Here is a 576,716-nt window from a genome sequence, read left to right on the forward strand (position 1 = left end):
TGTGGTGGGTTATGAGTGTTAGAGGAGACCCTCCCGTGAAGATCAAGGATCTTTTCACTGCCCAATATGTGGCTAGGAGGTGTCTCTCACAGTTGGAGTACCCCTTCTCCACATCTGTGAGGATCCTGGAGGAGTAAACCACCGGCCTCAACTGGCCATGCCGCTCTTGAAGCAGCACTGAGCTCAAACTGTCCCCGCTGGCTGCCACCTCCAGGAAAAACTCCTTTCCTACATCTATCGCTCCCAAGGCTGGCGCGGTCTGCAAGTCCTTCTTGAGCTGATTAAATGCTGCCTCGCAACCCTCATCCCAGTCCCACTCTACACCCTTGTGTAGGAGCCTGAGCAGAGGGGCTGTGGTGGCTGCATAATCCTCAATGAAGTCTCTGCAGTACCCGGTGAGCCCGAGAAAGGATCTTACCCCTGTCACTGTGTTGGGGGCTGGTAACTCCTGTACTGCCTCCCTTCTAGCCTTGTCTATGGCCCTTTCCCCAGCGCGCACAGTCAGCCCCATGATCCTCCCCCTGATCGGTGAACAGGAGCAGGTCATCCACACACTGTACTAGCTGCTGGGGTCTGCTGAAGCTCTTTAAACAGTTCGCCATACATTGGTGAAAAATGCTGGGACTATTGTGGAAGCCTTGGGGAAGACAGTTCCACGTGTATTGTTGACCCTTAAAGGTAAAGGCGAACTTGTACTGGTCCTCCCGTTTTAAAGGAATGGACCAGAACCCATTTGAAATATCCAGCACCGTGAAAGTGGTCGCAGATGCTGGAATACTCCCTATGAGATCCGCTACGGTTGCTACAGTGGGTGCACAGGCAGGGATATTCTTATTTAGTACTCGATAGTCCACGGTGGCCCTCCATGAATTGTCTGGTTTCTTAACCGGCCACAGTGGAGAGTTCACATGGGTTGCTATCGGTCTTAACACCCCTTGCTCTACCAGTGATCCCAGCGCCGTTGTCAGGTCTGCCTCTGCCTCCCTGGGGAAGTTATATTGCTTTTGTGGTCGGGTCATGGGGTCCCCTACTATACTAACTTCCATCCCCGTTACCCTACCACAGTCATGTTTGTTGGTGGCGAATGCTGCAAGGTGTGCCCGTACATATGCCTGGTACTCCACTGGGGTGTTACTGACCAGTAATTCCAAGTCATAACCCTCCTTTGGCTTCACGGTACACAACGTTCCCTTGGTCCCTTTTTCTGGGATTACCGCCACCTCACCTTCCCTGTCAGTCACCATGGCTCCCCATAGACAGTGGTTCCTGAGATCCACTAGGATCTGGTGGCTAATGATAAAATCAGCTCCCAGGATCCCTTTTCCCTTCTGCACTCATTTCATCAGGACACACTTCCATTTGATTTTGAGTGTCCCTAACTGAATGGTGAGCGGGATGGAAAACGAACCAGTTTGCTCATTGCCTGTGAACCCCACTAGACTGTACGGGACCCCGTTCGATAGAGGTGAGGTAGCTGGGTTATCTGCAAATACAAGGGTGCTAGAAGCACCAGTATCTAGCAGGTAGGTCCCTTTCACTTTCTCCACCTCCATCGTAACACACGGTCTCTTCCAGGCATCGTACTCTAGGGAACACAGGTACACAGGCTGCGTTGGCTCTAGTCATGCATTTGGGTGGGTTGGAGCAGAGGGTTTTACCGTACCGGCTACTGGACCGGTTGCGATGGTTACTGCTCCCTGTCCATTTATGAGTGTCTGTAGGGCGGCTACGAGTGTCTCATATGAGTCGGGTGTTCCTGCCCCGGTCTTACGTGCTGGGGCTGGAGTGGCCCTTCCCTTAGTCTCTTTCCATGGGTTCCGACAGTCCTTCCACCAGTGCCCACTTTTCCCACACCCAAAACACTCACCCCCTTTGTGGGGAGGGTTCCCACCTTCCTGATGCCACTCTCTCTTGCCTTGGCTAGGTTTAATCTCATGGACCCTTCCTTTAGAGGAGGGCTCCTCTGTCCCTCTACCGTTCCGGCAAGTCAGGGTCAACTGTGTGACCACTGTCTCCTCGGTGGTTCTGGGATCTCTTGGATCGAACCAGACCTCGGCTTTTGCCTTTACTCCAGGTAAGCTGTTTGCCACCAGGCTGCGGAGCCAGTGAGCCAGCTCGTTAGGGTTCAGGTGGGCCCGGTCAAGAACCCCCCTTCATGCCCTTTCGTAGACCGGCCACAACCTGTCGTTGAAAGCCTGTGGAGTCTCCCCATAGAGCTGCACTGTTTTCCCCATCCAGGAGAAAGGACTTCCGTCGTTCATACCCATGGCCTCTAGAACCTCCTCCTTAACCGTAGCGTACGTGTTTCGCCCCTTTCTGCTGTCTGCAGAGAGGGAATGGCACAGCTTGGTGTCTAGTGAGAAGAGCAACAGCTTAGCCTGCTCTGAATCGTCGCACCCGTTAATATCCCCTGTGTGTTCCACTTCCAGCAAGTGTACCGAGGGATCCCCCTGTTGGGTGAGCTTACTTAGGTGGCCTATCATAACCCTCAGGTTTTGGGTGTCGTGGGGGACTACGAAGTTGCTTTCTAGGGGTCCTGCTGCCCCATTGGCATCAGGCAGGCCAAACTTCTGCTGCCGGACCGGGTGCATTGGCCCTGGTTCCGGCCCTTCTTGTATTGGCTCGCCCTCTTCCCCCTGCTGCCAAGCCGAATTAAAACTCGGGGCTGCAGGTGTTGGTAGTTCGCAATCCTTGTCTGCCCCACACTCTGGCTGACACCCCTGCTGCCCCGGGCCATTCCTGGGAGCTGCAGGCGGTGACTGAGGGGTTTCTCCTTGCCCAACCAGGTGTTCCTGGGCTAAACCCGGGTTTATCAGGCACACCATGCCTTTAGCCCAGGATAGAGCAAGGTTCAAGCTTTGGATCTGCTGCTGGCAGGGTCTGTGGTCTCCTGGCTCAAATTCCCTGGTACTGGCTACCTTATAGGCTACCTGAATGTCTTTCACCCTCTCCCCGTACTCTTTAACTTGCTTGGCGAGGCAGGAATTCTCTTCCCGCAATGCCCGTTCGCTATTCTTGGCTTCAATAATCTGACACAGTAAAAGGTCCAGTTGGGTTTTGTACCTTTCTTTAGTGAGCTCTCTACTTTCCTTTAACTGTCCCACCTCTGTCCACAGCCTTTCCCCGACTGTGGCCCTTGCGCTGGACCTCTCTTCTGCCTGCCTCAATACTCCTGTTAATTTCTCATTCTCCTCATCTAGAAGCCGGATCTGTTGCTGAAGGCAAATTAGCCAAATGGCCTTCTCTATCGACTTTTTATGGTCCTTGCTCTCGGTCCATTGAGCTGCAGCATCTTCTGGACGCTCAGCATACAATAGATCGAGTACCCACTCCTTAGCCACAATTACCCTCTTAAACACATACGAGGAAATCCCCTCTTCCATTTTGCTTATTTTCCTGAAACCAGTCTCTCTCTTATCACGTCCCTTGTACCAGTGTCCCTTCTGGGTCACCATGGGTAAGGGGTGGTTTGCAGGGGGTCAGCTTTCCCTTCTGACCTTATATTAGCGGTTCCGAATCGCTCCCACACCCTTGGTTCTAGACACTGGAATTATGAAGGGCCTGTGACAGACTTGGACAGACAATCGGTTTCAAGGTAGAAAGCAGGTATGGCTTTATTGTGTTTAAAAAGAAGTAAAAGGCACACCTTTAATAACACACACAGACCAATACACACTGAGGGGTACAACACATTGAATAAAATATCAAATTACAGCCTGTGGGGAAATTAATACAGCTTAAACTCTAAATGGGGTAAAGAGGAGAATGCAGATACATTTACACAAGTTATCCCAGCCTCCCCCTTCCCAATTCCCCTAACTAACTAAGTTATAGCTCTGAGGGTTCAGGGGCTATGCTCACCAACCCCTTCAGACAGTTGCCGGTGAATCACGGTTTCGGGGTTCGCTGCACTTGGCCTTCTAGGTGAGCCGTACCCCGGACAGAGGAGAGGACTTCGGACTGTGTAGTCTTCAGTTGGGGTGTGTCCATTGATACACTAAGTTGCGTTTTGGATGTATGGGGTAAGTACCCACTTTCTTTGCTGAGGAATAGTTTTAGTTAGTCCCTTTTGGTAATTTCTCCCCCGTTGGGTCATTCAGAAGTAGATTGTAGAGTGGTTGTCAATTTGGTTGCTGCCAACCTTCCGTTTCGTGGGCCTCGTGCTCGGTCAGTTCCTGATGAGTTCTGGTTGTTTCCTTCACTATTCCATTTCTTCACTGTAGAGGAAGCAGGTTGCTTGTGTCTGTGTCTGTGTTTCAGTCTGTGTCCTTGTTCGAGTCTGTGCGAGTTCCAGTCTGTGTTCTGCTCCAGTCTGTGCGAGTTCCAGTCTGTGTTCTGCTAGTTTTTCCTTGTAAAACTGAGGGATAGATATATCCAAAAAAGGCTCCGTTATCTCCCATCAAATCTCTTGGGCTCTGTTTAAACTGTTCTGTCCATTGATTTTCAAATGTCTCCTTTGTCAGCAGTAACTCGATTAGGGTGTGAGAATGTGCTATCACTGGTTTTGCATTGTTTTAGGGTTGTCCAGTTTCCTGACCATGATTTCCATTGTGCTTGATTGGGTAATTCGATTATTTCTTAAGGGGTGAATAGCCTGGGATCCTGAATACACGAATTTGCTTCAGAGGTTGGCCCCACCTCCTGTATTTGGTAACTCTTTTTCGCAGCCAAAATGTTGTAGAATCTTAAAATTGATATGCTCCTTCCCATAGATGTTTAGGGGGAATCTCAAGGGTCATGTATTCAACCAGCATTGTAATCCATGTATAATCTGACCTAAGTTGTACACTGTGAAAACACTGACCACTAAATGGTGAACTTGTGGGAGACACTCCTAACCTAGACCTTCAGATATAAAAGGGGAAGCTCCACTCACTTCTCTCAAGCATGGGCCTCGTGTGCATTTATACTGTATAATAAGGACGTATCAATGGCGACAAGAAACTGGGATTTAAACCATGCGAGCATGGCCACTAGCAGAACAGATGAGAGGTACTGTGTTAAGGAAAGGTTGGGACAGAGATTCAACATTGTTAAAGCAGCACACAGTTCTCCTAGCAATAACAGGGGCAGTCAGGAACGATCAACTGGCAAGGGACCTTTTGTTTCAAACAGCAGCTCATGCTGGAGGCGTGGAGGCACACACTCAGCCGGAGTTTGCAGAGGTGAGCAAAATACCTGCAGAAATTGCAGAAATGAACGCTGGGGGAAATCGCTGGAAGCTGAAGTTCAGCGAGTTCATGTGGAGCATGTATACAGTTCATACACCAGGACGCCACCGATAATGATGAAAGTGCTCCTCAATGGCATTCCAGTATCAATGGAGCTAGACACGGGGGCCAGCCAGTCCCTGATGAGTATCAAACAGTTCAAAAAGTTGTGGGCGTCCAAGGCTAGGAGGCCAAAATTATCGCCGATTGACGTATAGCTACGGACTTACACAAAGCAGATCATTACAGTGCTAGGCAGCGCCACGGTAGTCGTGACCCACAAAGATTCAGAGAACAGACTGCCATTCTGGGTTGTCCCAGGGGACGATCCCACACTACTGGGGAGGAGTTGGCTTACTGTCATGAACTGGAAATGGGGCGATGTCAATGCAATTTCCTCTGTGGAGCGAGTATCATGCTCACAGATCCTGGACAAATTTGACTCATTATTTCAACCCGGCATTGGCACTTACATGGGGGCCAAGGTAGTGATTCACATAAACCCGGACGCCAGGCCAGTACACCACAAGGCCAGAGCGGTGCCGTACGTGATGCGGGAAAAGATAGAAGGCGAATTGGACCACCTGCTGAGGGAAGACATCATCTCGCCAGTCGAATTCAGTGACTGGGTGAGCCCGATTGTGCCGGTGCTCAAGGCGGATGGGTCGGTCAGGATATGTGGTGATTACAAGGCCACCATCAATCAGGTGTCACTCCAAGACCAGTACCCGCTACCAGTGAGCGGAGGACCTCTTTGCGACGCTATCCGGTGGCAAACTTTTTTCAAAATTGGACCTGACCTCAGCTTACATGACCCAGGAGCTGGCGAGTGAGTCGAAGAAGCTAACCACCATCACGACACACAAGGGGTTGTTTGAGTACAACAGATGTCCGTTCGGGATTCGCTTGGCCGCCGCGTTCTTCCAACGAAATATGGAAAGCCTCCTCACGTCGATTCCAGGGACGGTGGTTTTTCAGGACGACATCCTCATTACGGGTTACGATACTGAAGAACACCTCTGCAACCTGGAGGAGGTGCTACGCAGACTGGACCGGGTAGGGCTGCGACTGAAAAAGGCGAAATGCGTCTTCCTAGCTCCAGAGGTAGAATTCCTGGGGATCATGGGATCAGCCCTACTGTGTCCAAGACGGAAGTGATCCAGAGAGCACCCAGACCCCGTAACACGACGGAGCTGCGTTCATTCCTGGGGCTCTTGAACTATTTTGGTGATTTTCTTCCCAAATTGAGCACGCTGCTAGAGCCACTACACGTGCTCCTACGCAAAGGTCGCAAATGTGTCTGGGGGGACAGCCAGGAAAGGGCTTTGAATAGAGCACGCAATTTGTTATGTTCCAACAATTTGTTAACGCTATATGACCCATGTAAGAAACTTGTGTTAACGTGCGATGCGTCGTCCTATGGTGTCAGGTGTGTGTTGCACCATGTTAATGTCAAGGGTCAGTTACAGCCGGTAGCTTATGCGTCCAGAAGTCTGTCCCAGACAGAAAGGGGCTACGGGATGGTAGAAAAGGAGGTGCTCGCATGTGTATATGCGGTAAAGAAAATGCACCGTACCTGTTTGGCAGGTAATTTGAGCTGGAGACAGATCACAAACCCCTAACGTCCCTTTTGGCCGACAAAAAGGCCATAAATGCAAACGCATCGGCCCGCATACAGAGGTGGGCACTCACGTTAGCCGCCTATGACTACACAATTCGGCACAGACCGGGCACCGAAAACTGCACTGATGCATTCAACAGGCTCCCACTAGCCACCACTGAGGGGGCTACCGAGCATGCTGCTGAGATGGTCATGGCTGTTGAAGCTTTCAGAAGCGAAGGCTCACCCGTGACAGCCCATCAGATTTAAGTCTGGACAAATAGAGACCTGCGATTGTCTCTAGTCAAGAAATGTGTCCTGAATGGGGACTGGGCAGCCACGTACAGGGCATGCCCTGAAAAATTTAAACCATTTCACAGGCACAAGGATGAACTCTCGATTCAGGCCGATTGCCTACTGTGGGGAAACCGCGTACTCATGCCCCAGATGGGCAGAGAGGTGTTCATCAGAGAACTCCACAATGAGCACCCGGGCATTGTCACGATGAAGGCAATTGCCAGGTCACACGTTTGGTGGCCAGGGATAGACGCAGATCTGGAACTTTGTGTTCGCAGGTGCAACACATGTGCCCAGCTGGCCCCTAGCCATGGCCTGCCAAGCCTTGGTCACGCATCCATGTGGACTACGTAGGTAGACGCCTACTCCAAATGGATCGAGTGTGACATTTTAAATTCAAACACATCCTCTGCCACGGTAGAAAGTCTACGGGCAATGTTCGCCGCCCACGGTCTACCGGACATCTTGATCAGTGACAATGGCCCGTGCTTCACAAGCACTGAATTCCAGGACTTCATGGCAGGCAATGGAATTAACCATGTCAGAACGGCACCGTTCAAGCCGGCCTCAAACGGCCCGGCAGAACGAGCAGTGCAGATAATCAAACAGGGGATGCTCAGAATCCAAGGGGGTTCCCTACAATGCCGCTTATCACGCCTCCTGTTGGCCTACAGATCCCGACCACACTCACTCACAGGGGTTCCACCCGCAGAGCTGCTATTGAAAAGGACGCTCAAAACCCGGTTATCTCTTATACACCCCACCATGAAAGAAATTGTCGAGAGCAGGCGCCAGTCACAATATGACTACCATGTCAGGAATGCGAGGGCGCGATGTATTGATGTAAATGACCCTGTTTTTGTCCTCAACTACGCTGCAGGGCCCAAATGGCTCGCAGGCACTGTGGTTGCCAAAGAGGGAAATAGGATTCTGGTAGTTAAACTTACCAATGGACAAATCTGCCGCAAACATGTGGATCAAACAAAAAGGAGGTTCAGCAACCCCATAGAAGAAGCAGAGGAAGAACACAATGTAGAGTTCACTCCACCACAGGTGACCGAACACAGGAACCAAAGGGAGGAGAGCCCAGTCACTGTGGGCAGTCCGGACAGGCCTGAGGCACCGCAAACAGCAGACACTCAGGCCAACGCCCAACAACCAGAGCCCCAACTCAGGCGCTCTACAAGGGAGCGTAAACCACCAGAGAGACTCAACCTGTGATCCCAATAAGACTTTGGGGGGGGAGTTGATGTCATGTATTCAACCAGCATTGTAACCCATATATAATCTGACCTAAATTGTACACTGTGAGAACACTGACCATTAGGTGGTGAACTTGTGGGAGACACTCCTAACCTGGACCTTCAGATATAAAAGGGGAAGCTCCACCCACCTCCTTCACTTGAGTGCTATGGAATAAAGGACAGGTCACAGACTGACCTTCTCTCAAGCATGGGCCTCGTGTGTGTTGTAGGAGGTAGGCACCTTTAGAATATACCAGAATACTAGGCATTAGGCACCTACTAGATATATCTAAACGCATATAAGTTTAAAGTGGCCACACATAAAATGGCTGCCCAGGCATGATGGGAAATCAGGTAGTCAAGCTGTGAACTGTTGAATGTTCAATGACCGAGCAATAACCCTGTGAGGCCCACTATAGGAATGCCTTGGATGCAGGATAAGAATAATGAGGAGAGAATCCATCTCCCGTATTCAAGGCCATAAACCAATTAATTCCCCAGGAAGAAAGAGATAAGAGAACCCATCTCCTGTAAACAAGGTTATAAACCAATTATTTCTCCAAGAAGAAAGAACTAGTGAGAGAACCAATCTCCTGTAGTAAAGTTATCAATCAGCCCAAGCTGACAAGAGACGAACACATGGTTCCTGAGACATAAGGGGAATTCTATTGGGTTAAAAGAACCTATATGTAATCTATAATCGTTGTGATTGGCTTGTGTCCAGCCGTGATGGGCTGTGTAACTGTAGTAAACTGTTTGTAACTGTTGTGAAACATATAAAAGTGAATGTAACCCTTTGTTCTGTGGAGAGAAGCCTGGACTCAGTCTTGTGATTTCCTCCCCGCTAAGCGTAATAAAGGCCGCATCAGCATTGGAACCGACTCTGAGTGTTGAGTGATTCTTCTGAGAAAACACTAACGCTAACAGTGTGCATTTATACTGTATAGTAAGGACGTATCATCAAGTTTCTGTAATTTAGGTCCATTTTGAATTCCCTTTCCTATGAGTCCAAACACTGGGGGGGGGGGGGGGGGGACTCCATGAATGCATCCCCTTTTATCCCCCGCAGGCTTCGTCTGCCCCTTTAAACTCATTTTAAAAGCCCAGAAAGGGATTCTTCTCCTCTGCAGGGGAAAGGTACCTGGAATCTTTGCGAGATATTGGTAAATTCTACACTGGGAAGAAGTTGGATGAAGCAAGTCCAAATCAGTCAGCACGACGACGGCCTCCAGGCCCCGGCGATCCACATCCCACGCGGCCCCAAATTTGGATTCATCGCAGCACCTAGAAATCCTACCATCCAGCTCGACTGCGTGGCGACAACACAGACTGCACAACACTGCGGCGAGATGATCCAACCCGAACGACCAGACCTCACCTTCCAGGCCATGGCAGGACTCCGAGGGAAGAAGATCAGCTTAGAAGGTCGATTCCCGGCATCCGTGGCAGAACCTGGGGAGAAAAGGATCACCGCAGCCTACCTCGTGGAGAGAAAGAAGATGGCGCCCGCACCACGAGGCGAAGAACCTGGAATCAAAATGGCGGCGATCAGACCACGAGGGGCAGCGTTGAAGGAGCAACACATGGTACCGGCGGCAAACCGGTTTGGGGTAAAGATTTCAAGGCCCTCTTAAAGGAGACCGGCAATCCATGACAATTAAAGGGACAGTTCCACTCTAGGCACAGCAATGCCAGTGATAGTAAAGATAAAAGTGCTGTAAAAGTGCAGGTATACGAATGTAATGTTGAATGGTGATGCCGGCAAAGCTAAAAGTGATGTAAGTATCGAGTTTGTATCGTTGAACAAGGATGCCAGAAATGCTAATGTGATAAATGTAACCCTGTACAGAGATACCGATACACAAGAAAGCATTGTAAGTGCAAAATGTGAAAGTGTAAAGAGTTATAACAATGTTGAATCGACTAGTTGCAATCGGAGCCAATGTGTCATGTATGCTAAAAGTAGAATGATAAATGATACAGGGTTCTACAGGTACAATGTCAGAGGAAACCACTGGTGGGAGACACCCAGGTCCAGCAGGCTACCCAACCATGTAGCCTGCGCTTTCGGGACCAATATGATGCCCCAGGAAGGGCTCACACACACCTAGCGGGAGCAGAGCCATTGCAGGGACAGCGGTCAATGGGCAGCACCAGCCATTACCACTGGCAACTTGTCCCAGATCGGCCCTAACCCCCCCGTGGCCACCAGGGCCAGCACCGGGTGCGAGAGGCCAGTACCCTCCAGCTTTCCCGGCGGAACCTGGGATGATCAGACTTCCACCACCAAAGGAGGACAAGGAGCCCACACAGCCCTGTGGCCCTGCCCACCACCAAACACCACCACCTACCCATTCTACAATGTATGTACCTTACCCATTGCACTGGCTCCACCACTGCGGAATCCTCCAACAGTGACACCCACATGGTCTTTGTGTGAGGGGGAGGAAATGGATGAGTGCAGCCACGAGCACAGGAATCATACCCGGCACCCACACAACCCTCACAACCTTCCACAGCTCACTACTGATCACCTCCCCATGTCATGGCAATAAGGACTTGGGAAAGGCTTAGGGGGGAGTGTTGTTATATATGCATGTTAATGATGTACTGTCACACTGGACTTGAATGCACCTTCACCCTGTATATACCATACCTGGACTCCAGAGGGTGCTGCTGCTGGAGACCTAAGGGTCACCTGTACACTGCAGGTAACTAGTATAAAAGGGAGCTCACCTCTTGGTGTCCTCACTCTCGGAGCTGCAATAAAGGACTACAGTCTGTACAGTTCAAGTGCCATACCCTGCCTCATGGAGTCATTAAGAGAGTGCTTGCATACACAATAATTATTACATTTACAAACATTTACACCACCAATACCCACCCCTCTACCCAGCACAACCACCCCCCTCCCCTGAAGCCACACCCAAGCTCCTCTTCCTCGCCCCACCTACACCACAGCGTCCCACTCCCCTGCCCCTCACTGCCTCTGGTTGATGAGCTTGTGCAGGAGGGCAGTGGGATGTCAGACATGTGCATCTTGGTGAGAAGGCAGGAGGCATGACCGAAGGCGCCGGGATCGCCTGCTCCTCCGTCCCTGTCTGCCTTGAGGGTGTGGGCTCGGGGGCTTGCACTTCACGGCCAGAAGCCATCTCTTGCCTCATGGCCTCAACGGTCTCGGTTGTGCGCTCCAACACAGCGATGAGCCGGTCCATCTTGTCATCATGCTGCTGGGTGAAGGTGGCCATGCTGGCAGCTATCCCAGTTATGGTCTGGAGCATATTGCGACCTATCTGCACGCTTGTCCGTGATAGCTGGACCATCTCCAGAATTGCAGAGAGCCGTGGTGGATCCTCAGGTGGATGCTCGCTCCTGGTGGGTTCTGGCTCCTTGCTTGCCTTTGCGCCACGACCTCCGTGCTTGGTTGAGCTTGCCAGTGTGGAGTCCATTCCAAACCTTGGGAACTCAGAGGCTGACACCGAGGTTCTGCTGACACCTGGCTCACATGGCAGGAGACTGCTGTCCTGTTCCTGCTTCTGGAGCTCAAGGAGCACAAAAATGGGCCCTTCTCCCTCCTCTCTCTCCTCTTCATAATGGCTCTGGGTGGCGGAGGTGGGAGCGGTGGAAATAGGTGATCTGGGGGGGAGGGGGCGGTGCTGGGAGGGATCCGCTGTCTTGGGCTGGGGGCAATGTCGGGGTGGGAGACGATGGGGTCTGACGGCTTCTCTGAAGGCCAGAGGTCGACGGTGTGCCTTGATTGGTGCTGTCCGAGTCGACATCGGCATATAGAGGACAACATTTCAGAGTGTAGGTGGGGGGAGGGGGCGGAGGCTGGTCAAGCTGAGATGTAAGCCGTGCCATCTTACATTCTGCCAGCAATGAGTTGCATCCCTACATGGGCAACAAAGTGTGCAGTAAGCTGTGAGTGCCTTAACATTACATGCCATGAGTGTGGCTCAGACCGCAGATTAGTATAACCTTACCATGCTGTAGCATCGGATCTGCCTCAACTGTTGTGGTTGCACGGCGATGGTCACCCACCGATGCCAACACGTGCTCCTCCAGCCTGTTCAATTCGACCACCGCTGCTGATCCCCCTCCCGTCCCATGCAGGCTTGCTGCCTTGGATGCATTTTTCTTCTGCACAAAGAAATGTTGCAGCCTTTAGCCCCTTTGCTGATTTCCCCCCCCCCCTACCCCCCACACTCCCACACATCTGGCGCACAACCCGTTTGGGGTTGGAGAGGAAGGGACGAATACATTTATACTCACTCTTGCTGCCACCACCAAATTGTTCCAACGTTTCCGGCATTGGTCCCCATCCCGCTCAACGTTGCCCATTGCAGACACGATCTCAGCGATCTCACTCCAAATGCGTCGGTATTGGGGTGGTGAAGGCTTGCCATGACCATCCCGGGTGAGGTCTTTGCTCCACCTCCGTTACTAGCTCCTCCAATTTCTCCTCATTAAACCATGGAGCTCTGGGCCTGGTTTTTCCAGCCTTCATTGCTGATTTCTGGCCACTCATTGTCAATGATGAAACGAATGGGTGCTCAACAGTTTGTGTGTCTCAATTTCTCCAACTCTCTCTCCTCTACAACCTCCAACTCCCTCCTCCCAAATGCCACCTCTCTCCTCTCAAATGCCAACTCTCTCCTCTCCCCTCTCACACCCACAGGTGGAATAAAGTGGTGTGCCTTTATGTGCATGCGCAGTACGGCAATCAGCTTCAAACGGCCCTCAAATGACGGCACGTCCGAAGAGAAAAACGACAAAGAAAACCGCAAGGCCTTACACATGCGCATTGGAGGCCCTCCGAAGATCCCCGAGAGGGGAGGCCTCCAACTGCTGCACACTGATGACGCCGGCCGCTCACTCCCGCTCCCGCCCGCCGACTGCCACTACCTGCTGCTGCCGCCCACACTACGGAGCCGAAAGTGGCTCCCGACGCGATCTGGCGGCAGCAGGCAGCAAAAAGGTAGGTGCTGCTGGGGGGGGGGGGTCGCTGAGAAATAGATGGCGACAAATTCGGCCCCATGGGTTTCTAGCTAGTTACTAGAACAGCAAGCCGCAGTTAGAAAATGCTCAGTTCGCCTGCACTTTTAAAATAAAGATTTGGTTCAAATTGCTCGTAAGCAAAGCAAATGCTGACTGTACGAGCACTTGAAAGCGTGATGTAAATTAAAATCAGTTTCAAGATAGAGGAATTCCAGGGGTTTTATTTATTTATGCCTTTTGGGGGCAGATCTGGAAACTTCACACCAATGAATGTACCTCTGATCTCGGCTCATAACCTGGGGCCAGGACCCTCACCATTTACAGCACCAATGGGGGCCAACTCAGGCTGGGGGAGAGATTTAACTGCGCTACCTGACTGCAATGCAAATGGACTCCTGTTGCATTTTTGTAGGAGGAATAAGGAGGCCACAAATTCCTGGGAAAATAAGAGTCTAAATGGGGTAGAGGAGCAAAGAGATCTAAGGGTACAGATTTGCAAATCACTAAAAATAGCAATGCATTTCTAGAGGAATATTATTAAAAAGTAGAGAGGTTATATTAAACTTGTATAGAACCTTGGTGAACCACACTTGAAGTACTGTGCACAGGTCTGATCTCCATATTACAAAAAAGATATAGGGCTAGAACCTCCACTTTTGTGCTTATCGTCCAAAAATATGGGTTATTTCCGGCATTGGGCATCAAAAAAGGGTTTTCAGATCGCCGGCTTCTCGCCCATTCTCAAAACACCTAGTTTCCATTTTTGAAAATGGGCATTACCGTGAACGATATCAAATGAGCAGTAGCGTTAAATTTTTTTGACCTTCTGCCATAAAGTGTGGCCGTCCTTAGCAACGGCATGGCAACGCTCGATTCCTGCGATTCAGGAGATCAAGGGTCATCATGATATGCGCAGAAGAGGAGAGAGAGAGAAAGAGGGTGCTCAGAGGGACTGAAAGCGTGTGTGGCTGTGGTGTGTGCTTGTCTGGCTGTTGTGGGAGGCACGACAGAGATTCACCAGCAGCAAAAAGCCTCCGAAGTACCAAGAACATAGTTGGCACCAAGTTTTTGTCCAACAAATAAGATATAACATGGAAGGGATGGAGGAGGCCCTGGAGCTGGTAACCAGGAACACTGGTGGCAGAGGGCTCCCAGTGGTCCTGGAGCATGGCACTGCACCCCAAGGTGCCGCACCCCCTTTGCCAACCACACGAGAGCCAGGAGTAACGTCTTGCTTCTGGCTCGGAGCACGTTCCCACCTCGGGACCGTCCTCTCCCGTATCCGTCCAAGCAGCGCTTCGGCCGTCACCACCCCCCTCCCCCCTCCCCCGCCGAAGAAGCATCGCCCGAGGACCTCCTCGGCCAGGCGGCTTAGAGTCAGGAGGGGAAGGGGTAGAGATGGGGAGAAGTGGGGGCGGGGGCGGAGAGGGTTGGTTTTTACAGAAATACTGGTGATTTCAGACTAATGTTCGGTTTAAATGTTTTTTATTTAACAAACCTTGTAGCGCATTGGCTCAGATAGCTGCACCATTACAAGCTGGTGATTCCTTAACATCAAAGGGTATAATAACACTTAACTTCAATCAACTTAAATTTTAACTGTCACCAAGGTGATGCCCACCATTGATGTATGACCTGCACACCCAGTAGTGTGTCAGCCGCATAAATGACACCAACATTCTTTCAGGCAAAGCGATCATTGATGAGCTCCTGACGTAAGGCTCTTGCAGCTATGATGCATGCCACCATGGGCCCTTTCATGTGGTCTACAGGGGGCAGGGGCATGGCTTCAGCGTCAGCCTGATTGTCTAAACCGATGTTAGCATCCACCTCCTCGTTCTCCTCTTCCTCTCTCTGGTGAGGTGGACTGTGAGACTCATCAGGCAATTCTTGTCCCTCCTGATAGCCAAGATGTGCAGCATGGAACACACCACCACGAATTGAGCTACCTGCTCAGGGTGGTATTGGAGCTCGCCTCCTGGGTGGTCCAGGCATTTAAAGCACTGCTTCAGCACTCCAATGGTTTTCTCCACTCTATTGCGAATTGGTCTATGGTTCTTGTTGTATCGCCTCTCGGCTTCGGTGTGGGTGTCACGCAGGGGGGTCATCAGCCAGGTGGCGAGACCATATCCTTTGTCACCAAGCATCCAGCATTGACCTTGTGGCTGATTGTTAAACAAGTCAGATACAATGCTATCATGCAGGATGTGAGCATCATGGATGCTGCCCAGAAATTGAGCGTTCACTGCCAGTATAATTTGCTGGTGGTCGACAACCAGTTGGACATTCAGGAAGTGGAATCCCTTGCAGTTCCTGAAAACCTCAGCACCCTGAAAAGGTGCCCGCATCGCGATGTGCGTACAGTCTTTTGCTCCCTGCAACTTGGGGAAGTTTGCAATTCTGGAGAATCCTAGAGCCCTCTCACTCTGTGCCTCCCTGGTCATAGGGAAGCTGATCAAGTCCCTCCTGCGTGCGTACAGGGCTTCAGTGACCTGTCTAATGCAGCGATGTGTGGCATGCTGAGAAACTCCACAAATGTCTCCAGCTGTGGCTTGAAAAGAACCTGAGGCGTAGAACGACAGTGCCGCAGTGACTTTGACCTCGACGGACAGTGCAGTACTGATGGTGCTAGCAGGCTGCAGATCTGCCCTTATCAGCTGGCATACCTCAGTGATAACCTCTTTATAGAAGCGCAGTCTCCGAAGACAGGTGGTGTTGGGCAAGTCAAGGTAAGAATGCTTCTCCTTGTACTTGCAGTGGGTGTAACGTCTGGTCCTCCTCATCTGTCTGTCACATCTTATATTGGGTACATAATGGGTACATGATTGACACACAATAGAAACATTTCTATGCAAAGTAGCAGGATGTGTAGGTAAAACGTGTCCCATTAAATTTAGTGCAAGATTCATACCTCTAGACTCTTGAGAGATGTTAAAATTTGGGGGTTGTGGGAAAGTGGAACACTTTCATGTAACACCTTTTTCCTCCACTTGGTCTAGACAAATGTATGTTTAGCATTAGTCTGACTTAATCAGAAATTAGACTTGGGATCCAATGGCAAATTGAAGCACATGCACTTATTTCAAAGTATGGCAGAGAAACTTCTTCACCCAGAGAGTGGTGAACCTGTGGAATTCTCTACCACAGAAAGTTGTTGAGGCCAATTGTCTAAATATATTCAAAAAGGAGTTAGATGTAGTCCTTACTACTAGGGGGAATCAAGGGGTATGGCGAGAAAGCAGGAATGAGGTACTGAAGTTGCATGTTCAGCCATGAACTCATTGAATGGCGGTGCAGGCTCGAAGGGCCGAATGGCCTACTCCTGCACCTATTTTCTATGTTTCTATGGAGCGTCCTTTGGCGATGTCGAGTCTGCTGCATGTAATTGGTCACCAAGAGAGGGTGAGAAAGGACAGGCCCCATTGCAGTAGCTCTCTGTTTTCCACCGATTGGTCACAAACAAGGAATGTCCCGACGAAGACACCTATTCAGTTCCAATTGGTCACAGTATGGTCAAGATGTTTTTACAGATGTTCACATCAATTCCAACGACCTGCAGAGTACATCTGACCTCCGCTGAGGTTGAAGCACAGCAGCCTTTTAAAGGACACGACATGTGATATAGAACATGGCGTCCAAAACGCTGTGATTAGTTCCGGTTAGTTCCACTTTTTCTGGGCGGTTTTTTGGGCCAGCGATATTGTGGGCGATATGTGTGCGAGGTGGTTAACTTGACGCTGGGCAATCTCTTGGCCGCTGGTTTCGGTAAATATGCTCTTTACGACAAAAAAAGTGGGCAGGTGTTAATATTGAATCTTGGCATTAAATCCGTGCGGAAAGTAACGCTGGGTGATAGTATGGGCGTTGATTTTGCCCGTTCTGATGACTCCGCCCCCAAAAATTGGGCAGGCAATCATATTTTTTCCCGTCGTTAAGCACATGGGGAAAGTAACGCTCGGCAATAAGTTTCCGAAAAATGCCCGCCAGTTTCCATTTTGTGCCAAAATGGGCGATATATGGGCGTTATACGTCATTTCAGTGGTAAAATGGGCATTAAGTGGGTGTTAAGCATGCAAAAAAGTGGAGGTTCGAGCCCATTGAGGCATTGAAAAAGGTGCAAAAAAAATTTAAAAGAACGATACCAGAACTGAGAGGTTAGAACTATCAGGATAGGCTAGGGCTATTATCTCCAGAAAAGAGAAGGCTTAGGGGTGACCTAATAGAGGTCTTTAAAATTATAAAGGGTTTTGATAGGATAGCTGTAGAAAAGATGTTTTCATTGTGAGGGAACCCAAAACTAGGGCTCATAAATATAAGATTGTCACAAATAAATGCAATAGCGAAATTCAGGAGAAACTTCTTCAACGAGAGAATGGTTAGAATGTGGAACTTGTTACCTCATGGAGTAGTTGAGGCATATAGCATATTCTATTTAAGGGGAGGCTAGATAAGTAAATGAGGGAGAAAGGAATAGCAGGCTATGCTGATAGGGTTAGATAAAGTATGTAAGGGGTTCTCAGGGAGTGTTGTTGTGCCTTGGGTGTCTCTCTCTGGGCTTCTGCCCTCACAGCTTATGCCTGGCCTGTGAGGTACCCTGAGTGCTGCAAGAGCACCCCTGGAGAGACTGTGTCCACAGCTTATGAAGGGGGTTTTGAGACGCGTGCTTCCCCACAACTTATGGCTAGCCTGTGAGGCACCTGTGAGTGTCAAGCACTCCTAACCCCTTCTTCCCTAGCCTGTGACACACAGTTGAGCGTTTGAGGCGCGCCTAGCTTCCCTTACACTGTTCTGACATAAGACTCACGATCAGGAAATGTAATACAATAGAACTGAGACAAGGTGATTCCAAGAGGAACTTAGGCTTCCAATTTATTTGACAAGGTGTATCTCAACAAACAGCAATACACCAACAAAACAATCCCCCTAAATCCCACTAAACGGACACAACGAAAATCTTTACACAAGTTTAGCAGTTCAGTGCCCAACCTCCCACCTTTCCTGGCCTAACTGAGTTGGGAGTTCCGGGGACCAGAGGTTATACTCACTACTGCGCCTTCTGCAGTCTGGTGGTTTGTTTCTTCTATCTTCGGTGTCTTCGGACACTGGTTTTCCTTCAGTGTCGAGAGGCTTGCTGGTTGTTGGATCACGAGGGCAGGGAAGCACCCACACGACGTCAGAAACCCTTTTTATAGCCAGATTATCCAGTCCGCCTCTCCTGCTGAAATCGATTCTTCCCATTGGTGGGCTTTGTGATTTTCAAAAATGCAGCAGTTTTAGATTATTGCAGGTTTTTTCCACTGATGTTAACCTACTCAAGGTTTGAGTGGGTGTTGATTGCGTTGGCCTCCTGTAGCCATTGTGTAGGCCCTTGGGTTGTTTTGGGTTCCCTGATTTCTGAAGGTCTGCATAATTTTCCTCCAATTCAGTTTTTCTAACATACTCAAGGTTTGAGTAGGTGTTAATTGAGTTGGCCTCCTGTAGCCATTGTGTAGGCCCTTGGTTTGTTTTGGGTTCCCTAGTTTTCTGAAGGTCTGCATAATTTCCTTCCATAGTGTAAACATGGGGAAGACAATAGCCCGATAATGGCTATGAGTCAGTCCCACAGTTTTCGAGCAAGTGCTCTCCCATTGGCTTGAAAGCCCCATGCTTCAGGCTGACTCTGTCCCACCATTGGCCCTCCGGTGTCCTCCCCCGTCCAATCACTGCTCTGCCAAGGTCAAACCGTCTCGGTTTCAATTAACAGCACAGACCGATCCCACAGCCCTTTTCCTTCTGGGTAAAATGAGGGTTTTTTCGTCCTCCCCTACAAGTAGGGTGGGAGGAGCCTCATGTGGAGCATAAACATCATACAGGGTCAAATGGCCTGTTTCTGTGCAGCGAGTACTGTGGACCAGAATTTATGGCGTCTTCGAGGGCATATGCTCAGCATACTCCAGAGGTACGCCTCCAACCGCAAATTCTGGGGCCTATATAATTCCATTTAAAATGATAGAAAAGGTTAAAAATGCTGCTACTTTGGCTCTAGCCCACTTTCCCAAAAGTCATTCGTTACTTTGCAATTGATAATTTTGGGAGCTGGCCTTTCAAATGTTAAAGCGCCTGAAACTCTTAGCAACGCAGGAGGATAATGTGGGAAAATGTGAGGTTATCCACTTTGGCAGAAAAAATAGAAAAGCAAATTATAATTTAAATGGAGAAAAATTGCAAAGTGCTGCATACAGAGGGACTGATTAGGAAAAGGGGAGGTGCAACAAGACCTGGGTGTGACGGTTCATCAGTCATTGAAAGTTGGCATGTAGGTATAGCAGGCGATGAAGAAGGCAAATGGCATGTTGGCCTTCATAGCTAGGGGATGTGAGTATAGGAGCAGGGAGGTCTTACTGCAGTTGTACAGGGCCTTAGTGAGGCCTCACCTGGAATATCGGGTTCAATTTTGGTCTCCTAATCTGAGGAAGGACGTACTTGCTATTGAGGGAGTGCAGCGAAGGTTCACCAGACTGATTCCAGGGATGGCTGGACTGATATGAGGAGAGACTGGATCAACTGGGCCTTTATACACTGGAGTTTAGAAGGATGAGAGGGGATCTCATAGAAACGTATAAGATTCTGATGGGATGGGACAGGTTAGATGTGGGAAGAATGTTCCCGATGTTGGGGAAGTCCAGAACCAGGGGTCACAGTCTTAGGATAAGGGGTAGGCCATTTAGGACTGAGATGAGGAGAAACTTCTTCACTCAGAGAGTTGTTAACCTGTGGAATTCCGTGCCGCAGAGAGTTGTTGATGCCAGTTCATTGGATATATTCAAGAGGGAGTTAGATATGGCCCTTACAGCTAAAGGGATCAAGGGGTATGGAGAGAGAGCAGGAAAGGGGTACTGAGGTGAATGATCAACTATGATCTTATTGAATGGTGGTGCAGGCTCGAAGGGCCGAATGGCCTACGCCTGCAACTATTTTCTATGTTTCTATGACCCGTGGGTACTTGTGCATGAAACACAAAAAGTTAGTATGCAGGTACAGCAAGTAATCAGGAAGGCAAATGGAATGTTGGCCTTTATTGCAAAGGGATAGAGTATAAAAGCAGAGAGGTCCTTCTACAACTGTACAGGGTATTGGTGAGGCCACACCTGGAGTACTGCATGCAGTTTTGGTTTCCCTATTTAAGTAAGGATATACTTGCATTGGAGGCAGTTCAGAGAAGGTTGATTCCGGAGATGAGGGGGTCGAATTATGAAGATAGGTTGAGTAGGTTGGGCCAATACTCATTGGAGTTCAGAACAATGAGAGGTGATCTTATCAAAACATAAGATAATGAGGGGGGCTTGACAAGATGGATGCAGAGAGGATATTTCCACTCATAGGGGGAACTAAAACTAGGGGACATAGTCTCAGAATAAGGGGCTGCCCATTTAAAACTGAGAAGAGGAGGAATTTCTTCTCTCAGAGGGTTGTAAATCTGTGGAATTCTCTGCCCCAGAGAGCTGTGGAGGCTGGGTCATTAGCGGAAAAGTACAATTTCGGCTAGATTGGACGATGCCTAAAGAAAATGAACGAAAAATAAAAAAATCTATAAAAATTTACATCGAGGCTGCAGATTGGGCCTAACACCAAAAAAAGAATTAAAATAATTTTTCAAAAAACCTAACTAAAAAACTTCCAAAAACATTCCCAAGACATTTTTAAATGAAATCACCTCAACAGATTTTGAAAATAAATAGTTAAAAACGAATCACTTACCTTTTTCTTGCCGACCTACTTACCTATTGCCCAGCTCCGCTGATCCTCGAGGGCGGTTTAAATTTTTTTTAATACTTACCTATGGGTCACCGCTCAGCCAAAGATCGCGCCAGAGCGATTTGTGGACATTGCACGCCAGTGGTCCTCTCCCCAACGGGACTTCAAAACCGCCGGTGTGCCTCAGGTAGGGAATTTTCCGGCGACTTGGTTCTCGCCCAAAACGGCTAATACCGCCAAGAAACTGGGCGGTGATGGAGTGCAAACTCTAGCCCAATGAATTATTCCATATTTGCAGTCTGTCGATTAGATAATTAATGTTTCCATATTTGCAGTCAGTTAGACAATGAATTATTCCATAATTACAGACTACACTCAGATAATGGACTAATAAAGCTCTGCAGACTGTTGCAATTATTGAATTTTCAATATTTACAATCTGTTCAAAGATAATTAATTATTTAATATTTTTAGTCCTTGGGTTACATATTATTCTATATTTACAGCTTGTCACAATTGGATAATTTCTCACCTTTGTGCCATATCGCTTGATACTCTTACACAATAAAAATCTATCAACAACAATAACAACAACTTGCATTTTTATAGCACCTTTGATGTAGTAAAATGTCCCAATGCGCTTCACAGGGGTGAAATCAGACAAAAATTGACCTAGGAACCACAGCCTTTTTGGAGAGTTCCAGATTTCCATGAATTCATTGATTTCTGTTTGTGACACCTTGCTGTGTACAATTGTCAGAACACAGCATCAAAAAGTACATCGTTAGTCTGTGAAACGCTTTCAAATGCTTTTACAGAGATGTGAAAAGTACTGTATAAATGCAAATCTTTATTCCATATTTACAGACAGTTACCATTTATGAATTATTCCATGTTCAAAAATTACTCTCATATCATCAATCTGCTTTTTCTCTCCTTGCCGTTGTTTCACTGTATTTTTATTGCTGTTAGTTTTTTTCTTGCTTTTCGTGTGCTTGGGGAGCTGCTTACCTTTGTGGATTCAGTTGTTTGTTTGTGTTATATAAAAACATAAGAAATAGGAGCAGGAGTAGGCCATATGGCCCCTCAATACTGCTCCGCCACTTAATCCGCCATGGCTGATCCGATCATGGACTCAGGTTCACTTCCCTGCCCACTCCCCATAACCCCTTAATCCTTTATCAGTTAAGAAGCTGACTATCTCTGTCTTAAATTTATTCAATGACACAGCTTCCCCAGCTCTCCGAGGCAGCGAATTCCTCAGATTTACAACCCTCTGAGAGAAGAAATTCCTCCTCATCTCAGTTTTAAATGGGCGGCCCCTTATTCTAAGATTATGCCCCATAGTTCTAGTCTCCCCTATCAGTGAAAATAACCTCTCTGCATCCACCTTGACAAGACCCCTCATAATCTTACACGTTTCGATAAGATCACCTCTCATTCTTCTGAATTCCAATGAGTAGAGGCCCAACCTCCTCAACCTTTTTTCATAAGTCAACCCCCTCATCTCTGGAATCAACCTAGTGAACCTTCTCTGAACTGCCTCCAACGCAAGTATATCCTTTCATATATATGGAAATCAAAAATGTACGCAGTGTTCCAGATGTGGCCTCACCAATACCCTGTATAACTGTAGCAAGACTTCCCTGCTTTTATACTCCATCCCCTTTGCAATAAAGGCCAAGATTCCATTGGCTTTCCTGATCACTTGCTGTACCTGCATACTAAACTGTTGTGTTTCATGCACCCGGACCCCCAGGTCCCGCTGTACTGCAGCACTTTGCAATTTTTCTCCATTTAAATAATAACTTGCTCTTTGATTTTTTCTGCCAAAGTGAATGACCTCACACTTTCCAACATTATACTCCATCTGCCAAATTTTTGCCCACTCACTTAGCCTGTCTATGTCCTTTTGCAGATTTTTTATGTCCTCCTCAAAACTTGTTTTCCCACCCATTTTTGTATCATCAGCAAACTTGGCTACATTACACTCGGTCCCTTCATCCAAGTCATTAATATAAATTGTAAATAGTTGAGGCCCCAGCACCGATTCCTGTGGCACCCCACTAGTTACTGTTTGCCAACGGTAGCCAGGAAAGTCCAGCATCATAGACTCCGTCAAAACCCTACCCATAACCCTACCCACGTCAGATGGCATACAGACCAAGGAGGTCGCACCTGAATTTCCTCACAGACCGTGTTAGAAGGCTGCACTTTTCGCTCTGGAGTCCCCAGATTTACAACCTATTTCTACCAGTGCCAGAACACTGACATTAGCTACTAAAATGTCTGCAGCTCTAAATCATGCAGATTTTATGCCCCTCCACACTTCTGATGGCAGGAGGAAAATCCAGGCCTAAGACTCAATCACCAAGTGCAGGCCAGGCCAGCCATAAGTGGCAGGTTCTCTTACCTAAAAGCATTAGTGAATCAGTTGGAATTTTACAACAATCTAGCAGCTTCAATGGTCATTTCTCTGGTGTTAGCCCACAAATTACCAAATTTATTCAATTAAAATCTCAGAGCTTGCCATCAAGAGAATTTTGAATTTGCAACCATACGCTCTAGCACCATAACCACAACCCAACCATGAATGGTTGAATAGCAGGTTCCGATTGGCCTGCGATAAATACATTTTTCAGTTTTCTATATTACCACGGTTTCCCATTCTTATAGACACAAATTTTGTCTTTTGCCGATAGTGTAAAACTGGCGATCACTATTCAGCCACCCGTTATATATTTCTTCCCATTTTTATTTCCATTGACTTCCTTGGAAATTAAAATTATGAAAGATGTTTAATGGGTTGCTGAATCAAGATTGCCCATTTTACACTATCGCCCGTAGTCAAAATTACCCTCAAAGGTTTTAATAGTATAGATCGATCGATCAATATGTATATATATTTATACACTTGCCCAGTGTACATCAACACTAGTGAATGCAAAACCATCAATGTGGAGTGTAGGCAGGATATAACCAGGCTACATATACTTGCAGCAAGCAGCTCACAAAAGCAGCCTCAACTCACCACCTCATCCAGCAGTCCTTACTGCTGATTAATATATGATTTAAAACCATATATAAGTAAAATGTCAACAGGAAGGTGATCATAATTTTGTTAATTAATTTTTTTCAATGTTATTCTTATACAATACTTGTATCATATACATTGTGTATGTATGTACCATTTAATTTTTTAACTAATATATCATAATATACAATGTTATAGATTTCTAATGAAATGGACACTGAGTAATAGAAATCCAATGCCATCCATTATCCAGTAAAAGGCATGTGTTTATTTTATATGCAGGGATCAAATTGGCTGTAAAATCTCATGCTATGATTTGTACAATTCAACTTATATTTAATATACAGTTAAAAGTCTTGCACGATTTGTCAAGCCATGCACTTCAATCTTTTTAAAATATAACATAGAATCTGGCATTGTAAGATACATTAATTAAAATAAATATTGTACAATGATAGTAAATTGCCAGAATCTACTGCCTTCTTGTTTTTAGCCTCTAAAGCTGCATTCACTCATTAACAAAATGAATACATTGAAACAGGATAAAGCTCATGCTAATAGTACATGCTGAAACAATCAGCAGTTTGTATTTCACATCATGTGCCATGATACATATCGAAATTATACTCTTTGCAGTTTGCACTGTAGACAAAGGACCATGGTGACATGAGGAATGGATATAGTTAACTTCGTCCCTTTTTACCACAGATCAATTTGCAATTTCTAAATTCTATTTAATCAAGGATAATCAAAAATAGATCAGTTTAAACAAGTTTCATAGTGTAGATGTCTACTGTTTAACATTTAGCACATTGAACAATAACAATATAAAAGCATATTGAATCAGCACACTTGACATTTATGGTCAAAGCACGACGAATGACAGAACAGTGTGGTATGCTCTAATCTGGCGTTCTGAACAGTTTGCTTTAAAAGAATCATGTTGCAGTCCTTTGAATATTGTTTCTTAATCAGAAAATCCCTTTTTTAATCACAGATCAATTTGGAATTACTAAATTCTACTTAATCAAGGATATAAAGTATTTTTTTAATACATTCAACAGTATATTAAAAGTCTTACAACACATTCTAAACAGAAGCTTGAAAGATATATTTCTGACATTTAACAAATATTTTACTTTGAGTTTATTTCAGTACAGACTACAGAAGTGGTAACTCACAGCACATAAGAGTGACCCAGACAAAAACCAGCACAAGAACATTGATGTCATTATGGCTTTTAGATATAGATGGAACATTTAACAATTTACATTTTTAAGGTTTTGTTCGAGACAGCAGCACACAATAAACCTGTTTAGCAGGAACAATTTTTGGAATTACAAAAAGGGAAGTTATTGATGGTGTCTCTTAGTCTGAATGAGCACACCGTGTAGCTTAAAGGAGAAAATATTACTTTATTAACCTACAGCTGGAGTCAAGGTCTGCCAAAGCATCGAGACATTTTCTTAAGTATTTGAATAATACAGATGACAGGTTAGTCTGTACTTTTATGGCTGCTAAGAAAACATTCAGGCTAAAGAGGAAGTGTCTTCATAAAAAGGTGGCAAGAATTTTCATGGTATAAATCACATCAAACTCATCATTGCGTCATTTGTGCCATTATTTTGATTATCATGATACACAGCTCTTCTCTTCCCTATCCAAAAATAATTTTGCAAAATACTTTTTGTATAAGTAGAATTTTTTAAAGATACAATACCCACTTTTTCATGTTACTTTCTCTTCTCTTTTTCCTATTCTCCTGAGGCCATATGCATCGAGACGGATGCTGATCTACTTCTATGTCTCCATCCTTGTCACACTATGACAGTAACAGCAGCCCCTCATTAGTCCTTCCCTTTAGGGAAGTGCTTTGCCTCCACAGCAGCATGACTGAGATTGGGACTAGAATTTGAGTGAGTGAGCAGTGAGGTGAATTCACATCTACTGCTGCTTGCGAATGCACTTTGTCACTCTGATGCACTGTGCCACTTCAGAAAACTGTTCCCCAGGTGCAAACCGTGGGAATTTGGAGCAGAGATCCATAATGCTGAGCCTCCATTCCCCTTGCATTGTTCCATAATTCCCAGGGCTTCCACTAAGAGGCACACTTGAGTTTGTACCTACAACAGGTGCAGGACAAGGGCACCATGGTGACGTGGTGGCAGGGAACGTTTCCAGCTCTCGCACCTCAGCTTCCTCTGTCTGTGCTGGAAGGATGCCTGGGTACCTGCAGAAACTGTCATTAGGCCTTGTGTCTGGACCTTTCAGATTGAAGGATCTGAGAGCGTCAGGCAGCAAGATAAGGAAGGACTGTGAAGGTAAGTCCTCCACGATGATCTTTGAGCCTAGATGCCTTCTCCAACAGCAGCCAGGAAGCCCGAGGCCAACGGTCAGTCCTGCAGCTGTGCTTGTCTTTCTGCCCTCATTTGACCCTGGCAGAGTGGTGGACATATGGCAGGGTACAAAGGGGCAAGGCAAATGCTTTGACCTACCAAAAATCAGACATACTGAGGCCAGGACTATCTGACACCTGGGCTAAGGGAACCACAGGAAAATCATCTCCTATATCTTTCCAATTTTATAGTACCCTGTAGTATTATTTAAGTGCTAAGAAGAGAATGCTTTTTTTAAACAATAAAACGGTTTCTATTCTCAGGTAGCGGTTATATTTTCTGAGTGGAAATGACATCTATGCAGTTTTAATAAACTGAATTGAAAGAGAGAGTTTCGTGATCCATACTTTTCACTATCTACTGCTTCAGCTTCCTTCGCTGTTGCACTCACTAATTCTCCTGGTCAGTTCTTCTGATGATGTCATTGGCATTCAGAATTTAAACAAAAAACATTTTTAAAATCAACATAAATCCCACAACTCTGAAACCACTTCTCCGAGACAATTCAACAGCAGGGGATAGAGTTTCTGCTTTTGGGAAATTGTGCCCAAAGTGTGCTCGAAATGGCACTGGTTAGGTTACATTTCAAATTTCCGCTAAAGTTCATTTGCATAATCATAAACGTAAAATATTCCATGAATCAGCACAAAAGGGCATCGTAATAGAACATAATTGTTTCTTTTTTTTCATTAACAAAGTATTCATTGATGTATTTAAGAGTGATAACCTGGTGCAGTTTTATTAATGTACTGAAAATGAGTTCATCAGAAAAATTAAGCATTTTTAATAAGAATCCTCCACAACTGAGTAACCCGCTTTAAAATCACTGAAAATTACTTTTTAAAAAAAACTATACGAAACCATTTAATAGTTTAGTCAGTTTCTTAGTAATTTAAATATTTTTTGACATGAAAATCTGTGCCTATGCGCCTAAGAAAATGAACGCAATTTGAAGAGCCTTCTCAAACCAGCGCAATCTCGAACTGGGGGCGTGGCCGGCTTTGTGGGCGGGGCATCATCCGGGAAAACTGAATTTGGAAATGGTATAAAGGATCACGAAAACATGAACGTTTAAAATTCCCCGATCTTTTGTGCTGGTATGGTGGATTCCACCGGTATTGCATGACATTCCTGACACAAACGAGTGGAAACTCTACCCCCAGGTATATTTGGCAGTCTCTCTTCTCCATCGTGCTTCTCGTTTTCACGTTTCCTCTCCCCATATAGCTTTCCCTGCCTACTTCTATAGTCAGGGGAGTTATTAATTAAATGCGTCAGTGCCAGACTGCAGCTTTAGTTTCATGCCTGAGGTTGGGCATTGGCACCATGCTTAGCAGTGTGTTATTTATGAAAATAGAAGCTTGTTGTACTGGCCATGAAATAAAAGTATTTACTTGATCAAGTGTTCATGTGATTACCTTAATAAAATCACTGTGCTCCTACTACAATTGTGTCCTGTACTTTGTCTGATGGTAGTTGTACTGTTGAGATGCAGGTGGAGAGGAAAATATAGCAGCAGAGGGGAATGAGTGGGAGTTAGCCGTAAGATGCATTGTAGACTTTCTGTTACCTATGATCGAGCATGTTAAAAAGGCACATCTGCATTTTTCTTCTGCTGTCAGTCCTTCTGTCAATTTTTGAGGGACAATGGCCCCGATGATAACTCCGCGTTTGGAGAGGGCGGGGGCGGGGTAACAACCATCTAATTATAATATTACTTCCGGGTTTGATGTTGAATGCGTGGAAGTGGGCGTGGTGTGGATCCGTATGACACGATCTCAACTGGAGTATTTAAAGGGCCAATGCAAAGCTGGAATTTGGAGCAGTTAAGAGCTTGCACAAAGAGGGAAGAAGCTTCATGATGGATTCAGGACGGTCAAGAGCTGCACTTTGATTTAATGATGCATCGCTTGGTGGACTGCTGGGCGCAGTGAGGAATTGGAGAGAGACACTCATTCCCCAGCAACGGGAGGAAGAAATCTGCTGCTGCAACAAAGGAGACGTGGCTGGAGGAGGTCGAAGAGGTCAGCAGCAGAATCATTGTGTCACGATCCTGGATTCTGTGCAAGAAGCGCTTTGTTGATCTAAGCAGATCAGGAAAGTTAAGTACAGTTGCACATGCATCTACATCCTGTTGTGCACATCACCCCACCCCCTCACTCTGCCTTGTTAAGCCTACTCCATCACATGGATAGAGTGGCCAACTCTGTGGAACATCAATCAAGGAAATCTAATGAGTCCCTGCAGGCCTTGACCACAGCCATGCAGACTCTGGATGCCAACATGTCTTGCTCCTTAAATAGGATGTCAGATACATTAGCTGTGGCCTTACAGCGTGTCACTGATCTGCACCAATCTGCTCTCCAGCAAAGTGGTAGGAGAGAAGTGTGCTGACCCATGAGAAGGTGGTGAAAGGAGACCTGGCAGTGGGGACTCCACTCAAAGTGTTCCCACTTCTCACCCATTGCCCCCTCTCAGTTAGTACCCGACATGCTGCCTCCTCTCCCAACGGCCTAGTCAGCCCCTGCACAGGTGCAGGTGGAGCAGTCTTTGGCGGGGCAGAGGTTGTTAGCTAAGAGCATCTCAGCAGGCAGGGCAGGGATCTGAGCAGGCTGCCGCTATCTCTGCTGAAACCACAGGGGTAGTAGCAGCAGGAAAAGGAAGAGTAAAGCTTTTTGGTTGCACAATGGTAAGCACATGGGTGTTTCAGAAAATGTTACATTGTTAAGTTTCCATTATTTACTACAATCACATAAAATGTATTACTTTGCATCACTTTCCGTTTTGCCCATTCTAGGTTGCTTTTGGCTACTCCCCTTTTAAGTTGCTTGTTGATGAATTGGATAGCATGAATTGATAGGGACCAATGGGGACATGTGCAATGGTGGATGGTTGGTTACACGACTGCTTTTTGTCAGTGGGATTGGGAGGGGAGAGGGGAATGAGAGCAGCCTATTGATATGATTGTTACATGGGTCCACTGGTAGTGACTAACTGAACCTTACAGCTATAAGGGAATCACTAGCATCCCGGGCAGCAAAGTGAGTGGCTGGTGCTCCATTTGGGTCGCTATCCTCCTCCTCCTCTTCATGGATTCGTCTGCAAAAGATGTGCACTCAGCGCCTTGTTCCTCCTGCAGCCCCAATCCTCGCTGTTGCACAGTTGTGCAGAGCGCAGCGTACCATGCTCCTTCTGGGGTCCCTGGCTAGCGAGTACTGAAGGGCATCTCCAGATCTGTCAAGGCATCTGAAGCGCATCTTGAGCATGTTGATTGCTCAATGACACATCTGGTTGTTATATGGCTGTTGTTGTACTGCTCTTGGGCTTTATTGGGGGAGTTTCTCATGGGTGTCATAAGCCAAGTTTGAAGGGAGTATCCTTTGTCTCCTAGAAACCACCTCATAAGTCTATTTGCTGGTCCAAAGAGATCAGGGAGCTTGGACTGCCGCAGGATGAAAGCATGATGATAGCTCCCTGGGAACCTTCATAAATCTTTTCATGTGGTTGCACACCAGCTGAATATTGATGGAACGGAATCACCTGCAGTTCACAAATAATCCCGGCTCAGCAGGGAGCAGGTCTTCTAGGAGGCTGCAGATGTCTGCCACCACCTGACGTGACAATCTGAGCCTCCCGAAGCACTGCTCTTTCAGCAGGTCAGGGAAGCTGAGCCTCTGCCTGTACAACCAGCTATACGGATTGTGCCTCCTACGAGCTCGACCCCTCTGCCGCTCTTCTCTCTCACTCCTCCCCTCTCTCACTCCTCCCCTCTCTCACTCCTTCCCTCTCTCACTCCTCCCCCCTCTGCTGCTCCCCTCTCTCAATCCTCCCCTCTCACTGCTTCCCTCTTTCACTCCTCCCCCTCTGCTGCTCCCCTCTCTCACTCCTCCCCTCTCCCACTCCTCCCCTCTCCCACTCCTCCCCTCTCTCTGCAGGTCTCCCCACAGCTGCCTGTTACTGCTGTTGATGTGTCATCTTGTTCCTCGTCCAAGGTCCATTCTAAGGCAGCCATAGCGCCACCCATCCTGATCCTGAAGCTCAATTCCTCTAAAGTGCACAAATTAGCCTCTCACCACAAGTACTCTCAATAAACACATTCCCAGGGGGAGGTAAGAAAGCAGCTGTGAGCACTGAGTATTTATTGCTGTATTTACCTGACTTTTATTGAGCCCTATGAATTATCTTTCAATCTTTTTGCCTTAGTTTCAATGGCAAATTTCAGGAAGCCCATACAGTGCCGTTAAATTTAAATGCCAGTTAAATTATCGTTGGAATAACTTATTTAAATATTGAAATCACTAGCCCATATCTCCGGAGGAGTTTACTTACACACAGCCAAACGCGCCCGAGTTAATCCCAGAAGTCAGCACGTTGGAGCTGGCTTCCAGACGCGCTGACATTTTTGTCGAATTTAATGCCCCACCTACACCTAAACCCACATGCTCCTCAATGTTAAAATTCCCCCCATAAGTTTTATTTGTCCGTCACACGGTATATAATTGTGCCTTATATTCTTATTACTATTGGAGGAGTCACTAAGCTGGTTGGTTGTTGTGACTACATATTGCCTAACATGCTTTCTGTGATATTGATAGTTTATTTGCAGTTATTTAATTAACTAGTTCCATTATACAAACACAGAACTGAAATTTCAAGATCAAACAGCCATTGTTATTTAACTTAACATGAAATATATTGTGCAGGGAATAAAATAAAAAAGGAATTTAAAATTAGTATTACCTGTAACTGTTTGACTTTAATACATTAAAGGGCTCAATTTTCCCCAGTGACTTGTGTAGTTTTTTTGGAGCAGGCCGCTTTTTTTGGCCTAAGTTAAAAAACCACAGTTTCCCCGATCAATTTGCACCAGCGTAACTCAGTTAGTTACGATTTTTTTAGGTAAGTTTTTATTTCAGCCAAAGGGTCGTAACCTGCCATCCACGCCAATTCTGACCATTTCGGAAAGTTTGGCCAGCTGAGAGCTACTCCAGTTCTGCTTAGGCCAGCGTATGTGGCCTCTGCAGAAAAACCTTCTGGAGAGTTGAAGAAACCGGCGCAGGTAAGGAACTCGGCGCAGGTAAGTGCAGCAGATGCCTGGACAGCAGCAGCAGGAAAGGTAAGAGAGAGGGGGAAAGAGGTGGGGGGGGGGGGGAAGCCTTTCAGGTATAGTTAGGTGCGGGGACCGGGAGGGAGGAGGCCGTTCGGCCTGGGATAGGGGCGGGACCGGCAAGGCACTCGGGGCTAGGGGCAGACGGGGGAGCAGACCGGGAGGCCCTTTGGCCTGAGATAGGGGCGGGGATCGGCACCGGCATCGGGGGGACACTTTAATAATTGGAGGTAAATTGCTGCAATGTATTATAATGTATTTTTAAGTTGCTGCAATGTATTTTAATGTATTTTTAAATTGCTGCAATGTATTTTAATGTGTTGGGAACTGGCTGTATGTTTCACTTTGCAGCCTCAGCCCGCATTGTGCCCCTGGTTACCGTGGCAACCCGATCTTGTTGGCACAGATCAAGGCTCCACAACCAAAACTAAAGGACGGGTTAGGCTGCGCTAAAATGAAGAAATCAAACGTGAAAACTTAGAACATTTTTTTTTGGCGTACTTGGGCCCCAAAAAAACGGGCGTAACTCTTCAAGTACGCCAAAAAAAAGCTTTGGGGAAAATTGAGCCCAAGAGTTGACTCCCTGAGAGTTTCTTTATTAAAGGTGGTAAATAAATAGCCCTAGTATTGTATTTTCCCTCCTTACAAAATATATTTTTCATATAGCATGAAGAACACGTTTCCATAACATGTCGGGGCCAAAATTCAGCTCCCAATAAGGCCCATTATGGCCCGTTTGCGGCGACCATGCGGCGGAGTCGAACGACCGCTGATTTCTGGTCGAATGGCCGCCGCAAGCTAAATTCAGCTCACGGGTTTTTCTGGCAGTCCCCACTTCCGCGCCGCCTCAGGCGACCGAACGTGCGTACATCATCAGTGTGCACACTGCCGGGACCCCCCACCTCCCGCAAAATTTAGCGAGCAAAATCTTACTGCCGCCGAGCAATGCCCCCGACAGCTTTTTCTGTCAGTGCACCTCGTATGCTCTTTCTCTGCTCTGGCTGTGCGGCGGCCATTAAAGGCGAGGGCCCAATGCCGCAGCCGCCGAAGTCGGCCGAACTATTGTGCCTCCGGGTTCAGCCGTGCCGCCAACAAGCAGCCTGGTACCCCCTCTTGGGTGCCAGGTCGCTGGCCCGGCCATAACCCTCCCTGGTGGTCCAAAGTCTGATCACAACTGATGGACGATTCTCATCCCTTTAACAGAGGCGAGGCGCCTAGTGACGCAGATGCGCAATGATGTCACCGCCGCTTTGCTGCTGAGTGACAGCGGCAGAGAATATGTCCCGCCTCCACTTCCGCCCCTCATCAGCACTTACTGCTGCACTTCCATCCCTTTTGTGACCAACTTCCTGGCCGATTGAAAAAAAAACAAAGAGGTGAATTTTACGAAAGAGGGGACCTCTTCCGAAACGACAGTAAAAACTCTTTAAAAAAAGATAGGAGCACCAGCTTTCCGGCGGGACTAAATTTCGGCCCCGTCATCTCAAAATACATCACTGTGATCTGAGCCTCCATGTTAGTACCATGCATGTTATCGTATGTATGCTGTTGGAATCACATAGTCATATTGATATGTTAACCTACTTATTTGGCAGTTATGGTAATCTTCTGTTAGAGAATTGAATATATAAGTTCCAGTGTTAGAGTGAAAGGAAAACATGCTCCACAATGAGCTTTTTCCAAGTCTCAGAAACAGTTGGTTTAGATTTGACAGTCTGACATAGATACAGTGAAATATTTTCTACAGACCATAGCCAGTTTTAACTACAGAGGCCGTATTAAAATGCTACAATAATAAGCCTCAATATAACAGGATCACTAATGTGTGAAGATTGTGGAGAAAAGTCAGTGTCACTCTTTGTTCATCGAATCAATTTATTTTTAAAATCTTGTCTTTTGAAATCTGATTTTTAGGAGTCAACCTTGAGCAAAATCTTTAACACTGAGGACTAATCGCTTTTCAAATTCTTGGAAAAATTATTTTCATGAATATCAAATAATAATAATGATTTCAGGAACATGTTTTGAAATATTATTAAAATAGTCAGTAGTTTATTATTCACATATACCTGCCCACAGTCTGCGGCAACTTTGAATTTAAGTTTCTGGAGAATTTGTAGGGTTTTAGACATAGGAAAGCATAAACAAGCAGTACAACACAATGCTTTGCACAGCTCAAACATGAGGTGATTAAATATTAGCATACATTAACAACATTCAACATTCCACTTAGAAAGTTATTAAGGAACATTCTAGAATACGTTACAGCATACGAAACTCAGGCCTTTTAAAGTATAGACAAGCAGTGATACCCTCAAATCACTATTTTAGTATTACCTGTAATTTCAAGAATGGTTCCATGTATGCAACAAAGCTGCGATGTTACATTCTGCAGATGTTTTTTAAGCTAATGCCATTAGAATTGTGAACTACCTTCACATTGATATCTGAACCTCTTCAGCTCAAGTCTGGAGCTCATTTCCTTAATCCTCTAAGAACTGGAATGGCATTTCTCCATCACTCATGCTTTGCTGTGTAATACTCAACACTGCGTTCTTCCGAAATGTTATTTAGAAATAAATTCCTTTCAGCGGCTTTGGAAGTCCTTAAGTTTTCATGCCTCAGAGATTGACAGGTAATACAATGCCCCTGTACCAGACAAGTCTGATAAGCAAAAGCCTAGCCAACAACCAATCAGGCTGCTTGGTACTAAAATAGCTCCTAGGAAGAAAATAATTTGCTTCACTTTGAATGTCCAGGCTTACAGATGAACACAGCTGCCTCAATGCCTGCCACTTGTCCTGCACATTATAATGTCATTTTGTGCTTTTTAAAATTTATAAATAATGACTTTCATTTTGACTTCTTTTCATTTTTTTTCCATTCTGCAGAAACAGCTTCTTCTCATAGTCACATTTTCTAGATATGAATGACCTTAATCTTTCACCCCAAGCAGAAGTTCACCATCTTCCAATGTGTGATAGGCAGACAATCTTCCTGTAAGGTTCCATCCTTCCTTTAGGAAAACTCACGCTCACATTTTCCCTGGGTAGATAAGTCACACTCCATGGGGCATGACATGTATACTCTGGGTTGTTACACTAAGCTGCTACACCTCTTTGCAGCCACAAAAATGTTGGCTTTCATGCAGGGAGTCTGGGTTCAATTTTTAAGGACAGCTCATACAGTGTATCTTCATCCATAATAATTGTTTTGTCAAGTAAGTATTGAATGACCTACAACAGCAAGGAAGTAAATGTCAAAAATAGTAATTCAAAGAACAGTTGTAGTGTAGCTGTATTGTATTCAACTGAACAAACAATTTAAAGGTGATTAGTGCTTGAAGAAATATCCTTGGGGATTGATGGTGCTGAGACATAAATAATAAGAGTATTTTAGGTGTATAGTCAGGTGTGAGAAATTGCTGCTATTGAGTGGATTTTGGTCCACATGAAGACTTCCCACATTCACTTTGTCATATTTCTCAGTTCACACACACGTTTCTGCAGCACTTTTTCATCCTATAGCCTGCCGTATTAGTCTTCTATTAGTAATAGTACTGTCAGATAACAAAGCCCTCAGAATGTGGGTTGGTGCTGGTCTTTAAAAGAGTAGGTTAAGTCCAACTCACCAGTACTCAGATCAGTGGGCACTTCTCAGGTTTTTCTGCCAAATTTGCATCTACAAAGGTGAAAATCTGAGAATGCAGCAATCAAATCACACTCTGATCAGCTGTTCAACCTGCATCAAGCCCTATTCAAGTAGGTGGCTTGATGCTGGAGGAGGACCATCAGCTGCAGTCCAATAGATACAATGCACTAAATCATAAACCTCACTCCAATATGTTCCCGCCTACACATGCAAATTGACACTGCTGTACAATCAGCCACTCGAGGATGAAATGCGGGCGTTCTGAGGTGATGCGTCCTCTGATTTGCCTGCCCCTTTTGTGAAGAAGCCACTAGTTGTTTTTCAGAATCCTGTCTAAAACTGGCAACTCGAGCCATGTCTTGTGACTGTACACCACAACACAAGGCTATTTAAAAAATTGTTAACAGGGTTGCATGCAAGCTAGGAATTAGCCTCTGAAGTTTGGTTTCAGATACAACACAAACAGTCCAAAACTGAATTCTAGTCTAAATTTGCTTCTCTGAAGCTGGCATTTGAATCATCTGGAATCCAAATGAATCCAATTTGGCCACAAAATTGCAAATGAAACTTAATACAGAACAATGCACACAAAGTTACCTTTGGTTGATGATCTATTCTGTATGGTGTTTGTTGGAACTGTCGTATCTCCCTGATAATATGCGATATCTAGGAAAAAGAATTCAGTTATCAGTTGCAATTTTTTTTAATCAAGGAAAGCAAAAATAGAATATACATTTGTATTGTGAAGTCCACAAATCAATATTTGCAAATAATGTTATAATATACACCAGCAAAATCTTTCTCTGTTTACACAAAGTGAACTTTCAAGAGTGATAAAACATATATGAGACACAGTAAATGTCCAAGTTTTATTCTCAATACTTTTCATGACGATGTCTGGTGGTAAAGACCACATCAGTAGCATCTCTGCCTTTTCTGAATCCACACTATCAGGCAAGAATTTATAAGCGAGATGCTTAATGTAATGATTTAGGATAATCATAGCAAGGATTTTTCCTGTGATGATGAGCAGGGAAATTCCTGTATGATTGTCACATATATATTTACGGCGCTTGTATTTGAATAGATGGACAATGGATGCGGTGGCTCCACTGGGAGCCAATAAATATTTTAAAAATTCATCAGTCCATTTTGGCCTTGTGAGGTCTCCCTTCCGCCTTTGAAAAGCAAAATGTTTCACGACAGGATAGCTGACGCAGATGCACCCTTGCAGGCCTTGGCACCCTACCCTGGCTATGTGAATGGCTCTGTCCCCAGACAGCCTACCCTGGCTATGTGAATGGCTCTGTCCCCAGGCACCCTGGTTTTGTCCCCAGACAGCCTACCCTGGCTGTGTGAATGGCTCTGTCCTAAGAGTTAGAGAAACATAGAAAATAGGTGCAGGAGTAGGCCATTCGGCCCTTCTAGCCTGCACCGCCATTCAATGAGTTCATGGCTGAACATTCAACTTCAGTACCCCATTCCTGCTTTCTCGCCATACCCCTTGATCCCCCTAGCAGTAAGGACCTCATCTAACTCCTTTTTGAATATATTTAGTGAATTGGCCTCAACAACTTTCTGTGGTAGAGAATTCCACAGGTTCACCACTCTCTGGGTGAAGAAGTTCCTCCGCATCTCGGTCCTAAATGGCTTACCCCTTATCCTTAGACTGTGACCCCTGGTTCTGGACTTCCCCAACATTGGGAACATTCTTCCTGCATCTAACCTGTCTAACCCCGTCAGAATTTTATATGTTTCTATGAGGTCCCCTCTCATTCTTCTGAACTCCAGTGAATACAAGCCCAGTTGATCCAGTCTTTCTTGATAGGTCAGTCCCGCCATCCCGGGAATCAGTCTGGTGAACCTTCGCTGCACTCCCTCAATAGCAAGAATGTCCTTCCTCAGGTTAGGAGACCAAAACTGTACACAATACTCCAGGTGTGGCCTCACCAATGCCCTGTACAACTGTAGCAACACCTCCCTGCCCCTGTACTCAAATCCCCTTGCTATGAAGGCCAACATGCCATTTGCTTTCTTAACCGCCTGCTGCACCTGCATGCCAACCTTCAATGACTGATGTACCATGACACCCAGGTCTCTTTGCACCTCCCCTTTTCCTAATCTGTCACCATTCAGATAATAGTCTGTCTCTCTGTTTTTACCACTAAAGTGGATAACCTCACATTTTGGATGCGTCCCTGGCCTTGGGTGAGGGCAGGTGGTGGTTCCACTTTGCCACACATACATTGGCAGAGCAGGGCTCCTGGAATTCCCTGCCCATTTTGTGAAGCTAATGAATAAAGGAATTTCATACAAATATATTAATGTGCCATTGCTAATATAATGATCAGCAAATTGTTATGTCGCCCATCTTGGCTCTGCTATGCATCTCCAAACACTGGGTTACTTTTTTATGAAAGTGAAATGGCCAGTGTCTCATATCATAGACTGAACTCACCATTCTCATTTTGGAAAAGTTTACAAGACCTTCTTCAGTAAAATTCGGTGTACCCTCTTCTATAAATGCTAGATCAGTCAAATACATCCCGAGATATGGAACACAGGGTGGATTACAACTGTGAAGGAAAGAAAAGAGGTAAAATTTAAAGGATATTAATTTATGCATATATCAATCTAATTAGACAGAGGTGCTCATTTTTATAAGATGGGTGCACAAGTAGATTGCTCTCATGCTAGGTTGCTTCAAGTATTTTAATTGTATTTTCAATGTCTGTACGAAGGCACATGTTTAATTAATATTCAGGTTGCAGTGCAGGTATAATAAGTCAAATGCTGTCTGAGCAAGCTGTTTGCAACATTCCCACCTTCACCTTGGCGTTTGAAAATAAATATAGAGGTAGCAGCTCATCAACAGAGAAAATAAAATAAAAACGTAAAAACTTCAAGAGCATTAAAGCAATGGATTTTTATTGCAACTATGTCAGGTTGGGTTACAGGTTTTTGAACAGTGCTGTCCACCAAAGCTGTCGCCTTTTTACATTTTTCTCCCCATTTCTCCTGAAGGCACTAACTCATGATTCCATACAGCCAGCAGTTTTCAACTGCATTACTCAAATGGTTAATCTTGCATGTGTTAACCCAGTCATAAGTATCGTCAGGTTTGGACTCCGCTATGATACCATTTGTATCATAGCTAAGTCCAAACCTATCCTCAAATGAGATCCACAGGTGAACACTTTCCAACAGGGTTCTCTGCACAGGGATCTAATGAGGGGTCCCTAGCTGATCGCCTTCCTAACACATAGTGCTAAAGCTAATGGTGGTGCCAATGCCATCACTGACCTGAGGTAGTTTTGGCCCAGGGATTACTCCAAGTTTTTTTAAATTCAGTTCCATTTATGCATTGAGCAATCCTGCAGAGTTCCCTGCCCCAAACTGGAATTTTTAATTCAACACAAGGCCTTGAAATCTTTTGGACAACACTAAGCAGAGAAAAAGCATCTTGTCGTCATTAATAAATGAGAATCATAAACGTGAGCTCATCCAAAACTCTGCTGCCTGTATCCTTGCTCACACTAACTTCCATTCGCCCATCACTCCTGTGATCGCTGGCCTACGGACCTCTCTGTCCAGCAATGCCTTGGATGTAAATTTCTCATCCTTATGTTTCAAATCATTGCATTGACTCACCCCTCCCTATCTGCGTAACCTCCTCCAGTCCTACAACCCTCCGAGAACTCTACGTTTCTCCACTTCTGGCCTCTTGTGCAACCCCAACTTCTTCTGCCCCACCATTGGTGGCCGTGCCTTCAGCTATCATGGCCCTTAGCTCTGGAATTCCCTCCCTAAATCTCTCTGCCTCGCTCTCCACCTTTGAAACATTTTAACCAGCCTTGTCACCTCTCCTTGGGGACAAAATTGCCCCTTTTTTAGTGGCCTGTTAGCACCTCCTTGAGGAGGTGCTGCAGCACCATGTCCATTGGTTAGCACTCCAGGCCGCCGTGCAATGATGTAATATCCGTGCACGGCGACCCTTCACCGCCCTGTGCTAACCCCTTAATGTCCCGCAGAGGAAATTGCTCTGCGGGCTGCGAGGCTGGGGCGAGTGGATGTCACGTGAGCTTCGTGGGTCGCAAAGCTGGCTGACATCCGCTGTTGGGGCGCTACTTAAAGGGGAGGGTGCCAGCACCCCACGCCGCCACCTTTTTTTGGATTGCCGACTCTTGGCTCAGCTCCAGGATGGCGGCCCTAGCGTGTTCCGGGCCGCTATTGTGCAGCCCGGCACTCCATTTTGGGTGCAGGGCTGCAGGCCCGGTCCCACGCTGCCCTGGTGGCCTAGTGGAGGCCATCAGAGGCCTTGCCAAGTGCACAGTGGCCCTCCCCTGTAAGCGAAGGGCAGGGGCGTTGAAGCACGTCAGCGCTACGCGGAGCATCCGTGTATCGCTTCACTCACCGCCCCAGTGGTATCCCGGGAACCGCCCCTAAAGGAAGTGGAGCGTGCGAGGTTGCGCTCCACTTCCTTTATGGGGCGGTAAACCCAATTCAGCAGCGGGGCAGGACTTTTGCGCAGAAAGTCCCGGCCCCAGCTGGTTACTGCCCCCAATTGGCATGCAGGGCAATTTCACCCCCTGGTGTCTTATTCTTTGGCTTGATGTCAGTTTTTGTTTGATTCTGCTCCTGTGCAGCGTCTTAGGATGTTTTACTATGTTAAAGGCGCTATATAAATGCAAGTTGTTGTTGTAGGGATGGTCACTATTAAAAGTCCTGGCCAAAATAGTGCACTTCAGGATCTGGCGCTGCTTGCAACAAGTGCAGCTCCATTCATTTAAATGGATGGAAAATAATGGGCCGTGCACATAATTTCTCGAGATACACTGCCCGCGAGCACCAATCCCTCCTGGCAATGCAAGGTCACAGAATCATCACTTTCATGTTATAATTAATATGGTGTCACCCAGCACTTCAAATCACAGTTTCCGAGGTAGTAAAAATAAGAATATGTAAAGCCTATATAACAGCAGTCATGGCAAACAAAATGTGAAGCGCTTTGAGATGTTCCAACAACATAATAAGCCTATATGAATGCAGAGGTAGAAATTGGATTGTGCTGGCACAGGAAATGATCTCTGCGACTAAATAGGTAGGCCTGAGGCTCGATTGAAATTGGGCCTTTGACCTCATTTAAATGAGACTGGCAAGGTACAGATGCCCTCGGCAGCTCACCAGTAAAGCAGACCTCAATGTCGGACCTCTGCAATGCCAGCAGTGGCCCTCAGGCAAATCCCTGAAGGAGTTTTCTCTGGAAGTGAACAACTTACCCTCAATCCTCCTAAGTTAACTCATGCTCTGATGTTCCAGACCTCCTTTGTGGCAAGTGACTGGCCTCTGCAGTGCATCTCCTCTCAGCATCCATAGCTGAGATAAGGCAGTGAGCTTGTGGAGAATTCTGCAACTCCAAGATACATTATATAATTCTGTGCCCCTTTAGAGGGCTCACTTTACCACAACTTGTGCATTGTATGTTACTGCATAGTATGCACTTACGAAAAAGGTTTTTGCGTTGGTATAGTGCTTTATTACCTTGTTGGAACATTTCAAAGTGGTTCACAAAATCAATTACGTTTGGAGTAAATATTGTCAAGTAGGCAAATATAATGCTTTCTATGCACTTATTGTTGGGAATGGTGCCAGCTAATTACTGGATTTCAGAATGTGAGGAAAGCTGATTTATTAAAGAAACCTTAATAGACTATAAGTGCTTAGCTTTTAAGGACTGAAATAACAAATACATCAAAGAACCGACAATATCAAAACATTACATAGGATTACATAGAGCACAGAAATAGGCCACTCGGCCCAACCAGTCTATACTGGCGTTTATGCTCCACTCGAGCCATCTCCCTTCTTTCCTTATCTAACTCTATCAGCATAACCCTCTATTCCCTTCTCCCTCATTTGCTTATCTAACCTCCCCTTAAATGCATTGATACTATTCGCTTCAACCACTCCCTGTTATAGCAAGTTCCACATTCTCACCACTCTTTGGGTAAAGAAGTTTCTTCTGAATTCCCTATTGGATTTCTTGGTGACTATCTTATATTGATGGTCTCTAGTTATGCTCTTCACCACAAGTGGAAACACCGGGCCCAAGTTTCCACATGATTCACGCCTGATTTTTTAGGAGCAACTGGTGGAGAACGGACTATTTTAGAAATCGCAATTCTCCACATTTTTTTTTCTGCAGTTCTAGTCAGGTAGAACAGTTCTAGTTTAGAACAGAATTTTTTCTTCAAAAGGGGGCGTGTCCGGCCACTGACGCCTGATTTGAAAGTTTCCACAGTGAAAACGTACTCCAAACTAAAGTAGAATGGAGCCAGTGAAGATTTTTGTAGAACTGAAAAAACCTGTTCTACACATTAAAAAATCAGGCGCAGGTTACAAATTAGGCGTCCAGAACGAGGTGGGGGGGAGAGGGGGGGAAGGGAACTCATTAAATTCGACAATAAATCCTTATTTATACATCTACAAATATTATACAAATAAATCCAACCTGAATAAACATTTATAAGCCAAGAAAAGATTAAATAAACCATCTTCCTACCTGTGTGAAAGTGCTTCAGCCAGGGAGAATTCTGCAGCCGTTCGTGTCGCTGAGCGGGAGGGGGAGAGAGAGAGAGAGAGGGAGGGAGAGAGAGAGAGAGGGGGCGGGAGGGAGGGAGGGAGGGAGAGGGAGGGAGGGAGGGAGAGAGAGAGAGAGGGAGAGAGAGAGAGGGAGGGAGGGAGAGAGAAGGGAGGGAGAGAGAGAGAGCGGGGGGGGCGGAGCGGGTGTCGGGTGTCGGGTCGGGGCGGGGGGGGGGGAGCGGGTGTTAGGGCGGGGGGGAGCGGGTCTCGGGTCGGGGCGGGGGGGGGGAGCGGGTGTCTGGTCGGCGGGGGGGGGAGCGGGTGTCTGGTCGGCGGGGGGGGGGGGGGAGCGGGTGTCGGGTCGGGGCGGGGGGGGGGAGCGGGTGTCAGGTCTTGTCGGGGGCGGGGAGCAGGAGCTGGCCGTGGGAGGAGCCTTATTCACGCAGCCCCAGTAAGGCCATTCAGCCAGAGCTAGGGGCTGCGTGCTTCGGGCCCCTCCCACACAGTTCGGCGCCTGGAGCTACTGCACTTGCGTGCCGACTGTAGCGCGCATGTGCAGAGGTCCCGGCACTGTTTTCAGCGCCGGGACCTGGCTCCGCCCCCCCACAGCTCGTGCTGGCTGCGCCGAGGGCCAGAGGACCTGTAAGTAGGTGGAGAATACCGAGGATTTTTTTAGGCGCCGTTTTAGGTGCGAAAAACGGGCGCCCAGCTCGGAGGGGCGCCGGTTTTTTTTCTTGTGGAAACTTGGGCCCACCATCTCTGCATCTACTCTATCAAAACTTTTCCTGATTTTAAAAATGTTTATTAGGTCATCCCTCAGCCTTCTCTTTTCAAGAGAAAAGAGACCCAGGCTGTTTATCCTTTCCTGATAGATATACCCTCGCATTTCTGGCATCATCCTTGTAAATCTTCTCTGCACCCTCTCCAGTGCCTCTATATTCCTTTTTAGAATATGGCTACCAGAACTGTACGCAGTACTCCAAGTGTGATCTAACAATGTATGATACAAATTTAGCATAACTTCACTACTTTTCAATTCTAACCCTCTAGAAATAAACCCGAGTGCTTGGTTTGCTTTTTTATGGCCTTGTTAATGTGTGTCGATACATTGAGTGATTTGTACTCCGAGATCCCTCTGCTCCTCTACCCCATTTAGATTCTTCTTTTCCAAGTTATATGTGACCTTCCTATTTTTCCTACCAAAATGTAATACCTCACATTTATCTGTGTTGAATTTCATTTGCTGAATATACGCCCATCTGCAAGTTTATTAATGTCTTCTTGTAATTTGTTGCCGTCCTCCTCAGTATTGGCTATCCCCCCCAATTTGGTGTCGTCCCCAAACACAAGCACAGGGATTGTTATCATTTATTATACCGATGTAGGCATCTTAAAACAAAACTAACTTTTTCAGTGTTTCTCTTAGATTTTTAAATCTTCCTTCCGATGAGACGGTTTTCTGGAGCTTGTCCATTTGTGCTTTGGTCTAAAACAAAGGACATCACAATGATTATTAAAATGTTACCCATTAATAAAACAAGATCACATACTTGATGTAAATACTTGAGTGATATGAAAATCTAGTATCCAATCTTCAAATCTGATTCACTACTCATAGTGTCTACAGCAGATTAGAAAGATAGCGGCCTAGAAATTGGAGTAGGCCCAAAAGCGGGCGGGGGCATCGCCCAGCAAAATTCATACTGCCTGCTCATTTACTTGATTGCACCGCTGATCTCACCGCTATACACACTGCTGATTGGCTTAGTGCTCACCAGCATGGTATGTTGCCTCCCTGGTGCCAGGGTCAAGGATGTCACTGAGCGGCTGCAGGGCATTCTAGGAGGAGAGGGAGAACGATAAGGGGATAAGGGGATAAGGGGAGTATTGTGTACAGTTTTGGTCTCCTAACTTGAGGAAGGACATTCTTGCTATTGAGGTTCACCAGACTGATTCCCGGGATGGCGGGACTGACATATCAAGAAAGACTGGATCAACTGGGCTTGTATTCACTGGAGTTCAGAAGAATGAGAGGGGTTCTCACAGAAACGTTTAAAATTCTGACGGGTTTAGACAGGTTAGATGCAGGAAGAATGTTCCCAATGTTGGGGAAGTCCAGAACCAGGGGTCACAGTCTAAGGATAAGGGATAAGCCATTTAGGACTGAGATGAGGAGAAACTTCTTCACCCAGAGAGTGGTGAACCTGTGGAATTCTCTGCCACAGAAAGTTGTTGAGGCCAATTCACTAAATATATTCAAAAAGGAGTTAGATGTAGTCCTTACTACTAGGGGGATCAAGGGGTATGGCGAGAAAGCAGGAATGGGGTACTGAGGTTGCATGTTCAGCCATAAACTCATTGAATGGCGGTGCAGGCTCGAAGGGACGAATGGCCTATTCCTGCACCTATTTTCTATGTTTCTATGTTTCTATAAGAGGTTATGGGGAGCGGGCAGGGAAGTGGAGCTGAGTCCATGATTAGATCAGCCATGATCGTATTAAATGGCGGAGCAGGCTCGAGGGGCCATATGGCCTACTCCTGCTCCTATTTCTTATGTTCTTATATTCTTAATATCTGGTACAGTCTACTGGTCAATAATGTTTGACCTAGGCTCTCTGCATTTCTTAAAGGGGCGCTGCCTTGTTGCAGAAGCATCTCATTATCAGTCCGAAAACGCCATGGCCCAACAGCCGAGGGAAAGGGCTAGAATATTTTCTGATGCAGCACTGGGGGCCTTGGTCTTGGGGGTCCAAAGATGCTGTGAGGACCTCTACCCCCACAGGGTGGCCGGAAGCTTCAAGGCTAAACAACAGAAGACTGTGGGAGGAGATCGCTCAAGCCATCACTGCGTCGCATGTTGTCCCCAGGACTTGGATCCAGTGCCGCAAAGAGTTTAATGACCTCACACGAGTGGTCAAGGTCAGTGAATTAATCTTCAAATGCAATATCCCACCATCTGCACCTCTAGCCTCACAGACTGCTCAATGCATCACACCCCTATCATTCACCTACCAACAATCTCTAGCAATCACTACTCATATCTCAGATTCATAGCTTCCCCTCACTCTCGCACACTTCCCACAGCTGCAAGTCTCACACCCACATCTCACAGCTTGAACATACTGTCAGCTATTCAACCATGACAGGCATATCACCCAAACACATTGCACCACACTCACTGACTCAATTCCCTTTCTCTTGCAGGAAAAGGTGGCTCACAACCGGCGCCAGTAGGACCTAACCGGCAGGGAACAGGTGCACCTACATAACCTCACCCTCATGGAGGAGACGGTACTAGCCTGTGGTTACCGGCCGGGCTGAAAGAATACAAGATGACGGTATCCTCATATGTAATCCTCCTTCTCACACCTCACTTTCCCCTCATCCCACAATCTCTTCTGATCTGCAGGTTGCACATGGTATAAGCATGCACCTCTGGCTTCCCCCCTCCCCTCACCACAACCCTATATATTGTTATATTGGATGGATTGATGGATAAAGTTGGATTGGAATGTTTCTTTTGTGGTGGCTTTTATTTCAGCATTGTGACCAAGGGGACGCTGCGATGGTCAGTAACAGAGGGACGGTAAGGTGTGGGAATATTGTTGAATGGGGATTTGGGGTTGTGTTCACTTGTACCACAGTTGGATGAGTTGATCATGGACAGCCCAGGCAGATAGGGGCTGCCTGTGTTGCTTACTCCCTTTCGCTTCCTCCTCCTCCTCCTCAGTTGGTCGCCGTATGCCTGGTGGCAAGGGCTGTGCCCTCATGATGGTGAGGTTGTGGAGCATGCAGCAGATCACGACGAATCTTGAGACCCGCTCTGATGAGTTCTGTAGTGCTCCTCCAGAGCGGTCCAGGCAGCGGAAGTGTTGTTTAAGGACTCCAATGGTCTGCTCTATCAGATTCCATGTGGCAGCATGACTCTCATTGTACGCATGCTGCTCACGTGTGGTTGGGTTGCGGAGCGGAGTCATGAGCCAGGTGGTCACGGGATAGCCCTTGTCATCCAGTAGCCACCCTCTGTTTTGTTGTGGTGGCTCAAAAACTGAGGGAAGCAGAATATAAAATCATCATGACTGCTGCCAGGATACTGAGCATTCACCATCATGATGTGCTGAGCATCAAAACTGCACATTCAACGAGTGCTAACCTTTGGGGTTGCGGTACATATCAGCATTTAGACATGGCACCCACAAAGCCATGTGCTTGCAGTCAATGGCACCCTATACTATGCGGATATCCGCTACCCTGGTAAAGTCAGGTATGCTTCTTTCTGGTCAGAAAGAAGACAATAAACTCCCCTCTCTTGGCATAAACAGCATCTATCATCTCTCTTATGTCACAGTGGATGGCAAACTGGAAGATGTTACAGATGTTGCCTGCTCTAGCCTGGAATGATCCCGACATGAGGAAATTCAGGGCCCTGGTCACCTTCACAACCACTGGCAGTGCTGTCCTTGCCCTGGAGTGAGGCTGCAGATCTGGTTGCAAGAGGTGGCAGAGTTCTGTGAGCATCTCCTTCGTAAATCGCAGGTGCTTCACACACTGCTTCTGCCTCAGGCTGAGTTAAGAGAATTGCTCTCGGAAGACATTAGGTGGGTAAGGCCTCCTGTTGAGAGCCCTTCTCCCCCTCTGCGAGCAGCAGGTCTTCTTCTTCGCTGCCTCTGCTCCATCTCTTTGTCATGCTGCAGACCAAGGGAGATGACTGTTATGTTCAGAATAATGCCACAAGACTGTATATTGTAAGCTCAAACTGTTGTGACCTTGGTCTCTTTAATGTAACTCCAGAGTGAGGAAGCGGCATGGTGGACTGTCTTTTATATCTGCTTGCCCGGGGTGTGCAGGTGACCCTTGGGTCTCCCACAGGTGCGCCTCCTGGTGGCAAGTCTTATACACTAGTAAAGTTTACATATATAGCAACACTCCCCCCAAAGTCTTAAATACAAGTTATTTACAAGTTGAGGCGATCCGGGACTCTACGTTCTCGGGTTGATCGCCTGAGTTGAAGTCATGGCATGGGTGAGTTGGTCGGATCATTGCTGCACTGCAGTGTGGCTGGTCTGATCGGACTGTCGGGCATGGTGGGTTCATCTTCGTGGTTGACCGCGAGGTCGATTGCTGGTTGGGTGTGTGTTGGTAGATCAATGATGGTAATGTCCTCTTCAAACTGTTCTTGGTTGTCAGTGAATCGGAGTTTGGTCTGATCCAAATGCTTTCTGCACGTTTGTCCATTCAGAAGTTTGACAACAAACACTCTATTCCCTTCCTTGGCTAAAACAGTGCCAGCAATCCATTGGGACCATGACCATAATTAAGAACAAACACAGGGTCATTAAACTCAATGTCACGCGATACAGCCGCGCGATCGTGGTACACGTTATGCCGGCGACGCTGGGTTTCTACGTGATCATTGAGATCCGGGTGGACTAAGGAGAGCCTGGTTTTGAGTGCTCTCAATTAACAATTCTGCGGGGGGAACACCAGTAAGTGAGTGGGGTCGCGTGCAGTAGCTGAACAGGATCCGAGATAACCCGGTCTGCAGGGAGCCGTCCGTCACGCGTTTCAAGCTCTGCTTGATAGTTTTGACTACCCATTCTGCTTGACCATTGGTTGTGGGTTTAAACGGGGCAGGCCTGACATGCTTGATGCCATTGCAGGTCATGAGCTCGTTGAATTGCGAGCTGGTGAAACATGGTCCACTGTCGGGCAAGCCATGAGTGCCGAACATGGCCCGGAGGATTTCAATGGTGATTGTGGACGTGTTGGATGACATGATCACGCATTCAATCCATTTGGAGTAAGCGTCCACAACTACTAAAAACATCTTTCCTAGAAAGGGGCCAGCAAAATCTACGTGGAACCTGGACCACGGTTTGGAGGGTCATGAGCACAGACTCAGTGGAGCCTCCCTTGGTGCATTGCGCAGTTGCGAGCAAGTGTTGCACGGATGCACGCATGACTCCAAGTCCGAGTCAATACCGGGCCACCAAACATGCGACCTGACAATAGCCTTCATCATGACAATGCCTGGGTGGGTACTGTGTTGGTCGCGTATAAACATTTCCCTGCCTTTTTTTGGCAAAACCATGCGATTACCCCATAAGAGACAATCCGACTGGATGGACATTTCACCTTTGCGTCGGTGAAATGGCTTAATTTCATTTTGCATTTCCCCGGGAACAGCCGACCAGTTCCCAGTTAGGACGCAACTCTTTACTAATGATAGCACAGGATCCTGGCTGGTCCAGGTCCTGATCTGGCGAGCTGTGATAGGTGACCCGTCACTCTCAAAAGCATCTATGACCAGTCACAAGTCTGCGGGCTGCGCCATTTTAAACCCAGTGGTGGGTAATGGTAGCCGGCTGAGAACATCGGCACAGTTTTCAGTGCCTGGTCTGTGGCGGATAACGTAGTCATAAGTGGATAATGTTAGTGCCCATCTTTGGATGTGGACAAAGCATTGATATTTATACCTTTGCTCTCTGAAAACAGCGAAATGAGCGGCCTGTGGTCAGTTTCAAGCTCAAACCGAAGTCCAAATAGGTATTGGTGCATTTTCTTAACCTCATATACACATGCTAACGCCTCTTTCTCGACCATACTATAGGCTCTCTCAGCCTTAGACAGACTTCTAGACGCATATGCAACCGGTTGGAGGTTGCCCGATACATTGGCTTGCTGTAACACACAGCCGACCCCATACAATGAGGCGTCACAAGTTAGCACTAAATGTTTACATGGGTCATAGTGTACAAGTAACTTATTTGATCATAGCAGGTTCCTGGCCTTCTCAAAGGATGTGTCTTGAGATTTGCCCCAAACCCATTCATCACCCTTATGTAGAAACATGTGCAAAGGCTCTAACTGTGATATATTTGCAGCCATACTCTGTATCATGCATTGTACCATGTAATTACATGTAATAGCCAACAGATGGGGAAAGCCCGGGAGGCACACATTACTACACCTCATGCTGCCTCCCTATATAAAGCAGGCTCCCTCTGCAGTGTTCACTTTTGAAGTTTACATTAAACCTGAAGGTCACAAGGTGATCAGCTCCAGCATGGGCCATGTGTGATTTATTATAGTGATACGCTTACGTATCAACTGGCGACGAGAATAGGATACTAACACACAGCTATGGCCACCGTTGACTACATCGAGCGATATTGTGTCGGGGAAGATTGGGATGACTTCATTGACTGGCTGGTTCGCTTTGTCGCGAAAAACTTAGAGGGAGCCGCGAATGCCAGCAAACGCAGGGTGGTCCTCTTCACGGTGTGCGGATCACGGACATGCGCACTGATCAAGGACCTACTGGCCCCGACGAAACCCGCTGAGAAAAGTTACGAAGAACTGTGCGAGCTAGTTCAAAATCACCTAAAGCCGAAATGCAATGCGCTCATGGCGAGGTACCATTGCTACACCCACCGGTGCGGAGTAGATCAAGACGTGGCAGCGTTCATCGCTGAGCTAAAGCGTCTTGCTGGGCCATGCAAATTCGGGACAGTTCTTGAAGAAATGTTAAGAAATTTCTTTGTTTTGGGAATCGGGCATGAAGGGATTTTCCATAAATTGCTAGCGGAGGAAGACTTGGACCCAGCCAAAGCCACCCTAATTGCTCAGGCATACATGGTCAGAGAGGAAGAAACAAAGCTACTCTACTCACAACTTCGGAATCACCCGGGGCCAAACACAGTGACTAAGCTAATTTCATTGGCAGACAGGAGAAGTGCCCCCAGCTGGGCTAATGCGACCACTGCTCGACCTGAGATGACTCACTCACCACAACAATGGACTAATGCGAAGAGATCAGTACCTGTGAATGCAAGTCCATCAGCAAGCTGTTGGCGCTGTGGAGGGACTCATCGAGCAAACCAGTGCAGGTTCAAACAATATGTCTGCAGGAATTGCTCAATGATGGGGCACCTCCAACGAATGTGTAAACGTGCTACAACTTGATACGTAGCGGAGGATGGGAGGTCAAGCATAGATCCTGAGGATTGCGCAGAGATGACCGAGGAGGAACAGGTACATGGGGTGCACGTGCATGAAGTGCACACCTTTACCAACAAGTGTCCCCCGATTATGATAAACGTTAAACTAAACGGCATACCGGTACCGATGGAACTGGACATGGGTGCGAGCCAATTGATCATGAGCCAGAAGGCCTTCGAGAAGTTATGGGCAAACAAGGCACACAGGCCCAAGCTGAGCCTGATCGATGTGATGCTGCGTACCTAAACTAAAGAGATTATCCAGGTCCTCGGAAGTGCAATGGTTCAGGTGCTGTATGATGGTTCTGTGCATAAATTGCCACTATGGATTGCCCCGGTAACGAGCCCACGCTGCTTGGCAGAAGCTGGCTACGGAATTTTAATTGGAAATGGGGCGATGTAAAAGCATTATCGTTGATGGAGAAAGCCACGTGTGCGCAGGTCTGAGACAAGTTTCCATAACTGTTCCAGCTTGACATCGGCAGCTTCACAGGGGCCAAGGTGACAATTCATCTCCGCCCAAACGCGAGACCCGTTCACCACAAGGCCAGAGTGGTCCCTTACATGATCGGGAGAACGTAGAAATCGAGCTAGATCGGCTTCAGCACGAAGGCATCATATCGCCAGTGGAATTTAATGACTGGGCCAGTCCCATTATCCCCATTCTTAAAAGTGATGGGATAATTAGAATCTGTGGAGATTATAAAGTAACCATAAACCGAGTATCGTTACAGGACCAGTACCCGCTACCCAAGGCGGAGGATTTGTTCGCCACCCTGTCGGACGGAAAGCTATTTTCGAAACTGGACCTCACCTCGGCGTACATGACCCAGGAGCTGGCGGAATTGTCCAAGAAGCTGACGTGCATAAACACACATACGGGGCTGTTCGTATACAACTGGTGCCCCTTTGGGATCCGTTCAGCGGCTGTGATCTTCCAGCGAAACATGGAGAGCCTGCTGAAACCTGTCCCGGGAACGGTTGTCTTCCAAGACAGCATCTTGACACCGATGAACACCTCCATAACCTGGAAGAGGTGCTACGCCGACTAAATCGAGTAGGTTTAAGGTTGAAACAAACCAAATGCATCTTTCTTGGCACCAGAGGTGGAATTCTTGGGAAGGAGAATCGCAGCAGATGGCATCAGACCCTCAGACTCCAAGACGGAGGTGATCCAGAAGACCCCGAGACCACACAACACGACGGAGCTGCGCTCGTTCCTTGGACTACTGAACTACTTTGGTAACTTTCTGCCTGGGCTGAGCACATTGCTTGAACCATTACATGTACTGCTCCATAAGGGTGATGACTGGGTCTGGGGTAAAAATCAAGAAACTGCCTTTGAGAAGGCCAGAAACTTATTGTGCTCAAACAAACTACTGCCGCTGTATGATCCCTGTAGGCATCTTGTTTTGGCGTGTGATGCGTCATCCTATGGGATCGGGTGTGTGCTTCAGCAAGTGAATGTGTCGGTAAGCTCCAACCTGTAGCATATGTGTCCCGCAGCCTTTCCAAGGCCGAAAAGGGGTACAGCATGATCAAAAAGGAGGCCCTAGCTTGTGTGTACGCGGTAAAAAAGATACAGCGGTATCTATTTGGCTGGCGGTTCGAACTAGAAACTGACCACAAGCCGCTCACGTCGTTATTCTCTGAGAGCAAAGGCATTAATACCAATGCCTCAGCTCGCATTCAGAGGTGGGCTTTAACGCTGTCCGCTTACAACTACACGATCCGCCACAGACCAGGCACCGATAACTGCGCAGATATGCTCAGCAGGCTCCCGCTCGTCACCGAGGGTGAAGCGGAGCAGCCTGCGGAACTGGTCAAGGCCATGGAGCCTTTGAGGGCGAAGGGTCACCAGTCACGGCGCACCAGATAAGAATCTGGACCAGCCAAGACCCACTGCTGTCCCAGGTGAAAAACTGTGTATAAAGTGGAAACTGGGCAACCACATATGGAGAGATGCATGGCGATTTTAAGCCGTTTCACTGGCGCAAGGACGAGCTATCCGTCCAGGCTGACTGCATTTTGTTGGAAATCGCGTAGTCCTGCCCAAGAAGGGCAGAGATTTATTTGTCAAGGATCTCCATAGCACACACCCCGGCATCTTAATGATGAAAGCCATTGCGAGATTGCACGTGTGGTGGCCCGGCATCGACACAGACTTAGAGTCGTGCGTACTCCGGTGCAACACGTGTGCGCAACTCAGCAACGCACCCAGGGAAGCCCCCCTGAGCCTGTGGTCCTGGCCCTCCAAACCCTGGTCCTGCATCCACGTAGACTACATGGATCCCTTTCTAGGAAAAATGTTCCTAGTTGTAATTGATGCTTATTCGAAATGGATTGAATGTGTTATAATGTTGTCCAGCACATCCACCGCCACAATAGAGAGCCTTCGGACAACGATCGCCACCCATGGCCTGCCCGACGTCCTTGTTAGTGACAATGGACCATGCTTTACGCGTTCCGAATTTCGCGAATTTATGTGCTGTAACGGCATAAAGCACGTTAGGTCGGCCCCATTCAAACCAGCCTCCAATGGCCAAGCTGAACGGGCAGTACAGATCATAAAGCAGGGCATGCAGCGAGTGACGGAAGGCCCCTTGCAGACCCATCTGTCTCACGCACTGCTTGCATATCGGAAAAGGCCCCACTCACTCACACGGGTTCTGCCCGCCAAATTCCTCATGAAGAGGACCCTCAAAACAAGGTTGTCCCTCGTGCACCCAGTTTTAAGTGAGATTGTCGAAAACCGGCGTCTTAAGCAATGTACATATCATGACCGTAACTCTGTAACGCATTGCATCAATGTCGATGACCCTGTTTTCGTGCTGAACTTTGGTATGGGCCCCAAGTGGCTCGCAGACACTGTCGTAGCTAAAGAGGGGAGTAGGGTATTCGTGGTAAGACTCACTAATGGCCAAACCTGCAAGAAGCACATCGATCAAACCAAAATGAGGTTCACCGATGATCCAGAACCGCGGGATGATTACAGTGACATAGACTTCCAACTACAAGCAACAGAACCGGCAGTTCACCGAGAGACAGAACCCATCACACCGGACAGTCCGACCAGAGCCGCAGCACCGCAAGGCAGCGACACTCCGGTCAGGCCGCCTACTCAGACGCTCAACTAGAGAGCGCAGACCCCCGGTTAGGCTTGACCTGTAAACCGCATCTAAGACTTGGGGGGGAAGTGTTGGGATGTATTTGCAGCCATACTCTGTACCATGCTCTGCACCATATAATTACATGTAATAGCCAACAGATGGGGAAAGCCCGGGAGGCACACAGCATTGCACCTCGTGCTGCCTCCCTATATAAAGCAGGCTCCCCCCTGCAGTGTTCACTTTTGGAGTTTACATTAAACCTAAAGGTCACAAGGTGATCAGCTCCAGCATGGGCCACGTGTGAGTTAATATAGTGATAAGCATACGTATCACTAACAACATGCTCAACCCGGGTAGAAAGTTACCGAAATAGTTGAGGAACAAATACAGCTCCATTACGTTCTGTGGTCTGGGTGTATTCTTGATGGCCTCTGTCTGTGAGTCCGTGGGCCTGATGCTGTCTGCTGCAATCTTTCTCTCCAAAAATTCGATTTCTGGTGCCAGGAAAACATCATCATCATAGGCAGTCCCTCGGAATCGAGGAAGACTTGCTTCCACTCCCTAAGTGAGTTCTTTGATAGCTGAACAGTCCGATATGAGAGCCACAGACCCTGTTACAGGTGGGACAGACATTCGTCGAGGGAAGGGATCAGTGGGGCTGGTTTGCCGCGTGCTCCTTCTGCTGCCTGCGCTTGGCCTCTTCACACTCTTTGCGTTAAGACTGGAAGAGCTCAACGCCCTCCCAGATGCACTTTCTGCACCTCGGGCGGTCTTCGGCCAGGGTCTCCCAGGTGTCAGTGGTGATGTCGCACTTTACCAGGGAGGCTTTGAGGGTGTCCTTATAACGTTTCCGCTGTCCTCCTTTGGCTCATTTACCACGCAGGAGCTCCGCATAAAGCATTTGCTCAGGGAGTCTCATATCTGGCATGCGAACTATGTGGCCTGCCCAGCGAAGGTGATCGAGTGTGGTCAGTGCTTCAATGCTGGGGATGTTATCCTGGTCGAGGACACTGATGTTGGTGCACCTGTCCTCCCAGGAGATTTGCAGGATCTTGCAGAGACATCATTGGTGATATATCTCCAGCGACTTGAGGTGCCTTCTGATACATCCTTACTATACAGTATAAATGCACACGAGGCCCATGCTTGAGAGAAGATCAGTCTCTGACCTGTCCTTTATTCCATAGCACTCAAGTGATGGAAGTGGGTGCAGCTTCCCCTTTTATCTCTGAAGGTCCAGGTTGGGAGTGTCTCCCACAAGTTCACCACCTAGTGGTCATTGTTCTCACAGTGTACAACTTAGGTCAGATTATACATGGGTTACAATGCTGGTTGAATACATGACATCACCTTCCCCCCCCCCCAAAGTCTTATTGGGATCACAGGTTGAGTCTCTCTGGTGGTTTACGCTCCCTTGTAGAGCGCCTGAGTTGGGGCTCCGGTTGTTGGGCGCTGGCCTGAGTGTCTGCTGTTTGCGGTGCCTCAGGCCTGTCCGGACTGCCCACAGTGACTGGGCTCTCCTCCCTTTGGTTCCTGTGTTCGGTCACCTGTGGAGGAGTGAACTCTATATCGTGTTCTTCCTCTGCTTCTTCTATGGGGTTGCTGAACCTCCTTTTTGTTTAATCCACATGTTTGCGGCAGATTTGTCCATTGGTAAGTTTAACTATCAGAATCCTATTTCCCTCTTTGGCAACCACAGTGCCTGCGAGCTATTTGAGCCCTGCAGCGTAGTTGAGGACAAAAACAGGGTCATTTACATCAATACATCGCGCCCTCGCATTCTGTCATGGTAGTCATATTGTGACTGGCGCCTGCTCTCGACAATTTCTTTCATGGTGGGGTGTATAAGGGATAACCGGGTTTTGAGCGTCCTTTTCATTAGCAGCTCTGTGGGTGGAACCTCTGTGAGCGAGTGTGGTCGGGATCTGTAGGCCAACAGGAGGCGTGATAAGCGGCATTATAGGGAACCCCCTTGGATTCTGAGCATCCACTGTTTGATTATCTGCACTGCTCGTTCTGCCTGGCCGTTTGAGGCTGGCTTGAACGGTGCCGTTCTGACATGGTTAATTCCATTGCCTGCCATGAAGTCCTGGAATTCAGTGCTTGTGAAGCACGGATCATTGTCGCTGACCAAGACGTCCGGTAGACCATGGGCGGCGAACATTGCCCGTAGACATTCTACCATGGCAGAGGATGTGTTTGAATTTAAAATGCCACATTCGATCCATTTGGAGTAGGCGTCAACTACAACCAAAAACACTTTTCCCATGAAAGGACCTGCGTAGTCCACATGGATGCGTGACCAAGACTTGGCGGGCCATGGCCAGGGGCTAAGGGGGGCTTCCCTGGGAGCATTGCCCAGCTGGGCACACGTGTTGCACCTGCGAACACAAATTTCCAGATCTGCGTCTATCCCTAGCCACCAAACGTGTGACCTGGCAATTGCCTTCATCGTGACAATGCTCGGGTGCTCATTGTGGAGTTCTCTGATGAACACCTCTCTGCCCATCTGGGGCATGACTTCGCGGTTTTCCCACAGTAGGCAATCGGCCTGAATCGAGAGTTCATCCCTGCGCCTGTGAAATGGTTTAAATTCCTTTGGGCATGTCCTGTATGTGGTTGCCCAGTCCCCATTCAGGACACATTTCTTGACTAGAGACAATAGCGGGTCTCTATTTGTCCAGACTTTAATCTGACGGGCTGTCATGGGTGAGCCTTCGCTTCCGAAAGCTTCAACAGCCATAACCATCTCAGCAGCATGCTCGGTAGCCCCCTCAGTGGTGGCTAGTGGGAGCCTGCTGAGTGCATCGGCGCAGTTTTCGGTGCCCGGTCTGTGCCGAATTGTATAGTCATAGGCGGCTAACTCAAATTTCCTGCCAAACAGGTACTGGTGCATTTTCTTTGCCGCATGTACACATGCGAGCGCCTCCTTTTCTACCATCCCGTAGCCCCTTTCTGCCTGGGACAGACTTCTGGAGGCATAAGCTACCGGCTGTAACTGACCCTTGGCATTTGACATGCTGCAACACACACCCGACACCATAGGACGACGCATCGCATGTTAACACAAGTTTCTTACATGGATCATATAGCGTTAACAGATTGTTGGAACATAACAAATTGCGTGCTCTATTAAAAGCCCTTTCCTGGCTGTCCCCGCAGACCCATTCGTGACCTTTGCGTAGGAGCACGTGTAGCAGCTCTAGCAGCGTACTCAATTTGGGAAGAAAGTTACCAAAATAGTTCAGGAGCCCCAGGAACGAACACAGTTCCGTCGTGTTACAGGGTCTGGGTGCTCTCTGGATCGCTTCCATCTTGGACGCAGTAGGGTTGATCCCGTCTGCTGCTACCCTCATCCCCAGGAATTCTACCTCTGGAGCTAGGAAGACGCACTTCGCCTTTTTCAGTCGCAGCCCTACCCGGTCCAGTCTGCGTAGCACCTCCTCCAGGTTGTGGAGGTGTTCTTCAGTATCGTAACCCGTGATGAAGATGTCGTGCTGAAAAACCACCGTCCCTGGAGTCGACTTGAGGAGGCTTTCCATATTTCGTTGGAAGATCGCGGCGGCCGAGCGAATCCTGAACGGACATCTGTTGTACTCAAACAACCCCTTGTGTGTCGTGATGGTGGTCAGCTTCTTCGACTCACTCGCCAGCTCCTGGGTCATGTAAGCTGAGGTCAGGTCCAATTTTGAAAAAAGTTTGCCACCGGATAGCGTCGCAAAGAGGTCCTCCGCTCTCGGTAGCGGGCACTGGTCTTGGAGTGACACCCGATTGATGGTGGCCTTGTAATCACCACATATCCTGACCGACCCATCCGCCTTGAGCACCGGCACGATCGGGCTCGCCTAGTCACTTAATTCGACTGGCGAGATAATGCCTTCCCTCAGCAGGCGGTCCAATTCGCCTTCTATCTTTTCCCGCATCACGTACAGCACCGCTCTGGCCTTGTGATGTACTGGCCTGGCGTCCGGGTTTATGTGAATCACTACCTTGGCCCCCATGAAAGTGCCAATGCCGGGTTGAAATAATGAGTCAAATTTGTCCAGGATCTGTGAGCATGATACTCGCTCCACAGAGGAAATTGCATTGACATCGCCCCATTTCCTATTCATGACAGCAAGCCAACTCCTCCCCAGTAGTGCGGGACCATCCCCGGGACAATCCAGAGTGGCAGTCTGTTCTCCGAATCTTTGTGGGTCACGACTACCGTGGTGCTGCCTAGCACCGGAATGATCTCCTTTGTGTATGTCCGTAGCTGTGCGTCAATCGGCGATAATTTTGACCTCCTGGCCTTGGACGGCCACAACTTTTCAAACTGGCTGGCCCCCGTGTCTAGCTCCATTGATACTGGGATGCCATTGAGGAGCACTTTCATCATTATCGGTGGCGTCCTGGTGTATGAACTGTATACGTGCTCCACATGAACTCGCTGAACTTCAGCTTCCAGCGATTTTCCCCAGCGTTCATTTCTGCAATTTCTGCAGGTATTTTGCTCATCTCTGCAAACTCCGGCTGAGTGTGTGCCTTCACGCCTCCAACATGAGCTGCTGTTTGAAACAAAAGATCCCTTGCCAGTCGATCGTCCCTGACTGCCCCTGTTATTGTCCTTGAGTGCGCCATTAACAGATGTTGATGGCCCCATTACTGGCCGCATTGTTCCTTGCAATGGCGTGAATCGCCGTTCAGCTTGCCATTGTCTCTGTCGAACTCCCCCTCTGGGTTCGACTACATTTTTGGGGCATGCCCGATTGCCCTTGTCTGCCTGGAGAACTGTGTGCTGCTTTAACAATGTTGAATCTCTGTCCCAACCATTCCTTAACACAGTACCTCTCGTCTGTTCTGCTCGTGGCCATGCTCGCGTAGTTTCAATCCCAGTTTCTCATCGCCATTGATATATCTTTACTATACAGTATAATGCACACGAGGCCCATGCTTGAGAGAAGATCAGTCTGTGACCTGTCCTTTATTCCATAGCACTCAAGTGATGGAAGTGGGTGGAGCTTCCCCTTTTATCTCTGAAGGTCCAGGTTAGGAGTGTCTCCCACAAGTTCACCACCTAGTGCTCATTGTTCTCACAGTGTACAACTTAGGTCAGATTATACATGGGTTACAATGCTGGTTGAATACATGACACCTTCTATACATTGTCCATGCCTCAGATCCATACAGGAGGGCAGGTATTACTACAGCCCTGTCGACCATGAGCTTGGTGGTAGATTTGAGCGCCTGGTCTTCAAACACTCTTTTCGTCAGACGGCTGAAGGCCGCACTGGTACACTGGAGGCGATGTTGAATCGCCACATCAATGTCTGCCTTTGTTGATAAGAGGCTCCCGAAATATGGGAAATGGTCCACGTTATCGAGGGCCGCGCCGTGAATCTTGATGAGTGGAGGGCAGTGCTGTGTGGCGGTGACAGGCTGGTGGAGGACCTTTGTCTTACGGATGTTAAGCGTAAGGCCCATGCTTTCATATGCCTCAGTGAATACATTGACTATATCCAGGAGTTCAGCCTCTGAATGTGCGCAGACACAGGCGTCATCTGCATACCACAGCTCAACGACAGAGGTTGGGGTGATCTTGGACCTGGCCTGGAGGCGGCATAGTTAAATAGCTTCCCACTGGTTCTGTAGTTTAGTTCCACTCCAGCGGGGAGCTTGTTGATTGTGAGGTGGAGCATGGCAGTGAGGAAGATTGAGAAGAGGGTGGAGCGATGACGCAGCCCTGTTTGACCCCAATCCGGACGCAAATTGGGTCTGCAATGGATCCGTTGGTAAGGGTCACGGCCTGCATGTCATCGTGAAGCAGGCGAAGAATGTTGACAAACTTTTGGGGGCATCCAAAACGGAGGAGGACGCTCCATAGACCCTCACGGTTGACAGTGTCAAAAGCCTTTGTAAGATCGAAAAAGGCCATGTATAAGGACTGGTGCTGCTCCCTGCATTTTTCCTGCAGTTGTCGTGCTGCAAAGATTATGTCCGTTATTCCCCGTCGGGGATGAAATCCGCATTGTGATTCTGGGAGGAGCTCCTCGGCCACAGGGAGAAGTCAACTGAGGAGAACTCGAGCGACAACTTTGCCAGTGGTTGATAGCAGGGTGATTCCCCTGTAGTTGCCGTTGTCGGATTTGTCCCTTTTAAAAAAAATGGTCACAATCACTGCATCTCTCAGATCTCCCAGCATGCTCTCCTCCCTCCAGATGAGAGAGATGAGGTCATGTATCCATGCCAACAGCGTCTCTCCGCCATACTTTAGCGCCTCAGCAGGGATTCCATCCGCTCCCGTAGCCTTGTTGTTCTTGAGCTGTTTTATGGCTTTGCCTACCTCGTGCAACGTTGGAGTTTCACTGAGGTGGTGGCGGGTCGCATGCTGTGGGATGGAATTGAGAACACTTGAGTCAAAGGCAGAGTCTCGATTGAGGAGATCTTCAAAGTGCTCCTTCCATCGGGCCCTGACAGCCTCGGTGTCCTTGATGAGTGTTTCCCCGTTCTTGGCCAGGAGTGGGGTAGGGTCTTGGGAGTTTGGACCGTAGGTGGCCTTGACTGCAGTGAAGAAACCTCACGTATCGTGGCTGTTGGCCAGTTAATTCGGGAGCTGCAAAACAACATTACAGATGGCTCAAGGCTCAGGTCCAACAAAAAACCCAGACCTAAAGAACAGGTGGTGGATGGAGAAAGCACATGTGATACAACAACTGGCCAGCCAGGAAAATACACTTGGAGCGTTTCAGCCTGAGTTCCACTCTGTCGAGGCGACTTAGAACCTCTTCCAGGTTGTGTAGATGTTCGATGGTGTCACGACCAGTGATCAGGATGTTGTCTTGAAACACAACGGTGTGCGGAACAGATTTCAGCAAACTCTCCATATTTCTCTGGAAAATGGCTGCAGCCGAGCGAATCCCAAAAGGGCACCTGTGGTATATAAACAGCTCTTTGTGCGTGTTGATGCATGTCAGTCTTTTTGAGGGTTCTGCCAGCTCCTGCGTCATGCAAGCAGAGGTTAGATCCAGCTTGGTGAACGACTTCCCCCCTACTAGCGTTGCGAACAGGTCATCCGCTTTGGAAAGCGGGTACTGGTCTGTAATGAGACTCGGTTGATCGTTACCTTGTAGTCCCCGCAGATTCTGACCGTCCCATCGCTTTTCAACACCGGAACAATTGGACTGGCCCACTCGTTGAACTCGACTGGCGATATGTTCCCCTCTCGTTGAAGTCTGTCCAGCTCGATCTCGACTTTCTCTCGCATCATGTATGGAACCGCTCGGGCCTTGTGATTAACGGGTCGTGCATCAGGGACTAGACGGATCTGCACTTTGGCGCCTGTGAAGTTGCCGATGCCTGGCTCAAATAACGATGAGAATTTGTTTAGCACTTGGGAGCACGAGGCGTCATCCACCGAAGACAGTACTTCGATGTCGTCCCAGTTCCATTGGATCTTTCCTGACCAGCTTAAGCCTAATAGTGTTGGGTCATCGCCTGGTACAATCCATAGTGATAAGTTATGCACAGTTCCATCATATGATACCTTCACTGCCACACTGCCAATGACTGGTATGAGCTCTTTGGTGTAAGTGTGCAGCTTGGTGTGAACTGGGCTTAGTTTTGGCCTTTGTGCCTTGTTGCACCACAGTTTCTCAAAAGCCTTCTGGCTCATAATTGACTGACTCGCCCCCATGTCCAATTCTATGGAAACTGGAATGTCGTTTAATTTGATTTTTTAACATTATCAGAGGTCTTTTGGTGGTGAAGGTGTGTACCCCATACACTTCCTCTTCAGCTTCGGGTTGAGTTGCCTCTCTTATTCATTCAGCATGATCCGCGCCAGATCGGTCATCTTCTGCCGACTCTGTCACATGGTGAGTCGCAGCACGTTTGCACATTCGCTGGAGGTGCCCCATTGTTCCGCAGCCTTTGCACACATAGTGCTTGAATCGACATTGATGGGCCCGATGATTACCCCCGCAGCGCCAACATGGTGTTAATGGATTCACATTCATGCCCCACAGCGGACTCTGAGTCATCCTAGGTTTGGCCTCTGCAGGCGTGTAGGCCCTGCCATGTACAGTTCTGCCTGCTGAAGGCGTTATTTTATGCACAGTACTTGCCGGTGAGCTTCGATGCTGCAAAGATATCTGTTTAGTGTTATCGTTCATGGACATGAAAGCCTGGTCTATCGTAATGGCCTTGCTCAGATCTAGGGATTCGACAGACAGCAGTTTGCGAAGAATGACCTCATGGCCAATTCCAAGCACGAAAAATCCCGACAACATTTCCCCAAAAAATCCAGCAAATATGCATGGTCCAACAAGGCGTCTTTGGTCGGCGACATAGCTCGCCACATTCTGGCCCTCGGAGCGATGGTGCGTGTAAAAGCGATACCTGGCCATTAAGATGCTCTCCTTCGGCTTGCGGTGTTCCCGAACCAGTGTGCACAACGCTGCATATGTCTTGTCCGTTGGTTTCGTCGGTGCTAGCAGATTTTTGATGAGGCATATATCGTGGACCCACAAACGGTGAGGAGAATCACCCTGTGTTTGATCGCAGTCTCTTCCGTGTCCAGCTTATTGGCCACAAAATACTGGTCAAGACGCTCAATGAGGCTTCCCAATCATCACCTTCAACAAATCTCTCAAGAATACCAATGGCATCCATAACCGCATGAAAGTTCGTGATCTATTACTCGTCGCCAATTATTCTGTTCAAAATAATTCCACAAGACTGTATATTGTAAGCTCAAACTGTTGTGACCTTGGTCTCTTTAATGTAACTCCAGAGTGAGGAAGCAGCATGGTGGACTGCCTTTTATACCTGCTTGCCCGGGGTATGTAGGTGACCCTTGGGTCTCCCACAGGTGCGCCCCCTGGTGGCAAGTCTTACACATGAGTAAAATTTACATACAGAACAATGACAACTCAAGCAACCATGACTGGGAGCAAGTGGTCTGACCAGAACCCTTGAAGTCAGAACCAAGGCCTTCTCCACTGGCAGCACCATTCCCTGTCCCCTCACCAACTTTAAATAACACTACAAAGCTCCAATCACTTGCACAAACTTACACAGAGCCAGTAGAAATTAATCAGCAACTAATCTTAGAGTGGTTGTTGATCCCTTTAAATATCACTGGTGGGAGGATATTGCCGATGCTGAACTCATGTTCAGCTGTGCGAGGTTAACACAGGGCATTAGTTCCAGCGATGAGGATGAAAATGGCAGCACTGACGTCAAATCAGCATTGCCCACTGACTGACGTCATGATCTGCCAACTCTACATACTTCTGACGCACGCTCCCAGTGCCGATGCTAATGCCTCAGCAAGGTGGCATCCGGTGCGGCAAGCACCAGAAGTGTGCATGCATCACGGACGCCATTTTAGTCACAAAACAGCATCCGTAGTGCCGAAAGATTGGGCGCCACGGAGCCGAATTTCTAAAGCTTTAAGTCCTTTAGTAGGGAGTTGCCAGAACAGATCAATAGCAAGCTTCCTGCAAAGATATCTCTACAATTCAACAAATATTTTTAGCCCCAGGAACAGGATCAGTCACTGATTTCTTTTGACCATGTTCCGTAACTAAAGATGCAGTTTGCCATCCCCGTGTTTGTGTAAATAAACAACTAATATTAAACACAAAAAAAATTTGCGAATTATGTGAAAGTTTTTCGTCTCCCTAAGGCCAATGTATTATCCCAACTGCTAACCCGGTTTAAAATTCAGCACAAGTGAGGATAATATCTGAATAGTTCTGGTCTGTATAGCTCAGCAACACGTCGGGCAATGACATACACTATTATAGCACCTTTAATGGAGAGTTAGAATTTTTTTAAATACAACATAGTTAAATCTAAAATATGAAGTAAACTTATCTTATAAAACAACAGGATCCATAAACACCATAAACAGAAGCAGCATATCGGGACTTTGCTTGCCAGGAGCACACTGTGGGAATTCTGAGATCATCTGTCCCATGGATGGAAAATCCTGTAGGGACTCTATGTCCGGATCCTGAAAGGGACTCCTGGTGGGTGAAGTTCCATGCCAGGAATATGAACTGTAAAATCTACCCTGTACCTTGAGCTTTGTTGCTTGTATAAATTCAGTTGGGTCCACTCATAAGAAAAATATCACAATCTAACAGGCCCCAGATGTGTAAGCTTTATTGTTCTTTCTTCCCGAACATGGACATTTGTCTATTGTTTTTCTGTCATTGCTAAGACAAATTTGAGGGAAAGGAACATAATTAAATTATCTGGAATTTGTTTTTAAAACAGTAATCTCTCTTCCTTTGTTTTGAACAGAAGGGAATGCATTTTGACAATAAAATGCACCTGGTCATGAGTAACGTATTAGGATCTTTGATTCTCGTTACCTGTTTGGAAACCTTTGCCCAGGTTTTCTTCAGTCTGTAGATTGCACTCCTATTCAGGGCTGACGTGATCTCAAGGACACCATTGTAGTTGTGCAAACATCGGCAAACGTCTCCCACTGCTATCCATTTCTCAATGGAAATTGTTCGGGAACTCACATCAGCGTGCATCATGATTTGAGAAGCAACAAGGTTACTCATCTGAAAAAGAAGTAACAGTGAAAGGGAAATGGGTAATGTTGCTCATCATTGTGGATAGCGGATAGCGGGAAATAATTACAATGGCTGTAATTTAATGAAGGCTATAGATTCTAAGATAACTCTAAGTGAAAAGCCTGATATTAGGCTACAGCCTCCAAATAATTTCATTGCATTGGTCATCATTTAACATTTATACTAGACATTAATGTTGTTAGTCTCCCCACTTTATTTGCCATGCTGTGTCTGGATACTATATGAGATACGAAAGTAAGGCAAAGATGCTGCTGATAAAATAATTGCAGGTTATTTTAGCATGTTGCCTGTATCCTGCTGGTGGATAGTTTTCATTATTGTGAAATCTCAGTGAAGAGCCAAGATCAATCGTGCAGATATCATCAAGGGTGGAAACAGTAGCAGGAAAGGCAAGAAATCAATCTTGGATGAAACTAAACTCTCAGTTTTAAAAGTTCATTAAAGGAAGGTAAGAATAGGGAGTGTCGGGGAAAGAATGAGATTTTAAAAGAGATGGTGTGATGAGCTCCACGTCTCATACAGTGTTGATGCGAGGAGTGGAACAGCATGTAGGTTTGGAGCTTATAAGAAATAAAAAAGGAAAGTAGATTTACATCAGTAAGTTGGTAATAGCAATAAAGTGAAAGTTAGCAGAAGCAATGGTTGGTCATTTTGAATGTATTATAGCAGTATCCGAGATAATTTCGTTTTAAGTGCTATGATGATTATAGTGTTACTGTCATACTCTCTTGTGGGTTCTGTGGTAAAATAATAACTAACGGCAAAGTAGTAGGACATTCACATAATGACACTAAAGGTGCCACGACTGCAGATGAATTATCTCAAATTATATGTCCAGCATATATAAGAAAAATAGAAGTTATTTCTGAGTGAATACCAGTTAGTCATTATTAACAGGCCAAACTAAAGTAATTTATAAATTCCTGGTCTACAATATGGCTCTGAAATAACACTGGGGGATACTATTCCATTAAAATAAATGGGATAATACCTCCACTAAAATAATGGAGTCAGGAATTGTACAAAAGTATTCCAGAGCATAATTTCAGGACCTATGTGTTTCTAATGTGTTCTTACCAATCTCCTGTCAATTAGAGTAGTGAGGTATGGAGCAGAACCTACCTCATGATTCAGTGTGAGGATAAATATTTGGATAAACTTGCCTTTATGAGCTTTATGAATTGGATAGGATGACATGAAATGTTGGTTTTCTGATCAAAGTGCCCTGAATTAGGTTCTTTTATAAAACCCCACATTATACAGATTTCAGATGATTTTGGATTTGGGTTACTCCCTCCCATTCACATGTGCATATGTCACTATTTTGCATATTTGGCATAAAAGGTGATATAAGCAAATCAGTACCTAGAATCTCTTCTACTAGGAACGTTTCATTTAATTATCATTTACTTTTGAAGTTAAGCAACTTGTCTGGTAGCTGACAAGTATATTTTGAAAATAACAAAATACACCGGATAATAAATATCTCTTATCAAATACAAATGACACTTATAGAATTAAATATTCAAATGTTATGTAAACAGTTTTTATAGGAGGTTATGAATATTTTGGGTATGACAGTTGTAGGACTTTTTTCTTTTAGAACTTTTTATAACATTAAAAACTGAAAATATTGAATTCAACATGTGAGTTTTGTATCTGTCCCTTTATCTCACATCAATATCTATAATTAGAATTAAACATTTTTTAAATCTGGAAATCTCTTGTTACTTACATCATTGAAATGCTGGCTAGTCTTCATGATGTATGGTGTCCGTTCATTTTTATCAAGTTTCATCCATCCCTGTCCAAGAAACTCCCTGAAAGAAAGTTAGCAAATTACTGAAACATCTCATGCTGCACTTTTGGCTTTTCTTTACAATTCTGTGTGTTCATTAGGTGTGCCCTTTATAACTTCCAATCGACTTTTTCACAATCAAGTGAATGCAGTTTAAAGGGGACATTGTCAGTACACAAACATGCCCTGTAAAGTTCTTACTGGCATTTTTCAACAGACGGAGCATTAACACAGCGATCAAATGTTAGATAATATGACGACATCGCCTCATGTACAAGTGAAAAGAGAATTTCCAAATATAAACTAAAATAAATTTATAGTGAAAATTGCCACAGAAAATTTTGTACTGCAGCTGATAATGGTGTGTATCGTAGTGTAAAACAATCACTAGGAGCCACATATACCAGGAACTAGGCCCTTTCTCACAGCCCTAACCCGATAGCAATTTACCTATAAAAATGTGATGTGAGGAGGCCTTCTCTATGGTCACTGACCTCAGTGCTACATAAACGTCTAAGGGGGGGAAAATTCGGGTCTTTTGCGTCTCCCGTTAACGCCACTAACGATTCCCGCTAAATGCTGTGGGAGTTTAGCGGCGGCGGTAACCGGTAGCACCCCGCTCTGCTGCGCTGGTGTTGACGACATTATCACCGTACACAGCGACCGGTTTTCACCTCAGAGGGAAATTTCGGAAGCACCCTCTGAAGCTGCACCAGGCGATGCCGGGCTTGTGGGGTGCTACTTAAAGAGGAGGTGATGCTCGCACAAATAAAAATCGTCTGACTTACCGGTCGCGGCCCGTTGAATTGTGGAACGCGAAGTCTGTGACGCGATCTTGCAGCCCGGCATTCCGCTTGAGTGCCGGGCTGAAGCCATGGCACCCCGTTGTCTGCTGGACCCGCCTTGCGGCTGTGTTACCTTCCCCAAACGGGGCGCTACGCAATTTCCACCCCCTTATGTTTTACAAGAAGACAGGAGAATCACATAAACATGCTTCAGCTCAATTAATCTTTCTCAGGTAGAGACCTTCACTTTGCATTGTGTTTTGGAGCTGTGGCATATGTAGGAAAGTTTGCATTCTGAGGCATAGCTTGTTACATATAAAGCCTTTTTCAAGACAAACTCACTCATATGGTATGCTTCTGAAAACAATATGATCAAGGAGCGTTAACTGTTCTGCCATTTCCATGACTGATAGAGTCTCAAAGGATTCCATCCTGGGGCCATCTGTCTGTAAAGAATCACATTATGTGGCAGATTAGTACAACAAAGAAAATAGGGCATCATTTGGATTAAATTACAGCATTGATGATTTTGAGATTTTGCTCAGTGAGAATCTTTAATACAAAGGCCTGGATTTTGCTGGTGCTCAGAGGGTGGGTCCGCGGTCAAAATATGAAATATTGACAGTGGATCGACAGCCCGCTATCAACCCATCACCAGGTCAGTTTCCCAAGTGCTGGGTTTGCCTGTGCTTTACACTAAGTGTTGGGTGAGCCAATTGATATAGTTAAGAGCTCGTTAAAAGGTTCTGAAACAGAATTTTACCAACTACTTACCATTTTTCCAGCTTTTTCACCAGGTTCCTGGTGTTCAGGGATCACATCAGGTAAGTAGGTCGGGTTTTCAATGACTCTCCATTCTTCTGAAAAGGTGAGAACTGCAAAGGTGGTATAAAAGCTACCATTTCACAGCTGTTCACTTTCCAGTCTTAGAAGCTGGAGCTTTCTGGATTTGGAAGACACTTTTCAGCTTTATACAGTTTGGAAGTGGTTGGGGTAAACTCTCTGTTCACTGTCATCTCCTTGGAACAACCTATCTCACCACTGACAGATTGCGTCTGTCCTCTCAACTTCAGCTATTCCAGCAGCATCGTTGCCCTTGAAAAAATCTCAGCTTGGTCCTCAGAATCCCACCACAATCAGCCCCAACACCATCACTAAACACACCAGCATTACCAACAATAACACCAACCTTCTCTGCAATCAACTGATGCTGCACAGGGCACAGGGCATCAGCACCTGATCACACTGCTTCCCGGAAGGCCAGGGATGACCTCTCCATGGTCCTATTTACTTCACTTGACGCTGTACACCTTAGCTGCCACATGATGCACCAGGTTGGCACTATCCCATGCCAGCACCATAAAACATCCCCACAATGCCCAAGCCATTCCTTTCACACTCATCACCATTGCGGGGTGTACCCTTATGTCTCACCATTCACTACAACTCACTAAGCCATTTCCAAAGGAACACACAAATCTGTCCAACAAGGCAAAGTGTTCAAAATAAAGATTTTAATGTTTGACAACACATTAACAGAAACTCTACATGAACATTGGCTAAAGGACCCAAGACCCTTGTGTTTTGTTAGGTGATATGATTGGTCAAGGATGAGGGTAAGTGTGAGGGGTGGCCAGTGAGATGGGGATGTGATAATGTAGATAGAGAGAGGGATGGGTGGAGGTGCAAAATAAGTTGGTGTGAGTAAGGATGTGCAGGGGTAGGATAGGGAAGGCAGAGTGATGGGGATGTGATGAGTGGCACAGCAGGATGAGGTTGAGTGTTGTTTTGCAGTAATATTTCGTGATCTACTGAGATCATGGAAAGGTTTGCGCCACTGCAGCCTGGTCCTCCTGATAACATCCTTGCTTGTGCCCTTCTGTGCAATGTGCAACCAGGCTGCGTTGGTGTCCTGGGGAGGTCTCTTCCGCCCATTGGACGGGAAGAGAACCTCCTTGCATGCTGTGACTCACTCCATAAGCATATGAAGGGAGTCATGTGAGAGCCTGGGTACAACCATACACCTCTGTGCAGTGCTTGTCAGTATTTGCAGAACCTCAACGCTGCAAAACACTGACAGCACAACTGTCAAAATCAATGTGGACATGGTCCCTTTAAGGAAACCAACTGATGATGCGTCATCAAATGACATCATCACACCGTTTCCTTTTCATTGCCTGGGAACCTTGCAGGGTGGGCTTAACAAGTCCCATCAGGGGAAAGTTGTGGGGGAAGTCGGCATGGAGCCAGGAGCGGGTTCGCAGTCCGCCATCTACCACGGCTGCAATGAGCACACCTCGGTAGGTGAAATCACGGCCAAACTGTGCCAATGAAATTAGTGCATATACAAGATTATAAAATAACAACCATACACTGAATACACAAAATGTCTACTAAAGATTATTATAGAATTTGTTATGACAAAGTAACAAGAAATAACAAGAAGACTATAATTTATTTTGCAACTTCCGCTCAGTGGTAAATTTTGAGCATCAGGGTCTGTTTCATTAGTTTGCTTCTATTAAATAATAATGTGGCTGCATTTGAAGTTAAGAACATAAGAAATAGGAGCAGGAGTAGGCCATGCAGCCCCTCGAACCTGCTCCACCATTCAATAAGATCATGGCTGATCATTGACCTCAACTCCACTTTCCTGTCCATGCTCCATATCCCTTGATTTCCCTACACTCCAAAAATCTATCTATCTCAGCCTTGAATATATTCAGAGACTCAACATCCACAGCCCTCTGGGGCAGAGAATTCCAAAAATTCACAACCCTCCGAGTGAAGACATTCCTCCTCATCTCTGTCTTAAATGGCCGACCCCTTATTCTGAGACTGTGCCCCCTAGTTCTGGACACTCCAGCCAGGGGAAACAACCTCTCAGCAACTACCCTGTCAATCCCCTTCAGAATCTTGCATGTTTCAATGAAATCACCTCTCATTCTTCTAAACTCCAGAGAGTATAGGCCCATTATTTAAATGGAGAGAGATTGCAAAGTGCTGCAGTACAGCGGGACCTGGGGGTATTTGTGCAAGAAACACAAAAGGTTAGTATGCAGGTACAGCAAGTGATAAGGAAGGCCAATGGAATCTTGGCCTTTATCGCAAAGGGGATGGAGTATAAAAGCAGTGAAGTCTTGCTACAGTTGTACAGGGTATTAGTGATGTTATATATGTGAACCTGTAAATACCTTGTGTAGCCACTGGAGGGCTCATCACCTGGGAGTCCCAAGGGATCCCACAATTCCTTGGGAGCACCTGTACTTAAGGAGATCTCACAGGCTGGAGAGGCACTCTGGAGACCTGTAGTAAAAGACTAAGGTCCCACTTTACTTTGAGTTCACAGTATCTAGTCAGACTTTTTATTCATACACAACAACTGGCAATGAGATACAGATGACGAACACAACGGTGCAGAGAACAGTGGGCATCCTGGAGAAATTCTCGGAGGAAGATGATTGGGAAACCTTCGTGGAGCGACTCGACCAATACTTTGTGGCCAACGAGCTGGAAGGAGAAGCGAATGCTGCCAAATGAAGGGTGATTCTCCTCACCGTCTGTGGGGCACCAACGTATAGACTCATGAAAAATTTGCTTGCTCCAGTGAAACCCACAGAGAAATCGTACGATGATTTGAGCACACTGGTCCGGGAGCATCTGAACCCGAAGAAAAGCGTTCTGATGGCAAGGTACCAGTTCTACACCTACAAAAGCTCTGAAGGCCAGGAAGTGGCGAGTTATGTCGCCGAGCTGAGACACCTTGCAGGACGTTGTGAATTTGAAGGACATTTGGAACACAGGCTCAGAGACTTTTTCGTACTTGACATTGGCCATAAAGTGGTACTTCGCAAACTTTTGACTGGAGAGACCCCAACCTTGAGTAAAGCCATAACGATAGCCCAGGCATTCATTGCCACCAGTGACAATACTAAGCAAATCTCTCACCACATGAATGCTGCTACAAGTACTGTGAACAAAGTGATGCTGTTTTCAAATCACAACATACAGGGCAGGCCCCACATGCCTGCAGCTGCACGTCCGCAGATGTCTCAGAGTCCACCATCAAGGATGATGAATGCAAGGCCATTAACACCTTGTTGGCGCTGCGGGGGTGATCATCATTTCCATTCATGCCACTTCAAAGGATACGTTTGCAAGGGCTGTGGAATAATGGGCCACCTCCAACGTATGTGCAGGCAAGCCGCAAACCCTGCTAATCCTGCAAACCACAACGTTGCAGAGGAGGACAGATCCACGGAGGATCACGACGAACCAGAGCCTCAGACCGAGGAGGCAGAGGTATATGGGGTGCACACATTTACCACAAAGGGTTCCCCGATAATGCTGAAGGTTGAATTAAATGGACTCCCTGTGTCAATGGAGCTGGACACGGGCGTGAGCCAATCCATTATGAGCAAAAAGACTTTGGATAAATTGTGGTGCAACAAGGCCTCAAGGCCAGTCCTGACTCCCATTCGCACTGAACTGAGAACTTACACGAAGGAACTGATTCCCGTAATCGGCAGTGGTACTGTAAAGGTCTCCTACAATGGAGCGGTGCACAAGCCACCACTCTGGGTGGTACCGGGCGATGGTCCCATGCTGCTCGGCAGGAGCTGGCTGGGAAAGATACGCTGGAACTGGGACGATGTCCAAGCGCTCTCGTCCGTTGACGAAACTTCGTGTCCCCAGATCTTAAACAAGTTCCCTTCGCTGTACGAACCAGGCATCGGGAAGTTCCAAGGAGCAAAAGTGCAGATCCATGTGATTCCGGGGGTGTGACCCACCCATCACAAGGTGAGAGCGGTACAGTACATGGTGAGAGAGAGGGTGGAGATTGAGCTGGTCCGGCTGCAACGAGAGGGAATAATTTCGCCGATTGAATTCAACGAATGGGCCAGTCCAATTGTTCCAGTCCTCAAAGAAGATAACACCGTCAGAATCTGTGGTGATTACAAAGTAACTATCAATCGTTTCTCCCTGCAGGATCAATACCGACTACCAAAGGCAGACGACCTTTTTGCGACGCTGGCGGGAGGAAAGACGTTCACAAAGTTGGACTTGACCTCGGCCTACATGATGCAGGAGCTGAAGGAATCATCAAAGGGCCTCACCTGCATCAACATGCACAAAGGTCTCTTCATTTACAACAGATGCCCGTTTGGGATTCGATCAGCCGCGGTGATTTTCCAGACAAACATGGAAAGCTTACGCGCACGGTGGACTTCCAGGAAGACATCTTGGTTATAGGTCGGGATACAGTTGAGCATCTGCAGAACCTGGAGGAGGTTCTTAGTCGACTAAACCGCGTGGGGCTCAGGTTAAAATGCTCAAAGTGCATTTTCCTGGCGCCTGAAGTGGAATTCCTGGGGAGAAGAATTGCGGCGGACAGCATCAGACCCACCGATTCGAAGATGGAGGCAATCGAGAACGCACCGAGACCACAAAATGTGACGGAGCTGCGGTCGTTTCTAGGACTCCTGAACTACTTTGGTAACATCTTACTGGGTCTCAGCACACTGTTAGAACCATTCTACGCCTTACTGCGTAAAGGGGACGAATGGGTATGGAGTAAAAGCCAAGAAAATGCCTTTGTAAAAGCTAGAAAAATTGTTATACTCAAACAAATTGTTTGTGTTGTATGATCCATGTAAGCGTTTGGTACTAGCGTGTGATGCATCGTCATATGGCGTTGGGTGTGTATTGCAACAAGCTAATGCATCTGGGAAATTTCAACCGCTTGCTTATGCATCCAGAAGTCTGTCTAAGGCTGAGAGAGCCTACAGCATGATTGAAAAAGAAGCGTTAGCGTGTGTTTATGGGGTAAAGAAAATGCATCAATATCTGTTTGGGCTCAAATTTGAATTGGAAACTGACCATAAGCCACTGATATCCCTTTTTTACGAAAGTAAGGGGATAAATACGAATGCATCGGCCCGCATCCAGAGATGGGCGCTCACGTTGTCCGCATACAACTACGCCATCCGCCACAGGCCAGGCACAGAAAACTGTGCCGATGCTCTCAGTAGGCTGCCATTGCCCACCACAGGAGTGGAAATAGCACAGCCCGCAGATTTAGTCATGGTAATGGAAGCATTCGAGAGTGAGCAATCACCTGTCACAGCCCGACAGATTAGAACCTGGATGAGCCAGGACCCCTTACTGTCCCTAGTAAAAAAATTGTGTGCTTCACGGGAGCTGGTCCAGTGTCCCATTGGAAATGCAGGAAGAGATAAAGCCGTACGAGCGGCGCAAAGATGAAATGTCTATACAGGCAGACTGCCTTCTGTGGGGTAATTGGGTAGTGTTCCCAAAGAAGGACAGGGAGACTTTCATCAGTGATCTCCACAGTACTCACCGAGGCATTTTAATGATGAAAGCGATAGCGAGATCCCACGTGTGGTAGCCCAGTATCGATGCGGACTTAGAGTCCTGCGTGCACAAATGTAACACATGCTCGCAGTTAAGCAATGCACCCAGGGAGGCGCCACTAAGTTTATGGTCTTGGCCCTCCAAACCGTGGTCCAGGGTCCATGTCGACTATGCAGGCCCGTTTTGGGGTAAAATGTTCCTTGTGGTTGTAGATGCGTACTCCAAATGGATTGAATGTGGGATATTGTCGGCAAACACGTCCGCTGCCACCACTGAAAGCCTGCGGGCCATGTTTGCCAAGCACGGCCTGCCTGATGTCCTTGTGAGCGACAATGGGCCATGTTTCACCACTGCTGAGCTCAAAGAGTTCATGACCCATAATGGGATCAAACATGTTACATCTGCCCCGTTCAAACCAGCATGGTCAGCAGTGCAAACCGTCAAGCAGAGCTTGAAGAGGGTAACTGAAGGCTCACTGCAGACTCGCCTATCTTAGCTACCACACGAGACCTCACTCGCTCACTGGGATTCCACCGGCTGAACTGCTCATGAAAAGGGCACTTAAGACATGAAAGGTAGAGAGCAGGCGACTTCAACAAAGTACATATTATGATAGTGCAAATGTGTCACGCGAAATTGAAATCAATGATCCTGTATTTGTGTTGAACTATGGACCAGGTCCCAAGTGGCTTTCCGGCACTGTTGTGGCCAAAGAGGGGAGTAGGGTGTTTTGGGTCAAAAGTTCAAATGGACCGGAAACACTTGGACCAAATCAAACTCAGATTCACGGACTATTCAGAGCAACCCACCTTGGACCCTACCGTCTTTGACCCCCCCCACAACATACACACCAATGGCAACCGACATCGCGGTTGACCGCGAAGCAGAACCCATCACCCGCAGCAGCCCAGCAGGACTCACCACACCAGGCAGCCCAGCAATGCCAGCAGCACAGCAACCCAGCAAGGGCCTAGCAAACGATTCACCAAAACCAGCATTTGCACCGAGACGATCAACCAGGGAAAGAAAGGCCCCAGATCGACTCACCTTGTAAATAGTTACACTGTTGACTTGGGCGGGGGGGGGGGGGGGGCGGAGGGGGAGTGTTATAGAAACATAGAAATTAGGTGCAGGAGCAGGCCATTCGGCCCCTCGAGCCTGCACCACCATTCAATAAGATCATGGCTGATCATTCAACCTCAGTATCCCTTTCCTGCTTTCTCTCCATACCTCTTGATCCCTTTGGCCATAAGGGTCATATCTAACTCCCTTTTCAATATATCTAATGAACTGGTCTCAACAACTTTCTGTGATAGAGAATTCCACAGGTCAACCACTCTCTGAGTGAAGAAGTTTCTCCTCATCTCGATCCTAAATGGCTTACCTCTTATTCTTAGACTGTGACCCCTGGTTCTGGAACTCCCCAGCAATGGGAACATTCTTCCTGCCTCTAATCTGTCCAATCCTCTCAGAATTTTATATGTTTCTATGAGATCCCCTCTCATTCTTCTAAACTCCAGTGGATACAAGCCCAGTTGATCCAGTCTCTCCTCATATGTCAGTCCTGCCATCCCGGGAATCAATCTGGTGAACCTTCACTGTACTCCCTCAATAGCAAGAATGTCCTTCCTCAGATTAGGAGACCAAAACTGAACACAATATTCCAGGTGTGGCCTCACCAAGGCTCTGTACAACTGCAGTAAGACCTCCCTGCTCCTATACACAAATCCTCTAGCTGTGAAGGCCAATATGCCATTTGGCTTCTTCACCGCCTGCTGTACCTGCATGTCAAACTTCAATGACTGATGTACCATGACACCCAGATCCCGTTGCACCTCCCCTTTTCACTAATCTGTCACCATTCAGATAATATTCTGTCTTCATGTTTTTGCCACCAAAGTGGATAACCTCACATTTATCCACATTATACTGCATCTGCCATGCATTTACCCACTCACCTAACTTGTCCAAGTCATCCTGCAACCTCTTAGCATCCTCCTCACAGCTCACACCGCCAGCCAGCTTAGTGTCATCTGCAAACTTGGACATATTACAGTCAATTCCTTCACCTAAATCATTGATGTATATTGCAAATAGCTGGGGTCCTAGCACTGAGCCCTGCGGCACGCCACTCGTCACTGCCTGCCATTCTGAAAAGGACCCGTTTATTCTGACTCTCTGCTTCCTGTCTGCCAACCAGTTCTCTATCCATGTCAATACATTACCCCCAGTACCATGTGCTTTAATTTTGCACACTAATCTCTTGTGTGGGACTTTGTCAAAAGCCTTTTGAAAGTCCAAATACACCACATCCACAGGTTCTCCCTTGTCCACTCTACTAGTTACATCCTGAAAAAATTCTAGAAGATTTGTCAAGTATGATTTCCCTTTCATAAATCCATGCTGACTTGGATATATGTAAACCTGTAAATACCTTGTGTAGCCACTGGAGGGCTCATCCCCTGGAGTCCCAAAGGATCCCACAATCCCTTGGGAGCACCTGTGGTTAAGGAGACCTCACAGGCTGGAGAGGTACTCTGGAGACCTGCAATAAAAGACTACAGTCACACTTTACTTTGAGCTCACAGTATCTAGTCAGACTCTTTATTCATACACAACAGGTGAGGCAACACCTGGAATAATGCGTGCAGTTTTGGTTTTCATATTTACGAAAGGATATACTTGCTTTGGGGGCAGTTCAGAGAAGGTTCACAAGATTGATTCCGGAGATGGGTTGTCTTATGAGGAAAGGTTGAGTAGGTTGGGCCTCTACACATTGGAGTTCAGAAGAATGAGAGGTGATCTTATAGAAATGTATAAGATTATGAGTGGGCTTGACAAGGTGGATGCAGAGAGGATGTTTCCACTGATAGAGGAGACTAGAACTAGAGGGCAAAATCTTAGAATAAGGGGTTTCCAATTTAAAACTGAGATGAGCAGAAATTTCTTCTCCCAGAGGGTTATGGATCTGTGGAACTCATTGCCTGAGAGACAGAAATAGACAGTTTCTTAACCGATATGGGGATAAGGGGTTATGGGGAGTGGGCAGGGAGGTGGACCTGAGTCCGTGATCGGATCAGCCATGATCGTATTAAATGGTGGAGCAGGCTCGAGGGGCCATATGGCCTACTCCTGCTCCTATTTCTTATGTTCTTATGTTCAGATGTTTGGACCACTCAGGAGGGGAGCTACAATACAACCCTGAGCAAGTAGGTAAATTTGTGGTCCTGTGCTCCATGCTGCACAACCTGGCTATCAGGAGGGGCCAAGAATTGCCAGAAGGGACTGATGCTCTACTTCAGGAGAGAGACAAAGAGGCGGACGAGAAGCTGGATGCTGACCTAGGGCCAAACAATCAGGTTGACCATGCAACCATGCCCACGACTCCCTTCAGACCGCAAGAAATGGCCCATGGTGGCTACATAGCTGCAAGACTCTTATCTCAGGAGTTGATATCTAAACGATTTGCCTGAAAGAACGTTGCTGTGCGTGACAACGCTGACACACTGCTGTGTGTGTGCAGCTCAGACATCAATGGTGCCCATCACCTTGGTGCCAGTTAAAGTTTACGTTGATTGAAGTTAAGTTTTATTTAACCCTTTCATGTTAAGGAATCACCAGTGTGTAATGGTCCAGCTATCTGAGACAATGCGCAACAAGGTTATGTTCAATTAAAAAAAATTTATACCAACATTGGTCTGAAATCATAAGTATCACAGGCAAAAACACCCAACCCCTGCCCACACCCCACTTTTTCCACCATTGACATTAATCAAATGTTCAACATGTCCAGCAACACAGAATACAATGCAAAGCAGGAGCGTGGTCCCCTCCCCCCATACATTACAACAAATTGCATCCACCCAGATGGAAATATAACACAGCACCTCACTTTTCTTACCCCCCCCCGACCCTTCTTCTCACCACCTTTACCCCTTCCCCTCCTCACACCACATGCCTGGCCGAGGAGCTCCTCAGGCGATGCCTCATTGAGGGGGATGAAGGCAGAGACGGTGGTTGCACGTGTACGGAGCGGGAGATGCCGAGGGGGGGAACATTCTCTGATGTAGAAGCAGGATCTTGGTCCTGCCTCTCATCTGTCGTTCGCAGTGGTGGTGCAGAAGCTAGGGGTGGAGTGCTGTGTTCTGGGACCACTGGGAGGCCTGTGCCAGCAGTGTTCCTGACTATCGCATCCAAGGCCCCTGCCATCCGTGGAACGTACTCAGTCATGGTGGCCAGCTGTCGGGATATGCCCCCCAATGTTTCGATGAGCTGGTCACCAATGTCTACAGTCCTCCTGGACAACTGTACCATCTCTCCACTGTCATCTCACGCTCGTGGAATAGACCTGCCACGTCCACGAAATCTCCGCGGGGTCGGCGCCATCCTGGGGACAAATGGGGTGCCCTGTGGCGAGGTGCTTGGGGCAGTTACCTCCAGTGTGGAGGTGGGAATGACCGGAGGAGCACTAGATAGCCTTGGGGTGGAATAACTTCTGGAGCGTGGCGATGCAGGTTCCTCGAAGTCGGTGCTCTCATCCGTAGAGAACAGACCCAGCGGATTGACGGGTGACAATCAGAGCTCCTCAGCACCAGATGTAGGACCGTCTGGCGAGTTCGGTCCCGCGCCCCCACCTTCTGGCCTCTGTGGTGTTGCCTGGGGCCGCGCTGCTGGCTGAGCTGCAAGACGCAAATGAGGTTATTAGAGGAGAAGTGGGTGCTAGATTCATAAGGTGATTCCAGTGCTACACACAGCATATGCATGACAGAAGCACCACCGCTATCAAAACCATCACAGACATCACATTTCATGACCATCAACACATTTGCATTGCAATGATTTTCATTAGGCCAGCATTATTTTTAGGACAATTTTAGAAATCATCCATCATATAGGATTGTTCGGATACGAGTGGTGTGGCATCTATTGACTTTACATCGTGCAATGGTGTCAACTTTACTCACGTTGCTTTACTTCAGGGTCTGCAGATGCTTCCGTGACTGTCCGGGGGTGCTTCCCCACGAGTGCGAGCACCCGCTCCTCCATCTCAGTGATGTCGCTGGGGACTGATGGCCCTCCACCCGTTCACCTCTGCACAGACCTCATCGTCGATAGCTTCTTCTGTAAAAAGTGACAGGACAACATGGCATGAGATCATTGCGTGATATCGTTGCTAGGTACTGTCACATAACCGACAGTTGTAATCATGATTATTATGATAATTATCATTCTTTACCTAAAGACGTACTCCGTGACCGCAGGCTTTGACTACAACATTCCCAGTAAAAGTGAAAGACCTCACATCTGCTGATAGTCACTCATGACTGTTACAAATTAAATTATATAAATACATAAGTAATGTAAATCAATGTAATACTTACTCTTGCGGATCCCACAAGGTCGTTCCATCGTGTGCGGCATTGATTGCCCTCATGCACCTCGTTGGTCACCGACGAGACCACCTCTGCTATCTTGGTCCATATCCTCTGGTAGGCTTCCCACGCCCTCCCTGTGTCAAATCACCCCAGCGTAACTCGACCTCCTGCAGGAGGGAGGCATTTGCCTCGTCCGAGAAACTCCTCACTCTTTTGAGCCCTCCAATGTGCTCCTCTCCCACCTCACTGCTCTTGCCAGCGTTAGTCTCCACAGTGTGCTATGATGCCTCCTCCTCTCCCTCCATTATAGGCAAAATTCGGTCAAATATCTGGCTGGTAACAGCTAATTTTTTTTCCCTGTTTGCTTTAAAGCTCTAAACTCTCCCTTCTTCTTCCCAAAGCAGCCACACCACACCCACACAAGCCTTCAGTCCCTCTCAGCTCCCTTGCTCTCTGTCTCCTCTTCTGCGCATGTCATGATGACCCTTGACCTCCTGAATCGCGGGAATCGAGCGTTGTCATGCCGTTGCTAAGGACGGCGACACTTTACGGCAGAAGGTCAGAGAGATTTAATGCTAACGCCCATTTCATATCACTCGCGGTAACGCCCAATTTCAAAAATGAAATTTTTGGTGCTTTGAGAATGGGCGAGAAGCTGGTGATCTGAAAACCCATTATTACCACCCACACCGGAAATAATGCCCATTTTTGGGCGATCTGCACAAAAGTGTAAAATCAACCCACAAGAGTTTCTACAGGTACATAAAAAGGAAAAGAGAGGCTAAAGTAAATGTTGCTCCCCTAGAGGATGAGACTGGGGAATTAATAATGGGCGACAGGGAAATGGCAGAGACTTTGTACAAATATTTTGTATCGGTCTTCACAGTAGAAAACACTAAAAACATCCCAATAGTGAATAATCAAGGGGCTATGGGGAGGGAGATACAATCACTATCACTAAAGAAGTAGTACTCGGTAAAATAATGGGACTAAAGGCGGACAAGTCCCCTGGACCTGATGGCTTGCATCCTAGGGTCCTAAAAGATGTTGCTGCAGAAATAATGGATGCATTGATTGTAATCTACCAAAATTCCCTAGATTCTGGGAAGGTCCCAGCAGATTGGAAAGCTGCAAATGTAACGCCCCTATTTAAAAAAAATGAGGCAGACAAAAAGCAGGAAACTATAGACCAGTTAGCCTAACATCTGTCATTGGGAAAATACTGGAGTCCATTATTAAGGAAGCAGTAGTGGGATATTTGGAAAAGCGTAATTCAATCAGGCATAGTCAGCATGGTTTTATGAAAGGGAAATCATGTTTGACAAATTTGCTGGAGTTCTTTGAGGATGTAACGAACAGGGTGGTTAAAGGGGTATCAGTAGATGTTGTGTATTTGGATTTCCAGAAGGCATTCGATAAGGTGTCACATGAAAGGTTACTGCACAAGATAAAAGTTCACGGGACTGGAGGTAATATATTAGCATGGATAGAGAATTGGCTAACAACAGAAAACAGAGAGTCGGGATAAACGGATCATTTTTCGGTTGGCAAACAGTAACTAGTGGGGTATCGCAGGGATCGGTGCTGGGGCCTCAACTATTTACAATCTATATTAATGACTTGGATGAAGAGACCGACTGTAATGTAACCAAGTTTGCTGATGATACAAAGATGGGTGGGAAAGCAAATTGTGAGGAAGACACAAAAGCTCTGCAAAGGGATATAGACAGGCTAAGTGAGTGGGCAAAAATTTGGCAAATGGAGTACAATGTGGGAAAATATGAGGTTATCCACTTTGGCAGAAAAAAATAGAAAAGCAAATTATAATTTAAATGGAGAAAAATTGCAAAGTGCTGCAGTACAGAGGGACCTGCGGGTCTCCTTGTGCATGAAACACAAAACTTTAGTATGCAGGTACAGCAAGTAATCAGGAAGGCAAATGGAATGTTGCCCTTTATTGCAAGGGGGATAGAGTATAAAAGCAGAGATGTCCTGCTCAACTGTACAGGGTATTGGTGAGGCCACACCTAGAGTACTGCGTGCAGTTTTGGTCTCCGTATTTAAGGAAGGTTATGCTTGCATTGAAGGCTGTTCGGAGAAGGTTCACTAGGTTGATTCCGGAGATGAGGGGGTTGACTGATGAAGATAGGTTGAGTAGGTTGGGCCTATACTCATTGGAGTTCAGAAGAATGAGAAGTGATCTTATCAAAACATATAAGATAATGAGAAGGCTCGACAAGGTGAATGTAGAGAGGATATTTCCACTCATAGGGGAACTAAAACTAGGGGACATAGTCTCAAAATAAGGGGCTGCCCATTTAAAACTGAAATGAGGAGGAATTTCTTCTCTCAGTGGAGTGTAAATCTGTGGAATTCTCTGCCCCAGAGAGCTGTGGAGGCTGGGTCATTGAATATATTTAAGGCGGAGATAGACAGATTTTTGAGCGATAAGGGAATAAAAGGTTATGGGGAGCGGGCAGATAAGTGGAGCTGAGTCCATGATCAGATCAGCCATGATCTTATTAAATGGCGGAGCAGGCTCGAGGGGTCAAATGGCCTACTCCTGTCCTATTTCTTATGTTCTTATGTTCTGAGGGAGCCCTAATTGAGGTGTATAAAATGATGAGTGTCCCGGATAGAGTGGATAGGAAGGACCTGTTTCCCTTGGCAGAGGGGCCAACAACCAAGAGACATTGATTTAAAGTAATTGCGGGGAGATTTGGAGGAGATATGAGGGGAAATTCCTTCACCCAGAGGGTAGTGGGGATCTGGAACTCACTGCCTGAAAGGGTGGTAGAGGCAGAAACCCTCACTGCATTAAAAAAATACTTGGCTGCGCACTTGAGGTGCCATAACCTACAGGGCTACGGACCAAGAGCTGGAAAGTGGCATTAGGCGGGATAGCTCCTGGTCGGCCGGCGTGGACATGATGGGCTGAAATGGCCTCCGTCCGTGCTGTAAATTCCGATGATTCTACGAAAAAATATTCTGTTTTTCTATTCCTACCAAAGTGAACAACCTCACATTTCCATACATTATACTCCATCTGCCACCTTACTGCCCACTCAATGAATCTATCTATATCCCTTTGCAGACACTTTGTGTTCTCCTCACAGCTTACTGTCCCACCTAGCTTTGTATCATCAGCAAACTCGGTCCCTTTATCTAGCTCATTAATATAGATTGTAAATAGTTGAGGCCCCAGCACTGATCCTTGCAGCACCCCACTAGTTACAGCCTGCCAACCTGAAAAAGACCTGTTTATCCTTACTCTCTGTTTTCTGTCCATTAACCAATCCTCTATCCATGCTAATACATTACTTCCAATCCCAAGATCGCTTATCTTGTGTAATAATCTTTTATGTGACACCTTATCGTATGCCGTTTGGAAATCCAAATATACTACATCCACTGCTTCCCCTTTATCTACCCTGCCAGTTACATCCTCAAAAAACTCCAATAAATTTGTCAAACACAATTTCCCTTTCTCCAATTGGCCTGGATTTTTATCTGGTTTTATGCCTCTCCCAGGAGATCGCATGGTTCCTGGAGGGGTGGGGTATAAAATGTTGCGATACATGGGGTATTGCAGTTGTGTGGGGCGGACTGGTTGGGCCAGATGCTCTTTACCTGTCCGCCATTGTTCATTGTTTATAGGTTTATATGTAACCTTCAGGGCTGCTGATTGAGGGCCATGCGGCTCATTGTCGGCCGGCGCGGACATGATTGGCCGAAATGGCCTCCTTCTGCGCGGTAAACTTCTATGTTTCTAAAATCATGTTATGATTTTCTAAGTGCTCTGATAACACTTTCTTAATAATGCACTTCAGCATTTTCATGACTACTGATATCAGGCTAACTGGCCTGTAGTTCCCTGTTTTCTCTCCCTCTCCTTTCTTGAATAGTGGTGTTACATTTGCTACCTTCCAATCTGCTGGCACCGTTCTAGAATCTAGGGCATTTTGAAAGATCAAAACCAATGCATCCACTATCTCTGCATCCACCTCTTTTAGAACCGTAGGATGCAGGCCGTCAGATCCAGGGGATTGATCGGCTTTTCGTCCCATTAGTTTCTCTAGCATTTTTTCTCTACTTATATTGATTACACTAAGTTTCTCACCCTCATTAGACCCTTGGTTCCCCATCATTTTAGGCATGCTTTTTGCTTTTTGCATTTTCTATTGTGATGACAGATACAAAATATTTGTTTAACGTTTCTGCCATTTCCTTATTCCCCATAATAATTTCTCTTGCCTCAGCCTCTAAACCAATGTTTACTTTTGCTACTCTTTTCCTTTTAACATACTTGTTGAAGCTCTTACAATCTGTTTTTATATTTCTTGCTAGTTTTCTCTCACAATCATTTTTATTCCTTTTTTATGAATTTTTGGTCATCCTTTGCTGGTTTCTGAAACTCTCCCAATCCTAAGGCTTACTATTATTCTTCGCAACATTATAAGCTTCTTCTTTCAATCTAATGCTATCCTTAACTTCTTTAGTTAGTCTTCCTGGCAAAGTACCGCCCGGTCTCTTGCCGGCCTTCAGTGATCCTTTGGGCTGTACTTGGGCGGGCCTTGGCTTTGACCAAGTTCGGGCCCTAAATGTTCCAGGTACTTGACTTTTCGAAAAGACAGGCAGAATGGTAAATGAGAGTGGGTAGTCCTGATAATAAAGGATGACATAAGGACAGTGGAAAGAAAGGATCTCGGCTTGGAAGATCAGGAAGTATCGATGGAGATAAGGAATAACAAGGGGAAGAAAACACTGGTGGGAGCAGTATATAGGTAGCTATACCATTGGACAGAATATTAATCACTTTTCCAGTGTAGCTTTTGTTTCTCAATGGAATGTATTTTTGTTGAGAATTATGAAATATTTATTTAAATGCTAGCTACTGCTTATCTACTGCTATACCTTTTAATCTATTTTTCCAATCTACCTTAGCCAACTCACCCTTCATTCCTATGTAATTGGCCTTATTTAAGTTTAAGTCTCTAGTTTCGGACCTAGGCAAGTCAATCTCAAACGCAACGTGAAATTCTATCATCTTCTGATCACTCTGCCCCAGAAGATCCTTTACTATGAGATTGCTCTAATTAACCCTGTCTCACTACACAACACAAGCTCTAAAATAGCCTGTTCCCTGGTTGGATCCATGACGTATTGTTCTAGGAAATTGTCCCGAGTGCATTCCATGAACTCGTCCTCCAGACTACCTTTGCCAATTTGATTTATATGAAGATTAAAGTCCCCCACAATAATTGCATTAACTTTGGTACAAGCTCCAACAATTTCTTGATTAATATTCTGTCCAATGGTATAGCTACTGTTCGGGGGCCTATATACTGCTCCCACCAGTGTTTTCTTCCCCTTGTTATTCCTTATCTCCATCGATACTTCCTGATCTTCCAAGCCGAGATCCTTTCTCTCCACTGTCCTTATGTCATCCTTTATTATCAGGACTACCCACTCTCATTTACCATTCTGCCTGTCTTTTCGAAAAGTCAAGTATCTGGAACATTTAGGGCCCGAACTTGGTCAAAGCCAAGGCCCGCCCAAGTACCGCCCAAAGGATCGCCCAAAGGATCACTGAAGGCCGGCAGGAGACCGGGCGGTACTTTGCCAGGAAGATTCCTCTAAAGTTGGCAGTACCGCCCGACGGCAAAATAACGACTTACACCGTCAATCTGGATGGCAGCGGGCGGAAGTTCCCAATCTCGGCGGCAAATGCGATCCTCGCCAAAGTACTGCCGAGGATTGAGTCGGGCCCAGGGAGGGGCGAGGGGGGGGGGGGCGCAGGGGTGGGGGAGACCAAAAAATAAAAGTCTTCACAAAAAAAAACACTGGAACACTTTCAGGGTACCTCATACAGATAAATTGCTGGAAAAAAAAATTAAAAGAAGTTCACTAACCTTTTTTTGCAGGTCTTCTTACTTATTGTTGGGGTTAGACCTGCCTCCATGCAACGGTCCATCCTTCTGCTGCTGTCGACTCCCGCCCGGAGGAATCTGCCAGCTCGGCGGGCGGGAGGTCACCTACGCGACTTGCCCGCCAGTGGCCGTTAGCAGGCGGTTCCCAGCGGTACTCCCCTCCCGCCAGCGGCAGACCTAGAGGAATCTGTAACCGAGGGGTGGGCGGCGAAAAAACTCAGCAGCAGTCGACAGCGGCAGTGGGCAGTAAGGCCACCAATTCCGGCCCCTTAGTTCCCAACTTTGGTCATCTTGCAACTACGTCTCTGTAATAGCTATTAGATCAAACCCATTTATCTCTATTTGTGCCACTTGTTCATCTATCTTGTTACAAATGCTCCGTGCATTCAGATAAAGAGCTTTTAATTTTTCTTACCATTATTTCCTGCTTTTACATTATTCTCTGATGCACCATTACCATTAAACTCTCTGTCCCTTCCTGTCACACTCTGCTTATTTTTACCCAACTCACTACATTGCTCTATTGCATTGAGCTTTCTCCTTAAATATTTAAATTTTCCCTCACCTGACCCCGATCCCCCATTTTTTAGTTTTATGCCCTAACTACAGCCCTAGTTATTCGATTTGCCAGGATGCTGGTCCCAGCTTGGTTTAAGTGGAGTCCATCTCGACAGAACAGCTCCCTCTTTCCCCAGTACTCGTGCCAGTGCCCCATGAATTGAAACCTCTTCCTCCAACATCAGTCTTTGAGCCACGCATTTGACTCTCTGATCTGCTTGACCCGATGCCAATTTGAACGTGGCTCAGGTAGTAATCCAGAGATTATTACCCTTGAGGTTCTGCTTATTAATTTCGACCCTAGCTCCTCAAACTCCCTCAGCAGAACCTCATTCTTAGTTCTACCTATGTCGTTGGTTCCTACATGGACCATGACAACTGGATCCTCTCCCACCCACTCCAAGTTCCTGCAGATGTGGTTGCTCAGGATCACGATGCAGTTTCTCAACTCTTAATTTAACCCCATTCTCTAACTTAGAAAGCAAAGAAAAGCTGTAATACTCACCAACCAATCACCTACCCGCTCTCCTGTGATGTCACTCTTTGATTTTTTTTGTTGTTGTTTTTGAATTGGAGCCGCTCCCTTCTGCTCCCGCTCTTTTAAAGAAACTCAAGCAATTTTTAACAAAACTAACAGGTTAAAAAGAGTGTCAGCTGTGGCCCAGTCAGAAAGCTGTGGGTTTAAGACCCACCTCAGGGACTTGAACACATAAATCTAGGCTGACACTCCAGTGCAGTGCTGAGATTGTGCTGCACTGTCGGAGGTGCTGTCTTTTGGATGAGACGTTAAACCGAGGCCCCGTCTGCTCTCTCAAGTGAACATAAAAGATCCCATGGCACTATTTCGAAGAAGAGCAGAGGAGTTATCCCTGGTGTCCTGGCAAATATTTATCCCTCAATCAACATAACAAAACAGCTTAACTGGTCATTATCACATTGCTGTTTGTGGGAGCTTGCTGTACGCAAATTGCTGCTGTGTTTCCTACATTACAACAGTGACTACACTCCAAAAAGTACTTTATTGGCAGTAAAACATTTTGACATGTCCGGTGGTCGTGAAAGGTGCTATATAAATGCAATTCTTTCTTTCTTTGTGACTAATATTGCAATTTGTAATTAATAACATCTTCCTCTCCATTTTGGATTGTCACATAGATTGATCAAGATATTGACACAGCCAATGATGACCTGAATTGAAATAGCCTAGAGGCATCTACCTGATGAAGGCAGAAAGAGCTTAGAGATCCTGGAACCACTCAGGCCGAGAAGTTCGAGTAGGCCGGAAACTTGCCGGTAACAGTGCCGGCCAAGGCTAATGGCCGCGCATCGAGAGAGAGCAGGCAGCGCCAGTATTTTGGTGCTGTCTGCTAATTAACATCAGCGGTGCAGACATATTGTGGTGTAACATGCTCTTTCCAGTGCTAAGCTCAGCAGGAGGCCAAAAGCTGTGTCTGTGCCCCGCTTGCAGTGAAGGAGAACTGGGAAGAAACGAGCGAATCTGTAGGCCATGTACAGGACAGTTGCCGTACTTGTTACAACAATATTACCTGCCACCTGCTTAGCAATCAATGTTACAGGCATGCTTTGATCGGACTTTGGGTTTTATGGGATTGGAGGAGAATTGGGGAGGGTGTGGGTGTACAATAGGGCAAATTAATTATCAGAAGTCTGTACCTCTAGCGCTGAAGAAGGCATGCAGCATTCAGCGCTGAAAGGGACCACAGGTCAATTTTTCTGACATTGAGCCAAGACGGCCCATGTAATGCTTTCAAGGACTCTCCCCTATCCCTTCACCCACACATCTCATTCTCAAGGAATAGAGTCTAAGCCAAGCTCTTTATTTTAAATGCTTGTTTAAATTTTCATGTCGCATGAAGTAAAAGATGTAGGACAGGAATGATCAAATCCAGCACTTTGTAGTTTTTGAAACGATTAGATTCTAGTCACAATTTCATTGATTTGCTAAGGTCACATTAGTCACTGGCTAAGGAGAGTCTGACAATTGATGGCGTTTTACTTTTCCACGCTGAGGACAGGGTACTCATGTCTGAAACTTAAACAATTTGAATTACCACGTCAGATTTCAGAGATTGAAACACTGAATATCCACAGGTGGTTCTTAACCCAAACCTCAAGCTCACTCTTCTAGTCACTCAGAAATAATCACGTGCAATATTCTGCATCTTCCCATTTGTTACATTCAGTATTACAATCTCAACCAGGACAGTTTCAAATAAGCAAACCACCCAAAAAAAACAATTAAACTTTACATGCAAATCTCAAGGGCTATCTCTCAAGACCTAGCCTTGCGAATAATATAAACATTGCAACGTGGAGAATCCTGGCTGTCTTACATTTATCAGTTGAAGCATCCTCGTGGCTGTTAATACTGTTGAAGCAGTTTTAGCAACTGCACGCTATGGGCATGCTTTAGAGAAGACAGCAAGAGGAGCGCCGATATCCAAAATGGATGAGCTGGCATGCTCCGACCAATTATAACACTTTCGGTGAGCGCAGGCAATGGCAGCACTGCTGAAAATGGCAGGTCCCGCATGTCAGCGGGCGAAAGTGCAGCGACCGCCATTTTTTCCCCCAAAGCGATGCAGCTAAAACCCCAAAATTCTAGGCCTCAGTGTGAAAAAGAGTTCCATTACATTTCTGTTGTCAGTGCTAGGAATCAGGGGTGTAGATAGCAAATCTAAAACTGCACATACTCCTTCCAAATGGTCTTCCCTGGCACATGGGTATTCCTATTCTGAGCAAGATCCTTGAGGTATGTCACCTTGGAACACTAAGATTATAAGGATGGGGGATATTTTTACTATGAAGGTATCTTGTGTTTTACTGCAAGGGTGTACAACGTAACTATTCTTCAGGGCCTATTTTAACTTTGGTCAACATTAATCCTCATGTAGGTTATCCATTACATGTATGAATATCTTTCCACTCAGTAATTTGAGATAGATCTGAACATTGTGATAGGAATTTTTATCTTGGAGTCGGGTCGGGTGTGTGTGGGTCATGTAACGGGTTTGGGACGTAATGTCTGAATAGCGCACTGTTCAGAGCAACTTGAATTTAATGGCCCCAACTGAAAGACTCATGCGTGTTTCCTGACCCTATCAAATGGTGCGGATCTGATGACGTCATCGATGATATTTAAAGCAGCCTTGCACTCAACTCATTCAAAGGTTGCTAGAGGAGGGTGGAACCTGACAAACAAAGGCCTGAGTATAAAGTATCAAGGATGAATAGCCAAAGGCAGAGGGCTGCACCACGATTTTTAGATGCACCCTTGTACATTCTGGTGGAGGCTGTCAGAACATGCAGGGAGGTCCTCTTCCCTGCTGATAGGCAAAGGAGCCCTCCACAAGAAACCAAAACAGCCTGGTTGGAAATAGCAGAGGAGGTCAGCAGCAGAGATGTGATAAGGAGGACCTGGATCCAGTGCAGGAAACAATTCAATGATCTCATGAGGTCAGGAAAGGTGAGTGCAATGCCAACTCACCTTCATCTTGATGTGCCTGCCAACACATCCCCATCAATCTGCCTTCCCAAGCCTACTCCTGCACATCATTATTCACACCAACATACTTTGCCTGTCCACCTATCCTTCTCTTTCTATGTACATACTCACATCTCCATCTGACTAACCACCCCTCACACTCATCTTCATTCTAATGCAATTGTAGCATAAAGTAACACCACAGAAGGAGGCCATTTGGCATTTGGCACCCCACTCCCTCATAATCACCCTCTACAGATCCAAACCATCCATTCCTCATGCTCATTCGATCACTCTTTTTCAAACTTTTCTTCTTTCCTTCCTTGCAGGAGAAAAGAGCTCAGAATACGTGGGAGAGAAGAGAATCAGAGGTAGCCCTTCAGTCTTCACCCAACTAACAGCAGCAGAGGAGGGGGCTCTGGCGATCTCAGGAGTTCGAGAGATGCTGGCAGTGGGAGATGGAGAGAGGTGGAGATCCCAGCAACCTGCTGACAGAATCACATCTCACAAAGCCACATGGCATACAGCAGTCACTCATATGGTGACATGTCAGCAGCCAGTGAAATGCCATCATGTGCATAATGGTACCATTACCCATTCTCATTATAACAGTTCTAATTCATCTCTTTACTCTATCACAGGTCCATCAACTGCACCCCCACCTGCTGCACCCCCACCCGCCGCCCCCCCGCCACTGTCCAGCCAGAGGAGGAAAATGACTTCTCATAGGAACCTCCAGCCACTGAGGGTACACCGCCAGCAGACCCAAGCACAGCCAGCACCAATGCAGATACACACACCTCAGTGGGTTCTTCACGTTATAGAGTAGAATTGTCACCTGGTGTCTCACAATTCACAAGTGAGCAAGAGCAGGTGGTGTTGACAGGGACAGCAGTGGAGACACCTCGCCGGAGGGCGCAGGACACTCCAAGCTCTGCTGTGCTCCATGCAGATGCTGAGTCTCGGGGCCATTGAGAAAAAGGGTGATCCTGGAAGGGCAGCAACAATTGCAGGAGGCTCTGGCATCTTTAGCAGCCGCGATGTCTGCAAATGTTCAGAGGATTGAGGAGTCCATCTCCAACATGAGCACCACCATGTCGCAGGCGATGGCGACAATGTGCTGTTCCATGGAAAGGATGGCCATCTGCATGGAGCAACAAATGCACCCCTCACATGAGCAGCACATGCTAGCTGTGGATAACAGGTGACAGACATTCATAGACCTCCTCTCAAGGAGGGATGTAAACGCAGTCTTGGGCGTGTTAAGTTTCAATTATTTTGATGACACAGATAACTGTATTTCTTTACACCACTTTCAGGTCTTGTCTATTTTTGTCTCAAACCTTGGATGTGTCTTTGTCACTTGGCGTGAATGGTGAGTCATTACTTAACCTCGAGCTTTGGGGCTTTGGTTGAGAGAAATTGCTTGGTCATTGTAGGGATGCTTTATGGTATTGTTGCGGGGGGGCGGGGGGGGGGGGGGTGGGGTGCGGGGGGACTTAGTACAGCATGTGGCAGCCAAGTGACTGCATTGAAGCAAATTAAGTAAATCTGGCCATGATGAGACCATCCTGGAACTCCCGGGCAGCAATTAGTGCTGCTGCAGGCTGCTGGTGCCATCTCCACCTCAGGTTCCTCCTTCTCTGAAGAGGCTATGCGCTGTGTGCCTTGCTCCTCCTGCAGCTGTAACTTTACCCGGTGTCTTCTAAGTTAAAAACCATTTAAAGAACAAAACATTTATTCCATGTTTAATACAGGTTGAACCGCCCTTATCTGGAACCCTCGGGAGCTGGCCTGTGCTGGATAAGGGATTTTGCTGGTCGAGGGGAGGTCACATTAAATTGGATGGTACAGGTACTGAGCAAGGGGATTTCGGGATGGGCTGGCTTGGGGCTGGGAGTGTGGCAGAGAGATCGTGGGAGGGACGGGGCGGTGGATCGCGGGGTCAGACCAGTGATTGTGGGAGTCGGCAGCGAGGAAGGACTTCAATTTGCTCAGTTTGTTCATGTCGGCAGAGCGGTCGGGAATGATGCCGGATGAGAGGTGTGTCGGATAAGGGAGATTCAACCTGTACCATAAAAATAAATACCACACAAATGTCGGGTTAGAAGGAAGTGGCATGAAATGCTACAGTTTATTTTTAATGATCTATTGATCTGTAATGCTGCTTTATTCTTGCTGCTATTAAATTGAACCTAAGAACTATTTCTTTAAGTCAGATTCATGTGGGTTTATTTGTTGATTGACACACTCACCATCTGTATTAAAACTTCCATCCGCAGCTGAGCATCATCCAACTCGTCCTGAGAAAGCGCACTGACAGAGAATTTAATGTGAATTAAAAGGATGTACACCACGGAAATCAACAATATTTGACACAACCAAAGCATTGCACTGCTAATACATTTGGATTCATTATTACATAAAACAGATAAATTAACTTGATAGACAACATTTGGGATTGCATAACAAACTAGAAGTGTTTGGCATATGCAAATAAACTTTACTGCTGGTAATTGCTGCTGAATAGTGGACAGTTTTGTGCTAAGTGTATTAACCCACTCTCTAACAGTTATGCAATTTTAGGCTGCATTGCATGGACACAGTTAGGCTGCTGTGAAGTGATTTTGGGCGTGCACTGACATGAAAGTGGCAGCATAACTTGTGAGTTAACCTGCACTGTGACTCCTGAGCACACTACAGCCTCCAGGATGCTGCCTCATGTTGCTTAGGCTTTGTACCAGGTGGAGTGTAACTAAGGTGGTCCATTGGTCTAAGTTTACCAATTTAATATGGAGTCCTTTTAATGTCATGAGGATGTGGACACTGCCACCCACAGTCTCATAACATGGAAAATAAATTGATGTGGGGGGTGGGGTAGAGATCTGAGCATGTGTATAAGTGTTATGTATGTAACTATGTAATACTTGCCACCAGAGGGCACGACTGTTGGAGTCCTAATGGTCACTTGCACACACGTGCAAGGCCAGTATAAAAGGTTGGCTGCCATGTTGTTTAGGCACTCTGGTGCTCTCCACTCTCTCTTCTGCGACAGTTGGAACTGGTGCTCTTCACTCTCCCGTCCTGCGACAGTGGGAACTGGTGCTCTCCACTCTCTCGTCCTGTGACAGTTGGAACTGGTGCTCTCCACTCTCCCGTTGGTTTAGGAGGGAGGGCTTTAGTTTCCTGAACAATTGGGACCACTTCTGGGATAGGTGTGACCTGTACAAGTCGGACAAGTTACACCTCAACAGAGACGGGACCAATGTTCTTGCGGGTGGTTTTGATAGTACGGTTGGGAGGGCTTTAAACTAGCTTGGCAGGGGGATGGAACCCAGGAGAGGGCTCTGAGCTAGTTAGGGTGGGTGAGAGCTCAGATGAACAGAACCCCAAGAAAGAATGTAAAAGGCAGGAGGCAACAGAGCAGAGTAGCACTGGGGTAAGTGTAAACCACAAGGTGATAGGAATGGACAATATGTATGAATATAAAGGGGCTGCAGGAGGGGTCAAAACTAAAAATCATGGTTTAAAAACTAGTATTAAAACACTTTACCTAAACGCACGCAGCATTCAAAACAAAGTAAATGAGTTGACGGCACAAATCATTACAAATGGGTATGATTTGGTGGCCATTACTGAAACATGGTTGCAGGGTGGCCCAGACTGGGAATTAAACATACAGGGGTATCTGACAATTCGGAAACAAAGACAAGAGGGGAAGGAGGTGGGGTAGCTCTGTTAATGAAGGATGATATCAGGGTAGTTGTGAGAGACGATATTGGCTCTAATGAACAAAATGTTGAATCATTGTGGGTGGAGATTAGAGATAGTAAGGGGAAAAAGTCACTGGTGGGCGTAGTTTATAGGCCTGCAAATAATAACTTCACGGTGGGGCGGACAAGAATCAGGGGAATAATGGAGGCATGTGAAAAAGGATCGGCAGTAATCATGGGGGATTTTAACCTACATGTCGATTGGTCAAATCAAATCGCACGGGGTAGCCTGGAGGAGGAATTCATAGAATGCATATGGGATTGTTTCTTAAAACAGTATGTTACAGAACCTACAAGGGAGCAAACTATCTTAGATCTGGTCCTGTGTAATGAGACAGGAATAATAAACGATCTCCGAGTAAAAGATCCTCTCGGAATGAGTGATCACAGTATGGTTGAATTTGTAATACAGATTGAGGGTGAGGAAGTAGTGTCTCAAATGAGCGTACTATGCTTAAACAAAGGGGACTACAGTGGGATGAGGGCAGAATTGGCTAAAGTAGACTGGGAACACAGATTAAACGGTGGCACAATTGAGGAACAGTGGAGGACTTTTAAGGAGCTCTTTCATAGTACTCAACAAAAATATATTCCAGTGAAAAAGGGCAGTAAGAGAAGGGATAACCAGCCGTGGATAACCAAGGAAATAAAGGAGAGTATCAAATTAATAACCAATGCATATAAGGTGGCCAAGGTTAGTGGGAAACGAGAAGATTGGGAAAATTTTAAACGACAGCAAAGAATGACTAAGAAAGCAATAAAGAAAGGAAAGATAGATTGCGAAAGTAAACTTGCGCAAAACATAAAAACAGATAGTAAAAGCTTTTACCAATATATAAAACGGAAAAGAGTGACTAAAGTAAATGTTGGTCCCTTAGAAGATGAGAAGGGGGATTTAATAATGGGAAATGTGGAAATGGCTGAGACCTTAAACAATTATTTTGCTTCGGTCTTCACAGTGGAAGACACAAAAACCATGCCAAAAATTGCTGGTCACAGGAATGTGGGAAGGGAGGACCTTGAGACAATCACTATCACTAGGGAGGTAGTGCTGGACAGGCTAATGGGACTCAAGGTAGACAAGTCCCCTGGTCCTGATGAAATGCATCCCAGGGTATTAAAAGAGATGGCGGAAGTTATAGCAGATGCATTCGTTATAATCTACCAAAATTCTCTGGACTCTGGGGAGGTACCAGCGGATTGGAAAGCAGCTAATGTAACGCCTCTGTTTAAAAAAGGGGGCAGACAAATAGCAGGTAACTATAGGCCGGTTAGTTTAACATCTGTAGTGGGGAAAATGCTTGAAGCTATCATTAAGGAAGAAATAGCGGGACATCTAGATAGGAATAGTGCAATCAAACAGACACAACATGCATTCATGAAGGGGAAATCATGTGTAACTAATTTACTGGAATTCTTTGAGGATATAACGAGCATGGTGGATAGAGGTGTACCGATGGATGTGGTGTATTTAGATTTCCAAAAGGCATTCGATAAGGTGCCACACAAAAGGTTACTGCAGAAGATAAAGGTACACGGAGTCAGAGGAAATGTATTAGCATGTATAGAGAATTGGCTGGCTAACAGAAAGCAGAGAGTCGGGATAAATGGGTCCTTTTCGGGTTGGAAATCGGTGGTGAGTAGTGTGCCACAGGGATCGGTGCTGGGACCACAACTGTTTACAATACACATAGATGACCTGGAAGAGGGGACAGAGTGTAGTGTAACAAAATTTTCAGATGGCACAAAGATTAGTGGGAAAGCGGGTTGTGTAGAGGGCACAGAGAGGCTGCAGAAAGATTTAGATAGGTTAAGCGAATGGGCTAAGGTTTAGCAGATGGAATACAATGTCGGAAAATGTAAGGTCATCCACCTTGGAAAAAAAAACAGTAAAAGGGAATATTATTTGAATGGGGAGAAATTACAATATGCTGCGGTGCAAAGGGACCTGGGGATCCTTGTGCATGAATCCCAAAAAGTTAGTTTGCAGGTGCAGCAGGTAATCAGGAAGGCGAATGGAATGTTGGCCTTCATTGCGAGAGGGATGGAGTACAAAAGCAAGGAGGTCCTGCTGCAACTGTACAGGGTATTGGAGTACTGCGTGCAGTTTTGGTCACCTTACTTAAGGAAGGATATACTAGCTTTGGAGGGAATACAGAGATGATTCACTAGGCTGATTCCAGAGATGAGGGGGTTATCTTATGATGATAGATTGAGTAGACTGGGTCTTTACTCGTTGGAGTTCAGAAGGATGAGGGGAGATCTTATAGAAACATTTAAAATAATGAAAGGGATAGACAAGATAGAGGCAGAGAGGTTGTTTCCACTGGTCGGGGAGACTAGAACTAGGAGGCACAGCCTCAAAATACGGGGGGAGCCAATTTAAAACCGAGTTGAGAAGGAATTTCTTTTCCCAGAGGGTTGTGAATCTGTGGAATTCTCTGCCCAAGGAAGCAGTTGAGGCTTGCTCATTGAATATATTCAAATCACAGATAGATAGATTTTTAACCAATAAGGGAATTAAGGGTTACGGGGAGCAGGCAGGTAAGTGGAGCGGAGTCCACGGCCAGATCAGCCATGATCTTGTTGAATGGCGCAGCAGGCTCGAGGGGCTAGATGGCCTACTCCTGTTCCTAATTCTTATGTTCTTATGTTCTTATGTTCTTATGTTCTTATGTTCTTATGTTCTTATGTTCTTATTAATGTTGGGGAAGTCCAGAACCAGGGGTCACAGTCTAAGGATAAGGGGTAAGCCATTTAGGACCGAGATGAGGAGAGACTTCTTCGCCCAGAGAGTGGTGAACCTATGGAATTCTCTACCACAGAAAGTTGTTGAGGCTAATTCACTAAATATATTCAAAAAGGAGTTAGATGTAGTCCTTACTACTAGGGGGATCAAGGGGTATGGTGAGAAAGCAGGAATGGGGTACTGAAGTTGCATGTTCAGCCATGAACTCATTGAATGGCGGTGCAGGCTCGAAGGGCCGAATGGCCTACTCCTGCACCTATTTTCTATGTTTCTATGTTTCTAAAGACTAAGGTCACACTAAGTTTAGCTCACAGTACTCAGCCTCGTGGAGTTCTTCTATACACAACAATTGGCGACGATAACAGAATACGAACCTTCACACAACCATGGCTGCCGTTGGAATATTAGAGAGATTCGTAAAGGGTGATGATTGGGAAGCCTTCGTCGAGCGTCTCGACCAACACTTCGTGACCAACAAGCTGAAAGGAGACACTAACGTGGCCAAGCACAGGGCGGTTCTCCTCACCGTCTGTGGGCCTAAAATATACGGCCTCATCAAGAATCTGCTCGCACCGACAAAACCAACGGAGAAGGAATATACAGAGTTGTGCACGCTGGTTCGGGACCACCTCAAGCCGAAGGAGAGTATCCTCATGGCCAGTTATCGTTTTTACACGCATCATCGCTCCGGGGGCCAGGACGTGGCAGATTATGTCGCCGACCTGAGACGCCTCGTAGGATCTTGCAATTTTGGAGCTGCGTTGGGGCAAATGCTGCGGGACTTTTTCGTGCTGGGCATCAGCCATGAGGTCATTCTTCGAAAGCTGCTGGCTGCCGAAACCCAAGACCTGAGCAGGGCCATCGCGATCGCCCAGGCAAGCATGGCCACAGACGATAACACCAAACAGATATCTTCTCAACCTCAAAGCTCACCGGCAAGTACTGTGCATAAAATGACGTCGCTAGCAGGCCGAACTGCATCTGGCAGGGCCTATACGTCTGAGGCTGCAAGACCTGTGATGACTCAGAGTCCGCCATCGGGGGTGAATGTGAATCCATTAGCACCGTGTTGGCGCTGCGGGGGTAATCACCGGGCCCATCAATGTCAATTCAAGCACTACGGGTGCAAAGGCTGTGCAACGATGGGGCACCGCCAGCGAATGTGCAAACATGCTGCGACACACCACGTGGCAGAGGATGATCGATCCGTCGCGGATCACGCAGCACAGGCATCTCAACCCGAGGAAAAAGTGTATGGGGTACATACCTTCACCACCAAGAGCCCTCCTATAATGCTGAAAGTCAAATTAAATGGAGTTCCAGTATCCATGGAGATGGACACAGGTGCGAGTCAGTCAATAATGAGCCAGAAGGCTTTCGAGAAACTGTTGGGCATTAAAGCACAAAGGCCCAAACTGAGCCCGATTAATGCAAAGCTGCGTACCTACACCAAAGAGCTCATACCAGTCACTGGAAGTGCGGCAGTGGAGGTATCGTATGATGGAGCTGTGCATGGCAGGCGGATGGGAATCTATGCAGGGAGGCAGAGGGAAGTAAAAAGGGGGCAGAAGCAAAAGGTAGGAAGGAGAAAAACAAGAGTGGAGGGCAGAGAAATCAAGGGCAAAAATCAAAAAGGGCCACATTACGACATAATTCTAAAAGGACAAAGATGTTAAAAAACAAGCCTGAAGGCTCTGAGTCTCAATACGAGGAGCATTCGTAATAAGGTGGATGAATTAACTGCGCAGATAGCTGTTAACGGATATGATGTAATTGAGTTTAGGGAGACGTGGCTCCAGGGTGACCAAGGCTGGGAACTCAACATCCAGGGGTATTCAATATTCAGCAAGGACAGACAGGAAGGAAAAGGAGGTGGGGTAGGGTTACTGGTTAAAGAGATTAACGCAATAGTAAGGAAGGACATTAGCTTGGATGATGTGGAGTCTATATAGGTAGAGCTGCGAAACACCAAAGGGCAGAAAACGTTAGTGGGAGTTGTGTACAGACCACCAAACAGTAGTAGGGAGGTTGGGGGCGGCATCAAACAGGAAATTAGGGACGCGTGCAATAAGGGTATAGTAGTTATCATGGATGACTTTAATCTATATATTGATTGGGCTAACCAAACTGGTAGCAATACTGTGGAGGAGGAATTCCTGGAATGCATAAGGGATGGTTTTCTAGACCAATATGTCAAGGAACCAACTAGAGAGCAGGCCATCCTAGACTGGCTGTTGTGTAATGAGAGAGGATTAATTAGCAATCTGGTCGTGCGAGGCCCCTTGGGGAAGAGTGACCATAATATGGTAGAATTCTTCATTAAGACGGGGAGTGACACAATTAATTCAGAGACTAGGGTCCTGAACTTTAGAAAGGAAACTTCAACAGTATGAGACGTGAATTGGCTAGGATAGACTGGCAATTGATACTTAAAGGGTTGACGGTGGATAGGCAATGGCAGACATTTAAAGATCACATGGATGGACTACAACAATTGTACATCCCTGTGTGGCATAAAAATAAAAAAGGGAAGGTGGCTCAACCGTAGCTAACAAGGGAAATTAGGGAAAGTTTAAATCCAAGGAAGAGGCATATAAATTGGCTGGAAAAAGCAGTAAACCCGAGGACTGGGAGAAATTTAGAATTCAACAGAGGAGGACTAAGGGTTTAATTAATAGGGGGAAAATAGAGTATGAGAGTAAGCTTGCAGGGAACATAAAAACTGACTGCAAAAGCTTCTATAGATATGTGAAGAGAAAAAGATTAGTGAAGACTAATGTAGGTTCCTTGCAGTCAGAATCAGATGAATTCATAATGGGGAACAAGGAAATGGCAGATCAATTGAACAAATACTTTGGTTCTGTCTTCATTAAGGAAGACACGAATAACCTCCCGAAAATACTAGGGGACCGAGGGTCTAGCGAGAAGGGGGAACTGAGGGAAACCCTTATTAGTCAGGAAATGGTGTTAGGGAAATTGAAAGGACTGAAGGCCGATAAATCCCCAGGGGCTGATAGTCTGCATCCCAGAGTATTTAAGGAAGTGGCCCTAGAAATAGTCGATACATTGATGGTCATTTTCCAACATTCCATGGACTCTGGATCAGTTCCTATGGATTGGAGGGTGCCTAATGTAACCCCACTTTTAAAAAAAGGAGGGAGAGAGAAAACAGGGAATTATAGATCGGTTAGCCTGACATTGGTGGTGGGGAAAATGCTGCAGTCAATTATTAAAGATGTAATAGCAGTGCATTTGGAAAGCAGTCACAGGATCGGTCTAAGTCACCATGGATTTATGAAGGGGAAATCATGCTTGACAAATCTTCTAGAGTTTTTTGAGGATGTAACTAGTAGACTGGATAAGGGAGAACCTGTAGATGTGGTGTATTTGGACTTTCAAAAGGCTTTCAACAAGGTCCCACACAAGAGATTAGTGTGCAAAATTAAGGCACATGGTATTGGGGATAACGTATTGACATGCATAGAGAAATGGTTGGCAGACAGGAAGCAAAGAGTCGGAATAAACGGGTCCTTTTCAGAATGGCAGACAGTGACTCGTGGGCTGCCGCAGGGTTCAATGCTGGGACCCCAGCTATTTATAATATACATTCATGATTTAGACGAAGGAATTAAATGTAATATCTTCAAGTTTGCAGATGACACTAAGCTGTGTGGCAGTGCGAGCTGTGAGGAGGATGCTAAGAAGCTGCAGGGGGACTTGGACAGGTTAGATGAATGGGCAAATGCATGGCAGATGCAGTATAATGTGGATAAATATGAGGTTATCCACTTTGATGGCAAAAACAGGAAGGCAGATTATTATCTGAATGGTGACAGGTTAGTAAAAGGGGAGGTGCAATGAGACCGGGGTGTCATGGTAGATCAGTCATTGAAGGTATGCAGGTACAGCAGTCAGTCAAGAAAGCAAATGGCATGCTAGCCTTCATAGCAAAGGGATTTGAGTATAGGAGCAGGGTGGTCTTGCTGCAGTTGTACAGGGCCCTGGTGAGACCACACCTTGAGTATTGTGTGCAGTTTTGGTCTCCTAATCTGAGGAAGGACGTGCTTGCTATTGAGGGAGTGCAGCGAAGGTTCACCAGACTGATTCCCGGGATGGCAGAATTGACATATGAAGAAAGACTGGATCGGCTAGGCTTATACTCACTGGAATTTAGAAGAATGAGAGGGGATCTCATAAAAACATATAAAATTCTGACGGGACTGGACAGGTTAGATGCAGTAAGAATGTTCCCGATGTTGGGGAAGTCCAGAACCAGGGGACACAATCTAATGATAAGGGGTAACCCATATAGGACCGAGATGAGAGAAACCTTTTCACCCAGAGAGTTGTGAACCTGTGGAATTCTCTACCACAGAAAGTTGTTGAGTCCAGTTCGTTGGACATATTCAAAAGGGAGTTAGATGTGGCCCTTACGGCTAAAGGGATCAGGGGGTATGGAGAGAAGGCTGTGGTGGGGTACTGAGGTTGCATGATCAGCCATGATCATATTGAATGGCGGTACAGGCTCGAAGGGCGAAATGGCCTGCTCCTGCACCTATTTGTTTCTATGACCTATCATTGTGGATTGTTCCAAGCAATGGTCCAACGTCCAACATAGGAGCTGGTTGAATCTTCGAGAAAAGACTGACGTGCATCAACACACACAAAGGGCTGTTTATATACCACAGGTGCCCTTTCGGGATTCACTCGGCTGCAGCCATTTTCCAGAGAAACATGGAGAGTTTGCTGAAATCTGTTCTGCGCACCGTTGTGTTTCAAGACGACATCCTGATCACTGGTCGTGACACCATCGAACATCTACACAACCTGGAAGAGGTGTAAGTTGCCTGGGACTCAGGCTGAAATGCTCCAAGTGTGTTTTCCTGGCACCAGAAGTCGAATTTTTGGGGAGAAAGATTGCAACAGACGGCATCAGGCCCATGGACTCAAAGACAGAGGCCATCAAGAATGCACCCAGAATGTGATGGAGCTGCATTCGTTCCTGGGATTCCTCTACTATTTTGGTAACTTTCTACCCGGGTTGAGCGCGTTGTTAGAGCCTTTGCACATATTGCTACGTAAGGGTGGCGACTGGGTTTGGGGCAAATCTGAAGACACATCCTTTGAGAAGGCCAGGAACCTGCTATGTTCAAATAAGTTACTTGTACACTATGACCCATGTAAATGTTTAGTGCTAGCTTGTGACGCCTCATCGTACGGGGTCAGCTGTGTGTTACAGCAAGCCAATGTATCGGGCAACCTCCAACTGGTTGCATACGCGTCTAGAAGTCTGTCTAAGGCTGAACGAGCCTATAATATGGTCAAGAAAGAGGCGTTAGCATGTGTATATGGGGTTAAGAAAATGCACCAATACCTATTTGAACTTTGGTTTGAGCTTGAAACTGACCATAAACCGCTCATTTCGCTGTTTTCAGGGAGCAAAGGTATAAACACCAATGCTTCGTCCCACATCCGAAGATGGGAACTAACATTATTCGCTTATGACTATGTTATCCGCCATGGAGCAAGCTTTGAAAACTATGTCGATGCTCTCAGCTGGCTATCATTACCCACCACTGGGGTTGAAATGGCACAGCTCGCAGACTTGCTACTGGTCATGGATGCTTTTGAGAGCGACGGGTCACCCGTCACAGCTCGCCAGATCAGGACCTGGACCAGCCAGGATCCTGTGCTATCGTTAGTAAAGAGTTGCATCCCAAATGGGAACTGGTCAGTTATTCCTGGGGAAATGCAAGATGAAATTAAGCCGTTTCACCAACGCAAAGATGAATTGTCCTTCCAGTCGGATTGTCTCTTATGGGGTAATCACGTGGTTTTGCCAAAAAAAGGCAGGGAAACGTTCATACGCGACCTACACAGTACCCACCCAGGCATTGTCATGATGAAGGCAATTGCCAGGTTGCATGTTTGATGGCCCAGCATTGACTTGGACTTGGAGTCACGCGTGCATCAGTGCAACACTTGCTCACAACTGAGCAATGCACCAAGGGAGGCTCCACTGAGTCTGTGGTCATGGCCCTCCAAACCGTGGTCCAGGATCCACGTAGATTTTGCCGGCCCTTTTCTGGGAAAGATGTTTTTAGTAGTAGTGGACGCTTACTCCAAATGGATTGAATGCGTAATCGTGTCATCCAGCACGTCCACAGTCACCATTGAAAGCCTCCGGGACATGATCGCCACCTGTGGCTTACCCGACGTCTTTGGACCGTGTTTCACCAGCTCGGAATTCAACAAGTTTATGTCCCGCAATGGCATCAAGCATGTCGGAGCTTCTTTCTGGTTCACATAGTGCAAAGCACAGCTTGCAGTATGATTCCAGTCTTGTCAGTTCCAGTTTGCAATTTACAACTATTGGTCTGAACACAAAGCAATATTGAGTTGGCAGTGTAGTTAGATGCTGCTGGCTTGTACTGTTGTAAACATGTACCAGTGTCAAATTTATACCCAGAGTAAAGAGGCACCATATAGCACTTACTCTGTAACTTTTTTTAGTGACTTGGGGCTGGATTTTAGGTTTTCTGCTGCACTTGTTGGCGCCCCTGAGGGGCGGCAATGGCGACGGGAATGATTTATGGGTGGGCGGCCAGATTGCAGTGCCGGGAAATTCATTGAGGGTTTTGGGCGAGGGGGCGGTGGGCTGAGCAGCACCACCTGGGAGCAGCGGGCCGGTGTGGAACGTCACCGCTTTACACTGCATTTAGATTTTGAATTGACGCTGAGTCTCTAGCGTCCCGTAGCCGCCCTAGTGGGAACCCCTGGAAACCCAGAGGTGTCCCAGCGGCGGTGAGTGAAGTAAGTAATGAACGAGGTAAGTGTGATTGTTTGGTTTATTTTTATTTTTGCAATTTATCCTAATGTGGGGTGGTCAAGGTATTGGGAAGTTTTTTGTGTGTTTTGTGCTGATTTTCTTTTCTTCAAGCAAATCTCTCTGAGGGAGCACCGAGGCCAGCTCTTTAGCTCAGGATTTTCAGTTGGTCAGCCGGCCTTGTGTTCTAAGAGAGGTGTGGAACGCCTCTCTTAGTGCTCCGCTCCACATTCAGGGCCCAGCAGTTGAATTTTGTGACTAAGGACTTAAACCATTTCCCGGCGCAAACTTTACCGCTCCACCACCATTACCCCGAAATGACTAGAACCGAAAATCCAGTCCGTGATCTCCTACTCTTAATTTTTTAGTATTCTTGCCTCCATCCATCCTAATTCAACTGCTATCACCCCATCTCATTTAGCCTATGGGTCTAACACTGTTATTGATACCCTGTTCCTACCTCCCTGCCCCTAGGTGGTCACAGAATGGTACAGCACAGAAACGGACCAGCCTATCGAATCTGTGCTGGTGTTAGTCTTCACATGACCAACCAAGTTTAATTTCAATCTTATGCTTGCTCCCCAAACCCTGTAACGTTCTTCTTCTCCAAACAGCTATCTGATTCCTTTTCAAAACAATTTATGGTTTTTGCTCCAACAATGGTTTGTGGCAGAGAATTCCATATTTTTATCGCCCTCTGTGCAAAAATGTTTTTTGCTCCTTCCCTTTAATTCTTATTGTGATTATCTTAAATTTTTTCCTGCTTGTTATTGTAGACTCAGAGACTTGGCGGCCATTCTTCACCAATCTGTGGCTGTCGCTTTCAGGCGGCCACGGGCCTTATAGAAAGGGACAATTTCGGCCTCATAACCTCTTATCCCTGGTAACATGCCAGTGAATCTACACTGCCTCTTTTCCATTGCTTTTATAGATGTAGTCCTTACTACTAGGGGGAATCAAGGGGTATGGCGAGAAAGCAGGAATGGGGTACTGAAGTTGCATGTTCAGCCATGAACTCATTGAATGGCGGTGCAGTCTCGAAGGGCCGAATGGCCTACTCCTGCACCTATTTTCTATGTTTCTATGTTTCTATCCTTTCTATAAAGGGGGACCTAAATTTGTAGATAATACTCCTAGAGTTGCCTAACTAGGATCTTGTACAAATTCAAGATTATCTCCATGCTTTGCTTCTAGATACAAACGCCTTTAGAGCACAAATAACCGGGGAAGCTCTAAGAAAATTCTGCCATCCTGTTGCTGTATTTTAAGTACGTTTTCAATGTGGTAAATATAGACCACAACAAGGAATTATTAGCACAGTATAAAAATATCACCTTAAAATGTTGGCTGTGGCTTTCCTTTCTTGGGGTAGCAGGTCGTGATCACGCATCACTTCCTCTAACAAATTTACAACGTTTGACTTCAGTTCACTGTTCATCTCGAAATCCTGAGCAATTAGAAAATAATAAATTCATTAGTATGGGTGTCCACATTTTGCCAGTAAATCCTTTTATATGAAAACCTCTTGATATTTTTATTTGTGTAAACTTTTCCTCACAGTCAATTATTTCTCGGACTGTTGAAAAGGAAGCTTTGTATTTATTGATGATTTTATATACCGATACTGCTCATTATTAAGAAAATGTCTTTCTCACAACCCGATGCAAATCACACACCAGCACCACATCGCAAGAACAATCCAACTCAACTTTGTCAACTTTTCCAAGACCTAAAAGTCATTTTGTTAAAAACACAGGCAAGTAATGAAGAAGAAATGTCACTCAATTATCTGACCTGCTCTTTCCAAAGGACAATGCACACATCTACCCTATGATGGATTCTGCTTCTCACGTTTAATCTGATTCAAAACTTATCAAAGTTTCTCCATGATCACCAGAATTGCAGGAGGTCTATCCCTCCCTATTTCTCTACTGTTCAAATACCTTACGTTGATCAATCTGCTGTGCATATCCAGCAATTTCTTTTACTTTCAGATTTCCAGAATTCACAATTTTTCTTTTTATCTCCGCTACTCAACCGCAACTAGTTGCATTCTACTGATCTTTCGTTAGTTAGAACAACACAGGTACGGTCATATTCTACTTGAATATCCCAGTTCATATTCAATAGCATGGGTGATGTGATGTTTGGTGCCCAAAGCACTGGGTGTCCGTTTACTAAATTATGGAGTCTGAGGCCAGAAGCATTCAAAGCTCTCAGTGATACAATGCTCAATAATGTGATCCAAACGTGTTTCAGACAATTACATCTGGCATGCCAATTATATGCCCAACTCATGCAAATGACAGGCGATCCCCATAATATGAATTCAGGCCCTGAACAGCTTTCCATAAGTTAAATAAATGGTCATACAAATAGGTGTTACAAGGGAAAACTCTTCTCTTCAACTGGATCATTGCTCTAAAAGCTACATTGTTGTTTTTAGTATATGTTTGCAAATTTGCTATATTACTGTGGTTGAACAGAGGAAGGTAGGGATACTTGCAGTTTTCCTGACAGATTCTTAGGGGGAAAAATTTGATATCTTAGCATCTCCAGTTAGCACCTAGCAGGGGCACAAATGGGCGCTGAGGCAGGAGTGCCGTGACGAGGTGAATCCAGTGACAAACTAAAGAAATAAAGGACAGTATCCAATTAAAAACAAGAGCATACAAAGTGGCCAAAACTAGTGAGAGGGCAGAAGATTGGGAAGCTTTTAAAAGCCAGCAAAGAATGACTAAAAAAATGATTAAGAAAGGGAAGATAGACTATGAAAGTAAACTTGCACGAAATATAAAAACAGATAGCAAGAGTTTCTATAGGTATATAAAAAGGAAAAGAGTGGCTAAAGTAAATGTTGGTCCTTTAGAGGATGAGACCTGGGGAATTAATAATGGGGAACATGGAGATGGCAGAAACTCTGAACAAATATTTTGTATCAGTCTTTATAGTAGAGGACACTAACAATATTCCAACAGTGGATAGTCAAGGGGCTATAGGGGGGAGGAACTTAACACAATCACAAACACTAAGGAGGTGGTACTCAGTAAGATAATGGGACTAAAGGCGGATAAATCCCCTGGACCTGATGGCTTTCATCCTAGGATAAGAGAAGTAGTGGCAGAGATAGTGGATGCATTGGTTGTGTTGTATATGCTGACTATGGATGTACTCTATGTGTAGTCACTGTGAGATTGTACAAGATGGAGACTTGTTTACCTGATGTACTATCAATAAGGTTCACACCATGTACATACATGCTGGCACCACCAGAGGGTGCAACTGGTGGAGACTGGGGGTTTCCTAACCTGGTGGAAGGGCCCTGTATAAAAGGCTGCACACCATGCTTGCACGGCACTCTGGAGTTTGGCATAAAGGATCAAGGTCACTACAGTTCAAGTACAACACATTGCATTGTGGAGTCATTCATAAGTACACTATAGACATAACAGGTTGTAATTTACCAAAATCCCCTGGATTCTGGAGAGATCGCAGCAGACTGGAAAACTGCAAATGTAACGCCCCTATTTCAAAAAGGAGGCAGACAAAAAGCAGGAAACTATAGACCAATTAACCTAACATCTGTGGTTGGGAAAATGTTGAAGTCCATTATTAAAGAAGCAGTAGCAGGACATTTGGAAAAAACATAATTCAGTCAGGCAGAGTCAGCATGAAGTTATGAAGGGGAAGTCATGTTTGACAAACTTGCTGGAATTTTTTGAGGATGTAATGAACAGGGTGGATAAAGGGGAACTAGTAGATGTGGTGTATTTGGACTTCCAGAAGGCATTTGACAAGGTGCCACATAAAAGGTTACTGCACAAGATAAAAGTTCACGGGGTTGGGGGGTAATATATTAGTATGGATAGAGGATTGGCTAACTAACAGAAAACAGAGAGTAGGGATAAATGGTTAATTCGCAGGTTGCCAATCAGTAACTAGTGGGGTGCCGCATGGATCAGTGTTGGGACCCCAACTATTTACAATCTATATTAATGATTTGGAAGAAGAGACAGAGTGTAACGTAGCCAAGTTTGTTGATGATACAAAGATGGGAGGAAAAGCAATGTGTAAGGAGGACACAAAAAATCTGCAAAAGGACACATACAGGCTAAGTTAGTGGGCAAAAATTTGGCAGCTGGAGTATAATGTTGGAAAATGTGAGGTTATGCACTTTGGCAGAAAAAAAATCAAAGAGCAAGTTATTATTTAAATGGAGAAAAATTCCAAAATGCTGCAGTACAGTGGGACCTGGGGGTACTTGTGCATGAAACACAAAAGGTTAATTTGCAGGTACAGCAAGTGACCAGGAATGCCAATGGAATCTTAGCCTTTATTAGAAAGGGGATGGAGTTTAAAAGCAGGGAAGTCTTGCTACAGTTATACAGAGTATTGGTGAGGCCACACCTCGAATACTGCATACAGTTTTGGTTTCCATATTTAAGAAAGGGTATATTGCTTAGGAGGCAGTTCAGAGAAGGTTCACTAGGTTGATTCCGGAGATGAGGGGATTGACTTATGAGGAAAGATTGAGTAGGTTGAGCCTCCACTCATTAGAATTCAGAAGAATGAGAGGTGATCTTATCGAAACGTATAAGATAATGAGGGGGCTTGACAAGGTGGATGCAGAGAGGATGTTTCCACTGATGGGGGAGACTAGAACTAGGGGGCATAATCTTAGAATAAGGGGCCTCCCATTTAAAACTGAGATAAGGAGGAATTTCTTCTCCCAGAGGGTTGTAAATCTGTGGAATTTGCTGCCTCAGAGAGCTGTGGAAGCTGGGTCATTGAATAAATTTAAGATGGAGATAGACAGTTTCTTCATCGATAAGGAAATAAGGGGTTATGGGGAACGGGTAGGGAAGTGGACCTGAGTCCATGATCGGATCAGCCTTGATCATATTAAATGGTGGAGCAGGCTCGAGGAACCGTATGGCGTACTCCTGCTCCTATTTCTTATGTTCTTATGTAAATGCCAAATCAAGCCCCCCCATAGCGCTGCCGGTGGTGAGGGGTGAATTGGCTAGAATAGACTGGCAAAGAATACTTAAAGGGTTGACGGTGGATAAGTAATGGCAAACATTTAAACATCACATGGATGAACTTCAGCAATTGTACATCCCTGTCTTGAATAAAAATAAAACAGGGAAGATGGCTCAACCGTGGCTAACAAGGGAAATTAAGGATAGTGTTCAAACAAGGAAGAGGCATATAAATTGGCTAGAAAAAGCAACAAACCTGAGGACTGGGAGAAATTTAGAATTCAACAGAGGAGGACTAAGAGGGGGAAAATAGAGTATGAGAGGAAGCTTGCAGGGAACATAAAAACTGACTGCAAAAGCTTCTATAAATATGTGAAGATAAAAAGATTAGTGAAGACAAACGTAGCTCCCTTACAATCAGATTCAGGTGAATTTATAATGGGGAACAAAGAAATGACAGATCAATTGAACAAATACTTTGATTCTGTCTTCACGAAAGAAGACACAAATAACCTTCCGAATGTACTAGGGGACAGTGGGTCTAGTGAGAAGGAGGAACTAAAGGATATCCTTATAAAGCGGGAAATTGTGTTCGGGAAATTGATGGGATTGAAGGCCAATAAATCCCCGGGGCCTGATAGTCTGCATCCCAGAGTACTTAAGGAAGCGGCCCTAGAAATAATGGATGCATTGGTGATCATTTTCCAACAGTCTATCGACTCTGGATCAGTTCCTCTGGACTGGAGGGTAGCTAATGTAACACCACTTTTTAAAAAAAGGAGAGAGAAAACGGGTAATTATAGACCGGTTAGCCTGACTTCAGTAGTGGGGAAAATGTTGGAATCAATCATTAAGAATGAAATAGCAGTGCATTTGGAAAGCAGTGACAGGATTGGTCCAAGTCAGCATGGATTTATGAAAGGGAAATCCTGCTTGACGAATCTTCTGGAATTTTTTGAGGCTGTAACTAGCAGAGTGGACAAGGGAGAACCAGTGGATGTGGTGTATTTGGACTTTGAAAAGGCTTTTGACAAGGTCCCGCACAAGAGATTGGTGTGCAAAATCAAAGCACATGGAATTGGGGGTAATGCACTGACGTGGATAGAGAACTGGTTGGCAGACAGGAAGCAGAGAGTCGGGATAAATGGGCCCTTTTCAGAACGGCAGGCAGTGACTAGTGGAGTGCCGCAGGGCTCAGTGCTGGGACCCCAGCTCTTTACAATATACATTAGCAATTTAGATGAAGGAATTGAGTGTAATATCTCCAAGTTTGCAGACGACACTAAACTGGGTGGCGGTGTGAGCTGTGAGGAGGACACTAAGAGGCTGCAGGTTGACTTGGACAGGTTAGGTGAGTGGGCAAATGCATGACAGATATAGTATAATGTGAATAAATGTGAGCTTACCCATTTTGGGGGCAAAAACACGAAGGCAGAATATTATCTGAATGGCGGCAGATTAGGAAAAGGGGAGGTGCAACGAGATCTGGGTGTCATGGTTCATCAGTCATTGAAAGTGGGTATGCAGGTACAGCAGGTGGTGAAGAAGGCAAATGGTATGTTGGCCTTCATAGCTAGGGAATTTGAGTATAGGAGCATGGAGGACTTACTGCAGTTGTACAGGGCCTTAGTGAGGCCTCACCTAGAATATTGTGTTCAGTTTTGGTCTCCCAATCTGAGGAAGGATGTTCTTGCTATTGAGCGAGTGCAGCGAAGGTTCACCAGGCTGATTCCAGGGATGGTTGGACTATCATATGAGGAGAGACTGGATCAACTGGGCCTTTATTCACTGGAGTTTAGAAGGATGAGAGGGAATCTCATTGAAACGTATAAGATTCTGAAGGGACTGGACAGGTTAGATGCGGGAAGAATGTTCCCGATGTTGGGGAAGTCCAGAACCAGGGGACATAGTCTTAGGATAAGTGGTAGGCCATTTAGGACTGAGATGAGGAGAAATTTCTTCACTCTGAGCGTTGTTAACCTGCGGAATTCCCTGCCGCAGAGAGTTGTTGATGCCAGTTCATTGGATATATTCAAGAGGAAGTTAGAAATGGCCCTCACGGCTCAGGGGATCAAGGGGTATGGAGAAAAAGCAGGAAAGGGGTACTGAGGGAATGATCAGCCATGATCTTATTGAATGGTGGTGTAGGCTCGAAGGGCCAAATGGCCTACTCCTGCACCTATTTTCTATGTTTTTATGCTATGAGTTAACACCAGGGACTTCAGCGCCAAGCAAATCGTGACATCAGTGAGCGTGCAATGATCACGGGGCACCCGATTTGCAAAATTCATTGTTGCCCCCTGCCTTCGCACCTCGCCCCGACAGTGACAGGGAGAGGATGCCAACTCCAGGGGTGCTACTTAAAGGGATCATGAGTAATGAGTCGTAGCTGTCCGGTTAGTGCTGTTTCGTTGCTTCCTTGTTAGTTTGATATTGTGCAACAGTTGAATTCAGTCATTTAAAGTTTGTTTGGTCTCCAGAGTTTTGTGTCTACTAAAAATTAGTGACATTTTTATTGTCACAACATCTCAAAGTGCTACACTAGAATGAGGTTCTGCAGCATCAATGAACCTCCCTTCAAGAACTGGAAAGAGCCTATGGCAATGTTGACTTGTGATTAGACTGTACCTGATATTGCTTCACGCTGAGTCTAATGCCACTAAGCTAGGCCATTAACATTTGATTTAGCACTCAACCCTTTCTTTGAGCAATGAGATTTAATTTTGCATGCAGCGTGATTCATTAGCGCCTGGTGCTAAATTTCAAACTTTTCTAAATTTACTGCCCATTCATGGGCTATAATGAATTTGTCCCACTTTAAGCTGTACAATATTTGCAATCCCTATGAACATACCTTTCTATTTGCAGTTTTTCGAGGAGTCGTATGACAAGCAGGTGCATTTACACCTTAGACGTTCATTTAGAACTCATCCTTATGACGCTACTATGTGAACAGGGCGAAGCTATTCTTTCTGGATATGTCCGAAGACACCTGCATGGGATTGTATGATTCTCAACTAAGGGCATAACAAAGATATGCACATTTTCCACCCCTTGGGAGCCAGTTGCATTATAGGGATGGCTCTATCGGTGGCCATGTAGGTTACAGCTATGTTGAATTTTTAGCAACCATAGGAGATCCCTGTCATATTTCCCAACCTTGACCCCACACTAATGCAGGTTACTCATGTATTGCTGGCCAGGGTCAGTGAATTGAAATGCAACAAGCAGCAGAAAAGGCTGCTATTCCACAAATTCTGCTTGTGAATGCCATTAAACTGGCAACTCCCATGCTTCTTTCGACTTCCAGCAGACAATGATGCCAACATGAGTGAACGACCACAAAGACTATGGGGATAGCACATGCACCACAGATGTTGCTTATGATACCAATGTGTAACCCAAGTACAAGAGCTGAGGACACATGACATAGAACATAAGAACATAAGAAATAGGAGTAGGCCATTTGACCCCTCGAGCCTGCTCCGCCATTCAATAAGAGCATGGCTGATCTGGTCTTGGCCTCAACTCCTGCCTGCTCCCCATAACCTTTGACTCCCCTATCATTCAAAAATCTATCGATCTCCACCTTAAATATATTCAATGACCCAGCCTCCACAGCTCTCTTGGGCAGAGAATTCCACAGATTCACGAACCTCTGAGAGAAGAAATTCCTCCTCATCTCTGTTTTAAATGTGCGACCCCTTATTCTGAAACTATGCCCTCGAGATCTAGATTATAACATTCTGATGGGATTGGACAGGTTAGATGCAGGAAGAATGTTCCCGATGTTGGGGAAGTTCAGAACCAGGGGTCACAGTCTAAGGATAAGGGTAAGCCATCTAGGACCGAGATGAGGAGAAACTTTTTCACTCAGAGAATTGTGAACCTGTGGAATTCTCTACCACAGGAAGTTGTTGCGTCCAGTTCGTTGGATATATTCAAAATGGAGTTAGATGTGGCACTTATGGCTAAAGGGGTCAGGGGGTATGGAGAGAAGGCAGGGGTGGGGTACTGAAGTTGCATGATCAGCCATGATCATATTGAATGGTGGTGCAGGCTCGAAGGGCTGAATGGCCTGCTCCTGCATCTATTTTCTATGTTTCTATGTTTCTATTCCCCCACGAGGGGAAACATCCTCTCTGAATCTAGCTTGTCGAGCCCCCTCAGAATCTTATATGTTTCATAGAATTATAGAAATTTACAGCACGGAAGGAAGCCATTTCAGCCCATTGTGTCTGCGCCGGCCGACCAAGAGCTATCCAGCCTAATCCCATTTTCCAGCACTTGGTCCGTAGCCCTGTAGGTTACAGCAATTTAAGTGCACATCCTAGTATTTTTTAAATGTAGTGAGGCTGTCTGCCTCTACCACCCTTTCAGGCAGTGAGTTGCAGGACCCCCGTCACCCTCTGGGTGAAGAAATTTCCCCTCATATCTCCTCTATACCTCCTCCCAATTACTTTAAATCTATGCCCCCTGGTTGTTGATCCTTCTGCCAAGGGAAACAGGTCCTTCCTATCCACTCTATCCAGGCCCCTCATAATTTTATACACCTCAATCAGGTCTCCCCTCAACCCCCTCTGTTCCAAAGAAAACAGACCCAGCATGGATATGTTAGCATGGATATGTTAAGGGAAGATCGTGTTTGACTAAACTGATTAAATTGTTTGAGGAGGTAACCAAGAAGGTTGATGAGGGTAGTGCGTACGATGTAGTGTATATGGACTTAGCAAAGCTTTTGACAAGATTCCACTGGTCATGAACGTTAAAGCCTATGGGATCCAGGGCAAAGTGTCAAGTTGGATCCAAAATTGGCTTAGAGGTAGGAAACAAAGGGTAATGGTTGATGGATGTTTTTGTGACTGGAAGGATATTTCCAGTGGGGTTCCATGGGACTCAGTACTGGGTCCCTTGCTTTTTGGGATATATATCAAAGATTTGGATTTGAATATATGGAGTATGATTAAGAAGACAACACTAAAATTGGCTGTGTGATTGATAATGAAGAGGAAAGTCATGGGCTGCAGGAGGATATCAATGTACTGGTCAGGTGGGCAGAGCAGTGGCAAATGGAATTTAATTCAGAGGTGATGCACTTTGGGAGGGCTAATAAGGAAAGGGTATACACATTAAGCAGTCGGCCACTTAATAGTGTAGATGAACAAAGGGATCTTGGAGTGCTTGTCCACAGATCCCTAAAAGTAGCAGGCCAGGTGGATAAGGTGGTTAAGAAGGCATAAGGAATTCTTACCTTTACTGGCCGAGGCATAGACTGTAAGAGCAGGGAGTTTATGCTTAAATTGTATAATATTTTGGTTAGGCCACAGCTGGAGTACTGCATGCAGTTCTGGTCGCCGTATTATAGGAAGGACGTGATTGCACTAGAGAGGGTGCAGAGGCGATTTACTAGGATGATGCATGGAATGGAGAATCTTAGTTATGAGGATAGATTGGATAGGCTGAGTTTGTTCTCATTGGAACAGAGGAGGTGGAGAGGAGACCTCATTGAAATGTACAAAATATTGAGGGGCCTGGATATAGTGGATAGCAAGGGCCTATTTCCATTGGTGGAGGGGTCTATTACGAGGGGGCATAGTTTTAAGGTGGTTGGTGGAAGGTTTAGAGGGGATTTGAGGGGGGGCTTCTTTACGTAGAGGGTTGTGGGGATCTGGAACTCACTGTCTGGAAGAGTGGTGGATGCAAAAACCCTCACCACATTTAAGAGAGGGTTGGATGGGCACTTAAACTGCCGTAACCTGCAGGGTTACGGACCGAGAGCTAGTAATTGGGATTAGATTGGATGACCTTTTGTGGCCGGTGCAGATATAATGGTAAGTACTACAGGGAATAGAATATGGCCTGGGTGATCTCCTGGACTAGTTTTGATCGCCTGGGTGGGTTGGAGAGGAATTTTTCCAGATTTTTTTCCCCAAATTGGCCTGGGTTTTTATCTGGTTTTTGCCTCTCCCAGGAGATCACATGGCTCCAATTGGGGTGGAGTGTAGAATGTTTCAGTGTAAGGGATGTTGCAGTTGTGTGGGGCGGACTGGTTGGGCTGGGTGCTCTTTATCTATCCGCCATTGTTGATTGTTCATAAGTTTATATGTAACCTTTAGTGCTGCTGACCAAGAGCCATGTGGCTCATTGTTGGCCGGCGCGGACACGATAGGCCGAAATGGCCTCCTTCTGCGCTGTAAATTTCTATGTTTCTATGTTTCTACATGTGGCATATGCTCCCACCTGGGTCTTACTGAGCACACTACTGACATCTTCAAGCAGTGATTAAATACCTGTACATATCAGCGGGGGGCTACAGTAAAGTTCACTGGATATTGTTGGAGCCACAAAAATTGAAAGAGTAATAACAGTATTGTGGCCCTTGACGAAAAGTTAGTAATTGGATATGTGTGAAAGAAAGAAAGAAAGAAAGGAAGAAAGACTTGCATTTATATAGCACCTTTCACGACCACTGGACATCTGAAAGTGCTTTACAGCCAATGAATTTTGAAGTGTAGTCACTGGTGTATAGCTAGCAATAATGATTCTGAAGGTTTGGGCTTCCAAAATCAAGATGGAAGGATTGGAGTGCATAGACAACGGGAAAGCACACCCACAAGTTATGTTGTGAATGTGAAATTGCAACATTCAACATTCAGTGAAAACTGCTTGGTCATGCTCATACATACAAAGCCTGCTGTTTATCAATGAATATGAGAGGGGTAAATTTTACAAATCTGCTTTCAATTGGCAAACCCACCAGTCAGAACACACATCATAAACTCAGGTGTGTACTGCCCATGATTTACCGCCCATTAAAATTAATGCACACGCAAATTTCTGATAAAGGCTTGTGGCAAATGATGTTCTCTCCCTCCAATGTGGACTTGTAAAAATTGCCCACAAGGTGCCTCTGGGGTTACAACACCATAGAAATTGAATTTCAACAGAATCAATTTTTGCAGTTAAAATTCTCTGTAGTAGAATGAATTTATATGACAAAAAACACATATCAAATCAACCATCATAACCTTTGCCCAAGGCAGGAGGTTATCTAATAATCTGGAATGTATGGAATGAAACAAAGCAGAATTTAATCGCATGGCTCTGGGGTTATTTTTTCACACTGTCTCAACCACAAATATGGTCAACTTGCACCTTGAGATAATAGTAACAAACACATTAATAAAATTATTCTGCTTTTATAATAAAATCCAACTAATATCATGGAGTACGATTTCAACCCCCGAAGGAAAATCCTGGAGCTATTGTCAATGTTGTGAATCATAGATAACTATATGCATTGGAATAATATCCACAGATCATCCTGTGTACACAGAACACCACTACAGACCCACATCCTGACTTGGTGCTGTTACAAGTACAATATCCAGAGTGCATGAGACTAAATCATTTTTTTTTAAAGGCACAGAATTATTAAAATGCCAGACCTGCTTTGACAGCTAATTGGCATGCATGAAAACAAGGATACCACTGTGGTAACTGTAATTTTCACCCTTCACTATCATTCCAGCTCTGGTCCTAAAACCAGTAATGTGGAATTTCAAACTATTTGTAAAAGTTACTTCACATTACAACAGTGACTGCGCATCAAAAGTACTTCATTGGTTGTAAAGCATTTTGGAACAATCAATCAATCAATCCTTCCTTTCTCTACCCAATTATGTAGTGAGTTCCAATCAGTCACTCAAATCTAGCTGCCATTGATTGGTGATTTAGCCACCAGGCTGCTTGAAATCAGACTCCATCTGCCACAATAAATACTGAAACTTTATAAACCCTGACTGTTCTGGAACCAAACTCTTTTGGTGGAAAGTTAAAAATAACTGCAGCTGCCAGCCTAGGCATGATTCCTGGTCTAGTTAGCTGATCTCAACCAAGGCAACAGTAGAGGTGCTACAATTGGCCTCAGTGTCCTGGGGCTTGGGAGGAGAAAAATACCCCGAGCAAAGACCTCCTCGTTGCACTAAATGTAGCTATACGTTAAACACACATAAGCAATGTGTTTATGATTTTGCTACACCAAGTGCACAGAGGAAATCTGTACGTGGATCAGGCCTGATCCTCACGAGAATAGGACTCTGATCCAAACTGCTCTTAGGGGAGCAGTTTCAACTAAAGTAGCGAGGTTGTGCTGTCATATTTCAGACAGAAGCACATTTCCTACCTTCACTATTTCACCATTCAATAAGAGCATAATAATGATAACAACATTGATCAAACCCCTCTAGATGTTACACCCACAAAAAACAATGCTCTCACGGGCTGTAAAAACAAATATTACCAAAAGATGGCACGCTGAATGCTGACATTAACCAACATATTTTTACAATGCCCGGAAGGAGGCTAGAATTTTCACACCATTTCCGCCGGGTTTATCGGCGAGGTTGCTTGTTTTTGGTGGAAAACCACCCAACGAGAATTTCCACAAAGAGTTCTGCTGACGGTTTCGAAATACCACTGGGGAGCGGACCATTGGTGTGCATCGCTGAAAAAACTGCTACTACCAAAGTTTGGTCTCAGCGGTGACCCGTAGGTGAGTAGAAAAAAAACACCCACGAGAAACCAGCCGGAGCTGGGCGGTAGGTATGAAGCCCTGCAAAAAAAAGGTAAATTAAAGTGTTTTTTACAATGCTTTTAAAATTATTTTAATGCAATTAAGTGGAAAAGGGTCCTGAGAATGTTCTCTGGTTTTTTATTTTTTGGAAAAAAAAAATTTCCTGTTTGTCCCCCTCCCTCGGCCCAACCCGCAGCCTCTGACTAAGTTTGAGTAAGTACCGCCCAATTTGATTGAGAACCGCCCAATTTGCCCAGGATAGCGTTTTCCGCCGAGAATTTCCTGCTGGGCGGAATTTGTTCCTTTTTTTGTGCAATTTTCCGCCAGCGTAAATTTAATAATCTTAGCGGTTTAACAATTTTGAAACATTGCTGATAGCTTTCATTATCCATGGTTTTGCATCCTGCACCAGATTTTCACACATCATAAGTTTCCAAACAATAAATAAGTGACATCGATGACTTTTCAGAGCAGCCTGTAAGTTTTGTCACATGATTTTCTTTTCTTGTTTCCTTTCCTCGAACCTCCTCCACTCTTCTCCCTTGTGGCTTTAACTCACACATGCTGCGGTACAGTCCTGTGGTTGACACTGCTGTCCAGTTACCATTGCCCAGGTTATTTGAGCCTGGGTTAAACTCAGGGTTCTGATGAGGGGTCTATGTCTGCAGTGTTAACCTATCCGTTCTCTTTACAGATGTTGACAGACCTGCTGTGCTTTTACAGCAATTTGCTTATTTTATTTCCAATTTCCATCATATGCCTCTTTTTTTAACCTTGTCTCAGTTCCACACTGGCTAGTACATTCACCAACTGAGGCTTTACAAGGCTTTCTGGGCAATACAAAAGTATTGAAAGCCATTGATTTCTAATCAAATAACACATGCATATTCTTGGTTCCTACTCAGGGTTTTTTGCAACTTTTAAGATCATTAAGAATTCAATAATATTTCACCTTTGAATGCTAGCCCTTAAAAGGAAGTCTTTGCATCCCGCATTCAAAGAGGATAAATGGCAGGAAATGTGTCAGAGGCTGTGTTTCCCTCATTTCAATGTTTTAGAGCACCCACCCAAAATTACTGGTAGGCCTATCTCCGGAAATTAAATGGGATGGGCGGGGGGTGGGGGGGGGGGGGGGGGGGTGGTGCTACATAAGTTTCTTAACAAGTTCTTCAAAATCATACAAATTACAAATAAAACAAAAGTTACTTGTCATGTTGGTCTCTGTCAACAAGGAAAATGCTTTAAAAACTGCAAGTTTTGTAGCTCCTAAGATGAATGCCCATTGTCAGTTTACTGGACGTTATTTGTTTCTATGGTTGAGTGCAAGACCATTCTCATGTGATGGGCGACATCAAAATTGATCCCATCAATAAATTCAGTTACGACCACATTATTATTTTGATTCTTGGCTCCTTTCTAATCTGATTACATCACAGCAATGAGAAATGCTGAGAGTGTACTAGCGCCACAAGGTATTGTCAAATTGTCAAAAGTATTTCCATGCTCACAGAGCACATCTGGCATATTTGCTCTAACATTTCTGGCAATTACAATTTTCTGCTGCGGATTTTGAGTACCCACTGTAGAAGTGGCTGTCAAACTCCTGTTCAAACAGACCAACAGCGCCTCTAATTAATTTGATTCCGTCAAAGGCTTGGCTAGCTTTCTAGAATAAAAAACATAATCCCTCCAGGGTTTTAATGCAAGATAGGCACCACCTTGCTCTAGCTTTTATTTTTGTAGATATTGGATCAGATAAAGCAAAGACACTTCAAATATTATAAGAGATGGGAAAAATGCCTAATTTACATAGAATGTTATCTGTCGGACAATTTGAAATCAGTACAGATATCGGAAATACATTTTAAAATATATTCTTTTTTTCCTGGTGAAGCAACTAGTGCCTCCTTCATGACATTTTTTTGAGCTCAGGAACTGGCAGACATACAGTGTAGCATTTTTACTCTAATGAGCCAATTACACTGCAGTTTCTGTGTCAATACAATCACATCAACACAAAACTTGCAGTGTAACTGACAAGTGAAGCTGCCAAATTGACCGCTCTGATGATGGGTTATCCCCCAAAATATTCACTTGTCTTTTCTCTTTATAGAACTCATGTTGCAGCATTTTCTGGTTTTGTGACTGAGCAGTGATATTTGACGTTGACACAGTAATTAGTAATTTAGTTCCCATGGTCCAGTCTGGAGTACAGTCTATACCAGGTTCACTGGGGCTGAAATTAGTCTTCAGTGGTCGTGCAAAATGGGCAAAAGTCAATCGGCAGCCTGTTTTACAGCCACGTGGTTTCTTTTCCATTGAAGCCGATTCGTTATCGCTTGCTTTGTGCTACTGCAATTTCACCTTAATACTGTATCAAACTTTATAGTGTAAGTGGGTTTAGTGGGAATTAGGACTGGGATAAAGTGTTTGTGTCCACTTTAAGCTATCTGTTCCTCACGTTGTTTAACTTTGCTCCAGTAACCAGCTGACACCTGGATCTTATCCCCCACCCAACAAATTATTTACAAGACATAAATGGAGATCAAGGCCCGAGGGATACCAAAATCGGAAAAGGAGTACTCCAAGAAGCGCAGAACCCTAATATGAATATGGCATTCATTGCTTTAAATAGTTCTGGCATGCACTCTGGATGCCTATGGAGAAGCCCGATGTAATGTGGTGACGTCGCACTTCCAGCTTGAAATAAGGGTGCGCTTCCTGCCCGTCATTTTGGAGGTTTAGGTGCCCATCTAGTGACTAAAGAATGGGTGTGGCACAATTAAATTTCTAGGCCCTAGTTGTTGACCAACAGCATGTTTTAGCAGGCCTGAGAATCAGATTCTTTTGTCTGGTTTGGAGTCACCAGAACTAATGCTCCCTCCACCTGAACCTTCTGTAAAATTCTTGGGATGAGAGAGAATGAAAGGATACAAGCAAGGTATTCAGAATCTTTCTATCCCAAGAAATGAGGGATGATAGAGGGGCTATAAGCATCATCAGATCTATTTCTGAGTAATACCATCCATCAAAGTTCAATATGTGTTGTCGCTGCATGGAATGCTGCTTTGCTCAAGGGGTGAATTGCTATGTCCTGCAACCCTTGTGAGGTGCTGGGCAGTGAACATTTTCTTAAACAAGGAAGAGAAGCTGGCACTAATGCTATAGAAACATAGAAAATAGGTGCAGGAGCAGGCCATTCAGCCCTTCTAGCCTGCACCGCCATTCAATGAGTTCATGGCTGAACATGAAACTTCAGTACCCCCTTCCTGCTTTCTCGCCATAACCCTTGATCCCCCGAGTAGTAAGGACTTCATCTAACTCCCTTTTGAATATATTTAGTGAATTGGCCTCAACTACTTTCTGTGGTAGAGAATTCCACAGGTTCACCACTCTCTGTTAGGAATGGTGACAGTCAACTAAATCAAGAAATAATTCTCAGTAGAAAAGATTGGAGAATGTATCTTACTGGGAAGTGGAAGTTAAAACAGGAAAAGATGAAACTCTGTTATTTATTTATTTATTTATTTATTTATTTATTAAGAGCGGAGTTACGACATTTTATTTTAAGGAAATTTGCGCACAACTGATTTGCAACAACATAGTAAAACATCACAAGGCCCTTTACAGAAGCATAATCAGAAAAAAATCGACACCAAGCCAGAGAAGAAAACATTGGTACAGGTGACCAAAAGCTTGATCAATGGGGTAGGTTTTAAGATGTTTTAAGGAGCCTCTGTTATAGACTGATTCTTAGTACAGGGCTGGAACAACCAAAGGTCCCAAAGGAGCACTGTGCTACTGGATAGCAGGTCTAATTTTCCTGTAGGTGGAGGATAAGTGAATGTGGAAAAAAACAAAAACCTTTAGAAAATACCAGAGAGAACTTTCTATTATGTATATTATTATTAGAAATGTTAAACCAAGTATACCTGAAGCAGACATCCCATTGAATTCATTTATTACTAACTCATTGTAAATAAATTCATTTTATGGGGCTAATAGAAGCTCTGAAATAGCTCTGTCTCCAACCATTGTAGACATTGAAGTAATCTGATTTTATTTTTTATGCTAGTTTCTCAGTGTTTTCTGGGAAAGAATAATAATCTCAATATGGATTATAAATGGCAATAACGAGTTATCCTTAATTGGCTCTAAGTGCTAATACATTGAGAGGTTTTTGACACAGTCACATAATAAAAAAAACTTTGCAACATATGCAGCAAAATTAGTTTGAGGCTGCAGTGGCTTTTTAAAATCTCATGTATTGCGGCTGATTTAAGGGAAAACAAATCAAAACAGGACTGCCTCATATTTGTCACAATCAGCTCACTTAACTATTTTTCTGGTGTTCCAAATGCATAGGACATGACGTGTTGGGAGTGTCAGGGTGGAATCAGGGAGTTGCTGGTTTCTCATAACGCATCTCAAACCACTTTCTACTGACACCTGGGTATATCACTGTCAACTAAATGATTTTGTGCTTTATTCTAATCACATAAAAATGTTTTCATCCAGAGTACACAGTTACCATGTTCACAGATCAAATTAAACAGAGCTACCTGCATGACTTATTAGTCCAACAATAAATCACATTACAACCACATTAAAGAAACAATTTAAGATAACTGGCAAGAGAACCAAAGCCGACAAAAGAAAAACTTTTTTACGCAGCGAGTGGTTAGGATCTGGAATGCACTGCCTGAAAGGGTGGTGGAGGCATACTTAAATACTGCTTTCAAAAGGGAGTTGGATAAGTACCTGAAAGAGAAAAATTTGCAAGGCTACGGGGAAAGGGAGGGGTAGTGGGACTAGCTGAGCTGCTCTTGCAGAGAGCCGGCAAGGGCTCGACGGGCCGAACGGCCTTCTTCCATGCTGTAACCATTCTATGATTCTATGATACTTTTTAATCAATTTTCCATCGTAACAAAGTGTGCAAGAAACTTTACAACAGAAAACGATCAGTATACTTCATGGTTCAGAAAAGTGAACAACACAGTGTTATTTACTGAATGGGAATTGTTTGCCTTTGTGTTGTGTGCCACTGCTCTAATGCTCTAAAATGTTGTACCTGAGAGTGCTTGGAAACCCAGTGTCGAAGGACGTTCAAGACACGGTTTGTAGCTGCCCTACGTATTAGAAACTCTTTGTCACACATGCGCTCTGAGTTGTTAAATCCTACAAAAAGGGAAAAAGGACAGTTTTAGTGTAACAGAACAAAGCTATAAATCATTGCCTTTTTATGTATCAGCATCATACCAGAAACAATCCCTTAGAAAAGTTTAGATTCAGGGTCAGCCTCTCACTGGCAAGTGGTAATAAGTGCTCGGTGAGGAAATCAGAGTATAGTAACAATGGAATATTACCTCTCTGTAAAATCTCCAATATTGACTATTCATTTAAAGTCAACTTTGTGAGGAAAGGATGTGAGATCAAAATATAAGGCAGACAGATTTTCCATTTGATAAGTGACAGATTTTTCATTTGATAAATCCCATAAATATCTGCCGATGACATATTGGCCCAGAAATATCTGGAAAAGTAATGGCGAGTTCATTATTAGTGCGTAAAAAAACGAACAATTTGTGGCAAAGAGATATGCCAGGAGTTCCGATTCACCACAGCTTGATGGCCTTTTTTCACTGCTCCGCTCCACTGTTAGCCTCGACAAAACCCCCAAAATTGCAGCCTCACCATGAGTCTTTCCATTGAAATTAATTGTATGTCATGAAATTGCTGGATTTGCTCTGTAAATGCGAATTAACCTCGCTGTTGTCATTAGGGCTGGCAATTCATGTCGTAAGGACCCTGTTGATGACATGATTCATGGTCCACATGAAACCTAACCTTGCCCAGATAGGGAACAAATGAAGCCAGCAGGTAGTGAATTCTTACCAGAGGTTTTTTAAAGCTTTATTTTTATCTGTCTTGGCAGTATTTTTGTGCCAGTCTTGCCATCCACACTCCTGTTAGTATCGGAAGGCAATACTTCACAGGATGCAAAGCTGTTTTGGCATGCAGATTATTTTGTCCAGAAAATAATTTTAGGATACAATATATGAGTAAGAATGTCCGTAGATTTTGCATACCTACTCTGCCATTCACTCGTGATTAATTCTCAAGGACCAATACAACAATTCTCAAACTCAGCTGGGTTCCAACATGCACTTGTTCTGCTTGTTTTTTTAAATTTTTTTCTTACTTTTCCTTTCTGTCTCTTTTTCTCCACTCTCTTTCTTTTCCTCTCTTTATTTCTCTTTCGTATCTAATTTGACTAATTCACCCTATTTCCTTCTTTGTTGTTCGCTCTGTTTCTTTCTCTATCCTTAAATTTCATTGGTTAAGGAGATAGACCACTGGGCGCGACATTCATGAGGTCCCACGTACCTCCTTGACTTCGCCGCGTCATTATCAATTCTCATTTCCAGCAAATTATGAGGCAAATACAGTGTGACCTGAAGGATGAGGTAAGAACCCATTCATGGCGCTCACCATGAGATGTGCCATGCCAGCAATTTCTGTGCCATTCTTACAAGAATAGTGAGAAGTGTGTACACATGGTACAATATTAAAGGCGGCCTTATATAAGTACTGTATATAAGTGTATCTTATAAGATATAGGTTATTATTTTTACTATCATTTATTAGGACCAGAAATTCCACGATTTTTGGAGAGCAAATCTGTTATAGTTCTGGTATAGGGAGCCAAGTCAGATAAGACAGAGTTCCGCCCATTCTACAATACACATGAACCTCTAGTCTATGGCTGCTGGCACAAGATTCACCCACCCACAAAGTGTTGCATGTACGCAAATGTCATGATAATGACGGCAAAACCTGTTGTCACAGCGATTCTTAACTTAAGCAAATTCTGAACTAACATTAAAGCCAGGCTATTAAGGAGGGAAATCAGGAAGCACTTTTTTCACACAAAGGTTAGTAGAAATCTGGAGCTCTCTTCCCAAAAGGCTGCGGATGCTGGGTCAATTTGAGTTTTCAAGACTGAGAGCGATAGATTTTTGTTCGGGGATATGGAGCTATGGCAGGTAAATGGAGTTGAGGTGCAGATCAGCCATGATCTAATTGAATGGCAGAGCAAACTTGAGGGGATGAACGGTCTACTCCTGCTCCTATATTCTGAAGCCAATATAAAAGAGAGGGCGGCTGAAATTGCCCTCCGCCTGAAACAGGGCGCTCTCTCCCCGTTTTGTGTGTTTTTACTGCCGCAACGGTTAAGGTCACCTCCTGAGCAACATTCCGCTCTTTGTTTTTTTCACTTGGATGCAGAAATCGCTCTTAATGGGGGTGGTGACTACACTAGAAGGACGGATACACGGCGGTGACAATACCTGAGGGGCGGAAGTAGGGGGCGATGTGGAGTGGCTGCCGCGATGATGTCATCACGGCGCCACATCACCACGGCTCTCCCCTTCACTTAAAGGGGAGAGCCTTCACGATTTAAAAACTTCACCCACAGACTGGATGAAGTAGGTCCTCCCCTTTAAGGGGAATCACACCGCCATTGCAGAAGGCCACAGCCTCACTGGACCATCGTGAAAAAGCAGGTTTTGGCATTGCCGGGTGGGCCGAAAATTTCAGAGCGGAATTTAGCCGACGGAGTGGGGGGGGGGAGGGGGGCGGGTGCGTAGATCGGCGGTGTGCACTGTGATGACACACTTAACACGGATCGGCAGCAGCGGCGCAGTGGTGGGGGGGGGGGGAATGGGGGTACCCCCGGGTTAACATGGGAGCAGAATTTTGATAATGACGGCCATTACACGAAAAGTTGGCGGTCGTTGCACTCTGCAGTCTGGCCGCCGCCTTCCGGTGTTAAGAGGTCTTAACGAAAGGGGAAATTTTGGCCCCGGTTAGTTTAACTGCATGACGAGACAAACCAGGAAGTGACTGAGTTCACAGGCTTTGACCGTCCACAGGTTTTGTCTGGATTATCAGTATTAACAGCCTGTTTCTATTTTCTGATGCCAACATATGTAGGCATCTGAGGGGGCTGACTTGAAAAGTCACACAAGCTGTCATCAGGAGAGAATGGTATTATGAGGGTGGTTTTTAGCCATGCCACTCACGCTGGGTGCTGAATTGGAGTGCCAACTGATTAGTGAGAAGGTGGAGCTGATGGTATTGGCTAGAGGTGAGAGGTGATCACCCTGAGAGGTGATGCCCCAGATTCCTCAGAAACAGAATCTCTCCAAACAGACCCCCCAAGAAACCAGTGCTAAAACCATCCACATTGGATGCACTTGTTCTGGAGGCCTCCCTGCCAGGGCACATGGATGCAGATGTTTCTGGTGCCACCATTTGCTCCAGGTTATGCTGCATTGTGTATTGGCACTGAGGATGGTATTAGACTCTTGCCATGTCTCAGATCCTCAGAGGTGGTCCACAGTGGCTCCATGTGAGAGTGATGTTCATCCAGCATGCTGCATTTTAGAGCAGGATATCAAAAATCTGAGTCCAAGGTTCTTGAGCCAGAGCTTAATTTCTGCACAGCCTCTGCTCCCCACTGCCAGATCCCACTTTCATCTCTCACTCCTTCCAGTGTGTTGTCTCTCACCCAGTGAAAAACCTTCATCAGAACTACCTATAACTTCGCAGGTCGATCTCTCTGGACTGGTGAGTGAGAGAAAAAGGGTGAATGATGGCATGGGTGAGGATGTGGCTGTTTGGGCAGAGGTAGGTGGCCATTCACCTCCGTCTCATTCCTCCTCCTCAGTGGCATCTTGTTTTGAGTTATCTGAAGGAAAAGAAAATGAAAAGATGTTATAATGCTATGCAGCTACCGTAGTAGTTATTCTGTAGATTTTGAAGGTGGCAAATCATGTTTCTTGCTAGGATGGTGTAGACAAACCTGCAGCTGCCACTGTCCCTCCTATGACTCCAACCCCAATAGGTTCAGCCACATACCAACCCAGGATTTACAGGGCTTCTTCCTCATGAAGGATCAGGGGTCTATTGTCAAGGACACCACCACAATGGCCTGAAATTCATAGTTATTATGGACCACCTTCTTCTGCAATAATGAAGAGAAGACATGAGTTTTCCAGTACAGGCTGGTCGGAGCCTTTTGTTACAAAAGCTTGACACAGAAGGTTATATGAGAGGCAGAAATAAAGAAAGGAAAAGTGTGATGTGCTAAAGAAGCTTATTCATGTATGGCACATTGTGAGGGAATGTTTATTAGTAGGTAGCAAGTAATAGGGGATGAGAGAAGGGATCCGTGGTTTAGACTACAGCCCAGTGTACTATGAAGGTAAGGAATGAAAAAGTGCCACACATATAAAGAGAATGCACAGAATGGTCAGCTGGTCTGGTGGGGTCATTAAACTTTTACTGGCACTGAAAAGGAGTTCTCAGAGTTAAGGAAGTGGCACTCACTGTCACAGTCACTTCCATCCACAGAGTGCATACATTTTTGGTGGATCTCTGGCTCCTAAGTCCAAAAGGCCATCTTGCCTGCTCTCTATATCCATTAGAAGGACATTCAGTCCGACTTGCTGAAGTATTCTTTGATCTGTCTTCCATTCTTCTCACCCAGGTGTCCTGCTTCTTCCTGTGTTTCCATTGACTCTTTAAGTAGCAGCAGGTTCTGTGGCTCTGCCAGCTCCATTCTTCCCCCCACCCCCCACACACACCCTTTGGCAGCCATTCACGGTCCATTTGGGTCCTATCTACCCACTCTGCATAAGCTTAATGTCTCTTCCCTAATGTATATGACGTGTTGCAGACTGAATTTGCCAAACCTGCATAACTCCATATATTCAAATTTACTGAACCTGAAATGTAGGGCGGGGTCGAGTCTGGGATGTCATTGCAACAACATCAACTTGTTCTGTCTGGTCTCACATCTAGGGTCTTAGTTTTTTTATATAGGAGTGTCCAAATACATTTTGAAAGGCACTGCATAGTGTTAAACATATATGGTATATATTGATTCATAAATAATATTTTGTTTTAAACTTGTGAGTTTTATAAGGACTTGGCTTGCAGTGTAAGTACAATAAAGACTGATGCAACACTGGGATAGTGAGGTATAGTGTTAGTATTCAAGTATTCAAGTAAATTCATTTGGGTCGATTAACTGTGGTGATTACTACGGAATTATCAATCCATTGATCTTTCATTGTTATTTGTCATCTTTAAACACAACTTTCAGCCCACTACTACAGCTATCGAAAAAAACTGGGTTACTTAAGAACAAATCATTTATTTAAGGTAAAACCCAATTAGCCGTTCAAAGCTAACTTCCACTGGAACCCTGGAAATAAGATCACAAAATACAATGGTAAAAATGAAAAGGAAATCTACATGTAAAGTAAGAGAGAATAGCAAGTAAAAGTAGATAGAATAAAAATGTAAATGTATAAAAGTTGCTAACCCAGATTAGCTTCACAGGTAATGAACACACTGAATATAACAATAGGACACTGACGTAGTTAGATCACAATTTGAAGTGATCACATCTGTCATGTTTACTTATATAAGACGGTATCATTGATCACAAGAGCTTGCTTCAGGTGAAAACTTGATAGCCAGCTTAACACCATACTGATGTAACTGAGTACAAAATTAAAAAGTCTCATGCATGAAACAGAATGTAGGGGCTTCACTTTCTCTTCGGGAGAAAAAGGTCCAACAAATGAATGGAGTCTAGGAATGAAACCTTAGTTCTGCCTGGCTGAAAGCCAAAAAAATCTGCTTTTCATTGGAAAGAAATAAATGAACATTTTGTTAACAAAAACCATGCACAGAACAAATTACAAAGGGTCTGCTGTTCCCCTCCTCTCTGCTGAAGGTGTTGATGTGAACAGAGGCTTGTCAGAGCCACGGTTGGCATGTGGGCCTTATATGGGGATCATTAAAATTGTGGTTTTTACAAATTTTCACTGATATGTTCCTGGGTTTTTTCAGGTTGGTGGATGGTAATTATGTAATGACAAGGGTTATGCGATATCCTTCCTGTCTGCACCTTGCCATGTGAAGCTTTAAAGATGGCAAAATGCAAGCTGAATAACAATTCAAAATCAAAAACAAAATGCGCCCCTGTAAAAAGACCTTCTATTGTTGACCACAGTGGTGCCTAACCAAACAATTTAAAAAGGAATTGAAATATTATAAATTGCCGTTAATTTTTGTTCCCGTGAATCTTTTCTACTATCTCAGTGTTTCATCTGGCTTAGCTGATACTGAGAGAATGTTTTCTAGACATGACTCCATCTAAGATTCCAGGTGAACACACCTGGACAAACATAGTTTGATGCAAGTGCTGCTAGCAGACGCTTACCAGAACTTCTGGAACTGCCACTGAGGCCCATAAAAGTTATGTTGTGAACTGTGTAAATAATTGAAGGTTGTGATTTAGTGCCTTTTTGTTAATCTCTTGCTTGTTTCCTTGAGGTTCAAAATGAAGTGATTTTTACATTTCCTCTAAATTAGCCAGATTTTTGGATCTAATTTCTTACCCTGGGTATTTCCTTGGAGCTGTTCCTGTTCCTCCACCCTAACTTTGACGGATCTACGACGGAAACCCTGTTTAGGTTCGCGAGCGGGTTTTCCACCGGTGAGGTTACATGTAAGCATCGGCTCCCCAAGGATTGTTGGACATTATCTGGACATTGCATTTTAATTTCTCACTGCAGAAAAGCTGGAAGCCTGTTTGTGCGAGGGACCCAGGTTCTTTTCCATGTTGTACTTGAAATCCACATCTGATGGGCGGGGGTGGTCTGGGAAGTTACAATGGCCAGGATAAGGCAACTCATCACAGGTAATGGGCATGGAAGGTCCATTGTTAAGCAATGTGAACTCGTCAGAGATAGATCAGATATGAACTGGTCAGTGATCAGAGCCATTACCTGGATGAGATAACCCTGAGAGGCGGGAAACCAGAACAATAGAAAGCCATTAAGCCCCAGACTGGTTGGAAGCGAAACCCCATGGAATACACAGAAGCCATTCAAACAGGAAGCCTCGAAACAAGGACAAACTTTATTGGGCCAGAAAAGGCAAACGAACTGGGGATATAAAAGGGGCCGTGTGGCCACATCTCTCTCGCTCTTACTCTTGCTTGCTTCGCGTCTACAAGAACCGAGCACTCCATGTGGGACGAAGAGAAGAAGCCAGAAGAGACACATTTTCACCAGGAGAAGCGGCGAGTAAGCCAACGAATTGGTGAGCATCATCCCTGCCCACGCATCTTTAAGATCACAGCCACTGTGTGAGAAGGTGTCGTGTGTTCTCCCAACCAAGCCTTAGAAGGGTTTTAGTGGGGAGGTTTTGCTGCAAGGATCATAGGGGTACATCCAGTTGGTCGGTACAGATTTGGGGCTACACTGTGGATCCGAGCAGAGGGTTTAGACATTGGGTACTTCGCGATAGGGGCGGTTTAGACATGCCAGGGTATTGAATTGTATGACATCGTCACTGTGTTTACCTGTTTTGCTATGTTGAAGTAGCTTTAATAAAAGCATTGCTGGTTGAGACCAAGGTATTTGTCCGTGACTCATTCATCTGTTCAGTACAGTAATCACTCCCAGATCTAGAACTAGTGTAACGTGAGGGTGCGTTGAAAACACCTAAGGAAATCACTTACAGAATCTGGTGGCCGCAGGCAGGACCTGGGAGTGCTGAACAGAGAGTTATGGGAGATATTAAGACCAAAAGATCGGCAATGGGGGATAGGATTTCTTCATATATCTTTGGGAAAGTTAACGTAACACAACAGTGGATACTAGACTTTTTGCGGGCTGAGAGTCCGGAGGACAAAGCCGCTGAGTGGACGTGGAGTAAGGAGCATAGAAAGGCATAAGAAAAGGCCACCTGGCCCCTATGTCTGCAGAAGCAAGTCCAACTGCTTAGGGAGCAAGTTGGTAGCTTAAGGCAGAGCTCAAGGAGTCCGAGGAGCAGTCAGCCACAAGGGCCGTGGTAGGAACGAGGCTTTCAGATGAGTTACGCGAAGAAAAGCAGGAGAGGCACACTCAGGAGGAAACCTCGCGTATCAAAAAGGAGTACCAGCAGTGTCAGGTAACAGAGGCCAAGCTCAATGAGCAGGTCGCACGGGAGGAGACTGCTCATTTAGCGGGTAAAGTAGATGGGCTGGAGGGGCAACTGAAGGATATTAAGACAGCGTATAGGATAGCCACCAGTAATGGTTTTGAGAGTGGGAATCACGGGCTCTGCCAAGAGAAAATCCAAAGCTTGACCCGCGCTCTATCCTAAGGATAAGGGGTAAGCCATTTAGGACCGAGATGAGGAGAAACTTCTTCACCCAGAGAGTGGTGAACCTGTGGAATTCTCTACCACAGAAAGTTGTTGAGCCAATTCACTAAATATATTCAAAAAGGAGTTAGATGTAGTCCTTACTACTAGGAGGATCAAGGGGTATGGCGAGAAAGCAGGAATGGGGTATTGAAGTTGCATGTTCAGCCATGAACTCATTGAATGGTGGTGCAGGCTCGAAGGGCCGAATAGCCTACTCTTGCACCTATTTTCTATGTTTCTATGTTTCTATCCAAGGCCAAATGAATGGTCTGCCTAATGGCCCCGGGGGGGGGGGGGGGGAGCCCGGGTGGACTGGGAAGAGGAAGGGGAAGACAGTGAGGATTGGGAGCCGGACAGGGATGCACGACCTCCACCAGAGGCGCGGGAACCCATGTATCCCATACGGCAGCGGAAATACGGTGCGCCCATAGACGGCCAAGGTCAGGGGGCGCTGCAAAGCGATTTTGTGGTCCTATTCACAATCCCACAGCTGCAAAATATGATTTCAGGGGTGCCCAAGCTTACCAACGAAGGAGACCCATCGGTCCACTTCACGAAGGTGGAACAGGTGGGAGGGATTATTGGGTGTAACGAAGCAGCGGTTCACAAGCTGCTATTGTTTTCCCTGGCGGGGACAATGTATCAGGCCTTATCTGCAGAAAGCAAGAGGGGGCAGGGAACCATAGAGGGCTTAAAGGAGGAAATCCTAAGAGCCATGGGTCACGCCCAAGGTAGTCCATTCTCCAGGGTGGAAAGGATGCTGCAACTGGCTGGGGAAGCACCTCAGGCTTTTGCAGACCGGCTCTGGCCAGTCTATAATAATGTCTGTAATGGAGCGCTGGACCGGGCACAGTTGCAGGGGGAGCCAAGGAGCCATTGGCTCAGGTCCCTAGTGTCAAAGAGTTTGCCCCGGATTAGGGTAAAGTCCGAGAAATGGTTTGTCCCTGAGAATCTCCAGAACACGGAGGCCGATGTGCTCCGTCACATGAGTCAGACATTCAAGGCCGGCGTGGTGGAGTAGCTCAAACCAGTTAAAGGGAAGGTTCATGAGGTGAAGCCCAGTGGGGTAAGTAAAAGGGAATCACGCCAGGAAGTGGGTAGCTCAGAGAGGGTTATAATATGTATTTATGCTTGGCGTCACCAGACACCAGGGGGCTCCACTGTCGGAGTTCATCGGGCTGTACATGCGGTCTCTGGTATATAAGTGCAGGTACCATGTCACACGGGTTACTTTGGGCGCGAATAAAGTTGGATCAGGTTTACATCTGAGGCAGTTTATAGTAACAAGTCTTTTAAGTCATTACATTCATTACATTTGGCGACGAGGTAACTTAAGAACCTTTGCATGTACAATGGGCACTATTGGAATTCTGGAGAGATTCGTGGATGGCGAGGATTGGGCGGATTTTATCAAACGCCTGGATCAGTATTTTGTGGCCAACAAAATGGAGGGAGTTGCTGACGCAGTTCAGAGCAGGGCAGTTTTCCTCACCGTTTGTGGTCCAAAAATGTATGGCCTCATGAAGAATCTTCTCTCACCTTTATGTCCAATGAACAAAGAATATAGGGATTTGTGCGCTTTGCTGCGTGACCATCTTAAGTCAAAAGAGGGGATCATCATCTCACGCTATCGCTCCTACATGCATGTTTGTGTTGAGGGCCAGGATGTGTTGGGATTTGTCGTCGACCTGCGACGTTTTGCTGAGCCGTGTAAGTTTGGGAACGTGTTGGAAGACATGCTGTGAGATTTCTTCGTGATATGCATCAACCATGATGTGATTCTTCGGAAGTTATTGGCCAAAGAGAAGCTGGATTTGAGCAAGGCCATCGCGACTGCCCAGGCATGCATGATGACTGATGATAATTTGAGGCAGATATCATCGAAGAATCGGAGCTTCACGGCAAGTACTGTAAACAAGATTGTGTCGTCGTCTGGCAGAGCTGCTTATGGCAGGGCCTACTCAACTGCTTATGTGAAACCTGTAACTGCTCAAAGTCCGCCAACTGGTACGAATCCAATTTCACCCTGTTGGCATTGTGGGGGCAATCATTGGCCTCATCAGTGTCAGTTTAAACGATACTCCTGTAATGGCTGTTCGAAAGTGGGGCATCTTCAGAGAATGCGCCCACAACTGAGCAAGCGTGCTGCCGCTCATCACATTGCTGATGATGACCAATCCAGTGCTGGCCCGGATACACAACCCGAGGAGGAAGTGTATGGTTTGTATTCATTCTTGGGAAAGAGCTAGCCAATAATCGTTAATGTGAAGCTGAATGGCGTGCCTGTATCAATGGAGCTGGACACGGGTGCAAGTCAGTCGATAATGAGCCAAAGGATATTCGACAAGCTGTGGGACACTGAGGCTGTGAAGCCTAAGCTGAGTCCAGTCAATGCCAAGTTGTGTACTTACACTAAGAAACTCATATCGGTGATTGGCAGTGCAGTAGTCAAGGTGTCATATGATGGTGTGGTTCATGATCTACCGTTGTGGATCGTCCCAGGTAATGGTCCAACGCTGTTCGGCAGGATTTGGCTCAAGAAAATCAAGTGGAATTGGAATTATATCAAAGTGTTGTCATCGCTGGATGACACTTTGTGTGCTCAAGTGTTAAAGAAGTTTCCTTCTTTGTTTGAACCGGACATTGGTAATTTTACTGGAGCCAAGGTGCAGATTCACCTGGTTTCTGATGCAAGGCATGTCTATCATAAGGCTTGGTCTATTCCATACACGATGAGGGAGAAGGTTGAAATTGAGCTTGACAGACTCCAACGTGAAGGGGTCATATCACCGGTTGAGTTTACCAAGTTGGCCAGTCCTTTTGTTCCTGTGTTGAAGAGTGATGGCACTGTCAGGATTTGTGGAGACTACAAGGTTACGATTAACCGATTTTCAAAACAGGATCAGTATCCGTTACCGAAGGCTGATGACCTGTTCGCCATGCCAGCTGGTGAAAAGTCATTCACTAACCTGGATCTGATGTCGGCCTATATGACACAGGAGCTTGTCGATACTTCGAAGAAACTCACCTGCATCAACACCCATAAAGGACTGTTTGTCTATAACAGGTGTCCTTTTAGAATTAATTCGGCTGCAGCCATATCTCGGAGGAATATGGAGAGTCTACTGAAGCCTGTTCCTAGAACTTTCGTATTTCAAGATGACATTCTGGTCACAGATCGCGACACTACTGAACATCTGAACAATCTTGAAGAAGTCCTACATTGTCTGGACAAAGTGGGACTCAGGCTGAAATGTTCGAAGTGTGTCTTTATGGCACCTGAAGTTGAATTCCTGAGGAGGAAGATTGCTGCTGGTGGCATCAGGCCCACTGATTCGAAAACCAAGGCCATCAAAAATGCACCCAGGCCTCAGAATGTGACGGAGCTGTGTTCATTCCTTGGGCTACTCAACTACTTTGGTAATTTCTTACCCAGATTGAGCACTTTGTTAGAGCCACTGCATGTGCTACTCAGAAAAGGCGACAACTAGATCTGGGGTGTGTCTCAAGATAGAGCCTTTGAGAAAGCTAAGAATCTGCTCTGTTCAAACAATTTGCTTGTTCATTATGATCCGTGTAAGCGTCTTATCTTGGCCTGTAATGCTTCATCATATGGGGTTGGCTGTGTACTCCAACAAGCAAACGAGTCGGATAAGCTACAACCTGTTGCATATGCTTCGAGAAGTTTGTCAAAGGCAGAAAGAAGCTTTGGCCTGTGTGTATGGGGTCAAAAAGATGTATCAGTACCTGTACCCAGGGCCTGATAGTCTGCATCCCATAGTACTTAAGGAAGTGGTCCTAGAAATAGTGGCATGGGTGGTCATTTTCCAACATTCTGTAGACTCTGGATCAGTTCCTATGGATTCGAGGGTAGTTAATGTAACCCCACTTTTTAAAAAGGAGGGAGAGAGAAAACAGGGAATTATAGACCGGTTAGCCTGACATCGGTAGTGGGGAAAATGTTGGAATCAATTATTAAAGACGTAATAGCAGCGTATTTGGAAAGCAGTGACAGGATCAGTCCAAGTCTGCATGGATTTATGAAAGAGAAATCATGCTTGACAAATTTTCCAGAATTTTTTGAGGATGTAACTAGTAAAGTGGACAGGGGAGAACCAGTGGATGTGGTATATTTGGACTTTCAAAAGGCTTTTGACAAGGTCCCACACAAGAGATTAGTGTGCAAAATTAAAGCACATGGTATTGGGGGTAATGTATTGACGTGGATAGAGAACTGGTTGGCAGACAGGAAGCAAAGAGTAGGAATAAATGGATCCTTTTCAGAAAGGCAGGCAGTGACTAGTGGGATACCGCAAGGTTCAGTACTGGGCCCCCAGCTATTTACAATATACATTAATGATTTGGACGAAGGAATTGAGTGTAATATCTCCAAATTTGCATATGACACTAAGTTGGGTGGCAGTGTGAGCTGTGAGGAGGATACTAAGAGGGTGCAGGGTGACTTGGACAGGTTAGGTGAGTGGGCAAATGCATGGCAGATGCAGTAAAATGTGGATAAATGTGAGGTTATCCACTTTGGGAGCAAAAACAGGGAGGCAGAATCTTATCTGAATGGTAACAGATTAGGAAAAGGGGAGGTGCAACGAGACCGAGGTGTCATGGTACATCAGTCATTGAAAGTTGGCATGCAGGTACAGCAGGCGGTGAAGAAGGCAAATGGTATGTTAGCCTTCAGAGTGAGAGGATTTGAGTATAGGAGCAGGGAGGTCTTGCTGCACTTGTACAGGGCCTTGGTGAGGCCACACCTTGAATATTGTGTTCAGTTTTGGTCTCCTAATCTGAGGAAGGACATTCTTTCTATTTAGGGAGTGCAGCGAAGGTTCACCAGACTGATTCCCGGGATGGCAAGACTGACATATGAAGAAAGATTGGATCGACTAGGCTAATATTCATTGGAATTTAGAAGAATGAGAGACGATCTCATAGAAACATATAAAATTCTGGCGGGACGGGACAGGTTAGATACAGGAAGAATGTTCCCGATGTTGGGGAAGTCCAGAACCAGCGGTCACATTCTAAGGATAAGGGGTAAGCTATTTAGGACCGAGATGAGGAGAAACTTCTTCATTCAGAGAGTTGTGAACCTGTGGAATTCTCTACCACAGAGAGCTGTTGATGCCAGTTCGTTAGATATATTCAAAAGGAAGTTAGATATGACCCTTACAGCTAAAGGATCAAGGGGTATGGAGAGAAAGCAGGAATGGGGTGCTAAGTTGCATGATCAGCCATGATCATATTGAATGGTGGTGCAGGCTCGAAGGGCCGAATGGCCTACTCCTGCACCTATTTTCTATGTTTCTATGTTTCTCTGTTTGGTCTTCGTTTTGAACTCGAAACAGATCACAAGCCACTCATTTCATTGTTTTCGGAAAACAAAAGGATTAATACCAATGCATCGTCCCGTATCCAGACGTGGGCGTTGACATTGTCTACCTATGACTATGTTATTCGTCATAGACCTGGCACTGAGAATTGTGCCGATGCACTGAGTTGTCTGCCGTTGCCCTCACCTGAGGTGGAGACGCCTCAACCTGCAGATCTACTGTTAGTAATGGATGCTTTTGAGAATGAAGGAACACCTGTCACTGCTCAACAAATTTGAATCTGGACCAGCCATGACCCTATTTTATCAGTTTTGAAATGTTGCGTCCTCAGTGGTGATTGGTCTGCAATACCTATTGAAATGTGTGATGAGACCAAACTTTACAACCATCGCAAAGATGAACTGTCCATTCAGTCACATTGTTTACTGTGGGGCAATCGTGTTGTCATGCCTAAGAAAGGTAGAGAGAAATTTGTACGTGAACTACTTGAACTACATAGCACTCATCCTGGTATTGTCATGATGAAAGCCATTGCTAGGGCTCATGTATGGTGGCCTGGAATTGGCTCTGATCTGGAATCATATGTGCATCAGTGCAATACTTGCATGCAGCTAGGTAAAGTACCAACGGAATCTCTGCTGAGTCTTTGGTCGTGGCCACCTAAACCATGGTCGAGGATCTACATTGATTTTGTGGGCCCTTTCCTGGGAAAGATGTTTTTTGTTGTGGTGGATGCATATTCAAAGTGGATAGCGTGTATTATTATGTCATCCAGTACGTCAACAGCTACTATTGAGAGTCTTCGTGTCATGTTTGCTACTCAATGCCTGACATTGTTGTAAGTGACAACAGATCTTGCTTCACAAGTCTGGAGTTTGAAGAGTTCATGAAACTCAATGATATTAAACATGTGAGGTCAGCCCCATTCAAACCTGCTTCTAATGGTCAAGCAGAGCGTGCTTTTCAAACGATCAAGCAGAGTATGAAACGTGTAACTCAAGGTTCACTACAGACTCGCTTGTCCTGTATACTGCTCAGTTACAGGACCAGACCTCATACGCTTACTGGGGTCTCCTCTGCTGAACTACTGATGAAGAGAAGTCTCAAGACCAAGCTCTCTCTTGTTCATCCTGATTTGAATGATCTTGTTGAAAACAGACGTTAAAGTCATCAAGGGTATTATGATCGTGCTGCTGTGTCACGTGACATCTCTGTCAACGATCCGGTTTATGTACTGAACTATGGTCAAGGTCCAAAGTGGATCGCTGGTACTGTTACAGCCAAGGAGCGTAACAGAGTGTTTATTGTCATGCTCAAGAATGGGCAAGCATGCAGGAAACATGTTGATCAGATAAAACTGCAGCACACGGATGAACTGGAACTGCTTGAGGAAGATGCAGTCAGTGACCAACCAACCAATGTTCATTCATCAGAGGACCTTGCTGTCATTATTGAAACTGGACCTCCAGTCTCTGATGTGGTCATTACCACTCCCATCAGATCGGTTACTCAGCCTTCAGTCACAACTGACTCAGGACGCTCGTCTAGAACTGAAGTTGAACTGAGACGATCAACTCGTGAGTGGAAAGACCCAGACCATCTTAATTTGTAAAAAGACTGATATTAAGACCTTGAAAGGGGATGTTGTTATGTATTTATGCTTGGGGTCACCAGACACCAGGGGGCACCACTGTCGGAGGTCATCGGGCTGTACGCACGCGTGCACGGTCACTGGTATATAAGCGCAGGTACGATGTCACGTGGGTTACTTTGGGCGTGAATAAAGTTGGATCAGGTTTACAGCTGAGGCCGTTTACAGTAACAAGTCTTGTGAGTCATTACATTCATTACAGGTTAGGATGTGTTTCGGGTGTGGGAAGTTGGGCCACTGGAGGAAAGACTGCCCAGCCCTGAGGAAGGGGCAAGGGAAAGAGGATCCTACGACGCCCGTGGCGAAACCTGTTGAGGCGAAGGGGCCAAACACCGAACAATTCAATGTTCTGGTGGCCGCCCTTCGAACAGTTTCTGTGCTGGAGCAGGGAAGGATAGACGCTGCAGTGAGCAGAGAAGTCCCAACCACTCCGGTAAACCCAGCACCCTGACTAGCGCGCGCCCAGCCGGTGTACCTGTGTCCGCACATTTATGACGAGTGGAAGAGACCTTGTGTGAAGATGAGGGTGGAGGAGGTAGGGGGGAAGTATTTGTTGAACACCGGAGCTTCCAGCACAGTGATTCACGCAAATAATCCGACTACCTCACTTTTGTCGAGCAAGGTTCCACACAGTCTGGTGGGGTTCACAGAGAACAAGCAGGCGGGGTCGATCTCCAGGCCGCGAGCCATCGATTTAGGATCACTCCATGCAAAATGGAAGTGCGTCCTGCTGATATGGGAGCAGCCGGGGTCAGGAGTCCGAGGGGCAGATTTTTTGCTAGCCCATAGAATCATAATGGATTTAAGAAACTACTGTCTTTGGGGGGGGCGGTGTGTACAGGGAAGAAGAGGGAAGTAGTGGTTATCTGAGAGAAAAGGAAGACTAAAGGCACAGCATGTACGATGAAGCCGAATGATAGTTACGACCTAGAGCAATTGGTTAATACTACCCCAGCCGAGTACCAGGCTTACGTGCAGGACAATCTTGCATCGTTTGCCACACACATACACGACTGCGGTAGGGTGACAGGGGTAGAAGTCAGGGTACAAGGAGACCCTATGTCCCGGCCGCAGTAACAGTATAATTTCCCCAGGGAGGCAGAGGCTGACTTAGAGACGGCACTGGGATCCCTGGTAGCCCAGGAGGTGCTGAGGCCCATAGCCACACATGTGAACTCTCCACTTTGGCCGGTTTGGAAACCGGACCAGTTGTGGAGGGCCACCAATGACTATTGGGTGCTCAACAAGAACATCCCAGCTTGCGCGCCCGCTGTCGCGGCCATAGCCAACCTGATAGGGAGCATTCCAGCATCCGCGATCACATTCACGGTGCTGGATATATTGAACGGGTTCTGGTCAATTCCCTTCAAAAGGGAGGACCAGTACAAGTTTGCATTCACATTTAAAGGGCAACAGTATACCTGGATGTTCCTTCCCCAGAGTTTCCACAACAGCCCCTCCATATTCCACCAGTGTATGTCCAACAATTCAAAGGGTTTCAGCAGGCCTCAGTGGTTGGTGCAGTAACTAGATGACCTGCTTTTGTTCTCCGACGAGGGGGAGGAGCATGCTGGCCGAGTTGCTGGAGCTGTTGAAGGACACCGGGTTCAAGGTCAATCCCAAGAAAGCTCAGATCGGTCAGAAGGAAGTAAAATTCCTCGGGCTGACCCTAGGGGCACGGGAAAGGGCTATAGACGAGGCCAAACGGAAGGCGGTACAGGAGTTACCAGCCCCCATGACTGCAATGGGCGTGAGATCCTTCCTGGGGCTCACGGGGTACTGCAGGGATTTTATTGAGGATTATGCCACCACGGCAGCTCCTCTACTTCGGCTCCTCCGCAAGGAAGTCGGATGGGAGTGGGATGAGGACTGCACGACAGCATTCAATCGTCTCAAGGGAGACCTGCAGACGGCACTGGCAATAGGAGCGATTAATGGTGGGAAGGACTTCTTTTTGGAAGTAGCAGCCAGCGGGACAGTTTGAGCGCAGTGCTGCTCCAGGAGCGGCACTGCAAACTGAGACCCGTGGTGTATTTGTCAAGAGTCCTCACGGATGTTGAACGGGGATATTCCAATTGTGAGAGGCATCTCCTAGCCACGCATTGGGCCGTGAAGCTCTCACAGCTCTTTACGGGATCATCCCCGATCGTTCTACTAACCCAACATACCCCCACTCAGATGTTATTAGATGGGAGATTAAAGGACGGCATGGTGAGCAGTGCTCGCATTGCTCGCTGGACAGAATCTGAGAGTGCAAGGCCTGTGTGAGCCCAAGCTGGCAGCTAACATGATCTAAGCAGGGGCGGCCCATAAGTGTTCGGTAGAGGGAGTATGGGACATAGACAAAGGATTTCGAGCCGGGTTACATCACACGGGCCGCAAAATATATGTCGACGGATCCAGTTCGGTGGTAGCAGGGGAGCGTTTCACCAGATGCAGGATTTATGACCGGATGGCAGGCATTGCAAGGACCATTAAACTCTTGAGCACTCTGAGCGCTCAGCACGCCACACTATCGGCGGTGGTGTATGTCATTACCCACGCCGACGAGTTCCCGACCCCATACACCATCTGCTCGGATTCCATCTTCACATGCAATTCGTGCACCGAATAGAAACATAGAAACATAGAAAATAGGTGCAGGAGTAGGCCATTCGGCCCTTCAAGCCATTCAATAAGATCATGGCTGATCATTCCTTCAGTACCCCTTTCCTGCTTTCTCTCCATACCCCTTGATCTCTTTAGCCGTAAGGGCCATATCTAACTCCCTCTTGAATATATCCAATGAACTGGCATCAACAACTCTCTGCGGCAGGGAATTCCACAGGATAACAACTCTCTGGGTGAAGAAGTTTCTCCTCATCTCAGTCCTAAATGGCCTACCACTTATCCTAAGACTATGTCCCCTGGTTCTGGACTTTCCCAACATCGGGAACATTTTTCCCGCATCTAACGTGTCCAGTCCCGTCAGAATCTTATACGTTTCTATGAGATCCCATCTCATTCTTCTAAACTCCAGTGAATAAAGGCCCAGTTGATCCAATCTCTCCTCGTATGTCAGTCCATAAGAATCAGTCTGGTGAACCTTCACTGCACTCCCTCAATAGTAAGAACGTCCTTCCTCAGATTATGAGACCAAAACTGAACACAATATTTCAGGTGAGGCCTCACCAAGGTCCTGTACAACTGGATTAAGACCTCTCTGCTCCTACACTCAAATCCCCTAGCTATGAAATTAAAAAGTAGGACCTCAAAAGTAGTAATCTCGGGATTGCTACCAGTGCCACGTGCGAGTCAGAGTAGGAATCGCAGGATAGCGCAGATGAATACGTGGCTTGAGCAGTGGTGCAACAGGGAGGGATTCAAATTCCTGGGGCATTGGAACTGGTTCTGGGGGAGGTAGGACCAGTACAAACCGGACAGTCTGCACCTGGGCAGGACCGGAACCAATGTCCTAGGGGGAGTGTTTGCTAGTGCTGTTGGGGAGGAGTTAAACTAATATGGCAGGGGGATGGGAACCAATGCAGGGAGACAGAGGGAAACAAAAAGGAGACAAAAGCAAAAGACAGAAAGGAGATGAGGAAAAGTGGAGGGCAGAGAAACTCAAGGCAAAGAACAAAAAAGACACTGTACAGCAAAATTCTAAAAGGACAAAGGGTGTTAAAAAAACAAGCCTGAAGGCTTTGTGTCTTAATGCAAGGAGTATCCGCAATAAGGTGGATAAATTAACTGTGCAAATAGATGTTAACAAATATGATGTGATTGGGATTACAGAGACGTGGCTCCAGGATGATCAGGGCTGGGAACTCAACATCCAGGGGTATTCAACATTCAGGAAGGATAGAATAAAAGGAAAAGGAGGTGGGGTAGCATTGCTGTTAAAAAGGAGATTAATGCAATAGTTAGGAAGGACATTAGCTTGGATGATGTGGAATCTATATGGGTAGAGCTGCAGAATACCAAAGGGCAAAAAACGTTAGTGGGAGTTGTGTACAGACCTCCAAACAGTAGTAGTGATGTTGGGGAGGGCATCAAACAGGAAATTAGGGGTGAATGCAATAAAGGTGCAGCAGTTATCATGGGTGACTTTAATATGCACATAGATTGGGCTAATCAAACTGGAAGCAATACGGTAGAGGAAGATTTCCTGAAGTGCATAAGGGATGGTTTTCGAGACCAATATGTCGAGGAACCAACTAGGGGGGAGGCCATCTTAGACTGGGTGTTGTGTAATGAGAGAGGATTAATTAGCAATCTCGTTGTGCGAGGCCCCTTGAGGAAGAGTGATCATAATATGGTGGAATTCTGCATTAGGATGGAGAATGAAACAGTTAATTCAGAGACCATGGTCCAGAACTTAAAGAAGGGTAACTTTGAAGGTATGAGGCATGAATTGGCTAAGATAGATTGGCGAATGATACTTAAGGGGTTGACTGTGAATGGGCAATGGCAGACATTTAGAGACCGCATGGATGAATTACAACAATTGTACATTCCTGTCTGGCGTAAAAATAAAAAAGGGAAGGTGGCTCAACCGTGGCTATCAAGGGAAATCAGGGATAGTATTAAAGCCAAGGAAGTGGCAGACAAATTGGCCAGAAATAGCAGCGAACTCGGGGACTGGGAGAAATTTAGAACTCAGCAGAGGAGGACAAAGGGTTTGATTAGGGCAGGGAAAATGGAGTACGAGAAGAAGCTTGCAGGGAACATTAAGATGGATTGCAAAAGTTTCTATAGATATGTAAAGAGAAAAAGGTTAGTAAAGACAAACGTAGGTCCCCTGCAGTCAGAATCAGGGGAAGTCATAACGGGGAACAAAGAAATGGCGGACCAATTGAACAAGTACTTTTGTTCAGTATTCACTAAGGAGGACACAAACAACCTTCCAGATATAAAAGGGGTCAGAGGGTCTAGTAAGGAGGAGGAACTGAGGGAAATCCTTATTAGTCGGGAAATTGTGTTGGGGAAATTGATGGGATTGAAGGCCGATAAATCCCTAGGGCCTGATGGACTGTATCCCAGAATACTTAAGGAAGTGGCCTTGGAAATAGCGGATGCATTGACAGCCATTTTCCAACATTCCATTGACTCTGGATGAGTTCCTATGGAGTGGAGGGTAGCCAATGTAACCCCACTTTTTAAAAAAGGAGGGAGAGAAAACAGGTAATTATAGACCGGTCAGCCTGACGTCAGTAGTGGGTAAAATGATGGAATCAATTATTAAGGATGTCATTGCAGAGCATTTGGAAAGAGGTGACATGATAGGTCCAAGTCAGCATGGATTTGTGAAAGGGAAATCATGCTTGACAAATCTTCTGGAATTTTTTGAGGATGTTTCCAGTAGAGTGGACAAGGGAGAACCAGTTGATGTGGTATATTTGGACTTTCAGAAGGCTTTCGACAAGGTCCCACACAAGAGATTAAAGCACATGGGATTGGGGGTAGTGTGCTGACATGGATTGAGAACTGGTTGTCAGACAGGAAGCAAAGATTAGGAGTAAATAGGTACTTTTCAGAATGGCAGGCACTGACTAGTGGGGTACCGCATGGTTCTGTGCTGGGGCCCCAGTTGTTTACACTGTACATTAATGATTTATACAAGGGGATTAAATGTAGTATCTCCAAATTTGCGGATGACACTAAGTTGGGTGGCAGTGTGAGCTGCGAGGAGGATGCTATGACGCTGCAGAGCGACTTGGATAGGTTAGGTGAGTGGGCAAATGCATGGCAGATGAAGTATAATGTGGATAAATGTGAGGTTATCCACTTTGGTGGTAAAAACAGAGAGACAGACTATTATCTGAATGGTGACAGATTAGGAAAAGGGGAGGTGCAACGAGACCTGGGTGTCATGGTACATCAGTCATTGAAGATTGGCATGCAGGTACAGCAGGCGGTTAAGAAAGCAAATGGCATGTTGGCCTTCATAGCGAGGGGATTTGAGTACAGGAGCAGGGAGGTGTTGCTACAGTTGTACAGGGCCTTGGTGAGGCCACACCTGGAGTATTGTGTACAGTTTTGGTCTCCTAACTTGAGGAAGGACATTCTTGCTATTGAGGGAGTGCAGCGAAGGTTCACCAGACTGATTCCCGGGATGGCGGGACTGACCTATCAAGAAAGACTGGATCAACTGGGCTTGTATTCACTGGAGTTCAGAAGAATGAGAGGGGATCTCATAGAAACGTTTAAAATTCTGATGGGTTTAGACAGGTTAGATGCAGGAACATTGTTCCCAATGTTGGGGAAGTCCAGAACCAGGGGTCACAGTCTAAGGATAAGGGGTAAGCCATTTAGGACCGAGATGAGGAGAAACTTCTTCACCCAGAGAGTAGTGAACCTGTGGAATTCTCTAGCACAGAAAGTTGTTGAGGCCAATTCACTAAATATATTCAAAAAGGAGTTAGATGTAGTCCTTACTACTAGGGGGAGCAAGGGGTATGGCGAGAAAGCAGGAATGGGGTACTGAAGTTGCATGTTCATCCATGAACTCATTGAATGGTGGTGCAGGCTAGAAGGGCCGAATGGCCTACTCCTGCACCTATTTTCTATGTTTCTATGTTTCTATGAAGGCCAACATACCATTCGCCTTCTTCACCGCCTGCTGTACCTGCATGCCAACTTTCAATGACTGATGAACCATGACACCCAGGTCTCGTTGCACCTCCCCTTTTCCTAATCTGCCGCGATTCAGGTAATATTCTGCCTTTGTGTTTTTGCCCCAAAATGGATAACCTCACATTTATCTACATTATACTGTATCTACAATGCATTTGCTCACCAACCTAACTTGTCCAAGCCACCCTGCAGCCTCTTAGCGTCCTCCTCACAGCTCACACCACCACCCAGTTTCGTGTCATCTGCAAACTTGGAGATATTACATTCAATTCCTTCATCTAAGTCATTAATGTATATTGTAAAGAGCTGGGGTCCCAGCACTGAGCCCTGCGGCACTCCACTAGTCGCTGCCTGCCATTCTGAAAAGGACCCGTTTATCCTAACTCTCTGCTTCCTATCTGCCAATCAGTTCTCTATCCACTTCAATACATTACCCCCAATACCATGTGCTTTGATTTTGCACACCAATCTCTTGTGCAGGACCTTGTCAAAAACATTTTCAAAGTCCAAATACACCACATCCACTGCTTCTCCCTTGTCCACTCTGCTGGTTACATCCTCACAAAATTCCAGAAGATTCGTCAAGCATGATTTCCCTTTCATAAATCCATGCTGACTTGGACCGATCCAGTCACTGCTTTCCAAATGTGCTGCTATTTCATCCTCAATGATTGATTCCAACATTTTCCCCACTACTGATGTCAGGCTAACCAGTCTATAATTACCTGTTTTCTCTCTCCCTCCTTTATTAAAAAGTGGTGCTACATTAGCTACCCTCCAGTCCATAGGAACTGATCCAGAGTCGATATACTGTTGGAAAATGATCACCAATGCATCCACTATTTCTATGGCCACTTCCTTAAGTACTCTGGGATGCAGATTATCAGGCCCTGGGGATTTATCGGCCTTCAATCCCATCAATTTCCCTAACACAATTTCCCGCTTTATATGGATATCCTTCAGTTCCTCCTTCTCACTTGACCCACTGTCCCCTAGTACATTTGGAATGTTATTTGTATCTTCCTTCGTGAAGACAGAACAAAATAATTTGTTCAATTGGTCTGTCATTTCCTTGTTCCCCATTATAAATTCACCTGAATACCACTGCAAGGGACCTACGATTGTCTTCACTAATCTTTTTCTCTTCACATATTTATAGAAGCTTTTGCAGTCAGTTTTTATGTTCCCTGCAAGCTTCCTCTCATACTCTATTTTCCCCCTCTTAATTAAACCCTTAGTCCTCCTCTGTTGAATTCTAAATTTCTCCCAGTCCTCAGGTTTGTTGCTTTTTCTAGCCAATTTATATGCCTCTTCCTTGGTTTTAAAACTATCCTTAGTTTCCCTTTTTAGCCACAGTTGAGCCACCTTCCCCGTTTTATTTTTACTCCAGACAGGGATGTACAATTGCTGAAGTTCATCCATGTGATCTTTAAATGTTTGCCATTGCTTATCCACCGTCAACCCTTCAAGTATCCTTTGCCAGTCTATTCTAGCCAATTCACGCCTCATACCATTGAAGTTACCTTTCCTTAAGTTCAGGACCCTAGTTTCCGAATTAACTGTGTCACTCTCCATCTGAATAAAGAATTCTACCATATTCTTCCCCAAGGGGCCTCGCACAACAAGATTGCTAATTAGTCCCTTCTCATTACACATCACCCAATCTAGGATGGCCAGCTCTCCAGTTTGGTTAGCCCAATCAATATGTAGATTCAAGTCGCCCATGATAACTGCTGTACCTTTATTGTACACATCCCTTAATTCTTGTTTGATGCTGTCCCCAACCTCACTACTACTGTTTGGTGGTCTGTACACAACTCCCACTAGCGTTTCTGCCCTTTGGTATTCCGCAGCTCCACACATACCGATTCCACATCATCCAGGCTAATGTCCCTCCTTACTATTGCATTAATTTCCTCTTTAACCAGCAGTGCCACCCCGCCTCCTTTTCCTCTCTGTCTATCCTTTCTAAATGTTGAATACCCCTGGATGTTGAGTTCCCAGTCTTGGTTACCCTGGAGCCATGTCTCTGTGATGCCAATTACATCATATCCGTTAACTGCTATCTGCGCAGTTAATTCGTCCACCTTATTCCGAATACTCCTCGCATTGAGGCACAGAGCCTTCTGGCTTGTCTTTCTAACACACTTTGCCCCTTTAGAATTTTGCTGTAATATGGCCCTTTTTGTTTTTTGCCTTGGGTTTCTCTGCCCTCCACTTTTACTATTCTCCTTTCTATCTTTTGCTTCTGCCTCCATTTTATTTCCCTCTGTTTCCCTGCATAGGTTCCCATCCCCCTGCCATGTTAGTTTAACTTCTCCCCAACAGCACTAGCAAACACTCCCCCTAGGACATTGGTTCCGGTCCTGCCCAGGTGCAGACGGTCCAGTTTGCACTGGTCCCACCTCCCCCAGAACCGGTTCCAATGTCCCAGGAATTTGAATCCTTCCCTCTTGCACCATTCCTCAAACCACGTATTCATCTGAGCTATCCTGCGATTCCTACTCTCACTAGCACGTGGCACTGGTAGCAATCCTGAGATTACTACTTTTGAGGTCCTACTTTTTAATTTAGCTCCTAGCTCCCCAAATTCATCTCGTAGAACCTCATCCCATTTTTTACCTATATCGTTGGTACCTATATGCACCACGACAACTGGCTTTTCACCCTCCCTTTTCAGAATGTCCTGCACCCGCTCCGAGACATCCTTGACCCTTGCACCAGGGAGGCAACATACCATCCTGGAGTCTTGGTTGCGGCCGCAGAAACGTCTATCTATTCCCCTAACAATAGAATCCCCGATCAGTATAGCTCTCCCACTCTTTTTCCTGTCCTCCTGTGCAGCAGAGCCAACCACGGTGCCATGAACTTGGCTGCTGCTATCCTCCCCCTCAACAGTACCCAAAGCGGTGTATCTGTTTTGCAGAGGATGACCGCAGGGGACCTCTGCACTACCTTCCTTCCACTGCTCTTCCTGTTGGTCACCCATCCCCTATCTGGCTGTGTACCCTTTACCTGCGGTAAGACCAACTCACTAAATGTGCTATTCACGTCATTCTCAGCATCGTGGATGCTCCAGAGTGAATCCACCTGCAGCTCCAGTGCTGCAATGCGATCCGTCAGGAGCTGGAGGTGAATACACTTCCCACACCGGAAGCGTCCCTGACTTCCCACATAGTACAGGAGGAGCATAACACGTGTCCGAGCTGTCCTGCCATGACTTAACCCTTAGATTAACTTAATTTGGCAACAACAATGCTAAAGGTTACTTTCTGATATAGAAAAGAAAAAGAAAAACTACTTAGCAATCATCAGCCAATCACTTACCCCCTTGGCTGTGACATCACCATTCGATTTCTTTCTACTTCTTTTTTGCCTCCCTGCTGCAGATGCACCGGTAGGCCTCCGACTCCCCGGACTTTTATAGGCCGCCTCCTCGACGCACCCACTCGAAGTCCCACTGCCTCCGACTCCCTGGACATTTATAGGCCGCCTCCTCGACGCACACGCTCAAAGTCCACCTGGTCTCTGGTCTCGTCGCGGTTTCACATCCGCAGGCGGGAAGCCCTTAGCCACCAAACCACTGTTGCAAAGGATCTTAGAGACCATGGGAACCCAGGGAACCCATTACATTCATAAAGTAAATACCAATTCCAAGACAGAGCCCAGAGGCGAAGACAACCAAAAGGCTGATGAGTTAGCCAAGGAGGGAGCCAAAACAGGAGAGTTTTGGGACCCATATGGGTTCATCCCAGTAGTAGCGATCCGGGACAAAGGGGGAACACAAGGGAGTGTATGGGTAGCATTGGCCCTGGACTTGAGGAAAGTCCAGGCACAAGATCCCATCCTCAAGGTTGTCCTGGAACAGCTTGCGAGGGGAGAAAAGGTAGAAGGCCCGTTCGGGGTAGCGGGCATTACTTTAAAGGAGGGAATGCTTTTCAGGGGAGATCAGTGAGTGGTTCCAGAACAGCACCAGACGGAATTCTTCCAGATAGCCCACGGGGGCCCAGGAGCGGGACACCCAGGGCCGGAGACTACCTGGCAGAAGGTAGAACAGGCAGGGTGGTGGCCGCAACTGAGGGAGGATGTCTGTGATTTTTGCGCAGACTGTCTGGTGTAAGAGGGCAGGTGAGAGAGGTAAGCCGGGACAAGTTTGTCAAGAATCTGTTCGAGCACTTGAAACAGATTCATTGGCAAGCTGCCAGCAACATGGGGCAGCAGCACCAGAGCAATCAGTTGTTGCTCGAGCCCCGGAGAACTCACGAGTGGAAGGTAGGGGATCATGTCATCGTCTGCAATTATGCTCAGGTGGGCACGTTTGAGCCTTTGTACATGGGTCCCTACAGCATGGTAGATAAGGCCAGTCCCATAATGTACGCGGTTAAGCTTCCGAAGTCACGAAGTGGTTCCACGTGAACCAGTGCAAGTTGTTTAACCCGGGGGAAAGAGCGAGAAACAGAAAGAAGCACCAAGGTGCTGTAAACAGCATGGTGGGCGCAGGTCTTCCTGCCATAGTTTGGGACAGTGAGGAGCCCGTGGTGGTGGTGGTTAGGAGGAGTAGCAGGATCTCATGGCCGATAATGAGGGGGCTCGACAAGGTAGATGCAGAGAGGATGTTTCCACTCATGGGGAATCTAGAACTAGGATGCATAGTTATAGAATAAGGGGTCGTCCATTTAAAACTGAGATGAGGAGGAATTTCTTCTCTCTGAGGGTTGTAAATCTGTGGAATTCTCTGCCCAGAAAGCTGTGGAGGCGGGGTCATTGACTATATTTAAGGTGGGGATAGACAGATTTTTGAGCGATAAGGGAGTAAAGGGTTATGGGGAGCAGGCAGGGAAGTGGAGCTGAGCCCATGATCAGGTCAGCCATGATTTTATTGAATGGCGGAGCAGACTCGATGGGCCAAATGGCCTACTCCTGCTCCTATTTCTTATGTTCTTATGATCTTATCTGTTAAGTCCCTTAAATATAATTCCGTGCATTTTGCAAAGACAAAAAATAAAAGTCCATTGTTCGCACTATGATGGGGCTGATTCTCAGAATAAACTACCATTTATGGCAAATTTAAATGATAATTGTATTGCAGCTAGAAAGCATGTTTGTCAATATAGAAATACCAATTCTCTATGAGAAATTTGCCAGTTTATGATTTCTATATCAATAATTCTCCGACTTTACCAATCAATAACAATTTAGGAACACTGCTTAACCCAGAATCTGAACCCAAAGTGATTTGAGTTGGTGCAGTTTTTACTAATTGGAATTTTTGCAAAATTCAGAACCATTGGAATTAGATACATCAGTTCAATTAACAAGAAAATGCATGCTTTTGGAGCAATCTGCAGGCTTGGAACCATAACCCCCCTTTATCAATACCAAAATCTGCATTTTAAAAGCGCTTAAAGCACTTGAAGCCATATCCAGCTTTTGACACTATAGATTGGTGGTCTCAATGTTGTCAAAGTATAGTGCTGCTGAACTCTAGGACCCTGACACCAGTTCTCTCTAAACCCTGAGGACCATCCTCTCAGTCATACTAAAGTTTAGGTCCTTCCTGTCAATGCTGCTATATCCCATGACTGTCCCCCCCCCTCCCACCCCCGAGTGGCTAAACTAAACAGGAGCCTGGATATTCTGCTAGAAAATCGGGCTCAAAGGTGACAGGGGCTAAACAAACGACCAAAAAACACCATGCAATCTATATCCCATCATTTGCGTGTCAATATGTTCAGGCATCCACGGTTGCTTCGGGAATTTTGAAAGGCCTCCTTGCCTAGTGCAGTTACTCACGGTGATCGACTGCACTGATGAAGGTGGCACTTTCCTGAGACTTGCTCTCCAACCGAGGCAAGACTCCCACTGGGGAGGCTGCCAGATAATGCCCCAATAAAATAGGCCAGGATCTGGTGGCAGGTGCAAAGCCCGCCCTCCTTAGCTTATGCTGAGATTTCACCTGAGTGGAAAAACCTGGCTCAGATACTAACCTTCAAGCTGGCTGCTCTGAGCTTTAAAAAAGTTGATTTAAAATTAAATACAGAATAATGAGCTGTCACAGAATGTGACCCCCTCAATACGACACAATAAAAATGGAACATGACTTATGTAATTCTCATAAATCAGTGCCACTGATAATACATTTGAGCTGATTATTCTCCCACATTTGGGCCTAAGAGGCCTACAGCAGTAGTAGCGGAATTCAGGGTTCAGAGTCTTCTGGCTATACCCCAAAAACAGCAGACATGTGGCTTCCAGCCTGACAGGCCGAGAAAAAGGTGGTGTGTTTGGCCTCTGGCCTCGTTACCTGTCCCTCGCAGCTCCTCTGACTTGAGTCTTCTCTTCTTCTTCTTAGGCAGACCCCCAGAGTCGAGGATGACTTGCTTCCACACAAATATGAGCTCTAAGGTGACTGATGAGACCAATGCAAGATCTCCAATCTCTGTCACAAGTGGGGCAGATGGTGGTTGAAGGGATAGGTGGGTGGGGTGCTTGGTTTGTCGTGCGCTCCTTCTGCTGTTTGTACTTGGTTTCTGCGTGCTCCTGACAAACAGACTTGAAGTGTTCAGATGCTTCTCCTCCACTTTGAACGGTCTTGGGTCAGGGATTCCCAAGAGTCGGTGGGGATTACATTTTTTCAGGGAGGCTTTGAGGATGTCCTTGAAGCGTTTTCTCTGCCCTCCTGGGACTCGCCTGCCGTGACATAGCTCAGATTAAAATGCTCGTTTCTGGAGTCTAGCATGGGGCATGCGGCCAACGTGGCCCGTCCATTGGAGCTGATCGAGCGTGGTCAATGCTTTGATGCTGGGAATGTTGGCCTGAGCGAGAACGCTGATGTTGATGTGCCTATCCTGCCAGTAGATTTGCAGGATTTTGCGGAGGCAACGTTGGTGGTACTTCTCCAGTGCTTTGACGTGCCTACTGTTCATAGTCCATGTCTCTGAAGCATATAGGAAGGCGGGTATCACTGCTGCTCTGTAGACCATGAGCTTGGTGCTGGGCTTGAGATCCTGGTCTTCAAACACTCTTTTCCTCAGGTGACCGTAGGCTGCACTGGCACACTGAAGGCGGTGATGGACTTCGTCATCGATGTCTGCCCTTGCTGACAGTAGACTCATGAGGTATGGGAAGTGGTCCACATTGTCCAAGGTCTCGTCACAGATCTTGATAATTGGGGGGCAGTGCTGTGTGGCTGGGGCAGAACCTTTGTCTTACGGATGTTTAATGTAAGGCCCAGACTCCCATATGCTTCGGTGAAGGTGTCAACGATGATTTGGAGTTCGGCCTCAGAGTGTGCACAAATGTAAGCATCATCTTCATATTGTAATTCAATGACAGAGGTTGGAACAAGCTTGGATCTGGACGGGAGGCGATGGAGGTTGAACAGTTTTGTGTTTGTCCTGTAGATTAGCTCCACTTCAGCGGGGAGCTTGTTAAAGGTGAGATGAGCATTGCAGCGAGGAAGATTGAGAAGAGCGTTGGTGCGATGACACAGCCTTGTTTGACCCCGGTCTGCACTTGTATTGGATCTGTGGCGGATAGGTTGGTAAGAATCACGGCTTGTATGTCATCGGGAAGCAGGCGGAGGATGGTGACAAATTTTTGAGGACAGCCACATTTGAGAAGGACACTCCATAATCGTTCATGGTTGACAGAGTCGAAGGCCTTTGTGAGGTCAAAGAAGGTCATGTACAGAGGTTGATGCTGCTCTCTACATTTTTCTTGGATTTGTTGCACGGTGAAGATCATGTCCGATGTGCCCCTTCGTGGGCGGAATCCGCATTGCGACTCTGGGAGGAGCTCTTCAGCCACTGGGAGGAGACGATTGAGAAGGATTCTTGCGATAATTTTCCCTGTGGCAAACATCAGGGAAACTCCTCTGTAATTACCGCAGTCGGACTTGTCAACTTTCTTGAAGATGGTCATGATTACGGCGTCTGTAAGATCCCCTGGCATGCTCTCCTCCTTCCAGATAAGAGATGAGGTCATGGATTGGTGCTAAGATTACTTCTCCACCATGCTTTAGTACTTTGGCAGGAATTCCATCTGCTCCTGAGGCCTTGTTGTTTTTCAGTCTCATGCCGGGCAGGGCTTGTGCTGAGGTGGTGGTGGGTAGCATGCTGTAGGATGGAGTCAAGGACACTCACGTCAAAGAGTGGTTAAGGAGATCTTCGAAGTGCTCCTTCCAGCCGGCACTGGCTGCCTCTCTGTCCTTGATGAGTACCTCTGCGTTCTTGGCCAGCAGTGGGGTTGAACCTTGGGTGCCTGGTCGTGACGGTGATAAAAAATCCACGCACGTCTTGGTTGTCGCCTAGTTGCTGGATCTCCTGCGCTTTTTCCACCCACCATCTGTTCTTTAGGTCGCGAGTTTTTTGTTGGAGTAGGTCTGGGCACGGAGCCTAGAACGTACTTCTGGGCACCTTCCTGGGTTGAGACAAGAACACGAGGCAGGAGCCTCCGTTACATTCTTCTCACCTCATTTGCATACTCATTTCCATCCTTGTGTCTGATGCAAGCACGTAGCACTGCCCCCTCCCCTGGGAAGTCCCCAAGAAATCCACAACAAATACAAAGAGGGTGCTGCCATCAAAGGTCTTTGCCCCTTTTTCTTTTGCTTTGTGCCCAGAGAAATAGTGTTCCCTGGGTGCACAGCAGAGGAAAATTGGCCCTATTGTGTGTAACATGGCATAACGACATTCTTAATATAAAACATCAAAAGCTTTGAGTCGCTCCTGAGCAGTGCCATGGGAGTTCAAGGAGTATAAAAACTTATATATAGTTTGTACCCTGGATCTTTAATGACTTAGTGATGGGTTGATATCCACTTTTAATGATGGTCTAGAAGTCCTATATATCTACTAGTGGAATTATGTCTAATTTGCTAGAGGTCAAGAAGGCTCATGTTTTGGACTATGATTTAGGAAAGCCTTACTGTATAGGCAAGTATACATGCACTAACTACACCGAGCCATGTCTGCAACAAATAGATACCAGGTAAATGGCCTTTGTTAGCATTTTCTTCCAAGCAGCCTGAGATTGTGTAACAATAGGAACAGCTCCCTCTCCGAGTGCTTAATTCACACAAGATCAAAACAAAGAATAAAAGGGTCCTGAAAACCCTTGTGGTGCCTGCCAGCACTCCCTCTGCAGAGTTTACACAGTCAGTGAAAGGGAATCAAATGGTTGTGGCACAGGCAGGTGCACATACCACTGTGAGTGCATCCCCAGTGCCCACTTGCCACCAAATCATAGAATCATAGAATGGTTACAGCACAGGAAGAATGTCATTCAGCCCGTTGAGCCATGCCGACACTCAGTTAGTCCCACTCCCCTGCCCTTTCCCTGTAGCCCTGCAATTTTTACTCCATCACATACTTATCCAACTCCCTTCTGAAAGATAAAATTGAGTTTGCCTCCACCACACTTTCAGGCAATGCATTCCAGATCTTAACCACTTGCTGTGTAAAAATTTTTTTTTTTCGCCTTTGGTTCTTTTGCCAATCACCTTAAATCTGTGTCCTCTGGTTCTCAACGCTTCTGCCAATGGGAACAGTTTCTCTCTACCTACCCTGTCCAGATCCCTCATGATTTTGAACACCTCTATCAAATCTCCTCTCAATCTTCTCTGCTCCAAGGAGAACAACCCCAGCTTCTCAACTCTATCCACATAATTGAAGTCCCTCATCCCTGGAATCATTCTCATAAATCTTTTCTGCACCTTCTCTTAAGACCTTCACATCCTTCCTAAAGTGTGGTGCCCAGAATGGAGACAGTACTCCAGTTAGGGCCGAACCAGTGTTTTATACAGGTTCATCATCATTTCCACATGTACTCTATACCTCTATTTATGAAGCCCAGAATCCCGTAAGCCTTTTTAACTGCTTTCACAATCTGCCCTGCCACCTTCAATGATTTATGCACACATACCCCCAGGTCTCTCAGTTCATGCACCCGCTTTAGGATTGTACCATTTAGTTTATATTTCTTCCCCTCAAATTTTCTACCAAAATGCATCACTTCATATTTTTCTGCATTAAATTTGATCTACCACGTCAGCCCATTTCACTAGCCTGTCTACGTCTTCCTGAAATCTATCACGCTCCTCCTCACTGTTCACTATACTTACAAGTTTTGTGTCATCTGCAAATTTTGAAATAGTGCTCTGTACACCCAAGTCCAAGTTATTAATATATATCAAGAAAAGCAGTGGTCCTGGAACCTGGGGAACATCAATGTCTACCTTCCTCCAGTCCGAAAAACAACCGTTCACCACTATTCTGTTTCCCGTCACTTAGCCAATTTAATATCCAGACTGCCACTGTCCCTTTTATTCCATGGGCTTCAATTTTGCTGGCAAGCCTATTATGTGGCACCTTATCGAATGCCTTTTTGAAATCCATGTACACTACATCAACCACATTACTCTCATCAATTCTCATCAAAAAACTCAATCAAGTTGATTAAATCCGTTCTGGCTTTCCTTAATTAATCCATCCCTATCCAAGTGACTGTTAATTTTGTCCCTGATTATTGTTTCTAAAAGCTTCCCTCCACCAAAGTTAAACTGACTGGCTTGTAGTTGCTGGTTTTATCTTCGCACTCTTTTTTGAACAATGGTGTAACATTTGCAATCCTCCGGTCCTCTGGCACCACCCCTGTATCTATGGAGGTATTATTATTACTATTGCCAGTAACTCCACGATTTCAATTCCCTCAACATCCTATCCGCTCCTTGTGATTCATCTACTTTAAGCACAACCAGCCTTTCTAATACCGCTTCTTTATCAATTTTTTTCCGATCAAGTGTCTCTACTACCTCCTCCTTTATCATCATCTTCATAGGCGGTCCCTTGTATCAAGGATGACTTGCACTATGTCTATAGCAGCATCCTCTTCCTTGGTGAAGACAGATGCAAGGTACTCATTTAGTACCTCAGCCATACCCTCTGCCTCCATGCATAAGTCTCCTTTTTGGTCCCTAATTGGCCCCACCCTTGCTCTTACTACCCTTTATTTCAATGGATGCGCATGCGCAGTGTAGCTCCGAGTTGGCAATTGGCCATTTTTAAAGAGTCAGTTGTGTGTGTGTGAGGAGTGCTGTGTGAGAGCATTGGACAAATTGGAGCTGCAGCAATACAAGATGCAACGCGGTGCATGGACCAAGAATTTCTTACAGGATGAAGTGGAGGCACTAGTTACTGTGATTGAGAACAGATGGCAGGAGCTGGACACCAGCAGAGGTTACATAAAAGTTCCAACAAAAGAAATTAAGAAACGCTGGAACCAAGTTGCAGAAGATTACTGTGCAATGGTGACCACCACGAGATCTGGAGGCCAGTGTAAAAAGAAGTGGCAGGACCTTGGTCAAGTAGTTAGTGTAAGTAATATTTTCATTTATTCACTGGAATTGCAATTGTAAATGTGACCAGCTATATATGTCCCACCCAGCAGAAAGACACCCTCTCTAAAAAGTTGCATTTTTATCTTTGCAGAGGAAGGTGGCACATAATAAAAAAGGGAAAGAACTCGAACAGGAGGACGCCCGCTAAATCTGCACCCACTGACACCCTTGGAAGAGAGGGTTGCTGCTTTGATGGGTCCTGCCTGGAGAAAAACAATCACCACTGCACAAGCTGGGCCCACACTCGAGGGAGAGGGTAAGTCCTGCAAATTCCACAGTCTGGCTTTGCTAAATGTTAAGTACTGCGAGGACGAGCCATGCTTCGGTCCATGGGGATGTCGCCATCAGTTACGCTTCGGTTGATGCAATGTGCTATCATTCATCGTGGTCCTTCAAATGAGACTGCTGCCTGTGCTGTGTGAGCCTACTCATACCACCCTGCCCCCTCCTCTGCTGCTAACCATTTGTCTGTTGTTATATTTTGCAGAACGTGAAGCCGACCCTGACGATAAGATGATTCATACGAAGACGAGCCTGAAGAGGAGAACATCTTCCAATCCCACTCTCCAGAGCAAGAGCATGGGGGTGAGGGGAAGGGAATGGAGATGGATGAAGCCCCCACTGTTTTACTGACTTTGGTGGAGATGCAGGTGCCACCCATTGAGGTGCCAGCACCTTCTGTGACTAGTGATTTGAGAGTTGGTGGGACATTTCATCGTTTCCTAAATTCCGAGGCTGCGGGTTCTAGTGGTGCGGTGCAGCAAGACTTACCCTCGGCCCCACCTTCCGAGGCTGCGGGTCCCAGTGGTGGGATGTAAGCCACACCCCTGGGGAGGAGGGGAAGGAGAGCTCGACCGCGCTTTCCTGAGGTGCAGGATCTAACAGATGTGGTTCAGATGATGGCAATGAGTGGGGAGAGCATTGACCTTACCCGATCATTCCTGGACACCATCAGTGGGGTGGGTGATGAGGTAGTGGGACTGTCGGGAGAAGTAATAGCAATCTCACGAGAAATGGGAATGATGTCAGTGACCATAAGGGAGGAAATGTCACAGGTAGGTGATGCACTGTCAGTGAACATCAGGGAGGGAATGTCAGAGATGGTGCAAACACTATCACTGAACATGAGGGAGGGAATGTCACAGGTAGTTGAGTCAGTTTTGCTCAACATGGAGGGAATGTTGCATGTCGTTGAAACACTGTCAAGGCGCATGAGTGACAGCATGTTGGAGTTAGCTGCTGCAATAAGGGAACACGACCAGATCCCGCGCCCACTGACAGAATTAACTGTCACTCCCACTCCAATCCCCAAAACAGCGTCTGAAAAATAGAAACATAGAAACATAGAAAATAGGTGCAGGAGTAGGCCATTCGGCCCTTCGAGCCTGCTTCAATAAGATCATGGCTGATCATTCACTTCAGTACCCCTTTCCTGCTTTCTCTCCATACCCCTTGATCCCTTTAATAGTCAGGGCCATATCTAACTCCCTCTTGAATATATCTAACAAACTGGCATCAACAACTCTCTGCGGTAGAGAATTCCACAGGTTAACAACTCTCTGGGTGAAGAAGTTTCTCCTCATCTCGGTCCTAAATGGCTTACCCCTTATCCTTAGACTGTGACCCCTGGTTCTGGACTTCCCCAACATCAGGAACATTCTTCCTGCATCTAACCTGCCTAGTCCTGTCAGAATTTTATATGTTTCTATGAGATCCCCTCTCATTCTTCTAAATTCCAGTGAATACAAGCCCAGTCAATCCAGTCTCTCCTCATATGTCAGTCCTGCCATCCCGGGAATCAGTCTGGTAAACCTTCGCTGCACTCCCTCAATAGCAAGAACGTCCTTCCTCAGATTAGGAGACCAAAACTGAACACAATATTCCAGGTGAGGCCTCACCAAGGCCCTGTACAACTGCATTAAGACCTCACTGCTCCTATACTCAAATCCCCTAGCTATGAAGGTCAACATGCCATTTGCCTTCTTCACCGCCTGCTGTACCTGCATACCAACTTTCAACGACTGATGTACCATGACACCCAGGTCTCGTTGCACCTCCCCTTTTCCTAATCTGCCGCCATTCAGATAATATTCTGCCACCAAAGTGGATAACCTCACATTTATCTACATTATACTGCATCTGCCATGCATTTTCCCACTCACCTAACCTGTCCAAGTCACCCTGCAGCCTCTTAGCATCCTCCTCACAGCTCACACCGCCACCCAGCTTAGTGTCATCTGCAAACTTGGAGCTATTACACTCAATTCCTTCATCTAAATCATTAATGTATATTGTAAAAAGCTGAGGTCCCTGAGCTGAGAACTGAGCCCTGCGGCACCCCACTAGTCACTGCCTGCCATTCTGAAAAGTACTCATTTACTCCTACTCTTTGCTTCCTGTCTGCCAACCAGTTCTCAATCCCATGTGCTTTAACTTTGCACATTCATCTCTTGTGTGGGACCTTGTCGAAGGCCTTCTGAAAGTCCAAATACACCACATCAACTGGTTCTCCCTTGTCCACTCTACTAATTACATCCTCAAAAAATTCCAGAAGATTTGTCAAGCATGATTTCCCTTTCATAAATCCATGCTGACTTGGACCGATCCTATCACTGCTTTCCAAATGTGCTGCTTTTTCATCTTTAATAACTGAGTTCAACATCTTCCCCACTACTGATGTCAGGCTAACTGGTTTTCTCTCTCCCTTCTTTTATTAAAAAGTGGTGTTACATTAGCTACCCTCCAGCCCATAAGAACTGATCCAGAGTCAATAGACACTTGTAAAATGATCACCAATGCATCCACTATTTCTACGGCCACTTCCTTAAGTACCCTGGGGTGCAGACTATCAGGCCCTGGGGATTTATCGGCCTTCAATCCCATCAATTTCCCCAACACAATTTCCTGACTAATAAAGATTTCCTTCAGTTCCTCCTTCTCGCTAGACCCTCGGACCCCAAGTATTTCCGGAAGGTTATTTGTGTCTTCCTTCGTGAAGACAGAACCAAAGTATTTGTTCAACTGGTCTGCCATTTCTTTGTTCCCCATTATAAATTCACCTGAACCTGACTGCAAGGGACCTACGTTTGTCTTCACTAATCTTTTTCTCTTCACATATCTATCGAAGCTTTTGCAGTCAGTTTTTATGTTCCCAGCAAGCTTCCTTTCATACTCTATTTCCCCCTCCTAATTAAGCCCTTTGTCCTCCTCTGCTGGATTTTAAATTTCTCCCAGTCCTCAGGTTTGCTGCTTTTTCTGGCCAATTTATAGGTCTCTTCCTTGGATTTAATACTATCCCTAATTTCCCTTGTTAGCCACGGTTCAGCCCCTTCCCCGTTTTATTTTTACTCCAGAGCCCCAAGCCGGGCCCTCCACATTGCCGCCGGCCACCCCCAAAAGGCTGCACTACCCGAGATCTTAGAAAGAACAAGCTTGGTACCAAGCCCAGAAACACTGTGCCATCGCCTGCGGGCAGGGGTGATAGAGTCACCAAGAACAAGTGTGGCGGGCGGTCTTAGAATAAGGTGGAGGAGAGATGGGTGCAGCCTTTCTTTGTTGTTGCTGTTGTTGTTGTTGTTATTATTGTTACTGTTGTAACTGTTGTTCTCAAATTAAAAGATTTTTGTAAGTTATATAAATTTACAAGTTTAAAAGTTTTTAAGTGATCTTAGAGTTTGTAAGTGATCTTAAAGTGTGTAAGTGATCGTAGCTGAAAACTTTAAAGTTTGATACAAGAATAATGTTATTAAAGTTAAGTTAAGTACAAAGAACTGTTTGTTAAACTTTTGAATAAAATATATTTTACATTAAATCTGAATCATTTTCATTTTTGTTCCATTATTAACACAGCAGGCAGGACAGGTTCTTTGTTCTCTCTCCCCAACATCTGTATGGATGGATTTCTCTTCCCCGCCCGCCAAATCATTGCAGTCTTGTGACTTCTCCCCGTCTCCCCCCACTCCCCAAACTCATTGCAGTCTTGTGCCTAATGCAGAAGCCTTCTGATCGCCACCTCCCTCCCTCCTCCCGCCCCCCCTTCACCTCCCCAGGCTTGTTTTCCAGCCGAGCCCCGCGCCCCTGTGTCTGGGCGCGGGGCCGATTCTGACACTACGACCCCTCCTCCAGCCCTGCTTGAAGATGTTCGGTGGTGGCGCGTGAGTAAAAAAATACATGAAAACTTCAGAAATCCAAGAAACTTCCATGTTGAAAGGTAAATAAAAGTTAAACTTTATTATGGATATTTCAAGTGTTAGAGACTCCCTTCAAAAACTTTGATGAAAAACAATGGCGTCTTTCAGCGCCGATTTCTCAATGTGCACTGCTTTCTGGTAACTCAGCAATAGGTTTTTTGGGAGTGGCCAGCTACGCCGATCTAGGATAAAACAAAATTGGGCAAACTGCGAAAAATGCTGAAAATTGACGCAGACTTAAAAAAAAACCTCACCTTGGAAAATCGTAACCAAAGCAGTTACACCGGCGTAGATTCCAGGGGGAAACTTTGAATTAAATAATTACGCCAGAAAAAACGGCACGCGCCAAAAAAACGGCGCAAATGACCCAGGAAAATTGAGCCCTATATTAGGATAGTTGAAGTCCCCCATTATCACTACTTTAATTCTTGCATGTCTCTGTAATTTCTCTGCAAATTTGCTCCTCCATATCTTTGCCACTACTTGGTCGAGAGAATACACCTCATCATCATCATCAGCAATCCCTCAAAAGCATAGAAGACTTGCTTCCACTCTAAAAGTGAGTTTTCAGGTGGCTGTACAGTCCAATACGGGAATTACAGTCTCTGTCACAGGTGGAACAGGCAGTGGTTGAAGGAAAGGATGGGTGGGGAGTCTGGTTTGCCGCACGCTCCTTCCGCTGCCTGCGCTTGTTTTCTGCATGCTCTCGGCGACGAGACTTGAGGTGCTCAGCGCCCTCCCAGATGCTCATCCTCCACCTAGGGTGGACTTAGCCAGGGATTCCCAGGTGCCAGTGGGGATGTTGCACTTTATCAAGGAGGCTTTGAGCGTGTCCTTGAAATGTTTCCTCTGGCCACCTGGGGCTCGCTTGCCGTGTAGGAGTTCCGAGTAGAGCGCTTGCTTTGGGAGTCTCGTGTCCGTCATGCGGACGATGTGGCTCGCCCAACGGAGCTGGTCGAGTGTGGTCAGTGCTTTGATGCTGGGGATGTTGGCCTGATCGAGAACACTGACGTTGGTTCAACTATCCTCCCAGTGGATTTGCAGAATCTTGTGGAGGTAGCACTGGTGGTATTTCTCCAGCAATTTGAGGTGTTGATTGTATATGGTTCACGTCTCTGAGCCATATAGGAGGATGGGTATTACTACTGCCCTGTAGATCATAAGCTTGGTGCCAGATTTGACATCCTGGTCTTCAAACACTCACTTCCTGAGGCAACTGAAGGCTGCGCTGGCACACTGGAGGTGGTGTTGGATCTCATCGTCGATGTCCGCCCTTGCTGATAGTAGGCTCCCGAGGTATGGAAAATGGTCCACGTTGTCCAAGGCCACGCCATTGAATTTGATGATTGGGGGGGCAGTGCTGTGAGGCGGGGTCAGGTTGGTGGAGGACCTTTGTCTTACGAATGTTTAGTGTAAGGCCCATGCTTTCGTATGCCTCGGTGAAGATGTTGACGATGGTTTGGAGTTCGGCCTCTGAACGTACGCAGACACAAGCATCTGCCTACTGTAGTTCGATGACAGAGAATGGGACGACCGTGGATCTAGCCTGGAGGTGACGAAGGTTGAAAAGATTCCCATTGGTTCTGGAGTTTAGTTCCACTCCAGTGGGGAGTTTGTTGAGCGTGAGGTGGAGCATTGCAGTGAGGAAAATCGAGAAGAGCGTTGGCGCGATGATGAAGCCCTGCTTGACCCCGGTCCGGACGTGGATTGGGTCTGTGGTGGATCCGTTGGTCAGGATCACGGCTTGTATGTCATCGTGGAGCGGGCAGAGGATGGTGAAAAGCTTTTGGGGGCAGCCGAAATGGAGGAGGACGCTTCATAGTCCCTCACGGTTGATAGTGTCAAAGGCCTTTGTGAGGTCAAAGAAGGCACAGGAGATCCTGCAGCTGGCCGACAGCCATGACATGCGAGGATTCTTCACCGCAGATAAGTCCACCTACGGCCCAAGCACGCAAGGCCCCACCCTACTGTTGGCCAAGAACGGGGCGACACTCATTAAGGACACCGAGGCAGTCAGGGCCCGATGGAAGGAGCACTTCGAAGATCGCCTTAATCAAGATTCTGCTTTTGACACGAGTGTCCTCGACTCCATCCCGCAGCATTCTACCCGCAACAACTAAACAAAACCCCAGCCCTGCACAAGATAGAAAAGGCCATCCATCAGCTCAAGAACAAGGCATCAGGAACAGATGGAATCCCCGCTGAAGCATTAAAGTATGTTGGAGAAGTACTATTGACATGAATGAGAGCATGACCTCATCTCTCGTATCTGGAAGGAGGAGAGCCGAGAGATCTCAGAGATGCCGTACTCATAACCATCTTCAAAAAAGGGGACAACTCCGACTGCAGCAAATAGAGTAATCTCCCTGCTGTCAGCAATTGGGAAAGTCATCGCTAGAATCCTCCTCAACCGTCTTCGCCCTGTGGTTGAAGAGCTCCTTCGGGAGTCACAGTGCAGATTCCATCCACTAAGGGGTACAATGGACATGATCTTCACGGTGCGACAACTACAAGAGAAATGCAGTGAACAGCACCAGCCCTTGTACATGGCCTTGAATATACACCTAGTAGTGTATTGGCACCTCTATTATTTCTTAACTGTCGCCATATAAATTCTGTCCTTCACTCGGTTATATATGTAAATTTGTATATACCTTGTAGAGCCACCAGAGGGCTCATCACCTGGAGTCCCAAGGGATCCCACAATCTCTTGGGAACACAGGTACTTAAGGAGGCCTCACAGGCTGGAGAGGCACTCTGGGGACCTGCAATAAAAGACTAAGGGCACACTTTACTTTGAGCTCACAGTATCTAGTCAGACTCTTTATTCATACACAACTGGCAACAAGATACAGATGATGAACACAACGATGCAGAGAACAGTGGGCATCCTGGAGAAATTTTCGGAGGGAGATGATTGGGAAACCTTCGTGGAGCGACTTGACCAATACTTCGTGGCCAACGAGCTGGAAGGAGAAGCGAACGCTGCCAAACGAAGAGCGATTCTCCTCACCGTCTGCAGGGCACCAACGTATGGCCTCATGAAAAATCTGCTTGCTCCAGCGAAACCCACAGAGAAATCGTACAATGATTTGTACACACTGATCTGGGAGCATCTGAACCCAAAGGAAAGCGTTCTGATGGCGAGGTACCGGTTCTATACCTACAAAAGTTCTGAAGGCCAGGAAGTGGCGAGTTATGTCGCCGAGCTAAGATGCCTTGCAGGACATTGCAAATTTGAAGGACATCTGGAGCACATGCTCAGAGACTTTTTCATACTTGGCATTGGCCATGAAGTGATACTTTTCAAACCTTTGATTGTAGAGACCCCAACCTTGAGTAAGGCCATAGCGATAGCCCAGGCATTCATTGCCCACCAGTGACAATACTAAGCAAATCTCTCAGCACACGAATGCTGCTACAAGTACTGTGAACAAAGTGATGATGTTTTCAAATCGCAACATACAGGGCAGACCCCACATGCCTGCAGCTGCACATTTGCAGATGTCTCAGAGTCCACCATCAAGGGTGATGAATGCAAGGCCATTAACACCTTGTTGGTGCTGCGGGGGTGATCATCGTTTCCATTCGTGCAGCTTCAAAGGGTACGTTTGTAAGGGCTGTGGAACAATGGGACACCTCCAACATATGTGCAGGCGAGCTGCAAACGTTGTTAATCCTGCAAACCACCATGTTGCAGAGGAGGACAGATCCACGGCGGATCACGACGAACCAGAGCCTTAGACCGAGGAGGCAGAGGTATATGGGATGCACGCATGTACCACAAAGTGTCCCCCGATAATGCTGAAGGTTGAACTAAATGGACTCCTGTTGTCAATGGAGCTGGACACGGGCGCGAGCCAGTCTATTATGAGCAAAAAGACTTTAGAAAAATTGTGTTGCAGCAAGGCCTCAAGGCCAGTATTGACTCCCATTCGCACAAAATTGAGAACTTACACAAAAGGAACTGATTCCCGTAATCGGCAGTGCTACTGTAAAGGTCTCCTACGATGGAGCGGTGCACAAGCTACCACTCTGGGTGGTACCGGGTGATAGTCCCAGGCTGCTTGGCAGGAGCTGGCTGGGAAAGATACTCTGGAACTGGGACGACGTCAGAGCGCTCTCGTCCGCTGATGACACTTCGTGTGCCCAGGTCTTAAACAAGTTCCCTTCGCTTTCGAACCAGGTATCGGGAAGTTCCAAGGAGCAAAAGTGAAGATCCACCTGATTCTGGGGGCGCAACCCATCCATCACAAGGTGGGAGCATTACCATGCATGATGAAAGGGTAGAGATCGAACTAGACCGGCTGCAAAGAGAGGGCATCATTTTGCCGATCGAATTCAACGAGTAGGCCAGTCCGATTGTTCCAGTCCTCAAGGGAGATGGCACCGTCAGAATCTGTGGTGATTACAAAATAACTATCAATCATTTCTCCATGCAGGATCAATACCCACTACCTAAGGCTGACAACCTTTTTACTACGCTGGCAGGAGGAAACACGTTCACGAAGCTGGACTTGACCTCGGCCTACATGACGCAGAAGCTGGAGGAATCATCGAATGGCCTCACCTGCATCAACACGCACAAAAGTCTCTTCATTTATAACAGATGCCCGTTTGGAATTCGATCAGCCACGGCGATATTCCAGAGAAACATGGAAAGCTTACTGAATTCAGTCCTGCGCATGGTGGTCTTCCAGGACGACATCTTGGTTACAGGTCTGGACACAGTTGAGCATCTGCAGAACCTGGAGGAGGTTCTTAGTTGACTGAACCGCGTGGGGCTAAGGTTAAAATACTCGAAGTGCATTTTCCTGGTGCCTGAAGTGGAGTTCCTGGGGAGAAGAATCGTGGCGGACGGCATCAGGCCCACCGATTCGAAGATGGAGGCAATCGAGAACGCACCGAGGCCACAGAACGAGACGGAGCTGCGGTCGTTTCTAGGACTTCTGAACTACTTTGGTAACTTCTTACCAGGTCTCAGTACACTGTTAGAACCACTGCACGCCTTACTGCGTAAAGGAGACGAATGGGTATGGGCAAAAGCCAAGAAAATGCCTTTGTAAAAGCTAGAAAATTGTTATGCTCAAACAAATTGCTTGTGTTGTACGATCCATGTAAGCGTTTGGTACTAGCATGTGATACGTCGTCGTACGGCATCGGGTGTGTATTGCAACAAGCTAATGATTCTGGGAAATTGCAACCCGGTTGTTTATGCATCCAGAAGTCTGTCTCAGGCTGAGAGAGCCTACAGCATGATTGAAAAAGAAGCGTTAGCATGTGTCTATGGGGTAAAGAAGATGCATTAATATTTTCGGGGGCTAAAATTTGAATTGGAAACTGACCATAAGCCACTAATATCCCAGTTTTCCGAGAGTAAGGGGATAAATATGAATGCATCGGCCTGCATCCAGAGATGGGCGCTCACGTTGTCTGCATACAACTCCGCCATCTGCCACAGAAAACTGCGCCGATGCTCTCAGTAGGCTGCCGTTGCCCACCACGGGGGTGGAAATGGCGCAGCCCTCAGATTTAGTCATGGTTATGGAAGCATTCGAGAGTGAGCAATCACCCGTCACAGCCCGACAGATTAGAACCTGGACGAGCCAGGACCCCTTACTGTCCCTCGTAAAAAATTGTGTGCTTCACGGGAGTTGGTCCAGTGTCCCAGTGGAAATGCAGGAAGAGATAAAGCCGTACCAGCGGCGCAAAAATGAAATGTCTATATAGGCAGACTGCCTTCTGAAGGGCAATCGGGTAGTGATCCCCAAGAAGGGCAGAGACACTTTCATCAGTGACCTCCACAGTACGCACCCAAGCATCGTAATGATGAAAGCGATAGCCAGATCCCATGTGTGGTGGCCCGGTATCGATGCAGACTTAAGAGTTCTGCGTGCACAGTTGTAACACATGCTCGCAGTTAAGCAATGCACCCAGGGAGGCGCCACTAAGTTTATGGTCTTGGCCCTCCAAACCGTAGTCCAGGGTCCATGTCGACTATGCAGGCCCGTTTTTGGGTAAAGTGTTCCTTGTGGTTGTAGTTGCATACTCCAAATGGATTGACTGTGAGATAATGTCGGCAAGCACGTCCGCTGCCGACATTGAAAACCTACGGGCCATGTTTGCCACGCACGGACTACCTGAAGTCCTTGTGAGCAACAACAGGCCATGTTTTACCAGTGCAGAGTTCAAAGAGTTCATGACCCATAACGGGATTAAACATGTTACATCTGCCCCATTCAAACCAGCATCCAATGGTCAGGCAGAGAGCAGTGGAAACCATCAAGCAGGGTTTGAAGAGGGTAACTGAAGGCCCACTGCAGACTCGCCTATCCAGAGTCCTGCTTAGCTACCGCACGAGACTCCACTCACTCACTGGGATCCCACCTGCTGAACTGCTGATGAAAAGAGCACTTAAGGCAAAGCTCTCGTTAGTTCACCCTGATCAACATGAACAGGTAGAGAGCAGACAACAAAGTGCATATCATGATAGTACAAATGTATCACGTGAAATTGAAGTCAATGATCCTGTATTTGTTTTGAATTATGGACAAGGTCCGAAGTTGCTTCCCGGCACCATTGTGGCCAAAGAGGGGAGCTTTGGGTCAAACTTTCAAATGGACTCATTCACCAGAAACAATTGGATCAAATCAAACTCAGATTCACGGACTATCCTGAGCAACCCACTTTGAACCCTACCTTCTTTGACCCCCCAACATACACACCAGTGGCAACCAATACTGCGGTTGGCCACGAAGCAGAACCCATCACCCGCAGCAGCCCAGCAGGACTCACCACACCAGGCAGCCCAGCAAGGCCAGCTGCACAGCAGCCCAGCGAGGGCCCAACAAATGATTCACCAAAACCAGCATTTGCGCTGAGACGATCAACCAGGGAAAGAAAGGCCCCAGATTGACTCACCTTGTAAATAGTTACTCTGTTGACTTTTGGGGGGGGGGGGGGAGTGTTGTTATATATGTAAACTTATATGTACCTTGTACAGCCACCAGAGGGTTCATCGTTCTGGAATCCCAAGGGATCCCACAATCTTTTGGGAGCACAGGTACTTAAGGAGGCCTCACAGGCTGTAGAGGCACTCTGAAGACCTGCAATAAAAGACTAAGGTCACACTTTACTTTGAGCTCACAGTATCCAGTCAGAGTCTTTCTTCATACACAACAGGCCCCTCCAGGACATCCTTCCTCTCCAGCACTGTAACATTCTCCTTAACCAATACTGCCACACCACCTCCTATCTTTCCTACCCTATCTTTCCTGAACACCTTATAACCACGAATATTTAATACCCAATTCTGCCCTTTTTTGACCCAGGTCTCAGTTAACGCCACAACATCATATTCCCATATGACTATTTGTGCCTGCAGCTCACTTACCTTGTTTACTACGCTTTGTGCGTTCACATGCATACACTGTAAACCTATCTTAGACCATCCTGTATTCTCTCTTATTTGGACCCCACCTAATCGCTTACTATTTCTTACTTTAATGCTCTCTGCCTTTCCCAATGCACTTTATTTCCCCTTTCTAATGTTACATCCTGGTGCTCATCCCCCTGCCAGGGGGAAGATTGCCCCGCACCCCCAGATCCCTATTCAAATTACCATTAGCCCCTAGATTTGGATTTCTTTGTAAAAAAAACTTTCAAGGCATTCTTCGGGCATCCAGGCCACCTGGTTGGCCTTGTCCTCATCTTCCCCAGTTGGAACCACTACTGCCCACCAAAGTGGGAACTCCAAACTTTGGGAGTCCTTGGCTCTGGCTCTGGCTCTGCCCTCCAGCGGTACTTGCCTAGTAAGGGGTGAATAGAGGCTTCAGAATAAACCTGGAAATACCGGAGACCGGCAAATGCAGGATGCTGCAGTTTCCAGGTGGGTTTTGCCGGTTGCCCACCAGTTGTGGCAGGAAACGAATGGACCTCTGCAGATTTCAGGGCAAATTACTTTTAAAAAAAAGTATAATGACAAAAAGAAGAGATGAATCAGAAGGAGTGAGATTGTTTTAAAAAAAGAACTGAAACCAAAGTAAATAACATTGAAAGGGACTATTGCATAAAAAGCAAAAGAAATACTGCACAGAAATACAAAAATAAATAAATGGAGTCTTTTTGGAATGGGGGTTTGACATTTTTCAACTTCATTAAATTGGAGCGTTTGACTTTTCAAAAGTAATACAAGATTGTGAGTTACAGCAAACACTGGATTATCTAATCAGTCTCATGAACATTGATGTGCTATTTCCTTAGGGTTTATATAAAAAACCATTCACTGAATGTGACATAAAGGCAAGAACAGAAGAAATAATGGAATAATCTACCCCATCATAGACTCTACGCAGCTGGTTTAATCTTCTTAGTAAAGGTTCTGCAACGTTTCTGTCTGATTAGGAAGGCAAAGATACAATCAGTGTATTATGGAAATGTTACGAATTCAGGCTCCTGGTGTGAGCTTTGCACCCTCTCCCCCAGAAGTGCGAGTGTCCCAGTTTTCTTGCCGCAGGATGCAATATGATGGTAAATAGCAGCTCCTGCAGTAAAAGTAAAAGAAATAAAAAGGATTGCATTTATATAGCGCCTTTCATGTCTTACAGGACGCCCCAAAGCGCTTTACAGCCAATTAAGTACTTTTTGAAGTGTAGTCACTGTTGTAATGTAGGAAACATGGCAGCAATGTGATAATGACTAGATAATCTGTTTTTTGTGATGTTGGTTGAGGGATAAATATTGGCCAAAACACCGGGGATAACTCCCCTGCTCTTCTTCGAAATAGTGACAACGGATCCACCTGAGAGAGCAGACGAGGTCTCGGTTTAACATCTCATCCAAAAGACGGCATCTCTAACACCATCCAAAGACAGGAGAGATGGAACATGGTGCAGAAATATTACTGCAATCCTCAAAAGGTTAATGAAAGTGTGAATTGTTGCTTTGTTTATACTTAATTTTGCCTGATTTGCTCACCAGTACCATATTTCTTCCTTCAGTTGGCAGTACTCTGTGCCGTGGGCTTCCCCCCTGATGGTGACCAGTGCATGACTGGTCAATCGGAGTTATGCTTCTGAAGGGTTGCTCTGACTCTTTTAGTGTTTCTTTCTGAAATACAACAGTTCTGCAACAGAACCAGTCAAGAGCTAACAAAACTTAGCCACTTAAATAAATCAACTTAGAACATTTTGAGGCTGGAATTGAAATTGTCTACATGTGTTCCATTTACTAATATAGCGAGGAACTGGCTGCTAGGCTTTGAGTGGAGCTTCCACTTGACGAGTGCCCAATAGGTTAACACTCTGGATCAGCTGGAACTGGATGTTTCCCCCCATCACTCTCAGACTGGCCTCTAGAGGATAACTAGAAAGTTTCCAATGCTTTCTAATCCCGGAGATGAGGGGGGAAGGATTTGCACCAATATTATCAATAGATTGACTGGAGAGCTAACGTACTTTGCTAACTGTGCCACTCCAAACTGAAAAACAGTATGCAATAAGGTCATGCCTCTGTGCATCTTGAAGTAATGGATTGAACATTGGGATGCGGAATTGCCATCAGTTCACAAACCAGGCGAATAGCCTTCTTGTGTGAGATGGGAGTATTGTAGGGTCAGTATCTGTTAACTGTGGCTGATATATTCTGTGGTAGATGCTCTGGCTTGTTGGTTAAATCTTAAAATGGCCCTATGGGTGATCCAGTCACAGGTATCAGGTCTTCCTGTTATTCAAAATAAAAACAGAGAATGCTGGAAATACTCAGCAGGTCAGGCCGCATCTGTGGAGAGGGAAACAAAGTTAACGTTTCAGGTTAGTCTCTTTCCCTCTCCACAGATGCTGCCTGCCCTGCTGAGTATTTCCAGCATTTTCTGTTTTTATTTCAGATTTCCAGTATTTTGCTTTTGTATTTGGCTTCCTGTTATTCAGCAGCGCATTCACTAGTGTGCACCCAGTTCCTGTGTCTCATGGAGCTCTTGTATGTTCATTATCTTGATACTATTTTCATCAGATGCACTCTCCTCCTCTGAAATGCTGATGGGCTCTTGGAGCAACTCAATCAGTGGAAATGATGATTTGATCTGTGAAGACATAAGTGCCGATATGTAATATAGGATTTTGGACTATAATGAATTATGAAAAAATTATTAATTAATTTACTACAGGCACAGCAAATCATTATGGAAACAGGACATTATATCTGAGGATCTATAAAAGTTTACTAAATATTATTGGCATGCACATGGTTGCATATTTCATGGACATAGATATGATAAAATTATATTATTTATTTTTAACTAAAGCAGTCAGTGGTCATTACATATATCACTTACCAGACCCATTTGGAGACAGTGATATTGAGATGTGGTTGTCTTCGCTTTGGACCAATTTATTCTTAAGCGATTTGGATTAGATGCCCTGTTGCCCTGGGCAGTTGAAGTGCGTTTTTCAACCTGTTATAGTTCAGATTTCCCAACTATTTTACAGGTCATCCATCGATGTTCTACAGTCCTCTGTAGCTATGGTCACTTTTGATTATTCATCAACTTTCTTGACCATGATGCTGCCATATTTTGTAATGTACCTCTGTGGTCAGTAACATATTTTCTGTGCCATAAAAGAGCAGCTTTTTTATTTGTACCATGCCCCCAAATGTCACAAGTTCCATTTGACTGAAACTGGTGGGTGAATTTTCTACCAGGTCGTATTGCTCTTGATGGCTGGATCTGCACAAGCTGCAAACTGCTTGGCTAGCAATTCCGCCAGTAACTGCTGAAAATGTACACCAAGCAGATTTCCGTTGGGGCTGATCACATCCGCCAATCACTCGGTTTCCTTTTTAAGTAGGAGCCCTACTAAGAATACATGCAGCATCTAAAGAAGATCTTTAGCAGACCTATTTCACTCTCCGATGTCTGGGCAGTCCTGCCCAGCAGCTTTTCTGTCCATTATAGCAATATGTTAAAGGAAAACTGCAAATAGTCCCAATATAAAGGTGTACAAACAGCAAGATCCACATAATACAGCCCAATACATCAGTGCAGGCAATGTTGCTTTGTGCGAGATACCATTTTTCAGGTGAGACATTAAAATGAGACTTCATGTTTATGTTCAGGTGGATGTAATAGATCCCACCTCACAATTTGAAAAAGAGAAAAGGACTTCTGGCCACCATCCCTCCATTAGCCAAACCACCAAAAACAGAATAACTAGTCATTCATCTAATTTGCTGTTTGTGGGACCATGCTGTGCGCAAATTGACTGTCATGCTTGCCTACATTACAACAGTGACTCCACTTCTCAGAGGCAGCTTGCCGGTCGTGGAAAGGAGTGAGATTGGCTGGCTGGGACACCAGACAAGGGCAGCAGGTAAGTCCGGGTGAGGGTAGAGACAATCGGGGGGAGGGGTGATGGTAACGAGCTGTCAGCGGCCCAGAGTTATAACGTGGAGCCAGCCTGTTCCTCCTATATAAAAGATTGTGCTTACCTGCAGTCTCCAGCAGTCACTTTAAGGACCATTGGGTTGACTGCTGTGTGCCCGAGAAAACTGATTGCTTGATGCACAGCATGTGCTGCGGTCAGTTGCATTTTAATCTGGCAAAGGCAATGGGCCTAATACCTTTTTCAAGAAGAGTCCCTGGAGACTAAGGCATGCGACATACTTCAGTGACGGACTGAGTGCACGCATGCCGCACACCATATTTTACTGTTCAGCGCCCGAGCATCACCCGAAAAACCGGGTGCACAATCAAGTTTCTAGTCCATAGTCTTGACATGTTATAGATTGAAAGAGAATATACACAGTGGCAGACATGCGCTGCAGCCACAGCCTGTTAGCCATGTCATTAAATGATCATTCATCATACAGCTGTGTTATAACGCTTTCATTATTTGAGATCCTTTGGAGATATGGGAGTGCTAAGGCTTTCAATTGTAATTAACAACGGCCGAAAATTGTGGCCTCGCCGGGTGTGTACGATGTGTGCACAGACCCAAAGGGGCCTCGCAAATGCCGGTTCTTGGACCGCGATGCGCATGTGCCAAAGACCAGCTTTTGCAATCTGTCCAACTCTTGCCCAGCGATTGTCCTTCAAACTTTTACGCCTGATAAAAGCAGGCGTATGGTCTACTTTTACCAGCGTAAGAGTTTTAAAACTTAAAAAAATTAAATTTTATCACTAATTTTTATATTTAAAAACCCTGTCCATTAAGGTAAGTTTATTTTAACCCTATTAAAACCTATTTTTAAAAAATTCAAAAAAACATTTTTTTCCTAAAACATTTTTTATTGCCTTTGGAAATATTCAAATATGCCTTAAAAACTAGGCTTCATCAAGGCTATCACATTTTTTGCTCCCATATTTTTAAGTGGCCACAACTCTTTACATGTTGCCATTGTTTGGATATTTTTTTACAAATTTACTCAGAAGCTTAACCAGTACAGGCATTCTTATCAGGGTACTGTTCAGCTGGAAATGGTCAGAAGATCAGGTTTGTGAGGAACTGTCAGTATTTGAAAGTTACCACAAGACCACATGCTGTAAACATACTGGACAAATTGTGAGTAATAATACAGCATCTGGATAGCAAGTATATTGAGTGAAAGACTTTCTTAAAAGGCACGTCATGAAATGTTGACAACATCCCTAAAAGTCCATAGGGATTCTGCTGGTCTCCTCGTAACTCCAGCAGGAGCCTGGTGGAACCTACAGCAGAGACCTGGTTGTGTCAGGTCATTACCGTTCCCGAGCTTTTCCAGCATGCCTTGTAAGGGGAGATGAAACTACAAATGCTGGAAATTCACAGCAGATCAATCAGCATATGAGATAGAATGATTAAGATTTTGAGTGGGACCCTTCATTAGAATTGGTAATATAGAGGAGAGCATCTTTACAGGATTAGATCAAAGAGCAGAGGAAAGAATAGGTCAGAGTCAAGAGTACAGATATGCTGACTACTTTTGCAAAGAGGCACCAATACATGTAAATAGATTTGTAATATTTAAAAATAGTTTTTATTTGATCAACTGGATGTATGTCATGCATACAAACACAGCAACATGCTTATTGCTGAACCAAGCTATTGAGAAAGTAAGGTTTCAATTTGCCTGTTATTAAGCACTCTTTCATCTCAGAAGTCCAGATGCAGATTGGCAAGACCTAGAGACCCTCCAGTGTGTGCATAGGGATACTGCTGAAGTTTAATAGGCTTAAACCATGCAGCTCACCAGCTCATAGCGCTCATTAGCTTCCTGCTGCTTTCCTATCTAAGGCCACCCAGTGGGACAGGGTTGTCCAAATACAGCCCATGGGGCACATGCAGGCCCGAAAATCTGACCCAATGAAGTTCATCAACTTAGTTTTATTTGTGTGTATAATCCGTATTTCTTTAGTATATTCTGTTTGATGTTTGTGGGCCTGGAGGTTTGGAAAGTTTGTTCCAAACGCTGTTGCCTCATTGGTAAATAAATCCTAAACTGGAACACTTCATCTGTTATTATCGCAACTTGAGATATATGCAAATGAAGGGAAACTTGGATGTAATCATTATATGTGGAATGTGAGGTGACATCATATGCACTTACATTCACGGCCCACAAAGACAAGAAACTTGTACACTTCTCCATTGGAGCATTGCATTGTGGGATTGTCTGAAGTGAAGTGGGAAGAATCCCAGCTTCCAGTGGCAGGTTGTCTCCCTCAGGTCCATCAATGAGCCAGCTTGGCTGGCCTATTGCTAACAGTATCTTGCCTGTCTCAGGTATCAGGTTATCAAGTTTGCCACAGATGATCAATGGTTCTAATCTCTTATCACCAGGTGTGCCATCTTGGAGCCGACTCTACCCCCAGAGAAAGCCTTCTTACTTTCCTGCCAAAGGAGGGTAACTGGCAAGTGTAGGTTTAAGTCCTTGGTGATGGACAACAGATGCCAGAAACCCATCCTGAGCAATTATACGAGCAGCACAACTCACCAGAAAATGCAAGGTTGAGGTGTAAAGAATTGTGGACTGTGCAAAGATCATCTCAGTTGGGCATGAGAACAAGCATTAGTAAAACAAAAGGGAGTTAAACATGGCTCAAAAATGAAAGGGAAAAAAGGGGAATGTGAATAGGAGAATCCCACAAGGAAATCAGGAAGGTGACTAAGATCTGAAGATTTTGAAGTAAATGTTCAGACTAGAAAGTATGAGTATGTCCAAGAGGAAGATGAAATACTTTTCCTAAAGGTTGTATTGAGTTTGGTAGGTGGGAGGTTAAATTAAGAAGAACTAGATTAAGAATGGTAAAGGGATGGGGAGAAGTTGTCACAATAACAGGAAAAATCATGGATGAAATTTGCAGAGGCCACCCAATCTGTTTTGCTCTCCCCAGTACAGAGGGAACCACAGCATGAACAGAAAATACAGTGTATGAGATTGGGAGAAATACAGGTAAATCACTGTTATTGGACCTAGGCAACAGTGAGCGAAGAAACAAGCGGATAAATGTGGCATTTGCATTAGCTGACTGTCTTTCTCTGTCAGATGTCTGCTAACCTCTTCCAGCAATTTCTATTGATATTTTCAACCTATTGGCATACTGAAGTATATGAAATGAATAGGAGAGGGTAGCTTTACCTCCCATAGAAACTCGTCTAAATTTTTCCTGCACTCCAGTGTTTTCGGCTGATGGACTCCCATGTCCTGCTGCTGCTGTGGCAATGGCGAATGCTGAAACAGGAGACACAGAACATCGTGCATTGTCCATCTCCCTGCAGCCAGGTCCCATCACACCAGATTGAACTGCATTATTCAAATCACATAAAGGAAATTCTTAATTCTACCAGCTTGTAGGTGTAAGTTAATGCAAATTGTAAGACACGAAATGGTACAGCATTCTAATACTTTGCCTTTGACCCTAATGACATTAGTTAAGCCATTGCTGGGATTTGAATTCATTTGGCAGTCGTAGAATACAGTACAATGTTTCTAAGTGTAACTTAGAAAGAGGAATGTCAAGAATATCAACAGGTTATGACAACACACTCTTTCATGTTGTTTTGTCATAAGTCAATGATGTATATATTTTTTTTTTCAGTATTCATTGCAGAAAACAATTTTAGAGATCTGTATAAATGATTATGGCAGAATGTTTATACACAGCACATTTTGGTGTTGCACATGTAATATACAATTTACAGGCCTGGAATTTCCTTAATGGCAGTTATGTCGTAGTTATACCCTTGTTGCACCGAAAAGTTCCGCTGTTCACCAGAAGAGGAAATTACACACAAGTTTCCTGGGGGATGTTAGTTTAAATATTTTTGGTGAAGCTCTTATGTAACTTGAGTGCAGAAACTGTGAGGGCCAAATGAACCCTTGTGTAACTTGCTGACATTCCCCGCCCCACACCAGCCACAGGAAACTTCAGTGCAACAATGGCCTAACTCTTTAAAAGCACTCTACAGATAGCCAGCAGCAGAACACTGTTTGACAGCAAGATAAGCAGCAAACGAGCGGTTTTACTGGCAATTCCCACCAAATTATTTGATGGTATCTCTCAGCAACAGCCCAGATTGGCACCACCATGTCCACTTAAGTGCCCACTGGGCACCAACCTCAGGTACAAGAAGCGCAACTGGCTTCTCTGATGAAGTGTTCCTTCAAGACGTACGAGACAGGAGCCTCACACTCCTGGGTATTCCTTTCACCAACCTGGACACCAACATTAGTCGTGCTGTCTGCAGGGAGCTGGCATTAACACTGGCTCCTAACTCCTCATGCCCAGGTTTAATTCACACTGCAGAAAGAAGTGAAACACTTCACAAGGGCAGGCAAGGGTAACATGTCACCACGCTTTCCCTTTCCTGGCTCCCACCCTGGGCACCATCACACTTTTCATCCTCTTAAAGCAACACTCAAGTTACTAACCCTTCACACTACACCCTGGATAAGAGTGCCCAAAACATCTTCCTGAACTCTAACCTCCTCACATGGCCACATCCATCACAAGATAAAAGTTCATGGGGTTGGGGGTAATATATTAGCATGGATAGAGGATTGGCTAACGAACAGAAAACAGAGAGTCAGGATAAATGGTTCATTCTCGGGTTGGAAATCAGTAACTAGTGGGGCGCCACAGGGATCAGTGCTGGGACCCCAACTATTTATAATCTATGTTAACAACTTGGAAGAAGGGACCGAGTGTAACATATCCAAGTTTGCTGACAATACAAAGGTGGGAGGAAAAGCAATGTGTGAGGAGGACACAAAAAATCTGCAAAAGGACATAGACAGACTAAATGAGTGGGCAAAAATTTGGCAGATGGAGTATAATGTTGGAAAGTGTGAGGTCATGCACTGTGGCAGAAAAAAAATCAAAATCATTTAAATGGAGAAAGATTGCAAAGTGCTGCAGTACAGCTGGACCTGGGGGTACTTGTGCATGAAACACAAAAGGATAGTATGCAGGTACAGCAAATAATCAGGAAGGCAAATGGAATCTTGGCCTTTATTGCAAAGGGGATAGAGTATAAAAGCAGGTAAGTCTTGCTACAGTTATACAGGGTATTGGTGAGGCCACACCTGGAATACTGCGTGCAGTTTTGGTTTCCATATTTACGAAAGGATATACTTGCTTTGGAGACAGTTCAGAGAATGTTCACTAGGTTGATTCTGGAGATGAGAGGGTTGACTTATGAAGATAGGTTGAGTAGGTTGGGCCTATACACATTGGAGTTCAGAAGAATGAGAGGTGATCTTATCAAAACATATAAGATAATGAGGGGGGCTCAACAAGGTGGATGCAGAGAGGATATTTCCACTCCTGGGGAAACTAAAACTAGGGGACATAGTCTCAGAATAAGGGGCTGCCCATTTAAAACTGAGATGAGGAGGAATTTCTTCTCTCAGAGGGTTGTAAATCTGTGGAATTCTCTGACCCAGAGAGCTGTGGAGGCTGGGTCATTGAATATATTTAAGGCGGAGATAGACAGATTTTTGAGCGATAAGGGAATAAAGGGTTATGGGGAGCGGGCAGGGAAGTGGAGCTGAGTCCATGATCGATCAGCCATGATCATATTAAATGGTGGAGCAGGCTCAATGGGCCATGTGGCCTACTCCTGCTCTGATTTCTTATATTCTTATGTTCACACTCCTTAACCCAAGCCTCATCGCACACACACAACCTTCCACCAATTAGCTTGTAATAAAATAAATGTTTGTTTTGAAATATACTGGGCACTTCTGTCTTCTCATTTATGAACATTACAGTAAATCAAGAATGACAGTAAATAGACCATTCAGTAGGTTTGGTCTTCACATAGGTGAGGATGCCTGGCATGATCCTTCTCGGCCAAAGAGATCTGCTTCAGCATTATCTGGTAGCCTACGTAGAAGGTGGTAGAACAGGAGAAAAAAACAGATATCCCTGAAATCTCAAATGCTTAATAGGGCACCGTCTTCATGAAAAAGAGCTTAGCAAACATTTTTGCATTGTTTACATGCAAATGATGCAGTAATATTGTTCTGTGATATGCAATGATGATGTGCTGTATTGGGCTCCACACTAAAGGAAGTATATTAAGGCTTTAGAGAAGGTCCAAAGCCGATTCATTCGGATGCTGCCTGGTATGAGGAACTACAAATGCCAGCAATGTAGATTACAGGGCGATATAATATAATAGAAATTAATAGAAAGGAAAATTGGGCAGGGTATATAACGGGTGGCTGATCCTATATCACCCATCTTACACCCCCACCAAAGTGAAAAATTGTGGCTGCTGTTCCTTTACTCCTCTCTACTCCTATCTTCAACTTAAATTGCCACACTCCCTGCTGTACTCAAGCTGCTGTCATCACAAACTCTTTCACAGGCCCAGAAATTATGCTTGACTCTGTAATCGGCCAACAGCAGACTAGTCCGGTTAGGTATTCTTTTTTGCACTTGTTTTTTCTCTTTCTCTCTCTGCTCTGCTTATGTGTCTGCCTGTGTGTGTATCTCACTTGTTTCTTTCCACACTTATGTCTTTTCTCAGGTTTGTTCAGTCTCTTTCTCCCTATTTGTCTTTTTCTACCTTTGCTTCTCTCTACTTCCCCTTGTCTCTCACTCTCGACCATCCACAGTATGAATTTCATGCAAACAGTGCTTCCAACTGGCTGTTATGTGCAGGAAAGAGGAAAATAGCATTTGGATTATTTGTTTAAAAATAGCCCTCTATAATTTTTAGCGAAAATTTGAAAGCAGGCAGAAAAACATCAATACAAAGCTCTATAGATTAATAGAGTTTGCTGTTTTCTTACCTTAGAATTATTGAGACCCGTTACATTCGCTGAATATGGGAATCATCATAGATATGGGACAGTTTGACAAAATCATTTAAGACCACCAATTTGGTGGGCTAACAAGAGTATACAGTCTGACTGAATTTAACTGGTAAAAATAGAAAGCGATTCTGACACCTGGGCATCAATAACAGCCCTTTGCTAACAATGCACGCAAGGTAGTGAGAATATATAGGGTAGCAAGATACAGCCCCATGCTGGCAAAACACATGGAGAGTAGTGAATCAAAGCCCAATGCTAGAAAAACAACAACTTGCATTTATATAGTGCCTTTAAGGTAGTAAAGTGTCCCCAGCAGGAACAACCCTGTGGCAAGTGACCACACAGAAGGTAATCAATAAATACAGGCAACCAGAGCTAGGGAGGTATATAATTGTGATCCATTGTCAGGCGGTCAACAGTCAATTGAGCAAAGGAGAGGTAGATATAGCTAAATAGCTGAGTGAGAATGATTAAAAGTTGGTAAAGGTAATAGATGAATATCAGGGTGGAAACTCAGAAACACTAAGCTATCGGGGTACTAAGCAAACATAGAAAGTACCAGGAGAGTGTTATGAATCTAAAGTCCAGGAGGAAGATGAAACCTACATGTTGCCTGAGTAGATAGGAAATGAAAAAATACTCAGGTCAGCCAGCAACTGAACTGTAGGGAATGAAGAGTGAGCAGCATGCCTGAGATTATCAGATGATTGAACAAGTAAGGAAGAGGAGGTGGCAGCTGTGGAAACCATTTGTGAACTAGATAAACTGAGTTACTACACCAGGTACAAGTGATTGGATGGAAGATTCCTGATCTGAGACACTGTTTACAGTATTGGAAAAAAAACTAGCAAGACAGAATTCTGAATCTATGGTCTTCTTGATAACTTCTTATTGCAAGTGTATAATCAAATACAATCTCTACTTAGTCAAATATCAAATTGCATCATACAAAATCTGTGATTAAGTTAGCAAGCTAGACTAACGCTAATAAAATAGATGCAAAAGCAGCCTCTTACAATTCACAAAAGACGATCAGTAATGCAATGTTGTGTGAACGGGGCTTGTGTATAGGCTGTCCCCATTCACAGTGCAGTCTCATTTTGATGGAACTTGAGATATGGCTCAAAAAATGTCACCAGGGTCTCTAAGAGATTAATGCAATTTTCTATGCATAATGCATTACAGCTGTGATGTTATTTGTCATCGCCCGCATCCAATCTGAACAGCTACAATAAAAACACCATCTGGCATTTTCCTGGGACCTGACCTACCAGTGAGGATGATCCCAAATGGTGTCATTGGTAGCCAGCAAGTCCATACTATTTCTTTACAATACATTTGAGAACAAAATAATAAACAAGTGCACAGAGAGGATAATCGGTACCCCTCAGTGAATTGCAAGGCTGTGGTCACATTGAGGGGTTCAAATGATTGTCCTAAACCATGAGGGCAGAGCTTGAGCAGTTTATGCTTGTCATCTGAACCCTACAACTAGATCACTGCCTGCTTTATAATATATTTCAGGAAGTGAATTCTTTGCCCTGCTATTAGAGTCTTTTGCTTCTGTTGCTGATTAAAGATGTATGGCTCGAACGAATGTTGGTTTTGTGGGCAATATTGGATTTTTCCCCTAGGACCTGCTGCTATTTATTAATTTTCTGCAACAGGACCTGCAGTATTGCCGGTTATTTTTAAAATGAATATTGGGAAAGTTCACACTCCTGTACAGATTATAAGGCACCAATCCAACCAATAGTCTGAAACAATGGGAGCGAACTTCCTTGAGTCTTCTCCCACTCCACTGCTGTAAACAGGATTTGGGCTGAACTTTCCCTATAGTTACAGCAGCCGAACAAGAAAAGCACTGAGGAAATTCACCCCGACTGTCATAAACTAGGAAACTAAAGCTTTGTTAATCTACAGATGTGCCTGACTCCCATCGCTGGGCTCCAGCCTTTAGAACCCTCCTACGTATAATACACTACTTTGAGTGGCTTATTTAAAGATTGTAGACACATCTTACCATTAAATCTGAGCAGTTGTTGGCTGAGGGGAATGTTTCTAACACAATATTTCTGTCGCAGCCCTGAGTATGCCAAGCGTGAAGTGTTAATTCATTTTTTAAAAGGAACAATGTGAACATTTTTCTCAAAAACTTTAGGCTTTTTTATGATAAATGTTTGAGTGTGTGTGTTTGTAAAAAGCTGTATGGAAAATGCAAAGGAAAGGCCTTACAACCCCACTGTGATGTAAGCACAAGGATTATACAATCATGTCAGGTGGAGGAGCATCGCAAGGTTTGTTAGAATAATTACTTAGCTAATTACTTTGCGAGTTGAAGAGGTAGGTTTTGAAAGTGTGGAGAGAGGTGGTGAGTTGCATGGATTTAGGGAGAGGGTCCCAGAGTGTAGTGGCATAGTGGCTGACTAAAGGTGTCAGCCGTGCTCAGTGGTAGCAGTCTCGCCTCTGAGTCAGAAGGGTAAGGATTCAAGTGTAGTACTGAGCGGGTGCTGCACTGTTGGAGGTGCCGTCTTTTGGTGGACATAAATGATCCCATGGCACTATTTAGAAGGAGGGCAGGGCAGTTCTTGCCAGGTCCTGCCCAATATTTGTCCCTCAACAAACATCACTAAAACAGATTATCTGGCCATTATCAAATTGCTGTTTGTGGGGCCTTGCTGCTGCATTAAAATAGTAACTACACTTCAAAAGTACTTTATTGGCTGTAAAAAATAACAATTTGCATTTTTATAGTGCTTTTAGGTAATAAAATGTCTCAAGGTGCTTCACAGGAGCGTTATCAAGCAAAATTTGACACAATACCACAAAAGATTTGAGGACAGATGACCAATAGCTTGCTCAAATAGGTAGGTTTTAAGGAGCATCTTAAAAGAGGAGAGAGAGGTAGAGAGGTTTAGGGAGGGATTTCCAGAGCTTAGGGCCAAAACAGCTGAAGGCATGGCCACCAATAGTGGAGTGATTAAGATCGGGGATGTTCAAGAGGCCAGAATTAGAGGAGCGGAGAGATTTTGGATGGTTATAGGGATGAAGGAGGTTAAAGAAATAGGGAGGGGCGAGGCCATGGAGGGATTTGAAAACAAGGATGGGAATTTTAAAATCAAGGTGTTGCCACACCAAGAGCCAATGTAGGTCAGTGAGCACAGGGTAATGGGTGAACGGGACTTGGTGCGAGTTAGGTTAAGGGCAGCAGAGTTTTGGATGAGCTTAAGTTTATGTAGGGTGGAAGATGGGTGGCTGGCCAGGAGAGCATTAGAATAGTCAAGTCCAGAGGTAACAAAATCATGGATTTGGGTTTCAGCAACAGATGAGCTGAGGCAGGGGCAGAGTCAGGCAATTTTATAGAGGTGGAAATAGGCAATCTTGGTGATGGAACGGATATCTGGTCAGAAGATCATCTTGTGTTAAATATAGCACCAAGGTTGCAAACAGTCTGGTTCAGCCTCAGACAGTGGCTAGGGAGAGGGATGGAGTCAGTGACTAGGGAACAGAGTTTGTGGCGAAGACAGAAAACAATGCCTTTGTTCTTACCACTATTTAGTTAGAGGAAATTTCTGCTCATCCAGAATGGATGTCAGACAAGCAGTATGACAAATCACAGACAATGGAGCGGTCAAGAGAGGTGGTGATGAGGTAGAGCTGGGTATCGTCAGCGTACATGTGTTTTTGGATGCTGTCGCCGAGGGCCAGCGTGTAGATGAGAAACAGTAGGGGGACAAGAATATATCAGTGGGGGACTCCAGAGGTAACGGTGCAGGAGTGGGAAGGGAAGCCATTGCATGTGATTATCTGGTTACAACTGGATAGATAAGAATGGAACCAGGCGAGTGCAGTACCAGCTAGCTAGACGACAGAGGAGAGGTGTTGGAGGAGGATGGAGTGGTCAACCATGTTAAAGGATGCAGACAGGTCGAGAAGGATGAGGAGGGATAGTTTACCATGGTCACAGTCACATAGGATGTCATTTGTGACTTTGATAAGGGGCGTTTCAGTACTGTGACAGGGATGGAAACCTGATTGGAGGGATTCAAACATGGAGTTGCGGGAAAGATGGCCACAAATTTGGAAAGTGACAATATGTTCAATGACTTTGGAGAGGAAAGGGAGGTTGTAGATGGGCCGGTAGTTTGCAAAGACAGAAGGGTCAAGGGTGGGTTTTTTGAGGAGAGGGGCAATGACAACGGATTTGAAGAGGAGGATGACAGTACCTGAGAAGAAGGAACCGCAAACAATATCAGCTAACATGGGGGCCAGGAAGGGAAGTTGGGTGGTCAGCAGTTTGGTGGGAATAGGATCGAGGCAGCAGAAGGTGGGTCTTGTGGACAAGATGAGCTCAGAGAGGGCATGAGTGGAGAAACTAGAGAAAGATGTGAGTTCAGGGCTGGGGTAGTGGGTGAAACCTTAGGGGCAGTTTGACCCGGTGAGTTAGGGGCAGGGAGAGAAGCAGCAAATGCAGCTGAACAGATGGGCGCAGTCTTAATGACAAGGAAGTCCAATAGCTCCTCACACTTGTTGTTGGAGGTGAGGGTGGTGGAGGCAGGGGAGAGGGGTTTAAGAAGACGGGTTGTAGTGAAGAAAAGCTGGGGTTATCTTTACATTCCAGGATGATCCTGGAATAGTGAGCAGTTTTGACAGAGGAGAGCAGGTCCTGATAGTGCTTTATGTGATCCATCTAAATCTGGCAATGAATGGCTAAACCAGTAGTCTGCCATAAACGTTCAAGTCTGCATCCCTTGGACTTACGGGAGTGGAGATGAGTGTCGTACTAGGGGAACTTTGGAATATCCTGAGGTTGTGAAAGGCACTATATAAATGCAAGTCTTTTTTTCTTTTTAAGCTTACTGTGCAGAACAATAAGGTGAAGACCACAGTTGGAAGTGTGGAGGGTGCATATTGGAGTAGGGCTGAGTTTGGAGCAGTAAGGGGAGGAAATGCCATGGAGTGATGAAGTAGGGTGGGTCAATTTGAAAACAAGAGCAAAAACTAAATCCAGAATACCAATCCAGCAATTAGAGTTAAGTTCTATTTGCTTACATCATAGAGAGTTGTAATACATTTGAGTTGCATAATATCAGGACTAACAAACTCAGGTAATGATCAGGTCCAGAGGCTTTTTAAAATGTCAACGCAAACAAAAAATCTTAGATCTTGTAGGTAATGACATAAAATCCCAGAGATGGTGCCCAATTAATAAGCACAGTAAATGCACCTATCTAGGCAAGTCCGAGAGATGGTCTCTTAAATGTTTTTTTAAAACTTTTTTCTAAAGTGGTAGTAAGTTTTGACAAAAATATTGCTATTTCAATTTTTTTCCAAACTGTTAGCTTATTTGCATTAAGTTCCCCCCCTGTAACAAGTACTGTGAAATAATATTTTAATAGAGTTGTACCTCTGATATTGGAGCAAATTGGAGAGAATGTTGAAAGATAACAATAAGCTGAAAACCTCTCTATCGTCATAATTGGACTGTGAAAGATTTTAAGCATCAACCTCTTCAAGGGGCACCTCATATTTTCTTTTAATTTTACTACTGACCTCTGACCTCTGACTGGCTTGCAACTACTTCCACTGTTCAATTAATGACATCAATAGCAAACAAACATACAATGCAAATAATAAAGATGGATCACCGCTAAAATGAAGTTAATTAAAATACATTAAAAATGAACATTGTAAAATGATCCTAAATAGTTGCTGATCAATATTAACACAATTCTGCCAATCAATTGTTGCATTAAAAAAAAACACGTGCCTGTTTGACCGTGTAAATTACCTGACATATTCCTACTGGGGTTTCTCAATTACTGGTTGGGTCACAGAATGATAGCTCTTACTGGAGAACAACATCCTTTCTCAAAAGTGATACATCATAGCTGCCTTAGCCTAGACCACCACCACCTTCCTGATAATAGAGCAGCAGGATGTATGGTTGTCCAGCAATGCACTGCAGCACAGCCCTGCCTCCAAAGTCTTATGCATTTATGTTCCAGGCCTGCCTGTCAGGTAAACCCATTAAATTTAGTCAGGTAACCTTCCTCAGCTCTTGGGACAATGGATGAATTTGACCATCTCCGCTGAGTCATTTGGAAGAGCGAGGGAAACCTGTCCACTTTGCTAAGGTGCAACCTCCTGGTAGTTTGCTAAGGATTAGCCTTGTCCATGGAGATGTCCATAGGTAGGCCATCCTACAATCCTAGATAATCAGGTAGCTTATACTAGCTTAGTGAAGGGATAAAAAGGAAACAAATATTTTTTTTTAAACTGACCATTCAACTTAACCCATTTGTTGACCTATCGCACAACAACATTAAAGGCCATGACAAAGTCTGTAATCAGGACTTTCCCACTCTCTTGTTTGGAGAATATGTATTGGTGAGTAGCCTCAAAGGATACAACATAAAGAGAGAAAACTAGCAGAAAAAATAGACAAGCAATTATCATTGAAAAGGGACAAAATCTAATAATAACAAATAAGTAAAGTATTTTCTGTACCTCTCCTGATGCTTCTTCTTAACTTGCTGCATATATCAATGCGGGGATACTCTGAATCTTCCTCTGCAGAGAGAGGACACTGGTCTGGGGATGAGGGACCTTTGCTCAGATCCAGTGGTATTTTGCTCGCTAGAGGAGGTGGAGAGGTAGCTGGGCTGTAAGCACAGGTAGAAGTACTAGATGCGGAGGATGTGGAAAGGTCAAGAGCTCCTATTCTAGAATTCACAGGGGAGCTGAGTGAAAGTTTCCGAGTTCGGACAGGAGAGGACGTCCGAGAGAAAGATAGTGGAGGAGGCGAAGAAAATTTCCGACACAGTCTTGGGGACTTCCCATCATTCATGTGCTCAGATCTGTTGCTTTGGTTAGTTGCAAAAAACAGTTCCAGTGACCTATGAATGAAAAGGGAATTTATTGAATTGAATAATTGAAGCAATCCAATTGCCACAGGACTCCAGGATATATCTCACTGTACAAAATGATAACTGTCAATTGTCAAAATTAAATATTTAGATAAGTTACACATAAACCACTTGTTCGGCAGTCACCTTGTTCTGAACTTATTTGTTGGCTTAATATATATAACATTTTAGTAAATCAATAGCTAACATATGGTGCATTTTCTGATGAAGTTTACTAGCCCTACATGATATAACATGAATTGTTAATTCACCCAAAAGAATATCAGCTCTGTTTATGGGCCTGAATGTAAGCCTAGCTCATAAGATGTAACTCCTTTCTATAATAGCTCTAATAGTCCTACATAAAGGAGTTTGGGCAGTCTGAACCCAGTTTAGTGGACACAGCATGTAGTGCGTCCTGATCACCCTCCCACTAGCTATTTCTTCTTACACTAGGCATGATTGCAGTGCTTCCCAATCAGTCGTGAGCAGTCAAGTAACATTGACACCCAAAGGGTACTGCATGTTAGAAGCAGTGCTACATTCATAGGTGGTATGCACATTGTATTGTGGGAAACACTTTACAGATCCTCTGTTCTCTTGGATCTTTGTTCTGCAGAACTTTTAGCAAAAGTGGACTGGCAACAGCTACTTGTAGATAAATCAGCGACAGAGCAGTGGGAGGCATTCAAGGAGGAGATAGTGAGGGTCAGAGCAAATACGTTCCCACAAAGAAAAAGGGTGGGATTCCCAAATCTAGAGCCCCCTGGATGTCAAGGAGCATATAGTGTAAAATAAGGAAAGAAAAGGAAGCTTTGTCAGATACCGAGGGTTCAATACTGCAGAAAGCCTAGAGGAGTATAGAAAGTGCAGGGGTAAAATTAAAAAGGAAATTAGGAAAACACAGAGCGAGCATGAAAAAATATTGGCAAGTTAAATCAAGGAAAACCCAAAGATGTTTCATAAATACATAAAGAGCAAAAGAATAACTAAGGAAAGAGTAGGCTTATTAGAGACCACAAAGGTAACCTATGTGTGGAGACAGAAGATGTGGGTATGGTTCTTAATGAATACTTTGCATCTCTCTTCACAGAAGAACGAGATGATGCAGAGATTGAAGTTAAGGAGGAAGAGTTGAAATATTGAATGGGATAAATATAGAGAGAGAGGAAGAGGTTTAACATCTTTGAAAGTAGATAAATCACCAGGCCTGGACGAAATGTATCCCAGGCTATTAAGACAGGCAATGGAGGAAATAGCATCGTTTTCCAAACCTCTCTGGCTAGAGGTGTGGTGCCAGAGGACTGGAGGACTGCTAATGTTGTGCCATTGTTTAAAAAGGGTGAAAGGGTTAGACCGAGTAATTACAGGTCAGTCTGCCTAACTTCAGGGATTGGAAAATTATTGGTAAAAATTCTGAGGGACAGTATAAATCATTTTTTAGAAAGAAACGGATTAATCAAGGACAGTCAGCCTGGATTTGTTAAGGGAAGGTCGTGTCTCACTAACGCAGTTGAATTTTTTGAGGCGGTCACGAAGAGGGTCAATGAGTGTAGTGCATTTGATGTAGTCTACGTGGATTTTAGCAAGACATTTGACAAGGTCCCACATGGCAGGTTGGTAAAAAAAGTAAAAGCCCATGGGATCCAAGGGAAAGTGGCAAGTTGGAGCCAAAATTGGCTCAATGGCAGGAAGCAAAGATACTGGTTGATGGGTGTTTTTATGACTGGAAGGCTGTTTCCAGTGGGGTTCTGCAAGGCTCAGTACTAGGACCTTTTGCTTTTGATTGAGACTTCAAATGTAGGGGGTATGATTAAGAAGTTTACAGATGATACAAAAATTGGTTGTGTGGTTGATAGTGAGGAAGATAGCTGTAGACTACAGGAAGATATCAATGGACTGGTCAGGTGGGCAGAAAAGTGGCAAATGGAATTCAATCCTGAGATGTGTGAGGTAATGCATTTGGGAGGGCTAACAAGGCAAGAGAATACACAATAAATGGTAGGATACTAAGAAATGTAGAGGAACAGCAGGACCTTGGAGTGCATGTCCACAGATCCTTGAAGGTAGCAGGATAGGTAGATAAGGTGGTTAAGAAAGCTTACAGGATACTTTCCTTTATTAGCTGAGACATAGAATATAAGAGCAGGGAGGTTATGGTAGAACTGTATAAAACACTAGTTAGGCCGGCGCTGGTTGGAGCTCCTTTTGAGCTCCCGGCTCCTGCTGCCAGATATTGGGTACTCTACGACAAGTGGCTCACCTCCCGATCCCGCAAAGCCTCTCCACCCACCATCTACAAGGCTCATGTCAGGAGTGTGATGCAATACTCACCACTTGCCTGAATAGGTGCATCCACAACACTCAAGAAGTTCAATGCCATCTAGGAAAGAGAAGCTCACTTGGTGAGCGCCACTACCACTGGACTCAATGTCTATCCCATCCATCACTGTGGCTGCAGTGTGTACAATTTACACGATGTGCTGCAGTAACCCACCACAGGTTACTTTAACAATGCCATAGGATTGCCCTCACCTCCAGGTTCTGTCGGTGCACTGTGTTTGCAGTTTGTGCAAAATGGCGGTACGGCCGTCATTAAAGGGGACGGCGCACTGCTGCGGCCGGCATTTTTTTTTTGTCGGCAGACCGGCAGGTTGGCCCGGCAATTATGCCGCCAACAGGCAGCCTGGCAACTCCTCTTGGATTCCAGGCCGCTGGCCCGGCCGAAACACTCCCTGGTGGCCCAGTGGACCTAACTAAAAGAATTGCAGGGTTCGCAACTGCTCTCCCCTTTAAGTGAAGGGGAGTGACGTGGTGACATGCCAGCACGATGACAGTACACCCGCCCCTCAGATGACTGATCTTCTGCTCTCCACCCCCATTATAACCGACTTCTGACCTGCTCGGAAAAAAAAGACCAAGAGTTGAATTTCGCGCAAGAGGCCACCGCATCCACCGCGGCAGTGAAAACAGCTCAAAAACAGTAGGTGCACCCTGTTTCCGGTGGGGGTGAATTTCGGCCCCCAAGTCCTTTATTGTTCCTTTATTGTCGATTAGCTAATATCCTGGAATTCCCTACCTAATAACATTATGGGAGCACAGGGACTGCAGAAGTTCAAGAAGGCCCACCATCACCACCATTTCAGAACAACTATGCCATGGGCAATAAGCATGGCCATGTCAGGGGCACCCACATCCCAAAAACAAGTTTTTAAAATGAACTACATTGTTATCAAATTCAACAGCCTGCTTTGTTAGGCCCTACCTGACAGGAATGGAGGTGAAAGGTTTTTTGTAGATGTCTGTCAGCTTCTCCAGGACCACCAGTGCAGTCGTGAATATGCGGTAGGTGTGGAGGAAGGTATTGAGGAAATCAATGCTGAGAAAGCGCAGATCAGTCAGTCTCTCCAGCAGCCGTTCCACACTGGCATAGCGAATCTGTGGCACTTTGCAGGAGTTCAGTGTCTTACTGAAGCAGATATCGATATCATCGCTGTGAAGTCGGATATCAGATCTGAGGAAAGTAATGATTTTGTTCATTCATTTCACAAACCCTTTTTAATATGTGAGTGATATTTAATTGAGTATAATAATATAAGAAAGCTATTGATTGCAGGCTTGATTGATGGATGCTTAAATACAGCAGTAAACAAATTCACGTGCTTTGTTTATTTATGATTTCCCCACTGCCAGTAAATCTGATTAACTGACTGCCATGATGTCAGCACCATGTGGCTTTAATTTCATCGTTATCAAATCTTCTTTAGATTGATTTGTTTTATTAGCTATCATCGTCTTTCTAACAGTGAATATACACAGACATTGTATGGTTGCTTGGATTATAGAATCATAGAAAATTACGACACAGAAGGAGGCCATTCAGCCCATCGTGTCCGTGTTGGTCGAAAAAGAACTACCCAGACTAATCCTACCTTCCAGCACTAAGTCTGTAGCTCTGTAGGTCACGGCTCTTTAAGTGCACATCCAAGTACTTTTTGAATGTGGTGAGGGTTTCTGTCTCTACCACCCTTTCAGGCAGTGAGTTCCAGAACCCCACCACCCTCAGGGTGATATTTTTTTTCTCATCTCCCCTCTAATCCTTCTACCAATTACTTTAAATCTATGCCCCCTGGTTATTGATCCCCCTGCTAAGGGAAACAGGTCCTTCCTATCCACTCTATCTAGGCCGCTCATAATTTTGTACACCTCAATTAATTCTCCCCTCAGCCTCTTCTGTTCCAAAGAAAAAAATCCCAGCTTATCCAATCTTTCCTCATCCTCGTAAATCTCCTCTGCACCCTCTCTAATGCAATCACATCTTTCCTGTAATGTGGTGACCAGAACTGCACGCAGTACTCGAGCTGTGGCCTAACCAGTGTTTTATACAGTTCAAGCATAAACTCCCTGCTCTTTTGTTATATGCCTCGGCTAATAAAGGAAAGCATTCCGTATCTCTTTCTAACTACCTTATCGACCTGTTCTGCTATCTTCAGGGATCTGTGGACATGCACTCCAAGGTTCTTCTGTTCCTCTACACTTCTCAGTGTCCTCCCATTTATTGTGTATGTAATTTTTATTTTCAGATAGGTCTGATATTGCAACCCCAGTGTACAAACTGCTGGGACCACAATGTGTGGAATGCTCTGTGTGCTGGCAGGGTAGAGAGCTGGACCTAGAAATTCGATAAGGCCCAAAAATGGACGGTGGCACTGCAGAGAGAGATTTGCCCATTTACAAAGTGCAGGCAGCACATTATTTTGGTGCTGGCTGCTGATTTGAATGATTTTAGAGCACAGCCCAGTGACGAATGCACTGCTTCAGGCTATGCACTCAGCAGGAGGCCCAATGTCATGTTGCTGCAGCATCACTGGAGCGAAGCTGCATTCTCTTAAAGCAAAGCTATCATTTTTGAAAGCAGGTGAACTATTTTCCCCTGGTGGTTGACCAAGAGGATGAAGAGGAGAGTGAAGAAGTAGAATTAGAAACACTGTCACTCTATTTGACCCTCCCGGCCACCAGCTCCTCAAGATCATTCTGCAAGGCCACCTGCAGTGTCCCCCATTGAAAGTCAGCAGCCTTTCACCAGCCATGCTGCAGCCACTTGGGTAGCACTGCGTAACATCACTAGGATAGGCAAAGGCACACATTAGATAGTCACTAAGGGAATGCACAAGGGTGATGAGTTGATTTTTTAATGTAATATTGGATTTATTCTATGGATAAAGTTGGATTGGAAAGTTTGCTTTGTATTGGTTTTTATTGCAGCATTATGGCCAAGAGGACACTGTGATGGTCAGTAACTGAGGGAAGGTAAGGTGTGGGAAAAATGTTGAAAGGGGAATTGGGGTTGTGGTCACTGGTATTGCAGGTGGAAGATTCGATTCCGGATATCCCAGCCAGAAACAGGTTGTCTGGGTTGCCTCTACTTCTGCTTCTTCCTCTTCTATTTCTTCAGCTTCCCTCTGCGAGCAGCTTGTCCCCTTTGCTGCCTCTGCTTCATCATGTGATATTGTAGCCCAAGAGGGACTGAAACTAGAGCCCCCAGGACTGTGAGAAAGTGGTGTTCTCAGAGGGCTCCTTTTAACATCCAAAGTCTTGCAAGCATCCAACAGTACTTTCTGCACACTTTAATAACATTTTAAATGTATTGCAGCAAGCCAATGCTCCAATAAAATATAAAAAGAGACTTCATAAGCTGAAATCGAAACTTGCCTGAAAGATGTGTGTGTCCCTTTAAGTAGCGCTGACAGAGTTTCTGTACAACTGTTGCACGCACGTTCTTCCGTGTGTCGCTAGAAGAGGGCGGTATGGAGTACGGCGACGTCCAAAATCGGAGTCGTGCGTCAATTCAGACGTTACATGCTGATTACGCTCTGCACATTTACATTGAAGAGGCGCAGCGCTGTCGAGCTCTCCAAAATGGCGGCCACCACGTCCCGCACCAGAAGTGGACAGAAGCGAGGCCGCTGCCATTTTTTCAAGAAAACCGGCCTTAACGGCCAGTGCTATAACATCAAATTTCACAGTCCTGGACTTGCCGGATATTGTTAGCTCAGGCAATGCATGTGATTCATGCACAGGGTGTGTGTCTATGTGTGGTGGGGAATGTCAAGTGAGCTTGCAGCCCTGAAAGGTTGCAAGCTCTAATTCAAAGTGGGTTTAAAAACTTAGTCTGTGGCGGAGTGATTGTGGACATAATATCTGGCCACGTGGGCAAGCTGCAGGATACCTCACCAGAGGATACCAATCCACCATGACTGGCAGCAGATGACAGCCAGGACTATCTGTAGGACATGCAAACAGATGCAGAAGAAGATGCCAGGTTTTAAGGAATCTGAAAAGGTAAGACTTACCAACAGCACCATGTTACAGATAGATGGGCCAAGATTCTATGTCACAATGCCTTTCCCTTCAAGCCCTTACAAGCCTGACAGCTCTGTCATTGTATTTCATACATAGCCATACCTCAGCAAGGCACACAGTCATGGTACAACATAATAACAACAACACAGTCAAGATGCAACATCATTTGAAAGCCAGCTTCTGACATGCCGTTGAAGGACTGCCCGGGTAAGTAAATGTGTCCTGATATAAGGATAAGTGCATTCATGCATGGCCTGCAGTTACCGCTTCCTTTCTTGTCCTCTCAAAGACTGATCTGCCTCCTCCAAATCAAGGAACAGAATTAGACCCACCAAAGGAATTCCCATCCCATTCTGCCGTTGCCATTTATAGCCCCTCTAATCCCATCTTTTGTTTCTTTATTTCCATTACCACTTCCTTTGCCTTGCACCATCAACCCTTTAGACATTTAATCACTCCTGCCTTCTACCCTCTCACAAACCTTCCCTCTTATTCTTTCCTCCCATACCTCCATTCCCTGCCTCTGTACTTGCTTAAAACATGTTAACTCTAACATTTTCCAGGTGTGACAAAAGGTCACACGGCTGAAAAGTTAACTTTGTTTCTCTCTCCACAGCTGCTGTCTGACTTTGAGTATTTCCAGCATTTTCTGTTTATGTCGCATGCTACTTACTTTGCTTACTGTTGCATGCAAGAGGGTTGTAAGGAAAGAAGATGTAAATAAATCAGTAATTCCATGATCTGGCACTCCCTGCAGGAAATGACCCTAGCAAGAAACGCAAGAAATTGTGGACAACACTTACCTGATCATGTGAGGCACAGTAACTTTTGAATATTCCTCAAATACATTGGTCATTAGACCATTGCATCGTATGTTGTCTATACACTGCGAAAATGCAAAAACCAGACGATTAGAAATAAAAAGACATTTTATCATAGAATCACAACAGCACAGTAGGAAGCCATTCGGCCCATCGAACCCGTGCCTGCTCTCTGCAAGAGCACTTCATCTAGTCCCATTCCCCTGCCCTTTCCCCGTAGCCCTGCAAATGTTTTTCCTTTAGGTAGTTATCCAATTCCCTTTTGAAAGCCACAATTGAATTTGCTTCCGCCACCCTTTCAGGCAGTGTATTCCAGATCATAACCACTCACTGCGTAAAATAGTTTTTCCTCGTGTCGCCTTTGATTCTTCTGCCAATCACCTTAAATCTGTATCCTCTGGTTCTCGACCCTTCCGCCAATGAGAACAGTTTCTCTCTATGTACTCTGACCAGACCCCTCATGATTTTGAACACTTCTATCAAATCTCCTCTCAATCTTCTCTGCTGTAAGGAGAATAACCCCAGCTTCTCCAGTCTATCAACGTAACTGATGTCCCTCATCCCTGGAGTCATTCTTGTAAATCTTTTCTGCACCTTTTCTAAAGCCTTCACATCCTTCCTAAAGTGCAGTGCATAGAATTGGACACAATAATACTCCAGTTGTGATTGAACCAATGTTTTATAAAGGTTCATTGTAACTTCCTTGTATTTGTACTCTATGCCTATATTTATAAAGCCCAGGATGTTTCTATGTTTCTATTGTGGAGGCCAAGTTACTGAATATATTTAAGCAGGAGATAGATAGATTTCTAGACACAAAAGGCATCAAGGGGTATGGGGAGAAAGCAGGAATATGGTGTTGAGATAGAGGATCAGCCATGATCATATTGAATGGTGGTGCAGGCTCGAAGGGCCAAATGGCCTACTACTGCTCCTATTTTCTATGTTTCTATCCCATATGCTCTTTTAATGGCTTTCCCAACCTGCCCTGCCACCTTCAACGATTTGTGCATGTATACCCCCAGGTCTCTCTGTTCATGCACCCTCTTTAGATTTATACCCTTTAGTTTATATTGCCTCTCTTCCGTCTTCCTACCAAAACGTATCACTTCAAACTTTTCTGCATTAAATTTCATCTGCCACATGTCCGCCCTTTCTTTAAGTCTATCACTATCCCCTTCACTGTTTACTATACTTCCAAGTTTCGTGTAATCTGCAAATTTTGAAATAGTACACCTAAGTTCAAATCATTGATATATATCAAGAAAAGCAATGGTCCTAGTACCGACCCCTGGGGAACACCACTGTGTACTTTCCTCCAGTCCGAAAAAACAACCATTCTCCACTACTCTCTGTTTCCTTTCACTTAGCCAATTTCATATCCATGCTGCCACTGTCCCTTTTATTCCATGGGCTTCAACTTTGCTGGCAAGCCTATTATGTGGTACTTTGTCGAATGCCTTTCAGAAGTTCAGATTTTGGGGAAAGAATCCAGAGCGTAAAATTAATAATGCTCATCTAATCCTTTGAGGGCTCCAGTAGCATTTTACAGGACATGAAAAACATCACAAGATCGTTCTTTTGGTTAATTTTATTTTCTACCTCAGTAGTAGGGTTGAACCTAAACCCATCAAGCGTGTGTGAGAGGTTACAAGGAGCAGCCTACATAAACTGCCAAAGAAACAAACACCCTCCAGTCCACTAGGGAAATAGGTCTATAAACGAATGTGGCACAACCATAGAAACAGATGCCATGGAAATTGCTGTCCCCAAACCATTAGATAAACAGAGGCATTGATAGAGATGGTCCATTAAATTGCTGTAGGAATCAGGGCAACAACAAATAACAACTTGCATTTATATAGCAGCTTTAACATAGAAAAGTGTCCAAAAGCAGTACACAATGGTCTCTACATAGGGTAGAACATAAAATAAAAACTGTTAACAAGAATACAATCGCTCCCTTCCAGTCACTAATGGCAAAAGCCCATACCTGTGCTGATGATTAACATGCAGTGAATTCCTAATCGTGCAATGCAGCCCCTCACCCTACCATATTGTGAAATAGGCAGATCAGTGGATCCTGAAGATTTATCTTTAGATCTTCCATTTTGCTTCAGCACACGAAAATCAGATGCACTTCCCTTCATTCCTCAATTCAAATTAGATTCATTTATTTACCAATACTTCACTTATTGCAAAAAAAGGATAATTGCATATCAACGTTATCCTTTCATCAGTGTTTAGCACTAACTCTGAAAATGAACGGGGCCATTTATGGTGTTGGGGATGGGACTTCTGTCCATCAATCACCTGGAGCACTGATCCCACAGTGTCAGCACATTCAGATATCCTTTGGCATTTATGCAATGTAATACATTCAATGGGAGGAGGGAGACGATTGGTAGTAGTGAAAACTATTACAGCTGACTTTAAAGCCCGGATTTTAATTCCGGCAGAAGTTGTGCGGGCGAGGGCTGAGGTAAATGGGAAACCACCCAGATCTCGCCTCTTGGGGCCCGGGAGATTTTAACCTGTCAATCTTCCACCCGAGCCCAGCGAGGAATGCTAGCAGTAGAATTTCAGGTGGCAGGTGGCTGCCGACAGGGACACTGCCAGTCAGTTAAATGAGTCGGGGTTGGGAGTTGGGGAGGAGGGAGTCTGGAGGGCATCACTGCAATGGGGAAGGGGGAGAGAGATTCGGGGTAGGGGAGGCCCAAGATTTTCTTGTAGCATCCAAAGTAGCACTCCTGTTCCTCCCTTTCCAAAAGGAACAAAAATAAACATTTATGGGCTTCTTCAGGGCCCAAATCCGCTTGCTGGCAGTTTGGCCTGGTGGGGAAGGACGAAGGCATTCCCACGCAGGCCTCGGGTTAAAATTGCAATTGGATCCTGTGATGTTGTCAGAGCACGATCTGCATATTTAAACGTGGAACCTGCTACCTCCAGACATGTATCCCGCTCACCTGCTCAAAAAAGCAGGTTAAAATCACAACCCGCGGGAAGGCACTGGGATAGGTGTAACAGCCACCTGCTCTTGTTTCAAAAGGGAGTTTCCTGCCCTTGTTTTTCAATGCTAAGTGAACGGAGATCCATTGTTATGGAACTGTTTTCCAACAGAATTTGTCAAATAAATTGAAAGTATATCCTAATAAATTGGTAAATTCATCAGGATAAATTGGTCATATGTTTCTTTAAAACTTTAGATTTTTCTAAAGAAATACATGGAACATTTTGGAACAATTTAAATGCTATTTACTTGGCTTATGTCACTGGTCCATGCAGCTTTTTCCTGTCTAGATGGAGCTAACAGCACAACTGTGAATGGTGGGCCATCAGCAGACTCAACCACAATCTTGAAATCTAGATGTCCAAAGACTTGACCAGAGCCTTTTGCTAAAAGGTAAAAATTAAAGTCAATGGTACATAGGACAGAAAGTATGTAAAATAATTTCATGCGTAAAGCAGTCGCATGGTTTCCCATGCTGACTCTAAAGGGTAAAATTACCACTAATTATATATATATCATGTGAAAAAGTTTAGCAGTTAATGATTTAATTTGCCTTGTGCCACTCTACTGGTTAATTGGAACAAATTTAATTGATCACAATCCCAGCTAACAATATTTTCACCACATACCTCAATTGGTTCTCTCCAGAAACACATCTAATTGGCTCTTAAACCCGTTTATACTATTCACAGTTTCACTAATCTATGTGTAAAAAGAATCCTGTCTAACTTTTCCAGTGGCTCTCTGGCTGAATTCATTGTTTGGTGTGGAACTGAGCCCGTGCATGGGCTTATTAGAATGGCCCTGTCCCCGGTTTTTGCAATGGGGTTGGCAGCTGGTGGAAGGTCTGCCTGCTTCTGTCAAAACAGCACTGTGGAATTTCCCCCCCCCAATCTCCCTGGACTTGGATGTGTTCTGATGGGAAGACAGCATGCACTCTTGTATCGGGTAAAAATACATTTTACAGGCGCATTTCTCAGTAGCTTGATTTGGAGGGGCCATAATTGCCCCTCCTGATAAGGCTTCTGGCCGCCTGAAAGCAGCGGCCATGGGGCGCCGCGGAATGGCCGCTGACTCTCCGCGGAGGGGCCGCCATTTCGTAAATTACCCTACCTCAGGTTTCGAGTGCTGTCCGGGGCCGCTCCGCCCATTTTCCCGCCATAGCATGCACGCGCCATCCCCTTTCCGACCGGACGAAATCCACCTCGCGAAATTGCCCCTTTCCCGGTATTGCCCTGTGGGAGCGGCCCCACTGCCAGTCGGTGCCCCTGACAGCTTTTTGTGTCGGTGCATTCTCTGTGGCATGGCGTCCCGGCCGCCCTTAAAGGGGAGGGCGCACTGTCGCTGTCGCCATGTTAATTTTTTTGCCGGCTGACTGCCAGGTCAGCCTGACAATTATGTCCCCAGGTTCGGCTGGGCTACCAACAGGCTGGCTGGCAACCCCTCTTGGGTGCTGGCCCGGCTGAAACTCTCCATGTTGGCCCAGTGGACCTAACTTAAAAGTATGCAGAGCTCACGGCAGCTCTCCCCTTTAACTGAAGTGGTGAGACACCATCAGCACGGCGTTGATGACTGATCGGGGAGGCAGACCCATAGCAAGGGCACTTCTGGCCCTCAGCCGCCACAACATCTGCCCCGAGCAAAAAAAACCTTTCAATCCCAAATATCGACTGAATCTGCGCCGCAACACATGCTTTAAAAAATGGAGGGTGCGCCCCATTTCGGGCAGTGGGCCATTTCGGCTCTGGAGACTCTTAAGCGACATGAAGAAAATTGGGCACAAATTAGACACCCGGCTGATTAAAACATTTATTTTTAAATAATGTTCGTCTGTAATCAAATTCTTGATTTAACCAGGTAATACTTATTAAAATGAAGAATAATTTCTACTATTGTAAAAACCAATTGGGAAATCATTGAAAAAAAACAGTATCCAGGACATCTAACTTTTCTTTATTCATTCACGGGATGCAAGGCCAGAATTTATTACCCATCCCTAATTGCCCTGGAGAAGGTCATTGTGAGCTGCCTTCTTGAACTGCTGCAGTCTGTGTGTAATCATTGTGTACTTACACTCATCTTCACTTGAATCAGGTTCTTCTATTAGGGTGCAGTCGATCAGAGAAAGAACGCCTCCAGTCTGAAGCAAGTAAAAGAATCACAAATGAATAGAGAGACCATTTTCCTTCTTTCTGTTTATTGTAAACTGGATTTGATAGAACCTTGGCACCTGCTTAATCCACTTATAACAAGACACAAGTAGAGAACAGCATTTCAATACCAGGCTCTTCCTGGTTTTCCAGAACCCTTTTCCTACCTGGAGAATGCACCAATATCATGACAACGCTCTTGTCATGTGGATTGTTGCCTGCTTGCTGACCAACCGGATTGTGTTTTTGTTGAATCTGGGTAAAAGTTCTGGAAGAGGCACAGTGACACATACTGCATCATTCATTCCTGGCATAATTCCTGATTCAGCCCCGACTGTGTGTGCGATGCAAGCTCCTATCTCTGGAGCTGGCTGGCTCTGGGAGTTGCGTGCACAGAGCTGTGAGTTCTGAGGGCTGCAGCAGCAACAAAGTGCAGAATGTTTTAATCCCCCTTACTGCACTCAGGCATAATACTAGTAAAAGTGAAATGACAGTTGGTAGACCACACGGAAGTCACAAGAGTCCACAAACAAGGAAACTGATTGTATGGCTTTATCTACATTAAATATTTCCCATTGCAATAATGCTGAGTGCTGAAGATCTTCCAATTACTTTAAATCATTGGCTTGCATTCTGCACTGAAAAACAGAATCTTTTTGTCTGAAATTCGTAAGATGGTGAGATTTTCTTAAAAAAACAGCCTCAGTAGATTGCGACGGCAGTGATAAGCCATTAACAAGTTTTATATAATGTTTCCCCTTATGACCTGCAAATAATATATTGGCCTAGAAATTGCAGTCGGAGGTGTACCTCTGGAGTACTAGGCTGCGAAGAGTTGCAGTCTCAGACCTCGAGACAGAGGGCAGCATGGACACAGGCGGTTCGGAAGCGTACCTGAGATCATGTGACCTCGGTCCTCCAATGACAAAGGAGAATTCCATTGCAATCATTTATGAAGGGAATCCCCTAATGATATGTAATGGAATCCCAAAATCTAATAATTAGACAATGTACAGAATAGCAATTTTATTCATGTTCATTCATTGCACCAGTCTCAATAAAAATTTATGTTTTGATAATTTGAAACATCATTAAGACTGTAATCCAGACCAATATTTGCATAAACCAATTTAATAAAGTGAACGTGCATAATTTAGGGTATAAAATGTTTAATTTAAGGCTTAGATATCCCCTTACGCTGATGCAAGCAGGCCCTTCACATGCTTGCATAAATCGTAAGACTTGCGTGGGCAATTACTGGCCAGTTGCTGGGCAAATAGCCCAACTCTGTGCCAGCGATTGCTTTTTCGGAGTCCCCGCAGATGGCTTGTCAACACGTATGTTGACAGTCCACAAATTCCTGATTTCCTGAAGTCCTTGGAACTTGCGGGGCATTTCAAAGGGATTACAAGGGCATCCTCTGAGAGTACGCTATAACAGACACCTTGTTTCAGGGCTATTGATTAATGAGATGAAAGTAGATAATTCATCTGAATTAAACACCCATTTCACATGAACTGAAGGGAAGTATAAATATTCATGCCATTTTTCACCAATGAAGGGTTCGTGACAGCACATGAGCATACATGCTGATGCGTGCAGTGAGGCAAAAGAATGTTGCCCTAGTTGCCACTAGAGGGAACCCTACTTGAAGAAAAGTCATCTGAAGTGCCTGGTCGGAGCCAGCTGACAAGGGCATTTGTGCAGCAGCACCCAGTGGGCCTGGCTATAAATGTGGAAGAAAATGGGAGAATTGAGTTAATGCTATCCAGAAAATTCCTATATGAAATATCTGACCCTCAGAATCCTGTTACTCTTGCACTGCTAGACCCTCCGAAGTTGTCTGTCAACCTTACAGTCATTTGAATGCTGAGCATGTATGGTCATTTAGCAGAATGGCACGCAGACAGGATGCAAGTGGCACCTGAGATTTCTTTAATAGAGCAAATTCTGATGGCTCTCTGTAGCTACATGATGTATGTTCAGCTACTGACAATCAGGATGCACTTTCTGAATTGCAGCAGTGAGGTGAACTTGGCCAGCCGTGTCATGCCGCTGTAGCTGTTCAATATCAAAAGGAATGAAATTGCTGAAAGATGAGGGAGGCTTTCAACTGCTGGCTACCTATTTCTTACCTGAAACAGTCTGGTGGGGGGATTGCCCACCTGAATTAACTTTCAAGCAGGCTTTTAAATGGGGGCCCAGTACTCCCACCCAAACCAGGCAGGAGGCAATTTCGTTATGTAATCGTGGTCCTATGCCTGTTGTAGGACTCCCAATTATAACTTCCAAGCAGAAATGGGTGGAGCATGCATGGTGCTATTACTCTAGGAGTTGAGAGACTTAACCCAAGATTCTTAAAGGGAACGCTGGCGGCCTCTCTGAAAAGGTTCGTTTTTGTTTTTTTTTTTAAAAAGATTTTTATCAGAAGGTAAATGTTCTGGTCTACTGCCAGTCCGTTCTCGCATCTGCTCCCCGCACTCGACCTGCTGTGTACTACAGTTGGCAGATTTTCCACCTTGGACAGGTTTTGTGCCCCGAGCTCACCGCCAAAATCTTAATGCGGCCTGAACCTGAACGCGGTTCAGACTCCCGACGGCCATATTGGGCATCACTGATATTGCACCCGTTTAGTGCCCAAACCGCAAGTTTCCCCCCATGTGTCAGTGACTGATTTGATACATCTCTGGGCAGAAAATACTGCAGAAGATACTAGCTTGGAAGGAGTTGGAGACTTAACAGTTGAAAGAGGGCATCGCTTTGACTGCTGCTGGCAGTGTTGTCATTATGGTGGAGGCTGGCCGCCATTTCCTTACAAAGATGGCACAGCTCTAAAGTAGGTCCTCTTATTCATTGCCAAGTAGGTCTGCCAGAACTTGCAGATATGGTTGGTGGCATAATGGTGAGGCTTGTTCTGGTGCCAGCTGATCTCCTTGGCAAGCCTTCTTTCACATTCTTTGTCTATTTAACATTGACTGTACTCTAAAATACCCCTTTGAAATATAGCTGTGTAGCTTTAAGAGTTTCTTTCCCCATGTGCAATACTGCTGCCAAATTTTCAATTGGCACAGTTAACACAGAACAAGATTTGTGCATGAAACATGGAAAATCTGGGGCTGCATTGCACTGACATAGACTTTGCATCTATAATAAAGGTCTCACACATTGTGTAGGAGCAAAGGATGCCAGCGAGCAACACAAAGCATAAATAGTGCTGTTTACGTTACTAGCAGAGACCAAAGAGACAGATTTTCTATTCCCCACTTGCTCGTTTAACTGCCTGCAGAACCAATGCCACTGATCAGAAATTGCACCTATGACTACTATTCAACACTGTGAAAATGGGGAACAATATTAATTAATGACAATTCTAAGGAGTATGACCAGCAGGGTGTGCATCAGACATGATCCCTCCCTCGAGTGACACACATGCCGCACACGCACGCACACACTCCAAAGTTTGTTCTTTGCATCTCAAAAATGAAATTTAAGCACGATATAACTGGGGAATACAGCTTTCCAATTTGTTATGATGTTTGAGGTAAGCATAACTCCGACTGCTTCCCCCTATTCAGGTCTCGAAAAACATTAAAAGGGTAAAATAGGAATGTGAAAAAATATTTTAATATCAAAGTATGTTTTTGAAAAAGCCGCATTATAGCATAAATGTTTCTTTAAACATTTTAAATATTTATTTATGCACTGGCTGTAGGTTTGAGGGACATTGCAGGATGCGTTAAGAGTTACTGAGAAGTGATTGTCACCTTCAAGAGATGCAGTTTTCCTCCAGAACTTCTTGTGCAGACTAAGAAATGTTTTGTGAATAAGAAACACTGTCTTTCTCCTTCTTTCTTCAAAGAAAGGGAACCTAAACGAACTTTGGCGAGCTTTCCTCTCTCCACCGAAGGGAGCTGTATGAGGGAGCCTGGAATGTCAAAAATATTCCGGTTAGTTGCCATGGTTGGAAGAATACTAGAAAGACAGTGTGCTGACAATATGTAAATCAATCATCATTACTTATGCAGATTCCAGTCAATCTTCAAATGATCAAACAAACAAAATAATTATATTAATGCTCGATTTGTGGGAATTACTGATGATACAAAAATGGGTGGGAAAGCAAGTTGTGAGGAGGACACAAAACATCTGCAAAGGGATATAGACAGGCTAAGTGAGTGGGAAAAAATTTGGCAGATGGAGTATAATGTGGGAAAATGTGAGGTTATCCACTTTGGCAGAAAAAATAGAAAAGCAAATTATAATTTAAATGGGGAAAAATTGCAAAGTGCTGCAGTACAGAGGGACCTGGGGGTACTTGTGCATGAAACACAAAAAGTTAGTATGCAAGTAATCAGGAAGGCAAATGAAATGTTGGCCTTTATTGCAAGGAGGATAGAGTATAAAAGCAGAGAAATCCTGCTACAAATGTACAGGGTATTGGTGAGGCCAAACCTGGAGTACTGCGTACAGTTTTGGTCTCCGTATTTAAGGAAGGATATACTTGCATTGGAGGCTATTTAGAGAAGGTTCATTAGGTTGATTCAGGAGATGAGGGGGTTGACTTATGAAGATAGGTTGAGTGGGTTGGGCCTATACTCATTGCAGTTCAAAAGAATGAGAGGTGATCTTATCGAAACAAATGACAATGAGGGATGCAGAGAGGATATTTCCACTCATAGGGGAAACTAAAACTAGGAGACAAAGTCTTAGAATAAGGGGCCACCCATTTAAAACTGAGATGATGAGGAATTTCCTCTCTCTGAGGGTTGTAAATCTATGGAATTCTCTGCCCCAGAGAGCTGAGGAGGCTGGGTCATTGAATATATTTAAGGCGGAGATAGACAGATTTTTGACCGATAAGAGAATAAAGGGTTATGGGGAGCGGGCAGGGAAATGGAGCTGAGTCCATGATTAGATCAGCAATGTTCTTATTAAATGGCGGAGCAGGCTCGAGGGGCCAGGTGGCCTACACCTGCTCCTATTTCTTATGTTCTTATAAATGCAAGTAGCAGGATACAAGAAAAGAACTTAATTCCCTTGTTCTTCTGAAAATATTTTATTATCACAGCAACCTTAAAAAATAATCTAAGAAACCTGTTGTTGTTTCCTCGAATCCCCGAAGGCTAGACTAAGATTTCCACACAAAAAAAAAATGTTTTAGGGTTACAAACTGTATAAATTCCCCACAGAGTGATTTCGTGCCATTTTTCCCACTTCTGTAAAAGGATGTACCTAACCCCAACCTGGGCATCTCACCTGCATTCCAGCAGCTAAGAGAAAAGGGAAGGTGAAGGGGAAAAAAGTCAAAGGGAAATGTATATGAGTGGTGAATGCTTTGCTGGTGCTGCTCTTTAGGCGCCCCATGCACCTGTAGTGCTATGAGGTGACCTCACACTATCATACGAGGTCAGCTCCTGTGCATAATGTCATGGTGCTCCCGGTGGACAGCACGTGCAATTAAAGGGCACACTATCTGTAAAACTGTACTGTCTGCTACTGACGGCTAGAAATGGCTGTAAGAAGACCAGGATATTAAATTCATGCAACTCCAGCATGCAACTTTGGATGTTCTGCTGCAGGCACTACTAGAGAGAAGGTTAATCATTTTTGGAGCACAGTAACATTCCCCTCTGAACAGTAGCACAACAACAGCTCGGTTGGATGTATCAAAAATAATCCCTCCTGGGAGCAGGTGAAGAAGAATTTTGCTGGTCTTGAAAAGTTTGCCAAGATAAGTAATCACACTTTGTTTCATTTTGTAGCATTTTACAAAACATCTTGACATCACTTCATTGTAAGCTTTGTGGAGCATCAACGAGGGAAAATACCTAACATTCTGGCCAGGGAAGGATTAAGGGTGCCTCGGGCCCTGGGCAGTACCCCGACCATTCACATCCTGCAGTAAATGACATTAGTGAGCTAAGTCACAGGGCACTATACTGAGTAATCATCAGATCAAGGTCAAGTCAGGTCTACATCTCAGGTTATGTTCTCATTGATACTATGACGACACTCATTTAATATTTTATTATGTTTCCAAACTATCAAACCGATACCTTGATGAAATCCTGTATAAACAGTAAACAATAAGGCTTTAATTTTTAAAAATCCTTACATCTTGAAACTAAATCGACAATGACTACAGTTTAGAACAAGACAGCGCAATTTTTTTGGAAGACCATCATTTGTCATTTGCATTCCATTTTCTCCACAGATGCACTACAAGTATAACATTACATTGGTCTTTTCCTAGATTTTTGTCGGCTAAACTCGTCAATGATTTTCCGAGAAGTCACGTCCTCTCAGTGCCTCGCTCTCGATGTTCAAGATTGAAAGACTATTCAGTCGATCTTGTCCCATTCGTTTCCTGACCTCATCCTTGATGCGTTTTAGTTTCGAGATGGACCGCTAACCACTGCAATTTGATACCATCATCGACAGATATATCCGAAGAGCTATTTCAATGTTAGAAAAGGTTTGGGTGAGGACGTGTGTATGGAGGAATTGGTACATTCTCAGCTCTGCTGACTTAGTTTGTTTGACACAAATTTAGTTTTGATGCTCTGTTGAGGATGCCATCAAGCTCGAAAACTGGATGAATTCACTTTCAATCATAGGTTCCAGATCTTTGGGTCGGAGCGGGCAAGATTTGCTGTGGCTTGCTTGATCTCATGAGTCGAGAGAGCGACTAGCTTGGACAGGAATCCAAACTTACAGTTGATTTCCTTGTATGCTTCAAGGCAGTGTTTCAAGGTACTGATTAATTGATCAATGATGACAAGGAACACTTCAGGACAGCAGTGTTTTCAGCATCTCCATCATCATAGCGACGGTTGCGTACCCAGACGCGCCTCTGAGCTGAATTGTACTTGTTGTGGCCACGCACTTTAATCCCTAGGTCTTAGAAGTCCTCAAACTCTGTCTGTTGGGTCTTAACAAAATCGACAAAAGACTCGCGTAAGGACACCATGATGTTCAGATTCAAGCCGGTTTCTTGAAGCGAGAGATTGGTCACGTGAAAGCGCTTCAAGACTGTGGTCCAAATAACAATGAGAATAGCTGAATCTAGTTCACCCAGTTTATCAAGGATCAACTGAGCTTTATTTCGGCATCACGTCAGTTGCCAGGGATTCCAACACTGGGAGAGTAACCTTTGAGCAGGGCTGACGCTGCCTCATACCTTGCTGACCATCAAGTAGCAGAAAGCTGTTTGACGACAGACAGCCCTAAAGGCTTTAGTTTATCATAAAGCAGTTGCCACCAATACGTCGATGTAGAGAGAAAAGTGTACAACTTTTGAACAATGTCAAAAAATCTGACAATTACTGGGCTGCATTCGGCACTGTTTTTCCCCACAAGGTTGAGTGAATGTGCTGCGCAGGGTATAAACGTCGCATATGGGCATTGCTCTTTCATGATAGTTTGGACACCAATGTAATTCCCATTCATATTTGAAGCATTATCATAAGAGTGTCCGCGACAATTTTGTTTGTCGATCCTGTTCTCATCCAGAAAGGCCAGTATTATTTCTGCTATTTCTTGTCCTGTATGACCAATTATCGGCAAGAACTTTAGGAACCTTTCCTCAGGACCAGTTGGTAGAACATAGGGGACAACAAATGTCAGCTGATCTGAGTGTGTGACACCTGGCATTTAATCAACAGATATTGAGTAGAACTTCATTGATTTAAATTCCTGGATAATCATCTCAAGTACTTTGCCACCCATCAGACGAATCAGTTCTTCACAGGTGGTGGAAGACAAGTATGAAGTATGCCCCTTGCCTTTGTTGGTGAACCGCTTGATGTGTTTAGCAAGAAATGCATCATAGTTTGCGAGAACCTCCAACACCCAGATAATTACCATTACTTGGAGATCTAACGATTTTGTCTCTGCCTTGCAATGAACGACCTCGTTCACAGAGAAATGTTATCACACAGACAGCCCGCTCTAGCAACTTACTCCAGTACTGCCGTTCATTATTAAACTGGAAGACAATATGACCATCCACACAACCGGTGCCTGCTTGTCGAGTGCACATTACTACCATGGCTTCTCTATGCTGGTGGCTGTTTTCGTGAGATAAAATCCTGTCATCTCCATGTTTCCAGTCATTAAACCCCTGAGTAAAGTGGCTACTTGTTCCTGCCGTGACCTTTTGAAGGTGAATAACAGCCACGTTCGCTCCACACGTTCCCCTGTCAGCGGGTGCACACGTGTGAAGAAGGACTTCGAGCAGTATCAGCGACACCGTTCCTTGGCATGAATCACGCTGGAGTTTTGGAAGTCTTTATTACACTTTCGGCAGTCCTCACTACCTTTTGCAATCCAATGGCTTTGCACGTGTTCTGAGATATTATCTCCCCACAGCCCAGTGTCATTCGTAAGTTGCGCCTTTTTCAGCTCAGTATGCACCAGTTGGTTTTCATCTTCAACTTTTTGGACTCGGAGCTCCAACTCGGCCAACTCTGGGTCCAGTGCCATTAGTGGTTTTGTTATTGAAGTTGACTGCACAGCGTTGTCTTGGCCTTCATCTACATGATCTTGAGTTTTTAGTTGGAAAAAATTATCTAGTTTAAGCAGTTGAGCTATTTCTCATCTCTTGCTCCTCGCATAGCTGGTGCTCTTTCCTTTTTTTCGCCCCCGATTTATGTATAGAATGCATCTCTAGAAAAAGGGCATCTAGAGTCTGTTTACATCAAGTCGAGAATAACATGCGCCTGAGCCCTCGCGGCTTCGCTCTGTTGCTACATCACTTATGTCAATACTGTTTACCCTTACCCTTAATCCGACCCTGTATAGGCCCCACTCTAGGCTTGGGCCCCAGGCGACTATCCCATCTGCTCCCCCCTTAATCCTCCCTGACTACTGGCTACTATTCACCAACTTTCAAAATGCCCAAGCATGCCCATTTTTTAGCAAAATGCAGTGCTAAAGAATGGGCATGAAATGCGGCAAGGCATAAACAGCAAGCAAACACCCAGTACAAGATTTTCAAAAGGTGCAGGATCTTTGTTGATAAAATTAAGTCACACATATTAAAGGGGAGATGACAGCATGGATGGAAAGTAAGTGAAAGAACAGATTACAGAGAGTAGTAGTTAATGGATATTTTTTGGGCTTTACCGATGTAAATAATGGTGTCCCCCAGGGGTCGGTGCTAGGAATATTGCTCCTCTCAATACATAAAAATGATCTGAACTTAGCTATAGAAGCCTCAATATTAAAATTTGCAGATGACACAAAAATAGTTAGCTGTGCAATTATCTGTGAAGAGGGCTATATGCGAGTTTAGGGGGATAAAGGTTAGTAAACTTGTCAGATAGATGTCAGATGAAATTTAATGGAGAGAAATGCAAGCTGATACATTTTGGAATAATTTGGAAAGGACATGGGACATATATAAACTAAATAGGAAACATTGAAAGAAGTATTGGAGCAGAGACACATAAGGGTTCAGAAAAACAAATCTTTAAAACAATCTAACAATCTAACAATCAGAAAAACAGTCTAAAAAGCAAATTAATAAAACTTGTAAAAACAAATATCTGGGATCATAAATGTTATAAATAGGGATAAAGAGCACAAAAGCAAAGAAATATTACTAAACCTAAACAAATCATGCTGGTTGGCTCAGCGTTCAGCTGGGGGCCCAATATTGTGTGGAGTCTGCTCTCTGTTTAAAGGATGCCTGCAGAGCGAGGTGCTTTGTGAGAGAAGTACCTCAGTTAGAATATTGTGCTCAGTGTTGGGAAGTTTACTTTAGGAAAGATGTCACGACCATTAAGATGTTGCAGGAGAGATTTTCTAAGATGGTATGAGGGTGAGAGCTTTTATTTACAGGTAGACACGAGATAAAGTGGGGCTCTTTTCAACAGAAAAAAGGTTGCAAGGAGTCCTGATAAAAGTGCTCAAAGTTATGGGATGGGATGGTGGTTACATATAATTGCATAAAAATTACAACAAAGAAAGAGGCTTGATGTAATGGTACAAAATTACAGCAAACATAAACTGATACAGGGACTTTCAGTAATATTCTGATTGAGGAGGCAGTTTCTCACTGCACTTATCTAACTCATCCCCAGTAGGATTCGATAAAACAGCTTCAAGTTCTTGGTAACAACTAGCGTAAGTCCAAATGGAATATTAGGACTTCTCTCACAGCTAACAGCTGCAAGAGCAGATAACTGGTCTTTCCTCCTGCACCCCTCCTATCATCTGCAGACTGCAGAATCTCTAAAGCTGGCAGCAGAACAGACACACATACATTCGAGCAGACGCTGAGAGTGAATTGTCTCTAACTAGTGTCCTGAACTTAAATAAAGGCAATTACAAAGGTATGTTGGCAAAGGTGGACTGGGAAAATAGATTGAAGGCTAAGATGGTGGATAAGCAGTGGCAGACATTTAAGGAGATACTTCATAACTCTCAGCAAAGATATATTCCAGTTAGAAAGAAAGACTCTATGAGAAGGATGAACCATCCGTGGCTAACTAAGGAAGCTAAAGATGGTATCAAATTGAAAACAAAGGCATACAATGTTGCGAAGATTCGTGGTAAGCCAGAGGATTGGGAAATTTTTAGAACCAGCAAAAGCCGACGAAAAAAATAATAAAGAGGGAGAAGATAGATTATGAGAGTAAACAAGCAAGAAATATTAAAAAGACAGTGCTTCTACAGGTATATTAAAAAGGAAGAGAGTAGTTAAAGTAAACGTTGGTCCCTTAGAGGATGAGGATGTGGAATTAATAATGGGGATCAGGGAAATGGCAGAGACTTTGAACAAATATTTTGTATCGGTCTTCACAGTAGAAGACACTAAAAACATTCCAATAATGGATAATCAAGGGGCTATAGGGAGGGAGGTGCACAATTACCATCACTAAAGACGTAGTACTCGGTAATATAATGGGACTAAAGGCGGACAAGTTCCCTGGACCTGATGGCTTGCATCCTAGGGTCTTAAAAGAAATGGCTGCAGAGTTAGTGCATTGGTTGTAATCTACCAAAATTCCCTGGATTCTGGAGAGGTCTCAATGGATTGGAAAACCGCAAATGTAATGCCCCTATTCAAGAAAAGTGAGACAGAAAGCAGGAAACTATAGACCAGTTAGTCTAACATCAGTCATTGGGAAAACGCTGGAATCCATTATTAAGGAATTAGTAACAGGACATTTAGAAAATCATAATATAATCAAGCAGAGTCAGCAAATTTGTTAGAGTTCTTTGAGGATGTAACGAGCAGGGTGGATAAAGGGGAACCAGTGGATGTGGTGTATTTGGATATCCAAAAGGCATTCGACAAGGTGCCACTTAAAAGGTTACTGCACAAGATAAGAGCTCACGGGGTTGGGGGTAATATATTAGCATGGATAGGGAATTGGCTAACTAATAGAAAACAGAGAGTTGGGATAAATGGGTCATTTTTAGGTTGGCAAACTGTAACTAGTGGGGTGCCACACAGATCATTACTGGGGCCTCAACTATTTACAATCTAAATTAATGACTTGGATAGCAACCGAGTGTACTGTAGCCAAGTTTGCTGATGATACAAAGATAGGTGGGAAAGCAAGTTGTGAGGAGGACACAAAGAATCTGCAAAAGATAGGCTAAGTGAGTTGGCAAGAATATGGCAGATGGAGTATAATGTGGGAAAATGTGAGGTTATCCACTTTGGTAGGAAGAATAAAAAAGCTAATTATTATTTAAATGGAGACTGCAAAATTATGGTACAGAGAGATCTGGGGGTCCTTGTACATAAATAAGTGAGGGGTTGTCTTGTGAAGAAAGGTTGAGCAGGTTGGGCCTATACTCAATGGAGTTTAGAAGAATAAGAGGTAATCTTATTAAAACGTATAAGATTCTGACAGGATGCAGAGAGGATGTTTCCCCTCATGGGGGAATCTAGAATTAGGGGGCATAGTTTCTGAATAAGGGGTCGCCCATTTAAAATGGAGATGAGGAGGAATTTCTTCACTCAGAAGGTTGTGAATCTTTGAAATTCTCTACCCCAGAGAGCTGTGGAGGCTGAGTCATTAAATATAATTAAGGTGGAGATAGACAGATTTTTGAACTATAGGGGAGTCAAGGGTTATGGGGAGTGAGCAGGGAAGTGGAGTTGAGGCTAAGATCATATCAGCCATGATCTTATTGAATGGCGGAGCAGGCTCTAGGGGCCAAATGGCCTATTCCTGCTCCTATTTCTTATGCTTTTGTGTTCTTATGAATGATCGATTCTCTGTTCTTGTTGTAACTATAAGCTCAGAAATTAAGGAGCTGTGAGGTAGTTACCAGAAGCGTTTCTGCTCTCTCTGACTCTCTACTCTCATTGTAATTATAAGGGAGATTTTCCTGGGTCTCTGACCGGGCACACTGGGTCGCCTGAATGCAGTGAAAATTCGAAAATATGGATGTTTGGAGTACATGCCTGTAAAGGAACGTGCTTGAATCCTCTGCTAAAACCTCCCCTTATAATGCTCAAAATCTCCATGTTATCAGAACCTTTTCCCTTCTCTCTTCCTATCAATCTCCTGTGGCTCATTCTTATGGCCATTCTTTTCAAATTTACCTTTCTCCTCCAACAAGTTTGGCTCCTTAATTTTTCATCCAATGTTCTCCTTTGCTCTGCTCTTCTTCGATTGTCCCTCAGATCTCTTGTGTTATTACTTCCTCACCATTACCGACTCTTCCTCACTATGTTGAAGTCAAAGCTCGTTCTACCTCCGCCTATTGTAACTCATTCTCTTCTGGCACTTCCGAACTTTGAACCTTCTTACCTTTCTTCGTCTTCTCCTCCTACAATCTACAGGATTTCAAAACTTAAACTTTGTGTATTCTAATCTAATGGTGTAATCCTTCTCTCCTAATCTTTTCAACCTTGATGGAGTCCTTCAATCTGGGCCTTGCATTTTTATCTTGCTTTCTCAGCAAAAAAAAATCTGAAAGGATTATATTTGATTGCTTATATTCAAAGGTAATCTATTCTTTGAAGGAAAAAAAACACATTAATGTCAAATATGGTCTGTGAAAAAGCATCTATGTACAGGAAGTGTTAAACAAATAGTGTAGAACCAGTCCTAGAATGTTTTCATTCTTATATATGCATGGGAAAAAAAATTATTTTAAAAAACATTTTGTTTTAAAGGTTTCATAGAAAATACAGAGATTGTGCAACATGTGTAAAACAGAACACAACAATTATGTGGGGCTTCGAAAAGCAGACACTAGAGAAAGTTTTATAATAGTAGGCTCCCAACCACTGGCCTCACCTGCCAGGAGCATAGTTGTGTAGATATATATTTTTAATAGGTTGACCACCTGTCTGCTTTGATCTGGATAATCTGGTTTTAGGGGTGGTCACTTGGTTTTGAGAAATTTTAAATGGGCAGCTATTTTCCTATTTAACAACAATCACTGCACATCACTGTGTGAAGTGATTTGAGATACTTCAGCAGTGTGATGGGCTTTATATGAGTATTTTTTCTCCTTGCTTTCCAATGCACGTGCATGAAACAGGGACCAATCACAATTACGCAAAGCAATCTATTCTTACATTCATCAGTACTGTTTCATGTATGGGCAACCGACCTCCTTTCATGCACAGCCTTTTTTTAAACTGCACCATCCCCTAATTGAGTTTTGGATTGAGTAACTGTTACCACAGTTACACACGCTGATCGCTTCAAAAGCATATGCTCAGCCACAGTTCCCAGCATTCCCTGATGATCCAATGAAAGCAATGTGTTGGTGGGCCAACAAAGGGCCCAAATTTGGCCAGGAGTTGCTCCGTTTTTTTTGGAGCACCTTGATTTTTTTGGAGTATCTTAAAAATCGCAATTCTGCACATTTAATTTGCGCCAGTGTAAGTGTTAGTTAGGATTTTTTTTTGTTTCATTTTTTTTTCAAAAGGGGGCGTTACCAGCCACCTACACCTGTTTTGGCCATTTAAGCCAGTTTGGACAGCTAATAGTTGCTCCAAACTAACTTAGGCCAGCGTATGTGGCCACTTGTGGCCCGCACAGAAAACTCTTACGGAGAGTTAAGAAATCAGCGCAGGTAAGTACATTTAAAGCACCAAGCATTAAACAAAGCACAAAAATAAGCATTCAATAACAAATAAAAAATACAAGGAAGCTGAGAGGGCCTGCACCTAGCACCAAGACTTACAAAGCACTAAACAAAGCACAAAAAGTAATAAACAATTAATTAACAAATAAAAAATAGAAGAAACCCTGCACCTAATGCACCAAGACCAAAGTAAGAATCAATCAATCAATCAATAACAAATAAAAAATAGAAGTTCTACCTTTATGTGAAGGGAAGGCAGTGGGCCGCCGATGAGGGAGCCCATTCGGCTAGGGATAGGGGTGGCGCGCTTCGGGCCCCTCCCACACAGCCTGCAGAGGAGCTACTGCGCATGCGCATACACTCTAGCGCGCATGTGCAGAGGTCCCGGCACTGTTTTCAGCGCTGGGACCTGGCTCCGTCCCCCGAATCCAGTTGCCATGCTACGCCACCATTGAGGAGAGGCTGGGGAGCGGCCAAACTCGGCCTGAAGAATTTTGGTGCCCTTGAAGTTCTACAAAGCGGCGCACCTCTGGTGAGTGCGTCAGAAATCTGTACTGGCCAAATTTGGGCCCAAAGAGATGGTTCCCTGGTGGGGAAGCCAGTCACGACTTAATTTTTGTCTAATATAAAGTTAGATTAGCCTTTAACAATAAATTCGGAGAGGAGAATTCGGCAATTGTAGAGCCTTACCCTGTAGCACTTTTTTAAAGGGACAACCACAGTTTATTGATATTTTTCCAATAGCTTTAGTGATTTGGAAGCATTTTCCTGAAATCTGTCTCATAGGCTTTCAAAAGTTTTTCTTTTGCTTTTTCACATCAGTAGCACATGAAATAACTTAATCATCTTCTGTAAATACTGGTCTATTGAAGTAAGCAAAAACTCTTTAAAAAAAAACTAGCTGTTAGTACGCAGACATCACATACACTGGTGGGCTTGTACAAATGCTGTTACAATTAAGCAGTGTCTGATGCCAACACTCAAAAAGGGTTTGGAAACATTTCTAGATGTATTTTATTCTCTCCAGTTGCACTATTTACGTAGGAAGTTTGACACCATATAGCTTTGTTCATTTGTGAGGAGATGGATGGTATGGGCAACAGATTTTGGAACAGCCACCATTACTGCCCATCACAAAACACAATTCATACAGGTACATGTTATCAGCTTTAAAATCTTATTTCTAAGCAACACTCCATCCAGCTGCCTGGTGTAGAACTGAAAAACTCAACCAATACAGATTTAAGCAACAGGCAACCTTGGGACACAAGGACGTGGATGGTTGAGGCCAATAGATTTGACCCTCTCATCCACTGCCACTGTACAATATGTATCGGCCTTTAATTTATGACAGATGAAATACACTTACCTTGGCGTACAAACGTCTGGCTTGTATCCAGCAATATGTCACATCCTTCTACAATCGTTCGTTCTATTGCAAGATTTTTCCTAATGTTTTCTGTGTCACTCACTTCATCATGCATTACCCTGAATAGGCATAACAGTACAGTCATTAAACATGATACAATGTATGGTAGGTAATTGTGCTCGTTGCACAGTGAAGTAAGTCACAGGAAATCATTGTAATTAGCTGTATGCACACATGGCGAAATAATATGAACTGAGCTACTTGGCAAGGGATGAGACTTGTTCCTGAGTGTGTTCCATGATTATGAAGTATAATGTGTCTGTAATTATTAAACTCTGGCAGTAACTTCAACTCGAACAATAGTAACTAAGTAAAGCTTCATCACCTGTTCAACAACCAACTTAATGACTTCAGATCAGTTTAATTATTCTGTTATTTAATGATCATATTCTTATCTCTTCTGGGTGAAACAAATAACTAGTTGCACCGCGCTGCTGGTGCCATGTGTCAATATTATAAGCATAAGTTTTGCCAAATACTATGGGGCCGAAATTGGTGAAAACTGATGGTCCACCCTTTTCTCGGTGGTATGCCGGTGTTATGTCATTTCATACTGTCGGATACCGCTAGGCGGAGTGTGTGCCGGCGGTTGTCACTTTTTTCTCGGCGGTATGCCGAGCGGAGTGCAGCCGGCGGTGTGTGGGCGGTGAGTCCTTTTCACTCGGGAATCTTCGGGTCCCGAGTTCTGCGCACGCGCATGCTGCTGCGAAGCTCCGTCCCCCGAGAGACACAGACCAGAATCAACAGAGACTGCCAGCCTGAGAGCACTGTGCAGGTATGTGGGGGAGGGGGGTGAGGGGGGCATATCGCTGCTGTGGGGGGAGATGACTCCTCGGGGGGAGATGACTCCTCGGAGGGAGATCGCTACTTGGGGGGAGATCACTGTGGGGGCGGGGGGGAAAAGAGACTGGGGTGTGGGAGAGATTGGGGGGGGTGAGAGATTTTTTTAAAATTCATAGGTAAAGATGCATACCGCCGACTGAAGATCGACTTAAAACCACCTTTTCCAGAGCGGTCTGCAGGGTCGGCGCTATGTCGGTGGTAAGTGATCAATTTGGCAATTTTTGGCGGTATGTCGGCAGTGTGCATGGGCAGACAGAATGCATACTGCCCGGCGGTATGTTGCTGATGAATTTCCCGCCGGGTGGTATGTGGGTGGTCTGCGGGCGGTTTGCGATTGTTTGTCCACCAATTTCGGCCCCTAGGATCTGTGCAGCAGTGGGGATGTCTGTAGAATACCTTTGGGGTTAAATTAAGCTCTCTGATATGAATGTACCAATGCTCAAGACATTTATATGAAATTCTTTTATCCATTATTTTAAATATGAAGTTTAAAGAAAAAGGCAAACAAGAGAATAAAACATTATTGTTTTAATTTTATTAGACATGTACAAAAGAAATGAATGTAATTTATTTCATTTTGTTCTAGCTTTTAACGTGTAACACGAGGGGGTTGAAATTGGTCTTTAGTGGTAGCGCGAAATGGGCAATAGGGAATCGACAGTCCAGTGGAATAGAAAATCGGGCGGGGTGTAAAACCATTTCGCTATCGCCCATTTTGTGTTACTGGTGTGAACCAATTTCACCCCTAGGCTAGCAAAAGTTTTTCCAAATATTCTCATCTATGCAGCAGTGAGGCTGTTTGTAGAACAACACTAGGGTTGAATTAATCTCTACGATATGAATGCACCAATGCTTAAGACATTTATATGAAATTCTTTTATTCATTATTTTAAAAAGGCAATAACCCATTTAAAAGCATTCATTCCCGAATATTAGACTGTGTGATTTCACCCCAGCTGCATGTATCCATTGCTCTTATCTCTGTGTCACTATCACTTCTCAGTTTGCTAGTGAACCTGTCTGTAAATACATTTCCACAATCTAAATAAATATACATTTTAATTTAAGGAATTAATTGAAATGGAAATTACTGAAAATTCAAATTTTGCATGTCATCATTTACTTATGTTACAAACTCAATAGTTGATCTGTAAAAGACCATTAAGGTACACTCCAACAGCAATTTTAAAATAATAGTCAACCTGTTGCAGTGTTATTTATTTGCCAGTTTACCTAGATACAGTAAGAATGACAGCAAAAAAGATGAACAACTACAAAATATATCTTAAAAATAGTTGTCTCAGGGCAGTTCAGCTTCTGCTTACATAGGGCAAATGGGGATGGGTAATAAATGCTATTCTTGTTCATAATGAATTTAAAAAAAACTTTCCTCTTAACTTAAATTCCTGATAACTGAAATTATCTTGGTCACTTCCTCTGTTCCCTCTCGAGGACAATGACATCCTTTCTATGACTAAGTGACTAGGTGACCAGAATTGCGCATAATGCTCCAGACCAATGTCTTACATGGTAACAGTACGATCTCTTATATTTGTATTGTATTCTGTAATAATATAGTATGAGCATTCATTGATGTTCCTTTTATGTTCTGTAGCCATTGAGTATGTAAATTAGACATTCCCATAATAATTAGTATCAATTAACAACTGGTTTGAGGCAGACATTTCAAGCCAAAGCACTGCAAGATGAAACTATGTAAGCAGAGACCGAAATGCTCTTGTAAAGAATATTGTTTCAAAACCTAAGTTAATTTATTGTTGTTAGTTCAATTCAAATTAAGAACTATTGCACTGAGTTGATGAAACTACAGATTGTTCTTTGGTCACAGAATGTGTCTGACATACTCAGATATTTAAGAGTCTCTAAAGTCTCCAAACCAAGCTATTGTGAAATCCACACAGATAATATTTCTGTTTACGTGTTGTGGAGTTCACACTTAATACTTTTGTAAAGTAAGGGTATCAAGTGATAACTAAAGAAAGAATAGTGCCTATTAGAGACCATGAAGGTAATCTGCGTGTGGAGGCGGAAGAAATGGGTATGATTCTTAATGAATACTTTGCATCTGTTTTCACAAAAGAGATGGGCGATGCAGACATTGCAATCAGGGAGGAGGAGTGTGAAATATTAGATTAAATTAACATTGTGAGAGATGAATTATTAAAGGGTTTAGCTTCTTTGGAAATGGATAAATCCCCAGGCCCGGATAAAATGTATCCCAGGCTGTTGAGAGAAGCAAGAGAGGAAATAGCAGAGGCTCTGACCATCATTTTCCAATCCTCTCTGGCTACAGGTGTGGTGTTGGAGTACTGGAGGACTGCTAACATTGTAAGATTATTTAAAAAGGGAGAAAGGGCTAAACTGAGTAATTACAGGCCAGTCAGCCTAACTTCGGTGGTGGGAAAATTATTGGAAAAAATTCTGAGGGACAGGATAAATCTTCATTTAAAAAGACACAAATTAATCAAGGACGGTCAGAATGGATTTGTTAAGGGAAGATCGTGTCTGATTCACTTGATTTAATTTTTTGAGAAGGTAACAAGGAGAGTCAATGAGGGTAGTGTGTTTGATGTAGTGTATATGGATTTTAGCAAGGCTTTTGATAAGGTCCCATATAAGAATATAAAAACATAAGAAATAGGAGCAGGAGTAGGCCATAAGGCCGATCAAGCCTGCTCCGCCATTCAATAAGATCATGGCTGATCTGATCATGGGCTCAGCTCCACTTCCCCACCCACTCTCCATAACCCCTCATCCCCCCCATCGCTCAAGAAACTGTCTATTTCGGTCTTAAATTTATTTAATGTCCCAGCTTCCACTGCTCTCTGAGGCAATGAATTCCACAGATTTACAACCTTCTGAGAGAAGGAATTTCTCCTCATCTCAGTTCTAAACGGGTGGCCCCTTATCCTAAGATCATGCCCTCTAGTTCTAGTCTCCCCCACCAGTGGAAACATCCTCCCTGCATCCACCTTGTCAAGCCCCCTCATAATCTTATACGTTTCTGTAAGATCACCTCTCATTCTTCTGAATTCCAATGCGTAGATGCCCAACCTACTCAATCTTTCCTCATAATTCAACCCCCTCATCCCCAGGATCAATCTAGTGAACCTTCTCTGAACTGCCTCCAAAGCAAGAATATCCTTTCTTAAATATGGAAACTAAAACTGCATGCAGTATTCCAGGTGTGGCATCACCAATACCCTGTACAATTGTAACAAGACTTCCCTGCTTTTATACTCCATCCCTTTTGTAATAAAGGCCAAGATTCCATTGGCCTTCCTGATCACTTGCTGTACCTGCACACTATCCTTTTGTGTTTCATGCACAAGTACCCCCAGGTCCCGCTGTACTGCAGCACTTTGCAATCTTTCTCCATTTAAATAATAACTTGCTCCTTGATTTTTTTCTGCCAAAGTGCATGACATTATACTCCATCTGCCAAATTCTTTCCCACTCACTTAGCCTGTCGATGTCCTCCTGCAGCCTTTTTATGTCCTCCTCACACATTGCCCTTCCTCCCATCTTTGTATCGTCAGCAAACTTGGCTACATTATACTCAGTCCCCTCTTCCAAGTCGTTAATATAGATTGTAAATAGTTGAGGTCCCAGCACTGATCCCTGCGGCACCCCACTCATTACTGATTGCCAACCAGAGAATGAACCATTTATCCCGGCTCTCTGTTTTCTGTTTGTCAGCCAATCTTCTATCCATGCTAATTTATTACCCCCAATCCGGTAAACTTTTATCTTGTGCCGTAACCTTTTGTGTGGCACCTTTCAAATGCCTTCTGGAAGTCCAAATACACCACATCCACTGGTTCCCCTTATAGGGGAGGACAAAAAAACCCTTATTTTACCCAGAAGGAAAAGGGCTGTGGGATCGGTCTGTGCAGTGAATTGAAACCGAGACGGTTTGACCTTGGCAGAGCAGTGATTGGACGGGGGAGGACACCGGAGGGCCAATGGTGGGACAGAGTCAGCCTGAAGCATGGGGCTTTCAAGCCACTGGGAGAGCACTTTCTCGAAAACTGTGGGACTGACTCATCGCTATTATCGGGCTATTGTCTTCCCCATGTTTACACTATGGAAGGAAATTATGCAGACCTTCAGAAAACTAGGGAACCCAAAACAAACCAAGGGCCTACACAATGGCTACAGGAGGCCAACCCAATCAACCCCTACTCAAACCTTGAGTAGGTTAGAGAAAACTGAATTGGAGGGAAATTATGCAGACCTTCAGAAAACTAGGGAACCCAAAACAACCCAAGGGCCTACACAATGGCTACAGGAGGCCAACGCAATCAAAACCCACTTAAACCTTGAGTAGGTTATCAGTAGAAAAAACCCGCAATAAACTAAAACTGCTGCATTTTTCAAAATCACAATGCCCATCAATGGGAAGGATCGATTTCAGCACGAGAGGTGGACTGGATAATCTGGCTATAAAAAGGGTTTCTGACGCATTGTGTATGGTTCCCTGCTCTCGTGATCCAACAACCAGCAAGCCTCTCGACACTGAAGGAAAACCAGTGTCCGAAGACACCAAAGATAGAAAAAACAAACCACCAGACTGCAGAAGGCGCAGTAGTGAGTATAACCTCTGGTCCCCAGAACTCCCAACTCAGTTAGGCCAGGAAAGGTGGGAGGTTGGGCATTGTACTGCTAAACTTGTGTAAAGATTTTTATTGTGTCCGTTTAGTGGGATTTAGGGGGATTGTTTTGTTGGTGTATTGCTGTTTGTTGAGATACACCTTGTCAAATAAATTGGAAGCCTAAGTTCCTCTTGGAATCACCTTGTCTCAGTTCTATTGTATTACATCTCCTGATCGTGAGTCTTATGTCAGAACAGTGTAAAGGAAGCTGGGAGTGCCTCGAAAATGCTCAACTGTGTGTCACAGGCTAAGGAAGAAGGGGTTAGGAGTGTTTGACACTCACAGGTGCCTCACAGGCTAGGCATAAGCTGTGGGGATGCACGAGTCTCAAAACCCCCTTCATAAGACGTGGGCATAATCTCTCCAGGGGTGCTCTTGCAGCACTCAGGGTACCTCACAGGCCAGGCATAAGCTGTGAGGGCAGAAGCCCAGAGAGAGACACCCAAGGCACAACAACACTCCCCGAGAACCACTTACACCCTTTATCCACCCTGTTCATTACATCCTCAAAGAATTCCAGAAAATTTGTCAAACATGACTTCCCCTTCATAAATCCATGCTGACTTTGCCTGACCAAATTTTGCTTTTCCAAATGTCCTGTTACTGGGGGTACTTGTGCATGAAACAAAATAGGTTAGTATGCAGATACAGCAAGTGATCACGAAGGTTAATGGAATCTTGGCCTTTATTGCAAAGGGGATGGAGTATAAAAGCAAGTAAGTCTTGTAACAGTTGTATAGGGTATTGGTGAGGCCACACCTGGAATACTGCATACAGTTTTGGTTTCCATATTTACGAAAGGCTATACTTGCTTTGGAAGCAGTTCAGGGAAGGTTCACAAGGTTGATTCTAGAGATAATGGGGGTGACATATGAGGAAAGTTTGAGTAGGTTGAGCCTTTACTCATTGGAATTCAGAAGAATGAGAGGTAATCTTATCGAAACGTATAAGATTATGAGGGGGCTTGACAAGGTGGATGCAGAGAGGTTGTTTCCGCTGATCGGGGAGACTAGAACTAGAGGGCATAATCTTAGAATAAGGGGCCGCCCATTTAAAACTGAGTTGAGGAGAAATTTCTTCTCTCAGAGGGTTGTGGATCTGTGGAATTAGCTGCCTCAGAGAGCTGTGGAAGCTGGGACATTGAATAAATTTAAGACAGAAATAAACAGTTTCTTGAATGATAAGGGAATAAGGGATTATGGAGAGCGGGCAGGGAAGTGGACCTGAGTCCATGATCAGATCAGCCATGATCGTATTAAATGGTGGAGCAGACTCGAGGGGCTGTATGGCCTTCTCCTGCTCCTATTTCTTATGTTCTTATGTTCTTATGCTTCAACTGTATAAAACACTAGTTAGACCACAGCTAGAGTACTGCATGCAGTTCTGGTCACCACATTACAGGAAAGATATGATTGCACTAGAGCGGGTACAAAGGAGATTTACGAGACTGTTGCCTGGACTGGAGAATTTTAGCTATGAGTAAAGATTGGATAGGCTGGGATTGCTTTCTTCGGAACAGAGGATGCTGAGGGGAGTCCTAATTGAGGTGTATAAAGTTATGAGGGGCCGAGATAGAGTTGATAGGGCGGACCTATTTCATTTATCAGAGGGGTCAACAACCAGGGGACATAGATTTAAAGTAATTGGAAAGAGGTTTAGAGGGGATTTGAGGGGAATTTTTTCACCAAGAGGATAGTGGAGGTCTGGAACTCACTGCCTGAAAGGGTGGTAGAGGCAGAACCCCTGTGTGGTACAAGGCTACAGACCAAGAAAGTGGGATTAGGACGGATAGCTCTTTTACCTGGAACAGAGACAATGAGCCTCCTTCCGTGCTGTAAATTTCTATGATTCTATGATATGGAGCCAAGGCGGGTAAATGCTACAGATCAGATATGATCAAATTGAATAGCTGAGCAGGCTGAACAGGCTGGAGGGGCTGAATGGCCTACTCATGTTCCTGTTCCCTGTAGGGATACACGCTAGTTACCTCAATCAAGAGAACCTAGGTGTAGCTTAGCAGAGGCAAGACTTGGGCAGCTTGAAGTGCATGCAGGGTTCTGCTGGAGTTTAACCAGCTAAAATCATGTAGTTTATCAGTGCAAAGCACTGTAGTTCAACCAGGGCCACTCTACTTGTTAGGATACTGGCTTGCAGGGTTATCTGGAGTTTCTGGAACAGAGAGTTCCCCATACTCTGGGATGCCTCAGTGCCTGAAGGGAGAGCTCCCCAATGGAAAATTTGAATGGTTTGCTTTACTGCCAAAGTTCACAAACTGAGGGTGGGGGGGGGGGGGGGTGGCGTGTGAGGAAGTGTGACAAGGTTATCGGGGATGCGAGGAGGATGGGCTGGTCTAGAGTTCGAGCTGTATCTCAGATACCCCATTATGGAAGATTACTTTATCAAAACTTGTTACATCTGTAACATTTTTCAGTTTTGATGAAAGATCAGCGACCTAAAACGTTAACACTGTTTTTCTCTTTCCCACAGATACTGCCTGACCTGCAGAGTGTTTCCAGCATTATCGTGTTTATATTTCAGATTTCCAGCATTCGCAGTATTTTTCCTTTGTAATTATGAAAAAAAGAGGTTATATATGAGGCAGAACTTTCCATGGCCCAATGCCATCAGCAGGGCCTCGCACGTAGCGGGCAGCATATTGAAAATTCACTGCCAACTGTGAACGCCCACCAGTGGCACAGGGGCCTGGAAAATGATGCCCAATATTTTAAAACATTAAGGAAGAACAAAGCAGAGGGTGCCTCCAAGAACAATCACATAATTATGGTTCCAAAAAAGGCATACACTCTGAATGATTTCTTCCTGAGAGACAGCAGACGTTTTTATAAATATCCTGTTATGCTTCGAAAAAGAGTTTCGACATCTTATCCAGAAAAATTACATGATAAACTGAAAAGTATATGGAAGAATTTTTACTGGAAATCTTCATGTGACTTTCAATCAGTCACAAAGCAAGTTGTGAAAATCTCCAGAGATGGATCACATTGTAAATTCCACCTGCTTCTAATTAGAGGATAGATTGTTTGCTGGACTTTCCAGAGAGAACATCACATGGATCGCCTTTAAGCACTGACAATTTATATTCCATTTTGATAGGCTTTGGAAAATGAATCATTGGAACTTCATATTAAAGGAAATTAGTCCAGAAAAAGCAATAGCAAACTGTTTTAACTGGCTTTTAAAGATCACACAATTAATGTGATCAGAGACAAGACAGGAACCAACAGTGTGCATTAAGCAACAACCTTTTGGCACCTCTAAACTTCCTAGCAGAAGGTCACTGTTAATACCATTGTGCAAAATTTTCTGGTATCCAAAATCTAGATGTTGATGTAATGACAGACAGCTTGTGTCGTGGTCCATGCAGGAGTTGCTCTAGCTGCCTGCCCCTCTTCCGCGACCTTGTCTTCGCCCAGGGGGCTCTGGAGAAGGGAGCAGGTGGTGTCCACCGACCGGTATGCTTGAGGCCTTCCACGATTGGTGGGCGTAGTGGATAGTGTAAAAAACATTATTATTTAAGTTATTACTTTCCTTTGCGTTATGATTTAGTTGACTATTCATTGTGCCCCTCTAAAAAGGGGGCAATTTTTCTTGTTTGAAGACACTGGAGTGTCAATTACCGTTTATTAAAGAAAAGGCAGACAGCTTATGTCTCGAGTTACAGATGCTTAAGTTTGGGACTTTAATGGAAATTATATGTGTGGTTATGACCAACTGTGTAAATAATTAAGAGGCTATAAACTAACACACATACGTTTATCATTGCTCTCAGGATCAATCTTATGGTTGGTGTTTCATGCTTTGCGCTGAAAATGTACACGGAGGTGTAAATAAAATGACTTTAGATACAATTTAACATGTTTTAAAATCTTGACATTATATTTGTGAAATTGATGGATTTTAAGCAATATTGGAATTGATGTTGTGAACTCTGGGGCCCCCATGTGGCCTGTGTTAGACTGTGTCTTTACCTCAAAAGCAGTCATTGTGTGTACTGTTCATTTTTGTTCTCTGTGTTCTGGACACTTGAGGAGGAGTTGGTGCAGAGTATTGGATCCTGAAGTGACTCTTGGATATGGTGGTTACATTGATGTACCACGAGTCCTCTGCCCTGAGAATAAGTTGCTGCCTACTAAGACACATTAGCCACAATTGTAACCTGGGATGAGAGGTGAGAGTGGGGCCAGCGTGAAGGCAGAATAATTTCAAATCCCCGAGCCTCATTAATATAGTCTGAGATCACCACCACGGACCCACGGGAAAGGTCCCCGCCAGTCAGGTAAGTAAATTTGTGGGGGGGGGGGGGGGGGTTGCTCCAATTGTGAACGTGGTGGGGGAAGGGGTGAGGAGCCCAGCACAGGGGAGGCCAGAGTTTTCCTTGTGGGGGCAGGAGGCTCCGCCTGGCCGACAAAGGAACCATATAAATATTTAACTTCTTACTTATCCGGTTCTCTTCTTGGCCTGAAACTCTTTGGCGCTTGGAGTTCCTGGCGAGCACAGCACCAGGTGCCGAATGTTGGGGTCTGAATGACATCATCATACCCCACCTTTTGCATTTCAACAAAGGCCTTGCCTACCAGAGCTGAGGGCCTAACACACTGCCCAGAACACACTTTTTGATATGGCATGCAGCGCGGTAAACTGGCCAGTGAGGTGCATGCTATCGCAAATTGAACCCCCTGCATGACTCGTTCTTGTAGGCTGTGGGAGTTAAAATGCAGACATTGATGTTTGAGTAGTTATTCCAATTAAATCCAAATCTTTTTTTCTGGAAATCAATTGCGAGGCGGTGAAGAGTATTTAAGAGTATTATTGTATTAGTTTGAGAGTAGCACAGCGCCATTTACAGATGTAAGAATTACAGATGTGAATATTTGTTTTCCTTGATAAAGTGATGCTGAGATATTCTGCACAACTAGTGAACTTACATAGCAATTTAGAGAGCATAACCTTCCAATGGCTGGCTAATAAACTGACTAATATACCGCTGGCTAATATACAGTAGCTTTTGCTTTCAGCCAATGCCCTGTTCAGAATGAGGATCCAGACTTTTTTTGAGTTTGAGTTGTGGAGAGCACAAACATAGAAACATAGAAAATAGGTGCAGGAGTAGGCCATTCGGCCCTTCGAGCCTGCACCACTATTCAATATGATCATGGCTGATCATGCAACTTCAGTACCCCATTCCTGCTTTCTTTCCATACCCCTTGATCCTTTTAGCCGTACGGGCCTCATCTAACTCCCTTTTGAATATATCTAACGAACTGGCCTCAACAACTTTCTGCGGTAGAGAATTCCACAGGTTCACAACTCTCTGAGTGAAGAAGTTTCTCCTCATCTCGGTCCTAAATAGCTCACTCCTTATCCTTAGACTGTGATCCCTGGGTTCTGGACTTCCCCAACATTGGGAATATTCTTCCTGCATCTAACCTGTCCAATCCTGTCAGAATTTTATATGTTTCTGTGAGATCCCCTCTCATTATTCGAAATTCCAATGAATATAAGCCTAGTTGATCCAGTCTTTCTTCACATGTCAGTCCTGCCATCCCAGGAATCAGTCTGGTGAACCTTCGCTGTACTCCCTCAATAGCAAGAATGTCCTTCCTCAGATTAGGAAACCATAACTGTACACAAAATTCAAGGTGTGGCCTCACCAAGGCCCTGTACAACTGCAGCAAGATCTCCCTGCTCCTATACTCAAATCCTCTCGCTATGAAGGCCAACATGCCATTTGCCTTCTTCACTACCTGCTGTACCTGCATGTCAACTTTCAATGACTCATGTACCATGACACCCAGATCTCGTTGCACCTCCCCTTTTCCTAATTTGTCACCATTCAGATAATATTCTGACTCCCTGTTTTTGCCACCAAAGTGGATAACCTCACATTTATCCACATTATACTGCATTTGTCATGCATTTGCCCACTCACCTAGGTATTCTTAAAGTCGAAGACAAAACCCAATGATAAAAGTAGACCATCAAGAAATACCGATTCTGTACCCTTTCACAGCAGGCCACCAGATCTTTATACATATTTAAAAGGCTGTCTTTGTTGGTGAAGCTATCGTTTGAGAAAAATGGTTGCCAATGCTACAGTGGTGGACAAAAATGGTTCTGGCAAATGGCACTGTGCACATGCTGAGAAACTCTGAGTAACTTTTTGATGCATTTTCTCTTTTGATTGATGCATCTGAACTCAATGCACTTTTGTACATTTGATTTGATGCTCACTCAACGCCCCCATAAAGGGAGTGAAATTTATTTCAATTTATTTATCCCTTCTGCCATTCCCGCTCATATTACAAAGAAATGGTCTATATCATAATTATAAAATATTAACGTTGACATTTGTACATGACTGCACAGTCTGCTCCCATTGCATTTTATCGGAGAGAAGCAATGAATAGGAGATTTAATAAGTTCTCTGGTCTGCAAATCTAACATAAGAAAATAATTAAACTGGTCTGCTCCTGTTAGCAAATCAGCACCCGATGCAATTCTGCAGGAATGTATGCTTCTCTCAGTGAAAGTGCAGCAGGAATGTGTTTTCTAAAATTACACCAGCAGTATCTGTGCACTGGAATTAAAAGCCTCCTTGACACAAAAACAGCACAGCAGAAATTGCAGGCGTTTCCCTAAATTTTTGCGAAGGAATTGCGAGCTGTTGTGGATATTTATTGGTATTCTATGTTACTAAGTTTGATAAATTGTTTCAAAATTATTTATACAGTTGTCACAGTGGTAGTCCAGGCTATGCAGGCAATAGACCAGCCGGGGTGAATTGTGGGTACAATTTATTGCCGTCCCGCGGCCTGTGCGGCATAGAGTATCTTTGTGCGCATCTAGTATGAGGATAATTAAGCTCAGCTGTGATACCCTCCAAGATTGAAGAGACTGCTGAAACTGACTGTTTCGGTCTAGACATAAAGAACAGCCACTTGGTTGGGGCATCATAAGTGCGCCATACTGCACTATAGGTCATCACTAAGCCTATATTTTTGTTCTTTGCATTATGGATTCTGAGATTTTAAAAGCTCAATGAGGGTAGGAGCAGTGGACTGGTTGCTCCCAGTTGAGCGGAGTCAATGTCAATCATGCTTTCAATATCTTTGCATTTCCATCTAGTTTGCTCTAGGAACATATTCTTCATACATAGCCGTTACTCCAGGCAAGAAGATTTAGGTGCTGATTTTAATCGACCACTCTCTGCCCATTGCTAACCAAGCTATGTTTCCTGTCACCTCCTTCATTCTTCCTCACAGTCATGCCACCTAACTTAGTATCATCGGCAAATTTTGATTGAATTCTTCTTGTGCCTATCTGAGTTATTTATATAAATGGAAAAGAGCCCAGCACTGATCCCTGGGGCACACCACTACACACCTCCTCACCCCACAATCTCTGCTATCTATCCCACCAATCTCTCTATGTCCACGCGGTTACACTTCCTTCAAAACCGTGGCCCTGAAATTCCGTGCCGTTTTCAGCAGTTCAATCAGGGCAACTTGGTTCTTGGCCAGCAAGCTGGAATGTAAGCTGGTTTCCTGACCCCCAAATTGACCCTCTCTCCCCGAATTTCTCCGTGGAATGTCGCAGTTCCTGCAATCTACCTGTTAAGTCCTCATGCATCTAAATCAAATCTAAGTAAATTAGCGCAGTGGCACTGAAGCCCTGAATGTCCTGGATTGATGCTCACAATGAATTAGGGATAAATTAGAGTGAGAAATATAAAGCTTAACTGAGACTGGTAGAAGTTAGGCGTTTTTAAGCCTGAAGACTGCTGAAAGTTTGAGTAATAATTACTGCAGCTAGAAATGTCTTTTGGACCGATTTTCTTTTTTTTATTTTGCACTGAGCCTTGGAACTGCTTCTGACAGCCTGTGGGAGTGTGAGACAAGCAGGAGATTTTCATCGCTCCCTCGCCCACAGAGGTCTTCCTAGGAGCATTGAAGAGATATGAAGGAGTACACTTCATCAAAGAGCCAATAGGGGTACTGTACCAACGACTGCATGGGGGCCTGAAGCCTTGGTCACCTGCCCATACTGTCTCTGAGTATGAAGGCAATGACTGCACTTAACTTTTGTGGCACTGGTTAATTTCAGGAAGCATTGGATGATCTATGCCAGGATGCCATATGGATATGTATATTCATCAGGTGACTGACACACTTTTCAGGAGAGCTGAGGAATTCATAAGAACATAAGAAATAGGAGCAGAAATAGGCCACACGGCCCCTCGAGCCTGATAGTCCTTACTATACAGTATAAATGCACACGAGGCCCATGCTTGAGAGGTCAGTCTGTGACCTGTCCTTTATTCCATAGCACTCAAGTGATGGAAGTGGCTGGAGCTTCCCCTTTTGTACCTGAAGGCCCAGGTTAGGAGTGTCTTCCACCTAGTGGTCATTGTTCTCACAGTGTACAACTTAGATCAGATTATACATGGGTTACATTGCTGGTTGAATACATGACATCACCTCCCCCCCAAAGTCTTATTGGGATCACAGGTTGAGTCTCTCTGGTGGTTTACGCTCTCTTGTAGAGTGCCTGAGTTGGGGCTCCGGTTGTTGGGCGCTGGCCTGAGTGTCTGCTGTTTGCAGTGCCTCAGGCCTGTCCGGACTGCCCACAGTGACTGGGCTCTCCTCCCTTTGGTTCCAGTGTTCGGTCACCTGTGGTGGAGTGAACTCTACATCGTGTTCTTCCTCTGCTTCTTCTATGGGGTTGCTGAACCTCCTTTTCGTTTGATCCACGTGTTTGCGGCAGATTTGTCCATTGGTAAGTTTAACTACCAGAATCCTATTTCCCTCTTTGGCAATCACAGTGCCTGCGAGCCATTTGGGCCCTGCAGCGTAGTTGAGGACAAAAACAGGATCATTTACGTCAATACATCGCGCCCTCGCATTCCTGTCATGGTAGTCATATTGTGGCTGGCGCCTGCTCTCGACAATTTCTTTCATGGTGGGGTGTATAAGGGATAACCTGCTTTTGAGCGTCCTTTTCACTAGCAGCTCTGCGGGTGGAACCCCTGTGAGCGAGTGTGGTCGGGATCTATAGGCCAACAGGAGGCGTGATAAGTGTTTTTGTAGGGAACCCCCTTGGATTCTGAGCATCCCCTGTTTGATTATCTGCACTGCTCGTTCTGCCTGGCCGTTTGAGGCCGGCTTGAACGGTGCCGTTCTGACATGGTTAATTCCATTGCCTGCCATGAAGTCCTGGAATTCAGTGCTTGTGAAGCATGGGCCATTGTCGCTGACCAAGACGTCCGGTACCGTGGGCAGCGAACATTGCCCGTAGACTTTCTACCGTGGCAGAGGATGTGCTTGAATTTAAAATATCACACTCGATCCATTTGGAGTAGGCGTCTACTACAACCAAAAACATTTTTCCCATGAAAGGACCTGCGTAGTCCACATGGATGTGTGACCAAGGCTTGGCGGGCCATGGCCAGGGGCTAAGGGGAGCTTCCCTGGGCGCATTGCCAGCTGGGCACACGTGTTGCACCTGCGAACACAAAGTTCCAGATCTGCGTCTATCCCTGGCCACCAAACGTGTGACCTGGCAATTGCCTTCATCGTGACAATGCCCGGGTGCTCATTGTGGAGTTCTCTGATGAACACTTCTCTGCCCATCTGGGGCATGACTACGCGGTTTCCCCACAGTAGGCAATCGGCCTGAATCGAGAGTTCATCCCTGCGCCTGTGAAATGGTTTAAATTCCTCAGGGCATGCCCTGTACGTGGCTGCCCAGTTCCCATTCAGGACACATTTCTTGACTCGAGACAATAGCGGGTCTCTATTTGTCCAGACTTTAATCTGACGGGCTGTCACGTGAGCCTTCGCTTCCGAAAGTTTCAACAGCCATGACCATCTCAGCAGCATGCTCGGTAGCCCCTTCAGTGGTGGCTAGTGGGAGCCTGCTGAGTGCATCGGCGCAGTTTTCGGTGCCCGGTCTGTGCCGAATTGTATAGTCATAGGCGGCTAATGTGAGTGCCCATCTCTGTATGCGAGCTGATGCGTTTGCATTTATGGCCTTGTTGTCGGCCAAAAGGGACGTTAGGGGTTTGTGATCTGTCTCCAGCTCAAATCTCCTGCCAAACATGTACTGGTGCATTTTCTTTACAGCATATACACATATGAGCGCATCCTTTTCTACCATCCCGTAACCCCTTTCTGCCTGGGACAGACTCCTGGAGGCATAAGCTACCGGCTGTAATTGACCCTTGACATTGACATGCTGCAACACACACCCGACACCATAGGATGACGCATCGCACGTTAACACAAGTTTCTTACATGGGTCGTATAGTGTTAACAGAGTGTTGGAACATAACAAATTGCGTGCTCTATTAAAAGCCCTTTCCTGGCTGTCCCCCCAGACCCATTCGCGACCTTTGCGTAGGAGCACGTGTAGCGGCTCTAGCAGCGTGCTCAATCTGGGAAGAAAGTTACCAAAAAAGTTCAGGAGCCCCAGGAACGAACGCAACTCCGTCGTGTTACGGGGTCTGGGTGCTCTCTGGATCGCTTCCGTCTTGGATGCAGTAAGGCTGATCCCGTCTGCTGCTACCCTCATCCCCAGGAATTCTACCTCTGGAGCTAGGAAGATGCACTTCGCCTTTTTCAGTTGCAGCCCTACCCCGGTCCAGTCTGTGTAGCACCTCCTCCAGGTTGTGGAGGTATTCTTCAGTATCGTAACCCGTGATGAGGATGTCGTCCTGAAAAACCACCGTCCCTGGAATCGACTTGAGGAGGCTTTCCATATTTCGTTGGAAGATCGCGGCGGCTGAGCGAATCCCGAATGGACATCTGTTGTACTCAAACAACCCTTTGTGTGTCGTGATGGTGGTCAGCTTCTTCGACTCACTCGCCAGCTCCTGGGTCATATAAGCTGAAGTCAGGTCCAATTTTGAAAAAAGTTTGCCACCGGATAGCGTCGCAAAGAGGTCCTCCGCTATCCGGTAGCGGGTACTGGTCTTGGAGTGACATCCGATTGATGGTGGCCTTGTAATCACCACGTATCCTGACCGACCCATCCACCTTGAGCACCGGCACAATCGGGCTCGCCCAGTCACTGAATTCGACTGGCGAGATGATGCCTTCCCTCAGCAGGCGGTCCAATTCGCCTTCTATCTTTGCCCGCATCATGTACGGCACCGCTCTGGCCTTGTGGTGTACTGACATGGCGTCCGGGTTTATGTGAATCACTACCTTGGCCCCCATGAAAGTGTCGATGCTGGGTTGAAATAATGAGTCAAATTTGACAAGGATCTGTGAGCATGATACTCGCTCCACAGAGGAAATTGCATTGACATCGCCCCATTTCCAGTTCATGACAGCAAGCCAACTGCTCTCCAGTAGTGCGGGACCGTCCCCTGGGACAATCCAGAGTGGCAACCTGTTCTCCGAATCTTTGTGGGTCACGACTACCGTGGCACTGCCTTGCACCGAAATGATCTGCTTTGTGTAAGTCCGTAGCTGTGCGTCAATCGGCGATAATTTTGGCCTCCTGGCCTTGGACGCCCACAACTTTTCGAACTGTTTGATACCCATCAGGGACTGGCTGGCCCCCGTGTCTAGCTCCATTGATACTGGGATGCCATTGAGGAGCACTTTCATCATTATCGGTGGCGTCCTGGTGTATGAACTGTATACGTGCTCCACATGAACTCGCTGAACTTCAGCTTCCAGCGATTTCCCCTAGTGTTCATTTCTGCAATTTCTGCAGGTATTTTGCTCATCTCTGCAACCTCCGGCTGAGTGTGTGCCTCCATGCCTCCAACATGAGCTGTTGTTGGAAACAAAAGGTCCCTTGCCAGTCGATTGTCCCTGACTGCATCTGTTATTGTCCTTGAGTGCGCTATTCACAGGTGTTGATGGCCCCATTACTGGCCGCATTGTCCCTTGCAATGGCGTGAATCACCGTTCAGCTTGCCATTGTCTCTGTTGAACTCCCCCTCTGGGTTCGACTACATGTTGGGGCATGCTCGATTGCCCCTGTCTGCCTGGAGAACTGTGTGCTGCTTTAACAATGTTGAATATCTGTCCCAACCATTCCTTAACACAGTAACTCTCGTCTGTTCTGCTAGTGGCCATGCTCGCGTGGTTTAAATCCCAGTTTCGCGTCGCCATTGATAGGTCCTTACTGTACAGTATAAATGCACACGAGGCCCATGCTTGAGAGAAGGTCAGTCTGTGACCTGTCCTTTATTCCTTAGCACTCAAGTGATGAAGGTGGGTGGAGCTTCCCCTTTTGTACCTGAAGGCCCAGGTTAGGAGTGTTTCCCACCTAGTGGTCATTGTTCTCACAGTGTACAACTTAGATCAGATTATACATGGGTTACATTGCTGGTTGAATACATGACAGAGCCTGCTCTGCCATTTAATATGATCATGGCTGATCCGATCATAGACTCAGGTCCACTTCTTTGCCCGCTCTCCACAACCCCTTATCATTTAAGAAACTGTCTATTTTTGTCTTAAATTTATTCAATGTCCCAGTTTCCACAGCTCTCTGAGGCGGCAAATTCCACAGATCCACAACCCTCTGAGAAAATAAATTTCTCCTCATCTCAGTTTTAAATGGGTGGCCCCTTATTCTAGTTCTAGTCTCCCCTATCAGTGGAAACATCCTCTCTGCATCCACCTTGTCAAGCCCCCTCATAATCTGATACATTTCGATAAGATCACCTCTCATTCTTCTGAATTCTAATGAGTAAAGGCCCAACCTGCTCAACCTTTCCTCATAGGTCAACCCCCTCATCTCCGGAATCAACCTTGTGAACCTTCTCTGAACTACCTCCAAAGCAAGTATATCCTTTCGTAAATATGGAAACCAAAACTGCACGCAGTATTCCAGGTTGGCCTCACCAATACCCTGTACAACTGTAGCAAGACTTCCCTGCTTTTATACTCCATCCCCTTTGCAAGATTCCATTGGCCTTCCTGATCACTTGCTGTACCTGCATACTAACCTTCTGTGTTTCATGCACAAGTACCCCCAGGTCCCGCTGTACTGCAGCACTTTGCAATTTTTCATCATTTAAATAATAACTTGCTCTTTGATTTTTTTGTGCCAAAGTGCATGACCTCACACTTTCAAACATTATACTCCATCTGACAAATTTCTGCCCACTCACTTAGCCTGACTATGTCCTTTTGCAGATTTTTTGTGTCCTCCTCACACATTGCTTTTCCTCTCATCTTTGTATCGCAACTTAGTTACGTTACACTCGGTCCTTCTTCCAAGTCATTAATATAAATTGTAAATAGTTGGGGTCCCAGCACTGATCCCTGCGGCACCCCACTAGTTATTGATTGCCAACCCGAGAATGAACCTTTTATCCCGACTCTCTGTTTTCTGTTCGTTAGCCAATCCTCTATCCATGCTAATATATTATCCCCAACCCCGTGAACTTTTATCTTGTGCAGTACCCTTTTATGTGGCACCTTGTCAAATGCCTTCTGGAAGTCCAAATACACCACATCCACTGGTTCCCCTTTATCCACCCTGTTTGTTACATCCTCAAAGAATTCCAGCAAATTTGTCAAACCTGACTTCCCCCTTCATAAATCCATGCTGACTGCCTGACCAAATTTTGCTTTTCCAAATGTCCTGCTACTGCTTCTATAATAATGGACTCCAACATCTTCCCAACCAGAGATGTTAAGGTAATCCAATGGCATTGTTTTATGTGGTTTTCTGGCTTTCTAAAGGATCTGAGTGCAAAAGGTGGCACGCACATTGCTTTGCTAGTTCCTACAGTGAAAGGGCTGTCACTCCTTGAGTATAGACATTGTGTGTAAAAAAATTTGCAAATGATCCTGTATATCCATGCAAGATTTGTTGCGTTTCATGATGCATTCATCCTTTAAAATTCAGCCCTCTGTAGGCTCTTTATGTCACAATTCTGATCTGTAGAAAATTTTGCTCTTCAATACAAAATGTAAACAAGTGAATTAAAGTAATTGGAAGATGCTGAACATTCAGCACTGTGTTTGCAACCTTGTCGCTCTTCTATTCCGGTAAAACTGCACTCTAACTTTGTGCACCTTTTATGCAATTGTAAAGATTGTTCCTGTACTTATTATTTTGTGGACAGTAATTGTTGATAGGAGCAATATTTATTCTTTAGACCTTCTCCCCTATGTTGCACATACATCCCAGAGAGTAATGGTGATTTTCCATGGTTCTGAGCATAACAAATTTAATATCCACTTGCATCCATTTCTGCATTAAAAAAACATCCTATTTGTTTCTGTTCACAGACATTAAAAACTAGATTTTCTGCTTGAGCAGAATTGGGGCACATCTTATGGTCGCAATTTCACCACCTGTGGCAAGACCGGGGCGGGCAGCATCGGTGGCATGTGGGAAACTCGCTCCCGGCTCCATCCCGCCATCTCGAAGCAATCTTCCATTGATGGGGCTTGGTAAGACCGCCCTGCGAGGTTCCCGGCCAATTAACAGGAAGCGGGTCTGATGATGCCATCTGATGATGTGTCATCAGCCGGTTTCCTTAAAGGGACCATGTCCACGTTGATTTTGACAGTTCTTCTGTCAGTTTTCTGCAGCATTGATCTGCTGCAAACACTGAGCAGCACTGCATGGAAGTGCACAATGGCACCTAGGCTCTCCCATCACTCCCTCCAGATGCTTATGGAAGGAGTCACAGCAAGCAAGAAGGTTCTCTTCCCTTTCAATGGGTGGAAGAGAACTCCCCAGCACCCCACTGCTGGTTGTACATTGCACAGGAGGACACAAGAAGGGAACGTCGTCAGGAGGAGCTGGCTGCAGTGGCACAAACTTTTCAATGATCTCAGTAGATCACGAAATGTTATTGCAAAGTCACACTCAAACTCATCCTGCTGTGCCACTCATCACATCCCCATCACTCTGCTTTCCCTACTCTACCCCGGCACATCCTTACTAACACCAACTTATCTTGCAACTCCACCCATCCCTCTCTGTCTATCTACATTATCAGTTCCCCATCTCCGTAGACACCTCTCATACTAACCCTCATCCTTTTCCAATCATACCAACTAACAACACACAAGGATAGGCACTTGGGTCCTTTAGCTGGTATCCATGTAAAGTTTATGTTGATGTGTTGTCAAACATTGAAAGCATTATTTTGGACAGATTTGTGGGCACCTTTGGAAGTGGCTTAATGAGTTGTAGTGAATGGTGAGACATAAGGATACCCCCTGTAATGGTGATGAGTGTGAAAGGAATGGGTTGGATATTGCAGGGATGCTTTATGATGCTGGTGTGGAGTGGTGCCAACCTGTAAAAACTACACTTAGATGGTCACCAAAGTGGGTACTGAAGGTAGTGAATTGATCTGACATGTAAAATGGTCCAGATTAAAAGGGCTTATCAGTATTAGCAGGTTGTGAGGATTCGGAAGTTCCTCCACCTCAAGATAAGGATTGTAAAATATTGCCTATTCACAGATTGTATGTAAAACTCGCTTATGAATGATGGAAAATGGCCGTATAACATAAAATGAAAACTTTAGATATTTAAGACTTTAAAGGAACGGCATAGAATCAGGTTAAAGGGAGTAGCTTTGCTTGCATGCTTATCTTATAAAGAATGCAGAACTAGCTATGAGAAACCAGGACAAGGTTAACACTGTAGAATAACACATTCCAAAAAGGCTGAGGTTGGCTCACCTCCAATAGAGAAATAAAAATGCTACAAGACCACTCAGCAGCCAGTTTGATAAGGGTTAACGAATCAACGTAGTTCCGTAGATCAGTTGTAAGCCAACCGGTAGCTGGGAACGAGTGTTCACGAGGTCGCCATGCCTCGAAAACTGTATAACTTTGTGTGTAGAAGCATTGTTCATTGAAGGTTCATTTGGAATGCTTCCCCTGCATATGCTTGAATAAAGCTCGGAATATTGATCCAAGGTTTCGTCGGAGTGATTCCATGGTCACTATATAGGCTGGTTTTGAATCCTTATTTCAGGGAACCCACCTTGAAGAAGAGAAGTCTTCTTTTTACACCAACACGCATCATGTGGCAGTCAGAGTGTACAATGTGAAGTGAAGACAATGTAGCCATGGTGAGGCCATCCTTGGCCTCCCGGGCAGCAATATGGTCGGGTGCTGATGCCCTGCGCCCTGTGCAGCATCAGGTGATTGCGGAGAAGGTTGGAGTTGTTGGTGATGCTAGTGTGTTTAGTGATGTTGGTGTTGGGGCTGATTGTGGTGGGATTCTGAGGACCAATGTGAGGTTTTTTCAAGGGCACCGATGCAGCTGGAATAGATGGCAGGTGAGGTTGAGATAACAGACGCGATCTGTCAATGGTGAGAGAGGTTGCTCTAAGGAGGTGACAGTGAATAGAGAGTTCACTGCAAACACTTCCAAACTACATACAGCTCAAAAGTTTCTTCCAAAACCTGAAGGCTTCAGCTTCTGACATTGGAAAGTGAACAGCTGTGAAATTCCATGGCTTTTGTACCACTTTTGCATCTGTCAACTAGGCAAAGTATCGGAGAGTCACTGAGAACCCGACACTCACCTGGCGTGTTCCCCAAGGGACGACAAACTCACCAAAAGGTTGGTAAAATTGTAAGTGCCTGCTTTTAATCCTCTTAAGTAGCATTCAACTACCTGTTAACTACCTTAATTAACTGGCCTGCCGCTTGATGTCAGGTCCAACAGTTGAGAAACCGACACGGAGGCGTATTGAGAGCGGGATTCCCAACCCGCTGTCGATCAGGGCCATTTTAACAGCGGGCCCGTCTCCTAACCCGCACTCGCAGGGCTGGGAAGATTCTGGCCAATTTGTGTGGTGACAGCTCTATTTTCCACAAACCTCAGCCAATTTTTGGCTCTTGGATAATTGCGTCATTTTGGGGAGCTCTCTGACCTTCCGCTTGACATAGAGCTACAGAATGTTGCGCAGGCCTGCTGCAGTATAGTGTTTCTGGCAGCACTGGCACTGCTGCTATCAATCTGATAAAGCATTTCAAATATTTTTCAATGTGGTATCAAAGACTATGCAATCAATCGCTTGCATCTAGCGTTGCTATGGCTCAAATGAGGGAAATACATCAGATGCTGTACTCATTTGTGGATTATTACAATGCTCCCACCCATATAGGGGCAGTCATATTTTCTGTCCCCCGTCACTTCTGGCATTATATCATGGAAATGCAAGGGCCAGCAGGGTTTCTATTTCTAATTCTGAAGGTTACTCTGTCACTACAGGAAGAAGGGAGAAGAAAAACATAAGCAATTTACCCATTCCTGCTGCAGCCTTTTAACTGCCTCTACCAGCGTAGGTAACCCCAGCTCCCAGTGTGTGAGCTCTCACCCTACCTCCGGGGCCTCGCTCTTCAGAATAATTAACAAACACGCCGGAATAATTAATGAGCACAATGGAATAATTAATGAGTGCACTCGAATAATTAACGAGCTCACTGGGTTAATTCGCGAGAACAGTAGAATAAGTAATGAGCACACTGGAATAATTAATGAGCACCAACGGTTTCACCAGTAATGCCTGTGGGGATACAGTGGAGGTAAAATTCAACTACAATAGGGACACAGAATGGGCGGTAGCAGATCGACCACCTATTATGTAACCCGCTGACTTTTCCTTTCCATTAAATTCAACAGAAAGAAAATTGTGTGGCGGGGTGGAGAGTGGGGGTTGTGTTGGGGGGGGGGGGTGGGGGGTGGTGTAACAGGCAGCCAATCCACCAATGCTTATTTTGCACCTCCACCAAAATTGAATTTGACCCACTGTGATCATCATCATCATCATCATAGTCAGTCCCTCAGAATCGAGGAAGACTTGCTTCCGCTCTAAAAATGAGTCCTTAGGTGACTGAACAGTCCAATACGAGAACCACAGTCCCTATCACAGGTGGGACAGAGAGTCGTTGAGGGAAGGGGTGGGTGGGACTGGTTTGTCGCATGCTCTTTCCGCTGCCTGCGCTTGATTTCTGCACGCTCTCGGCGATAAGACTCGAGGCGCTCAGTGCCCTCCCGGATGGATTTCCTCCACTTAGGGCGGTCTTTGGCCAGGGAGTACCAGGTGTCAGTGGGGATGTTGCACTTTATCTGGGAGGCTTTGAGGGTGTCCTTGTAACGTTTCCTTTGCCCACCTTTGGCTCGTTTGCCGTGAAGGAGTTCCAAGTAGAGCGCTTGCTTTGGAAGTCTCATGTCCGGCATGCGAACAATGTGGCCTGCCCAGCGGAGCTGAGAGAGTGTAGTCAGTGCTTCAATGCTGGGGATGTTGGCCTGGTCAAGGACGCTAACGTTGGTGCGTCTGTCCTCCCAGGGGATTTTCAAGATCTTGCGGAGCCATCGTTGGTGGTATTTCTCCAGCGACTTGAGGTGTTTGCTGTACATGGTCCATGTCTCTGAGCCATACAGTAGGGCGGTTATTATTACAGCCCTGTAGACCATGAGTTTGGTGGCAGATTTGAGGGCCTGGTCTTCAAACACTCTTTTCCTCAGGCGGCCGAAGGCTGCACTGGTGCACTGGAGGCGGTGCTGAATCTCGTCGTCAATGTCTGCTCTTGTTGTTAAGAGGCTCCCGAGGTATGGGAAATGGTCCCACATTGTCCAGGGCTGCGCGGTGGATCTTGATGACTGGAGGGCAGTGCTGTGCAGCGAGGACAAGCTGGTGGAGGACCTTTGTCTTACGGATGTTTAGTGTAAGGCCCATGCTTTCGTACGCCTCAGTAAATACGTTGACTATGACTTGGAGTTCTGCATGTGCTCGACGACAGAGGTTGGGGTGGTCTTAGACCTGGCCTGGAGACAACAAAGGTTGAACAGGTTCCCACTGATTCTGTAGTTTAGTTCTACTTCAGCAGGGAGCTTGTTGACTGTGAGATGGAGCATGGCAGCGAGGAAGATTGAGAAGAGGGTTGGGGCAATGACGCAGTCCTATTTGACCCCGGTCCGGACGTGGATTGGGTCTGTAATGGATCCATTGGTAGAGATCACAGCCTGTATGTCGTCGTGGAGCAGGCAAAGGATGGTGACGAACTTTTGGGGGCATCAGCAACGGAGGACGATGCTCCATAGACCCTCGCGGTTGACAGTGTGAAAGAGCTGCCGCTGTTCCCTGCATTTTTCCTGAGGCTGTTGCGCTGTAAAAATCATGTCCGTTGTGCCTCGTAGGTGACGAAATCCGCACGGTGACCCTGGGAGGAGCTCCTCAGCCACAGGGAGAAGACGGTTGAGGAGGACTCTAGTGACAACTTTCCCAGTGGCTGGTAACAGGGGGATTCCTCTGTAGTTCCCGCAGTAGGACTTGTCCCCTTTTTTAAAGATGGTCACGATCACTGCATCTCTGAGATTTCCTCAACCCACTGTGAGCCGGATTGTTAGTTGAGCACCAGTCCCACCCCAGAGCTCACTAATCAAATTAGTTGGGCACATTTTGTGAAGTGTTTCGTCTGGAAAAAGGATGGTATGTGTCTACCAAATGCAGTTTTTAAAACATGCAAATACCGACTTACCTCGAAAGATTTTCCAGTTTCGATTTTGCAAATTCCAGGCTTTTTCTTTCCACGTGTTCATGTGGTGTGTGTGCCAGGAGCTCATGGAGTGTTATTATATAACGGGGGATCTAGAATTGTACAACAGGAAAAGACATAAAGTTGGTGAGAAAGAAAATAAAACATCATTCTTAAAAACACACATGGGTAGATTCTGCTGTGGGCAGGCATCATGGACTTCTGTGACAAAATCCCATGAATTTCTACACTTGTTGCCTGCAACACAATTTGTTGTCTGAGCATCCTAAGTCCCAGAGGCAGTGTAAATACTGGTTTCTGAGTTGATCTGAATAGTACCAAATTGCTTGCTGTAATACCGATGTTTAGCACTGTTGTAAATGCCATTAGTTTGTAATTTTCAGATTTAGAATTTCCTTCAGAGATACTCGGGCATGCTCCCTCCTGGCGTGGTGATAACCAACTGCAATGGGAGGAAAGTACATTCAGCGCAGAGCTAAATGGTGGGATGAAAATAAAAATGTCAAATATTGTTTATAGACCCATAGAGACAGCTATAAAATCATGGCCCAAAAAATTACTATCAAAATAACACAAGGCTAATAGCGCTCTCTGTTATTTAAGCGCAAGTGGCTCAAGAGAGAGCAGCTGCACGATTAAATGCGGCAATTGAAAAGTAGGCACTCCGCCATTCTGCCGACAGCTTTGCAAAAACGGCATCTCATTGTCTGGCTCCTCATTCAAATGCATTGAGTGGCGTGAAGTTGCTGTATTTGCATTATAGATAGAAAGTAAACTCGCCACAGAAAGTTAAGTCAAGTCAGTTCATGTTTAAGTATCCTTTTAACAATATGATCAGTGTTAATTACTGCCAGTCAACCTCTCTGGTACTGAAAATTAACTATTACAAGTGTAGAATCTCATTCCTTCAGATTTTCATTGTTGGGGATTTATTTAAAATGCAATTGTTTTAACTTTTTCTTTCTGTTCCTTTTTCCGCTCTCTCTTTATCCAATCTTTCTTTCCCTCTCTTTATTTCTCGTTCTGTAATTGATTTGACATTGAATTCACCCACTCTAAATTACACTTCCTTATTCAGACATTGCACTGTACCTCAATCTGATTGGTTGAGGAGATGCACAGATTCTTGCACAAGTCACTCAGATCCCAGACACCCTGTAGAGGGCACTGCGACATTTCCATCTCACAATTTCAGTAACTTGTCATGCAGAATATCATGGAGATCAAGTAGCATGCCTAACAAATGGCGGGTGCCATTTGTTGATTGGTTACAGGAATTTTTTGGCCCATATCTTTGAAGTTCTGTCCATTTAAAACACAACTCCAGCCATTAAAATGGAGGGAAAAAAATTGAGAATCAGTGATATGGGTCATTCCTTTTACATTTGCTTTAGCAACACTAAGGTTAAAAACAAAGTTGGGGGTGAGTGAGTATCACCGCCAAACTTCTCCGACCGAGATATTTTGCCCCCATGGGTTCTAAAACATTGCTGTCAGTGTGGGTGTCAAGTGCACAATGGCCAAGTAACCCCAAAGAAAAACAGGACAGTAATGTAACCACACACTACAGAATCCAGGCTACTGAGTTGTATAGCAGTCAAACACTCAAGAGAATAAATGCGTCAGATACTCTGGTTATAATTCCTTGTGAAAGATATTGGTCATGAAATTACTAGGGGGTAATTTTCACCTTCACCGCCTGGTGAGTAATCTGACAAAGTGGATTGGCCGTCCTTTGTAGAACCCGCTTGATTTTGGAATCAATGGGATGAAATTTGGACGTGTTCTAGAATGGACGGGCGATCTAAACGTCGCTAGATTGCCACCCAGTTGTGAAAGTTACCCTTATTGTGTGCAAAAATTTGCATACAAATGCTTGATATTTTCATATCAGATTTCTTTCAATCCATTTATTGTAAATGGGTCATGCTTCTAGTAAAATAGTGAGGGAAGGAATTTGATAGCTATCTGTTAAGTGCTCATACACTAATCTTCGTACAGAGTACTTTCAGGCCAATGTCAGAACATTGGGAAGTTGGGTTTCTAGAGTAATAATAAATAATTAAGAATAATTTACCTAATAGAAACAAAAACAACATTTCTTCGGCCTTTACTTACTGCATCACAATAGGCAAGATTCTAATGAGGCATCATCATCATAGGAAACCCATCAGTCAAAAGACTTGCATGTCATTAATTCGTCCAAATTTTGGTTACACAACAATGGCCTCCTCGTGGAGCCTCTGAAATCCAGAAGTCTATACCTGACATCTGACATGGCTATGCCTGTGTAACTGATAGGTTACACTGAATGTTTAACTGCGGAGTCGAACTTTACCTGAAACATGGGATATGTAAGAAAGGTCTCCAACATCCGCCCCTCACATGCTGGGTTTGATTCATACTGTTTCAGCAGCTTGTCGAAATCCCTGTTTTGCTTACAGTTTGCTAATACCTGCAGACTGTACTGGTGGTTCCTGACAAACTCTTGGTAAATATTCAGCATAGGTAACAAAATGTCAAATAAGTCCGCTGGAAAAGGAAACAAAGTCATTAAATTTAATCAGAGCAGCTGTTTCACACAACTTTAATGGTAACTGCAGGAACACAATTATTTGGTATCCATGGAAACAATATGATCTGCACAATCTTAATATCTCCTATCTCTGTAACAACGAGAGAATACTTACTTACATCTTGAAGATTCATAGTCCATCTGAAATGCCTCGTTGAGATGTGATTTCCTAAGCTGTTCTGTTTTCAGCTAAACTACAGCCTGCTGTCATTTTGTTCTTTCGAAGAATCTCACAGGTTTTTTGTTAGAACGGAAATGGATTGGCGGTGCCTGATTAACACCACCGCTTCGAATCAGCAACCAGGATGTCATAAATACTGCCTAAAAGAATGTTGTGACTTTGTGTAAAGCTACAAATATGTAATATTAACTCTTAATCATCTGAAAATGGCTAACATTTATTTGGGAGTGCTTCAAAAAGAATTCTGTATCATATTGTACTGACAAACTTTAAAAAAGGGTTAAAATGACCTATTCACTCTTTCTCTCTTCCCTCCCTAGATTTGTTTCCCCCCCCCCCCCCTTCAATTCTGCCCCCCAAAATACTGAATACAGAATCATTTGGACTACAGCCTGCCTGCTGGAACTGTATCCAAATGGTGTTTTTTCCAAGTATGTTTTTCAGACATTGAGGGGGGGGTTTAACTACTAAAACAGGTAAGTTGGGGTCGAGTGGGAGGTTAAAATGTTATAAAACTGAATCCCGACTCCAACCTGCCTCCCGCCCTCCCACTTCTGGTTTTAACGGAGACAGGAGTGGGGGCGGGCAATCAACCCACTCCTAGGAGGCAGGTCGTCCATTTAAATATTATAATGAGGTGGCTGGCATACCAGCACAGACATGATGGGCTGAATGACCTCCTTCTGTGCCGTAAATTTCTATGATTCTATGATTTAACCACCAATGCAAATTTAACTGTGGCTGGTCGGGTTTCTCAGGCCTTGGAGCATCCACCAGGTAAAGTAAGGCGAGGACTGCTGGATTCAGGAGGTAACTGCCTTTACACATACCTCTTAGATCCAACGTCTCTACCTAACCCACCCACCACGATCGGACATCCATCCCGAGGCCTCCAATCCACCCCCACGAGGCCCCACCTGCCCAGTGTTATATCGTCAGTAACTCACAAATGCACACACACCCTTAAGATGGCAGAACAAACTGGAGGTCTGTCCGGTGACCTGTTCCCTTCTTTATTATAAACAGCACTGGCTGCAGTGCCACAGGAGTCCACAGGTGTCGCTATATATATTACACTTCTCCCTCCTTAATGAAGAAGTAATTATAACAAAATAATCATCATACATAAATTGCATGGTTATACATAACAAAAGATAGAGTTATTTTGCTCTATTTACAAATCAAGCTTAACTACTTGTTTTCTGTTTCAAAGAGGATACCTTCGTTCTCGAGCAGAACCTTCCAAACATGGTGTCGAATTTAAACTCATTCGAGGCTGATCCTGAGGAAAGTTTTCCTCCGAGGGATGCCCTTGATTTCCATTTGAACTCTCTCTAACTTCAGACTGTTTGTCTGCCTGACTCGGACTCGGACTTAAATTCTGACTTTCTCTTGGATTTGTTTCCAGTACGTTGGATTTAGGATTTGCGACTGGTGTATCAAAACTATCTGATGAGTCAGAAATTATTGAATCTTTCCCACCTTCAACTACTTTCATGACTGTAGGTAAAATATGATCAATGTGAACAAACTTAACCTGTCCATGATCAAACATCTTGACCAAATATGTGCAAGGATCACATATCTTCACCACTCTTCCTTGTAACCACTTTAACCATTTATGGTGATGGTTCTTCACTCTCACCTTCTGATTTAATTTCACACTTCTCTCATTTACTCTATCTCTATCATGATTCTCTTTCTCTCTTAATTGTTTCTCTTCTACAGACTGTGCCAAGTTTGGTTTTAACAACGAAAATCTGGTTCGTGGCTGTCATTTGAGAAACAACTCTGCTGGTGTTCTACCAGTAGTTGTATGAGGCGTATTACGATATGTAATTAGCCAGTTTGTGGTCCAGTGACAACTGTCATTTCTTTGGATTTGGATCTAACATTTGTTTGATGAGAGCACGCTTTACAATTTGTACAGTGCGCTCTGCTGCACCATTTGAAGCAGGGTGGTATGGTGGAACCTTGGTATATTTCACACCATTTTTGCTTGTGAACTGTGCAAGTTCTTCTGAATGAAATTGTGGTCTATTTTCATAAACAATTTCTTCTGCGAGGCCAAATTAAGAAAATAATCTTCGTAAAATGTCTAATGTTTTATTTGTGATTTTCCACATTGGAAACACCTCGACCCACTTCGAATGGCAATCAATCACAATTAACAATTGTTGTCCTTCTAGCTCAGCAAAATCAATATGTAGCCTTTGCCACACCCTGGAAGGCCATTTCCATGGCTGTAATGGTACTGATGGTGGTTTCTTGCTTACCGATTGACATGTCATACACTGAGTCACGACGTACTCTATATCTTTATCAAGACCTGGCCACCATAAATAACTGCGTGCAAAACTCTTGGTCAAACACATTCCCAAGTGCTGGTCATGGAGGTCTCCTAATAATTTGGACCTGAATTTATTTGGTATAACCACTCTTGCACCCCACATGATACAATTTTTAACCGATTGATAATTCATTCCACGAATGAAGAATGGATGAATATCTTTGTCTGTTACCTGGTTTGGCCAGCCATTTACAATATAATTATACACCTTTGACATAACTGGGTCACATTTGGTTGCTCTACCAATCTCTTCAGCTGTGACTGGCATTTCATTAATGTATGAAAAATAAAACACTTCTTCCCTATAGGGTGTAACTTGTGATGGGGAAAGCAATCTAGATATAGCATCAACATTACTATGATCAGCTGATCATCTGTATTCAATATCATATGTATATGCTGACAAAATCAAAGCCCATTTCTGCAGTCGGGTTGCAGTTAATGTTAGAACTGGGGACTTTGGATGGAGGATTGTTGTCAGGCATTTATGGTCAGTAACGAGAGTAAACTTCTGACCATACAAGTATTTGTGGAACTTCGTGACCCCAAAAACTAATGCCAAAGCTTCCCTTTCGATTTGCGCATAATTACGCTCACTGGCATTGAGAGTGCGTGAAACAAAAGCAATTGGTCTCTCCTCCCCACTACGTAATACATGAGAGATCACTGCCCCAACTCCATATAGAGAGGAATCACATGCTAGCTTGATCTCCTTAGATATGTCATAGTGAACTAACATATGCTCTCTACCAATTTGCTTTTACACTCCTTGAATACTGTATCGCATTCTTCTGACCACTTCCAATGGACCTGTTTTTTCAATAGTTAATTTAGTGGATGTAACACTGTTGCCAAATTTGGTAGGAGCTTCCCATAAGAGTTCAAAAGACCCAAAAATGATCGAAGTTCAGTGACATTCTTGGGAGTGGGTGCATTTCTGATTGCATCCAGCTTTCCCATGGTTGGATGTAAACCATCTTTGTCTACTCTCTACCCTAAGTACTCCACTGAGTTTTTAAATAACTCACACTTACGAGCAGACACTTGTACTCTGTGCTTCTCTAGCCGTTTGAGGACTTCATTCAATATGTTATTATGAATTTGCCTATTTGGTGCTGAAATTAATATGTCATCCAAATAACATACTACCCCTTCAATGCCTTGCAAAACCTTGGAACATGGCAGAGGCAGAAGACACTCCAAACGGTAGCCTATTAAATTGATATAGGCCTAGATAAGTATTTATAGTCAAGCATGACTTGGCCTCCTCATCTAGTTCAAGCTGTAAGTAGGCATTCATAAGATCCAGTTTTGAGAACTTCTGACCACCTGTCAGTGTTGCGAACAAATCTTCTATATTCGGCAATGTATTGGGGACATTACCCTCTAGAACTTGGTTTACAGTTACTTTATAATCACCACACAATCTTACCCTACCATCGGACTTAGGTACAACAACAATGATTGTAGCCCAATTACATAGATCTATCTTAGAAATAATGTTCTCGGTCTCTAGTCTTTTGAGTTCTTGCTCAACTTTCTCCTTGAGTGCATATGGTATGGAATGTGGCTTGAGGTAAACCGATCTAGCGTCCTTCTGTACCCTGACACTCGCCTTGAAGCCTTGGATCGGACTGCCTGTTTCACAGAACACCTTCAGATAATACTTGATGACACCATCCTTTGATGCAAATCTCGTTTCAACACGAAAAATCTCACTCCAATCCAGCTTTAGTGATCCCAACCAATTTCTTCCTCGTAAGGCAGGCTTGTCTCCTGTCACTACTAATAGAGGCAAGCTCTGAAATTGATCCTTGTATTTCACCAGTACGGTGATACGACCTACCACAGGAATGTTCTCTCCCGAGTAGCCTCGCAGCTCTATCTTGGATTTCTCCAATGGGAAATCACGCAATTTGTCGAGGTACAGCGACTCCGGTACTACACTCATGGATGCACCAGTGTCGATTTCCATGGGTATCTTGGTTCCTGCAACATCTATGTGGATTATGATACTTTTCGAATCGCTGTTAGTTAACCTTGAGCTCCTAATGATGTGTAGCTCGAAAACCTCCTCATCCTGTTATTTCTCTTCCATGCTATCTAGTCTCTGGGGATTTCTACTCATAGCTTTGAAAGCTGGTTTACCCTTCAGTCGGCAGGCCTTTGCAAGATGCCCAGTTTTCCTGCAGACAAAGCACTCTGCCTTCACATATGGACAGCTTTGAGCAATGTGTTGTCCCAGGCACCGATAGCAGGACTTCAATGCTCTGTTCCCATTTCCAGTTTCTGAGACCTTGGGGCCCAACCACCTTTACTTTTAACCTGCAGGCGATTCACTTCGGTTGTCTGACGACTGGAAATAGTATGAAATTCTCGGGAATATTGGTTGGCTATGTTCATTGATATAGCTGTCTGACACACTAAATCAAAAGTCAAGTTAGGCATTGTCAATAACTTTCTTCTGATCGCATCATTTATCATCCCACAAACAAAGTTGTCACGCAATGCTCGGTCCTGAAAGTTTCTGAAATTACAGTGAATAGATAGCTTTTTTAATGCTACAATGTACTCACTGATATTTTCTTCAGTTAACTGATCTCGTATTCTGAAACAATAACTTTCAGCAATTTCCAGCGGCTCAGGACTGTAGTGCTGTTTCTGCTTAAGAGTTGTGTCCTTTAGCTTGACAGGCACAAGCAAATTTTTCAAGGTTTCATACACCTCGGGCCCTGCTTCAGTTATGAAAATAGCCCTTTGTCGTTCCAACACCACCCGATTATGGTTTTCATCATTGGGGATTTCGATGAAATTATTTGCAGTGAAAAACATTTCTAGCCACTCCACATATGCTCCGAAACTTTCACAGTCGCGTTGAAACTCCCCCAAATGCCCTATTATTCTCATAGGCGTGGCCATCTGGACTCTGGCAGTTCAGCCAAGTGTGCTTGTAATTTATCTTGGATTTGTAGCTGTTAATAAAAACAGAGAAGCTCTCAAAGTCTCTCAGTCGGTTGGCTGAATCCTCCACCAACAAAAATTGCAGCTTTTTTTATCCGCTTTATCCCATCTTCATCGCCATTGTTATATCTTCAGTAACTCACAAACACACACACAGCCTTAAGCTGGCAGAACACACTGTCAGGTGACCTGTTCCCTTCTTTATTATAAACAGCAGTGTCACAGGAGTCCACAGGTGGAGCTATATATATTACACCCGTCTCTACCCATCTAGAAAAATAACTCCTCTGATGCCCTTTGTTACTTTGAACAATTTCAGTTTCTCCAGCCCCAGTCATTTTAGGAACATAGGGTCAGCTTCTGCATTCTCCAGCCTGTGACTATCCTTCCACTGAAACAAATAGGCAGAAAATCACGGGATAGCAGGAAATTTAGCCATTTCATTTTCACAAGAACTCCTTCCGAAAATGAGCCTGAAATAGCACACAGTAACTAGCAATGAGTGCAGGTTCACTCCTACTTGACAAAATTTGTAGCCAGAATGTAAACTTGACCTTTTGTTAAAGTGTATAACGCACATCATGAATATTTCAATAGTTGTCACAGTATATTTGAACATTCACTAATGCTTTGTTGTGTATCATAATTTCCACATTATGCACAATAAAATCCAACACTTCACTGTTTAGTGATGTCACAGTGATAGCTTAAAAGAAAATACACCAATCAATGAGTGTGTGCGTGCCAACTTTTCTAAAAGTTAACATTTTACTTGAATATTCAGTGTTTTTTTAAAATGAGGAAACCTGGTAAATAGTGAAGAACACTACAGGGCATCACCAAGGTTGGAAATAGTAGGACTGAGGTGGAATAATTGTTATACAACCCTAGGTTTGTGTTTTTAAAGCCTATAGAGGAGGAATACTGAGGGATGTGCGTCGTTCCATAGTTTTCAGGTCTTAGAAAATCGACAGCAGAAATCGTGTCTGATAAATCTTGATTTCAACACAGTGAAGATGTAAGAAAAATGAAGTGTGTAGAATGGTGCGTTTGGAACAAGAGAGGAAATTTAAGAGCAACACTCATTAAAGTGGTATCAATAAAATAAAAATAGACAAATAATTGCAATAGAGAGAGAGGTTGTAAGCTAACGGCCTTTAGTGGCAGATCAGGAGGAGAGGTACTTTTGTAAAATGTTAGTGATATGGGCCTGGAAATTCCTCAGGGAAACAATCCCAGCAATAACACAAGGATAGCGACTGACAGTGACTTTTGACTCTGGCCCCACCAAGGCTTGTGGGGTCAACGAGAGGGGCCTTAAGAGCGGGCCTTTGGTGGGTTGGAGGCACATGTGTGGCATCCCCCCCCATCCCATCCACCCAAACCCTGCCCCCAAAAGGGGTAAGTGGATGCCCCCGACAGTCCTCTGTGTCAGGGCTCACATGCAATATGATTTTTAAAATCCTCCTCTCAGTTTCGGGGATCCAAGCCCTGATCACAGCCTGGTCCCCAAGTGGACCCCACTTTCTTCTGGTATTGGTGAGGGACTCCTGATAAAACCAAGCATACCTCTGCCAATATAACGGCAGGTCCTGATGGAAAGTGGGTATAAGAACTTCTGATCTAGGTAATCCCTACCCCCTCCCCGGCCCCCACATCGATAACTTTGTAGGGAGGAGCAGAGGATCTGCCCCAGATGGCCATCCAGAAACTTCACCTCGTGACCAAGACCCACCATATCCAGATCTAGATCCTCTGCCAAAGTTAAGGCAGGAGTCTACTGGAACAGCTAAGGAATTTCACCTCCATAAAGAATAATGGATGAGATGAACTAAGATGGGATTTATATTGTATATTACTGATATAGCAGAGGGGTAATTCTCCAAAATTGAGCTATTAACAAGTAGCTTCATCCATCTGGAACAATAAATTGGAAATTAGAGCATACACTACACCATGATTTAAATTAATGATTAGAAAATTATGCACAGCTCGACCCGAGTTTCTCATATGAATTCTCTGTGGGTGAGGTTCCTGGGCAGTGCAAAGCTAGAAAATTACTTCTCATAACTCACATGTATACTCACAAGTTATGCACGATTGTTGGAAACCTAGATTGCTCAGTAAAACTGACTCCATGTAATTTAAACAGAAAGTTCTTTATTTTCTGATCTGGGCCAGAATACTTGTGCAAAGAAGAATATGCTGCTTCCATGGCAGCACCATTGCTGGCTGGTTAGTTTTACTCATCCATTATACTGCTGGCAGAATGTTTTTTGTTTGTTTTCTGTTTTATGTAATGTATCAATGTTCACCTTTCTTTGGTTTAAGCCAGAAAAAAAGCCGATGGATTGTAAATAAATAATACGATACACTGTTGAGGAGCACAGTCTTTACAGAGTCATACAAAATTCTATATTAGGCTACACTTTTCACTGTTCAAGGCTAGCTGTTGTGTAGAGCATCGCTTCTGACTGGCAGTGTGATATTTAATAAATGTGGTGGTAGATTTTCATCTTTATGGCCTGAGTATTAAGCATCACCTAGGCAGAGCACAGAAAAGAGTTGGCAGGCAGGATTGCACTAAACCCAATGGAGGAAAATCCCGGTTCTGTTTCTGGCATGTGTAATGTCTGTGAAGTGTGATGTCTGGAAGCTTATAATGTTTGTAGCTCCACAGTGTGGATGTGGACATATGGTGTACTGCAAGTGCAGGGTTAATAATAAACAGAACCAGGCAGATTTCCGGAGGCTTCCGACAGAGCTGCCTGCCATGTTAGGAGCTGTGTGTGCTGTGCTCTGTGACTATATCACATTTGGCGATTGAGATGGGATTTTTCGGATGATTTAAAGCTTAAATTTTTTTGCGAAGGATTCAGCCAGCCAACAGAGAGACTTTGGAAGTTTCTGTCTTTGGAAAATGCTACAAAATCCAAGGTAAAATACAGCACACGGTGTGAACAGCTAGAGATTAAAATGGCAGGTGTAATCGGACAATTGGTGAAATATAGACACAACCGGAAACGTTTTATGTGGATATGTGGATCGGCTAGAAATGTATTTCATTGCAAATAACATAATCGAAGTTCCAGACAATGCAGTCCAGAACTGGGCTGTGTTGGAATGTAAGAGAGTGATCTTCTTATCGGAGGCGGGTCCGGCATTATATGACCGCTCTTGTAAATCTGCTTGTGTCTGACGAGGCAAAGGACTCAACGCATAAAGAGATTTTAATGAAGCTGGAGCAGCACTATAACCCCAAACAGTTAGAAATTGCTGAAAGCTATCGTTTCAGGATTCGGAATCAAAAGACTGATGAAGTATCAGTGATTACATAATTGCATTAAAAAAGCTATCGATGCACTGTAATTTTGGAAACTTTCAAAACCGAGCATTACGGGATCGTTTTGTTTGTGGGGTGAAAAATGATGCGATCAGAAGGAAGTTATTGATGACGTGACTTTTGAGATTGCTTGTCAGACAGCGAGGTCGATGGGCATGGCCAAACAATATTCCCGAGAATTAAATAATAATTACGGTCATCAGTCAACCGAGATAAATCACCTGCAGGTTCAAGGTAAAAGACGGTGGGGGCCCAAAGTCTCAGAAACTGGAAATTCTAACAGAGCGTCGAAGTCGTGCTATAGGTGCCTGGGACAACACATTGTTCAAAGTTGTCCATAAGTGAAAGCAGAGTATTTCTTCTGCAGAAAGACTGGGCATCTTGCGAAGGCATGCCGACTGAAGGGTAAACCAGCTTCCAAAGCTATGAGTCCAGCGTTCAAAGCTATGAGTAGAAATCCCAAGAGACTACATAGCATGGAAGAACAACAACAGGACAAGGAGATGTTAGAGTTACACATCGTCAGGAGCACGAGGTTAACAGACAGCGATTCGGAAAGCATCAAAATCCACATAGATGTTGCGGGATTCAAGATACCAATGGAAATTGACATGTGTGCATCCGTGAGTGTAGTACCGGAGTCACTGTACCTCGACAAATTGCATGATTTTCAACTGGAGAAGTCCAAGGTAGAGCTGCGAGGCTACTCGGGAGAGAAAATTCCTGTATTAGGTCGTATCACGGTACCAGTGAAATATAAAGATCAATTTCAGAACTTGCCTCTAATAGTAGTGAAAGGAAACAAGCCTGCCTTACTAGGAAGAAATTGGTTGGGCTCATTGAAGCTGGATTGGAGTGAGATTTTCTGTGTGGAAGCGAGATTTTCATCAACAGATGAGGTTATCAAGAAATATCCGAAGGTGTTCTGCGAAACGGGCAGTCCGATCCAAGGCTTCAAGGCAAGTGTCAGGGTACAGAAGGATGCTAGATCAGTTTACTGCATATACCATACCATATGCACTCAAGGAGAAAGTTGAGTAAGAACTCAAAAGACTAGAGACTGAGAACATTATTTGTAAGATAGATCGATGTAATTGGGCTACACCCATTGTTGTTGAACCTAAGTCCGATGGTAAGGTGAGATTGTATGGTGATTATAAAATAACTGTAAACCAGGTTTGAGAGGGTAATGTCCCCAATACATTGCTGAATATAGAAGATTTGTTCACAACACTGACAGGTGGTCAGATCTTCTCAAAACTGGATCTTACAAATGCCTACTTACAGCTTGAACTAGATGAGGAGTCCAAGTCATGTTTGACTATCAATTTAATAGGCTACCATTTGGAGTGTCTTCCACCCCTGCCATATTCCAAGGGGTGATGAACCAGATTTTGCAAGATATTGAAGGGATATTATGTTATTTGGATGACATATTAATTTCAGCACCAAATAGGCAAATTCATAATAACATATTGAATGAAGTCCTCAAATGGCTAGAGAAGCACAGAGTACGAGTGTCTGCTCGTAAGTGTGAGGTATTTAAAAACTCAGTGGAGTACTTAGGGTAGAGAGTAGACAAAGATGGTTTACACCCAACCATGGAAAAATTGGATGCGATCAGAAATGCACCCACTCCCAGGAATGTCACTGAACTTCGTTCATTCTTGGGTCTTTTGAACTATTATGGGAAGTTCCTACCAAATTTGGTTACAGTATTACATCCAGTGATTGAACTATTGAAAAAACAGGTCCATTGGAAGTGGTCAAAAGAATGCGATACAGCATTCAAGGAGTGTAAAAGCAAATTGGTAGAGAGCACCATGTTAGTTAACTATGACATATCTAAGGAGATTAAGCTGGCATGTGATGCCTCTCCGTATGGAGTTGGGGCAGTAATCTCTCATGTATCACATAGTGGGAAGGAGAGACCAATTGCTTTTGCTTCACGCACTCTCAGTGCCAGTGAGAGTAATTATGCGCAAATTGAAAGGGAAGCTTTGGCATTAGTTTTTGAGGTCAGGAAGTTTCACAAATACTTGTATGGTCATAAGTTTACCATCGTTATGGACCATAAGCCCCTAACAGCAATCCTCCATCCAAAGTCCCCAGTTCCAACATTAGCTGCAGCCCGAATGCAGAGATGGGTTTTGATTTTGTCAGCATATACATATAATATTGAATACAGACGATCAGCTGATCACAGTAATGCTGATGCAATGTCTAGATTGCCTTCCCCATCACAAGTTACACCTGATCGGGAAGAAGTGTTTTATTTTTCATACATTGATGAACTGCCAGTCACAGCTGAAGAGATTGGTAGAGCAACCAAACCTGACCCAGTGATGTCAAAGGTGTATGAGTATATTGGAAATGGATGGCCAAACCAGGTAACAGACAAAGATACACATCCATTCTTCATTCGTAGGAATGAATTATCAGTCGATAAAGATTGTATCATGTGGGGTGCAAGAGTGGTTATACCAAATAAATTCAGGTCCAAGTTATTAGGAGACCTCCATAGCCAGCACCTGGGAATGTGCTTGATCAAGAGTTTTGCACACAGTTATTTATGGTGGCCAGGCCTTGATAAAGATATAGAGTACATCGTGACTCAGTGTACGACATGTCAATCGGTAAGCAAGCAACCACCACCAGTACCATTACAGCCATGGAAATGGCCTTCCAGCGTGTGGCAAAGGCTACATATTGATTTTGCTGGGTTAGAAGGACAACAATTGTTCATTGTGATTGATAGCCATTCGAAGTGGGTTGAGATGTTTCCAATGTGGAAAATAACAACAAGTAAAACATTGGACATTTTACGAATATTATTTTCTTCATTTGGCCTCCCTGAAGAGATTGTTTCGGATAACGGACCAAAAATATTGTTCAGAAGAATTTGCACAATTCACGAGCAAAAATGGTGTGAAACATACCAAGGTTCCACCATACCATCCTGCTTCAAATGGTGCAGCAGAGCGCACTGTACAAATTGTAAAACCCTCATCAAACAAATGTTGGATCCAAATCCAAGGAAATGACAGTTGTCATTGGATCACAAATTGGCTAATTTTTTGATTACATATTGAAATACTCCTCATACAACTACTGGTAGAACACCAGCAGAGTTGTTTCTCAAATGACAGCCACGAACCAGATTCTCGTTGTTAAAGCCAAATTTAGCACAGTCCGTAGAAGAGACACAATTAAGACAGAAAGAGAATCATGATAGAGGTAGAGTAAAAGAGAGAAGTGTGAAATTAAACCAGAAGGTGAGAGTGAAGAACCATCACCATAAATGGTTAAAGTGGTTACCAGGAAGAGTGGTGAAGATATGTGGTCCTCGCACATATTTGGTCAAGATGTTTGATAATGAACAGGTTAGGTTTGTTCAAATTGATCATATTTTACCTACAGACATGGAAGGAGTTGAAGGTGGGAATGATTCAATTATTTCTGACTCATCAGATAATTTTGAGATACCAGTAGCAAATCCTAAATCCAATGTACTGGAAACAAATCCAGGAAAGAATCAGAATGAAAGTCTGAGTCCGAGTCAGGAAAACAAAGAGCCTGAAGTTAGAGTGAGTTCAAATGAAAATCAAGGAAATTCTGTGGAGGAAAACATTCCTCAGGATGAGCCTCGAATGAGTGTGAAATCGACACCATGTTTGGAAGGTTCTGTTCGAGAGCGAAGGTATCCTCTTCGAAACAGAAAACAAGTGGTGAAGTTAAATTTGTAAATATGAAAAAAAAGTTTATATCCTGTGTTATGTATAAACATGAAAGTTATGTATGATGTTTGTTCTAATAACTTCTTCATTAAGGAGGGAGAAGTGTAATGTCTGTGAAGTGTAATGTCTGTAAGCTTATAATGTTTGTAGCTCCACACTGTGGATGTGGACGTATTGTGTACTGCAAGTGCAGGGTTAATAATAAACAGAACCAGCAGATTTCCGGAGGATTCCGAGAGAGCTGCCTGCCACATTAGGAGCTGTGTGTGCTGTGCTCTGTGAATATATCACAGTGTGCAATCCACCCAAACAGATTTTCCTTTCTGTGCTATGCCCAGGCGCTGTTTAACACTCAGGCAGTAAAGATGAATATCTACCACATCCTACAATGAATATTTCTATCGTCAGATTGATCAGATACTTCTCAAGTGACAAAGTCTAGTACGTTATGGTATCCTTGTAAATAGGAAATATTTACCTATCATACCATGGGCCATGATATACATTCTGCGAAAATATTTGTCCTATCTTCAATGGGGAAAGGTAACAAGTTTAACTTTTAATGAATAACCCAACAAGGTTGATGTTAATTGTCACTGTGATGTTACCCCCAGTGTTAATACAATTTTTATTCTTCATGCAAGCATAATAAATTCAATTACCTCTAATGAGCTGACCAACAAAATGCAGCTTGTGCTCAATTATACTTAACAGCACTTAGCAACTGATTTTTTTTCCCTACCAAAATCAATAGTTCATTTAACATTTTGGTCTGTTTTAATGAATGCAATCTATGTTTTCCCAGTCTCTACATTAACCAGTTCTTACCTAACACCAGTGTAGGCCAGTTAGCTATCCGTGCTTTTAGTCCTTGGTAAAATATCTCATGAAGGAACATGATTGTTTCACTGAAAGAAAATATTTCAGAAAAATAGCATTATAATTTGATTATCTATGAGGAACAGAAAGCAATAAGCTAAAACCTCTTGAGTGCGGCCTGGGTTCAGTGACCGCACTTTCACCCGAGTCAGAAGATTGTGGTTTCAAGCCCCTCTGCAGAGACTTGAACACAAAATCCAGCCTGCCATTCCAGTGCAGTACTGAGGGAGTGCTGCACTGTTGGAGGTGCCGTCTTTTGGTTGAGATGTTAAACTGAGGCCCCATCTGCCCCCTCCAGTGGACATAAAAGGTCCCATGGTACTTTTCAAGGAAGAAAAGCAAGGGAGGTCTCGCGGTGTTCTGGCCAACATTTATTTCCCAACCAACATCACTAAAAAGAAATCTGTTACCGGGTCATTTATCTCAGTGCTGTTTGTGGGACGTTGTTGTGCGCAAATTGGTTACTCCGTTTCCCTACATTATAACAGTGACTATACTTCAAAATACTTCATTGGCTGTGAAGCATTTTGGGACATCCTGAGGTCATGAAAGGCGCTATGTAAATGCAAGTTCATTCTTTTCTCACACATATAACATTGGGGAGTACGGATACAATCCCTCAGTGATGCAGGCATGTTTTACAAAGCCCATTAAACAAGGTGGGAGGAGCCTATTGTCTCAGGAGAAAATACCTTAAAAATGAAAGGATACAATCACTGGAATCATCAAATAAAAATATGCAGTATGTCTGCACATGTCTGCTGGGAAACGTGTTTGCCATGGTCTCCCCCTACCCACCCAAAAAAGTGTACATTATGAATTGGATGACATAGAAAATAGGTGCAGGAGTAGGCCATATTGTAGAAATGCCCCACAACAGCCATTGGGTCTGATTCAAATGTACAGATGAACGCAATAGATCCAGCCTGAAGGCAGTTGTTTAGTAAAGACAGATGAAAGTCATGCCCTCTGCCTCCACAAGAAGATTTCCTTTTTTGACCCTATTCAGTCCCACCATTCCTTTAACTATACTTTTACTTTTTATATGTTTATTAAAAAAATGGGGTTCCCTTTTATGTTAATCGATAATCTTTTCTTATACTCTCTCTTTGACGTCTTATATTCTTTTTCAATTTCCTCCTGCACTCTGTATTCTGCCTGGTTTTCTATTATATTTTCTATTGTATGACATTTGTCATAAACCTACTTTTGCTGTTATTTTAATACTTTTGCTGTTATTTTAACGTCCTATTTCCTTTGTCATCCAGGGAGCTCTAGCTTTGGGAATATGCTTGGTTTGTACCTGAACTATCTCTGCCTTGTAGGCCTTCTTTGCTCAATTACTGTTTTCCATAAAAGGAGCGGCGAGTGGCCCCTGGACAGCTTGGCAGTCCCGACCTGCGAGAGACCATCAGCGGCAGGTCAGGGTCATAAAAGGAGCGGCGAGCGGCGGCCCCTGGACAGTGTGGCGGTGTACCACTGCAAGATACAGCACGAGTTGGTGCAGGAAGGCAACGGCAGTGAAGAGGAACGTCATCAAGGTCCAGGTCGATGATTGGAGCGTGGACAGGTACAGCAGGAGCGGCGAAGGAGCGGTGAGAGATTGTAGAGGGACATGATCGGAGCCCAGGAGAGGCGTGAGTTCAGGACCAGAAGAGGCGAGGGCCCAGGGGCAGCACGGGCCAGCCCACACTGTGATATGTGTGCACACTAGGCCCGTGCAGCAGAGCTGGTCCCCAGCCATCTTGGGTAATCCTTGCCACTGGACCAAGACCTAGCTCCTTCAAGCCCGTGTAGTGGCTGGTGTGCAACAGGACCTGGAATATTAGGTCCTTCATTGAAACACCTGAGAACTCATCCCTTCTGGACGTGGAAGCAAGTCATCCTTGTTTCGAGGGACTGCCTACGATGATGACTGTTTTCCTGGCCAATCGTTGTTTTCAGTCCACCTGTGCTAGATCCCTTCTAAAATCACTGAAATTAGCTCTCCTCCAGTTGGGTATTTTCACTGTTGATTTTTCTTTGTCCCTTTCCATAACTACTTTAAACCTACAAGTAATCAGGAAAATTTGGTCTCCTTATTTAAGGAGGGATATACTTGCTTTGGAGGCAGTTCTTAGAAGGTTCACGAGGTTGGTTTCTGAGATGAAGGGATAGTCATATGAAGAAAGATTGAACAGGTTGGACCTATACTCATTGGAGTTTAGAAGAATGAAAGGTGATCTTATTGAAACATATAAGATTCTAAGGGGGCTTGACAAGGTAGATGCAGAGAGGATGTTTCCCCTCATGGTGGAATCTAGAATTACGGGGCATAGTTTCAGAATAAGGGGTCGCCCTTTTAAGATGGAAATGAGGAGGAAATTCTTCTCTCAGAGGGTCGTGAATCTTTGGAATTCTCAACCCCAGGGAACTGTGGAGGCTGGGTCTTGGAATATATTTAAGGTGGAGGCAGACAGATTTTTGAATGATAAGGGAGTCAAGGGTTATGGGGAGTGGGCAGGGAAGTGGAGTTGAGGCCAGGATCAGATCAGCCATGATCTTATTAAATGGCGGAGCAGGCTTAAGGGACCAAATGGCCTACTCCTGCTCCTATTTCTTAAGTTCTTATGTAATTATATTATGGTCACTATTACCCATATGTTCCCCACTAAAACACACTCCACTTGCACTACTTCATTCCTCAGAAGTAGATCCAGCACTGCTTCCTTCCTTGTTGGGCTAGAAACATACAAAGTTCTCCTGTACACAAAATTTAGGAATTATTCACCTTCCTTGCCCTTGACACTTTTTCTTCACCAGTCTATATTAGGGTAATTGAAGTGCCCAATATTCCTGTTCTATTATTTTTACATTTTTCTGAAATTTTCCAATAGATTTTCTCCTCTATATTCTTTTCAGTATTTGGGGGCCTAAGTAAAAATTCAGATTATGTAACAGCTAATTTTCTGTAATTTAGCTCTAACCAAATAGATTCAGTCTTTGAACCTTCTAGTATATAATCTTCTGTAGAACTGTACTATTATCCTTGATCAATACTGTCACCCACTTCCTCTAATATATCATTCCTCTGTAGAACTGTATTATTATCCTTGATTAATACTGTTACCCGTGCCCGCCCCCCCCCCTCCCCAGCCTCTATCTTTTTTCCTTCCATATCCCTCCTGAATACATTGTAGCCAGGAATGTTTAGTTCCTATTCCTGCCCATGTTTAAACTATTTTTGTTGAAACAATAATCAAGTGCCCCTTGACTAAAGGGGCACTAAAACCGACAAATTAAACAAATTATACTTTTAACAATAAATGGATCAAATTAAAATTTGGTTGCCGGGGGTGATGATGCACTCCAGTCCCTCCGGCGCCCACCCCTCACGGAAGGCCTCAAGTGTACCGGTGGACACAGCGTGCTCCATCTCCAGGGACACCCTGGCTCGGATGTACCTGCAGAAGAGAGGCAGGCAGTCGGGCTGAACGACCCCCTTGACCGCCCGCTGCCTGGACCGGGGCAGTCCTATGAGGAGGCCTTCCGACCTGCCCGTTCCCCTCCACACAGGGTGCCCAAAGATCAGGAATTTGGGACTGAAGTGCAACCAGAATTTGAGGAGCAGCCCCTTCAAATATTGGAAGATGGGCTTCAACCTCACCCTGTCCATGTTTAAGCCAGGTCTCCGTTATAGCCACTATATCATAACCCCATGTGGCAACTTGCGCCTGTAGCTCGTCAACCTTACTTGCAACAGTCCTCACGTTAAAAGACATCCATTCCTACACCATGTTGGATACCATTCTTAAAAATAAAAACATTTCCAAATATTTAAATGGTTTGTAATCTGTGTAACTTGTTTAATCATAAATGTCACTCCTAATATACAATCAGTGCGAACAGCTCTGCATCTGTTCAGGTCCAATTTGTGCTGATTATAGCGCTCAATCTTCCCCAGTTATCTGCGCTGTTTTTTTGGCGCGCCTTTTTTTTTACCTAAATTTAAATATCCAAGTTTCCGCAAAATTTCTGTGTCTCAGTTAGTTGCGATTTTTTTAGGTTAGTTTTTTTTGCATCAGAGGGTGCGTAACCTGATGTCTGCGGCAGTTTTTCAGATTTATGCAAGTTTGGCCAACTTACATTTCTCCTAGGACGGCATATGTGACCACTATCAAAAAAAGCTTCTGGGCACTTAAGAAAAACCAGCGCACATTAAGAAATTGGCGCAGAAAGACGGCATTATTTTTATGCAAAGTTTTGGAGGGAGTCAGGAGGATATTAAATATGCATCATGAAGCTTAATTTTTTCAAACTTAAAACAGAGAAAATGGAAGTCTCATGCAATTCTTTAATTTTAGATTTTTTTCAAAGTGCCACACCACCATCGAACATCTCCTCACCGGGTTCGAGCGTCAGAGCGTCGGTTGGCAGAATCGTACCCTCGCCTGGACACGGGCTCGGGTTCAAAAGAAGCCCGGGGGGGATGGAAGCCGAACTGAAGGCATGAGAAGCCTTACACTATGCAGCAGCTTCAAAAGAAGCGTGGGTAGGTGGGAGGGGGGAGGGTAGGTGGGAGGGTGGAGGGGGGTGGGGGGGGGGGTTGGCCGAGCCCCTGTGTCTGGGCGAGGGAGCGATTCTGCCTGCCAACCCTCGAGCCCGGTAAGGAGACGTTTGGTTGGTGGTGGGTCGTACTTTGAAAAAATCTAAACTTAAAGAAGTGCATTAGACTTCGTTGCCACAAAAGTCCTCATTTGAATGCCTAGCTTCCCGTTCCAAGCAAACCTATTGCGCATGTGCAGACCAGGGTGTGGTCCATATTAGGGTGTCGATCTTGCGGAGAGAGACAACAAAGAAGCTTGTCCTGCTGTTTTGAGCTTCTTGCAAAGGTACAATTTAATCATGGGGGCAATATTGACAATGCCATACCTCGTGCAAGCCTTCTACATGATGGTGCTGCAGGGGAGGCGATTGATTCAACGTCATCGCACGAGGAACCTCTAGTAGGATGATGGGCAGGAGGCCTTACCCACATCAGGTATATCGAGACAGGCGTTCATACCTGCACCTGGGTGATGCAGACTGTGTGAGAAGGTTGCGTTTCCGCAAAGAAGTTGTAACCGAAATCTGAGAGTTAGTAAAAGCAGACCTGCAACCTAGAAGCGTCAGGAGGACTGCTTTGTCAGTTCAAGTGAAGATTACAGCTGCACTTTCATTCTATGCATCTGGATCATTCCAGGCCACAACTGGGGATGTGAACGCCATTTTTCAACATGCAACACATGTCTTCATTCGGTAGGTGATTGCTGCACTATATGCCTAGAGGAATGACTACATAAAGTTCCCCATGACTGCCCAGGCAATGCATGAAAGGGTTGTGGGCTTCTCCAGGACTGTTCCCAAAAGTAACAGGGCTACATTGATTGTACCCACATCACCTTGCGAGCACCTTTGGAGGATTCCGAGATGTACAGGAACAGAAAAGGCTTCCACATTGTTAATGTGCAGCTCGTGTGTGATAACATGCATCGCATCATGTCAGTCGATGCAAGATACCCTGGGAGCACCCATAATGTCTTCATCCTACGCGAGAGCGCTATATCTGCCATGTTTCATCAGCAACCAAAAGGGCAGAGCTGGCTGCTGGGAGACAAAGGGTACGGCCTCACCATCTAGCTCATGATGCCCCAACGCGAAACCCAGACGGAAGCTGACCAGGAATACAACATGTCGCACATTGTGATGCACAGCATAATAGAGAGGACCATAGGCATCTTGAAACAGTGTTTCTGATGCCTGGACCATTCCAGAGGCTATTTGCAATACGGCCCTGAGATTATTGGTCAGTTCACTGTTGTGTGCTGCATGCTGCCTAACTTAGCCATCATGAGGCAGCAGCACCTGGTAGTAGAAGACCCACCTGAGGTGATAGTGGCTGATGATGAAGAGGAAGATGCAGATGACGAATAGGAGGAGGACGAGGAAGCCATGCAACTACCTGAACTCGGAGCACAACGGCGGAGGAGGGCGGGCCGTCATGCCCCTTTATCGATTGCTCGAGCCTTGTACCAGCAGCTCATCTGTGAACACTTTGCTGCCTGAAGGCTCAGCGGCAACTATTCCAAATGGAGCATGTTTACTATTTGGACCTGTTCCGTAATGTTGTGTTGTGTTAATGGAACAAATAATGGAAATGATTAAATTATAATTTAAAATATATTTTATTCAAAAGTTTAACACCTGTTTGTACTTAACTTAACGTTAATAAAAATATTCTTGTATCAAACTTTAAAGTTTTCAGTTAAGATCACTTACAAACTCTAAGATCACTTAAAAACTTTATGATCACTTACAAAATTTTAAACTTGTAAATTTACATAACTTACAAAAAACTTTTAATTTGAGAACAGTTACAACAGTAACAACAATAATAACAACAACAACAACGGCAGCAAAGAAAGGCTGCACCATTTCTCCTCCACCTTATTCTAAGACCGCCCACTGCGTTTGGTCTTGTTGATTCCACCCCTGCCCGCAGGTGATGCCGCAGCATTTCTCGAGTTGGTACCAAGCTTATTCTTTTGAACATTTCGGGTAATGCGTACTTCTTCATGGGAGGCATGGGCAGGCAGTAATGTGGAAAGTCCAGCTTGGGCCTCTGGGGATTGGAGAGGGAGTTGCAGTTGATTCCGGCAATGGCCATGGGGTCTGGGCGTGTTCCCTTATTGCAGCAGCTAACTCCACATTCCCTCCCTCATGTGCCCTGATAGTGTCTCAACTACCTACAACGTTCCTGTTAGAAATGTAAACTTGTATTTACTCTGTACAACCACCAGAGGGTGCATCCCCTGGAGTCCCAAGGGATCCCATAATCCCTTGGGAGCACAGGTATTTAAGGGGGCTTCACAGGTTGAAGAGGCACTCTGGAGACCTGCAATAAAAGACTAAGGTCACATTTTACTTTGAGCTCACAGTGTTCAGTCTGATTCTTTCTCCATACATAACAACTGGCGACGAGATACAGATAAGCGAACCCAAAGATGCAGAGAACAGTGGGCATCCTGGAGAAATTCTCGGAGGGAGATGATAGGGAAATGTTTGTGGAGCGACTCGACCAATACTTCATGGCCAATGAGCTAGATGGGGAAGAGAACGCTGCCAAATGAAGGGCGATCCTCCTCACCATCTGTGAGGCACCAACGTATGGCCTCATGAAGAATCTGCTTGCTCCAGCGAAACCCACGGAGAAATCATACGATGATTTGTGCACACTGGTCCGAGAGCATTTGAACCCGAAGGAAAGCGATCTGATGGTGAGGTACTGGTTCTACACCTACAAAAGGTCTGAAGGCCAGGAAGTGGTGAGTTATGTCGCCGAGCTAAGACACCTTGCAGGACATTGCGAATTTGAAGGACATTTGGAGCACATGTTCAGAGATTTTTTCGTACTTGGCATTGGCCATGAAACCATACTTCACAAACTTTTGACTGTAGAGACCCCAACCTTGAGTAAGGCCATAGTGATAGCCCAGGTGTTCATTGCCACCAGTGACAAAACTAAGCAAATCTCTCAGTACACAAGTGCTGCTACAAGTACTGTGAACAAAGTGATGTTGTTTTCAAATCGCAATGTACAGGGCAGGTCACACATGCCTGCAGCTGCATATCCGCAGATGTCTCAGAGTCCACCATCAAGGGTTATGAATGCAAGGCCATTAACACCTTGTTGGCGCTGCAGGGAGTGATCATCATTTCCATTCATGCCAATTCAAAAGGTATGTTTGCAAGGGCTGTGGAACAATGGGACACCTCCAACATATGTGCAGGCGAGTTGCTAATCCTGTTAAACCTGCAAACCACCATGTTGCAGAAGAGGATAGATCCATGGAGGATCACGACGGAAATTGATGGAATTGAAGGCCAATAAATCCCCAGGGCCTAATAGTCTGCATCCCAGAGTACTTAAGGAAGTGGCCCTAGAAATAGTGGATGCATTGGTGATCATTTTCCAACAGTCTATCGACACTGGATCAATTCCTATGGACTGGACGGTAGCTAATATAACACCACTTTTTAAAAAAAGGAGGGAGAGAAAACGGGGAATTATAGACTGGTTAGCCTGACATCAGTAGTGGGGAAAATGTTGGAATCAACTATTAAAGATGAAATAGCAGTGCATTTAGAAAGCAGTGACAGGATCGGTCCAAGTCAGCATGGATTTATAAAAGGGAAATCATGCTTGACAAATCTTCTGGAATTTTTTGAAGATGTAACTAGTAGAGTGGACAAGGGAGAACCAGTGGATGTGGTGTATTTGGACTTTCAAAAGGCTTTTGACAAGATCCCACACAAGAGTTTGGTGTGCAAAATTAAAGCACATGGTATTGGGGGTAATATACTGACGTGGATAGAGAACTGGTTGGGAGACAGGAAGCAGAGAGTCGGGATAAACGGGTCCTTTTCAGAATGGCAGGCAGTGATTAGTGGCGTGCCGCAGGGCTCAGTGCTGGGACCCCAGCTATTTATAATATATATCAATGATTTAGATGAAGGAATTGAGTGTAATTTCTCCAAGTTTGCAGATGACACTAAGCTGGGTGGCGGTGTGAGCTGTGAGGAGGATGCTAAGAGGCTGCAGGGTGACTTGGACAGGTTAGGTGAGTGGGCAAATGCATGGCAGATGCAGTATAATGTTGATAAATGTGAGGTTATCCACTTTGGTGGCAAAAACATGAAGGCAGAATATTATCTGAATGGCGGCAGATTAGGAAAAGGGGAGGTGCAACGAGACCTGGGTGTCATGGTACATCAGTCATTGAAAGTTGGCATGCAGGTACAGCAGGCGATGAAGAAGGCAAATGGTATGTTGGCCTTCATAGCTAGGGGATTTAAGTTTAGGAGCAGGGAGATCTTACTGCAGTTGTACAGGGCCTTGGTGAGGCCTCACCTGAAATATTGTGTTCAGTTTTGGTCTCCTAATCGGAGGAAGGACATTCTTGCTATTGAGGGAGTGCAGCGAAGGTTCAACAGACTGATTCCCATGATAGCAGAACTGACATATGAGAAGAGATTGGATCGACTGGGCCTGTATTCACTGGAGTTTAGAAGGATGAGAGGGGATCTCATAGAAACATATAAAATTCTGACGGGACTGGACAGGTTAGATGCAGGAAGAATGTTCCCGATGTTGGGGAAGTCCAGAACCAGGGGACACAGTTTAAGGATAAGGGGTAAGACATTTAGGACTGAGATGAGGAGAAACTTCTTCACTCAGAGAGTTGTTAACCTGTGGAATTCTCTATCGCAGAGAGTTGTTGATGCCAGTTCATTGGATATATTGAATAGGGAGTTAGATGTGGCCCTTACAGCTAAAGGGATCAAGGGGTATGGAGAGAAAGCAGGAAAGGCGTACTGAGGTGAATGATCAGCCACGATCTTTTGAATGGTGTTGCAGGCTTGAGGGGCCGAATGGCCTACTTCTGCACCAATTTTCTATGTTTCTATGAACCAGATCCTCAGACCGAGGAGGCAGAGGTACGTGAGGTACATACATTCACCATGAATTGTCCCCCGATAATGCTGAATGTTTAACTAAATGGTCAATGGAACTGGACACGGGTGCAAGCCAGTCCATCATTGGCAAAAAGACTTTCGAAATGCTGTAGTGCAACAAGGCCTCAAGACCACTCTTAACTCCAATTCGTAGGAAACTAAGAACTTACACGAAAGAACTGATTCCCGTAATTGGCAGTGCTACCGTAAAGGTCTCCTACGATGGAGTGGTGCACAAGCTACCACTCTGAGTGGTACCGGGCAATGGTCCCACACTGCTCGGCAGGAGCCGGCTGGGAAAGATACGCTAGAACTGGGACGACGTCCAAGCGCTATCACCCGCTGACGACACTTCGTGTGACATAGTCTTAAACAAGTTCTCTTCGCTGTTCGAACCAGGCATTGGGAAATTCCAAGGAGCAAAAGTGAAGATCCACCTAATTCCGGGGGCATGACCCATCCATCACAAGGCAAGAACTGTACTGTTCATGATGAGAGAAAGGGTAGAGATCGAGCTAGACCGGCTGCAACGAGAGGGCATCATTTCACCGATCAAGTTCAATGAGTGGGCTAGCCCGATCATTCCTGTCCTCAAGGGAGACGCCACCATCAGAATCTGTGGTGATTACAAAGTAGCTATCAATCGTTTCTCTCTGCAGGACCAATACCCACTACTAAAGGCTGACGACCTCTTTGCACTGCTGGCAGGAGGAAAGATATTCACGAAGCTGGATCTGACTTCAGTCTACATGATGCAGGAACTGGAGATATCATCGAATGGCCTCACCTGCATCAACACGCACAAAGATCTTTTTATTTATAACAGATGCCCGTTTGGAATTCGATCAGCGGTCGCGATATTCCAGAGAAACATGGAAAGCTTACTAAAGTCGGTCCCGCACACCGTGGTCTTCCAGATCGACATTTTGGTCACAGGTCGGAACACAGCTGAGCATCTGCAGAGCCTGGAGGAGGTTCTTAGTCGTCTCAACCACAAAAGGCTCAGGTTAAAACGCTTGAAGTGCATTTTCCTGGTGCCTGAAGTGGAGTTCTTGGGAAGGGGGACTGCAACGGATGGCATCAGGCCCACCAACGCGAAGATGGAGGTAATCGAGAATGCACCGAGAACACAGAATGTGATGGAGCTGCTGTCGTTTCTGGGACTCCTGAACTACTTTGGTAACTTCTTCCCGGGTCTCGGCACACTGTTAGAACCACTGCGTGTCTTACTACGAAAAGGGGACGAATGGGTTTGGGGCAAAAGCCAAGAAAATGCCTTTGTAAAAGCGAGAAAATTGTTATGTTCAAACAAATTGCTTGTGTTGTATGATCCATGTAAGCGTTTGGTACTAGCATGTGATGCGTCGTCATATGACGTCGGGTGTGTATTGCAACAAGTTAATGATTTCAGGAAACTGCAACCGGTTGCTTATGCATCCAGGAGTCTGTCTAAGGCTGAGAGAGCCTACAGCATGATTGAGAAAGAAGTGTTAGCGTGTGTCTATGGGGTAAAGAAAATGCATCAATACCTGTTTGGGCTAAAATTCGAATTGGAAACTGACCATAAGCCAATCATATCCCTGTTTTCCGAGAGTAAAGGGATAAATATCAACGCATTGGCCCGCATCCAGAGATGGGCGCTCATGTTGTCCGCATACAACTACGCCATCCGCCACAGGCCAGGCACAGAAAACTGCGCTCTCAGTAGACTGCCATTGCCCACCACGGGGGTGAAAATGGCGCAGCCCGCAGATCTAGCCATGGTTATGGAAGCATTTGAGAGTGAACAATCACCCATCACTGCTTGTCAGATCAAAACCTAGAAGAGCCAGGACCCTTTATTATCCCTAGTCAAAAGCTGTGTGCTTCACGGGAGCTGGTCCAGTGTCCCAGTGGAAATGCAGGAAGAGATAAAGCCGTTCCAGCAGCGCAAAGATGAAATGTCTATACAGGCAGACTGCCTTCTGTGGGGCAATCGTGTAGTGGTTCCCAAGAAGGGCAGAGACACCTTCATCAATCACCTCCACAGTACCCACTCAGGCATCGTAATGATGAAAGCGATAGCCAGATCCCACATGTGGTGGCCCGGTATTGATGCGGACTTAGAGTCCTGCGTTCACAGATGTAATACATGCTCACAGTAAAGCAATGTACCCAGGGAGGCGCCGCTAAGTTTCTGGTCTTGGCCCTCCAAACTGTGGTCTAGGGTACACGTCGACTATGCAGGCCCGTTCTTGGGTAAAATGTTCCTTGTGGTTGTAGATGCGTACTCCAAGTGGATTGAATGTGAGATAATGTCGGCTCGCACGTCCGCTGCCACTACTGAAAGCCTGCGAGCCATGTTTGCCACACACGGCCTACCCGATGTCCTGGTGAGCGACAACGGGCCATGTTTTACTAGTGCTGAGTTCAAAGAATTCATGACCCGTAACGGGATCAAATATGTCACATCTGCCCCGTTTAAACCAGCGTCCAATGGTCAGGCAGAGAGAGCAGTGCAAACCATCAAGCAACGCTTGAAGAGGGTAAATGAAGGCTCGCTGCACACTCGCCTATCCCGAGTCCTGCTTAGCTACCGCACGAGACCACACCCACTCACTGGGATCCCACCTGCTGAACTGCTCATAAAAAGAGCCCTTAAGCCAAGGCTCTTGTTAGTTCACCCTGATCTACATGAACAGGTAGAGAGCAGGCGGCTTCAACAAAGTGCATACCATGATAGCGCAAATGTGTCACGCGAGATTGAAGTCAAAGATCCTGTATTTGTATTGAATTATGGACAAGGTCCCAAGTGGCTTCCCGGCACTGTCATGGCCAAAGAGGGGAGCAGGGTGTTTCGGGTCAAACTTTCAAATGGACTCATTCACCGGAAGCACTTGGACCAAATCAAACTCAGATTCACGGACTATCCTGAGCAACCCACCTTGGACCCTACCTTTTTTGATCCCCCAACATACACACCAGTGGCAACCGGCACCACGGTTGACCACGAAGCAGAACCCATCATCCACAGCAGCCCTGCAGGGCGCAACACACCAGGCAACCCAGCAAGGCCAGCTGCACAGCAGCCCAACAAATGATTCAACAACACCAGCTTTCACACTGAGACGATCAACCAGGGCATGAAGGGCCCCAGATCGACTCACATTGTAAATAGTTACACTATTGACTTCGGTGGGGGGGGGGGGGGGGGGGGGGTGGGGAGTGTTGTTTTCTATGTAAACTTGTATTTACTCTGTACAGCCACCAGAGGGCTCATCCCCTGCAGTCCCAAGGGATCCCATAATCCCTTGGAAGCACAGGTATTTAAGGAGGCCTCACAGGTTGGAGAGGCACACTGGAGACCTGCAATAAAAGATTAAAGTCACACTTTACTTTGAGTTCGCAGTGTTCAGTCTCACTCTTTCTCCATACATAACAGTTCCCTCCCTCATGTTCTCCAACAGTGTATCAGCTACCTGCGACATTCCCTCCCTCATCTTCACCAACAGTGTCTCAACTGCCTGCGACATTCCCTCCCTCACGTGCACCGACATTGTATCAGCTGCCTACAACATTCCCTCCCTCATGTGCCCGGACAGTGTTCCCATTTCTCCTGAGAGTGTTGTTACTTCTCCCGACAGTCCCGATTCCTCACCACCCACCCCACTGATGGTGTCTAGGAGGGATCGTGTAAGGTCAATGCTCTCCGCACACATTGCCATCATTTGAACCACATCTGTTGGATCCTACGTCTCAGGAGAGCACTGTCGAGCTCACCCTGGGTGTGCCTCGCTGCATCCCACTGGAATCCCCAGCCTCCCACTGTGAGAAACCATGGAATGTCCCAATACTCGTATCACTCAGGAAAGGGCCTGGTATCTCAACGGGCGGCACCCTGCAACTCCTCCAGAGTGAGTACAACAGTGGGAGCTTCATCCTCCCCCTCCCCTCCCCCTCACCCCATGCTCTTGGCCTGGAAGGTGGGATTGGAAGATATTCTCCTCTTCAGGCTCGTCTGCGTCTGAATCTTCTTCTGCATCGGCTTCAGCCTCGTCAGGGTTGGCCTCAAGTTCTGCAAAATATAACAGAACAGACAAATGGTTAGCAGCAGAGGAGGGGGCAGGGTGGTATGAGTAGGCTCACACAGCACAGGCAGCAGTCTCATTTGAAGGACCACGATGAATGATAGCACATTGCATCAACCGAAGCGAAGCTGACAGAGACATCCCCATGAACCGAAGCATAGCTAGCCCACGCAGTACTTACCATTTAGAAAAGCCAGACTGTGGAATTTGCAGGACTTACCCTCTCCCTTGAGTGTGGACCCAGCTTGTGCAGTGGTGGCTGCTTTTCTCCAGGCAGGACCCTTCAAAGCAGCAACCCTGTCTTCCACGGGTGTCGGTGACTGCAGATTTGCCGGGCCTCCTCCTGTTCGAGTTCTTTCCCTTTTGTTTTGTGCCATCTTCCTCTACAAAGATGAAAATATAACTTTTTAGAGAGGGTGTCTTTCTGCTGGGTGGGACATATACAGATGGTCACATTTACAATTGCAATTCCAGTGAATAAATGAAAATATTACTTACACTAACAACTTGACCAAGGTCCTGCCACTTCTTTTTGAACTGGTCTCCAGATCTCGGGGTGGTCACCATTGCACAGTGATCTTCTGCAAGTTGGTTCCAGCGTTTCTTCATTTCTTTTGGTGAAACTTTTATGTGACCTCTGCTGGTGCCCAACTCGTGCCACCTGGCCTCAATTACAGTAACTAGTGTCGCCACTTCATGCTGTGAGAAATTCTTGGTCCTTGAGCTGCATTGCATTTTGTATTGCAGCTATGATTTTTCCACTGAGAATTAAAGTTCTCACACACAACTGGCTCTTTAAAAACGGCCGAATACAGACCGGGAGCTGTACTGGGCATGCGCATCCAGAGCAGTCACGTCAAAAATTTACTTTTTTTTCCGTGCATGTGTAGAAGCAGGGACGGGCATTGTTTTTTCGGCGCAAGCAATAGGCTCCACCCCCCCAAAGCTGTGCGGCGCCAATTAAAAAAAATTAAAACGGGTAAACTTGCTAGTTATTTTTTTGGAGTAGTCGGGGCCAAAAAAAACAGGCATAACTCTTGCAATACACCAAAAAACGGCATTGGGGAAAATTGAGCCCATATATATAGATATATAGAAATACTTAAAGGAACATGGAAGCAGCCCATTCGGCCCAATCAATCAGTATCAGCATTTGCCCTTCACACGAGCAAATAGCCCTGTTCCAATAGCCCCCATATCCTTTCCCTTTATTCACCTATCCAATCGAATGTTGAATGTTGACATGGTTTCTGCCTCAACCACTAACCCTGCAAGTGAATTTCACAGCCTCACAACTCGACGCATGCCCTCTATTCTAAATCTCTTACATTGAATCTTGTATCTATAGCCCCTCGATGTGGACCCCTCAACCACTGGAAAGAATTTGCTTTTAGCTATCCTCTCCTACCCTTTCATACTTTTAAACACTTCGATCATATTGGCTCATAATTTGTGTTGTTCTAATCAAAACACAACAGTTTTTAAGGGCCCGAATTTGTTAAAACCCAAGTTCCGCCCGTTTTTCTACTACCCGGTACCGCTGGGGCCGAGTGGGTGGGAGTTTCATCCCGCTTTTCTCGGCGATAGCGGGAGCGGAGTGCAGCGGGCGATGTGCGGCAGAGGAGGCCTTTCGAGTCAGGAATCTTCGGCTTCCAAATTGTGCGCACGCGCGGCTGTCAAGCTCCGCCCCCCAGAGGCACCGACAAGAGGCCAGCGAATGCCGGCCTGAGAGCACTGTGGGGGGGGGGGGGAAGGAGCAGAGAGATTGTTGTGGGGAGTGTGGGGAGAGGGCGTCGGGGGAGAGATCGCTGTGGGGTGGGGGGAGAGAGAGATCGCTGTGGGAAGTGGGGAGAGAGTGAGATCGCTGTGGGGGGGGGGGAGGAGGGAGAGAATGTGATTGCTGTGTGGGGGGGGCGGGAGAGGGGATGAGAGAGTGAGATTGCTTTGGGGGGGAGAGAGATCGCTGTGGGGGGGTGGATGAGATCACTGCAGGGTGTGGATGAGATCACTGCAGGGGGTGGATGAGATCACTGCAGGGGGTGAGAGAATGGGGGGGTGAGATAGACTGGGGGGGAAGAGACTGGGGGGGGAAGAGACTGGGGGGGGGAAGAGACTGGGGGTGGGAAGAGACTGGGGGGAGGAGAGACTGGGGGGAGGAGAGTGACATGGGGGTGAGAGAGATTGTGGGGAGGAGAGACTGGGGGGAGGAGAGACTGGGGGGAGGAGAGACTGGGGGGAGGAGAGACTGGGGGGAGGAGAGAGACTGTGGGGTGAAAAAGATTGGGGGGAGGAGAGACTGGGATGGGAGAGAGACGGGAGCGGGGAGAAAGACTATGGGTGGGGGGGGGGAGACTGATGTGACTGATGTGAGTGAGACTAAAGGAGTAAATAAGGCATTATTAGACCATTTATATTATTGCCTAACACGATAAAATACTACAATCCATTTACATCAAACTGTGGAGAACTATAAAGATCTGTGTAATATCGAACAAACCTGTCAGATATGTGTCCATACCGCCCACTTAAGATCCAGTAAGACCTGTTTTTTCAGGACAGTATTAAGGTCCAGTAGTAAACGGATCTTAATGATGAAACTACCATTTTGGGCGGTATTTGAGCAGTAATATATGGGCGGACAGTATTGAATACCGCCCAGTGGTAATGACTGTGGAATTTACCGCTGGGTGGTATCTGGGCGGTAAATGGTTTTTTTTGACGAAACTTCTATTTCTGGGCGGTAACTGGGTGGTAATTGGGCGGTAATTGGGTGGTACTGGGCGTTAATGGGTGGTATGTTGTTGAATTTCGGGCCCTAAGTCTTTCTTTTTATTTGTATTTCCTCATGCCAGGCAGCATCTTACTGAATCTGTATTGTACCCTCTCTAACGCCTCAATATCCTTCATACAGTGTGGAGCCCAATTCCCGTGCTCTAACTGGGGCCTTATTAAGGTTTTATATAGGTTCATCATTAACTCTTGACTTTTAGATGTCAGACTTGGCTCAGTGGATAGCACACTTACCACTGATATCAGAAGGTTGTGGGTTCAAGCCCCACTCCAGAAACTTAACTACATAATTCTCAAACAAGACTTTGTCCTGTGAAATATCTGGCAGTTTCTTAAATGACAAGGGAATAAGGGGTTATGGAGAGCGGGCAGGGAAGTGAACCTGAGTCCATGATTAGATGAGTCCATGATTGGATCAGCCATGATCGTATTAAATAGCGGAGCAGGCTCGAGGGGCCGTATGGCCTACTCCTGCTCCTATTTCTCATGTTCTTATATAATCAGAGTAGTATGTGGGTAAATGAAGCTTTTACTGTGCATTGATACAATGACATACTTTGGAGGCTGATTGTTCTCGTAAACATTTGACAACCTTTAAGAGAAGGTACTTATTCCAAAATTTATTGGACACAATTATTTTTATTATAATCATTCATGAGTTGTGGGCGTCACTGGCAAGGCCAGCATTTATTGCCCATCTTTAATTGCCTTAGAATATAAGAACATAAGAAATAGGAACAGGAGTAGGCCAATACGGCCCCTCGAGCCTGCTCCATCATTCAATAAAATCATGGCTGATCTGATCATGGACTCAGCTCCACTTCCCTGCCCGCTCCCCATAACCCCTTATCCCCTTATCGATTAAGAAACCGTCTATTTCTATCTTAAATTTATTCAATGTCCCAGCTTTCACAGCTCTCTGAGGCAGCAAATTCCACAGATTCACAACCCTCTGAGAGAAGCAATTTCTTCTCATCTCTGTTTTAAATGGGCGGCCCCTTATTCTAAGATTATGTCCTATAGTTTGAGTCTCCCCCATCAGTGGAAACATCCTCTCTGCATCCACCTTGTCAAACCCCCTCATAATCTTATACGAAACGATAAGATCAACTCTCATTCTTCTGAAGTCCAATGAGTAGAGGCCCAACCTACTCAACCTTTCCTCATAAGTCAACCCCCTCATCCCCGGAATCAACCTAGTGAACCTTCTCTGAACTGCCTCAAAAGCAAGTATATCCTTTCATAAATATGGAAACCAAAATTGCACACAATATTCCAGGTGTGGCCTCACCAATACTCTGCACAGCTGTAACAAGACTTCCCTGCTCTTATACTACATCCCCTTTGCAATAAAGACCAAGATTCCATTAGCCTTCCTGATCACTTGCTGTACCTGCATACTGTCCTTTTATGCTTCATGTACAAGTACCCCCAGGTCCCACTGTACTGCGGCACTTTGCAATCTTTCTCCATTTAAATAATAACTTGCTCTTTCATTTTTTCTGCCAAAGTGCATGACTTCACACTTTCCAACATTATACTCCATCTGCCAAATTTTTACCCACTCATTTAGCCTGTTTCTGTCTTTTTGCAGATTTTTTGTGTCCTCCTCACATATTGCTTTTCCTCCCATCTTTGTATCATCAGCAAACGTGGCTATGTTACACTCAGTCCCTTCTTCCAAGTCGTTAATATAGATTGTAAATAGTTGGGGTCCCAGCACTGATCCCTGCGGCACCCCACTGGTTACTGATTGCGAACCAGAGAATGAACCATTTATCCCGACTCTCTGTTCTCTATTAGTTAGCTAATCCTCGATCCATGCTAATATATTACCCCCAACCCATGAACTTTTATTTTGTGCAGTAACCTTTTATGTGACACCTTGTCAAATGCCTTCTGTAAGTCCAAATACACCACATTCACTGGTTCCCCTTCATCCACCGTGTTCGTTACATCCTCAAAGAACTCCAGCAAATTTGTCAAACATGACTTCCCCTTCATAAATCCATGCTGACTCTGCCTGACCAAATTTTGCTTTTTCAAATGTTCTGCTACTGCTTCTTTAATAATGGACTCCAACATTTTCCCAACTACAGATGTCAGGCTAACTGCTTTTTGTCTGCCTCCTTTTTTAAATAGGGGCGTTACATTTGCAGTTTTCCAATCTGCTGGGACCTCCCCAGAATCCAGGGAATTTTGGTAAATTACAACCAATGCATCCACAATCCCTACTGCTGCTTCTCTTAAGACCCTCGGATGCAAGCCATCAGGTCCAGGGGATTTATCCGCCTTTCGTCCCATTATCTTACTGAGTACCACCTCCTTTGTGATTGTGATTGTGTTAAGTTCCTCCCCCACTATAACTCCTTGACTATCCACTGTCGGAATATTGCTAGTGTCCTCTACTGTAAAGGCTGATACAAAATATTTGTTCAGAGTTTCTGCCATCTCCATGTTCCCCATTACTAATTCCCCAGGTCTCGTCCTCTAAGGGACCAACATTTACTTTAGCCACCCTTTTCCTTTTTATATACCTATAGAAACTCTTGCTATCTGTTTTTATATTTTGCACTAGTTTACTTTCATAGTCTATCTTCTCTTTCTTAATCATTTTTTTAGTCGTTCTTTGCTGGCTTTCAAAAGCTTCCCAGTCTTCTGTCCTCTCACTTGTTTCGGTCACTTTGTATGCCCTTGTTTTTAATTGGATACCATCCTTTATTTCTTTAGTTAGCTATCTTTTCTCTTACACTCGTTCCTCCTCAATGGAATATATTTTTCCTGAGAGTTGTGAAATATCTCCTTAAATGTACACCACTGTTCATCAACCGTCCTACCCTTTAATCTATTTTCCCAGTCCACTTTACCCAACTCTGCCCTAATACCTTCATTGTCTCCTTTATTTAAGCTTAGTACGCTGGTTAGAGATCCAACTTTCTCACCCGCCAGCTGAATTTGAAATTCAGTCATGCTATGATCACTCATTCCAAGGGATCCTTTACTCAGAGATTGTTTATTAATCCTGTCTCATTACACAGGACCAGATCTAAGATAGCCTGCCTCCTGGTTGGTTCAGTTACATACGATGTGATTGGGATTACAGAGATGTGGCTTATGATGTGATTGGGATTACAGAGACATGGCTCCAGGATGATCAGGGCTGGGAACTCAACATCCAAGGGTATTCAACATTCAGGAAGGATAGAATAAAAGGAAAAGGAGGTTGGGTAGCATTGCTGGTTAAAGAGGAGATTAATGCAATAGTTAGGAAGGACATTAGCTTGAATGATGTGGAATCTATATGGATAGAGCTGCAGAACACCAAAGGGCAAAAAACGTTAGTGGGAGTTGTGTACAGACCTTCAAACAGTAGTGGTGATGTTGGGGAGGGCATCAAACAGGGAATTTGGGGTGCATGCAATAAAGGTGCAGCAGTTATCATGGGTGACTTTAATATGCATATAGATTGGGCTAACCAAACTGGAAGCAATACGGTGGAGGAGGATTTCCTGGAGTGCACAAGGGATGGTTTTCTAGACCAATATGTCGAGGAACCAACTAGGGGGGAGGCCATCTTAGACTGGCTGTTGTGTAATGAGAGAGGATTAATTAGCAATCTCGTTGTGCAAGGCCCCTTGGGGAAGAGTGACCATAATATGGTGGAATTCTACATTAGCATGGAGAATGAAACAGTTAATTCAGAGACCATGGTCCAGAACTTAAAGAAGGGTAACTTTGAAGGTATGAGGCGTGAATTGGCAAGGATAGATTGACGAATGATACTTAAGGGGTTGACAGTGGATGGGCAATGGCAGACATTTAGAGACCACATGGATGAACTACAACAATTGTACATCCCTGTCTGGCATAAAAATAAAAAAGGGAAGGTGGCTCAACCGTGGCTATCAAGGGAAATCAGGGATAGTATTAAAGCCAAGGAAGTAGCATACAAATTGGCCAGAAATAGCAGCGAACCCGGGGACTGGGAGAAATTTAGAACTCAGCAGAGGAGGACAAAGGGTTTGATTAGGGCAGGGAAAATAGAATACGAGAGGAAGCTTGCAGGGAACATTAAGACGGACTGCAAAAGCTTCTATAGATATGTAAAGAGAAAAAGGTTAGTAAAGACAAACCTTTCAGTCAGAATCAGGGGAAGTCATAACGGGGAACAAAGAAATGGTGGACCAATTGAACAAGTACTTTGGTTCGGTATTCACTAAGGAGGACACAAACAACCTTCCGGATATAAAAGGGGTCAGAGGGTCTAGTAAGAAGGAGGAACTGAGGGAAATTCTTATTAGTCAGGAAATTGTGTTGGAGAAATTGATGGGATTGAAGGCCGATAAATCCCCAGGGCCTGATGGACTGCATCCCAGAGTACTGGACTACTTAAGGAGGTGGCCTTGGAAATAGCGGATGCATTGACAGTCATTTTCCAACATTCCATAGACTCTGGATCAGTTCCTATGGAATGGAGGGTAGCCAATGTAACCCCACTTTTTAAAAAAGGAGGGAGAGAAAACAGGGAATTATAGACCGGTCAGCCTGACATCGGCAGTGGGTAAAATGATGGAATCAATTATAACATAAGAACATAAGAACATAAGAATTAGGAACAGGAGTAGGCCATCTAGCCCCTCGAGCCTGCTCCGCCGTTCAACAAGATCATGGCTGATCTGGCCGTGGACTCAGCTCCACTTACCCGCCCGTTCCCCATAACCCTTAATTCCCTTATTGGTTAAAAATCTATCTATCTGTGACTTGAATACATTCAATGAGCTAGCCTCAAATGCTTCCTTGGGCAGAGAATTCCACAGATTCACAACCCTCTGGGAGAAGAAATTCCTCCTCAACTCGGTTTTAAATTGGCTCCCCCGTATTTTGAGGCTGTGCCCCCTAGTTCTAGTCTTCCCGACCAGTGGAAACAACCTCTCTGCCTCTATCTTGTCTATCCCTTTCATTATTTTAAATGTTTCTATAAGATCACCCCTCATCCTTCTGAACTCCAACGAGTAAAGACCCAGTCTACTCAATCTATCATCATAAGGTAACCTCCTCATCTCCGGAATCAGCCTAGTGAATCGTCTCTGTACCCCCTCCAAGGCTAGTATATCCTTCCTTAAGTAAGGTGACCAAAACTGCATGCAGTACTCCAGGTGCAGCCTCACCAATACCCTATACAGTTGCAGAAGGACCTCCCTGCTTTTGTACTCCATCCCTCTCACAATGAAGGCCAACATTCCATTCGCCTTCCTGATTACCTGCTGCACCTGCAAACTAACTTTTTGGGATTCATGCACAAGGACCCCCAGGTCCCTCTGCACCTTGTAATTTCTCCCCATTCAAATAATATTCCCTTTTACTGTTTTTTTTCCCAAGGTGGATGACCTCACACTTTCCGACATTGTATTCCATCTGCCAAACCTTAGCCCATTCGCTTAACCTATCTAAATCTCTTTGCAGCCTCTCTGTGTCCTCTACACAACCCGCTTTCCCACTAATCTTTGTGTCATCTGCAAATTTTGTTATACTACACTCTGTCCCCTCTTCCAGGTCATCTATGCATATTGTAAACAGTTGTGGTCCCAGCACCGATCCCTGTGGCACACCACTAACCACCGATTTCAAACCTGAAAAGGACCCATTTATCCCGACTCTCTGCTTTCTGTTCGCCAGCCAATTCTCTATCCATGCTAATACATTTCCTCTGACTCCGCGTACCTCTATCTTCTGCAGTAATCTTTTGTGTGGCACCTTATCGATTGCCTTTTGAAAATCTAAATACACCACATCCATCGGTACACCTCTATCCACCATGCTCGTTATATCCTCAAAGAATTCCAGTAAATTAGTTAAACATGATTTCCCCTTCATGAATCCATGCTGCGTCTGCTTGATTGCACTATTCTTATCTAGATGTCCCGCTATTTCTTCCTTAATGATAGTTTCAAGCATTTTCCCCACTACAGATGTTAAACTAACCAGCCTATAGTTACCTGCCTTTTGACTGTCCCCTTTTTTAAACAGAGGCGTTACGTTAGCTGCTTTCCAATCCGCTGGTACCTCCCCAGAGTCCAGAGAATTTTGGTAGATTATAACGAATGCATCTGCTATAACTTCCGCCATCTCTTTTAATACCCTGGGATGCATTTCATCAGGATCAGGGGACTTGTCTACCTTGAGTCCCATTCGCCTGTCCAGCACTACCCCCTAGTGATAGTGATTGTCTCAAGGTCCTCCCTTCCCACATTCCTGTGACCAGCAATTTTTGGCATGGTTTTTGTGTCTTCCACTGTGAAGACCGAAGCAAAATAATTATTTAAGGTCTCAGCCATTTCCACATTTCCCATTATTAAATCCCCCTTCTCATCTTCTAAGGGACCAACATTTACTTTAGTCACTCTTTTCCGTTTTATATATCTGTAAAAGCTTTTACTATCCGTTTTTATGTTTTGCGCAAGTTTACCTTCGTAATCTATCTTTCCTTTCTTTATTGCTTTCTTAGTCATTCTTTGCTGTCGTTTAAAATTTTCCCAATCTTCTATTTTCCCACTAACCTTGGCCACCTTATACGCATTTGTTTTTAATTTGATACTCTCCTTTATTTCCTTGGTTATCCACGGCTGATTATCCCTTCTCTTACCGCCCTTCTTTTTCACTGGAATATATTTTTGTTGAGCACTATGAAAGAGCTCCTTAAAAGTCCTCCACTGTTCCTCAATTGTGCCACCGTTTAGTCTGTTTCCAGTCTACTTTAGCCAACTCTGCCCTCATCCCACTGTAGTCCCCTTTGTTTAAGAATAGTACACTCGTTTGAGACACTACTTCCTCACCCTCAATCTGTATTACAAATTCAACCATACTGTGATCACTCATTCCGAGAGGATCTTTTACTAGGAGATTGTTTATTTTTCCTGTCTCATTACACAGGACCAGATCTAAGATAGCTTGCTCCCTTGTAGGTTCTGTTACATACTGTTCCAAGAAACAATCCCGTATGCATTCTATGAATTCCTCCTCCAGGCTACCCTGTGCGACTTGATTTGACCAATCGATATGTAGGTTAAAATCCCCCATGATTACTGCCATTCCTTTTTCACATGCCTCCATTATCCCCTTGATTATTGCCCGCCCCACCATGAAGTTATTATTTGGGGGCCTATAAACTACGCCCACCAGTGACTTTTCCCCCTACTATCTCTAATCTCCACCCACAATTATTCAACATTTTGTTCATTAGAGCCAATATCGTCTCTCACAGCTGCCCTGATATTATCCTTTATTAACAGAGCTACCCCACCTCCTTTCCCTTCTTGTCTATCTTTCTGAATCGTCAGATACCCCTGTATGTTTAATTCCCAGTCTTGGCCACCCTGCAACCACGTTTCTGTAATGGCCACCAAATCATAACCATTTGTAATGATTTGTGCCGTCAACTCATTTACTTTATTTTGAATGTTGCATGCGTTTAGGTGGAGTGTTTTAATACTAGTTTTTAAACCATGATTTTTAGTTTTGACCCCCCTTGCAGTCCCTTTATATTCAGTGGCCCTTTTTGTTTTTTGCCTTGGGTTTCTCTGCCCTCCACTATTACTCATCTCCTTTCTGTATTTTGCTTTTGTCTCCTTTTTGTTTCCCTCTGTCTCCCTGCATTGGTTCCCATTCCCCTGCCATATTAGTTTAACTCCTCCCCAACAGCACGAGCAACCACTCCCCCTAGGACATTGGTTCCGGTCCTGCCTCGGTGCAGACCATCCAGTTTGTACTGGTCCCACCTCCCCCAGAACCGGTTCCAATGCCCCAGGAATTTGAATCCCTCCCTGCTGCACCACTGCTCAAGCCACGTATTCATCTGAGCTATCCTGCGATTCCTACTCTGACTAGCACGTGGCACTGGTAGCAATCCTGAGATTACTACTTTTGAGGTCCGACATTTTAATTTAGCTCCTAGCTCCTTAAATTCGTCTCGTTGGACTTCATCACTTTTTTTACCTATATCGTTGGTACCAATGTGCACAACAACTGGCTGTTCACCCTCCCTTTTCAGAATGTCCTGCATCCGCTCCGAGACATCCTTGACCCTTGCACCAGGGAGGCAACATACTATCCTGGAGTCTCGGTTGCGGCCGCAGAAACGCCTATCTATTCCAAATTCTGACAATCAAATCCCCCATCACTATCGCTCTCCCACTCTTTTTCCTGCCTTCCTGTGCAGCAGAGCCAGCCACGGCTCTATTATTAAGGATGTCATAGCAACGCATTTGGAAAAGGTGACATGATAGGTCCAAGTCAGCATGGATTTGTGAAAGGGAAATCATGCTTGACAAATATTCTAGAATTTTTTTAGGATGTTTCCAGTAGTGTGGACAAGGGAGAACCAGTTGATGTGATGTATTTGGACTTTCAGAATGCTTTCGACAAGGTCCCACACAAGAGATTAATGTGCAAACTTAAAGCACATGGGATTGGGGGGTAGTGTGCTGACTTGGATTGAGAACTGGTTGTCAGACAGGAAGCAAAGAGTTGGAGTAAATGGGTACTTTTCAGAATAGCAGGCAGTGACTAGTGGGGTACCGCAAGGTTCTATGCTGGGGCCCCAGCTGTTTACATTGTACATTAATGATTTAGACGAGGGGATTAAATGTAGTATCTCCAAATTTGCGGATGACACTAAGTTGGGTGGCAGTATGAGCTGCGAGGAGGATGCTATGAGGCTGCAGAGTGACTCGGATAGGTTAGGTGAGTGGGCAAATGCATGGCAGATGAAGTATAATGTGGATAAATGTGAGGTTATCCACTTTGGTGGTAAAAACAGAGAGACAGACTATTATCTGAATGGTGACAGATTAGGAAAAGGGGAGGTGCAATGAGACCTGGGTGTCATGGTACATCAGTCATTGAAGGTTGGCATGTAGGTACAGCAGGCGGTTAAGAAAACAAATGGCATGATGGCCTTCATAGCGAGGGGATTTGAGTACAGAGGCAGGGAGGTGTTACTACAGTTGTACAGGGCCTTGGTGAGGCCACACCTGGAGTATTGTGTACAGTTTTGGTCTCCTAACTTGAGGAAGGACATTCTTGCTATTGAGGGAGTGCAGCGAAGGTTCACCAGACTGATTCCCGGGATGGCGGGACTGACATATCAAGAAAGATTGGATCAACTGGGCTTGTATTCACTGGAGTTCAGAAGAATGAGAGGGAATCTCATAGAAACGTTTAAAATTCTGATGGGTTTAAACAGGTTAGATGCAGGAAGAATGTTCCCAATGTTGGGGAAGTCCAGAACCAGGGGTCACAGTCTAAGGATAAGGGGTAAGCCATTTAGGACCGAGATAAGGAGAAACCCAGAGAGTGGTGAACCTGTGGAATTCTCTACCACAGGAAGTTGTTGAGGCCAATTCACTAAATATATTCAAAAAGGAGTTAGATGTAGTCCTTACTACTAGGGGGATCAAGGGGTATGGCGAGAAAGCAGGAATGAGGTACTGAAGTTGCATGTTCAGCCATGAACTCATTGAATGGCGGTGCAGGCTCGAAGGGATCTACTCCTGCACCTATTTTCTATGTTTCTATGTTTCTATGTTTCTATACAGCTCAAGGAACCCGTCCCTTAAGCACTCTATGAACTCCTCCTCAAGGTTACCCTGACCAATTTGATTTGTCCAATCAATAAGGAGGTTAAAATCACCCATTGTTATTGCTGTTCCCTTTTTACAAGCCCCCACTATTTCCTAGTTTATGCTCCGACCAACAGCGTTGCTACTGTTAGAGGGCCTATAGACTACACCCACCAGTGACTTTTTCCCCTTATTGTTCCTTATCTCCACCCAAACTGTTTCAACATCCTGATCATTTGAACCAATATCGTTTCTTACTATTGCAGTGATTCCATCCTTTATCAATAGAGCTACCCCACCTCCTTTTCCTTTCTGTCTGTCCTGCCGGATTGTCAAGTATCCTTGTATATTTAATTCCCAATCCTGGTCACCTTGCAACCACGTCTCTGTAATGGCTTTCAGATCATACCCATTTGTCTCAATTTGTGCCGTCAACTCATCTATTTTGTTACAAATGCTACATGCATTTAGACAAAGTGCCTTTAAGTTTGTTTTTTTACCCTTTTTTCTTGCTTGTTTCCTCTCTCCTTCAAACTCACTTTCTTTATTTTTGCTTTCTAATTCCCTCTTTACTCCCTTCCCTACTGAATCTAGTTTCAGGTTCCCATCCCCCTGCCAAGTTAGTTTAAACCCTCCCCAACAGCACTAGCAAACTCCCCCACGAGGATATTGGTCCCGGCTCTGTTGAGGTGCAACCCGTCCAGCTTGTACAGGTCCCACCTCCCCCAGAAGCGGTCCCAATGCCTCAGGAAACTAAAGCCCTCCCGCCTGCACCATTTCTCCAGCCACATATTCATCTGCCCTATCCTCCTATTTCTGCACTCACTAGCTCGTGGCACTGGGAGTAATCCGGAGATTACTACCTTTGAGTACCTGCTTTTTAATCTCTCCTAACTCCCTAAACTCTGCCTGCAGGACCTCATCCCTCCTCCTACCCATGTCATTGGTACTGATATGGACCACAACTTCTGGCTGTTCACCCTCTCCCCCCAGAATGTCCTGCAGCCGCTCAGTGACATCCTTGTTGTCTCCCTGGTGCCAGGATCATCTGTGGCCTTCTTGAACTGCTGCAGTCCGTGTGGTGAAGGTACTCCCACAGTGCTGTGAGAAAAGGATTTGCAGGATTTTGACCCAGTGACGATGAAGGAATGGCGATATACTTCCATGTCAGTACAGTATGACTTGGAGAGGAACGTGGAGGTGATGGTGTCCCCATGCACCTGCTGCCCTTGTCCTTCTAGGTGGCACAGGTCGCGGGTTGGGGAGGTGCTGTCAAAAATTAGGATTTCTGCTTGGGTACAAACAAATATTCCCATGATGACATGAGTCCTTTGCTAAATACCTGTTGAGAAAAATGCTGCTGACATCATCATGACTGATAGGGGGCTTCTTTGAACTGGCTGCCATTCTCAGAGGCCTCAGAAAGCAATTGACCAGGATGTACAGCTGCTGCACATACTCCGACTCTGCTTCCACCATGTTGAAGACTATTTGGTTCCTTTTCCTCATGCTCTCTGCATGGGGGGAGCAGATATAGTCCTGAACAATCGTCTTCCATTTCCTTCTGCACAGCCAGCCTCTCATGAAACTCTGAACCTATAAGTAACAGTGAGAAAAAAAACAAAGGTAGCTGAAGAAGTGTCAGCGATTGCACACCTACACAGAATAATTCTCTGACAACACAAACCGGCATGACTGCTTTATTTCACAGAGTTACTAATTATACTTTTGCAGCATCCTTGACAGGTGCTCCGCAATGCTACAAACATCATATCATCCTATTTCCGTCACTGAATACATGAACTGTGGAAACGATTCAATCTCTTGTAATTGACACTTTTGCTAACAACTTTCAATTCAATGTTATTGTACTGACAACCAGTCAGGAAATCTTAAAGTATTTTCTAAACGTCTGCAGAGTTAAAGGAAGCCATAATTGCCACATTTTCCTCCATTTGTTAATTTTAGGGAAAAAACGGATGTGAGCCTGAAGTAGGGAATCGTAAACAAATAATGGGGGTGAAATTTCCCGGTGCTTTGTTTGGAGGTGGTAACCTTCCAGGGCCGGGACTTTTATTGCCCGGCTCAGAAGTTCCGCCCTGGCGCGGAATTCAACCCTTCTGCCCCTCAACGGAGGCAGAGCACTATCGGAGGTGCTCCGTGTCCATGGAGGGGCGCTCTGGAGCCCAGTGTCCCACCGGATGCTCCGTGTAGTGCTAACGCGATTGAACATCCCTCCTCATCAATTAAAGGGGAGGGCCACTGCGTGCTCTGCAGTCCCTTTAGCGGCTGCCGTTGGGCCACCAGGGACGCCTTCAGCCGGGCCAACACTCATAACGGAGTGCCGGGCTGCAGAATGGTGGCCCAGTCAAGGCGAGGGCTGCCACTATCGGGCCAACAGAAAAGTCATCCAACAGAAATATATGCCGGCCCACGGCACAAATGGCCTCCCTTTTAAGGGGCGCCCTGGCGGCAGATGGTTCGCGACCCGCAAAACTGGCGCTGACATCGGCCGGCACCATTGTCACAAAGGGGTGACGTCATCGCCGTGCATATGCCGGCCCGGGGCATAAACCGTGGGGCACGGTGCTAACAACACAACGTACTTCTTTGTCCTGTGGCTCACGACGGGCCAAATTCTGTTAAAAACTAACACCAGGAATTTCCTCTGGAGTTCTCCCAATTGTCTGCTATAACTTTGACGGATGATTTGCGGAAACCCCCGATACAGGTCTAACTACATCGGGTTTCTCCCACCCTGCCATAGTCACTTTGACGGATGTTCAGCGTAAACGGGATTTTCACCAATGTTACGGCAGCTGAGCCGGAGAAGGTCCAAGAAATTCTGAGTGGGTGTTTCCATTGACATTTCACCCAAGTTACAGCGACCGATTGTGAGGAACCTTGTGTAAATTCCGGCGCAAGATTCAGTACACTGTACAACTTCTGATTAAAATTTCATAGCTCAACAAAGAAGCATGAGTGAACGGAATTTAATGTGCAAAAATAGAAACATCTTTAAAATGAATTCTGAATATACAAGGGACAGAGCAATACATGGATTACAATTTCTATTCACAGAATGCAACAGTATGATTTATATGTAATGACAATGACCCTGGAATTATGTTGTGGATACTAATGTACAAACTGAATGGGCCCGAAATTGGTCAATGTATTAGGTCTGCCCATTTCTCGGTGGTATGCCTGCAGTGCATTGTTTCAAACCACTGGCATACCGCCGAGACCGAAGAGGACAAAATTGGTCCATTTTTTTTGGCGTTATGCCGGCGGTCTGCAGCGGGCGGTATGAAACCTAGTAGTCGATCCAGTTCAATATTCTCTTTGATGGATTGTGCGGCACTGAACTGCGCATGCGCAATTTTTTTCCCCGTTTTTTTTACAGAAGCATTTTACCCGCGATTTCGGGGGTCAGGGGTCACCCACAATTGTGCAGTGAGTTGAAGAGGAGGGAGAGAGAATGAGAAGGAGCAGCAAGCTGGTCGACGGGCAGTTACTTTAAAAACACATTGCAGAGTTTAAAAATATTCTTAACTAATAATTCTACAGTTTGAAGAATAAAAAAACATATTTTATAAAGCAAAAATCATAACATAAATATTATGGAAATGTTAAAAAAAAATTCAAAGTGCAGGAACATCGAAAAGGACAGCAGGTTGAGGGCGCCCGCTTTCGACAAGATGGAGTTACCTGCCCTTCTCGAGAATATTACAGAGAGGTACTCCGAGCTAATGAAGGGTGGTCGTGGAAAGCCCCCCCCCCCCCCCCCCACAAAAGGAGTACAACATGATATGGGACGAGATCGGGGAGGCTGTGTCCTCCAAAATTACCATGGCACGCACCGAGCAAAGGTGCCGTAAGAGGTGGAACGACCTGGTGAGGGTCGCAAGAGTAAGTAATGATTTTATTTAGGCACCCACCATGTGCCATGTACCATGTAAATGTAGGTCCAGTGTCACACGGATGATGTTATTTATCTTAAGGTTACGGTGATGTATCCGTGCTTTCAGGCAATGACAAGAGGATCAACACAATTTTTTTTTAATGTGCGTGTGTGTGTGTGACCCTGTGTGTCTGCGACATTAAATGGATTGAAGATTTTTACTTTCATTTACTTTACTTTCTGCAGAAGAAAACATCTGCAATAGCAGCCAATCAGCAGCAAACAGGGGGAGGACCCACAACCCAAGAGCCTCTGACTGAAATTGAGATCCGTGCCCTGTCCCTGGTTGGGGATAGCAACCGTGCCACCACCAGCATTGGAGCTGATCCACTCACACAGGATGGTAAGTTGAATATAATCTGTGGTGTATGTATAATATAAGTATATCCCTGTATACTCAATGTACAGTTACATAAGACTGCTGAATGTACCTTCACACTGTATATACTTTGCTTGTACCACCAGACGGTGCAACTGGTGGAGACCTAGGGGCCACCTGTACACGACAGGTAACCAGGTATAAAAGGGAGCTCACCATGCTGTACCCTCACTCAGGAGCTGCAATAATTGGACTAAGGTCACCACAATTCAAGTCAATACCTTGCCTCGTGGGGTCATTACTAGAGTGCTTACAGACACAATAACTGGTGACGAGATTACGAATTTCCACGCGAAAAATGGCTAACCTTGGCACATTTCAACAATTCACCGATGGGGAAGATTGGGAGGCTTTGTGGAAAGGCTCGAACACTTTTTCATTGCAAATGACCTGACTGGAGACACCCCGACCTCGCTGGCTGATAAGCGCGGAGCTATCCTGCTCAGCAGTTGTGGACCCACTGTTTATGGCCTTGTCAGGGACTTGCTAGCCCCAGAGAAGACAACAACCAAAACATATGCGGAGCTCATAACGATGATACAGGAGCAGCTCAAACCTAAAGAGAGCATCCTCACAGCCAGACACCGGTTCTACACCCACCGGCAGCCCGAAGGCCAAGAAATCACAAAATATGCTGCAGCCCTCAGACGATCGGCTGCACCGTGTGATTTTGGTGACCACCTCACCGAAGCGCTGCGGGACATCTTTGTTATTGGAATCGGCCACGAGGGCCTTCTCCACAGGTTGCTTTCTGCGGACACCACGGATACCCTGCAGAAGGCAATTGTGAGCCAGGCATTTATGGTCTCGGCCTGCGATTCCAAGCGGATGACTCACCCCCAGGACTCTAACCCGGCAAGTTACATGAACAGACTGGCGCCTTTTAGAGGCAAGGTTGCTGCTAGCAGTCTCTCTCAGGGTAGAGAGAACAGAACCCTGAGTCCTGCAACCCTGAGTCCGCCACATGGGGCCAACCGGCCAACCGCATGCTGGCGCTGTGGAGGAAATCACAGGGCCCACCAGTGTCGCTACAAAGACGATACTTGCAAAGACTGTAACATGAAGGGCCACCTCCAGCGAATGTACAAGAGAAATTGTACTCACCGAGTCGATGAAGAGTTGGCCGATCATCTGGATTCCAGCGACGATGAAAATAGCGTCCATGAGGCAGCTCAGCCCCACGATGAGGTGTACGGAGTGTTTACCTGCACCACCGAGAGCTCTCCTTTGAAAATGGAAGTCGAAATCAACAATGTTCCTGTCACAATGGAGGTGGACACAGGGGCGAGCCAGTCACTGATGAATCAGGCGGCCTTTGAGAAACTCTGGGACAATCCAGTCGCACGACCTAAAATGATCCCGATCCAGGTGAAGCTGCTCACCTATACAAACGACACCATCCCATTCGTTGGCAGCGTGGATGTCCAGGTGTCCCATGACGGCGCGATGCACAAGTTACCTTTGTGGATCGTTGCTGGTGATGGTCCAACGCTGCTGGGAAGAAGATGGATGAAACAAATCCGTTGGAGCTGGGAAAACCTCCAGCCTCCGCGATCGACGTCCTACGTGACCCCAAATTTGGATCCAGCACAACACCTGAGAAACCAGCCACTCAACTCGACTATGTGGAGACGACACAGACCGCTCAACCCAACGGCGAGATGATCCAGCCGAAACAACCCAATCTCACCTCCCAGGCTCCAGTGGCAGGACTCCAGAGGAAGAGAATCGGCGCAGAAGGCAACTTCCCTGCTTCCGTGGCAGAATCTGGGGAAAAAAGGATCACTGCAGCCTACCTCGTGGAGAGAAAGAAGATGGCGCCCGCACCATGAGGTGAAGTGCCTGAAGTAAAGATGGCGGCGGCCAGACCACGAGGGGCAGCGTTGAGGGAGCAACATGGGATGTCGAGCAGCGAACCCGATTAGGGTAAAGATTGCAAGGCCTTCTTAAAGGAGACCGGCAATCCATCACAATTAAAAGGACAGTTCCACTTTTTATACAGTGATGCCGGTGATACACATGTAAACGATGTAATTGACAAATGCAAGTATGAAAATGTAACTAACCATGTTAAGTCGGGCGATTGCGGTCGGAACCAATGTAATGTGACTGTAAATGAAGTAATGATGTACGATGTGGAAGCACCCAGGTCCAGCGGGCTACCCGATCATGTAGCCTGCACCTCTGGGACCAATGTGATGCCTCAGGGAGCGTGGCCACACACAGAGGGAGCATACCAGCTGCAGGGCCAGTGATCAGCGGATGGCAAAGGCACCACTACCGGTACCCTGCCCCTGATCGGCTCTACCTCTCTGGCCACCGGGACCAGTACCGGGAGCAAGAGGCGAGCACCCTCCACCTCTCCCAACGGGACCTGGGATGACCAGGCTCCCACTATCGCTGAAAGGCAGCAGGGAGACACTGCAGCCCTCAAAGGAGGACAGGGAGGCCACATACTCCTGTGGCTCTGCCCTCCACTAGGCAACGGCAAAGGCCCTGAGACTCAGCCAGGTGAGCGATCCGAGCCGACCCAGCTGGCAGGGGGCGCAGTGCTGCCATCAGACAACCTGGGCACAGTCCGGGCACTCTGGAACTAATGTCCTCACCCATCTGCACCTACACAACCCAGGGGCAAGACTGTGATACCCTGTATGTACCTTACCTGTAAAATGTACTTGTTCCACTACTGCAGAAACCAAACAGTGATGTAATGAATCTTATGTTTTTTGGTTCTTTCTTTCTGTACATGTATGCACATGCAGGTGTTGAGCCACACACATGGTCGATGTATGGAGGGGGGGGGGGGAATGAATGTATGTAGCCATGGACACACATAGATCACACCCAGAACCCACTCAACCTCCACTGCAAACTCAAACCGTCCATTCCTGACCATTTCCGAATGTTGTGGCAATAAGGACTTGGGGGTCAACAGGGAGAGAGCCAAGTCAAAGCATAGACAAGGTGGAAGGGCTTCGGACACTCAAGTCTCGGGCCAGAGCACACAATGCAAAGGCCAGAGGCACAAGACTTAGCGGAAAGTGATGTTGTGTATGTATAATATAAGTATACTCCCTGTACACTCAATGTACAGTTACATAAGACTACTGAATGTACCTTCACACTGTATACACTTTGCTTGTACCACCAGAGGGTGCATCTGGTGGAGACCTAGGGGTCACCTGTACACGATAGGTAACTAGGTATAAAAGGGAGCTCACCTTACTGTACCCTCACTCAGGAGCTGCAATAAATGGACTAAGGTCACCACAGTTCAAGTCAATACCTTGCCTCGTGGAGACATTACTCGAGTTACAGACACAACATAATCCAGTCTGTGTTCCGGTCCTGTCATGTCATGTAATGAAACTATAACTGTAATGTTGGCCTCATGTGATGTACTGCAATGTTGGGGGCATGTAACGCAAAGCATATATGTATTGTCTGTCTGCGATATGTAATGCAGTACTGCAGCAGTGAACATTTATGTAAGACTGCGATAAGTCTCTGTACTATGTACTCATGTAACCCTAACCCCTCCGCTGGTGCCAAGCATTTTTAAATTTTTTTTTTTACTTCCAGACGCAAATGATTCAGACCAGAGAGAGACCAGACAACAGATCCACTGCCTCTACCTCTGGCATCACCCAGCCCTCTCCCAACTTCACCACTGGCAGAGATGATGATGAAGACGAAGAGGAAGAGGAAAATGAAGAACCGCTGATCCTGGAGGTGGAGGTGGGAGTGGAGACAGAGGCGGATACACCAGCTCCATGTGGGAGAGCTGGAACATCCTCCACCACCAAGACTGTATTCAGGGGATTCCCCCATGGCTCCTCTGATTCTGTGGAACCAAGCGGTGTGCAGCAAGGCACCCCCAGTGCCTTTGCTGTAGGCGTGTACCAGGACATGGTGCGTCTGTCACAGGCCAGCATCGACATAGGTCGAGAGCTGCTCAAGGTCATGGCTATGAAAGCCGCAAACATCGTGGCTCTATCAGAGCGGCAGTCGGAGGATATGTCGCGTATGATCACCGCGATGAAGCGGATTGCCGACGCCGTCGAAGCAATGCGGCAATTGATGGGATCGGGACATACCACGGAACCCCCCCCCCGTGCCACAGTAGTCAGGTCAACAGCACCTGAGGGTGGGGAGCTGACATCATCTTCCAGCCCTGAAGCCGTGCCCTCCACATCACGAGCTTCTCCTGAGGCCCCATTTATTGCGCCTGCAATGTCTGATCCCCAACGACAGCAACAGCACTCGGGGTGCAGAGCTGCACACTGGCTTGGTACCACCACGAGGAGGTCCAGGCTCAGGGGCACTGGGAAAGGGAAGGGCAGGAGTAAGAAAGGGTTCCAAGATTGGTGCAGCACACGGTCGAGGACGGGGTCGAGGTCATGGTCGAGGACAGTAAAAGGTCTTTTGTTATACTTGTTCATTGAATAATTGAAGTTTGATTTGTAAAAGTTTATTAAAGTTGTTAAAGCTGTTACAGTTATTTTAGTTATAAGTTTTACAAAGTTTTAAAATTGTTATATATTTTTGACATTTTTACATAAATGTTTGAATTGAATTCAAGCAATCTCTTGTACAGTGTCAAACTTTTGGAGTAACAGTCATCAGGGTCCCAAAACACATTCAAGCAAAGCATTCATTTATAAACCTTCTCACATCCGGTTCCTCCATTAGACAGGTAGTCAGCAATACAGGCTGAGATAGTATAGGCCCCATTCTTTTTAAATCTCCACAATATTTTTCAATGAAAAAAATATAACTAAAATGCCTTCTATCTTAATAAGTTACTCAGTACCAATAAAACGACCTTTTCCACTCTAAATCGCACTGTAAAATCATTGTTCACCTCAGAAATACAGAGGTGCTGCTTTAGCTGACAGTTCCCGATTTCCAAAATGGTGGCTCTGAGCACTCCGTCCATTCCTGCCAACTTACCATCGCGTAAAACCACCTTTTCCAGGACGGTATGCAGCTCCGGTGGTATGTCGGCGGTATGCAATGAAAATTGGACTTTTTGGACGGTATGCGGTGGTCCTGCACGCCGGATGGTGTACATACCGCTCGGCGGTATGTCAATGATGAATATTCCGCCGAGCGATATGTCGTCGTTATATAGGTGTTTTTTCACCAAAATTGCATTTTGGGCGGTATGCGGGCAGCACGTGGGCAGTATGTTGATAAATTTCAGGCCCAATGTCTTTGTCTGAATTTCGTCTCTGCTATTTTAGAGGAGCCAGATTCAAATAAATGTGTCAATGCCTCCAGTAAATATTGGTGAAAATAATTTCAAACAAATGTATTAATCGTTTTATGTTCAGATCACTTAGGGTTAGTTTTGGGCCCATATAAATTCAAATTGATTTAGGAGCTTTACACTGTGAAGTCATGTTAAACACAATTTTTATTTGTCAAGGATGCAGTTGATTATATGCAACATTAAATCTTAACAATTTATTCTGTAGCTTGGTGCAAATCTTACTAAATGTAAGCATTGCTAGAAATTGCAGTCGGAGGCATATCTCTGGAGTACACGTCTAACCCGTAAAACCTTTATGAACCTCCCTCCAGGCTTCCATGCTACAGAGTTTGGGTCTTGGGCCTCCAGGCGGACACCTGCGTAAAGGCCCACAGATCCCAGGGACACAGGCGGTTAGGAAGCATCCCTGGAATCACATGGCCCTGGCCCTCCAATCATAACGGAGGATTCCATTGCAATAATTTACAAAGGGAATTCCCAAATAATTACATAATTTGCATAATTCTAATAAATGTAAATGTACTGAATTTCAATTTTATTCATAAGTCCCTTCATTGCACCAACCTCACTAAAAATTAAATTTTTTGATAAATAATTTTAAATATCTTAATCTGGGCCAATATTTGCATAACCTAATTAAAAGTGTATGGACATAATTTTTTTATTTTAAATGTTTAATTTCAGGCTTATATAACCCCTTATGCTGATGAAGGCAGGCCCTAAGTCTGTTTTTACCAGCCGTAAGAGTTTCGCGGGCAATTGCTGGGCAGTTGTTGGGCAAACAGAACAACTCAGCACCAGTTATACTCAATTTCCATGCGGTTCGGATGATGAGTCAAGACGTACCTTGACAGATTGCAAGTTCTGGATTTTGTGTACGTGCAAACATAGAAATTGCGGGGCCTTTCAAACGGATTACAACAGCGTACTGAGAGTACACTGTCAGGGAGAACGCAATTTCAGGGCCATTATCAATAAAAGGAAATGCTGTAATACTGTTTGATCCACTAGATGGCGGGCTAGCCAACCTAGTGCAGTATTTTAGACTTCTCTGTGTTTAACATTTGTTAGGAGAGAGCAAAATACTAGTTGGATCCATGCAGCCTGTTTTATTTTCATTGGGTGTACTCAGATTGGTTGCTGAAGTTATTCGCAAAGTTATTGGGAACCAAATTCTATTGCTGCATATATTGTGCCATATTCCACATTTCACCGTGTTCCGTCTTTGGTATGTGTCACTTTATATACTGATAGCACATCATTCTTTTTATGTCGATGGAACGTGCGTGAGCCTTATTGGGAACTTAAACACTAAATACACAGGCAGCCATGTTCACAGTAGGGGAATGTTCGGAGTTCTATAGCCAATAGTTGTGATGCAAAGAAACGTGTTTTAAACAGGGCTGCTACCCGCCCCGTTTTAGGTTGAGCCGTCTTGTTTTCGAATGATCTGTCTCTCCACTCAGTCAATGAGGAAGTGTTTGTCCCGCAACTGTTAAACAAAACTTGAGGTCAGGGATTGCTGGAATCCCACTTTGCTGTCGGAAGTGCAACAGGGTGGGTTTGAACATAAGAACATAAGAACATAATAAATAGGAACAGGAGTAGGCCATACGGCCCCTCGAGCCTGCTCCACCATTCAATAAGATCATGGCTGATCTGATCACGGACTCAGCTCCACTTCCCCATCCACTCCCCATAACCCCTTATTCCCTTATCGTTTAAGAAACTGTCTATTTCTGTCTTAAATGTATTCAATGTCCCAGCTTCCACAGCTCTCTGAGGCAGCGAATTCCACAGATTTACAACCCTCTGAGAGAAGAAATTTCTTCTCATCTCTGTTTTAAATGGGCGGCCCCTTATTCTAAGATCATGCCCTCTAGTTCTAGTCTCCCCATCAGTGGAAACATCCTCTCTGCATTCAACTTGTCAAGCCCCCTCATAATCTTATACGTTTCGATAAGATCACCTCTCATTCTTCTGAATTCCAATGAGTAGAGGCCCAACTTACTCAACCTTTCCTCATAAGTCAATCCCCTCATCCCCGGAATTAACCTAGTGAACCTTCTCTGAACTGCCTCCAAAGCAAGTATATCCTTTCGTAAACAAGGAAACCAAACTGCACGCCATTGACTCTGTCCCAAATCCTGGGGCCGGCATCCTTTTAGTACTTGTGGTGTGCGGCCTACACCTGTACAGGAGCAACAGAGGTGCCCATTCGGAGGTGTTGGTGGAAAATCAGAGCAGCAAGGCGCTCCAGGCCAAAGATGTAATCTTCTTTCTTTCAACTATTCCCTGCAGGGAAACCAAGGCCTGAATTTAGAGATAATCAATCCTCTCTCAGATCGAGTAACTTTGGTCAGTAATCTCATTGGGGCTTTTGGAAGGCCCAGTACAGAACCCATACCTGCTCTTAGCAGGCACGCTGGGTAGAATTCCTGGAGTAGCTCTTCCACACACACCTCTGAACTGCTGTCTGGACATGGGATTGGGGGAGAGGGGGTTCAGATAGAAGATATGCCCATCCCCTCCCCCCATCAGTGACATCATCCGAAGACACCGGATCAGCTGTCACATGTACTCTAGTGATACTTAGCTCTACCTCTCCACCACTTCTCTGGTCCCCTCAACTGCCTCCATGGAGTTAGATTCTTTGATTGACATCAAATCCTGGACGAGTCACTACTTCGGGAAGATTGAAGCCATCAACTGCAACTCCAATTACAAAGTGCACTCCCTTCCCACTGACTCCACTTTCTCAGGCTGAAACAGACCATTAGCAATCTTGGCATCATATTTTAACTCTGAACTTAAAACCCCATATCCTAGCCATCAGCAAAACTGCTTACTTCCACCTCTGCAACACTGCCCCAACCTCAGTTTGTCAATGAAACCCTAAGCTTATTGAAACATATAAGATTCTGAGGGGGCTTGACATGGTAGATGCAGAGAGAATGTTTCCCCTCAAGGGGGAATAGTTTCGGAATGAGGGGTTGCCCATTTAAAACGGAAATGAGGAGGAATTTCTTCAAGCAGAGGGTCGTGAATCTTTGGAATTCTCTACCTCAGAGAGCTGTGGAGGCTGGGTCTTTGAATATATTTAATGTGGAGATAGACAGATTTTTGAATGATAAGGGAGTCAAGGGTTATGGGGAGTGGGCGGGGAAGTTGAGTTGAGGCCAGGATCAAATCAGCCATGATACTGAATGGCGGAGCAGGCTCGAGGGGCCAAATGGCCTACTCCTGCTCCTATTTCTTATGTTCTTATGTTCTTATAAGCTTTAGTCACCTCTTGGCTCACCTATTCTAATCATCTCTCTGCTGGTCTCTCATCCTCCACCCTCCACAAACTCCATCTTGTCCAAAACTCCACCCTTCAATACATCATTGGCGGCAGAGTCTTTAGCCACCTCTGTCCCAAATCTCTACACCCCTCTCTCCCCTTTGTAAGAACCTTTTCAAAACTTATCTTTGGTCCTTGGCCAGGCCTCCTAACCTCTTTTTGGCTCGGCATCCATCTTCATTACACATGTAAAGCACCTTTGGATATTTGTTACATTAAAAACGCTATATAAATGCAAGTCATTCTTGTTGGGTCTTTTTTGTATCTTTGTACTGAAGGCTACATTTTGCAACATATAGGGGTAATTTTACAAATCTGTGCTGCTGGAGGGTAGCCTCACCTGCCTGCAGGACATATCAGGAATTCAAGTGTGTGCTGCAAATGGTCCAACGTCTGCCCAAATTCCCCATCTGTGCACAAAATGGGCAAGAGTCCCTGCTCACAGCAGAAGTCGTAAAATTACCTTTTATATGTTATCCAGAATTTCTAAACCAGCTTGTTAAACACACATAAATAAAAATGGTAATTGTCTTCTTATGCTTGCCCATGCATGTGGTTTTGTAGATGTAATGTTAGCCCCCTCCTGCTTACTGAGATTATACTGTGAATGGATTCAAGAAACGTTCTCATGAGTTTGAAAGCAATCTGCTTGAACATCAGTGCAATGGCAGATGTGATTCTAATCATCTCATATAGTTGTTCTTGCGCATTTCCCACATTAATAGCTTCACACGCCAAGTTGTCTGAAAGGTCTGGCAAACACTTTGGGCAGTGAAATTAATCTTGGGCAGTACCACAAAACAGTTGATAACATCGGCAGCCCGTCAAGTCAATGGAAAATGAAGTCAGTCGGAGTGTAAAACAGGTTGCCGATGCACAATTGCCAGTTTTGCAGGACAGGTTCAACCTCCCTATCCGTCACCCTCGGGACCTGGCCTGTGCTGAATAAGGGATCTTGCCAGACGTGGGGAGGTCACGTGTTATAAAGGGAGCCACGCTATACAAACCGTTTTTCCAACTTGATTGGTGTCAATCATTGGTCAAAAACAGACCAGAGCGGCCAAGTACACACATTATTGTGTACATTAAGCGTAATTTTTACAACTTTCATGAACTCCGATCGCTGGCCTGACCCCACAATCCACCCCCTCCCCCTGCCCACGATCTCTCTGCCACACTCCCAGCCCCCAGCCAGCCAGCCCTGATATCCCCAACCGCTCCGCTACAAACTCCGCCGGAACATTCAGTGCAGATGAAAGCAAAGTGCTGGATAAATTGCTGGTACAGGTAGGCAAAGTTACAATTATCTGCATGTTTTGGACGTTCCCCGGCGCTCGGGTAATCAGGGTTGGCTGGCTGGGGGCTGGGAGTGCAGCAGCGAGGAAGGCCGAGGTGGGGGGGGGAATCGGCGGCGATGGAAGAGATCGCGGAGTCGGGAGTCTAGTGGAGTTTGCAGTGGAGCGGTCGGGGAAATCGGCGCTGGCTGGCTGGGGGCTAGGAGTGCAGCAGAGAGATCGTGGGCAGGGGGAGGGGGTGGATTGTGGGGTCAGGCCAGCGATTTCAGGAGTCGGCAGCTAGGAAGGACTTCAATTTGTTCATGTCAGAGGACCCGGCCGCGTTCTGCGCATGCGCTCCCCGGCGGTGCGAATGATGCCGGACGAGGGGTGGTGCCGGATAAGGGAGTCCCGGATAAGGGAGATCCAATCTGTACTGCCCAAGGTGAATTTCACCCCCAAAGTGTCTGCTAAACGTTTGTCTACTTACTAACAATGAAATGTTGTAAGTCACGTTCAAGTGTATCATTTGCGTGTAATGTTACTCTGACAAACATGATGCAGAGCTCTTTAATTCTTCTAAAATAAAAAAAGACTTACAAAACTCTTTTTCAGGAAGACAATTGATTTCTCCAGCCTAAAAGCCAAAAACTTTTGTCTGTCTCTTGAACTCATGTGTTGGCAGGCTGAGTCCTATCAGTTCTTACCCAGGCATTTGATGAAGTGGCATATGTAAACAAGAAAAGTTAAATAACAAAACCAGATTCAGCTTGATTCAACAATGCTGTTAGCGTTCGATGAAATAGAGTGGGAGGAGGTGCGTGTGGAGCATAAACACCAGTATAGACCAGTTGGGTCGGATGGCTGTGCTGTAAATGTTATGTAATTTTATGTAACTTGGCCACATTGTGCCCCCCAATGGTTGAATACATCAAAGCCCAGTACGCGCAGCCCTTCCAATTGAAGGGATCAGAGTCGGTACGAATGCAGATGCCAACACTGAAAATTTCAACATACAGGGAGTTATATCTCTTTGAGAATGGAGGTCCAGGGGCAATGGTCAGAGGGGTTCATGTGAAGAAGCTCTGCAAAATTATACAGGCTTCAAAGAATCCTGGTTCAGTGGCTAGAGGGCCTTTTATTGCAGAAAGACTCTCAGCAAGCAAAGAATATTCAAAAGCAGCTAAAGAGATGTCATGATCATGAGAAGGAAGACCAGGGAAAACAAAGAAAACTCAAACAAATCAGCAACAAAAATTCTGATGATCAAGTAAAGATGAGGGATCAAGGGATAGAGCAGGGACATATCTCAAGGACGGGTAGCAATTCAACACCACCATATACTTAAAAATAATAAAAAATGTAACATATTAGCCTAGAACTTGCAGTCCTGATGACGGTGAATCACCATCATTTCGCCATTGAAAATGACCGTAACTTCAGGATTTAGCGCATGCGCAGCCTAACGCAGAAATCCGGAAGTTGCAGCCTGTCATTCACTGCTCCAAAACAGACTGCACTGCGGACCCTCCCAGACCCAGCAATCAGTGTAATCACAGATCTTTTGAAAATTACGCTTTTCCAAACAAATATCGCTGTTAGAAACCCCATAAAAAGTCAAACCCATTCAAATGAGGTGAAACTGGGTTTTTAATGGTAATTGGAGTAATAACTACTGATAAACAAATGTTCTGGCACTGAAAAACTAATTTTATATTGGTCAAATGTCAAATTTCTGCATTAAGTTCAAAATTATTATATTTTAAAATGAAATTAAAAAATCTTTTTTTTAAGTTTGTGCATGATATTTCAGCTTCTACCTTAAGCCAATGGGTTTGTCCCAATCTTTATTTCTCTCTTTGTAAATATTTTTAAAGTGATTGATTATTAGTGCGTTCTATTTCCTGGTTCCCTGTCTCTGAGAATTCTGCAATGTGATTGGCTATTTATACAGCTTGTTGACATCACAGCAGCTCACACTATGGGATTCCCACTAAACTATGCTGATCTCAACTGCACATCGGAAAAGCCAAACTTCTCGCCACAGAGATTGCAAGATCTTTGTGGGAAGCTTACTTCAGGGCTAGCAGCGAACATCTTTGTTTCGCTGCTGACCGCAAATTACAGGCCAAAATGCATAAACTTAAAGGGGACATCGCAGCAAGTTCTTTCCAGCCACTTTGAAAGAAAAATAAAGTAAGTACTGTCTATATGCTAGAAATTATTGTTTGGCGACAGTAGCAGATGAATGTTTAACATTCTTCTGTCCACAATCTTATCATTAAGCCATTTAAAATAAATGGTCCTGCATTAAAATAGTAGACAGAGGCGTGTCACACGAACACGTTACCTGTTCATCCATTGATATCGTCAACAATACATTGAATACTGGAAAAATACTCAGCCAGATATTTCCCATGTAAGGTTCAGAAATCAGAAACTATTGTCTTAGCTTAGTACTCATTTGTCTACTCATACAACAAGATCAGTCAGCAGTGAGGGTGACATTTAATGGGAGTAAAAGACTTATAATACATCCTGAAGTTGTATTCCAGACATATCCTTCAACTCCTGTTCAATAACCACACCACACACTTCTACAGTACTCCTCGTGTACAGGGATACATCTCAGAGTATTATATGTGACTAAGAAAAACATCTCCATACCTTAAAGGTGGTTCTTTCTGCAGCGAAACTATGAGTCATGTTTTGCATTCAAACACCTCCCAGTTGACCTTAAGCTTATTCAGACTTTAAGGATGTATAAACGTGGACATTTATGGAGGTGGTTTAGTCTTCTTGGGATGGTAGCAAGTTTTCCTCTGAATGTGATAGCAGAAAGTCCACTGACTCCTTGCTTTGCTATTTTTCCATCCTGGTGCTGACTGGCTAACTTATTACTGCCCCATCAGTCTATTCTCAATCAACTGAGGCAGAGAATTCCACAGATTCACAACCCTCTGAGAGAAGAAATTTCTCCTCATCTCAGTTCTAAGATCATGCTCTCTATTCTAGTCTCCCCCACCAGTGGAAACATCCTCTCTGCATCCACCTTGTCAAGCCCCTTCATAATCTTATACGTTTCTATAAGATCACCTCTCATTCTTCTGAATTCCAATGAGTAGAGGCCCAACCTACTCAATCTTTCCTCATAAGTCAACCCCCTCATCCCTGGAATCAATCTAGTGAACCTTCTCTGAACTGCCTCCAAAGCAAGTATATCCTTTCGTAAATATGGAAACCAAAACTGCACGCAGTATTCCAGGTGTGGCCTCACCAATACCCTGTATAACTGTAACAAGACTTCCCTGCTTTTATACTCCATCCCCTTTGCAATAAAGGCCAAGATTCCATTGGCCTTCCTGATCACTTGCTGTACCTGCATACTAACCTTTTGTGTTTCATGTACAAGTACCCCCAGGTCCCACTGTACTGCAGCACTTTGCAATCTTTCTCCATTTAAATAATAACGCATTTTGATTTTTTTCTGCCAAAGTGCATGACCTCACACTTTCCAATATTATATTCCATCTGCCAAATTCTTGCCCACTCACTTAGCCTGTCTTATGTCCTCCTGCAGCCTCTTTATCTCCTCCTCACACATTGCCCATCCTCCCGTCTTTGTATCGTCAGCAAACTTGGCTACGTTATACTCAGTCCCTTCTTCCAAGTCATTAATATAGATTGAAAATAGTTGGGGTCCCAGCACTGATCCCTGCGGCACCCCACTAGTTACTTACTGATTGCCAACCAGAAAATGAACCTATTATGCTCATAATAAAGGATGAAACTGAGTACTGTATGCAATGAGCAAGTGTGACGTTAGCTCCTTTAATTAGACTCCAGAGTGCAGGTACAGCGTGGAGGCCTGCTTATATACAGTGCTCCCAAGGGATGCTGGGATTCCTTGGGACTCCAACAGGTGGGCCCTCTGGTGGTGGTGTGATACAGGTTGCCAAGGGTTACATTCATAACATCACTACCTCGTAAAGTCAATAGTACACTTATTTACAGGGTGAGACGACCTGGGATTTTCGCTCCCTTGTCGATCGTCTCGGTAAAAATGCAGGTGTGGGTGAGTTGGTTTTTCATGGACTGCTGGGCAGCTGGCCTTGCCGGGCTGCTGGGGATGGTGAGTTCGGCTTCGTGGTTAACCATGATGTCGGTTGTCACTTGTGTGTGTGTTGGAGGGTCGAAGTTGGTGGTGTCCTCTTTGTGTTGCTCGTAGCTGTTAATGAACCGCAATTTGGTTTGGTCCAAATGCTTTCTGCACGTTAGTCCATTGGTCAATTTGACCTGAAACACCCTACTCCCTTCTTTGTCTATGATCGTGCCAGCAAGCTATTTGGGACCATGTCCATAATTGAGTACAAACACAGGGTCATTGATCTCAATATTGCATGACAAGTTTGTGCGATCATGGTACATGCTTTGTTGATGCTGCCTGCTCTCAACATGATCATGGAGGTCAGGGTGGACAAGAGAGAGCCTTGTGTCGAGTGCCCTTTTCATGAGCAGCTCAGCTAAGGGAACCCCGGTGAGCGAGTGGAGTCTGGTGCGGTAGCTGAGCAGGACTCGGGACAGTTGGGTCTGCAGGGAGCCTTCTGGCACGCGTTTCAAACTTTGCTTGATGGTTTGGACTGCCCGTTCTGCCTGGCCGTTGGATGCAGGCTTGAACGGGGTAGATGTGACATGCTTGATCCCATTGCAGGTCATGAATTCCTTGAGTTCAGCACTGGTGAAACACGGCCCATTACTAGGACATCAGGTGTGGCAAACATGGCTCGTAGGCTTTCGAAGGTGGCGGTGGACATGCTTACAGACATTATTACACATTCAATCCATTTTGAATGAGCATCCACAACAACCAAGAACAGTTTGCCTAGAAATAGGCCAGCATAGTCAACGTGGCTCCTAGATCACGGTTTGGAGGGCCATGACCACAAACATAGCAGTGCCTCTCTGGGTGCATTGCCCAGTTAAGAGCAAGTGTTGCACTGGCGTATGCTTGACTCCAAATCTGAATCGATGCCGGGCCAACACACATGGGATCTGGCTATGGCTTTCACCATTACAATACCTGGTGGGTGCTGCGTAGGTCGCGTATGAAGGTTTCTCTGCCTTTCTTCGGCAAGACCATGCGATTACCCCACAAAAGACAGTCTGCCTGTAAGGACATTTCGTTTTTGCGCCTGTGGAATGACTTAATCTCTTTCTGCATCTCCTCTGGGACGCTCGACCAGCTCCCATGGAGGACACTTTTTTTTTAACAGGGACAGTAAAGGATCCTGGCTGGTTCAGGTCCTGAACTGGCAGGCAGTAACGGGTGACTTTTCATTTTCGAATGCATCCATCACCATGAGCAAGTCTGCAGGCTGTGCCATTTCCACCCCGGTGGTGGGCAATGGTAGCCGACTGAGAGCATCAGCACAGTTCTCTGTGCCTGGTCTGTGGCGGATTACATAGAAACATGGAAACATAGAAAATAGGTGCAGAAGTAGGCCATTTGGCCCTTCGAGCCTGCACCACCATTCAATAAGATCATGGCTGATCATTCCCTCAGTGCCCCTTTCCTGCTTTCTCTCCATACCCCTTAGCCCCCCTCTTGAATATATCCAATGAACTGGCATCAACAACTCTCTGCGACAGGGAATTTCACAGGTTAACAACTCTCTGAGTGAAGAAGTTTCTCCTCATCTCAGTCCTAAATGGCCTACCCCTTATCCTAAGACTATGTGTCTTGGTTCTGGACTTTCCCAACATCGGGAACATTCTTCCCGCATCTAACCTGTCCAGTCCCGTCAGAATCTTATATGTTTCTATGAGATCCCCACTAATCCAGTGAATAAAGGCCCAGTTGATCCAGTCTCTCCTCATATGACAGTCCAGCCATCCCTGGAATCAGTCTGATGAACCTTCGCTGCACTCCCTCAATAGCAAGAATGTCTTTCCTCAGATTAGGAGACCTAAACTGAACAATATTCCAGGTGAGGCCTCACCAAGGCCCTGTACAACTGCAGTAAGACTTTCCTGCTCCTATACTCAAATCCCCTAGCTATGAAGGCCAACATACCATTTGCCTTCTTCACCGCCTGCTGTACCTGCATGCCAACTTTTAATGACTGATGAACCATGACACCCAGGTCTCATTGCACCTCCCCTTTTCCTAATCTGCTGTCATTCAGATAATATTCTGCCTTTGTGTTTTTGCCCCCAAAGTGGATAACCTCACATTTATCCACATTATCCTGCATCTGCCATGCGTTTGCCCACTCACCTAACCTGCCCAAGTCACCCTGCAGCCTCTGAGCGTCCTCCTCACAGCTCACACCGCCACCCAGTTTGCTGTCGTCTGCAAACTTGGAGATATTACACTCAATTCCTTCATCTAAATCGTTAATGTATATTGTAAAGAGTTGGGGTCCCAGCACTGAGCCCTGCAGCACTCCACTAGTCACTGCCTGCCATTCTGAAAAGGACCCGTTTATCCTGACTCTCTGCTTCCTGTCTGCCAACCAGCTCTCTATCCACGTCAGTACATTACCCCCAATACCATGCGCTTTGATTTTGCACATCAATCTTGTCATGTATGTAACCACAATGTAACACTACTGTATTACTGTATACACTCAACCTAAATGCACAACTTGACCACAAGGGGTGAACTTGTGGGAGATACTCCTTACCTGATCACACAGGTATAAAAAGGGAGGTCCCACGCAGAATCATCGTCTTTGGAGTCCTGTGAATAAAGAGTTAAGGTCACAGAGTGACCTTGTCCCCAGAATGTGCCTCGTGTGGTTTCATATTGTAGAGTAAGGACTTTACATTGGCGACGAGAAACGGGAATTCACGACCCACGAGAATGGCCACCAGTAGCACAGAGGAATGGTACTGTGTTGGGGAAGACTGGGCCAATTTTGTCGAGAGGCTTCAGCAAAGCTTCGTTACGAAAGAATGGCTGAGGGATGCAGCGGCCGACAAGCGAAGGGCTCATCTTTTGACCAGCTGCAGACCAAAGACTTACGCGCTCATGACAGACTTACTAGCACCTGAAAAGCCGGCGGAGAAAACCTTTGAAGAACTTAGCAAATTGTCGAGGAGCACCTCAAAGCGGCGAGTAGCATACATATGGCCCAACACAGATTCTACATCCACCGACATCAGGAAGGGCAGAGCATACCGGACTTCGTAGCGGACCTCCGGCGTTTGGCCAGCCTCTGTAAGTTCACAGATGCCTGCAGGAGGGAGATGCTAAGGGACTTCTTTATCGAGGGCATCGGTCATGCGGGGATTTTTCGCAAATTAATTGAGACCAAGGATTTGACCTTGGAAGCGGCGGCGTTGATGGCTCAAACTTTCAAGAGATGAAAATAATATACGCGCGCAATTCTGCCTCTAACGCGGCGAGGGATCAGGGAGTCAACATCATCAATGTGACTCAGAGCCCTGCAGGCAGGCAGGGGCAGTTCAACACCCCTCAGGCAGCAATAGACCCCAGAGTAGGAATTCAACAGAGAGAATGGCAGACTGAACGGACATTCACGCCATCACAGCGGACAATGCGGCCATTGACACCCACTAATAGGGTACTTAAGAGCAGTCCAAGGGACAGTCAATGCGGAATGCCTAGCCATAGTCCCTTTGATCCCAACAATGGAAACTTTAACTCATGCTGGAGGTGTGGGGGAAAACACTCAGCTAGATCTTGCAGATTTCAACAGTTTGTCTGCAGAAACTGCAATCTCAGTGGCCATTTAGCTCGAATGTGCAGGAAGTCTGCAACCAGACTAATATATGAGGCGGATGGACCAGAAGAGGGTTCTTTGAGGCAGAATGACTTTTGGGGCGAATCGATGGACGCCGAGGTTCAGCGGGTCCATGTGGCGAATATTCATACTTCATACACCAAAACGCCACCCATGATGATGAGGGTTTTGTTAAATGGTATCCCTGTATGCATGGAGCTGGACACTGGGGCCAGCCAGTCACTCATGGGCGTTCAGCAATTTGAGAAGCTATGGCCATTTAAAGCCAGTAGACCAAAATTAGCACGTGTTGAGACACAATTACGGACTTACACTAAAGAAATCATTCCGGTGCTAGGCAGTGCAATGTTGGCTGTCACACACAATGGGTTAGTGAATCGGCTACCGCTCTGGATTGTCCCGGGCAATGGTCCCGCACTGTTGGGGCAGGGCTGGTTAGCCGAGATGAACTGGAAATGGGGGGATGTTCATGCAATGTCATCTGTGGAGCGAAGTTCGTGCTCACAAGTTCTGCAACAATTCGATTCACTATTCCAACCTGGCGTCGGGACTTTCAAAGGCACTAAAGTAGTGATACACATCATCCCGGACGCCAGCCCAGTGCACCACAAAGCCAGAGCGGTGCCGTATGTGATGCGGGAAAAAAATCGAGAGCGAATTGGACCGGCTGTTGACAGAGGGCATCATCTCGCCTGTTGAATTCGGCGACTGGGCGAGCCCCATCGTTCCCGTCCTAAAAGCGGATGGCTCTGTCAGGATCTGCGGCGACTACAAGGGCACCATCAATCGGGTGTCCCTACAAGATCAATACCCGCTCCTGAGAGTGGAGGACCTTTTCGCCACACTGGCAGCCGGCAAGCTGTTCACCAAGTTGGACCTCACTTCAGCCTATATGACCCAGGAACTGGCCGACGAATCTAAACTACTGACCACCATCACCACGCACAAGGGACTGTTCGTTTATAACAGGTGCCCATTTGGCATTCGATCAGCAGCCGCGATTTTTCAACGAAACATGGAAAGCCTGCTTAAATCCATTCTTAGAACGATCGTATTCCAGGACAACATCCTCATCATGGGTTGAGACACCGAGGAACACCTCCACAATCTGGAGGAGGTGCTATGCCGACTGGACCGGGTAGGCCTGCGACTCAAGAAGTCTAAATGTATGTTCTTTGCTCCTGATGTTGAGTTTTTGGGCAGGAGGGTTGCTGCAGATGGGATTCGGCCCACCGAATCCAAAACAGAGGCAATTCGACGAGCACCCAGGCCCTGCAACACATCGGAGTTGCGTCCATTCCTGGGACTGTTGAACTATTTCGGGAACTTTCTGCCAAACGTGAACACGTTTTGGAACCGCTACATGTGCTCCTGCGTAAGGGTTGCGATTGGTCTTGGGGGGACTGTCAGGAACGGGCTTTTGATCGGGCGCGAAACCTACTTTGTTCAAACAAGTTGTTGACTCTGTACAACCCCTGTAAAAAATTGGTTCTTACATGTGATGCATCGTCCTACGGGGTTGGGTGCGTGTTGCAGCAGGGTAATGCTGAAGGTCAACTACAACCTGTGGCTTATGCCTCCAAGTCGCTCCAAGCAGAACGGGGATATGGCATGGTCGAGAAGGAAGCGCTTGCATGTGTCTATGGTGTAAAAAAAATGTATCAGTACCTCTTTGGCAGGAAGTTTCAATTAGAGACGGACCACAAGCCATTAACATTCCTGTTATCAGACAGCAAGGCTATCAATGCCCACGCATCAGCTCGCATACACCGATGGGCTCTCACGCTAGCTGCTTATGACTACTCCACCCGGCACCGGCCCGGCACTGAAAATTGCGCTGACATTTCTTCATCAGGGATAGGGGGGGATCTCTGTTTGTCCAGATTTTGATCTGGTGGGCTGTGATGGGGGAGCCTGCACTGTCAAAGGCATCGACAGCCATGACCATCTCGGCACTTTGTTCCACTGCCCCCTCGGTGGTGGCCAGTGGAAGCCTGCTGAGCGCGTCAGCGCAATTTTCAGTGCCCACTCAGCCCGTGGCCCTGGCCCACCAGGTCATGGTCACGCATTCATGTGGACTATGCTGGCCCGTTCATGGGTAAGATGTTCCTTATTGTGGTAGATGCGTACTCGAAATGGATCGAGTGCATCATTCTGAATTCATGCACGTCATCAACCACCGTGGAAAGCCTCCGTGCGATCTTTGCAACCCACGGCTTGCTGGACATCCTGGTTAGTGATAACGGCCTGTGTTTCACAAGCTACGAATTCCAAAAGTTTATGTCGGGTAATGGCATCAACCACGTCAGGACTGGGCCGTTCAAGCCGGCCTCCAAGGGCCAGGCGGAACGGGCAGTCCAAATCATTAAGCAAGGTATGCTCAGAATTCAAGGACCCTCCCTACAATGCCGCCTATCACGCCTCCTATCGATCCCGACCGCACTCGCTCATGGGGCTCCCGCCCGCAGAGCTGCTAATGAAACGGACACTCAAAACTTGGTTGTCCCTCATTCACCCAGTCCTGACCGACATAGTTGAGGGCAAGCACAAGTCACAAAACGAGTACCATGACCGTAATGCGAGGGGGAGATGTATAGAAATAAATGATCCTATATTCAGACTCAATCACGCTATGGGGCCCAAATGGCTTGAGGGCACTGTAATTGACAAAGAGGGGAATGGGGTCATCGTGGTAAAACTCAACAATGGTCAGATATGCCGTAAGCATCTGGACCAAGTAAAAAAAAAGGTTCAGCATCGACACGGAGGAACCTGAAGAAGACCATGAGATGGCGCTCACAACACCGCCAGTGAACGAGCAACAAAAGCATTCAGAAGAATGCACAGTCCCTGCGGTCAGCCCGGACAGGCCAGAGTCACCACAGGTGACAGACACTCACGTCAGTGTCCAACAACCAGAGCCCCAACTGCAGCGCTCCACGAGGGAGCGTCGACCACCTAAAAAACTAAACCTATGATCCCAATAAGACTTTGGGGGGGAAGGTGATGTCATGTATGCAACCACAATGTAACACCAATTTTATTTACTGTATACACTCAACCTAAATGCACACCTTGACCACAAGGGGTGAACTTGTGGGAGACACTCCTTACCTGATCACACAGGTATAAAAAGGGAGGTCCCACACAGGGTCATCATCTTTGGAGTCCTGTAAATAAAGAATTAAGGTCACAGAGTGACCTTGTTCCCAGAATGTGCCTCGTGTGGTTTCATATTGTAGAGTAAGGACTTTATAAATCTCTTGTGCGGGACCTTGTCAAAAGCTTTTTGAAAGTCCAAATACACCACATCCACTGGTTCTCCCTTGTCCATTCTGCTAGTTACATCCTCAAAAAATTCCAGAAGATTTGTCAAGCATAATTTCCCTTTCATAAATCCATGCTGACTTGGACCGATCCTGTCACCGCTTTCAAAATGCGCTGCTATTTCATCTTTAATAATTGATACCAACATTTTCCCCACTACTGATGTCAGGCTAACCAGTCTGTAATTACCCGTTTTCTCTCTCCCTCCTTTTTAAAAAAGTGGGGTTACATTAGCTACCCTCCAGTCCATAGGAACTGATCCAGAGTTGATAGACAGTTGGAAAATGATCACCAATGCATCCACTATTTCTAGGGCCACCTCCTTAAGTACTCTGGGATGCAGACTATCATGCCCCGGGGATTTATCAGCCTTCAATCCCATCAATTTCCCTAACACAATTTCCCGCCTAATAAGGATAGCCTTCAGTTGCTCCTTCTCACTAGACCCACTGTCCCCTAGTACATTTGGAAGGCATACATACATAGTTGTATGCCGACAGCATGAGAGCCCATCTTTGGATGCGGGCAGAGGCATTGGTGTTAATCCCTTTGCTCTCTGAGAATAGCGATATGAGCGGCTTATGATCAGTTTTTAGCTCAAACTTGAGACCAAACAAATACTGGTGCATTTTTTTCACCCCGTAAACGCACGCCAGAGCTTCTTTTTCAATCATGCTGTAGGCCCTTTCGGCATTGGACAGATTCCTGGATGCATAGGTGACCGGTTGCAAAATCCCCGAGATGTTAGCCTGTTGTAACACACACCTGACCTCGTATGACGACGCATCGCAAGATAGCATTAATCGTTAACATGGGTTTTACAGGAGAAGCAGTTTCTTTGAACATAACAGATTTCTGACTTTCTTAAAGGCAGCCTCTTGTGAATTCCCCCATACCCAGTCGTCTCCCTTGCGCAGTAGCACATGTAGGGGTTCTAGCAGGATGCTTAACCCGGGTAGGAAATTACTGAAATAGTTGAGGAGTCCCAGGTACGACCGCAGTTCCGTCACGTTCTGTGGTTTTGGCGTGTTCTTGATGGCCTCCGTCTTGGCGTCTGATGCCGTCTGCTGCCCAAGAACTTGACCTCTGGCGCCAGGAAAACACACTTCGAGCGTTTCAACCTGAGTCCCATGTGATCTAGCCGACTTAGAACCTCTTCCAGATTCTTCAAGTATTCAATGGTGTCCCGACCTGTGACCAGTATGTCGTCCTCGAAAACCATGGTGCGCGGAACCGACTTTAGCAGGCGCTCCATGTTCCGTTGGACTGAACGAATCCCGAACGGGCATCTGTTATAGATGAACAGACCTTTGTGCTTGTTGATGCAGGTGAGGCCTTTCGAAAATTCCTCCAGCTCCTGCATCATGTAGACCGAGGTCAGGTCCAACTTGGTGAATGTCTTTCCTCCAGCCAGGGTCGCAAATAGATCGTCTGCCTTGGGTAGAGGGTACTGGTCCTGCAGCGAAAAACGGTTAATCGTTACTTTATAGTCCCCACAAATTCTGACCGTGCCGTCACCTTTGAGTACCGATGATGCCTTCTCGCTGCAGCCTGTCCAGCTCAATTTCCACTTTCTCTCGCATCATATACGGTACCACCCGTGCCTTGTGGTGGATGGGTCATGTACCAGAAACCAAGTGGATCTGCACTTTCGCCCCCGAGAAACTTCCAATGCCTGGATCGAACAACGATGGAAATCTGCTCAGAACCTGGGCACATGAGGCGTCGTCGACGGACGAAAGCGCTCGGATGTCGTCCCAGTTGCAGCGGATTTTTCCCAGCCAGCTTCTGCCGAACAATGTTAGGCCATCCCTGGCACGATCCATAGTGGGAGTTCGTGCACTGCTGCACCATAGGAGACTTTGACTTCTGCGCTGCCAATTACAGGGATCAGCTCTTTGGTGTAAGTTCTTATCTTGGTGTGAATGGGGCTGAGCTTGGGCCTGTGTGCCTTGTTGCACCACAGCCTGTCGAAGGCTTTTTTGCTCATTATGGACTGACTCGCACCCGTGTCCAGTTCCATGGAAACTGGAATTCCGTTCAGTTCAACTTTTAACATAATCGGTGGACATTTCGTGGTGAAGGTGTGTACCCTGTACACTTCTGTCTCCTCGGTTCAAGTCTCTAGTTCAGTCTGATCCACCGTGAATTGATCTTCCTCTGCAACGTGGTGGTTTGCAGGGTTTGCAGCTCGCCTGCACATTCACTGGAGGTGTCCCACTGTTCTGCAGCCATTGCACACATAGTGCTTGAAGCGGCATTGATGGGCCCGATGATCACCTCCACAACGCCAACAAGGTGTTAACTGCCTCACATTAACGATTGATGGCAGACTCTGGGTCATCTGAGGTCGTGCAGCAGCCGGCATTCTGCCATGTATATTCCTGCTCGAAAACGAGGTTACTTTGTGCACAGTACTAGCCAAAACCTCTTTATGTTGCGAAATTTGTTCGGTGTTTGACTTGTAGACATAAATGCCTGGGCTATCGTTATAGCTTTGCTCAGATTCAGTGTTTCAACAGTCAATAGTTTGCGAAGGATTACCTCATGGCCAATGCCAAGCACAAAAAAGTCTCTCAGCATTTGTTCAAAGAATCCATCAAATTTGCAATGCGCTGCAAGGCACCTTAGTTCGAAAACGTAGCTCACCACTTCCTGTCCTTCCGACTGTTGACACGTGTAGAACCGATACCTCGCCATCAAAATGCTTTCCTTCGGATTTTGGTGCTCCCGGACCAGCGTACACAATTCTTCATGGGATTTGTTTGTTGGTTTTACCGGAGCTAGAAGATTCTTTATGAGGCCATAGGTTGTTGCCCCACAGACAGTAAAGAGGATCGCCCTTCGTTTGGCAGCATTCTCGTCCCCTTCCAGCTCATTAGCCACAAAGTATTGGTCGAGTCTCTCCACGAAGGCCTCCCAATTGTTGCTTTCTGATAACTTCCCCAGGATACCAACAGTTCTTTGTATTTTTGTGCGGTTGTTCGTTACCTCGTTGCCAATTATTATGCTCATAATAAAGGATGAAACTGAGTACTGTATGCAATGAGCAAGTGTGGCCTTAGCTCCTTTAATTAGACTCCAGAGTGCAGGTACAGCGTGGGAGGCCTGTTTATATACAGTGCTCCCAAGGGATGCTGGGATCCCTTGGGACTCCAACAGGTAGGCCCTCTGGTGGTGGTGTGATACAGGTTGTCAAGAGTTACATACATAACAGAACCATTTATCCCAACTCTCTGTTTTCTGTTTGTCAGCCAATCTTCTATCCATGCTAATATATTACCCCCAACCCCGTGAACTTTTATCTTGTGCAGTAACCTTTTGTGTGGCACCTTGTCAAATGCCTTCTGGAAGTCCAAATACACCACGTCCACTGGTTCCCCTTTATCCACCCGGTTCGTTACACCCTCAAAGAATTCCAGCAAATTTGTCAAACATGACTTTCCCTTCATAAATCCATGCTGACTTTGCCTGACCAAATTTTGCTTTTCCAAATGTCCTGTTACTGCTTCTTTAATAATGGACTCCAACATTTTCCCAACCACAGATGATAGGCTAACTGGTCTATAGTGTCCTACTTTTGTCTGCCTCCTTTTTTAAATAGGGGCATTACATTTGCAGTTTTCCAATCTGCTGGGACCTCCCCAGAATCCAGGGAGTTTTGGTAAATTACAACCGCTACTTCTCTTAAGACCCTAGGATGCAAGCCATCAGGTCCAGGGGATTTATCTGCCTTTAGCCCCCTTATCTTACTGAGTACCAACTCCTTAGTGATTGTGATTGTGTTAAGTTGCTCTCCCCCTATAGCCCCTTGACTATCCACTAATGGAATATTGTTAGTGTCCTCTACCGTAAAAACTGATACAAAATACTTGTTTAGAGTTGATGCCATCTCCATGTTCCCCATTACTAATTCCCCGGTCTCGTCCTCTAAGGGACCAACAGTCTACAGCAAGTGACTCACCTCCTGACTCCCCAAAGCCTTTCCACCATCTACAAGGCACGTCAGGAGTGTGATGCAATACTCTCCACTTGCCTGGATAAGTGCACCTCTGACAACACTCAAGAAGCTCGACATCATCCAGGACAAAGCAGCCCACTTGACTGGCACCCCATTAACCACCTTAAACATTCACTCCCTCCACCACTGGCACACTGTGGCTGCAGTGTGTACCATCTACAAGATGCACTGCAGCAACCCACCAATGTTTCTTCAACACCATCTTCCAAACCCTCGACATCTACTGCCAAAAAGGACAAGGGCAGCAGGCGCAATAGAACACCATCACCTGCAAGTTCCGCTGTAAGTTACACACCATCCTGACTTGAAAATATATTGGCTATTCCTTCATCATCGCTGGGTCAAAATCCTGGAACTCCCTCCCTAACAGCACTGTGGGAGTACCTTCATAACATTGACTGTAGCGAATCAAGAAGGTGCTCACTAACACCTTCTCATTGGACAACTAGGGATGGGCAATAAATGCTGGCCTTGCCAGTGATGCCCACACTCAGGAATGAATAAAAAAAAACTTAAAGTCTCAATTTATTGATTTGATAGTTTGAGGTGGCACAAATAAGACCAGCAGAATGCCGTGGACCTATAGAGACCCAGCGGCAGCGAGAGGCGGCAGCAGTCTGAGAGGCGGGAGTGCTTGGTGTTGGTGAGGCCTATAAAGGCCCAGCGGCAGCGAGAGGCGGCGGCAGTCCGAGAGGCGGGAGTGCGTGGCGTTGGTGAGGCCTATAAAGGCCCAGCTTGTGCAGCTCCAGCCGGGAGAAAAGGCAAAAAAGTAGAAAGAAATTGAAAGGTGACATCACAGCCAAGGGGGTAAGTGATTGGCTGGTGATTGGTGAGTAGCTTTTCTTTTTTTTTTACATCAGTAAGTAACCTGTTAACATTGTTGTCGCCAATTTAAGTGTATCTAAAGGTTAAGTCATGGCAGGTGAGCTCGGACACGTGATATGCTCCTCCTGTACCATGCGGGAACTCAGGGACACTTCCGGTGTCCCTGACAACTACGTGTGCGGGAAGTGTATCCGCCCCCAGCTCCTGACGGACCGCGTTGCAGAATTGGAGCTGAGGGTGGATTCACTCTGGAGCATCCACGATGCTGAGAATGACGTGAGTAGCACGTGTAGCGAGTTGGTCTTACCGCAGGTAAAGGGTCCACAGCCAGATAGGGAATGGAAGACCAACAGGAAGAGCAGTGCAAGGAAGGTAGTGCAGGGGTCCCCTGCGGTCATCCCCCTGCAAAACAGATACGCCGCTTTGGGTACTGTTGGGGGGGATGACTTACCAGGGGAGGGCAGCAGCAGCCAAGTTCAAGGCACCGTGGCTGGCTCTGCTGCACAGGAGTGCAGGAAAAAGAGTGGGAGAGCTATAGTGAGAGGGGACTCAATTGCAAGGGGAATAGATAGGTGTTTTTGCGGCTGCAACCGAGACTCCAGGATGGTATGTTGCCTCCCTGGTGCAAGGGTCAAGGATGTCTTGGAGCGGGTGCAGGACATTCTGAAAAGGGAGGGTGAACACCAGTTGTCGTGGTGCACATTGGTACCAACGATATAGGTAAAAAACAGGATGAGGTCCTACGAGACAAATTTAAGGAGCTAGGAGCTAAATTAAAAAGTAGGACCTCAAAAGTAGTAATCTCGGGATTGCTACCAGTGCCACGTGCTAGTCAGAGTAGGAATCGCAGGATAGCTCAGAAGAATACGTGGCTTGAGCAGTGGTGCAGCAGGGAGGGATTCAAATTCCTGGGGTATTGGAACCGGTTCTGGGGAAGGTGGGACCAGTACAAACCGGACAGTCTGCACCTAGGCAGGACCAGAACCAATGTCCTAGGGGGAGTGTTTGCTAGTGCTGTTGGGGATGAGTTAAACTAATATGGAACCATTGCAGGGAGACAGAGGGAAACAAAATGGAGACAGAAGCAAAAGACAGAAAGTAGATGAGTAAAAGTGGAGGGCAAAGAAACCCAAGGCAAAAAACAAAAAGGGCCACTTTACAGCAAAATTCTAAAGGGTCAAAGTGTAATAAAAAGGCAAGCCTGAAGGCTCTGTGCCTCAATGCAAGGAGTATTCGGAATAAGGTGGACGGATTAACTGTGCAGATAGCAGTTAACGGATACGATGTGGTTGGCATCACAGAGACATGGCTCCAGGGTGACCAAGGCTGGGAACTCAACATCCAAGGGTATTCAACATTTAGGAAAGATAGACAGAAAGGAAAAGGAGGCGGGGTGGCGTTGCTGGTTAAAGAGAAAATTAATGCAATTGTAAGGAAGGACATTAACTTGGATGAAGTGGAATCGGTATGGGTGCAGCTACGGAATACCAAAGGGCAGAAAACGCTAGTGGGAGTTGTGTACCGACCTCCAAACAGTAGTCGTGATGTTGGGGAGGGGTGCATGCAATAAAGGTGCAGCAGTTATCATGGGTGACTTTAATATGCATATAGATTGGGCTAACCAAACTGGAAACAATACGGTGGAGGAGGATTTCCTGGAATGCATAAGGAATGGTTTTCTAGACCAATATGTCGAGGAACCAACTCGGGGAGAGGCCATCTTAGACTGGCTGTTGTGTAATAAGAGAGTATTAATTAACAATCTCGTTGTGCGAGGCCCCTTGTGGAAGAGTGACCATAATATGGTGGAATTCTACATTAGGATGGAGAAGGAAACAATTAATTCAGAGTCTATGGTCCAGAACTTAAAGAAGGGAAACTTTGAAGGTATGAGGCGCGAATTGGCTAGGATAGATTGGTGAATGATACTTAAGGGGTTGACAGTGGATGGGCAATAGCAAACATTTAGAGACCGCATGGATGGACTACAACAATTGTACATCCCTGTCTGGCGTAAAAATAAAAAAGGGAAGGTGGCTCAACCGTGGCTATCAAGGGAAATCAGGGATAATATTAAAGCCAAGGAAGTGGCATACAAATTGGCCAGAAATAGCAGCGAACCCAGGGACTGGGGGAAATTTAGAACTCAGCAGAGGAGGACAAAGCGTTTGATTAGGGCAGGGAAAATAGAGTACGAGAGGAAGCTTGCAGGGAACATTAAAATGGACTGCAAAAGCTTCTATAGATATGTAAAGAGAAAAAGGTTAGTAAAGACAAACAGTCAGAATCAGGGAAAGTCATAACTGGGAACAAAGAAATGGCAGACCAATTGAACAAGTACTTTGGTTCGGTATTCACTAAGAAGGACACAAACAACCTTCCGGATATAAAAGGGGTCAGAGGGTCTAGTAAGAAGGAGGAACTGAGGGAAATCCTTATTAGTCGGGAAATTGTGTTGGGGAAATTGATGGGATTGAAGGCCGATAAATCCCCAGGGCCTGATGGACTGCATCCCAGAGTACTTAAGGAGGTGGCCTTGGAAATAGCGGATGCATTGACAGTAATTTTCCAACATTCCATTGACTCTGGATCAGTTCCTATCGAGTGGAGGGTAGCCAATGTAACCCCACTTTTTAAAAAAGGAGGGAGAGAGAAAACAGGGAATTATAGACTGGTCAGCCTGACATCGGTAGTGGGTAAAATGATGGAATCAATTATTAAGGATGTCATAACAGCGCATTTGGAAAGAGGTGACATGATAGGTCCAAGTCAGCATGGATTTGTGTAAGGGAAATCATGCTTGACAAATCTTCTGGAATTTTTTGAGGATGTTTCCAGTAGAGTGGACAAGGGAGAACCAGTTGATGTGGTGTGTTTGGACTTTCAGTAGGCTTTCGACAAGGTCCCACACAAGAGATTAATGTGCAAAGTTAAAGCACATGGGATTGGGGGTAGTGTACTGACGTGGTTTGAGAACTGGTTGGCAGACAATGGCAGGAAGTGACTAGTGGGGTACCGCAAGGTTCTGTGCTGGGGCCCCAGCTGTTTACACTGTACATTAATGATTTAGACGAGGGGATTAAATGTAGTATTTCCAAATTTGCGGATGACACCAAATTGGGTGGCAGTGTGAGCTGCGAGGAGGATGCTATGAGGCTGCAGAGTGACTTGAATAGGTTAGGTGAGTGGGCAAATGCATGGCAGATGAAGTATAATGTGGATAAATGTGAGGTTGTCCACTTTGGTTGTAAAAATAGAGAGGCAGACTATTATCTGAATGGTGACAGATCAGGAAACGGGGAGGTGCAACGAGATCTGGGTGTCATGGTACATCAGTCATTGAAGGTTGGTATGCAGGTACAGCAGGCGGTTAAGAAGGCAAATGGCATGTTGGCCTTCATAGCGAGGGGATTTGAGTACAGGGGCAGGGAGGTATTACTACAGTTGTACAGGGCCTTGGTGAGGCCACACCTGGAGTATTGTGTACAGTTTTGGTCTCCTAACTTGAGGAAGGGCATTCTTGCTATTGAGGGAGTGCAGCGAAGGTTCACCAGACTGATTCCCGGGATGGCGGGACTGACCTATCAAGAAAGACTGGATCAACTGGGCTTGTATTCACTGGAGTTCAGAAGAATGCGAGGGGATCTCATAGAAACGTTTGAAATTCTGATGGGTTTAGACAGATTAAATGCAGGAACATTGTTCCCAATGTTGGGGAAGTCCAGAACCAGGGGTCACAGTCTAAGGATAAGGGGTAAGCCATTTAGGACCGAGATGAAGAGAAACTTCTTCACCCAGAGAGTGGTGAACCTGTGGAATTCTCTACCACAGGAAGTTGTTGAGGCCAATTCACTAAATATATTCAAAAAGGAGTTAGATGTAGTCCTTACTACTAGGGGGATCAAGGGGTATGGCGAGAAAGCAGGAATGGGGTACTGAGGTTGCATGTTCAGCCATGAACTCATTGAATGGCGGTGCAGGCTCGAAGGGCTGAATGCCTAATCCTGCACCTATTTTCTATGTTTCTATGTTTCTATGACCCTGGAAGTGCAGTGCAATTTGTTCCAACTATATGTACAAAATGTGTTGAATTTAAAAATGTTAAATAAAATTTTGCCATAGATTTCTGTTGGACATTTGTAATGAATTTGATTCTTTGTTGCATTGGGGACTAGCTTCAGTCTCGTATGGAGCATAAACACTGGCACAGACCAGTTGGGCGGAATGGTCTGTTTTTGTGCTGTAAATTCTATATAAAAAATGTTAAGCCTTTTTTCTGGCCCTTCCCAATTGCCATCACTCCAGTCCAGAGCAGGTAAGACTTCAGTAATATCTGATGTGAGACGCAATGTGAAAGTATAAAAAGGCAGAAATAATGTGACTAAATGGCACAGTGGGTTAAACACTGACCACTTACCTCTGGACCCTGGGCTCAGATTCGGCCCAGACTGAGGAGGCAGAGGTTACCTGCACGTGTTAGCTGTCAGGATCCGACATGAAATGAGTTTCAATGAAGTTCTAATGGCCACAGGATGGAAAAATGTCACACTGGTACAGTCACTGCGGATATTTTGTTGCGGTAGAGTAGATGGCGCTTTACTCTGCATGTAACCATGCAAAACTTTACCTGGGAATGTTTGATGCTGGCACTGGTGCCTGAAATGGAAAGGAATATAATGGACAGAAATTTTGACAAAAAAAAATGGAAAAGCAAGTGCAGGGTTGTTAGTTCAAAGCAATTTTAGAAGATTTACTCCCCCAGGGTAATGGCAGGGAGTCGGTATAATTCCAGGATTGTTTTATTTATAAAAAATGAAAAATAATTTTTCTTCCAAAACTGAAAGACCGTACATTGGTTTTCACACTATATATTCTCCGTATGGCATTTACAGGAGAGTACATTGACAGCATAGTTGTGCATACTTTCACAATAATTTAACAATTTAACGTATTCCAGGTCTGGATTGGACATGGAAATGGAGCAGCATAGCCAGATAGGGTTGCCCACCTTTTCTAGAGTTGTTTTTGGGTTGGGTCACAGTTGATGTACTTTGAGTTGCATCAACTATTCCTTCCTGTACAGGGATACATCGTGAGAGGGGACCTGTTGTTAAAATTTCCAGGAAAGGAATCTAGAGAAGTTGATACTTCTCCAGTTCTAGGTATATTTTAAATCACCTCTACAAATGAATATTCAAACAAAGAAAACTGCCAGTAATTTGACGTGACAGCATAAAAAATATACAGCAGAGATGATATTAAGTATGCTATAAATAGTGACTTGTTCAGAAAATAATAGCCTCTTCAGCTGAATGTTCGGGCCAATAGTTTCACGGCATCATTTGAAGTGACTGAGAAACCATAATGCTGTTGTGCTTCAGGTTTTAACAAAAATTCTATGCATTAGTAATTCCATTCATTATTATATTACCTTTTTAATCTTTTTAATGTCTGGGTCTTCATCCTCTGGATTTCCTTGATAAGGGCGCATCCGTTCTCTGGTCTTGTTTACAGCAACAATCTTAGCAACAAAAGAATAATGATTATAATAACAGTGGATGTGTCTCTTAGATAAATTCCCAGGCTGCGCAGCTATATTTGACCAGACCTGGTACTTACTGGGTCATTTATTACAACTGTAGCTCTTCCGGAATAGAACAGTACAGCAGTATTTTGTATGCAACATTATTGCTCCTTTGCTCCCAAATTTACAGGATATTTTCTGCTCTTTTTACCATTAAAATGTTCACTAAAGGTCCATGCAATTGAGCTGTTACAGGGATTAAACAGCATTTTGCACATTATTAAATCTGCTTTGAATGAAGGGTCTGCTATCGATCAATTTCAATGAATCACTTCAATGAGAGATTAAGCATTACAATTTATATTTAGCTGCATTTGATTAAAAATAACACCTCGCACCTTTATTAAATCTGCTCCTTGTGAAATGTTACATGCTAGTCTGTTATTGATCAATTTCAATGAATGTTTCCAGTAATTGAAGGGTTCAGGCCGAAGAGCCATAGATACAAGATTAAATGTATTGGCCCTGAATTTACGATTCCGACGTGCCTCCAAGCTGAGAAATATTTCCGAACATACTTCCTGGCTCTACAGATATAGAGTGTTTGGGTCCTGGGCCTCCAGGCATATGCCTGCGTAAAGGTCCATGGATCCCAGGGACACAGGCGGTTCGGAAGCGTCCACAGGATCACATGTGCCAGGTCCTCCAATGAGAATGGAGGATTCCATTGCAGTCATTTCCGAACGGAATCCCCTAATGACATGCAATGGAATTCCTAAATAATTAAAGAATTTAGACAACTCTAATAAAAATAAATGTTTTCATTTTCAAATTTAATTGAAAGTTCCTTCAATACAGCAAATACCATAAAAATTAAATTTTTTGAAAAATAATTTTAAACATTTTGATCCGGGCCAAAATTTGCATAAAGTAATTTTAAGTAATTGTGCATCATTTTTTATTTCTAAATTTTAAATTTAAGGTTTCTATTAATCTTTGTGCTGGTGAAAGCAAGCTGCTTTTACCAGCTGGGTAGTAGTTGGGCAAATAGCCTAACTCTATGCCAGCGAAAGTGATTTGTCAGTCAGTTTGGTAGATCTGTCAAGATCGCAAGTTCCAGATTTTTGCGCATGCGCAGCGCATCTGGAAACCTGGAACTTGCGGGGCCTTTCAGAAGGCTCACAGCGATGTACACTGAGCTTACGCCATCATCAAAAGCGCAAATTCTGCACCAATATGTTTACAATAGAAGGCAGGAGAAGCTTTGTGAGACGAGAGCTAGGAGGTGATAGAACTCACTTCCAGGGTTAGTAGTTGAAGCAGAAACTATGTCAACATTCAAGGTTTGATTGCACAGGTGGATAAGGGAAAAGTGAGTGAAAGGATATTGGAACAGGGTTGTTAAATGGAATTGCTCATGTGGGAGTAAATGACATCCCACACTTATTGCACCAAATGGCTTGTTTCCGTGTTGTCATTTCTACGTATTTCTATGTATAACCGCTACAATTAATACAATTGATTGAGTGGACCATTTTACACCTTATTAAACTTGCTATTTCAGCAGAATGTCTGACTACTTCTGAACAACGCCGCTAATTATGATGTATAGCACTACGACTAGTACAGATGCCACTCGTACTATTTTGAAAACATGCTGTACATACAGCGCCTTCTCAGATCAACACTTTCATCTAATCAGTGCTATTTCCCTTGGCCTCCCAGAGTAGTGTGTAATGATTGGAGGTTTACGATCCGTAGCATAAAACTTAAATTGTAAAATTGATGTTGCACTTTTCTTGTGAACTGAACTCTGCACTGGATTGCTGGTGTATGACGTCACTGGATTCCAGTTTGCTGTCAGGTGACTAAACAAAATATTAATCCTGATGATTCACTGTTTTCATTAGCACTAAAGTTCACCCGGAGTCAATACTCCAATGGCTGCCACTTTTATATTGCAAGACATTTTATTGGAACTATCCTTTCTGGTGATCCAATCATCAACAATATTGTGCTTGTGATATTTGTCCCCTAAGCTGATAACTCCATCCATTGAGCAGCTCAACACAATAAATACAGCAACATTTAGAGTCGATACATGAAGGTGAACTACTTAATAGAGGAAACATTATTTCAAATGAATTTTAAAAGTTTCTACTAATCAAATTCTGAACCAAACTATTGAGCATATTGGGAAATATTTTCCTCTGGCCGTTAATGTTGGTGGAAAAGTCTGTGTGAGTATACAACTAGTTTCCCCATTTCTGACTGTTATTTTTGCTCATATTAGTAAAATATACCAATTATGTTAATTTGTGAACAGCAGAAATTTACATTTACATTATTTTCTGATGAAGGGTACCACCCGACACATGAACCAAGTCTCTCAGAAACAAAAACAGGAAATGCTGAAAGTACACAGCAAGTCAGTCAGCTGAAGTGCTCTTGCAGAGAATCGCCATGGGCTCGACGGGCCAAATGGCCTCCTTCTGTGCTGTGACCATTCCATGATTCTATGATCCTTTGTAGAATAGCATTTGTAGTTTACTTCTCGTTATCTCTCTTTCAGATACTGACTGACCAACTGTGCACGTCCAGTATTATGTGTTTTTATTTCTCATTAATTATTTTGGTTTTGGGGTGGCTTTTCCCTTAAAAATATGTCAGAAGCCACAAGACATCCCTCTGTGTATGATCATCTTCTCACTCTTACATTTTCTTACATATCTTCATTATCACAACATAAGACACGTGATTGCTGTCTGTACTCTCTGGCAGTCTTGATTGACTTCCATGGTAGCAAGACTGGGATTGAACCTTCAGATTGAGCTTCACAAATGTCTGAACTTTGGTCCTCCAACTCAAATGGAAAGCCAAGTGAATCAAGCTTTTAGCATCGACATTAGCAGAGTATTTAGTTTAACAACCCATCCTTGTCACTGTTCAAATTGTTATAATTTCGCAGATCTCTGAACACTGCATGCAGTAAAACAACTGGATATGGTGTGCAATAGATCTGAGCAAGCACGATGCAGGAAAAAAACACCAGTACATGAAAAAGAAAAAAAAAACGGCGTTTCTGATTATTAGGATGACACACCTCAGCTTTCAATCTCTCGACTTCAGTGTCTTGATCCTCAAGTTGTTGTCGGAGTTGATGAGCTGCAATTTTCTCTGTTTCCACTATCTGAACCAGATGAATATACTTCTGCATCAATACCTCTCGCTCAATTACAATATCACAGTAACTAGGAGAAAATAACAGCAATTAATGCAAAGCAGTGTCATGAAAATGAATGCAATGTCTCTTGCACCTTAAAAAAATAAACACCAGTTTCACAAACCAGTCTGTGATACAAAGTAATGGACTGTGATTTTGGAACAATGAACCTCAAATACCCAGAAGTCTAAGGCATGTAATATGCCTTAGTTTCATTGTATGTTTCCCATGTATAAATACTTACACCTAAGAATTGGAACTTGTGAAATCTGAACGTTGAAATAAAATTTGAAATAAAAGCAGAAATGCTGGAAATATACATCAGATCAGCCATATTCTTAATGATAGGTTTTGTGTTCTAAAGAGGTGTTACACCCAAAACATTAACCTTTCTTTCTCTTTGAGGCACTGAGTGATTGTAAGTTTCGGCTCCAGATCTGGTAGGTGATGTGGTATCATGTAAGATAGTAGACATTTGCAGTTGTTTTTATTTATTTTTCACATCCTGATACGGTAATCTGAAATAACCCTGCTTGGTCCCAGATTACACAAATCAACATTTACTCTGAACCTGATGATAAATCATCAGAACAATGTAGCACACACAATCCATAAATCTCACTCCAGTTAGCATTTGCACACTGCACCGTTAATTTTGTATAACATTTTAGAAAATACTGTAAATCTTCCCTTCGTCCCTGTGTTGATGTTGGAAGCATGCTGGAAAGCTTGTGTAGACAGTGATTTGATAGTTTGTGACAGTTACTTGATTTATTTAAATGTCATTTGAAAGAACAACCTGCAAATGGAACACGGTTTTTGTTAACATCAGAAAATCTTATTGCTTAGCTTTCTTCTAACAGTTTTTTTTTGTAACAAAACAGAGGCAATCCTAAAATCCATTGGGGGCAAAATTCAATGCATTTATGCCTCCCCTTAGGCCCCCCCCATGGGGCACTAATGGGATGTAAATGCATTACCCACCGGGTGTGGCGCTGACAACGACTCCCGCCATATTGGGCGGGAGTTTAGTGGCGACGCTATGGCTTTGCTCCCCGATCTCCTGCGCCCGGAGATAGCAACATCATCACCGTGTGCATCGCTTTGTTAGCGCCCCGGTCCCAAAATTGAATTTTGCCCCCTGCAGCAGCGCCGGGCGAAAACACTGGTATCTGCAGTAGGCGTTGATCAGGCAGTCGGCCACTACCGGGTGGTAATTAAAGGTGAGGTGGCCGAGGTAAGTAAAAAAGAAACTTGCCTTGGTTTTCGCAGTGCTGCTCCATTTTCTTCGCGGAGTCCTGGCCACAATCGCACGGCACCCCAGCTCCAGGTAGGTCCTTTTTAATTTGCAGAGCCTGAAACATGGGCCCTTCCCTTTAAGGGAGGGTAGGGCCCATTGGACATGGCAGTACTGTATGGCCCAGTGTACAGCACTGCATGGCCCAGTGTGCAGCACTGCATGGCCCAGTGTGCAGCACTGCTGAGGCGTCCTCCCCGTTAGCATTCCAAGAAGGAAGTGGAGTGCTTGATTTAGCACACCACTTCCTTCCATGAGTGCTAATCCAAATTTTTTGAGAGGGGAGAAACCTTAGCGCCTGGCACTACGTTTCCCGAAATGGGACGGCAATTAATTTTTCCTCCCCATTCTTTTTTTTTTATACAGAAATTGAATTAAACTATCAACCCCTTCCCTACCCTGCACAGACACACATACAGATATTACTGATATGATTACTTCTATCTAATTTTAGTTTATAAACAAATAGAAATCTTATTACCGTTTCTTTTGCTGGATGTATAATATAGTAAAACAAGGACTTGTAATTATTTTGTACTTTAGTATATAATCAGGATGTTCCAATGTGCTTTATAATCTATTAATTACTTTTTGAATGGTAGTCACTATTGTTAGGCAAATGCATCAACTATTTTGCACGCAGCAAGGTTCCACAAACAACAAATGAACGAATGACCAGATAATCTATTTTTGGTGGTGTTGGTTGAGGGAGGAATGTTGTCCAGGGCACCAGGTTAACTCCCCGATTTTCCTCAAAAGTATCGTGGAATTTTTACACCCATCCGAACATCTCATCCAAAAGATGACACAAATACTGTATCACCACCTCTGTACTACATTGAACTGTTAGTCTCGACGTGGGGCCAAAAGTCCAATCAGCCCAGTCCATCAATGGATGTACGGCGGAGTGGACTGTAAGTTTTCCTGAGTACAGAGGCGCAGACCCAATCCCAAATTGTGAGGACAGGATAATTGTTCTTGCTCAGGGTGGGTACATTGTGCTAGTTTAGTAGTACCCACCTTGACAGACACCCAGAATGCTGGAACAGTGCCAAGCCGCTCTGACAGCAGAGTGGAAGCCTGGGAAGGGCCCAGCGGAACTGTAAGCCCCTGAAAATGCATGGGCCAGCGATCTTGACAAAGTTATCAGGGTTGGAGGAAGTTTTTTTTAAACTTTGCATGCCCCCGGCAGGTGACTATGCCTGTCCCAGGAGGCTGGACAGTGACTTTATTATCATTTTATCCTGAGCCCTGGTCATTTGGCAGAAGCATTGGATGTAATTTGTCTATGTAATTGTCTGGGCAGAGTAGATAGAGAGAAACTGTTCCCATTGGCGTAAGGGTCGAGAACCAGAGGACACAGATGTAAGGCGAGTGGCAGAAGAACCAAAGGCGACATGAGGAAAAACTATTTTACGCAGCAAGTGGTTAGAATCTGGAGTACACTGCCTGAAAGGGTGGTGGAGGCAGACTCAATCGTGGCTTTCAAAAGGGAATCGGATAGGTATCTGAAGGAAATAAATTTGCAGGGCTACGGGGAAAGGACGGGGGAGTGGGACTAGCTGAAGTGCTCTTGCAGAGAACCGGCACAGGCTCGACGGCCCAAATGGCCTCATTCTGTGCTGTAACCATTCTATGATTCTATAAATAGACTCTTTGAGGCTCTCATGCAGCAAGGGGCAACATCAAAATAAACTTAGAGATTCGCTATATCTGGCTGCTGGGGAGACCTGGGGTTAGATTCACCTCTATGATCTCGCCTGAAAGTGAGTGGGAATGTGGTGGAGACTGAAGGAAAACATGGGCAGAAGACCTACCACTGCCTCACTGCCTGTATTTCTCTCATCTCGCACCCACAAGGAGTGTTACTAGCCCCTCCTACCCTACACTTTGCATGTGTTTACTCTGTTTATAGCATAAAGAATAATTACTGTTGACTTCCTCTTCTTTGACGTAACCAAATCCAAAAACCACACTGGCATATTGTGTGAACAGCTGCCGCCTGTATTCTCCTTTCTCTGATACCAAAGTATAACCGTATTTGGCATCCTAGATTTCCACCATCTGATCAGCACTTTTCACGCCATTCATTTTCCTGTTGTGATCAACCTCGTTTTCTTATGCGCATTATTCATCAATACTTCACTGCCAACCTTTCCTGCCGACTCAATGATTCGGGATTTGAGTTTTACCGATACAAAACAGTATAACGTTCAACTGTCAACAGTATTTGCATTTAACCAATTGTTTTGTCATTTAACTTTTTAATATTCTCCTCTGTACTTGCACTTGGCGTTAAAACAATACATCCCTCTGAAATATGCACAAGAGGCATCAATGTGGACAAGATATGCAAATAGTTCCGTTGGTCAGGATGTAAAGGGAAGGCGACTAAGCTGAATGCATCTGGCTACTGATTCATCCTTAACATTAAGAAAAAGATAATGTTGCCTCAAAGACAATGTTCAAAGTACTCAAAATGTTACCATCTGTATGTTGATATTCTTTCACTGAATATTCCTTTCATTGATTAGGATATCGCACTGCATAAAAGCATCTGATGAAACATCATAGTACATTCATATTAATTGGTGGGCAAAGAAGAACTACTCCATTAAAATGTTCAGCCATGAACTCATTGAATGGCGGTGCAGGCTAGAAGGGCTGAATGGCCTGCTCCTGCACCTATTTTCTATGTTTCTATGTAATAGCACAATGACTCCTTTTTAATGGAGTAGTTCTTCTTTGCCCACCAATTAATATGAATGTACTATGATGTTTCATCAGATGCTTTTATGCAGTGCGATATCCTAATCAATGAAAGGAATATTCAGTGAAAGAATATCAACATACAGATGGTAACATTTTGAGTACTTTGAACATTGTCTTTGAGGCAACATTATCTTTTTCTTAATGTTAAGGATGAATCAGTAGCCAGATGCATTCAGCTTAGTCGCCTTCCCTTTACATCCTGACCAACGGAACTATTTGCATATCTTGTCCACATTGATGCCTCTTGTGCATATTTCAGAGGGATGTATTGTTTTAACGCCAAGTGCAAGTACAGAGGAGAATATTAAAAAGTTAAATGACAAAACAATTGGTTAAATGCAAATACTGTTGACAGTTGAACGTTATACGTGATCGGGGCCCAGGGGAGGCGTGAGTTCGGGGCCCAGGGGCCCAGGGGCAGCACGGGCCAGCCCACACTGCGATATGTGTGTGCACTAGGTCCGTGCAGCAGAGCTGGTCTCCAGTCGTCTTGGGTAATCCTTGCCACTGGACCAAGACCTAGCTCTGTCAAGCCCGTGTGGTGGCTGGTGTGCAATGGCCACCGCACGTTAAAAAAATTCACACACAGGCATCTTCCACCCTTGAGGATGTAGATCGGGTCCTTCATTGAAACACCTGTGAACTCATTCTCATTTGGCGTGGAAGCAAGTCATCCTCGTTTCGAGGGACCGCCTATGATGATGATACATGTTGATCAGAGTTTAGATGAGAAATAAATAGTATGTGTAACTTAGGATCCAATGCAATGCTGTTTTGAGGATGGGAGGGATAACTTGGAGTGAAATAGAGCACCATGAAGAATTCCAATGCACAATTAGCGAAATGGTACTATATAGATCGACACCAAATAAACAGCATGAATTATATGATTTTTTTAAATGGTAGTGAAAGGATGCAAAATTCACAAGAACACCCCTCCCCTCCCCCGCAGTGTTTGGGCTCATTTGAAAGGAAATTTAATTTGGGACTATCTACCGGAAAGTTTGGAACCCTAAAGTGCTTATGAAAGAAACTACGAACTTTAATCGAATTTTGGATTTTAAAAGACAAATCCAAGGCTGTGGGCGGGCCTAAAGAACTAACAGAGACAACTTGACTATTGGAATCATCTGGGTGTTGGGACTAAGTTAACTTGTCTGGAGAAATGGGTATTCAAGAATCCTTCTCCACAAGAGACATTAACATTACAACAAATAACCCCGAGATAGCTAACCATCAACCTGAATCTGGAAAACCATTTCTGCATATACATCACAAAGAGGCCAAATCCAGCCTGTATACAGAAAACTAAGCACAAAAGGACATTGCGATTACCAAGCTAATATTTCCATCAGGAAACAGTTTGTGAACATCAACCCACCCAAGGCATATTTACTTTTAACGAGCCCGCCAAAATATTACAAAGAGTCAAGCCCGCCAAATTTAAACAAAGAATTCCGAACTGATTTGGCGCCAAGAGTAGAACCACTCAAACCGTATAACTGGCCCCCTGTTTTCAACACACTTTGCCATTCTACACCAGGTGCTATACTGCGAGTATGCCATCAAGACAAGGAGAGAAACCAAATTGTAAACTAACTTCTCCAGCCTCGAAGTCCTGAAGGAAGGAAGAACATCACCATCACGGCAGCAACCGACCACAGCCAACGTGGTATCAACGAAAAACCACCGCGATCGACCAAACTCGAAACAAAACTCCAACGGGAAAAAACCGAAAATCGAAAAGTTTCCACTCTACAACCTAAGGCCTGACTACCAACAGGTGAAAACATTACCTAAAGAGACTTTGAACCTATTTCTAACGAAGAAAACCGGGCACCTACCCCATAGATCCAAAAAGCACCTTACCGCATCAGCAGACTCAACCCAACTGAAGATTGTGCAGCTAGAAGTCTTGTCCGATGTTCGGGGTACGGCAAGCAGAACCTATAGATTTCAACGAACCCCGAAATCGCGAACTACCACTAACTGACCATAAAGGATTGGTAAGCATAGTCCCTGCCTGCCCTGTTGTCTAACCTAGCTAGAATTAGGTATTGGGAGGTGGGAGGTGTAATTTTACTGTAACCCCCTTTGAATGTGTAGTGTAGGATTCTTTATTAGAGTGATTATAAGTTTGATATTGTATTTTCTTGTTTGTAATAAAGTCAAAGTTCTTTTGCACCAAACCAGTTGCCCTTTGCACTTTATCACATCTCCCAAATCAATCCAGAGTCGAGAACCCAAGGGAGTGGAAGCGATTCGAACCGCTCAAGTTGGTCAGAGGTGAACCTGACCCCCGGGACCACCCCCTTACAGTAGAGATGAAAAAAACAGCAAATTCTGTCAATTTTAAATTAAAAAATGCAGAGCAGTTTGGGCTAAAGAAAGGGCTAGTATTTCAAGTGTGATCTTTAATATCATCACCTGCTTAAAAACCTGTTACATCTCTAACTTTTAACAGTTCTGACGAAGGGTCATCAACCTGAAACGTTAACTCTTTTCTCTCTCCACAGGTGCTGCCTGACCTGCTGAGTATTTTTGCATTTTCTGTTTTTAATTATCATCAATCTGCTGTGTATTTCCTGCATTTTCTGTTTTTATTTTTGAATCTTATTTTATATTTGACTGTGGGCTCTGCTGTGTTGATGGGTTTCATTTCAATGTTATCTGTAACTTCAATGCACAAAGGATTTGTGAACCACGCAAAACAATCAGCGGGAGAGTGGAATGATCCAGCTCCTGGTTGCATTCCACTGACTCCTGTTTGAAAGTGTCAGTTCGGGGGTGTCTGAAGAGGACCTGGCAGGATATTGGCAAAAATATTCATCTCTAAATGTTTTCCCCTTTCCCTTCTAGTAGGGAACGGTTCCATAGGTTATTTTCCCTCGATACTATTCTTCATGTGTGACCAAGACAATGAGTATTGGTAGTATTTGCCCAAGGAGACATCACATTTGAGCTCCTGAGTCTAATTTTGTCCTTAGTTCACACACACACACCTACTCTCAATGGAACCCTGAAATATACGTTCTTGGGCCTCTGCTATTTCGTCCCCCAATTGTAACCAGTATTGTCCCCCTAGGGTTCTGTGTTGGAAATATTCTTGTTCTCCATTTATGCAGCATAAGGGGACATTCAACCTCATCAAAGAAATTTCCTGGTGTGATGAAGTAGTACAATCTATCTCTGAATAACTGACACCCCACTATGCTTCAGACCTTGTTTGAGTATTGAAGTACTGAACACCATGGGCCTCTCCCAGTCATGTTGTTCACTTGGTGAATACAGGTGTTCCAAGCAGCCAGTGGTGCTCAGGTGTTAATGCCAGAAAATATCCATCATTATCTTCAGCTAATTTAAGTACACATTTAACAGTTAGTGTCACCTCTGTTGTGTATCTGTAAAGCATGCACTCCCATATTCCGCCACCAGGGAGCGCATCCCCTGAAGTCCCAAGGGATCCCAACATTCGTATATAAGCTGGCCCTTAAGGCCTGTTCCTCACTCTGGAGTGTCTTATTAAAGACAGAGGTCACTGTTACTTTAACCTCCCTGTGTGCAGTCTCATCTGTGTTAGGAACACAATAACTGGCGATGAGTATACGAATCCAACGCAAAGACGCAGCAAACTGTGGGCATCCTGGAGAAGTTCTCAGAGGGTGAGGACTGGGAAGCCTATGTCGAACGGCTAGACCAGTACTTTGTAGCCAACGAGCTGGACGGAGAAGGAAGCGCTGCAAAAAGGAGAGCGGTCCTCCTCACGGTCTGCGGGGCACGGACCTACAGCCTCATGAAGAATCTTCTGGCTCCAGTGAAACCCACAGATAAGTCATATGAGGAGCTGTGTTCGGGAGCATCTTAACCGGAGGGAGAGCATGCTGATGGTGAGGTATCGGTTCTACACGTGCCAGCAATCTGAAAGTCAGGAAGTGGCGAGCTACGTTGCCGAGCTAAGGCGACTTGCAGGACAATGTGAGTTTGATGGCTACCTGGAGCAGATGCTCACAGACTTTTTTGTACTGGGCATTGGCCACAAGACCATCCTACGAAAACCTTTGACTGTAGAGACACCGACCCTCAGTAAGGCCATTGCGATACCACAGGCGTTTATGTCCACCAGTGATAACACCAAACAAATCTCTCAGCACACAAGTGCTAGCAATGTTCATAAAATAACTGGAACTGTGTTTGTGAGCAGAAATGTACAGGGCAGAAACCACGAGTCTGCAACTGCCAGCAGGCCTCAGGTGGCCCAGATGACTCTGAATCCACAACAAAGGATGAATGCAAGGCAATTCACACCTTGTTGGCATTGTGGAGGCTTCCATTCAGCCTATTCATGCCGCTTCAAAGGGTATGTTTGCAAGAGCTGTGGAACAATGGGGCACCTCCAACGAGCTTGCAGATGAGCTGCAAACTCTGCTAAACCTGCTAACCACCACGTGGCAGAGGAAGATTGGTCCATAGTGGATCAAAGCAATTTTGAGTCTCAAAGAGAGGAGGCAGATGCTGAAGTACACAGGGTGCACACATTTTCAACGAAATGTCCACCTATAATGATAAATGCAAAATTGAATGGCTTACCCATAGCCATGGAACTGTACACTGGCGCTAGCCAATCCATCATGAGTAAAAAGATGTTTGAGAGACTATGGTGCAACAAGGCACTCAGACCAGCCCTGAGCCCCATCCACACGAAACTGAGAACATACACCAAAGAGCTCATCACTGTCCTGGGCAGCGCCATGGTCAAGGTCACCTATGAGGGCACAGTGCACGAATTGTCCCAGGCGCTGGCCCCACACTGCTTGGAAGGAGCTGGCTGGGCAAAATCCGCTGGAACTGGGATGACATCCGAGCGCTATCACATGTCGATAAGGCCTCATGTACCTAGGTTCTTAACAAATTTCCTTCCCTTTTTGAGCCAGGCATTGGAAACTTTTCCAGGGCGAAGGTGCGGATCCACTTGGTCCCAGAGGCACGACCCATTCACCACAAGACGCGAGCGGTACCTCACATGATGAAGGAGAGTGTGAAAATTGAGGTGGACAGGCTGCAACGCGAGGGCATCATCTCCCCAGTGGAATTCAGCGAGTTGGCCAGCCCAATTGTTCCAGTACTCAAAATTTATGGCACAGTCAGGATTTGCGGCAATTATAAAGTAGCTATTAATCGTTTCTTGCTACAGGACCAATACCCGCTACCTATTTGTGATGCTGGCAGGAGGCAAGATGTTCACCAAGCTCGACCTAACTTCGGCCTACATGACGCAGGAGCTGGAGGAGTCTTCGAGGGGCCTCACCTGCATCAACACGCACAAGGGACTGTTCATCTACAACAGATGCCCGTTTGGAATTCGGTCGGCTGCAGCGATCTTCCAGAGAAACATGGAGAGCCTACTCAAGTCGGTACCACGCACGGTGGTTTTTCAGGACGACATATTGGTCATGGGTCGGGACAGCGTTGAGCACCTACAAAACCCGGAGGAGATCCTCCAGCGACTGGATCGCATAGGGCTGCGGCTGAAGAGGTCAAAATGCATCTTCATGGCAACAGAAGTGGAGTTTTTGGGGAGGAAGATCACGGCGGATGGCATTCGGCCCACAGACGCCAAGACAGAGGCTACCAGGAACACATCCAGGCCACAGAACGTCACGGAGCTGCGGTCGTTCCTGGGATTCCTCAACTATTTTGGTAACTTTCTACCGGGGTTAAGCACCCTCTTAGAGCCCCTACATGTGTTATTGCGCAAAGGTGAGAACTGGTTATGCGGAAAAAGCAAGTAATTGCTTTTGAGAAAGCCAGAAACATTTTTTGCTCCAACAAGCTGCTAGTATTGTATAAACCGTGTAAAAGACTTGTGCTAGCATGTGATGCGTCGTCGTACGGAGTCGGGTGTGTATTACAACAAGCTAACATTGCAGGGAAGTTACAACCTGTCGCCTATGCCCCCAGGAGCTTGTCTAAGGCTGAGAGGGCCTACAGCATGATTGAGAAAGAGGCATTAGCGTGTGTGTTCGAGGTAAAGAAAATGCATCAATACCTGTTTGGCCTCAAATTTGAGCTGGAAACCGATCATAAGCCCCTCATATCCCTGTTCGCTGAAAACAAGGGGATAAATACTAATGCCTCAGCCCGCATACAAAGGTGGGCACTCGCGCTATCAGTGTATAGCTATACCATCCGCCACAGGCCAGGCACCGAGAACTGTGCGGATGCTCTCAGTCGGCTACCATTGCCCACCACGGGATTGGAAATGGCACAGCCTGCAAACTTGTTGATGGTGGCGCAGTCCACAGATTGTTGATGGTCATGGAAGCGTTTGAAAATGATAAATCACCTGTCACGGCCCCTCCAGATTAGGACTTGGACCAGCCAAGATCCTCTGCTGTCCCTAGTAAAAAACTGTGTACTGCATGGGAGCTGGGCCAGCATCCCCGTTGAAATGCAAGAGCTAATCAAGCTGTTCCAGCAGCAAAAGGGCAAACTGTCCATTTAGGCAGACTACCAGTTGTGGGGTAACTGCGTAGTGCTACCCAAAAAGGGCAGGGAGACGTTCATCTCGGATCTCCACAGCACACACCCGGGTATAGTAATGATGAAAGCGATAGCCAGATCCCACGTGTGGTGGCCTGGTATCGACACTGACTTGGAGTCCTGTGTACGGCAATGCAGCGTGTGTGCTCAGTTCAGCAACGCGCCCAGAGAGGCACCACTAAGTTTGTGGTCCTAGCCCTCCAGACCCATGGTCGAGGATCCATGTCGACTATGCGGGCCCGTTTCTCGGTAAAATGTTCCTGGTGGTGGTGGATGCTTTTTCAAAATGGATTGAATGTGAAATAATGTCGGGAAGCACCACCACTGCCACCATTGAAAGCCTGAGGGCCATGTTTGCCATCCACGGCCTGCCTGACATACTGGTCAGTGACAATGGGCCATGTTTCATCAGTGCCGAATTTAAAGAATTCATGACCCGCAGTGGAATCAAACACGTCACCTCGGCCCCATTTAAACCAATCTCCAATGGGCAGGCAGAGCGGGCAGTACAAACAATCAAACAGAACCTTAAACGAGTCACAGAAGGCTCACTCCAAACCTGCTTGTCCCGAGTATTGCTCAGCTACCGCATGAGACCCCACTCGCTCACAGGGGTGCCCCCGGCTGAGCTACTCATGAAAAGGACACTTAAAACCAGACTCTCGCTGGTCCACCCCAACCTGCATGATCAGGTAGAGAGCAGGCGGCAGCAACAAAATGTAAATGATGGTCGCGCTACTGTGTAACGGGAAATTGATCTGAATGACCCTGTGTATGTGCTAAACTATGGACATGGTCCCAAGTGGATCCCGGGCACGGTGATAGCTACAGAAGGGAATAGGTTGTTTGTAATCAAACTAGACCATGGACAAATTTGCAGAAAGCACCTGGACCAAACGAGGCTGCGGTTCAGACTGCCCTGAACAACCCACAGCAGACACCACCTTTTTCGAGCCCACAACACACACCCAAAGGATCAACGATACCACCCCGGACCAGGAAATTGAACCCATCACGCCCAACAGCCCAGCAAGGCCAGGCTCACCCAGCAGCCCTGCAGGGCCAACAACACGCCAGCCCAGCGAGGGCACAGCCAACACACCGGATCAGGCATTTGTACCGAGGCGGTCCACCAGGGAAAGAAAGGCTCCTGAACGCCTCACCTTGTAAATAGTTTTCACTTTGACTTTGGGGGTGGGGGAGTGATGTTGTGTGTCTGTAAAGCATGCACTCCCATATTCCGCCACCACGGAGCGCATCCCCTGAAGTCCCAAGGGATCCCCAGCGTCCCTTGGGAGCACTGTATGTAAGCCGGCCCCGAAGGCCTGTTCCTCACTCTGGAGTGTCTTATTAAAGACTGAGGTCACTGTTACTTTAACCTCCCTGTGTGCAGTCTCATCTGTGTTAGGAACATAATAACCTTCACCAGAAAATGGGCGAGATTGCAACAGAATGGATCTCTGCCCGACATCCTGCCTCTGGCCTCATCCAGTGCATTATTGCCACTGAAGTGATGCAAACAGTTAGCTCCCAGGCCTCACTTCCATAATGTAGATCGGACTCCCACCTGAACCCAGCAGGAATCACTGTCTGGCAGGAGGACAGGAGCAAAGATTCATGGGCAGCAGGGCGCCGCTGTCGGGCACCCAGCATAATAGTATAGAATTAACTTTACAGTAATAAAGTATTATTGATAACTAAGTAATTTTATTACTGTAATATTAGGATTTGTGTCAGCATCATCCTGTTTTGAAGATGCTGTGATCGGGTGCATTGTAAAATTCTATGAAAGGATGATCCAGATGGGCTGAAAAACCTTCCTCATTCATATTTATCATCATGATCTTTGTAAAAATGGCTGGACCAGGGAGCCCAGAATCCCTGGAGCTACCTCTTTAACCAATCCTTTGGTCACATTCTCGAATCCTCACTTGAAACTCCTGTCCCATGTACACATTTTCTTCCCATTTTGTGAAGAGCCTCGGGACATTTTGCTAAGTTGAAACTGTTATATAAATGTAAGTTGTGTTGTCATCATTCATGTTAATGATTATAACCACCAAAGATGCACCGAGCAAATCACAAAGTTCACAATAAAACAATTTCAAAAGCAAAGATGGAAAACATTTTTTTCAAATGTTTTAGACTGCTACACCAAGCGGGAGATGAAAAATTCAAAGCAGAATTTCAGACAGCCTGTAAATTGGTCTGCAATATTTTCCACAGTAGCTTGAAGCAAGAGTCTTGTTACAAACCAGTGTATGGCAATGTTGCAACATTTAAAAATAGCAAACTTAGCCAAGCTCTGCTCCCGTAAAAGAAAAGCTGCAGAATCCAAACGCTGATTGAAACCTGAGTTTTAAAATTTATGCAGAGGCAAAGTTGCTCCTCAGGGAACAAATCCATTCTGCAAACACTAACAGGCGTGCGAATATGAAATCATGTCAATTCACTGCAGTAACTATCTCTCCTATTCTCAATTGAAGTGGAATATCTGATAGTTTTGCAGTGACAGAACAGTACTGACCAAAGGCAAGTGACTAGAAATTGCCCCTTCGTCCCGATGGGGTGTGGTAACCTTCCGGGGCCGGGACTTCCTGCGCCCGGCCTAGAAGTCCCGCCCCCGATGTGGAATTGGGCCTTACGCCCGTCAAAGGAAGCGGAGCACTGTCTCCGGAGCTCCGTTTCCTTTGAGGGGCGCTCCTGGGGTGGTAGCGCATGCTGGGTCCAGCGCTATTTGGAGCAGGTCAGCGCTACGCGGATGCTCCATTGAAGGGGAGGGCCACTGCGCACTCTAAGCTCCTTTGGTGGCTGCCACTGGGCCAGCAGGGAAACGATCAACTGGGCCAGCAGCTCGGCACCCAATACGAAGTGCTGGGCTGCACGACGGCGGCCCAGTCGATGCGAGGGCTGCCATTGTCGGTCCGACCCAAGCATCGGCCGACAAATAAAGATGGCGGCCCGGCACACTAAAGGCCTCCCCTTTAAGGAGTGCCCCAGCGGTGGATGTCCGCCAGCCTTATGGCCCACGGGTGATGCTGCCGGGATACCCCCCCCCCTCTCAAACCTCCAGAGCAATTTGCCAGAAGGCGGTAGCACCCCCCTCCCCGGGCAAAAATGCCAATGCGCTCCATTAATGCCCCCCAGAGGCGCTAATGGGGCTATAATAAGGGGCAATTTTGCTCCCAAACAGTTTTATACATTTCAAGACAACCATGATATCTATGTATTGTTATAAATAAGACTTAAACATTCTCATCTGAAACAATGCTTTTATTCCACTCATGAGGAAGACTTTGTGAGTGACAAATTTGTCAATGGACAATTAGGGTCTTTCACACTCATTCCACATCTTTCCTTTATGGCCTCTCTATACAATAGCTCTACCATTCACTGATACCTTGACTGGTGGGGCAGTGCTGCACTGCTGGAGGAGCAGCAAACTAGCTCAAAATGTGGTTTTCTGGGCTTCTATCAAGTTTAAACACTGCCTGGGCTCAGGCAGCCACTTTTCTCACCATGGACAGGTTGAGCACTGAATTCACTATACAGGGCACCAAGACAGTTTCCTGGCCCATATGGACATTTCCAGGTCATCAGGGAAAGTCTATAGCATGTAATAAAAACTACAATTCTGGATTTCAACAACTGTTTATGGGCAGCTACCTCCACTTATACTGTGGAATTTACTGTGAAATATAGCTGTAGGAGATAACTTCCTGATAACAGTCTTAAATTTACCTTTTATTTGATTGAATCTGTGTCCTCGTGTAATAATTTTGCTCATTTACCTTTTCCCTACCCTATTTTGTTACTTGTCAACGAGAGCTACACCAACCGAGGGAGAGAGAGGGAGGGAATTACACACCGATCCTGTAAGCCTTCTGGGAATCAGCAGACCAGGGTTTGGAGCTATGCTCACTGAACCTGTGGAGGGACAATCACTTGAACAGAACAGTTTTTTTGTATTTATGGTCCTTGTTTTGAGTCTTGTTCCAGTTGGCAAATTATATATTGCATGGCTTGCATCCAAGGGTCTTAAAAGAAGTAAGAGCAGGGATAGTGGACGTATTGGTTGTAATTTACCAAAACTCCCTGGATTCTGGGGAGTTCCCAGCAGATTGGAAAACTGCAAATGTAATGCCCCTATTTTAAAAAGGAGGCAGACAAAAAGCAGGAATCTATAGACCAGTTAGCCTAACATCTGTGGTTGGGAAAATGTTGGAGTCCATTATTAAAGAAGCAGTAGCAGGACATTTGGAAAAGCAAAATTTGGTCAGGCAGAGTCAGCATGGATTTATGAAGGGGAAGTCATGTTTGACAAATTTGCTAGAATTCTTTGAGGATGTAACGAATAGGGTGGATAAAGGGGAACCAGTGGATGTGGTGTATTTGGACTTCAAGAAGGCATTTGACAAGGTGCCACATAAAAGGTTACTGCACAAGATAAAAGTTCACGGGTTTGGAGGTAATATATTAGCGTGGATAGAGGATTGGCTAACTAACAGAAAACAGAGAGTAGGGATAAATGGTTCATTCTCGGGTTGGCAATCAGTAACCAAACCAGTGGGGTGCCGCAGGGATCAGTGCTGGGACCCCAACTATTTACAATCTATATTAACGAGTTGGAGGAAGGGACCGAGTGTAACGTAGCCAAATTTACCGACGATACAAAGATGGGAGGAAAAGCAATGTGTGAGAAGGACACAAAAAATCTGCAAAAGGACAGAGACAAGCTCAGTGAGTGGGCAAAAATTTGGCAGATGGAGTATAATGTTGGAAAGTGTGAGGTCATGCACTTTGGCAGAAAAAAATCAAAGAGCAAGTTATTATTTAAATGTAGAAAGATTGCAAAGTGCTGCAGTACAGCGGGACCTGGGGGTCCTGGTGCATGAAACACAAAAAGTTAGTATGCAGGTACAGCAAGTGATCAGGAAGGCCAATGGAATCTTAGCCTTTATTGCAAAGAGGCTGGAGTATAAAAGCAGGGAAGTCTTGCTGCAGTTGTACAGGGTATTGGTGAGGCCACACCTGGAATACTGCGTGCAGTTTTGGTTTCCATATTTATGAAAGGATATACTTGCTTTGGAGGCAGTTCAGAGAAGGTTCACTAGGTTGATTCCAGAGATGAGGGGGTTGACATATGAGGAAAGGTTGAGTAGGTTAGGCCTGTACTCATTGGAATTCAGAAGAATGAGAGGTGATCTTATCGAAACATATAAGATTATGAGGGGGCTTGACAAGGTGGATGCAGAGAGGATGTTTCCACTGATAGGGGAGATTAGAACTAGAGGGCATGATCTTAGAATAAGGGGCCGCCCATTTAAAACTGAAATGAGGAGAAATTTCTTCTCTCAGAGGTTTGTGGATCTGTGGAATTCGCTGCCTCAGAGAGCTGTGGAAGCTGGGACATTGAATAAATTTAAGACAGAGATAGACAGTTTCTTAAACGATAAGGGAATAAGGGGTTATGGAGAGCGGGCAGGGAAGTGGACCTGAGTCCATGATCAGATCAACCATGATCGTATTAAATGGCGGAGCAGGCTCGAGGGGCCGTATGGCCTACTCCTGTTCCTATTTCTTATGTTCTTATATTGTAACATTTTATTGTAACATTCGGGTACCGAACGTACTGGGTGAAGCAATTTTTTGATCTATTCAAAACTTTTGTTTTTTCTCTGGTTTTGTGCCTTTCCCAGGTGACTGTGGCCAGGGATTCTGTAGGAAGTGTAAACAGGCCTATGTAACTTGAACTTTTCCTCTAAACATTCGCATGCCCACTTTGGCTGCCGTTCCAGACCCGAGCCATTCAATACTTTGCCACTTCCCCCGCCTTTCCTTTTCTCTCTCTCCCTCCCTGACCGTTCTCCCCTGTCATCTTGCCTCCTTTCATCTCTCCTCTCTGGGATGCTCTGCCCTCCCAAATCCCTATACCAATCCTTCATTACTCTTCGACCTTCCTACTCCCCTGCCCTATCCTAGATAAGCCTACAGCTTCCCTTTGTGCCTCTCTTGGCATCCTACGAAGGGCCCATCGAGGCATTTGTTGCTGCCTGCTTACAAGCAGCAACCTAAACTGTCCACTTTTGGGATCACTAGCCACTAGATAGCGTCATTGTTGGAGGTCATTACGCTGCACGCATGTGTATGTAGCCCAAGTATAAAAGGCCAATCATTTTGTATATTAGTCACTTTGGGCCTTAATAGAGCAGAGCCAAGGTCATACCTCTTGGAGTTAAACAGCACTCAGTTTAACAGTTATTGCATACACAACATTTGGCGGTGAGGTAACAAGAACCTTTGCATGCAAAAATGAGAACAATTGGATTGTTGGAGCGATTTGTGGAAGGAGGAGATTGGGCAGTCTTTGTGAGCCATTTGAGCCAGTTCTTTGTGGCCAACAAAATGGAAGAGGTCGGCAACGCAGATCGGTGCCGGGAGGTGTTCCTCACGGTTTGAGGTCCAAAAATTTATGGTCTGATAAACATAGAAACATAGAAAATAGGTGCAGGAGTAGGCCATTCGGCCCTTCGAGCCTGCACCACCATTCAATATGATCATGGCTGATCATGCAACTTCAGTACCCCATTCCTGCTTTCTCTCCGTACCCCTTCATCCCTTTAGCCGTAAGGGCCACATCTAACTCCCTTTTGAATATATGGCCTCAACAACTTTCTGTGGTAGAGAATTCCACAGGTTCACAATTCTCTGAGTGAAGAAGTTTCTCCTCAACTTGGTCCTAAATGGCTTACCCCTTATCCTTAGACTGTGACCCCTGGTTCGGGACTTCCCCAACATTGGGAACATTCTTCCTGCATCTAACCTGTCCAATCCCCTCAGAATTTTACATGTTTCTATGAGATCCCCTCTCATTCTTCTAAATTCCAGTGAATATAAGCCTAGTTGATCCAGTCTTTCTTCATATGTCAGTCCAGCTGTGAGTCCAACAGAGAAGATGCATGAAGAATTGTGTACACTGGTACAGGACCACCTTAAGCCAGACGAAGGCATCATCATCTCGAGATACAGATTTTACACGCACGTTCACTCAGAGGGCCAGAATGCAGTGGAATTCGTTGCCGACCTGAGACGTCTAGCAGGACCGTGCAGTTCGGGGCTGTGTTAGCAGACATGCTGTGGGACTTCTTTGTAATCGGCATCAATCACGAGGTGATCCTGTGTAAACTACTGGCAGTGGAGGCGTTGGACTTGAACAGGGCCATCATGATCGCTCAGTCATGCATGACGATGAATAGAAGTCTAAAGCAGATATCAGTGAAAAATCGAAACTCGGCAAGTACTGTAAATATGATTGATTCGGCGTTCAGCAGAACAGCACATGATAGAGCCTACCCGACGGCATACTCGAAATCTGTGGCTGCCCAAAGTCCGCCACCGGGAATGCATCCAATTTCTCCGTGTTGGTGTTGTGGGGGGATATCACCGGCACCAGCAGTGCCGATTTAAGCAATATAGTTGCAAAGGCTGTCTGAGAGTGGGGCATCTCCAGCGCAAGTGTCCGCAGATGAGCAAGCGTGCTGCGACACACCATGTGGAGGATGATGGTCAGACGAGCGTGGATCCGGATACGCAATCTGAGATACCAGAGGAAGAATTGTATGGACTGTACTCATTCCTAACTAAGAGCAAACCGATAATGATCAACGTGAAATTTAATGGGGTGCCGGTATCGATGGAACTGGATATGGGGGCGAGTCAATCGATAATGAGCTAGAGGGCATTTGACAAGCTGTGGGATACTAAGGCTGTGAGGCCCAGGCTGAGTCCAGTCAATGCCAAATTGTGTACGTACACCAAAGAACTCATAACGGTGATTGGCAGTGCCACAATTAAAGTGTCGTATGACAGTGCGGTTCACGAGTTACCATTATGGATTGTCCCAGGCAATGGCCCAACGCAGTTCGGCAGGAACTGGCTTGAAAAAAAATCAGATGCGATTGGAACGACATCAAGGCGTTGTTGTCGGAGAAAGATACATGTGCCCAAGTAGTGAGCAAGTTCCCCTCGCTGTTCGAACCAGGCATCGGCAACTTCACGGGAGCCAAGGTGCAGATCCACGTGGACTCGGATGCTAGACCCATCCATCATAAAGCTCGGGCAGTTCTGTATATGATGAGGGAGAAGGTTGAAATCGAACTGGACAGACTCCAGCATGAAGGGATCATATCACCGGTTGAATTTAATGAATGGGCCAGCCCCGTTGTTCCTGTGCTGAAAAATGATGGCACAGTCAGAATCTGTGGTGACTACAAGGCTACGATCAACAGGGTTTCGAAACAGGATCAGTACCCATTGCCGAAGGCTGATGACTCGTTTGCAACGCTAGCCGGGGGGATGTAGTTCACAAAACTGGACTTGACGTCGGCCTACATGACACAGGAGCTGGTTGAGATGTCGAAGAGACTTACGTGCATTAACACGCATAAAGGACGGTTTATTTATCACAGGTGCCCTTTTGGAATTCGCTCGGCTGCAGCAATATTTCAAAGGAACATGGAGAGTCTACTGAAGTCCGTTCCCAGAACCGTCGTGTTCCAAAATGACATCCTGATCACAGGTTGTGACTCCAAGGAACATCTGAACAACCTGGGTTGTTCTGCATCGTCTGGACAAAGTGGGACTCAGACTGAAATGCTCGAAGTGCGTCTTCATGGCACCAGAGGTCGAATTCCTGGGGAGGAAAATTGCTGCTGACAGTATCAGGTACAAGGACGCGAAAACCAAGGCTATCAAGAATGCACCCAAGCCTCAGAATGTGACAGAGCTGCATTCGTTTCTGGGTCTACTCAACTACTTCGGTAACTTCCTTCCTAAATTGAGCACCTTATTAGAACCACTGCACATGCTGCTAAGAAAAGGCGACAACTGGGTGTGGGATGCGTCTCAAGACAGAGCTTTTGGGAAAGCCACAAATCTGCTTTGCTCTAACAAGCTGCTGGTACATTATGACCCATGTAAACACTTAGTATTGGCCTGTGATGCTTCGTCATACGGGCAAACTTCAACCAGTCGCGTATGCTTCAAAAAGTTTGCCTAAAGCGGAAGCTAAAGCCTACAGCATGCTAGAGAAAGAAGCACTAGCCTGTGTGCAAGGGGTTAAAAAGATGCATCAGTACCTGTTTGGTCTTCGGTTTGAACTGGAGACAGATCACAAGCCGCTCATTTCACGGTTCTCTGAAAACAAAGGTATCAATACCAATGTTTCATCCCGCATCCAGAGGTGGGCGCTGACATTATCCGCTTATGATTATGTCATTCGCCATAGACCTGGCACCGAGAATTGTGCCGATGCTTTGAGCCGTCTGCCGTTGTCCACACCGGAGGTGGAAATGCCACAACCGGCGGACCTATTGTTAGTTATGGATGCTTTTGAGAGTGAAGGAACCCCTGTCACGGCTCAACAAGTTAAGACCTGGACCAGCCAGGACCCGATTTTATCGGTGGTGAAGAGTTGCATCCTCAAAGGTGATTGGTTTGCCATACCCAAGCAAATGTGCAAGGAGACCAAACCTTACATTCATCGCAAAAACCAACTGTCTATTCAGTCGGATTGTATACTGAGGGGCAATCGTGTTGTTATGCCCAAGAAAGGGAGAGAGTAATTTGAACGTGAGCTACATAACGCACATCCCGGCATTGTAATGATGAAAGCCATTGCCAGGTCTCATGTATGGTGGCCGGGAATTGACTCTGAACTGGAATCATGTGTGCATCAGTGCAACACTTGCATGCAGCTCAGCAAAGCACCAGCGGAATCGCCGCTGAGTCTGTGGTCGTGGCCGTCCAAACCATGGTCCAGGATCCACATAGACTTTGCAGGTCCCTTCCTGGGGAAGATGTTTTTAGTTGTGGTGGATGCATATTCGAAGTGGATAGAGTGTATAATCATGTCATCCGGCACATCCACAGCTACCATTGAGAATCTCAGTGTCATGTTCACAACACATGGTCTGCCTAATATCGTTGTTAGCGACAACGGATCGTGCTTCACCAGTCAGGAGTTTCAAGAGTTCATGAAACTCAATGGTATCAAACACGTAAGGTCAGCACTGTTCAAACCTGCAATGGGCAAGCAGAACATGCTGTCCAAATCATAAAACAGAATATGAAGTGAGTAACCCAAGGGTCACTGCAGACCCGCCTGTCATGCATACTGCTGAGTTACAGGACAAGACCACATACACTTGAACCGGGTCTCACCTGCTGAACTAATGATGAAGAGAGGTCTTAAGACCAAGCTAACTCTTGTACACCCTGACTTGAATAATCATGTTGAATATAGAAGACAAAGACAGCAAGGGTATCATGATCTCGCAGCTGTGTCACGCGATATTTCTTTAAATGATCCTGTATATGTTCTGAATTATGGTCAGGGTCCCAATGGATCGCTGGTACTATCATGGCCAAGGAGGGCAACAGAATATTTATTGTCAAGCTCAAAAATGGGCAAACATGCAGGAAACATATGGATCAGGCAAAGCTGCAGCACACAGATGAACCGGAATAGTGGGAGGAAGAGACAATCAACGACCAACCAACCTACCCCCAGTCATCAGAGGACTAAGTGGTCATCATGAATCAGGACTTTTAATCACTGACATAGCCATTACCACTCCCACCAGGTCAGCCACCCAGCCACAACAGACTGAACACTCACCAAGGCTGGAGTTGAATTGAGACGGTCAACCCAGGAGCGTAAAACACCGGACCTTCTCAATTTGTAAAGGACTGTGTTAATATCTCAGAGTGGGGGGGTATTGACATGTATGTACTTTAGGGATCACTAGCCACTAGATGGCGTCACTGTTGGAGGCCTTTGCCTGCACGCACGTCAGCCATTTTGTATATTAGTCACTTTGGGCCTTAATAAAGCAGAGCCAAGGTCATACCTCTTGGAGTTAAACAGCACTCAGTCTAACAGTTATTGCATACACAACAATACTTTTCCACTTTCCCCTCCTTTCCTTTTCTCTCTCTCCCTCCCTGACCGTTCTCCCCTGTCATCATGCCTCCTTTCATCTCTCCTTTCTCGGATGCTCTGCCCTCCCAAGTCCCTATACCAATCCTTCATTAATTACTCTTTGACCTTCCTACTCTCCTGCCGCTGTCCCAGGATTGACTCCCTCCTAGATAAGCCCACAGCTTCCCTCTGTGCCTCTCTTGGCATCCTACGAAGGGCCCATCGAGGCACTCATCGCTGCCTCCTTACAAGCAGCAACCCCAACTGTCCCATCCTCTCTCGCCGGCCTTCCTGCCCAGCGTGCCACTAGGGGCTAATCTTGCCAATCTCCTCCCCGTCAAACTCGCCCCCACAAACGCTGACCCTGTGGACACAGGCAGTGCGGCAGCCATCACCGACCCTCTCCGCATCTCCCTCCAGAACGTCCGTTCGCTTGCGATCAAGGCCCTTCCCATCCATGAGCTTATTGTGGATGATGGCATCGACATCATGGCCCTGACGGAAACCTGGTTGAAGGGCAATGACACCTTAACCTTAAATGAAGCCTCCCCAGCCTGGCTATACCTTCCACCACATGCCCCACTCAGACTGCCGATGTGGCAGTGTGCCTCTCATCAGCAAATCACACCTTGGTCTGTCCCCCTACTCCTCCAGCATTTCTCCTCCTTTGAGCATCTCATCTTATTCCACCCCTCTCACCTCTCATTTAAAATTCTCGTTCTCTTATCGCCCACCCAATACCATAAATATTTTATGACCGATATTTCTTCACTACTTTCATCCCTCTGCCTATGCACCAAAGAATTTCCCATCCTCGGTGATTTCAACCTCCATTTCAATTTATTATGCTCTCTCTCCTCTGAGTTCACGAACCTCCTACATTCCCTTAATCTCCCCCTCCATGTAAACTCCCCAACCCATAGTCAGAGCCACCCCCTCGACCTTGCCATCTCTCGTGGCCTCGCTACTCCCATCGAGTCAATCGCAGATAAGGCCATTCCTGACCACTTCCTCGGATCGCTCTCCACCCACATTCCCCTTCCACCACCGCCTCCACCCCACCCACCCCTACCTCCTTCTGTGTGTCCCTGGAAAAAACTCTCTTCTGACTCTCTTGCAACTGCACTTATGAACTCCCAACTGTCCATTCACCACGATATCTCTGCAGCTACCGATCTGCTCAATCACACCCTCACCAGCATCTTTGATGCCCTAGTCCCTGTTAAAACAATTCGGGGCTGAAATTGCCCCTTTTGATAAGGCCTCTGACCCCCGGAAAGCAGCGGCCATGGGGCGGCGCAGAATGGCTGCCGACTCTCCGTGGAGGGGCTGCCATTTTGTAAATTGCCCTACCTCATTTTTGGAGCGGTGTCCGAGAATGCTCTGCCCATTTTCCCACAGTGGCGTGCACACGCCAACCCCTTACCGTCTGACGGGGACCCCATTGCAAAATTGCCTCACTGGAGTGGCCCCACCACCGGCCGGTGCCCCCAACAGCCTTTTCTGTCGGTGCACTCTCTGAAATGGCGACGCAGCCGCTCTTTAAGGGGAGGGCACACAGCTGCGGCCGCCATGTTAGCTTTTTTGTCGGCCGACTGCCAGGTCAGCCCGACAATTATGCCGCCGGGTTCGGCCAGGCCATCAATACACCCTTGACTTGCTATCTCTCACGGCCTCGCTATTCCCATCATGTCAATCGCAGAAAAGGCCATCTCTGACGCTCTTGGGTGCCAGGCCACTGGCTTGGCCGAACACCTCCCTGGTGGCCCAGTGGACCTAACTAAAATGAATGCAGAGTTCGCAGCAGCTCTCCCCTTTAACCGAAGGGGAGAGGCGTTGAGACGCGTCAGCGCGATGACGTCATCAGCACAGCGCTGATGACCGACAGCTGCGGACACTCCGTCCCGCCTCCACTTCCCTCCAGATAGTGACGGTTACTGTGCTTCACTCCCACTTTCGCCCCCATGATGATCTACTGCTGGAAAAAAACCCCAAGGGGCTTAATTTCACAGGATAGGCGACCGCATCCATTATGGCAGCCAGAAGACTTCAAAATGGTAGGTGCCCCTCTGTTTCCGGCGGAGGGCAACTTCTACCTCTTACTCTCTCTCACCCTGGCCATTCCCCCGGTACAGCCCTGATCTTCGCTCCCTTAAGTCCAAGGGATGCAGACTTGAATCATTCTGGAATGTAAAGATAAACTCCGGCTTCAATTTTCCACTGCTAACCGCCATTTTAAACCCCTCTCCCCAGTCTCCACACTCACCTCCGACAATAAGTGTGAGGAGCTCATGGACTTAATTTGTTTCTCAGATTGAGATCACCCATTCGGCTGCCTCTTCCTCTTCCCTTCCTTCCCCTAGCTCACCGGGCCAAACTTCCTCTAAGGATTCCCCCTGCCTCTAGCCCTGACAAGTTGTTGTTGTATACCTCTATACGATCATCTCTCAGATGCCTCCTTTCAAAGATGAAACGCTCAAGTCCTTCCTCATAACTCAGACCTCTGACACTAGTAATTAGCCTCGTTGTACTTCTCTGCACTGTCTTGAATATCTCCATTGAGTCTTGGAGACCAGAAATGGGCACAGTGGGGTACATTTTCATCTTCACCACATCGGTGGTAATCTGGCGAAGTAGATCACCTGCCCATTATATAGCTTGTTGATTCCAGGTACATATTGTCTTATTTGTTCTCAGAGCATGGATAACACTGTCACTCCTGCATTTATTGCCCTTCCACAGAGGCCCTGAGAAGATAGTGGTGAGCCTTTTCCTTTAACTGCTGAAGTCTTTGTGATGATGGTTCTCCCACAATGTTGTTAGGTAAGGAATTCCAGGATTATGGCTCAGTAACGATGAACAAATGAATGGCTGTATGTGACCAAGTCAGGGTGGTATGTAACTAGGAGGGGAACATGCAGGTGATAGTAGTCCCTTGACATTATTGCTTTCATCCATCTGCATGGTAGAAGTTGCAGGGCTAGAAGGTGCTGCCTAAGCTTGGCAAGTTGTTGCAGATCACCCTGTAGATAGTACATACTGCAGCCACAGTGCACCACTGGTGAAGGGGGTGGATACTGAGCTCAGTGGCAAATGTGCTGATCAAGTGGACTGTTTTTTCTGGATAGTATTGAGTTTCTTGAGTGTTGTTGCGGCATCACCCATACAAGTGAGTGGTGAACGTTTCATCAACTCAGGGTGCTCAGCCTATGCCCTGTGTTTGGACTCTGATCCTGTCCCACTGGGCAGGTTTGGTTACATTTCCCCCTATAAATTCTAGACTCTGGGAATTGGAAAAAGGGTGCCATTTGTTGTTTTTATTGTCCAGTAACTCCTTTCATGTTACGAATCTGCTTGAAATCACCCACAAGATTCCTTTTATTTACTGATACAATTTTCTTTGCTACTCACAGTTTCTGCTCTGTGCATCTTCCTTAGCCAATGGATGTCAAAGTTCAAAATCTTTTCATTTTCATTTTTCCGCCTCCTTCCTGCCTCAGACTGCTGCAGTTTCAAATAAAGTTCCCCATATCTTCCTGGATATTCGCCAGACAGCCTTTTCAAAGCTTCAGATGATGTGGTCAACATTTATTTTGGTAATTACTTTCCTCATGTTCGGTGCTATATGACAGTCATTCTTATATGGCTTCAATTCTTTTCAGACCCAAGAACCCATTTATAGCAGCTCGACTTTGCTTTGGGTGAAAACTGATATGGACTAACTTTTAAAGATTTCTTATTTTCTTTGCTGTGCAATATTACCGAATTCTGAATATTTAGATATTTTTACAATTGAGAAACATAGGTAAGGGCCAGAGGTCCATAGTGCACAATACCATAATGCTTGTAAAGAGAAGCAGAGAAGCTTAGCTAAATCATGTATTTGCCCACTCACCTAATCTGTCCAAGTCACCCTGCAGCCTCTTAGCGTCCTCCTCACAGCTCACACCGCCACCCAGTTTAGTGTCATCCACAAACTTGGAGATATTACACTCTCTATTCCTTCATCCAAATCGTTCATGTATATCAAACAGTCATGGTTAGGTCATAGAAACATAGAAATATAGAAAATAGGTCCCTCTTGAATATATCTAACGAACTAGCATCAACAACTCTCTGCGGTAGGGAATTCCACAGAACCAAAGTATTTCTTCAATTGGTCTGCCATTTCTTTGTTCCCCATTATAAATTCACCTGATTCTGACTTCAAGGGACCCACGTTTGTCTTCACTAATCTTTTTCTCTTCACATATCTATAGAAGCTTTTGCAGTCAGTTTTTATGTTCCCAACAAGCTTCCTCTTGTACTCTATTTTCCCCAAAATTTGTTTTGTTTAGCCTTGTGGTTACAAAAGGCAGGAAAGGAATTCTACAGTTTTGATATTCTGGGAATGATTGAATTAGAGTAGGAGACTATAAGAATCTTTTTTCTTATATACCTCTGTAAAATCTCAAATTCAGACATCTCCTATCAAGGCTCAAGAGCTCAGGTTTCTCCAACCTGTCCTCATAGCTGTGATCTCTAATACTGGGGATCAGCCTTGTGGCTCTTCTCTGTACTGCCTGCAGCGGCTGTATGCCTCCGAGGCTTCACCAACCACACTCGGTCAGCTCCGCTGGGCCAGCCACATCGTCCGCATGCCATACACGAGACTCCCAAAGCAAGCGCTCTACTTGGAACTCCTACATGGCAAGCGAGCCCCAGGTGGGCAGAGGAAATGTTTCAAGGACAACCTCAAAGCTTCCTTGATAAAGTGCAACATCCCCACCGACACCTGGGAGTCCCTTTCCAAAGACCGCCCTAAGTGGAGGAAGAGCATCGGGAGGGCACTGAGCACCTCAAGTCTCATCGCCGAGAGCATGCAGAAACCAAGCGCATACAGCGGAAGGAGCATGCGGCAAACCAGACTCCCCACCCACCCTTTCCTCCAACGGCTGTCTGCCCCACCTGTGACAGAGACTGTAATTCCCGTATTAAACTATTCAGTCACCTGAAACTCACTTTTTTGGAATATAAGCAGGATTTCCTCAATTTTGAGGGACTGCCTATGATAATGACGTATGCCTCCATTGTATCTTGGTGAACAGTCATGGACACAATGGGCTGAAATTTTACTTTGAAGTGTGTGTGGGTTTGCGAGCAGGTGGACAGTTAAAAGCGTTGAAATTGACAGCGCATCGGCAAGCCGACTTCCGCCTTTTGCTCAGGCGTGTCAGTCTGCGCACCAGAGACTCCTTCGGGAGAGGCTGGTGACCTAATTAAAACAGTTTAGAACTCGTTAAGAGGCTATTAACATTATCTGATGTTGCAGCTTTTACTGGCTGTCCACGGGATTCCTGGGCTTGCTGCGAGGTTGACGGGACTGGCTCTGCAAGGGCCGGGCGTGGAGGTCGTCCTCTCGGCTTACGCCGATGACGTGCTCCTCGCGGTAGAGGATCCCGCTGACCTGCGGAGGATGCGTGAGTGCCAGGAGATTTACTCGGCCGCGTCCTCCGCCAGGATCAACTGGGAGAAATGTTCCGGACTCCTGGTGGGTCAGTGGCGGGTGGACTCCCTGCCGGAGGAGCTCAGGCCTTTTGCCTGGAGCACGACCCATCTCCTCTATCTGGGAGTCTACCTTAGCCCCGACGAGGGAGCCTGGCCGGCGAACTGGCAGGAGCTGGAGGCCAAGGTCGCCGCTCGCCTAGGGCGCTGGACAGGACTGCTCCGAGTGCTGTCCTACAGGGGTCGAGCGCTAGTCATAAACCAGCTGGTGGCCGCAATGTTGTGGTACCGGCTGGTCACTTTGACCCCTCCCCCTGCGTTTGTCGCCAAGATACAGAAGAAGCTGGTGGACTTCTTCTGGAACAACAGGAAGCACTGGGTCTCTGCTGCGGTCTTGAGTCTCCCGCTTGAGGAGGGCGGTCAGTCGTTGGTGTGCGTCAGCGCCCAGCTCGCGACTTTCCGTCTTCAGACCCTGCAGAGATACCTTTACGTCGAGCCCCCTCCTAGGTGGTGCGCTCTGGCGAGGTATTTCTTCCGCCAGCAGCTCGACCTCAATTATGACACGCAGCTCCTGTTTGTGAACTTGGGGGGTGCCAGGACCGCCCTCCGGGAGCTGCCTGTCTTTTACAGGGAACTCATCAGGGTCTGGAACAAAGTCTCCACCAAGCGCAGCTCTCCGCCGGCTGGAGTGGCGGCCGTCCTGCAGGAGCCGCTGCTCGGGAATCCGTACCTCCACGGCCGAGGTTTCATGTGGCGGTCGGAAGAGAGGGCTGTGGCTGGTGAGGTGACCAGGGTCAGGGACCTGCTCGATGGCGGAGGAGCGGGCTGGATGGCGCCAAACACGCTGGCGCGGCGCCTAAACTCTGCCAACGTCCGCCACGCGGCCGATGCCATCGAGTCGCTAAAAACAGCTCTGGGCCCTGACTCCGTTAGGTGCATCGAGGAGGCTCAAGCACGTGGGGAGATCCCGTCCGAACTGACCCCCGTCCGGACGGAATTCCTCATCGGCGCCAAACCCCGGAACCTCCCTCGGGGGCCGGCGCCGCACAACTTGAGCCGCCTCGGGGAAATCCCCTCCGTGCCTTTCAGTTCCGCGCGGAGGGGTTTCCTGTACGGGCTGCTCCTGCACACCCTCAACTTTGCCATCCTCGCCGGCCGTCCGGACACGCCATGGCGTACCATCTTGCCGTCCGGAGGAGGCGGGGGTCCCCGATGGAGGGCACTCTACGCAGGGGTCCTCCCACTATTCATCGGGGACTTGGCCTGGAGGGTGGTGCACGGAGCAGTGCCGTGCAACAAATTTTTAAGCCGGTTCACGGACTCCCAGGCCGCCTGCAATTTCTGCGGTCTGGAAGAGTCCGTGTTCCATGTTTTTATGGAATGCACAAGGTTGCAGCCCCTGTTTTATTATTTGAAGGGGCTGCTCCTGAAATTCTGGCTGCACTTCAGTCCCACTCTCCTGATCTTTGGGCACCCTGTGCGGAGGGGAGCGGGTAGGTCCGAAGGCCTCCTCGTAGGACTGCTCCTGGGCACGGCCAAGGGTGCCATCAGCCGGTCCAGGCAGCGGGCGGTCGAGGGGGTCGTTCAACCTGACTGCCTGCCTCTCTTCCGCTCTTACATCCGGTCCAGGGTGTCCTTGGAGATGGAGCACGCGGTGTCCACCGGTACGCTCGCGGCCTTCCGCGAGAGGTGGGCACCGGAGGGACTGGAGTGCATCATCACGCCCGGCAACCAAATTTTAATTTGATTTTACGTTTTAAAGTTTATTTTGTTTTAATTGCCGGTGCTTTTAGTGTCCCCCTCTCCTTTTATAGGGGGCACTGGAAAAAAGGAAAATTTGATTTTAGTGCCAAAAAAAAAAAAAAAAAAAAGGCCTTGTAAATGTCTGCTGTGTCACCCAGGCGGGTGGCATGGTTTTAATGTTTTTGTTTTTGCAGGTAAACTCAAAAGAGTTTCCTGGGCTTGCTGAACCTTGCCAATGAAAGGAAGGCAAAAGCAGAGCAGCAAATATGGGGGCTGAACAAATGACTGTTAAAAATAAATCACATAAATACTCACACCTCACACGTGCTTCCTTGCCTAAGGGAAAAGCTCTTGCTGACACCACTGGTGATGAGAGTTTGCTTTCAGGATCTGGCAGGTGATTTCTACAACTTCGGAAGTCACAGTTACAACATTGGAGGTTTGTGCATCTGATCTCCATTTTCCATCTGTCATATATCAGATCAGCATGGGTGCCGCTTATCCAGTTTTACCTTGGACCTCAGATGAGGACCACGATGAGCCCCAGCAGCAACAACACCAACAGGAGCACCAGCAGCCATCTCCTCACCAACCTGCCTCTCCGCAGGAGAGAGGGGATGAGCGCAGGGGTGCACCTCGCAGGAGGCTATTCCCCCAACACGGAGTATATCAGCAAAGGATCAGCTTCCTGGACATGACTGAACACCAGATCCTCATGAGGCTCAGGCTATCGTGTCAGGTCGTGGCAGATATTTGCAGTCTGCTGGAAGAAACCCTGCTGTCAAGTGAACCTGGAAGACACGCGATACCAGTGGCTGTCCAAGTGACCACCGCCCTCAACTTCTTTGCCTCAGGCTCCTTCCAGGGATCTGCAGTAGACATTTACAGGTTCACACAGTCAGCCGTCCACAAGTGCATCACCCAGGTGACTGATGCCATGCTTGATAAGGCAGGCACTTATATACACTTTGTCAGTCAGACTGAGCGGGCGCTCAGCGTTGCAGCTCTGGCTGACTTTCCACAGATGCAGGGCATCATCAACTACATACATGTGGCCATCAGGGCACCCCCGATCACCCAGGAGTGTTCATGAACTGTAAGGACTTCCACTCCATCAATGTACAGCTCGTCTGCAACTACAAATAGATCATTATGCATGTGTGTGCCAGATTTCCAGGAACCTGTCATGATTCATTCGTCCTGTGCCAGTCCACCCTCTCTCTTAGCTCTTCGCACCTCTGAGCAGACTTACTGGCTGGTTGCTTGGAGACAAGGGGTATCCACTGAAGACATGGCCAACTACATCCTTGAGAAGGTCAAGCAATGAGGCCAAAGAGCGCTACAATTAAAGCCAAATGATGATGATATATGCAATAGAGCAAGAAGTTGGGATGCTGAAGATGCGCTTCAGATGCCTGGACAGATCTGGAGGATCCCTTCAATACACACCAGCCAGGGTCTCCAGAATGATTGTGGTATGCTGCACTCTGCACAACATAGCACAGCAGCGAAGATTTGAGCTGCAGTAGGAGCAAGGCGCGGAGCACAGAGCCTCTTCGGAGATGGAGGAGGATGAGAAAGGAGAGCAGGAGAAATGTGAGGAGGATGAGGGGGAGGAGGATGAGGAACCTGAAATGGACATGGCACCAGCAGCGGCACACATTGCTATCTGGGAGGCCCAGGATGACCTCATAATGGCCCGATTTAGTTAGGTTGCACCACTGCACCCATCTGGCAGCCAGCTACTGTACCAATTCCCCATCTCAACCACAAAGCATCCTAAAATGACCAACCATTCTGTAATCTGTTGCTCACAGTAAGCAGGTTCTTGTTGTACTGATGCATTTGCTGCTCCACGCAGGTGGCCATACTTTCCATAGAAGAGAACATAGAAAAGGATTACTGATATACTGCAACTACTAATGTAAATAATAAAGGATTGTGTGACAAGGTCACATGATGACAGTTTTCTGTTAAGAGCCATCTTGTGTGTAGTGTGCTTCTTAGTGATATCATAAGGAGATATCACATTGGCCACTAGGATAGGATTTCTGGATTCCCGAGCTGAAATTTTTTTGGTGGCTGTCCACCGAAAGAGAGACTTTGAGAGGTTCTTTTTTTGCAGAACAGTTAAAAATCCAAGTTAAATTTCAAGCACATTTGGCTGAACTGTTGACATTGCCAGAGAATGGATGGTCACGCCTAGGGGAATAACCGGGCACTTGGGTGAGTTCCAACGTAAACGAGAGACTTTCTGTGGAGTGACTAGAAATGTTTTTCACTGCGAATAGTATTGTCAAAGTCCCTGATGATGAAAACTGTTTTAGAAAGAAAACTTGCTATTTTCTTGACTGAGGCAGGCCCCGAGGTGTATGAAACCCTGAAAAATGTGCTTGTTCCCATCAAGCAGAAGGATACGCCACTGACGCAGATTAGAACAGCACCACAATCCTGAGCCCTTGGAAATTGCTGAAAGTTACCGTTTTGGAAAACAAAATCAATTAACTGACGAGGGTATAAGTGAACATATTGTAGCTTTAAAAAAGCTATCCATTCACTGTCATTTTGGAAACTTTCAGGGCTGAACATGGTGTGACCGCTTTGTTTGTAAGATGAAAAATGAAGCAATCAAAAGAAAGTTGTTGACAACCCCTAACTTGACTTTTGATTTAGCTTGTCAGACAGCTATGTCGATGGATATGGCCAACCAATGCTCCAGAGAATTTCGCGCCATTTCCAGTCATCTGACAACCGAGGTGAATCAGCTGCAGGTTAAAAGTAAAAGGCAGTTGGGCCCTAAGGCCTCAGCAACTGGTCAAGGTAACAGTACATTGAAGTCATGCTATCAGTGCCTGGGACAACATATTGCTCATAGCTGTCCTTATGTGAAGGCAGAGTGTTTCTTCTACAAGAAAACTGGGCATCTTGCGAAGGCATGCCAACTGAAGAGTAAACCAATGTTCAATGCTAGAAATAGAAATCACCAGACACTACATAGCATTGAAGAGAAGCAACAGGATGAGGAGGTTCTGGACATACACGTCATCAGGAGCACAAGGGTATCTAACAACGAAATGCGATGTATCATCCAAGTAGACGTTGCAAGAACCAGAATACACATGGAAATCAACACTGGTGCATCCGTGAGCGTAGTACCGGAATCACTCTATCTCAACATGTTGAGTGATTTTCGACTGGAAAAATCGAAGATAGAGCTGTGAGGCTACTCAGGAGAGCAAATTCCAGTTGTAGGACGAATCACCATACCGGTGAAATACAAGATCAGTTTCAGTGCTGCCCTCTCATAGTAGTAGCAGGAGACAAGCCTGCCTTGATAGCTAGAAATTGTTTGGGATTACTGAAGCTGATTTTAAATGAGATTGTTTGTGTGGAAAAGAAATTTGATTCAAAAGATGATGTCATCAAACAGTATCCGAAGGTGTTCCGCGAAACAGGCAGTCTGATCCAAGGCTTCAAGTGTCAGAGTGCAGAAGAACGCAAGACCACTGGATGCCACGTCCCGTACCATACACACACAAGGAGAAAGTTGAGCAAGAACTAAAAAGATTAGAAACCGAGAACATTATCTCCAAGGTAGATCTAAGTAATTGGGCTACGCCCATCATAGCTGTATCCAAGTCAGATGGTAAGGTAAGGTTGTGTGATGAGTATAAAGTAACCGTAAACCAGATTCTTGAGGGTAATCTACCCAATACATTGCCAAACGTAGAAGATTTGTTCACAACACTGACAGGTGGTCAGATCTTCTCAAAGTTAGATCTGACTAATGTCTACTTACAACTTGTGCTAGACAAGGAGTCCAAGTCATGCTTGACTATAAATACTAATCTAGGCCTATATCAGTTTAATAGGCTACCATTTGGAGTGTCTTCCGCCCCTGTCATATTCCAAGGGGTGATGAACCAGATTTTGCAAGGTATTGAAGGGGTAGTATGTTATTTAGGTGACATACTCATTTCAGCACCAAACAGACAAATCCATAATAATGTATTGAATGAAGTGCTTAAACGGCTAGAGAAGCAGAGTATGAGTGACTGCTCACAAGTATGAGTTATTTCAAAACTCAGTGGACTACTTAGGGCACAGAGTAGACAAAGACGGTTTACATCCAACCAATGGAAAGCTGGATACAATCAGAAAAGCACCCACTCCCAAGAATGTCACTGAACTTCAATCATTTTTGGGTCTTTTGAACTATTATGGAATGTTCCTACCAAATTTAGCTACAGTATTACATTCACTGAATGAGCTGTTGAAAAAACAAGTCCATTGGAAGTGGTCAGAAGGATGCGACACAGCATTCAAAGAGTGTAAAAGCCAGTTGGTAGCGAGCACTATGTTAGTTCACTATGATGTATCTAAGGAGATCAAACTAGCATGTGACGCCTCTCCGTATGGAGTTGGGACAGTGATCTCTCATGTACTATATAGTGGGGAGGTGAGACCAATTGCTTTTGCTTCACACACTCTCAGTGCCAGTGAGCGTAATTATGCGCAGATCGAAAGGGAAAATTTGGCATTGATTTTTGGGGTCAAGTAGTTCCACAACTACTTGTGTGGTCATAAGTTTACCATCGTTACTGACCATGAGCCCCTGACAGCAATCCTCCATCCAAAGTCTCCAGTTCCAACATTAGCTGCAGCCCAAATGCAGAAATAGGCTTTGATTTTGTCAGTACAGATGATGAGCTGATCACAGTAATGCTGATGCTATGTCTAGATTGCTTTCCCCATCACAAGTTACACCTGATAGGGAAGAAGTGTTCTATTTTTCATACATTGATCAACTGCCAGTCATAGCTGAAGAGTTTGGTAGAGCAACCAAACATGACCCAGTTACGTCAAAGGTGTATGATTACATAGCAAATGGCTGGCCAAACCAGGTATCAGAGGAAGATATTCATCCATACTTCGTTCGTAGGAATGAATTATCAGTTGATAAAGATTGAATCATGTGGGGTGCAAGAGTGGTTATCCCAAATTGTTAGGAGATCTTCATGACCAGCACCTGGGAATTTGTTTGACCAAGAGTTTTGCACGCAGTTACTTATGGTGGCCAGGTCTTGATAAAGATATAGAGTACATCGTTAGTCAGTGTACAACATGTCAATCAGTAAGCAAGAAACCACCATCAGTACCATTACAGCCATGGAAATGGCCTCCCTGGGTGTGGCAAAGGTTACATGTAGAATTTGCTGAGTTAAAAGGACAACAATTGTTCATTGTAATTGATAGCCATTCGAAGTGGATTGCGGTGTTCCTGCTGTGGAAAATAACAAGTAAAACAATAGACAATTTGTGAAGATTGTTTTCTTCATATGGCCTCCCAGAAAAAAGTGTGTCTGATTAAGGGCCGCAATTTTGTTCAGAAGAATTTGCACAGTTCATGAGCAGAAATGGTGTGAAACATACCAAGGTTCCACCGTACCACCCTGCTTCAAATGGTGCAGCAGAGCGCACTGTACAAATTGTAAAATGTGCCCTCATCAAGTAAATGTTGGATCCAAATCCAAAGAAACGGCAGTTGTTGTTGGACCACAAACTGTCAAATTTTCTAATTACTTATCATAATACTCCTCATACAACTACTGATAGAATACCAGCAGAGTTGTTTTTTAAACGAAAGCCACGACAAGTTCTCGATGTTGAAGCCGAACTTGGCATGGTCAGTTGAAGAGAAACAATTAAGACAGAAGGAGAATCATGATAGAGGTCGAGTAAGAGAGAGAAATGTGAAATTGAATCAGAAGGTCGGAGTGATGAACCATCACCATAAATGGTTAAAGTGGTTGCCAGGAAGAGTAGTGAAGATATGTGGCCCTCGCACATATTTGGTCAAGGTGTTTGATCATGGAAAGGTTAGGTTTGTTCACATTGATCATATTACACCTACAGATGTGGAAGGAGTTGAAAGTTGGAATGATTCGATTATATCTGATGAGCCAGATAGTCTTGTTACAAGTAGAGTACCAGTAGCAAATCCTACATCAGATGTAGTAGAAACAAGTCCTACATCAGATGTAGTAGAAACAAGTCCAAGAGAAAGTCAGAATTTAAGTCTGAGTCCGAGTCAGGCAGACAAACAGTCTGAAGTTGTAGAGAGTCCAAATATAAATCAAGGGTTGCCCTTGGAGAAAAACTCTCCTCAGGCTCAGCCTTGAATGAGTCTAAGTTCGACACCAAGTTTGGAAAGTTCTGTTCAAGAGCAAAGGTATCCTCTTTAAAACAGAAAACCAGTGGTTAAGTTTGATTTGTAAATATGGAAAAATAAGTCCATGGGCTAGACTTTCCATCAGGATCTGTACTGCCCAAAAATGGGCGATATTTCCGGCGTTAGTGATATTATTTTTCGGAATCGCTGGAATATCGCCCATTTTAAAAAACGCTAGTTTCAATTTTTTAATTTGGCCGTTAGCCGTAGATATGTGAAATAGACATTAATGATTTATTCCATTGTGCAAGGCCAGCATCCATAGCAACGGCCGTTCTGCGCGTGCGTGGTTTTTTTTGGTGATTAACTTTTCCTGTGATTCGGGAGGTCAGGGGTCATCTACACATGTGCAGAACAGAGAGATAGAGTCGAGTGTGGTTGTGGTTGGAAAGCTGGTTTTGAGGGATAGTGATTAATTGATTTTTGGGCGAAAATAATTGAAAATAATTAAAACAAAATAATGGAGCACATAGAGGAGGTGCTGGGTGATGTCGTAGAGGTGGAGGAGATGGGTCTATAGCATGATCTGGGTGAGGTGGGAGAGGAGATGGGTGGCAGAAGGTGTGCAAAGCATTTTTCTGAGGAGGCCAATGCTGCCCTCATCCATGAGGAGAAACTCATTGGGCCCAATTGGCCCAGGGTGGTCATGGGAAACCACTCCCCCAGGGTTTATCAATGGATAGGGGCGGAGTTCGCCGAAGTGGTCTCATTGGTGACACATGAAATCCGTGAGCCGCAAGCGCTGGAATCATCTTGTTGGTTCCAGAAGAGTAAGTATTCAATTTATTAAATTTATAATTGTAATGATGCAATGACTCATTAATTCAAATGTAGATCTGCTGGATTGTAATTAGGCTGGTCATCTTGGTGTCATATGTTAGTTCCTAACCTCGATCTTATTAAATTTATTCTCAGACCATAGATATAACCATGCATTCAATTGCATGCAAAGTGCATTAGCATATACTAATGACGTATGACATATGACTAATTGTGGATTATCTGTGTGTTCTTTATGTTGTGTTGTGTGTGTTGTGTAATAGTAATAGTATCTATTAATATCTGTAATATCTGTAATATTACCTTGGCAATGAGCTTATGCCATGCTCTTGTCACCTTTTCAGAGAAAACTGTTGAGAAACCGAGCCGAGCAGAGGCCGACTGGAGGAGGACCGGCAGACCTCTGCCAACTCACCGACTTCGAGGAGCGGGTGTTGGCGTTAGTGGGGGTCCACAATCGGTCAGCCACCCGTGGTGGTGCTGAACCTGTTCTTGTGCTACGTGAGTGATTTAATGCCATTTCAGATGTAATGTTATGTAAGTAATGATGGGATCATGAAATACCATTGTAATGCAATGTAGATTCTGTACTATCATGATGTTAATTATATGTGATGTCTGTCAGTGATTTTTATAGCAGTAGTGTTGCTCCTCATAGCTGTGTAGCATAAGCATTCTCATGTCACCCTGTCATCTCCTTCTCTTCTACTAACCTCACTTTTGTTTTCTAGGTCACCAGCCATCGCAGACTATCCAGCCTCTTCAGCCTCTGGAGGCAAGAGCCTCTCCTCTGCTCGTGCAAGTCCTCTAGTCCACTGAGGACAGTAAGGAGGTGGAAGAAGAGCCTGCAGCAGGTTCTTCAAATGTTTCTGCGGCCATGTCCTCGTCTACCGAGGAAGCAGCGGGTCCAAGCTCCTTGCAGCAGTGAACCCCGAGTGGTTCAATGCCTGCGCCGACCCCGCGGAGGTTGATTTGGCGAGGACGAATTGCTCCAAGACCAGCAGAAGTCAACCTGGACATGATGCAACTGTTTCGGATGAGCGTCGACATTGGTTGAGAGCTCCTTCAGGCAATGGGTGGGTTAACTGGGCACGTTGCTGCTCTGACCGCGATAGTCTCGCAGGAGATGCCGCGGATGCTTGCGGCAATGGAGAGAATAGCTGAGTCCATGGATGCCAGACGGCAGCCAGTGGTCTCGGAATACGGCACTGCACCCCAAGGTGCTGTACCGCCATTGCTAACACATGCGAGTCAGGAGGAAGCAGTTGCTTCTGACTCGAAGGACGCTTCATTGAAAACATCCTCTCCATCTTCTCCAGCCTCATCTGTGACTCTGCCACTGTCAGTCCCCACACAGCAGCAGTGCTCGAGGTGCCCTGCTACAAGGCAGCTTGGTGTGGGTACAAGGTGGAGAGGTGGGGTTCAGACCCCAGGGGGGAGGGGGAAGGTAAGGCGAGGCGTGGCTGCAAGTAGGGGACGGGGAGGGGAAGGTATTTTTTTGTATTCTTGTTATTCTTGTTATTAATAAATGTGTTGGCTGTTGGGTGGGTGTTTGGTATATTTATAATTGTTTTTGAAGGTTTGTTGTTGTTATACCGTTATATATTATGTTGTTATTGTTATTTTTAAAAATTCACCGTTGGGGTAGGGGTGAGGGGTAGATGGGTGTTTATTGTTGAAAAAAATTCTTTAAAACTTTTTTAATCATTAAAAAAATATATTTAACTTAACATTGTTGTGCAGTGTCTTCCAATAACAGAAACGTTAAGCATCAATACAAAGTTTGCAAACAGTGGCGAAGCCAGGCCAGGCAAGGATGAAACGTAACGTAATGCAACTGTAACTGTCACTAACGTAACTTCATGCAAAGCATTCATTTAGTCTTGCAGCTGCGTAACTACCACAGGGCTTTTCCCACCCCACAACAAATTTATAACATTTATATCATTCATTCAATGTTTAACATTTCCAACAACACTTCATAAACATAGAACACAAATGCAAAAAAACAAGGTGTCCCCTCCCCCCAGACCTCCCAACAAAATAGCAGCAACAACATGAAAATACTGTGACCAAGACAAGACCTGCGGCCATGCCCCTCACTTTCCTTCTTCCCCCGCCCCTCGCTTCTCCTCCTCACCTCTACCCTTTCCCCTTCCCCTCCTGACTCCAAGCCGCCTGGCCGAGGAGTTCCTCAGGCGCTGCTTCATTGGGGGGGGGCGATGAGGGCAGAACCGGTGGTTGGTCGGATGCTGGAGAGGACGTTCCCGAGGAGGGAATGTTCTCCAAGCCAGAAGCAAGATCTTCCTCCTGGCTCTCATGTGTCGTTGGCAATGGGGGTGCAGCACCTTGGGGTCCAGTGTCGCGCTCCGGGACCACTGGGAGGTCTCTGCCAGCAGTGTTCCTGGCTATCACTTCCAGGGCCTCCGTCATCCGCGGCACGTACTCGCTCATGGTGGCAGACAAGCTGGCCATCTGTTAGGATATGCCCCCCCATTGTCTGTAGGATCTGCCAACCTATGTCAACACTCCTCCTGGACAAGTGCAAAATATTGCCGCTCAGATCTGCCGCTTGTGGATCAGACCTGCTGCCGTGTGGTCGGCGCCATCCTGGAGACACGTCAGGTGCCCTGTAGCAAGGTGCTTGGGCCCGGTATCTCCATGGTGGAGGAGGGAATGGCTGCAGGAGCACGCGATGTCATGGGTGTTGACTGCATTATGGAGCTTGATGATGTAGGCTCCTCGAAGTCTGCACTCTCATCCATGGAGAAGGCACCCAGCAGCTCCACGGGCGAGAATCGGGGCTCCTCAGCACCAGATGCATGATCGTCCGGTGACTTCGGCCCCGCACCCCCAGCTTCTGGGCTCGGTGGTGTTGCATGGGGCCATGCTGCTGGCTGAGCTACAAAACATAACTGAGGTTATTGGAGGAGAAGGGGGTGCTTGGGTCACAAGGTGATTCCAACGCTATGCACGACAAAAGCACCACCGCTATCAAAATCATCACAGACATCACATTTCATGACATACAAAATTCTGCATTGCAATGATTCTCATGATGCCATCATTATTTAGAGAGCACTTTTATCAATAATCTACATATATTATTGTTCAGAAATGAGTGGGTGTGGCATCTATTGACTTTACATCACGCAATGGTGTATACTATATATCACATCAGATTCTGCAGCTGCATGCATGGCCGACCAGGGGTGGCTCCCCACTAGTGCCAGAACCCGCTCCTCGATGTCGGTGAGCTCGCTGATGACTGGTGACCTGTCACCCATTCGCCTCTGCTCAGCCCTATTCTTCGAAAGCTTCTTCTGTAAATAGTAACACCAGCACGACATGGCATGAGATCATTGCTAGATACTGTCACAGAGACTGATACAACACAAAACCAGCAGATGTAATCCTGATTATTATGATAATTATCATTCTTTACCTAAAGACGTACACCGTAAAGGCAGGCTTTGAGTAAAACATTCCCGGTATAAGTGCAAGACATCACATCTGATTTTAATCAATCATTACACTTACAAATCAAATTATAGAAATATATAAGTACATGTAAATAAATGTAATACTTACTCTGGTGGATCCGACAAGGTCGTTCCAGCGCTTGCGGCACTGGTTGCCCTCAAGCACTTCGTTGGGCGCCGACAAGACCACCTCGGCTATGTCGGCCCATATCCTCTGGTAGACCTTTGGGGTGGGCTTCCCACGCTCACCCTGGGCCAATTGACCCCAGTGTGACTCCACCTCCTGCAGGAGGAAGGCATTTGCCTCGTCGGAGAATCTCCTCGCTCGTTTGTGTCGTCCGCATTGTTCCTCTCCCACCTCATTGCTTTCGCCAGTGTCCTCAGTTTCCAGAGCGTGCTGGGTCACCTCCTCCATCCTTTCCATTTTAAATATAATTTTTTCGACAGAAACTCGGTGGCAACAACGTTCTTTGTGCTCAGTAGTCTTTTTGCTGCTGGTAAATCTCCCTCCTGCCTCCCAAAACAGCCAAATAAGCACACAACACATCCACATACTTCCAGTTCCTCTCTGCTCCCTCTCTCTCTCTCTCTCTCCTGTTCTGCGCAAGTACTGAGGACCCCTGACCTCCTGAAACGCGGGAAATGACCATAGCAATGCCGTTGCTATGGATGCTGACACTTTACGGCAGAAGATCAAAAATATTTAACGCTAACGCTCAATTCAGATCGCTCGCGGCAACGCCCATTTTATAAAATGGAAAGTTGGGGTTCTGAAAATGGGTGATAATCCGGCGATCTCAAAACCCATATTTATCGCCAACGTTGGAAATAACACCCATTTTTGGGCGATCTACACAAAAGTGGAAAGTCTAGCCCCTTATCTCCTAGCATCCAACCGTGACCTTGTGGCTGACTCTTAACCAGGTCAGAGACAGTGCTCTCATGCAAGATGTGCGCATCATGGACGCTCCTTGGAAATTTTGCATTTACTGCCATTATAATTTGCTTGTGGTCGACAACGAGTTGCACATTCAGGGAGTGGAATCTCTATCGGTTCCGAAACACCTCTGCATCCAGAAAAAGTGCAAGCAGGGCGATGTGCATACAGTCTATTGCTCCCTGCACCTTGGGGAAGTTTGCTATTCTCGAGAAACACAAAGCCCTCTCAATCTGTGCCTCCCTGGTCAAAGGGAAATTTATAAAGTCCATCCTGCGAGTGTAAAGGGCTTCAGTCACCTGTCGAATGCAGCAATGTGTGGCGTGCTGAGAGATACCGCAAATGTCGCCAGCTGAGGCCTGAAAGGAGCCCGATGCATAGAAGGAAAGTGTCGCATTAACCTTGACCTCAACAGGCAGTGCAGTCCTGATGGTGCTGTTAGGCTGCAGATCTCCCTTAATGAGCTGGCATATCTCACTGATGACCTCCTTTCGGAAGTGCAACCTCCTAAGGCACGTGTTATCGGACAAGTCCAGGTATAATCCCTTATCCCTATAAGTGTGTTGGGTGTAACGTCTCCTCCTCCTCAGTCTGCCACCTCTTTGATTGGGCACATAATGCTCTTCAATAAACGGTCTCCCATCTCTAGTCTGCAGCATGTGAGTAGTCATCAATACTGGCTGAGAAATTACAGGCCCCAGTATTATAAAGGCCGTATTATGTCTTCAAAATTATTAAATTATCCTCTAAAAAACCAATAGGAATGCAAAATTCACCACAATGTGATTAGATGGTTGTCAAGGGATTTTAAAAGCACCTTAAAAGCACTCACGAAAAGCTCCCATGAACTTGAAGCAGCCTTTTATGAAAAGTGCTCCGAATTACAAAATGGCATCCATACCGCTGGGTTAAGTTGGAGGAAATTTCTGCTCATCCAGTGCTGGATGTCGGACAAGCAGTGTGACAATTTAGAAACAGTGGAGGGGTCGAGAGAGGTGTTGGTGAGGTGGAGCTGGGTGCCGTCAGCGTACGTGTGGAACTTGACGCTGTGTTTTCGGACGATGTTGTCGAGGGGCAGCATGTAGATGAGAAATAGGAGGGGGCCAAGGATAGATCCTTGGAGGATTCCAGAGGTAATGGTGCGGGAGCGTGAAGAGAAGCCATTGCAGGTGATTCTCTGGCTACAACTGGATAGATAAAAATGGAACCAGATGAGTTCAATCCCTCTGAGCTACAAAATGGATGAGAGGCACTGGAGAAGGATGGTTTCGTCAACCATGAGAAATACTACAGGACGGTCGAGGGGGACGGGGATGGAAAATGTATGATAGCCACAGTCATAGATAATGTAATTTGTGACTTTGATTCGGGCTGTTTTATTGCTGTGACAGGGTGGAAACCTGATTGAAACATAGAAACATAGAAAATAGCTTCGAGCCTGCACCACCATTCAATATGATCATGGCTGATCATGCACTTCAGTACCCCATTCCTGCTTTCTCTCCATACCCCTTTAGCCGTAACGGGCCACATCTAACTCCCTTTTGAATATATCTAACGAACTGACCTCAACAACTCTCTGCGGTAGGGAATTCCACATGCTCACAACTCTCTGAGTGAAGAAGTTTCTCCTCATCTTGGTCCTAAATGGCTTACCCCTTATCCTTAGACTGTGTCCCCTGGTTTTGGACTTCCCCAACATCGGGAACATTCTTCCTGCATCTAACCTGTCCAGTCCCGTCAGAATTTTATTGGAGGGATTCAAACATGGAGTTCGGGAAAGTTGGGCATAGATTTGGGAGGCGACAACACTTTCAAGGACTTTGGCGAGAAAGGAGAGATTAGAGATAAGCCAGTCGTTTCCCTGCCTGCAATTGCTGAAAGACACGGGGTCAGCTTCCAGCTGTAAGCTGGTGACACCTGGCTATACCTCTTCATCACCTCTCTCGATCCCTCCACTGCCTCTATGCTGTCAAACTACCCATCAAACATTCAGTCTTAGATGAGCCACAATTCTCTACAGTTAAACATCAGGAAAACCAAAACCATCATCTTTGGCCCCCACCCATAAACTTTGTACCCTTGCCACTAGTTCCATCTCCCTCCCCGGCCACTGTCCCAACTCACAAGTCCTATTCGACCGCAAGCTGAGCCTCTGACCTCATATTCTGGTCAGGTGGGCAGAGCAGTGGCAAATGGAAATTAATTCAGAGAAGTGTGAGGTTATGCACTTTGGGAGGACTAATAAGGAAAGGGTATACACATTAAGCGGTAGGTCACTTAATAGTGTAGATGAACAAAGGGACTTTGGAGTGCTTGTCCACAGATCCCTGAAAGTAGCAGGCCTGGTGGATAAAGTGGTTAAGAAGGCATACGGAATGCTTGCCTTTATTGGCCGAGGCATAGAATATAAGAGCAGGGAGGTTATGCTTAAATTGTATAATACTTTGGTTAGGCCACAGCTGGAGTACTGCGTCAGTTCTGGTCGCCGTATTATAGGAAGGACGTGATTGCACTAGAGATCGTGCAGAGAAGATTTACTAGGATGCTGCCTGGAATGGAGAATCTTAGTTATGAGGATAGATTGGATAAGCTGAGTTTGTTCTCCTTGGAACAGGGGAGGTTGAAAGGAGACTTCATTGTGGTGTACAAAATATTGAGGGGCCTGGATATAGTGGATAGTAAGGGTCTATATCCATTGGTGGAGGAGTCTATTATGAGGGAGCATAGCTTTAAGATAGTTGGTGGAAGGTTTAGAGGGGAGTTGAGGGGGGGGATCTTCTTTACACAGAGGGTTGTGGCAATCTGGAACTCGCTGCCTGGAAGAGTGGTGGATGCAGAAACCCTCATCACTTTAAGAGATGGTTGGATGGGCACTTAAAGTGCTGTAACCTGCAGGATTACGGACCAAGAGCTGGTAATTGGGATTAGACTGGATAACCTTATGGTGGACGGCGCAGATATAATGGTAAGTACTGCAGGTAATTGAATATGGCCAGGGTGATCTCCTGGACTAGTTTCGATCGCATGGATGGGTCCGGGAGAAATTTTCCCAGATTTTTTCTCCCTAAATTGGCCTGGGTTTTTAATCTGGTTTTTGCCTCTCCCAGGAGATCACATGGCTCCGGTTGGGATGGAGTGTAGAATGTTTTAGTATAAGGGGTGTCGCAGTTGTGTGAGGTGGACTGGTTGGGCTGGGTGCTCTTTGCCTTTCCGTCATTGTTCATAAGTTTATATGTAATCTTTAGGGCTGCTGACCAAAGGCCGTGCGGCTCTTTGTCGGCCAGCATGGACACGATGGGCCGAAATGGCATCATTCTGCGCTGTAAATTTCTATGTTTCTATGTTTCTACATCACAAAGGTCACCTACTTCCCCCTCCATAACATTGCCCACCCCCACCTGTGCCTCATCCCTTTTGTTGATGAAACTCTCATCCATGTCATTGTCAACTCCAGATTTCACTATTCCAATTATCTCCCATCCTCCGTACTCTGTAAACTTCAGCTCATCAAAAACTCTGCTGGTTTTATCCTACCCCACACCAAGTCCTGTTCATCCATTGCTCCTGTTCATGCTGACCTACATTAACTCCTGATCCTCTAATTTAAAATTCTCATCCTTGCTTTTAAATCCCTTGAGCTTCTCTATCTCTGTAACCTCATGCAGCCTTACACACCCCGCTCCGAACTCTCCATTCCTCCAACTCTGGCCTCTTGTGCATTCCTCCTTCCCTTCAGCTGTGGTTCAGTGGATAACACATTTGACTCTGAGTTCAAAGATTATGGATTCAAATCCCACTCCAGGAACTTGAGCATATAAATCTAGGCTGACACTCCAGTGAAGTGCTGCACTGTCAGAGATGCCATCTTTTGGATGAGATGTTAAACCGAGGCCCCGTCTGCTCTCTCAAGTGAATGTAAAAGATCCCATGGCACTATTTCAAAGAAAAGCAGGGGAGTTATCCCTGGTATCCTGGCTAATATTTATTCCTCAAATCAACATAACAAAAAAAAACAGATTATCTGGTCATTATCATATTGCTGTTTGTGGGAGCTTGTGCGCAAGTTGGCTGCTGTGTTTCCCACATTACAACAGTGACTATACTCCAAAAGTACTTCATCGGCTGTAAAGCGCTTTGAGACGTCTGGTGGTCATGAAAGGCGCTAGATAAATGCAAGTCTTTCTTTCTTTCTTTCACTTTACCATTAACGGTTGTATCTTCAACCGCCTAAGCCCCACACTCTGGAATTTCTTACAACAACCCCTCTGCCTTTCCACTTCCTGTCATGTATGTATGCTTGGGGTTACTAGCCACCAGTTGGCGCCACTGTCGGAGGTCTGTACGCACGTGTGTGAGGCCGAGGTATAAAAGGTAAGCCATCATGTAATGTAATCACTTTGAGCCCTAATAAAGCAGAGCCAAGTTTGTACCTGTGTTAGGTTACAGTATTCAATCTATCGAGTTATTACATACATAATATTTGGCGAGGAGGTAACTTATGAACCTTCGCATGCAAAAATGAGCACAATTGGAATTCTGGAGAGATTCGTGGAGGGAGAGGACTAGGCAGATTTTGTAGCTCGCCCGAACCAGTACTTCATGGCCAACAAAATGGAGGAACCCACTGACGCAGTTCGGTGCAGTGCAGTCTTCCTCACGGTTTCCGGTCCGAAAATCTATGGACTCAAAGAATCTTCTCTCGCCTGCAAGTCCAATGGACAAGGACTGTGAGGAATTGTGTGCTCTGGTACGTGACCATCTCAAACCAGAAGAAGATATCATCGCACGATATCAATTCTACATGCACATTCGTTTTGAGGGCCAGGATGTGTCGAAATTCGTTGCCGACCCAAGACGTCTAGCTGGACCGTGTAAGTTCGAAAATGCATGGGAGACATGCTGCGGGACTTCTTTGAAATTGGCATCAACCACGAGGTGATCCTGCGTAAGCTACTGGCGGCGGAGATGCTGGATTTGAGCAAGGCCATCACGATTGCCCAGGCATGCATGACGATGGACAAATACTTACAGCAGATATCATCGAAAAATCGGAACTCGGCAAGTACTGTAAACAAGATTGTATCGTAATTTGGCAGAGCTACGTATGGCAGGGCCTATTCGACTGCGTATGCGAAACCTGTGGCTGCCCAAAGTCCGCCAACGGCCGTGTTGGCGTTGTGGAGCAATCAGTGACCTCATCAGTGTCGGTTTAAGCAGTACATTTGTAAAGGTTGTTCGAGACTGGGGTATCTCCGGTGCATGCGTCCGCAATCGAGCAAGCGTGCTGCAACACACCACGTGGAGGATGATGACCAGTATAGCGCGGATCCAGATATGCAATCCGAGATACCAGAGGAGGAAGTGTATGGACTGCATTCATTCCTAACAAAGAGCCAATCGATAGTGATTAATGTGAAACTTAACCGTGTGCCGATACCGATGGAATTGGACACGGGTGCAAGTCAATCAATAATGAGCCAGAGGACATTTGACAAGCTGTGGGATACTAAGGCTGTGAGGCTTAAGCTGAGTCCAGTCAATGGCAAGTTGCCAAGTTGAGAACTCATAACGGTGATTGGCAGTGCAGTAGTCATGGTGCGGTTCATGATTTACCGTTATGGATTGTTCCAGGCAATGGTCCAATGCTGTTCGGCAGGAATTGGCTAGAAAAAATCAAATTGGATTGGAACGATATCAAAATATTGTCATCGGAGGATGATACTCCATGTGCTCAAGTGCTGAGCAAGTTCCCCTCACTGTTTGAACCAGGCATCGGAAACTTCACGGGAGCCAAGATGCAGATCCACGTGGACTCAGATGCAAGACCCGTCCATCATAAAGCTCGGGCTGTTCCGTACATGATGAGGGAGAAGGTCTAAATCGAACTGGACAGACTCCAGCGTGAAGGGGTCATATCACTGGTCGAATTTAACGAATGGGCCAGCCCCAATGTTCCTGTGTTGAAGAGTGATGGCACTGTCAGGATTTGTGGAGACTACGAGGTTACGATCAACTGAGATTCGAAACAGGATCAGTACCCATTACCGAAGGCTGATGACCTGTTCGCAATGCTAGCCGGGAGAAAGTTGTTCACTAAACTGGATCTGACATCAGCCTACATGACACAGGAGTTGGTTGAGACGTCGAAGAAACTCACGTGCATCAATACTCATAAAGGACTGTTTATCTACGAGAGGTGTCCTTTCAGACTTTGCTCGGCTGAAGCCATATTTCAGAGGAATATGGAGAGTCCACTAAAGTCCATCCCTAGAAAGGTCGTGCTCCAAGATGACATCCTAGTCACAGGTTGTGACACCACCAAACATCTGAACAACCTGGAAGATGTTCTGCATCGTCTGGACAAAGTGGGACTCAGACTGAAACATTCGCAGTGCGTCTTCATGGCACCGGTAGTCGAATTCCTGTGAAGGAAAATTGCTGCTGACAGCATCAGGCCCATGGATTCGAAAACCAAGGCCATCAAAAATGCAGCCAAGCCTCAGAATGTGATGGAGCTGCATTCGTTCCTTGGTCTACTCAACTACTTGGATAATTTCCTACCTAGATTGAACACTTCATTAGAGCCACTGCACGTGCTGCTAAGAAAAGGCGACAACTGGGTTTGGGGTGCATCTCAAGATAGAGTTTTTGAGAAAGCTACTAATCTGCTTTGCTTTAACAAGCTGCTGGTACATTATGATCCGTGTAAGTGTCTAGTATTGGCCTGTGATGCTTCGTCCTATGGAGTTGGGTTACGTGCTCCAACAAGCTAATGAGTCGGGTAAACTATAACCTGTTGCGCATGCTTCTAAAAGTTTGTCAAAGGTGAAAAGAGCCTACAGCGTGGTAGAAAAAGAAGCATTAGCCTGTGTGTATGGGGTTAAAAAGATGCATCAGTACCTGTTTGGTCTTTTGTTTGAACTGGAAACAGATCACAAGCCACTCATTTCATTGTTTTTGGAAAACAAAGGTATCAATACCAATGCATCGTCCCGCATCCAGAGGTGGGCGCTGACATTATCTGCCTATGATTATGTCATTCACCATAGACCTGGCACCGAGAGTTGTGCCGATGCACTGAGCCATCTGCCGTTGCCCACACCGGAGGTGGAGACGCCACAACCTGCAGACCTACTGTTAGTTATGGATGTTTTTGAATGTGAAGGAACTCCTGTCACGGCTCAACAAGTTAAGACTGGACCAGCCAGGTCCCGAAATTATCAGTTGTGAAACATTGTGTCCTTAGTGGTGATTGGTCTGCCATACCCAAGAAAATGGGTGATGAGACCAAACCTTACAACCGTTGCAAAGATGAACTATCCATTCAGTCCGATTGTTTACTTTGGGATAATCGTGTTGTTAAGCCTTAGAAAGGCAGAGAGAAATTTGTACATGATCTATATAGTGCTCATCCCAGTATTGTCATAATGAAAGCCATTGCCAGGTCTCATGTATGGTGGCCTGGAATTGACTCTGATCTGGAATCATGTGTGCATCAGTGCAACACTTGCATGCAGCTAAGTAAAGCACCAACGGAATCGCCGCTGAGTCTGTGGCCGTGGCCATCTAAACCATGGTCCAGGATCCACATCGACTTTGCAAGTCCCTTCCTTGGAAAGATGTTTTTAGTTGTGGTGGATGCATATTCCAAGTGGATAGAGTGTATAATCATGTCATCCAGTACATCCACAGATACCATTGAGAGCCTTCGTGTCATGTTTGCCACTCATGGTCTGCCCAACATTGTTGTAAGCAACAATGGACCTTGCTTCACTAGCCTGGAGTTTCAAGGGTTCATGAAACTCAATGGTATCAAACATGTGAGGTCAGCACTGTAATGTCCTTACACACTACTATAAATTCACACGAGGCACATACTGGAGACAAGGTCACTCTGTGACCTGTACCTTTATTCACAGGACCAAGAAGTGATGACTCTGCGTGGGACCTCCCTTTATATACCTGGATGACCAGGTGAGGAGTGTCTCCCACAAGTTCACCCACTGTGGTCAAGGTGTGCATTTCTTAGGTGTATACAGTATGCAGTGTTGTTACATAAAGGTTACAGTTACATGAAGGTTACATACATGAAATTAACTCTCCCCCCCCCCCCCCCCCCCAACGTCTTATCGGGTCAAAGATTATGTCTTTTGGGCGGTCGATGCTCTCTCGTGGAGCGCCGCCGTTGGGGCTCTGGTTGTTGAGCCTTGGCATGCGTCTCTGTCACCTGTGGTGATTCCGGCTCATCCGGGCTGGCCGCAGGGACTGTGCATGCTGCTGAAAGTTCTTGTTGCTCGTTCACTGGTGGTGGTGTGGGCAGCATCCCATGATTTTCCTCAGGTTCCTCAGTGTCCATGCTGAACCTTTTTTTTTAAACTCGGTCCAGATGCTTGCGGCATATCTGTCCATTGTTAAGTCTGACCACTATGACCCTATTCCCCTCTTTGCCAATTATAGTACCCTCAAGCCACTTGGGCCCCAAAGCGTGATTAAGAACAAATACAGGGTCATCGATTTCTATACATCTCTCCTTTGAGTTACGGTCATGGTACTCATTTTGGGACTGGCGCTTGCCCTAAACAATGTCTGACAGGACTGGATGAATGAGGGACAGCCAAGTTTTTAAATGTACATTTCATGAGTAGTTCCGCGGGTGGGATTCCTGTGAGCGAATGCGGTCGGGACATATAGGCCAGCAGGAGGCGCGATAGGCGGCATTGAAGGGAGGGTCCTTGAATCCGGAGCATGCCCTGTTTTATGATTTGGACCGCACGTTCCGCCTGGCCATTGGAAGCCGGCTTGAACGTTGCTGTCCTGACATACTTGATGCCATTACCCAACATGAACACCCGGAATTCATAGCTAGTAAAACACGGGCCGTTGTCGCTAACCAGGATGTCCGGCAAGCCGTGGGTCACAAAGACCGCAGGCAGACTCTCCACAGTGGTGGATGTCATGCACAAATTCAATATGATGCACTCTATCCATTTCGAGTACGCATCAACAACAATGAGGAACATTTTTCCCATGAATGGGCCCACGTAGTCTACGTGAATACGTGACCATGGCCTGGTGGGCCAGGGCCACGGGCTAAGTGGGGGCTCCCTGGGGCCATTGCCCAGCTGGGCACACGTCGTGCACCTGCAAACACAGTGTTCCAGGTCTGAGTCAATTCCCGGCCGCCATACATGTGACCGGGCAATGGCCTTCATTAGCACGATGCCTGGGTGCTCGCTGTGGAGTTCCCTGATGAATGCTTCCCTTCCCTTCTGGGGCATGACTACCCGGCTGCCCCATAGTAGGCAGTCAGCTTGGATGGAGAGCTCATCCATTGATCTGTGAAACTGTCTGACCTCCTCAGGGCATGTTCCGTGTGCAGGCGGCCAATCCCCAGTCACGACACATTTCTTAATCAAGGATAGGAGGGGATCTCTGTTGGTCCAGATTTTGATCTGTCGGGCTGTGATGGGGGAGCCTGCACTGTCGAAGGCATCAACAGCCATGACCATCTCAGGGCTTTGCTCCGCTGCCCCCTCAGTGGTGGCTAGTGGGAGGCTGCTGAGCAGGTCAGTGCAATTTTCGGTGCCTGGTGTAGTCATACGCAGCCAGCGTGAGAGCCCACCGCTGTATGCGAGCTGACGCATTGGCATTGACAGCTTTGCTGTCTGACAACAGGGATGTTAATGGCTTGTGGTCCGTTTCTAACTCGAACCTTCTGCCAAAAAGATACTGGTACATCTTTTTCACCCTGTAGACACATGCGAGTGCTTCCTTTTCAACCATCCCATATCCCCGTTCAGCTTGGAAGAACAACTTGGAGGCATAAGCCACAGGTTGGAGTTGGCCCTCATCATTATTCTGCTGCAACACACACTCAACCCCATAGGATGATGCATCACATGTCAAAACCAATTTCTTACAGGGGTTGTACAGGGTCAACTGCTTATTAGAACAAAGCCGGTTCCGCGCCCGATTGAACGCCCGTTCCTGACAGTCCCCCCAAAACCAATCGCAACCCTTACGCAGGAGCACGTGTAGCAGCTCCAACAATGTGCTTAAGTTCGGCAGAAAGTTCCTGAAATAGTTCAAGAGTTCCAGAAATAAACGCAACTCTGATGTGTTGCCGGGCCTGGGCGCGTGACGGATCGCCTCCGTTTTGGATTTGGTAGGCCGAATCCCGTCTGCAGCAACCCTCCTGCCCAAAAACTCGACCTCTGGGGCCAAAAACACACATTTGGACTTCTTGAGTCGTAGGCCTACCCGGTCCAGTCGGTGTAGCACCTCCTCCAGGTTGTGGAGGTGTTCCCCGATGTCTCGACCCGTGATAAAGATGTCGTCCTGAAATACGATTGTTCCAGGGATGGATTTGAGCAGGCTTTCCATGTTCTTTTGAAAGATAGCGGCAGCTGACCGAATGCCAAACGGACACCTGTTGGAGATAAACAGTCCCTTGTGCGTGGTGCTGTTGGTCAGTAGCTTGGATTCTTCGGCCAGTTCTTGGGTCATGTAGGCTGAAGTGAGGTCCAACTTGGTGAACAGCTTGCCGCCTGCCAGCGTGGCAAAAAGATCCTCCGCTCTCGGAAGCGGGTATTGGTCTTGTAGTGACACTCAGTTGATAGTGGCCTTGTAGTCGCCATAGATCCTGACCGAGCCATCCGTTTTTAGGACAGGGATGATGGGGGCTTGCCCAGTCACTGAATTCAATGGGCGAAATTATGCCCTCTCTTAGCAACCTGTCCAACTCACTCTCAATTTTCTCCCGCATCACATACGGCACAGCTCTGGCTTTATGGTGCACTGGTCTGGCATCCGGGGTGATGCGTATCACAACTTTGGTACCTTTGAAAGTCCTGACACCAGGTTGAAATAGTGACTCAAATTTCTGTAGGACCTGTGAGCATGAACTTCGCTCCACAGATGAAATGGCGTGCACATCCACCCATTTCCAGTTCATCTCGGCTTGCCAGCTCCTCCCCAGAAGCGCGGGACCATTTCCCGGGACAATCCAGAGTGACAGCTGGTTCTCTGATCCATTATGTGTGACCACCAACATTGCACGGCCGAGCACTGGGATGATCTCTTTGGTGTACGTCCATAATTGCGTGTCAATGCGTTCTAGTTTGGGTCCGCTAGCTCTGAGTGGCCATAGTTTCTCGAATTGTTGGACACTCATAAGTGACTGGCTGGCCCCTGTGTCCAGCTCCATGCGTACCAGGATGCCATTTAATAGGACTTTCATCATAGGTGGCGTTTTGGTTTATGAGCTGTGGATGTTCGCCACATGAACCCGCTGAACTTCAGCATCCATTGTTTTGTCCCAAGCATCACCCTGCCTTGCAGACCCCTCTTGTGGTTCATCTGCCTGATAAATTAGCCTCGCTGCAGGCTTCCTGCACAATCTGGCTAAATGTCCACTGAAGTTACAATTTCGACAGATAAATTGTTCAAACCTACAGGTTTTTGCAGCATGTCTGCCAGCGCACCTCCAGCATGAGCTGAGATTGTTGTGAACAAAAGAGCTGTTACCAGGCATTCCTCTCTGACTGTCTCTTTGATTACTCTTGAGCGCTCTGTTAGTGGGTGATAATGGCCCCATCCCGGGTCGCATTGTCCACTGTGATGGTGTAAATGTCCGTTCAACCTGCCATTGTCTCTGTTGAGTTTCCACTCTAGAGTCTGTTGCTGCCTGAGTTGTGTCGAATTGCCCTTGCCTGCCTGCGGGGTTCTGAGTCGCGTTTACAATGTTAACTCTCTGATCCATCACCACGTTGGAAGCAGAGTTGCGCACGTATATTATCTTGGTTTCCTCCTCCCGCACCATGAAGGTCTGAGCCATCAACGCCGCCGCTTCCAAGGTCAAGTCCTTGGTTTCAATTAGCTTTCTGAAAATTCCGGCATGACCAATGCCCTCAATGAAGAAATCCCTTAACGTCTCCCCCCTGCAGGCGTCTGTGAACTTACAGAGGCTGGCCAAGTGCCGAAGGTCCGCAACGAAGTCCAGTATGCTCTGTCCTTCCCGATGTCGGTGTGTATCGAATCGTTGTCGGGCCATGTGTATACTGCTCGCCGGTTTGAGGTGCTCACCGATCAGTTTGCTGAGCTCTTCAAAGGTTTTGTCCGCCGGCTTCTCAGGTCCGAGCAGACCTTTCACCAGCGCGTACGTCTTAGGTCCACAGCTGTCAGTAAATGCGCCCTTCGCTTGTCAGCTGCTGCATCTCCCAACCAGTCCTTCGTGACAATGCTCTGCTGGAGCCTCTCAACGAAATCGTCCCAGTCCTCACCAACACAGTACTGTTCCTCTGTGCTACTGGTGGCCATTCTTATAAGTCGTTGATTCCCGTTTCTCGTCGCCAAATGTAGTGTCCTTACACACTACTATAAATTCACACGAGGCACATTCTGCAGACAAGGTCACTCTGAGACCCGAACCTTTATTCACAGGACCAAGAAGTGATGACCCTGCGTGGGACCTCCCTTTATATACCTGGATGACCAGGTGAGGAGTGTCTCCCACAAGTTCACCCCCTGTGGTCAAGGTGTGCATTTCTTAGGTGTGTACAGTATGCAGTGTTGCTACATGAAGGTTACAGTTACATGAAGGTTACATACATGACAAGCACCATTCAAACCCACATCTAATGGTCAAGCAGAGCATGCTGTCCAAACCATCAAGCACAGTATGAAACGTGCAGGTTCACTGCAGACTCGCTTGTCATGCATATTGCTTAGTTACAGGACAAGACCCCACACACGCTTACCGGGGTCCCCCCTGCTGAACTATTGATGGAGAGATCTCAAGACCAAGCTCTCTCTTGTCCACCCTGACTTGAATGATCATGTTGAATACAGATGTCAAAGTCAACAGTGGTATCATGATCGCGCTGCTGTGTCAAGCAACATTTCTGTTAATGATCCTGTGTATGTACTAAATTATGGTCAAGGTCCCAAGTGGATCGCCGGTACTGTTATGGCCAAGGAGGGTAACTGAGTGTTTATCGTCAAGCTCAAAAATGGGCAAACATGCAGGAAACATGTTGATCAGATAAAGCTGCGGCACATGGATGAACTGGAACAGTCTGAGGAAGACACAATCAGTGACCAACCAACCTACCCTCAGTCATCAGAGGACTCCGCCGTCATCAATGAATCTGGACTTTCAATCCCTGACATGGTCATTGCCACTCCCATCAGATCATCTACCCAGCCCCCAGTCATAACAGACTCAGAACGCTCACCCAAGGCTGGAGTTGAACTGAGACAATCAACTCGGGAGCGGAAAGCCCCGGAGCATCTCAATTTGTTACTAATATCTTAAAGGGGGATAGTGTCATGTATGTATGCTTGGGTTTACTAGCCATCAGGTGGCGCCACTGTCAGAGGTCATTGGGCTGTATGTACGTGTGTGTGGCCCAGGTATAAAAGGCAAGCCATCATGTAATGTAATCACTTTGGGCCGTAATAAAGCAGAGCCAGGTTTGTACCTGTGTTAGTTTACAGTATTCAGTCTATCGAGTTATTACATACATAACACTTCCTCTTTTAAGGCCCTCGTTAAAACCCATCTCTTTGACCAAGCTTTAGGCCATCCCTCCCAATATCTCCTGCTACGATTTGACATTCATTTTTGACTGATTATGCATCTGTATTTTCTAAGCCCTCCCTCCTCTATCGAGCCTAGCCCATTACTTGCACTATTTTACATCCTTCCAACCACTACATCTGTTGTAGGCGGTATTTACTGTGATCATGTGGGAGCCACTCATTGGACATTCGAGGACTCTGTACATTGTCATAAGTTGGTCTCAATGGCAATGTCAGGATTCATGGGGCAAAAACAGGGAACATGCTGAAATGAATCAATACTGTCACAGTAAATGCAAACAAAGCAAATTGAAATCAGAAATCTGAAAAAAAGGGATTTTAAATTATCCAGAAAGTGCTGAAAATTCACAGCAGGTCAGTCAGCATCTTTAAAGGATAATGGTTGGCTAACATTATGAGTATAACCTTCATCAGGAATGATTTTTAATTCTATCTTTTCTAGCTACTTTTGATCTTGCGTGCTATATAAAGAGATTACAAAATATAAATCATTGTACTGAAGACATGTAGTCGCACAATAGTTAAATGTTTCTAACGCCTTTGCTGGGTTTCATTATTTCATTGTATTTGTAATGTTCTACTGAATAGCTGTGATTTTATAATCATTTACTCTTTGAAAATGTTTATACTATTCAGACTTTGTTCAGAATCTCAGCAAATAAGTTATTTAGTAAAAATGAGCCTGTATAGAGTTTTGATGAAGGGTTTCATGCTGATACATTAACCTGCAGTTTCTCTTTACAGACATGCTGTCTTTTTCCACCATTTTCTGTTTTTTTTGTCAATCCATCATTTGTTGATTCTTTCATTTGTTACAATTCCTTCTACATTGTGTGTAACTGGGCCTTTTGAATGCGCTGTGAGAACATTAGTGTGAGGAAAGGACTAGCATTTACATTACAATCCTGAGCCAGTAAAGTGGCAGATTATGACCTCAGGCATGGCACTCCTGCCAAATACAAGGATATTGGTAAGCAAGCTTGCTGGTTGCTTTGTAGATATTTGTACTCTAAGATCACATGCTTGACTTTAATTGCTGTTCAGGAGAGATGTACCACTGTAGAAATATAATGTGTAACATATTATGTAGAGAGACCTGGAAATATATTAAAAGAATGCAAAGTAATTTACTCCCATCGATCTTCAAAGAATCCAAACACATTAGAGACTCTTATTTGTGCTCAAAGGGACAAGAAGCCTGTCAATAATTGACAAATAAAATGTGAGTGTATATGACACAATTTCAGCATGACTGTCATTGGAGAAAGTTAAAACAAGGTCTATTGTGATTTGTCTTTTTAAACCACAGTTTTTCCTTTCAGCAATTTCACAGCAGCTCCAGTGAACGAATTGTCTCCCCCATAATCCAGTATTGTTTTGCCTGCTCTCGCAGATACTACATAATCCAAGGCTAATAATTATTGTAAAGTGCAATGAATGATACCTGGACTTCAAGGGTTAAGTTACAAGGAGAGATTACACAAATTAGGGTTGTATTCCCCAGAATCTAAAAGGTTAATGGATCATCTGATCGAAGTTTTCAGGATATTAAGGGGAGCAGATAGGGTAGATAGAGAGAAACTATTCTCGCTGTTCGGGGATACTAGGACTAGGGGGGAATAGTCTAAAATTAGAGGCAGACCTTTCAAGAGTGACATTAGGAAACACACAAAGGGTGATAGAAGTTTGGAATTCTCTTCTGCAAACAGCAACCGATGCTAGATCAATTGTATATTTAAATCGGAGATTGATAGCTTTTGTTACCCAAAGGTATTAAGGGATATGGGGCAAAGGTGGGTATAAGGAGTTAGGTCGCAGATCAGCCATGAGTGGTGGAACAGGCTAGAAGGGCCGAATGGCCTACTCCTGCACCTATTTTCTATGTTTCTATGTTCCCTAAATTACACAATGGAATTGGCATAGACTAAATTTTGAATAGACGGTATATCAAAATACAGATTATAACTTGGGCAAGCTAAAACCACTACTGTATTCCTTTACAAATGAAAGTATAATAAAGAACTAAAAGTTTTTCAGAGTGCATTCACAGCTCTTCTTCAATAGAGAAAGAATAGAAACTCAGAATGAATCTAACTGTCCAATGGCACAGCTAAATATAATGATATAGAATTTACACATCATTTTCAGTATAATATAAGTGTAAAATTGGGGCAAGTAACCTTTTTTGGCAGAAAAATGCTGTTTATACCAGTTTTCCATCCCAAAATCAAGCCCAGTAGCCCCCCGCCCCCCCCCCCCCCCCCAACCACCCCCGCCGAATTCGCTTGTACTGTTTGGCACTGCTGCATTGGGCCTATCAAGTCCTGAGTGACCTCCTTTAGAAGTTATATTGAGGGTCAGTGATGCTGCAGGTCCAAGTTTCCTGCTTTTTGACAATCGCAAATCACTCGGAGTAAGGTAGACTGAGAATCATGGGTCACAATTGTTGCCAGGATCAGCTGAGACAATGGATGTGAGAAGCTGCAGAGTGCGGAGAGTTTCAACAGTATAGCATACTCACTCGCTGGAAATTTCAAGCGAATTAGTTTAGTTTTCTCATGCTGCTTTGATTATTAGACTTAATGCTCGAGCTGTATCTTTCAAGTGGGGCATTTCAGATGAAATATATAACTGATAATGTATGGAGTTCGTTCATCTGAGCCAAGCTGAGTCAGAAAATACAGCAAGAAATAGGGAGCTGCAACAAGGGAAGACAGCTTAAACCTCAAACCCCTTGTTGTGGAATTTCAATGAATTTTAATGTAGTTTCACAAACACACAAACAGGTTAACTTGAAGACTGATTCAAGACACTATTGAATTAAATCAAAGTACAATGCTGCAGAAAATCCTGATGGATGTACACCTGTTTAAAACTGGGAAGTTGCATCTTGAATCATAACTAGCATTACAAAGAGCCAAAATATTGAAGTCCTTGAAAGGTCATCGACCTGAAACATTGCCCCCGGCATTTAAGGGGCTGCACATTCAGAGCGAGGGAGGAGCGGTTATGGATGAGAAACCTGGAAGTAGGGGTTTCTCGAACATCCTGAAGTTTTTATCTGCAGGAAGCCTTTAAAATTTTTTCTCCAGGTTTCCCAGACTAACAGGCTGGCTGCCAGGCTGGTGGGAGAGCCTGTAACGGAGGAGCAGCGTAGGAGCAGGTAGAGAGAGATCGCTGTCAGGGTTCTAGTGGGGGACGTTGGAGAGATCGCGGGGAGGTGGAGTTGGGGGTCGGGGGAGAGATCACGTGGGTGAAGATGGTGGTTTGGTTGAAGGGGTGAAGATGGGGGTCGGGTGGGTTGGAGATGAGGGTGGAGGGAGGGGTCGGGGGGGTTGGAGATGGGGGTCGGGGGGGTTGGAGATGGGGGTCGGGGGGTTGGAGATGGGGGTCCGGGGGTTGGAGATGGGGGTCCGGGGGTTGGAGATGGGGGTCCGGGGGTTGGAGATGGGGGTCGGGGGGGTTGGAGATCTGGGTCGGGGGGGTTGGAGATGGGGGTCGGGGGGGGTGGAGATGGGGGTCGGGGGGGGTGGAGATGGGGGTCGGGGGGGTGGAGATGGGGGTCGGGGGGGTGGAGATGGGGGTCGGGGGGGTGGAGATGGGGGTCGGGGGGGTGGAGATGGGGGTCGGGGGGGTGGAGATGGGGGTCGGGGGGGTGGAGATGGGGGTCGGGGGGGTGGAGATGGTGGTGGAGGGAGATCACAGGGGTGGAGATGGTGGTCGGGAGGTTGGAGATGGTGGTGGAGGGAGATCACAGGGGTGGAGATGGTGGTGGAGGGAGATCACAGGGGTGGAGATGGTGGTCGGTGGAGAGATCATGGGAGGTTGGAGATGGTGGTCGGGGGGTTGGAGATGGGGGTCGGGGGGAGATCACAGGGGTGGAGATGGTGGTCGGGGGAGATTGCGAGGCATGGAGCTGGGGGTCGGGGGAGATTCCAGGGCATGAAGATAGGGGTCTAGAGTGATCATGAGAGGTTGGAGATGGCGACCAGGGTAGAGATTGAAGGGGGAGCAGACAGATCGCCGGAGAGTTTACAGGGTAAGTTTGTTGGGCCGGGAGGAAACACTCCTGGCCCACAAGCAATGCTGTTAATGACCTTATGGATCCAGCCCTCCTCACCTCCTTTTACCTTCCGGGTTACACGGGGCCAGGAAACCTGGCCGACCGGAGTTAAAAATAAAAAGCTTGTTAAAATGGTGGCACACAGCTTCCTTAAAGGGTTTTACTGACTGCCCCGCCTCCTCAAAGCTGATTGGTGCCCGCCCCTGCCCCGCCTCCGTTAAAATTAAAAGTAGGCGGGTTTGAGGCGGGTTTGTAATTTTTAAAATTTGCACTTCTCACCTGACCCAAACGCAGCCGTTTTTGGAGATTAAAATTATCCCCGTTAACTTTGTTTCTCTCTCCACAGATGCTGCCTGACCGGCTGAGTATTTCCAGCATTTTCTATTTTTATTTATGGGAAAGGGTGGGAAATCATTCCAAAAACAGTCTGGATGTGATGAGAAGAGAAGTACACAGATTCAAAAATGTTTACTGTGATCTGCAAGTCTGTATAAATTTTATTCAATGTTTTATTCTATTTTACACTAAACAGTTAATTTTTACTTCTTTGACTTTATTAAAAATCAATCTTCCTGAGCTTTACAGAGATAGAAACATTTTTATTTGCACATGGTGATAAGATTTACTGATATGCAATGAAAAGTAATAAAATTCTGATGATTTGCCCGTACTGTATGTCTGCCAAATATGCTTCAGTTCCCATATGACATTTCATTGGCTGTAAATATGGATTCCACTTTGCTCATTTGAGCTGTAATTTTCATTAGGTTAGATAGTCATCACCATAGGCAGTCCCTTGAAATCGAGGAAGACTTGCTTCCACTCTAAAAGTGAGTTCTCAGGTGGCTGTACAGTCCAATGCGGGAATTACAGTCTCTGTAACAGATAGGTCAGACAGTGGTTGAAGGAAAGGGTGGGTGGGGAGTCTGGTTTGCCGCACGCTCCTTCCTCTGTCTGCGCTTGGTTGCTGCATGCTCTCGGCGACGAGACTCGAGGTGCTCAGCGCCCTCCCGGATGCTCTTCCTCCACTTTGGTTGGTCTTGGGCCAGGGATTCCCAGGTGCCGGTGGGGATGTTGCACTTTATCTATTAGATATCACTGGTAGGAAATGAACTCCCACCTGGGGATATGGACCCCAAAAAATCCACAGGACGATGCATCTCAATGCACGCCTGGACCTCTGCCATTGGTCTCGCCAAAGTTTGCGAGATCAGAGGGAGGGTCCTTCACTTGTCTACTATCGGTGGACTCTTGCGCCATGAAGAGCATTTGCCCATCATTGCAGCGAGCCTGGAAAGTCCAGCAGAATTGTGGCGGCTGGTAGGGGCAGGGAGAAATATGTTGAAGCCTGCCTCAGGAACAAGGTGTAGTTGCCCACTTACACAAGGGCTGCTGTAAAAAAAAAAGTTTTAAAAGGCATGGGGGCAAATCTGCATGGATCCAGTCAACAATACCAGCCTGGAATCTAAGGTGCTCCCGCTGGGTCGGCTGTTCTGTCTGGTCGATAGACTTGTTTGAGCTGGATGAAGGTTTTGCCCCAATAGCCCCTCAGTGCTTCAGTACTGGGTTAGGACCCTGTCTGCTCTAGTTTCTGGCTGTTTGAGCATACACCTGCTGAGTACCCAGGGCCGTGGATTCTCAGAGAAACTTTTCTAAACTCAAATATTGCGATGGAGGGGGGGAACTGTTGGGGGTGTTGGAGGAGAAGGGAAAGGACTGTTGCCATGGGCTATTGAGAGAGATGGAGAAATGAAGAGCTCTTTACTCATCCTTGTTACACTTCTGATATCATCAAAGTGCTTCCTACACTTCATCCAGGTCCTAGGAGTGGTGCTCCTGGACCTGACACTCAGCAATCTCTCTCCATGCCTGGTGCACTTGGTGGCTGGAACAAAAGCTTCTCTCCTCACCCTGAGCTACTCCAGCAGGACCTCCAGGGAGGCCTGTCTGCAACTGGTGCCGAATAAGTCTTGCTCCATCACTCGAATAGCACAATCTTACCGAATGGAATGCAACCTCACTTTAAGAGGAACATTTCCATGTTAACTAGGCCTCTGGCTGACTCCCCAGATATTGTGCTGACAAAGTGGTCAGATTTCCCATTGTGTCTACGAATCGGGTGGGAAACCTACCTATGCGATTCTAAAGTGGCCCAGGACTTAAAATATCTCAGGCCTGTTTTCTGGGGCAGAGTTGGACTATCTAATTGTGTAGGGAATGAATGTTACAAACAGGATATTGTGACTGAGCTACAGGTAATATTGGGCTGTATTTTCGGGTCCTTTACGCTCCAGGTTTCGCCGGGTTTCACCCCGGAGCGGAGAGAAATGGGGCGGCAAGGTCTTTTGCGTCTGGTTGCGAATCTCCTCTCATTACAACATCGGCAGTAGTTTGGACTCGCACCTGACCCGTATGCCCCGAAGCATGCCCCGCGATGATCGCCGGGAACACAGAGCAGTCCAGCCATGACAGCGGCGGTGAGGTAGATAAAGTGCAAAAAAGGTAAGTTCTAGTGTTTATTATTTTTTTTGTAGCGATTTGTGTTGTGGTGGTGTGGGCAATATTTTTGGAATGTTTTGGTGATTTTTTTTTGCCCCTCCAAGGCTTCTCTCAGAGTGTTCCCGGCCCAGTACTTTAGTTGGCGAGGTTCCCATTTTTGCGCCGCGAAAGTGGTACAATGCCTCCCTTTGCACTGCATCCCTGGCGCAGGGCCAAGATGGCAAAAATGTCTCCACGCAGCGCAAACGTCACTGGGCGGTAACTTTCCTGCCCCGCCTCCGTTTTCGCCCTGAAAATGGCAAAACCGAAAATCCAGCCCATTGTATTTATAGAAAGGGCGGGAGCTATGTCTCCCATTCTCTAAACTATGTTTTGTTTCTAAGGGGTTTGTTTGAAGAATGTTTTACTGCACTGCATTATAATTTGACAGTAATGGCACAGTAAAAAAGAATATTGCAAAATGTGGATACTAAAACAATGCATTAAAAATCATTAGAAGAAAGTAAATAAATGCTAAAAATAAAGAAACGAAAATGAAAATATTCGGGTTATTTGGATATTTTTTTATGTCTGTGGTGCTGCGTATAGTAAAGTACTGTTTCCCTGACTTGCATCTATTTCTCCTTGATTTTCTGTTTTGCAGGTTGCAAGGCATGACATTCAAGTCACCTTTCCAAGATGCAAGCAAAAAGATTCTTGCTGTCACAGTACTCCCTCCCTTCCCAGACAACTCAGTACTCATTATATTGGGAAAACATAAGTATGAATGTCCATTGAAAGTATGAATGGACATTGAACTCTCATCATCTAGCCAGGTCTCTTGTGTTGTCTGCTCAACCCAGCATGCATCATATCTGAGATAAGAGTGCTGAGCAATGTCACAGAATGCAAAGTGGGCAACGGTGTTCTCTAACTTGAAGTGTAGATTATTTAAACCACCATAAAAGAAGACAAATGCCTGTCAGTTGCTTATGCAGACTTTCTATCAATAGAACGCTTTTAATCAATAGTGGATGAAACTGCGCGATGGAACCACAAATTTTCAATATGCCAAATCGCTGCCTTGATGTCAGAATGGCTTCGTTGGTCCCACTCTCCTTCTGACTCAGTAGGTTATGGGTTCAAGTGCCATATGTGTTGTGTATGCATATTGTATGTACTGTAACATTAGACCACTGAATGTATCTTCACACTGTATACACGTATCTGTACCACCAGAGGGTGCTACTGGTGGAGACCTAAGGGTCACCTGCACACTGCAGGTAACCAAGTATAAAAGGGAGCTCACCTCACTGTGTCCTCACTCAGGGAGCTACAATAATAGGTCACAACAGTTCAAGTACAATACCTCACCTCTTGGATTCATTACTAGAGTGCTGACATACATAACAACTGGCGACGAGATTACAAATTTCCACGCGCAACATGGCTAACCTAAGCAACGTTCAGCAATTCGCTGATGGGGAAGATTGGGATGCCTTTGTGAAAAGGCTCGAACACTTTTTCATCGCGAATGACCTGGCTGGAGACACACCGACCTCGCTGGCTGATAAGCACAGAGCTATCCTGGTCAGCAGTTGTGGGCCCACCGTCCATGGCCTCGTCAGGGACCTGCTAGCCCAGAGAAGGTGACATAGAAACATAGAAACATAGAAAATAGGTGCAGGAGTAGGCCATTCAGCCCTTCTAGCCTTCACCGCCATTCAATGAGTTCATGGCTGAACATGAAACTTCAGTACCTCCTTCCTGCTTTCTCGCCATAACCCTTGATCCCCCGAGTAGTAAGGACTTCATCTAACTCCCTTTTGAATATATTTAGTGAATTGGCCTCAACTACTTTCTGTGGTAGAGAATTCCACAGGTTCACCACTCTCTGGGTGAAGAAGTTTCTCCTCATCTCGGTCCTAAATGGCTTACCCCTTATCCTCAGACTGTGACCCCTGGTTCTGGACTTCCCCAACATTGGGAACATTCTTTCTGCATCTAACCTGTCTAAACCCGTCAGAATTTTAAACGTTTCTATGAGATCCCCTCTCATTCTTCTGAACTCCAGTGAATACAAGCCCAGTTGATCCAATCTTTCTTGATAGGTCAGTCCCGCCATCCCGGGAATCAGTCTGGTGAACCTTCGCTGCACTCCCTCAATAGCAAGAATGTCCTTCCTCAAGTTAGGAGACCAAAACTGTACACAATACTCCAGGTGTGGCCTCACCAAGGCCCTGTACAACTGTAGCAACACCTCCCTGCCCCTGTATTCAAATCCCCTCGCTATGAAGGCCAACATGCCATTTGCTTTCTTAACCGCCTGCTGTACCTGCATGCCAACCTTCAATGACTGATGTACCATGACACCCAGGTCTCGTTGCACCTTCCCTTTTCCTAATCTGTCACCATTCAGATAATAGTCTGTCTCTCTGTTTTTACCACCAAAGTGGATAACCTCACATTTATCCACATTATACTTCATCTGCCATGCATTTGCCCACTCACCTAACCTATCCAAGTCACTCTGCAGCCTAATAGCATCCTCCTCGCAGCTCACACTGCCACCCAACTTAGTATCATCTGCAAATTTGGAGATACTGCATTTAATCCCCTCGTCTAAATCATTAATGTACAATGTAAACAGCTGGGGCCCCAGCACAGAACCTTGCGGCACTCCACTAGTCACTGCCTGCCATTCTGAAAAGTACCCGTTTACTCCTACTCTTTGCTTCCTGTCTGACAACCAGTTCTCAATCCACATCAGCACACTACCCCCAATCCCATGTGCTTTAACTTTGCACATTAATCTCTTGTGTGGGACCTTGTCGAAACGTACACGGAGCTCGTAACACTAATATAGGAACAGCTCAAACCTAAAGAGAGCATCCTCACAGTCAGACACCGGTTCTACATCCACCGGCGGCCCGAAGGCCAAGAAATCGCAGAATATGCTGCAGACCTGAGACGAATGGCTGCACCATGTGATTTTGGCGACCACTTCACCAAAGGGCTGAGGGACATCTTTGTTATTGGAATTGGCCACGAGGGCCTCCTCCACAAGCTGCTCTCTGCGGACACTACGGTCACCCTGCAGAAGGCAATTAAAATGAGCCAGGCATTCATAATTTCAGCCTGCAATTCCAAGAGGATGATGACTCAACCCCAGGACTCTAACCCGACGAGTACAGTGAACCGAATGGCACCTTTCAGAGACAAGGCTGCTACCCCGAGTCCCGCAACCCTGAGTCCGCCACATGGGGCCAACCGGCCAGCCCCATGCTGGCGCTGTGGAGGAAATCACAGGACCCACCAGATATAGAGGCTATACTTGCAAAGGCTGTAACACGAAAGGTCATCTCCAGCGAGTGTGCAGAAGAAATTTTACTCACCGAGTCGCTGAAGAGTTGGCTAATCACCCGGGCTCCAGCGTTGATGAAGACGAAGAGAGAGTCTATGAGGCAGCTCAGCCCCAGGAAGAGGTGTACAGAGTGTATACTTGCTCCACTAAGGGTTCCCTGTTGAAAATTGAAGTAGAAATCAACGGTGTTCCAGTCTCGATGGAGATCGACACAGGGGCGAGCCAATCGCTGATGAACCAGGCGGCCTGCGAGAAATTCTGGGACAATCCCGCCGAACGACCTAAAATGTTCCCAATCCAGGTGAAGCTGCTCACTTGCACAAAAGACACCATCCCAGTTGTTGGCAGCGTGGATGTCCAGGTGTCCTACGGCAGCTCGATGCACAAGCTACATTTGTGGATCATTGCTGGTGATGGTCCAACGCTGCTGGGAAGAAGATGGATGAAACAAATCCAAATCTGTTGAAGCTGGGAAAGCCTCCAGGCCCCAGCGATCGACATCCTATGCGGCCCCAAATTTGGATCAATCACAGCACCTGAAGATCCTACCGTCCAACTCAACTGCGTGGTGACGACACAGACCGCACAACCCAACGGCGAGATGATCCAACCCAAACGACCAGACCTCACCTTCCAGGCTCCAGTGGCAGGACTCCGAAGGAAGAAGATCAGCGCATAAAGTAAATTCCTGGCTTCTGTGGCAAAACCTGGGGAGAAAAGGATCAACGCAGCCTATCTCATGGAGAGAAAGAAAATGGCGCCCACACCACGAGGTGAAACACCTGAAATCAAGATGGCCACGACTAGACCACGAGGGGCAGCGTTGAGGGAGCAACACATGATGCCGAGCAGTAAACCGGATTGGGGTAAAGATTGCAAGGACCGTTTAATGGAGACCGGCAACCCAGCACAATTAAAGGGACAGTTCCACTCTTTGTACAGCGATGCCGGTGACACTAATGTAAAAGATGTAATCAACAAATGCAGGTATCTGAATGTAACCTTGCACAGCGATGCCAATAGTACACAGGAAGGTGATGTAATTGACAGATGCGAATTTGTAAAGACAACTAACAATGTAGAATCGGCTGATTGCGGTCGGAGCCAATGTATCATGAATGCTAATGAGGAAATGATATGTGATGCCGGGTTCTACATGTACGTTGACAAAGCTAAGCACAACCTCCCGTGGGAAGCACCCAGGTCCAGCGGGCTACCCGATCATGTAGCCTGCGCCTCCGGGACCAATGTGATGTCCCAGGGAATGTGGCCACACACACAGTGGGAGTATACCCAGTGTAGGGCCAGCGATCAATGGACGGCACAGGCACCACTGGCACCCTGCCTCTGATCGGCCCTACCCTTCTGGCCACCAGGGCCAGCACCGGGAGCAGGAGGCCAGCATCCTCCAGCCCTCCCAACGGGACCTGGGATGACCAGACTCCCACCACCACTGAAGGGCAGCAGGGAGACACTGCAGCCCTCAAAGGAGGAGAGGGAGACCACACATTCCGGTGGCTCTGCCCACCACTAGGCAACGGCAAAGGCCATGAGACACAGCCAGGTGAGCAATCCTAGCTCTCCCAGCTGGCAGAGGGCACAGTCCGGTCTCTCCGGAACGAGCATCCTCTCCCACCTGCACCCACACCCCAGGGGCAAGACTGTAATACCACGTATGTACCTTACCTGTAATATGTACTTGTTTCACCACTGCTAAACTCAAAAACAGTGATAAAACTAATCCTATCAGTCATTCTCGGTACATGTACACCAATGCAAATGTCGAGCCCCACATATCTATGTATGGGGGTGGAGGGAGGAATGGATGTATGTAGGCATGGACACATGGATCACACCCAGAACTCACTCAACCCTCATTACAACCTCCAACCGTCCACTGCTGATCATTTCCCAATGTTGTGGCAATAAGGACTTGGGGGTCTACAGGGAGAGAGCCAAGCCAAAGCACAGTCAAAGTGCAAGGGCTTTGGGCACTCAAGTCGAGGGCCACAGCACACACTGTAAAAGCCAGTGGCACAAGACTTAGGGGGGAGTGATGTTGTGTATGCATAATGTATGTACTGTAACATTAGACCACTGAATGTATCTTCACACTGTATACACCATACCTGTACCACCAGAGGGTGCTACTGGTGGAGACCTAAGGGTCACCTGCACACTGCAGGTAACCAAGTATAAAAGGGAGCTCACCTCACTGCATCCTCACTCAGGGAGCTACAATAAATGGACTAAGGTCACAACAGTTCAAGTACAATACCTTACCTCGTGGAGTCATTAGTATTAGGCGGTCCCTCGTATTGAGGATGATCCGCTTCCACACCAAAAAGGGATGAGTTCACAGGTGTTTCAATGAGGGACCTGACATTCTAGGTCCCGAACTACATGTTGAAGGGTGGAAGATGCCTGTGCGTGGATTTTTTTAACGTGGGGTGGTCGTTGCACACCAGCCACCACACGGGCTTGACAGGGCTAGGTCTTGGTCCAGTGGCGAGGGTTAACCAAGACGACTAGAGACCTGCTCTGCTGCACGGACCCAGCGTGCACACATATCGCAGTGTGGGCTGGCCCGTGCTGCCCCTGGGAAAGATAGTGCTCTTGGTTGACCCACTCTCGACCGTTTGAGTAGCCCAATAATTCTGCAAGGACCCCGCCCACCCCATCGCGCTCAGAACCCTTCTTTGAAGGCTAAAGGGGTGGAAATTCGATCTTCTGTCGCCCGTCTTAGCGCCGCGGAGGGGCAGCAATGGTGCCGGTAAGCACTTGCGCCTGGGCGGCCAGCTCCCAGCGCCCCACCAGGACATTTGGTGGCAGTATCGGCGAGGGGCGCGGAGCAGTACCGGCCGGGAGAGGCGAGCCGGTGTGCAACGCCCCTGGTTGTGACACCGGCTCGATTTTTGCTTGCCGCCCGACCCTGGCGGGAAAGCAGGGTCACTGCCGCAGTGAGGTAAGTAACGTCGACCTCAGGTCAGTGTGATCGTTGTAAAAAAATGTTTTTTGCGATTTATGTTGTGGTGGCACGAGCTGTGTATTGGGAATGTTTCTGGTGTTTTTTTTTTCCAGTGGTGGGTTTCTGTTATGGCGCTCCGAGGCCAGTTGTTTAGTTCGGGATTTGCACTTGCTCAGCCGGCCTAGCGCCCGAAAAGAGGCGTGCAAAGCTTGCCTTAGCGCCCCACTCCAAACTCCGTGCCCAGCTGGTGAATTCTGCGGCAGCAGACGCAAACCATTTGCCGCTCCACCCGGGAAACCGCCCCAACTAAAGCGTGACTGAATTTCTACCCCAAAATGTTCCAGTTTCTCTGGTCCTAGTTGCTCTGATGTCGTGGCTCTCCTATGTTCAACCTCCAGGGCTTAAGTATAACCCTTGCGACATGGTGACCAGAGCAGGACTTGGCTTTCATGGCTGGCAAACACTGATAGTGACTGAACAAGTGACTAATAAGTAGTTGAAACAATACTGGGTCAAAGAAAAATTGGTGTTTTCAAACAAACTCCCCTGTAGTGTGTGCCCCTGTGAGTATGCTCACAGGTTTGTAGAGCTGTTGAGTTGTGAATGGCTTAGCCAGACACGTGATGTTCATAGTGCTGACATACATAACAACTATATGGATTTAAGAGCACATAATCTAGGCTGACACTTTGTGTAGTACTGAGGGAAGGCTGCATTGTTGGAAGCCCTGTTGCCTGCTTCGGTGGAAGTACAAGATCCCATGGCACTATTTAAAGCAGAATAAGGAATTCTCCTGTTCTTCTGGCTGACATTCCTCCCTCAACCAATGCCACCATAATCAACTTGTCTAGACATTTATTAAATTGCCATTTGTGGTACCTTGAATTTGTCTACAACAGTGACAGCACTTCAAAATTAATTTATTAGTTACAAAGAGCTTCAGGTTGTCCCAAGAATGTAGTATGCATTATAAAATGCATCATCTTTCTCTTTTCGTACTTAAAATTTTCTCCATTTCCAAGAGACACAATGGTTGGAATTTTCTCGAGGCAGGCGGGTTGGGGGCAGGGGATGGGTCTGAGGCGGGTGGAGAACCCGGGAGGCCGGGTTTCCCACTGTCATATCTTTGGAGAGCACACAACACACAACTTGTAAGATGGCTGCAGGTTCCGGAATCTTCTGACCTGCTGGTCAGGTGACCTGCTCTTTATTAAACAGCACTAGCTGCTGTAACACAGGCATCCACAGTGTGGAGCTCCAGACATTACACTTCTCCCTCCTTAATGAAGAAGTTATTGTAACAAACAATCATCATACATAACTTGCATGGTTATAAATAACAAAGGATATGGACTTATTTTGCCATATTTACAAATCAAATTTAACCACTTGTTTTCTGTTTTGAAGAGGATACCTTTGCTCTTGAACAGAATCTTCCAAACATGCTGTCGAAATTAAACTCATTCAAGGCTGATCCTGAGGGAAGTTTTCTTCCAAGGGATGCTCTTGATTTCCATTTGAACTCTCTAACTTCAGACTGTTTGTTTTCCTGACTCAGACTCAGACTTAAATTCTGACTTTCTCTTGGATTTGTTTCCAGTACATTGGATGTAGGATATGCTGATGTATCAAAACTATCTGATGAGTCAGAAATAATTGAATCACTCCCACTCTCAATTACTTACATGTCTGTGGGTAAAATACGATCAATGTGAACAAACCTAACCTGTCCATTATCAAACATCTTGACCAAATATGTACGAGGACCACTTATCTTCACCACTCTTCCTGGTAATCACTTTACCCATTTATGGTGATGGTTCTTCACTCTCACCTTCTGATTTAATTTCACACTTCTCTCTTTTACTCTACCTCTATCATGATTCTCTTTCTGTCGTAATTGTGCCTCTTCTACGGACTGTGCCAAGTTTGGTCTTAACAACGAGAATCTGGTTCGTGGCTGTTGTTTGAGAAACAACTCTGCTGCTGTTCTACCAGTAGTTGTGTGAGAAGTATTATGATACATTATTAAAAAATTAGCCAATCTGTGCTCCAATGACAACTGTCGTTTCTTTGGATTTGGATCCAACATTTGTTTGATGAGGGCACGTTTTACAATTTGTACAGTGCGCTCTGCTGCACCATTTGAAGCAGAGCGCACTAATACGATGGAACTTTGGTATGTTTCACACCATTTTTGCTCGTGAACTGTGAAAATTTTTCTGAACGAAATTGTGGTCCATTATCCAAAACAATTTCTTCTGGGAGGCCAAATGAAGAAAATAATCTTCGCAAAATGTCTAATATTTTACTTGTTGTTATTTTCCACATTGGAAATACCTCGACCCACTTCTAATGGCTATCAATCACAATGAACAATTGTTGTCCTTCTAGCTCAGCAATATCAATATGTAGCCTTTGCCGCACCCTTGGAGGCCATTTCCATGGCTGTAATGGTACTGGTGGTGGTTGCTTGCTTACCAATTGACATGTTGTACACTGACTCACGATGTACTCTATATCTTTATCAAGGCCTGGCCACCATAAGTAACTGCGTGCAAAACTCTTGGTCAAGCACATTCCCAGGTGCTGGTCATGGAGGTCTCCTAATAATTTGGACCTGAATTTATTTAGTGTAACCACTCTTACACCCCACATGATACAATCTCTATCGACTGATAATTCATTCCTACGAATGAAGAATGGATGAATATCTTTACCTGGTTTGGTCAGCCATTTACAATATAATCATACACCTTTGACATAACTGGGTCACATTTGGTTGCTCTCCCAATCTCTTTAGCTGTGACTGGCAGTTCATCAATGTATGAAAAATAGAACATCTCTTCCCTATTGGGTGTAACTTGTGATGGGAAAGGCAATCTAGACATAGCATCAGCATTACTGTGATCAGCTGATCGTCTGTATTCAATATCATATGTATATGCTGACAAAATCAAAGCCCATCTCTGCATTCGGGCTGCAGCTAATGTTGGAACTGGGGACTTTGGGTGGAGGATTGCTGTCAGGGGCTTGTGTTCCGTAACGAGAGTAAACTTACGACCATACAAGTATTTTTGGAACTTCTTGACCCCAAAAACTAATGTCAAAGCTTCCCTTTCAATTTGCGCATAATTACGCTCACTGGCACTGAAAGTACGTGAAGCAAAAGCAATTGGTCTCTCCTCCACACTACGTAATACATGAGGGATTACTGCCCCAACTCCATACGGAGATGCATCACATGCTAGCTTGATCTCCTGAGATACGTCAAAGTGAAATAACATACTGCTCTCTACCAAGTAGCTTTTGCACTCTTTGAATGCTGTATCGCATTTTTTTGACCACTTCCAATGGACCTGTTTTTTCAATCGTTCATTCAGTGGATGCAAAACTGTAGCCAAATTTGGTAGGAACTTCCCATAATAGTTCAAAAGACCCAAAAATGATCGAAGTTCAGTGACATTCTTGGGAGTGGGTGCATTTCTGATTGTATCCAGTTTTTTCTTGATTGGATGTCAACCATCTTTGTCTACTCTGTACCCTAAGTGCTCCACTGAGTTTTGAAATAACTCACGCTTACGAGCAGACTCTCGCACTCTGTGCTTCTCTAGCCATTTGAGGACTTAATTCAATATGTTATTATGACTTTGCCTATTTGGTGCTGAAATTAGTATGTCATCTAAATACCTTGCAAAATCTGGTTCATCACCCCTTGGAATATGGCAGGGGCAGAAGACACTCCAAATGATAGTCTATTAAATTGATATAGGTCTAGATGGATATTTATAGTCAAGCATGACTTGGACTCCTCATCTAGTTCAAGCTGTAAGTAGGCATTCGTAAGATCCAATTTTGAGAAAATATGACCACCTGTCAATGTTGTGAACAAATCTTCTATATTTGGCAATGTATTGGGGACATTACCCTCTAGAACCTGGTTTACGGTTACTTTATAATCACCACACAATCTTACCTTACCATCGGACTTAGGTACAATAACAATGGGTGTAGCCCAATTACATCGATCTATCTTAGAAAAAATGTTCTCAGTCTCTAGTCTTTTGAGTTCTTGCTCAACTTTCTTCTTGAGTGCATATGGTATGGAATATGGCTTGTAGTAAACTGATCCAGCGTCCTTCTGTACCCTGACACTCGCTTTGAAGCCTTGGATCGGACTGCCCGTTTCACAGAACACCTTCGGATAATTCTTGATGACATCATCCTTTGACGCAAATCTCATTTCAACACAAAAAATCTCACTCCAATCCAGCTTCAGTGATCCCAACCAATTTCTTCTGAGTAAGGCAGACTTGTTCGTGAGTCAGCGGAGGTGGAGCAGGGAGATCGAGGCGGCCTACAAAAGGCCCAGCATCGAGGAAAGGGTCGGGAGTTCGTTGTCGGCGTGAGGCGGAGCGGGGAAATCGAGGCGGCCTACTTAAGGCCCAGCATCGAAGAGAGGGTCGGGAGTTCATGAGTCGGCGTGAGGCGGAGCAGGGAGATCGAGGCGGCCTACAAAAGGCCCAGCATCGTGGAGAGGCTCGGGAGTTCATGAGTCGGCGGAGGTGGAGTGGAGAGATCGAGGCTGCCTACAAAAGGCCCAGCATCGCGGAGAGGCTCTGGAGTTCATGAGTCGGCGGAGGTGGAGTGGAGAAATCGAGGCTGCCTACAAAAGGCCCAGCAGCGCGGAGAGGCTCTGGAGTTCATGAGTCGGCGTGAGGTGGAGCAGGGAGATTGAGGCGGCCTACAAAAGGCCGAGCATCGAGGAGAGGCTCGGGAGTTCGAGCGTCGTCGGAGGCGGAGTGGGGAGATCGAGGCGGCCTACAAAAGGCTGAGCATCGAGGAAAGGCTCGGGAGTTCGAGCGTCGTCGGAGGCGGAGTGGGGAGATCGAGGCGGCCTACAAAAGGCCGAGCATCGAGGAAAGGCTCGGGAGTTCGAGCGTTGTCGGAGGCGGAGCAGGGAGATCGAGGCGACCAGCCGGTGCAGCTACAGCAGAGAGGCAAAAAAGTAGAAAGAAATCGAAAGGTGACGTCACAGCCAAGGGGGTAAGTGATTGGCTGGTGATTGGTAAGTAGTTTTTCTTTTTCTTTTCTATGTCAGTAAGTAACATTTAGCATTGTTGTTGCCAAATTAAGTTAATCTAAGGGTTAAGTCATGGCAGGAGAGCTTGGACACGTGTTATCCTCCCCATGTACTATGTGGGAAGTCAGGGATGCCTCCGGTGTCCCTGACGACTACGTGTGCGGGAAGTGTATCTGCCGCCAGCTCCTGACGGACCGCTTTGCGGCACTGGAGCTGAGGGTGGATTCACTCTGGAGCATCCATGATGCTGAGAATGACGTGAGTAGCACATTTAGCGAGTTGGCCTTACCGCAGGTAAAGGTTACACAGCCAGATAGGGGATGGGTGACCAACAGGAAGAGCAGTGGAAGGAAGGTAGTGCAGGTCATCCCCCTGCAAAACAGATACACTGCTTTGGGTACTGTTGAAGGGGATGACTCATCAGGGGAGGGCAACAGCAGCCAAGTTCACGGCACCATGGATGGCTCTACTGCACAGGAGGGCAGGAAAAAGAGTGGGAGAGCAATAGTGATAGGGGATTCGATTGGAAGGGGAATAGATAGGTGTTTCTGCGTCCGCAACCGAGACTCCAGGATGGTATGTTGCCTCCCTGGTGCAAGGGTCAAGGATGTCTCAGAGCAGGTGCAGGACATTCTGAAAAGGGAGGGTGAACAGCCAGTTGTCATCGTGCATATAAGTACCAACAACATAGGTAAAAAACGGGATGAGGTCCTACAAGACAAATTTAGGGAGCTAGGAGCTAAATTAAAAAATAGGACCTCAAAAGTAGTAATCTCAGGATTGCTACCAGTGCCACGTGCTAGTCAGAGTAGGAATCGCAGGATAGCTCAGATGAATACGTGGCTTGAGGAGTGGTTCAAGAGGGAGGGGTTCAAATTCCTGGGACATTGGAACCGGTTCTGGGGAAGGTGGGACCAGTACAAACCGGACGGTCTACATCTGGGCAGGACCGGAACCAATGTCCTCGGGGGAGTGTTTGCTAGTGCTGTTGGGGAGGAGTTAAACTAACATGGCAGGGTGATGGGAACCTATGCAGGGAGACAGAGGGAAATAAAATGGGGGCAGAAGCAAAAGATAGAAAGGAGAATAGTAAAAGTGGAGGGCAGAGAAACCCAAGGCAAAAAACAAAAAGGGCCATATTACAGCAAAATTCTAAAGGGGCAAAGTGTGTTAAAAAGACAAGCCTGAAGGCTCTGTGCCTCAATGCGAGGAGTATTCAGAATAAGGTGGACAAATTAACTGCGCATATAGCAGTTAACGGATATGATGTAATTGGCATCACGGAGACATGGCGCCAGGGTAACCAAGGCTGGGAACTCAACATCCAGGGGTATTCAACAAGTAGGAAGGATAGACAGAGAGAAAAAGGAGGTGGGGTGGCGTTGCTGGTTAAAGAGGAAATTAATGCAATAGTAAGGAGGGACATTAGCCTGGATGATGTGGAATTGGTATGGGTGGAGCTGCAGAATACCAAAGGGCTAGTGGGAGTTGTGTACAGACCAACAGTAGTAGTGAGGTTGGGGACAGCATCAAACAAAAAATAAGGGATGTGTGCAATAAAGGTACAGCAGTTATCATGGGCAACTTTAATCTACATATAGATTGGGCTAACCAAACTGGTAGCAATGCAGTTGAGGAGGGCATCCTGGAGGGTATTAGGGATGGTTTTCGAGACCAATATGTCGAGGAACCAACAAGAGAGCTGGCCATCCTAGACTAGGTGATGTGTAATGAGAAAGGACTAATTAGCAATCTTGTTGTGCGAGGCCCCTTGCGGAAGAGTGACCATAATATGGTAGAATTCTTTATTAAGATGGAGAGTGACACAGTTAATTCAGAAACTAGGGTCCTGAACTTAAGGAAAGGTAACTTCGACGGTATGAGGCGTGAATTGGCTAGAATAGACTGGCAAATAATACTTAAAGGTTTGACGGTGGATAAGCAATGGCAAACATTTAAAGATCACATGGATGAACTTCAGCAATTGTACATCCCTGTCTGGAGTAAAAATAAAATGGGGAAGGTGACTCAACCGTGGCTAACAAGGAAAATTAAGGATAGTGTTAAATCCAAGGAAGAGGCATATAAATTGGCTAGAAAAAGCAACAAACCTGAGGACTGGGAGAAATTTAGAATTCAACAGAGGAGGACTAAGGGTTTAATTAAGAGGAGGAAAATAGAGTACGAGAGGAAGCTTGCAGGGAACATAAAAACTCACTGCAATAGCGTCTATAAATATGTGAAGAGAAAAAGATAAGTGAAGACAAATGTAGGTCCCTTGCAGTTGGATTCAGTTGAATCTATAATGGAGAACAAGGAAATGGCAGACCAATTGAACAAATGCTTCGGTTCTGTCTTCACGAAGGAAGACACAAATAACCTTCTGAATGTACTAGGGGACAGTGGGTCTAGTGAGAAGGAGGAACTGAAGCATATCCTTATTAGGCGGGAAATTGTGTTAGGGAAATTGATGGGATTGAAGGCTGATAAATCCCCGGGGCCTGATCGTCTGCATCCCAGAGTACTTAAGGAAGTGGCCCTAGAAATAGTGGATGCATTGGTGATCATTTTCAAACAGTCTATCGACTTTGGATCAGTTCCCTATGGACTGGAGGGTAGCTAATGTAACACCACTTTTTAAAAAAGGAGGGAGAGAGAAAACGGGTAATTATAGACCGGTTAGCTTGACATCAGTAGTGGGGAAAATGTTGGAATCAATCATTAAGGATGAAATAGCAGCGCATTTGGAAAGCAGTGACAGGATCGGACCAAGTCAGCATGGATTTGTGAAAGGGAAATCATGCTTGACGAATCTTCTGGAATTTTTTGAGGATGTAACGAGCAGAGTGGACAAGGGAGAACCAGTGGATGTGATGTATTTGGACCTTCAAAAGGCTTTTGACAAGTTCCCGCACAAGAGATTGGTGTGCAAAATCAAAGCACGTGGTATTGGGGGTAATGTACTGACATGGATAGAGAACTGGTTGGCAGACAGGAAGCAGAGAGTCGGGATAAACGGGTCCTTTTCAGAATGGCAGGCAGTGACTAGTGAAGTGCCGCAGGGCTCAGTGCTGGGACCCCAGCTCTTTACAATCTACATTAACGATTTAGATGAAGGACTTGAGTGTAATATCTGCAAGTTTGCAGATGACACTAAACTGGGTGGCGGTGTAAGCTGTGAGGAGGATGCTAAGAGGCTGCAGGGTGACTTGGACAGGTTAGGTGAGTGGGCAAATGCATGGCAGATGCAGTATAATGTGGATAAATGTGAGGTTATTAATTTTGGGGGCAAAAACACGAAGGCAGAATATTATCGGAATGGTGGCAGATTAGGAAAAGGGGAGGTGCAACGAGACCTGGATGTCATGGTTCATCAGTCACTGAAAGTGGGCATGCAGGTACAGCAGGCGGTGAAGAAGGCAAATGGTATGTTGGCCTTCATAGCTAGGGAATGTGAGTATAGGAGCAGGGAAGTCTTACTGCAGTTGTACAGGGTCTTAGTGAGGCCTCACCTGGAATATTGTGTTCAGTTTTGGTCTCCTAATCTGAGGACGGACGTTCTTGCTATTGAGGGAGTGCAGCAAAGATTCACCAGACTGATTCCAGGGATGGCTGGACTGACATATGAGGAGAGACTGGATGAACTGGGCCTTTATTCACTGGAATTTAGAAGGATGAGAGGGGATCTCATAGAAACGTATAAGATTCTGACGGGACTGGACAGGTTAGATGCGGGAAGAATGTTCCCGATGTTGGGGAAATCCAGAACCAGGGGACATAGTCTTAGGGAAAGAGGTCGGCCATTTAGGACTGAGATGAGGAGAAACTTCTTCACTCAGAGAGTTGTTAACCTGTGGAATTCCCTGCCGCAGAGAGTTGTTGATGCCAGTTCATTGGATATATTCAAGAGGGAGTTAGATATGGCCCTTATGGCTAAAAAGATCAAGGGATATGGAGAGAAAGCAGGAAAGGGTTACTGAGGGAATGATCAGCCATGATCTTATTGAATGGTGGCGCAGGCTCGAAGGGCCGAATGGCCTACTCCTGCACCTATTTTCTATGTTTCTATGTTTCTATGTTTGTCTCGTGCCACTACTATTAGAGGCAAGCTCTGAAATTGATCCTTGTATTTCACCGGTACGGTGATACAACCTACCACCGGAATGTTCTTTCCCGAGTAGCCTCGCAGCTCTATCTTGGCTTTCTGTAATGGGAAAACCCGCAATTTCTCGAAGTGTAGTGACTCTGGTACGACACTCACGGATGCACCACTGTCGATTTACATGGGCATCTTGAATCCTGCAACATCTATGTGGATTATGATACTTTTCGAATCGCCGTCTGTCAACCTCATGCTCCTGATGACGTTTAACTCTAATATCTCCTCACCCTGTTGTTATTCTTCCATGCTATGTAATTTCTGGGGATTTCTACTCATAGCTTTGAAAACTGGTTTACCCTTCAGTCGGCATGCCTTCGCAAGATGCCCAGTTTTCCTGCAGACGAAACACTCTGCCTTCACATATGGACAACTTTGAGCAATGTGTTGTCCAAGGCACCAATAGCAGGACGTCAATGCTCTGTTCCCATTTCCAGTTTCTGAGACTTTAGGGCCCAACCGCCTTTACTTTGAGCCTGCAGGCGATTCACCTCGGTTGCCTGATGACTGAAATTAGTATGAAATTCTTGGGAATATTAGTCAGTCATGCTCATCGACCTAGTTGTCTGACAGGCTAAATCAAAAGTCAAGTTAGGCGTCATCTATAACTTTCTTCTGATCGCATCATTTTTCATCCCACAAACAAAGTGGTCTCGCAATGCTCGGTTCTGAAAGTCTCCGAAATTACAGCTTTTTTAATGCTGCATATTTTCTTCAGCCTTCTGATTTCGTATTCTAAAACGATAACTTTCAACAATTTCTAACGGAACAGGGCTGTGATGTTGTTCTAACTTAGTTAGAATCTGTTTTAGCGTTGTATCCTTTGGCTTGTCAGGCACAAGCAAATTTATCAGTGTTTCATACAACTCGGGCCCGGCCTCAGTTATAAATATAGCTCTTTTTCAACACCGCCTGGTTATTGTCTTCATTATCGGGGATTTCGATGATATTATTTGCAGTGAAAAATCTTTCTAGCCGATTCACATATGCTCTGAAACTTTCACGGTCACGTTGAAATGCCCCCATATGCCCTATAACTCCCATTGGGGCAGCCAATTTGACTCTGACAGTTTAACCAAATGTGCTTGTAATTTACCTCGGATTTGTAGCTTTTTCCAAAAACAGAGAAGCTCTCAAAGTCTCTCTGTCGGCTGGCTGAATCCTTCACCAACAAAAATTTCAGCTTTGTATTATCCATTCTCATCGCCAAATGTCCTATCTTCGGAGAGCACACAACACACAACCTGTAAGATGGTTGCAGGTTCCGGAATCTTCTGACCTGCTGGTCAGGTGACCTGCTCTTTATTAAACAGTACTAGCTGCAGTAACATGGACGTCCACAGTGTGGAGCTACAGATATTGCACTCACAGGCCTGCCAACTTTACCGGCAGTGCCTAATTTGAATGTGAGGCCTTGGTTACCCGCCCGCAGTCAGCCAGCTTGAGAGGCTGGCTGGCTGCGGGTGGGTAGGCCTCAGTTGCGAGGGGTTAGTCCAGGAGAGGGATCATGGGGAGGGGTTTTGGCAATCGGAGGGGAGTCAGCAATCTGCGGCGGGGGTGGGGGCGTCGGCAGTCAGCGGAGGGGTGGGTTGGCAATCGGGAGGGGGAGAGAGGAATGATGGGGAGGAGTTGCAGGATCGGCAGGGGATCGGGGATCTGGCTTACAGAGGGATCGGGGATCACGGAGGGTGTCGGCGATCGCGGTGGGGAATCAGGGATCGCGGGGGGAATTAGGGGTCGTGGGGGTGGGGGGTTCAGCCAGGCATCATGGTGGGTGTTGGCCTGGGATCGGCAGAGGAACTCCTCTGCTGATCCCAAACCAAGGAGGGGGGTGGTGTTGAGGCCTGGGTAGGTGATCGGATGCCTCGTGGGGTGGTATGTTAGGCAAAGATCCTGGACCAATGAGGTAGGTATAAAGCCACTTAGCTCCTGGATGCAGCAGTCCCCGCCTCAGTTTAACTGCTAGGTTTCACGAATTGTGTGAAACCTGTCTCCAGGTAGTTAAACACAAAATGGACAGGGTAAAAGTGGCTTCCAGTCTCATTACAATATTTAAGTTAATCCAATGCCCCCCGGCAGCAGGTTGGTTGCCCCCACAACCCCCCGTCCCACCCCCGTCCCCCTCCGCTGAAACCGGAAGTGGCGGTTTGTAGGCGGGATCAGGCCGGGAATCCTACTTGTAACAATTTAGCTGCCCCCACGATCCAAATCCACCCCACCCATTTTTTAGGGGAAAATTCTGGCCAATACTTTTATTTATTTTGACAAGCGAAGTCACTAAAGAGCACCTTCTACACAATAATACTCATTCTGATTCACTAAGAAGCTATAATACTTTTACACATTTCTGTGATTTTCCTAGTTCTGTTAAAATAATTTTTTTAGATTGAGTCACATCATCAAGACATTAGAAAGGAAGGGAGCATTATCCATTTACACCTCGAACTTTTCCCCATAAATGCTGAAATCCTTATCCATAGTTCTGTCATTTTGAGGATTGACTTCTCAAATCCTCTCCTCAAATCCTCCATGTCTCCACTCTTTACATCCTTCAGCTAGTCCAAAATTCTGCAGCATGTGCTTTCTCTCTTACAAAACTCCCACACACAAATCATCCCTGTCCTTGTCAAGTTCCAATCGTTATCTGTGTCACTGCAAGTAACTTCAAGATCTTTGTCGTTGCCTTCAAATCCAACCATGATCTCAATCCACTCTTTGAGTGATCTTCGTCACAAAACCTTCTTACTATTGTGCCCCTGTGACTCCTTGTTCCCTACTCCCTCCACTTAACTGTTGGAAGCCGATCATTAAGTCACTACCTTCTATATTTTCTCCAAAAAAGACCCCACCTTTCTCCCAAAATGACTTCAGAAGCCCTCTAAAAATTCACCTCTTAATCCATTCTCTGCTTTCCCTCCTTAAATTTTTCCTTTCTCTGCTCATTACAATGCTCGGAGACTTATTTTTAATGCGATGACATTAACTGTAAGTTATTGTCATACTAAGGGCAGTTTATGGAATCAAATATACAAAATTTAATTGGCAGTACCTGGCCTGTTGAATAGCATCCACCCACGTTTCACAGTCAGCCTCTTCCTCAATACGGAGCTCCAACGGCTTATGACCTTCATGGCCAAAATTTATCGTAAAATAGTGCTGCACAAACAAACAGAATATTACAACATTAATCATTCTACCTTTTGATGGTGTCATGAAACATCAGAGCCATAAGTATTTTGATAACATTCAGATTTCACCTAAATTCTGCAAAAGAAAATTCTAAAGCACTCATTAACAAAAGTATGTCTGGCAATTAATAAAACTAACTCAAATGATCAAAACATCCAGGTCCAGTTGTGTTTTGAATGATAGAGCTGGGCCTTGTAATAAAAGGGAGCTCTAGCTAAGTGTATATGGAGTGACTATACGTTGCCTCACGGCATTAGTTGATAAATGTACTGTCCACTTGATTAAATTGAGCCAAACAGATTAGGAAAATCTTGGGTTGATCCTTTATCCTTATTGAGTTGGCTGATCTGTGATGGATCAAACATGTCCCAAAAGTTTGTTGTCTGGTGCAGATGAACATGCTCTCCTATTATAGTGAGAACTGTTGTTATAAATCAATGACATATTCTTCTTGAGTAACTGTGGACCTTAACAGTGACTGTTCTGGGAAGCACCATGCTTTCATCTGAGCCATATGTTATTTATGTAAACTTTAATAAGAATTTCCATATCACACAGAATCTCATCAATTCACACAATGCACAACAACACCTTAAAAAATTGTCTTTGAAGGTCAAAAGTAAAGGAATAGTATAAGTACAGAGGTACAACAATAAAAGTAAGAAATAGTATGGGATCATGGGTACAGCACACACTGAGAAACCACTTTGCTTGTGATATCCTTTATGTTTGACCCTCAGAGGCCAGTTTAACTTTTTGGTTTGAAGTATCAGATAGAGGAAATTAATTTAAATAATTATTTATGTGATGAAAGACCTCTGTGCCACATAAACATAGCAACTGTCACAATGTTTGATTGAATGGATACTATGGTTTGAGGTGTACTTATGGGAGTAAATTTCCTGAGTCCTGGCCTGTGGTGAAGTACTTGCCCTGCTGGCAGTGCAATCGTGGAGGTCCAGGTACATCACAATGGGTAAGGCCTTGGAAAATCTACCCTGCAATTTATACATTGGATATAAATTAAAGCGTAGTTTGCAGCACAGAAGATATACGTACTTGTAATCTACCAACAGTGACTAGCTGCAATATGAATTCAATGAAAGATAACTATTATATAAATTGGCACTGTTTATTAGCTAAAGTACTGCCGAAACACAATATAACCTGAAGCCATCCGTTAAGCACCAGCAAACGCCATATGGCTCCAGCCCCTACTCCATGAATCAGTCTAGCTGACACCTCAGACTAAGTCCACAGGTGCAGAAACTTCGCATCCTGCCCAATCCCAAGCTCAATTTCTTTCTTTCACATCCAAAACATTGCTCACCACCACTTCCTCTGCTGCTGAAACTTCCTAAAGACTCATCTCTTTGAACATGCGTTATCTTCCACTCAGCCCATCTCCTTGCTTTTCCTCCATCTTCTCAGTGTTCACTCATTGTTAACCACCCTATAAAGCTGATCTCTGTATGTGAGGAGCAATTTACAAATGTACGGTGTTATCATTATTGTTCTCGAATATTGAGTCAAAGTAAATTCTAAAATCTTGACGCATCAATGGTTTGTACCCTATCCACCCTCAACAGAATTATTTTTAAAATTGGAAATTAGAAGTACAAACCAGCTAGACCACCACTGTAACTAAGAGCAAAAACTGCCAAAGTACCTCTGTGGATCCAGGCAAGAAATAAGCACAGCATGAATTAGCCCTGTCACTGGTTAGTCCTGGTCTTAAGATAATCTTGTATGACATTAAATAGTGGGTGTTGTAAAATTTCTTATAAACGGGGGCGAAATAGCCCCTTTCTTAAGAGGCCTGTTAGCACCTCTGGGAGGGGGTGGGGGCGCTAACGGAGCAGAGTAGACTTTCCGCATGGAAGGACGCACGGCGATCCTTCACCGCCCCACGGGAGAAATTGTCCCGCAGGCTACGAGGCTGTCGCAAGTGGATGTCAACGCCAGTTTTGTGGGTTGCGAAGCTGGCCAACATCGGCTCTCAGGCCACTACATAAAGGGAAGGGCACCAGTGCCCTGTGCTGCCATCTTTTTTGGATAGCCAACTCTCGGGCCGGCTCCAGGATGGCAGCCCTAGTGTGGTCCAGGCTGCCATTGAGGAGCCCGGCACTCTGTTTCTGCAGGCCTGGTTGCACGCTGCCCTGGTGGCCTAGTGGAGGCCATCAGAGGCCTTGCAGAGTGCGCTACGGCCCTCCCCTTTAAGCGAAGGGGAGAAGTGTTGAAGTGGCCACGTGGAGCCTTCCACGTAACACTTGACTCACCGTCTTCGTAGTGTCCCGGGAACTGCCCCAAAGGAAGTGGAGCGCATGAGATTCCGCTCCGCTCCATTTGTGGGGCGGTAAGCCCAATTTAGTGGTGGGAGCAAGACTTCTGCGCCAGGCGCAGAAAGTCCCGGCCCAGCTGATTACTGCCCCAATGTAGGGCAATTTCGCTCCCATTGCTTTTTTTTTTCAATTTGCTAACAATCTTGTTGAACTTACAGTTAGGAAATGTCATAATTTAAAGAAAAAGTTGAAGGATGTTGAAAGTATGACCTATGCTTTTAATTTGCTGTTAAATAGCCTTTTCTCATCTTGTGATTGTCGCTTACTAATCTTTAATTCGAGGCAAAGCTGTACTGAACTTCCCTGATGGGTCAGTGGATAAATACTCCATGCACTGTGCTACTGTGCCATACCAATTAGGAAGATCCCAGGTTCAAACCCTGGACTGTGCGAGGTAACTGATCCTAGCTGGTGGGGTTAGCGAGGGGGGAAATCTGTCAAAGTGAGGCCAAGTTTGTGATGATTCCAACCCTCGTTGTTAAGAAAGACCACTTAAATGCGATTCTGGAGGGTGGCAACAACCCATTGGACCATACCTCACTGTATCATGGAAGGGAGGGGCTATGGGCACTAAGAACATTTGAGGACCCACCAACATCCATTAAAACACAAATGTGTAGTAAAATGCATGAAGAAATAGTCCTGTAGATTGTTTACACATTGCAAAATCATACCACAAAATACTCGTGTGTTAAGGGAGAATGATTCCCAGCCTCAAGTTAAGAGCCTTAGAGACACTGGGATAGAGATTTATCCTGGGCAGTAGCACAAAGCGGGCAGTATCAAATTGGTCGCCTATTATACTCCCCGCCCGATATTCCGTTCCATTGCCTTCAACAGAACTGAATATCGTGTGCTGCGTATAACAGGCGCGGCCCATTCACAGTTTTGCGCATGCATGGAATTTAACATCGGAAAAGCCGCGCAGCTTAGCGGGAACGCTGGCTACCACCAAAGATACATTTCTACCCCTTTACCATGAATTTAACTTGAATATCTACATTCCCAGGTTAACCTGTTACCAAGCAGCACATTAGACCATTTGCACCAAATCTGTGCTATATAATTCTATGTAATTCTTCGTAATTTAATTGAAATAACAAAAAAGAGTCCTACAAAACACCAAGTAAGTTTGATGCACTTTTACTTCACAAGTTATTTACCTGCAGAGGAAAACTGAAGGGAAGAAGACGAGGAGGAGGAAAAAAATAAATCCAGATCACAGCAGCACCACAGTTATTTTCATGAGCCTGGGGCAGGAAGAGTGTAGTGCCGGGAGCTTCTCTGCTGCTGAAATTTTTCCCGGCTGCTCAATGCAGTGCCTGGGACATCATGAGGCTACTTATTTTGCTGGGGCAAAAGGTAGGAAATAAATTGGGGGGGAAAAAACCTTAACCATTGCACCATAGATTTAGCAATGAAAGTCCTTGGATTTGGGGATTTAGAAAAGGATATTTTCAATAGCTCAGTTATACCAGAGAACATTAGCTGACTTATACATACAATTTCCATTAGCAAATATAAAATGTCACCAGATTTGCCACTACCTCATAGGAACTTTGTATAATCAGTGATTCCACACAATATATAATGCTGTGAAATGAATTTCTGTAATCACAAAATTAAAATCTACATTTCAATTTAAACAATTACATTTTTACCTTAATGTAAGATAGATTTGTGCTGAGAAATATACCTCTTCAGGATTTTTAAGTAGCTTCTCATCTTTTTAAACAAAATTCAGCTTATACATGCATTACTACTTGATAGAATTTTAAAACTCTAAATTGAACTTTATTTTATATAAACACACAATAAGATTGAATCTTTAATCTGGCTCTAGTATTAAGAAGATTCTGGTTCCATTACTATTCGTCTACATTCAGTTTCCAAGAACCGATTAAATCAGATGTGTCAGGTCATGCACTTGCTAAATAATATATATACATAATGTTATATAAGGGTTGTATGTGTGGTGTCCTGTAATTTTTAATGAGTATGACTATTTTAAACCTTGCCAGCATCAACAACTTAAAAGTTATGGATGTTTCTAACTCATGAATGGTTTTTTCAATGTTGAATTTATTTCCCCCTCGTCAAATGTCTCTCCTGAGGCATTGAACCTTGCTGAGCTATGATTCCATAAGCACTGGTTGCTCTCCACTACCTTTCCTAAGTATTCATTATTCATGTATAAATCTTGACAGTGCATGTCAGCAGGATATTCAAATCTGGGCATCATCACAGCAGAATCCAACTGGCCTATAATTCTCCGATTCATGTCTTTGAATATCAGGGCTACATAAGCCATTCCTCAATTGTTAATTAGAACCCCTGCACTGTCTGCTTCTAAGAATTCAAAATCGTTTACGAACTAAAATAATTTTAATTGGAAAATCATTCAAATCAAGCAATGTACATAACACAGCAAAATGGGCATTTAGTGCTTAATAATGTTCAATTATTAGTTCATTAGAACATAAGAAATAGGAGCAGGAGGAGGCCACACGGGCCCTCAGGCATGTTCTGTCATTCAATGAGATTGTGTCTTATCTTTGACCTCAACCCCACTTTCCCACCCGATCTCCATATCCCTTGAGTACAAAAATTTCTCGATCTATGCCTTACATATACTCATCTACGGTCCTCTAGGGCAGGTAATTCCAAAGATTTACAACCCTCTGAGTGAAGACATTTCTCCTCATATCAGTCTTAAATGGCCAACCCTTGATCCTGAGACCAAGGTCTAGATTTTACATATTTGTGCAGATCACCCAAAAATGGGCAGGATTTACGGCGTGGGCGGTAAAAATGGGTTTTCAGATCGCCAGCTAGTCACCCATTTTCAAAGCCCCTAGTCTCCATTTTAAAAATTGGGCGTTACCACGAGCGATCTGAAATGGGTGTTAGCATTAAATCTCTCTGACCTTCTGCCCTAAAGTGTCGCCGTCCTTAGCAACGGCATGGCAACGCTCATTTCCCGCGATTCAGGAGGTCAGGGGTCATCATTGCAAGAGGAGACAGAGAAAAAAAGAGCAGAGAGGGACTGAAGGCATGTGTGGCTGTGCTGTGTACCTGTTTGGCTGTTGTGGGAGGCACGAGGGAGATTCACCAGCAGCAAAAAGCCTACTAAGCACCAAGAACATAGTTGATACCAAGTTTTTGTCCAACAAATAATATATAACATGGAAGGGATGGTAGCCAGGAACACTGGTGGCAGAGGACTCCCAGTGGTCCCGGAGTGCGGCACTGCACCCCAAGGTGCCGCACCCCCATTGCCAATGACACGTGAGAGCCAGGAGCAATATCTTGCTTCTGGCTCGGAGTATGTTCCCACCTCAGGACCGTCCTTTCCCGTATCTGTCCAAGCAGTGGTTTGGCTGTCATCCCCCACCCCCCTAATGAAGCAGCACCTGAGGAACTCCTCTGCCAGGCGGTTTGGAGTCAGGAGGGGAGGAGTTAGAGGTGGGGATGAGAAGCGAGGGGGGGGTGGAAGGGTTGGTTTTTACAGATATACTTATGATTTCAGACAAATGTTTGTTTAATATGTTTTTTATTTAACATAACCTTGTTGTGCATTGACTCTCATATCTGCACCATTACACACTGGTGATCCTTAACATCAAAGGGTATAATTACACTTAATTTCAATCAACTTAAACTTTAACTGTCACCAACGTGATGCCCACCATTGATGTATGACCTGCACACCCAGCAGTGTGTCAGCCTTGTAAATATCACCGATGTTCTTTCAGGCAAAGCGCTGATTTATGAGCTCCTGACATAAGAGTCTTGCAGCTATGATGCCACCATGGGCCCTTTCCTGCGGTCTACAGGAGGCAGGGGCATGGCTTCAGCTTCAGCCTGATTGTGTGGTCCGAGGTCAGCGTCCGTCTCCTCATCCTCTTCCTCTCTCTCCTGAGGTGGACCGTCACACTCTTCTGGCAATTCTTGTCCCCTCCTGACAGCCAATTTGTGCAGCATGGAGCACACCACCACAAATTGAGCTACCTGCTCAGGGTGGTATTGGAGTTCGCCTCCTGAGTGGTCCAGGCATCTAAAGCGCTGCTTAAGCACTCCAATGGTTTTCTCCACGATATTGCGAGTGGCTCTGTGGCTCTCGTATCGCTTCTCGGCTTCAGTGTGGGAGTCACGCAGAGGGGTCATCAGCCAGGTGGCGAGGCCATATCATTTGTCACCAAGCATCCAGCATTGACCTTGTGGCTGATTGTTAAACAAGTCAGATATAGTGCTCTCACGCAGGATGTGAGCATCATGGATGCTGCCCGGAAATTTAGCATTCACTGCCATTATAATTTGCTGGTGGTCGACAACGAGTTGTACATTCAGGGAGTGGAATCCCTTGTGATTCCTGAAAACCTGTGCATCCTGAAAAGGTGCCCGCATCACGATGTGCGTACCGTCTATTGCTTCCCCCACCTTGGGGAAGTTAGCAATTCAGTAGAATCCTAAAGTCCTCTCAGTCTGAACCTCCCTGGTCATAGGGAAGCTGATAAAGTTCATCCTGCGTGTGTACAGAACTTCAGTGACCTGTCTAATGCAGCAATGTGTGGCATGCTGAGATATACCGCACATGTCGCCAACTGAGGCCTGAAAAGAACCCGACACGTAGAACGACAGTGCCTCGTTGACTTTGACATCCACGACTGTGCGGTCCTGATGGTGCTGGCAGGCTGCAGATCTCCCCTGATGAGCTGGCATATCTCCCTGATAACCTCTTTGTGGAAGCGCAGTCTCCGAAGGCAGGTGGTGTCGGGCAAGTTGAGATAAGACTGCTTCTCCCTGTAAGTGAGGGGGGTGTAATGTCTGGTCCTCCTTGTTATATATGTGAACTTGTATTTACTCTGTACAGCTACCAGAGGGCTCATCCCCTGGAGTCCCAAGGGATCCCATAATCCCTTGGGAGCACAGATATTTAAGGAGGCCTCACAGGTTGGAGAGGCACTCTGGAGACCTGCACTAAAAGACTAAAGTCACACTTTACTTTGAGCTCACAGTGTTCAGTCTGACTCTTTCTCCATACATAACACTCCTCATCAGTCTGTCATGTCTTACATTGGGCACATGATGCTGTCGAGCATACCTTCTGCCATCTTGAGTCTGCAGCATGTAAGTGGTCAAGAGAGGGTGAGAAAGGACAGGCCCCATTCCAATAGCTGTCTGTTTTCCACCGATTGGTCACAAAGAATGAGTGTCCCCACTAAGACACCTATTCAATTCCAATCGTTCACAGTATGATAAAGATGTTTGTTCAGATGTTCACATCACCTCCAAAGACCTCCAGAGTACATCCGAACTCCCCCAAGGTTGAAGCAGAGCAGCTTTTTAAGTGATGCGACATGTGATTTATAACATCCATACCGCTGTGAGTAGTTCCAGTTAGTTCCACTTTTTCCCGGCATCTTTTTCGGCGAGCGATATTGTGGGCGAGATATGTGCGAGGTGCCAAAAGTAAGGTTGGGCGATATACTGGGCGTTAGTTTCGGAAAATGTGATCTTTACGACAAAAACAGAGGCCGGGCGGTATTATTAAATCTCGGCATTAATTACGTGCCGAAAGTAATGCTGGACAATATTATGGGCTTTGGGATCGCCCATTCTGATGATTCTGCTCAAAAAAAGTGGGCGGGCAGTATTACGCACATGCGGAAAGTAAGGCTCGGCGATATGTAACCGAGAAATGGGCGTCAATTTCCATTTTGTGGCTAAATGGGCGATGTCTGGGCAGTACACATCATTTCAGCGTTAAAATGGACGTTAAGTGGGCATTATGCATGCAAAAATAATGGAAAATCTAGCCCTATGCCACTAGTTCTAGACTGTCCCGCCAAGGGAAACAGCCTCTCAGCAGAAACAGTATCAAGCCCTCTCAGAATCTTGCATGTTTCAATGAGATAGAAACATAGAAACATAGAAATTTACAGCACAGAAGGAGGCCATTTCGGCCGATCGTGTCCACACTGGCCGACAAAGAGCCGCACGGCCCTTGGTCAGCAGCCCTGAAGGTTACATATAAACCTATGAATAATGATGTAAAGACAAAGAGCACCCAGCCCAACCAGTCCGCCTCACACAACTGCGACCCCCCTTATACTGAAATATTCTACATTCCACCCCAACCGGTGATCTCCTGGGAGAGGCAAAAACCAGATAAAAACCCAGGCCAGTTCAGAGAGAAATAAATCTGGGAAAATTCCTCTCCAACCCATCCAGGTGATCAAAACTACTCCAGCAGATCACCCTGGCTGTATTCACTTCCCTGCAGTACTTACCATTAATACTGCATCGGCCAACAAAAGGTCATCCAGTCTAATCCCAATTACCAGCTCTAGGTCCATAACCCTGCAGGTTACGGCACTTTAAGTGCCCATCCAACCATCTCTTAAAAGTGGTGAAGGTTTCTGCATCCACCACTCTTCCAGGCAGCGAGTTCCAGATCGTCACAACCCTCTGCGTAAAGAAGCCCCCCCCTCAAATCCCCTCTAAACCTTCCACCACCCACCTTAAAACTATGCCCCCTCGTAATAGACCCCTCCACCAATGGAAATAGGCCCTTACTATCCACTATGTCCAGGTCCCTCAATATTTTGTACACCTCAATGAGGTCTCCTCTCAACCTCCTCTGCTCCAATGAGAACAAATTCAGCCTATCCAATCTGTCCTCATAACTAAGATTCTCCATTCCAGGTAGCATCCTAGTAAAACTCTTCTGCACCCTCTCTAATGCAATCACGTCCTTCCTATAATACAGCGACCAGAACTGCACGCAGTACTCCAGCTGTGGCCTAACCAAAGTATTATACAATTTAAGTATAACCTCCCTGCTCTTATATTCTATGCCTCGGCCAATAAAGACAAGCATTCCATATGCCTTCTTAACCACCTTATCCACCTGACCTGCTACTTTCAGGGATCTGTGGACAAGCACTCCAAGGTCCCTTTGTTCATCTACATTATTAAGTGGCCTACCACTTAATGTGTATACCCTTTCCTTATTATCCCTCCCAAAGTGCATTACCTCAAACTTCTTTGAATTAAATTCCATTTACCACTGCTTTGCCCACCTGACAAGTAGATTGATATTCTCCTGCAGCCCATGACTTCTTCATTGTCAACCACACAGCCAATTTTAGTGTCGTCTGCAAACTTCTTAATCCTACTCCCTATATTCAAATCTAAATCATTGATATATACCACTAAAAGCATGGGACCCAGCACTGAGCCCTGTGGAACCCCACGGAAACATCCTTCCAGTCACAAAAATGTTCATCAACCATTACCCTTTGCTTCCTACCTCCAAGCCAATTTTGGATCCAACTTGCCACTTTACCCTGGATCCCATGGGCTTTAACCTTCTTGACGAGTCTACCATGTGGATCCTCTCATTCTTCTAAACTACAGAGAGTATAGGCCCATTCTACTCAATGTCTCCACATAGGACAACCCTCCCATTCCAGGAATCAGTCTAGTGAACCTTTGTTGCACCACCTCTATGGCAAGTAAACCCTTCCTTAGATAAGGAAGCCAAAACTGGGCACAGTATTCCAGATATGGACTCACCAAAGCCCTGTACAATTTCATCAAGACTTCCTTACTTTTATACTCCAACCCATTGCAATAAAGGCCAACATAGCATTTGCCATCCTAATTGCTTGCTGTACCTGCATGTTAACTTTCTGTGGTTTATGTACAAGGACACCCAAATACCTCTGAACACCAAGATTTAATATTTTCTCACCATTTAAAAAATATTCTATTTTTCTATTCTACCTACCAAAGTGAATAGCCTCACAGTTCCCCACAGTATATTCCATCTACCATCTTCTTGTCCACTCACTTAACCTGTCAGTATCCCTTTGGCCGGAATTTTAAACTGGAGGCAGGTTGGGAGCAGGGCAGGTATGGGGGCGCGGAGTGCTAGAAAGTGGTCGAGAAACCCGGGAGAATGGGCTTCCCACACGCCCTGCCCAATTTAATGGCAGGGTCTGAATAACATTTCAAAGCTCTGTTTCCTTTCCCACTCCCAATCCTTCACTGCTTCCCACCATCCATTTTCTTCTCCACCCCCTCCTGATTCTGCTCAATATATCATCTCCTCCTTGTACTGCACACATTCTATAAGTGTCCTACTTTCTTCCTATTGTCACACTTTTCCCATTACACTTTGTTAATAACACCCTATTTTTATAAAACAACGTATCCTGTGTGATTTGTTGATGTTTGACAAAAAGTCTGGCATCTAGAGTATTGTGAGCACTCACAATATTTTTTTACATGTACTAGCAGATCCTCTGTAGCATTGTGCATGGTGAGTAGCAGGATACGTTGTTTTATAAAAATAGGGTGTTATTAACAAAGTGTAATGGGAAAAGTGTGACAATAGGAAGAAAGTAGGACACTTATAGAATGTGTGCAGTACAAGGAGGAGATGATATGTTGAGCAGAATCAGGAGGCCGGGAGAAGAAAATGGATGGTGGGAAGCAGTGAAGGATTGGGAGTGGGAAAAGAGAGCGGATGACAGGATGTGGCATGGTTGCCTTGGCGAGAAGCAGAGGAGAGTTGGGTACAAACAACAGGATGCTGTCGGCAGATGCCAGGAGGGGCAAGAAGTGCAATAATGAGGGAAGGAAAAGTGCAGAAGTGGAATACAGTGGGGAAGTGCTGGAGGGAAGAGGAGAAATACCAAAGGGAGAAGAAGAGGAGAAGGGGAGCAGGAGGATAAATGGGAAAAGAAGTGAGCAATGGGGTAGAAAAGTAACTTAGTGGGTGATGTATGCAGAGTGGGAAGAAAAGCAGCTCATGGGAAAGAAAAGAAGTGGAGCACAGTAGGGCAAGGAGTTAAGTTGTGGGTGAGGGTTGAAGAAGAGTATAATTCCCAGGAATGGAAATAAGAGTTTATAAATTTAGTATAATAAATATTATCTTAATATAAAAAATATATTTCACATACTGGATGATAAAAGTTATTGTGAATATACAAATAGTTTAAATATGAATTACAGAGATTCAAAGTGAATCCATTTTGAAATGAGAAATGTAATGAATTGAGGAACAGACAGTGCAGTCCAGGGAGGGGTAGTCGATTCCCTTCCCTGAAAGACATTAGTGAACCAATTTTATTTTAGGACAGCCACAAATCATTAGACTTATTGGCCTGGAATTGGCCTGGGTAATGACGATGAACTCTCTGCGTCGCCGTCCTTACCCCTCTGAAACTGACCGTAACTTCAAGATTTAGCGCAGCTAATCGCGGAAATCTTAAAGTTGCGGTCAGTCATTCACTGCTCCGACAAAGGCTGTGCTGTTAACCCCCCACTCCGCCCACCCCCCCTCCCCTCCACACACCCCCGCCCCCTCACCCCATAGCTGGCAAATCAGTGATACTGATGAAAACTTAAACTTTTCCACACTAATATCCCTGTTAAACACCCTATTAAATGTTAAGAATGTTAGAGTAGATGTTATAGTAACCATTCTGGTCCTGAAAAACTAATTTTATATTTGTGGAATGTCAAATTTCTCCATTATTATAAAAATTACTATTTTTTTAAATTAAAATGTTTCTTTTAAAGTTTGTTCATGATATTTCAGCTTCTACCTTAGCCCCGTGTGTAGGTCCCAATCTTTATTTCGCTCTCTGTAACTTTTTTTAAAAGTGCAAATAATCAGTGCTTTTCATTTCCTGGTTTGCTGTCTGTGAGAATTCTTCAATGTGATTGGCTGCTTAGATAGCTTGATAACATCACAGCTGCATTGTGCTAGGAGTCCTCTATTGTCAGCACTGCAATCAATTTCATGCCAAGGAAGCTAAATTCTCGTCACAGAGATTGCGAGATCTCTATGGGTAGGTTTCTTCGTGGTCAGCGGCGATTGCCATTGCTTTGTCACTGATGGCAAATTATGGGCCACTGAATTCAAATCACAACTTGCCATGGTGAGATTGTGAACTTACAGCGTCTGGGTTGCTAATCCAGTAATATAGGGCTCAATTTTGGCCAGGTGTTGCTCCATTTTTTTTGGAGTAACCTGCTTTTTCTGGGGTAACTTAAAAATCCCCAGTTTCCCCAATCAATTTGCACCAATGTAACTCACTTAGTTACATTTTTTTTAGGTTCGTTTTTTTTCTCAAAAGGGGGCGTTACCAACCACCTACGCCAATTCTGCCCATTTAGGCAACTTTGGCCAGCTAATAGTTACTCCATTTCTATTTAGGCCAGAGTATGTGGCCACTTGAGAAAATCCTTGCGGAGAGTTAAAGAAATCGGCGCAGGTAAGTACATCGGAGGCCATTCGGCCTGGGCTAGGGGAGGGAAGTGGAGTGGACCTGCACCTAAACCCAACCAAGCCTTACCCTTAGCAATGTTTGCAAACAAAAAGTACTCACAATTCAATAAGAAATAAAATATTGAAGTCCTATCTTCATCTTCTAACTCAGCCAGGGAAGGGTGCGGGTGGCCTCTCGGCCAGGGCTAGGGGCAGGCAGGAGAACTGATAGTGCTCCTGTCTGCCGGTGTTTTCTATCAGTTCTCCTGCCCGCCCATAGCCCTGGCCAAGTGGCCTCCCGGTGCGTTGTCCTTCCCCTAGCCCAGGTCGAGTAGCCTCCCGCACCGCCGACCCCTTGCCTTCCCAGGCCGAGTTTGAATATAAAGGTAGGACCTACTTCAATTTTTTATTTCTTATTGAATTCTTAGTACTTTTTGTTTGCAAGGTTTGGTAGTTTGTAAGGCTTGGTGGTTTAGGTGAAGAAAAAAATCATCGGCAGGCAGGAGCACCATCAGTTCTCCTGCCCGCCCCTAGCCCCATACTTTGCCTCTAATTAACTTAAGTTCTGCAATCACATTCAGCCAGCCTCGACTGATAGGCTACGTAAAAATAGAAACTCGCTACTGCAAAAAAACATTTGCTAAATCTGACTGTAGTAAATGCAACCAGTTCCATAAAGGAAAAATATATTCCATCCCTCAGCCTTTATCTTAATGCACAAACAAATTCACCAAGATACCCTGTCATAAAACTATAGGGTAAACTCAGCAGTCCCACACTCTGTGAGGAGCCATGCTCAAAGGGTTTCCTATGGGTTTTCTTTAAGTACAGCCTGGAGGCCACTTGGCCAGGGCTAGGGGCGGGCAGGAGAACTGATAGTGCTCCTGCCTGCTGCTGATTTCTATCAGTTCTGCTGCCCACCCCTAGCCCAACAAAGGAGGCAGAATAAATGCAGAGAATTTTACCTAAAGGAGCCCAGCAACACAGGGAGGAAGAACATCACCACGTTCTGAAACTGACAGAGCGACCTACATCAATTGGGACTGTTGTTGCAGACTCACAGCGCTACTGCTCATGCACGGACATCACTAGCAGACTCCACTGCACATGTGCAGACGTCCTGGCACATTTTCCAGCGCAGAACGCAGGCTCCATCCTCGACTCAACTGGCCACGCTGCGCGACTGCAGTGAAGACGCCGGACAGTGGCAACATTTTTTTTCGGCGCACCTCACAATGTAGATAAGCAGTGAAACTCTAGTAAGTGCTCCAAAAAACGGGCTCGGCCAAAATTGAGGCCATAACCACTGGGCAACATACCCCTGTATAGTTACTCATCAGCAACAGCATTAGAAGATTAATTATCAACATTCATAGGTGGCAACATAATTAAAATTAAAATTATGTGCATAGAGGAGGGAAGAAGAGGCAAAAGCAGGAAAGGCCAGAAGTGGAAAAAGGTTTTTAAACCGGGATTAGCAGCTCAAGTGACATTGGGTTTATTTATTTATTAATTTGTTGCCACTGGCATTAAAATATTAATTGGGGGCTTTCAGTGAATCAAGGTGAGCGGGGATCAGCCGGTTAGACTAGCAGGGGAAACAAGTGAGTTTTGAATTGGGGTGAAGAGAGACCAGCTGCAATGGTGGTGGATGATACCAGTGAGAAAATATTGCAGAAACATTGCGAGGCAAAATATTAATTTTCAGCAGAATAAACAAAGTAAAACTCATTGCAGGCCTTTGTTGTAAACTAAAATACTTGCAACTTTGTTGGAGTGAAAAAAGAGTTTGAGGGACTTTCAAAGTTTCTAGTGAATGATAATAGAGTTGAAGAAGGGTAGTAGTGCCATCTCAGTGGACTGGACTGAAAAGTAAGTAAAGCAAAGGAGGTGTGACAGTGTGACTCATGGAAAGTAATATAAATAGACATTACTTTTAAGCGTGACTCCAGGCATCAGGAAATGTTTGCTGTTCTATATTATGTGGCAAAATCATGAAACAGGAAGTGTGTACAGTTGTAAGAAATGTAATACATTATAGAAGAATGGATTTATATTGTGGCAGTATTTAATGAATTTTTTAAAATAAAAAGGATGCACAAAAAGCAAATTATCTACTTACAGGACACATCGGGATGGATTTCCCTCTGAATTCTCACCTGGGTGGTGATTTGAGAAAACTTGGATGGGGTGGCCTCTTATCAAATCCCCACCCCCAAAATTAGCTGCTAAGTTTTGCTATGCCCTCACTGCTACTGATGACACCGCCCATCCATCTGCACATAAATTGCAATGAGGGGGCAAGGCTTAGGATTCCACTGGATTTTCTTCCATTCCCAACCATGCATTGTAGATGGAGACTATGGTCAGAGAGGAGGTGGTAAGCAGACTGTGGTGGTGGGAGGCACACTGAATGATTTTTATGGCATCAAGTTAGACCATCTGACCACTTCTTCTTCTCCCAATCTCTCTAACCGCTTGTTATTTTCCAGTTGGGCTCATTCAGAGCTAATTAAAAATCGAACCCAACACAATTAGGGGGCTTCTGCCTCCTTTAAAACTGGTCTCACCCATCTTAGTTGCTGCAGCACTGGGATACTTAGTTGATCTAACCCAGGAAACTGGGAGCGGAATTACATTAGGATTGGTCCAGCCATTGGAAATCCTGCCTCGACCCACTTCTGGCAGCAATCCTGTCCTTGAGGAAAATCTCTCCAACTCGTGCCTAATATCCTTAGATTAGGATTAATAATGTAGATTATTTTGCTGTTAACTACTTAAGGAGGTCTAGAGCGTACTTAAATTGTGTCTGTGAATACTGTTTACTACAGATTAGGGAAATATTTATAGTCACTCTGGTAGAAACTGCTTAGTAGTTTTACTTAATTACAAAATGTTCTGCTTAATTATAGCCAAAGTCTGATAGCCTAACCAAATAAGTTCCTGAGTGAAATAAAAACAGGGAATGCTGGAAACTGTAAGGTTACTAATCTTCAGAAAAGCACAGAAGGAGACCATGAACTAAACATTGATTAATACAAGCTTTTGGAATTAAGCTGGACAATTAAGGACATTCTGTGATCAGGAACCAAAACTGACTTCATGTATAACAACAATGGAGTTGTTACATGAGGCCCTGAACTTGATTGACCAGGATGGGGAAAAACAAACCCACTGAAGAAACCAAGTCTGTAAAAGGAGCGGACAACAAAGGAACCACACCAGGTGCACATTTTTTGGGAACAAGGTGTTAAGATGAGAAATCAACTTGAGCCTTGCAGACTCAGTGTGCAAATAGGAAAACAGATGAGTCCATAATTGCAGTCAATCAACGAAGGGAACCTCAAAACAATGTATCGATGCAAACACATTATCAAAACCGCTGTGGTGGGAGATCAGACATAACGTGGATATAAATATGCAAGCTAGAAGCAGCTCAGGAGATCACGAGGAGACCACGAGTCGACCAGTTCCATCAGTCGAACCAGAAGTAGCCTAGAGCGACCAGTTCCATCAGTCGAGCCAGAAGTAGCTCAGAGGTTACTGCACCAGTCATCCAGCATCATTCGACGGGAAACAGAAGAGGGGTACCAAAGTGAAGTGAGGTACGGAACGTACACGGAAGGAACAGCACTGCAGAGAATGGCCAGAAGAACCAACCAGTCACAGAACCAATGACCACGAACCTACAATAGCTACAGCTAGGAAGGGTGATTGTATGTTTTCAGTCGATTTCTCTCAGAAGTCTAGTCCTGTAGCTTTAGTCAGTTTTTGTGTAATAAAACGGACACTGGGTTAAGCCTAAATGTTGTGCCACATGTTGTCCTTTCCCACTATAAGTTCCGAGATCTAAGACTCAGAGTAGAGTGAAAAATAAACACCCTACAGAAATTGGCGACCACGGCAGGACCTCGGCATTGGGAATAGGATCACGGATACAAAACCAGGGCAAGAACCCCAAGGGAGGTTTGGTTAAGTCAAAGGTTGGCTAAGGTAGTCGAAAGTTATCTTCTCAAGGGCAGCTACGGGCGACCAGGAAAGAAACCATCTCTGACAGGCAGGAGTAGTCTCAGTCAACTAGGGTAGCCACCAAGAAAAGAAGTCGCAGATAGTCTGCGCAGGGGTTTCAGGCAGACCATAGTACTCTCAAAGGCAGCTAGGGCAGCCAGCAGAGGAAGGAAGCAGTCTTGGGTAGGCTGGAGTAATCCCGGGTTGACTAGAGTAGCCACCAAGAAAGCCGCAGGTAGTCTGCAAAGGGGTCTCCGGGAGATTCAAGTACTCCCAAGGGCGACTAGGGTAGCCAAAGAGCTCCGGCTGACTAGAGCAGCCACCAGGAAAAGTAGTCGCGGGTAGTCCGCAAAAGAAAAGGGGTTTCAGGGAGGCCAAGGGTGATCTCAAGGGCGACTAGGGGACCAGGAGAGAAACAGTCTCTGACAGGCCTGAGTAGTCTCGGGTCGAATAGGGTAGTCACAGAGAGAAGCCAGAGCAGAGACAAACAAGCAAGCTAGTTTAGTTAATTGGACAGCTAGTAAAAACTGGTTCCCTAAACAGGCCAGTGGTGAGTCAGCCAGGAACAGCATAAAAAGAGGGGGCTTGGTGCAGTCTTGCTTGGAGTGCAGCGGCAGGTCAGGGTGCAAAGGTAAGAGTTTAGTAAGTGGGAGAGTTCGAGCAACTGGGAGCGGGAGGTGTTGCTTTGTCTTGTTTTCCCCACCAGTGCTGACTCCCCAACCTGGGAGGAACAGAAAACGAAATGTGACGTCACAGCAAGAGGTTCGGGGACGTCGGAGCGGCCTATAAAGGCCAGCTGGTGCAGCTGCAGCTGCAGCAGGGAGAGAAGGCAAAAAAGTAGAAAGAAATTGAAAAGTGATGTCACAGCCAAGGGGGTAAGTGATTGGCTAGTGATTGGTGAGTAGTTTTTTCTTTTTCTTTTCTTTATCAGTAAGTAACATTTAGCATTATTGTTGCCAAATTAAGTTAATCTAGGGGTTAAGTCATGGCAGGAGAGCTCGCACACGTGTTATGCTCCTCCTGTACTATGTGGGAAATCAGGGACCCTTCCAGTATCCCTGATGACTACATATGCGGGAAGTGTATCTGGCTGCAGCTCCTGACAGACCGCACTGCGGCACTGGAGCTGCGGGTGGATTCATTCTGGAGCATGCGCGATGCTGAGGATTTCGTGAATAGCACGTTTAGTGAGTTGGTCTCAGCGCAGGTAAAGGTTACACAGCCAGATAAGGGATGGGTGACCAACAGGAAGAGCAGTGGAAGGAAGGTAGTGCAGGGGTCCCCTGCGGTCATCCCCCTGCTTTGGGTATTGTTGAGGGGGATGACTCATCAGGGGAGGGCAGCATCAGCCAAGGCCATGGCACCGTGGGTGGCTCTGCTGCACAGGAGAGCAGGAAAAAGAGTGGGAGAGCGATAGTGATAAGGGATTCTATTGTAAGGGGAATAGATAGACATTTCTGCAGTCGCAACCGAGACTCCAGGATGGTATGTTGCCTCCCTGGTGCAAGGGTCAAGGATGTCTTGGAGCGGGTGCAGAACATTTTGAAGGGGGAGGGTAAACAGCCAGTTGTCGTGGTGCATATAGGTACCAACGCTATAGGTAAAAAATGGGATGAGGTTGTACAAGACAAATTTAGGGAGCTAGGAGCTAAATTAAAAAGTAGGACCTCAAAAGTAATAATCTCAGGATTGCTACCAGTACCACGTGCTAGTCAGAGTAGGAATCACAGGATAACTCAGATGAATACGTGGCTTGAGGAGTGGTGCAGAAGGGAGGGATTCAAATTCCTGGGACATTGGAACCGGTTCTGGGGGAGGTGGGACCAGTACAAACCGGACGGTCTGCACCTGGGCAGGACTGGAACTAATGTCCTAGGGGGAGTGTTTGCTAGTGCTGTTGGGGAGGGGTTACACTAATATGGCAAGGGGATGGGAATCTATGCAGGGAGACAGAGGGTAGAGAATGGGGGCAGAACCCCAAGGCAAAAAGCAAAAAGGGCCACATTACAGTAAAATCCTAAAGGGGCAAAGGGTGTTAAAAAGATAAGCCTGAAGGCTCTGTGCCTCAATGTGAGGAGTATTCGGAATAAGGTGGACGAATTAACTGCCCGGATAGCAGTTAACGGATATGATATAATTGGCATCACGGAGATATGGCTCCAGGGTGGCCAAGGCTGGGAACTCAACATCCAGGGGTATTCAACATTTAGGAAAGATAGACAGAAAGGAAAAGGAGGTGGGTGGCTTTGCTGGTTAAAGAGGAAATTAATGCAATAATAAGGAAGGACATTAGCTTGGATGATGTGGAATCTGTACAGGTGGAGCTACGAAATACCAAAGAGCAAAAAACGCTAGTAGGAGTTGTGTACAGACCACCAAACAGTAGTAATGAGGATGGGGACAGCATCAAACAAGAAATTAGGGATGCGTGCAATAAAGGTACAGCAGTTATCATGGGCAACTTCCATCTACATATTGACTGGGCTAACCAAACTGGTAGCAATGCGGTGGAGCAGGATTTCCTGGAGTGTATTAGGGATGATTTTCTAGATCAATATGTCGAAGAATCAACTAGAGGGCTGGCCATCCTAGACTGGGTGATGTGTAATGAGAAAGGACTAATTAACAAGCTTGTTGTGCGAGGCCCGTTGGGGAAGAGTGACCATAATATGGTAGAATTCTTTATTAAGATGGATTGTGACACAGTTAGAAACATAGAAACATAGAAAATAGGTGCAGGAGTAGGCCATTCGGCCTTTCGAGCCTGCACCACCATTCAATGAGTTCATGGCTGAACATGTAACTTCAGTACCCCATTCCTGCTTTCTCGCCATACCCCTTGATCCCCCTAGTAGTAAGGACTACATCTAACTCCTTTTTGAATATATTTAGTGAATTGGCCTCAACAACTTTCTGTGGTAGAGAATTCCACAGGTTCACCACTCTCTGGGTGAAGAAGTTTCTCCTCATCTCGGTCCTAAATGGCTTACCACTTATCCTTAGACTGTGACCCCTGGTTCTGGACTTCCCCAACTTTGGGAGCATTCTTCCTGCATCTAACCTGTCCAAACCCGTCAGAATTTTAAACGTTTCTATGAGATTGCCTCTCATTCTTCTGAACTCCAGTGAATACAAGCCCAGTTGATCCAGTCTTTCTTGATATGTCAGTCCCGCCATCCCGGGAATCAGTCTGGTGAACCTTCGCTGTATTCCCTCAATAGCAAGAATGTCCTTCCTCAAGTTAGGAGACCAAAACTGTACACAATACTCCAGGTGTGGCCTCACCAGGGCCCTGCACAACTGTAATAACGCCTCTCTGCCCCTGTACTCAAATCCCCTCGCTATGAAGGCCAACATGCCATTTGCTTTCTTAACTGCCTACTGTACCTGCATACCAACCTTCAGTGACTGATGTACCATGACACCCAGGTCTCATTAATTCAGAGACTAGGGTTCTGAACATGGGGAAAGGTAACTTTGATGGTTTGAGACGTGAATTGGCTAGAATAGACCGCCGAGTGATACTTAAAGGATTGACAGTGGATAGGCAATGGCAAACATTTAAAGATCACATGGATGAACTTCAACAATTGTACATCCCTGTCTGGAGTAAAAATAAATTGGGGAAGGTGGCTCAACTGTGGCTAACAAGGGAAATTAAGGATAGTGTTAAATCCAAGGAAGAGGCATATAAATTGGCCAGAAAAAGCAACAAAGCTGAGGACTGCGAGAATTTTGTAAGACAGCAGAGGAGGACAAAGGTTTAATTAGGAGGGGGAAAATAGAGTATGAGAGGAAGCTTGCTGGGAACATAAAAACTGACTGCAAAAGCTTCTATAGATATGTGAAGAGAAAAAGATTAGTGAAGACAAACATAGGTCCCTTGCAGTCAGGTTCGGGTGAATTTATAATGGGGAACAAAGAAATGGTGGAACAATTAAACAAATACTTTGGTTCTTTTTTCATGAAGGAAGACACAAATAAACTTCCCAAATACTAGGGGACCGAGGGTCTAGTGAGAAGGAGGAACTGAAGGATATCCTTATAAAGTGGGAAATTGTGTTAGGGAAATTGACGGATTGAAGGCCAATAAATCCCCTGGGCCTGATAGTCTGCAGCCCAGAGTACTGAAGGAAGTGGCCCTAGAAATAGTGGATGCATTGGTGATCATTTTCCAACCGTCTGTCGACTCTGGATGAGTTCCTATGGACTGGAGGGTAGCTAACTTAACACCACTGTTTAAAAAAGGAGGGAGAGAGAAAATGGGGAATTATAGACCGGTTAGCCTGGCATCAGTAGTGGGGAAAATGTTGGAATCCATTATTAAAGGTGAAATAGCAGCACATTTGGAAAGCAATGACAGGATCGATCCAAGTCAGCATGGATTTATGAAAGGGAAATCCTGCTTGACAAATCTGCTGGAATTTTTTGAGGAAGTAACTAGTAGAGTGGACAAGGTAGAACCAGTGGATGTGGTGTATTTGGACTTTAAAAAGGCTTTTGACAAGGTCCCACACAAGAAATTGGTGTGCAAAATCAAAGCACATGGTATTGGGGGTAATGTACTGACGTGGATAGAGAACTGGTTGGCAGATAGTAAGCAGAGAGTCGAGATAAACTAGTCCTTTTCAGAATGGCAGGCAGTGACTAGTGGGGTGCAGCAGGGCTCACTGTTGGGACCCCAGCTCTTTACAATATACATTAATGAATTAGATGAAGGAATTGAGTGTAATATCGCCAAGTTTGCAGATGACACTAAACTGGGTGGCGGTGTGAGCTGTGAGGAGGACATTAAAAGGCTGCAAGGTAACTTGGACAGGTTAGATGAGTGGGGAAATGCATGGCAGATGCAGTATAATGTGGATAAATGTGAGGTTATCCACTTTGGGGGCAAAAACACGAAGGCAGAATATTATCTGAATTGCAGCAGATTAGGAAAGGGGAAGGTGCAACGAGATCTGGGTGTCATGGTTCATCAGTCATTGAAAGTTGGCATGCAGGTACAGCATGCGGTGAAGAAGACAAGTGGTATGTTGGCCTTCATAGCTAGGGGATTTGAGTATAGGAGCAGGGAGATCTTACTGCAGTTGTACAGGGCCTTGATGAGGTCTCACCTGTAATATTGTGTTCAGTTTTGGTCTCCTAATCTGAGGAAGGATATTCTTGCTATTGAGGGAGTGCAGCGATGGTTCACCAGACTGATTCCCGGGATGGTGGGACTGACATATGAGGAGAGACTGGATCAACTGAGCCTTTATACACTGCGGTTTCGAAGGATGAGAGGAGCTCTCATAGAGACTTATAAGATTCTGACGGGACTGGACAGGTTAGATGCGGGAAGAATGTTTCCGATGATGGGGAAGTCCAGAACCAGAGGACACAGTCTTAGGATAAGGGGTAGGCCACTTAGGACTGAGATGAGGAGAAACTTCTTCACTCAGAGAGTTGTTAACCTGTGGAATTCCCTACCACAGAGAGTTGCTGATGCCAGTTCATTGGATATATTCAAGAGGGAGTTAGATATGGCCCTTACAACTAAAGCGATCAAGGGGTATGGAGAGAAAGCAGGAAAGGGGTACTGAGGGAATGATCAGCCATGATCTTATTGAATGGTGGTGCAGGCTTGAGGGGCCGAATGGCCTACTCCTGCACCTATTTTCTATGTTTCTATGTAACGGGAACCATAGGTCACTGCGAGGTGGTGTCAGGGGAGACCAAGGTCGTCAGGGAGAATTTCTCAGCCAGAGGCACTGGAAATGGACTCACCACAGCAAACGCGGTAGAGCCCACGGCTAAGAGCAGTCATAGAAAGTCCATCGAGGCTAAGATAGCTGCATATATATGCAACAAATTGGACATTTCACAGCCATGGGCATGGGAAATGCTGCACTCTGGGGATCTGCAGGAAAAAGCAGCAGAGTGGACAGTCAGTAGTAACCACAAAAGGTCAAAAGAGAAGGCGATTTGGCTCATGCACAACTGTTAAGAGAAAGGGTCGGAAGGCTGGAGGAGAATAAAAAGTTAAAAGGCGAGGTAGCCAGTTTTGAGAAAGAAAGACAGGACCAAGGTATGAGGGAGGAAATAGCGCGGAATCACTTCGAGTATTTACAGTGCCCGGTGACCGAGTGTAAAAAGCAGCAGCAGACCTACAACAAGCAAAGTGAAAGATACTTCAAAAAAGCCGAAAAGGCAGAGGATCAGCTCAGGCAAATCAAGATAGCCTATCAGGTAGCGCAGAAACAGGTTTACGAGAGGGCAGATCACGGACCTTGTAAGGAATAGATCCGTAAGCTAAAGGCAGAGTTAAATGGGGCCAAAGGGATGGTTTGTCTCATGGCACCCGGAACAGGTGAGGAAGATTGGGGTCCAGAGGGAAAAGAGTCAGACGATGGGCCCGAGTATAGCGAGCATCGGCCGGCTCCCGAGGCACCGGGACCCCCCCCAAACCGATGTGTCCTTTGAGACAGCAGAAATTCGGCCCACCCACCCCCAAATGGTGGTCTGGCTCAATTACAGAATGACTATGTGATCCCATACTTCAGCTGCAGGAGATGCTGATGGGTGTAGTAAAGTTAAAGCAAGAAGGAGATGCCTCCGTTCATTTTGCTAATATAGAGCAGATAGTGGGTATAAATAACTGCAGCGAGGAGGAGAAAGTGAAGCTAACACTACTCTTGCTGGAGGGGAAGCTTTATCAGAGTTTATCGACAGCCACCAAGTTAGGTGGAGGAACCCCACAGGGCTTAAAGGAGGGAATCATGGCAACGCTGGGTTCAGTCAGGGTAGTCCGTTCCAGCAGGTAGAACAGACTAGGAGCAGGTAAACGAATCACCCGATACGTTTGCAGACAGACTGTGGCCGACTTATTTAAGGGCCACTGGAGGAAATCTAGTTCGGGCAGACTTAATAGGGGAACCCAGAAACCTTTGGCTGAGAACCGTAATGGCTAACAGTTTGCCAGGGATCAGAGCAAAGGTTGAAGCATGGTTTGACCCAGACGATCTCCAGAATACTGAGACAGGGTTGCTGAGAAGATTAACTCTAGCTTTTAAGTCCAGGCAAGGGGAGGAGGAGAAACTAAAAGGGAAAGTGCACGAAGTTAAAGAGAGGTTAGGCAAAAGAAAGAATGGAGACAAGAGGGAGGTAATGTGGATCGATCCATAGGGTGTTTTAACTGTGGGAAGTTGGGACACTGGAGCAAGGATTGTAGGCTCTCAAAAGGAGGGAAGCCAGGGTACGAGGAGGCTAAGGCAGGAAAAGGCCAGAAGCAGGTAGCCGACACCTCAGTACAGATTTTAGTGGCCGCATTACAGCAGGTTATGGGCACGGGTGGGAGAAAGCTGGACACAGCAATGGGAGAAAAGGGACCCAATGCGTCGGCACCCCCACTGTGACGTTGTGCCCAGCCAGAATACCTGTGTCCCTCATATATGATGAGTGGGGCAGGCCGTGTGTGGATGTGAAGGTGGAAACAGTTAGGGGAAGGTATTTAGTAGATACAGGAGACTCTAGCACGGTTGTCCACTCACCAAATCCGACCACTTCCCCGTGGTCGAGCGGAGTCCCATTTACACTGGCAGGTTTTATGGTTAATGAGCAGGCTGGGGCAGTGTCGAAACCCTTAGCCATAGAGTTAGGACCTAACATAACAAAATGGGAGTGCATTTTAATGAAGTAGGAATAGCCCGGTTCGGGAGTTCTTGGGGCCGACGACATGTTGGCACACCACGCCATAGTGGATATGAAAAACAATTGCCTATGGGGGGCAGTTGATGCAGATAGGATGGGAGAGATTGTAGTGATTCCCAGAGACAGTACAGACAAAGGTAGCATCTGCATGATGAAGCCGAAAGGGAGTTATGATGTAGAAGGATTAGTCGATAACATTCCGGCCAGGTATCAAGGGTATGTACGGGAGAATATGGATGCATTTGCCACACACAAGCATGGTTGCGGGAGAGTAACTGGGATAGAGGTGAAGATAGACGGGGATCTGATGACACAGCCCCAGAAACAGTATAATTTTCCCCGGGAAGCACAAAGGGATTTGGAAACTGCTATAAATTCCCTAGTGGATCAAGGTGTGTTGAAGACCATAGCCACACATGTAAACTCACCCCTATGGCCAGTAAAGAAGCCCAATAACTCATGGAGGGCCACGGTAGATTACCAAGTCCTGAATAAAAATACTCCAGCCTGTGTACCCACGGTAGCAGTGGTAGTGGATTTGATACGGAGTATCCCTGTGGCCGCAACAACTTTTACCATGCTGGATATTTCAAACGGGTTTTGGTCCATTCCCCTGAGATGGGAGGGCCAGTATAAATTTGCCTTTACCTTTAAGGGTCAGCAGTACACGTGGACATGCCTTCCACAATAGGTTTCACAATAGTCCCTCAAATTTTCACCAGAATATGGCCGAGGCACTAAAAGGTTTTAGTCAGCCAAATCGGTTGGTCCAATATGTGGACGACCTGTTGTTATTCTCTGAAAGTGCGGACTACAGGCCATTATTGAGTGAGTTATTGCATTTATTGAAAGAAGCAGGTTTTAAAGTAAATCCCAAGAAAGCTCAAATAGGCAAAGAGGAGGTGCAGTTTCTAGGTTTGACCATTAGGGCAGGAGAGTGAGCCATAGTTGGAGCTAAGAGAAAGACAGTCCAGGAACTAACTGTTCCTAAGAACGTGTCTGGAGTAAGATCTTTCCTGGGAATAACGGGTTACTGCAGGGAATTCATAGAGGGATATGCAGCCATGGCAGTTCCTTTGTTGAGGCTTCTTAGGAAAGGAGTAGAGTGGGAATGGAGTTGGAGTTGTCAAGAAACGTTCGTTCGGTTAAAAGAGGTCTCACAGACAGCACCAGCGTTGGGAGCAGTAAATGGGAACCAGGACTTTAGTTTGGATGTTGCAGCGACTGGGGACAGTTTGAGTGCAGTGTTAATCCAGGAGCGACACGGCCAGCTGAGACCAGTGGTCTACGCCTCCCGAGTTCTCACAGAAGTACAAAAGAGCTTTTCAAACTGTAAATGACATCTGTTAGCAACTTTTTGGACAGTAAAGCATTTTCGGTCACTCACAGGGTTAGCTAAAGTAACTTTACTGACCTGTCACACCCCGACACAAATGTTACTGGACAGTAGAATGAAAGACAGGACAGTGAGCAGTAACAGGGTTGCTCGCTGGACATTGTTGCTTACTCAATTATACCTGAAGGTTGAGAGGGTAGGAGAACAAAGCTAGCCCCGAACCTGGTTTATCCGGGGGCAGCTCACGTGTATTCAGTGGAAGGAGTGTGGGATGTAGAGGTGGAATTCAAAGCAGGAGAACACCCGACAGGCAGGAACATCTATGTAGATAGGTCCAGTTCAGTAATAAAAGGAGAGAGAAAAACAGGCTGTGGGATTTACAATCCTGAAGCAGGGATAGAGAAAGTTCCCCAACACTTTAAGTGCGCAGCAGGCCGAGCTAGCAGCGGTAGCGCACGTAGTCACACACCCGAACGAATTCCCAATTCCCTATACGATATGTTCGGACTCCATGTTCACTTGTAGCTCCTGTACAGAGTATTTAGCCATATGGGCTAGGCAAGGGTTTAAGTCCACAGACAGAATACCGTTGGTGACGGCTCCTTTGTTAAAAGTAATTTTGGACGTCACGGGTAGGGACCAGAAGGATTACTACATCCAAAAGGTCAAAGCATGCTCTAAGACAGAGCCCAAGTGGAAAGGGAATGAAAAAGCAGACACACTGGCCAAAACAGGGGCAGGAGAAAGGACATCCTGGGATCCATATCACTGCGGACAGCTTATGGCTGTAACAGGCAGAGAGGAGCCCAAAGAAGTACCATTGCTGCCTGATTTAAAACAGGCTTAGCTATGGGATGCAGATCTTAGAGCAGCGATTAAGGACAAGATAGACGGGAAGTCTGTAGCGGGATCTTTGGGCGATGCAGACATAGTAGTAATGCAGGGAATGTTGTTTAAGGGAAATAGTTGGATTGTGCCAGGGCAGTGCAGGGAAGAATTCTTGTAACTAGCGCATGGGGGTCCAGGAGCTGGACATCCAGGGCCAGAAACAACGTGGAATAAAGTAGAAGCCGTGGGACGGTGGCCCGGGCTTAGAAGTGATGTAAGGGATTATTGCCAGAATTGTCTGGTATGTGCCGCAAACAATCCAGACCCCCACCGGAGAAAGGCTCCATTGGGACACACAAGGAGGGTAGAGAGGCCATGATTATTGTGTATGTAGGCACCTTTGGTAATGACTCCACAAGGCAGGGTATGATACTTAAACTGTGTAGACTGTAGTCCTTTATTTGCAGCTCCTCGAGTGAGGACACCAAGCTGTGAGCTCCCTTTTATACTGTGTTACCTGCAGTGTGCAGGTAACCCTTAGGTCTCCGGCAGCAGCACCCTCTGGTGTACAGGTAAGGTGTGTACAGTGTAAGCTACATTCAGTGTTACAGACATCATATAATAATACAAGCATGCATACATAACAATACTCCCCCCTAAGCATTTTTCAAGTCCTTATTGTGATGACCTGGGGAGGTGATCAGTCGTGGGCTGTGGGAGGTGGTGGTGAGGGTTGTGTGGGTGCCAGGTGTGATCCCTGTACTTGAGGCTGGCCTCATACATTCCCCCCCCCCCTTCTGAGGGGTGACCTAATAGAGGTCTTTAAAATTAAGAAAGTTTTGATAGAGTAGATACAGAGAAAGTGTTTCCACTTGTGGGGAAGAGCATAATTAGAAGCCATCAATATAAAATAGTCACCAAGAAATCAAATAGACAATTCAGAAGAAACTTATTTACCCAGAGAGTGCTGAGAATGTGGAACTCACTACCACAGAGAATAGTTGAAACAAATAGTATAGATGCATTTAAGGGGAGGCTAGATAAGCATATGAGGGAGAAGGGAATAGAGGGTTATGCGAGTTAGATGAGGAAAGAAGGGAGGAGGCTTGAGTAGAGCATAAATGCTGGCATGGACTGGTTGGGTCAAATGGCCTGTTTGAGTACTGTATATCCTATGTAATCCTATGTAAATTGATCATCCAGTTTGTATTCACATCATTTTCGAAAACATACAAACTAAAACTATACACAGACAGAATTTCTAAAAATAACAATAACTACTGTCACTCATATTTGACGTGGATTTTGTTTGTTTTCTATTCTCTCTCACAAACACACGCAGCCTCCTTGTTTAAAAAAACTTATTAAAGTTACCCGAATAAAGCTTTTAAAATTTATCATTTTGTTTTTGGAAAACAACCAAACTGATACTGTGAGAGGCATTCTACCATTTCAATTGAAACACGTTACTGATGTATACTGGGAAGTTGTCCACAATTCACACACTCAGACTGTAGGATCTGGCTTAAGCTGTGAGAGTCATAACTATTGTATATGCAAGCACTTTAATAACAACTCCACGAGGTAAGGGTGTAGTACTTGAACAGTAGTGACCTTAGTCCTTTATTGCAGCTCCTAGAGTGAGGACACCAAGAGGTGAGCTCCCTTTTATACTTGGTTACCTGCAGTGCACAGGTGACCGTTAGGTCTCCAGCAGCAGCACCCTCTGGTGGTACAGGTGTTACAGTACATACATTAACATGCATACATAACAACATTCCCCCCCCCCCCCAATCCTTTTCCAAGTCCTTATTGCCATGACATGGGGAGGTGATCAGTAGTGGACGGTGGGCGGTTGTGGTGGGGATTGTGTGGGTGCCGGGTATGATTCCTGTGTTCGTGGCTGCACATATCCATTTCCCCCCCCCCACATACATAGACTATGTGGGTGTCCTTGTTGGAGGATTCTGCAGTGGTGGAGCAAGTACATGTTGTTATGGGTAAGGTACATACATTGTTGAATGGGTAGGTGGTGGCGATTAATGGTGGGCAGGGCCACAGGGTGGTGTGGCCTCCTTGTCCTCCACTGGTGGTGGAAGTCTGGTCATCCCAGGTTCCGCCGGGAAAGCTGGAGGGCACTGGCCTCTTGCTCCCGGTGCTGGCCCTGGTGACCAAGGGTGGGTAGGGCCAATCTGGGGCAAGTTGCCAGTGCCGGTGGCTATGCTGCCCATTGATCGCTTGTCCCTACAGTGGGTATGCTCGCACTGGGTGTGTGTGAACCCTCCCTGGGGCATCACATTGGTCCTGGAAGCGCAGGCTACATGATCAGGTAGCCCGCTGGACCTGGGTGTTTCCCACGGGGGGTTACCTTTGGCATTGTCAGTATACATGTAGAACCCGGTATCATTTCTCATTCTATCATTAGCCTACATGATACATTGACTCCGATCACAACTAGCCGACTCGACATTGTTATATCTCTTTACACTTTCACATTTGTCACTTACAACGCTTTCTTGTGTGCTATCAGTATCTCTCTACAAGGTTACATTTGGATACCTGCCTTTGTTGGTTACATTTGTCATATTAGCATTACCGGCATCACTGTTCAACAGTACAAATTTGTCACTTTTTGAAGCATTCGTTACATTGCTCCCATTAGCATTGCCGGCATCACCATTCAACAGTACATTTATATATCTGCATTCATTAATTACACTTTTATCTTTAATATCACCGGCATCGCTGTGCCAAGAGTGGAACTGTCTCTTTAACTGTTTTGGGTTGCCGGTCTCCTTTAAGAGGGGCTCAATCCGGTTTGCCGCTCCGCAACACATATTGCTCCCTCAACGCTGCCCCTCGTGGTCTGGTTGCGGCCATCTTGATTCCAGGTGCTTCGCCTCATGGTGCGGGCGGCATCTTCTTTCTCTCCACGAGGTAGGCTGCGGTGATCCTTCCCTTCCCAGGTTCTGCCACGGACGCTGGAAATCTACCTTCTGCGCCGATCTTCTTCTCTCGGAATCCTGCCACTGGAGCCTGGAAGGTGAGGTCTGATTGTTCAGGTTGGATCATCTCGCCGTTGAGTTTTGTAGTCTGTGTCGTCTCCATGCAGTTGAGTCAGACGGTAGGATATTCAGGTGCTGCGATGGATCCGAGTTTGGGGCCGCATAGGATGTCGATCACCGGGGCCCGGAGGCCTTCATCACTCCGACAAATTTGGACTTGCTTCATCCAACTTCTTCCCAGCAGCGTTGGACCATCACCGGCAACGATCCACAAGGAAGCTTGTGCATCGCACCGCCATGTGATACCTGGAGCTCCACGCTGCTAACGACTGGGATGGTGCTTTTTGTGTAAGTGAACAGCTTTGCCTGGATTGGGGACATTTTGGGTCGTTTGGCGGGATTATCCCAGAGTTCCTCAAAGGCCGTCTGATTCATCAGCAACTGGCTCACCCCTGTGTCGATCTTCATCGAAACTGGAACCCCGTTGATTTCTACTTCCATTTTCCACGGGGAACTCTCGGTGGAGCAAGTACATATTCTGTACTCCTCTTCCAGGGGCTGAGCAGCTTCGTCTTCATCAGCACTGGAGCCCGGGTGATCGGCCGACTCTTCAGCGACTCGGTGAGTAAAACTTCTACACATTCGCTGAAGGTGACCTTTAGTGTTGCAGCCTTTGCAGGTATAGTCTTTGTATCAGCACTGGTGGGCCCTGTGGTTTCCTCCACAGCGTCAGCACCGGGCTAGCCAGTTGTCCCCATGTGGCGGACTCAGGGTTGCGGGACTCGGGGCAGCAGTCTTGCCTCTGAAAGTCGTCATTCAGTTCAGTGTACTCGTCGGGTTAGAGTCCTGGGTGTGGGTCATCATCCGTTTGGAGTCACAGACCGAAATCATGAAGGCCTGGCTCACTTTGATTGCCTTCTGCAGGGTGACCGTAGTGTCCGCAGAGAGCAGTTTATGGAGGAGGCCCTCGTGGCCGATTCCAATATCGAAGATGTCCCTTAGTGCTTCGGTGAGGTGGTCGTCAAAATCACATGGTGCAGCCAAACTTCTCAGATCTGCAGCGTATTTAGCAATTTCTTGGCCTTCGGGCCGCCGGTGGGTGTAGAACCAGTGTGTAGCTGTGAGGATGCCTCTTTAGGTTTGAGTTGTTCATGTATTAAAGTTACGGGCTCCGCATAGGTCTTGGTCATCGTCTTCGCTGGGGCTAGCAGGTCCCTGATGAGGCCGTGGACATTGGGTCCACAACTGCTGAGCAGGATGCTCTGCGCTTGTTCACCAGCAAGGCTGGTGAGTTCCCAGCCTGGTCATTCACGATGAAAAAGTGTTCTAGCTTTTCCACAAAGGCATCACAATCTTTCCCATCAGCGAATTGTTGGAAGTTGCTTAGGTTAGACATATTGTGTGTGGAAATTCATAACTTCGTCGCCAGTTGTTGTATATGCAAGCACTCTAATAATGACTCCACGAGCTAAGGGTATAGTACTTGAACAGTAGTGAACTTAGTCCTTTATTGCAGCTCCTAGAGTGAGGACACCAAGAGGTCAGCTCCCTTATATACTTGGTTACCTGCAGTGTACAGGTGACCCTTAGGTCTCTAGCAGCAGCACCCTCTGGTGGTACAGGTGTTATAGTACATACATTAACATGCATACATAACAAAATCTCTGGGCAAAAATATCAAGGCCCAGAATTGTGGTTAGCGGCGAAACAAAGACCTTCGCCACTGGCCCTGAAGAAAGCTGCCCGCAGAGATCTCGCGATCTCTTTGACGAGAAGTTTGCCTTTTTCGACTTGTAAGAGATTTCAGTCTAGTAAAGTGGGAATATATCTGCTGTGACGCCAACAAGCTGTCTGAGCAGCCATTCACATTGCAGAATTCTCACAGGCAGGGAACCAGAAAATGAGAATCTGCTTTAATCCCCACTTTTTAAAAATGTTACAAAGAACAAAACAAAGATTGGGGCTCTCACATGAGGATAAAGTAGAAACTGAAATATCATGAGCAAATTTTTAAAAATATAATTTTTTTTAAGTTGCGTAAAAATTATAATTTTTTATCATAATGGAGAAATTTGACACTCCATAAAATTAAAATTAATTTTTCAGGGCCATAACTTTTGTTTAGCAGTCAATACACTGTTAAAACTCCAGTTACACCTAATCCAACAAGGTTTAACATTTAATGGGGTCTTTACAGTGATAAAAGTCTATGTTTTCGTCAGTTTCACTAATTTCACAGATTGTCAGGGGGTGCAGGCACAGTGCAGCCAGTGTCAGAGCAGTAAATGACTGACCGCAACATCAGGTTTTCCGCCTTAGGATGTGCATGCGCTACTTCCTGAAGTTGTGGTCAGTTTCACAGGGGTGATAACAGTGAACGCTGTTCATTTGTCATTATTACCCACCGGAATTTCGGCCCTTGCAAATCAAAATCCAGGATTTTGGGAGAGGCTGGCGGTCTTCAAATAAAAAGGTTAATGAAGATCCTCAAAGAAAGAAAAGGTGACTTTCTAGTTACATGTAGTCATGTTATGGTGTTTCTAAATATATATATATGTTGGGGAGGAAGTCCTATATGTTTTGGGGATGTGGGTGACTGGAAATGTTGAATTTAAAGCCATCACTAGCAACTCTGCAAAAGTGGTTGGTCATTTTAATGTTTGTGTAACTCAGAGGACATTACATAGAAACATAGAAAATAGGTGCAGGAGTAGGCCATTCGGCCCTTCGAGCCTGCACCACCATTCAATTTGATCATGGCTGAACATGCAACTTCAGTACCTCATTCCTGCTTTCTCGCCATACCCCTTGATCCCTTTAGCGTAAGGGCCACATCCAACTCCCTTTTGAATATATCTAATGAACTGGCCTCAACAACATTCTGTGGTAGAGAATTCCACAGGTTCACAATTCTCTGAGTGAAGAAGTTTCTCCTCATCTCGGTCCTAAATGGCTTACCCCTTATCCTTAGACTGTGGCCCCTGGTTCTGGACTTGCCCAACATCGGGAACATTCTTCTTGCATCTAACCTGTCCAATCCAGTCAGAATGTTATATGTTTTTATGAGACCTCTCTCATTCTTCTAAATTCCAGTGAATATAAGCCTAGTCGAGCCAGTCTTTCTTCATATGTCAGTCCTGCCATCCCGGGAATCAGTCTGGTGAACCTTCGCTGCACTCCCTCAATAGCAAGAATGTCCTTCCTCAGATTAGGAGACCAAAACTGTACACAATATTCACGAAGGCCCTGTACAACTGCAGTAAGACCTCCCTGCTCCTCTACTCAAATCCTCGCTATGAAGGCCAACATGCCATTTGCCTTCTTCACCGCCTGCTGTACCTGCATGCCAACTTTCAATGACTGATGTAGCATGACACCCAGGTCTCATTGCACCTCCCCTTTTCCTAATCTGTCACCATTCAGATAATATTCTGCCTTCCTGTTTTTACCACCAAAGTGGATAACCTCACATTTATCTACATTATACTGCATCTGCCATGCATTTTCCCACTCATCTAACCTGTCCAAGTCACCCTGCAGCCTCTTAGCATCTGCCTCACAGCTCACACCACCACCCAGCTTAGTGTCATCTGCAAACTTGGAGGGGTCTGCAGGACATGCGGGAGGTGGCAGGGAGGGCGGAGTTAAATTCTTAAAAATGTAAAACGCAACCCCAACCAGCCACAAACGTTTAACGGGGGTGGGTTGGGGGACGGGTGAGTAACTCGGTAGGGCCTACCCATTCCCCGGCCACTACAAATTTATCCCGCTCCCTCCCCGCCATCCACTAAACATCGGGGCCCAAGAGTCAACCATATAACGTGAACCAGACTCATCTGTAGGGGTGGTAGGTTTCCTTTCTTGAAGGCCAAAAGTGATCCAGTTGCGGTTTTACAACAACCATCCAATGGTTTTAATAATCATTGTTCTGATGCTAGCCATAACTTTTCATAGTAGCATTTGAACTCACAATTTCTAAGATACTACTACAGTACCATAACCATTACATTACCGTACCAGTGTATTTTGCTCACACACGCAGCAACCAAAAAGGATAGCACCAGGAAGAAAGAAAACATTTGTTTGCACACAATGGAAAATATATAATGAAGGAACACCCTAATTTTCCAAAAGATCATAAGAGCACTCCAGGGAATACATCCCAGCTCCAACAACAGAGAAAAAGATAACCCATAGGGTCAGGAGTAGAGGAGATCCATGCAAGGAAAACTAGTTGAAGGTGGCTCAACCGTGGCTATCAAGGGAAATCAGGGATAGTATTAAAGCCAAGGAAGTGGCATACAAATTGGCCAGAAATAGCAGCGAGCCCGGGGACTGGGAGAAATTTAGAACTCAGCAGAGGAGGACAAAGGGTTTGATTAGGGCAGGGAAAATGGAGTACGAGAAGAAGCTTGTAGGGAACATTAAGACGGATTGCAAAAGTTTCTATAGATATGTAAAGAGAAAAAGGTTAGTAAAGACAAACGTAGGTCCCCTGCAGTCAGAATCAGGGGAAGTCATAACGGGGAACAAAGAAATGGCGGACCAATTGAACAAGTACTTTGGTTCGGTATTCACTGAGGAGGACACAAACAACCTATCAGATATAAAAGGGGTCGGAGGGTCTAGTAAGGAGGAGGAACTGAGAGAAATCCTTATTAGTCAGGAAATTGTGTTGGGGAAATTGATGGGATTGAAGGCCGATAAATCCCCAGGGCCTGATGGACTGCATCCCAGAGTACTTAAGAAGGTGGCCTTGGAAATAGTGGATGCATTGGCAGTCATTTTCCAACATTCCATTGACTCTGGATCAGTTCCTATGGAGTGGAGGGTAGCCAATGTAACCCCACTTTTTAAAAAAGGAGGGAGAGAGATAACAGGGAATTATAGACCGGTCAGCCTGACATCGGTAGTGGGTAAAATGATGGAATCAATTATTAAGGATGTCATAGCAGTGCATTTGGAAAGAGGTGATAAGATAGGTCCAAGTCAGCATGGATTTGTGAAAGGGAAATCATGCTTGACAAATCTTCTGGAATTTTTTGAGGATGTTTCCAGTAGAGTGGACAAGGGAGAACCAGTTGATGTGGTATATTTGAACTTTCAGAAGGCTTTCGACAAGGTCCCACACAAGAGATTAATGTGCAAAGTTAAAGCACATGGGATTGGGGGTAGTGTGCTGACATGGATTGAGAACTGGTTGTCAGACAGGAAGCAAAGAGTAGGAGTAAATGGGGACGTTTCAGAATGGCAGGCAGTGACTAGTGGGGTACCGCAAAGTTCTGTGCTGGGACCCCAGCTATTTACACTGTATATTAATGATTTAGACGAGGGGATTAAATGTAGTATCTCCAAATTTGCGGATGACACTAAGTTGGGTGACAGTGTGAGCTGCGAGGAGGATGCTATGAGGCTGCAGAGCGACTTGGATAGGTTAGGTGAGTGGGCAAATGCATGGCAGATGAAGTATAATGTGGATAAATGTGAGGTTATCCACTTTGGTGGTAAAATCAGAGAGACAGACTATTATCTGAATGGTGACAGATTAGGAAAAGGGGAGGTGCAACGAGACCTGGGTGTCATGGTACATCAGTCATTGAAGGTTGGCATGCAGGTACAGCAGGCGGTTAAGAAAGCAAATGGCATGTTGGCCTTCATAGCGAGGGGATTTGAGTACAGGGGCAGGGAGGTGTTGCTACAGTTGTACAGGGCCTTGGTGAGGCCACACCTGGAGTATTGTGTACAGTTTTGGTCTCCTAACCTGAGGAAGGACATTCTTGCTATTGAGGGAGTGCAGCGAAGGTTCACCAGACTGATTCCCGGGATGGCGGGACTGACCTATCAAGAAAGACTGGATCAACTGGGCTTGTATTCACTGGAGTTCAGAAGAATGAGAGGGGACCTCATAGAAATGTTTAAAATTCTGACGGGGTTAGACAGGTTAGATGCAGGAAGAATGTTCCCAATGTTGGGGAAGTCCAGAACCAGGGGACACAGTCTAAGGATAAGGGGTAAGCCATTTAAGACCGAGATGAGGAGGAATTTCTTCACCCAGAGAGTGGTGAACCTGTGGAATTCTCTACCACAGAAAGTTGTTGAGGCCAATTCACTAAATATATTCAAAAAGGAGTTAGATGAAGTCCTTACTACTAGGGGGATCAAGGGGTATGGTGAGAAAGCAGGAAGGGGGTACTGAAGTTGCATGTTCAGCCATGAACTCATTGAATGGCGGTGCAGGCTAGAAGGGCCGAATGGCCTACTCCTGCACCTATTTTCTATGTTTCTATGATGGTATGGGTAATTACAGGACTGCGTTTTATGAAATTCTTTCAAAATGTGTTACATCTTTTTTTTTAAATCATAATGTAAGTAACGTTGATTGGGGCAGGCAACCAACATGTTCGCCCAAAGGAGCTTAATTTTTTTTTAAGAATTTGATTACTTTTATGAAGGTTGTTCATTGTTATGATTTAGTGAACAGAAAATAATTAGAAAGAGTTTAGTTTATAAATTACTAGTGCTGATAATGACAAACAAATGCTTAATGCATACATGTAACATCCTCTGTCTACTATTTTAACATAGGCATTAAATTGGTAAATTACAAATAAAATAGCAGGCAGAGGAATATCAAGAGTGAATTTGGTGTCTGCCCACTATTAGCATTAATATTATTTTATGCCCTTTAGGAAATTATTTTTACACTTAATGGTTTTGATTGATTCAAACATCCCATCGCCTAGAAAAACAATTGAACAATTAGCTTTATTTAATAAATAATGGATTTTTTTTTAATGAACAGGACACTTGTGTTAATCAGTTGTTTCATGTCCATTGAAGTTTCCTACATCCTAGAAACACTTTCTACCCTGCACTTTCTGTGCTGTAGAAGCAGACCAGACATAAAACGTTTTTTATATCCGCTCCTGGGATGTGGGCATCACTGGCAAGGACAGCATTTATTGCCCATCCCTAATTGCCCTTGAAGCTAGTGGTGAGCTGCCTTCTTGAACCGTTGCAGTCCTTGTGGTGAAGGTACTCCCACAGTGCTATTAGGGAGGGAGTTCCAAAATTTTGACCCAGCGGCGATGAAGGAACAGTGATATATTTCCAAGTCAGGATGGTGTATGACTTGGAGGGAAACTTGCAAGTGATTCCCATGCGCCTGCTGCCCTTGTCCTTCTCAGTGCTAGAGGTCGTGGGTTTGGGAGGTGCTGCCGAAGAAGCCTTGGTGAGTTGCTGTAGTGAATCTTATAGATGGTACACACTGCAGCCATAGTGTGCCGATGGTGGAGGGAGTGAATGTTTAAGGTGGTGGATGGGGTGCCAATCAAGCGAGCTGCTTTGTCCTGGATGGTGTTGAGCTTCTTGAATGTTGTTGGAGCTGCACTCATCCAGGCAAGTGGAGAGTATTCCATCACACTCCTTATTGTGTCTTTAGATGCTCTAACAATGACTCCACGAGGCTGTGTGTTGTACTTGAACTGTAGTGACCTTGGTCCTTTATTAGTTAACTCCAGAGTGAGGATCACACCTGATGGCCTGCCTTTTATACTAGGCCAGGCACACCTGTACAGGCAACCTACGAGTCTCCCACTGCTGTGCCCTCTGGTGGCACACCTTAAGATAGTACCAACAGTAGCCATGTAGTATACATGACATCACGCCCCCCTGAACCCTCAGTGCAAATCGCCCCTGCATTAACTGTGCTCTGGGCTTAGCTCTATTTGGGTTTTGTCTGGTAGACCTCTGGTGGACCAGCTCAACCTTGGGTGGGTAATGGGTGCAGTAGCGTGCTGGTGGTTGCTGTTTGTGTGTATGTGTGTGTTCCTGACTATTCCATTCTCCCCCCTTCCCATGTTGGTGTGGCGGGGGCTCCTAGCATTCATGTACATACAAGTTCAGGTAAGTGGGTTTTGCGGGGTTTTTTTGTGGTTCCGTGATGCAACAAGAGAGTTGGATGCCTTGTTGTTGCAGTGATCGGTGCGTGAGGACGAGCTAGTTCCAGAGCTGCTGCTCAGTGCCCGGTGCTGGCAGTGGGGAGCCGGTTGGCTTGCGTAGCCTGCTTTCGGGCTGTTGCCTTGGTCCCTAGTGTCAGGCAGGTTCACAGATGTCTGTGACCTCCCTGTCCTTCCTTTACACCCTGGGTCCCAGCTGCTCCCTGAGGAGCTGTCGTCTAGCAGTGCACAGGGAACTGCTGACTCGCTGGTTTGAGATCCTGGCTGGTGCTTGTTTCCTCTGGGGGAACAGTGGCGGGTGACCCTACATCTAGGGTATGGCCTTAGTGCACTCTGCTCCTTCAGGCTCATGGCCCTTGGTGCCATCTGTTGCTTAAGAGATGGAGCCGACCCAGGGCATGGTATCACTACCGGTGCCGTTGCCCTGCTGAGGTTGCTTGCTTCACAGCTCGTGTGTGTTGGCTGCTTGTGGCCACACTTCGTGGTGCATGACTCTGGTCTCCGGGATGCAGGCTACAGCATTGGGTGTCTCTCTGGACCTGTGTGCACCCAATGAGTGTCTGCCTACTGCATTGGCTGCGTGCAGTGGGAATCCTGCATCGCACAGCTTTTCCTTACTTATGGTGGACACTCCAGGGATCCGATCACGATCACCCAACTTTTCTTCGCTAGTTGATTAGGCACAGTTTAGATTATCAATTACACATTGTACATAATCGTGCGACTTTTCCTCGCCGGTTGCATGTGTACAATTCTGCTTATCAGTTATCCATTTTACATGGTCAGTTACACACTTTACATAATCCGTTACCCCTTTAGTCTCTAACTTACAATTACTGTTACATTGCTTAAATGTGTGGAGCTGTCCCTTTAATTGTAGTGGGTTGCATGCCTCCTGTAAGAGAGCCTTGCTTGCTTTACCCCAATCCGCTTCTCCGTTTGGTGCCACGTGTTGCTCCATCGATGCTGCACCTCGTGGTCTGGCCGCCGCCATCTTTGTCTTCAGTGCATCACCTCATGATTCAGGCGCCATCTTTTCTTCGTCCACGATGTCGACTGCGGCGATCCTCTTCTCCCCGGGTTCTGTCTCCGCAGTTGGGAAGTCGCTGCTGGATCCGATTTTCTCCCTCCTGAGTCCTGGAAGGTGCGTTCGGGTCATCTCAGCTGGATCATCTCCACGCAGTCATGCTGAGTGGTCTGTGTCTCGGGTGCCATGCTGGTCAGCTCACCGATGCTGGGTCCACCCTCAAGTTAGGGCTTGCTTTGCCTCTGAGCGCAGAGGGCTTCGATCGCTGGAGGGGTGAAGTCTTCCCACTTCCACTGGATCTTCTCCATCCACCTTCTGCCAAGCAGCATTGGTCCATCACCTGCAACAATCCACAGAGGTAACTTGGCACCGCGCCATCATGGAGTACCTTTACATTCACACTACCAACGACTGGGATAATTTCATTGGTGTAGGTGCGTAGCTTTGCCTGAACAGGGGCCAACTCGGGTCGTTCAGCCGGATTGTCCCATAGCCTCTCAAAGGCTCCTTGATTCATCACTGACTGGTTCGCCCCGTGTCCACTTCCATGAAGACTGGACTTCCCTCTATCTCGACTTCCATCTTCAGCGGGGAGCACTCGGTGGTGCAGGTAAACATGCTATGTACCTCCACGTGGGACTGGGCTGCCTCTCTGTCTAACAATTCATAATCCACGCTGGATTCATGGCCATCTGCGGACTCCTCATCGACAGTGAGTCCTATTTCTTACACATTCGCTGGAGGTGGCCCTTTGTGCTGCAGCCTTTGCAAACATAGTCTTTAAAATGGCACTGGTGAGTCCTGTGCTTCCCTCCACAACGCCAGCATGGTGCTACTCGATTAGCCCCCATCGGCGGACTCTGAGTTAAGGGACTCGGGGGTCTGTTCTCTCTTCCCTGAGAGGATTCACGCTCTACGGTCCAGCTCCTGAATAGCGCCACTCTGTGCACAGTACCTGCCGGGTTTGAGTCCTGAGGGTGAGATATCTGCCTAGAGCCACAGGTTGAGGTCATGAATGACTGGCTCACAGAGATGGCCTTCTGCAGTGTGACTGTGGTGTCCGCCGACAGTAGCTTGTGAAGAAGGCCCTCATGGCCAATTCCAATGACAAAAATGTCCCACAGTGCTTTGTTGAGGTGGGTGCCGAACTCACACGGTGCCACCAGCCTCCTGAGGTCTGCGGCATACTTCGCGACTTCCTGGCCTTCGGACCGTCGGTGGGTATAGAACCGGTGTTTGGCTGTGAGGATGCTCTCCTTGGGCTTGAGTTGCTCCTGGATCAGTGTTACGAGCTCTTTGTACGACTTGGACGTTGCTTTCGCTGGTGCCAGCAAGTCCCTGACGAGGCCATAGACGTTGGGCCCACAACAGGTTAGCAGGATAGCGCGGCACATATCAGCCAGTGTGGCCGGGTCGTCTCCTGCCAGGTCGTTTGCTGTAAAAAAAAAAAGTGTTCTAGCCTCTCCACAAAGGTGTCCCAATCATTACCATCGGCGAACCGCTGAAACGTACCAAGGGTAGCCATTTCCGCGTGAAAGGTCGTAATCTCGTTGCCAGTTGTTGTGTCTTTAGATGCTCTAACAATGACTCCACGAGACAGTGTGTTGTACTTGAATTGTAGTGACCTTAGTCCTTTATTAGTTAACGCCAGAGTGAGGATCACACCTAGTGGCCTGCCTTTTATTCTAGGCCAGGCACACCTGTACAGGTAACCTACAAGTCTCCCACTGCTGTGTCCTCTGGTGGCATACCTTAAGATAGTACCAACAGTAGCCATGTAGGATACATGACACTCCTGACTTGTGCCTTGTAGATGGTAGAAAGGCTTTGGGGAGTCAGGAGCTGAGACACTCACCATAGAATACCCAGCCTCTGACCTGCTCTTGTTGCCACAGTGTTGAAAAAGTATAAAAAAGGAAAGATGCTGCTAATTGAATGGTGATAATGTCACAAACAACCACCTGAAAAGGACGTGTTAGAATGAGTTATTCCCAGCAGTAAGCAAATGAGGAGAAATAAAGTTCCAGATGATGATATATTCTAAGTATGCTGTCAATATTATTTGTGAACGGTAATACACAACCAAACCAATCCTTGGCAACTAGCCTTCTGTTACCATTTTACACCAAAAGAATGGCAGCACTTACAAGTTTCACTCTTGCAGATTGCTATGGAGAAATTGATAGATCACATCCCTGTAATTATGAAGTGCCTCTTTGGCACTCTTTGTTGAATGAATTCAACTGTGCTACCTGACTGGCAGCTTTCCAGTTTTTTTTACTCTTATATTCTGGATGTAGAGATAATGAAAATAGAACTCAATACTTAACATTTTAGCAAACAATAATGTACAGCACGCACAGTGGCAGTACCTTGTGGAATAACGTTAATATGTGTTACATTCTAATGTTTGTTTGGAGTCTATTACATTAGGGTTACTCAAACTGCTGTAGCATCTGTGTGTGTTATCTATAATTCCTTAAGGTAACAATCGGTAACTTGGAAAGTATGACCCAATCGAGATTAACACATAATTATGCAATGTTGTGGTTTACTTTTAACTGCGCCCATAGGCACAGTAACACAAACGTAAGTACATTAATTAGTGGAAAATCAGAGGCTGAATATTTTTACAGGAGTGATTTTTCTCTTCCCTGGCACTAAAGATAGGTCAGGTGGTACACACACATTTCTATTTATACATGGTGTTTGACTGTAGGGCAAATGACATAACTCCACAACGTTTAGCTGTTTGTGAGTGTGTTTAATACAATAACAAGGCAGAACCAATCGTATCTGCTCTGAGAAACTGTAACTGAGTATAGCCTTCAGGCCGCAAAGCTTAAGATTACAACCTGCTGATAATTCTCAGTGCTTCGAGTGTAGACACACGTGAGCATTCGTAGAAGGAGATACCTCGAAACTTGATTCTTGAATTGTTTCCAAAAATATTTTGTAAAATGGCAGGATACCTCTGTTTTCCAAATTTCATAACATGCTCATCATTGTATTTTTGTAGTGAGCATGTAAAGTGGCTCTTTCCAATACTAAAATAAATTGTCATATAAAATGTTTCACCTGAGAATTGGATTTGATATTGAATTAACTTGTTATGTTAGTTGTTCGAATACGAAGAAACAGTGAGGACGTCTGATTTCAAATCTATTTTGGGAATAAGTTTCACCCCAAGTGGCAAAATGGGAATTAAATTAATTAATTCCCATTCTTCAACGGAATATTAAAAACTCGGGGCGAGCTCGACCCCCGACAACATCGAGCGACGGTACCACGTGGATGCGTTTACTATTTGTGGACCTTGCAAAGGTCTATTCCTTGAAACAGAACAATGTAAGCTTAGTTTTTGTATTGATCAGTATTAATACAGCAAAGAGCAATATTATTTGCCTAATGGAACAGTAGTATTTCACCATACCGTTGATATTTAAAGGAGAAATATTCAGAACTGAATGATTGCTAACTACACTGAATAGAGATATAACCTTATACCATGTGCTGTTTATTAAATTCTGGCGTTTTAGCCAGTAGGCTTTTTAATCCCAAATGATGCCAGTGTTTATCCGTGGGGGGACGCTTTGTCTTGATTATTAATAATAACAAAGTTTTCTTTTAGATCACAATCTTTCAGAAACGGTCCTTCAAATGAACTGTAATTGGGCGCAGAGGCTCTATACAGGTGGCTAGCCGACTTTACTGAGATAGCAACAAACATGAAGGCACCACAGTTACAGCAAGGTCGACACGGGTTACACGCGAGGTAGTGCTTATTATCAACTATAAAAGGGAGTGTGTGGATCGCATTAATGCAGTCACATGAGCTTTAGTTAGAGATGACACGTTTATTGGCACTTCTAAGCATAGTAAATGACAATAATTTCCTCTTCAGAAGTGACAACTGCAAAAACTAGTCAGGAGACTGCTCGACAGGCAGGCTTGTTAGCTAGACAGCGTGGCAGATATAGATACAGGCAGGGACATTTGAAAGACAGACAGGTAAAGTAGATTGACAGATATCCAAGGGGTTGCACCGCACCGTTTCATACCTGTTTCTCCAGGCTCTCCCTGCCCATGGTCAGGGGCTTGGGAGACGGGACCCTCTCACAAGTGCAGCCTTCGATCAAGTAAATCCCCGAGGGTCTGCTACTCTGCTCGTTCTCAAAGTAGAAGAGCACATTCTGGTAAAGGGCGAACCACTTGTCGTGCCACTTGCTGTTCTCCGCCGTTTTCTTGCTCAGGTAGCCGCATTTCGTGCCCTCTTTACGCGCGATCAGAGCTAAATACACAGCGTGCCCCTCATTGTACCTGACGCTTTTCTGCATTTTCCGTCTGCCGGATCACTTGTTTTTTTGTTTGGGGGGTGGGGGGCAGTGAAGGGGGATTTCTGATTTTTTAAGGTACTATTTCTGTTCCATCATTGTTTCATAAGAGCGGCGGCGACCGGTGTCAGAAACCCATTAGCCCAACTCTGCAACACAAAAACTTAAGGTGCAAGCGAGCTCGGCTGTGCGGGAAGCTCAGGCATCTCCGGAAAGTGATCTGTCCAAAAGCCCGAGCCAAGTCCCCGGGATCGGGATCAGAGCATCGCCATCCAGCAGCCAACTCCAGGCTGACTGCAGAAACCTGACACACACACACACAGGGAGAGAGGGGCCGAGCTTCAGGCAGGCTGCAAACCATGGGGCTTGGCAACACAAGGGAGGAGAGAATCACGTGGCGGATCAGCTGTAATCGGCTTTGACACCGCTTTAAAGAGACAGGACCCGGTGTGGCTTGTCTTCTTGCCCCAGTCAACAGCCGAGCCCGGGTTCCTGGTCCCAGTGTCACACAGACTGGTGTCCGGGGCACGGACACATAGGGATGGGACCTTGCTGGGATGATATTCTGTGCGAGCTGTGTACGGTGGAGGCTCGTGTGCCATGTAGGCTGGCCTTTCAATTGACCCTTTCACTACTTGGGGTTTTTTGTTCGTAATTCTTCATTCGGAAGTTTGAGCCGGCACTTCTTCTACATATATTGTGTGTGTAGATGCATCAAATAGAATGGCAGCCTTTGATCGATTGATCATAATGAACTGTTTTTAAACGTGTTTTACACCTTTTAAGACAGACAGTAGGAAGGGCGTCATCATTGTACCAGTTATTCCAGGCTCGCTGATAGCTCGTTCTTTTTTACTTTTTGAAAATTTCGTTTTTTCCTGAGAAAATCAAACGAATCAACTAATTTCGGAATCAGACAACTGGTATAAAATGGGATAACATTTCTTTTTTATTGCCCTTTCGTTTGCCCATAGATTTTTTGGGGTTAAAATCTGTAAAATTCCAAACTACATTTTTGAGAGAGAGAGCAGTGAATAATCGCTCAGCGGAACATGTTGTGATAGAAATTCCAGGTCAGTAATATGTATTTAACTGCTTAACATTCAATATATGCACACGGGTTGCTGTATTCGACTGTGCCGCGGTTATTGCCGCTGATTTCTACTCTGTTGGGCTGACGCACAGGACTGGAAACAGTCGGGACACTGAGCCATCAGGAGGCGCACTTATTCTCGCTGTCCCTTGTGTGGGGCATTCCCTCCAGTCTGCTTGTTGGCAGCCACAGACTGTAATGTTATGGGTTCTAAGTGCCCGGCTGTAATAGAGCCATTGGGCTCCTGGAATCCTACCGCAAATAAGTAATAATCTTATAATCACATGCTGACAATTCAAAGATGGTGTTACACATCCAAGAGCGCTCACAACATTCATTACAAAGATTTATCACATCTCCCACAAATGTTCCAAAGCAATTCACATTCAATGAACGTTGAAATACAATAACTGTTATGCAGACAAACCCAAAAGCAATTTTGCATGCAACAAGATCACACAAATAAATGATCAAGTAGTCTGTTTCTGGTGGTGTTGGTTGCAAGGTAAGTGTTGGCCAGGGCACCAAGAGAATTCCCTGCTCTTCATATAATGCTAGGGGAGGTTTAACAGCCACCAAAACCATCAGCACAGTCACTCGGGATCTTGATGTAATCTGTCAGCTGAAGGAGAACACCTCCGACAGTGCAGCACTCCCTCAGTACTGCACTGGAGTGTCAGCTTGCATTATGGTCTCTTGGAATGGTTGAATTTACAACCTTCTGGCTTAGAGATGAGAATGTTACTAACAAAGTGAAGTTTTAATAACCTTATAAATTGTTAGCACATTATACATTTGGACAGGCTTGTGGGGGTGAAATTTGTCTCGGGTGGTACTGCAAAATGGGCATTGGTGAATCGGCTATCAGTTTTACACGCTGCCCAATTCTCTTCTTTGAAATCAGTTCAAGTCGCTCTCGCCCATTCAGCTCCACTGCCTGAGATGGACTGCACACTCCTTGGGTCTTTCAACCACAACCATGTCTAGGCTCTTTTCTAATGCTTGGTAGGGGACTAACATAAATAAAGGTAAACACTTGCCTCTAATAAAAGAAAGAAAGCATGAACATAAAATCATAATTAAATTGTAAAATTGGTGCCAGAACAGAACATGCTGGAAATACACAGCAACGCCATCAGCATCTTTGACGAGAAAAGACAGGTTAATTATTGAATAGAACTCTGATGACTGATGGTATTGCTGGCTTTTTCTTTGTTTTTGTTTCAGATTTGCAACAATTGCATTTTTTTCCTTTTTAAGGACTGGTTTTAGGCCAGAACTAAAGAACTGTTCAACTGTGCATCAAAATAATTTCCTTTTTACGTTCTGTCATGAAAATTCATTGCATGGTGGTCAACTCAGAATCCTCTGCTGCACTTATCTGATCTTGTATAAACATAGAGAATCTACTTGCTCTTAACAGGTGAATACTGGTGGAACTGAGGCCACAGGGTACGTGCACTCCTGCACACATTTTGCAACTAATTTTTCTGCTGCTAATAGAGTAAAGAACGCTTGCCACTCACAGGATTGTACATTTTCGCTATTAACATTTCCCTGCTAAGGTACAACTGCAACATTCTTCACAACAAGAATGGGGATAAAGCTCTTTTGGGAAATTTGCCAGTCAGAGCAACTATCTCTGGGGTGCACTTGAAATTAGGCAAAAAAAAGCATCTTGGAGATATGGGCCACCTTTCTGCAGGCTCACAGTCCCCGAGGCCATTGTAACTCCATGGGAAACATTCCATCACTCAATTCCTACAGGTACCTATCCTATGAAGCTTCTCCCTTCTGGGTTGGAATGACTCTAGCTCTGTCACTAGGCATTTGTACTCTGATATAAATTCCTACCCACATCTGATGCGTTCATAATAAAGGATGAAACTGAGTATTGTGCTGGGATCCCTTGGAACTCCAACAGGTAGGCCCTCTGGTGGTAGTGCAATACAAGTTACAAGGGGTTAAATAAATAACATCACTCCCCCGTAAAGTAAAACGTATACTTATTTACAAGGTGAGCCGATCTGGGGCTTTTCGCTCCCTTGTCGATTGTCTCGGTACAAATGCGGGTGTGGGTGAGTTGGTTAGTTCTTCATCGGGCTGTTGGGGATGGTGAGTTCGGCTTCATGGTCAACCATGATGTCAGTTGCCACTTGTGTGTGCGTTGGAGGGTCAAAGTTGGTGGTGTCTTCTTCAGGTTGTTCGTAGCTGTTGGTGAACCGCAATTTGATTTGGTCCAAATGTTTTCTGCACGTTAGTCCATTGGCCATTTTGACCTGAAACACCCTACTCCCTCCCCTCTTTGGCTATGACCGTGCCAGCGAGCCATTTGGGACCATGTCCATAATTGAGTACAAACACCGGGTCCTTGACCTCAATATCACGTGACAAATTTGCACGGTCATGGTACACATTTTGTTGATGCCGATTGCCCTCCACGTGATCATGGAGATCAGGGTGGACAAGAGAGAGCCTTGTCTAGAACGCCCTTTTCATGAGCAGCTCGGCAGGGGGAACCCCGGTGAGTGAGTGGGGTCTGGTGCAGTAGTGAGCAGCACTCGGGATAGTCGGGTCTGCAGAGAGCCTTCTGACATGGGTTTTAAGCTTTGCTTGATGGTCTGAACTGCCCGTTCTGCCTGGCAGTTGGATGAGGACTCGAACGGGGCAGATGTGACGTGCTTGATCCCATTGTGGGTCATGCATTCCTTGAATTCAGCACTGGTGAAACACGATCCATTGTCACTGACTAGGATATCAGACAGGCCGTGCGTGGCAAACATGGCTCGTAGGCTTTCAATAGTGGCCGTGGACGTGCTTACTGACATTATTGCACATTCAATCCATTTTGAGTAAGTATCCACGACAACCAAGAACATTTTGTCTAGAAATGGGCCCGCATAGTCCACGTGGATCCTCGACCACAGTTTGGAGGGCCATGACCACAAATTTAGCAGTGCCTCTCTGGGTGCATTGCTTAGCTGAAAGCAAGTGTTGCGCTGGTGCATGCATGACTCTAAATCTGAGTCGATGCCGGGCCACCACACATGGGATCTGGCTATGGCTTACATAATTACAATGCCTGGGTGGATGCTGTGCAGTTCACAAATATCTCTGCCTTTTTTGGGCAAGACCACGCGATTTCCCCACAACAGCCAGTCCGCCTGCAGGGACATTTCGTCTTTGCGCCTGTGGAACGGCTTAATTGCCTCCTGCATCTCTGCTGGGACACTGGACCAGCTCCCATGGAGGACACAGTTTTTTTACCAAGGACAGTAAGAGATCCTGGCTGATCGAGGTCCTGATCTGGCGGGCCGTAACGGGGGACTTTTCATTTTCGAATGCCTCCATGACCATGAGCAAGTCCGCAGGCTGTGCCATTTCCACCCCGGTGGTGGGCAATGGCAGCCGACTGAGAGCATCAGTGCAGTTCTCTGTGCCTGGTCTGTGGCGGATTACATAGTTGTATACCAACAGCGTGAACGCCCATCTTTGGATGTGGGCAGAAGCATTAATGTTAATTTTGCTCTGAGAACAATGATATGAGCGGCTTGTGGTCAGTTTCAAGCTCAAACTTGAGGCTAAATAAGTACTGGTGCATTTTCTTTACCCTGTAAACGCACGCCAGAACCTCTTTTTCAATTGTGCTGTAGGCCCTTTCAGCCTTGGACAAACTCCTGGACGTATAAGCGACTGGTTGCAAAATCCTCGATTTGTTAGCCTGTTGTAACACACACCTGACCCCGTATGATGACGCATTGCAAGCTAGCACTAATCGTTTACAAGAGTTATACAGGACAAGCAGTTTGTTCGAACATGACAGATTCCTCGTTTTCTTAAAGGCAACCACTTGTGAATTCCCCTATACCTAGTCATCTCCCTTGCGCAGTAGAGCATGTAGGGGTTCTAGCATGGCGCTTAACCCAGGTAGGAAATGACCGAAATAGGAGTTCCAGGAATGACCGCAGCTCCGTCATGTTCTGTGGTCTCGGCGCATTCTTGATGGCTGCCGTCTTGGCATCGGTGGGTCTGATGCTGTCTGCTGTGATTCTTCTTCCTAAGAACTCGACTCCTGCACCAGGAAAACACACTTCAAGCGTTTCAACCTGAATCCCACACGATCCAACCGACTAAGAACTTCTTCCAGATTCTTCAAGTGCTCCATGGTGTCCCAACCTGTAACCAGTATGTCATCCTGGAAAACCACGGTGTGAGGAACCGACTTTAGCAGGCTCTCAATGTTCCATTGGAAGATTGCCGTGGCCGATCGAATCCCAAACGGGCATCAGTTATAGATGAACAGACCTCTGTGCGTGTTGCTACAGGTGAGTCCTTTCGAAGACTCCTCCAGCTCCTGCATCATGTAGGCCGAGGTCAGGTCCAGCTTGGTGAACATCTTCCCTCCAGCCAGTGTCGCAAATAGGTCGTCTGCCTTGGGTAGCAGGTACTAGTCCTGTAGCGAAAAACGGTTAATCGTTACTTTATAGTCCCCACAAATTCTGACTGTGCCGTCCTCTAAGTACCGGGACAATCGGACTTGCCCACTCATTGAATTCCACCAGCGCGATGATGCCTTCTCGCTGCAGCCTGTCCAGCTCAATTTCCACTTTCTCACGCATCATATATGGTACCGCCCGTGCCTTGCGGTGGATTGGTCGTGTACCGGGAACCAAATGGATGCACTTTCACCCCCGAGAAGCTTCCAATGCCTGGCTCAAACAACGATGGAAACCTGCTCAGAACCTGGGCACATGAGGCGTTGTCGACGGACGAAAGCACTCGGATGTCGTCCCAGTTTCAGCGGATTTTTCCCAGCCAGCTTCTGCCAAACAATGTGGGGCCATCCCCTGGCACAACCCACAGCGGGAGTTCATGTACTGCTCCATCATAGGAGACTTTGGACTGGACTTTCCACTTCACATCGCCCATCTATGGCCCATCTATCACCCAAAATGGACCTCTATCGCCCATTTTGAGCAAAAAGTGGAAACTAGGCCCAAAACATCGCCGGAAAAACAGGTGCCTAAGTTTCCACTTTGATCGCCCAAATGATCGCCCACACAAGGCCCATCCCAAGTTTCGGCACCTAGCATGCACTTCGCTGGGCCGATGCAAGGCCCAAAAGAGTGCTGAAAAATAGTTGCTTTTTCAGGGCCTAAGAGAAGGAAATGAACATTATGGATGCCATTTTGAACTTTGGAGGAAGGTGGAGAATTTTTTGTGAGTCATTTAGAGAGTAAAATTGAAGAAAATTGTACTCAGAAATTTGGGACAAGGAATATAAATAGGTATTATCAACTTATTTATGCTAAATAGATCTCATATATTGGAATTATTTTGTAAATAGCTTTTACATAGTGAAGTTATGTAATGATATTGTTGGGGCCTATCAAACTGACTGGTATACAGCTTAGAGAGTACAGAGAGGGCAGACTACAATGATTAAAGAGTATCGAGTAGCATGCTGCATAACCTAGCTATAAAGAGAGGACAAATAATGCCAGATCATGCTGCAGGTCCACCTCCAGAAGGAGATGAGACAGAAAAGGCAGCCGGCGAGGATGAAGAGGAGGAACAGGCAGAAGAGGATGCAGGCAAGGACATAGGGGAGCTTAATCAGCATGGCGATCTAGCACCGGTACCACCACACCTTTCCCGAAAACCAGTAGCCAGTGGCAGTTACACGACCGCTAAGCTTTTGCATCAGCAGCTCATTAATGAACGTTTCGCATGAACTATTATTGTTGATATTCAAACTTTCAATTACAGTTACAGTTAATCAAAAGTTTCATTTCCGTGGGGAAACAGAACAAATATGCATGAAAAACTGTACGTTGTAAAGCTTATCTAACTAAGAGAGAAGGTACAAAAGTTGTTGAGAAACTTTTTGTTAAGAAACAATTCTTTTTTTTACGAACTAATGAACAACACCCTCCCTCCAATCCCCCACCCCACACACCAACTCACTCTTCCCTCAAAATCCCCAAAACATTAGAAGAAGAAGAAGAAATTGAACATTTATGTATTAATAACAAATGGCCATTTAAGTAATGATAACAAGTGATCATTTAAGTGATGATAACAAGTGACCATTTAGGCAATAATAACAAGTGACCATTTCAGTAACGATAACAAGTGACGATTTCAGTAGGAATGACAAGTGAACAGTTAAGTAATGATAACAAGTGAACATTTAAGTATTGATAACAAGTGCCCAATTTAGTAACAATAACAAGAGAATAATAAAATGATAATAACAAGTGAATATTTATGGAACAACGGAACTATTGAAAAGCATTCCCCCCCCCCCCCTTCCCTATCTGCGGCCACGTTTCCCTCCAGATCCTGTCCCACCCCGTGTTCGCACCCCACCCGCCCGTTTTGGTCTACGCAGACCGACACCAAGACATCGTGCAGAGTGGGACGTCAAGACTTCCTGCTGTGGTGGAGGTAATGGAGCGGAAGCAGAAGCCTCAGGCTCTACTTCTGAGTCAGGAGGAACTGTGTCCTCTGTACTCGCTTGTGTGCTTGGGGTCTCGCTGCGAGTGGACACAACACCTTGGGGTGCAGCGCCGTGTCCAGCCAGCAACGCGTGCCATAGGGCATTTGTTGCGGCTGTCTGCTCTCTGATCGCCTCCAACATCTCCGGAGCAGTCTGTGACTGCTCAGAAGACCAACTGGAGAAGCGCGAGCAGAACTTGCTCCAGGTTGTGGAGAACTGGCTCCAATTGGCTGAGAAACCCGCGAACCCCTGGATAAGGTCGCGATCGATCGCGACCGTCTCCCTGCACACAGCAAGTAAGCTCTCCGTCTGGTCCTCCGTGGCAGGTGAGTGCGTATCGCGCTGGCCGGACCGCGTGGGGTCGGCGTCTGCCATGTCACGCACCTTGGTGTCACCACCTGCACACGGCTTGGTCCCGGTGCCTCATCTGTCTCAAAAGAGATGGCCGCAGGTTGTTCCTCCTCCTGCTCCTGCTCCTGCTCCTGCTCCTGCTCACGCACAGCAGCAGCAGGAGTCTGCAGTGGCTCCTCCTCTGGCTCTTCCTCCTGGGAGGTTCCCGAATGCTCAGTGGATGTGTCCGCTGACTCCAGTAATACTTGTTGACCTTTGAAAGACAAATGGAAGTTATAAACAACGTTTAACAATTCAAATCAATTCATCTCAATTTTTCAAGAACTCAAAGCATTACCATTAGCCCATATGCACAAGCACTCACCAGGCCTAACATGACCTCATTTGAAGACCAATAGTACATCTCAATAGTATAACTCAATTATATATCAAATGAAAGTATCATTGCATAGGATTACCCGCATAACAAATATTTACTATTGATTCACACATTGCACAATGCACAGTTCTCATTACTCACATGACTCTAGGGTGGGTTCGGCCACACTACGGGTTGTGACCGAATGGCTTTCTGGCCCCACCAAGGCCACTGCAAGTTCTTCGTAGGTGGTGAGTGACTGCAGCATGGCACAGCCCCCGCCCGTCCTGCGTTGCTCGCGCTGGTTGATAGATATCTTCTTTTGTAATAGATAAGGTAACATTGTACGGCATATGCAAATGGATTTGGCAATAAACATTTAAGACTGACAGATATATATGTTCAATTACAAGTTTGCACTACATTGCATAGGAATAAAATATTTCATACTGTAACATTCAAATTTATGTTGCGGTGCATAAATGTAATCATAATCCTTATTTAGTTATGCTTAAAGATTACGAGATAACATTGCAGATTCTAATTAAACTTTCCATACATCATTAAATAATAAATATGGATGATTTCAAATATAAATTTCAACTTACTCTTGCAGCCGCCAGTAGACTGTTCCATCTTTTGCAGCACTGGTCCGGTGTCCGCGCTTCATTAGATGCCGACGTGATTACGTCGGCAATCTCTGCCCAAATCCTCCGATATGCATGGGGTGCCCACCCCGTGTCAGATCCTCCCACCTCGTGCTAACACTGTTAACGAGGGCCTCATTGGCTTCCTCCCTGTAGGGCTTGGCCCTTTGCCTCTCTACTGATCCCTCCATTCTTTAAATTGATATTAATTAAGGCTTTGTTAAATCCCTGCTTCCTTCCTCCTCTCTCTTTCTCTCTCTCTCCCAGACCTATACAGAGCTTCTGAGCATGTGTGAAGATCCTTGACCTCTCAAAACGCAGGAAAGAGCATCAACCTGAAAAAAAATCAACCTGCACATGCGCATTAATGCGTTGCTAGGGAAGCTTTTTTTTTCATTCACTTCTGTTTTCTTTGGGCGATTGTGAGATCACCGAGAAATCACATCGCCCATTTGACATTGCTAGGATAAGGCCGAGTGAAAAATCACAAAAAATAAAATGGGCCTTGAGCCAGCGATCAACACGGACGATACGTTCTGCATCGCTGGAACAAGGCCCATTTTTTTCGGCCTTAGCCACCAAGTGGAAAGTCTAGCCCTTTGACTTCTGCACTGCCAATTATAAGGATTAGTTCCTTGGTGTAAGTCTTTAGTTTGGTGTGAATGGGGCTGAGCTTGGGCCTGTGTGCCTTGTGGCCGCACAGCCTGTCGAAGGCCTTTTTACTCATTATGGACTGACTCGCACCCGTGTCCAGTACCACAGATACTGGAATTCCGTTCAGTTCAACTTTCAACATTATTGGTGGACATTTTGTAGTGAATGTGTGTACTCTGCCTCCTCGGTACGAGTCTCCAATTCAGCCTGATCCACAGTGGATCGATCTTCCTCTGCAACGTGGTGGTTTGCAGGGTTTGCAGCTCGCCTGCACATTCGCTGGAGGTGTCCCATTGTTCTGCAACCATTGCACGCAATGTGCTTGAAGCGGCTTTGATCGGGCCGATGACCACCGCCACAACGCCAACAAGGTGTTAGCTGCTTTGTATTAATGATTGATGGCAGACTCTGGGTCACCTGAGGTCGGGAAAAAGCAGCCGGCGTGTACGTTCTACCATGTATATTCCTGCTCGAAAACGACGTTACTTTGTGCACAGAACTGGCTGAAACTTCTTTACTCTGCAAAATCTGTTTGGTGCTGTCACTGGTGGACATAAATGCCTGGGCTATCGTTATGGCTTTACTTAGATTCAGAGTTTCAACCGTCAACAGTTTGCGAAGGATTACCTCATGGCCAATGCCCAGTACAAAAAAGTCTCTAAGCATTTTGTTATATATGTAAATTTGTATATACTCTGTACAGCCACCAGAGGGCTCGTCCACTGGAGTCCCAAGGGATCCCATAATCCCTTGGGAGCACAGGTATTTAAGGAGGCCTCACAGGTTGGAGACGCACTCTGGAGACCTGCAATAATAGACCATGGTCACACTTTACTTTGAGTTCACAGTATTCAGTCTGACTCTTCATATATAACAACTGCCGACGAGATACAGATAGCGAACCCAAAGATGCAGCGAACAGTGGGCATCCTGGAGAAATTCTTGGAGGGAGATGATTGGGAAACCTTTGTGGAGCGACTCGACCAATACTTCGTGGCCAATGAGCTAGATGGAGAAGAAAACGCTGCCAAACGAAGGGCAATTCTCCTCACCATCTGCGGGGCACCAACGTATGGCCTCATGAAAAATCTGCTTACTCCAGCGAAACCCATGGAGAAATTGTACGATGATTTGTGCACACTGGTCCGGGAGCATTTGAACCCGAAAGAAAGCGTTCTGATGGCAAGGTACCGGTTCTACATCTACAAAAGGTCTGAAGGCCGGGAAGTGGCGAGTTATGTCACCGAGCTAAGACGCTTTGCAGGACAGTGCGAATTTGAAGGACATTTGGAGCACATGCTCGGAGACTTTTTCGTATTTGGCATTGGCCACTTCGCAAACTTTTGACTGTAGAGACCCCAACCTTGAGTAAGGCCATAGCGATAGCCCAGGTGTTTATTGCCACCAGTAACAATACTAAGCAAATCTTTCAGCACACAAGTGTTGCTACAATACTGTGAACAAAGTGACGTTGTTTTCAAATCGCATCGTACAGGGCAGGCCCCACTTGCTTGCAGCTGCACGTCCGCAGATGTCTGAGTTCACCATCAAGGGTGATGAATGCAAGGCCATTAACATCTTGTTGGCGCTGCGGGGGTGATCATCATTTCCATTCATGCTGCTTCAAAGGGTACGTTTGCAAGGGCTGTGGAACAATGGGACACCTCCAACGTATGTGCAGGCGAGCTGCAAATCCTGTTAATCCTGCAAACCACCATGTTGCAGAGGAGGACAGATCCACAGCAGATCACGACAACCAGAGCCTCAGACCAAGGAGGCAGAGGTATATGGGGTGCACACATTTACCACAAAGTGTCCCCCAATAATGCTGAAGCTTGAATTAAATGGACTCCCGGTGTCAATGGAGCTGGACATGGGCACAAGCCAGTCCATTATGAGCAAAAAGATTTTTGAAAAATTGTGGTGCAGCAAGGCCTCAAGGCCAGTCTTGACTCCCACTCGCGTGAAACTGAGAACTTACACAAAGGAACCAATTCCTGTAATCGGCAGTGCTACTGTAAAGGTCTCCTACGATGGAACGGTGTACAAGCTACCACTCTGGGTGGTACCAGGCGATGGTCCCACGCTGCTCGGCAGGAGCTGGCTGGGAAAGATACACTGGAACTGGGACGACGTCAGAGCGCTCTCGCCTGCTGACGACACTTCGTGTGCCCAGGTCTTAAACAAGTTTGGGCCAGGCATCGGGAAGTTCCAAGGAGCAAAAGTGCAGATCCACCTGATTCCAGGGGTGCGACCCATCCATCTCAAGGTGAGAGCAGTACCGTACATGATGAGAGAAAGGGTGGAGATCGAGCTGGACAGGCTGCAACGAGAGGGCATCATTTCACCGATCGAATTCAATGAGTGGGCCAATCCGATTGTCCCAGTCCTCAAGGGATACGGCACCGTCAGAATCTGTGGTGATTATAAAGTAACTATCAATCGTTTCTCGCTGCAGGATCAATACCCACTACCAAAGGTTTGACCACCTTTTTGCTATGCTGGCGGGAGGAAAGACGTTCACGAAGCCGAACTTGACCTCGGCCTACATGACGCAGGAGCTGGTGGAATCATCGAAGGGCCTCACCTGCATCAACACTCACAAAGGTCTCTTTATTTATAACTGATGCCCGTTTGGAATTCGATCATCCGCGGCAATATTCCAGAGAAACATGGAAAGCTTACTAAAGTCGGTCCTGTGCACGGTAGTCTTCTAGGACGACATCTTGGTTACAGTTCGGGACATAGTCGAGCATCTGCAGAACCTGGAGGAGGTTCTTAGTTGACTCAACCGCGTGGTGCTCAGGTTGAAACGCTCAAAGTGCATTTTCCAGGTGGCTGAAGTAGAGTTCCTGGGAAGGAGAATCGCGGCGGACGGCATCAGACCCACCGATTCGAAGACGGAGGCAATCGAGAACGCACCGAGGCCACAGAACGTGACAGAGCTGCAAGCGTTTCTAGGACTCCTAAACTACTTTGGTAACTTCTTACCGGGTCTCAGCACACTGTTAGAACCACTGCACACCTTCCTGCGTAAAGGAGACGAATGGGTATGGGGCAAAAGCCAAGAAAATGCCCACAAAAGGCCAGAGTCGGTGAGGCGTCGGAGAGTCGAGAAGAGGCGGGAGTTCCGGGGTTGGAGCGACAGCGGCCTACAAGAGACCAGCCGGTGCAGCTGCAGCAGGGAGGCAAAAAAGAAGTAGAAAGAAATCGAAAGGTGACGTCACAGCCAAGGGGGTAAGTGATTGGCTGGTGATTGGTAAGTAGTTTTTCTTTTTCTTTCTTTATCAGTAAGTAACTTTTAGCATTGTTGTTGCCAATTTAAGTTTATCTAAGGGCTAAGTCATGGCAGGACAGCTCCTCCTGTACTATGTGGGAAGTCAGGGACGCTTCCGGTGTTCCTGATGACCATGTGTGCGGGAAGTGTATCCGCCTGCAGCTCCTGACGGACCGCATTGCGGCATTGGAGCTGAGGGTGGATTCACTCTGGAGCATGCACGATGCTGAGAATGACGTGAATAGCATGTTTAGTGAGTTGGTCTTACCGCAGGAAAAGGTTACACAGACAGATAGGGGATGGAAGACCAACAGGAAGAGCAGTACAAGGAAGGTAGTGCATGGGTCCCCTGCGGTCATCCCCCTGCAAAACAGATACACTGCTTTGAGTACTGTTGAGGGGGATGACGCATCAGCGGAGAGCAGCAGCAGCCAAGTTCATGGCACCGTGGGTGGCTCTGCTGCACAGAAGGGCAGGAAAAAGAGCGGGAGAGCTATAGTGATAGGGGATTCAATTGTAAGGGAAATAGATAGACGTTTCTGCAGCCGCAACTTGCAGGTGCAAGGGTCAAGGATGTCTCGGAGCGGGTGAAGGACATTCTAAAAAGGGAGGGTGAACAGCCAGTTGTCGTGGTACATATAGGTACCAACGATATAGGTAAAAAACGGGATGAGGTCCTACGAGTCGAATTTAGGGAGCTAGGAGTTAAATTAAAAAGTAGGACCTCAAAAGTAGTAATCTCAGGATTGCTACCAGTGCCACGTGCTAGTCAGAGTAGGAATCGCAGGATAGCTCCGATGAATACGTGGCTTGAGCAGTGGTGCAGCAGGGATAGATTCAAATTCCTGGGGCATTGGAACCGGTTCTGAGGGAGGTGGGACCAGTAAAAACCAGACGGTCTGGGCACGGCCGGAACCAGTGTCCGAGGAGGAGTGTTTGCTAGTGCTGTTTGGGAGGGGTTAAACTAATATGGCAGGGGGATGGGAACCTATGCAGGGAGACAGAGGGAAATAAAACGGAGACAGAAGCAAAAGATAGAAAGGAGAATAGTAAAAGTGGAGGGCAGAGAAACCCAAGGCAAAAAATAAAAAGGGCCACATTACAGCAAAATTCTAAAGGGTCAAAGTGTGTTAAAAAGACAAGCCTTGAAGGCTCTGTGCCTCAATGTGAGGAGTATTCGGAATAAGGTGGACGAATTAACTGCGCAGATAGCAGTTAACAGATACGATGTGATTGGCATCATGGAAACATGGCTCCAGGGTGACCAGGGCTGGGAACTAAACAACCAAAGGTATTCAGCATTTAGGAAGGATAGACAGAAAGGAAAAGGAGGCGGGGTGGCGTTGCTGGTTAAAGAGGAAATTAATGCAATTGTAAGGAGGGACATTAGCTTGGATGATGTGGAATCGGTATGGGTGCAGCTACGGAATACCAAAGGGAAGAAAATGCTAGTGGGAGTTGTGTACAGGCCTCCGAATAGTAGTAGTGAGGTTGGGGACAGCATCAAACAAGAAATAAGGGATGTGTGCAATAAAGGTACAGTAGTAATCATGGGCGACTTTAATCTACATATAGATTGGGCTAACCTAACTGGTAGCAATGCGGTGGAGGAGGATTTCCTGGAGTGTATTAGGGATGGTTTTCCAGACCAATATGTCGAGAAACCAACCAGAGAGCTGGCCATCCTAGACTGGGTGATGTGTAATGAGAAGAGACTAATTAGCAATCTTGTTGTAGGAGGCCCCTTGGGGAAGAGTGACCATAATATGGTAGAATTCTTTATTAAGATGGAGAGTGACAAAGTTAATTCAGAAACTAGGGTCCTGAACTTAAGGAACGGTAACTTTGACGGTATGAGGCGCGAATTGGCTAGATTAGACTGGCAAATTATACTTAAAGGGTTGATGGTGGATAGGCAATGGCAAACCTTTAAAGATCATATGGATGAACTTCAACAATTGTACATCCCTGTCTGGAGTAAAAAATAAAATGGGGAAGGTGGCTCAACCGTGGCTAACAAGGGAAATTAAGGATAGTGTTAAATCCAAGGAAGAGGCATACAAATTAGCCAGAAAAAGCAGCAAACCAGAGAACTGGGAGAAATTTAGAATTCAGCAGAGGAGGACAAAAGATTTAATTAAGAGGGGGAAAATAGAGTACGAGAGAAAGCTTGCCGGAAACGTAAAAACTGATTGCAAAAGCTTCTATAGATATGTGAAGAGAAAAAGATCAGTGAAGATAAACCGTAGGTCCCTTGCAGTTGGATTCGGGTGAATTTATAATGGGGAACAAAGAAATGGCAGACCAATTGAACAAGTACTTCAGTTCTGTCTTCACAAAGGAAGACACAAATAACCTTCTGGATATACGAGGGGACCGAGGGTCTTGTGAGAAGGAGGAACTGAAGGATATCCTTATTAGGCGGGAAATTGTGTTCGGGAAATTGACGGGATTGAAGGCCGATAAATCCCCAGGGCCTGATAGTCTACATCCCAGAGTACTTAAGGAAGTGGCCTGAGAAATAGTGGATGCATTGGTGATAATTTTCCAGCAGTCTATTGACTCAGGATCAGTTCCTATGGACTGGAGGGTTGCTAATGTAACACCACTTTTTAAAAAAGGAGGGAGAGAGAAAACGGGTAATTATAGACCGGTTAGCCTGACATCAGTAGTAGGAAAAATGTTGGAATCAATCATTAAGGATGAAATAGCAGCGCATTTGGAAAGCAGTGATAGGATTGGTCCAAGTCAGTATGGATTTATGAAAGGGAAATCCTGCTTGACAAATCTTCTGGAATTTTTTGAGGATGTAACAAGTGGAGTGGACAAGGGAGAACCAGTGGATGTGGTGTATTTGGACTTTCAAAAAGCTTTTGACAAGGTCCCACACAAGAGATTCGTGTGCAAAATCAAAGCACATGGTATTGGGGGTGATGGACTAACGTGGATAGAGAACTGATTGACAGACAGAAAGCAGAGAGTCGGGATAAACGGGTCGTTTTCAGAATGGCAGGCAGTGACTAGTGGAGTGCCGCAGGGCTCAGTGCTGGGACCCCAGCTCTTTACAATATACATTAATGATTTAGATGATGGAATAGAGTGTGATATCTGCAATTTTACAGATGACACTAAACTGGGCGGCGGTGTGAGCTGTGAGGAGGACGCTAAGAGGCTGCAGGGTGACTTGGACAGGTTAGGCGAGTGGGCAAATACATGGCGGATGCAGTATAATGTGGATAAATGTGAGGTTATCCACTTTGGGGGCAAAAACATGAAGGCAGAATATTATCTGAATGGCGGCAGATTAGGAAAAGGGGAGGTGCAATGAGACCTGGGGGTCATGGTTCATCAGTCACTGAAAGTTGGCATGCAGGTACAGCAGGCGGTGAAGAAGGCAAATGGTATGTTGGCCTTCATAGCTAGGGGATTTGAATACAGGAGCAGGGAGGTATTACTGCAGTTGTACAGGGCCTTAGTGAGGCCTCACCTGGAATATTGTGTTCAGTTTTGGTCTCTTAATCTGAGGAAGGACTTTCTTGCTATTGAGGGAGTGCAGCGAAGGTTCACCAGACTGATTCCAGGGATGGCTGGACTGTCATATGAGGAGAGACTGGATCAACTGGGCCTTTATTCACTGGAGTTTAGAAGGCTGAGAGGGGATCTCATCTCATAAGATTCTGATGGAACTGGACAGGTTAGATGCGGGAAGAATGTTCCCGATGTTGGGGAAGTCCAGAACCAGGGGACATAGTCTTAGGATAAGGGGTAGGCCATTTAGGACTGAGTGAGGAGAAACTTCTTCACTCAGAGTTGTTAACCTATGGAATTCCCTGCTGCAGAGAGTTGTTGATGCCGTTTCATTGCATATATTCAAGAGGGAGTTAGATAAGACCCTTATAGCTAAGGGGATCAAGAGCTATGGAGAGGAAGCAGGAAAGGGGTACTGAGGGAATGATCAGCCATGAACTCATTGAATGGCGGTGCAGGCTCGAAGGGCCGAATGGCCTACTCCTGCAACTATTTTCTATGTTTCGATGTTTGTAAAAGCTAGAGCATTGTTATGCTCAAACAAATTGCTTGTGTTGTATGATCCATGTAAGCATTTGGTACTAGCATGTGATGTGTCGTCGTATGGCGTCGGGTGCGTATTGCAACAAGCAAATGAATCTGGGAAATTGCAACCGGTTGCTTATGCATCCAGGAGTCTGTCTAAGGTCGAGAGAGCCTACAGCAGTATTGAAAAAGAAGCGTTAGCGTGTGTCTATGGGGTAAAGAAAAAGCATCAATATCTGTTTGGGCTAAAATTTGAATTGGAAACTGACCATAAGCCACTAATATTCCTGCTTTCCAAGAGTAAGGGGATAAATACGAATGCATCGGCCTGCATCCAGAGATGGGCACTCACGTTGTCCGCATACAACTACGCCATCCGCCACAGGCCAGGCACAGAAAACTTTGCCGATGCTCTCAGTAGACTGCCGTTGCCCACCACAGGGGTGGAAATGGCGCAGCCTGCAGATTTAGTCATGGTAATGTAAGCATTCGAGAGTGAGCAATCACCTGTCACAGTCCGACAAATTAGAACCTGGACGAGCTCGGACCCCTTACTGTCCCTAGTAAAAAATTGTGTGCTTCACAGGGGCTGATCCAGTGTCCCAGTGGAAATGCAGGAAGAGATAAAGCTGTACCAGCGGCGCAAAGATGAAATGTCTATACAGGCAGACTGCCTTCTGTGGGGCATTCGGGTCGTATCCCCAAGAAACACTTTCATCAGTGACCTCCACAGTACCCACCCAGGTATCGTAATGATGAAAGCGATAGCCAGATCCCACGTGTGGTGGCCCGGTATCAATGCGGACTTAGAGTCCTACGTGCACAGATGTAACACATGCTCGCAGTTAAGCAATGCACTCAGGGAGGCGCCACTAAATTTATGGTCTTGGCCTTCCAATCTGTGCTCCAGGATCCATGTCGACTATGCAGGCCCGTTTTTGGGTAAAATATTCCTTGTGGTTGTAGATGCGTACTCCAAATGGATTGAATGTGAGATAATGTTGGCAAGCACATCCGCTGCCACCACTGAAAGCCTGCGAGCCATGTTTGCCATGTACGGACTACCTGATGTCCATGTGAGTGACAACGGGCCTTGTGTTACCAGTGCCAAATTCAAAGAGTTCATGACCCGTAACGGGATCAAACATGTTACATCTGCCCCGTTCAAACCAGCATCCAACGGTCAGGCAGAGAGAGCAGTGCAAACTTGAAGAGGGTAACTGAAGACTCACTGCAGACTCGCCTATCCCGAGTTCTGCTTAGCTACCGCACGAGACCCCACTCGCTCACTGGGATTCCAACTGCTGAACTGCTCATGAAAAGGGCACTTAAAACAAGGCTCTCGTTAGTTCACCCTGATCGACATGAACAAGTAGAGAGCAGGCGGCTTCAACAAAGTACATATCATGATAGCGCAAATGTGTCACGCGAAATTGAAATCAATGATCCTGTATTTATATTGAATTATGGACACGGTCCCAAGTGGCTTCCCGGCACTATTGTGGCCAAAGAGGGGAGCAGGGTGTTTTGGGTTAAACTTTCAAATGGACTCATTCACCGGAAAAACTTGGACCAAATCAAACTCAGATTTACGGACTACCCTGAGCAACCCACTTTGGACCCTACCTTCTTTGACCCCCCAACATACACACACCAGTGGCAACCGACACCGTGGTTGGCCACGAAGCAGAACCCATCACATGCAGAAGCCTAGCAGGACCCAGCAAGGCCAGCTGCACAGCAGCCCAGCGAGGGCCCAACAAAGGATTCACCAAAACCAGCATTTGCACCGAGACGATCAACCAGGGAAAGAAAGGCCCCAGATTGACTCACCTTGTAAATAGTTACACTGTTGACTTTTGGCGGGGGGGCAGTATTGTTATGTATATAAACATGTATATATCTTGTACAGCCACCAGAGGGCTCATCCACTGGAATCCCAATGCATTCCACAATCCCTTGGGAGCACAGATACTTAAGGAGGCCTCACATGCTGGAGAGGCACTCTGGAGACCTGCAATAAAAGACTAAGGTCATACTTTACTTTGAGCTCACAGTATCCAGTCAGACTCTTTATTCATATACAACACCCACCAGTGACTTTTCCCCCTTATTATTCCTTATCTCCACTTAAACTGTTTCAAAATCCTGATCATTTGAGCCAATATCGTTTCTCACTATTGCAGTAATTCCATCCTTTATCAATAGAGCTATCCCACCTCCTTTTCCTTTTTGTCTGTCCTTCAGGAAATTAAGGATGCATGCAATAAAGGTACCGCAGTTATCATGGGTGACTTTAATCTACATCTGGATTGAGCTAACCAAACTGGTAGCAATACGGTGGAGGAGGATTTCCTGGAGTGTATAAGGGATGGTTTTCGAGACGAATACGTCGAGGAGCCAACTGGAGAGCTGGACATCCTGGACTGGCTGTTGTGTAATGAGAGAGGATTAATTAGCAATCTTCCCTTGGGGAAGAGTGACCATAATATGGTAGAATTCTTCATTAAGATGGAGTGACACAGTTCATTTGGAGACTAGGGTCCTGAAATTAAAGAAAGGTAACTTTGATGGTATGAGACGTGAACTGGCTAGGATAGACTGGTGAATGATACTTAAAGGGTTGATGGTGGATAGGCAATGGCAGACAATTTAAAGGTCACATGGATGAACTTCAACAATTGTACATCCCTGCCTGGCGTAAAAATAAAACGGGAAAGGTGGCTCAACCATGGTTAACAAGGGAAATTAGGGATAGTGTTAAATCTAAGGAAGAGGCATATAAATTGGCCAAAGAAAGCAGCAACCCTGAGGACAGGGAGAAATTTATAATTCAGTAGAGGAGGACAAAGGGTTTAATTAGGAGGGGGGAAATAGAGTATGAGAGTAAGCTTGCAGGGAACATAAAAACTGACTGCAAAAGCTTCATAGAAACATGGAAACATCAAAAATAGGTGCAGGAGTAGGCCATTCGGCCCTTCGAGCCTGCACCACAATTCAATAAGATCATGGCTGATCATTCATCTCAGTACCCCTTTCCTGCTTTCTCTCCATACCCCTTGATCCCTTTATCCGTAAGAGCCATATCCAACTCCCTCTTGAATATATCTAACGAACTGGCATCACCAACTCTTTGCGGAAGAGAATTCCACAGGTTAACAACTCTCTGAGTGAAGAAGTTTCTCCTCATCTCGGTCCTAAATGGCTTACCCATATCCTTAGACTGTGACCCCTGGTTCTGGACTTCCCCAACATCGGGAACATTCTTCCTGCATCTAACCTGTCCAGTCCCGTCAGAATGTTATATGTTTCTATGAGATTCCCTCTCATTCTTCTAAACTACAGTGAATACAGGCCCAGTTGATCCAGTTTCTCCTCATAGGTCAGTTCTGCCATCCCGGGAATCAGTCTGGTGAACCTTCGCTGCACTCCCTCAATAGCAAGAACGTCCTTCCTCAGATTAGGAGAACAAAACTGAACACAATATTCCAGATGAGGCCTCACCAAGGCCCTGTACAACTGCAGTAAGACCTCTCTGCTCCTATACTCAAATCCCCTAGCTATGAAGGCCAACATACCATTTGCCTTCTTCACCGCCTGCTGTACCTGCATGCCAACCTTCAATGACTGATGTACCATGACACCCAGATCTCGTTGCACCTCCCCTTTTCCTAATCTGCCGCCATTCAGATAATATTCTGCCTTTGTGTTTTTGCCACCAAAGTGGAGAACCTCACATTTATCCACATTATACTGCATCTGCCATGCGTTTGCCCACTCACCTAACCTGTCCAAGTCATCCTGCAGCCTCTTAGAGTCCTCCTCACAGCTCACACCTCCAGCTTAGAGTCATCTGCAAACCTGGAGATATTACTCTCAATTCCTTCATCTAAATCATTGATGTATATTATACATAGTTGGGGTCCCAGCACTGAGCCCTGCTGCACCCCACTAGTCACTGCCTGCCATTCTGAAAAGGACTAGTTTATCCTGACTCTCTGTTTCCTGTCTGCCAACCAGTTCCCTATCCACGTCAATACATTACCCCAATATCTTGTGCTTTAATTTTGCACACCAATCTCTTGTGTGGGATCTTGTCAAAAGCCTTTTTAAAGTCCAAAAACACCACATCCACTGGTTCGCCGTTGTCCACTCTACTAGTTACATCCTCAAAAAATTCTAGAAGATTTGTCAAGCAGGATTTCCCTTTCATAAATCCATGCTGACTTGGACCGATCCTGTCACTGTTTTCCAAATGCGCTGAAATAGATCTGTGAAGAGAAAAAGATTAGGTCGCTTACAGTCAAAATCAGGTGAATTTATAATGGGGAACAAAGAAATGGCAGACCAATTGAACAAATACTTTGGTTCTGTCTTCAGTAAGGAAGACACAAATATCCTTCTGGAAATACTAGGGGACTGAGGGTCTAGCAAGAAGGACGAACTGAAGAAATCCTTATTAGTCAGGAAATTGTGTTAGGGAAATTGATGCAATTGAAGGCCGATAAATCCCCAGGGCCTGATAGTCTGCATCCCAGAGTTCTTAAGGAAGTGGCCCTAGAAATAGTTGATGCATTGGTGGTCATTTTCCAACATTCTATAAACTCTGGATCAATTCCTATGGATTGGAGGGTAGCTAATGTAACCCCACTTTTTAAAAAAAGGAGAGAGAGAGAAAACAGGGAATTATAGACTGGTTAGCCTGACATCGGTAGTGGAGAAAATGTTGGAATCAATTATTAAAGATAAAATAGCAGCGCATTTGGAAAGCAATGACAGGGTCGGTCCATGGCAGCATGGATTTATGAAAGGGAAATCATGCTTGACAAATCTTCTAGAAGTTTTTGAGGATGTAACTAGTAGGGAAAATCAGTGGATGTGGTGTTTTTGGACTTTCAAAAGGTTTTTGACAAGGTCCCACACAAGAGATTGTTGTGCAAAATTAAAGCACATGGTATTGAGGGTAATGTATTGATGTGGATAGAGAACTGGTTGGCAGATAGGAAGCAAAGATTAGGAATAAACAGGTCCTTTTCGGAATGGCAGGCAGTGACTAGTGGCATACCGCAAGGTTCAGTGCTAGTACCCCAGCTATTTACAATCTACATTAATGATTTAAACAGAGGAATTGAATGTAATATCTCCAAGTTTGCAGATGACACTAAGCTGGGTGGCAGTGTGAGCTGTGAGGAGGATGCTAAGAGGCTACAGGGTGACTTGGACAGGTTAGGTGAGTGGGCAAATGCATGGCAGATACAGTATAATATAGATAAATGTGAGGTTATCTACTTTGTTGGCAAAAACAGGAAGACATAATATTATCTGAATGGTGGCAGATTAGGAAAAGGGGGGTTGCAACGAGACCTGGGTGTCATGGTACATCAGTCATTAAAAGTTTTCATGCAGGTACAGCAGGTGGTGAAGAAAGCAAATGGCATGTTGGCCTTCATAGCGAGAGGATTTGAGTATAGGAGCAGGGAGATCTTACCGCAGTTGTACAGGGCCTTGGTGAGGCCACATCTTGAATATTGTGTACAGTTTTGGTCTCCTAATCTGAGGAAGGACATTCTTGCTATTAAGGGAGTGCAGCGAAGGTTCACCAGACTGATTCCCTGGATGGCAGGACTGACTTATGAAAAAAGACTGGATCAACTAGGCTTATATTCATTGGAATTTAGAAGAATGAGAGGGGATCTCATAGAAACATATAACATTCTGACGAGATGGGATAGGCTAGATGCAGGAAGAATGTTCCCAATGTTGGGGAAGTCCAGAACCAGGGGTCACAGTCTAAGGATAATGGGTAAGCCATTTAGGACCAAGATGAGGAGAAACTTCTTCACTCAGAGAATTGTGAACCTGTGGATTTCTCTACCACCAGAATGTTATTGAGGCCAGTTCGTTAGATATATTCAAAAGGGAGTTAGATATGGCCCTTGCGGCTAAAGGGACCAAGGGGTATGGAGAGAAAACAGGAATGGGGTACTGATGTTGCATGATCAGCCATGATCATATTGAATGGTGGTGCAGGCTCGAAGGGCCGAATGGCCTACACCTGCACCTATTTTCTATGTTTCTATGTTTCTATATTTCCAGATTGTCAAATACTCCTGAATATTTAATTCCCAGTCCTGATCACCTTGCAACCACATCTCTGTAATGGCTATCAGATCATACCCATTTGCCTCAATTTGTGTCGTCAATTCATCTATTTTGTTACAAATGCTGCGTGCATTTAGACAAGGTGCCTTTAAATTTGTTTTTTTAACCTTTTTTCCTGCTTGTTTCCTCTCTCCTTCAAACTCACATTCTTTATTTTTGTTTTCTAATTCCAGCTTTACTCCCCTCCCTACTGAATCTATTTTCAGGTTCCCATCCCCCTGCCAAGCTAGTTTAAACCCTCCACAGCAGCACTAGCAACCCTTCTGCGAGGATATTGGTCCTGGCTCTGTTGAGGCGCATACCGTCCAGTTTGTACAGGTCCCACCTCCCCCAGAAGCAGTTCCAATACCTCAGGAAACTAAAGCCCTCCCGCCTGCACCATCTCTCCAGCCACATATTCATCTGCTCCATCCTCCAATTTCTGTTCTCACGAACTCATGGCACTGGAAGTAATCTGGAGATTACTACCTTTGAGGTCCTGCTTTTTAGTCTCTCCCCTAGCTTCCTAAACTCTGCCTGCAGGACCTCATCCCTCTTCCTACCTAAGTCATTGGTACTGATGTGGACCACGACCTCTGGCTGTTCACCCTCTCCCCCCAGAATTCCCTGCAGCCGCTCAGTGAGATCCTTGACCCTGGCACCAGAGAGGCAACATACCATCCTAGAGTCACGTCTGCGGCCGCAGAAACGCCTGTCTGCTCCCCTGACTATGAAATCCCCTACCACAATAGCTCTTCCATTCTTTTTCCTGTCCCCTGTGAGGCTGAGCCACCCGTGGTGCCATGGACTTGGCTCTGGCTGCATTCCCCAGAGCCATCATCGCCCTCACCGGTACTCAGAACAGAGTACTGGTTGGAGTACTGGAACTTTAGACACACATGGCTCCCTTTCACTATTTAATTATTTCTCTCAACATTTCTGTTCCCCAAGTTTCCCCTCTTCTTCCCTGATGCCAGTGGTTCATGCGGGAGGTATGATTCCATACTGACAGCTCTCTGTCACCTTGTTCATTCAGCCTAGAGAGAAAAAATTGCAAAGTCTGGAAGCTGGTTCAGTTGATACATCATTGACATTATCTGTAGTGCTAAAATGATTTTTACTTTCTAAGTTTTATAAAGATTGATTGTCATGTTTTGAGAAAAAATGTTAAAATGGCCACGCCGACACCAACCCGCCCACTTCCGGTTTTAAGGGAGGTGGGTTGGAGGAGCGAGTGATCAGCCTGCTCTCAGGAAGTGGGTCAGTCACTAAAATCTTTTATGGAGACTGCATGTCTCCAGTTTAACTTAATTTTCAGTTTTAAAGCCTGCAGGCCAGATTTCCCGGGCCTCGGGAAACTCGGCAGTTGAAGGGAGGCATGAAGGGACGGCTCCATCAGATGAGTGCCTTTACAGCATTGGCGGCAGTCATGATGCCATCATCCTATGCTAGTCCGCTGTACCAGCAATCTTACAGCCACCACATCGAACCTGAGAGTGGCTGCTTGGAGACAAAGGCTAATTGCTTTACATCATCATCTGAATCGAGGAAGACTTGCTTCCACTCCTGAAGTGAGTTCTTTGGTGGTTGAACAGTCCAATATGAGAGCCAAAGACTCTGTCACAGGTGGGACAGATAGTCCTTGAAGTTGACTCCCATCCGCAACCCCACCACTCGTGGCCAGCAGTCATATAATGACAGCCATACTGCCAAGAGGAACCTCATCGAGCAGACCATCAGAATGCTCAAGCAATGGTTCCGCTGCTTTGATTGCTTGGAAGGAGCCTCTAGTACACGCTGGAGCGGGTGTCCCATTTTGTGGTGGTCTGCTGTATCCTCCACAACTTGGCCATTTTGAGGGCACAGCCCTCAGAGGGTTCAGGACCACCTCAGGAGGAGGAGGAGGAGGTGGAGGAAGAAGAGGAGGATAAGTGTAAGGTAATGCATTTGGGGAGGGCTAACAAGGAAAGGGAATACACATTAAATGCTACAATACTGAGAAATGTAGATGAACAAAGGGACCTGGGAGTGCATGTCCACAAATCCCTGAAGGTAGCAGACCAGGTGGATAAGATGGTTAAGAAGGCATACGGAATGCTTGCCTTTATTAGCCGAGGCATAGAATACAAGAGCAGGGGTTATGCTTAAACTGTACAAAACACTGATTAGGCCACAGCTGGAGTACTGTGTGCAGTTCTGGTCACTGCATTACCGTGATTGCACTGGAGAGGATGCAGAGGAAATTTATAAGGATGTTGCCGGGATTGGAGAATCTAAGCTATGAGGACAAATTAGATAGGCTGGATTTGTTTTCATTGGAACAGAGGAGGCTGAGGGGAGACCTCATTGAGGTGTATAAAATTATGAAGGGCCTAGATATAGTGGATAGACAAGGCCTATTTCCCTTAGCAGAGGGGTCAACAACCAGGGGGCATAAATTTAAAGTAATTGGTAGATTTAGAGGGGATTTGAGGGAAAATCTATTCACGCAGAGGATTGTGTGGGTCTGGAACTCACTGCCTGAAAGGGTGGTAGAGGCAGAAACCCTCACAACATTTAAAAAGTACTTGGATGTGCACCTGAAGTGCCGTAACCTGTAAGGTTATGGACCTAGAGCTGGAAAGTGGGATTAGGCTGGATAGCTTCTTGTTGGCCGGCATGGACACGATGGGCCGAAACGGCCTCCTTCCGTGCTGTAAACTTCTATAATTCTATGAGGCTACTCAGGAGAGCACATCCCCGTGGTAGAACGTATCATCGTACCGGTGAAATACAAGGATCAGTTTCAGAGCTTGCCTCTCTTAGTAGTGGCAGAAGACAAGCTTGCCTTAATAGCCTGCCTCAAATTCGGCTGCCCTCAAAAGTACGCCACGATCCTCCGCCTGCTTCACGATGACATGCAAGCCGTGGTCCTGACCAACGGATCCACCACAGACCCAATCCACGTCCCGACCGGGGTCAAGCAAGGTTGTGTCATCGCACCAACGCTCTTCTCGATCTTCCTTGCTGCAATGCTTCATCCCTCAATAAGCTCCCCGCTGGAGTGGAGCTAATCTACAGAACAAATGGGAAACTGTTCAACCTCCGTTGCCTCCAGTCCAGATCCAAGGTCGTCCTATCCTCTGTCATTGAATTACAGTATGCAAACGATGCTTACGCCTACGCACACTCGGGAGGGCGAACTCCAAACCATCAACACATTCACCAGTGTACGAGAGTATGGGCCTTACACTAAACATCCGTAAAACAAAGATTCTCTACCAACCTGCCACTGCCACACAGTACTGCCCCCCAATTATCAAGATCCATGATGAGGTCTTGGACAACGTGGACCATTTTCCATACCTCGGGAGTCTACTGTCAACAAGGGCAGATGTCGATGATGAAGTCCAACACGACCTTCAGTGTGTCAGTGCAGCCTTCGGTCACCTGAGGAAGAGAGTGTTTGAAGACCAGGATCTCAAACCCAGCACCAAGCTCATGGTCTACAGAGCAGTAGTGATTCCCGCCCTCCTATATGCTTCAGAGATATGGACCATGTACAGCAGGCACTTCAAAGTACTGGAGAAGTACCACCAAAGCTGCCTCCGCAAGATCCTGCAAATCTGTTGGCAGGATAGGCGCACCAACACCAGTGTTCTCACTCAGGCCAACATTCCCAGCATCGAAGCATCGACCACACTCGATCAGCTCTGATGGACGGGCCACATCGTCCGCATGCCTGACACTAGACTCCCAAAATAAGCGCTCTACTCAGAGCTCCAACACAGCAAGCGAACCCCAGGTGGACACAGGAAACACTTCAAGGACACCCTCAAAGCTGCCTTGAAAAAGTACAACATTCCCACTGACACCTGGGAATCACTGGTCCAAGACTGCTCAAAATGGAGGCGAAACATCCGGGAAGGTGCCGAACACCTCGAGTCTCTTCGCCGGGAGCACGCGAAAGCCAAATGCAAACAGCAGAAGGAGCGTATGACAACCCAAGCACCCCATCCACCATCCCTCCAACCACCGTCTGTCCCACCTGTGACAGAGACTGTAGGTCCCACATTGGACTCATCAGTCACCTGACAACTCATGTTAGTGTGGAAGCAAGTCATCCTTGACTTCTATGGACTGCCGAAGAAGAAGGAGAAGAATAGGCAGAAATTGTTTGGGATCACTGAAGCTGGATTGGAATAAGATTTTTCGTGTTGAAATGAGATTTGCATCGAAGGATGATATCATCAAACAGTATCCGAAGGTGTTCCATGAAATGGGCAGACCAAGCCAAGACTTTAAGGAAAGTGTCAAAGTGCAGAAGGATGCTCGACCAGTTTACTGCAAGCCACATCCTGTACCTTACGCAATCAAGGCGAAAGTTGAGCAAGAACTCAAAAGACTAGAAACTGAGAACTCTAAGGTGGATCTAAGTAATTGGGCTATACCCATTGTTGTTGTACCTAAGGTGGATGGTAATGCTGATGCTATGTCCAGGTTGTCATCCCCATCACAAGTTACACCTAATAGGGAAGAAGTATTCTATTTTTTACACTTTGATGAACTGCCAGTCACAGCTGAAGAGATGGGTAGAGCAACCAAACGTGACCCAGTTATGTCAAAGGTGTATGATTACATGGCAAATGGCTCGCCAAACCAGGTATCAGAGAAAGATATTCATCCATACAACGTTCATAGAAATGAATTGTCAATGGATAAAGAGTATATCATGTGGGGTGCAAGAGTAGTTATTCCAAATAAATTCAGGTCAAAATTATTAGGAGATCTTCATGGCCAGCACCTGGAAATATGCTTGACCAAGTGTTTTGCACAAAGTTACTTATGGTGACCAGGTTTAGATAAAGATATAGGGCTAGATTTTACACTTTTGTGCAGATCATCCAAAAATGGGCAGTATTTCCGGCGTGGGTGGTAAAAATATGTTTTCAGATCACTGGCTTGTCGCCCATTCTCAAAGCCCCTAGTCTCCATTTTTTAAATTGGGTGTTACCGCAAGCACTCTGAAATGGGCGTTAGCATTAAATTTCTCTGACCTTTTGCCGTAAAGTGTCACCGTCCTTAGCAACGGCATGGCAACGCTCGATTCCCATGATTCAGGAGGTCAAGGGTCATCATGACATGCGCAGAAGAGGAGACAGAGAGAGAGGGAGCTGAGAGGGACTGAAAGCATGTGTGAGTGTGGTGTGTGCTTGTTTGGCTGTTGTGGGAGGCACAAGGGAGATTCACAAGCAGCAAAAAGCCTACTTAGCACCAAGAATGTAGTTGGCACTGAGTTTTTGTCCAACAAATAATATAAAACATGGAAGGGATGGAGGAGGCCCTGGAACTGGTAGCCAGGAACACTGGTGGCAGAGGGCTCCCAGTGGTCCCGGAGCGCGGCACTGCACCCCAAGGTGCCGCACCTCCATTGCCAATGATACATGAGAGCCAGGAACAACATCTTGCTTCTGGCTCGGAGCACGTTCCCACCTCGGGACCGTCCTCTCCCGTATCCGTCCAAGCAGCGCTTCGGCGGTCATCCCCCCCCGCCCCCCCCCCCCCCCCCATGAAGCATCGCCTGAGGAGCTCCTCGGCCAGGCGGCTTGGAGTCAGGAGGGGGAAGTTAAGGGGTAGAGCTGGGGAGGAGAACCCGGGTGGGGGGGGGGGGGGGTGGCGGCGGGGGAAGGGTTAGTTTTTACAGATACATAGAAACATAGAAAATAGGTGCAGGAGTAGGCCCTTCGGCCCTTCAAGCCGACACCACCATTCAATAAGATCATGGTTGATCATTCCCTCAGTACCCCTTTCCTGCTTTCTCTCCATACCCATAAGGGCCATATCTAACTCCCTCTTGAATATATCTAACGAACTGGCATCAACAACTCTCTGTGGTAGAGAATTCCACAGGTTTACAACTCTCTGAGTGAAGAAGACCCCTTATCCTTAGACTGTGACCCCTGGTTCTGGACTTCCCCAACATTGGAAACATTCTTCTTGCATCTAACCTGTCCAGTCCCGTCAGAATTTTATATGTTTCTATGAGATTCCCTCTCATCCTTCTAAACTCCAGTGAATACAGGCCCAGTCGATCCAGTCTCTCCTCATATGTCAGTCCTACCATCCTGGGAATCAGTCTAGTGAACCTTTGCTGCACTCCCTCAATAGCAAGAACGTCCTTCCTCAGTATAGGAGATCAAAACTGAACACGATATTCCAGGTGAGGCCTCACCAAGGCCCTGTACAACTGCAGCAAGACCTTCCTGCTCCTAAACTCAAATCCCCTAGCTCTGAAGGCCAACATGCCATTTGCCTTCTTCACCGCCTGCTGTACCTGCATGCCAACTTTCAATGACTGATGTACCATGACATCCAGGTCTCGTTGCACTCCCCTTTTCCTAATCTGCCTCCATTCAGATAATATTCTGCCTTCACGTTTTTGCCACCAAAGTGAATAACCTCACATTTATCCACATTATACTGCATCTGCCATGCATTTGCCCACTCACCTAACCTGTCTAAGTCACCCTGCAGCCTATTAGCATCTTCCTCACAGCTCACACTGCCACCCAGCTTAGTGTCATCTGCAAACTTGGAGATATTACACTCAATTCCTTCATCTAAATCATTGATGTATATTGTAAATAGCTGGGGTCCCAGCACTGAGCCCTGCGGCACCCCACTAGTCACTGCCTGCCATCCTGAAAAGGACCAGTTTATCCCGACTCGCTGCTTCCTGTCTGCCAACCAGTTCTCTATCCACGTCAGTACATTACCTCCAATTCCATGTGCTTTAATTTTGCACAACAATATCTTGTGTGGGACCTTGTCAAAAGCTTTTTGAAAGTCCAACTACACCACATCCACTGGTTCTCACTTGTCCACTCTATTAGTTACATCCTCAAAAAATTCTCCAAGATTTGTCAAGCATGATTTCCCTTTCATAAATCCATGCTGACTGGAACTGATCCTGTCACTGCTTTCCAAATGCGCTGCTATTTCATCTTTAATAATTGATTCCAACATTTTCCCCATTACCGATGTCAGGCTAACTGGTCTATAATTACCCATTTTCTCTCCCTCCTTTTTAAAAAAGTGGTGTTACACTAGCTACATTAGAAATACTTATGATTTCAGACAAATGTTCAGTTTAAATGTTTTTTATTTAACAAAATCTTGTTGCGCATTGGTTCTCATAGCTGCACCATTATACGCTGGTGATTCCTTAACATCAAAGGATATAATTACACTTAACTTCAATCAAATTAAACTTTAACTGTCACTAAGGTGATGCCCAACATTGATGTATGAACTGCACACCCAGCAGTGTGGCAGCTTTGTAAATACAACCAACAGTCTTTCAGGCAAAGCACTCATTGATGAGCTCCTGACGTAAGAGTCTTGCAGCTATCATGCCACCACGGGCCCTTTCATGCGGTCTACAGGGGGGGCAGGGGCATGACTTCACCATCAGCTTTATTGTCTTTGCCGATGTCAGCATCCACCTCCTCTTTCTCCTCTTCCTCTCTCTGCTGAGGTGGACTGTCAGACTCTTCTGGCAATTCTTGTCCCCTCCTGACAGCCAATTTTTGCAGCATGGAGTGCACCACCATGAATTGAGCTACCAGCTCAGGGTGGTATTGGAGCTCGCTTCCTGAGTGGTCCAGGCATCTAATGTGCTGCTTAAGGACTCCAATGGTTTTCTCCACGATATTGCGAGTGGCTCTGTGGCTCTCATTGTATTGCTTCTCGTTTTTGGTGTGGGTGTCACGCAGGGGGGGTCATCAGCCAGGTGGCGAGGCCATATCCTTTGTCACCAAGCATCCAGCATTGACCTTGTGGCTGATTGTTAAACAAGTCAGATATAGTGCAGGATGTGAGCATCATGGATGCTACCCGGAAATTTAGCATTCACTGCCATAATAATTTGCTGGTGGTCGACAAATAGTTGCACATTCAGGGAGTGCAATCCCTTGCGGTTCCTGAAAATCTTAGCATCCTGAAAAGGTGCCCGCATCATGATGTGTGTACAGTCTATTGCTCCCTGCATCCTGGGGAAGTTAGCAATTTGGTAGAATCCTAAAACCCTCCCAATCAGAGCCTCCCTGGTCATAGGGAAGCTGATAAAGTCCATCCTGCATGTGTACAGGGCTTCAGTGACCTGTATAATGCAGCAATGTGTGGCATGCTGAGGCAGACCGCAAATGTCGCCAGCTGAGGTCTGAAAAGAACCCGATGCATTGAACGACAGTGCCACGGTGACTTTGATCTCAACGGACAGTGCAGTACTGATGGTGCTGGCAGGCTGCAGATCTACCCTTATGAGCTGGCATACCTCAGTGATAACCTCTTTGTGGAAGCGTAGTCTCCGAAGACAGGTGGTGTCGGGCAAGTCGAGGTAAGACTGCTTCTCCCTGTACTTGCAGGGGGTGTAACGTCTGGTCTTCCTCATCAGTCTAGCACATCTTACATTGGGCACATAATGCTGTGAAGCGTACCTTCTGCCATCTCGAGTCTGTAGCATGTAATTGGTCATCAAGAGAGGGTGAGAAAGGACAGGCCCCATTCCAATAGCTATCTATTTTCCACCGATTGGTCACAAAGAATGAGTGTCCCAACGAAGAAACCTATTCAATTCCAATCGTTCACAGTATGATAAAGATGTTTGTTCAGATGTTCGCATCACCTCCACAGACCTCCAGAGTACATCCGAACTTGCCCAAGGTTGAAGCAGAGCAGCCTTTTAAATGATGCGACATGTGATTTAGGACATGGCGTCCATAACGCTGTGAGTAATTCCCGTTAGTTCCACTTTTTCCCGGCGTTTTTTTGGGCGAGCGATATTGTGGGCGAGATGTCTGCGAGGTGGTGAAAGTGATGCTTGGCGATCTCCTGGGCGTTAGTTTCAGCAAATGTGATCTTTACGACAAAATAAAGTGGGCAGTGGTATTATTGAATCTCGGCATTAATTACTTGCAGAAAGTAAACCTGGGCAATATTATGGGCGTTGGTTTCACCCATTCTGATGATTCCGCCCAAAAGAAGTGGGCGGGCGGTATTATTTTTTCCTGGAATTACACACATGGGGAAAGTAATGCTTGGCGATAAGTGTCCGAAAAATGGGCGTCAGTTTCCATTTTGTGGCTAAATGGGTGATATCAGGGCTTTATACGTAATTTCAGCATTAAAATGGACGTTAAGTGGACATTATGCATGCAAAAAAAGTGGAAAATCTAGCCCATTAGTCAGTGTACAACATGTGAATCGGTAAGCAAGAAACCACCATCAGTACCATTACAGCCATGGAAATGGCCTCCCAGGGTGTGGCAAAGGTTACATGTAGATTTTGCTGAGCGAGAAGGACAATTGTTCATTGTGATTGATAGCTATTTGAAGTGGGTAGAGCTGTTTCCGATGCGGAAAATAACAAGAAGCAAAACACGAGACAAATTGCGAAGATAGTTTTCTTCATATGGCCTCCCAGAAGAAATTGTATCTGATAATGGGCCGTAATTTTGTTCAGAAGAATTTGCACAGTTCATGAGCAGAAACGGTGTGAAATATACCAAGGTTCCACCGTACTACCCTGCTTCAAATGGTGCAGCAGAACACACAGTACAAATTGTAAAACGTGCCCTCATCAAACAAATGTTGGATCCAAGTCCAAAGAAATGGCAGTTGTCGTTGGACCACAAATTGGCAAATTTTCTAATTATTTATCGCAATACTCCTCATACAACTACTGGTAGAACACCAGCAGAGTTGTTTCTCAAACGACATCCATGAACCAGATTCTCATTGTTAGAAACATAGAAACATAGAAAATAGGTGCAGGAGTAGGCCATTCGGCCCTTCAAGTCTGCACCACCATTCAGTATGATCATGGCTGATCAAGCACTTCAGTACCCCATTCCTACTTTCTCTCCATACCCCTTGATCCCTTTAGCCATAAGGGTCACACTTGTTAAAGCCAAACATGGCACAGTCCACAGAAGATAAACAATTCAGACAAAAAGAGAATCATGATAGTGTTAAAGAGAGAGTAGTGTGAAATTGAATCAGAAGGGTAGAATGAAGAACCATCACCATAAATGGTTAAAATGGTTAGCAGGAAGAGTAGTGGATATGTGGCCCTCGCACATATTTGGCCATGGACAGGTTAGGTTTGTTCACATTGATCATATTTTATCTACAGATGTGAAAGGAGTTGAAAGTTGGAATGATTCGATTATTTCTCATGAGTCAGATAGTCTTGTTACAACATGAGTACCAGTAGCAAATCCTACATCAGATGTACTAGAAACAAGTCCAAGAGAAATTCAGAATTTAAGTCTGAGTCCGAGTCAGGCAGACAAACAGTCTGAAGTTGTAGAGAGTCAAAATGTAAATCAAGGGTTGCCCTTGGAGAAAAGCTCTCCTCAGGCTCAGTCCTAACACAAATTTGGAAAGTTCTGTTCAAGAGCGAAGGTATCCTCTTCGAAACAGAAAACCAGTGGTTAAGTTTGATTTGTAAATATGGCAAAATAAGTCCATATCTTTTGTTGTGCATAACCCTGAAAGTTATGTATGATGATTATTTTGTTATGATTACTTCTTCATTAAGGAGGTAGAAGTGCAAAAAATATAGCTCCCCTAGTAGACTGCTGCTCCAACTAGTGGACTACTGTGGTAATGCAACTCCTGATGTATAATAATAAAAGGATCATGTGACAAGGTCACATGACAAGTTCCTGTAAGGCGATCTTGTGTGTAGTGTGCTTAGTGATGTCGTAAAGAATATATCATACCCATCACGCTTCTTCTGAAGGCCGCCCCATCAAAGTCTTCATCGCCTCCCCTTTAGCAGAACATGCAGTGTCATTTTCTGAGTTGGTGCCTGGGAGTGTCAGATCGAGTGATGGTGACCTCCTCTAGTTGGTCAGGGGCAGGCTAGTCTGCTGGAAGTTCTTTGGCGTCTGAAAGGAGGAAGACACAAGGGTTGGATTGTGGTGATGGGAGAGGGTGTGGAAAGCAAGATGTCCATGCTTACACCATCAGCAACATGTAAGTGAGAAGAGATTGTGTGATGAGTGGGATGTGAGAAGAAGGATTAATTATGAGCATACGGTCATCAGCTAATGTTTTCAACGTTGCCGCTCGCAACAGCCTCAGTGACGGCCCCTCCAATTATCTCCAGCACTGTAAGGTTCTGCAGACGTACTTCACCCCACCTGTCTGCTGCTGCTCACGATGGTTGTGAGCCACCCTGGCCTACAAGAGAAAAGGAAGTATGTCAGTGAGTGTGGTGCAATGTGTTTGGGGGATGTGCCTGTCATGGTTGAATATCTGGCAGTGTGTGCAAGGTGTGAGATGTGGGTATGAGGCTTACGGAAGTGGTAAGTGTATGAGGGTGAGGTGAAACTATGATTGTGAGGTACGAGTCATGATTGCTCGAGATAGTTGGTAGGTGAGTGCTGGGGGTGTGGTGCATTGAGCAGTGTGTGAGGCTTGTGGTGCAGATGGTGGGATATGGCATTTGAAGGTGCATTCACTCACCTTGACTCATGTGAAGTCATTAAACATTCTGCGACACTGGATCCAGGTCCTGGGCAAAACACTAACTATCTCCTCCCACTGCCTTCTGGCATTCTGTCTCGAAAGCTTCCTGCCTCACTGCAGTAGAGTATCTGTCTTCTTCTGTATACCTGCTGGATCAAGGCCTTCTGTACTGCATCTGAGAAGTGACGTGCCTTTTCTCTTCCCTGCTTCCACAGTGACAATGAGGTGCTTCTGCAATAAAGCACCTCCCATTTAAGAAGTGCCAAGAACATAGGCAAAATCAGACTGCACCTGATATTGATCTCCCTGTTGAATGCTGAGCCAGGTAGCAACATGTTTAGCGCTAAGCTCAGCACTACAATCATTATGAGCAAGCAGCTCGAATTTTGCATGCTGTGTGTACCACTTTCAATGGGCATGGGCAGATCGCCGTGATCATCGTAATCCCCATGCCTGCTTTCGGGCCTAATCCAATTTCACCCCTCTATGTTCTCTGATGTTGCCTAGTGCGCACTCAGTTGTACAATAACAATTGCTTAAGTCATGTGATAACCATTACCACAAGGACTGCAGCAACTCATGAAGGTCCACCCTCTTCTCAGGGCAGTGAGGGAGGGGCAATAAATGTGGCCTTGTCAGTATTTCTTGCAACCTGAGAATTAATTAAAAAAATGTTCCCAACATTTTAAAACTCAATTAATAATTAATGAAATGTTTGGAGACTTGGTTCGGTTAATTATATCATTTGACTCATTAAGCTCTTATTCTTCTTTACTAGCAGAATGCAAGTTGTAACTAGCAGAATAGATAAGGGGGAACCAGTGGATGTGGTATATTTGGATTTTCAGAAGGCATTCGATAAGGTGCCACACAAGAGGTTATTAAACAGAATTAAGGCTCATGGGATTGGGGATAATATACCAGCATTGATTGAGGATTGGTTAATGAACAGTGAACAGAGAGTAGGAATAAACTGGTCAATTTTTGGATTGACAGGCTGTATCTAGTGAGGTACCACATGGATCAGTGCTTGGGCCTCAGCTATTCACAATCTATATCAATGCTTTGGATGAGGGGACCCAATGTAATATATCCAAGTTTGCTGATGATCCAAAGCTAGGTGGGAATGTAAGTTGTGAGGAGGATACAAAGAGGCCTCAAGGGGATATAGACAGGCTAAGTGAGTGGGCAAGAATTTGGCAAATGGAATATAATGTGGAGAAATGTGAAGTTATCCACTTTGGTAGGAAAAATGGAAAAGCAGAGTATTTTTTAAATGATGAGAGATTGGGAAATGTTGGGGCTAAAAATTGAATAACTTAGCACCTGCTAGCAGCAATATTAGCGCCGCTCGTCAAATTGATTGGGGTTTAGCGGCAGCACTAATAATTAGTGCCAAGAAATGTTGCGCCGGTCTTGCCCAGTCACCCCCCGGAAGCCAACTTCAATTTTTTCGCCAGCCTTAATGCCCGGCGCTAATCTCGCCAGTGAAAGCTGGCGTGCAGAGCTGTCCCGGGGCGATGATGAAGGGGATTAGTGAACCCAGTAAGTTTTAGTGATTTTACTTCATTTTATTTCCTATGATATAACTTTATTTGGGGTGTTTGATGTTTAAAATAGGTCATTTGTAATCTATTTAAATTTTAATTCTTTTGCAGCGATCCTACTCTTAGAGCGCTATGCTGCTGTATTTTTAGCACCAGAACTTGCGTACATAAGAACATAAGAACATAAGAGATAGGAGCAGGAGTAGGCCATCTGGCCCCTCGAGCCTGCTCTGCCATTCAATAAGATCATGGCTGATCTGATCATGGCCTCAACTCCACTTCACTGCCCGCTCCCCATAACCCTTCACTCCCTTATCATTCAAAAATCTGTCTATTTCCACCTTAAATATATTCAACGAACCAGCCTCCACAGCTCTCTGGGGTAGAGAATTCCAAAGATTCATGACCCTCTGAGAGAAGAAATTCTTCCTCATTTCTGTTTTAAATGTGTGACCCTTTATTCTGAAACTATGCCCCCTGTTCTAGATTCCTCCATGAGGGGAAACATCCTCTCTGCATCTACCCTGTCAAACCCTCTCAGAATCTTATATGTTTCAATAAGATTACCTCTGAGACTTCTAAACTCCAATGAGTATAGGCCCAACCTGCTTAACCTTTCTTCATATAACAAACTCTTCATCTCAGGAATCAACCTAGTGAACCTTCTCTGAACTGCCTCCAATGCAAGTATATCCCTCCTTAAAATAAGGAGACCAAAACTGTACGCAGTACTTTAGGTGTGGTCTCACTAACACCCTGTACAGTTGTAGAAGGACTTCCCTATTTTTATACTCCATGCCCCTTGCAATAAAGGCCAACATTCCATTTGCCTTCCTAATTAATTGCTGTAGCTGCATGCTAACTGTTAAGTCTTGGATAAAGAGTCAGACCAGATACTACAAGCTCAAAGTAAGGTGTGACCGTAGTCCTTTATTACAGATCTCAGAGTGCCTCTCCAGCCTGTGAGGCCTCCTTATATACAGGTGCTCCCAAGGGATTGTGGGATCCCTTGGGACTCCAGGGGATAAGCCCTCTGGTGGTTAGACATGGTATTTACAGGTTTACATACATAACAGTAACTGTTTGTGTTTCATGTACAAGGACTCCCAGATCCCGCTGTACTGCAGCATTTTGTAATCTCTCCCCATTTAAATAATAATTTGCTTTTTTATTTTTACTACCAAAGTGAATAACTTCACATTTTCCCACATTATACTCCATCTACCAAACTTTTGCCCACTCTAGAGTAGTGCTACCGGCTTAGCGCCCTAAGAGAAGTGTGGAATGCTTCCCTTAGTGCTCCATTCCACTCTTCAGGCTCTAACAATCAATTTTGCAACCGGCAGCGGTAAAAAACCTCCGGTGCTAAAATTAGCGCTCTGGCAGTATTAGTGCCTTAAGTGCGCATTTATTCAATTTTTCCCCCTTGGTGTTCAGAGGGACCTGGTTGCCCTTGTACATGAATCACTGAAAGTTAACATGCAGGTACAGCAAGCAATTAAGAAAACAAATTCTATGTTGGCTTTTATTACAAGAGGATTTGAGTTTAAGAGTAAAGACATCTTCCTGCAATTATATAGGGCCTTGGTGAGGCCACACGTGAAGTATTGTGTACAGTTTTGATCTCCTTACCTAAGGAAGTGATATACTTGCAATAGGGGGAGTGCAACGAAGGTTCACCAGACTGATTCCTGGGCTGGGGGGATTGTCCTATGAGGAGAGATTGAGCAGACTAGGCCTATATTCTCTAGAGTTTAGAAGAATGAGAGGTGATATTGAAACATATAAAATTCTTACAGGGCTTGACAGGGTAGATGCAGGGAGGAAGTTTTCCCTGGCTGGGGAGTCTAGAACCAGTGTCACAGCCTCAGAATCAAGGGTTGGCCATTTAGGACTGAGGTGAATTCTGACTTCTTCACTCAGAGGATGGTGAATCGTTAGAATTCTCTACCACTGAGTGCGGTGGAGGCTCAGTCAGTGAGTATATTCAAGACAGAGATTGATAGATTTTTGGATATTAAGGGGATCAAGGGATATGGGGATAGTGCAGGAAAGTGGAGTTGAGGTAGAAGATCAGCCATGATCTTATTGAATGGCAGAGCAGGCTTGACGGGCCAAATGACCTTCTCCTGCTTCTATTTCTTATGTTCTTATGTTAACCTTATAACATCTCCATCTCAAAATACTAACTGTAAATGAGCTAATGCAATGCAAAATTGTAAGAATCATACAGCACAGAAGTAGATCATTCAACCCATTGCGGCCCATTGAAAGAGCTATCCCCATACCCCATGCAAAGTTTTACCTTTTCAAGTATATATTTCATTGCAGCTTCCATGTCATTGAGCTGATAAATTATCGCTGCTCAGGCCTTCCCACTGAACAGCTGGCTGCGATCTGCCAAACTCATTGTGGAGTTGACTATACGTTTATTCTGTCCTCAGCGAGGATTCAAAGCTGTTACTGTAGATTGTTACTGAGTAGAGTCCACACAGTTCCCAATGGCCAGGCAGGGAGAATTGGAGCAGGAGCCATACCAAGCTGTTCCTCCACAGCTAGTTGCAAAGTGACATTGGCAAAGGTGTGGGCATGGTGTAAGGAGATTCAACAGGGTGAAAAGGAGAAAAAACATTTAAAAAGGGCCAAACATTCTAAATATGGTAGGAAATTTTCTTTTGTTAAATTTTTGCTAACAATCACACACGCAGTTCACCAGTTGGTAAAGTAGAGAATTATAATTCTTTTGAATAACGTGATACTCTATGAAATGATAGAAAAGTGAAATCATTTGGTATTATAATTTTGTACACTTAGCAGGAGGCCACTGCTTGTTGCCTGAACAATCTGTTAGTTCATGTGTTCCTGTAAGGCACTTTAGGTGCCAGTTTCCTTCACAGGATCTCAGAGAAGCACATGACTTTTGATTTTTTTTTTTGCAAATAAACTCTTGGTAATAATCAGCTACACAAATGAGAGTTGTGGAAGAACAATCTCCAGAGGGTTGTGTCATACCTGGAGTGAGCTATTTAAGGGCTTGACAAGTGACATGACCCTGTGATCAATCAAGTATTCTCAAAAACAAAAGACTCAGAGGATCACTTGAAATGGAATATAAACAGCTCCTGGAAAACAGCTGTACTTTATAACAGCCACTAAAAAAGAAGCATTCAACATCTGAGCCTTGATTTAATTGGATATCCTATGGGACTAGATGGAACTTTGTCCTTTCAGCTCAGGAATATGGATGTGTATCTTATTGATAACCTGTTCAAAGGTAATAGGAGGAATGTTGAAGTCTGAAGTGTATGAAATGATACAATGATACTGCGAGCCAGTGACACGGTATAACCTGGTCAGTCTTTAATGGCTTCCAGAAGTGAAGATACAAAAGTGAAGTTCAGGTTATATACCGGGCCCAGCACGAGTGTACCTATGACCCTAGGACCTCCGACAGTAGTGGCCCCTGGTGGTGGGCAGACCTTATGTACATACATTACATCATTCCCCCGCCAGTTCTTGGCACAAGTCCATATTACAAGTTCAGACGGTCCGGAGCCCTTTGCTCCCTGGTTGACCATCTCAGTACAATCCCAGTGCTTTCCGAGTCTCTCACTGTGGGCTTTGACCACAGTGGGTTCTTCTGAGGGCTGGACGTGAGTTGGTTGGTCGTCTAAGCTCGCGATGTCTTCTTCCAACTGTTCTGGTTCGTCAGTGTGTCTTAGCTTGATTTGATCGATGTGTTTCCTGCACATCTGCCCATTCTTGAGCTTAACCATATACACCCGGTTACCCTCCTTATCTGTAACATTGCCCGGGAGCCACTTGGGCCCTTGACCATGGTTAAGTACATACACTGGGTCATTTACAGATATGTCGCGTGACACTGCGGCGCGGTCGTGATACCACTGCTGGCGTTGACGTCAGGTTTCGACATGATCGTTAAGATCAGGATGGACTAGAGAGAGCCTGGTTTTGAGGCCTCTCTTCATCAATAGTTCCGCAGGCGGGACCCCGGTGAGCGTGTGTGGCCTTGTCCTGTAACTGAGCAGTATGCGTGACAGGCGTGTCTGCAAGGAACCGTGAGTTACGCGGTTCAGGCTCTGCTTGATGGTTTGAACTGCCCGCTCCGCTTGACCATTGGACGTGAGTTTGAACGGGGCTGACCTCACGTGTTTTATGCCATTGCGTTTCATGAACTCTTGAAACGCCAGGCTCGTGAAATACGGTCCGTTGTCGCTGACAACAATGTCTGGCAGACCATGTGTGGCAAACATGGCTCTCAGGTCCTCAATGGTGGCAGTGGAAGTGCTGGATGATATGATCACACATTCTATCCATTTGGAGTATGCATCCACCACCACAAAAAACATTTTACCGAGGAAGGGGCCCACAAAGTCGATGTGGATTCTAGACCACAATTTGGATGGCCATGACCACAGACTGAGCAGAGCTTCCTTTGGGGCATTGCTTAACTGCATGCAAGTGCTGCACTGATGCATGCATGACTCTAAGTCCAAGTCAATGCCAGGCCACCAAACATGGGACCTGCCGATGGCCTTCATCATGACAATACCGGGATGCGTACTATATAACTCCCATACAAATCTCGCCCTGCCTTTCTTGGGCATTACCCCCCGGGAAACAGTCAGACTGGATGGGAAGCGCATCTTTGCGACAGCTATACGGTTTGGTTTCTTCACACGTTTCCTTAGGGATGGTCAACCAGTCCCCGTTAAGAACACAATGTTTTACAACCGATAGGGTCGGATATTGGCTGGTCTAGGTCTTAACTTGTTGAGCAGTGACAGGTGACCCTTCACTCTCAAAGGCATCCATGACCATGAGTAGCTCTGCGGGCATTGGCGTTTCCACCTCCGGTGTGGGCAATGGTAACCAGCTCAATGCATCAGTGCACTTGTCGGTGCCTGGTCTATGGCGAATGATATAATTCTATATGTATACTTGTATTTACTCTGTACAGTCACCAGAGGGCTCATCCCCTGGAGTCCCAAGGGATCCCATAATCCCTTGGGAGCACAGGTATTTAAGGAGGCTTCACAGGTTGGAAAGGCACTCTGGAGACCTGCAATAAAAGACTAAGGTCACACTTTACATTGAGCTCACAATGTTCAGTCTGACTCTTTCTCCATACACAACAATAATATCAGTGCCCACCTCTGGATACGGGATGGCGCGCTGATTTTGATACCTTTATGTTCCGAGAACAACGATATAAGTGGCTTGTGATCGGTTTCCAGCTTGAAGCGAAGCCCAAACAGGTACTGTTGCATTTTTTTTACCTCATAAACACATGCTGAAGCCTCTTTCTCCACCATGCCGTAGGCTCTTTCTGCCTTGGACAGGCTTCGAGACACGTATGCACCCGGTTGTACTTTGCCTGACTCATTGGCTTGCTGGACTGCGCAGCCGACCCTATAGGACATAGCATCACAGATCAAAACTAGATGCTTGCATGGGTCATACAGTACCAGTAGCTTGTGGGAACACAGCAGATTTCTAGCCTTCTCAAAGGCTTTGAAGTTCACCCCACACCCAGTCATCTCCTTTCCTGAGCAGCTTGTGCAAAGGCTCTAATACTCTGCTCAATTTGGGTAAGAAGTTACCGAAGTAGTTGAGAAGACCCAGGAACGAACGCAGCTCCGTCACATTCTGGGGCTTGGGCGCATTTTTGATGGCCTCTGTTTTCACGTCTGTAGGCCTGATTCCGTCTGCAGTAATCTTTCGCCCAAGGAATTCTACCTCTGGAGCCACTGATATATCAAGAAAGACTGGATCAACTGGGCTCGTATTCACTGGAGTTCAGAAGAATGAGAGGGGATCTCATAGAAATGTTTACAATTCTGACGGGTTTAGACAAGTTAGATGCAGGAAGAATGTTCCCAATGTTGGGGAAGTCCAGAACCAGGGGTCACAGTCTAAGGATAAGGGGTAAGCCATTTAGGACCGAGATGAGAAGAAAATTCTTCACCCAGAGAGTGGTGAACCTGTGGAATTCTCTACTACAGAAAGTTGTTGAGGCCAATTGACTAAATATATTTAAAAAGGAGTTAGATGTAGTCCTTACTACTAGGGGGATCAAGAGGTATGGCGAGAAAGCAGGAATGTGGTACTGAAGTTGCATGTTCAGCCATGAACTCATTGAATGGCGGTGCAGGCTCGAAGGGCCGAATGGCCTACTCCTGCACCTATTTTCTATGTTTCTATGTTTCTATGAAAACGCACTTCGAACGTTTCAGCCTGAGTCCCACTTTGTCCAGACGACGTAGAACCTCTTCCAGATTGTGTAGATGCTCGGCGGTGTCACGACCTGTGACGAGGATATTGTCTTGGAATACCACGGTCCTGGGGACTGATTTCAATAGGCTCTCCATGTTTCTCTGAAATATGGCTGCCGCCGAACGAATGCCAAAAGGGCACCTGTTGTAAATAAACAGTCCTTTGTGCGTGTTGATGAACGTAAGTTTCTTTGATGATTCAACCTGTTCCTGTGTCATGTAGGCCGACGTTAGATCCAATTTGGTGAATGATTTTCCTCTGGCTAGCGTTGCAAACAGGTCATCTGCTTTCGGTAGCGGGTACTGATCTTGTTTCGAAATTCGGTTGATTGTGACCTTATAGTCTCCACAAATCCTGACCGTGCCATCGCTCTTTAACACCGGAACAATGGGACTGGCCCATTCATTAAATTCGACTGGTGAGATGACCCCCTCGCGTTGTAGCCTGTCCAATTCGAGCTCGACCTTTTCTCTCATCATGTGCAGGACCGCCTTGGCTTTGTGATGGATGGGCCTTGCATCTGGGCCTAGGTGAATCTGCACCTTGGCTCCCTTGAAGTTGCCAATTCCCGGTTCAAACAGTGAGGGAAATTTGCTCAGCACTTGAGCACACAAATCATCATCCACTGATGACAAAGCTTTGATATCGTACCATTTCCCTTTTATTTTCTCGAACCAACTCCTGCCAAATAATGATGGACCGTTGCCCGGGATAATCCATAACGGTAGATCATGAACCGCTCCCTCGCACGACACTCTTATTGCTGCACTACCGATCACTGGTATGAGCTCTTTGGTGTAGGTACATAACTTCGCATTTATCGGACTCAACTTGTGTCTCTCTGCCTTGGTCTCCCACAGCTTTTTGAAAGTCCTCTGGCTCATTATCGATTGACTCGCACCCGTGTCTAATTCCATGGATACCGGCACGCCATTTAATTTTACCTCCATCATTATTGGTTGGCTCTTTGTTAGGAACGCACGTATGCTATACACTTCCTCCTCGGAGCTCTCAAATGCCTCGGGCTGCATTGCCAGATCCACGCTGGATTGATCATCATCCACGTGGTGTGTCGCAGCTCGCTTGCTCCGCTGCGGACACATCCGCTGAAGATGCCCTGTCTTCGCACACCCTCTGCATACATACTGCCTGAAGCGGCACTGATGGGATCGGTGATTTCCCCCACAACGCCAACATGTTGAGCTCGGATTTGCGCCCGATGGCGGGCTTTGAGCGGCTCCCGTTCTCACAAACGCAGTCGAGTAGGCCCTCGATGGCAAACTTTGAGTGGCTCCCGGTCTTGCAGACACAGTCGAATAGGCCCTGCCATGTGCTGGCCGTCGATACAATTTTGTACACAGTACTTGCCGTGGAATTCCTGTTTTGTCGCGATATCTGCTTCATGCTTTTCTGCGTGGACATGCAAGTCTGGGCGATGGTGATGACCTTGCTGAGGTCCGGCGTCTCCGCAGCCAGCAGCTTACCTAAGATCGCCTCGTGGTTGACCCGATCATGAAAAAGTCACGCAGCATGTCTTCCAACGCAGGCCCAAATTTTCAAGGACCTGCAAGACGTCTCAGGTTGGCAACAAATGCCACTACGTCCTGGCCTTCTGGATGAACATGCGTATAGAAACGATATCTGGATATGAGGATTCCTTCTGTGGGTTTAAGGTGTTCCTGAACCAGAGCACACAGTTCTTTGTAATCCTTTTCTGTAGGAAGAGTGGGTGAGAGCAGATTCTTGATGAATGCATAGATCGTGCGGCCACAGACAGAGAAGAACTGCCCTGCGCTTCTCTGCATCCTCGTCTTTGGTTTGCTAGGAAATACTGGTCAAGATGATCCGTGAAATCTCCCCAATCCATTCCCTCATTGAATCTCTTGAGAATTCCAACAGTACTCAATTGTGCTGTGCTCGCCATACTTTTGCGTGGGTTTGTATTTGCCACACCGCCAGTTGTAGTGTATGAAATGATACAATGAACTCCGTACTGTGAGCCAGTGACCAGGTGTAACCTGGTCAGTCTTTAATGGCTTCCAGAAATGAAGATACAAAGGTGAAATTCAGGTTATATACCGGGCCCAGCACGAGTGTACCTATGACCCTAGGACCACCGATGGTAGTGCTCCCTGGTGGTGGGCAGACCATATGTACATAGATTACAAAGTCAAAATATCGATAATTGTGAACCAATGTACAACACACGAGGTTCCTGCAGTTGTGAGTATGTGAGATAGGAATGTGGCACTGGGCAAGTAGGATGTGCACTGCTGAGAATGGGATTCAAGTACCTTTACCAGGATAAAGGGAATGTGTCTGGGGCTGTGCTAATTGTCCTATCTTGGACAATTCTACACCAGCCTCACGTCCCATGGGGCAATTTCCCCCGCTGGGCGCAAAGGGATCTGGGCACATGACGATGATGTCAACCCAGGGTGTGTGCCGGCCCGGGGCACAAATCGCGGGGAGTGGTGCAAACTCCAAATTGTCCCCAAAATCTCTGGGGCAATTTCACCCCAAGCGCCACCGCCACCTGCATTGGGCCAAAAGGCAATTGTGCCCCGTTAGCGCCTACCGGCGGCACTAACAGGACTCCAAAAAGGTGCAATTTTGGTCCCATAGTTTAGTCTGCCATAAAAAAAACTTACATTTTCCCAACTTTTGAATTACACAGCAACAAAAACAAAATAGGAGAAAAAAAAAAGCCATGCAAAAACACAAATAAAGTAAGCTAAAACTGCCAGCCCATCTGCTTTCTGCCAGCGGTCAGGGTAAAAATGCAGCCTACATCTCAGTTGAACACAAGAAAAGTTTTCTGCATGGACAGGTCTCTATTGAACTGTGCAGGAAAGAGGAACTTTTTGGCTCATTAGGGGCTAGAAATTCATGTACTCACCGCCAATCCGTAGCGCCATGAAATGGCGATAAAATGGTGGAATGGTGGACGCTGCTCTTTCGCCAGCTGGTGGTGGTTCCCACGGCGGCCTTCATATTCCTCTCCCTCTTTCCGCTGCCTTTAAGTAGCAGCACCCTGGAAAAAAAATGGCGGCTTAGTGATGCCAATTGGTGTACAAGGCTGACTTAATGTCACCATTCCAAACTTCGACTCTAGCGCTGAATTCAGCACTGGGTCCTAAGCACAAGCAGGCTGACAGTGGCGATGTCTGCCACTCTTAAAAGGACATACACATCATTCAGGTAATTTTGAAGTTAAGGGTTTGGACTAGGTTTTTTTTATTTTATTGAAGTAGCATGCAGCAATAGGTGTGAAAAGTTTTTTAAGTGTGTAGGAAGAGCTGCTGAATGCTTGCAAGGGCTCAGATAGTAAATGAAAGCCTTTGAGAAAACAGAACATGCTGCGAATACTCAACACCCATGGAGAGAAAAACAGTGTTCATGTCTCAGGTCAACCTGCTGCCTGACCAACTGAGTATTTCCAACATTTTATGCTGTCATTTCACGTTTACAGCATCCGCTTGCAGAGGGAAGAGAAAGGTACAGAAGAGGAAGACACAGAAGAAACAGAAGAGGAGGAAGTTGAAGAGGAGGAATCAGATGGAAGGATGCATCCCAGGCAGCTCCTTTGTGGCCGGGATGTCCGGAATGGAATTATCCGCCTGCGGTCCTACTGGCTGGGCAGGCTGCCTCTTCTTGTCGACCCACTGGCTGGGCAGGCTGCATTTCTTGCATGTGTGAAATGAGGAAGGCACAACGGTGGAGTTGTGCTGATGGGAGGGCAGGAAAGCAAGGGGTGCATACCAGAAGGAGGCTAATGTACGAGGATACCCGTATCTTGTATCCATTCAGCCCCCTGACTGGCCTTGGGCTCAACCATGTCCCTGCCAAGAATGGCCTGCACCATCTCCTCCAAGGGGGTGAGGTGAGACTAGGAATGTGAGATATGCTTCGTCATTGGTGCAGATTGTTAGTAGGTGAGTGATTGTGGGTTTTGCTTTGAGCAGTGTGTGAGGTTAGTGGTGCAGTTGGTAGGAGATGGCTTTTGAAGATGCATTCACTGAGGTCATGAAGCTTCTTTGGGCACTGGAGTCAGGTCATGGGGGTGGAGAGGGGTGGTGGCGAGGGGGGGGGAGTTGGTGACACTGCTGGCAGTGACGGCCTTAGTGATGTACTCTCGCAGCGTTCTTTCTGGGGGACATCCCAGTCCCTGTAGGTAGAGGGCCTGTCTTGCAGTGTTAACCCCCTGCACAAAGCTGCAGTTCTGTGGGCGAGATCCTGGGTACCACTTCCCTGGCTTGCTGAGCCATTTGTGTTAGTGCCGAGGCAGTTTTCCCATTTGTTGAGGTTAGGAAGGTATTTCAGCTTTAACAGCTGAATATTCACATTTGGAACTTCTTTTAAATATTGAATATTTCTTAAAAGGAAGAAAGGGCTGAAAAATGTGTTCATTCACAACTAGTCTCCAGTCATCTTGGGCAATCCTTGCCACTGTACCAAGACCAAGCTCTATCGAGCCCATGTGGTGACTGGTGTGCAAAGGCCACCACATGTTAAAAAAATCCACGCACAGGCATCTTCCACCCTTCAGGATGTAGTTCGGGTCCTTCATTGAAACACCTGTGAACTCGTTCCTTTTTTGGCGTGGAAGCAAGTCATCCTCGTTTCGAGAAACGGCCTATGATGATGATTTATTTTGTATTGCTTCAGTGTGCAACAGCAATCTTGTTGTACGAGATCCCTTGGGGAAGAGTGACCATAACATGGTAGAATGCTTTATTAAGATGGAGAGTGACACAGTTCATTCAGAAACTAGGGTCCTGAACTTAAGGAAAGGTAACTTCGACGGTTTGAGGCGTGAATTGGCTAGAATAGACTGGCAAATGATACTTAAAGGGTTGACAGTGGATAGGCAATGGCAAACATTTAAAGTTCACATGGATGAACTTCAGCAATTGTACATCCCTGTCTGGAGTAAAAATAAAACGGGGAAGGTGGCTCAACCGTGGCTAACAAGGGAAATTAAGGATAGTGTTAAATACAAGAAAAAGGCATATAAATTGGCCAGAAAGAACAACAAACCTGAGGACTGGGAGAAATTTAGAATTCAGCAGAAGAGGACTAAGGGTTTAATTAGGAGGGGGAAAATAGAGTACGAGAAGAAGCTTGCCGGGAACATAAAAACTGACTGCAAAAGCTTCTATAGATATGTGAAGAGAAAAAGATAACTGAAAACAAACGTAGATCCCTTGCAGTCGGATTCAGGTGAATTTATAATGGGGAACAAAGAAATGGCAGACCAATTGAACAAATACTTTGGTTCTGTCTTCACGAAGGAAGACACAAATAACCTTCTGAAAGTACTAGGGGACCGAGTGTCTAGTGAGGAGGAGGAACTGAAAGATATCCTTATTAGGCAGGAAATTGTGTTCGGGAAATTGATGGGATTGAAGGCCGATAAATCCCTGGTGCCTGATAGTCTGCATCCCAGAGTACTTAAGGAAGTGGCCCTAGAAATAGTGGATGCATTGGTGAACGTTTTCCAACAGTCTATTGACTCTGGATCAGTTCCAATGGACTGGAGGGTAGCTAATGTAACACCACTTTTTAAAAAGCGAGGGAGAGAGAAAGCGGGTAATTATAGACCGGTTAGCCTGACATCAGTAGTGGGGAAAATGTTGGAATCAATTATTAAGGATGAAATAGCTTAGCATTTGGAAAGCAGTGACAGGATAAGACCAAGTCAGCATGGATTTATGAAGGGGAACTCATGCTTGGAAAATCTTCTAGAATTTTTTGAGGATGTAACTAGTAGAGTGGACAAGGGAGAACCAGTGGATGTGGTGTATTTGGACTTTCAAAAGTCTTTTGACAAGGTCCCACACAAGAGATTTGTAAAGTCCTGTCCCTGCAGTACAGACTTACACAAGGCACATGCTGAAGTCAAGGTCACTCAGGACCTGCACCTTTATTTCACAGATCTCGAATCCCGCACTTGCCTGAAACCTGCCTTTATATACCTGTGTGGAACAGGTATGCAGTGTCTACTGCAAGTGCACCCCTGCTGGTAAGGTATGCTTGTGGTTACAGGTCATATCTAGTTACAGTCATGTATAGCATGGTAAGATACAGTTATATACAGTAGTGTGAGATACATGACATCACCCTCCCCCAAGGTCTTATTGTCTTTATAGATTCAGTCTCTCAGGTGGTCTACGCTCTCGCGTGGAGCGTCTTAGTTGTGGTTCAGTTGCTTGCTTTGGTGCCTGTTTTTCTTTCGGTGTGATTGCTGGTATCTCACCTGGACTGTCTGTTTCGTTCAGTATGATTGTTGGTATCTCGCCTGGGTTGTTTGTTGAGATTGCCCTTTCCTCAGGTTGTTCCCTCTGTCTGTCCACCAGGTGTGGTGTGAGTTCCACATTGTAGTCTGCCTCTGGTTCTGCAGTGTTGTTGGTGAATCTACTTTTTACTTGGTCTACATGCCTCCGGCAGGTTTGGCCATTGTCCATTTGTACAACCAGTAGCCTGTTCCCTTCCTTGCCTGTTACTGTCCCTGCAAGCCATTTGGGACCCCTGCAATAGTTTAGCACAAACACTTTGTCCCCTATCTCATTCCACCTCCCCCTCGAATTTCGGTCATAGTACTCAGTTAGCTTCCGGCGCTTTGCCTCAACAATTTCATGCATGACTGGGAGGATTAACGAGAGCCTAGTCTTTAAGGTCCGTTTCATCAATAGTTCCGCGGGGGGAACCCCAGTCAACGAATGCGGACGAGATCTGTATGCCAGCAGCAGTCGCGACAGGCGGCTCTGCAGCGTGGGACCTTGGATTTTAAACATGCCTTGTTTAGTGATTTGCACTGCTCGCTCCACCTGGCCATTGGAGGCCGACTTGAACGGTGCAGTCTTAATGTGATTTATGCCGTGGTCAACTATAAAATCTTGGAATTCTGCGCTGGTGAAGCACGGACCATTGTTACTGACCAATATGTCAGGAATTACATGCGTTGCAAACCTGGTTCTAAGGCTCTCCAGAGTGGTGGAGGTGGTGCTCGAGTTTAAAATGGTGCATTGGATCCACTTTGAAAATGCATCGATGACTACGAGGAACATTTTGCCCATGAATGGGCCCGCATAGTCCTCGTGCACCCGTGACCACGGTTTGGTTGGCCAGGGCCAGGGGCTCAGGGGGGCTTCCCTGGGGGCATTACTGAGTTGGGCACAAATGGTGCACCGTCAGACGCAGAGCTCCAAATCCGCGTCAATGCCAGGCCACCAGACGTGGGATCTGGCTAAGGCCTTCATGAGAACGATCCCCGGGTGCTCGCGGTGGAGCTCCCGGACAAACGCCTCTCTGCCTCGCAGAGGCATAACTACTCGGCTGCCCCACATCAGGCAGTCTGCCTGTAGTGATAGTTCATGCATGCGCCTATGGAAAGGTTTGATCTCCTCGGGGCAGGCATCGCGAGTCTCTGCACAGTCACCAGTTGAAACACACCTTTTGACTAAGGATAACGTGGGGTCGCTGGTCGTCCAGGCTCTGATTTGGCGAGCCATCATGGGCGACCCTATGGACTCAAAGGCATTGATTGCCATGACCATCTCACAGTCCTGATCGTCGGACCCTTCCGTGGTCGCCAGGGGTAGCCTGCTAAGCGCGTCGGCACAGTTGTCTGTGCCTGGTCTATGCCTTATTGTGTAGTCATAAGACTCTAGCATGAGTGCCTACCATTGAATGCACGCCAAGGCGTTAGGGTTTATTGCCTTGCTCTCAGATAGCAGGGACGTGAGGGGTTTGTGGTCGGTTTCTAACGCGAACTTGGCCCCGAAAAGGTATTGGTGCATCTTTTTGACACCGTACACGCACGCGAGCACCTCCTTCTCCACCATACCGTACCCGCGCTCCGCCCGCGAAGTAACCTGGAGGCATAAGCAATGGGTTGTAATTTACCCACACCATTGACATGCTGTAAAACGTACCCGACACCGTACGCTGACGCATCACATGTAAGAACTAGCTTTTTACCTGGGTCAAAAAAAGCCAAAACACTGTTGGAACATAGAAGGTTGCGTGTGCCTTATTGAAGGCGCGTTCTTGGGCGTCCCCCAAAACCAATCGCCCCCTTTCTGAGTAGCATGTGGAGAGGCTCCAGCAGCGTGCTCAAGTTCTGCATAAAGTTCCCAAAGTAATTGAGTAGCCCGAGAAAGGCGCGCAGTTCCGAGACATTCCGGGGTCTGGGTGCCAGGCGAATTGCTTCTGTTTTGGATTCTGTTGGGCGGATTCCATTCAGCGGCAATCCTTCTGCCCAAAAATTCAACCTCGGGCGCGAGAAACAGACACTTGGATTTCTTAACTCTTAGGCCTACCCGATCCAATCGCTTTAGTACATCCTTCAAATTGCGGAGATGGGAGTCGGTGTCCCTGCCCATGATGAGTATGTTGTCTTGAAACACAACCGTCCCCGTGATGGACTTGAGCAGACACTCCATGTTGCGCTGGAATATAGCAGCTGCCGACCTGATGCTAAATGGGCATCGATTGTACATAAAAAGGCCTTGATGTGTGTTGATGGTGGTGAGTAGCTTGGACTCTTCGGTCAGTTCTTGCGTCATACACGCAGATGTGAGATCTAGTTCCGAGAAAATTTTTCCTCCAGCCAATGTGGCAAATAGGTCCTCCGCTCTGGGCAGCGGGTATTGGTCCTGTAGGGAGACTCTGTTTATGGTAGATTTGTAATTCCCACAGATTCGTACGGATCCATCAGGCTTCATGACGGGGACGATGGGACTTGCCCAGTCGCTAAATTCCACAGTGAGATAATGCCTTCCCGCAGAAGCCGGTCCAGTTCATGTCAATCTTTTCCCTCATTACATAAGGCACAGCTCTAGCCTTGTGATGGACCAGTCTGGCATCCTGTGTGATGTAGATTTTAACTTTAGCCCCTTTGAAGGCGCCCACACCTGGCTGAAAAAGATGTTCAAATCGATTTAGAACTGTTGAGCAGGAGGTCCATTCCTCTAACAACATGGCGTGAACATCATCCCATTTCCAATTTGGTTTTGCTAGCCAGCTTCTCCCCAACAGTGCTGGGAGATCTCCGGGGACAATCCACAGGGGAAGTCGGTTCACCATCCCTTTGCGCTGCCAAGGACTGGGATGATTTCTTTGGTATAGGTCCTTAGTTTGGTGTCGACCCTTGTGAGTTTTGGTCTGTTGCTTTTGTGCGGCCACAGCTGTTCAAATTGTTGGACGCTCATGAGAGATTGACTCGCTCCCATGTCCAGTTCCATGTTGACGGGTATCCCGTTGAGTAGGACCCTCATCATTATTGGAGGCATCTTGTTATAAGAACAGTGGACATTGATCGTGTTGACCCGCTATACATCGGTGTCCCGGGCACTGTCCCCACCGTCTTCTGGTCCGCTTTCCGACCCTTCCAATTCGTATACCAGCCAAGCTGCTGTTCTTCTGCACATGCGGGCCAGATGCCCTGTATAGTTGCAGTTTCTGCAAACGACATGCTGAAATCGACAACCCCTTGATGAGTGCCTTTCCCCACATCTTCAGCACAGACCGCTTCCATTGTTTCCGAAGGATTAGCTGCGTCTGGTTGATCTCTCTTGAGCTTCCCTCAGTGCTTCTCTCCTTAGTTCATTGGAGAACTCACATAAACTATCCAGCCTCCGAAGTTATGCCACAAAGTCGGGTATGCTCTGGCCCACACAGCGTCTGTAGTTGTAGAACCTGTGTCTGGCCATGTGTAGGCTGCTCGCTGGCTTCAGGTGGTCTCTCACCAGTGTGCTCAATTCTTCAAATGACTTGCTTGCTGATTTCTCGGATGCCAGCAGGTCCTTCATTAAGGCGTATGTTTTCGAGCCACAGCTGGTCAAGAGATGGGCTCTTCTCTTGTCTGCCTTATCATCGCCCAACCAGTCTTTGGTTACAAAGTTTTGCTGGAGCCTTTCTATAATGTCCTCCCAATTATCTCCAGTATTGTATTTCTCATCTGAGCCGTTGGTCGCCATTCTGTGGATTCTGTGATCCTGTAACTCGTCGCCACTGTAAAGTCCTGACCCTGCAGCACAGACTTACACGAGGCACATGCTGAAGTCAAGGTCACTCAGGACCGGCACCTTTATTTCACAGCACTCTAATCCCGCACTTGCCTGAGACCTGCCTTTATATACCTGTATGGAACAGGTATGCAGTGTCTCCTGCAAGTGCACCACTGGTGGTAAGGTATGCTTGTGGTTACAGGTCATATCTAGTTACAGTCATGTATAGCATGGTAAGATACAGTTATGTACAGTAGTGCGAGATACATGACAAGATTGGTGTGCAAAATTAAAGCACATGGTAATGGGGGTAATATACTGACGTGGATAGAGAACTGGTTGGCAGGCAGGAAGCAGAGAGTCGGGATAAACGGGTCCTTTTCAAAATGGAGAGCCCAGTCACTATGGGCAGTCTGGATAGGCCTGAGGCACCGCAAATAGCAGACACTCAGGCCAGCGCCCAACAACCGGAGCCCCAATTCAGGCGCTCCACAAGAGAGCGTAAACCACCAGAGAGACTCAACCTGTGATCCCAATAAGACTTTGGGGGGGAGGTGATGTCATGTATTCAACCAGCATTGTGACCCATGTATAATCTGACCTAAGTTGTACACTGTGAGAACAATGACCACTAGGTGGGAGACACTCCTAACCTGGACCTTCAGGTATAAAAGGGGAAGCTCCACCCACCTTCATCACTTGAGTGCTAAGGAATAAAGGACAGGTCACAGATTGACCTTCTCTCAAGCATGGGCCTTGTGTGCATTTATACTGTATAGTAAGGACCTATCACTATTTTCTATGTTTCTATGTTTCTATGGCCCCTTTAATTCTTAGGCCTCTTCATTACCCACAATTCCTTGTGAGTTCCACAGCTTCGCTCACAGAGGTTATGGGAAGCTGCAATGCTGCACCTGAACAGAAACATTGTCACAGATCCCTCCAGCAAGGCCACCAGGACGGCGTTGCATGGAAGATGAGCGCTGCCCCCCGGACCAATTTCACTCGCTTAGCATTGCAGACATTTCCAGCGGCCGTTAACTGCAGTTACCGGTGACACCGGTAACTTTGCTGGTGAACACGAATTTCCCCCTCTAGGTGCTAAAATCACCAAGGCCAGGAATCAGCATGTTTGGCACTTAAAGTAGATAAATCACCAGGAGTGGATGGGATGCATCCTCGAAGGCTGAGGGAATTGAGGGCGGAAATCGCGGAGGTACTGGCCATAATATTCCAACCCTCTATAGATATGGGGGTAGTTCCAGAGGACTGTAGAATTGCAAATGTTACACAATTGTTTTAAAAAAAAAAGGATGTAAAGATAAATCCAGCAACTACAGGCCAGTCAGTTTAACCTTGGTAGTGGGGAAGCTTTTAAAAACAGTAATCAGGGACAAAATTAATAGTCACTTGGATAGGGGTGGATTAATTAAGGAAAGTCAGCATGGATTAGTTAAAGGCAAATCATGTTTCACCAAATTGATCGAGTTTTTTGATGAGGTAACAGAGAGGGTTGATGAGAGTAATGCAGTTGACATAGTGTCCATGGATTTCCAAAAAGCGTTCGACAAAGTGCCACATAATAGGCTCGCCAGCAAACTTGAAGCCCATGGAATAAATTGGACAGTGGCAGCAGGTATACAAAATTGGCTAAGTGACAGGAGACAGAGGGGCCGAAATTCTCCTGTTGTGCTTCTCCCGTTAGCGCCTCCATACAGCACTAACGGGGTGCAAACCTGTTTTCGCCCAGGAGGGTGGGGGGGGGGGGCGGCGCTACCAGCTCCTGCGAAATTGCGCGGGAGTTAGCGAAGGCGCTGACACAGTAGCAATCCAAGCCGCCGCACAACCGGCGATGATGTCATCGTCATGCGTGCCGACCCCTTAGCGTCCCGCGGAGACCCCGTTCTACCCTGCAGTGGAAATTGGCCAGCACCCCATGAGGCTGCCACGAGCAGTGTCAGAGCTCGCCTCGCGGATCGCGAACTGGGCCAACACCCGCTCGCGGGGCTGAAGTTAAAGGGGAAGTGTGCTGCGCCGTGCGCTGCCATTTTCTCATTTTAGTCAGCACACCGGTTGGCCCGTCTTGATTCTCAATGGCGTGTTCCAGGCTGCCATCGTGCAGCCGGGCACTCCATTTGTGTGCCGGGCTGCAGTCTCGATACCACGCTGCCCTGGTAGGCCATCAGAGGCCCTGCAGGGTGCGCAGTGGCCCTCCCCTTTAATGAAGGTGAGGGGCATTGAAATGCATCAGCGCTACGCATAGAGGCCACGTGGCATTCATGCCAATCCCACCCGAATAGCACCCCAGATACTGCTCCAACAGGAAGTGAAGCATGTGCAACATTGCGCTCCACTTCCTGTGTGGGGCGGGATGTCCACAACAGGTGCAGGAAGTCCCTCGCTGACTGGGTTACCACCCCCAAACAGGGCGCTGGGGAATTTTGGCCTCAGAAAGTAGTGGTGAATGGCTGCTTTTCGGACTAGAGCTAGATATACAGTGGAGTTCCCCAGGGGTCAGTTCTAGGACCACTGCTTTTCTTGATATATATTAATGACTTGGGAAAGGGTGTACAGGGTACAACTTCAAACTTTACAGATGACACAAAACTTGAAAGTTTAGTGAACAGTTGGGAGGAGAGTGATAGACTTCAGGAAGACATAGACAGGCTGGTGAAATGGGCAGACACGTGGCAGATGAAATTAATGCAGAAAAGTGTGAAGTGATGCATTTTGGTAGAAAGAATGAGGAGAATACTTATAAGCTGAATGGTACGATCCTAAAGGGGGGTGCGCGAACAGAAAGATATGGGGGTATGTGTGCATAAATCATTGACGGTGGCAGGGCAAGTTGAGAAAGCAGTTAAAAATGCTGACACAGAGTACAAAAGTGTGGAAATGATGATGAACCTGTATAAAACACTAGTTTGGCTCCAACTGGAGTACTGTGTCCAATTCTAGGCACCACACTTTAGGAAGGATGTGAAGGCCTTAGAGAAGATGCAGAAAAGATTTATGAGAATGATTCCAAGAATGAGGGACTTCAGTTTTGTTGATAGACTGGAGAAGCTGGGGTTGTTCTCCTTGAAACAGAGAAGATTGAGAGGAGATTTGATAGAGGTCTTCAAAACTGGACAGAGTAGATAGAGAGAAACTGTTCCCATTGGCAGAAGGGTTGAGAACCAGAGGATACTGATTTATAGTGATTGAACCAAAGGTGATGTAAGAAAAAACTTTTTTACACAAGCGTCGGGTTAGATCTGGAATGCACTGCCTGAAAGGATGGTGGAGACAGACTCAATTTTATCTTTCAAAAGGGAGTTGGATAAGTATCTGAAGGGAAAAAAATTGCAGGGCTAGGGGGAAAGGGCAGGGGAGTGGGACTAGCTGAGAGTCGGCACGGGCTCGACAGGCCAAATATCCTTCTTCTGTGCTGTAACTATTCTCTGATTCTATGAGTTGCAGACATGGTAACCATTGTCTCTGAACCCCTGGACCAGGGATGAAGTCAGAACAAATGTTGATCAACTTTCATAAAAGTGCTAACATTAATATATAAAATAAAGAGTCAAAGGTTAGTTATGGATTGTAAGGCCGTCTGTGATGAGTTGCTTTCATGTTACCATTACATAATGCAAATATGGCTTGGCTATGGAAATTAATGTGCAAATAAGCTATAACTAGTATAGATCCACATTGTGGAGAAAATACAACCTGGTGCTATCATAAATTCATATTTGATATGCCAACTGCTCAGCAATGGCAGGCGACTGGAAATGGTGAGGAATGGGCAAAAATATATCTATCTACTGTCATTTATATCCTGTGTTTAACATGGTGTGACTGAATTGGCATTTTCTAGGGGCTCAGAGTTCTTTTTGTATGTTTGGCTGCCACAGGCTGAACAGTGCTGAGTAAACACTATCCTGTAGCTCGTCATTCATCAGGTGGCACGGGTTGGTAACCACCTGCCTGGACATCGTCAGCCTTTGCATGCACTTCTTCTCCATTTGGGACAGGCAGTTGCTTCTTGGTCTGTGCACACAGTGCTGAAGGTAGTTGTTGCAGATGGTCATTAATGTTCTATGAAGCTTTCACTCCCACTTTGCTCTCGGTCTCTTCTGGTGATATAGGACAGCACATAACGCTCACCACATCGCGGAGACACAATAAATGCCAATTCATGCTGGGAGAATATATTCCACCAAACGGAAAACAATACCTAGTGAAAAGCCCTTAATAGAACAATGCCAGAGAATTAATGTTCATAAGTTATTTTCACTTGCATAGCACTAAAACTGCCAAATAACAATGCTGCATCTGTTTTCTTGCTTTTTCTGTCCCTTTTAATACTAAGCTCCATAGGTGCTGGCAGTGGAAAACATACCTGATGCTGAATACTTGTGGCAACTAGGAATCAGAAATTAATGTCTTTTTTTATTGATTCTTTTAATTTTTTATCTTCAATTGTGAGTTTTGAGGGTGTTTTTATAGTGTGGAGTAATTCTGGGTGGATGTTCATTTTTTTAAATTAGTAACCAGCTGGTCTAATTACACAGTACATTTAGTAGCCAGATTACAAGCCACAATTTTAACTCGGGGCGGGATTTGGGTGAGCAGGGTTCGAGGCAGTGATGAGGGCCAGGAAATTTTAGCACCAGGGTCTCACCTGCATAGTCTGAGTCAGTCTCCCACTCGAACCCGACAGGGAGCGCAATGTCAGACGGCAGGAGGTCGCCATTGGGGACCGAAAGAATGGCCCCGATCACTCAGGTAAGTCACAGGGCGGGAGCTCGGGGGGCCTCGCAATCAGTTGGACTTGGGGGGGTGAGGAGCCTGGCTCAGGAGAGGCCTAAAATTTCCTTGTTGGACCTGGAAGCGCACTCCTACTTCTCCTTGCCTCAGAAGGAATGGCAAAAAGTAAAAAAACTTACCAGTCTGAGCCTAGCCCCAACTCCTCTTCCAGCTAGTTTGGCCTTTGGTTAAAATAGCAGTCGGGCCCCAATGACATTATCGGACCCCAATCTGCATATTTAAAGAATAATCTCGCCGTTTTTTAATCAAGTGTCACTTTTGCCTGCTCGAAAGACCAAGATAAAATCAGAACATGCAGGATCGGTGTGAAACGTCGGCGGGCGAGACCCACGGATGTTTTTAACTACCTACCTGTCCAGTTTCTGCTGACCACGCAAGGTTAAAATCAACCCTATGTTTTCAATTGAAGTCATGTGATTGTACACAAGAGAATTGGTCCTTTACCCAGGTTATGTTTACCTAAAACCGATGAAAAGCCTCTGGAAAGTGAAATACCTGAGCATATTTTAAAGATGCGAAGATCATAGTGATAATAAACAAAATAAAAACAGATAGCTAGGTAGGCTTCCAACAGTTGAAATTTAGTAGGCTAGTGTGGCTACTGTGCATTTCGACTCTGATCTTTTTAAATTATTCATTCCTGGGATATGGGTGTCACCAGAAAGGCCAGCATTTATTGTCCATCCTTAATTGTCCTTGAGAAGGTGTTGGTGAGCCGTCTTCTTGAACTGCTGCAGTCTGTGTGGGACGGTACTCCCACAGTGCTGGTAGGGAGTTCTAGGATTTTGACCCAGTGACAATGAAGGAACGGCGATATATTTCCAAGCCAGGATGATGTGTGACTTGAAGGAGAACTTTGAGTTGATGGTGTTCCCATGCACTTGCTGCCCTTGTCCTTCTAGGTGCTAGAGTTTGCGGGTTTGGGAGGTGCTGTCATAGAAGCATTGGCAAGTTGCTGCAGATGGTACATGTTGCAGCCACGGTGTGCCGGTGGTGGAGGGAGTGAATGTTTAAGGTGGTGGATGGGGTGCCAATCAAGCGGGCTGCTTTGTCTGAGATAGTGTCAAGCTTCTTGAGTGTTGTTGGAGCTGCACTCATCCAGGCAAGTGGAAAGTATTCCATCACACTCCTAACTTGTGCCTTGTAGATGATGCTTTGGGGAGTCAGGAGATGAGTCACTCGCCACAGAATATCCAGCCTCTGATCTGCTCTTGTGGCCACAGTATTTATGTGGCTGGTCCATTAAGTTTCTGGTCAATGGTGACCTCCAGGATGTTGATAGTGGCACAAGTCAGGAGTGTGATGGTAATGCCATTGAATGTCAAAGGGCGCAAGTTGAACGCTCTCTTGTTAACACCCTTTGGATTGAACTGATACAGAAAAAGAGAATGAAGACTGAATCTTATGGAAACATTTTTTACAACCAATTTCCCTTATCCCAGAAAGAGAGGGTTAGAGCATGTTTGTTTATGACTTGCTTCACAAAGAATGGCGAGACTTCAGTAAAAACCTACAGATACCAAAATATCCTGACAACTCAACCCTTCATTTCCATCTTTGAGGGCTTAGTTGGCTGCACATATATTTTTTGGTTCGAGAAATTCTGTAAAACTGCACCTCTGGTTCCTCAGATGGAAGTTGGTTATGTTTTTAATAACATTAAATGCTTGTCTGCTCCTATCATCCATTTTGTCATCTACATCCTTTTTTGGAGCAGCTCTGAATAGTCCATATTGCTGGCAATAATGCTGATTTCTTAATTATACCCACAGCACAGGCACCACTGGCTAATGGGCTAGCAGGCTCCTGATTTAGACAAATAAAGGCATCTGGCTCATTAAGAAAAACATGCTGCAGTTTAGAAAATAGCTCAACACATGGCACATTTTCAATCACATTATTTTTCTCCATCTGAAAAGCAGATAATAAATCCTTATATTGGCAATAAAGATGAAAATGTAGGGTTGAGTTTTCAGGATTTATTTATATAGGTTCTTACTGGAATCTTGCACTTCTTGTTTAGAGAGTTCACAGAGAAACAATAATAATAATGTTTAGAGGTGGAGGAAGTTCACACCAGCAGGATGATTTTGCAAAATCATGCTCCTGGCTAGGACCATCGCCCACTGGGAATTTCAAAACCCACTTCCATAATTTTCTATCTATCCCTAAATGATAGGGACATGGTTGTAGAGCAATGTCTGGTATGACCGAGTGGTAGGCTATGGGCTTATTTCACTGAGAGGAAGCACTGTTTTTGGAGACCAAACAAAATTAACGAGGGAGTCTGCATCAGGCTATTCTTAGGCAGCTCTTGGTCTCTAGTTCAGTGCAGTGGGGCTTATGAGGAGTTATAGGGAATGGTTGGAGAAACTTGGGCTTTTTAGCCACGAAACCTGGGCACTCAGAATGGGGAGACTTTTCACTTCCGTTGTCGAAATGCACTCACCGGGAACACATTGGAAAACTGTGCATCCTTGTGCATCCATCCTGTTATGTATGTAACTATGTAATACTTGCCACCAGAGGGCACGACTGTTGGAGTCCTAACGGTCACCTGCATACATGTACAGGGCCAGTGTAACAGGTTGGCTGCCATTTTGTTTAGGCACTCTGGAGTTGTAATAAAGAAGACTAAGGTCACACTAAGTTTAGCTCACAGTACTCAGCCTCATGGAGTTCTTCAATACACAACACATCCAATGGATAGAAATGTGCTCCAGATAGGCGTAGTTCCACTTAAAGGAAATACTTAAAGGAAAAACCTCTGCTATTAGATACTAAATAGAATAGAAAAGGTAAATTGGGAACATCAGTCAAAGAAGTAATAGAATAAGAGGACACTTGCTCCAGTACGTTACTCTGCAAACTAGTGAAAGGCAAATTTAGAACTGATGTCAGGAAGTTCTTCTTCACAAATCTTGGGAACACTGTCTGTAATTTTCTATCTATTAATTTTAATTGACATAAAATCACAGACTGTGCACCGATGATGCATTTCCTGTGTGCACTGCTCCCTCCTGGGCATGTGGAATTTCCCCATAGGTAGAAAAAACACATGAAATTGACTTCCAGGTCAGGTAGTGGAGGTACAATCACTGGGATTATTTAAGCAACAGCTGGATGGTGGACTGTATGTCTCTCTGGGTGGATAAACCAGGATGGGATTCTTATCTATATTTGTCTGATCTAGTGAACCATGACAGTGAGTGGGTGGGGGTAAAATGAAGGTGATTATCATTGCGGGGCTGGGAAAAAATTAAAGTCATTGCAATTCTATGGTGGGGTAGAGGTCATGGGGACTATAAATGCAAGGGGGCAGACTAATTATGCTTGCAGATAATGTCACAGTGGTTATAGCTGGAAGAGCATAGTGATTCTAACTGTATGAGGGAGTTCACAATGATGATAAATACAGGAGGTAATACAGTGATACTAACTGTTGGGAGAGGCACAGTGATTGTCAGGACAGTGATGATAATTACAGGAGGCCACAGTGATGACAAATGCTGCAAAACAAAAGGGGGGACAAAAAGCATTGAGAGAACACAAGAAAAGCCACAGAGTAAACCTACTGGAGAAAAAATCCAAACGCTGCAGAGAGGCACTTACATTTATGTTAATTATGCAGAACATATTTTCAGATAAATTTTATAATGTGCTATCACAATGCACATTCCGCAGAGATACCTGTAGTGCTCTCTAAAGTGGCTTTGCAGCAGAATCCATATAGCTTTGGACATTAGCAACCTCTCCACAATCCCCCTCTTTGAGTGTCAATATCACTCCAATTTTTAAAAGGTGATTTGAAATGTAAGAAATCATACATGTCAATAGCTTTTCTGATCAGCTTTTTTCCTGTACGAAGCTTTAAATTCGTAAAAATTTGGGGGTAATTTTGATTTTGGGCTATAGTGAATCTCAGCCGCCCGTTATACATCTCACCGATTTGCATTTCCATGCAAATTCCACTAGTGCCTTGTGGTTGCTGTATGTACTATCTACAGGATGCACTGCAGCAACTCACTAAGCATCTCCCACCTCTACCACCGAAAATGACAAGAGCCGCAAGGTCATGGGAACATCATTGCCTCCAGGTTCCTCTCCAAGTCTCATGCCATCCTGACTTGGACTGTTGCTAGGTCACAATCCTGGAATTCCCTCCTAACATCACTGTGGGGGCATCAAGGACTGCAGCGGTTCATGAAGAAAGCCCACTGCCACCTTCTCAGGCCAACTAGTGAGGAGCAATAAATGTGGCCTTTCCAGCATTATCCACATCCTGAGGACAAGTAAAAAATAAATGGATAGAAGGTGTAAGTGGAGAGTGGGGAGTGCTGAACTAGCACACGGTTGAAATAAGCATGTTCAAAATTGTGGATCAATGATTGTGTTTCAGCTGATATTAATTGATCGCTCTTGCATTTTCAGGCTCAATAGTTCTTCCATTCCAATTCCCCTAACCATGTCACAATGAATTAGAATTGAATTAGAATTTAAAGAAAATAATTGAAAGAAGGCAAAGTAATGGCAGAAATCAACAAAGGGTGTTACAACTGGACAGAAATCTTTTGAATTGTTTTATTTAATAATTCATGTCCTGAAGAAGATTGACTTTGTTTCTTGAAAGATTAATTATTCATTTTTATTGTAAGTATTGTAAATAAATCATTTATAATGCTGAATAGTGAAGTACCACAAACATACAGCTGAAGGGCATGATAAACAAATCAATAACCAGTAAAACAATGCAATATTTCTCTGCTTCTTATCACTGTTCTGACATCAACATATATTTTCAAATTAATTGTACTATGAAAACACTCTTAAAGATCTTTTCTGGACTAGATAAAGGATCAGACTGGACTGGATCTTAGATTATATAATAAAGAGAGGGAAGATAGATTATGAAAGTAAACTAGCACAAAATATAAAAAAAGATAAGGAAAGGGTATACACATTAAGCAGTAGGCCACTTAATAGTTTAGATGAACAGTGGGACCTTGGAGTGCTTGTCCACAGATCCCTGAACGTAGCAGGCCAGGTGGATAAGGTGGTTAAGAAGGCATATGGAATGCTTGCCTTTATCGTCCGAGGCATAGAATATAAGAGCAAGGAGGTTATGCTTAAATTGTATAATACTTTGGTTAGGCCACAGCTGGAGTATTGCGTGCAGTTCTGGTCGGCGTATTATAGGAAGGACGTGATTGCACTAGAGAGGGTGCAGAGGAGATTTAATAGGATGCTGCTTGGAATGGAGAATCTTAATTACGAGGACAGATTGGATAGGCTGGGTTTGCTCTCATTGGAACAGAGGAGAGGAGACCTCATTGAGGTGTACAAAATATTGAGGGGCCTGGATATAGTGGATAGCAAGGGACTATTTCCATTGGTGGAGGGGTCTACTACGAGGGGCCATAGTTTTAAGGTGGTTGCTGGAAGGTTCAGAGAGGATTTGAGGATGGGGGGGCTTCTTTATGTAGAGGGTTGTGGGGATCTGGTACTCACTGCATGGAAGAGTGGTGGATGCAGAAACCCTCACCACATTTAAAAGATGGTTGGATGGGCACTTAAAGTGCCGTAACCTGCAGGGTTACAGACCTAGAGCTGGTAATTAGGATTAAACTGGATAATCTCTTGTTGACCGACGCAGATATGATGGTAAGTACTGCAGGGAATAGAATACGGCCAGGGTGATCTCCTGGACTAGTTTTGATCGCCTGGATGGGTTGGAGAGGAATTTTCCCAGATTTTTTTTCCCCTAAGTTAGCCTGGGTTTTTAATCTGGTTTTTGCCTCTCTCAGGAGATCACATGGCTCCAGTTGGGGTGGAGTGTAGAATGTTTCAGTGTAAGGGGTGTCGCAGTTGTGTGGGGCACACTGCTTGGGATAGGTGCTCTTTACCTTTCCGCCATTGTTCATTGTGCATAGGTTTATATGTAACCTTCAACCCGAGGGCCATGCGGCTCTTTGTCAGCTGGTGCGCACATGATGGGCCAAAATGGCCTCCTTCTTCGCTGTAAATTTCTATGTTTCTATATTTCTAGATAGTAAGAGTTTCTGCAGGTACATAAAAAGGAAAAGAGTGGCCAACATAAATGTTGGTCCCCTAGACGGTGAGACTGGGGAATTTATAATGGAGAACAGGGAAATAGCAGAGAATTTGAACAAAGATTTTGTATAGGTCTTCACGGTAGAAAACACCAAAAACATTCCAATAGTGGATAATCAAGGGGCTATAGGGAGGGAGGAACTGAATACAACCACTATCACTAAAGAAGTAGTACTCGGTAAAATAATGGGACTAAAGGTGTGCAAGTCCCCTGGACATCCTAGGATCTTAAAAGAAAAGGCTGCAGAGATAGTGGATGCATTGGTTGTAATCTACCAAAATTCCCTGGATTCTGGGGAGATCCCAGCGGATTGAAAAACTGCAAATGTAACGCCCCTATTTAAAAAAGGAAGCAGACAGAAAGCAGGAAACTATAGACCAATTAGCCTAACATCTGTCGTTGGGAAAATGCTGGAGTCCATTATTAAGGATGCAGTAGCAGGATTTTTGGAAAAGCATAATTCAATCAAGCAGAATCAGCATGGTTTTATGAAAGGGAAATCATGTTTGACAAATTTGCTGGAGTTCTTTGAGGATGTAACGAGCAGGGTGGATAAGGGGGATCCAGTGGATGTGTATTTGGATTTCCAGAAGGCATTCGACAAGGTGCCACATAAAAGGTTACTGCACAAGATAAAAGTTCACGGGGTTGGGAGTAATATATTAGCATGGATAGAGGATTGGCTAACGAACAGAAAACAAAGAGTCAGGATAAATGGGTCATTTTCCGGTTGGCAAACAGTAACTAATGGGGTGCCACAGGGATCAGTGCTGGGTCCTCAACTATTTACAATCGATATTAATGACTTGGATGAAGGGACCGAGTGTAATGTAGACAAGTTTGTTGATGATATAAAGATGGGTGGGAAAGCAAACTGTGAGGAGGACTCCAAAAATCTGCAAAGTGATATAGACAGGCTAAGTGAGTGGGCAAAAATTTGGCAGATGGAGTATAATGTGGAAAAATGTGAGGTTATGCACTTTGGCAGAAAAAAGTAGAAAAGCAAATTTTAACTTAAATGGAGAAAAATTGCAACATGCTGCAGTACAGAGAGACCTGGGGGTCCTTGTGCATGAAACACAAAAAGTTAGTATGCAGGTACAGCAAGTAATCAGAAAGGCAAACGGAATGTTGGCCTTTATTACAAGGGATATAGAGTATATAAGCAGAGAATTCCTGCTATAACTGTACATGGTATTTGTGAGACCACACCTGCAGTACTGCGTACAGTTTTGGTCTCCGTATTTAAGGAAGGAGATACTTGCATTGGAGACTGTTCAGAGAAGGTTCACTGGGTTGATTCCGGGCATGAAGTGGTTGACTTAGGTTGAGTAGGTTGGGCCTATACTCATTGGAGTTTAGAAGAATGAGAGGTGATCTTATCGAAACGTATAAGATAATGAGGGGGTTCGACAAGGTTGATGCAGAGAGGATATTTCTACTCATAGGGGAAACTAAAACTAGGGGACATAGTCTCAGAATAAGGGACCGCCCATTTAAAACTGAGATGGTGGAATTTCTTCTCTCAGAGGGTTGTAAATCTATGGAATTCTCTGCCCCAGAGAGCTATGGAATCTGGGTCATTGAATATATTTTGGCGGAGAGACAGATTTTTGAGTGATAAAAGAGTGAAGTATTATGGGGAGCGGGCAGGGAAGTGGAGCTGAGTCCATGATCAGATCAGCCATGATCTTATTAAATGGCGGAGCAGGCTTGAGGGGCCAAATGGCTGACTCCTGCTCCTATTTCTTATGTTCTTATTAAATTAACTTATTCCTGCTGCTAACCACAGCAATGTGTTATTTTTTATTGTGTTATTGCATGTCGGCCATGGCTCCACTGGTAACACCCTCGCCTCTGAGTCAGAAGTTTGTGGGTTTAAGTCCCACTCCAGAGACTTGTGCACAAAAATCTAGGCTGAATTTGCAGTGCAGTACTGACGGAGGGCTGCACTGTCGGAGGTGACATCGTTTGGATGTGACATTAAACTGAGGCCCCGTCTGCTCTCTCAGGTGGACGTTAAAGATCCCATAGCACTATTTCGATTAGGAGCAGGGGAGTAATCCCTGGTGTCTTGGCCAATATTTATCCCTCAATCAACATCACTGAAACAGATTATCTGATCAGTATCACATTGCTGTTTGTGGGAGCTTGCTGTGCGCAAATTAGCTGCCGCGTTTCCTACATTACAAGAGTGACGACATTTCAAAAAGTACTTAATTGGCTGTAAAGTGCTTTGAGACGTCTGGTTGTCGTGAAAGTCGCTATGTAAATGCAAGTCTTTCTTTCTTGTTTCTTTTAAACATTTGCCTGTAACTCTTTGTTGATGAACCAATTGAATTACTCAAAATGCTTTTACAAAAAAATAGTGCCAATCTTAATTAGTAACTGAAATGTATAATGTCTAAAATAAGGTTTCTAACAACCTTTTTAAAAATACATATTTTATCAAAAGATTGAATTTACAGATCAAATTGCCTTTTGCATCTCAAATGTTTACTTCAAGGCCTTAGCCGCTCTTAAAAGCCTGGGTTTTGACTGGAAATTTTTACCTCAGAAAAGTTGCTCAAAGCAACTACATTATTCCAGTTTTCAATCTGTGCATCAACAGGTAGATGGATGTGTGCCCCTCATCCAAAAGACTGTTCAACAAATTAGAGATTACATTTTTAAAGATTTATTTCAGGTATCTCTCAGTTAAATATTAACAATGTTTCTAAAATGATGTGCTCAATCAACAAGGGTTCTCATTAATATGCATGTGAATAATGACAACTGTATTTTCTTTGTTTTCCTTTCTATCAATAAAGATTATTTAGCAAGAATGGATTTTTTTTGTCAATTAAAACATTTTTCTCTTTTGAACCATTTTTGAGGATTAAGGGATTTTTAAAATTAAAAACTGCTAAACTGCATACACATTTAACTTTTGAATGTTTTATAGGGTAATTTTGTTTGTTTATGGAAAATTATGTTAATTAAAGACTATAAGTAGCAAACTCAGTAACAGCTAAATTCCACCCATTTTTTGGTGGTACCCGGGCGGTGCTTGCTTTTTAACGCCCGGTACCGCTGGGGCCAAGTGGGCAGGAGATTCATCCTGCTTTTCTCAGCGGGAGCAGAATGCAGCAGGCGGTAGCGGGCGGAGGAGGCCTTCCAACCCGAGAATCATCGGCTCCCGAGTCGTGCACGCGCCTGTCAAGTTCCACCCCCAGAGAGGCACCGACGAGAGGCCAGAGACTGCCGGCCTGAGATTGATCTATGGGGGGGAGGAGGCGGTAGAGAGATCATTGTGGGGGAGGCGGCACGAGAGAGATCGCAGTAGAGGGGGAGAGAGGGGTGAGAGATCGCTGTTGGGGGGTGGGCGGGGGGGAGAGAAATCGCTGTGAGCGAGAGGGGAGAGAGATCGCTATGGGGAGGGGGGGGGTGGAGAGAGATTGCTGTGGGGAGGGGGGGGGTGGAGAGAGATTGCTGTGGGGAGGGGGGGTGGAGAGAGATCGCTGTGGGGAGGGGGGGGTGAGAGATCGCTGTGGGGGGGGGAGGGGGGGAGAGAGATCGCTGTGGGGAGGGGGGGTGGAGAGAGATCGCTGTGGGGAGGGGGGGTGGAGAGAGATCGCTGTGGGGACGGGGGGGTGAGAGATCGCTGTGGGGGGGGAGGGGGGGAGAGGGATCGCTGTGAGGGAGAGGGGAGAGAGATCGCTATGGCGGGGGAGGGGGGAGAGATATCGCTGTGGGGAGGGAGGGGGGGGAAAGAGATCGCTTTGGGGAGGGGGGGTGGAGAGAGATCGCTGTGGGGAGGGGGGGGTGGAGAGAGATCGCTGTGGAGATGGGGTGGATGGAGAGAGATCGCTGTGGGGAAGGGGGGGTGAGAGATCACTGTGAGGGAGAGGGGAGAGATATCGCTGTGAGGAGGGAGGTGGAGGGAGAGAAATCGCTATGGGGAGGGGGGGTGGAGAGAGATCGCTGTGGGGAGGGGTGGGTGGAGAGAGATCGCTGTGGGGAGGGGGGGGGTTGGAGAGAGATCGCTGTGGGGAGGGGGGATGAGAGATCGCTGTGGGAGGGGGAAGGGGGGAGAGAGATCGCTGTGGGAGGGGGAAGGGGGGAGAGAGATCGCTGTGAGGGAGAGGGGAGAGAGATCGCTATGGGGAGGGAGGGGGGAGAGATCGCTGTGGGGAGAGGGGTTGGAGAGAGATTGCTTTGGGGAGGGGGGGGTGAGAGATCGCTGTGAGGGGGGGAGGGGGGGGAGAGAGATCGCTGTGAGGGAGAGGGAAGAGAGATCGCTATGGGGGGAGGGGGGAGAGATCGCTGTGGGGGGGGGAGGGGGGGAGAGAGATCGCTGTGAGGGAGAGGGGAGAGAGATCGCTACGGGGGGGAGGGGGGAGAGATCGGTGTGGGGAGGGGGGTGGAGAGAGATCGGTGTGGGGAGAGGGGGTGAGAGATCGCTGTGGGGAGGGAGGGGGGGAGAGAGATCGCTGTGAGGGAGAGGGGAGAGAGATCGCTATGGGGGGGAGGGGGGAGAGATCGCTGTGGGGAGGGAGGGGGGGGAGAGAGATCGCTGTGAGGGAGAGGGGAGAGAGATCGCTATGGGGGGGAGGGGGGAGAGATCGCTGTGGGGGCGGTGGGTGGAGAGAGATCGCTGTGGGGAGGGGGGGGTTGGAGAGAGATCGCTTTGGGGAGGGGGGAGAGAGATCGCTGTGGGAGGGGGAAGGGGGGAGAGAGATCGCTGTGAGGGAGAGGGGAGAGAGATCGCTATGGGGAGGGAGGGGGGAGAGATTGCTGTGGGGAGAGGGGGGTGGAGAGAGATTGCTTTGGGGAGGGGGGGGTTGAGAGATCGCTGTGAGGGGGGGAGGGGGGGGAGAGAGATCGCTGTGAGGGAGAGGGAAGAGAGATCGCTATGGGGGGAGGGGGGAGAGATCGCTGTGGGGGGGGGAGGGGGGGAGAGAGATCGCTGTGAGGGAGAGGGGAGAGAGATCGCTACGGGGGGGAGGGGGGAGAGATCGGTGTGGGGAGGGGGGTGGAGAGAGATCGGTGTGAGGAGAGGGGGTGAGAGATCGCTGTGGGGAGGGAGGGGGGGGGGAGAGAGATCGCTGTGAGGGAGAGGGGAGAGAGATCGCTATGGGGGGGAGGGGGGAGAGATCGCTGTGAGGGAGAGGGGAGAGAGATCGCTATGGGGGGGGAGGGGGGAGAGATCGCTGTGGGGGGGGAGTGGGGGGAGGGGGGGGAGAGAGATCGTTGTGAGGGAGAGGGGAGAGAGATCGCTATGGGGGGGAGGGGGGAGAGATCGCTGTGGGGGGGGCGGGGGGGAGAGAGATCGCTGTGGGGAGGGAGGGGGGGGAGAGAGATCGCTGTGAGGGAGAGGGGAGAGAGATCGCTATGGGGGGGGAGGGGGGAGAGATCGCTGTGGGGGGGGCGGGGGGGAGAGAGATCGCTGTGCGGGAGGGGCGGGGGGGAGAGAGATCGCTGCGGGGAGGGGGGGGGAGAGAGATCGCTGTGGGGGGGGCGGGGGAGAGAGAGATCGCTGTGAGGGAGAGGGGGGAGAGATCGCTGTGGGGGGGGGGGAGAGAGATCGCTGTGGGGGGGCGGGGGGGAGAGATATCGCTGGGGGGGGGCGGTGGGGAGAGAGATCGCTGTGTGGGGGCAGAGAGAGATTGCTGTCGGGGGGGAGAGAGAGATTGCTGTGGGGGGGGAGAGAGAGATCGCTGTGAGGGAGAGGGGAGAGAGATCGCTGTGGGGGGGGGGCAGAGAGATAGCTGTGGGGGGGGCGGGGGGGGAGAGAGATCGCTGTGAGGGAGAGGGGAGAGAGATCGCTGTGGTGGGGGGGGGAGAGAGATAGCTGTGGGGGTGGGCGGGGGGGAGAGAGATCGCTGCGGGGAGGGGGGGGAGAGAGATCGCTGTGGGGTGGGGGCGGGGGAGAGAGATCGCTGTGGGGGGTGGGCGGGGAGGAGAGAGATCGCTGTGGGGGGGGCGGGGGGGAGAGATATCGCTGGGGGGGGCGGTGAGGAGAGAGATCGCTGTGTGGGGGCAGAGAGAGATTGCTGTCGGGGGGGAGAGAGAGATTGCTGTGGGGGAGGAGAGAGAGATCGCTGTGGGGGGGTGCGGATGGAAGAGATTGCTGTGGGGGGGGGAAATCGCTATGGGGGTGGAGAGAGACTGGGGTGAGAGAGACTGGGAGGTGAGAGAGACTAATAACATTTTTATTATAGTTCAGTAATAAAGGAGTAAATAAGGCTTTATTAGACCATTTATAAAATAAGATCACGAGTGAACACACACACAATTTTTAGACTCAATGGTTATATTGCTATTCAAGCTGCATTATTGGCTAACACTAGAAAATACTAGAAAACCAATCCATTAAAATATACATCACACTATGGAGAACTATAAAGATCTGTGTAATATCAAACATGTCACACTTCTGTGAAACAATTATACCTGTCAGCTCTGTGTCCATACTGCCCACTTAAGATCCACTTAAGATCCAGTAAGGCTTGCTTTTTCTGTACGGTATTAAGGTCCAGTGGTAAACAGATCTTAATGATGAAACTTCCATTTTGGGCGGTATTTGGGCGGTAATATATGTGCGGACAGTATCGAATACCGCCTGGCAGTAATGACTGATAAATTTACCGCCGGGTGGTATCTGGGCGGTAAATGTGTTTTTTTTGACGAAACTTGTATTTCTGGGTGGTTATTGGGTGGTAGTGGCCATTAGTGGGCGGTAAGTTGTTGAATTTCGGGCCCCTGGGACTGTAATTCATTAATTGCCAAAAGGCCAGCACAAGCACAATGGGCCGAATGGCATCCTTCTGTGTGGTAACATTCTATGATTCTCTGATCTTTGTTACCTATCATGTCAGCGCTGGTTGGAAATTTTGAAGCCTATGGAACAGGGTCTGGCTGTAGTGAATATGTGGATAGACTTAATTTTTATTTGAGGCAAATTAACTTTCAATAGATACCAAGAAGAGAACAGTTTTAATTATAGAGAACCTGTAATGTACACTTTGAAATAGAATCTGTTCACTCCTACCCAGCCTAAAGACAAAAGCGATGTGGAAAAGTCCAAGGGGGAATTTTGAAGGGTTTCAGCGGGCACGATCAGTAGTGGGTCAGTGGGAGAATGTTGTTTCTTGACAGCAGGTCGGGACACTTTCTAAGCTCAGAAACTGTTGCTTACTGTATTTTGAAGACAGACTGAGCTTTATACAGGTTGCAAGTGTTTGGAGCAAACTCTCTGTCCAGTGTCACCTCATTGGAACAACCTCTTTTATGTCATCTCAACTTCACCTGTGATCTATTACAACAGCATCAGTGCTTTTGCAACTATATCTCCTTGGTCCTCAGATTCCCACCATGATCAGGCACAACACCAGCAGCACCAACAACAACACCAAACTTCTCCACAATCAACTGATTCTGCACAGGACACAGGGCATCAGCACCCAGGATGCCGGGGATGGCCTCATCATGGCTAGATTTACTTCACTTAATACTGTACACCCTGGCAGCCATATGATATGCCAGGTTGGCACCACCCAACACCAACACCATAAAGCATGCCTACAATGCCCAAGCCATTTCTTTCATACTTATCACCATTGGGATTGGAGTTGGGGGGTACCATTATGTCTCACCATTCATTGCAGCTCACTAAGCCACTTCAAAAGTTGCACACAGATCTGTGCAAGAATGCAAAGTGTTGAGTATAAAGAATTCAATGCTGTAGAACACTGCCAGCACAATGTCAAAATCAATTTGCGCATGGTCCCTTTAAGGAAACTGGCTGATGCTGCGACATCAAATTTTGGACAGCGAGCTGGAGAAAGCAGCGAGGCCGGGACCCGTCATTGATGTCACCGCCATGGACCCGCCGAGGTTGGTAAAATCCAGCCCCAAGTGTTTGAAGAATACTTGAGCACAAAGCCAGTTGTTATTGTGGAACAACCAAAAAGCAAAAGAAAGAAAGATTTGAGTTTATATAGCGTCTTTTGCAACTTCAGTATATCCCAAAGTGCCTTACAGTCTATGAAGTACTTTTTGAAGTGTAGTCAGTGTTGCCATGTAGTTGAAGACACCTTTGGAGTTATTCACTGGAGAGAAGTCATGTGTCATTTTGTTAGTTTTAAACCTGACTTGGAAACATCAGTGTTGAGACAAAAACTTCGTAATGCTAGATTACCAACTTTGAAACAATATCATGTGGGAGAAAGAGGTTTTTTCTGTGGGTATGTGAAAAAATGAAGTATTGGTGTTATAGAACAAAAGAGTAGAGTTCTTACATTTTAGTTTTAATGGATGCTTTACTGTGGAAGCATCATTAAGATCAATTTCAGGAACTGCATTGATCACAGGAACAGAAGAAATAGGAGCAGGAGTAGGCCATTTGGCCCCTCGAGCCTATTCCACCATTTAATAAGATCATGGCTGATCTGATCATGGACTCAGTTCCACTTCCCTGCCTGCTCCCCATAACCCTTCACTCGCTTATCGCTCAAAAATCTATATATCTGTGCCTTAAATCAACCATGATCGTATTAAATGGCGGAGCAGGTTCAAAGGGCCATATGGCCTACTCCTGCTCCTATTTCTTATGTTCTTATGTTCTTAAATATATTCAATGACCCAGTCTCTACAGCTCTCTGGGGCAGAACATTCCATAGATTTACAACCCTCTGAGAGAAGAAATTCCTCCTCATCTCAGTTTTAAATGGGCGGCCGCTTATTCTGAGACTATGCCCCTTAGTTTTAGTTTCTCCTATGAGTGGAAATATCCTCTCTGCATTCAACTTGTCGAACCCTTTCATTATCTTATATGTTTTGATAAGATCACCTCTCATTAGGATCAATTTTCCCCAGTTATTTGTGCCGTTTTTTTGACGCGTGCCATTTTTTTTGGTGTATTTATTTTTGCCAAGTTTCCTCCTGCGATCTGCGCCGGCGTAACTGACATGGTTACGATTTTTCTAGGCCAGTTTTTTTTTACGTCATATCTGCGCTGGTTTTTATAATTTTTCGCAGTTTGCCCAACATTTTTTCCTCCTATGTCGGCATATCTGGTCACTCCTGAAAAACCTTCTGGGCACTTAAAAAAAAAACAGCGCACATTGACAAATCAGCGCTGAAAGACGTCATTGTTTTTAAATTGAAGATTTTGGAAGGAGTCAAGAACACTGTCAAAATCAAGAATAAAGTTCAACTTTTTTTTAACTGTCAACGTAGTAAATGTAAATTTGTTGGATTTCAGAAGTTTTCTCATTTTTCTACTCACCCACACGTCACCAGCGAACATCTTGAAGCAGGGCTGGAGGGTCGTAGCTTTGGCCGGCAGAATCGGCCCCGCGCCCGGACACAGCGGCTCAGGGATCAGCTAGAAAACAAGCCGTGGGCAGGGTGGGGGGGGCGGGAGTAGAAGGAGAGAAAGAGAGCGAGGTGCCGATTGGAAGGCTTCGAACCTGGGGAGCAAGGTCTCAATTAGAAGCCTTCTGCACTGAGGAGCGAGGTGCTGATCAGAAGGCTTCTGAAGATTGCAATGAGTGAATGAGTGGGGGGGGGGGGGGGGACGGGAGGGAGAGAGAAGAGGAGAAGTCACAAGACTGCAATTAGTTAAGGGGGGGGGGGAGAAAGGAGAAGTCACAAGACCTTGGGTGCGGTCCATCCATTCAGATCTTAAGGAGAGAGAGAATTGCGAACCTGTCTTGTCTGCTTTCCTGCCATTTTGAGCTTCTTTCAAAGGTTAAATTTAAATATGGGGGCAATACTGACAAGGCTATACCTTGTGCAAGCCTTCTGCATCATGGTGCTACATAGGAGACAATTGATTCAACGTCATCGCATCAGGAACATCAGCGCCCATAGGGTGCTGGGCAGGAGGACTTACCGGGTATATCGAGACAGGCGTTCGTACCTGCACCTGAGTGATGCAGACTGTGTCAGAAGGCTGCGTTTTCACAAAGAAGTTGTAAGTGAGATCTGTGAGTTGGTGAAAGCAGACCTGCAACTTAGAAGCATCAGGAGGACTGCTTTGTCAGTTGAAGTAAAGGTTACAGCTGCACTTTCATTCTATGCCTCCGGCTCGTTTCAAGCTACAACTGGGGATGTGTGCGCCATCTCTCAACATGCAACACATGTCTCCATTTGCCAGGTGATGGCTGCACTGTATGTGCGGAGGAATGACTTCATAACGTTCCCCATGACCACCCAAGCAATCCATGACAGGGCTGTGGGCTTCTTTGGGATTGCTGGCTTCCCAAAGGTACAGGGCTGCATTGATAGTACCCACATCGCCTTGTGAGCACCTTTGGATGTACAGGAACAGAAAAGGCTTCCACTCCATTAATATACAGCCCGTGTGTGACAACATGCATCATATCATGTGAGTTAATGCAAGATACCCTGGGAGCACCCATGATGTGTACATCCTATGCGACAGCGTTATATCTGCCATGTTTCAGCAGCAGCAGCCAGAATGGCAGAGCTGGCTACTGGGAAACAAAGGGTACGGCCTTGCCACCTGGCTCATGACACCCCTACGCGTAACCCGGACGGAAGCTGACCGTGAATACAACATGTCACACATTGTGACGCGCAGCATCATAGAGGGGACCATTGGCATCTTGAAACAGAGTTTCCGATGCCTGGACCATTCCGGAGACTACTTGCTATACTCCCCTGAGACTGTTGGTCAGTTCACTGTTGTGTGCTGCATGCTGCATAACTTAGCCATCATGAGGCAGCAGCACCTGGTAGTGGAAAAAGACCCACGTGCGGTGAGAGTGGCTGATAATAATGATGTGGAAGATGCAGATGATGAGCAGGAGGAGGTCGACGAGAATTAGGAGCCATGCAGGTGCCTGAGGCCGGAGCACAACGGCGGAGGAGGGCGGGCCATCATGCCTCCTAGATGATTGCTCGAGCCTTGCGCCAGCAGTTCATCTGTGAACGCGTTACTGATGCCTGAGGGCTCAGCGACAATTATTCCACGTGGACCATGTTTACTGTTTGGACCTGTTCCGTAATGTTGTATTGTGTTAATGGAACATGATTCAGTTTTAATGTAAAATATATTTTATTCAAAAGTTTTTAAAAAACTGTTATTTTGTTCTTAACTTTAATAACATTATTCTTGTATCAAACTTTACTTTAAGATCACTCTTTGAGATCATTTAAAAACTTTAAGATCACTTACAAACTTTTAAACTTGTAAATTTACATAACTTACAACAAACTTTTAATTTGAGAACGGTTACAACAGTAACGACAATAATAATAACAACAACAGCAGCAGCAAAGAAAGGCTGCACCCACCCATCTCTCCTCCACCTTATTCTAAGACCACCCGCTGCACTTGGTCTTAGACTCCCCAGCACCCCTGCCCGCAGGCGGTGGCAGTGTTTCTGGGCTTGGCACCAATCTTATTCTTTCTAACATCTCGGGTATTGCGCACTTGTTGAGGGAAGGGGGCATCAGGTGGCAAGTTGGAGGGCTCGGCTTTGAGCTCTTCAGAGGCCGGTGTGGGGATTGGAATGGGAGTGACCGTTGATTCTGTCAATGGTCGTGGGGTCTGGGCATGTTCCCTTATTGCAGCAGCTAACTCCAACATGCCATCCCTCATGCGCCCTGACAGTGTCTCAACGACCTGCAACATTTCCTCCCTCATAGTCAGTGACGTGGTTTGCATTATCTCTGACATTCCCTCCCTCATGGCCGCTATTCCTTCACTGATGGTCCCAGATATCATTCCTATTTCTCGTGTCATTGCTGTTACTTCTCCCAACAGTCCCACTACCTCATCACTCACCCCACTGATAGCGTCCAGGAGTGATCGGGTAAGGTCAATGCTCTCCGCACTCAATGACATCATCTGAACCACATCTGTTAGATCCTGCACCTCAGGAGAACGCGGTCGAGCTCTCCTTCCCCTCCTCCCTGCGGATGTGCCACACTGCACCCCACCACTGGGACCTGCAAACTCGGTAGGTGGGAAACCACGGAATGTCCCACCAGCACTCAAACCACTAGTCACGGAAGGATCTGGCACCTCAATGAGCGGCACCTCCTCCAAAGTCAGTAAAACAATGGGAGCTTCATCTAGCTCCATCCCCTCCCCCTCTCGCTCATCCCCACGTCTTTGGTCTGGAGGGTGGGATTGGAAGATGTTCTCCTCTTCAGGCTCGTCTGCGTCTCAGTCTTCTGCATCAATGGGTTGGCCTCAAGTTCTGCAAAATATAACAGAACACACACAAATGGTTAGCAGCAGAAGAGGGGGCGGGGTAGGTGGCATGGATAGGCTCACACATCGTGGGCCAGGCAGCAGGCTGAATTGAAGGACCACGATGAATTTGCAGGACTTGCCCTCTCCCTCGAGTGTGGGCCCAGCTTGTGCAGTACTGATTGTTTTTCTCCAGGCAGGACCCATCAAAGCAGCGACCCTCTCTTCCAAGGGTGTCAGTGGCTGCAGATTTGCCGGGTCTCCTCCTGTTCGAGTGCTTTCCCTTTTATTATGTGCCACCTTCCTCTGCAAAGATGAAAACCTAACTTTTTAAAGAGGATGTCTTTCTGCTGGGTGGGACTTACAGATGGTCACATTTACAATTACAATTCCATTGAATAAATGAAAATATTACTTACACTAACTACTTGACCAAGGTCCTGCCACTTCTTTTTACACTGGCCTCCAGATCTCGTGGTGGTCACCATTACACAGTAATCTTCTGCAACTTGGTTCCAGCATTTCTTCATTTCTTTGTGTGGAACTTTTATGTGACGTCTGCTGGTGTCCAGCTCCTGCCATCTGGTCTCAATCACAGTAACTAGTGCCTCCACTTCATCCTGTAAGAAATTCTTGGTCCTTGCATCGCGTTGCATCTTGTATTGCTGCAGCTCCGATTTGTCCAATGCTCTCACACAGCACTCAACGTTCTCTCACACACAACTGACTCTTTTAAATGGCCGATTGCCAACTCGGAGCTGTACTGTGCATGCACATCCATTGCAACGACGTCAGAAATGTAACTTTTTTTTCCCCGCGCGCATTCGCAGAAGGTGCGGCATAGTTTTTCGGTGCAGACAGCAGGCTCCGCCCCCCGAGGTGACTGGACACGCTGCGCGGCGCCAAATTCGAATTATATATCGGGGAAACGTTGGCAAATTATTTCCGCCATGTTTCTGGCCTAGGAAAACGGGCTTAACTCTGGCAATACGCCAGAGAACAGACTTGGAGAAAATTGCGCCGATTCTTCTGAACTCCAATGAGTATAGTGCCAACCTCCTCAACCTATCTTCATAAGTCAACCCTCTCATCTCCGGAATCAACCTAGTGAACCTTCTCTGAACAGCCTTCAATGCAAGTATATCCTTTCTTAAATACGAAGACCAAAACTGTACGCAGTACTCCAGGTGTGGCCTCACCAATACCCTGTACATTTGTAGCAGGACTTCTCTGCTTTTATACTCTATCCCCCTTGTAATAAAAGTCAACATTCCATTTGCCTTCCTGATTACTTGCTGTACCTGCACACTAACTTTGTGTTTCATGCACAAGGACCCCCAGGTCCCTCTGTACTGAAGCACTGCAATTTTTCTTCTTTTAAATTATATAATTTGCTTTTCTAGTTTTTTCAGCCAAAGTGGATAACCTCACATTTTCCACACTATACTCCATCTGTCAAATTTTTGCCCATTCACTTAGCCTGTCTATATCCCTTTGCAGATTTTTTGAGTCCTCCTTACAATTTGCTTTCCCACCCATCTTTGTATCATCAGCAAACTTAGCTACATTACACTCGGTCCCTTCATCCAAGTCATTAATATAGATTGTAAATAGTTGAGGACCCAGCACCGATCCCTGCGGCACCCCACTAGTTACTGTTTGCCAATCGGAAAATGACCCGTTTATCCTGACTTTCTGTTTTCTGTTATTTAGCCAATCCTCAATCCATGCTAATATATTACCCCCAACCCCGTGACCTTTTATGTTGTGCAGTAACCTTTCATGTGGCACCTTATCGAATACCTTCTTGAAATCCAAATACACACATCCACTGGTTCCCCCGTATCCACCCTGCTCATTACACCCTTAAAGAACTCCAGCCAATTTGTCAAACGTGATTACCCTTTCATAAAACCATGCTGATTCTGCTTGATTGAATTATGCTTTACCAAATGTCCTGCTATGCTTCCTAGATAATGGATTCTAGCATTTACCCAACGACAGATGTTAGGCTAACCGGTTTATAGTTTCCTGCTTTCTGTCTGCATCCTTTTTTAAATAGGGGTGTTACATTTGCAGTTTTCCAATCCACTGGGACCTCCCCAGAATCCAGGGAATTTTGGTAAATTATAACCAATGCATCCACTATCTCTGCAGACACTTCTTTTAGGACCCTAGGATGCAAGCCATCAGGTCCAGGGGACTTGTCCGCCTTTAGTCCCATTATTTAACCAAATGCTACTTCTTAAGTGATAGTGATTGTATTAAGTTCCTCCCTCCCTATAGCCCCTTGATTATCCACTATTGGGATGTTTTTAGTGTCTTCTACCATGAAGACCGATACAAAATATTTGTTCAAGGTCTCTGTCATGTATGTACTTTTGGAATCACTAGCCACTAGATGGCGTGCAGCCCAAGTATAAAAGGCCAGCCACTTAGTATATTAGTCATTTTGGGCCTTAATAAAGGAGAGCCAAGGTCATACCTCTTGGGGTTACTCAGTCTAACAGTCTAACAGTTATTGCAAACACAACCGTCTCTGCCATTTCCCTGTTCCCCATTATTAATTCCCCAGTCTCATCCTCTAGGGGAGCAATATTTACTTTAGCCACTCTTTTCCTTTTTATATACCTGTAGAAGCTCTTACTATCTGTTTTTATATTTTGTGCTAGTTTACTTTCATAACCTATCTTCCCTCTCTTTATTATTTTTTTATTCGTTCTTTGCTGGCTTTTAAAAGTTTCCTATTGTGTCTGTAAACACTCTAGTAATGACTTCATGAGGTAAGCTATTGTACTTGAACTGTGGTGACCTTAGTCCATTTATTACAGCTCCTGAGTGAGGGTACAGTAAGGTGAGCTCCCTTTTATACCTGGTTACCTGTCGTGTACAGGTGACCTTTAGGTCTCCACCAGTTGCACCCTCTGGTGGTACAAGCAACGTGTATACAGTGTGAAGGTACATTCAGTAGTCTTATGTAACTGTACATTGAGTGTACAGGGAGTATACTTATATTATACGTACACGACATCGCTCTCCCCTAAGTCTTGTGCCACTGGCCTTTGCATTGTGTACTCTGGCCCTAGACTTGAGTGCCCAAAGCCCTTGCACCTTGTTTATACTTTGGCTTGGCTCTCTCCCTGTTGACCCCCAAGTCCTTATTGTCACAACATTGGGAAATGGTCAGCAGTGGATGGTTAGAGGTTGCAGTGGGGGTTCAGTGGGTTCTGGGTGTGATCCACGTGTGTCCATGGCTACATACATCCATTTCCCCCCCACCACCCCACCCCATACATAGACCATGTGTGTAGCTCAACACCTGCATGTGCATACATGTACAGAAAGAAAGAACAAAAAAAACATAGGATTAATTACATCACTGTTTGGGTTCTGCAGTCATGGAACAAGTACATTTTACAGGTAAGGTACATACGTGGTATCACAGTCTTGCCCCTGGGGTGTAGGTGCAGGTGGGTGAGGATGCTAGTTCCAGAGTAACCGGACTGTGTCCAGGTTGTCTGATGGCGGCACTGCGCCCCCTGCCAGCTGGGTGGGCTCGGATTGCTCACCTGGCTGAGTCTCAGGGCCTTTGCCGTTGTCTAGTGGTGGGCAGAGCCACAGGGGTGTGTGGCCTCCCTGTCCTCCTTTGAGGGCTGCAGTGTCTCCCTGCTGCCTTTCAGTGATGGTGGGGGTCTGGTCATTCCAGGTCCCATTGGGAAAGCTGGAGGGTGCTCGCCTCTTGCTCCCGGTATAGGCCCTGGTGGCCAGAGTGGTTGAGCCGATCAGGGGCAGGGTACCGGTAGTGGTACCTTTGCCCTCCGCTGATCACTGGCCCTGCAGCTGGTATGCTCCCTCTGTGTGTGGCCATGCTCCCTGGGGCATCACATTGGTCCCGGAGGCGCAGGCTACATGATCGGGTAGCCCGCTGGACCGGGGTGCTTCCGACGGGAGGTTGCCCTTGTTTTTGTCGAACCCGGCATCGTACATCATTACTTCATTTACAGTCATAATAAATTGGTTCCGACCGCAATCGCCCGACTTAACATGGTGAGTTACATTTTCATACTTGCATTTGTCAATTACATCGTTTACATGTGTATCACTGGCATCGCTGTATGGATCTGTCCCTTTAATTGTGATTGGTTATCGGTCTCCTTTAAGAGGGCCTTGCAATCTTTATCCCAATCGGGTTCATTGCTCGACATCACATGTTGCTCCCTCAACGCTGCCCCTCGTGGTCTGGCCGCCGCCATCTTTACTTCAGGCACTTCACCTCATGGTGTGGGCGCCATCTTCTCTCTCTCCACGAGGTAGGCTGCAGTGATCCTTTTTTCCCCAGATTCTGCCATGGAAGCAGGGAAGTTGCTTTCTGCGCCGATGCTCTTTCTCCGGAGTCCTGCCACTGGAGCCTGGGAGGTGAGATTGGGTTGTTTCGGCTGGATCATCTCGCCGTTGGGTTGAGTGGTCTGTGTCATCTCCACACAGTCGAGTTGAGTGGCTGGTTTCTCAGGTGCTGTGCTGGATCCAAATTTAGGGCCACGTAGGACGTCGATTGCCAGAGGCTGGAGGTTCTCCCAGCTCCAACGGATTTGTTTCATCCATCTTCTTCCTAGCAGCGTTGGACCATCACCAGCAACGATCCACAAAGGTAACTTGTGCATAGCGCCGTCATGGGACACCTGGACATCCACGCTCCCAACGAATGGGATGATGTTGTTTGTATAGGTGAGCAGCTTCACTTGGATCGGGATCATTTTAGGTAATTCAATTGGATTGTCCCAGAGTTTCTCAAAGGCCGCCTGATTCATCAGTGACTGGCTCGCCCCTGTGTCCACCTCCATCGTGACTGAAACATCATTGATTTCGACTTCCATTTTCAACGGAGAACTCTCAGTGGTGCAGGTAAACACTCCGTACACCTCATCGTGGGGCTGAGCTTCCTCATGGACTCTCTCTTCATCGTCGCTGGAGTCCAGATGATCGGCCAACTCTTCATCGACTCACTGAGTACAATTTCTCTTGTACATTCGCTGGAGGTGGCCCTTCGTGTTACAGCCTTTGCATGTATAGTCTTTGTAACAGCACTGGTGGGCCCTGTGATTTCCTCCACAGCGCCAGCATGCGGTTGGCCGGTTGGCTCCATGTGGCGGACTCAGGATTGCGGGACTCGGGGTTCTGTTCTCTCTACCCTGAGAGAGACTGCTTGCAGCAGCCTTGCCTCTAAAAGGCGCCAGTCGGTTCACAGTACTTGCCGGGTTGGAGTCCTGGGGGTGAGTCATCCGCTTGGAATCACAGGCCGTGGCCATGAACGCCTGGCTGACGTTAATTGCCTTCTGCAGGGTGACCGTGGTGTCCGCAGAGAGCAGCCTGTGGAGAAGGCCCTCGTGGCCGATTCCAATAACAAAGATGTCCTGCAGCGCTTCGGTGAGGTGGTCACCAAAATCACACGGTGCAGCCAATCGTCTGAGGGCTGCAGCATATTTTGTGATTTCTTGGTCTTCGGGCTGCCGGTGGGTGTAGAACCGGTGTCTGGCTGTGAGGATGCTCTCTTTAGGTTTGAGCTGTTCCTGTATCATCGTTATGAGCTCCGCATATGTTTTGGTTGTTGTCTTCTCTGGGGCTAGCAAGTCCCTGACAAGGCCATAGACAGCGGGCCCACAACTGCTGAGCAGGATAGCTCTGCGCTTTTCAGCCAGCGAGGTCGGTGTGTCTCCCGCCAGGTCATTCGCAATGAAAAAGTGTTCAAGCCTTTCCACAAAGGCCTCCCAATCTTCCCCATCGGCGAATTGTTGAAATGTGCCAAGGTTAGCCATTTTTCGCGTGGAACTTTGTAATCTCGTCGCCAGTTATTGTATCTGTAAGCACTCTAGTAAGGTATTGTACTTGAACTGTGGTGACCTTAGTCCATTTATTACAGCTCCTGAGTGAGGGTACAGCATGGTGAGCTCCCTTTTATACCTGGTTACCTGTCGTGTACAGGTGGCCTCTAGGTCTCCACCAGTTGCACCCTCTGGTGGTACAAGCATAGTATATACAGTGTGAAGGTACATTCAGTAGTCTTATGTAACTGTACATTGAGTGTACAGGGAGTATACTTATATTCATCATCATCATAGGCAGTCCCTCGGAATCGAGGAGGACTTGCTTCCACTCCCAAAGTGAGTTCTTTGATGGCTGAACAGTTCGATACGAGAACCACAGATCCTTTTACAGTGGAACAGACATTCGTCGAGGGAAGGGATTGGTGGGGCTGGTTTGCCGCGTGCTCCTTCCGCTGCCTGCGCTTGGCCTCTTCACGCTCTTTGTCTTGAGACTCAGAACTCAACGCCCTCCTGGATGGACTTTCTCCACCTCGGGCAGTCTGCGGCCAGAGTCTCCCAGGTGTCAGTGGTGATGTCGCACTTTACCAGGGAGGCTTTGAGGGTGTCCTTATAACGTTTCCGCTGTCCACCTTTGGCTCGTTTACCATGAAGGAGCTACGCATAAAGTATTTGCTTAGGAGTCTCGTATCTGGCATGCATACTATGTGGACAGCCCAGCGAAGCTGATCGAGTGTGGTCAGTGCTTCAATACTGGGGATGTTAGCCTGGTCGAGGACATTGATGTTGGTGCGCCTGTCCTCCCAGGGGATTTGCAGGATCTTGCAGAGACATCGTTGGCGATATATCTCCAGCGACTTGAGGTGCCTTCTATACATCATCCATGCCTCAGATCCATACAGGAGGGCGGGTATTACTACAGCCCTGTAGACCATGAGTTTGGTGGTAGATTTGAGGGCCTGGTCTTCAAACATTCTTTTCTTCAGATGGCCGATGGCTGCACTGGCACACTGGAGGCGATGCTGAATCTCCGCATCAATGTCTGCCTTTGTTGATAAGAGGCTCCCGAGATATGGGAAATGGTCCACGTTGTCCAGGGTCGCGTGTGGATCTTGATGATTGGAGGGCAGTGCTGTGCGGAGGTGACAGGCTGGTGGAGGACCTTTGTCTTATGGATGTTAAGCGTAAGGCCCATGCTTTCATATGCCTCAGTGAACACATTGACTATATCCTGGAGTTCAGCCTCTGAATGTGCACAGAAGCAGGAGTCGTCCGCATACTGCAGCTCAACGACAGAGGTTGGGGTGATCTTGGACCAGGTCTGGAGGCGGCGTCGGTGAAACAGCTTCCCACTGGTTCTGTAGTTTAGTTCCACTCCAGCGGAGAGCTTGTTGATTGTGAGGTGGAGCATGGCAGCGAGGAAGATTGAGAAGAGGGTTGGAGCTATAATGCAGCCCTGTTTGACCCCGGCCCGGACGTGGATTGTGTTGTGTCCTTACACAGTACTATAAATTCACACGAGGCACATTCTGCAGACAAAGTCACTCTGTGACCTAACCTTTATTCGTCGGGCCAAGAAGTGATGAAGGTGCGTGGAGCTTCCCCTTTTATACCCGAGAAACCAGGCTAGGAGTGTCTCCCACAGGTTCACCCCCTGTGGTCAAGGTGTGCATTTCTTAGATGTATATAGTATGCAGTGTTGTTACATGAAGGTTACAGTTACATGAAGGTTACATACATGACATCACCTCCCCCTCTACGTCTTCTGGGGTCAAAGATTAAGTCTTTCGGGCGGTCAACGCTCTCTCGTGGAGCGCCACAGTTGGGGCTCTGGTTGTTGAGCCTTGGCATGCGTCTCTGTCACCTGTGGTGATTCCGGCTCGTCCGGGCTGACCGCAGGGACTGTGCATGCTGCTGAAAGTTCTTGTTGCTTGTTCACTGGCGGTGGTGTGGGCAGCATCCCATGATTTTCCTCAGGTTCCTCAGTGTCCATGCTGAACCTTTTTTTTTACTCGGTCCAGATGCTTGCGCATATTTTTCCATTGTTAAGTCTGACCACTATGACCCTATTCCCCTCTTTGCCAATTATAGTACCCTCAAGCCACTTGGGCCCCAAAGCGTGTTTAATAACAAATACAGGGTCATCGATTTCTATACATCTCTCCTTTGAGTTACGGTCATGGCACTCATTTTGGGACTGGCGCTTGCCCTAAACAATGTCTGACAGAACTGGATGAACGAGGGACAGCCAAGTTTTTAGTGTACGTTTCATGAGTAGTTCCGCGGGCGGGATTCCCGTGAGCGAATGCGGTCGGGACCTATAGGCCAGCCAGAGGCGCAATAGGCGGCATTGAAGGGAGGATCCTTGCGGAGCATGCCTCGTTTTATGATTTGGACCGCCCGGTCCGCCTGGCCATTGGAGGCCTGCTTGAACGTTGCTGTCTTGACATGTTTGATGCCATTACCCGACATGAACTCCCGGAATTCATAGCTAGTGAAACACGGGCCATTGTCGCTAACCAGGATGTCCGGCAAGCCGTGGGTTGCAAAGACCGCACACAGACTCTCCACAGTGATGGATGTCATGCACTAATTCAATATGATGCACTCGATCCATTTCGAGTACGCATCAACAACAATGAGGAAAATTTTTCCCATGAACGGGCTTGCGTAGTCTACGTGAATACGTGACCATGGCCTGGTGGGCCAGAGCCACAGGCTGAGTGGGGCCTCCCTGGGGGCATTGCCCAACTGGGCACACGTCGTGCACCTGCGAACACAGCATTCCAGGTCTGAGTCCATTCCCGGCCACCATATATGTGACCGGGCAATGGCCTTCATTAGCATGATGCCTGGGTGCTCGCTGTGGAGTTCCCTGATGAATGCTTCCCTTCCCTTCTGGGGCATGACTACACGGCTGCCCCATAGTAGGCAGTCGGTTTGGTTGGAGAGCTCATCCATTGATCTGTGAAACTGTCTGACCTCAGGGCATGCTCCGTGTGCGGGCGCCCAATCCCCAGTCAGGACACATTTCTTAATCAAGGATAGGAGAGGATCTCTGTTGGTCCAGATTTTGATCTGGCGGCCTGTGATGGGGGAGCCTGCGCTGTCAAAGGCATCAACAGCCATGACCATCTCAGCGCTTTGCTCCACTGCTCCCTCAGTGGTAGCCAGAGGAAGCCTGCTGAGCGCGTCAGCGCAATTTTCGGTGCCTGGCCGGTGCCATATGGTGTAGTCATAAGCAGCCAGCGTGAGAGCCCATCGCTGTATGCGAGCTGACGCATTGGCATTGACAGCTTTGCTGTCTGACAACAGGGATGTTAACGGCTTGTGGTCCGTTTCTAACTCGAACCTTCTGCCAAAAAGGTATTGTTGCATCATTTTCACCCCGTAGACACATTCGAGTGCTTCCTTTTCAACCATCCCATATCCCCTTTCTGCTTGGGAGAGCGACCTGGAGACATAAGCCACAGGTTGGAGTTGGCCCTCATCATTACTCTGCTGCAACACGCACCCAACCCCATAGGATGGATGCATCACATGTCAAAACCAATTTCTTACAGGGGTTGTACAGGGTCAATAGCTTATTAGAACAAAGTAGGTTCCGCGCCCAATTGAACGCCCGTTCCTGACAGTCCCCCCAAAACCAATCGCACGTGTAGCGGCTCTAACAATGTGCTTAAGTTCGGCAGAAAGTTCCCGAAATAGTTCAAGAGTACCAGAAATTAACGCAACTCCAATGTGTTGCCGGGCCATGGCGCACGACGAATCGCCTCCGTTTTGGATTCGGTAGGCCGGATCCCGTCTGCGGCAACCCTCCTGCCCAAAAACTCGACCTCTGGGGCCAAAAACACACATTTGGACTTCTTTAGTCGCAGGCCTACCCGGTCCAGTCGGCGTAGCACCTCCTCCAGGTTGTGGAGTTGTTCCTCAGTGTCTCGACCCGTGATAAGGATGTCGTCCTGAAATACGATTGTTCTGGGGATGGATTTGAGCAAGCTTTCCATGTTCCTTTGAAAGATAGCGGCTGCTGAACGAATGCCAAACGGACACCTGTTGTAGACAAACAGCCCCTTGTGCGTGGTGATGGTGGTCAGTAGCTTGGATTCTTTGGCCAGTTCCTGGGTCATGTCGGCTGAAGTGAGGTCCAATTTGGTGAACAGCTTGCCGCCTGCCAGCGTGGCAAAAAGATCCTCTGCTCTCGGAAGCGGGTATTGTTCTTGTAGTGACACTCGGTTGATAGTGGGCTTGTAGTCGCCACAGATCCTGACCAAGCCATCCGTTTTTAGGACAGGGACGATGGGGCTTGCCCTGTCGCTGATTCAACGGGCAAAATTATGCTCTCTCTTAGCAACCTGTCCAACTCACTCTCAATTTTCTCCCGCATCACATACGGCACAGCTCTGGCTTTATGGTGCACTGGTCTGGCAGCCGGGGTGATGCGTATCACAACTTTGGTACCTTTGAAAGTCCCGACACCAGGTTGAAATAGTGACTCAAATTTCTATAGGAGCTGTGAGCATGAACTTCGCTCCACAGATGAAATGGCGTGCACATCCCCCCATTTCCAGTTTATCTCGGCTAGCCAGCTCCTCCCCAAAAGCGCGGGACCATTTCCCGGGACAATCCAGAGTGGCAGCCGGTTCTCTTGATCCATTATGTGTGACCACCAACATTGCACTGCCTAGCACTGGGATGATCTCTTTGGCGTACATCCGTAATTGCGTGTCAATGCGTTCTAGTTTGGGTCTGCTAGCTCTGAGTGGCCTAATTTCTCGAATTGTTGGATACTCATAAGTGACTGGCTGGCCCCTGTGTCCAGCTCCATGCTGTTTAATAGGACTTTCATCATCATAGGTGGCATTTTTGTATGAGCTGTGGATGTTTGCCACATGAACCCGCTGAACTTCATCGTCCATTGCTGTGTCCCAAGCATCACCCTGCCTTGCAGACCCCTCTTGTGGTTCATCTGCCTCGTAAATTAGCCTCGCTGCGGACTTCCTGCACATTCTGGCTAAATGTCCACTGAAGTTAGTTTCTACAGATGAATTGTTGAAACCTGCAGCATGTCTTCCCCCGCACCTCCAGCATGAGCTGAGATTGTTGTGAACAAAAGGGCTGTTACCAGGCATTCCTCTCTGATTGTCTCTTTGATTACTCTTGAGCACTCTGTTAGTGGGTGTCAATGGCCCCATCCCAGGACGTATTGTCCCTTGTGGTGGTGTAAATGTCCGTTCAACCTGCCCTTGTCTCTGTTGCGGACCCACTCTCGAGTCTGTTACTGCCTGGGTGGTGTCAAATTGCCCTTGCCTGCCTGCGAGGTTCTGAGTCACGTTTACAATGTTAACTCCCTGCTCCATCACCATGTTGGGAGCAGAGTTGCACGCGTATATTATCTTGTTTTCCTCCTCCCCCGCCATGAAGGTCTGAGCCATCAACGCCGCCGCTTCCAAGGTCAAGTCCTTGGTCTCAATTAGCTTTCTGAAAATCCCGGCATGCCCAATGCCCTCAACGAAGAAATCCCATAACATCTCCCCCCCTGCAGGCGTCTGTGAACTTACAGAAGCTGGCCAAGCGCCGAAGGTCCGCAACAAAGTCCGGTATGCTCTGTCCTCCCCGACGTCGGTGTGTATAGAATCGTTGTCGGGCCATGTGTATACTGCTCGCCGGTTTGAGGTGCTCACCGATCAGTTTGCTGAGCTTCTCGAAGGTTTTGTCCGCCGGCTTCTCGGGTGCGAGCAGGTCTTTCATCAGCGCGTACGTCTTAGGTCCACAGCTGGTCAGTAGTTGCGCCCTTCGCTTGTCAGCCGCTGCCGCTCCCAGTCAGTCCTTCGTGACAAAGCTCTGCTGGAGCCTCTCAATGAAATCGTCCCAGTCCTCAACAACACAGTACCATTCCTCTGTGCTACCGATGGCCATTCTCGTGAGTCGTTGATTCCCGTTTCTCGTCGCCAAATGTTGTATCCTTACACACTACTATAAATTCACACGAAGCACATTCTGCAGACAATGTCACTCTGTGACCGAACCTTTATTCACCGGACCAAGAAGTGATGAAGGTGGGTGGAGCTTCCCCTTTTATACCTGAAAGACCAGGCTAGGAGTGTCTCCCACAAGTTCACCCCTGTGGTCAAGGTGTGCATTTCTTAGGTGTATATAGTATGCAGTGTTGTTACATGAAGGTTACAGTTATGTGAAGGTTACATACAAGACAGATTGGGTCTGTAATGGATCCATTGGTAAGGATCACGGCCTGCATGTCATCGTGAAGCAGGCGAAGAATGTTGACAAACTTTTGGGGGCATCCGAAACGGAGGAGGACGCTCCATAGACCCTCACAGTTGACAGTGTCAAAGGCCATTGTAAGATCGAAAAAGGCCATGTATAAGGGCTGGCATTGCTCCCTGTATTTTTCTTGCAACTGGCGCGCTGCAAAGATCATGTCTGTTGTGCCCTGTAGTGGACGAAATCCGCATTGTGATTCCGGGAAGAGCTCCTCGGCCACAGGGAGAAGACGATTGAGGCGAACTCGAGCGACAACTTTCCCAGTGGCTGAAAGCAGGGAGATTCCCCTGTAGTTGCCGTAGTCGGACTTGTCCCCCTTTTTAAAAATGGTCACAATCACGGCATCTCTCAGATCTCCCGGCATGCTCTCCTCCCTCCAGATGAGAGCGATGAGGTCATGTATCCGTGCCAACAGCGCCTCTCCACCATATTTTAGCGCCTCAGCAGGGATTCCATCTGCACCCGTACCCTTGTTATTCTTAAGCTGTTTTATGGCTTTGCCTACCTCGTGCAACGTTGGAGTTTCACTGAGTTGGTGGCGGGTCACATGCTGTGGGATGGAGTTGAGAACACTCGAGTCAAAGGCAGAGTCTCGATTGAGGAGATCTTCAAAGTGCTCCTTCCATCCTGCCCTGACAGCCTCGGTGTCCTTGATGAGTGTTTCCCCATTCTTGGCCAGGAGTGGTGTGGGCCCTTGGGAGTTTGGACCGTAGGTGGCCTTGACTGCAGCAAAGAATCCTCGCATATCGTGGCTGTCGACCAATTGTTGTATCTCCTGTGCTTTCTCCATCCACCACCTGTTCTTTAGATCACAAGTTTTTTGTTGGACCTGAGCCTTGAGCTGTCTGTAATGTTGTTTTGCAGCTCTCAAGTTGGGCTGTTGCTTGAGGCTCAGAAATGCTTTGCGTTGTGATCTATTAGTTCTTCGATCTCCTGATCATTTTCATCAAACCAATCCTGGTGTTTCCTGGTTGAGTGAACAAGTGTCTCTTCACAGGCACTGGTTATAGAGGCCTGGAGGGCAGACCAAGCACTATGGGGATTCACATTAATTGCCTTCTCCAGGGTGACCGTGGTGTCCGCAGAGAGCAGCCTGTGGAGAAGGCCCTCGTGGCCGATTCCCATAACGAAAATGTCCCACAGTGCTTCGGTGAGGTGGTCGCCAAAATCACGGTGCAGCCAATCGTCTGAGGTCTGCAGCATATTTTGTGATTTCTTGGCCTTCGGGCTGCCGATGGGTGTAGAACCGGTGTCTGGCTGTGAGGATGCTCTCTTTAGGTTTGAGCTGTTCCTGTATCATCGTTATGAGCTCAGCATATGTTTTGGTTGTTGTCTTCTCTGGGGCTAACAAGTCCCTGACGAGGCCATAGACGGTGGGCCCACAACTGCTGAGCAGGATAGCTGTGCGCTTATCAGCCAGTGAGGTCGGTGTGTCTCCCGCCAGGTCGTTCGCGATGAAAAAGTGTTCGAGCCTTTCCACAAAGTCATCCCAATCTTCCCCATCGGCGAATTGTTGAAACGTGCCAAGGTTAGCCATTTTTCGCGTGGAACTTTGTAATCTCATCGCCAGTTATTGTATCTGCAAGCACTCTAGTAATGACTCCACGAGGCAAGGTATTGTACTTGAACTGTGGTGACCTTAGTCCATTTATTACAGCTCCTGAGTGAGGGTACAGTATGGTGAGCTCCCTTTTATACCTGATTACCTGTCGTGTACAGGTGACCCCTAGGTCTTCACCAGTTACACCCTCTGGTGGTACAGGCATAGTGTATACAGTGTGAAGATACATCCAGTAGTCTTATGTAACTGTACATTGAGTGTACAGGGAGTATACTTATATTATACATACACAACATTTCCCAATCCTCTGGCCTTCCACCAGTCTTGGCCACATTGTGTGCCCTTATTTTCAATTTGATGCCATCCCTTATTTCCTTAGTTAGCCACGGATGGTTATCCCTTCTCTTACAGCCTGCCCTTCTCATTGGGATATATGTTTGTTGCGAGTTATGAAATATCTCCTTAAATGTCTGCCACTGCTCATCACCCGTCCCACTCTTTAACTTACTTTCCCAGTCCACTTTATCCAACTCTGCCTTCATATCTTTGTAGTCTCCTTTATTTAAGCTTAGGACACTGATTAGAGATCCAACTTTCTCACCCTCCAACTGAATTTAAAATTCAACCATGTTATGGTCATTCATTCCGAGAGGATCCTTTACAAGGAGATCATTTATTAATCCTGTCTCATTACACAGTACCAGATCTCAGATAGCCTGCTCCCTGGTTGATTCCGCAACGTAATGTTCAAGGAAACCATCCCGATACACTCTATGAACTCTTCCTCAAGGCTACCCTGGCCAATTTGCTATGTCCAATCAATATGATGGTTAAAATTGCCCATGATTATTGCCGTTCCTTTTTTACAAACCTCTATTATTTCTTGATTTATACTCCGTCCAACAGTGTAGCTACTGTTAGTGGGCCTAAAGACCATGCCCATCAGCAACGTTTTCCCCTTATGATTCCTTATCGCCTCCCAAACTGATTCAACATCTTGATCTTCTGAGCCAATATCGTTTCTCACTAACGTACTGATCTCATCCTTTAGTAACAGAGCTACCCCCACCTCCTTTTACTTTCTGTCTGTCCTTCCGAATTGTCAAATACCCCTGAATATTTAGTTCAAGTCCTGGTTGCCACGTCTCTGTAATGGCTATCAGATCATACCCATTTGCATCTATTTGTGCCGTCAACTCATCGATTTTGTTACGAATGCTGCGTGCATTTAGATAATAATAAATAGAGCTTTTAAATTTGTTTTTTTACCATTTTTTCCTGCTTTGACCCCACTTTCTGATTCACATTTATGTTTATACATTCTGTCACTTGCTGTCATGCTCTGGTTTTCACCTCCCCCAGTGCTACCCTGCTCTATTGCCTTCTCCTTATTCTTTGAGTTTTAACATTTTCGCTCACCTGAACCCTCCTCCCCACTAATTAGCTCCCACATGCAACAGCAGAAAAACATTGCCTATCCTGCCATCTCTAACGTATTTAGTGAATTAAAGTTTTCAAGTTTTGTTTTTAATCACAGCTCATAATTCAAAACAATGCCCCAGAAAAGAGAGAAAAACTCACCAACCAAACACTTCCCTATTGCTTTTGATGCGGTACCCTGTATTACCAAATGATAATGCTGTGTGAGACCTATCACCAATGCCTGTTGTACCTAAGGAAGTATTGGCTACAGCGGCCCAGTAGGCTTCAGATGTTTTACTTATTCCCATACATTACGAACCAACCACCTCTAAGGACACTGCTCATGCGCCTCATTCTGGTGTGAATTCTCTTGGACGGTCTCCAAAGAAAGTTGTGAAACTCAACGATGTTGAAACCGAACCTGAGAAGTTCCCATCTACTGTTCCTGGTATTAGTCCCAACTCACCCACTGTCAATCCTACTCAAAGATATCCTCAAATTGTTTGCACTTGTAGATAGTTATGAGTGTCGTGGTTTTCATTATGGTTCTAGTGTTAGCATAACCTATCTTTCCTGTGGATTACTGCGCTATGGCTATGTTTAATTACTTTATTGTATGATGTAGTTGCTGTTAACCAGGCTCATTCTTGGAGATACATAAGAACATAAGAAATAGGAACAGGAGTAGGCCATTTGGCCCCTCGAGCCTGCTCCGCCATTCAATAAGATCATGGCTGAACTGATCATGGATTCAGCTCCACTTCCCTGCCCACTCCCCATAACCCAGTGGTTCTCAACCTTTTTGTGTTCGCGGCACACTTTCGAATACTAGAATTTTTGGCGGCACACTTGAAGGGATTAAAAGGTGAACACAGGTTAAAAAAAAGGCAAGTTTCAGAAAATTTAAAAAACATTTTATTAATCATAGTATATGAAGATATACAACATTGTACACATGTATGTTATTAATTATTTTTATTCTGAAAGTAACAATAAAATAATAAACTATAATAATAATTCCTCACATTAATTATACATTAATTAGTATTTTAATGTGATACTTGAGCCGAACCTCAAATAATCTTCCATATATTGACGATGAATTTTGGATTTTTTAGGATTTAGTTCGGCACCGTTTGTACTGGCGTTGGTTGTAGGCCTACTAGTGCCACTTGTAGTGGCACTGTCATTGATATCTCCTTGTTCATTTTTACGTTTTTAAAGGTCTTGATTTTATATAATTTACAATATTAACAACTTGATCTAATACAGATTTTAATTCTAACGGTAATGTCTTTGCAACAAGTGCTTCTCTATGCAAAAAGCAATGGGTGAATAATATATTTGGATTATGTTGTTTTGCGAGCGTAATGAATCCTTTGACACATCCACCATAGATGGAGCACCGTCCGTGCAGATTCCAACACGAGTCCCATGAAATTTTCAAGTCTTCTACATACGAATTCACAGAATCAAATATGTCTTGACCTCTAGTATTTTCTGGAAGTTCTCTACAGCACAGAAATTGGATCAATATCTCGTTTTCATGAATGAAGCGAACAAATGCTAATAATTGTGCTTTACCACTAATGTCGGTGGACTCGTCGATTTGCAAAGCAAAATTCGAGTTTGTAAGTTTCTCGGCTACATTTTCTTCAATGTTAGATGACATATCATTTATCCTTCTCCGAATTGTATCATCAGACAGCGGAAAATTTGCAATTTCTTGTTCCGCTTCATCACCAAGTATTATTTTGACAATTTTACGATATGCCGGCAAAATAAGTGACTCAGCGATAGTATGGGGCTTCACTTTCTGCACTATTAATTCAGCAACTCCATAAACAGCAATATGAACCTTATCTGACATCTTAACATTTTTTTCAAAATATTTCACTTGTTTTGATTGCGTTGCCATCAATCTCCTAAAATAACTCTGATCTGTTGTTGCAAGATGTGCATGTTTCGTAGTAAAATGAGATTTCAATTTACTGGGAACCATTGCACTGTTCAACAGTTCTTCGCCGCACACAACACACAGTGGAATGGGGCATTCTTCTTCTCCTGTCCATGAAAAGCCGAACCTCAAATAATCTTCCATATATTGACGATGAATTTTGGATTTTTTAGGATTTAGTTCGGCACCGTTTGTACTGCCGTTGGTTGTAGGCCTACTAGTGCCACTTGTAGTGGCACTGTCATTGATATCTCCTTGTTCATTTTTACGTTTTCTTATGATGAATTTGTCCAGTAGGGGGGACAAACTTTATTCAGCTTTTTACTGCATATGTATTAGACTCGTCTTTCATTTCTTTCATCCAAATTAATAATCAAATTTTAAGCTTTTCACATAAACAATTTAATGGCCCAAGTGTACCCGCTGGCTATGCTCTTGGTACAGACGCACATACACACACAAACGTAAATATACATACACACGCTTATACACACACACACACAGTCTCATTCGATGGTAGGCACTCGCAATTCTCTATCAGTAATGGGAGGGAGTAAGGGAGTGGGAGGTGGGGGGTCGAGTACTCAAAGGAAACAAATTTTGCCCAATAATTTTGTTCTGAGTATGGACATTTAAATTGTTTGTGTGTGTTGTCTCTTATTATTACTTGTACAACTCTAGAACATAGTTTTTTTGATAATAGTAGAGATAAATAGATAGTTATTTGACAATATTGGCAATGTTTACTACAGCAGTGGCGTCATACATTTCGATAGATGACATATGTGTCTGTCTGTCTCTCTCTCTCTCCCCCTCCCCTTCTGTTTCGGAGTTAAATGGTTTGTGTTTCATTGTGAAATCAGCTAAAGTCCACCATACTTTTACACAATTTGGCGGCACACCTGTGAAGGGTTCACGGCACACCAATGTGCCACGGAACACCAGTTGAGAACCACTGCCATAACCCCTTATCGTTTTAGAAACTGTCTATTTCTGTCTTAAATGTATTCAATGTCCCAGCTTCCACAGCTCTCTGAGGTAGCGAATTCCACAGATTTACAACTCTCTGAGAGAAGAAATTTCTCCTTATCTCTGTTTTAAATGGGCGGCCCCTTATTCTAAGATCATGCCCTCTAGTTCTAGTCTCCCCCATCAGTGGAAACATCCTCTCTGCATCCATCTTGTCAAGCCCCCTCATAATCTTATACATTTCGATAATATCACCTCTCATTCTTCTGAATTCCAATGACTAGAGGCCCAACCTACTCAAACTTTCCATATAAGTCAATCCCCTCATCCCTGGAATCAACCTAGTGAACCTTCTCTGAACTGCCTCCAAAGCATGTATATCCTTTCATAAATATGACGTCACCTTGAAACTCTGAGGGGGCAGGGCAAGTGATATGTATTGTACTTGCAAATTGTTAATTGAACATGAGAGGGCCCCTTGATAGAAGCAAAATACTGTACCAATTACACTCCAGGGCCTCCTCTTATATGTGCTATCCAGATAGAATGCTCCAGAGTCTAAAATAAAAGCAGCCGTTACATTACCCCACATCAACTTGAGTGTTTATGTGACATAATTACTGTTATATATGTAAACTTATATATACCTTGTACAGCCACCAGAGGGCTCATCCCCTGGAATCCCAAGGGATCCCACAATCCCTTGGGAGCACAGGTACTTAAGGAGGCCTCACAGGCTGGAGAGGCACTCTGGAGACCTGCAATAAAAGACTAAGGTCACACTTTACTTTGAGCTCACAGTATCCAGTCAGACTCTTTATTCATAGATAACAACTGGCGACGAGATACAGATGATGAACCCAATGATGCAGAGAACAGTGGGCATCCTGGAGAAATTCTCAGAGGGAGATGATTGGGAAACTTTCATGGAGCGACTCGACTAATACTTTGTGGCCAACGAGATGGAAGGAGAAGCGAATGCTGCCAAACAAAGGGCGATTCTCCTCACCGTCTGCGGGGCACCAACATATGGCCTCATGAAAAATCTGCTTGCTCCAGCGAAATCCACAGAGAAATCATACGATGATTTGTGCACACTGGTCCGGGAGCATCTGAACCTGAAGGAAAGCGTTCTGATGGCGAGGTATCGGTTCTACACCGACAAAAGTTCTGAAGGCCAGGAAGTGGCGAGTTATGTCGCCGAGCTAAGACGCCTTGCAGGACATTGTGAATTTGAAGGACATTTGGAGCACAGGCTCAGAGACTTTTTTGTACTTGGCACTGGCCATGAAGTGATACTTCGCAAACTTTTGACTGTAGAGACCCCAACCTTGAGTAAGGCCATAGCGATAGCCCAGGCATTCATTGCCACCAGTGACAATACTAAGCAAATCTCTCACCACATGAGTGCTGCTACAAGTACTGTGAACAAAGTGATGCTGTTTTCAAATCGCAATGTACAGAGCAGGTCACACATGCCTGCAGCTGCACGTCCGCAGATGTCTCAGAGTTCACCAGCAAAGGTGATGAATGCAAGGCCATTAACATCTTGTTGGTGCTGCGGGGGTGATCATCGTTTCCATTCATGCCGCTTCAAAGGGTACGTTTGTAAGGGCTGTGGAACAATGGGACACCTCCAACGTATGTGCAGGCGAGCTGCAAACCCTGTTAATCCTGCAAACCACCATGTTGCAGAGGAGGACAGATCCACGGCAGATCACGACGAACCAGAGCCTCAGATCAAGGAGGCAGAGGTATATGGGGTGCACACGTTTAACACAAAGTGTCCCCCGATAATGCTGAAGGTTGAATTAAATGGACTCTCGGCGCCAATGGAGCTGGACACGGGCACGAGCCAGTCCATTATGAGCAAAAAGACTTTCAAAAAATTATGGTGCAGCAAGGCCTCGAGGCCAGTCTTGACTCCCATTTGCACGAAACTGAGAACTTACACAAAGGAACTGATTCCCGTAATCGGCTGTGCTACCGTAAAGGTCTCCTACGATGGAGCGGTGCACAAGCTACCACTCTGGGTGGTACCGGGCGATGGTCCCACACTGCTCGGCAGGAACTGGCTGGGAAAGATACACTGGAACTGGGACGACGTCCGAGCGCTCTCGTCCGCTGATGACACTTCGTGTGCCCAGGTCTTAAACAAGTTCCCTTCGCTTTCGAACCAGGCATCGGGAAGTTCCAAGGAGTAAAAGTGCAGATCCACCTAATTCCGGGGGCGTGACCCATCCATCACAAGGTGAGAGCAGTACGGTACATGATGAGAGAAAGGGTAGAGATCAAGCTAGACCGGCTGCAAAGAGAGGGCATCATTTCGCCGATCGAATTCAATGGGTGGGCCAGTCCGATTGTTCCAGTCCTCAAGGGAGACGGCACCATCAGAATCTGTGGTGATTACAAAGTAATATCATTTCTCCCTGCAGGATCAATACCCACTACCAAAAGCTAATGACCTTTTTGCTACGCTGGCGGAAGGAAAGATGTTCACGAAGCTGGACTTAACCTCAGCTTACATGATGCAGGAGCTGGAGGAATCATTGAAGGGCCTCACCTGCATCAACACGCACAAAGGTCTCTTCATTTATAACAGATGCCCGTTTGGAATTCAATCACCGGCGGCGATATTCCAGAGAAAGATGGAAAGCTTACTGAAGTCAGTCCCGCGCACGGTGGTCTTCCAGGACGACATTTTGGTTACAGGTCGGGACACAGTCGAGCATCTGCAGAACCTGGAGGAGGTTCTTAGTCAACTCAACCGCGTGGGGCTCAGGGTAAAACGCTCCTGGCGCCTGAAGTGGAGTTCCTGGGGAGAAGAATCGCGGCGGACGGCATCAGACCCACCGATTCGAAGACGAAGGCAATGAAGGCCACAGAACGTGATGGAGCTGCGGTCGTTTCTAGGACTCTTGAACTACTTTGGTAACTTCTTACCAGGTCTCAGCATACTGTTAGAACCACTGTATGCCTTAATGCGTAAAGGAGACGAATGGATATGGGGTAAAAGCCAAGAAAATGCCTTTGAGAAAGCTAGAAAATTGTTATGCTCAAACAAATTGCTTGTGTTGTATGATCCATGTAAGCGTTTGGTACTAGTATGTGATGCGTCGTCGTACGGGGTCGGGTGTGTATTGCAACAAGCTAATGATTCTGGGAAATTGCAACCAGTTGCTTATGCATCCAGAAGTCTGTCTAAGGCTGAGAGAGCCTACAGCATGATTGAAAAAGAAGCGTTAGCGTGTGTCTATGGGGTAAAGAAAATGCATCAATATCTGTTTGGGCTAAAATTTGAATTGGAAAATGACCATAAGCCACTAATAACCCTGTTCAAGAGTAAGGGGATAAATACGAATGCATCGACCTGCATCCAGAGATAGGCGCTCACGTTATCCGCATATAACTACGCCATCCGCCACAGGCCAGGCACAGAAAACTGTGCTGATGCTCTCAGTAGGCTGCCGTTGCCCACCACAGGGGTAGAAATGGTGCAGCCCGCAGATTTAGTCATGGTTATGGAAGCATTCGAGAGTGAGCAATCACCTGTCTCAGTCCGACAGATTAGAACCTGGATGAGCCAGGACCCCTTACTGTCCCTAATAAAAAATTGTGTGCTTCACGGGAGCTGGTCCAGTATCCCAGTGGAAATGCAGGAAGAGATAAAGCCGTACCAGCAAAGATGAAATGTCTATACAGGCAGACTGCCTTCTGTGGGGCAATCGGGTAGTGGTCCCCAAGAAGGGCAGAGACACTTTCATCAGTGATCTCCACAGTACCCACCCAGGCATCGTAATGATGAAAGCGATAGCCAGATCCCACGTGTGGTGGCCCGGTATCGATGCGGACTTAAGAGTCCTGCGTGCACAGATGTAACACATGCTCACTGTTAAGCAATGCACCCAGGGAGACGCCACTAAGTTTATGGTCTTGGCCCTCCAAACCGTGCTCCAGGGTCCATGTCGACTATGCAGGCCTGTTTTTGGGTAAAATGTTCCTTGTAGTTGTAGATGCGTACTCCAAAAGGATTGAATGTGAGATAATGTTGGCAAGCACGTCCGCTGCCACCACTGAAAGCCTGCGGGCCATGTTTGCCACGCATGAACTACCTGATGTCCTTGTGAGCGACAATGGGCCATGTTTTACCAGTGCCGAATTCAAAGAGTTCATGACCCGTAACGGGATTAAACATGTTACATCTGCCCCGTTCAAACCAGCATCCAATGGTCAGGCAGAGAGAGCAGTGCAAACCATCAAGCAGGGTTTGAAGAGGGTAACTGAAGGCTCACTGAAGACTCGCCTATCCCGAGTCCTTCTTAGCTACCGCACGAGACCCCACTCGCTCACTGGGATTCCACCCGCTGAACTGCTCATGAAAAGGACACTTAAGACAAGGCTCTCGTGAGTCCATCCTGATCTACATGAGCAGGTAGAGAGCAGGCGGCTTCAACAAGGTGCATATCATGACAGCGCAAATGTGTCACGCAAAATTGAAATCAATGAACATGTATTTATATTGAATTATGGACAAGGTCCCAAGTGCCTTCCCGGCACTATTGTGGCCAAAGAGAGGAGCAGGGTGTTTCAGATCAAACTTTCAAACGGACTCATTCACCGGAAACACTTGGACCAAATCAAACTCAGATTCACGGACTATACTGAGCAACCCACCTTGGACCCTACCTTCTTTGACCCCCCAACATACACACCAGTGGCAACCGACACCGCGGTTGGCCACGAAGCAGAACCCGCAGCAGCCCAGCAGGACTCACCACACCAGGCAGCCCAGCAAGGCCAACTGCACAGCAGCCCAGCGAGGGCCCAACAAACAATTCACTAAAACCAGCATTTGCACCGAGACGATCAACCAGGGAAAGAAAGGCCCCAGATCGACTGACCTTCTAAATAGTTACACTGTTGACTTTGGGGGAGAGTGTTGTTATATATGTAAACTTGTATATACCTTGTACAGTCACCAGAGGGCTCATCCCCTGGAGTCCCAAGGGATCCCACAATCCCTTGGGACCACAGGTACTTAAGGAGGCCTCACAGGGTGGAGAGGCATTCTGGAGACCTGCAATGAAAGACTACGGTCACACTTTACTTTGAGCTCACAGTATCCAGTCAGACTCTTTATTCATTATTAACAATTACAACACTAACCTAGTGCAGAGGAAGCTTCTTGTGAGGCTACATAGCAGTCAGAGACCTTTGCCAAGGTCTGAGATCCCATCCCAAATCCCAGGGATGGATTATTTGCATAGTTGGTGCTTGCAAGGGAGCATCAGCAGTGTCTTTCCTGGCCCATTCTTATCGAGGGCCATATGGTCTACTCCTGCTCCTAGTTCTTATGTTCTTATGACCCACTTCTCTGCCTGAAGTCCTCCCAATGGCCAAATGGACTGAATAAAAACCAGTCTTCAGCTCACACTGGAGCTACTCAACGCTTGAGAAGGTAATTGATACCCAACGAAGGCCTAAAAGAGACTCATATTAGGTCTCAACTAGCATGAGTTCTGCTGAAGTCTTTCAAGAGTGTAAAGGGAACAATTTCCTGAGAAGCCCAAGAACTTCCCCCGACACACCCCCTTGATGTGGAGATGCAGCTGCAAGATCCGCCTACATGAATTGAATTTAAAGGTCGAGTCTAAATAAGGCTGATTCCCAGCAGAGCCAGTTTCCATCTGGGAATCCCTGGCCAAAGACTACCCAAAGTGGAGGAAGAGCATCTGGGAGTGCGTTGAGCACCTCGAGTCTCGTTGCCGAGAGCATGCAGAAACCAAGCGCAGACAGCGGAAGGAGTGTGCGTCAAACCAGTCCCACCCTCCCTTACCTTCAACCACCATCTGCCCCACCTGTTACAGAGACTGCAATTCCCGTATTGGACTGTACAGTCACCTGAGAACTCACTTTTAGATTGGAAGCAAGTCTTCCTCGATTTCGAGGGACTGCCAATAATGATGATGATGGGTGAAAATCACCCCAGCAACTGTGGAGCCTTTCAACTATATAGTGTCTTTCATGTCCACAGGATGTCGCAAAGTAGTTCAGAACCAGTAAATTATTCTTGAATAGTAGCTTCTCTTGTTTGCGAGGCAAATGCAACAAGCAACTTATGCATGGCAAAGTCCCCCAAACAGCACTGTGATAAACTACCAGATAATCTGTGTCATGTATCTCACACTACTGTATATAACTGTATCTTACCATGCTATACATGACTGTAACTAGATATGACCTGTAACCACAAGCATACTTTACCACCAGGGGTGCACTTGCAGGAGACACTGCATACCTGTTTCACACAGGTATATAAAGGCAGGTCTCAGGCAAGTGCGGGATTCGAGAACTGTGAAATAAAGGTGCAGGTCCAGAGTGACCTTGACTTCAGCATGTGCCTCGTGTAAGTCTGTACTGCAGGGTCAGGACTTTACAGTGGCGATGAGGATGGGATCACAGAATCCAAAGAATGGCTACCAACGGCTCAGATGAGAAATACAATGCTGGAGACAATTGGGAGGACTTTATAGAAAGGCTCCAGCAAAGCTTTGTAACCAAAGACTGGTTGGGCGACGATAAGGCAGACAAGAGAAGAGCCCATCTCTTGATCAGCTGTGGCTCGAAAACATACGCTTTAATGAAGGATCTGTTGACACCCGAGAAACCAGAAAGCAAGTAATTTGAGGAGTTGAGCACACTGGTGAGAGACCACCTGAAGCCAGTGAGCAGCCTACACATGGCCAGACACAGGTTCTACAACTACAAACGTTGTGTGGGCCAGAGCATACCCGACTTCATGGTGGAACTTTGGAGGCGGCTAGTTTACGTGAGTTCTCAGATGAACTAAGGAGAGAAGTACTGAGAGACTTTTTTATTGAAGGAATAGGCCACGCAGGCATATTCTGAAAGCTTATAGAGACCAAGAACTTGACCCTAGAGGCAGCAGCACTGGTCGCACAGACATTCTTGGCAGGAGAAGAAGAAATGAGGTTGATCTATACTGCGGGTACGACAACTAACGAAATATCAGAACAAGGGGTTCACAGCGTGATATGAGCCGATACCCCCACACACAGACAAAGGCAGGAGAGCAGGCCTTCAACAGCAGGCAGTGGCGCCAGAAGCCATCAAGGGCCACAGGAACGGCCGTTCACACCTCATCAACCCACAATGCGAGCAATCAACTATAGACTGAGAGAAGCTCAAGAGAGATCAGCCAGACGCAGATCATCCTTGGAAACAATGGAAGCGGTCTGTGCTGGAGATGTGGGGGAAGGCACTCAACAAGTGGGTGTCGATTTCAGCATGCTGTTTGCAGAAACTGCAACTATACAGGGCATCTGGCTCGCATGTGCAGAAAAACAGCAGCTCGGCTGGTATACGAATCGGAAGGGTCGGAAAGCGGACCAGAAGACGGTGGGGACAGTGCCCGGGACGCCGGGGTACAGCGGGTCAAAGTCCACTGTTCTTACAACAAGACGCCTCCAATAATGATGAGGGTCCTACTCAACGGGATGCCCGTCAACATGGAACTGGACACGGGAGCTAGTCAATCTCTCATGAGCGTCCAACAATTTGAACAGCTGTGGCTGCACAAAAGCAACAGACCAAAACTCACAAGGATCGACACCAAACTAAGGACCTATACCAAAGAAATCGTCCCAGTCCTTGGCAGCGCCATGCTCTCAGTCACACACAAAGGGACGGTGAATCGATTTCCCCTGTGGATTGTCCCCGGAGATCTCCCAGCACTGTTGGGGAGAAGCTGGCTGGCAAAACTAAACTGGAAATGGGATGATGTTCACGCCATGTCGTCAGAGGAACGGACCTCCTGCTCAACAGTTCTAAGTCGTTTTGAACATCTTTTTCAGCCAGGTGTGGGCACCTTCAAAGGGGCTAAAGTTAAAATCTACATCACACAGGATGCCAGACCGGTCCATCACAAGGCTAGAGCTGTGCCTTATGTGATGAGGGAAAAGATTGAACACGAACTGGAACGGCTTCTGCGGGAAGGCATAATTTCTCCCGTGGAATTCAGCGACTGGGCAAGCCCCATCGTCCCAGTCATGAAGCCTGATAGATCCGTACGAATCTGTTGGGACTACAAATCTACCATAAACAGAGTCTCCCTACAGGACCAATACCCGCTGCCCAGAGCGGAGGACCTATTTGCCACATTGGCTGGAGGAAAACTTTTCTCGGAACTAGATCTCACATCTGCGTGTATGACGCAAGAACTGACCGAAGAGTCTAAGCTACTCACCACCATCAACACACATCGAGGCCTTTTTATGTACAATCGATGCTCATTCGGTGTGCCAGCAATCTTCCAGCCACTGTCAAACCTGAGGGTGGCTGCTCGGAGACAAGGGCGATCCGCTTTTCACCTGGCTGATGATTCTCCTCCAGAACAATACCACTCGTGGCCAGCAGTTATATAATGACAGCCATGCTGCCATGAGGAACCTCATCGAGTAGACTATCGGGATGCTCAAGAAACGGTTCTGCTGCCTTGACCGCTTGGGCGGAGCCTTCCAGTACATGTGTGAGTGGGTATCCCATTTCGTGGTGGTCTGCTGTATCCTCCAAAACTTGGCCATCATGAGGGTGCAGCCCTTGCCACCACAGGTTCCACAACCGCCCCAGGAGCACCTACTCTGTGCTAACCCAGTGGCTGCAGCACGGCTGGTGGGAGGCCGCTAACTTTCCGTGGGGGACACTGCAGATGGCCTTGCAGGATGACCTCGAGCAACTCTGGGCCTAAAGGCCCGGCTGTAGACTACACTATCTCGGCATGGGCGGCAACAGACTGGGCTGGGTGGCTGACCAGCAGCAGCAAGGGCACTGGTGGAGTGATAGTAAGAATGTTGTCATCCTGAGAGAGCCCAGCAGGTTCTTGCTCCACAGAGTCAATGCCGTTCCCCCGGGGTGGTGCCTCAGAATTGTTAGCCATCTGTTGGAGGACAGATTGCTGAACTGTTGTGAGACCCTGTAAGTCTCTTTCCACACTCGTAAACCCAGCCACGATGGCAGCAGTCTGAGCTTGCGCGGCTGCAAGCTGAACCCGCAGGAGAGCAATCTGAGCTTCCCCTGCAGCACTCAGATATTGAGTCGATTCCGCTTGTGCTGCAATGGAAGCTGCAACATCACCCATCACACCCAGCATCATGTTTGGGTCCACAAGGTCTCCCGTGGAGTTGTTCATCATTTCCATCCTGGAAATCCCCACAAGGCCCCATGCAATGTTGGAGCCGGACTCCTCAATGCTCTTTATCACTACAAGAAGTCACTGGCAGGCCTGCCAGTCCTCCAAGCATTTCTGTGTGCATGCCTATTGTCATGTATGCAACCTTCATACAACTGTAACCTTCATGTAACTGTAATCTTCATGTAACTGTAACCTTCATGTAACCACACTGTACACTGTATTTATGTCCTGGAAATGCACACCTTGACCACAGGGGGTGAACGTGGGAGACACTCCTCACCTGGGCACTCAGGTATTTAAAGGGAGGTCCCACGTAGGGTCATCACTTCTTGGTCCTGGGAATAAAGAAAGGTCACGTAGAGACTGTGTCTGCAGTACATGCCTCGTGTGATTCAGTAGCAAGGTGCAGGGACACCACACCCATCACCCTTCTTCTGAAAGCTACCCCATCGAAGTCCTCATCTGAGTCCTGTGCAGCAGAACTCAAATGCAAACTCACCCTTCAGGAAGCTGGCACTTGAGCTACCATTTCCCCTGGCTTGGCTGTAGCCCACTGGGGCCCGGTGACTCACCACTTGTAGATCCTGCCTCTATACTACCCTCTAAAATTAGCGCAGTGCCATTTTCTGAGCCGGTGCTTGGGAGTGTTAGTGACGATGCCACTTCTTCTTCATCACTCCCCTCCTCTTGTTGGCCATGCACGGCTGGGCGGCTCGCAGCTCTTGGGTATCTGAAAGGAGAAAGGAGCAAGAGTTGGGATTGTGCTGAGGGGAGGGGGGAGAAAGCAAAATGTGCACGTTTACACCATCAGCAGTTTGTACGTGAGAAGAGATTGTGCGACGAGGGGGAATTGGGATGTGAGAAGGATTATGTCAGCAATGCTTTCAACCTCGCCGTTTGCCACAGCCCCAGTGCCAGCCCTCCAATTATCTCCAGCACTGTCTCAGCTAGCTATGTCAGGTTCTGCAGACATGCTGGATCCAGGTCTTGGGCACAACACTAACTATAATCCTCCCACTGCCTTCTGGCGTTCTGTCTCAAAGGCTTCCAGCCCCTGCGGGTAGAGGACCTGTCTTCTTCTGTATGCCCCCTGGACCAACGCCTTCAGTGCTGCGACATTGCTGCATCCACAGTGACAATGAGGTGATTCTGCAGCAAAACAGCTTCCTTTAGGAAGTGCCGAGAGCTAAAGCAAAATTTGATTGGCCTGTTGGCTGCAGCCGATATTAGCCCTCCTGTTGAGCACTGAGCTAATTAGCAGCCTGTTGAGCGTTTAGCTCAAATCATTATAATGAGCAGGCAGCATGAATTTTGCATGCTGATTGCACCACTTTAAACAGGCACGGCCAGATTGCGATCCCACATCCATTGTCAGGCCTAATCCTATTTCACCCCCTAATTCTTTTGTTCCCTTCTAGATTTACTGCTATGTGATTAGTCTCATGTAAAACTTCTAATCACCTTAGTCCAAACTAAAAGCTTTACTTCTAAGAGCTGTTAAAGCTTCAGGGCTTTTGTTGTTTTAAAAGAGTTTCTATGAATTAATTGAAATCTGCTCATTTTAATATTATGTCTGTTAATCTAATGATACAGTTGATTGATAGTCTTTAGCCTGAGTTATATGCATAAATGTTTCAACTGTTTTGTCTCCATTTCCCTACAAGGTAGCATAAACAGCATTTGCCCACACACGTGTCGAACAGGTGACAGATGCATAGATAATCTTGGCCAGCAATTTTATCTCCTTTTCCACTGAATAACAGCAACATCACATTGCTCCTCAATCTCACCGAACTGGAGAATATCCAGCCCTGATAACATCATTGATAACAGCCCTGGGAGTTATCCTGACCCATCCTATGTGTTAAAAAGTGACAATATAGCATGTTAAGTACAGGTTCAACTTCCATTATCCGGAACTCCCTTATCTGGAACCACTCCTTGTCCGGCAGCATTATAGCTTGTTTAACCACCAGAAGACTCATCCCCTGGAGTTCCAAGGGATCCCACAATCCCTTGGGAGCACCTGTACATAAGGAGGCCTCATTGGCTGGAGAGGCACTCTGGAGACCTGAATAAAGGACTGAGGTCACACATTACTTTGAGCTCACAGTATCTGGTCAGATTCTTTATGCAAGACTTAACAACTGGCGACGAGATACAGATTATGAACCCCACCGCAACAATGCAGAGAACAGTGGGCATCCTGGAGAAATTTTCGGAGGGAGATGATTGGGAAACCTTCGTGGAGCGACTCGACCAATACTTCGTGGCCAACGAGCTGGAAGGAGAAGCGAACGCTGCCAAACGAAAGGTGATCCTCCTCACCATTTGCGGGGCACCAACATATGGCCTCATGAAAAATCTGCTCGCTCCAGCGAAACCCATAGAGAAGTTGTACGATGATTTGTGCACACTGGTCCGGGAGCATCTAAACCCGAAGGAAAACGTTCTGATGGCGAGGTACCAGTTCTACACGTACAAGAGGTCTGAAGGCCAGAAAGTGGTGAGCTACATTACCGAGCTAAGACGCCTTGCAGGACATCGCGAATTTGAAGGACACTTGGAGCACATGCTCAGGGACTTCTTTGTACTTCACATTGGCCATGAAGTAATACTTCGTAAACTTTTGACTATAGAGACACCAACCTTGAGTAAAGTCATAGCAATAGTCCAGGCGTTCATCGCTACCAGTGACAATACCAAACAAATCTCTCAGCACATGAATGCTGTTGCAAGTACTGTGAACAAAAGTAATGTTGTTTTAGAATTGTAACATACAGGGCAGGACTCACATGCCTGCAGTTGTACGTCCGCAAATGTCCCAGAGTCCACCATCAAGGGTGGTGAATGCAAGGCCATTAACACCTTGTTGGCGCTGCGGAGGTGATCATCGTTTCCATTCATGTCGCTTCAAAGGATACGTTTGCAAGGGCTGTGGAACAATGGGACACCTCCAACGAATGTGCAGGCGAGCAGAAAATCCTGATAATCCTGCAAACCACCATGTTGCAGAGGAGGACAGATCCACGGTGGATCACGATGAACCAGAGCCTCAGACTGAGGAGGCAGAGGTATATGGGGTGCAAACATTTACCACAAAGTGTCCCCCGATAATGCTGAAGGTTGAATTAACTGGACTCCCGGTGTCAATGGAGCTGGACATGGGCGCAAGCCAGCCCATAATGAGCAAAAAGACTTTAGATGCAGCAAGGTCTCAAGGCCAGTCCTGACTCCCATTCGTACTAAACTGAGAACGTACACAAAGGAACTGATTCCCGTAAAGGTCTCCTACGATGGAGCGGTGCACGAGTTACCACTCTGGGTGGTACCGGCCGATGGCCCCACGCTGTTTGGCAGGAGCTGGCTGGGAAAGATACGCTGGAACTGGGATGACGTCCGAGCACTCTCGTCTGTCGACGACACTTCATGTGCCCAGATGTTAAACAAGTTCCCCTCGCTGTTCAAACCAGGTATCTGGAAGTTCCAAGGAGCAAAAGTGCAGATCCATGTGATTCCGGGGGAACGACCCATCCTTCACAAGGCGAGAGCGGTACAGTACATGGTGAGAGAGAGGGTGGAGATTGAGCTGGACCTGCTGCAACAAGAGGGCATCATTTCGCCGATTGAATTCAATGAGTGGGCCAGTCCAATTGTTCCAGTCCTCAAGGAAGACGGCACCGTCAGAAATTGTGGTGATTACAAAGTAACTATCAATCGTTTCTCCCTGCAGGATCAATACCCGCTACCAAAGACAGACGACCTATTTGCGATGCTGGTGGGAGGAAAAACGTTCACGAAGCTGGACTTGACCTCGGCCTACAAGACGCAGGAGCTGGAGAAATCATCGAAGGGCCTCACCTGCATCAACACGCACAAAGGTCTCTTCATTTACAACAGATACCTGTTTGGGATTTGATCAGCCGCGGCGATATTCCAGAGGAACATGGAAAGCTTGCTGAAGTCGATCCCGTGCACCGTGGTCTTCCAGGACGACATCTTGGTTACAGGTTGGGACACCCTTGAGCACCTGCAGAACCTGGAGGAGGTTCTTAGTCGGCTTAATCGTGTGGGGCTCAGGTTAAAACGCTCGAAGTGCATTTTCCTGGCGCCTGAAGTGGAGTTCCTGGGGAAAAGAATGGCGGCGGACGGCATCAGGCCCACCGATTCGAAGAAGGAGGCAATCAAAAACACACCAAGACCACAGAACGTGACAGAGTTGCGGTCGTTTCCAGGCCTCCTGAACTACTTTGGTAAATTCTTACCGGGCCTTAGCACACTGTTACAACCACTGCATTCTTTACTGCGTAAAAGAGATGAATGGGTATGGGGTAAAAGCCAAGAAAATGCCTTTGAGAAAGCTAGAAAACTGTTATGCTCAAACAAATTGCTTGTGTTGTATGATCCATGTAAGCGTTTGGTACTAGCATGTGATACATCGTCATATGAGGTTGGGTGTGTATTGCAACAAGCTAATGAATCTGGGAAATTGCAACCGGTTGCTTATGCATCCAGAAGTCTGCCTAAGGCTGAGAGGGCCTACAGCATGATCGAAAAAGAAGCGTTAATGTGTGTTTATGGGGTAAAGAAAATGCATCAATATCTGTTTGGGCTCAAATTTGAATTGGAAACCGACCATAAGCCACTGATATCCCTCTTTTCTGAAAGCAAGGGGATAAATACGAATGCATCGGCCGGCATCCAGAGATGGGCGCTCACATTGTCCGCATACAACTACGCCATCCGCCACAGACCAGGCACACAGAAAACTGTGCCGATGCTCTCAGTAGGCTGCCATTGCCCACCACAGGGGTGGAGATGGCACAGCCTGCAGATCTAGTTATAGTAATGAAAGCATTCGAGAGTGAGCAATCACCCGTTACTGCCCGAAAGATTAGAACCGGGATGAGCCAGGACCCCTTACTATCTATAGTAAAAAACTGTATGCTCCACGGGAGTTGGTCTAGTGTCCCGTTAGAGATGCAGGAAGAAATAAAGCCGTACCAGCAGCGCAGAGATGAAATGTCTATACAGGCAGACTGCCTCCTATGGGGTAATCGGGTAGTGGTGCCAAAAAAGGGCAGGGACACTTTCATTAGTGATCTCCACAGCACCACCCAGGCATTGTAATGATGAAAACGATAGCCAGATCCCACGTGTGGTGGCCCGGTATCGATGCGGACTTAGAGTCTTGCGTGCACAAATGTAACGCTTGTTCACAATTCAGCAATGCACCCATAGAGGCGCCACTAAGTTTATGGTCCTGGCCCTCCAAACTGTGGTCCAGGGTCCATGTCGACTATGCAGGCCCATTCTTGGGAAAAATGTTCCTTGTGGTTGTAGATGCGTATGCCAAATGGATTGAATGTGAGATAATGTCGGCAAGCACATCTACTGACACCATTGAAAGCCTGCGGGCCATGTTTGCCATGCACGGCCTGCCCGATGTCCTTGTGAGTGACAATGGGCCGTGCTTCACAGTGGGGATTTGAGTACAGGGGCAGGGAGGTGTTGCTACAGTTGTACAGGGCCTTGGTGAGGCCACACCTGGAGTATTGTGTACAGTTTTGGTCTCCTAACCTGAGGAAGGACATTCTTGCTATTGAGGCAGTGCAGTGAAGGTTCACCAGACTGATTCCCGGGATGGCGGGACTGACCTATCAAGAAAGACTGGATCAACTGGGCTTGTATTCACTGGAGTTCAGAAGAATGAGAGGGGACCTCATAGAAACGTTTAAAATTCTGATGGGTTTAGACAGGTTAGATGCAGGAAGAATGTTCCCAATGTTGGGGAAGTCCAGAACCAGGGGTCACAGTCTAAGGATAAGGGGTAAGCCATTTAGGACCGAGATGAGGAGAAACTTCTTCACCCAGAGAGTGGTGAACCTGTGGAATTCTCTACCACAGAAAGTTGTTGAGGCCAATTCACGAAATATATTCAAAAAGGAGTTAGATGAAGTCCTTACTACTAGGGGGATCAAGGGGTATGGCGAGAAAGCAGGAATGGGGTACTGAAGTTGCATGTTCAGCCATGAACTCATTGAATGTCGGTGCAGGCTAGAAGGGCCAAATGGCCGACTCCTGCACCTATTTTCTATGTTTCTATGTTTCAAAGAGTTCATGACCCGCAATGGGATCAAACATGTCACTTCTGCCCCGTTCAAACTAGCGTCCAATAATCAGGCAGAGTGAGCAGTGCAAACAATCAAGCAGAGCTTGAAGAGGGTAACTGAAGGCCTATCCCGAGTCCTGCTTAGTTACCGCACAAGACCCTACTCGCTCACTGGGGTTCCCCCCGCTGAACTGCTCATGAAAAGGGCACTTAAGACAAGACTCTCGTTAGTCCACCCTGATCTACACGAACAGGTAGAGAGCAGGCAGCTTCAACAGAATACATATCATGATCGCGCAAATGTGTCACGCGAAATCGAGATTAATGATCCTGTATTTATGTTAAACTATGGACAAGGTCCCAAGTGGCTTTCTGGCACTGTCATGGCCAAAGAGGGGAGTAGGGTGTTTCTGATCAAACTTTCAAATGGACTCACCTGCAGGAAACACTTGGACCAAACCAAACTCAGATTCATAGACTATCCAGAACAACCCACAATCGACTCTACCTTTTTTGACCCTCCAACACACACACAAGTGGCAACCGACCCAGCGGTTGACCACGAAGCAGAACCCATCACCCGCAAAAGCCCAGCAGGACTCACCACACCCAGCAGCCCAGCAAGGCCAGCTGCGCAGCAGCCCAGCGAGGGCTCAACAAATGACTCACCAAAACCAGCATTTGCACCGAGACAATCAACTAGGGAAAGGAAGATCCCAGATCGACTTACATTGTAAATAGTTGCACTATTGACTTTGGGGGTGGGGGGGGTGGTGTTGTTATATATGTAATCCTGTAAATACCTTGTTTAACCACCAAAGGACTCATTCACTGGAGTCCCAAGAGATCCCACAATCCCTTGGGAGCACCTGTACATAAGGCGGCCTCACAGGCTGGAGAGGCACTCTGGAGACCTGAATAAAGGACTACGGTCACACGTTACTTTAAGCTCACAGTATCTGGTCATATTCTTTATGCAAGACTTAACACCAAGGATGCTGGATAAGAGAGGTTCAACCTGTAGCTTATGTTGCAATGATTTTGAAGCTCTTTGAAGATGTGAGTGTGCAAGGGTGTCAGTTGTAAGTTATAGCTTGAGGGCTCAATTTTCCCAATGACATTTTTTGTCCCCAACTACTCTAAAAAAAATAACTAGCAAGTTTCTCTGTTCTATTTTTTGAAATCGGCGCCATGCAGCCTGTCCTTTAGCTTCGGGGGGTGGTGCCTAATGTCTGTGCCGAAAAAAACGATGCCCCCTCTCTTCTGCGCATGCGCGAAAAGAAAGGACGTTTTTGACATGATTGCTATGGGCGGACATGCCCAGTACAGCTCCCGGTCTGCATTCGTCCATTTTTAAAGAGCCATTGTATGTGAGAACTTTAATTCTCATTCGAAAAATCAGAGCTGCAATACAAGATGCAACGCGGCTCAAGGACCAAGAATTTATTACAGGATGAAGTGGCAACACTAGTTACTGTAATTGAGGCCAGGTGGCATGAGCTGGACACCAGCAGAGGTCATATAAAAGTTTCACCAAAAGAAATGAAGAAACGCTGGAATCAACTTGCAGAAGATCACTGTGCAATGGTGACCACCCCGAGTGCTGGAGGCCAGTGCAAAAAGAAATGGCAGGACCTTGGTCAAGTAGTTAGTGTAAGTAATATTTTCATTTATTCACTGGAATTGCAATTGGAAATGTGACCATCTGTATATGTCCCACCCGGCAGAAAGACACTGTCATGTATCTTATTATATATAACTGTATCCTAACATGCTATACATGACTGTAATAAGATATGACCTGTAACCACCAGCATACCTTACCACCAGGGGTGCACTTGCAAGAGACAGGTATATAAGGACAAGTCTCAGGCAAGTGCAGCATTCCAGAGCTGTGAAATAAAGGTGCAGGTCCAGCGTGACCTTGACTTCATTACATGCCTCGTGTGAATCTGTACTGAGGGGACAGGACTTTACAGTGGCGACGGGTTACGGGATTGCAGAATCCACAGAATGGCGAACAACAGATCAGATGAAAAGTACAATGCGGGAGACAATTGGGAGGACTTTATTGAAAGGCTCCAGCAAAGCTTTGTAACCAAAGACTGGTTAGGCGACGATAAGGCAGACAAGAGAAGAGCCTATCTCTTGACCAGCTGTGGCTCGAAAACATACGCTTTAATGAAGGATCTGTTGACACCCGAGAAACCAGCAAGCAAGTCGTTTGAAGAATTGAGCACACTGGTAAGAGACCACCTGAAGCCAGCGAGCAGCCTACACATGGCCAGACACAGGTTCTACAACTACAGACGCTGTGTGGGCCAAAACATACCCGATTTCGTGGCGGAACTTCGGAGGTTGGCTAGTTTATGTGAGTTCTCCAATGAACTGAGAAGAGAAATGCTGAGAGACTTTTTCATTGAAGGAATAGGCAATGCAGGCATATTCCGAAAGCTCATAGAGACCAAGAACCTGACCTTAGAGGCAGCAGCACTTGTTGCACAGACATTCTTGGTAGGGGAAGAAGAAGCGAGGTTGGTTTACAATGCAGGTACGACAACTAACGAAATATCAGAACAAGAAGTTCACAGCACTAAACAAGCTGCTACCCTCACACACAGACAAAACCAGGAGAACAGGCTCTCGACAGCAGGCAGAAGCCAACAAGGGCCACAGGAACGGCCGTTCACACCTCATCAACCCACAATGCGAGCAATCAACTACGAACTTAGAGAAGCTCAAGAGAGATCAGCCAGACGCAGCTCATTCTTTGGGAACTCTTTGAGCAATGGAGCAGGTCTGTGCTGGAGGTGTGGGGGTAGGCACTCGTCAAGGGGACGTCGATTTCAGCAGGCTGTTTGCAGAAATTGTGAATATACAGGGCATTTGGCCCGCATGTGCAAAAAAACGGCAGCTCGGCTGGTATACGAATCGGATGAGTCGGAAAGCGGACCAGAAGATGGTGGGGACAGTACCCGGAACACCGGTGTACAGTGGGTCAACATGATCAATGGCCGCTGCTCCTACAACAGGACGCCTCCTATAATGATGAGGGTTCTACTCAACGGGATATCTGTCAACATGGAGCTGGATACGGGAGCGAGTCAATCTCTCATGGGCGCTCAACAATCTGAACAACTGTGGCCGCATAAAAGAGACAGACCAAAACTCACAAGGGTCGACACCACACTAAGGACCTACACCAAAGAAATCGTACCAGTCCTCGGCAGCGCCATGCTCTCTGTCACACACAAAGGGACAGTGAACCGACTTCCCCTGTGGATTGTCCCCGGAGACCCCCCAGCACTGCTGGGGAGAAGCTGGCTGGCAAAACTAAACTGGAAATGGGATGATGTCCACGACATGTCATTAGAGGAACGGACCTCCTGCTCAACAGTTATAAAGCGATTTGAACATCTCTTTCAGCCAGGTGTGGGCACTTTCAAAGGGGCCAAAGTCAAAATCTACATCACACAGGATGCTAGACCAGTCCCTCACAAGGCCAGAGCTGTACCCTATGTGATGAGGGAAAAGATTGAACACGAACTAGACAGGCTTCTGCGGGAAGGCATTATATCACCTGTGGAATTTAGCGACTGGGCAAGTCCCATCGTCCCAGTCATGAAGCCTGATGGATCCGTACGAAACTGTGGGGACTACAAATCTACCATAAACAGAGTCTCCCTACAGGACCAGTACCCGCTGCCCAGAGCGGAGGACTTATTTGCCACATTGGCTGGAGGTAAACTTTTCTCGAAATTAGACCTCACATCTGCGTATATGACGCAAGAATTGACCGAGGAATCCAGCTACTCACCATCATCAACACACATCGAGGCCTTTTCATGTACAATCGATGCCCATTCGGCATCAGGTCAGCAGCTGCCATATTCCAGCGCAACATGGAGAGTCTGCTCAAGTCCATCCCGGGGACGGTTGTATTTCAAGACGACATACTTATCACGGGCAGGGACACCAACTCCCATCTCCGTAATTTGGAGGAAGTACTAAAGCGGTTGGATCGGGTAGGCCTACGAGTCAAGAAATCCAAGTGCCTGTTTCTCGCACCCGAGGTTGAATTTTTGGGCAGGATTGCCGCTGATGGAATCCGCCCAACAGAGTCCAAAACAGAAGCAATTCGCCTGGTTTCCAGGCCCCGGAATGTCTCAGAACTGTGCGCCTTTCTCGGGCTACTCAATTACTTTGGGAACTTTATGCAGAACTTAAGCACGCTGCTGGAGCCTCTCCACGTGCTACTCAGGAAGGGGTGTGATTGGTTTTGGGGGGACGCCCAGGAACGCGCCTTCAATAAGGCACGCAACCTTCTGTGTTCCAACAGTGGTTTGACTTTCTTTGACCCAGGTAAAAAGCTAGTTCTCACATGCGATGCGTCAGCGTATGGGGTAGGGTGCGTTTTGCAACATGTCAATAGTGCGGGCAAATTACAACCCATAGCTTATGCCTCCAGGTCACTTTCGCGGGTGGAGCGCGGGTACGGAATTGTAGAGAAGGAGGCGCTCGCGTGCGTGTACGGTGTCAAAAAGATGCACCAATACCTTTTCAGGGCCAAGTTCGCGTTAGAAACCAACCACAAGCCCCTCACGTCCCTCCTATCCGAGAGCAAGGCAATAAACGGCAACGCCTCGGCGCGAATTCAACAGTGGGCACTCATGCTGGCGTCCTACGACTACACAATAAGGCACAGACCAGGCACAGACAACTGTGCCGACGCGCTCAGCAGGCTACCCCTGGCGACCACGGAAGGGTCTGACGAACAGGACTGTGAGATAGTCATCGCAATCAATGCCTTTGAGTCCACAGATTCGCCCATGACGGCTCGCCAAATCAGAGCCTGGACGGCCAGCGACCCCACGTTATCCTTAGTAAAAAGATGTGTCTTAACCGGTGACTGGGCAGAGGCTCGCGATGCCTGCCCCGAGGAATTAAAACCCTTTCACAGGCGCATGCATGAGCTATCACTACAAGCAGACTGCCTGATGTGGGGCAGCCGAGTAGTCATGCCTCTGCGAGGCAGAGAGGCATTTGTCCGGGAGCTCCACCGCGAGCACTTGGGAATCGTTCTCATGAAGGCCATAGCCAGATCCCACGTCTGGTGGCCTGGTATTGACGCAGACTTGGAGCTCTGCGTCCGAAAGTGCACCATTTGTGCCCAACTCAGCAATGCCCCCAGGGAGGCTCCATTAAGCCCCTGGCCTACCAAACCGTGGTCGCGGGTGCACGTAGACTATGCGGATCCATTCATGGGCAAAATGTTACTCGTAATTGTAGATGCATTTTCAAAGTGGATCGAATGCACCATTTTAAACTCGAGCACAACCTCCACCACTGTGGAGAGCCTCGCAACCATGTTTGCAACGCACGGAATCCCTGACACATTGGTCAGTGACAATGGTCCGTGCTTCCCCAGCGCAGAATTCCAAGACTTTATAATTGACCACGGCATAAATCACGTCAAGACGGCACCGTTCAAGCCAGCCTCCAACGGCCAGGCGGAGAGAGCAGTGCAAATCATTAAACAAGGCATGCTTAAAATCTAAGGTCCCACGGTGCAGGGTCACCTGTCACGACTGCTGCTGGCATACAGATCTCGTCCGCACTCACTGACTGGGATCCTCCCCGCGCAACTGTTGATGAAAAGGACTTTAAAAACAAGGCTCTCATTAATCCTCCCAGACATGCACGAAATCGTTGAGGCAAAGCGCCGTAAGCTGACTGAGTACCATGACAGAAATTTGAGGGGGAGATGGAATGAGATAGGGGACAAAGTGTTTGTACTAAACTATGGCAGGGTTCCCAAATTGCTTGCAGGGACAGTAACGGGCAAGGAAGGAAACAGGTTACTGGTAGTACAAATGGACAATGGCAAAACCTGCCGGAGACATGTAGACCAAGTCAAAAGCAGATTTACCAACAACACTGCGGACCCAGAGGCAGACTACAATGTGGAACTCGCACCACACCTGGTGGACAGACAGAGGGAACAACCTGAGGAAAGGGCAATCCCAACAGACAGCCCAGGCGAGTCAACAACAATCACACCAATCGAAACAGACAGCCCAGGCGAGATACCAGCAACCACACCCAAAGAAAAACAGACACCAAGGCAAACAACTGAACCACAACTCAGACGCTCCACACGAGAGCGTAGACCATCTGAGAGACTGAACCTATAAAGACAATAAGACCTTGGGGAAGGGTGATGTCATGTATCTTACATTATTATATATAACTGTATCCTAACATGCTATACATGACTGTAATAAGATATGACCTGTAACCACCAGCATACCTTACCACCAGGGGTGCACTTGCAAGAGACAGGTATATAAGCACAGGTCTCAGGCAAGTGCAGCATTCCAGAGCTGTAAATAAAGGTGCAGGTCTAGCGTGACCTTGACTTCACTACATGCCTCGTGTGAATCTGTACAGAGGGGACAGGACTTTACAGACACCTTCTCTAAAAAGTTATATTTTAATCTTTGCAGAGGAAGGTGGCACACAACAAAAGGGAAAGAATTCGAACAAGAAGTGGCCCGGCAAATCTGCAGCCACTGACACCCTTGGAAGACCAGGTCGCTGCTTTGATGGGTCCTGCCTGGTGAAAAGCAACCACCACTGCACAACTCGAGGGAGAGGGTAAGTCCTGCAAATTCCACAATCTGGCTTTCCTAAAAGATAACTACTGCGCGGGCTAGCCATGCTTCGGTTCGGGGGGATGTCTCTGTCAGCTACACTTCGGTTGATGCAATGTGCTATCATTCATCGTGGTCCTTCAAATGAGCTGTTGCCTGCGCTGTGTGAGCCTACTCATACCACCCTGCCCTCTCCTCTGCTGCTAACCATTTGTCTGTTCCGCTATATTTTTCAGAACTTGAGGCCAACCCTGACGAGGCTGAAGTCAATGCAGAAAATTATTCAGATGCGGACGAGCCTGAAGAGGAGAACATCTTCCAATCTCACCTTCCAGATCAAGAGCATGGGGTGAGGGGAAGGTGGTGGGGGAGGTGATGGATGAAGCTCCCACTGTTGTACTCACTCTGGAGGAGGTGCAGGTGCCGCCCATTGAGATACCAGGCCCTTTCCTGAGTGGTACGAGTGTTGGGACATTCCATGGTTTCTCACAGTCCGAGGCTGGGGATTCCAGTGGGATGCAGTGAGGCACACCCAGGGCCCCACCGTCCAAGGCTGCGGGTCCCACTGGAATGCAGTGAGCCAGACCCAGGGTGAGGAGGGGAAGGAGAGCTTGACAGTGCTCTCCTCATGTGTAGATTCTAACACATGTGGTTCAGATGATGGCAATGTGTGCGGAGAGCATTGACCTTATATGATCACTTCTGGACACCATCAGTGGAGTGGGTGGTGAGATATCGGGACTGTCGGGAGAAGTAACGACACTTTCATGAGAAATGAGAACAGTGTCCGGGAACATGAGAGAGGGAATGTCGCATGCAACTGATATAATGTTGATGCACATGAGGGAGGGAATGTTGCAGGTAGCTGATACACTGTCGGGGAACATGAGGGAGGGAATGTCGGAGTTAGCTGCTGCAATAAGGAAACACTGCCAGATCCTGCGCCCATTGACAGAATCAACTGCCTCTCCCACTGCAATCCCCACACCAGCCTTTGAAGAGGCCCAAGCCGGGCCTTCCATATTACTGCCTGCCCCCACCCCATCAAGAAGTGCGCATTGCCCGAGATGTTCGAAAGAATAAGCTTGATAGCAAGCCGAGAAATGCTGTGCCACTGCCTGCGGGCAGGGATGGAGTCACCAAGACCAAGCGCAGCGGGCGGTCTTAGATTAAGGTGGAGGAGAGATGGGTGCAGCCTTTCTTTGCTGCTGTTGTTGTTGTTATTATTGTTACTGTTGTAACTGTTCTCAAATTAAAAGTTTTTTGTAATGTAAATTTACAAGTTTAACAGTGATCTTAAAGCTTGTGAGTGATCTTAACTGAAAACGTTAAAGTCTGAAACATGAATATTTTTATTAAAGTTAAGTACAAACAAGTGTTTGTTAAACTTTTGAATAAAATATATCTTAAATTGTAACTAGCGTGAATCATTTCCATTATTTGTTCCATTATAAACACAACTTTTTGAAGTAAAGAAAAATCATTTCCATTATTTGTTCCATTAACACAACACATTACGGAACAGGTCCAAACAGTAAACATGGTCCATGTGGAATAGTTGCCGCTGAGCCTTCAGGCAGCAAAGTGTTCACGGATGAGCTGCTGGCGCAAGGCTCGAGCAATCGTTAAAGGGGCATGATGGCCCGCCCTCTTCCGCCGTCGTACTCCGGATTCAGGTAGTTGCATGGCTTCCTCGTCCTCCTTGTCATCTGCATCTTCCTCGTCATCATCAGCCACTCTCATCTCATGTGGGCCTTCTACTGCCAGCTGCTGCTGCCTCATGATGGCTAAGTTATGCAGCATGCAGCACACAACAGTGAACTGACCGACAATTTCAGGGGATTTTTGCAAGTACCTCCGGAATGGTCCAGGCATTGGAAACACTGTTTCAAGATGCCAACAGTCCTCTCTATTATGCTGCACATCGCAATGTGTGACATGTTGTATTCCTGGTCAGCTTCCATCCGGGTTATCCGTAGGGGCGTCATGAGCCAGGTGGTGAGGCCGTACCCTTTGTCTCCCAGCAGCCAGCTCTGCCCTTCTGGCTGTTACTGAAACATGGCAGATATAATGCTCTCGCGTAGGATGAACGCATCATGGGTATTCCCACGGTATCTTGCATCAACTGACATGATGCGATGCATGTTGTCACACACAAGCTGCACATTAACGGAGTGGAAGCCTTTTCTGTTCCTGTACATCTCGGAATCCTCCAAAGATGCTTGCAAGGAGATGTGGGTACAATCAATGCAGCCCTGTACCTTTGGGAAGCCAGCAATCCTGGAGAAGCCCACAGCCCTTTCACGCATTGCCTGGGCTGTCATGGGGAACTTTATGTAGTCATTCCTCCTAGCATTTCGTGCAGCAGTCATCTGCTGAATGCAGATATGTGTTGCATGTTGAGAATGGTGCACTCATCCCCAGTTGTGGCCTGGAATGATCCAGATGCATAGAATGAAAGTGCCTGACAAAGCAGTCCTCCTGAAGCTTCTAGGTTGCAGGTCTACTTTTACTAACTCACAGATCTCGATTACAACTTCTTTGCAGAAACGCAGCCTTCTCACACAGTCTGCATCAATCAGGTGCAGGTATGAATGCCTGTCTCAATATACCTGATATGGGTAAGGCCTCCTGCCCATCATCCTACGTACTCTGAGATCCCTCATGCGATGACGCCGAATCAATCATCTCCTCCGCAGCACCATCGTGCAGAAGGCTTGTACGAGGTATGGCATTGTCAGTATTGCCCCCATGATTAAATTATACCTTTGGAAGAAGCTTAAAACAGCAGGACAAGCTTCTTTGTTCTCTCTCTCCTCAAGGTTGACGCCCTAGTATGGACCACACCCAGGTCTGTGCATGCGCAATAGGCTTACTTAGAACGGGAAGTTAGGCATTCAAATGAGGATATTTGGGGCAACGAAGTCAAATACAGAATCGCTCCCTCACAAAGACACAGGAGCTCGGCAAACACCTCCCCCCCACCCCGTCCCGGGCTTCTTTTGATGCTGCTGCATTGTGTAACAGTTCTCATCCCTTCAGTTCGGCTTCCACCCCCCCGCCCCAGGCTTCTTTTGAAGCTGAGCCCCGAGCCCCTGTGTCCGGGCGAGGGAGCGATTCTGCCTGACGACGCTCCGATCCTTGAGCCCGGTTTGGAGACTTTCAGTGGTGGCATGGCACTTTGAAAAAAAATCCAAAATTAACGAATTGTATTAAACTTTCATTGACTGCATTTTAAGTTTGAAAAATTTAAGCTTGGTGATGCATATTTATTGTGTTCTTGACTCCCTCCAAAACTTCGCCTAAAAGCAATGGCGTTTTTCTGCGCCGATTTTTTTAATGTGCCCAGAACTTGTTTTGGGAGTGGTCACATATGCTGTCCTCAAAAAAATGTAAGTTGGCCAAACTTGCTTAAATGTGAAAAACTGGTGCAAACATCAGGTTACGCCCTCTGTGACGCAAACAAAAACTAATCTAAAAAAATCGTAACTAACTGAGTTACGCTGGCGCACAATCTTTGGGGAAGCTTGTATATTTTAATTTAGGTCAAAAAAAGCGGTGCGCGCAAATTACTGGGGAAAATTGAACCCATATGTGTGCCCTGCTGTAGTACGGACATGCATGATAAGCAAATACAGAGCTGTAACATTGTGTGAGGTCTTGGCATGGGCGAGCAGTAAATGAGAAACAGTTCGACATTCTACACTTATTGACATTTACCAAGTAAATGATAGTACTGGGCAGTCCTTTATTGGCACTTTCCTTAAAGTGTACCAGCTTCTTCCACATCTGTTCCCAAGTTGTGTAAGTACTGTGTTATATATGTGGACTTGTATTTACTCTGTACAGCCACCAGAGGGCTCATTCCCCGGAGTCCCAAGTGATCCCATAATTCGTTGGGAGCACAGGTATTTAAGGAGGCTTCACAGGTTGGAGAGGCACGCTGGAGACTTGCAATAAAAGACTACGGTCACACTTTATTTTGAGCTCACAGTGTTCAGTCTGACTCTTTCTCCATACACAATAACTGGCGACGTGATACAGATAGCGAACCCAAAGATGCAGAGAACAGTGGGCATCCTGGAGAAATTTTCAGGGGGAGATGATTGGAAAACTTTTGTGGAGCGACTCGACCAATACTTCGTGGCCAACGAGCTAGATGGGGAAGAGAGCGCTACCAAACGTAGAGCGATCCTCCTCACTGCCTGTGGGGCACCAACGTATGGCCTCATGAAGAATCTGCTCACTCCAGCGAAACCCACGGAGAAATCGTACGATGATTTGTGCACACTGGTCCGAGAGCATTTGAACCCGAAGGAAAGCGTTCTGATGGCGAGGTACCGGTTCTACACCTACAAAAGGTCTGAAGGCCAGGAAGTGGCGAGTTATGTCGCAGAGCTAAGACGCCTTGCAGAACATTGCGAATTTGAAGGACATTTGGAGCACATGCTCACAGACTTTTTAATAGTTGGCATTGGCCACAAAACCATACTTCGCAAGTTATTGACTGTAGAGATCCTAACCTTAAGTAAGGCCATAGCGATAGCCCTGGCGTTCATTCCCACCAGTGACAACACTAAGCAAATTTCTCAGCACACAAGTGCTGCTACAAGTACTGTGAACAAAGTGATGTTGTTTTTGAATCGTAACGTACAGGGTAGGTCACACATACCTGCAGCTACACATCCGCAGATGTTTTAGAGTCCACCATCAAGGGTGATGAATGCAAGGCCATTAACACCATGTTGGCGCTGCGGGGGTGATCATCGTTTCCATTCATGCCAATTCAAATGATACGTTTGCAAGGGCTGTGGAACAATGGGGCACCTCCAATAAGTGTGCAGACGAGCTGCTAATCCTGTTAAACCTGCAAACCACCACATTGCAGAGGAGGACAGATCCACGGAGGATTTCTACGAACCAGAGCCTCAGATAGAGGAGGCAGAGGTATATGGGGTGCACACATTCACCACGAATTGACCCCTGATAATGCTGAATGTTGAGCACCTGCAGAACCTGGAGGAGGTTCTTTGTCGATTCAACTGTGTGGGGCTCAGGTTAAAACGCTCGAAGTGCGTTTTCCTGGTGCCTGAAGTGGAGTTCCTGGGAAGGAGGATTGCGGCGGATGCCATCAGGCCCACCAACGCGAAGACGGAGGCAATCGAGAATGCACCGAGGCCACAGAACGTGACGGAGCTGCGGTCGTTTCTGGGACTCTTGAACTACTTTGGTAACTTCTTACCGGGTCTCAGTACACTGCTAGAACCACTGCATGTCTTACTACGAAAAGGGGGTGAATGCGTTTGGGGAAAAAGTCAAGAAAATGCCTTTATAAAAGCGAGAAAATTGTTATGCTCAAACAAATTGCTTGTGTTGTATGATCCATGTAAGCACTTGGTACTAGCATGTGATGCGTCGTCATATGGCGCGAGTGTGTATTGCAACAAGCTAATGATTTTGGGAAACTGCAACCGGTTGCTTATGCATCCAGGAGTCTGTCTAAGGCTGAGAGAGCCTACAGCATGATTGAAAAAGAAGCATTAGCTTGTGTCTGGGGTAAAGAAAATGCATCAATACCTGTTTGGGCTAAAATTCGAATTGGAAACTGACCATAAGCCACTTATTTCCCTGTTTTCCGAGAGTAAAGGGATAAATACCAACGCATCGGCCGCATCCAGAGATGGGCACTCACATTGTCCGCATACAACTACGCCATCCGCCACAGGCCAGGCACAGAAAACTGTGCTGATGCTCTCAGTAGGCTGTCATTGCCCACCACGGAGGTGGAAATGGTGCAGCCTGCAGATCTAGCCATGGTTATGGAAGCATTTGAGAGTGAGCAATCACCCGTCACTACCCGGCAGATCAAAACCTGGACAAGCCAGGACCCCTTATCATCTGTAGTCAAAAGCTGTGTGCTTCATGGGAGCTGGTCCAGTGTCCCAGTGGAAATGCAGGAAGAGATAAAGCCGTACCAGCGGCGCAAAGATGAAATGTCTATACAGGCAGACTGCCTTCTGTGGGGCAATCCAGTAGTGGTCCCCAAGAAGGGCAGAGACACCTTCATCAATGACCTCCACAGTACCCACCCAGGCATCATAATGATGAAAGCAATAGCCAGATTCCATGTGTGGTGGCCCGGTATCACAGATGTAATACATGCTCGTTCACAGACGTAACACATGCTCGCAGTTAAGCAATGTACCCAGGGAGCCACTTCTAAGTTTATGGTCTTGGCCCTCCAAACCGTGGTCTAGGGTACACGTCGACTATGCAGGCCCGTTCTTGAGTAAAATGTTCCTTGTGGTTGTAGACGCATATTCCAAGTGGATTGAATGTGAGATAATGTCGGCTAGCACGTCCATTGCCACCACTGAAAGCCTGCGGGCCATGTTTGCCACACATGGCATACCCGATGTCCTGGTGAGCAACAGCGGGCCATGTTTTACCAGTGCTGAGTTCAAAGAATTCATGACCCGTAACGGGATCAAACATGTCACATCTGCCCCGTTTAAACCAGCGTCCAATGGTCAGGCAGAGAGAGCAGTGCAATCCATCAAGCAAGGCTTGAATAGGGTAACTGAAGGCTCACTGCAGACTCGCCTATCCCGAGTCCTGCTTAGCTACCGCTTGAGACCACACTCACTCACTGGGATCTCACCTGCTGAACTGCTCATGAAAAGAGTACTGAAGACAAGGCTCTCGTTAGTCCACCCTGATCTACATGAACAGGTAGAGAGCAGGCGGCTTCAACAAAGTGCATACCATGATAGCGCAAATGTGTCACGCGAGATTGAAGTCAATGATCCTGTATTTGTATTAAATTATGGACAAGGTCCCAAGTGGCTTCCCGGCACTGTCGTGGCCAGGGTTTTTCGGGTCAAACTTTCAAATGGACTCATTCACCGGAAACACTTGGACCAAATCAAACTCAGATTCACGGACTATCCTGAGCAACCCACCTTGGACCCTACCTTTTTTGATCCCACAACATACACACCAGTGGCAACCAACACCATGGTTGACCACGAAGCAGAACCCATCATCCACAGCAGCCCTGCAGGGCGCAACACACCAGGCAGCCCAGCAAGGCCAGCTGCACAGCAGCCCAGCGAGGGCCAACAAATGATTCAACAACACCAGCTTTCACACCGAGACGATCAACCAGGGCAAGAAGGGCCCCAGATCAACTCACATTGTAAATAGTTACACTATTGACTTTGGTGGGGGGGAATATTGTTATCTATGTGGACTTGTATTTACTCTGTACAGCCACCAGAGGGCTCATTCCCCGAAGTCCTAAGGGATCCCATAATCCCTTGGGAGCACAAGTATTGAAGAAGGTTTCACAGGTTGGAAAGGCACTCTGGAGAGCTGCAATAAAAGACTAAGGTCACATTTTACTTTGAGCTCACAGTGTTCAGTCTGACTCTTTCTCCATACACAATATATTGTACACAGTTTCGAGCTTGATCACCACATCCTGCCAGGAATACTGCACTACTGTCTTTTAAGGAGGGTGCCTTGGAGTGCCAAACAGGCCAACCCTGCTCGTACTCTCCAACACCTACACTTTACTGCCCATCAATTAAGGGATTGAGGAGCTACACAACTTCATCATTTGCTCACAAACTATTTGCTGTCTCCACATTCCTTTTGTCTTTATTGGAATTTTGCAGGCATTTATCTTCTCCATACACTTAAAATATTCTTGCAAAGCCTGAAACAATTTTTTTCTTCCTCTGCAGCAACTTATTTTTAAGTAGCTGTTTACTTTAACATCTTTGGCTGTGGGCCTTTAACTTGCTCATATGTGCAATTCCCTCCTGCTTCGGCGAGCTCATAATGCCAGGCCAAATATGAGCTGGTAGTTTGCCATGGAAAATTAACTAAGGCTGATCCTGGTGCTCTTCTGAGGCCCTGCAGCTTTAATACTGAGACCAGAAAATCACTCTGGACTCTCGCTTGCTTTTGACACTCCAGAAAGTGGAGAATTTCCCCCCCCCCCCGGTCCGTATGGAGCTTAGATTAGGGATGGATTTAAAGAGGCAGAGAAAAAAGAAGAAAAATCAAATCGCAGATAAGCATAGTCTCCAAAAGAGAAAAAAGGGAAGAGCAAGAGGTAAGATAAACATAGGGAAAGAAGGAGGAGAGAGAAAAGCTGTAGCAGTGAAAATGAAAAAATGCATCAGTGGGGAAATAAAAGATTTGTTCAGAGAGTGTGAATACTGCAGCAATAAAAAACAAAGGGAGCCAAGAAAAGAACTACAGGAAGGAGAAAAATAATGAAGGATTGGAAGAAAGAAATCAAGTCACCAGATTGACCAAACATGATCAAATTAAAAGCATCTTGATTCAGTTGGACATCTGCAAGTCTGAACATATTGGGCTAAATGTTCTTCTCCATTAGATTTAACACCAAAAGAGCATTAAGCTTGCACTTCTGTTGATCTTGTGTCCCCATCGAATTGTCCTCCAACTCATGCTCTCTATGATTCTATGAAATTCAGAGCTCCAGAGGCTGCACTCAAAGGTGTGCATATCAGAGAATCAATGGCACCATGTTCTCTCCTTAGTTCCAACCCACAGTCTCTCTGAGCTCAGCACCCTGCTGTCAGCAAAGGGAGCTCTGAGTTTACTTTTAAAGCAGTTTGTTATTTTGCTTTGGGAAGACTTTGGCTGTAATTTGATGTTATCTAACAAAAAACCTTCAATTCTCTGTTGTGTGTAAGAACTGTTAAAAATGTTGGAACAGCCAATTCATCAACTGGCCTACAAAGACCTGGATAAACACTTCTCTAAAATTGATCAATTTTATTTAGTAAGTCCATTAACTAGAAAAAATAAAGAATGCTCACAGGCATTGCTCACAGGATTGGGAAATTTATAAAAGCCAGCAGAGAACGACTAAAAAAAGATTAAGAGAGGGGAGATAGATTATGAAAGTAAACTAGCACAAATATAAAAACAGAAAGTAAGAGTTTCTACAGGTACATAAAAAGGAAAAGAGTGGCTAAAGTAAATGTTGGTCCCCAGATGATGAGACTGGGGAATTAATAATGGAGAACAAATATTTTGTATCGGTCTTCATGGCAGAAGAAACTAAAAACATCCCAATAGTGGATAATCAAGGGGCTATAGGGAGAGAGGAACTTTATACAATCACTATCACTAATGAAGTAGTACTCGGTAAAATAATGGGACTAAAGGCGGACAAGTCCTCTGGACCTGATGCCTTACATCCTAGGGTCTTAAGAGAAGTGGCTGCAGAGATAGTGGATGCATTGGTTGTAATCTACCAAAATTTCCTCGATTCTGGGGCGGTCCCAGCAGATTGGAAAACCGTAAATGTAATGCCCCTATTTAAAAATAGGAGGCAGACAAAAAGCAGGAAACTATAGACCAGTTAGCCTAACATCTGTCGTTGGGAAAATGCTGGAGTCCATTATTAAGGAAGCAGTAGCGGGACATTTGGAAAAGCATGATTCAATCAAAGTCAGCATGGTTTTATGAAAAGGAAATCATGTTTGACAAATTTGCTGGAGTCCTTTGAGGATGTAACGAAGAGGGTGGATAAGGAGGAACCAGTGGATGTGGTGTATTTGGATTTCCAGAAGGCATTCGATAAGGTGCCACATAAGAGGTTACTGCACAAGATAAAAGATCACGGGGTTGGGGGTAATATATTAGCATGGATAGAGGATTGGCTAACTAACAGAAAACAGAGAGTCTGGATAAATGTGTCATTTTCTGGTTGGCAAACAGTGACTAGTGGGGTGCCGCAGGGATCAGTGCTGGGTCCTCAACTATTTACAATCTATATTAATGACTTGGATGAAGAGACTGAGGGTAATGTAGCCAAGTTTGCTGATGATACAAAGATGGGTGGGAAAGCAAATTGTGAGGAGGACACAAAAAATCTGCAAAGGGATATAGACAGGCTAATTGAGTGGGCAAAAATTTGGCAGATGGAGTATAATGTGGGAAAATGTGAGGTTATCTACTTTGGCAGAAAAAATAGAAAAGCAAATTATAATTTAAATGGAGAAAAATTGCAAAGTGCTGCAGTATAGACAGACCTGGGGGTCCTTGTGCATGAAACACAAAAGGTTAGTATGCAGGTACAGCAAGTAATCAGGAAGGCAAATGGAATGTTGGCCTTTATTGCAAGGGGGTTAGAGGATAAAAGCAGAGAAGTCCTGTTACAATTCTACAGGGTATTGGTGAGGCCACACCTGGAGTACTGTGTACAGTTTTGGTCTCCGTATTTAAGGAAGGATATATTTGCATTGGAGGCTGTTCAGAGAAGGTTCACTAGATTGATTCTGGAGATGAGGGGGTTGATTTATGAGGATAGGTTGAGTAGGTTGGGCCTATACTCATTGGAGTTGAGAAGAATGACAGGTGATCTTATTGAAACTTATAAGATAATGAGGGGGCTCGACAAGGTCGATGCAGAGAGGATATTTCCACTCATAGGGGAAATGAAAACTAGGGGACATAGTCTTAGAATAAGGGTCCGCCCATTTAAAACTGAGATGAGGAGAAATTGCTTCTCTCAGAGGGTTGTAAATCTATGGAATTCTCTGCCCCAGAGAGCTGTGAAGGCTGGGTCATTGAATATATATTTAAGGCAGAGATAGACAGATTTTTGAGCGATAAGGGAACGAAGGGTTATGGGGAGCAGACAGGGAAGTGGAGCTGAGTCCTTGATCAGATCAGCCATTATCTTATTGAATGACGGAGCAGGCTTGACGGGCCAAATGGCCTACTCCTGCTCCTATTTCTTATGTTCTTATGTTCTTATGTATCCTCCTGGCAAAAGCATTGCTGGAGGCTTGAGAACTGATGAAAAAGTGGTTGCAATGCAATGAGAAGGAAAGCACACTTTTGGAAACTAAGTAAACATCCTCTGGCTGTTCTTGCTGCTGAATTATTTTCCTTTGACTTTTATTCCACAAGTTTATTCATAACCAACAAACATATTCTGCCATCTCAATCCCAGTGCCTGCTTCGATAAAGCCAGGGGAATTTCTTTAATGTTTTATTTGTGGTTTCTATGGCAGTTTTTTCAAACAAAACAAGGCTATATTTTTCTAAGGGTCCCAAGGATGTAAATGTGGTAGAACAAAGTACAAACTGCTCTTGAACCAACGAACGCTACCATTGGAAAGCTAGCAGTGAGATCATATAGAGGAAAGGGGACAAGTCGAGCATTTGCTGAAATCAGTGCCAATTGACTGAGCATTAACTGCTTTCATGGACTTCAGATTGAATATCTACATTTAATTGTCATTAGAAGCTAACAAACTAGAGGGGAGATTTTCCTCTATGGGTGCCTGCTGGGCTCGCAAGGAGACAGCTACTCATATTTGCATGGCCCGGGAGAACTCTAGATGCAGACCAGCCCACTGGCTGGGCATAATGCCAGAGGAACCTGGAGGAAATTGGAATGCATCTGCAAGGTTTCTAATCCTGGAGCTGTAATGTATGTGATGTATTGTAAATGATTACTTGCCTCCATATCTCCACCCTGATCCTGGGACTCATGCGGATGGATCCACTGTACGACAGGGATTCTAGGATTGACAACTGCATCAGTTTTATTTAGGTTCCGCAAAGTTGGGGCATATTAATCCCACTATTAATACCACTGCCCTGATCTCTCCCCATAATCCAGCATCTTTCACGGGTTTAAATATTTATCTAATGTTCCTGTAAATGATGCAGTGATCTCTTCTGCAGCCACATTCCAACAATCTTCTGCATAAAGAAATAGCTGCAATATCCTATTAGTACTGCGGCGAGATGAACTGTACACAGTATTCTAAGTGTGGTCGCTGTAAGGTTACTAATCTTCAGAAAAGCACAGAAGGAGACCATGAACTAAAAATTGATTAATTCAAGCTTTTGGAATTTAATAGAAACATAGAAAGATAGAAAATAGGAGCAGTAGTAGGCCATTCTTCCCTTCGAGTCTGCACCGCCATTCAATATGATCATGGCTTATCCTCTATCCCAACACCATATCTCCGCTTTTTCCCCATACCCTTTGATGCGTTCGTTTCTAGAAATCTATCTCCCTCTTAAATATATTCAGTGACTTGGCCTCCACAGCCTTCTGTGGTAGAGAATTCCACAGGTTTACCACCCTCTGAGTGAAAAAAATTTCTCCTCATCCCCGTCCTAAATTTCCTAACCCGTATCCTGAGACTGTGATCCCTTGTTCTAGAATTCCCAGCCAGGGGAAACATCCTCTCCGCATCCAGTCTATCCAACCCAGTCAGAATTTTATATGTAAGAATGAAATCCCTTTCTCATTCTTCTAAATTCTAGTGAATACAGGCCTAGTCGACCCAATCTCTCCTCATATGACAGTCCTGCCTTCCCAGGAATCAGTCTGGTGAACCTTTGCTGCACTCCCTCTATGGCAAGTATATCCTTTCTTAGGTAAGGAGACCAAAACTGCATACAATACTCCAGGTGCAGTCTCACTATTACCCTGTATAACTGTAGTAAGACATCCTTGCTCCTGTACTCAAATCCTCTTGCAATGAAGGCCAACATACCATTTGCCTTCCTAACTGCTTGCTGCACCTGCATGTTTGCTTTCAATGACTGGTGTACAAGGACAGCCGGGTCCCTCTGCACATCGACACTTCCCAAGCCATCACAATTTAAATAATACTTTGTCCTTATGTTTTTCGTACCAAAGTGGATAACTTCACATTTATCCATGTTATACTGCATCTGCCATGTGTTTGCCCACTCACTCAACCTATCTAAATCGCCTTGCAGCGTCTTTGCATCCTCCTCACAATCCCACCTAGTTTTTTGACATCAGCAAACTTGGAAATATTACATTTGGTTCCCTCATCCAAATTATTTATGTATATTGTGAATAGTTGGTGCCCAAGCACTGATCCTTGTGGTTCCCCACTAGTCACTGCCCGCCACCCCGAAAAATACCAGTTTATTCCTACTCTCTGTTTCCTGTCAGTTAACCAATTTTCAATCCATGCCAATACATTACCCCCAATCCTATGTGCTTTAATTTTGCACACTAACCTCTTATGTGGAACTTTATCAAAGGTCTTCTGACAATCCAAATACACTACATCCACTGGTTCTCCCTTATCAATTCTATCAGTTACATCCTCAAAAAACTCCAATAGGTTGTCAAACATGATTTTCCTTTCATAAATCCATGTTGACTTAGATAATATCAACGGGATTAAACAAAGTGTGCTGTTATCACATCCTTTATAATAGACTCTAGCATTTTCCCTACTACTGATGTCAGGCTAACCGGTCTGTAGTTCCCCGTTTTCTCTCTCTCTCCTTTTTTAAATAGTGGGGTTACATTTGCCACCCTCCAATCTGCAGGAACTGTTCCATAATCTATAGAATTTTGGAAGATGACAACCAATGTTGTCCTAGACTGCCTCTTTTAGTACTCTGGAATGCAGATCATCAGGCCCTGGGGATTTATCTACCATAAGCTTTTGGAATTAAGCTGGACAATTAAGGACATTCTGTGGTCAGGACTTCATGTATAACAACAATGGAGTTGTTACATGAGGCCCTGAACTTGATTGACCAGGATGGGGAAAAACAAACCCACTGGGGACACCAAGTCTGTAAAAGGAGCGGACAACAAAGGAACCACACCAAGTGCACATTTTTTGGGAACAAGGTGTTAAGATGAGAAATCAACTTGAGCCTTGCAGGTTCAGTGTGCAAATGGGAAAACAGATGACCCCATTATTGCAGTCAATCAATCAAGAGGACCACAAAACAATGTATCGATGCAAACACATTATCAAAACCGCAGTGGGGGGAGATCAGTCATAACGTGGATATAAATATGCGAGCTAAAAACAACTCAGGAGAGCACGAGGAGACCATGAGTCGACCAGTTTCATCAGCCGGGCTAGAAGTAGCCCAGAGCAACCAGTTCCTTCAGTCGAGCTAGAAGTAACTCAGAGATTACTCCACCAGTCATCCAGCATCGTTCGGCAGAAGAAGAAAGAAGGACAGGAACAGATGGAAGAAGAAGCACAGAGAAGAAGTAGAAGGACAAGTGTACAGATGGACACAGGTCGAAAGAACGAACAGACGAACGGACGGAAGGACATGTGGTATGGAACGTACACGAAAGGAACATCACTGCAGAGAATGGCCAGAAGAAGAACCAACCGGTCACAGAACCAATGACCACGAACCTACACTAGCTACAGCCAGGAAGGGTGATTGTATGTTTTCAGTCAATTTCTCTCAGAAGTCTAGTCCTGTAGTTTTAGTCGTTTTTTGTGCATAATAAAACTGACACTGGGTTAAGCCTAAATTTTGTGCCACGTGTTGTCCTTTCCCACTATAAGTTCTGAGGTCTAAGACTCAGAGCAGAGTGAAAAACAAACACCCTACATCGCACCAATGATTTATAAAGTGTCAGGATGACATCACTATTTCAGCTCAATATTGACCCTTTAGTACACCCCAACATCTGATTAGCTTTACTCACTGTCACCTCCCACCTGTCTGCCCAATTCGCAAGTATAATGAAATCCTTCTGTAGCTTATCTTATTCAGCTTTGCAGTATACCACCTTCACCAGCTTTGTATCATCTGTAAATTTAGCCATGGTACATGTGACTCCTCGCTGCAGGTAATTTATGAAGATATCAAACAAAAGAGGTCCCAAGACAGACACCTGTGGAACCCTACTGGTAATTTTCTCCCAGGTTGACGACAATCCCTGAACCACTACCCTGAATGTTGTCATAAATCTACTTACCTGAATCCCTTGATGTATTAGTGCCTTTAGATGTTATAATATGTATATATACAAAAGGGTTTCTTCAGTTTTCTGTTTACCATTACTGAGATTGAGAAGCCTGCAGATACACAGTCATTAAGTGTGACAGCATAAGTAGATAAAAATACAAGCGGAATCCTAGGCCTCAGTATTTATGGGGAGATGGGGGAGGGTGCGGAGGAGGCTAACAGCGACCGAAGAACCCAGCAAGGCCGGGGACGTGGAGGCCCTTCTGAACTTAATGGCAGGACCTCATTATCATTTTCCTGATCTGTTTCCCGCCTGGCAGCCGGCCAAATTGACAGCCTGGCCGGGAGGGATAGCCAGCGACAGGAGACTGGAGCAATCGGGAGGGTGGGGGGAAGGTCAGTGATCATGGTTGGGGGGTGGGGGGTGGTAGAGGGGGAAGATCAGACATTGTGGCGGGGAGAAGATCGGACTTTGGGAGGGGGGAGAGATTGGTCATCACGGCGGACGGAAGATCATAACTTAATACTTGTTACTTGAAGTCAGCCACTTTGAATCAGAAATAGACATAATACTTGCTGATTTTATAAGCATTATAAGACTTGCTCAATATTTAACTCAAGCCTACTTTTTGTTACACTTTACTACCAGGGGAAACCATTTATTTGCTCTCAAGGCCACTGTGAATGAATTATTCTCAGCAATTTTGCAGCATGACTGGAACAGTTACAAAAATGGATGGGGGTTGGGTGGTCAGTAAGGACCATTTTCATACACCTCCGTTAGTCCACATACAGAGGTACCAGTGGAGTAGTTGTCTTGTCTACTCCCTCAGCTGAGAGTGGCATTTGGTGTGAGGATAGTTCAAAGAAGGGAAGGGGATGGGAGAGTGAATTAACAACACAGCTATCAGGAGAGGCCACTGGACCAACAGGCAGTGCTGAAGGGGGCTTATCTGGAAGTCTTCTGCCCATTAAAACAAAACAGCTAACAATTTTCAATATTCAATATTGTTTGAGGAATCAAGATGTTGTTATAAGGAAATTGGCACCTATTCAAGAGCTGAGGGAACAAAACAACGATTGAACATGCTGAATTTTTTTTTTCATACATTCATCTGTACATGTTTAAGCTGCAGATCTCTTACTGCCATAACAGTGCTAAAAATGGATTTGTGTTTCAGTCTTTAATCAGCCAGAAAATAGCTACAGCATTGCAGCTGGCACCTCTGAAAACAGGAAATAATTTTCTTAAAGTCATTAATGGGCCCGAAATTGACGAACTTACCGCCCACTGCCGCCGACATTCCTCTGCAACATCCGCCCAGTGCCACTTTCGACGTGGCCTGGAGCGGGTGGGAGGAGAGAACTGCCAGGAAGCGCCCGTCAATGTCAGCGGACGGCCGAGTGGCGCAATTGAGCACCCGCCCGCCGAGCTGCGATATTGATGTGGGCGGGAGTCAGCAGCAACACGGGGATGGACTGCTGGCTGGAGGCTGGTCTGTCCCCAACGGTAGATAAGAAGATCCTGAAAAAAGTGTTAGTACACTTTTTGTAATTTTTTTCTTTACTGATACTTACCTGGATGGGGTTCCCTGAAGGTCTTCAGATGTTTTTTTTAGTGTATTTTTTATGCTTTTGCTTTTCATCTCTTCAAACCTCCATGGGCCGGACTCCATCCTCGGCGGCACTTGGGCGGCAAGCGCCTTTGCCAGTGAGAATGAGCGCTCCCGCCGGCTGCCACCTAGATTGGCGGCATAAGTCGCTCATTTGCCGCCCACCGCCCTTCGAGGGACCTCTCCGATGAAAATCCCACCGAAAGTGCCGTCAGGTAACTCTGCGGCCATCGGCGGTCCTTTGGGTGACACTTGGGCGGGCGGAGGCCTTCATCAATTTCGGGCCCAAATTAAATGTGCGGAACCTTCTGTTCTGTTAATGATGCAATGCCTTGAGCCAAATTTATAATTAAGATGATGCAAAACAACTGTTTCAAATGGTTCGGAAAGGAAAAGGTCAGATGATCGTTGCCTTCAAACGGAGGATAAAGCTTAAAAAAGGGTGCGGGCAACGTGAAGTATGATATGCCCTCGCCCGTTCAAATGTGGTACAGCCAGCACGCAAAATTCATGCTGCCTGCTCGTGATAATGATTGGAGCGCTAATCTCAGTGTTAAATGCACTGCTGGTTGGCTTAGCGCTTAACAGGGGCGTCAATATCGGGGGCAGTCTACTGGCCAATAAAATGTGGCCCAGGCTTGCTACACTACTCGAGGGGAGGTGCTTTGTTGCAGAAGCACCCTATTGTCAGTGTAGATAAAGTCATGGTCCAACAACAACATGTATTTATATAGCACCTTTAATGTAGTAAAACATCCAAGGCGCTTCATAGGAGTGTTATAAGACAAAATAAATAAATTTGACACCGAGCCACGTAAGAATAAATTACGGCAGATGACCAAAGGCTTGGTCAAAGAGGCAGGTTTTAAGGAGCGAGTTAAAGGAGGAAAGAGAGGTAGTGAGGCGGAAGGGTTTAGGGAGGGAGTTACAGAGCTTAGGGCCCAGGCAGCTGAAGGTACGGCCACCAATGGTTGAGCAGTTATAATCACGGCTGCTCAAGAGGGCAGAATTTGAGGAGTGCAGACACCTTGGGCTATTGTAAGGCTGGAGGAGATTACAGAGAAAGGGTGGGGCAAGGCCATGGATGGATTTGTAAACAAGGATGAGAATTTTGAAATGCTTAACCGGGAGCCAATGTAGGTCAGTGAGCACAGGGGTGATGGGTGAGCGGGACTTGGTGCGAGTTAGGACACGGGCTGCGGAGTTTTAGATGACCTCAAGTTTAAATAGGGTAAAATGTGGAAGGCCAGCCAGGTGTGCGTTGGAATAGTCAAGTCAAGAGGTAACAAAGGCACAGATGTGGGTTTCAGCAGCAGATGAGCTGAGGCAGGGGCGGAGACGGGCAATGTTACGGTGGCGGATATAGTCGGTTTTAATTATGCTGTGTATATGTGGCTGCAAGCTCACTTCAGGGTCAAATATGATACCTCGACCCTGATGTTTTGCCTCCGGTCTCCCCTCTGTGCCAGTTTCCACTTGGGCTGGAGCAGGCGGGAGGGGAGTACAGCTGGGAACTGCCCGCTGACAGCTGCTGACAGCCAAGTAATGTGTGACCTCCCGCCCGCCTAGCTGCCAGATTGGTATCGGCAGGAGTCAGCAGGAGTCGTACCCCGACGGTAAGTACGAAGACCTGCAATAAAAGGTTCGTGAACATCTTTAAAAAAATATGTTTACAGCGATGTTCCGGTGTTTTTTTTTGTTTGTAATGATTTTTATTTTCAGGTCTTCCACCCTCCCTGGGCCTGACTCCAGCCTCGGCAGTACTTGGGCGGCAAGAGCCTTTGCCGCCGAGATTGAGAGCTCCCGCCCGCTTCCGCCCAGATTGACGGCGTAAGCCATTATTTTGCCGCCGGGCGGTACTGCCACCACTTTTAGTGGAATCTTCCTGGCAAAGTACCGCCCGGTCTTTTGGCGGCCATCAACAGTCCTTTGGGCAGCACTTGGGTTTAATCGATTTTGGGCCCTTAGGTTACAAACAGTCTGGTTCAGCTAGGGAGAGGGATGGAGTTGGTGGCCAGGGAATGCAATTTGTGGCGGGAACCAAAGACAATGGCTTCAGTCTTCCCAACATTCAACTGGAGAAAATTTCTGCTCATCCAGTACTAGATGTCGGACAAGCAGGCTAACAATTTAGAGACCATGGAGGGGTCGAGAGAAGTGCTGGTGAGGTAGAGCTGGATGTCGTCAGCGTACATGTGGAAACTGATGCCGTGTTTTTGGATGATGTCGCCAAGGGGCAGCATATAGATGAGAAATAGGACGGGGCCAAGGATGGATCCTTGGGGTACACCAGAGGTAATGATGCGGGAGTGGGAAGAGAAGCCATTGCAGGTGATTTTCTGGCTACGATTAGATAGATAAGAATGGAACCAGGTGAGTGCAGTCCCACCCAGCTGGACGATGGTGGAGGGACGTTGGAGGAGGATGGAGTGGTTAACCGTGTCAAAGGCTGCAGACAGGTCGAGAAGGACGAGGAGGGATAGTTTACCTTTGTCACAGTCACAAAGGATGTCATTGTGACTTTGATGAGAGCCGTTTGGTACTGTGGCAGGGGCGGAAACCAGATTGAAGGAGTTCAGGGAAAGATGGGCACGGATTTGGGAGGCAACAACATTTTCAACAAATTTGGAGAGGAAAGGGAGGTTGGAGATGGGGCGGTAGTTTGCAAGTACAGTGGGGTCAAGGGTTGCTTTTTTTGAGGAGAGGGGTGATGACGACAGATTTGAAGGAGAGGGGGACAGTACCTGAGGAGAGAGAACAGGCAAGAGAGAGGGCGAGGTGGTTTTTGGATACAGCACTGGAGACCGTGGTCCTGGGGGTTCTGAAATGACGTGATGTAATCTACCTGCAGGGGGGCGGGGGCGTTTCAGGCAGAACGGCAGAAGGATGTGGATGGCAACAGCTCAAGCTGTCAGTGCCACGAGAGTTTCCGCGATGACCTGGATCCAGTGCCCCAAGAAGATTAATGACCTCACATGAGTGGTCAAGGAGAGTGAATGCATCTTCAAATACCATAACCCACCAAGTGCACCTCTAGCCTCACACACTGCTCAATGCACCACACAGCCATCACTCACCTACCAACAATCTCTAGCAATCACCACTCATACCTCACAATCATAGCTTCACCTCACCCTTACACACTTACCACTGGCGTAAGACTCACACCCAGGTCTCACTCCTTGCAATACACTGCCAGCTATTCAACCATGGCCGGCACATCACTCAAATACATTGCACCACACTCCTGCACTGACACACTTCCCTTTCTCTTGCAGGCAAAGGTGGCTCAAAGCTGTCGGGCGGAGAGGAAGCCCAAAGGCAGAACCTTACGGAGCTGGAGGACACAGGGCTAGAGATAAATGAAGGGGCCGTCACTGAGTCTGTGGTGAGCAGCGAAGTTGAAAGCATTGCTGATGATAATGGTATACTCATACGCAATCCTTCTTCTCACCTCCCACTTCCCCCTTATCCCACAATCTCATCTCACTTGCAAGCCGCTGATGGTGTAAACATGTACATCTTGCTTTTCACCCCCCCCCCCCCCCCCCTTCCGCTCACCACAACCTGACTCTTGTGCCTTCCTCCTTTCAGATATCAAGACATCCCACCAGCCCAGCCCGTCCCCAAAGTTATCGAGGAGGAGAGTGAAGGAGAAGAGACGCCATCACTCAATCTGATACACCAAGGCACCAGCTCAGAAAATGGCTCTATGCAGACTTTAGCGGGCAGTAGAGGCTGGATCTGTATGCGATGAGTCATTAGGTACCAGTGGGCTGCAGTCAGCGCAGAAGCTCAGGTGCCAGCTTTCCAGAGGGGGAGATCATGCACGAGTTCTGCTGAACAGGACTCAGATGATGACCTCGAGGGACGGCCTTCAGAAGAAGGGTGATGGGCACACGCACAGAAACCTGCCAGAGAGTCTCTTGTCAGTGGCAAGGAGCATGGAGGAGTCTGACTCCAACGTTGCATGGAGCTTTGTGCGGAGCTTGGGAGTCCATGAATTCCAGGATGGAAATAATGGGCAATTGCATTAGGAACTTGTAGACCCAAACATGATATTAGGTGTGATGGGTGGTCTCGCAGCTTCCACTGCAGCACAGGCGGAAGTGACCCAACATCTCAATGCTGCAGTAGAAGCTCTCTTGCAGTCACAGCTTGCTGCCACCCAAGATCAGACAGGTGCCATTGTGGCTGGGTTTACGAGTGTAGAATGGGGCTTGCACGGTGTCACAACAGTCAACAACCTGTCCATTAATAGATGGCTAGGAATGCTGAGGCACTGCCCTAGGGGAGTGGCAGTGTCACCGTGGAGCAAGGATTACAGTATTCCTACTCTCATCACTGCCACTCCGTCTTGCTGCTGCCCGTCATCTAGCCAGCCCAGACAGTTACCACTCATGCCGAGGTGCTGCAGTCTATAGCCGGGCTTCTAGACCCAGAGCTGCTCGAGGTCATCCTGCAATGCCATCTGCAGTGTCCCCGACTGAAAGCATGTCTGGAATGGAGATCTGCTACCTGCCTCCTCCCTCCTCCTGCTCATCTTCCTCTTCCTCCTCCTCCTCTTCTTCCTTCTGCTGAGGTGGTGCCGGAACCTATGGTGGCAAGGGCTGCGCCCTCATGATGGCCAAGTTGTGGAGAATGCAGCAGACCACCATGAGATGAGACACCCACTCCGGTGTGTACTGGAGAGCTCCTCCCGACAGCTTAAGGCAGATAGTCTGCTCGATGAGGTTCCTTGTGGCAGCATTGCTCTCATTATATGAGTGCTGGTCACGAGTGGTGGGGTTCTGGAGGTGAATCGTCAGCCAGGTATAGAATGGATCACCCTTGTCTCTGAGAAGCCACCCTCGGGTTTGACGTGGTGGTTGGAAGATTGTTGGTACAACGGACTGGTGCAGGGTGAAGGCATCATGACTGCTGCCAGGAGAGCGGGCATTCACCATCATGATGCGCTGGACGTGGTCGCACAACAACTGCACATTAAGAGAGTGGTAGTCTTTGCAGCTACGGAACATTTTGGATTGATATGCGGCGCCTGCAAAGCCACATGTGTGCAGTCGATGGCGCCCTGCACCATGGGGAAACCTGATAGAAATATAGAAAATAGTTCAGGAGTTGGCCATTCGACCCTTCGAGCCTGCACCCCATTCAATATGATCGTGGGAGATCATGCAACTTCATTACCCCATTCCTGCTTTCTCTCCATACCCCTTGATCCCTTTAGCCCTAAGGGTCACATCTAACCCTCTTTTGAATATATCTAACGAACTGGCCGCAACAACTTTCTGTGGTAGAGAATTCCACAGGTTCACAATTCTCTGAGTGAAGAAGTTTCTCCTCAACTCGGTCCTAAAAGGATTACCCCTTATCCTTAGACTGTGACTCCTGGTTCTGGACTTCCCCAACATTCTTCCTGCAATCCCGTCAGAATTTTATATGTTTCTATGAGATTCCCTCTCATTTTCTAAATTCCAGTGAATATAAGCCGAGTCGATCCAGTCTTTCTTCATATGTCAGTCCTGCCATCCTGGGAATCAGTCTGGTGAACCTTCGCTGCACTCCCTCAATCGCAAGAATGTCCTTCCTCAGATTAGGAGACCAAAACTGTACACAATATTCAAGGCGTGGCCTCACCAAGGCCCTGTATAACTGCAGTAAGACCTCCCTGCTCCTATTGTCAAATCCTCTTGCTATGAAGGCCAACATGCCATTTGCCTTCTTCACCCCCTGCTGTACCTGCATGCCAACTTTCAATGACTGATGTACCATGACACCCAGGTTTCGCTGCACCTCCCCTTTTCCTAATCTGTCACCATTCAAATAATAGTCTGCCTTCCTGTTTTTGCCACCAAAGTGGATCACCTCACATTTATCTACATTAAACTGCATCTGCCATGCATTTGCCCACTCACCTAACCTGTCCAAGTCACCCTGCAGCCTCCTAGCATCCTCCTCACAGCTCACACTGCCACCCAGCTTAGTGTCATCTGCAAATTTGGAGATATTACATTCAATTCCTTCGTCTAAATCATTAATGTATATTGTAAATAGCTGGGGTCCCAGCACTGAACCTTGTGGTACCCCACTAGTTACTGCCTGCCATTCTGAAAAGAACCCGTTTATTCCTACTCTTTGCTTCCTGTCTGCCAACCAGTTCTCTACCCCCAATACCATGTGCTTTAATTTTGCACACTAATCTTTTGTGTGGGACCTTGTCAAAAGCCTTTTGAAAGTCCAAATATACCACATCAACTGGTTCTCCCTTGTCCACTCTACTGGAAACATCCTCAAAAAATTCCAGAAGATTTGTCAAGCATGATTTCCCTTTCATAAATCCATGCTGACTTGGACCGATCCTGTCACTGCTTTCCAAATGCGTTGCTATTACATCTTTAATTATTGATTCCAACATTTTCCCCACTACTGATGTCAGGCTAACTGGTCTATAATTCCCTGTTT

General features: G+C 45.9%; 1 protein-coding gene across 1 annotated transcript; it reads right to left on the reverse strand.

The window, feature by feature from the left end:
- Nucleotides 1-33,676: 33,676 nt before the first annotated feature.
- On the reverse strand, nt 33,677-438,295 carry rasgrf2b (Ras protein-specific guanine nucleotide-releasing factor 2b). Its single transcript, XM_070867471.1, has 27 exons — nt 438,008-438,295; nt 395,329-395,435; nt 316,192-316,339; nt 312,996-313,085; nt 278,730-278,983; nt 251,329-251,408; nt 237,692-237,885; nt 235,336-235,445; nt 210,246-210,364; nt 198,574-198,734; nt 194,733-194,799; nt 192,909-193,045; nt 189,632-189,714; nt 185,731-185,979; nt 182,068-182,456; nt 171,866-172,035; nt 145,219-145,236; nt 119,858-119,947; nt 102,564-102,676; nt 90,137-90,197; nt 66,481-66,584; nt 65,291-65,375; nt 63,325-63,522; nt 43,260-43,339; nt 37,730-37,847; nt 35,869-35,937; nt 33,677-34,856 (listed from the first exon to the last, which is right to left on the reverse strand). Exons 1-27 carry the CDS (start codon nt 438,281-438,283, stop codon nt 34,764-34,766), a joined length of 3,663 nt encoding a protein of 1,220 aa, XP_070723572.1. The 5' UTR covers nt 438,284-438,295; the 3' UTR covers nt 33,677-34,763.
- Nucleotides 438,296-576,716: the final 138,421 nt, after the last annotated feature.

This window comes from Pristiophorus japonicus, chromosome 1, assembly GCF_044704955.1.
Source record: "Pristiophorus japonicus isolate sPriJap1 chromosome 1, sPriJap1.hap1, whole genome shotgun sequence".
Taxonomy (NCBI): domain Eukaryota; kingdom Metazoa; phylum Chordata; class Chondrichthyes; family Pristiophoridae; genus Pristiophorus; species Pristiophorus japonicus.

Excerpts from the sequence above, each read along its gene's own strand:
- rasgrf2b (XM_070867471.1), bottom strand. The coding sequence starts at position 438,283 with ATGCAGAAAAGCGTCAGGTACAATGAGGGGCACGCTGTGTATTTAGCT. Across the intron at positions 316,340-395,328 it reads GATGCTATTCAACAGGCCAG|TTACTGTGATATTGTAATTG; the intron begins GTACTGCCAATT and ends ATTTTCTCCTAG. Across the intron at positions 65,376-66,480 it reads TTCAGAAGCATACCATATGA|GGAGTTTCTTGGACAGGGAT; the intron begins GTGAGTTTGTCT and ends ACTTTCTTTCAG.